Genomic DNA, 567446 nt, shown 5'->3' on the forward strand with positions numbered 1-567446 from the left:
TGTGCTCAAAGCCCGCTTGATGATGACTGCAAGGTAGATGCCCCCATTCGGCCATTGCCACCTGCTGAGATGGAAACATCACTATCTAAGACTTACTCATCTCCTAAAAGCGAGTCACACTATCCTACTAAAGCTGCGTGTAACTCCACAGCTGCTGAAGTAAAGGTGATCGGAGACATGCTGTCAGTCGTTGGCGCTGGTTCAGGCGTAGAGCCGATCCTTTCCAGCTCGAGTAGCCCAGGATTGAACAGTTCCGCGACCATACCTACCATGACTGGTTTTAAAACTGCAGCCGGAAAGGCTGTATCTATCTCGGAGAAGTCCATGGCGCTGGCCCGGAAGCGTGCAAATGAGGATAGCGACGGCATACCACCAGTCGATGAAGACAGCACTGATCGTCCTGATGTGTCCATTCCACCAGCAAACAACTCCAAAAGCACGCAAGCCTTGACTGGCTTCAAGACTGGCGCTGGGAGAAGTGTCTCTGTGTCCGCAACGGCAATGGCTTTGGCCCGAAAGCGGGCCCACGAAGATAGTCATGATGTGCCGCCAATTGTTGAAGCTACTGTTGCTGTGCCGGCGAATCATCCCGCACCCTCTAGCCCAGTGCCAAGGAAACCTAGTACACTGTCTGTGACTGGTTTCAAGACCGGCGCAGGGAAAAGTGTGTCCGTGTCCGCAAAGTCGCTTGCTCTTGCTCAAAAGCGGGCGCACGATGATAGTGGCGACGATTTGCCGCCAATCATCAAAGCAGCTGCTGGTGTCGTTACGCCAAAACGTCCCAGCTCGACTACCCCATCATTGAAGAGACCAAGAGTGACTGGCTTCAATGCCCCTGCACGAAAGAGCGTGTCCATCTCAGAGACGCCGACCGCTCAAAAGCAGCCGCAGGCCGTTAGGGCCCAGAGTGAATCATCATCCACTGCCACAGAAACAGCGGTCGTGTCGAATAGTCCCAGCTCGGTACCCATCAGTTCTGCCAACATGCTAACTGTGACTGGGTTCAAGACTGGCACGGGAAAGAGTGTGTCTGTGTCGGAAAAGTCACTGGCTTTGGCTCAACGGCGAGCCCGCGATGATACCAGCGAGGACACACTACCAGCCATTGGCACCAGCTCAGTTGAAATGCCACTCAATCCCAACTCGGCTAGCCCAGAAGGAAGCAGACTGGCTACGACCGGTTTCAAGACCGGTGCAGGTCAACGTGTGTCTGTATCTGCAAAGGCCATGGCTCTGGCGCGAAAGCGGGCTCGTGATGACAGTGAGGATGTGCCATCGATAGCGGAAGCCGCTCCTACTGTATTGCCGAAGCAGTCAAAATCGTCTAATCTGTTAATGAACAACTCCACTGATGCACTCACTATGACTGGTTTCAAGACCGGTGCAGGGAAAAGTGTGACCAACTCCACTGATGCACTCACTATGACTGGTTTCAAGACCGGTGCGGGGAAAAGTGTGACCAACTCCACTGATGCACTCACTATGACTGGTTTCAAGACCGGTGCAGGGAAAAGTGTGTCCATCTCCGCAAAGTCGCTGGCTCTTGCTCGAAAGCGAGCACACGATGATGGCGGCGATGACATTGATGCATCCCGACAGATTGGCGATCAGTCATCCACCACTGGCGAGCAATGTGTGACTGCCTTCCACAGTGCAACTGGCAGCGAACTGGCTGTCTCGCGGAAGGCAAATGAATGTGCATCCAAGATCTCCGATGACGATGCAGATGGCGGCAGTGTAACCAGCAGATCATCCAATTCAGCGCTACCCATGACGACAGGGTTTACTACCGCAGCTGGCAAAAGTGTCTCTGTGTCCAGCGAGCTGCTTGATACAGCCCGGGCTCTCTTTGGCGACAGTCCCATGCCGTTGTCGAAACGTCGCAAGCACGATGGCACCATGCCAGGAAAGGGGCCCAATGAGTCCGCCGTTCGTACCGACATAGCCAGAAGTACTGATGTGCCTGCATTGGATAAGAAGAGCTTGGATGTGGCATGTGCAATGTTAGGAAATGATCTCACAGGTCACGACAGAGCACCCGGGCATGATGGCACGCTCGCTGATGCTGGCAAGTCATCGTCCAAGCCACTCATGCCTGGTTTCAGCACGGCCGGTGGTGGCAAGGTGCTCCTCTCGCAGGAATCCCTGCACTTTATTCGCAGTCAGCACGACGCCTGTGATGGTGACGGAGACAAGCGAGATGTTTCACCACACGCACTTGCTATTGCTCAGTTCACTGCAGGAAACCAGAACGGCAAGCCGGCTGTAATGCCCGGATTCAGCACAGCATCGGGTACAGAGGTTTCTGTGAACAAGGCATCGCTGGCCGCCGTACAGGCCGCTTTGCAGGCAAACTCTGAAGCGAGTCGTCCTCCGTCACACTCCTTTGCATTTAGCACGGCGGCCGGAAAGGCCGTAGGCGTTTCAGACAAGTCCATGGCGTTCGCGAAGTCCTTCTGGTCGGATGATACGGCAGCAGATGCTGGGAAAGATGCCAAAACTCACCAGCAGTCCGGCAGCGGTGACGGCACTGCCACTGGTCAACAACAGTTCCGAAGTCCAACTGGCAGTGCTGTACCGCGCCAGCCTGTTGCCTCGGTGCGCAGTAGCGTGGCCACGACACAGATCGGCGTGCATCTGGCGTCAGCGTGCAGTGCAACTGCTACCACTGCTGCCTCCGGCGATGCGGTCACGCCCGTGATTCCTAAAACGCGCTCTCATCGTACTTCGCTCAAGACGGACAAACGCGGTGGCGGTGGTGCCTGCGGAAGCCCGTGTGTGGATGCTAGCACTATGGCGATGCACGGTGGTCATGGTGAGTCTGTTTTCTTTTGCTTTCAGCCAGGCATGCACATCTGCTAGTACTAATACATGTAAGGCACTCCACCCTCCCCAGTCTAGCTACCTCCCGCCTTTCTGCGACCCGTGAGTAGTAGTTTACTATTACATCGGGTATACTTCGAGCAGGGAGTAGTAAAATACCGGTATTTTACTACTCCCTGGCTCCAAGTGTGCGCCGTGTGATGCATAATAAATCATGTGCTGTTACCATCAATATTGCGTATCACAAGGTGTGTGTGTGTGTGTGTGTGTGTGTGTGTGTGTGTGTGTGTGTGTGTGTGTGTGTGTGTGTGTGTGTGTGTGTGTTCATATGTGTGCATGTGTACATGTGTGTGCATGTGTACATGTGTGTGCATGTGTACATGTGTGTGTCTGCACATGTGTGTGTGTGCATATTTACACGCTTGTAAACATCAGATCAAGTACCTACTGCTGCTGCACCGGTCACGACTCCTTCCATGAAATCACATCGCAAGTCTCTGGCACCTAGCCGCAGTACCCCATCAGGTATATGGCTCAGTTTGACATACCTTGTGTGCACCACAGGCACACACATATATCTCTTCTGAAATAGTCTTATGCACTTATTTACACTGCCCCGTCGATGCAAGGCAATGCAGCCTATCAAATAATGTTGTTAGCGATGATGGTCCTGCCACTGTAATGTGCATTGTTACTTAGAAACTGTGTACATCAGCAGGCAGTGATGCTAGGGGAAAGGAAACGTGTGAAGCAGAACACTCGTAGTTCAGTATGTGGCACAGTGCTCTGCTGACTACCTGTGTACCTGTGTTGCTGTCTGCAGAGTTCCTCCGCGATCGTGCCATCGGTTTGTCGCGCATGACTCCCCAGCGCTGTCTGCCGCGAGAATCGTAAGCACATCGGCCCGCTTACAGTCGGTCTGTACCTGAACCACAGATTGTTGTTTTCCTTGCTAATTGGTCACCAGCAGTTAGAGTGGGCATTTTGATCTCTCTTTCTCTCTCTCTCTCTCTCTCTCTCTCTCTCTCTCTCTCCCCTCTCTCTCTCTCTCTCTCTCTCTCTCTCTCTCTCCCCCTCTCTCTCTCTCTCTCTCTCTCTCTCTCTCTCTCTCTCTCTCTCTCTCTCTCTCTCTCTCTCTCTCTCTCTCTCTCTCTCTCTCTCTCTCTCTCTCTGATTTTGATGACACCGGCATGCTGCTATTGGAGCGTTGCTACGACATGCCATGGACTATGTACTAGCATGTAGTGTGAAGAGGCATAGATTGTAGCCGCCTCGACTGGTATCTTTTACAGGTATCCAGCCAGCTGAAACTACTTCGAAGTATGTGCCAACTCTGGCCCAGTCTGGTTTGCTAAACTATGACTGTGTATGTGTGTATGTGTGCATGTACACTCGTATTTACTGTAACAGGCGCGGTGCTAGCTCATCATCCTCCTCTTCGGCCCTGTCAAACATCTCCAATGTGAGTCGACGGCATGGTGTAGCCGGCCAATCTCCGTTCAACACTCCATTCCGCCAGGTGACACCAAGACATCCAGACAAGGCAGCGATACACCGTCCATCATCATCATCATCATCATCAGCCAAATCCAATCCGACCGAAGCAGCGGGTGACAGCAAGCAGCAGGTTTGTTCTTTTTGAACGCTTGCCCCGTGTCTCTGGTGTGTACCGATGTCTGTCTGGATCCGTTCCGGCACGCATGGGCGTTTGACCAAGAGTGTTCAACTCCACTACCAGTGCTGTCCCAGTGCCAGTACCAGTCCCAGTGTTCAGACGACTTGCCATTGTCACCCTATTAATGCACTTCGGTGATATGTGCACTGTGCCATGGCAGGTACTGTAAGTCCAGAAACCGTTGCGATCTTGAATCCTTCGTGATTTTCGCAATGGGGTGTTAAATCTCAAAAGTAAGCCGATGCGAAACGTAAAAGAACTGTAGTAAAGAAACTAAGGGAATTGACTCCAATTCACGTGCAAATTTGTCCGTTGCTTGCGAATTGCGAACTAAACCCGGCGCAAACATTTCACGGATTACAGTACCCATAACGTGGAGAATAGTTGTGTGTGGTGTGCGTGGCCACCCTTTCATGTGACTGGCTGAGCGGTACATCATGCGCAATGTGTACGTCTTATCAGAGTACCTGTAGTGCGAATGGATTTTTATACGACCTTATATGAGGAGAAGTCCGTGCCTTGAAAAGTCCGTACATTTGTATCCTTTCTGGATACATACTGTGTGGGTTACACTGTTCTATTTTTCTGGACCCTGACTATGCTATCTCAGTCACCTGCCTATGCTATCTCAGTCACCTGCCTATGCTATCTCAGTCACCTGGCCGCAAGCATGGATTACCGTGGCTCTCATGTACAAGTTTGTGTGGCCCTTGGAGCAACGCTATACTGAAGTCACATGATGTGTCGCTACATGTTTCCAATAGACCGAGACTACTTCTTCTCGCTATAGTCCAGCTGTGAGTTGACTCGATTGGTTTCTGTCTTTCCTTGCAGGCGACATCGTCCAAGGGGAGCTGCCGTCCGCAGATTGGTCGTCTGTTGCAGGCGCGGCAAGATGGGCAGCGTATCAGACTCGCATCTCTGTCCGGTGGGCCGCCAGAGCCTCAGACCAGAGACGAGGTTTGTGTGCAGTTATTGCAGTACATGCACTCGTGTGTGTTGCTGTGGGTGGTAGTGTGTGTGTGTGTGTGTGTGTGTGTGTGTGTGTGTGTGTGTGTGTGTGTGTGTGTGTGTGTGTGTGTGTGTGTGTGTGTGTGTGTGTGACTATTCCTTGTTGGCATTATTATGCATGCGTTCATGTACGGCATCTGCTTTTGGTCTCTAGCTCTTCATTCCCCATGTACATGTGAACACCATCTAACCTAAAGAGTTGGCGAGAGCCGTGTAGTTTGTAGGTTCTGTAGTGCCTGGTCTTGTATTTGGTGTGGCTGTCTCCTGTTGAAGTAGCAGATGTGTGGGCTGCTGAATGCCGCTGCCTTGCCTTGTGACCTTGTGTGTGTTGGGGGGTGTCTGGGGGTGTTTATTATCAGCAGATAGGACTAGCTTCTCTTATACTTGTGCTTTCTGTTCTGTGCCGTGTGCTGTGCCCCATGCTGTACATCACACCAGCTACTGATGTTTGGTGTTTCTGAGGAGACTTTGAGCGTCTCGAGCAGGTCGGCCGGAGCATTCCGCTTCACGGCGAGCAACTTCTTCAGCTCGTCTGCATGCCAGCAGGACAAAGGCATTCGTCTAGCAGATGGTGGCTGGCTGGAGATTACAGAGAACACTGTTGGCGTTGAGGACATCGGAAAGTGAGTTGTTCTATGCGTGATATTGGTTTGATAATGGACAGATTGTGCCTAGTCAAAACGCTGAATGAACAAAGATACTGTGGAAGAATAACAGTCCATCTGTACGTGTAGCACTCACTGTCTTTGTGTGTGTGTGTCTGTGTTTGTGTGTGTGTGTGTCTGTGTGTGTCTGTGCGTGTGCGCGCGCGTGTGTGTGTCTGTGTGTGTCTGTGTGTGTATGTTGGGGGGGGGGGGGGGTGCATGCGTGGGTGGGTGTGCATGTGTATGCGTATGTGTACAGGGCCTTCTTCAGCACTCCTGGCGTGGATAAGAGGCTGGTATCGGACGCCTGGGTTCGAAACCATTACCGATGGATCGTCTGGAGCTTGGCAGCTCAAGAAGTGGCTGCTGCATCGCAGCTTGGCGGAAGGTACAAGTGATAATTTTTTTATTTTTAAAGCTATGCATGTACATGTACTATTTGTGCCTTGGGGCATGACCCCAGATAGGGTTACTTGCATCTTCAGCAACAGGGAGTACTAAAAAAACGTTTTTTTAGTACTCCCTGGTGAGCAGTATACAGTCATATAGGTCACAGCCTCACAGGTGTTCTTTCTTTGGCAAATCTAGTGCACCCAATGAAGGAAGAGTGCTTTTACTTGTTTCCAAAGTCATTTCTATTCTAATGACTGTTAGAGTTGGGTGCACTTTGCCAATTCCTGTGCGTATCACGGAACTTCCTTTGTCGCAATTGTGATTTGATTCTGGAGCTGTGCTAGACAGCACTGTATTGCAGGATCATTCTTCAATAGTGATTTCTATCACCTGTGCTGTAGACTTCTAACGCCGGAGAACGTTCTGCTGCGCTTGAAGTACCGCTATGATCGGGAGATCGACCGCGCTCAGAGGTATGCGTTGTTTGTGTGTGTGTGATCAGGAGTGTGTGTGTGTGTGTGTGTAAAAAATGAAAAAATAGGGATTCACTGGCCAGAAAAAGTCACTTCAATCAGCTGTGTGGTGGATACCAGGCTCAAAATAGTGGCGGTCAATTCATCAGCCTTGCAAGCTGTCGAATGGTGTAATCCCAGCACAAGTTGCTATGTCTAACATACCGGTAGCTGTTCGCTATCATCGCTTCCGCGATGGGCAGGTCTGAGGTCTGAGGTGTGTGTGTGTGTGTGCGTGTGTGTGTGTGGGTGGGTGTGTGTGTGTGTGTGGGTGTGTGTGTTGAACAATGCAATCCCAGTACCAGCCCTGGTGTAGTTCCATTTGAGCACATTCCGTGTCGGCGTGTTGAAGCTCTAAGCCTTGCATGACTGTGTACATGTATACTGGTGATGTATGTTGATGGAGAACACTGCTATGCATGTTGGTGGAGAACACTGCTATGCATGTTGGTGGAGAACACTGCTATGCATGTTGGTGGAGAACACTGCTATGCATGTTGGTGGAGAACACTGCTATGCATGTTGGTGGAGAACACTGCTATGCATGTTGGTGGAGAACACTGCTATGCATGTTGGTGGAGAACACTGCTTGCATGTTGGTGGAGAACACTGCTATGCATGTTGGTGGAGAACACTGCTATGCATGTTGGTGGAGAACACTGCTATGCATGTTGGTGGAGAACACTGCTATGCATGTTGGTGGAGAACACTGCTATGCATGTTGGTGGAGAACACTGCTATGCTTTCTGTGCCAATGATGCAGTCGTTGTGCTCTCCGTGCACCAGATCCGCTCTGAAGAAGATATTCGAACTGGACGACAGCCCTGCGCAAGCAATGGTGCTGTGTGTTTCCGGCATACTCCCTGCTGCCACCAGTACCGCTGCCAGTGCCTCCACTACTAGTATCGCTACTCCTGCTAGTGCCAGCTCTGCGCAGACGCCTTCGTCCAACGTTGGTACTCCAACGCCAACGAAACAAGCTCGCAGTGCGGGCGGGATGGCCACTACGCCGGCTTCAGCCTCTGCTACTGCGCAGTCCGGCACAAAGGTATGCAAACTGGTAGTTAGCGTTTTCACTCACTTCATGCTCTATCTAAACAGTTTGTCGGCTATGTAGTACTGGCTGTAGTTTGGGTATTGGTGTGTTCTCTACAACGGGTTTAGAAAAATATGTGAGAGTGACGGTCGCTGTTCTCTGCTGAATCATGTGCATGCGTATGTGCTCGTGTGTGCATATTCATATGTGTGAACTAATGTGTGTCCACGCATGCGCACTTGTGGGTGGGTGTGTTGGTGTGGGTGTGGGTGTACGTGTGTTTGTGTTTGTGTGGGTGTGTGTGTACGTGTGGGTGTGTGGTGGGTGTGTGTGTACGTGTGTTTGTGTGTGTGTACGTGTGTTTGTGTGTGTGTACGTGTGTTTGTGTGTGTGTGTTTGTGTGGGTGTGGGTGTTGGGTTGGTTTTGATTGTCCAGACTACACGCGACCAAGCGGTTACACCAGGCACTGCAGAGCCTACAGACCCACCGTCGCTGGCACACGTAGAGCTGACTGACGGCTGGTACAAGATGCCGGCAACTCTCGATGCACCACTGCTGGCTCTTGTCCGCAGGCGCGTCATTCGGCCCGGCACCAAGCTATTTCTAATCGGTTCTGAGTTTTCCAACCCACCGCAGGCTACGCCACCGCTTGAAGTAAGCCAGGGAACTGATCTACTGCTCATTTTCTTTTATGGAGTTCCAACGAATGATTTAATTGCACTGGACGTCTGCAGGAGGGGGGGGGGGGTGAGAGTTACCTGACGGGGCCGTAGCACCCGGTCCGGCCCTGCCCGAAAACCCCGTTTTGCACGAATTGGGCCAAATTTGGTGTAATGTAAATTTTAATTTTAATCTCAGTGAAGAGACCGTTTTTTTGGAGTTTGGAATTGGAAGTGAAGTTTTCTAAATATGTAAGTAGCTGCGTTGGAGTTTGCGGACAATTAGACAAGGTAGCCTTGATGGTTAGAACTATGCAGTCGTGACCAAGGAAATGCGACCCGCGAGTCAGAAGTAGCGCCGCGTTTCCATTTCAATTACATCATGCATGTTCCGAAAACCGATCCGAGGGCCGCATGAGCCTTGGCGCTGCTTTGGCATGTGGCTCGGATTTCTTTGACCACGAGTGTATATAGATATGCTGCAGTTGAAGCAAGCAGACCCCGTTTTTAAAGTAAGATGCTTGAATGTGCACACATTGGAGTTCCATCCATTCTTTGCCACCTCTTGCTGATTCCTCCAGGCGCCAGCTACTGTGTGCCTGAAGCTGTGTATGAACAGTACACGACGTGCTCGCTGGGATGCCAAGCTCGGCTTCCACCGCTCTCCCCAACCGTTCACCTGCACCAAACTGAACGGTCTGTCGGCGACCGGTGGACGAGTGCCCATGATTGATGTGGTCGTGCAGCGCAAATACCCGACTCTGGTACGTAGTGGGGAACTTGACCAACACTACGCTATTGTGTTGATCGTTAATCTATTACCGATGTTACGTTGGTGTACGATAATGTTCTTGATCAACACAAAGCTGTTGTGTTGATCGTTGGCCTATTGCCGATATTACCTTCGTGCACTGCATTGTAAAAAGGTGGCTGCTCCTGATGTTGGAGTTGTGTTTACTGCCAACTAAATTACATCTGACTAATTTACAATTACCCTGGCTCGTACTTTAATCGTATTACACCTTTCTCCCTTCTCTCTCTCTCTCTCTCTCTCTCTCTCTCTCTCTCTCTCTCTCTCTCTCTCGCTCGCCCGCTCTCCCCTCGCTCTCCCCCTCCCGCCTCTGGTGTGAACATCGAACTCCTCATGGCACATGAAAGTTGATTGAGATGCCGACAATTCTTCCCCAGTGGCCGATTCTGCTTTGCCTAACCACTGACGATGAGACAAGACAGCGAGAGAACTTGAAGAACTCCCATTGTCTAGAGCCCAAAGCTGATAGCGATGCTGAGTATAATCAGTAGGCTCTTGCCTGGAGATACAGTTGGGTGTGAATTAACCAACGTAGCTAGTGCCATCAATGTGTTACTTGTCTCCTCCAGTGGATGGAAAGAGAGGCGGAGAGCGGACGGTGCATTTTCCGCAGCACGCGAGCAGAAGAGACCCTCAAACGCCTGCATGACCAGCAGAGGGAAGCGCTGGCGGAGGGAGCGTACGAGCGGGCGCTAAAGGAGTGCGATGAGTCGGACGACGACGATGAAGACGAGGATGGCGGTGAGTCAATTTACCTGCATAAATGTGTACGACCGTTATCTGTTTGTGTACGAGTAGGAGAGAGTTTTTCTTCATGCTGCAACTGCACTTGTTTTGTTGCACGTCTTGTTTTGTTTGTATTGCCAGGCATCACCAGCCTTGCCAAGCGCCGTCGTCTGATGTCTGAACGACTGACGGAACTAGAGACGGGCAGCCAACTCTACCGTGCTTCCAAGAAGGCATCGGACCCGGATAGCTTTCTCGTACGTTGCAGACATACGGCGGTGGCAAGTGAAGTCAGGCTTCATCAATAAACCAGAGCGGTGTTCACTGCACAGCCCAGTGTCTTAGTTAGGGCCAGAAACGTGCAGTCCCTGGGCGGCTTGTGTGTTCATGATTTCGGACTTCACTTGTCATCGCCACTGTAATTCAGTGCAGTACTAGATTGTTTGCATGGCAGAACATATGCATGATCAGTTTGTGTGAGGGACTGGCGAGTCACATGTGCAACTGAATAAAAAAACACATTTCGACCCAAGAGTGCTAGTGGTGGTGCAAAGTATTACTATGTTGGTGAGTGTGTAGCAGGCCGTGTGATTACTTTGCACAGTTTCCGGTCAAGTCACTCATGCATATGAGACATACACGTATCTTGTGCATGTGCAGCAAGTACAGTGTAGTATCTACTGTTTGTATCCAGAGGCCTGCATACAGCATCTGGCCTGTGTAGCTCTATTTAGGGCAGCATCTGCCATGCTGTGTCCATCGTTTGTGCTTCTCTGTTGATCATCCTGTTGTCTTTTCTAGATGGACCTGAACGAGTGCCAGCTTGCGGCACTGAACGCGTTTCGGCTTCAAAAGCGTGAGAAACGCCGCATCCAGATCCATGATTCTCTTGCCGGCGAGCTCCAGGTGTGTGTTCAAGTGTGTGTGTGTGTGTGTGTGTGTGTGTGTGTGTGTGTGTGTGTGTGTGTGTTCATGTGTGCGTGTGCGTGTGTGTGGTGTGTCCCATATGGTGCAGTGGTATGTGCAACGATTTCCAATCGATAGGTTGCGGGTTCGATTCCCGACGATTATGGTCACACGCGTCTTTCTTCTCTTTCTCAGACTCTTCCTGACTTTTCTTTCATTCTCCTGGGTGGTTACCAACAGCCAGTGCATGCCGGAGTAAGTGGTGTGATGTGTGTGCGGGAAAAAATTAAAAAGACCAAAAAGTAGGGATTCACTGGCCAGAAAAAAGCCACTTCATAGCTGTGTGGTGTAGACCAGGCTGAATAGTGGCGGTCAATTCTTCAGCCTTGCAAGCTGTTGAATGGTGCAATCCCAGCACAAGTTGCTATGGCTTCTGCTGTAGCATCGCTATCATCGCCTCCGGCGATGGGCGTCCAATGGTCCAATGGTGGTGTTGTACAATGTAGTGCGATTACACACCTTTTATTTTCTCCTGGCATTTGGACTCCACTGTAGCCACTTTTAATTTTGCTCGCACATTGTATAATCATGCACCTCCACCCAAATCGGTATCTCGGCTACAATTATTTGGGAAATGCTAAAACAGTTTATTGAGTTTAATCTACATGCGCTCATGTGCTGCATATCCTGACGCCATACATTATGTACGTCTATGTTTGTTCTTGTAAAACAGAGAGGTTCCAGGCTGTCCAAGAGTGTGCTCAATACCGAGTGGTAGAGCTGGTTCAAACATTTTTTGTTTGTTTGTTCTTGTATCATGCTGGTCAGAGTGCTACACGCAATGTGTCATCTGTGCTGGCCGTGCGTGTCGTTGGTCTTCAGCCGTCACCGTCGCAGCGAGAAAGTAAGACATGCATGCCACAAATAAGCATGCTAACTGCTGCTCTAGGAAGTTTTATTGTATTTTGCTTTTGCCTTTCCGTCTGTGAGTCTATAAATTGTCGGCGCGTTTAATTTTCGGCCTCCCGTGTCTAAAGCGCATTTCGGCCGCATTAAAATTTCAGCCTGCACTGCTGCTGCCTGTATACACGATCACACTAAGCCTTGCAAAACGACTTTTCAGCCGCGCAAATCTTAGGCCGAAAATAGCCGAAAATACATGTAAATATGCACCGAACATTTGTTGACTTTAAACGAAATTATTTCGTTCCATTATTTCGTTTCGTAAAAAAAAAAAGTTCAATGATTACGGACGGCCCCTTACAGTATCTGCACTGATCTCTGCTGGCATGCTATTTTTGTGAAGTTTGACAAGTGTTACAGATATCTGTATATTGCACGTGTTGTTTTGTTGTTGTTTGTATTCTTTATTTAGAGTGGGAAGTCCAAAACAGGCCCTAGCCTAATAACAATGGTCCCACTAGTGAGGGAAAGAAAAAGAGAGAAGAAAAACAACTCAAAACAGGAGTTGCGACTCGCATAGGGAGAAAATAACGTAAAGAGCAGTGCATACAGCATTTGTAAAAAGGCTTATTTATCTGGTAAGCAAAAGGGCAAGAGCCATTGACAAAGCGATTGCGTTTTCTTTCTTGCCTGACCGCAGCGGGGAGCTGGTTCCATAAGATGGTCCCAGCATAGGTAACACGTTTGGCAAGATATGCAGTTGGGCTGGCTGGGACAATCAGTAAATTGCTGTGCCCACCACGAGTTTGAGTGGAATTACTGCGGCTGAAAAAGTTAGCGCACGTGCCGTTGAAATGTTGCACTCTCGTTTGGCTTTGTGTGCAGCGAAGTGCACTTATGAATATTTATGATTGCTGTTTTGTATTTGTAGATTATGGCGTGTACTTACAAGTGGTAGCTTCTAGCCTTTGGAGAAATATCCTTCTTTGTAAAGGCTAGAGTGTCTCTACTTTAGGCATGTTGGATTGTGTATGTCTATGTGTGCGTATAGGCTCTCATGTGTGTGTTCATGGATATGTGTGTGTGTGTGTGTGTGTGTTTGTGTGCGTGTATATGTGTGTGTGTGTGTGTGTGTGTGTGTGTGTGTGTGTGTGTGTGTGTGTGTGTGTGTGTGTGTGTGTGTGTGTGTGTGTGTGTGTGTGTGTGTGTGTGCATACATGTATGTGCCTTCATACCTGTGTTCATGAAATAATTCAATGCGTGCAGGTCTGGGCACCATGCTGTCGGTGTGGCGGCCGACGGAAGACGTCGAGCAACTGCTTGCTGAGGGCAGCTGCCTACGCATCACATCTCTTACTGCTAGTCATGCCAAGTTAGTGATGCATGCGTGTGTGTGTGTCTCTCTCTCTCTCTCTCTCTCTCTCTCTCTCTCTCTCTCTCTCTCTCTCTCTCTCTCTCTCTCTCTCTCTCTCTCTCTCTCTCTCTCTCTCTCTCTCTCTCTCTCTCTCTCTCTCTCTCTCTCTCTCTCTCTCTCTCTCTCTCTCTCTCTCTCTCTCTCTCTCTCTCTCTCTCTGTATGTACATATGTGTGCATATATGTGTGCACACTTATGGCTTATGCGTATCTGTGTGTACATTAGTGTGGTAATCAACTTACATTCACGTGCTCTCCGTAACATCAGTGAATGACTCGGTGTCCTGTAGAAAGCGGATACAGTAAAACCTGTGACTACCGACCACCCCTTGGGGCCAGCAAAAGCGGTCTTTAGTAGCAGGTGGTCTTTAGTTAGAGGTTTGCACCTTGCGACCATATATGTATCCCAGTATATGATATGCATATCAAAATGCAGCTAATACAATTCCCCAGGACTTGCGCAATGCCATTCTTATTTCAGGTCAAACAACACTTGGAGAGAAAGACGGAGAGATGGAGAGAGACAAAAGAGAGAGAGGGAGAGAAGATTAAATTTTTTGCATTCGAGGAGTCAAACGTTCCCTGTGGAAGTTTCGTTTTGCGCTGGGCTTCAAATTTGTTCAAATTTGTTCATCCGATCAATCGTACCAATTATCCTTGTTGTGATTTCTCGATTGTTCGAACGCGATCCTTCAGCATCAGGACCTTACGGTGCTGCTTTGTTTCTGGATTCCTTGACGCCATCGTCGATTCATTTGTATGACTGGGGTGACAAAGCCGCTCAGTCTTCGTTTGTCCTCCGAGTAGTAACATCGAGCAGAGAGCGCTTTCGTTGAGCTCTCCAAGACGTTTCCTATCATGTCTATTCTTGACAGCGCTTGAAATTCTGACAGGTGTAGTGCAGTCCCCATCGACTCCACAGTCAAAATGGCCTGCGTTCATTTGTTCAGCTGTAGTACCGAAAGATTCCTTTCAGGATCATGGAAAATCAGCAAAATTTCAAGAAGGAGCTTCGAGTAACATTTGATTTCCTACATCGCGGTCGCTAGTTACGGGTCAAAAATCGTCTTTGGGACAAGAAAAGGCGGTCGCTGGTCGCGTTAAGCAGGTAGTCGCTAGTCACAGTGCATTTTGAATGTGAGACCGTCCGTGCCTGGCCAAGTGGTCGGTAGTACCAGGCTGGTCGCTAGTCACGGTGGTCTTTAGTTACAGGTTTTACTGTGTACATGTCCTGTACTAGACTTGCACGCTCTTTGCGTTCATGTCGTGCTTGATGGGTTAAAGGCCACCTCGCACCAACCTTGGGGTGGTGATTGTCGTGTGTGGGTGTGTGTGTGGGTGTGTGTGTGTGTGTGCGTGCTTGCGCGAGCGTATGTGCGGGTGTGTATATGTGTGTACGCACATCTGTATTCTTCATTTCTTTCACAGAGGTCGGCGTATGGCTGGCAGTGTGCAGGTAGGCAGCACCATGCAGCATTGTGCACAGTGTGTTGTGTTCTGTTTCCCCTTTCTACATTGTTGTTGTTGTTGTGTTGCGCCGCTCCTGCCGACCCGGAAACAGTGTGTATTCAGACTAAACGAGGGGCAATCAAAAGAGTCGGCGTGTTTTTCTATCTGTGATATTTCCCCACCTGCTGTTCTTTTTTAACCCTTTATTACCGGCCTGCAGACTTTCGATCATATATGATAGAAAGTCTGCAGGCCAGTAATATCTTCGTAACTCCATCATTTCTTGTGCGAATTCAACAATCGAAAGGTCTATTTGGTAGCGGAAACTCCAAGCTATCCAATGCAACAATCGCCGAAGAGTTACGATATCGGACACCAGAGATATCGCGCGCCGTATTTTCACCTCGGCAAATTCAAATTTTTGATCGATCACTTCGCCATTTTTGGGGAAAATCCCTTTACTTGTGCTCTTTGAGCGACTAAGCACGTGATATTGACGTAGTCAGCTGAAGTTTGAATCGTCTCAAACAAATTTGAGCGTTCTACGATGAAGGAGAGTGGAATGGCGTTGATGGGACGAAATTGCTTGCATATCAGGCTTGGAGACGACTTTGCTGTGTTACCGCGCCTGATTTGTGGCGACTAGATAATGGAGCTTGGTACCCTGGCGTTGCTCTTGCCAAGAGCTTTCCAACGAGCCCTAGATTGTGAAAATCAAGTGAAGGAGACCAAAGTTATGACCTGGTGAAGTTGGAAATTGTGCTGAAATTCGTAATCTTGGTTCATGCTGTGCAAGTAATCCGGTAATAAAGGGTTAAGGGGCGGAATGGGGTACAGTTTGCCATCATCGTGAAATGGTGTGTACTGGACTTATTCAGGGTGACTTGTTCGGTTGTGCACTTGTATGGTTCAGCTGGCTGTTACCAGGACAACTCGCTATGATGTCATCACCGATCCCGCTGTCGTCAAGTATAAAGACGATGTGTACATACCGCGGCAGGTATGGTGAATGCCCGATGGGCCACTTGTGCTTGTGTGTGTGTGTGTGTGTGTGTGTGTGTGTGTGTGTGTGTGTGTGTGTGTGTGTGTGTGTGTGTGTGTGTGTGTGTGTGTGTGTGTGTGTGTGTGTGTGTGTGTGTGTGTGTGTGTGTGTGTGTGTGTGTGTGTGTGTGTGTGTGTGTGTGTGTGTGTGTGTGTGTGTGTGTGTGTGTGTGTGTGTGTGTGTGTGTGCATGTGTGTGTGTACATGTGTGCGTGTGTGCGTGTGTGTGTTTGGGGGGGGGGGGTATGTGTATATATGTGCATGTGTGTGCATACCTGTGACGTTGTGTGTGCATGCACGCGTGCTTACATGCATATATGCGTACATGCATATGTGCGTACATGCATGTGCAGGTGTAGCGTATAGTTTATGTTGGTTGTGTTGGTGTTGGCGGTTATGGCTGACAGGGATGGTGGTGATGTCACTGGTGGTAGTGATGGTGATGGTTGACATGATGATAGTAGCGGCGTTGGTGGCGCTGCTGCTGAAGGTGATAGCACTGCCTTTGTTGCTTTTGATGATGGCGGCAATGAAGGCGTTTTCGTTGTCTTCATTGCAAGTTGCTGTTTGTATGTGGTTTGTGTCTGCAGCTGATTGGGTTTGGTGATCTGGACAAATACAAGGCAGCCATTTTGCCTCCGTTTCAAGAGGTTGATGTCGTTGGCATTGTTGTTCTCGTTTCCAGTGGCTCTGTAAGGTGAGTCTATTGCTTGCTTGACCCTGGTCTTCTTTGTTTTACGTCTACATTGGTATAAGTGTAGCGTTGGCACGCTGGTAACTCACACAGCTGCAGCGTGAATCACTTTCAATGTATTGGTCACCGCACCCGCACCCCGTACCCCGCACTTGCAATTCTTATTACTGTGCTTGCAGACCCATGACATGACCCATGACGTGCATAGTAACTAGTCTCACTGTGTTCATGTATTGTTCCCACACACTAGGATGACCTTAGAAATACTATTTCTAGTACATGTACACTCTAGACCTTTTGTGTAAGTTTTGATGCATTTCACTTTCAACCGCCTTTCATTTACGCCCATCGCCCACATCGCATTCAGCTCCTTCTTCTGCGTAGAACCAAATGGCATTCCTTGTGCAATGACTCCTTCTGCTGCCCACGCTCCTACTTTTGACCTTTCTTCTTCTCTCTGCTGAGCGTTGCCGTGACCATTGCTGTTGCAGCACTTGTGCTGTCTGCCTATAAAAGCTGCTGTTCACAATTCTCTACACTACAGTTAGAGACGCCAGTTAGAGTTACACGCCAGTTAGGTTAGAGTCAGAGTTAAAGTTTACAATGTAGTCTTCAGTTTAGTCAGTAATAATAAACAACAGTGTGTTCACTGAGACCCGTGTGCATTTTGCCTCCGAGAGAGAGACCACGGCCCGCTACATAAGCATGCAACCAGAAACCTGCTACCGTATTATCTCTAATATAAGCACAGTCTCCAATAATAGCACGTCTCCAATAATAGAACACCTTGGGGCGGCATTCAAAAAATAAAGTGCTCAGTCTCCATTATAAGCACACTGTGTAAATTCATTATCTGTACCGGCGAAAAAACCCTGAAATGTGTGTGTCATACATGAATTTGGCATAGCAACAAGCCTCTGAAATGAGGTTGAAATAATAATGGAACAGTCTCCAATAAAGGACCGTCTCCAATAATAGCACGGGGCGGAGGTACATCGAAAAAATAAAGGACCGTGCTTATATTAGAGATAATACGGTATTCATTTTCACTAGGTTGTACCGTGCTGAGATCAAGGACAACAAGGAATAATAGAGAGGTTCCGCACTACGTAAAGTTGAGCAACTTTACGTTAGTGGGCAGGGAAAACCCGTGAATTCGCGAGTTTGCACTCCACTTACGGAAAGTTATCTGTGTAGAGTACGTAGATAGGGCTCTGATAACGTAGCTGGTCCGTAAGTGGATTGGGGTACAAATTTATGACTCTCGCCCCAGGTCGATCTGGTCGTACACTGCCGCGTTCGGAGTTGCCAAGAGCAGCTATGTGATTTGAAAACTCCGTATGACGGAACACAGATGCGCATGCAGTTTACGTAAGACTTTCCGTAGATCGACTACGTTTTTACGAACGTAGTTATGCGTTTTGCGGAACCTCTCTAATATTGACAAAGGGTGTAGACATGTTTGCGGAGAATAGCTTGGTGATATTGACAAAGGGTGTAGACTTGTTACGGAGAATAGCTTGGTGATCGCTTCACCGATACTGTTGGATAATGCCTCTTCGAACCCGATGCGCTTTACGCCCAATAGCAGCTCACCAAGTGCATTGCACTGCCACAGCTGTTTTAGTTCTGTTGCTTGGTGTCCTGTTCCTAAATGCGATTGTTGACCGCTTCTAAAGGAACACTCACATCCAGTTTTGTTGTGTTTTGTACGTGTATACTGATGGTGAACAATGAACTGACAGTTTGTGTGCATGTTCATTGCGTTCTCCTTGCAGCCATAGCAATGCAGATCGCCATCCCACCGCCTTTTTAGCCAACAGCGAGCATCAGCTTGTTGCTATTACTCTCTGCAATGACCTGCAGGTGAGGTGCTGTCCATTGTGTCACCTGCCCATGGCAGGTGTTGCCCATCACAGGTGTTGCCCATCGCAAGTGTTGCCCATCGCAGGTGTTGCCCATCGCAGGTGTTCTTCAGTGTACCGTCTTATCTGCTTTACTCACCGCCCCGGGTACTGGCTGCACTCCTCTCCTCTGCTAAGAACATGCATCGTGCTGGTGCAGCAGCGCTTAGATCAAGCTGGCTTTGTCTCTAACGCGAATCATAAGTAGCCTCTCGGTCTGGTCAGAACAACTCCATCACAAAACGACTCTCACTGATCAAAACAAAATCATCTGGCCTGCGGCACAAGCACTTGCCATTAAAATGTGGTATGTGTACATGTACATACAGCTGCTCCAAAAGTAATAATCTTGCAGGAAATTACTACTGCCCTTTAGCATTTGAAGTGGTATTCTGTTTTGTTTGTCAATTTTTGCTCTCCTTTCAGCATTTTGCCTGGAATGAGCTGTTGACCGTGGGCAAGACGATCAGCGCGTACAATCTCACATGGAGTGCTCAGCAGCTCGGCGTGCCCACGCTTCGCACGTCCGACCTGTCAGCGTTGAGCAGCAACCCGCGCGAGCAGAGTACACGCAAGGCCTTGCAGCAGCTGGTAGGTTGTTGAACGGTTTCTGTGTGATCAGTTGCCGCTCACCGTTTTCTGTATACACTTACACCTCGTTTGCCCAGACCTGTGCACTGCCCGTAACTTTGAAATGTGTGTAACTCTGAATCACATGATACGTTTTAAAAGCCAGAGATATGTCATGTGATCATTGTGATGTCACTGTTTCCACTAAAGGTAACGAAAGAGTAGTAGTATTCCACTAAAACTCGCCCAAAGGGTGCGCGGTAGACCTAAGTGCGCGTAACTTCGGTGTCCGCATAACCGAGGCATACGTGTACATACGCGCTTTGAAGAATCCTGGAGGCACCAATTCTGTCCTTGGCACGCACAGTCGTGAAGTGTCATTGGACTGGTCTGAACAGCTACTCTGTCACTGAGTGTACCGTGCTTGTATTTTGGTCCTTGACATTTGCTATGTTGTCCTGTGCCTAGACAGACAATTTGAATTTGTTCTGTTCTTTTTGTTCGCACTGCTGATCCTGTACAATATGACTGCTTATCACTCTCTTATTATTGACCCCCACAGAAACGTGTGATCTCTAAGCGGTCAAATATCAGCATAATATTGACCGCTTATATTGACCACTTATTATTGACCACTTAGGGGTCGTCCGCAATTATCGAAAGTTTTTTCCAATCCGTAGTAGCTTCAAATTTTTCCTCACCCCCAGTCCGTAATAAAATATTATTGATGGACACACAACCCAATACTCGTCCATTCCTTTTTCGCTTCGACAAAGAATACATCCTTGTTCGTCGTCTTGGACAACTGCCACAAGCAATTTATTGTTCTGTAATAATCAGAGTCACCAGCGGTTTTGAAAAAGGGCTGCTTCTTCACCGCCTTTCCAAACAACGTCGCCTGTCTGGACATAGTCAATAACAGTCGTCAGCGCCAGCGCTAGACGGAAGGACTCCAAAGGAGTGCATGGAAGACGGTACTCTGGACGAAGGAGACAGTGAAACTCAAAAATAGAAGGGTCGACTCGCCGTCGAATGCGCCGAACTGTATGATCCCCGGCCCAGGACCAGCCAAGGAAGCGCGCGCGGGGGCGCAGAAACTGCCAGAACTACAAAAATATTTGTAGTAGACAGTTCGCGCGCAGCCGCGCGTGGAAAACAGGGGCTACACGTAGACGTACACGTGGCACGCGTACGTGTCATTTCGGAAGTTTTTCAATCCGTAACTGGCCTTCACCCACTTTCGAAGCTACTACGGATTGGAAAAAACTTTCGATAATTGCGGACGACCCCTTAGGCCTCGGTCACACTACGGCAGTTTGAAGCTTGACGCAGCGTCAAGCCGCAGCACTTGACGGAGACGCGGGGTCACACAGTGTTTTGTTTTTTTGCAGCTCATGACTGCCGCGGCTTGACGCATTTGTCTGCGTCACAAAACCACCAGGAAAACTCAATGACGACACGGATTCCCACGGAAACCGGCCTTTTGCTTATTATACAAAAAAATTGTCGGACAAAGTTTTCGAATTTTTCATTGATTTTTGATTACAAGAAGACGAAAGGTACTTGGTCCACGCGTGCACGATCGTTGTTGTTTCTTTCCGAATTTGAAGCCATTTTCAGTTGTAGTGTCATTGATCAGGCAAGAAAAGTCCGCATCGCAGCTGTGTTTCTCCTGACTTCGTCATACTGGTTGTCCTTTTTGGGGCTCTTGACGACAACACAACACTCACAAGTCAACAGGCTCCAGTTGGCCGATGACCCACTCAAACAACTGGTCCTTTCTCGACATCATTTTCTTCTCAGAAAACGCCTCGCTCTTCCGCCAGGTTCGGAGCAGAGCAGCCTCGGCCTCGTAGGTCCACGGACTTATCTCGAACAAAAAGAGGGAACAAAACAAGCCTTGAACAGACGAATGTCGAATAACTGCTCAACTCAAGCAAAGTGTCTTGAAACTAATTATTTTACTTGAAAGACACTGTTTTTCCGCCAAGCGTCACTCCCATCAGCGGCAACGCAGCCGATTTCCCCACGTCAGACGCAGCAGCGTCTGACGCTCAAACTTCCCGCGTTGCGTCAGTTGCCATGGAAAAGCTCATGATTCTGACGCTGACGCAGCATTTTTGCCGTAGTGTGACCGAGGCCTTAGGGCCTGGTCAGACTGCGGCAAATTTTGGTTGCCTGACGAAAACAGAACAGCGTCCAGAATTTGAATCGCGATCACACTACACATGTGGGGAGAGTGAAAATTCAAACTTCATTTCGAGCGTCAAGTGGTAATCTCCACGAACGACGTCAAATTCCTTCACCTTGGGGATCACCAACACCTTCAGTGCAATCCTTGCAACCATCCTTATGAGTTTTGTTGTTGTCCGTGGCCAATTAGCTCTTCGATATCGAGATGAAAAAATCAGTGATTATCAGCGTCAATGGCGTATCAGCGTCAAATCCTGTTTGGAGCGGAAAAGCGTGGTCCGTTCTTGCTTTTTTTTTGGAGCGTCAACTCCCGCTTTTGCCGCTCTGGCGGCAAGTTACTATGGAGATTCGGATTATAATCCTAGGATTATTTCGATTTTGCCGCAGTCTGACCAGGCCCTAAGCCCGAGGACTTAGAACTTTTTCCTCAACTTAGAAAAAAATCAGAAATGAAAGAAGAAAAATCTGAAGCCAAATGCTGGGACTTGAACCCAAACTGTCAGAATCTCAGTCAAAGAACTTAGGGAACATACTACAAGTGACAACTGAAAACTTTGGTTTACAGAGAAGTAATGTCCAATGTAAACGGCATATGTACATACTATGTATGTACTATTGTATTCCTTTCTTCCTACTTGTATAAACAAAGCTAAAAACAGTTTAGGTATGCTATGTCGTGATAAATCTATTGCCCTCATAATCGGTCAATATATGAAATATAGACCTCGGGGGACCTCGGTCTTTTACTCGTTCTATATTTCATTTATCGCCTTCTTAGTATTTGACCCCACTAATTTCCCTGATACCTAATAGGCCATTCACACGACGTGCAAACTCACTTTTATTGTACTGTCTCCAAGGATATTTACTCGGATACGATAAACTTGGACTCACGCGTGCAACTGATTTTTTATCTTGGCCGAGGCCCTTTTGCTCGCGATTATCTTTGCACGCCAGGAAAAGTGTCGGTTGTTGAAAGTGCGTACTCCAAATGCAGTGCTTGAACAAAGGAAAATTCAAAATTTAACGTTTCCCGGTATTTTTAGGGGGTCACTATGGATACATTGACGGTTGCAAAGTTTGCCCAGCACCGTGTGAACTGGATCACGGTTTGCCAGTGTTATCTTGATCACACGTGTGCAAATGTTTGCACGTCGTGTGAATGGCCTATAAGCGGTCAAATATATCGCGTATTTGACTGCTTAGTCAAATACAGTCAGACCTCGCTTAACCGCACACATCTGTTTTCCACAAAAACATCCGGATAGGCGAGGTTACCGGATAACTGAACACACATACTGTATATGCATGTGGCATGTCAAAAGCAGTGACATCGTACATACATGTAGACAGGTCCTATGCAGTACAACTAGCATGCACAGTATGTAAAACAAGCAAGAAAAATGACAAGTGCATGCAACTGAGTGCTGTCCGCACACACCCAGCAGGTCAAGGACCTCATTTGCTTGTACAACTCCTTGATACTAGCTTCTGCAAGCGCTAGCCAGCCACATGCAACCGGATACGACGAAGCATTTTGTACACATTTTAACCAGTTTGTACACAAAATCATGCACCGGTATGCGGATCGCGAGATCCGGTTATTTTTTATGCATAACATATACTGCACATCGGTAACCAGCGATTTTCTTCCGGATGGCGAGGGATCCGGATAAACGAGGACCGGATAAACGAGGTCTGACTGTACACAATATATTTGACTACTTATATTTGACTCCTTAGAATTTCTTGGACTTAGAATTTTTCTCTCCAACTTAGAAAAAGAAATTTTTGAAGAAAGCAGAAATACACAAGATGGGATTTGAACCCACAACCATGTGAATCTCAGTCACTCTTCCTTACCACCCAGCCACTGTGCTACCGATGCTGAACCTAGATCCTGCAATGCCGTACAATGCGGTATAGGCTATAGTATAATACTAAAATTACAAGGATATGTCGTATATGAAGAGAAACTATTGCGTGGAGAACACGATAAATAGATTATAGACCTCATAGTTGGTCTATACAGGATATATAGACCTCGTAAAAGACCTCGGGGGACCTCGGTCTTTTACTCGGTCTATATATCCTGTATAGACCTCCTAACCGGTCTATAATCTATACATATTGACCTCTTTAATCGTGCAATAATAGATACATCAAGAGTACTAGTATTGTTATAGACTAGCACTGCTGATCCTGTACAATATGACTGCATCAAGAGTATTGTTATAGACTAGCACTGCTGATCCTGTACAATATGACTGCGTCAAGAGTATTGTTATAGACAAGCACTGCTGATCCTGTACAATATGACTGCGTCAAGAGTATTGTTATAGACTAGCACTGCTGATCCTGTACAATATGACTGCATCAAGAGTATTGTTATAGACTAGCACTGCTGATCCTGTACAATATTACTGCATCAAGAGTATTGTTATAGACTTGGCTGTTTGTAAAATACATGTGTGCCGCGAGGTCCATCCTTGTCTCTTCTTTCTTCCCCTGTCCTTTTTCGCTCTTTCTCTCCCTCGCCCGCCGCGCACAGCGAAGCAGCAGCTCGCCAGAGTACGTTGATACAATGACGAGCTGCGCGCAGGACGTGCTAGCGCTGAGAGACGAGACCCTCGACCTGGTCACGGCCAGTCAGGACCTGCCCCGACCGCGTACAATGACGCCCATGCCCGCGCCAACTAGCACCGAGCACGCGAAGGACCCAGCCAAGGAGCCAGCTAGCACCATGCACGCGGCACGTCAGTCACCGGCAGGAGGTACGTCGGCCAGTGCCAAACGAAAGCATGCGTGCGATGTGCTGGAAAGCTACCCATCACCGCCACCACTACAGGAGCTGCCACACAAGCCACCCAGAGCAGTCTTGAAGGAGTTCAAGTCTCCAGCAGTCCGCAAAACCTAGCCATAAGACTTGTTTGTGCCATTTTCCCCAAGGCCCTGCAAGGCCCAAGTTAGCAGCAGTCCACAGAACTGATATACACGCCTACTGTTGGCGTGCTTGCTACAGCAATGATGCAGCTTTGACTTCAGTATTATAATCACTACTCAACTCCATGCTCCATCCGTACATATCCAGCATATCAAAAATACAAAAGTTCTGCTTGCCATTCAAATCATACGTTACTCCATGAGAGTCCCAGCTTTGCGGAAAGCACATCCACATCAAACTGTATTACTTTGTACATGCAACAACACAGCACGCAATTGCCAAGGGGTTTGTAGAATTCTAAACCATACCACCTTCATCCACCGCAGATCTGACCGGTGCAGTCTCTCTAGGAAAGAATCGCATAATATCATTCTTATCTCCACGGAAACTATTTAACTTATTATTTCATTTTTTCTGTCATTGACACTGATACTGGTTTATCAGCTGCATGGGCATTGTGTTCCGACTCTCTACTGTGAGATGTATTGCTCTGGACCGTCGACTCTTGCTCCAGATATTAGCAGGAGTACACGATCAAGTTATGTAGTCCTACTCTAATAAGTCTATTGCGGTATACCGTATACATGTACTGGCAAGAGCGTTTCGCTCAGTCAAGGATCTGCGGCATGTGCTGGGGGGGGGGGGGGGGGGGGGGGGGGTAACAGTAAATTAATAATAATAAATTATGCAAAGTATCAGTTGGGGAATTATGCGAACTTCAAGCACTAGCCAACCTGGCTTGTCAACTTTGGGTACAACTCCTCGTTGGCCATAGGTTGTGTGTAGAGCCCCAGAGGACGTGCACACCTCCTGTCCATAACAAGCGTGCATTATCACCAGAATGTAATGAGGTTATACTGTCATACTACCAGTGAGATTTGTAAAACGACAGCCAGTGCCTTATAAAGTAGCGAGTACAGAGCCCGGTAACAATTACATGCATTATTATACTGTGCAGCTGAGACTTGCATACCGAATACCGTAGTGTCTTGTATATTGAGAGATCTCGAGAGCCTGTTTTGAAGCAGGGAGTAGTACAATACCTTTTATTGTATTACTCCCTGTTTTGAAGACAAGCCTGATGTTCAAGATGCACTGGCATGGTGCCAGATAAGCCTGGTTTCGTGTTGACATACTGTAAGACATGTTATTATAACGAGTCGCAAGTTTAACGATTGTCCAAAATTCATAGGTTAACGAGAAGATATGTTAACGATCTTGCATTATTCTGCCATATCCACACACAGCATATATGAAGCAGTACGGCCTCAACGGATCTTATTATAACGAAGAAATGTCATCCGTTAAAACGTTAGATTTACTTCCTCGTTATATATACATGTCTTACAGTACATTGATTTACCTATGGACATTTGCATGGGTTTTCGCAAGTACAATGCAACATTGCAGTCAACCTACCCAACAATAACCCCAAGAACGATAGAAAGTGGGCTGACCAACCTTTTTTTTTGATTTTCTATTTTCATAACATCTAGCAGGGAATACTAGTAATCAATATGCATAGTCTACTACCCAGGGAGGTCAAGTTTCACTTCATTATCCGCTGAGACAGGACGAAATGCAGTGCGGGCACCAGTGATGCCTTGCTGTGCAGTGTGCACACAGCGGGCTTAGAACAATCATGTACTACGTCTACATGTAATATGCTCTGGATACTGTGTTGATGATGTAAAAACTGTTAAAAAATCATGTTCAAAATGAAGCAGTTACCTTTATACAGTCGACCTACCCTTATAACGATAACCTCTATCACGAATTTTTTTGTCCAACCAAATCACTCCATTGACTTTTTGTATACAATGCCTTACCCTTAAAACAATATTGCTATAACGACATTACTACTATAACGATATAAAATGGGCTGACCACTCGGCATTTTTCCATTTTTTAACAATATCTTATCATTATTATTGTTTTGCTTGTTCGCGTTGGCATCAACCTGCATAAAGCAGGTATATAGCCTTCGCTTAAGCTGCCATAAAAAAGAAAGCTCATCCTAAGCGAGAGGGCTAACAATATCTAGCAGGGAATATGTAGGCTCCACTATCCAAGTAGGGCAAGTTTCACTTGATAAGTCACTGGGACTTGACAAAATGCGATGGGGGCACCATTGATGCCTTGCTATGTACATAATGTGCAGAGAACATACATGTACGCAAGCTTTTATGCTCTAAAGAGTGTAAAAAATAAACAAAGATCATGCATCATGCACTATGACGTACATGTATGAAATGAACAATATTTCTTGGTCTGACACAAATATCGTTACACACACTCTTTTCGTGACTCACGGCTACAGTAAGATCGGGCGCCGAAGAACACCTCGCCGAAGAACACCCAGGCTGGAAAACCGGCAAAATTTAAGAACAGTCCAGGCTAGAATTATCAGATTTAAGAACACTTTTAAAATTTGGAATTTCCACATGAGTGCAGTATTTAACTGATCGGCTTTGAGCTCGAGTTACGACTACATGTACGTTGTCACACATGTACTTACACGAAGTTGCGAATTTACACGTAGATCTACATTGTACATGTATGGGAGGTGAGTACATGTCATGTACACGTGTAAACAGTAACTGCTATATGTACAGTCATTCCCATTTACGACACCCACTAGTTTAGAAGTACTACATTGCACTACAGTCAGACCTCGCTTATCCGGATCCCTCGCCATCCGGAAGAAAATAGTTGGTTACAAATGTACAGCATATGCCATGCTTACATACAGTATGTGTGTTCGATTATCCGGTTCCCTCGCCTATCCGGATATTTTTGTGGAAAACGGATGTGTGCGGTTATGTGAGGTCTGACTGTACATGTACATGTACATGACAAACGTCATGACGTCACTCGACTCGCCGCGCGCGCGCGTGTGAATAAGAACGGTCTGGCTAGAATCAAAAATTTAAGAACTTTCCTAGGCTGCGCTCGAGCCCCTGCGTTGTTCGGCGCCCGATCTTACTGTAGGCCTGTCCGAAAAATGTGTTTTAATTTTCGGAAAATGGAAATGCAAAATGCACGGTTTTCCAGCCAACATTCAAAGAAGAAATCAAAGGGGAATGTAAAAAAAAATTAAAAAATTAAAGCCACACAACCCAGAACGCAGAGAAAATGCATCCGTTGCCATGGCAACCAGAATCTAAAATGGCCGCCATGCCATGGTGATCACAAAAATAGTCTCATTTTCCATGTCACATGTACACGCATGCACTGCATGATCATAATCTTGTCACCCATTTTGCTGACATTGCATATTGCCTGACAAGCCTGCAAAGCTAATCATTTTCTCACCATTGCAAGTCACTTGTGTTACCCTTGCATACTACCTATACCATGTATACTAGTACCTGTGTGTACCACACATGTACTACTACTACACATACATCATCACACCTGCATGTACATGTACATGTAGAACTAAACACCCACGTGTTCCCATTTGTGTGATTAGGAGGCCAGAGCAACTAAGTAAGTCTAGAGTCTCGGCAAAAAAATATGCAAAATGTAGCCCAAAATGCAAAAAAATTGAGAAAATTTTTCAGACAGGCATACTCACGGCCAAGCGGTATTTAGGCGGAAAAGACGGAGTCGGAATCGTTCGTCTTGGAGAACTTGAGCTGCTGGCATCGGGTGAGGAAGTCGTCGACGGTGAACTCTCCGTGGACTTTGTTGTCCCGCGTGCGTACATTCACGGTGCCGTTGTCCAGTTCCTTCTGCCCAACGACCAGGATGAAGTTGAACTGGGCGAGCTGGGCGTTGCGTACCTTCTTGTTCATGGTATCATCGTCGACATCTGCCTCGGCACAGAGCCCATCTTCCTTGCAGCGATCGGCAACCTTCTGTGCATACTCGTTGAAGGGACCGCTGACTGGGACGACAGTGACTTGTCGCGGCGACAGCCAGAAGGGCCATTTCCCGCCAAAGTTCTCCGTCAGGATGGCAATCATGCGCTCGAGGGAGCCGAGGATAGCACGGTGAATGATGACTGGGCGCTTCTCTTCATCGCCGGACGCCTGGTACGTCAAGTTGAAGCGTTCCGGCAGCTGGAAGTCCAGTTGAATAGTGGCACACTGGTGTTCCCGTCGAAGCGCATCCTTGACAATGATGTCGACCTTGGGACCGTAGAAGGCACCATCGCCGGGGTTCAGCTTCCATTTGTCGCCAACGAACTCAGTAAGCGACTTGCGGAGCTGGTCCTCAGCGCGGTCCCATACAGCCGGATCGCCAAGGAACTTTTCCGGGCGTGTAGAGAGGAAGAGGTCAAAGGTGAAGCCAAACACACCATAGACATGCTCCAGGAAAGCAAAGCAGCCCTTCATCTCTTCCTCGATCTGCTCCATGTTACAGAAGATGTGGGCATCGTCCTGCTGGAAGCGGCGTACGCGCGTCAAGCCCGACAGAGCTCCGGAGATCTCGTTGCGATGCAGCACGCCAAAGTCGGCAAAGCGCAGCGGCAGCTCGCGGTACGATCGGCTACGGAAGCCAAACATGAGACAGTGGCCCGGGCAGTTCATCGGCTTCAGGCCGTACGTCTCCTTTTCCACTTCAAAGGAGAAAATGTTCTTGGCGTAGTGGTCCCAGTGCCCCGACTTCTCATACAATTTGCTGTTGTAGATGTTGGGTGATATGACTTCTTGGAAGCCACGGCGACGGTACTCAGCACGGATGAAGTCGCACAGTGTGTTATAGATGTGGGCACCCTTGGGAAAGAAGAAACAGCTGCCAGGGCTGAGCTCGTGGAAGAAGAACAGCTCCTGTTCCCGTCCAATCTTGCGGTGGTCTCTCTTCGCCGCCTCTTCCTGGAAGTGTTTCCACTCCTTGAGCTGCTTTGTGTCCGGAAACGAGATACCGTAGATGCGCTGCAGGGACTCTGCCTCAGCCTTGCCTTCCCAGAGAGACGACGAATTCTTGGTGATGGCCATGGCTTTTACTTTGCCCGTGTGACGCACGTGAGGACCGCGGCACAAGTCGATGAGCGGACCGCAACGGTACACCGTGGTAGTCGGCGTGGTGACGCGCTCATTGATGATGCGGCACTTGAATTCATTGTATTTGAACATCTCGAGCAGGTCGGCCTTGGTCATCTCCAAGCGAACAAACGGCTGCTTCTCCTTTGAGATCTTCTTGACCAGGGTATCAAGTTTGGAGTAGTCGCCAGCCACAACTGACCGATCGATGCCCATGTGCATGTCATAAAAGAATCCGTCCTTTATCGGAGGACCATAGCATAGGCATCCACCATAGTGGCGTTCCATTGCCTCTCCGAGCATGTGAGCACTACTATGCCAAAAGACCTGCTCGCCTTCCTTGTCGTCAAACTTGAGCAGCTCCAAGGTGGCATCGCTTTCAAACGGCCTGTCCAAATCCCATAGTTCTCCGTTGACTTTGGCTACTACAGAGTTGTCGGCAAGGCCTTTGCTGATTAAGGCAGCGATATCGTAAGGAGTGCTTTTCCAGCTCTCGCCATCCATAATTCGGCCATCCGGTAAAGTGACTTTGATGGGCTCAGGAGATTTCGCTGCAAGCTTCGCATCAGAGTCAGCTTTCAAGCGATCAAACAAAGCAATTCTGTCGGCTAGGTACTGGGGTGCAGGATCCATTTCAATTGGATTGGCCTGCGCCATGGCTAATCTTTTCCTTCACAGGCTTTACTGTTGCTACTGCAGCTACAGGAGCCTTGCAAATCCAAGTGAAATGCACTATACACTGCAGTACTGACCGAAAAGAAAAGGAAACCAAAAATTATAAAATTTATAAAACAAAGGCTGGCTAGCTACGCAAAATAAAAAGGCACGACCTCGATCGAGTGTTAATAGAGAGGTTAAGATGCACGTTATTTCTGACGTGACGCGAAAGTTCAGCTCGCGTTATTTGCTGACAGGTCGAAAAATCAACGCGAGTGACCTGCTGCTCACGTCGAAATTTGGAGTTTTACGCCAAATTTGACGTGAAATTGCGCGTCACGTCGGAAATAACGTGCATCTTAACCTCTCTGCGACGACGAGTAGGAGGGCGCGGTGGTCGTGATGCAGCCAATGTTGTTGTTATGTGGTGGACGAGCTACGTCATGATAACCATGACGCCATAATAATTATAGCAATAAAAACTGCTTTATGTAGATAATCAAGCGAGGTGCAGAGGGCTTGATGGCTGATCAAAGCCCAAGGGTCCAGCCCGAGGGCCGTAGGCCCAAGGGCTGGGCCCGAGGGCTTTGATCAGTCATCAAGCCCGACTGTACCTCGCTTGAATATGCTTCAGACGATCCCCAACATTTTTTTTTATTTTGAATCAAACTCGCTTCATTCTTTGGGTGATCTCGAGTGTGGACAATGTCGGCCTTTCGTTTGGGATTTCAGAGCAGCCTGAAGTCTAAAGTGCATGTCGTTTTCGTCCCGTTCGTAAGTTTCACACAGAGATTACAGCAAAGGGAAAGTAATGTAAAACGTGTTTCGTGAGAAATTTCTCAGGACTCCGTGTCAAGAGCCAGACGTGGCTGAAGAGTCACGGAAGTATTTTCACTTCCACCACACACGCCTTGCTCAAGCTGCATACTGCTGAGAGTTCTGCGGTGCTGGAGCTAGATTTCCAACTCCACAAGTTGATGGTTTTGTCGTACAGTTGCCAATGGCAGCGGGCTTTGATGGTTTTCTCGTACAGGTTGTCAATGACAGCGGGCTTTGATGGAATATCAAAGCCCGCTCTCCGAGGCTGCTGATTGGTCGTAACCTAGCAAAGGGCACGTGGGTCGTTTGAAGGCAGTTTTCTAAAAAAAGTTATTGTGTTCTAGACACTTGGAAGATCTAATAGTACGGCTTTCAACACTTGTTTATTCCGACACTTGTACTTGTACAAGTACATGCATTGAAAGAGGACCACGAGGGGAAAAGGTCGTCTCGCATTCTGTGTGTGATTATTGTGAGGTTTTGTGTGAAATTTTAATTTTCGGCTATCACATTTCGTTAATTTCTTACTTTTTAGACGGGGTCCATGGACTAGAACACAATACCTTTTTTTAGAAAACTGCCATAAAGCAGTTTTTATTGCTATAATTTCTTTTGTTTTTTTGGCTAAAGGATATAACTGTGTCACCAATGGAATGCCCAAATAAATGATGGCCTACATGTAGCGCCTCTACATGTTATTATTATTATTATTTTACTAGGGTGTTTCCCACACTATGGTCTTCTTCCGGGAGCCCCTATGTACATGTACGTGTATCATATCAAATTCAATAGCTGTATACGCATTGATGTGCAAGTCTTTTCTTGCAGAAAATGGAACTAGTCTTGCATACATGTATTCATGTTCTTCTGCAGGGGAATCATATGGGTAGTGGCGGTGATACTTTTTTTATACGCAGGTCATTCTGTGGATGTTGCAGAAATTCATGACTCTGTCATAAAATTGTCTTGTCCCTTTCAGAAAATTCAGGTGTCCACACCCGAAATCAAATTTACTTGAGAATTGTAACAAGGTGCGTGCCGCAGATGTTTTTGTTGATTCTGTGTTTATTGTAGTCATGGGTTGTCGTGATAAGGTCATCCGGCATCATATTGTAGTGAAATCGTAATCCTGTTGATGTCGATAAAACTTTTGGAAGCAGTTCAATGACTTCAAAGTGTTATTGTACTACTCCCTGATTGCAAGTCACTTGTGTTACCTACTACTCCCTGCCCTACTCCCTAGATCCCTGGCCACAACACGCGGTGGCTCGCGATCGCGACGAGTACCGTGTCACATGACTCCTGAGCACGCATGCGTGGGAGACTGCCGCTCAGCTAGCTGGCTAGCTGGCATGCTCGATCGAGCCCGTAGCTCTACGGTACGGCCGTACCAGCACTACGCATACGGCAGCAGGCTCATTATGTACAACTGAAGGTGGAGGCTAGTAGAGTGCTGTCGTTTCGTTTTGCTGGACGGATCAATTTTGTCGCTGTTGCTTTTTGGAGATCAAGATTTCTTTGGATCCTGTCGCTGCTCTTCCTCAAGATGTCACTTTCGATTGCTGTAGTTTGCTCTAGTAATCAAAATAGGAGTATGGAAGCCCACTTATTACTGAGGTAAGCTTACGTCTTGAACCGAACGCCGTTCGTTTGGGTGTTTTTTCATTGTTTTGTTCCTTTGTTTTCATGTTCTGCAGTAAAAAAGGATTCCGAGTCAGTTCTTATGGTACTGGGACCCATGTCCGAATCCCAGGTGCTTCTGCATCTCAGCCGAATGTTTTCTCATTTAGTACTACGTATGATGAAATGTACAAGACGCTGATCTCACGGGATAAGGAGCTGTATCCAGAAGTCAAGTTCGCTGAATGGCGATTGGGAAGTATTTTTGCTGAATTTTGTCTTTCTTTTCAGGGTAGCGTAGCCTTCGTAGTGGTGGTGGTGGTGGTCAGTAAAGCTCTGGTAGGGTCGACTCGCTTCATATCTATTCAAGCCTATTTTCATCCACACGTGTACTCGCTGCATTCATTCTTCCTGTTTGGTTTCTTCTTTGTTTTGCCATTACTTTCGTCGCTGAGTATAACATCACACTGTAAAAAGACTTGTTTGGCCGTAAGAAGCCCTTTGCAAGTCAATACATTCGCGTTGTTATGCGATACTGTGGCCAGTGTGGGTGGACCATTCCATTGCTGCTTATCAGCAAGAAATGAGCTGGAGGAGGCCAGCTTAGTTGTCTTCGCTGCCTTTGGGGCGCACTGTATTGCGGTGCCATGCCGTACATAATTACGCACAGTTCCCTCAAACTATTTGCAAAGTCGTCTACAGTTCGTCAGAGCAGGTAAGAACGTTCAAAGCTTATTTTGGTTCAGTACTGTTGTCCTGGCAGTGTGCCGTGGAAAGGGGCTTTTATAACGGGCTTGTACATGAAGAGCAGCCTTCAGAAATGCTTTCTTTGTAAGTAGTTCCTGCTCGGTTGGGGTTAGTGGTGTCGCCGGTTACAATACTAGTACTCAACTACTAGTAGTAGTTTTGTACAACAACAATTGTGGGTTTGCATGACGTGAACAGTGACAGGTAGTAGTTCTACGATCTTCTCTTGCTATAGAGGCAGCTCACATTCACAGGATTTCACTGCACGAAACCTGGGTTGTCGAGTGAGGTCTGTTCTGTGTAGCAAGAGCAAGTAGTCCGTTCTAAGTGCATGCGTGTGGTTTGAACCGCAGCGCGCAGTTTGTGTGGACTGTGTAGTTGTCTGTAGTAACTGTTGGTCCACTTATCCACAACACTCACTTCCGAAGAGGATTAAATCCTGGCGGACAGAGTTTGTGAAAGTACCAGCACCATTTGTTGCAGAAACTTTCCAGTGATACGATTCACATTGTGGGCCAGTTCCACATGGGGGCATAAGTAAGAGTGTGTAACTTTACATCTAGTTCTTGGATGCGTAGTCCTATTCACATTGGAAATTTATATTTTGTGCAAGTCTTCATGAATTTAGAATTTATATACCGGGATTTTCTGTAGTGCCGTAGTTGCAGCGTAAAGACTTAAAGTCACTGTACCGACTCCCTTGGTTCAATAGATGATATGCCAAATAACGTGCAACTAGACTTGAGGGCATTGCAGAGTAGTTGCATACAAAGTTCAAAGTTGTACGGTTACCTGTGTACATTTCTGGACATTTCGAGTAAAATAATTTGTCGTCGCGTGTAGAGTTACGGCAGTCAGGTTGATGAAGCTTTTTCTTGTTGTAGTTGACAGCTGAGCTGTTGTAGTTTCTCCTCGTGTCGGTGCCTTGCTGATAGCCTTTTCTTGCGAGGCATTTCAAAGAGTTTTGTGGTACTTTGTCGCATGAGAATTTTGAATTTTGAGTAAAATAAGAAGTAATGGACGAATTGTTGGCTTCCCATGTGCACTCCACTTCAGACGCTCTATAGTCTTGGACCTGTTGGCTGGAAGTGTGAAGAGGCCAACTGCAGTCCACCAATAGAAAAAATAACAAAAATGGTGCAGTATAGGATGCCTGTTGACGCTATTTTACTTTCATGTCCAGAATTCCATACACTGAAATTTAGGCCAAAAAATTGGCCTGTCGAAAACATCCTGCTATAAAGTCTCTGGGATCACAGCATGAGCAATTGTCACATATTTGAAAAGATGAAGGATTAGGCCATACAATAGATACAAAAAGATATGAAAAATGTAAAACACACAGCCAGTGGGCCTCTATTTTATTTTCATGTCCAGAAATTGCTATTCACCTCGTAGTATAATTTTTATGCAACTTGTGTGCGATGCCCTCCCCAGTCTAGTTGCACGTTATTTGGCATATCATCTATTGTCCTAATAATGCAATGAATATAACTAAATGCGCACTAATATCACAACCATGGGGACGAATTATGTATTCCAGAAGTTTTCTTGTCACAATTATCAATGGAATTCGTGACTAAAGAGAATGATGAAACTACAATCGGATTTATACACTTGGAGTGAAACAGCGAGGATACAAGCATAGTAAGAAAATAGCACAAACCTAGGAACAATTTGCACAGGTAATAAACTATAGGTGAGGTGAGAAATGATAGGAAATTCAGCAAGTGCAGTGTGACAATGGACATGCATGTGCAAGTGTGTGTGAGTGCGAATTTACTGGAATAGCGTAAGTGCGGTAACATTTTCTTTTTGTTTACAAAGATTTGGATCACGAATGCGAATGTAGACTGCTTCTAGAACTTTCAACTGCTTGAAACTACTTGCAGAACGAACAACACTGAACCAAGAATCATCATAACTTTGCAGTCTACATTCGCATTCGTGATCCAAATCTTTGTAAACAAAAAGAAAATGTCACCGCACTTACGCTATTCCAGTAAATTCGCACTCACACACACTTGCACATGCATGTCCATTGTCACACTGCACTTGCTGAATTTCCTATCATTTCTCACCTCACCTATAGTTTATTACCTGTGCAAATTGTTCCTAGGTTTGTGCTATTGTCTTACTATGCTTGTATCCTCGCTGTTTCACTCCAAGTGTATAAATCCGATTGTAGTTTCATCATTCTCTTTAGTCACGAATTCCATTGATAATTGTGACAAGAAAACGTTCTGGAATACATAATTCGTCCCCATGGTTGTGATATGAGTGCGCATTTAGTTATATTCATTGCATTATTAAAGATTATTGTCTCCACGTCGCCTTTTTACATCTATTGTCCGTTTTCTTTTTTGCACTACCATCAAAATGTGACTGAAATTACCTTGGAAATGCAAAATAACCCATGTAAACTGATGTACAGTCTATTTCAAAACTATAGACGCGTACCTAGGCAAAAACCGTTGTGCCAGCATCTATACCACATGAAATCTGTGATCACTTTGTGCATAATTTTTTCCGAATTGGGCGTTATCCAATCGTTAAGAAACTATAATCATGAGAGTAATTGTGGAGCGGACCTGAGTTGTGGAGCGGACCTGAGCAATATTCCGAAAACTATTCTCAAAAAGTTCCAGCCAAATTTGAAATATTTCAAAAACACTACACGTCAATAGTTCTGAAATGGACTGTAGGATGCAGCAAAGATGAGTCGCTACTGGTCAGTATGGCTTACATGTGACCTCTGTACTACTCTGTCCCTTTGGGAAAACGCGGCCAATAATTCAAAATTCCGCGGCAAATTCCGCGGGGAAAAAGGGGGGTTTTCTGCGGCATTTTCTGTGGTAAAATCAAAAATCTGCGGCACTTTCTGCAAGTTTTCACCCTCCTTGTAGAGGATATGACATGAAGGAGCACTTTTCACACTATCCTTTGCAGTCAGAAACTGACATGAGAGTGAAGAATTTTGGAGATCCTGCACTCACCCACACTGGCAAGAGCATAATGTGCTCCAACAGATCGCGAAGTAGTTTTTCTGCTGCTTTCTGAGTAGTAATTTTACAAATTTACCCTAAAAATTCAAATTCCGCGGGCAAAAGTGTAGATTCCGTGATTTCCGCGGATGATAGCAATTTCTGCGAAATTTGCCGCGACCGCGGAATCGCGTTTTTCCAAGGGGACAGACTACTGTAGGCTCACTCTCTGGGAGTTGCACATTCTGTACTTGTGTGTATTCTGGGTGGTAAAAAAATCACTTCGCGTGTGACTCTGTTAGACCGAGTTTTCCGCTTCTCTAGGAATACCACATTACAGTCCATTCATTGGAAACTGGCACCCTAACTTTTTGGTGTCTCTCACATAGTTGTAGATATCGTGAAAACAAAAGTACATCCTGCATTGTGTGACCCGTGCAATTACTCCTTGCCACATTTGAGGCCAGAAAAGTCCAAGAACAAGGAAATAAAAATTCAGCCAGGTTTTACAAAATTAGGACAGGGATGCCATGGCAAAATGTATGGAGAAGCAGATCCGAAACCCAGATTTTTGAGATTTAAAGTGGGTTTTTGATCCTCAATTCGACCCAAATCCGACTTTCAAAAGCCAGTGGGCCAGTTTCCGATGAATGGACTGTAGAGGGGAAACTTACATACGGGCAACATTTTGCGAATACCTACACCGTCTAAAGTACCATTGATCCACCCCATGTCGAATTTCTACCCTGGAGCGACTCCGGTGTTACAGCCGACCCACGTACTACTGTGCACAGTCCAGCACGGCAAGTCTGATTATCCTTGCGGCTGTAAAACGCACTTGAGAGCATTGATCTAACTCCCCCCCCCCCCCCCCCATCGGAAAAACCCTGTGTTGAGGGCGGGCACATCAATGGTATTTTACGGTATTAGCGAACTTAAATTAAAGAGCCCGGGTGAATGTGTTAGGAGATTTTCCCTGGTTTGCCCTTTAGTCCTTTTCGAATCGTATGCGATTTGCCACCACTGAAGTTCTTCCCTATAATGGTAACCACACTCAAACTTATGACTACGTCACTCTGGTAAAGTTGTACGCCCATTGGTTGCTTCCGAAGTGTCTACTTGGTGCCTTCTGATTTCTGAGTAATCTAGCAAGTGTGCAACATAAGCTTCATTCCCCAACAGCACAATCGTTTTTAGTGTTCCAGGTTCAAGGTGCGACGAGTCATTTATGTGCAACACGAATATTCGCAGCTCTCCCTCTGAGAAATACAAGTACAATTCTGAAAAACTCTTGGGCTCGTACCTGCAGAGCATTCATGTACATCATTCATAGTCACAAATGACTGCCAGAGAACTCGTTTTGCGTCAACCTGCAGAATCTCTACTACTTGCTGTAGGCTGCTGCATTTGTTGGGTGCGATCCCAAACAAAATTGAGCAGCAACGGACAATACATGCACAAGAACCAGAGTACCATTTCATGATATAATGGAACTCCATACACAGTATCGAGACACTTGGTCAAAGTTGAATCATCGTTTCTAGTACTAGTTGTATTTGGGAAAGAATTTTCCCCAAACCCCGGCATATTTTTCAGATGACCTGTCGAAAGAAACATGCAAGCACATGGATTATACAGTGCTGCGCAATGAAATCCAATCGAGTCACTCAAGTTTGCACCTTCCAACATTCCGCAGCCGCGTGTTCGCAGGTGTATGGCTGTGCAACGCCCGGCAGGTAGTGACGCGACTGGATTTCATTGAGCAACACTGGACATGTATTAATTTCTGGATGGGCTGTACTTGTAAATGTAGACTTCAGCAGTTCTTGTTTCTGTATTTTCCGGATTATAAGCCTCTCACTCCTTTTTGGGGTAAATTTTGAGCGTTAGACAGCGGCTTATACTCGCGGAGAAATGTTCGGCTGAAGCCCACACACGAAACGTTCAATCAATGAGCACTCCAACTTTTGAAACTCGAGACGTGTTTGCCTTGATACTGTAAGAATTTTCTGATAGCGTTTTGCACCAGTCAATCAGTTTTGTTCTACTTGTACAGTCAACTTCGCTAATAACGACTGCGGATATAACAACAATTCGCATATAACGACAGAATTTTCATGCCCAGAGCAAAGTCCCATCTACATTTGTAACTGTAACACAATCATATAATGCGACTTCGGGTATAACGACATTTCGCGAATAAGGACACTTTTCTGATGCCCCACCGGTTGTCGTTATAAGCGAAGTTGACTATACTAAGAACTTGATTCTAAACCTAATTCCTGAAGTAAACGAACGCACCTTGTTCTTGGGAGCTCGAGTTCACTAGAAAAAATTACTCAACGCACCTAACAGACGAGAACAGCCTAATTCGTTTTGTATTATTGTCAACGCAATAATACGAAATAGTGGTTGCGACTTCGGCGTTGATTTGCAAGAAAAGGCCAGTGTGGGGAGCAAACCTTTTCTTACCGTAATAATAATATACGATTCGAATAATAATAATATCCAGTCGAAACAAGTAACTTCCCTTCAAAACGGTTTTCTATGCTGAATGTATTCATGCCAAATCAGTGCACGAGAAGCTGATCACCACAACTTTACTGCAGTACTTACTGAGACATGAATCCTTTTTGAATGATCCATGTGGATTACGATTCCCGTACTGTAGAATTATGTGAATCGTCTCCAGTCGGAGGAGCGGTAGACTGCATCTCTCAGGCTGCACATCGTCAGTCCCTTGTCCTTTTTAGCTGTTATTGACCCAGAGTCACTGAGTGGGCCAAACTCCGAAGCTAGTTACAAACTGTAGTCGACGTGAAACGGAAATGCTGTTTGGTACCGTCGTGTTTTGTGGACGCCACTGATGTAAAGCTACCACTTGCGCCCGAAGCTATCCTGCAGCATGTTCGTGTAGTGCACATGTACTTTGAAGTTTAGTTGCGTCATAGACTGCGGTTGTCGTGGCAGTAAAGCTAGGTCAAGCACTGATGATAATAAAAATATCGTTGGGCTTGATCTTGCTCGACAACTCCACAGTACAGTTGATACCGAACATGCACAGCTAGCTCAGCCTTTGCTCTCCGGTCAAGCCATGCACTCTTCAGGTGCACACGATGTTCTAAACGGACAAGACTGCTTTCCTGCCCTCCCCTCCTACTACTCCAAGGAGTCCTAGCCTTACTTCACAAGTACACCTCCTACTACTAGTCCAAGGAGTCCTTGCCTTACTTCACAAGTACACTCATGGACTCGATATGCCTTGCCTGCACTGCTTGCCAGTCCACATTGCTTGCCTTCAATCGGAGTCGATTCTTCAAGTGCTGATGTTAGTCACGGATTCAGCGAAAGTGGATTAGACACAGACTAGCTTACGTCTATGACTTGCAATCAATGCATACATTCAGTGTTCTCTTTCTCTAACCGCGAAGCGCGACACACCACACCTCATTTTGCTTGAAGTACCGTATTTCCCCGATCTACTTAGCTAGGGAGTCGCCGCTTGGACTGGTTAGTGTTACATGTGCAAGCAGGTTGTGCAATTACTAGAACGAGACTTACCGGTACTTACACGCATCGTATTTCACGGCTGATGCCGCATGATGGTGCTGGTTATGGCGGCTCCTATCCGGGGATCTGCAGATATCAGCAGTTGGTTCTACTCCGCTGAACGCCAAGATACTCTACATACACTCTGCAGTACTGCGTTTTACGAGTACATGCAGTGACTAGTGATGTGATCGGCAGTGCTCGAGTCCTTAGCCTTGTAATTTGTACGAAAAGTAATTGTTAGAGCTAGGGATAACCAGATAGATAACTACATACGTGGCCCGCGGATGCACATGCAGTCTCCGCAGCGCTGCTTCTATAGGAGTAAAAAATAATGTCAGACAAAGGGCTATTCGACCTAACCTCTACACACTGTATATTTAGTCAAATACAATCGTGACTCGGTGTAAAACGAGAGGAGCCCTTTACCGCTTTAGTTTTCGTGAACCTAGAATCAATTGAGATACACTCGATGTCCGCCCGTTCTGGAAATTGCCATCATTGCGTTTTGCTTGTAGATTTGTTCATGTCCCTTGTACTAGTAGTACTAGTAGTACAAGAGGGTGATGCTTGACAGCTTGCCTACGATTTTTTTCTAATGAAGCTCCGCTTTACTTAGAATACATCTACAGTCAACTTTGCGTATAACGACACTCGGCGGGGCATCAGAAAAGTGTCGTTATTCGCGAAGTGTCGTTATACCCGAAGTCTCATTATATATTCAGGTAGAATGGACTGTGCTCTGGGCATGGAAATTCTGTCGTTATTAGCGAATTGTCGTTATATCCGCAGTCGTTATTAGCGAAGTTGACTGTACCACAAGTTGAGTACCACCTGACCACCACCACCATCAGCAGCGGCAGTTTCATCTCCGTGTCTTTACTTAGTAACTATAGCCACAATACCAAGAGTAAAATAGTAAGCTCCCTATTTACTCTTGATAACTGTTAGCACTGATAGGCGACTTGAATAGTAGATCTATGTGTCATTTGTATTCTTTATGCCACCACTTGAGAAAGCTCTGGAGTGCTGATCTGTCCGCACTCTCACTGATCACCCTGAACTGCTTTCAAGGATCATCCTGTGTATTTGGTTGTATTGTACTGCCTTCCTCGTTCCTACAAAGTTTCCTTGACCAGTAACTCTTTTAGCTATACCCGCAATGGCATGCTTCATATGCTCGACCGGAATCGACGCATCAAGGCTCACCCGGAGCGCTTTCAGGAGACCAACGACACGTTTGACATCGTCATCACGTGCGAGGAAAGAATATACGATGCTGTTCTCGATGGTTGGTGCAGTATTCTGCTTGGTTTTGTTTTGTTGTGCGATTAGAAGATGTTGCAGATATATTGATCAATAATGTGCATTGTAGGTCCGATCAAGGAGTCGAGGTTTTAGTATTCGATAATCATTGCTGGCCACCATCTCGATTGTATTGCATTCTGCTGTATAGTGTATCATCTCCCTTACCCTGTGAACTTGCCTGGATTTAGCACAATTTCAGTACCGTTCACGATGTTTCATTATTCTGAAGCCCTGCTGGGGCCTTGTGTGTTGTGTCAGTGCAACAGCAGCGATGTTCTGTCTTCATGTCAGCTAATCAAATATCTTACTTCGACCTCTTCCTGTTCACTGCAGATATCGAGTCTCGCTCATCGGCGCTAGCCCGTCCCGTTCACGTCATAAACATTGATGTTCCCGACAACCACGAAGACGCCATGTTGGGTTCTATTGTCATGTGCGATTTTTGTGAAATGGTAATATTCTTGTCCTTGATCTCCATCTGGGTTTGTGTTGAGTGTTTAGATTTGCCGATCAATTTAGTCGATTGGCTTGGGGTATCAGTGCCAGTTCACCTCAACTGGTCCTGTTTGTGCCGTTTGATCATGCTGGCCGTATTTCCATGCTCTGTGCATCAGTCCCCTGCTGCGGTTCTTCATTCTGTCGCTTGTTTTGCATGCACTTGGCACTCTCCTGGTCTTTCCGTTAAGTTCCTTGTCTCTGAATTTGTTGCTTTGTGAGGTTTGTGCCATGACTCCATCCGAGAAAAAGCAACTCAGTCTTAGTTGCTATGACTAGGGGGGTGCACTGAGTTTTGGGCGTATTTTAGGGAGATGTGCCTATCCATGGCAGCAACTGCAGAAGTGGGGGCACATCTTTACTAGGTGCGTGTTTGCAGACCTCTGTCGCATTCACATGGATATGTCCCGGTCACCAAAATAGTAGTAGGCATGTAGACTATTTGGAAGTGTGCCTTTGGCAATGGTCACCTATTCTCTCATTTCTTTGAGAAGGATAAACGACAGTTCATTCGTCAGGATTTGTTTACCTCAGGAACGTCAGGTGCAATTTCTAGCCTAAATTTGTACTCCTGTGCCCTATGCTGCAGCTCCGAGTATCAGACGACATTGACGACGACATGGAGCGTGTCATCGAGGCAACAGAAGTCGAGTATGGCAAGACTATTCTTCACACTGTTGCCTTCTACTGAAAACTCCGTCTACCTAGGCTAGTACCTTCCCTTCCAGTGTCCTATTTATTCACAATCAACGAAAAAATATATCTCCCGGCTCTTCGGAACCGGCTTGCACAAAACACATACTCAAAACTAGGTAGCTGAACATACTTCTACTTGAAATCTTACAATGCTTTTTATTACTCAACCATGTGTTGGACCATGTCATATGTACCTTGAAACAAAATATTTCTCGTCAATATGTTCATATTTTATGAGTAGGCGTTTCATGTTGGTCTAGTTCCGATTGACCATTCTAGCTGTGCTTTTTTTTCTTTTGCATTTGGTTTTCACCTTCGTGTTAGGCCCATGAAACTCACGCAGCTCCCCGCCCCTCCTCTTGCCCTCCCTCCATGCATTCTACCGAGGTTTTCAGTTGTGCTGGTCACATCTTCCTGTATTGAGCTTGTATTATTAGCTTTGCTGTTGTTTTCTCACCAATATTGTCTGTACGGCCGGACGACTTCCTTCGTCACAGTTTGAAAAACGTGTAATCAACAGCCTGTGGTCGCAGTCTTGCACATTGCGAGTCTGGTTCAAGGTTGGGGACTTGGGTATTCGTCCGTTTGCTCAGCTAGCTCCTCATCCCCAGCTGCATTCGACTCTTCTTGTCACAGCAACACGCATGACATGCCGCGTTGCAAATGACCGCTTTGCTTACCAAACGTTTACTTACCAGTACAAGAGTTGGCTCACACCGTCCTACACTACAGTTCTGGTTCCGCTAAGCTCTGAGTACAGGTTCCGCGGAATACTGTGGACATGTAGCTACACCAGGAATGGTCTAGTGTGCATGACCCTTTGCAGAACAGTCTATTGCCGAAATCATCAGCCAAGGAGGTGTATGCCTGGCTGTCATCCAGTCACCGTCCATGATTGCTGAAACTGTCCACACACACACACAATGTTATGCCAGCCCAGCTGCCTTCAATCTCGGTATCGATATCTTGTACATATTTCATGTCAATACCCCCCCCCCTTCTAGCTTCTATGTGCTGTGTAATTGGGCGTTTACTATTCGATTCTCATCATTGTTTTGGCCTGCACAAAATGCTTCAAAAAAAAGTATTCGTCTTCATAGTCCCTTGTGTGTGAGATTTGATATGCTGGTACGTAACTGTTACATGCATAACTTTATTAAGGCCCACCACCACAGGGGCGGATCCAGAGATCTCTACAGGGGGGTTCCGGTTGAGCCAAAATTGAACAGCCAAAATATTCTGTCCCCGGGGAAAATTGCAATTCCGCGCCAATCCGCGGCCGCGTTTTTTTCCGCGTTTTTGCGATTTTTTAAAAGACCGCGTTTTCCGCGATTTTCCCGCGTTTTTTGAACTTTTTTGTTGCACTACACGTGCACACGGTGCACTGTTCGGTCAGCAACGTCTCATCGTGGCGGCTTTTTACTCAAATATGACGAGTGCTTACACCAGAGACTTGTAACTGATTGATTTCACTACATACTCACTGAAAATCGCCGCACATCAATATTATTCACCGCATATTTACCGCATATTTACCGCAAATTCACCGCAAATTATGCCATATTATGCCGCGTTTTCCCCGCGTTTTTTGCGATTTTTTTCCGCAATTTTCCCCGGGGACAGAATATTATGGAATCAGATGTGCGGTTGACACTTGTAATAACGACAATCCGATTGTGTTAGTGGAAATCACATGCTTTTAAAACACACTACGGACATAATAATTATTTAATATTATATTTTTCCATCATCGACCACACCACAACTGCGCTCTCCAGCCGGCCTCGACACGTTGCCACAGCACACCACCATCGCTGGAGACTGAGTCGGAGCGCAGTTGTGGTGTGGTGGACGATGGAAAACCTGTATACAGGGCCAAATGCTGCTGCTTACCCTACATTGTATATTATTTAGTACGGACACATAATCATAATATACATGTATGCAATCGACTTGCACATAGGTTCAGTGAGGGCTTGAAGACCCTTTCAACTTCTTGTAAAGATCGAATATGTAAGCCATGGGTACGTTGAGAGCCAGGAATGCCGAAATGACAACTAAGTTACTTTCCCCGTTTCCCGTTTGTCTCTTTCCCTCAAACTAGTGAAAGTAAGTAATTAGTTACTTTCCCTGTCCATTTGTACGTTCGGAAATTTTTGGCATTTTTACGATGCGAAATGCTCTATAGTCACAGGACAAGAGCATCGTCTTCACTTCAGTGACAGAAACAACAACAGCGAAACAGTGTCGACTGGGTACAATCCTTCCAATGTCATCTAAAACACATCGCTGGCGCAGCACTCCGTTCCTGCGGAGGAACAACTAGTCACTACTGCATGCTGCAGCAGGTAGAGATTACTGACTTTGCTTGGATGTCGGAGCCCTCATCTTCTGAGGAGCTTGAACTCTACGTGTACGGTTCGAAGTTCGTTGAAGAGTGTCAGTACTCGGAACATCCTTTCTCTTCTGCAAAAAACTTGTCCAAGGAATACTGACCACACCACACCCATCCTGAGCAGCAGTGAATGACAGCGCCAATGGAGGTAAGTTTAGATCGTTTCGAAAGATCAAAAAGGAAACAACCACCCAATGTTGTCTACAGTGTCCGTTTGTAAATCACGGACGTGAACACCAGTACAGACTACTATCCGTACAGTATCGAACTACCGCACGCGCATGCAGTGCACTGACTGACAGTCTGTGCTCCATGACTCAGTGACTGCACTGGCTGTGATCGGACGGACGTCCTTTTGTGCACACATGATATTTTTCGATATTTCTCAGCCGCACACTTTGCAAAATTTAGGGGGTTCCATGGAACCCCCGGAACCCCCCCCTGGATCCGCCACTGCACCATACCACAGCATCACCTTGAGCGGAAAACTCAGAAAAGTGTTCTCCAGGCATTGATACCGTACGGTGCATGTGATCATGTGCGGGAGGACAAACATATTGCATGGTGGAAGAACCAGGACCAGGAAGATACATGTATACACTGTCTGAAGGTTGTGAAACAATTAAAACAGAGAGGTCCAGGCTAAAGAGAGTGATCACTGATGATACCGAGAGGCAGCTAGTAGCTGTTTTCTGATTATCGCTTAGTGCGTGAAACTCAGAGTTGAAACACTTTCTCTGTCTTCTTGTTGTTTGGTTGTGAAACAATTCCGATAAGTTTGCACCGTACAAAAACAAGTCTCAAGTCACGGTCCATTTCCATTCTTGGCTGTGGCCATAGCATACTTCGGGCCACTGCTGCTAATCAAACAACCTCACGGTCACAAACAAACAAAAACAAGAAAGCTGATCCACTTGAGATAGCACAATCGTGATGGCAGCTCAATCCTAAGCAGAAACAAAACAAGGGCTTTACCAACTATTATTAAACTTTGTTGTCAAGTTATTGCCGTCAGGCATTGGTCATTGCAATGTCCAGCTGATCCAATCCAGCCGGTAGCACAGTCACGGCCTTGTAATTGTACGTTGCTGGTCCTTCTCAGCATTAGTGGCTGACTTGGCCTCTTCACCGCCTTCAACGCTATTCACTGGTTCCATCCACTGGTGATGGAGGCCGAGCGTCCTGTAACGTTTCCTCGGGGTTTTCATCTTTCTTATTATCTTCTTTGTCGTCGCCTTCCTCACCACTGGCCTCTCCATACTTTTTGAGCGCATCCTTGACGGACAGAACTTTCTCAGGGTATTCCAACAGGCGTGTGTCCTTCCACAGGAGGAGAAGGTTGAGATCCTCACAGTCAAAGTTCATCGAGACACCTGAGCGGAGGACCTTGTTTACGTTGGCCGCCGACAGGTGGCCCTTGCAGGTGCTGTAGCGGGCCCGTGTTTCCTGGACGGCGCGATCAGACAGCTCGCTGCTGGATTCTCCCATCTGTATTGTGCAGCATGTGTCCATCAATGTAACCGCCTCGTCAAAATCACCCTACGAGCAACCAGAGTACAAAGAAAGAAAAGCGGAGAACATGAATGCATGAGGGATTGCAACCAAGTAGGGTCTGATGTGAGTCAGGACACGCGCTTGGGAAATCAATATCACAGTATAATATCAAAATATCAAATACATCCGAAGACTACTGCCATACGAGTACACTGCCTTGGACTACCAGAGAACTATAAACGGGGGCCATGCATGCATGGTGCACTCAAGCATTGGCTAGACTCACCAGCATATTCTTCAGAGTGCCCAGTTGAGACATTGCTTTCGCCAGCAGTTGCTGATCGTTACTCCTCTTCGCCGCTTCTTGTAGCAGCGAGTGGTAGTTGATGGCCTCGTCCCAGCGCTCCAGGCTATCGGAACGACATAGTTATAACACAGGACAACACTGATCGAGATACTTCAAACCGAGTGATTGTCATGCACTGGGTAGTTTTATCAAACCATAATCCATAGCGCTAGCCAGTGGATTCTCTGGGTACTACAGAATTAATCGGAATACGAAAAGAGTATATGCCAGTTATCCAAATGGGAATTTGCTCTAGGAAGAGTGTAGTTGCAGGACTGCCGACAGCAGGTTTTGACTAGTCCGGCCATACCATAGCCTTTTATACTTTGCGTGCGGATATAGTGCCGGCACGGGCGGTAAACATAACCTCCTGAACAGTAAACAAGCGTTGGTGGCCAACACTGAGTTGGTTTGGTGGTACCTGACCCAGGGGCGTAGCCAGGATTGTGGCTGAGGGGGGTGCTCACTGGAAGTGTGGGCCTGCGGGAAAAAAGGGGGGGGGTCCGGGGGCCCTCCCCCGGAAAAATTTTCGATATTGAGTGCCAAATCCTTCATTTTTGCATCTATTTCATTATTTTCCATTCCACCAATGATTCAATAAAAAGTCAGATAATCGTATGAAACGCACAGTACTTTGCTACAGAAGTTGGATGGTAAGAGATTGACAGAGTGTGGTTAGACCCAGAATATAATACAGACAATTGTTGAAGTTCGTTCAATCCACGCAGACTCCGCCGGAAAGCGAAGGGCTAAACACCAGCCATGGCTTGTATACATCGAGCCAGCGGGGCTGAAAAGACCGGCCACCATTCTTCGGGAAAACAAACGAACTATCCGGTTGGACATGGTCCTTTAGCAGGGCAAACATCACGTCGTCGTCGAGCGGTGCACCCTTCGCAATGTCCTCCATAAAGGTACCGATGTCATTTCGGACGACTGCTACTGGTACAGCCAAGGGCGACAACTGCGGCTCTTCCGAGTCTTCGACTTCGACAATTTCGCAATTAGATTCGTCAGATTCGGAAATGGCACTGGCACTGCTGCTACTGGTATCTGGTCTCTTCGACTTCCCTCGACTGAAATACTTCAAGATCGACATTTTCATAAGAATCCATTCGACTTGCGGATCACAAAACGACGTTGCCACTTCTCTTTCACTTCTACCAAGTCTAGCTACACAAAGTGCGAGTCTATACCGGTAGTTGTACAACGCACGTGCAGCGCAGCGTCTTGTCGACGTCGAGTCTCGATCGCGGGCGGGCGTAGATCCACAGCAGTACGAAAATGGCACCTGAAATTTTTGAGGGGGGTGCTTGGGCACCCAAAGCACCCCCCCTGGCTACGCCACTGCCTGACCAACCGGACCGGCTCCGGCCGGACCAGAGTTGCAAAAGCATGCACTCCAGGGGCGTGCTCGGCCCCCCAACTAGGGGGGTGCACGGGAGCCGAGGGGAGGGGGAGCCCCCCCCCCAGCAATTTTCTGCAATTTGTTTGCAACCTTTCTTGAATTTTAGAGCATTTTTGCATACATTACAATTGCAATTACCCAGATTGAAAATTTTTGGGGGGTGCACGTGCCCCCGTGCCCATCGCCGAGCACGCGCCTGCACTCCATTATCACATCTAAGGATCCCTGGAGGCTATCTAACTATTTTTGCTTTAATGTATCAAGTCACTCGACCGTACAAACCTTTCATTGGCTAGTGCCAGCGCTTCACAAGCCGCAGCCAGGCCCTGCTGGTCTTGGCAATGCCGACTCTTCTCCAGGTAGGCCTTGTGGTGCTGTGCGGAGCAGGAACATGCCAACACAAGCACATGTTACATGGATGCACGCGGTACTCAGCGAGTGAGCTCACGCGCAACGTGCAATGGTGTGACATGGCCTGACTTCGCAGAGAAAATGGAAAAAGTCATCCGAAACAATTGGAGAACTCAGTTCAATTCACATGCATAGACAAATTGTCAAATTCATCATAAAAATGGTGTTTTGTTAGAGACTTTACCAAGCTGCCTATCTCTGAGACTGGCCGGATCTCGGCCCTGCTAATCGACTGTGACTAAATCAGCAACCTCTGAAAGCAATACAACCTGTGACGTGTGTGTGTGTGTGTGTGTGTGTGTGTGTGTGTGTGTGTGTGTGTGCGTGCGTGTGTGCGTGTGTGTGTGTGTGTGTGTGTGTGTGTGTGTGTGTGTGTGTGTGTGTGTGTGTGTGGTGATATTGTGTATGTAAAAAGGAACAGAGGGTTTTACGGTATCTGTGTTGTTTAATCAGTTATGCACGTACATCAACTGCCTTCTCAAAGTTGCTGATGGACTGATACATGTTGCCAAGGCGATAGTGTGCCAATCCTTCAGCACGAGTGCCGACTGCAGAGCAGAGAAAGCAGAACAGATGTGTGGCCGAAAGCGAATGAGAGAGAGAGAGAGAGAGAGAGAGAGAGAGAGAGAGAGAGAGCTTATGTAGAGAAACAATGCCCGATCCCAAGTGGCATGGCATGAAAGTCTTTGTGTTCAATGTGTCCGGCATTCTGCCCGTTCCATCATGGTTATCTCCCTAACGGACCATAATGCATGACTTTCGCGGGATATCTACGCAGTTACACAGTTTGGCTTGGCGTCAAGGGGGGGGGGGGGGGGGAGGTGACAGGACACCATGCTTAACACACCTGGCTTCCGGCCTCTTTCTCCTTCTCTTCCAGCATGGCCGCATATTCTCACCCATGATGTTTTTAAATTGAAAAAGGGTCAAAGGCAGTTGATCCATATATTGAGTTTGACTTACTATGCCGGGCATGGTCCAGGCTCTTCTTGAGGTAGGCAATACTCTGCTCCTGATCCTCATCAAACAGCTACAGGAAATCATGGGCACACAGAAAACACATTGGTTCAGAATTAGAAGCAGTCATCCATTCTGATTCAACACAAGTATAAAAAGAATTCTTGGACTTGCCGGCATGTTTGCAAGGCAGCCAAGATCCATTCAATCTACAATCAGTATCGGAGTCACATGATAACTTAGCTGCACAATTCACGGGTGTAGTGTTCACACATACATATATGGACTGTCACACGCATATATACACAGTGCCGTTTGTACTCCTATCCATTTACTAGTGCTGAAAGATTATATCGATTACTCGTTACTTACTCGATAAGAAATAGGTCGAACGGTTATTGGGGTACTAGCTGTGCTAGTACTCGTTAGCAACAACCCGAACTAGCGCGCACACTGCACTGCATTACTCTTTGCTGCCTTCAAGACTGACGTCATGCGCTTTGCTTTGCTGCGTAATCACAAATGGCACTCAGCCCGTTTTGCTGAAAAGAAAACAAATCTTGCTTGCCCTGTTGTGTTCCTCCAGACAGCAGATCGTGCTTCCGCAGTGTTGCTTTTCCCACCATCCCTCCCTATCCAACTTATTCACACCATCATTATGATTATCGTACCCACTGATCGGGTCCACTCTCACAACTGGTGTTATCTAGCTATTTGCTGCAGCTCTGCCTTGAGCTATATTACATCCATTTAGCATTGCAGCTCTACGTTGAGCTTACAGCAGCTCTACTTTGAGCTAACAGCAGCTCTACTTTGAGCTAACAGCAGCTCTACTTTGAGCTAACCGCAGCTCTACTTTGAGCTAACCGCAGCTCTACTTTGAGCTAACCGCAGCTCTACTTTGAGCTAACAGCAGCTCTACTTTGAGCTAACAGCAGCTCTACCTTGAGCTAACCGCAGCTCTACTTTGAGCTAACAGCAGCTCTACTTTGAGCTAACAGCAGCTCTACCTTGAGCTAACCGCAGCTCTACCTTGAGCTAACCGCAGCTCTACTTTGAGCTAACAGCAGCTCTACTTTGAGCTTCAAACCAGTTGTTTCGAAACCAGCACCCCTCAATCCAAAGATGCCGCTTTGTTGACTTGTTTGTGTGAGGGACGGGGGCTAATTCGATTTTATCGGCTAAACGAGTAGAATGGTACTTACGCTCGGTACGGGATTCCCCCCTTTTGGGGGTCGCACAAAGCGTGCATGCATCGAAAGTGTTGCGAGTACGACACGAATATGTACATGACTGTACACTTGCAACATCGATGTACGTGTAAAGTACAAGAGCGATCTGAGAAACATCGACGCGGTCACCGTCGCCGTCTTTTGAGCTGACTACTTTTCTTACATACAGCATGCAGGACGGGCAGGCTCAGTATGTGTCTACACTAGCTGCAGGGGCTGGAGTTCACTCCACATGCGAGTAGTCTTAAGATAAAGACAGTAAAGTGGTCTTCAGTTTCATGTTTTCCGTTCTGTCCACGGTTCCCGAACCAGTTTGCTCGACGACGAGCTAGGCCGTCTTGGCCTATTTTGAGCATAGACAGGAAAAGCAACTAGTTACTTGTTGGTGCGCCTCAAGTCAGCTCATCCGTCGAAATCCGCCGATCTGCACTCCTGGCCGGCTTCTCTGACTTCATCGTCGGAGTCAGCGAAGTCACAGGCGAAGGGCACCATCAGCACTTGGGTTGCAACTAGTGAGTTGCCTCTGTCTTGTCTGTATTCGTCTGGTCAGTCCGAACAGCAGACGGACTTGTGGCGGGATCATCGGATCTACATGTATGCGCCTGCTTTTCGTCATTAGCGATGTTGGACTCGTATTCTTTTGAAATTCACAGAATGTACATGTACATGTACTGATGTAGTTACAACAATAATATTCGTTTAGCCGATAAGCCGATCGTTATGGTATCAGCTAAGCCACTAAGGAAAAAACGTAATCGTTTCAGCACTACCATTTACATAGGCCGCTTTCCACACCTGTGCTGACAGTCGGTACGCACCGACTCTGTACTCATGCACGCACACCATGACACTCGGTTGGCATGATATTGCGGGGCTTTCCGGAGCTCCGAGTTAGTTGTTGTTTGGAATAAAGTAAGAGAATAACATTACAACGGGTATGAGCAGGATGGAAACAGATCATGGTGACGATTTCACTCGTTTTGAATCTTAGTCTGAATATCAATCACTAACCTCTTCGGCCAGTGTTGTGCAAATGCGTGCCACATTCTCCGCAGCAGCCTTCACCAGGCTCTCTCCGGACATCGAGTACCAGGGTGGGTCCGCCGCTTTTGCGAGCTTGAAATACCGTTCAAAGTGCTGTGCAGCTTCCGCATACTTCCCTACAGGACAGCACACAATGACACGGGATGACACGTAGCTGTTATCCAGGAGTCACAGTATCCCTCACCAATACACCGGTACCGCCTGAAGCAAGTGTTGATTGGTCGGGTCATACCATAGTTTCAGTGCATTATTGGTACATGAGGTGGCGGGTAAACACACTTCGGTGGCCAAAAGGTTGGTCCGGTTATGACCTGAGCCGAACTGCTGGACTGGTTCCGGCGGGCATGTAACAATAACCACGCCCTGAAGCATGTGATTTGTTGTGATCGTGTGTGATTCGCATGCACGGTCACTTTCATGCGCAAATAGAAGATGCACGCAGTAAACACATGGTCTGTAATACGATGTTCCGTTCAACCTTTCGAAAGCACACGTGCTGCTAAGTTCACCGAGCACCCCTACCTCTGCCTTCCAGTGCCAGTCCGAAGTTGGCATGAGCAGTCCCTTCTCGCTCCCGACCGTCCGTGGACACACCCTTGGCAGTCTCGAGGCTGCTCTGGTAGACCCGGTCTGATAGCCAGATATCACCCGTCTCTTCAAAGTACTGTGCAAGCTTGCATTGCGCATCATAAACCTTTTCTCCATCGTCTGTACATACAAAAAAGATGGAGAGATGAAGAACTTAGAAGTTAGTTAGAACACAATAGTAGATAAAGTACTTTATGAAACAGAGGGCTGTCAACAGAGGTATTCATTTCACTTGGAATGCAGCTTGTCAATAAACAGGGCAAAAAAGTCCTCTACCAGAAACGCACTAGGAAACATCAGATGACCATAAAGTCAGGCTGAACGGCTGCGTTTGTGTGTGTGTGTGGGGGGGGGGGGGTGCTGCAGTTACGGCCGAACTGATAACTAGGGACAACTGGCACAAGTTGGAGCTAAGTCATGAACATAACGAGAGCGGGAATGCACTCGGAAGATCTCCGCAGGCAGTTTACATGGTGTAGTTCAAACAGGGAGTCGTAACTACCGCTATTTTATGACTCCCTGGTTCAAGACATGTACGAGATGAAGATCTAACCTCGGCGCATGGCATCCTCCGCAGCACCCAGGTATGTCTGCAGACAGTCCAACTTCTCAGTGCTGTCACTGACCAGTGGATCATAGTAGTATCCAGAGTCTTTGCCAGCTGCCTCTCGATCGGCCTTCTCCTGTTCATTGTAATTGAATAGTTCTACGAAGGCGCGAAAGTAGCCACCCTCCAGGAGGTTCAAGCAGGAGGACTCGAAGCCGGACTTGCCAAACCTGGGACAGCAGAGTAAACCCAGCATTGGATTCATGCATTGCACGACCGCCGGTCTATGGACCAATCACCTGAGTGACAGAATCTGCTGATCTGTCAGTGAATCACACTAGGTTAGGATGTGTTGGGCCCACAGGCCCCACACGCCAGCAGAGAGACTATTGCAGGACAAGACATGCAAAGACGCTGCACAGGGGTGTACTAACTAAGACCCCCTGGCTCACGGTGGCACGCCCAGGAGCCACGTTCTTTCCCCAAGTTTGACTCACAACACCGAGTGACTACCGTGGGCTGACGCCATGTTTGCTATAGCAACCTGTTCTCGGTGACAGCACGGCTGTACCCCGACTTGTCCCTGGCATGCTCGAGAGCCAGGATAGTCCACAAAGTTAGGAAATACTGCGGTGATGCCATGCATGTGCTTGGAGCGCAACATTTGGGAAGGTCACACGTGGTCAGTTTATAAATTACGTCAGTGACGGACCTCATGATATGCAATTCTATCTATAAGCTGTAGTCACGGGACACGGCCGTTTATATTCTTCATTGCACTTATTCCGCAAATCAGTACTTGCTTTCCTAGGGTACCCTGTAAAACGGCCGCTTAAGGGCCATCCGTAAATACCGATATTTATTTAGAAACGAAAACTAGTCGTTTATCTTCAACCCCCCCTCCCTCAGAAACGAACACATACAAACGACGCATAGTATCGATATTTTTCTTTTCTTTTCTGGACGTGCCCACACATACAAATTGTGCGTCGATATTTTTCGAGAAACGAACAGGCGCTCCCCCCCCCCCCCCCCCCTAAACGACTAGTTTTCGTTTCTAAATAAATATCTATATTTACAGGTGGCCCCTTAGGCCTGTGGGGATTGCCCTATTAAAAATTTGATAATAAATAATAATGAAAAACAATCCTGAAAGATACTAACGAAGAGAAATGGAGTGAGAAGAAACAACACCTATGAAAATGATAATCCTAGCACTAAGGTAATAACAGGAAAAACTGCGAAAGCACTTAACGAACTTGTAAGGACTACTAGTATACTGTGACACAAGATCGGACACCATGGCCAACCAGGGCCAAACAGACAGAACAAGCTGCTACTAAAACAATTTCAAACGAATAATGCTGTCCTTCTGGACACACAGATTAGGCTTATGAATACGTTGACAAACAGCTTCTAACACACTCAACTGCAACTTATAACTAAGGATCAAAGGGGTGTACCGGGTACCCGGGTATCTGACCGTTAATCTCAGGTACCGTTAGTAAAAGGGTACCCGTTTGGATTTTGATGAACCAGTCGGTACGGAGCAACACTGCTGGGATCGTGTATTCCAGGCGGGAGTCAATTATTTACAACTCCACGCTGGATGTCTGCATTGTTGTTGCATTTTCGCACCTAGTAGATCTACTCCTGCGACTATCAGACACCAATAGATTTGCAAATCACAATGTGATATCAAAATGCAACCCGAGAACAGATTAATTAAAATCTTGATTCATGTGAAAATTGCCCAAAAATTAAACATGGCTGCTAAAGGGTACCCGTTAACCCGCCCGTTAAGAAAATTACCCGGTCGTTAGTTAAAGGTACACCCGTTTGACCCCTACTTATAACCATGACGAGCACGGCACAAAACAGAAAAAGAAGAATCAGAATAAACCTTGCAGCAATCAGGACGAGAGACAAGATGCTTATACAAATTGTATCTCGTCCTGATTGCTGCAAGGACGGATAAAACGACCGCTTTAAGATTTAGCACCCGTGATTGACACAGCCCACAGCTGGCAGCGTACGTTTTAAGGATGAGCATCGGAACCGGGATGTGTCATATCCCTAGATCTCACCATGCATGAAGTTTAACACCACTGGACAGTGTGTGTGGTGTTGCTGCTGGTGGGTGTGAACTACAGTTGCGCTTGGTGAAATCCGACCAAAAGTGCACATTCGGCGCCCTCGACTTGCATGGCCCTTGACGCCCTGGAAGTGGCACGAATGTGGCTGGACGTACCCGTGTACAAGTACAAGCCTTGCAAGCTGTTGAATGGTGCAATCCCAGCACAAGTTGCTATGTCTAACATAGCTGTTCGCTATCATTGCTCGCGCGATGGGCAGGTCTGAGGTCTGAGGTACAAGTACATGTACATGACTGTGTAGTGATGTAATCTGGGCTCAGAACTGGAACTGGTCCACGGCGTCAGCTTTGCACTTGGGGTCGGATTTCATTGAGCGCAAGTGTACATTGTGCACGGTAGGGACAGAAGTGCGTGCATAACTTGCCACCCCGTTTTCATGGACATAGCGCTACATGTACATGTAGTAATAATTGCTATGTACATGTAAGTAGCCTTCAGCCGTGTGTGTCGCCCTGGTCACTTTTGTGCTTGTATGCCCAGGACAGTGAAAGTTCAAACGAGTTACGCTAGTAGCTGGGTAGAGCTGTAGAGGAGGGGGGGGGGGGGGGCCTCTCTCTCCCTTTATCTAACTGACTCCGGACCAGTGGTCAGATAATTTTCTGTGTGTGTGTGTGTGTGTGTGTGTGTGTGTGTGTGTGTGTGTGGTGTGTGTGCGGTGTGTGTGTGCGTCGCCATGGTGTGTGCGTCGCCATGGTGTGTGTGTGTGTGTGCGTCGCCATGGTGTGTGCATGTGTGTGTATGCTTGCAGTTTTGCTATTCAATGAGTCCCGGCCTCTGGGACGTCTACAGGAGGCTGCCAGTGGCAATGCTTTCAGCCCACTGGACGACTGGAAGTCAACGCGGGAATACAAACTCAGTAACCTGCACTGACTGTGATCCGGTGGGGTTGCGCTCAAGACGCAAGCGATAACCAGATAACAGCCATGGCAAGAGCGGGCATACATGTACCTGGACAAGTCGAGGTCGACCAAGTCTCGCTGTATGCTGTCAAACGAGTCTGCCGGCTTGGTCAGCTCCTGCAGAGTGATCTGAACATTGCCAACGGAGATACCGCCACCACCTGAGCCCAGCCGGTCGGAGCGCACTTGTCGACTGCCGTGGGCATGTCCAATCGGCGGAAGCCTGACGGAGCTGCTGCTTGCGCTGCTACCGACGCTGCGGGCCTGTGCGCGCCTGTCAGGCTGCTTTCGGGCCAGTGGTGGAAGGGCCGTCGCCGACATGGTGGCACGCGAATTTCAATGGCAGCCCCTCAACTCTCAACCAAGCAGGTCAGGTTGTTGAAGTCAGCATAGTTCGATTTGAGCAACTTTCGCAGTCATGATCATTGCTATCAAATAACTACTGTGTTGTAAAACCGGTTGATCTACTGCTGTAGTCACTCTCTTAGCATTGCGGTATGAGTATTGCCTGCTGCATCCGACTCAAAACTTTCTTCTCTCTATTACTTGGAGTCGTAGAGCTACCATACTACTATTAGTAAACTAGTTACTTGAGGATGAAGAAAATTGATCAGAAGAACGCAAAGGAGGCGATGTCCGACAGACGCTGGTACATGGTGCATGCATGTATGACTGACTGCATTATTATTATTTTTGTACTTGTAAAGTTGTAGGGGTCTTTTCGCACACGCCTGGACAGAGGCAGATGCAGAGTCGACTTGATCGACCTGCTTGTTGGTGTAGCGACATCACCACAGGACTGCTGTCATGACAACAAAGAGTGTGTTCAACCGTTGTAACATTACGACTCTCGTTTCAGTGACCACTGGTGACTGCGAGCTGCATCATGAATCATGATATCAGTACACGATAGTCATAGCCCAAATTATTTATTATTATTATTATCAAATTTTTGATAGGGCAATCCCCACAGGCCTAAGCCTTAGGCCTTCTTACAGGGTACCCTAGAAATGAAAGTACTGAATTACGGAATAGATGCAGGGAAGAGCATAAGCGGACTGCAGCGGGGAGTGCATTCCAACGGTCGGAACCGATGAAAGAAACTGAAAAGAGACCGAAACGAGTTTTAGCTTTGGGTAGAGTCACAGACGAAGATACCTGGGAGCGAGTGCAGTAATTGGTACGAGGAGAAGTAGAACGAAGGCAAAAGCAATCAGTAAGGAGAGTAGTAGTTAACTGATTCAGGACACGAAACACTAAGATAATTATAGAGTTTGAACTGATAGCGCACAGACAAAGGGAGAATGTGATGGCGTGCATTAATAAGGGATACGTCAGAAAAACGAGGCATACTGAACACAATGCGTAGAGCTCTATTACTAAGACGGACTAGACGGTCATGCAGAGTTACTGACAAGCAGTGAGCAAATGAGTTGCTCCCATACTCGAGTACTGTCTGAATGGAACAAATGTAAAATGCACGCTTTGCAGTTACCGTCATGTGATCTCGGACCTTTCTGAACATGGCTAACTAATATTACTTCCAACTTTCCGCTCTAGTTGCCTAACTAAACGTGCTCTCCGAAGGAGAGATGTTCGTCGAGTACCAAGGTATCGAATGTGTGCACTAGGGTGTGACCTCACCCAGCTATAGAGCGACGCTAGGGTCAAGGGGCTTGCACTTTGACCTGAACACGACAAACTGCGTCTTGGAAGGATTCAGCAGTAAGCCTCTCAGCTCTGGCCGCCAAGAACTCTTTCACTTTCACAATGTCTTCTGTCAACTCCTTGCACAATTGTTTGACGTTCTTGCCAGCTTTGTACAGGGAGACGTCGTCCGCGTACTGTCGAGCCTTGCAGTGCTGGGGTACAGATGGGAGCTTTCTGACTGACAGATTGAAGAGAGAGGGCCCCAAGACGGAGCCTTGCGGAACCCCTGCTGCTATATGTCAGGCCTTGCTGTGTCTTGGTGACCACACGTTGCTTCCTGTGGGTAAGGTAGCTACAGAACCACTGCAAGGCAGTACCACCGACACCGATCTCCAGAAGTTCACTCAGTAGAACTTCATGACTAACTGTGTCGAATGCCTTAGACATGTCTAGAAAGGCAGCTACGACATAATCACCATTGTCCAAGGAGAGCATCCAGTCGTTGATCACGGGAGTGAGCAAGTCTTCGCAGGAGTGGCCTCTGCGGTAGGCAAATTGCTCAGCAGGTAGGGGTAACAGTGGTGGCGGTGCATTATAGATATAGTACATTAGTTGGTCGTGTATAATATGTTCCAGTAGCTTAGACATGTGGGACAGGAGTGATATTGGTCTATAGTTGGATGGGACTGACTTATCTCCACGCTTGTAGATAGGCCGCACATTTGCTAGTTTGTATGTCGATGGAAAATCGCCAGACGTAAGAGACTTGGTAAATAGTTTGGCTAAAGATGGGGCGATCTCATCTTTGATGAGCTTGTAGGCCTGGGCGGGGATGTTATCAGGTCCTGTGGCTTTACGACTGTTCATTCTCTGGATATGGAGTTGGACTTGTGGAACAGTGACTGGTGTGAACTGTGTCAGGGAGTATTCCGATACAGGGCCATTAGGAGTGCGTAGTGTACTGCCAGAAAGTGATGTATCGTTGACAACGTCTGTAAATGTCTTTGTGATGTCGGCTACTTCGGCAGCAGGTTCCTGGTTGATTTTAATTCTACCCAGTAGATTGTTCATGACACTCCATTGCTCTCTTGGGTGGTTTCGATGATTGATTAGTTGTTGCTGGAAGTATGTAGACCGTTTCTTCCTAGTTAAAAGTTTACATTGTCTTCGTAGAGTTCGGAATTGTTGCAGCAGGTCCGAGCGATCAGGACGTTTTATCATTGCACAGTGTGCTCGTTTAAATTTGCTCGGCCTACTAAATTAACTTGCATTTCCTTTCTCCGTCGGTATTTTGCTTTGGTTTTGCTCGAGATGAAATGAGTTTTAGGGAAAATCCAACGATAATTTGTCGCTGATGACGACGATATGCTTGATTGAGCTCCTGCAGCTCAGTGCTTAACTTTCCACTGAAATGTAGCCATGAGTCTGTTTTCTACAACTAACTTTTGTGCTTGTTTTCAACCTTGGTGACTGATTGTGTTGAGGAAGTCCTTAAGTCCTTATTTTGCTCAAAGAATTGCTAGCAAATTTGGGCTATGAGTCACTATGAGCTATTATGACTACATTGTACCGGTAGTACACGAACGATCGATCACTGGGACCAGGTCCAGGGAGTCGTAAAATACCTATAAATCACTGGAAGATGTAGCCTTGTACTGTGTGTGTTGTGTATTGTAGTTGTACTTGTAGGTAATCAAGCACGCTCAGGAGGTCTAGTCATGATGGCTGAATCTTGCCCGAGCCTGCAGGCAAGGGCAAGATTCAGCCATCATGACAGACATGCAGCTAGACAGAGCGTGCTTGATTTGATTTCTTACATCGCGAAGCAACATATTAGGGAAGGTCAAAGGTCGAAAGGTCGCAAGGTCGAAAAATTATTCCCGAAATGACGTCAAACGGTCCGAACATTCCCGAAATGACGTCAAACGGTCCTGATGGCCTGATTATGCCCTCGGCGGGAAGATCGCCTATTGGCCATGGCCCCGGCAACGATCACGTGTCATGTAAGAAATAATAATTATTTTACGACTCCCTAGCCCTCATGACTGGGACGCGACTCGTACTACAGTCCATTTCAAAACTATAGACGTGTACCTAGGCAAAAACCGTTATGCCAGCATCTATACCACATAAAATCTGTGATCACTTTGCGCATAAATTTTTCCAAATTGGGCGTCTGTTATCCAATCCTTTAGAAACTATAATAGGGTAATTGTGGAGCGATCCTGAGCAATATTCCGAAAACTATTCTCAAAAAGTTCCATCCAAATTTGAAATATTTCAAAAACCCTACGCGTCCATAGTTTTGAAATGCACTGTAGTGCATATACTCGTACATGTAGCATTTAGAAAAGCGATCCTGTCAGCTTTTCTATTATTGTGTTCACATGGCAGAAAAAACGACACCGCTATGCTACGTAAGTTTCTACGTAAGGTGCTCGGTACTTCACTTAGGCTACGTAAGTTTCTACGTAAGGTGCTCGGTATTAGATCTACTAACGGGTACCGGGTGGTAGCCGCGTGCTGTGCACGTGCACGGCAGACATTGTGTTGCATGCATGCATGCAGTGCAGTCCGTTTTCGGATGTGCATGCGCGAGGAACTTCCTTCTTTGGAACTGCTTCTTGCATGAGCTGTTTCGGATATTTCGTGTCCTGGCTTATTTCGCTTCGGCTCTGCTGAGACCTCTTTTCACGGAATATTACTCAATGACAGGTGAGTTGACCAGTTCCCTTTGATTCATTTGCTTGTGTTGACTCTTTCATTTACGAAAAGTGTGCTGATTTTAGGTGGAATACAATAAAATTAATAATGGAAAAGCTGACAGGATCTCTTTTCTAAATTTAGCTTTTCTGCTGTCGAGGCCTCCTTTTACGGAATACTCAATGACAGGTGATCTCTGAGTTGACCAGCTTCCTTCGATTCATTTGCTTATGCTCACCCTTTCATTTACGGAAACGCGTGCTGATTTTATTCGGATTTAGATCCATTCGTTTCTCTTTGCCCTTGCCAACAGTGTGCGAAGAACGCGAGTTCACCTTCTCGACGGTAAGGCTTATGTGGCTGCTGAGGCTTTAAATAGATGTGTTGTCGAAATACTCATGTTCATTGTACATTACTGTAAGGCACTGGTCATGATTGCTTCCGGCATTCCGTGCTCCCATCATATGGTAGAATCTGAATTTTGCAGTGGCATAGCATCGTTGGCAGTTCCCAATCTGGAGGGAAAGGTTCAAAGACGCATTGGCCGAGTACTAGTATGCAAAATAAATTCGCATATCAGGGAAAATCTCCATTATGGAGAGGTTCATGCATTCAGTGACGTGTTTGCTTCATACGAAACAAGCCAATGGGTGCAGTCTCGTCTCGTGAAAATCTCGTACGATTGGATTTGTTTACTCGAGTCTGGGCTGTTTGATTTGTGAGTACCGCCGAGATTGCACTGCCCCAAATAAAGTTGCGTGCCGGTAGAGCAAGAATTACGATCTGCAATCTGTTTGTAGTGCCTGCAAGAATGTGCTATACATGTATCGTATTTTCTCTGTTGTTGTTTCAGTTGCCGTCATGTTGCTAAAGAAAGGTTCAGTGACTCATTTGTTTCATAAAAGACGAGTCAATGGTTTGGTCTGGCTTAGAATCTTTCGCTGTAGAAGAAATCTATTCGTGTCTCTATTGGAGAAATAATTGTATTCACTCGTTATAAAATAGGGTTAACACAAACTCACAGAGCAAATGCCATCGGTCCCTTGATGTTCGTCCTAAAGAGGTTTGACTGGATATCATTCATACTCCCCCGAAGTCGTGTAACATTTTACTATTATGGAGTGCCTTGTTTATCTCTCAGTACCTAAAACCATATATCCTTGCCCCTTATATCCTCAGGATCAGTGTAGTTGTTGGAACGAGGTGTCGGACTCAGCGATGTATTTGTTTACATTTTAATGCATGTTTATTGTTCGTACTTTGCTGTGTTGTTTTAGACAATCGTGGACACTTTGAAGTCACTGAACTGCTTCCAAAAGGTTTATCGACATCAACAGGATTACGATTTCACTACAATATGATGCCGGATGACCTTATCACGACAACCCATGACTACAATTATAAACACAGAATCAACAAAAACATCTGCGGCACACACCTGGTTACAATTCTCAAGTAAATGTGATTTAGGGTGTGGATATCTGAATTTTCTGAAAGACAAGACAATTTTATGACAGTCATGAAATTCTGCAACATCCACAGAATGACTTGCGTGTAAAAAAAGTATCACCGCCACGACCCATAATTATGATTCCCCTGCAGAAGAACATGAATACATGTATGCAAGACTAGTTCCATTTTCTGCAAGAAAAGGCTTGCACATCAATGCGTATAATACGGTATTGAATTTGATATGATACACATAGGGGCTCCCGTAAGAAGAACATAGGTCTGTGGGAAACACCCTAGTAAAATAAATAAAATAATAATAATAACATGCAGAGGCGCTACATGTACATGTAGGCCATCAGGGCATTCCATTGGTTACACAATATATCCTTTAGCCAAAAAAACAAAAGAAATTATAGCAATAAAAACTGCTTTATGGCAGTTTTCTAAAAAAGGTTATTGTGTTCTAGTCCATGGACCTCGTCTAAAAAGTAAGAAATTAACGAAATGTGATAGCCGAAAATTAAAATTTCACACAAAACCTCACAATAATCACACACAGGATGCGAGACGACCTTTTCCCCTCGTGGTCCTCTTTCATATGCAAGCATGTTGGCGCAGTACATGTACTTGTATAAGTACAAGTGTTGAAAGCCGTACTATTAGATCTTCAAGTGTCGTGATTATTGTGAGGTTTTGTGTGAAATTTTAATTTTCGGCTATCACATTTCGTTAATCTCTTACTTTTTAGACGAGGTCCATGGACTAGAACACAATAACCTTTTTTAGAAAACTGCCATAAAGCAGTTTTTATTGCTATAATTGTACTTGTACTTGTAGGTCGAAAAGTGAGAAGTGCACATCGCACTTGCATGCACTGACAGAGTGCCTCACTCCTACTGTCCGCCTCAGGCTCATGTCATGACTCGTAGATCTACTCTGTACTGCTGTAGGCTAGCTGTAGACATGTATGTATGACGTTGTTGGCCAAAGCAAAATATAAAAAGGGAGACTTTTCAGTTTGGGAGCAGGACCTGTCTTCGTCAGAGCGCGAAAGGGTTGCTGGCCGAAGTCATGTCGAATAGATACTCCAAGACACTCACTGTTTGGCAGTGGCAAAAGTGGTTTCGAGAAAGATGGCGCTTCACGAATGGCTTCAGAGGGATGATTCGCGTGTTCTCCAGGTAAAATGAAATGTGCTTCTCAACAATTTCTTCCTTTATCTTTGAACGCGTTTTGCTTTGCTTGGTTGTGCTGGGTTGTACTTCAGGTTTGGTCTGCCTGACTCTCACTGGAAGATTGGAAGGCTTGTTGGTCAGGATAAGCTCGGCAATAGATATTACGAGAACAATAATTACGTCTTCGGTAAGGTCTGTTGCTATAATTTGAATGCCACTTCTCGTACCCACACATTTTCTATTGGTAGCCAAAACTACAATAGGTAGTTTATGCCAGTATAGATAGGTAGCCGAATGTTGTTGTTCAAGTATGTAACACGTGTATTTTAGGTGTTGCTGCTGCTGCTCATCTTAGTTCCTGTTTTCCCCATTGAAACATTGTCGAAGCAGTGGGCGGAGGGACACTCCGTAAGTTTAGTGGCTTTCAACGATGATGATATCCCATGCAGCACATTGTCGCGGGAGCGTACATTTGTGCATGCATGGCTGTCTGAGATGAAATTGCCGTGACATTGTAATTGTACCAGGAGCGGAGTTGTCCGTGTTAAGATTGTTTCAGATGAAGTCGCGGAGGCATAGGGCAATGAGAGGAAATTGTAGCTAGTTCTGGTGTGACTCCAGTCCCAGCAGCAGCAGCAGCAACAGCAGCAACAACAGCAGCAGCATCAGCCCAAGCAGCACAGTGAGCTCTTGTAGTTCTTGTTCAGCAGGCTTTTTTTTCTTTTTTTCTCTGGCATCACCGCAGGTGGTGTTGGTGTACAATGTTGTCCGATAGGAAGTACGAGTTGGTGGGCGGGAGAAGTAGTACATAAGTCTTTCTTCTTGCTTCGGTTCCTCTTGTTTGGGCCGTAGCATGTGCCGATGATGAAACTGAGCCATGGTGCGCACACAAGTACTTCTCTGCTGTACAGCATGGAGGGAACGTGGCCTTGGCTCTGAGGCACTCGTGTTGCTTCATTTAGTAACACTGTTTTTGTTCTGTTTTTTCAAGCGGGTATTCATGGGTGTTTAATAGCTTATTGTACTTGTTATGTTTTGTGACTTTTGTCTAACTGGACAGGCAAACACCGGTGGGTGGATTACGGTCGTGAACTCGGTTCAGATCCATCGATGATTACATCAGAATGGTGAGACTATGCTTGCTGAAATGCATGCATTGCATGTGTAGTGCCGCTCAAGGGGCCTTCAATACGCGGTCGCTGTGTACAGGTGGTCTCCTTGTCCAGGTTATCCTTGGTACAGGCTGTAGTTGTCCTCTGGGAAAGTTGGTTATCTTATCGGACTGGTCATGAAAGGTTTTGCTGTGCTTGATACACTGACCAATTTCATATTAACCCTGTGTCCTCGCTCAAGTTTGTTCGGAACTGCAATCCCCTACATGCATATCTTCCTTTCAGTGACTTTAACGTTCCCGCCGTCCATCTCTTTTTTTGTTCTTGTTCAGGCATGGCTGGGTGCATTGCATGACTGATGTGCCACCAACAGAACGAATGCTTCCCCGCCAGCTACCTCTGGAACGCCATTCCGAGGAGAACATGACCGGAAGTCCGTGGCAGTATGTACCGTACACGACTACAAGGCCGAAGGTCGAGTCCTGGCAGCCGCCGCGTGCCTCCTATCGCCGCTAGCTGTTTGCGTCACGCGTACGTTCACGATAACACCCGCACGGCCAGGCCGACGGTCGAGTTCTGGCAGGTGCCGCATGCCTTCGATCACCAGTAGCTGTTCGAGTTCAGGAGCACACTCCTATGGATGGACAGTGTATGTTCAGTATCCGTGTTCACGATGTACCTGTAATGCCGGTGTGTTCTAGCCACACGCTTTTTTCTTCTCGTCTCTGGTCTGGATATTGTGACAATCACATCTCTTGTTAGCATGTCATGTCTTTCTACAACTTATTCATATCTCTTACTTTACTCCTCTTGCATGCCTCACTAATTTCCCAATTCAATATTCTTTTTTTACTCCCATGTTTTACTGCCATTTTAGCCCTCCCATACTCCTCATGCAGCTGCTTAATTTACTGTTTAATTTATATATATTTAGCAGATTATGTATGCTAGTAGTCACATGCGTGTTGCGTGTACCTTGAATTTGGCTGGGCCCTTTTAAATGCCGACAGCCCTTTTAAATACCGCATTTCATCATTTTCATGTAGCTGTCAGAAACTGTGCTTCCAATTGCATTTCCATGTTTTATTGTACTTTGTAGGACTGTTTCAATCGATGCTTACCCCAGTTTCGTTCAATGGCTTTCCTTCAAGCTGGCTTATTTGCTACTGTAGTACATTGTACATGGTATTGTATTAGATAAACCTTGGATGGTTGTAGTATAGTCACTGTTTCCGAACAGTGTCAACCAACAACGATGTACTTGTGCCAAGACTATACTACTAGTCTATAAGCTCCTGAGCTGGGTGCATAATTCTTGGATATACATGTATGATGTAGATCTACATAAATAATACATGATTGTCTGCTATGCCTGTGCATAATTATGTGTGTGACCAGGGAGTCGTATTTGACGACTCCATGTGTGTGACTCTGTGTGAGTGCATCAATCATTAATGTACGTACACGCACGGTACACACACATACGCGCGCGTGCTCGATGTCCTCCAACTCCTCCTCATGCTCCTGATCTGATGACACACTCGTAGACCCGGGTGCTCGAATCAGAAACGATTTGACAGGTGTGCAATTTCTCATCTGTAAATCTCAACAATGTCAGAATATACTTTTGGAGAGGCGATGGAACAGGGAAGGGAGTCTGGCTTGACCCACCCAGCAGGAATTCAGAACCTCGGCGCGCTACAACACAAGCTACAGTACGCAGTAAAATGGTCGTATTTCCTTCGGATTTTTTATTTGAAAATTGGGTGCTCGAATCAGAAACAGCAAACTCGTCAGATCGTCTCCGATTCAAGCACACGGGTCTACCATCGTCTACGCTTGGTGTGGCAGTTGAGGGCAGGTAGTAGTAACTTACTACTTCGTTGTTGAGAGCAAGATGGTCAGTGGAGCCGCAGATTCAGCAGGTCTTTGGCAGCACCGTACAGGAGACCCACATCCTCGAATCAAGGACCCATCAAAAAGTGGGTCGCGAGTATTTCAAAAACCGTTTACCGGGCAGCGCTGAAATAATAATTTGGCATACCGTTAGCAGGCCGTATGTTGATGGTATTTGTGAAAACTAAACGAAATCGGAACAAGTTTAGGTACAATTTCAGGGTGTTTCTGTTTTGGTACCCTGTGTCTCATTCCGACATTCGAGCACCCGGGTCTACTCACTACTCACACAACAGATTCTACGGACTCGTAGACCTCTACAGTCTACTCGTAGAAACGACGTACAGTGCGTTTTTTTATAACAGACCATTGTCGATTTTGATTTTTTAGTTTGTTCTCATTCCAAATTTGAAATTTTTTCTTCACAGCTGCGTTTGTGTGGGTCTTGGATCGAAGAAAATTAAGTTTGGGAGTCGGAATAATAATAATTGTCAAAGTTAGATATTCGGGCGGGTTTCGGCTGGAAATCCGGTTTTAAATGGTTTTCAGTGGATTTTGATTTTTTAAACGGAAGTTTTAGCCAGGAAAGCTCATCACTTGCATGGTGCCCGGCATGAGTTCGAATCCAGTACAGTTCACCTTGATTCTTTTTTTTCTTTTCTTTTTCGGTATACTGTAGTACAGCGCATGCATGTACATGTACATGTACATGCACATGGCTGTGCAGTTGTGCACTGCTGTCTGCAGTTCTCCTAACCTTTGTAGGAAATCAGTGAGTCGTGGCTTTTCACGACTTATTGTGGCAAACTGTACTGAATAATTCAAATCCTGTATTGCAGTTAGCTCAATAAATCAAAACATTCCAGCATGCATCATGTAGGAAACTTCCCTCGATCCCTGAAAGAATGCAGTGAAAATTCAAACACCACAACAAATCACAAAGGCAATTCACACAGCTCCCATAAAGAGACTAACAAAAAGGAAGCATGAGCAGTTTTACAAACACACAAACACACAAACACACAATGCAAATAGGTCACAGTTGTGTCTGGTTCAACATCTGCGAATAGTAGAAGACCAGCGAGGAACGAAACGGCCCCAATAATTCCGTGTTTTGTGTTGCACTAGTGACGACAGTATTACACAGTGAACAGATGTGCTCGGACAGCCGACGACGTATATCATCGTTGGCGCCGGCCTCCAGTCACGAACACATCGGCGCAGTTTTTCACGAATCTGTCCCGTCCACCAGTATGCAGAACAATAACGCGCTTGCCTTTACCTGATGGTGCTTCATTTGGTTGCTTGCCTATACACTCCTGTCACCATTGTCGTACCACCTCCTAGTACCTGTGTGACGCGCATTGACCCACGTCTCATCCAGGTATGTCTCACAGGTAGCGATGCCGCCATGACACAATCCTGTGCTGTTCCATCATTATTTGTGTGATACCTCTGGTCTTGCCACACTGGAATCCCATGGAACGCAACATTTCCAAGAGCTAGTTTTGCTCATGTCTGGAAAATCGTCGATGGTTTCTCTGCAGCGAGCAGGAACTTTGTCCAGTGTTGGGTCCTCCTTCGCAGCATAGAATCCGTAAATTATTTCTTATAGTCCAAAGCAAATCCGTCAGGGTTGAGTGGTTTCATGGCACGAGTCTCACATCGGGGATTGTCACTCTCGTTGCCTTCATCACTGGAGACAGACAAGGCCAACGCAGCACGCTGATTTTCGCCGTCAGCATCCCTGGTACATCTGTTCATGGTGGAAATGCTGACGCCACACGCAACAGCAGCATGACGAATGGAATACTTGGGACCAATTCGATGCCCAGCCATTGTTCTCCTCGTCTTCGCAACAAATTGTAAAACAGACACCACCATGTACCATGGCCCGTTCGCGTTTTGTTATAATTATGTGGCATGTCGAGAGAACAAGTTGCCACGAACGAAAAGACACTCGAGAAAAAGCAAAATAGGGCCACAGCTACAGAGCAGTCAGCAACAAAATGATTCCTCCGGCCACGAGGCAAGGAGCTCGAAGGACACTCTGATCTGAACAAGATGGCGAAATGCCACGAGTCACACCTGGTTTTTCGAATTTCGCGCGCAGATTTTCGTGACGCAACTCGCATGACATTTTCTCAAAAGTGTCCTTGAGTACGTTCTCAAGGTTTTCAGAGTCTATTATAAAAAAACGCACTGTAGATGTCTACGTGTCTGTCTGAGTTAGTTGTGGTCGCATGATTATGACATGACATGATTATGAGTCGAGTTGGGCATGCTGTGTAGTCTACGTGCTGCGCGCCGTCGACGCGTCCACCATGTACCACCAATACGAGTCGCACCGACGTGCATGCTGTCATGTGTGATCGTGACTGCATGCACTGGACTGCACTGTCACTGTACGTATTCATTTTTACATTTGCACGCATTTTGCGAATCAATGACATTATTGAGGCGAAAGGCTAAAGGGACAAGCCCAACTATTTTTGCGGATTTTCTGTCATAAAAAATAAACGTCACAGGCTGCTCTTCGTAGGTGTCCGCGTCCCAGCGGTCCGGGCAAGCGACCGCACCTCAGTGGGACACTTGGCCGTGGCTTTTGTACTGCAATCTGTGGGAGAGCCTTTCCAGGGGTAGTACGAGGCCTGGTACCGGGTATGGACGAATCCCTGGTGTTGATCCTTTTTTGTTCCTTTCCTTTTTATTTGTTTTTGCTGAGAAAGAAACGTTGCTGTTTCTGTTCCCGCCAGCGCTTTTGCTCTAGTAAAACATTGCTGGCTGATAAATGGTCATTGCTCGTGATGCCAAAGGTGAAGGGAAGCTGGGTTTCTTGCCATTTGCAACTCCCTGTCTCTGAAAATGTAGCTTGTAGCTCCGAGTATTTTAGTTTTTCGACGTGCCAGACCTATTGGTATGAGCTGCAGAGATGAGGAGCAACGAAGGCGTTGGAATAATGCGTTGGATTGATGCCAATAATGGTGTTTATGGCCGGACAACGCCAGCGGTTTTCACTTGTCAGGAGGACAATCAAGTTGGAGCAGGCAGATGACAGATTATTAATTTTGGCGCATTTTTTTGCAGAGTGGGTGGCTTCAGCCGCTTGCCGAAGAGAATCATCTCAGTACCTCATGGTTACTAGGATCTGACAAATGCCTCTTATTGCTAGTCTGCATTAGAGCATAGCAGAATTGATCATGTCACAAGTACTAGTAGTGTCAAGACTTGATATGCTACGATTGTACTCAGATCATGTGGCAACTTCACGGTAATTCGTCCTGCCACTTCACGCTCTCCCGGAATTCCCTGCAGAAGTCACGTGCCTTTGCAGGGGACGACGTGTTTGCATTGCTAACTGATGCAAGCGGATGGAGTGCAGAGCAGATAAGAAGACATAATCTGGCTATTCAAATAGCTTCGGCTGCTATTAATTGGCTGAACTCCTGGAAACGTGGGCAAGAATCTAAACCAGTCCACGGAAACGATGTGACGCCACACAGGAAGCTAAATGGCAAACCAATCAAGTTCTTTGGTAATGAAACCTTTCACCAACATTGTCCGGTTGCATGCCTAGCGTCAATCAAACAAGACCAATGGATGCCACATGTACCTAAAAGATACGCTGTTGATCAACCACAACTCCAATACCACTGAGCAGCGTCTTCTATACAGATCCAATTAGATATTGAAGTATATGAGTCGAAGTTGCTGGTATAGTCTCTCCTAATGACCGCGTATTTGGCATAATTTTCTCTATACTGCACTCTAGAGCTACTTACCTTTTCCGACATTGAACTCAGGCAGTGACCACTCGCCCACAGAATGAGCCAATTGACACAGACACCAAGTACCATGTGCATCCGTCGCAAGAGAGACACGCAAATAACATTTCATAGCTACAAGACCTTCAAAGAAAGCCATGGTGTCAAGAAGATAGACGCGTACAAGGATAATTGTAAAGTATAAATATATATTATACATGTACATGTAGCAGGGATATTCTCAGAGAGTCAAACTACCGGATGAAATGGCAAACGAAAGTCTCAACTTCAGAGAGTAGAGTGGGTGGGTGTGCAGACCAGCGAAGGTCATAACAAATTGATAATAACGTGTAACCAATGTCGGCAATGGATAATGTGTGAGCGACCAAAGAGGCGTACATAGCATGTCCTGTACCACCATAAACACACTTTGACCTTGCCCATTGCGTAGCAATGATACCGCATTGTTATTTCTCCAGTCCACGACAGAATGACTGATGGCGTTTCAGGTCGCCGCTTCGACGGAACATGCGGCCGCAGGCGCAACCGTAGCCAGCAGCAGAGGGTGCCTTGTGTGGTCGACGGGCAATGGCACGCCACTCCGGATGGTTCTGGGCTGCATCGTACCATCCACATGTCGGTACCGGTGGCTCAACCGACGCAAAGTCATGCATAACGACGTCCCTCCACTCTTGCGTGGATCACGTGCGGGGTGCGGGGCAGGCAGTTCACCGAAGAGAACACACTTCGGCAACCGGTGATCTTCCCTCCGTGCCACGTGTCCAAGCCAGCGCAAACGTCATTCCCGTATGATGTGACCAATGTCCTCAGGCACTCCAAGGGTCTTTCCAAGGGCTGAGGACGTTGCGTGGGTCTCCCATTGCTGCCGTCGCGACACTCCAACGATAGATCTGACACATTGATGGTGGAAAAGGTTGAGGTGTCGTAGGTCCGGAGCCTTCGTTGTCCAGGTCTCCGCGCCGTACAGGAGGGTAGAGAGCACCACGGCAACATACACGCGACGACGACACTGCAGACTCAGTGACCGGTTCTCGGATACGGCTTGCTTCAATTGCAAGGAACTAAATACGGCAAGCAAATCGAGGGACATTAGGTGCAAACCTCGTTGTTCTAGTTGTCTAGACTGCACGGGGTCTTGAAAATACTGAGCCTCCACGTTGTATCTGTGTGGCATGTGGCATCCGTTGATCTCGTTTGAGTAGTAGTAGGCATGCACTGCATTATGTTTTGATGAAAGGTTCGATAGCTGATGAATGGGTTTATCATTTGGCTTCCTGTGTGGGTATTGCTTCTGTGGATTGGTTTGGAGCAATGTTCAGATAGTCCAGGCATCAGGCAAATTTATAATGGCGGTCCAAGCTAGTTGAATATCCGGATCACTTTTTCTCATCTGGTCTACACTCCATCCGCTTGCATCCGTAAGCAATGCAAACGCATTGTCCCTTGCACAGGCACTCCTGCAGGCAATTTTGGGAGAGCGTAAAGTGGCAGGACGGATATTCCCGTGAAGTTACAACATGATCTGAGTATAATCGTAGGACATCAAGTCTTGACACTACTTGTGACATGATCAATTCTTCTATGCTCCAATGCAGACTAGCAATAAGAGGCATTTGTCAGATACTAGTAACCATGAGGTACTGAGACGATTCTCTTTCGCAAACCACCCAATCAGCTATAAATGCTCAAATAATCTGTCATCTGCCTGCTCCAACTTGACTGTCCTCTTGACAAGTGAAAATCGCTGGCGTTGTCTGGGCCATAAACACCATTATTGGCATTAATCCAACGCCTCCCTTGCTCCTCATCTCTGCATCTCGTAACGATAGGTCTGGCATATCGAAATCTAAAACTAAAATACTTGGAGCTCTTATTTGTTCAAGCTATATTTTCAGAGCCAGGAAGTTGCAAATGGCAAGAAACCCAGCTTCTCTTCACCTTTGGCATCACGAGCTATGATCATTATCAGTGAGCAACGTTACTAGAGGAAAGTCGCTGGAGTGAACAGAAAGCTTTCCAAGCAGCAACGTTTCTTTCTCAGCAAGAACAAACAAAAATGAAAGGAGCAACACCAAGGATTTGTCTATCCCGGTATACTACTAGTAGGTACCCGGGTGTGTGTAGCCTCTGGCATGGCAAGGTTCTGCCACAGATTTCCAGTACAACGGCCACGGACAAGTGTCCCACTGAGATGCGGTCGCTCGCCCGGACCGCTCCGACGCGGACACCTGCGAAGAGCAGCCTGTGACGTTTATTTTTTTATGACAGAAAACTGCAAAAATAGTTGGGCTTGTCCCTTTAGTCCTACCCATTATTGAGCCGAGATACTCGTAGTTCTACTCATCTTCTGAAAGGCTTGCTGTCACAGTATTTAGCTGGGATCAGGAGTTAATTATTCAGCTGCTAAAAAGACAATTGTAGCCGGGTATCATGAATAGACTTGTCGAAGGAGGCCACTGACATTCCGTTTCAGAAAAGGAGTTTGATTGCAGAGAGGTAAGCATAATATTAATAATGTGTTCCTTCCTTTTCGCCACTGCACTACTGGCGCATTGTTGTTAACATGTTGTTATTACTTTGTGTTTTTTATTAAAATATGGCTTGGCCTGACTATTACCGATACATGTACATGTTACAATGAATAAGATAACTGCGCGGTCATATTCTATGTCACAGTAATCATGCATCTACTGTCTTGTACACACATCATCAAGGAACGATTTCTTTTGATGGTCATTAGTGAGAGTACATCACTGAGTGGCGAGCAAAGAATATCAAGGTATTAAACAAGTTGATGTGTCAAGTGAATGTACAAAGTAAGAACAATTGTGGTGAACATAGTGACTGACATGTTTGTGTGTGTGATAAAACACATGTGCAAGGAAAGAAAGAGAGAGGGCGAACGGAACAAAACACTCAAGTGCAAATACAGCTACGGCGCTAAGGAAAGAGTGTGAGTGTTGTGACCTGTACATCAATTCATGGCTTGCCCGAATAACATGCATTCGCACGCGTAGGCGTTTTGGAATATGAATGCTCACTTGTTTGAGGGAAAGACGCGAACGGGAAAAGTCTGATGAAAAATTGACTGTCATCACCAGGACTCGAACCAGGCAGGGACCCTCGCTTGAGACCAGCGATGAATGAAGGGCTCTCTTAAAATATTGTCTGGATATTTTGTTGTTGAGTGGCACCTGTCGTTCAATGGCTTCGGTGTTATAGACTGCTATATTTGGTACTTCAGTATATTGAAATTTGAGTTGCGGAGAAAGAAGTTACAACAAAGCTTTAAATAATGCAATTGATGGTAACATAATACCATGGTAAGCGACGGTCCCTGGTTCGAGTTCTGGTGGTGACAGTCAATTTCTTCTTCAGACTTTTCCCGTTTGCATCTTTCCCTCGAACCAATGAATAAACTAGTGAAATGAAATATGTACAGCAGATTCAGAAACAATGAACTACAAGTTCCGCTATAATGTCCACTAACACCTCCAGTTACTTGACTTGAACATCCGGGCCGTTGGTCAGTGTCGTGCAATATAATCGCATGAGCTGATTGTCAAGTAAACGGTGGTGTTAGGGGACAATATAGCGTATTTAACTTGTAGTTCATTGGTCCTTTTTTCTTCCTATAAATCCCTGGCTCTCCATCCGAGATCCAGAAACGTTTTTCTTCGATGGTCATCAATGAATCTACATCGAATAGTGCATACGGGAAATACTCAGAGTATCAGAAAATATGCTCAAAAATGTGTCTTGGTTACAAAAGTTACAAAAGTGACTGCAACTAGTCTAGGGTGATTGTATTTTCACCATGGTGTGAGAACAGTAGAAAAGAAAAGTTGAGGGTGTGAAAATCTAAGTGCATAGTGCGAGAGATGGGAACATTTTCTTTTTGAATGCATAATGTAAAGTCGTGTATAAAGCCGCGGCTTATATGACTTTTTTGGGGGGGGGGGGGGTTGTAGGCTTCTATTACGGTAAAACCTGTGACTAACGATCACCCCTTGGGGCCAAAGAAAGCAGTCTTTAGTGGCAGGTGCTCCTTAGTTAGAGGTTTGCACCGCACAACCATTATATGAATGTGAGACCGTCCGTGCTTGGCGAAATGGTCTGTAGTATCAGGCTGGTCGCTAGTCACGGTGGTCTTTAGTTACAGGTTTCACTGTATAGAGACACTCTTCTATACAAGACAGGTATTTCTATGTATATCAGCACTAAAGCCAGGCTTATGTGGCGACAGTGCATCTCGAAAAATCAGGCTTCTATTCAAAACAGGCTTCTAAATGAGACAGGCTTTTATACAAGACGTAATTTCCTGTTGTCAGCATTTGCGGAAATTGGAGCATTTCTCTGGACTTGTAAGAGCCTCGCCCCTGAATCACATTGCTCGAGCCAGTTGTTTCAAACCAGCATCCCAATATACATGCATTATAACTGGTTGCAATGCTTAAAGTATGCAAGTCACCCAAGCAAGACACAAGCCAGCCCAGTTCTGTACCGTATTCTCGACGGTTTCTCTTTGCAGATTCAACAGGTGATCGTACGTTCTACCGTCACCAACTACACACAGCCATTTGGTCGCTTGTCCAACAGAGTCCAACGACTGCGGATATAGCGACATGCCCAGAGCAAAGTCCCTTCCAACCGTAATACATACTGAGACTTCGGGTATAACGACACTTCGCGAATAAGGACACTTTTTTTATGCCCCGCCGAGTGTCGTTATAAGCGAAGTTGACTGTATAATGTGTGTAACTTGTCCAAAACTGATTTCATGGTCACATTTGAATCAGCTGGTTCATTGAGTACACCGGGGTAAACAACATTAGATTCTTCTGCCAAATTATCTTCCCATAGTTTGGTGAAGTATCCTTTCAGGCCAGTTTGTTGAGCACCCATGACATATTTTTTCAGATCAGCCTGTAGGTCACTCGCTTCATTGTCCTCCTTTGCATTCTATGTCAATTGTCAAAATCCCACGTTCATACCAGGAATCAGTGTTGGGGAGGGAACACAATGTGCTTTCTGGGCATGCAACTGATGTATGTTCGGTGGAAGATTGAAGCTCCCTTTGAGTTCTGCGTCGGCTTCGTTTCTTTGATGGTTCATAGCTGTCGGTGGAACACAGGAAACCTTGGCTTGTTGGCAGGTCTACACTGGGTGCTGAGACCTTACAGGTTACTGACATCGGATTGACATGTTGGATGCCATCCACGGTAACTCGAGAGATGGTGGTGTCCGGGGAAGCGGATGGTGAGGCACGTAGGCGGAGTGATAACGGGAATGGGATGGAGATTGAGACAAGTGAGGATGATGGTGGCGACGATGAGGACGATTTCGATGGCGCTGGCGTTGATGTCAGTGTAGAGGGTTTCTGTGGCAGTGATGTGGGAGAAGACTGGGAAGAAGAAGAAGAAGAAGTCTGCGGTGTTTGCACAATATACACGCATTACAACTGGTTGCAATGCCTTTAAAGTGTGCTTGTCAAAGGCACAAGCCAGCCCAATTCAGCGCCGTATTCTCGTTGCAGATTCAACAGGTGATCGTACGTTTTACCGTCCCCAACTGCACACAGCCATTTGGTCGCTTGTCCAACAGAGTATATTGTGTGTAACTTGTCCAAAACTGATTTCATGGTCACATTTGAATCAGCTGGTTCATTGAGTACACCGGGATAAACAACATTAGATTCTTCTGCCAAATTATCTTCCCATAGTTTGGTGAAGTATCCTTTCAGGCCAGTTTGTTGAGCACCCATGACATATTTTTTCAGATCAGCCTGTAGGTCACTCGCTTCATTGTCCTCCTTTGCATTCAATCTTAAGGTGTCAATTGTCAAAATCCCACGTTCATACCAGGAATCAGTGTTGGGGAGTGAACACAATGTGCTTTCTGGGCATGCAACTGATGTTTGTTCGGTGGAAGATTGAAGCTCCCTTTGAGTTCTGCGTCGGCTTCGTTTCTTTGATGGTTCATAGCTGTCGGTGGAACACAGGAAGCCTTGGCTTGTTGGCAGGTCTACACTGGGTGCTGAGACCTTACAGGTTACTGACATCGGATTGACATGTTGGATGCCATCCACGGTAACTCGAGAGATGGTGGTGTCCAGGGAAGCGGATGGTGAGGCACGTAAGCGGAGTGATAACGGGAATGGGATGGAGATTGAGACAAGTGAGGATGATGGTGACAACGACGAGGACGATTTTGATGGCGCCGGCGTTGATGTCAGTGTAGAGGGTTTCTGTGGCAGTGATGTGGGAGAAGAATGGGAAGAAGAAAAAGACATCGGCGGTGTTTGCACATTTGAAAGCTAGTCCAGAATATCGTCGGATGTATCGTGACGATAGTTTCCGCGTATTGTGTCGTGCTAGCCTTTTATCACAGTTGAAGGTGCTGGAAGCTGTCTACATTCACTTACTCAAGCCTGACTCTGCATTCAAATAGGAAATATTACATCATCAGCAGCATCATCCCGAACTTGGTAGATGTCGTTTCGTGAGAGTTGATTGACGTCACTGCATCGGGATTACAAATTGTGACTGCTTTAGTAGTGGTGCAAGGAATATGCGAATTGACTCGGATGGAGAGCCCAGGATTAAATTTATAGAAAAGAAAGCACCAAGGAACTACAAGTTATGCTATAATGTCCACTAACACCACCAGCAGCTACTAAACAATCAGCTCATGCGATATTCATAACATTGCACGACAATGACCCAGTGGACATTATAGCGTAACTTGTAAGTCTTTGGTCCTTTTCTTTTCTATAAATATGCGAATTATTCGAATATTCTAGAATACTCGGATACTGAGCCAATAAATTAATTAAAATAGAAGAAATCACGTGGAAACGAGTTATGAAGCAACTATCCACGCTTAACACGATTTGGTTTGCGCACTGGTGGTGTCTGAGAGCTAGGTTTCTGGTCGTTGAATGTCTCAGTAACATGTCAGTTTTGTGCCCTGTGCTCGCACTTACCGTATTTCCGCAAATAAAAGGCCGTCCTCGTATACAACGCCTTCCTCGTATACAAGGCCGGGGCAGGGGGCGGTTGAAAAAATAAAAGACCGTCTCCGATTAGAAGACCGGGCTTACTAAGGGACCATCGCAAAAGTTCGCAGAAGCCCCCGAAACGAAGACCGTGAGTTTCGGGCCTGACCCCCCTCCCTCCCCCCTCAAACGAAACGACATTCACAATATGGGCTTCATTATTTCACTTGGATGCTGCACACATAATAATTATTATAATAATTATACTACACAGCAGGGGTTCATAAAACCTATCATATCATCGGCCTATGAACCCCTGCTACTACTAGTACTAGTACTAGCAAGAGTCCATAAACCACGCGTTTTATGGACTCTTGGTACATGTACTAGACTACACACAGTGTACAGGCAGCCAGCTACGCGACACGTGCATGACTACGCGTCCTGACAAGCGATCTACGCCGGCTGTGATGGCATGCTAATCTATATCAGCTCCTACATGTCGTCAATACTTTTTTGAATTGAAGCCCGGTTTGCGATTTTCGACACGACTCCCTCCCCCCAGACGTATGCTCTTCGTTTCAGGGGCTTCTGCGAACTTTTGCGATGGTCCCTAAATGAGTCTTTGTTCTTGTGTTAAAAATAGAAGACCGTGCTCAAACTGTGGGAAAAAATAGAAGACCGTGCTCAAACTGTGTAGAAGAAAATGGAAGAACGGGGGTAAAACTGTGTGGCGAGAAATAGAAGACCGGGGTCAAACTGGGTTGAAAGAATAAAAGACCGTCCTCGAATACAAGACCGTCCTCGATTATAAGGCCGGGTTAGGACGAGGTTGAAAAAATAGTAGACCGGCCTACTATTTGTGGACATACAGTATTATCTTGTTACAGTCGTGGATAGTAGCTCCATAACTCGTTTCCATGTGATTCCTTCTATTTAAATTCTAGAATACCGAAACCAGAAAGAATATTCGAATGCAGGCAGCAACATTCGTTATTCGAAAATTGGAAAAATTCGCACTTTATGGTTGCATTGTCCAGCTCCAACTTTGATCTCCTGAGCAGTGTTGAGGACGATAGTGTAGATTTATGTTCTGAGAACTGTGAAGCTTGTTCTTAGGCCAACTCTGCTCTTTCACCAGTGGTTATTGACTATCAACGTGCTCTGCATGAAACATGCATGTTGGGTCGAATTGAGTGAAGTGATCGAGGCACATCAGAAGAATACAGAATATTTGTTCGTTCGTCAAAGCAATATTCGAGAGTATTTTTTAGAAGAAAACACCATTCGTTGCATCACTAATATTTAGCCATCCTGAGAAAGACCCCCCCCCCCCACACACACACGCACAAAAGCGGCCAGAAATTACTGGGCTTTGGTTACTGTAGTTCTGCTTTGTCAATAAAGACACCTGTGACGATTCCTCAGAGTTGTGGTCGCTTTTGTGTTTGGGTCTTTATCAGATGGTTTTAAGCCATAAAATTGTGTTGTGCTATGGTCATGTTGCTGGAAGTGTTGAATTCCAAACGAGAGATATGAAAGATGGGTGTATGAAGGCAGGGATTGTTAAGCTTTGTGCCCCCTTTTAATAGAGTGGAACATATTTGGAAATCATTTGACTGGAAAACTCGTTGCACTTTCAACTCGCATAGTATCACCTGCGATTTTGTGTGTGTGTGTGTGTGTGTGTGTGTGTGTGTGTGTGTGTGTGTGTGTGTGTGTGTGTGTGTGTGTGTGTGTGTGTGTGTGTGTGTGTGTGTGTGTGTGTGTGTGTGTGTGTGTGTGTGTGTGTGTGTGTGTGTGTGTGTGTGTGTGTGTGTGTGTGTGTGTGTGTGTGTGTGTGTGTGTGTGTGTGTGTGTGTGTGTGTGTGTGTGTGTGTGTGTGTGTGTGTGTGTGTGTGTGTGTGTGTGTGTGTGTGTGTGTGTGTGTGTGTGTGTGTGTGTGTGTGTGTGTGTGTGTGTGTGTGTGTGTGTGTGTGTGTGTGTGTGTGTGTGTGTGTGTGTGTGTGTGTGTGTGTGTGTGTGTGTGTGTGTGTGTGTGTGTGTGTGTGTGTGTGTGTGTGTGTGTGTGTGTGTGTGTGTGTGTGTGTGTGTGTGTGTGTGTGTGTGTGTGTGTGTGTGTGTGTGTGTGTGTGTGTGTGTGTGTGTGTGTGTGTGTGTGTGTGTGTGTGTGTGTGTGTGTGTGTGTGTGTGTGTGTGTGTGTGTGTGTGTGTGTGTGTGTGTGTGTGTGTGTGTGTGTGTGTGTGTGTGTGTGTGTGTGTGTGTGTGTGTGTGTGTGTGTGTGTGTGTGTGTGTGTGTGTGTGTGTGTGTGTGTGTGTGTGTGTGTGTGTGTGTGTGTGTGTGTGTGTGTGTGTGTGTGTGTGTGTGTGTGTGTGTGTGTGTGTGTGTGTGTGTGTGTGTGTGTGTGTGTGTGTGTGTGTGTGTGTGTGTGTGTGTGTGTGTGTGTGTGTGTGTGTGTGTGTGTGTGTGTGTGTGTGTGTGTGTGTGTGTGTGTGTGTGTGTGTGTGTGTGTGTGTGTGTGTGTGTGTGTGTGTGTGTGTGTGTGTGTGTGTGTGTGTGTGTGTGTGTGTGTGTGTGTGTGTGTGTGTGTGTGTGTGTGTGTGTGTGTGTGTGTGTGTGTGTGTGTGTGTGTGTGTGTGTGTGTGTGTGTGTGTGTGTGTGTGTGTGTGTGTGTGTGTGTGTGTGTGTGTGTGTGTGTGTGTGTGTGTGTGTGTGTGTGTGTGTGTGTGTGTGTGTGTGTGTGTGTGTGTGTGTGTGTGTGTGTGTGTGTGTGTGTGTGTGTGTGTGTGTGTGTGCTTTCTCGGTGTGCAGATGGCGGCCAATTTGCAGAAGAAAAATGGAGGCCTGTACTGTGGTACATGCCATGAGACCATCGCCAATGACGAGGTATGGAATAGTGGGGCTGAAGGAATTCCTGACTACATACTAACAATTTGCTCTCAGTGTGCACCGGGTAGGGATGTAGTGTCCACAGTATAGCGTCTGGCATTGACCCGCGGGCCCCGATTGTATCGAGGCGCCCTGTAGTGTGGATGGCGCTGAGTGCGGAGTGCGTTGGCTACGCGTTCACTGGGTTTGTCTGCATGCCGTTTTGGAGACTGGCTGCATGGCTTGCAGTGCTCGTGCGGAGCATCTTTACTGGGCCAACAGTGTACATGTACATGTACCGCAGTGGTGCTTTGTAACTGTAATATTACCTCATCGGCATGGTTAAAGTGCACTTTGGTCCAGTGCACAAAGAGTGCTGCGCTCCGGTTTCCTGGACTGCTGTAGCTACACAGTGTACGAAAGACCTCTATAATACGGATAATAAGAACCCCGTTATTGCGAACAAATACAACCGCCCCCTTGGCGTTCGTCCTGAAGAGGTTTTGACTGTACATGTATGTGGGTAGTGCTGGTCTTTCGTTCATACTACTTTCCTGGGCTATGTTGCTGTTTTGTCTTGTGTGCAGAGAATGGTCATACACCGGTCAACGAAAGCTCACCATAGGATGATAGAGCGTAACTTTGCCGGGTAGGTGACCGCTGTCGTTTGCCTAGTACTAGTAGAACCTGGGAGACCCCTGTATTTTATGGGAGACCCTATGGGAGACCCCTGTGTTTTATGGGAGATCACCTATATTTTTTATGGGAGACCACCTGTATTTTATGGGGGGCCACCTGTATATCTTATGGGAGACCACCTGTATTTTTTATGGGAGACCACCTGTATTTTATGGGAGGCCACCTGTATTTTATGGGAGACCACCTGTATTTATGGGAGACCACCTGTATTTTATGGGAGACCACCTGTATTTATGGGAGACCACCTGTATTTATGGGAGACCACCTGCCTTTAGAGACCACCTGCCTTTAGAGACTACTGTAAGAGTTGAAAGCGTGGCGAGTCTAAAGTTTCACGATTTGCAAAACGTTCCCACTTGACTTGGCAGGCACACAGTTTAACGACCCTGCCATCACACACCTGTCTTCTGTTTCTCTACAGTCCATTCAGAAAAAAGATATCCTAGCTTTTGGCCATAAATGGGTCAAATTTTGAGTTTTTCACAATTTTTTTCTGCAATCCTCCATGGAATGCTCTTCCAATTATGTTTCTGACGTCCATTTCTCCGAAAAGCTTGTAGTGGAACTACTACTAGACTATGCAGCGAACTAGTCCTCACGCTCTGGCATGCGCAATCAACCACAACACCAGTTCTCGGTTAGAAAAGGTTTGTAAAAAGAGAGATAGAATGTATGATCTGAACACTTCCAAGCAGGCAGTAGACTGACTCCCCTATCTCAGAGATAAGACCGGAAAAACTAACAGGGAACTCCTCGCGTGACTCGGAGATCGTCAGCAAGCAGCGGGAGCGAGGATGAAAGCAAAGACAGCCAGGTAGGGATACAGAAGCCATGCAGCGTGACAGGTGAACAATGGACACAGCAGTCCATGGTGAAACAAGACACCTAAAGGATAGAGTGAATTACGTGCACAGCATGAACGGGTCATGACTCATCTATCTAATAACTGGTAGGCTTCCAGCACTCTACAAATATGTCTGTGGCAACAACACTTCTGGGAGAGCCAGACAACAAGAATACTAACACCACTCATCAGAATAGAAGTACTAGCAGAAAGACTATAATAAGTATTGGCAGGACTATTGTTACTATAACAAGTCGGTTACAGTTCCTCTTCACCCCATCACCTGGTAACAATAGGGACTGTCGTCCAAACCGAGCTAGGTTGTGTAGCGACTCGGTGGTCGTATGCTGGTGCGGCTGCGCAGACCATCACGGGGCACATCACTAGTACTATCACCTGCGTCAGCCTCGATCCACCAGACAGGTCCGCCGTCGTCACTATCGTTGTCATCATCGACGTCTGGGTGCAGCTCTGCGTCGGCGTCGGCGTCGGCTTCCTCAGGAACACCACTCTTCAACAGGTCAATGTTGACGGTCTTCTCCTTCACGCCTGTTGCACCGTGCTTACGAGAGATCACAACGGTGGAGGGCGACACAATCCGCTTCACGGTCCATCCTGTCTGGAACGGCGGAAGGCGCTTCTGACGGCGACTTGGATGTCGATACAGTACATGGTCGCCCACGCAGTAGGGGTTGGCACGGCATGGAGACTCCAAGAAGTCGGCGCTGGCTAGCTCAGACTCTACCAAGTCCCTTACGACGGCCGTGCGATCAGCCAGCTTCGTCACCCATTCGCTCAGGAGGCAATCATCATTAGCTGTCTCAACAACAAGATGCCGTGGCCGCCAGCCAATCATCGCTTCGGTGGGGGACAGTCGCGTGGCGTGGTGAGGCCGGTTTCGGTAGAAGAACAGGAGCACATCAAGATCCTGCTGCCAGTCAGACGTCGTGCTTAGCACCTTGCGAATGAGGCCTAGCAGCGACCGGTTCATACGCTCGGCGGCGCCTTGAGACTCAGGATGTCGTACGGCTCCTGTTCGTACACGAACCCCCATCACTTTGAACAGCGACTCCACGATGGCGTTCCGGAATTCTGTTCCATTGTCCGTCCTGACGACATCGGGGGCTCCCCAGCGTACGCACATTGAGGTGAATGCTGCGGCAACGGAGGCGGCGTCGTGACGACGAAGTGGACAGATCTCGGCCCACTTCATGAATGTGTCTATGCAGACCAAGACGCAATGGTACTGTCCGCTGCTGTTCTCGCCAAGCTCCAGCGTGTCTAGGACGAGCTCACTCCAGGGTCGGCCAGGAATATCAGGGCGTGTAGGTGACGCCTGTCCGCTTCCAGACGGGTTCGCGGCTCGGCACTGCTCACAATCGGCGATGTACTTGCGACACACACGGGCCATGTCCTGGAAGAAACAACGAGCTCGAATCATCTGGTAGGTCGCCTCCCAGGCAGCATGTCCGGAATTGTGATGGGCAATGGCTACAACTTCACCGACCAGCACGTCGGGAACTACCGGCACTTCGACCTGTCCATCCAGGGTTAGCTTGACACTCCGGAAGAGTACTCGGTCTCGGACGACTAGCTCTCTTGCCACCTTGCTGTAGGATGAGGGCACGAGCAGCTGGTTCTCTAGGCAGTGGATCACCGACTGGATCTCCTCATCACTCGCCTGACCCTCGACTATCCTTGCGCGCAGCACTGGGCTAACAACGTGGGCCTCGCCAGCAGCCGCACTCACGGAGACGCTACCCTTTCCCTCTTGCTCCTTGAAGTACTTGATCCAGGTACGCGGTACCCTTGTCAGCGCATCGGCGGGGTTTTGATCTGTCGGCACCCACTCGACAGACACACTCAGGCCGGCTGTTGCCACTATGTCAGCAGCGATCTGCAAACGGCGCTGCACCAGCACGTGGTTGAGACCCTTTGTTCTGATGCGCCGGATGTTACCCAAAGTATCGCGCAGCCAGCTGGCCACCGTCTTCGAGTCGGTTACAAGGCGGACGCGTCTCGCACCCCATGATACTGCTAACGAAAGGCCGTTGAGCGCTGCATCCAGTTCCGTGACGTTGATGTGACGCTTGTCATGTGATTTCCTCAGCCAAGCCTTGTCCTCGATGACGCCGCTGCCATCCTTGACCACTACGCCTAAGGCAACATCGGATGCATCGGTGTACACGACGAGCTCTGGATCACTGGTCGATGGTGTCACTGACCAGACACCTTTGGCTGGATCCCCATCACCTGCTAGCCGGGCCATCACCTCTTCGCAAAACTTAAGCACTTGCTCCGACACGAGGTGATCCCACGGCGTGTCACCTCCGACTAGACGCTTCAGGAAACTGGTAGCAGGTCGTAGCCACCCGCAGACAGGCACATGGCTGGTAAGGCGTCCACACCAGCTGAACAAATCCCGCTTTGTCGCTGGTCGCTGGAGATCAAGGCTGATGCCGTCGCGTCGAGTCCAGCGTGTGTCACCTCCTTCGCCCGTGCTGAGCTGCAGCCCAAGGACCCGAGCGGAAGCCATCGGCTCGGCGGGCTTTGTCGGCAGGCCGTACTCGAGCAGCCTAGCAGCAACCGCCGGGACGTTGTTGCGCGGAACTCGGATATCGTCGACATAGTTGTCGGCCATCGGGAAGCCCTGAAGTATCCACTGGATGACTATGTCCATGAATTTCGGTGCGATGTTGAGTCCGAAACCCATTCTAGTCATAACGTATCTCTTCCCTTGCCATAGCACGGTCTGATAGCGGACGAGCTCAGGTTCGACACGGATCTGCAAGTACGCTTTCCGAACATCCAGGAGGCAGAAGTCGCTTGCATCGCCGTCCTGCCGCCATTTTCGCAACGTGTCTTCACACACCGGGGCATCCTGGCCTGGTTGTGACGTGAGCTGGGCGTTCAGAAAGCGGTAGTCTAAGCAGGGACGCACCGGAGTTGTAGCCTTGTGCTCCTGCACCTGAGCGAGAAGAGGGAGCACCGCCGCTGGTTCGCCATGGACATCTGGATCGTGTCGTACCAGCCATCCTTCATCAATCCACTTCTTAACTTCAGCGCAAAACTGCTCTTCCTGTTTGGATGACAGCTTCTTCCTGGAGTACTCTCCAATGTTCGGACCAATGCGGTGGCAGGGCTCGACACCATCTTGCCAATACCACTTCAGGCTCCAGTGGCCTTGCTCCGCGTGCCACCTCACTTCGCCGTCATTCACCCGCAAGATGACGTCCTTACCATCGCGGATCACGGTGACATGTGGAGATGGGTGCGAATCCTTACTTGGCTCCGTGGTACACGCGGCTGCTGGCGTCGTACCGAACGTCACGGCACTCAAGGAGTTGTCCTCCCCGTAGCGAAGCTGTACGCCACCATTACCGACCACGACGTCATTGCCCACCAGGATGTTAGCCGATACAGCAGTCAAATCTCGCACTACCACCGCTGTCACTACGGTTACTGGTAGCAGCACTGGGCCATCCAGTCTGCGCAGTTGAAGTTGCACTGTGCCGCATACGTCAAGCGACTTCCCATCCAGTGCAATCAGATTCTCAGAGTACGCACTGTCAGAATCGAAGTTTCCTATTCGCTCTGCAGTTTTCTTATCGATCAGCGTACGCGTTGAACCGGTGTCCAATACTGATCGCAGACGGTGCCACTCGTCAGAATGATGACTCACACTGTTCTTGCGTGCCTCCACGAAGACCCGCGGTAGGCCGCCGCGCTGCGCTGTCACCGTGCACAGACAGGGATCGCTGGGGTCCCACTCGCCTTTGGGAAGTCCGGGTTGCTGCTCCGTAACGCCAGCAGCAGGACGCTTCTTCGAGTCCAGCCACGCTTTCCTGTCAGGACAATCGGGTTTCGTGTGACCAGGCTTGTCACAAAAGTAGCATGTCACCTGATTCCCCTTGTAAGAGTTCAAGGGCGTCTTGGCTGACTTCGAGCTGCGCTTGGGGCAGTTGCGACGAATGTGGCCAGCCTCGTGGCAGTAGTAGCAGGTCACGGTCCCGCGATCAGTCGCACTTGATCTGGCAGGGCGATCACTTGGGCCAGCAGCGGCAGAAACGTCCTCGGAAACAGCACCACACGCTTCCGCAGCCGTTCGCAGTGCGCGTACCTGCTCAACGCACTCGCTGATTTTCAGCGTCTTGCCAGCCATGGACATCCGCACGGAGCGAGCGAACTCTGCACCCAGGCCAGCGATGAACTGCTCGATCACCACTGAGTCAGTGTCGCTACCGGCTGCGTGGCCAGACAGCGCGAGCAGCCGCTGGAGGTCTGCAACGTACGCATCTACGGACTCGTCGACCTTGAGCTTCCTGTTTACGAACTTGCCATACGCCTGCGAAGGCGTAACTGCAAAGGCGGACGATAGCTTGGCCTTTACTTCATCTACTTTCTTTTTGTCCGCATCCGCCATCCTCGAAAAGACCAGGAACGCATCTCCATCGAGAAACAATGGGATATACTTCGTCTTCTTGGCGTCATCATCCCATCCAGAGATATCGGCCAGTGCCAGAAACTTCAGCCACCACGTACCGAAATCTTCACCTTTTCCACGGAATGCGCGCAGATAGTTATCTGCCTTCAGCGACATCACGGACTGCGAATACGCTCACTAGTAGTACCGACTACCGACCGCACACAGACACCAGTGCAGCCACAGCCCCCAGGTCCCGGGTTTCGGCACCACGCTGTAGTGGAACTACTACTAGACTATGCAGCGAACTAGTCCTCACGCTCTGGCATGCGCAATCAACCACAACACCAGTTCTCGGTTAGAAAAGGTTTGTAAAAAGAGAGATCGAATGTATGATCTGAACACTTCCAAGCAGGCAGTAGACTGACTCCCCTATCTCAGAGATAAGACCGGAAAAACTAACAGGGAACTCCTCGCGTGACTCGGAGATCGTCAGCAAGCAGCGGGAGCGAGGATGAAAGCAAAGACAGCCAGGTAGGGATACAGAAGCCATGCAGCGTGACAGGTGAACAATGGACACAGCAGTCCATGGTGAAACAAGACACCTAAAGGATAGAGTGAATTACGTGCACAGCATGAACGGGTCATGACTCATCTATCTAATAACTGGTAGGCTTCCAGCACTCTACAAATATGTCTGTGGCATTAACACTTCTGGGAGAGCCAGACAACAAGAATACTAACACCACTCATCAGAATAGAAGTACTAGCAGAAAGACTATAATAAGTATTGGCAGGACTATTGTTACTATAACAAGTCGGTTACAGTTCCTCTTCAAGCTAGCCATAACAAGAATAGGATTTCGGTCAGGTTTTGTCTTGTAAGCACTGAATTGGGAAAGGCCATGAAAATCCAATCCGTTTCACTCCATTTAAATCACTGCATTGTCCGGTTCGAACCCCAGTTGAGGTACCTTTTTTGGACCCTTTTTCTAACCTCAAATTTCGCGGCACTGCACTGTGCATGTGTACGATAAAACCACGAAAATCGCCAAATACGGGAGCTCACCAGAGCCAACGCTCATCTCTTTATGAATGGACATGTAGTACAGAGGACAGAAGGAGTAACATACGATTTAGCGATGGATTTTCGTTAGACTTCATGCCCGTTAGAGATTCAACTCTTACAGTACCACCTGTATGGAGAGACTAACTTCCTGTTGGGACTGGTTATCTTAGGCATTGCCCTGTGTCAGCATTCGCTTGAATTTGTGAACCTGTGTTTGTACATTTACTTTCGTTATCAGTGCTGAAGTGTGTTCGAATGCTTCTGCTGTGGCTACACTATTAACCTGTGTGTGTGTGTATGTGTGTGTTTTCTATATGTGCACCACATTTCAGGTCACCGTCCCTGTTGGTTCACCACTGTGATGCCTGTGAAGCTACTGTTGCCAGTATGGCCGACTTCAGGGCTCACATCAACACGGATGGACACCGCACCCGCATGGGCGCGCTGCAGCGACGATGCAACCTGCGGCAATCACACAGCAAGTTCGTACCTGGTGGCACATCCACCTCACAGCCAGGTGTTACAAAGCGCTCTAATTCGTCCGGGGGCCCGGGCCCAGCGAGCGGCACGCTATCCTCATCAGCGAACTCAAGCTTGGATGACCAGGCATCATCCGCGTCGTCTTCGACTACTAATGGTACTGCACCGCTCAATGCGGGCACATCCATCATTCAGCAGCTAGTGGCGAAGGGGCGCGCAGCGACGATGACTGAGCACTCGCACGGAGACCCTACACCCAGGACGGACACATCGTCATCGCATGGCCGACCTCATGGTGGGGCCAGCGGAGGAAGAGGTGGACGGCAACATGGACGGGGGTTCGGCGGAAACCACCTCAGGCCCCAGCGAAGTGTAACTGGAGCGAACACCGAGCCTCTTCGACCGCGAGCAGCTCCAACGAGTGCCGTGCCTGCTGCTTCCTCAGCAGCGACATCGGGTACCCCTATCACAAACGGTCAAAGTTCCGGAGACAGTCGTTCCGTGTCGGCCAGTCAGCACAGTGTGGCGATTGTGGTAAGCAGTGTTTGCTTGTTTGTACATTCCAACGTGCCGCCAGTGTTGTTGGAACAGTGAACCCCTGATGTGTCGTACCCCGTGGGGGGAACAGGGAGAGTACCCAACTGAAATCCAGGCTGCTTTGTTGGCAGGGTTAGCCCCACGAGCCTCAAACTCGGCTCTATCGCATATACATGTACAGTCGTGGCCAAAGAAATCCGACCCGTAAGTCAAAAGCAGCGTCGTGTTTCCGTTTCAATTACATCATGCACTGTCCGAAAAAGCCTTTTGAGTGGCCGCATGGGCTGCATGAGCCTTGGTGCTGCTTTCAGAATGAGAAATCGGTGCTAATTCGCGAAACTACGGTATGTCAAACAGCTCAAAGCATCATTTCGTTCATTTTATCATGACTACAGTACGCACTATGACATGTGTCTCGTGCAGTGGAACTCACTTGGTACGTACTCTGGAAAAACATACTCTTGCCTAGTATGGACATTGTCCGGAGCACCGGGTGTATTCACTCCTACTGAAGTATGGTGGGATCAGAAGTACTTCGGGTACTGAGTGCACGTTCCTGTTGCCCATAGGGCTAAGTCTTACTTGTATCAGAATTCCACTGTGCATGTCCACAGAGAGACAGACAGAGAGAGAGAGAGAGGGGGGGGGGGGGGGGGGGTAGTCGGCCACAGCTCCACTCACACCTCAGTTCCTTCCAGCTATATGCTGGCCAGCCAGCGGTCCGGCTATTGGCAACAACCGCTTGACACACAGAGTTATTCAGAGACAACGAAAAGTACGCACTACTAGACAGGATCACCGGAAGCAGCTACTTCAGTATTTGATTGGTCTGGCCATACCACACCCTATCTGCAGCTGTACTTATGATTCTTCCAGCTAGGCCTTTGCTGGTGCGTTGTCGTGGGGACAATCAAGCTTTTGCCTGCTGTGATGCGTCTTCAGCTTGATTTTCCTGACCCACTCTTCAATTCGATCATGCCAGGCAAAGTGCAACAAGTGGAGCAATACCAACTAGAGAAGTTCTATGGAGACGAGGAGATCTTCAACCAGTGGCAGTGGATCCTAGTCAAGATGCCTAGTAGCTTGTGGTGATTGTAGTTTTCACACTCCTCTTTTCCATTTTCAGCGCGTGCTATAGCGCGCATTTCGGACTGTCGCCTCTTGCTGCTGCTGCTTCTTCATTTTGTGTTGCTGAGCGTCGCCTTGTCACTATGCTGCTTGATGTCCTTTGCTACTACAGTGCTGCCTGTTCAATCAAAGCCAGTCGTATCACTCAAGTACGCGCCCGGCGTTGCGCCGCCCTAAACCTGCCAACACTGGGCTGCGAAATGGTGCAAGGCGCAAACTGTTACTTGAGTGACGCGACTCGATTTCAATGAACTGTACATGTATGTTACGTATGCATCTACTTAGCGTAGCTGTTGGTGCTACATTTGTTACGATATCATTTTGTGTTTTCATGCACTGCTTGCACTCCTTGCACTCCTTGCGAAATCATCGCACCTCTTTGGCGCATTTTTTCTCCCCTATATTAACCGTGCTCTCCCTCATTTTTGAGAGTTTCTCCTGAAGTAGACATGGACTTGTCGTAACGTTAGCTTGTCAGAATTCGTCAGTGTCAAGTCTTTTTCATCTTGTGTGGTTAGTTTGTCTTCGGTTACCGATAAAAGGCTCTTCATTGAACAGCCTCTTGTACGGCTTGTACGGCTCTTCATTATCATCATCATCATCATCATCATCATCATCATCATCATCATGGAAAGCCACTTTTACGGCAAAGATTGGAACCAATTGAATGAAGTTACAAGAACACACAAGTAAATAAGAAATCAAGAGAGATGATCATCATAGGAACAGCCTCTTGTATGGGCAAGCGGAAACACAATACATCATCATCATCATCATCATCATCCTCATCATCATCCTGCTTCGTGAGTTGGCGATGGTGGAGGGTCGGGTTCCCCTGCCGTGATTAGTGCTGCACCGAGCTTGTTTTGTGTGAAAGTATATTATATTATTATTATTCTTATATTTATAAGTATTACAAAATAATTGAGAGGCTTTGAATCGTTTTTATCAAAATCTAAATATTCGCCGGGTTGGAAGGTGGGATCATCATCATCCTCAAGCAAGACCCTAGTCATTCCTAGGAAAAAGCCACTTGTACGGGCAAGTCGACATGCATTATCATCTAACGAAAGTGATTGGGGAAATCAAATCAAAACCACTTAGAGAATGATTGACCACAAAAGCAATATAACATTGATGGTCTTTCCTGGTGTGTGTGTGTGTGTGTGTGTGTGTGTGTGTGTGTGTGTGTGTGTGTGTGTGTGTGTGTGTGTGTGTGTGTGTGTGTGTGTGTGTGTGTGTGTGTGTGTGTGTGTGTGTGTGTGTGTGCTTGGGTTGGCGTAGTGCTTGTTTGTCACATCTAATCAATTTGCTGTTTGTGCTTACGTGTATGTGTGGGTGTGGGTGTGTGTGCGCGTGTGTATGCGTGTGTTGCTCTTCTTGTCTTGTTTCCTACTGAAAGCTTGATGGCAGTGACAGCGATACCGATGCAGAGGCTAGAAGGCGCAGTAGAATGTAGGTAGTCAGTGCGCGTGAGTTGCGTATTGTTCTGGTGGACATTCCATTGTCTCGTGTAAATTGTATGTGTGATGAAGGAGGACACCTGAGAAGTGGTGTGGTGATTGATTTTCTTGCCTGCATTATTAAGTCATGAGAGTGTGCCCGTGGTTCTGCATTAGTCTTCAAGAGGCAATAGTGTCCGCCCTCTCTTGAGCTGATTTTCACTGCTGTGCTGTGTGCCTGCTAATGTGTGTGTGTGTGTTTTTGGTGTGTTCAGTCGTTTGCAGTGTCAAGTGCGATTGCAAGATGGTGGTCAGTGTGGTGGAGTAGTTCCACTTGGCAGGTCAGTGCTCTTGCTGGTCCCAGTGCGCGGCTGCTGCTGCTGCTGGACTGCTGGCTGGTTTGCGTTGGATTGTATTCTCTTGTGTCGTTCATGATGCCGACGTGCTGGGTATAATTGTATATGTATGTACGACACAACTTCCTGTGCAGACTGTAATACCATCCTTCCCACCTTATCTTGGTAGCGACTGCATGGGACATCGTCATACTGTTTAGTCGAAATGTTGGTGGCATAGGTGTTATCATGCTTCTTGGGATGTTGAGACACCGCACCATAGCCACTTGTTTTAGAAGTGCAACCATCTGTTCAGAAAATTTCTTTTACTTTTAATAGGCGTCTGAAGTTTATTACATAGTTTGTTACGCGTTCAGTGGTTGTCAAACTCTGGGACAGTGATGTAATTGCAACATGTACTCTCTGCTTCAATGAAACGTGAAGCCTTGATAGCATTAACGTCCCATGCTATGAAATTGGTTGTTCCAACGAGGAACACACGCTTCTTGCCGACACTAAGTTCTAAGTTCGTCCCATGCTATGTTGTAAAATTGCTGTTGCTTCCAGCCCGCTTCGTATCATTAGTTCTGGCCCACCTGCAGAGGCAGTTTTTGATTGGTCCTGTCATACCGTAAAAGCCCGTGTATTCGCCCCGGGCGTATAGAATAGCAGCCTCGATTTCCTGGGCGTATACAAGGGCACGGGCGTTATTTTGGAACCGGGCGTATACTTGGAATAGGGATAGCAGTAAGTATTGGGTATCAGTACCTGTACATGTACTGGTGTTGCCGGCATACCTGGGCGTATACATGGGCATGAGCGCTATTTTGAAACAAAAGTGTTGACTTCCCTGACTGGGCGTGTACATGGAGGGTGGGCGTATTTTCGAGTGAGCGTATACAGGGGCTTTTACGGTACCATAGTCTTTCATACGGTTTGTGTATGATATGGAGGGTATACACATGACCTCCTCAGCAGTACACACGCGTTGGTCGCCCAATAGTTGGTCTGGCCATGGCCTCACCAATCGGACGGGTTCCACCGGGCCTGTACATGTAGAGGCGACGGTTCGATACCGGAACGGGTTGACAGCAAAATTGTGTAGACCCAATCCGATCATCAGTATGGATTGTTCACTCGAAATATGTTTGTGGAAGGAAGCTGGCATGTTGAAGTTTGCTCTGAGGCCAGAGTCGATCGATCTGAGCCCCTCCTTTGTGTTGGCTTGTTGCCTCCAAGTTGCCCTCGATTTTTGGTGTTTACAGAGGTGGCTCCAAACCGGACAGGTTTTAGAGTGCCCGTCAAATTCACTCTGGGTCTGAAATTAGGTAATTGCTATGGCTCCACAACGGCCAGTACAGAGCACCAATAAGCCTTGTGTGTGCTTCCATTAGTTTTCATTGGTATACGGTTCTTTATTGGCGAGAGGCGAGCCGCTGTTTACCTGCGACAAGAAGTTGATTTTTCAAAAGACGTAAAACTCAAGTCGCAGAGGGAAGCAACACGTCGAAAACTCAAATGCTTGGTATGGCGCTTCTGGTTATCGCAGAGCCATGGAATTTCGGCGCTGAGTAAAACACATCGTAGTCTCACTGTGACATACGTTTTCTAATCAAAATACCAAGAGAGAAAGTGAATATTTAGACCGTTCCGGTTTGCAACCCATGTCCTATTTGAAACCGTCTCCTCTACTGTCAGTGCCTTGCTTTACGTCGGTGCACTGTCTTACATAGCGGCTTTGTCAGATAATAGTGACCAATGTGCCGTGTACTGGAGCGTTGTTCTCATTCTTGTTCATCGTCTTTTTTCTCTATTTGCAGCCATTATTGCTCGTTCCACAGCAACAGGGCTGCACCTGATGCTGGTCAGCTGGCGATGGCTGACGAATGTGGATCAGCCGCTCCCATATTGACTTCTCTGCTGTCACCAACGATACCAGCAGCAGTAGCAGCGCCTGCTGCGGCTAATCGTGAAAACAACGACGCTGACCACGGGGTCGCCAGGCTGACTTCCAATAAGCGGCGTGCGCCCGAGGCACCAGAAGCCGCGGCCAAGAGATCTTATTCTGGCACTTCCGCCAACGCCGTGCACGCCAACGGTGGCCATTCTGTGGGTTCACCAGCGGAACCACCTCTGGAAAGGGACATGTCACGCCACATGTCTTCTTGCACGTCTACTACCCCAGCAGCTGATGTTGCTTCCTCCAGTACAGCTGGTGCTGCTCACGTACGTGAAGCAGCGGCAGGTGCTGATGCAGGTCCTCCTGCCACTCAGCCTCCAGGTTCTCCTGCCACTCAGCCTCCAGGTCCTCCTGCCACTCAGCAGTCGCGTCCTCCCGCCACTCAGCCTCCACACCGTCCTGTTGCAGCTGCACAGGTAGAGGCGACTGTGAGAAGCAATGGCACGGCTGCTGCACCTCCTGATAGAGGTACGGGTGCAACCAGTTCTCTGTTCCACTGTACCACTGCACATATCCATCCTTGTCTTGTTCTACTTGTGTGTGTTTGTCAATGAATGCACTCCTGATACGAGTGTGCATGTACCTCTAGTACCTCTACTGGTAGTACCAAGAGTACATAACCCGCCAGAGTGTGCAACTCCACTATGGGTGCTGACAGAATTTCAAGTTGACGTCATTTTGATGATACAATGCGCACTGTACGCGGATTATCAGACGAATCCGGAACCTGTGGTTGACCGAAGCCGATCTGATCCTGTACAAATTATTGCAAAAAAAACGTGTGATGCGTTGACACGCGTACACATTTTGTAAATCACTGGTGCAAGGAGCATTGCGTCATAAATAATAACGTCAACTTGAAATTCTGTCGGGACAGCAGGGTATGTGGGAGTTGCACACTCTGGGGGGTTATGTACTCTTGGTAGTACATGTACATGCAGAGTACACAAGTTGGTGATGGAACAAGGCTAACAAAAGTGTTACTAATGGTTGTTCACCAATCTTCAGACAATTCGTGATTGGTGGGTGACCATGAAGCTCTGAGTAACAACTGATTTTAGCCTTGTTCCATTGCTAACTGCTGTGCTTTTTTACAAGCACTGTTCTTGCAGGCTGCTGTAGGGATGGATGCATGCGCCTGGCATGCCCAGGCTTATCTGATTTCTTCTCGTCTTTGCCGTGTGCTCAGTTGCGGATCATGCCGGTCATCTAGCGGGCATCATGGAAGCAGAAAGTGCTCTGGTGAGTTTGTGTTTGTTTTGTTGATTGCTCAGTCCCAATCCTGATCCTGATCCTCGTTCTAGGTGGCCTGCTGTGGCAAAGGGCAAGTCACTCTTTTATTCTGCCCATGTCATGATTTGAATCGCTGCGGGCCATTGAGGCAAACGGCGTTGTGTATGCTACTGAATTAATCTCTCTTTCTTTCTCTCTCCCTCTCTCCCCCTCTCCCTCCCTCCCTCCCTCCCTCTCTCTCTCTCTCTCTCTCTCTCTCTCTCTCTCATCTCTATCTCTCTTTCCCTCCCTCCCTCCCTCCCTCCCTCCCTCTCTCTCTCTCTATCTATCTCTCTCTCTCTCTCTCTCTCTCTCTCTCTCTTCTCTCTCTCTCTCTCTCTCTCTCTCTCTCTCTCTCTCTCTCTCTCTCTCTCTCTCTCTCTCTCTCTCTCTCTCTCTCTCTCTCTCTCTCTCCATGCAACATGTTTGGTTTTCTCGGGGAAAGCTGACACCTCACTGTGTTACCTTGTGACATCGTGTTAATTAACATAAGTACATGTACATGTATGTCAATGTTTGTTGCCAAGTGTCCCATACAGCCTTGTTTGACTTCCGGTAAATATTTACCAGCAACCAGGATGGGTTTATTATGTCATGTGTGTGTGTGTGTGTGTGTGTGTGTGTGTGTATTCATGTGTGTGTGTGGTTGCAGGTGCACAAGCGGCGTATAGTTGCGATAGAGGAGGTCCGCCTTATGACAGAAATGGACCGCCTTAATCGGCAGCTGATGGCATGCAGGGGAGAGTTTGGAAAGGTACGGGGAAATGAGTAATCCCGTGCGTGCGCGTGTGTGTGTGTGTGCGCGTGTGTGTGTGTGTGTGTGTGTGTGTGTGTGTGCGCGCAGCGGGGAGGTGTAATTGTATAGACCCGGGAGAGGACACGGGGCTCGTTTTGTTTCTTTTTGTTCAATACTCTTCTATCACTGGATGATTCTTTCTTTATTCTTTATCTTTTTTCGAGTAGTCTTCGCTGTGTATCGACGGTGGACGAGAGTCATGTCTTTCGTACTGCGACTTCAGCGTCTACCCATTTGTAATGTATACTCGTGTTTTAGTTCAGCATGCCCCTCTGACACACAGTAGGGTGGTGGGCAGCCTGAGATAATCATATGTACATCGCTTTAACATCATGTGTGCAAGACGAGTTTGCAGTTTCATGTGTACAATACAGGCTGATATGAAGTGTACTGGTACATTACTTACATTCGTTTGTTGTGATTGGGTGCTTGCGATATGTGCTGCTATTCTCTGCATGTGTGCATGCATGTGGATGTGTGTGTGTGTGTGTGTGTGTGTGTACGTGTGTACGTGTGTCTCCGCTCTTTCCGCTCTCGTTCTGGTTTGAGCCGTCATCACTGTGACCGTGCGAAACGGATGTCACGTGCAGCCAGGAACAACTGCCGTCATGAATGCGAGCATTGCGAAAGACGGTTCTCAAGGCCACAGGACTTGCAACGCCATGCCAAATATTGTTGACTTTGCGATTTCTCTCTCTTCTCTTCTCTCTTCTTGTCGTTGTCTCCCGTTCCTGGGAGCGGCGTGGCCCGATAGGGCAGCTGTACATAGTAGTAGTAGTAGTAGTAGTAGTAGTAGTAGTAGTAGTAGTGTGTACGTGTGTGTGTGTGTGTGTGTGTGTGTGTGTGTGTGTGTGTGTGCGTGTGTGTGTGTGTGTGTGCGTGTGTGTGTTTTTTTCCTGTAGATTGACATGGCTCTGCGGGATCTGAATGAGAAGAGGCATGCTGTCTTATCTAGCACCATTGGTATGCTGTTTTTCCAGTACTGCTGTGTGTGTGTATGTGTGTGTATGTGTGTGCACGCACGTTTGCGTACACGTATGTGCATGCGTTTGTGCATTCGTTTGTGCGTGCGCGCATGCATGTGTCTGTGCGAGTGTGCATGCATATCATGAGCTTTGATTTCCGCGTCTCCTTTCTATACTGCTTGGGAGAGAAAAAGTAGAACACTGTATCCTTTCTTTGACAACATACTAGTGTAGTTTAATTAACTTCTTAGTCTCTTGACTCGAATACAGTAAACCTGCTCTAACCGGACGGACGCCCTTGGTGCAGCGGAATCTGTCCTAATGTGACAGGATTCCACCTTGATCCAGGGATGCACGTTCGGTCCACAGCTCTTTGGTGCATGAAAATGTGTCCGGTCAATACAGGATTCCGCTTTGTACAGTGTCCGGCAAACACAAGTTTTACTGTAGTATAGTATCTGCTACAGTGCTGCTCAATAAAGTCCAGGCGTGGCACTCAAGTTTGCGCCTTGCACCATCTCGCAGCCCAGTGTTCGCAGGTCTAGGGATGCGCAATGCCCGGTGCGTACTTGAGTGACGCAACTGGATTTCATCGAGCAGCACTGTACTAACTGTGTTCTGCTTCTGCAGCTAATCACCCAGCTGCGTCCAGTCTGTCAAGGCCTGTGTCACCAGCCTCTGTCGGTGATCGCCCTGCTGCTGCTGTTGTGAGCACATCAAGTGGCAATCCAACCACAGCAACAGCAATGCCCACAGCAGAGCAACGGCAGCAGCCCACTCCGGAGACAGTGTCGTCAAGGGCATCGAGCCCAGTAAGACAAATTACTGTTAACAAGCACACATTAAGGCGACCTATTTGAGAGCTATTACACGTTTCATCAATTGCCACAGGCAATATGCACTATTATGGCCAATGTCAACGCTTGCATTGCGAGCACCAATATGCGTTGGTATGACCAATTCTAAAGCTACGGGAGAGGCAACAATTGCTCAGCGAGAATTCCGATGTGGCTATACAGTATACACGAGTATGTATCTAATATTGACTGAGTACAAGGTTAATATAGGAAATGAAAGCGGAGTAAAAGACCGAGGCGAAGCCGAGGTCTTTTTCGAGGTTTTTATTTCTGACCAAGTACGAAGTCAATATTAGATTTATCACGACTAGCCAAAGCCTGTGTTCAATCTCTAAAAAGGAGTCAAATATAAGCAGTCAATATAGCCCTAAGGAGTGAAATGTGCAGGAATATTATTTTGACTGGTTTATAGGTATAGCAAAAAATCTATGTTAGTCAATACTAAGGGAGTGATAAAATTATTATACTGTAGTAAGGATTCAGTATTTAGCCAGTGTAGGCACACTTGGCTTAATACTGGCCTGGCCTGCGACCCCTGCTATTCGCTCTTTCGGGATGACTGAGGATAGAATGATGAACAAAGTTGCAATGGGGTGGGTGGTGAGCGGAAATTAGCCAAGGCAGTGCAAGCAGGTCTAATCATCAGCACAACACAATACAGCAGAAGAGCAAGGCGGAAGCAACAGCAGGTGTATGCTTGCTCCGTGCAGTCGTCACACTGACTCGCAGGAATTTGGAACGCGCGTATGCTAGAGGAAAAGAACACATTTGGGCAAACACACTGGCGGTTTGCTAACTCCAGTTACCGTGCCATGTATAGGAAGCTCATATCTGTAAGAATGATATCAACGTCGGAACATTGCGGGAGACAGACAACCTTGCGTGTACTGTCGCCAAATCCAGCCATGGCGATGGTGTCTGAACCATTGGCAGCAAGTTGAAGTGCCTGTTGTGCGTCGTGTGTAATGAAAGACCTTGACGACCCAGCATCAAACATGAGCCGCGCGGGCTGGGTAATGGTGTCGCCGCCAATAGTTGCAACTGCTGTTTGCAGGATGACTGCATCTTGTTGTTGGCTGTGACAGGTAGGAGCTGTGTTGGCTGTGACAGGTAGGAGCTGTGTTGGCTTTGACTGATTGTTTCGATTGTTGGTGTAGTTGTTGGCCAGTTCCAAATTTGGAAGGACAGAGACTGCGCAGCTGCCTTTTTTCCGTTCAATTGATCTTGTTTGAGAAAGAAGCAAACTTTCCATGAAGAAACGTTGTTGAAATTTATTGTCTTTCTTGTACGTTGGTTCGGGATGAAATAATGTCGCGAGTCACGACAACATGTACTTTTTAGTCACTGTTCTTCCTCGCTCTCTTTCTCGTAGTTTATAGACTTTTGTTGCTGTTCAATCCTACTTGATCACTGACCATGATCGATGGCCATTGCTGGTACATTGTATGAATTTCTTTTGTAGTTGCAGCCCAGCTGGAATACCTACAGTTTTGCTTCTGATCAGTGTTTGTCGTTTGGTTCGAAGTTCTTCTCTTCTGTGTTCGTCAAATACATTCTTATGGATCGAACTGTCGTGGACTGGTCTGTTGGTCTAGGGGTATGATTCTCGCTTAGGGTGCGAGAGGTCCCGGGTTCAAATCCCGGACAGACCCAATTTTTCTTCTTTTCTTCACTGTACTCTGGATCCGATTGTGATGCGAACGTCGACCTTCGAATAAGAAGCTTCATCAAGAGTACATGAAAGGTTTTCATGTACTCTTGGCTTCATCGATATCGATCAGCGTTGACTTGTTTTGTTTTTCCTTTGTCTTTTCGTTCTCAACATTCACCACATGCATGCATAGATATTTCAGTTGTTTTATTTGTTGTTGAAGGTTCTTGTTTGTTTGAGATTGCCGTGCTAGTCCGCTGGAAATCACTGTTGTCGATATCTCCTGTTCAGAAATACTCTGTCCCCTTTTGTTAGCTCTTGTCAATATGCCTTGAGTCAGGGAAGTATTTTACTACTCCCTGCTCAAGCGTAGACTGTAGGGTTGTGCGTCATGGACACAGCTGTTGACCGTGTGGTTGTTTGACCTGGGCAGCGATTACATTGTATTTCTTCAACGTTCGCCGAGCGCGAGCCTAGAACTGAATAATTTTAGTGAATTCTGTAAATGCTGTCAGTTTGTTTTACATTTCGAACTATTTCCAACACCTGCGATAGTATCATTTTACGGGCAGAAAAATGCGAAGCGATATTGGACTAAATCCCTGCGATAAATTGGTCTGCCTGCAAAGATAAGCTTTTTAGATTTCTCGCGGACTCGCGTCCTAATGCAGTCGAGTTTTGAACTACATCATGCATGTGCTAATGTTAGTATTGTTTATATCTCCGTACGCAGCGACGGTCGTGGTTGTGTGTGCTGAAGAACAGCCATGCCAGAACTTGACCAGAGAAACAATGCCAATGTGGCCACATGGTTTTTGGAGTACTGATGAATTGAAAAGATAATTATATAACTCCACCAAAGGCAAACTAGAAAGCTCAATACAAACCTCGGGAGTTTAGCATCATAAAATCCACTTTCGAGTTTGCGTACACGTTTCGCGAAGTGTTCTGCAAATTTTGCATCGCAGGTTGCCACGGCTCCATCGTATGCAGATCGCATTGCGGGGACCGGGTGTTGAGCCAAGTTCAACTTCTGGGACAAGTGACGCGCATCACTTTTTACACGGCAGGCACACTTAATACAAGTGGTCAGGCTTGCGCATGTGGTCTTGGATTGTGTGTGCCTTGCAAGATTTCGTCGCTATGCGCCGTGTATTGTGCATCGCAGACTCTTTGCGCGATGTGAAAAGAAAGTCTTTTTTTCGTATCGCGCGAAGAGTCTTCGATGCATGGTACATCGCAACGAAATCCTGCAGGGCACGCACAGTCCACAACCGTACTCGAGCTGCCACGTGGGTCTGCCGTGTAGAAGGTGATGTGCATTGCTCGTCGCAGAAGTTGCGCTGGGTTCAACTTCTCGCGATGCGAGCTGCAACAACCTGCGATGCAGCATTTTGCAGAAAAAACTTTCGATCACGTTGCAGGAGTGATATTGTGCATTGCGCTTTAGTGTCAGCAAGAATCCTAAAACCCAGAGTGTGCAGCTCGAATTGGTTGCTGTGATGGCAAAATTCCTTGATTACATCGTTTTAGTGATGTAATGCATACATGCAGGATTCGAGCAGATCTCCTGCTGCATAACTGCAGCGCAGCTGTTCGTGCTACACCACTTCCCCGCCGCTTATCTGCATCAACTGTGATGCAATCCAAAGAATTTTGCCGTGACAGACAACCATGCAGTAGGCTCGGCGCCGCTGGTATTGCGAGAACGGCTATAGCCATACCAGTTTTTACCAATCCCAGTGTTCACAGAGTGTCCCAACATGCAAGAAATGTAGAAATACTAAGATGCTATCCGCGCACACTCCTCACTACATTATAGAGTAAAATGTGGCAAAAGGTGTTTTGGGTGTGTTTGATTTGTCCGACCCGGAACACAATCGTTTAGACCAGTGTGTTTGATTGGTGTGTACTAGTTCTGGATCGGTACTTTTAAACTCTGAACACTCCAGAGTCCAGAACCAGTGCATGCTGCAGTATCTGGCATGGAGTGGAGTGTGTGTCAAAAAAAAAAAGAAGAAAAAAATCAAAAATAGAGAGTCACTGGCCAGAAAAAAACCACTTCAATCAGCTGTGTGGTGGAAGACCAGGCTAAAATTAGCAGCGGTCATTTGAGCAGCTTGAGTGAATGGTCTGAAGAAGGGCTTTGGATGAATGGTGTAATCCCAACACAAGTTGCTATGTCTAACTAACAAAGCTTGTTAGCTATCATCATTTCGGCTACTTAGACATGTTTTCTCGTTCCTTTTTTCCCTTGTTGTTAGATGCCTGGAGAACCTACATCAGCAGGGAGAATCAAGTCGGAGCCCATGGATGAGATTAGTGCAACTCCAAACTCGGTGCCACCCACGGAGAACACCGAGGTGGTGGCCATTGGTGCAGCATCAGCGGAAATTGCCCCCATCGTCCACATTGGCAGCGGTCACAGGAGGGGCACGAGAGGTATTCTCAGTGCTGCCGGTCCTGCTGCTGGAGCCGACCCTGGCCTCGGCGTGCCAAGTTCTCTTGCTGCCCGTCCTGGGACTTCAGAGAGTGCATCTGCTCCTGCTCATACGGGTCCTGTGGAGCAGAACAGCGGGTTCAACCAGGAACAGCAGAGGGAATTTTTCCGCCAACAGCGGATAAGAGAGCGACTGGAGTGGCAGCAACAGCAACAGCAGGCAGTGAGCCCAACAGCTCCAGTGCAGCAACAAGGAAATGGATCACAGCAGGTACCAAGCAGTCAAGTGATCATCGATGCCGAGATAGAAACTCCTGAGCTTGAGCAAAGGGAGCAGGAGCACCAAGAAGAAGAAGAACGACGTGGGCAGGAGCAACGTGATCAACAGCAAAGGGAACGGGAACGCAATGAACAAGAGAGGCATGAGCGTGAACAGCGCGAGCGTGAACAGCGCGAGCGTGAACAGCGCGAGCGTGAACAGCGCGAGCGTGAACAGCGCGATCAGGAGAAGCGCGAACAGGAGAAACGCGAGCTGGAGCGCCGTGAACTGGGGAAGCGCGAACAGGAGAAGCGCGAACAGGAGAAGCGCGAACAGGAGAAGCGCGAACAGGAGAAGCGCGAACAGGAGAAGCGCGAACAGGAGAAGCGCGAACAGGAGAAGCGCGAACAGGAGAAGCGCGAACAGGAGAAGCGCGAACAGGAGAAGCGCGAACAGGAGAAGCGCGAACAGGAGAAGCGCGAGCAGGAGAAGCGCGAGCAGGAGAAGCGCGAGCAGGAGAAGCGCGAGCAGGAGAAGGGCGAGCAGGAGAAGCGCGAGCAGGAGAAGCGCGAGCAGGAGAAGCGCGAGCAGGAGCGCCGTGAACTGGAGAAACGCGAGCAGGAGAAACGCGAGCAGGAGAAACGCGAGCAGGAGCGGCGCGAGCAGGAGAAGCGTGAACAGGAGAAACGCGACCAGGAGCGACGCGACCAGGAGCGACGCGATCGAGAGCGACGTGAGAAAGAGCGCCGTGAGCAGGAACGAAGGGACAAGGAGCGGAGAGAACAAGAACGTCGTGACCGAGAACGAAAAGAGCGAGAGCGGAAAGAAGAGGATAGACGGGACCGGGAACGCAGAGACAAGGAGCGGAAAGAGGAGCAGGAGCGTCAAGACAAGGCCCGAAGAGAGAAGGAGCGACACGAGCGCGAGCGGAGTGAGAAAGAGAGACGGGATCACCCAAGAGAAGATCGGCGCCGTGATGAATCGAGGAGAGACGGCGTGGAATCTCGTCAACGACAGGAAGGAAGGGACCCAGATCATCACCATCATCATGAGCAAGAATCTAGTGCACACTGTGAGAGGGAGCACAGAGAAGCCACTCTGAAAGAGAAAGAACGTAACCAAGCACAGGCGCAGCGCAATCATGTTCCGGTGAGTGGTCTTTTCGTGATTGCCGTACAGTAGGCTGTCTGCTTGCACTGTGGCGTTAACTGCTTATCTGCTTCTTGCTCAAGCCATGCCTTGTTTAGCCAGGTTGTAGTCCTGAGTGGCATAGACACATTCTCTGTTGTCTTCCAGTTGTGTTGTTTTCTGCCCTGTCCATTAAAATACAGCATTGACCAATTGGACTTGGTTCGCACACAGCACTGCGAACCAAGTTTTTAATTGCTTGTAGTGAAGTCCGTGTTCTAGGTTTGAGCCACAGGGAAGATTTCTGACTGATTGCTCCCAGTTAGAAGTGTGGCTAAGGGCCCAGTAAAAAAATATGGTAGGCCTCTACTGTGCTTTTCTGTTAAAGGATTGTGGTTTGTTTCTCCTTTGTGCCTTTTGTCGGCCGTGTACAGCCATCTCAGTACTCTGTCCTGGAAAGGGTGGTCAACAAAGCACTGGCAGCAGTAGCTCAGCAAAGTCCCGCAGCCCCTGCAGATAGGCAAGCTGGCCAAGTGCCGGAAGCACTGCAGGCCACCAAGACGCCGGACACCGCTGCGCGCACGCCGCAGTCCAGTGCGAGCGTTGCGAACACCGCCAGCACGTCTCACCACGGCTTTACGCCCTACCACAGTCCGCTGCCGGCCGTAACGAACGCCTCGCAGCTGCTCAGCAAAGTCAGCAAACTGAAGTCTATTGTCCAGGTGGTGCAGGAGCAGCAGTCGCGGGACAAGGAGCAGCGGTGAGTATGGCCTGGTTGTCCAGCACATGTAGTCACAGTACTGTCTGTCATGTGTGACCAAGGCCGATGACTGATCAGTCACCTCGTCACCTCGGGCACCAACCCATCATGGGTCTACTAGTTACATTTGACTTGCAAAGACTTGCTTTTGTGTGCAACACTATCTGTGATTCGGTCGGATCATTTGACTGTCTAATTATGGTCTGTACACTTGGCCTTACACTTGGTCTTCAGCTGGTTGATGAGCTATTCTGTTCGTTCTCGTCTGTATTTGTTGTTGCTCTCTACTATGCTGTGCCCTGTGGGTATAGATAAGTGTGGTATGGGGAGAGGGGGGGGGGGGGGAGTGCTGGTGTGAGTGTGTGGTATGGGTTACCGTAACTAAAAGGCATATTGCATATGCGTTTGCCAGTGAATTTGGTATTGGTTATGTTAGCCTTTTCACGGCTACCAGCTCGCCGGTTTCTTAGCGAGTGACCTAATTACTGCTTATCTCTCCTCCTCTTCTTTTCTTTTTTTGCTGTGATGCTCAGGTCTTCTTCAGCACCCTGTTCACCATCGAGCACTGATTCCCTTTCACTGACATCCTCTCCGAATCAGCATGCAGCCAGTCGCACCTCTCAGCGTAGCGACTCCCTTCCCAGTACGATGACAGCATCATCAAAATCGTCTGCAAATGAGCCGGTAAGAAGCGAAGCTCATGCACCGGATGCCTCTGGGCGGCAGGGAGTTGCTGCCAGTGGCGATGCGGTTCCAAGAGATCCCCGTTTGAAAATGGCGGCGTCTTTGAAAAACACGCCCTCCATCGCCTCAGCCAAACCAGCTTCCCAAGCTGCTCCTGCCAACAGTGCGGCAGCTGCTTCTACTACTGCTGTTGCTGCTGCTGCTGCTGCCACCCCTGAGCAGCATAGACCACCTCCAGAAAGCCTGTCATTGTCACAGCGCAGTGGACATTCAGCGAACAACTCTGTCCGCTCCTCACCTGCACACTCACCGCACATGTCGCCAACTCGCACACAGAATCCAGTAGTACGTGTGGCACAGCCTGCCGGCCAGGCACAGCTCTACCAGGAGCACCAGCAGCAACAGCTGAGGTCAGCGAATGCTGTACAAACCGGCAGCCACGCCAAACCTAGCCAACAATCCCACGTGTCCACTGCCGTGTCTTCACCGCACTCGAACAACGGCGGCAGTCACGGTGCTGCACGCTCTCCGTCCGTTCCCGGCCAGCCGAATCGACATGCAGGCTCTCCAGCAGCGCCTGTTCCACCCGTGTCTGCACTCTCGCCGGTTCCTGGTCGCGCCGGGGTCGCCAATGTGACTCCAGCGACAAACGGAACAGTCCAGAGTCCCTCACATGCTAAAACTCTGTCGACTGCCCCTGCCTCGGCACCCCCGGCTTCTGTTCTGAGACGGACCCCGCAGCCACAACAGCTAGCACCACCACCTGTCGTAGCACCTCCAACTGCCATACCACCTTCAACTGGTTCCAGTGCTAGTCCTGGTGGCGCTCGAGTTAACGTTGAGCAGCTCTTGGAAACGCTGATGAGGTCAACACCAACGGTGCCTCCTGCAGCCAGACAATCATCTTCTACCACCCAATCGGTAACTTCAACGGCGTCGGCTAGCACTGCTGGTTCAGCATGTGGATCTCATGCCAGTTCTCCCTCTACGCCTAGTGCAGCTGCTCCTGCCGTCCAGCGGCCTGGTGGTGTCGGTCTGAGACCCCCGCCTCCATCTCCTCCCTTGCCCACTACTCTCAGCCTGCAATCGTCTGTTGATGCCACTGCTGGCCAGAATAATGACTCGGCTCTGCCAGAAGGGCAAGCACAGGGTGAGTGCACTCCTGTTGTCGACGTCGCCGCCGTTGTGTCAGGATTACGTTGCGAGGCTTATCACCGTGCTGAACTGGTGCTTGTTTGTTGCTCTGTGTATGATTATTGATTAGACAGTGAGTGTGTGTGTGGGGGGGGGGGGGGGAGTGTATGTGGGCGTGTGGGCGTGCGTGCGTGCTCATGTGCGTGCATGTGTGTGTGCATGTGTGTGTGCATGTGTGTGTGTGTGTGTGTGTGTGTGTGTGTGTGTGTGTGTGTGTGTGTGTGTGTGTGTGTGTGTGTGTGTGTGTGTGTGTGTGTGTGTGTGTGTGTGCATGTGTGTGTGGGCGTGCGTGTGTGTGTGTGTGTGTGTGTGCATGTATGTGCGCGCGCGTGCGCCTGCAGGTGTGTGAACTGTCCTCGTTTTTGCAGAGCCATGTTGCTGCTTGTCGTGAGATAATGACTGTATTTTTCTTGGATTGTAGCTGGTGGGTCCGTAATCAGCTTTGTTTTCCTCATTCGTTCTTGTGTGTGTCATGTCCAGCAAGTTTACCGGTAGCTAGAACCGATCAAGCAACAGCTCAGCAGGTACAGGCACCAGCAGCAGCGGGCAATGGCCACACAACACAAGGTCAGTGCTTTGTGAGACCGCTATGTCGGGTTAATAGAAATGGCTATTCTGCTTTACTGGGGACTTCCCTCATTTCCTGTATGCGGAAACCATGCCATTATTTTTGTTGACAGTGCCATAGTCATTGCTGTTGTTTCTGCTGCTGCTCCTGTTGCCGCCATTGTCAGCGGCATCATTGCTGCTGCTGCTGCTGCTGTTGCGGCTGCTGCTGCTGCCGCTGCTGCTGCAGCTGCTGCTGCTGTTGTTTCTGCTGCTGCTACTGCTGCTGTTGCCGTCATTGTCAGCGGCATTATTGCTGCTGCTGCTGCTGCTGCTGTTGCTGCTGCTGTTGCTGCTGCTGTTGTTGCTGCTGTTGCTGTTGCTGTTGTTGTTCCTGTTGTTGTTGGTGGTGGTGGTGCTGCTGCTGCTGTTGCTTGACTGATGGTTTTGTTGTCATCGATGTAGTTGCTGATGTTCTACGGGTGTGTGTTATAATAGGTCAAACCAAAAGCACCGGTGTCCTACAGTTCAAGATTGGCAAGATTAATGCGCATAAGCAACCTGTCTCGTGCATCAAGGTGAGCTTGTAGATGATGATCATTTTTCAGCTGGGTGGTGTGTTTTGCAAGTGTGTGTGTGTGTGGGGGGGGGGGGGGAGGTGCTAGCAATTTACACACACACGCACGCACGCACGCACACACACACACACACACACACACACACTGTACTGTACTTGTTGCTCACTGCCAAAACTGGTCATGTGAGTCTCCCCGGGAGAGGGGAGAGAGACTCAAAAGGAATCTTGGAAAGATGACTCAATTGGTTATTGAACCGCCCAACGGCCGACACCCCCTGAATTTCCCAAAACTCTGGGTGGACTTGAAAATGATCCCACTTATGGGCTCACCACACCTCAGTAAATGGGTGAGGACAAGGTGCAGAAAAAGGATTGACGGCATCAGGGTATCCGTCCTGGGATCCAACTGCAGTTACCCCTGCCCCCAGTGAAGGTAATACTTGCTACTAGTGTGAGTGGCTAAATCAGAGTGGATCTGATAAAAGCTTCACTAGCACCATTGATTACGCAAGAGTTAATCTAGCCAGAAGCAGTCCATGGTTAACAGGTATGTATACTTCAAATAGAAAGTATATGAACCCTGGAACCAACACACACATGCACACGCACACGCACACACACACACACACACACACACACACACACACACACACACACACACACACACCTAGGACAAACTGAATAATTAATGAGGAGTAAGTGTACTGGTCTCATCATGGGGCGCACAGTTAGCATGGTATATCTGTTGTGCTCTATTTTGATCTCGTTCTGTTCAGTACTACGGCGGGCTGATGTTCACGGCTTCGGAAGACAAGATGTGCTATGCATTCGAGCAGGCTGTACGTATTGTCAGTCACTGTAGTTTTATTCCCGACACTATGCTAACATTTCAAGACGCTATGCAGTGTGTCTAGCGTAACCAGGGTCCAGACCTCTTCATGTGTGTGTGTGTGTGTGTGTGTGTGTGTGTGTGTGTGTGTGTGTGTGTGTTTGTGTGTGTGTGTCACGTGTGTCACGTGTGTGTCATGTGTGCGTGTGTATTTGTGTGTGTGTGTGTGTTTGTGTGCGTGCGTGTGCGTGTAACGGGTTTGCTGTCACATGGCTTATCGCATGAGTGGCCAAGAAACGTAGGTCGCTTGCCAGCCCCAGCTCATGTCTAATCAGTAAGAGAGAGGTTGTATTTGGCATGTAGAGTACCATTTGTCCGTACGCTATACTTCGAGGACGTGTCTTCCTATTTCCTCTTCCTTCTCTCCTTGCTGTGTAGAGTGGGAAGCGTGTGAGAAGTTTCGAAGGTCATCGCAAGGGCATTACGTGTATGGAGGTACGCTGATGATTCACTCGGTTCAAGTAGCGACGTGTGTGAATGTGTTAAAAGAGGGATTGCTGTATCGTTAGTTCACACCTTTTGGTCGCAGCATCCGAAGCAGTCTGCATGTTAATAGTGAATGATGTTTATTTGCAAGTTAAAAATAAGCGAATGGTGCTGATGCAGTGTTTAAAATGTAACAGACTCCGATCATCATTGACTGCTCATGCATGCAGTAGGGTACTACTTTAAAATCATTAGTAAGCTACCGACCATGCCAACATGTTTGTTATGATGTACACCATATTATACCCGGCCCAGCACACGGGCAGCATGGATGCAGCCAGTGGTTTTTGTTGTTCTCTTTGACTACCTTAGCGGTGGTGGGTCTGATCTACTCAATTCCACCGCTTTAAGAGCTGCGTCTGCACTTTGATTCTTGAGGTTCCACTGAACCAAATTTCTCAAGCACAGTGACGCCTTAGACTGCGCATAAGAAAGTCATGAAGTCTTTGTTTCCGGGGGGAACTATTTATTATCTGTACCATTGAGCGCAGCTTCCATTGTTTGTCTGGTCTGCTGGTGTCATGAGATTGTACGAATACCTGCAGATACAGATACATGGACTGGAGCACCCTTTCCGAATGGATACATTCTGTGCGCATGAGAACGGGTACCCTCCCGCGATTACAGTGCGATGAACTGGCGCCATTGAGACGTGATTTCAGGTGGAGCTGTGGTGTGAGATGGTCAGATGAATGCTGGTACTGTGTCGGTTCTCTTTCCTCCAGGTGTTTGAGGTGTCCAAGGAGCCCAAGCGCGTCTATCTGATGACGGCGTGCAATGATTCCAGTCTGCGTCTCTACAATGCCGGGGTAAGTAGTCATGGTAGTGATGGACTGTGTCTGTTCCACATAGTCAATCTTGAATGTGTGCGTGTGCGTTTGTGCACGTGTTTGTGCGTGTGTGTGTTCGTGTGCGTGTGTTGACTGTGCATGTGCAAGGCTGTATCCTTTCCACTGATCAGCTTATGAGACGTGCTGCAAGCGTTGAATAATGATTATAGTAATATCTTGAATGAGGTCACACACTGCGAGTAATCTCCTAGACGTCTGTTGAGTGGCATGTGGCCAGTGCTCCTTTGAACTACAGCACACCCCTTTCCACTGATCATGGGCCTTCACGTAAACAAAGTATGCTGTAATGCATGTGGCAGGAGTATGACGTCATCGATCATGTATGTGGCAGTAGTATCATGTAATGGATCATACATGTGACGTGGCAGGATCCTGTATGATGTAATGAATCATGCATGTGCCAGGAATATGATGAAATGGATGATGCACATGGCAGGAGTATGATGTAATGGACCATGCATGTGGCAGGAATATTAATTTAAGGAATGCAGTATTTCTAAGTGCACACAACATCAATGTACCTTCAGCCTGTTCATGGACTCTTCAAGTCTTTGTGGTGTAGTAATTTCTTGAACTGGATGTGTGTTGTACAACGTACATGTACCGTACGTGTTCCATCTTGTCCTGTTCCGTGTGCTATGTGCAGACGGCAGAATGTCTAGCTCAATACAAGCTGGACTGCAGAGTCCTATGCATGGTGATGGGAAATGGAGTGCTCTATGCTGGCCGCGTCGACGGCAAAGTCAACAGCCTGCGTTGCGACGTGAGTGCACGGCTTTACTATGTTTACCATGCCTGCGCTCGAGTGTTCGTTCATCCTGTGATTCCATCTTCCTTTTGTTGCGTCTGTCTGCCCTTCACCCTGCCTATTTTGGTGTTTTTCTCTCCGGCTATCACCCATTACCAACATCGTGCTGTTGCATATTGTGTGCCCGATCTCAGCTGTAACTTCATCGGTGCATTAAAAACAGCATCTTTGGTTTGGAAGGATGTTGTTTAGGACTTCGGAGATGTGTTGGAGCTAGGTGTCAGGTCGTTGAATATCTCGGTACTCTGTCGGATTTGTGTCTAATTGTTGCTCTTTCTGACTGTATATTATCTAGTTGCAGTGGTGGGCAGCTACTCTTAACTCGCATCCATCTGTCCCTTCCCTTTTTGTGTGACCGCCTGTTGTTTTGCATTTTGTTTCGTTCAGGACTCGCTGGTACAGAACAGCTCTGACCTCTGTGAGCACGTCATCCACCCATCGTCCAAAATCAGTGCCATGTGCATGGCCGAGGTCGACGGAGAGCCTTGCCTTGTCTCCGGCTGTTTCAACCAGGTCGTCTCGGTGTGGAATGTGCGCCAGGTAGGTGTGCGTACAGGCATGGTTCGAATTTGAACCGGCACCCCAAATGGTTTAGGAAAAACCACAACCACAGCAACGACGACGACGACGACAACAACAACAACAACAACAACGACAGCAACAGCAGCAGCAACAGCAGCAGCAGCAGCAGCAACGACAACGAAACATACTGTTGTGCTTTGCACATAAACTGTCCTACTCTATCTCAATGCGAACAAGACCAGCCTAGTTGGAAGCAGGACAATTCTAACTGAAGCAAGTAGTCTTTGAATTCAATAATTCTCCTGCTGACAGTGCTGTAGCCATTGTAGAAAACTACATGTACAGGTGGTTGGTTAGTGGCAGAGCTTTGACCATGTTTCCTTTCCTTCTTTCTTTTCTTTTTTACCACTGCCCATCTGTGTGCTTGTGTGTTTGTCACCGTCTTTTCTCGTCTCATTTGTGTGCGTGCGTTTCATCAACTGCTATGTGGTGTGTGTGTGTGTGTGTGTGTGTGTGTGTGTGTGTGTGTGTGTGTGTGTGTATGTGTGTGTGTATGTGTGTGTGTTGGTGTGTGTGTGTGTGTGTGTGCGTGTGTGTGTGTGTGTGTGTGTGTGTGTGCGTGTGTGTGCGTGCGTGTGTGTGTGTGTGTGTGTGTGTGTGTGTGTGTGTGTGTACAGCTGAACAAGGCCAGGATGACGATGACCAATGTGTCACAGGTTGTGCTGTGCTTGCAGGTGATTACAAACATGCTGTGTATTATGCTTAACTGTCTGCCTGCAAGGCATATAACGTATACCTTGCACTGATCATCATGTACATTCCCATTTTTGTTTCTTTTTTGATGTGGGTGAGATACCAACTAATACTTGCAATACCATACTCCTGAAACATAATTGTTTCTAACTTTCTGGTGTGTTTGAGTGGGTAGTGTCTGACTGTCGTACTATAGACGACCAGTTCTTTGACGTTGAGCCAAAATGGAGAGGCCTTTTCGTGTGTGCGTGCATTCTTATTCATATAAAATTTTGTGTTGCAATGAAAATGTTTCATTTTCTGTGTTTGTCACCCCGTAAGATCTTTACATATAGTATTTATTTCTCGGTAGCGGTGCACCAGAACGGCATGCGATTTTCAGCTAATTCAGCCAGGATGATACGTGATTTTGACTTTTTGAGCTAATTTAGCCTGGATTTGTCTCGTTTGTCTCTGCACAGGCTGTTGGCAACGAGCTGTACAGCGGGGGTAATGATCACTACATTCGCGTGCACGACCTCAAGGTGAGACCCTGACTGGCTGCGCTTGTGTCTGCCTGTGTGCAGCGTATGGATTGGGTTGTGGCGGGTACTAGTAGCTTCTTCTTTGGGTATCGTGCTTGGACAATTTTCTACAGGTAACACGGGGTACCCTATCGGGTTCCACGGAAACACCATTATGAGAAATAATAATAATAGGGTTAACGACTTCGGCGATGATTTATACGAAAAGTGTTGCAGATTTGCCGAGTCGAAGGTTCGATGGACTTGTCGTGCGCTCTGGATGGCAGTCGTGAGTCAGTCAAGTGTCAAGTTAACGTAAAAGCGTGAGCTCCGGTGTGGGGTGCGAAAGCCCTTCATGGAAGCACCATGCCTATTGTATCTGTGCATGTAGAAACGAAAAACCACTCGCTTGTTGAGTTGGACTTCATTGGAATCTCCTGCAAGAGCTGTCCAACAAGCCCAAGACTGGCAAAACGAGTCGGATAGAACCAGAGTTATGGCAGAGAATCGAATGAAAAGACACACATGTACACCAAGCTACCCTTGCACAGAACAGGCAAACATGTGCTGAGCCCATAAGCACCACATTGTATGGATCATGCGCTCGCTACATCCACCAATCATGGAATGTGCAGGATAGTTTGAACTGTGAATTTGAATCAACGCCAAAGTCACGGAATAGAAGCTACAACAACAGGATTGTCTCCACTTTAGCTACGTTGCCTCTGTTCCATCAGAAATTCTGAGTTGTTTGACCCCAGTAAAGGCATTTGTCTTGGTGTGAAGCGCAAAACTGCTATGAAAACGAGAAGTCGCAACTCTGAAGGGTTTCGGAGATACTCGGTTGCTGTGCTTTGGCCATTTCTTCCTTTTCGTGCATGGCGCCTTGGTTTCGAATCTTTAGCTGTTTGTTGCTGCATGTATTTCGGACTAATTTTTGTGTTCACATTTTGCTCATGCATGTCGACATAATTAATATAGGAAATGCTTACAGCGAGATGTGTCCTCCTTGTTGCTATATTAAAGCTGCTGTCTCTGAAATGTTTGTTTAATTCCTGTGTACATGGTGTGTGTGTGTGTGTGTGCGTGCGTGCGTGCGTGCGTGCGTGTGTGCGTGCGTGTGTGTGTGTCTCTCTCTCTCTCTCTCTCTCTCTCTCTCTCTGTCTCTTCTCTGTCAGACTGGCATACAGCTGAGGTCCATGGAGCATCCACAGCCGGTCAGTAGTCTCGTGGCAGTCAGGTCGCGTGGCAAGTCCATCGTCTTTTCAGGGTGCCTAGAGTCCGAGGGCTTCATTCGCTGTTTCAATGGACAGGTGAGTGAGCTAGCATGAACGATGGCATGGACGTCCGTATTGTGCTAAGGAGCTCGGCTTGCTGTTGCTTCTGCTAGTCTTGCACACTCTAGTGTTTCGTCGCGCATGACGTTTTGTGTGGCCGGTACTGCTGCATCGACATGCTAGAACCCAGCACGAGTGAACGATACTGAACAGTGCTGCGGCTTGTGTCTAGTGCCGGGTTACATACACAATCATATCTAGCTGCAGGTGACTAATGACTAATGAACACCCTCTTCACCCACTCTTCTGTGTCATTGTTCGTGTTACTGTACAGTCGTGTGAAAAGATGCAGGCGTATGGCGGTCTGTACAACCGGACCTTCTCGCTCTGCCTTGTGTCGAACGCCATGATCGTGGGATGTCGTGATGGCACCATCCATACGCTGCTGATCAAGCTCAATCAGTTCTTCGTCTGCAAGGTACAGTGTGTGGAGTGATGTAGAGTGGTTAGGTACAGCAGCTAGTGTGTTCCACTGCTCCACCAGTGCCCTATGCCCATTGGGCAGAGATGTTCACCTTGTAAAAGGAGAGGAGAAATTCTGTTGGGTTGCAAGAAAATATCCGCACTACTTGCTGTACATGTATGTGCTGTATGTGTCACAACCCTACACTGATATGCATTGTACTGTACTGGTCGCGTGGATGACCGCGGTGCAAGGGGCAGCAGAAGCCTATCCCATGTGCCAAGCAGAACACTCAACCTCATCTGTGATGTGTTTCCCGATTCCTAGCATTATTGCATGGTGGAGCAGAAGTAATGTACAGTGGCAATGGTGCCAAGACATGTTGATGTCTATGACAATCAACCTGCATCTATGTTCCTCCTGATGTTTCCGGCAATGTGTTGCATAGAACTTGCTTCTGTTAGCAAATGTCTCTTCTCGAGGTCTTGTTCTGACTTCATTTTTTTGTTGTGTGTGTGTACGTGCGTGCGTGCGTGCGTGCGTGTGTGTGTGTGCGTGTGCATGTGTGTGCTCCTGTGTAGTGGCGTGACTGCGATTTCAAGTGGGCATTGGGCGACCGCATGACTTTCGTCCAGCATATGCGTAAGTGTATTTTCACGTATTGTGTCTCTCCTATTGGCTAGTGTACTGCCGTTGTTGCTGCTGCTGCTGCTGCTGCTGCTGCTGCTGCTGATGGTGATCAGATGTTGAAATCCTCCTTTTAGCAATCGGCATACATGTAGCTATAGGGGCAGTCGCAGGCCCGACTCTCAGGCATGATTTTCTCTGCGCACACTGCCCTACATCCTGTGTTCTTATGCATGAATCTGATGCTTTTCGCTGTGTGCCACTCTTCTATCGTCTAATACACTATCCTGTAGGCAAGCACAGCAATGACCCGACGACATGTCGCTGGGAGAACTGCAATGAAAACCTGGCTGGTATGGCTAAGAAAGTAAGTCCACATTTTACTTGTATTTAGCTCTTTTTGTTTTTACCCTTTATGGACCAGCTGTACATCTTTTGATCCCCTGGGATCCAAACCTTTTCTTGTTTTTCAATGGATCGTAACTCAGTCAATTTCTGGGTTATTCTCAAAGACTAAAATATGTGGGTCGAAGAGGAATCTCTCACCTGTCCATTGCAACAAGTCCCGAAGCACTCCGATGTGTTACGAAGCGCGAAAGTTGAGTCACGGAAAATGTCCTCTAAATCCGCGTGCGCATATTTGAATGAGGGATTTCCACACCTTCCCGGTCATGGAATGGCGTGAAACTCCTTGAAAATGGCAGACAGGATTGTGGCAGTTTGTGATAAATATTTGAACTGGTTCTGAGCAAGTAGACCGAAATGGCCGAGACGGCTTTTGTCGTCATGCTGGCATTGACTTCTTCGATCATTTCTTGAGCCATCTACATGGGACGAAGAGATTGTACAATCCTGCATGAATTGTTGGGAATCCTCAGCCTCATTGTGCTGCGCAATCTAAAAACTCCCAGAATGCGCAGCGCAATCTGGAAATTCTCAGACTGCTCAGCGCAATCTTTATTGTTTCTGTTATGTTTTGTTCGGAACATCACCAACCTCCCGACGTGGCCATGGGACATCACCAACCTTGTCTGCAGAGAGCACCTTCTCACAACAGTGTGATGGTGATGACAGTGACTGTTGTCAGCTGACGAGCTGAGGGAAGGACGCCATGGGCAGAAGTTGGAGAAATGAAGACAAAGAAAAGAAAGAAGAACAAACAAAACAGAAACAATAAAGACCCGACGCTGAACGGTTAACAAGTTATAAAAACAAAGGGATCAAGAGGATTTACGCAGGACTGACATCCAAGAACAAGCAAGGAACACACAACTGACAGTACAAAACAAAAACAAGAAGACTCAAACAATTCCATTGTGTAATCAGGGTCAGAACCGGGGCTAGCCCCCATGCTGTTCAAATGGTCGCAAGACCGGGGCTCTGCCAACCATGGAGAGTGTAGTAAGGAGCACTGTTTTCGAACACAGTGCGTCCTCTGCCTTATAACATGCTGTCAACCAAACAACGTGTTTTCAACCAATCAAGGCGTATCTAATAGTTACAATTCAGTGCACACTAAGGATTTAGAGCCTATAATAGCGCATCCAAACTGTACCCGCCAAAGTCTGGTGACTTTGGTTACTTTACCCATACAGCACACACACACACACACACACACACACACACACACACCTTGGACCTTGGACCTTGGACCTTGGACGCGCTGCCATATTCTGGCTATGCGGACCCCATGGGGGGTTGAGCAGGTTCGGAACAGTAGGGGCGATGACGGGATAGGTCCTGTGGTCTACTGAAACGCCGACCGCAATTGCAAACGATACAGAAGGAGCTACGGTCTGTGTTGGTTGCTCTGGCCGAGCCACGGCTGCACTTGTGACGTTTCATGCCTTGGCGCGATAGCACACAGCGGTTGCAGCGGGCGCAGTGGAAACTGCAGCGTTCGCAGGACATATTGTTTGTAACCGGTGACTCAAGTGTGTCAGAAGATGCCTCTGCTGGTGATGATGGTGGCGAGCACTTGTGTCGGGCAAATCCACCCTTGCTCCGGAACCATCTGTCGCACTGATCGCAGTGACAGCTTCCTGGCTGTTGGCTTACGGGTAGGGCACGCGTAGCTGTACACTTGTGTCGCTTCCTGTCACTTACACGACTGAAGGAGCGGTGACAAGTTTGGCACACAACCGGTGATGGTCGAGGTCTGTTCTGCTTGTCTGGCAGACAACGGTAAGCCTGGCGCCATTTGGAGCGAGAAGAGGTGGCCACTTCATACCAGTCGTCAAGTGGTTTGACGTCACTCCGAACACAGTCTCGCCACCTTTTCCGCGGACCATGGGCAGGTCTCTTGTTTGGAAACGAACCGAACAGTAGAGCCTTCGGGATGCGCTCATCCTCCATCCTTGCCACATGACCAAGCCACTCAAGGCGACGTCTGCTGAGACGACACTCCATGTCCAAGGTATCTCCCCAGCGCTCCAGAACTTCAACATTAGTTATCCTGTCATTCCATACATCTTGACGACTGATGCCCAGAATGGTGCGGACACAACGGAGATGAAAGACAGACAACGCATGAACATCAGCCTGTAGCGGTACCCAGCATTCGGACCCATAGAGCAGAGTCGACAGCACACAAGCATTGTACACTGACCGTTTGATGGATATTGTCAGTGTTACATCGTGGAATATCGATTTCTTCAGAGCGCCAAACGCTTTGGCAGCTTGTGCAATCCGGGATGTGACATCATCATGACATCGGCCGTTGCTGTGTATGTTGGATCCAAGGTAACGAAAAGACGACACATGGGCAATCTCCATAGTTCGAATCGCGAGCGGCTCTAGATCGTCGTTAGAGATGTTGGGGCCAGAGACCATGAACTTGGTTTTGGTGGCACTGACGGTGAGGCCAAAATCGCTGCATACATCCACAAATACCTCCAAGGCTGAAACTGCGGCCTGGCGTGTCGCGGCCACAAGAGCGGAATCATCAGCAAACTGACACTCTGTCAGCTCCAGGGATCTATCACGCTCTGGCTTCAACATCAACGTCCTAGGGATCACACTGCTTTCAAACAGGCTCGCAGTCAAGCGCGTGCCGGAGTGCGGAAGGCTAAACGTGACTGGATATCATCCAAGGCAGAGCTCGCCAATGCACAAAGATTCTCAGGACGAACTGTGTGGAAATGTGTTCGTGCACTACAAACAGTCGAACAAGGCCCGACCCGCATCACAACTGCTGCGATCAACGACGAGAATGGAAATCCATGTGCATCTGCCGAAGACCAGGGCAAACGTTGGGGCCGTCATTTCTCTGGTGTTCTGAATGTGCAAAGTACGTTCAATTCCAGTATTCTTGACTGTGTTCCACAAATGCCGTGTCTGGATAGTTTGGTTGCGCCGCCTGATCTGTTGGAGTTACAGCAGGCAATCACGCAATGTCGAAGTGGCAAAGCTGCAGGTCAGTCAGGAATCCTGCCGGAGATGCTCAAAGCCTGTCCAGATCTGTTTACTGACCACCTACTGGAGCTTCTCCATTCAGTCTGGGACAGTGGCAGTGTTCCTGGCGACTGGGTCAACGCGCAGCTGGTGCCTATCCCCAAGAAAGGTAACCTTGCAGAATGTGACAACTGGCGAGGCATAGCTCTCCTCGACGTTATTGGTAAAGTGGTTGCTCGCGTCATCCAGAGCCGACTTGCTGATAAACTAGACGATGTGCTACCAGACTCTCAGTGCGGCTTCCGCACAGGACGTGGGTGTGCTGACATGATCTTTGCGGCAAGGCAACTAATCGAAAAGAGCTACGAGCATGAGCAGAAGTGTTTCTTCATCTTCATTGACCTGAAGAAAGCCTATGACTCAGTTCCGCGAGAGTGTCTGTGGTTAGTACTGCGAAAAGCTGGCGTCCCCGAGAAGCTGATCGCTGTTATCCGTGCATTCCATGACGGCATGACCGCAACTCTCCGTCTGTCGAATGTTGAAGCTGACCCCATCCCTGTGACGAATGGCTTGCGGCAGGGATGTTGCATGGCCCCTGTCCTATTCAACATCTTCATGTGGGCAGTGATGCATTGTTGGCGCCAGCACGTGCAGCCTATCCCTGGTGTAGGCGCAAAGGTCTTCTTCGAGCCAGATGGGAAGCTACTCCACCACCGTAGCCGCCGTGACACACACACACACACACACACACACACACACACACACACACACACACACACACACGCGCGTACTTTGAATTGCAATGGAAATGCTTTGTTTCACTCTGCGTGCGCTTATGTGTTTACTTTTACTCTATGTGTAGGAAGTGCTGATGCATCTCCAGAAGCACATTCAAGCACAGAAAATCCAACACAGGTAGACAGCTGCTGGTGGGATGAAGACCGATATGCAGTCGCGTAGCAGTTCTCCTGTTTACGCTCATCGTCCGTTGCATGTCCATGTTATGCTTCAGCGGCTTTCTGGAGATGTGTTCTGTTGACTTGGCCGGACTCTCTATGCATGAATGCATAGCAGTTCTCCTGTTTAGGCTCATTGTCCGTTGCATGTCCATGCAAGACGTCAGCGGCTTTCTGGAGATGTGTTCTGTTGACTTGGCCGGACTCTCTATGCATGTATGCGTAGCAGTTCTCCTGTTTAGGCTCATTGTCCGTTGCATGTCCATGCAAGACGTCAGCGGCTTTCTGGAGATGTGTTCTGTTGACTTGGCCGGACTCTCTATGCATGTATGCTCCTTGTCTCGTTCTAACATGTATAGTAAGTCGCACCGCTGTACTCTTTGATAGCCCTTGTGTGAAATCCATGTACAGTCAACTTCGCTAATAACGACTGCGGATATAACGACAATTCGCGAATAACGACCGAATTTCCATGCCCAGAGCAAAGTCCCATCTAACTGTATACATTTTACTTCGGATATAACGACTATCTGAATAACGACAATTCGCGTATAGCGACATGCTTTTAGTGCCCCGAGGTCATATTCACTGCTTGAATAACGACTTTCTGGGCTTTTGACAGCTACATGTATTTCAAGTACCTGTCAGTCAAGTACATGTACCTGTCATGCAGAAGTACCAGAACCTATGGTGCACCGGTGGCGGTGATGGATATTATTATAAAGGCACACATGCAAGAAAATGCAGCCAAGGGGGCCGGGGGGCTTTTCTTCCTTTTTTATGTTGGCTTCAAAATTGTTGGATTTACCAGCACACCTACATGTATATGTATACAATGTACATGTAGTTGTACATGATTGTACAGTAATCATCATACATGTACATGTCTCTGGCCCTGTATAGATGGCTCAAAAAGGCATATTTTTCAATTGATTTCCCTTGCATATTGAATTTTTAGTTCCTTTCAACTGCAATATGAAAATAAAGTACACATATTGACATAGAGCAAGAAAAGAGCTTGATTTTGATATGCATGTCATACTATACAAAATATGGGTTCACATACATTCAAATGGGACTTCGGTTATAAGGACACTTCGCGAATAAGGACACTTTTCTGATGCCCCGCCGAATGTCGTTATTGGCGAAGTTGACTGTACCTACGTTGAGGAGTTCGGAAATCCAGTCATATCTCTCCCATTGGTGGGTATTCTTCATTGAGTCATTGATTGACAAAGTGCATTGGCGTGATGTCGTCCTTTTGTCCTTTTCTTTCACTACTGTAGAAGCATTCGTTTTCTTTTAAAAAATGCATGTGCGTGATCATGGTGATGCGCTCCGTTTGCTGTCCTGCACCTTGATCTTCGTCTGCTTGTCAGCTAATCCATGGTCCTGTCTGGATGCGCGTACGTTCTGTTTCCACTGCCTGTCCTCTGGCTGTGTGCTGCTATTCTGCTTATCCGTGTGTTGCGTTTGTTGTCTACGGACGACATCATGACTACTACGATGCAACTTTTAAACAAAAACCGAGTATTTTCCACCAAACTTGATGGGTGACTTCTGATCTCTACTGTTGAGTGCTGTAGCCATGGCCATCCATGTAGTACTGGATTCTTGGAATACAGTGGGACTCGCTTAGTGCGTACACTGATAAGACCTACTCTTGCTTTGTTTGAGTTCTTTATTCTCGCGATGGCAACGATAAGAGATGGCTTAATACCGTCATTGTCCCGAGCACGGATGTAGTGATCCATGCTGAAGTGTGTCGGGTTATGTTACTGAAGCGTGTCGGGTTATGTTACTGAAGTGTGTCGGGTTATGTTACTGAAGCGTGTTGGGGTTATGTTACTGAAGTTGGGATAAGAAGAACCTTGGATACTAAGTACACTTTCCTGCTGCCCGTTGGATACTAAGTACACTTTCTTGCTGCCCGTTGGATACTAAGTACACTTTCTTGCTGCCCGTTGGATACTAAGTACACTTTCTTGCTGCCCGTTGGATACTAAGTACACTTTCTTGCTGCCCGTGGGGGGGGGGGGGGGGTATGTCTTATCGCAGGTCCGCGTTCAAGAATCCCAAGCTACCATGGACTCTGGGTAGATCTACACTGTATAGGATATCTTTCTCTAGGAGTAGGAGAGGCTACCATCCACTGCGAGTAAGAGTGCTGATGCTTTGGGCAGCTTTAAGGCCGATTCACAATACAACTTTCTGCGACGCGACATGCGACTTGCGACGAGCTGCGACAACGACACACGGTTCACAATATTCATGTTTGCGACATCCTCATGCACAAGTAGTACTATGCACGTGCACCCAGGGTCGAAACTGTACTCCATTTGTGTATGTCGCGTGTCGCATGTCGCAAAAGTTGAACTTTCTTCAACTTGCGACAGGCAGTTTCTTGTCGCAACTGTCGCAGAAAGTTGTCTTGTGAATCGGCCTTTACACTCGCACATAGACAGTGTGCTTATCTAGAGCATGCCTGTTCATTCACAATCACACTGCAATCATCCCAACCCTATCATGATTCATCATAGTCAGTTGTTTTACATAAAATTGACCATGTCATAGAAAGAAGAGTTGAGTAACAGTACCCATAGTTGAGTTGCACGCTCTCGGGGGTAGGGGTTATGTACTCTTGATTTTATGTACAACCATGTCCATTCATGACTTTCATCTAGATAGCGTACTTGTGGCAACATCGTCATGTGTTACACCACATGTGTTACACCACATGCACATGATCTGGAAGCGTGGACATCAACCTTTAGCAGTGAGCACAAAGCCAGAAGAGGATTGCCCAACAGGCGTGCACGCACCACGCACAGACACACACATACACACACAGACACATACATGTGCGTTCTGACTACTCGCAGCAGCAGCTGCAAAGCATTCCGAATACAGCTGCATGGCTTCGGGACAGGTTGTCCAGCCAGCGTGTTTCGACAACACGCGCGAAAATGAGGTACAGCATTCGCATGTGAGCAATAGATGCTATACTCCAGCAAGGGGATGTGAAATGAAAAAGTATGCACGCAGCATAAAGGAATGCAATCATGCAAACTAAAAGCACATGCACAACACATGAGTCCACTGATCCCAGGTGTACATGTATTAGGCAACATCGGTGGCGATGTTAGGAAACGAAATCTGACAATCAAGCGGGGGAGAAATGGGATGGCTTTCCTCAAACTTGAAGCAAGGTAGGCTGAACCAGCCAGCACCAACCAGCAGATAAACCAATGCAGCAGTGGTGCACACATCAAAAAAGCCGCGCAACGCCTCGTGCATGTGCATGGCACTAGCAGCCCTGCTTGCACTGGAGCTCAGTAGAACACTACACTCTACTGCACTCATGTGTCATGCCAACCACAAGAACAAGAGTTACAAGAGTGACAACGCACAATAAAATTTACAAAAGCTTCAACAGTGTCTACAGCACAACCAGTCCGCACAGAGAAACACGGTACAAACAGTCCGCATGGAAACACAAAAGACATGGACGGCAAAACGGATGTTAGATTGATGCTCATGGCTTAAAACATTGAAGCCCAAAGCACATTACGGATGTTGGCCAAGGACATGCCTTAGTAACTAGCAAGGAGTTCACGTTGAGAAGGTTTGATAGGTCAGACTAAGAGCTACTACTCATTCCTAGCAGCTGTCGACGTTGACTCCGCTCACCTCAGGATAGGAAAGTAATTCAAACTATCATGATGAGCCAGGCCAAGCAAGCGTGCCCGTAAGCTAGAGACCTTGGCTTGACAATGCGGAATTGAACTCCTTCTTTATTGAACACGGGGGTGCACGCGTGGCGGGGCCAGCGGCTTGTAGAATGACACAAGCAGTCGGCCGAAAACAGAGAATGATGCTTACACCAAGCACATGCTCTTCACCATGTTTGCCCCTTGCTACTCTGCTCAAGCTTGCCCTCGAGCTCGCTCACCCGGTTCTTCAGCGTTAAGTTTTCCTCGAGCAGCGACCGGTTCAGGCTCTGCAGACCCTTCACCTCCAGCTCAAGGTCTTGCGTGCGTTTACCGGCGACAGTACCGCCGTCGCTCACAGCATTCATAACTGCTGGTGCAGCAGGGGCACATGGCATGGCGGCAGCAACGCCAGGAACACCGGCGACACCGGTAACTCCGTCGGCGGCAACAGGCAGGATACTATGTGCAGCAAGCGCACTGGCATACATGCTCTGCATGTAGCCTTGTGTGCCGGTGACAGTACCACCCAGTGCTTCCACCTGCACTATCCGAGGAGGCATCTTTCCAGTTCGCCTATACGCCACTTCTTCTTCAGTAGTAGCATGCAGTAATCTACAGTTGGGACGCCGACATGAAGACTTCTGGAAATCCCGACAAAATATCAGACGACATAAATCACTCCCAGTGTTGACTTCTGCAACAATTTCCTCAGGTCCAAGATGCCTGAAGGAACAGCCTGTACCTCTACTGCATGTCCCGCGAAGGTAATTACGACAAACCTTGGAAATATCCTTGTCCATTGACCCTCTACCGTCTCCCTCGCGCTCCCTGTCGTCCATGGCCAAATTAGAACTCAACTAAATTAGAATTCTTCTCACTTCAGTCCTCCAGGTACAGATTACAGGGCATCAGTTCTTTTCCAAGCCCAAGCCAGCCACACACCAGAACGGATGTCTGCGGACAGGGACACTCTCTGAGGCAGTATGAGAATGTAATATCACTGTATTTGTTTGGAGAACTGAACAAAATGTGTACAATTACGTACAAACACCCAAAATTTTAGAAGCTAAAAATAATAATGCTAAAATTTGCGTTCGAACGCGATAATTATCTCAGCTAAAAAAATGGAGCTGAGCATGCACACGGCTGTCAAGAAGCGGCAACTTAGAAAGATGGCGTCGGTTCGAGATGGCATGGTAACCGCGCACGTGCCGTGGTCCGTGACTTGCTCATGTATGCACGCAAATGCAAGTCACAAACTCACAAAGATCGTCTTTGCATTTGGAGAAAATATCTTCGACTCTCTTTGGAGGTTGGCGAGGTTTGCCTAATCTTTACTTGATTGCGATGCCGGTATGTCCTCTCAATAATTAGAACAAAGAGAGCTGATGATCGCTTCATTGCTGAGCAGAAGTAACAATCAACTCTCCTCATGTCCTCAGTGCCAAAGGCAGACGACTGCAATTCCACAACGAGCATTTCACGATGATGGAAACAATAATCGTGTACTAGTACACACTTGGACCATTTGGTCATCCCTATTCTAGCCGCTAGTCCGTCCAGCAAGCAGATATTGACTATTACGATAAGTACAACTGCGTGAACGAGGGCTCACCCAGCAAATTCAATTCAAGACGTCACTCCAGGCAAGAATTAGGGTCTTTACTCGAGAACTTCACAAATACAGGTCAAGGCACCCCACAAAACTGATAGATGGCAAGAAGGAAAGACAAATAGGCTAGACAAAGTGTCCCAAGTGATTGAAAACAGCAGATCTACCAAATAAGACAGCTACATATGCCTAAACAACGATTCCCATACAGTAGAGAGTAGTATCAGGCAGAATGAAAGCCTTGGAAGTGCACAAATACAGCCACGACCGCCACAAAAATTGGACGACCGCCACAAAAAAATTCTCATTGCTCTACCTCCTTGAAGGGTGAAAGTTACCAGTTATCCTATAGCGATGTCAGTTTATGCCTGTTGGAACCCCCCACAGCCCGCACGAAATACCTTTCAAATAATTCCAGGATGCAATTGCAGCTCCAGACAAGGGGAAGAAGAACACCGTGAAAAATAACGGCAACGATGCCCAAACACTCGGGAAACGGCTGAAGTCTTCCTGAAGATGTTAACATTGAATAGCCATCGATTACCAGCGTGGTTTGGTGACTTTAGAACTGTTTTGAGACTTAGAACGAAGCGATATCTCAAATTTGATGGAATTGTTACCTGTCAAATGCGCGGGCGAGCAGGCCAGCTGACTGGTTATGCATGAACATGCATGAGCATGCATTGTTTTTCATGGTTCACGTGCAGAAAACTAAGTTGCCGCGATCCAAGTGCAGCTAACAGCCGTGAGCATGCAATCCGCGATCCGGATACACTGTAGTGCAGTGTGCAGGGAGTCGTAAAATACCGGTATTTTACGACTCCCTGGTATTTTACGACTCCCTGGCAGTGTGCATGTGATGCATTTTCCCTGACGTCATTACGTCCTCAGCTTTGTTTCAGATGAAAATGTTCATGTTGTGATTTTAGGTCGAGAAGGAAGGGATCGAAATGGCGACTGAAACTGCCTCGTCAGTCGAGGCATGTGTGGAAGATGTTCCTGCTGCAAACAAAGCTGGTGAACCTTACTGTGTGGAGAGTATGTTCCTGCTGTTTTGATTGTATAGATGGTTATTCTCTGTACTTACGTAAGATCGGGTTCGCTGTTCTCCAGTTTTACTGATAATCAAGGATAGTCAAGCTCAGCATGGACTTCGTCATAATGACTATTCTCGATACAGGTACATTGCACTGCACATGCACAGAAGTTGAGACTAGATCCAGCTCGCCGATTTTTAGGTTTTTGTTGAACGATGGCTTTCAAAATAGAACTACTTGTGAAAGTAATAATCTGAAACATAAGAGATAGTACTGTACATGCACTCGGAAAAGTTTGAAATATGTTGTATGCTGTGTCTTGTTATGCACGTACGTCAGTGAAATTAGACTTGCAGTCAATTTTCTGGGACTCTATTGTAGTAGTCATCTATTCAACAATTCATAGGGTACCCTGTAAAAAGGCCCTAGGCCTGTGGGACTGCCCTATTCAAAATTTAATAACAGTAATGTGTCTGTCTGACTGAGGTGTCTTATTTTGCTCACAAGTGTGAGGTTTACAAACACTCGAAGTGTTTTTCTTCTGTATTGCTTCTTGTACACGTACGTGCTTCGTCCAGGGCTTACTGTGCGCGGCGTATTCACCGCATACGCAAATCACTTCACTTTCAACATGGCCACAAGAGCCGTTACAATCCCAAGAAGATAACCGTGGAGAAAGTCACGGATGTCAGGTAACAAGCTTGATGACGAGGCAGTTGTTGATAAATCCATTGTGCTATTAAATTGCAGTCCCCCACCCCCCACACACACTAACCAACCCCTTCCCCAAATCAATGAAGTGAAACAATGGATTTCCTATGTTCTTGCCCCACGTATATAAATTCAGTTTCTTGATTTGACTGGTGAAAGTTAACATCATAAGCCAGGCAGGTGTTCAAAACCCTGCCCTCTGGCCATTTTCCACGGCTTACAGCACAGTTCTAAATAATGAAGTACACTCAAATGCCTCTTATCCGGACGCCTCAGATACAGGCACGTCTCTCTACCGGGCACTTTCAGCTTGAGTTCCTATAGTACAAATGCTTCGAATTTGGTTTCTTTTACTTTTTCCCTGTATGTGGAAGTGCTTATTTTTCACTGCCAGCCTATGTAAGTAGATGAGTTATCCTGAGATACGGGCAAATCTGAGATACGGGCAGTGCCCGGTCCCAAGGTGCCCGGATAAGAGACGTCCGAGTGTACATGTATCAGGGATGAGGAGGGGTAGAGTAAGCAGCTGCTATGCATTGCAGCCGCATTACTAACACAGTGCCTGATATTTAAAAAATAATAATAACTGTACCATAGTCTCTACGCCATAGTGCAGTCAGACTGGTCTCTCCAGTCGAACCACTCCATATGCTCATTTGAAGATTTGTTCATGACCAATATCCCTCACTGCTCCTTGTCATTTTCATAGTTCTGAATGCTTAGTTACAGAACACGGTAAAACCTGTTACGACGATCACCAGTCCCAGAGGACTACAGTCAACTTCGCTTATAACGACATTCAGCGGGGCATCAGAAAAGTGTCCTTATTCGCGAAGTGTCGTTATACCCAAAGTCCCATGATATGTATCACAGTTGGATGGGACTTTGCTCTGGGCATGGAAATTCTGTCGTTATTAGCGAAGTTGACTGTACTACAACTAGGACCAAGGGATGTTATATGAACTTATTTCCAGTCAAATGACCTTGGATAAGGAGACCATTTGTGCACAGTGACCACATTTGGAAGGCTCCTTGCGTGGTCGCCTTAGACAGGTTTCTCTGTACGAATAATTGTGTGAGCATGCCTTCTCGGTGTGTGATTGCTAATTTTTAAATAGCCGAGCTCACCGTATTTAGAAAAGAAACTCTGTGTTCTGTTGTCCTGTGCTGCAGATACTTGCACCTTGTCCTGATGTCAGCGGAGCGAGCTTGGGCCTATGCCATGGAGCTCCGGCCACAGAGCAACACGGAGCCGCGCAAGCACTTCTCCTTGCTGAAGAAGCTGCGTAGAGCCGAGCAGTATGCTGTTGAGCTGGAGGAACTGTGTAGTGCGTGTCCGCAGGCCGACGCTCGAACGAAGCTGGAAGCCCAGGTTAGCTGGTGGCTGAAATGTTTGTTGACACAATGAGTTTCAGTCGGATTGAGTTGTCTTGTCTTTGTGAAGAATCCTGTCTTGCTCTCCTTTACACCATGGCGTTGCTTCGCACAACGAAACTCAAAGGCTTGTGTGTCTGTGTACTGGTGACCCGTGATACAAGTATGTGTTGGGTGTGCATGATTGTATGTGTGTGGTGTGTTTGTGTATTTGTTGGGCGGTCTGCCTGGCCTCTGTGTTCTCATTGTCCCAGGCGTACTCGGCGTGGATTCATGGCACGCGCCAGTTTGAGCTCAAGGACTACAAGAATGCCCTGAGTTCTTTTCGGACAACAAGGTTAGGCATTCTCTGGTGAATTCATCAGCTGATCTTCATATTCCGTGATTCTGCAGTGGCTTTATGGATCCTTCACGTCTTGTGGAATGTCTAACTCTTGGTGTTCTTATGCATGTGGTGCATCTCTGCCTGTGTGATGTTGCATGCATACCAACAGAACGATCTATGAGCGCTTGTCTGAAGCTCTTGTTGATGAGGAGCAGCGACGCACCTATCAAGCTCGGGCGCAGGAAGTGGAGCCCAACATTCAGTACTGCGCGTACCAGATTGGTCAGATGCAAGGCACCACAGATATCAAGAAGCTCATGGAGCTGAGAAAGCAGGCGGCCATGATGTCCGGAACGCAAGAATTCCTAGCGGCGGAAATCGACGTAAGACTTGTTGCTGGATGGTGTGTCACGTGTTAGCGCATGCACAGTGCATGGTGTAGGCATGCTCCTGTAGACGGTGGCCTTTGCTCTGATGCTGGCTGGGACATTGGCCTGTGAACATACCATTGCTGGGACTCTTGCAAAATGTGGCACTTTGCGGAATGTTTCACGTATCTCAGGACTGTCTTTCCTACCCCCCCCCCCCCCAGCTGTCATTGGCTGCTCTAGTACATGTACATGTATAAGTATTGTCATTATTGTGTAAAAATATATGCGTGTCTACCAATGCCCCATACTGTACATGTACTATCCGTCTGTATCTCTGTGCTGTAGAATGCTCTCTCTCAAGTGCGCGAGAAGCAAGCGACCAAGCTGCAGGAGGTCAGCTGGCACGGTGCCATGGTGCCCGTGCGCAACGAGAAGGTACGCGTCTTCCTCATCCACGTCCAGGACAGCAAGGGCGAGGCGGAGCGTGCCGAGACGCACGAGGCGGTCATGGAGCTCTATGACAACATCCTCTCTGAGTGCCAGCAGGCCGCTCACAGTCTGCAGGAAGACCTCAAGGTCGAGAACGCTGTAAGTCCAGAGCAGCAAGATCTCTGCATTCAATGAGCTAGTATGTGTGTGTGTGCTCTTTTCGAAGCATCGAATATTCACTTCTGGTAGATGGGTACCTGAAACGTACGACTGGCCGTGACATCTGGCCTAGGTGCTAAACAACTTTGTCTAATATGTTCCGGGTGTTGTTTTGCGGCGCGCTTGTGTGCGTGTTTGTTCTTGTGTCCAGAACAAACGTCGCAGTGAAACCATCATCAGCCAGCTGCAGCAGCTCCTGGCGTATCTTTCGTTCACGAGACTGACCAAGACTGCTGAGCGCAATCTGCTCATGGCTCAACATATGTCGCAGCAGTTTGCGTTTGGCCCGCAGCTAACTGGCCGGGAATCATCTGCCAAGGCAGCGGCTGCAAGTGCTGCAGTGGCCAGTGCGCCTCCTTCCAAAGCAGTTAAACCTGAGGAAGTTGTACGAGTATACGATCTTGTATTGCAGGTAGGTCATTGTATGTGTGTGCAGATAGGACTGGGGATTAGGTGCATGATATTCACCCGGTGTAATGCGTGTACTTCTAATCCAACCAAACCTTTTTGTCTGAAGGCCTATTCGCCTAGTGGGCATTCATTAGTGAACAACAGTCATGGGATCTGGAGAAAAAGAAAGTGTGTCGCCAACCAGTGGCCAGTAGGACAGGAACGCACTACTGCATCTTATCATGGGGAAACGTTGCATGTACTGTTGAGGACAGTGAAATCCGTTGAGAAGTCAAGCGGTTACTGAGCGCTGGCCTCGCAGCCGTGGGCACTGCTGGTCCATATTTGCAGGGTGTCCGGTGCGTGTAGGCGCTTAAGCCTGGTTCACACTAGGCCGATTTTCCGGCCGATGCTCCGACACCGACTCCGACATGGAGTCTGCCGACTGTGTCGACTGAGTCGGACGGCCTGTTCACACACGGGGAACGACTCACTCGCAATAGAGTCGCATCGATTATCCATAAAAGCAAGAGTTCATGGGGGTTATGAAATTTTGGTAGGACTTTACATCTCATCAAGACTCAAGAGTACAAAAGTACAAGAGGTCATGAGCTCGACATCGACGCTCTTTGCTGTCATGGTGAAAAGCCTACCGTGATTGGTCCGATGACCGCTCCATCACGTGCAAGCAGTAAAAATCGGCCGGCTTTTCGGCTAAATATCGACCAGTCGATACTTGGCCGAAAACTAGTGCGACAAGAAAATCGCCGCAGATTTGTCGGAACCCTGTACGACAACACAGTTCACACTACGCAATTTTCGCCCCGATCTTGAGGATTTTTCGTACGAGTCCATGTCGGCCGGAAAATCGGCCTAGTGTGAACCAGGCATAAGGCAGTAAGGGCGCCAGCCCCTGTCATTCCATTTCAAATTTTGAATGTCCACAACAGTAGTTGGATACTCTGGCCAGTTGTGGATGTGGCAATGTGGCAATGTTCTGATACAGTTCTTCGTTCTATAGACCTTATTCGACACACGTCACGGGTCACGTGGACCCCACTCACGTGACCCAAGGAACCTCCGAAAAACTGGACGAGTGGCAAGAAGTGTTTTGTTTTGAAAGTGCGTGTTGATAGTTGTGGGCAAGTGTGTTTGGAGGAGAGCTTTGGAATTGTTCTGGGTAGCTGTCACTGTCGTTGGTCAGGGAGACGTGGGTAGGGAGTGTAGTAGTATGGTGAAGAGTTGCTGTGCAGTTGGTTGCGCTAACCGTTTCGCGAAAGGTGGTGGAAAGAGCTTTTATAAGTTCCCAACTAATCAGCTCAGGAGAGCAAAGTGGATTGCTGCGCTGAAGCGCAAGAACTGGCAGCCCAACGCTTCCAGTTGGGTGTGCTCGGATCACTTTGTAAGGTTCAAGAAGAGCGACGATCCACTATCCCCTGATTTCGTCCCGCCTGTTTTTTCAGACGAGGGTCGAGTAAATGGTGAGAAAGCTTACGTAAAATTTGATCGCCACAAGGCCCGACGGCATGCAGCTTCAAAGCCAACAGCTCAGCCTGAAAATACATGCCATGGCAATCATGAGCCCGTGCTGACTGGAGAAAGTGACTGTAATGCTGACAAGGAAATCGAAGAGGAGAGTGCGCCGAGAGATTCATGTTCGTCAGACTCTGTTGAGCCAGCGTCCCCAGCTCAGCCAGAGCTCACTGAAGCCAGCAGCCATGTCGACAATAGTGCTGAACAAGAAAATGACGATCTGCGACGGCGGCTAGCCTTGCTTCAGGCGACAGTGGCACAGCTGGAAGAGGACAAATGCCAGCTGAATGGTCAGTTGCAGGAACAGAAATCTGCTATTTCTGCTCTCACCGTCAAAGTACAGCACCTGGAAGCCACTGTGAAACATCAAAAATCAGAGGCGGCAATGTCTTCCATCATATCAGGATTCAAGTCCAATGATGACATGGTGAGATATGAAACTGGCCTCCCATCTTTTGCTGTGCTGGAGAAAGTGTTCGCATTTGCTGGCAAGGACATCCCCGACCACCACCGAGCGGCACTTCCGTCCTTTGCGCAGTTTATTATTGTCCTGATGAAGCTGCGCCTCAACTTGCACGATCAAGATCTAGCACATCGCTTCGGCATTAGCCAGTCTACTGTCTCAAAGTACTTCCACAAATGGATCCACGTCCTTTATGGCAGGCTGCAGCCGTTGATCATCTGGCCAGAGCGCTCCGAACTGTACGCACGATGCCATTGGAGTTTCGCGGACAGTTTGGGAAGTGCATTTGCATTATTGATTGTTTTGAAGTGTTTTGCGAAAGGCCACATGATCTGATGGCCAGGGCTCAAACCTTCTCTAATTACAAACACCACAACACGGTTAAATTTCTTATTGGTATCACCCCGCAAGGCACTATTTCCTTCATCTCCAAAGGATGGGGTGGCCGGACATCGGATAAGTACATCACGGAGCATTGCGGGCTGTTGGACAAGCTATTGCCGGGTGACCAGCTAATGGCAGACCGGGGATTCACGGTCAGTGATGCCGTTGGCCTGCACTGCGCTGAGCTGGTCATACCTCCGCTCACAAGAGGCAAGAAGCAACTGTCGAGAATCAGCATTGAGAAGGCCAGGAAGCTGTCTCGGCTACGAATCCATGTGGAACGTGTTATCGGCAACTTGCGGCAGAAGTACACTATTCTGCAGTCAACCCTGCCAGTGAACATGCTGATGAGTGATGCCTCAACAGGAGTGTGCACCATCGACAAGATTGTCCTGGTGTGCTCTGCGCTGTGCAACTGCTGCGACTCAGTGGTGCCTTTCCAGTAGAAGTATTGACTTGTTTTTTTCCTTTTTTTGTCCTGTATTGTGGAACGTGTGGCATGTTGTTGCTGCATAGATTACCTGGACAGGAGTGCAATGCAAATTATGTTACTTGTATTTTACCACTCCCTCGAAGAACGGCTTTTGTCCCTGTGTCTAGTTATCACCAATGTGTAAATCTCAATCAATCACACTCCATTACACACACACACACACACACACACACACACACACACACACACACACACACACACACACACACACACACACACACACACACACACACGTCATGTTTCAAAAAGCACAACTTGAAATCATCATATGATTTCATCTTTTTCTTTTTCGCTTGCCTGCACATAATAATAACAAGCCCCAGTGGTCATATTGACTCAAGTTCAAATTTCTGACATGGTGGAATGTATGATCCTGCAGCCATGCATGAGCATGGCTGTTGATTTCTATGTACATGTATGGTGCAATCATTTGTGTGAGAAGTGAGAGTTTTGGTGGGTTGGGCATAGCTCCTAGTTACATAATTGCATCAGGATACATGCATGTATGCACACACACACACACACATACACTACTACTACTACTACTACTACTATGTACAGCTGCCCTATCGGGCCACGCCGCTATCATAAGCGGGAGACAACAACTAAAAGAGAGAAGAGAGGAAAGAAAGAGCGAGAGTCAACAGAATCTAGCATGGCGTTGCACACACACACACACACACACACACACGTACACACAGTTATTCCTTCTTCTTGCATGCTGCGCATATCCACTTGCGTTTTGGTTTCTGCTTCATGCGAAGACATACCAAGTGAAACGTCTTAACTCTGCAGTCTGGATGTGAGCATTCCACCACGTCGCCGTCCTTATCCTCGTTGCAAGTGCATACAGCTCCATCAGAATTGGCGGCAGTAGATTTGAAGGATTTTGTAAAATACTTGCCGACAATCTCTGGCAGCACGCCAGCCTTGTAGAAAGACGTGATGGCTTGGACTGTCTTGTGGAAATCTGGATCTGGATGAACGCGGATGACTACACATTTCCGCACGCTCCACACCACAAAATCCGAATATGCTGCCTTGCATACAAACATCTGTGCTTGCACTTGGTATGCATACTTGTGACCAAGGCGCAAATGGAATTTTCCATCGACCTCCTTCAAACAGAAGTTGGTGTCCTTTGCCAGATCATGGAAGGACTTGTTCACGGCTTTGAAAGGGCATTTCACCTCAAGGACGCCATATCCGCAGCAAGTACAATTGATGTTTCCATCAGGACTGGCACCGAGATACGGATGAGTGGTGGAGATGACGAATCCTGAATCAGTAACTTTGAATTCGCAGTGGTTAGGCTCAAACAGTTTGACGTAGCAGTCTCGGGCAGTCTGCTCATGCTCCAAACCCCAAGTGGTCGCTGCAGAGGAAAACTGATATGCATCGGGGTAGCAAATTGCACGAATTAGAGATGATGATGGGTTCGCAGGGGGTGTGTGAGCAGCATCACGGAACTTTGAAGCTGTCACACGCCCTGCGCGGAACCTGAACCACAGCTTGCTCTTGCTCTGATCGCGGGTTGCCTTTTCAACAGCAGCCGATTCTGCTGCTGTCACTCCCATGCCTTTCAAAACATCATCACACCGGTTCAGCAACACATCGAGCGATGCGTCTAGCATTGCCTCGTCATAGAGGTCGGTGATATAAGCTGGGAACCCAGCTGGGCGGGTTGGGACATACCTCTCGCAGAAACCAGGAACAATTGATAGTATCCCTGGCTTGCTCTGCGTGGAGGCAAGACCAGAAAAGAACTTGTTGACTTCACTGGTGGTTGGCACAGTGTATGTCGGCAGTTGTGTGGTGACCTCCACACTGGCTGCTGCTGGCTTAGTGCGCTTGCTGCTCGGCGCGGCGAAATCCATCTCGCATATCCTGGCATACTGCACAGGCTGCAGGGATGGGGCAATCCACTGACATTGCGTGGAGGTGCAGGCGGAATTTTCTTTCACGAAATCCGTCCTGGCCACCAGAGTAAATAGCAAGGCGGCAATGTGGGAGCATGCCTCGCCCAGGCCAGCCATACACGTACAGTGGGCACAAAGCACACTCCCATCCATGTCAGCTGCCACCCAAGGCTGCAGCTCAGCAGAGGACACGGACTGGGAGTGACGGACCTTCGCCATCACAAATGCTCTCTTGCCATCCGCAGTTGCAGGAAAGGTGACGACATTGCCAACCCAACCAGCAACGAAAAACTGGTACCCCTCCAAGCTTTTGTACGCCTTCATCTCCTCTTTCGTGCAGGGACTCGGCGCGTTCACGAGATAGTGGTACAAATCAGGATACTCCACGCTGGGGAAATCAGGTGTGGCACCAGGCGTGAGAGATCTGCTCGTCACGTAGGGGTCCTGGTCCGAGCCGATGATGGCCAGCTTCTCGGCATACCGCGTCTTGCCCGCTCTATCCAAATCGCGATAGATTTCGGACAACTCTTGAACCGCCATCACTGCTAGAACACTCAAAACTACAAGAAGACTGCTTACTGCTCCTAACACCTGACAAACCTGCATGAAAGTACTTCGAGAAAAGGAATGAGACGAACTCCGATATTGAAAATACATTCAAAACAAATTTCCGTGATGCTCAGCTGAGGCCTTTTTGCCACTCGTCCGGATCACGTGTCCGAGTGCCGGGTGCGCATCCTCGAAGGCGCCCCGAAAAATCACGTGATCGAATAAGGTCTATACCTGTATGCAGTCTCTGCGCTTAGTATGGTTTGGGTATTCCGCTTATTGTTATTGCTACAGAACGTATCTGATATGCTGGATCTTGGCGGTGTGGACGAGGACGAACAGCTGACGAGAGAGCTCTCGGCATTACGCCTCTGCTTCCGCTCCTTTAGGTGAGCAAACCGCTTCATTTTAATGCTCAGATGCATTGCGTTTGCATACAGCCCATTTATCGGCAGTGAAACTTTCAGGGAAATCCAGTGAGCTTTGATTTGCCCATCAGAAATATCACCTTTGTTTATGTGCACCAGTTGTTGCACTCAAGCTCCCCTTATCTAAACTCCCCTGATTCTGATTGTTCCACCAACCGGACATACTCTGGGTCATGTGCTATACTATACTGTACTTGGCTGTACTCTGTGTTTTGTTTCCGGCTTGAAAATGCTCTGACCCAGTTTATATACATGTACAGTGTAGCACGACTTGGAATGTAGCTCCGAGCTGCTTTTAAAGACGATCCAGTGCAGCGTAGGCCGGGAGTTTAAGTGTACATGTATTTCAATTTGTTGTTTTCGTGTGCTGTTTGTTGGCTTGATGGTATCTCACGCAGGTGTTTCTTTAGTGCTGAGGCATATGCAGCCACTCGTAGATGGAAAGAGGCACTGGCGCTGTACGACCGAACGTCTCTACTGATCAGCGATGCTGAATCGCAGCTCTCACAGTGCAGCCTGACTGTATTAAAGGTAGGTCATGTGTGTGTGGTGGGGGGGGGGGGGGGGGTATGTGGATAGGTGTGTGCGTGGGTGTACGTTTGTGTGCATGATGGCCAGGACACTGTATCTCCAGTGCTGGAGAGCAGCGAGGAAACAGATGCTCCACATGCATGCACTTGCGTCCTGCTGAAGCCATTTCTTTTTCCTTGATTGCTGAGCTCCGCTTTGTTTGCTGTGTACTTGTGAGAATCCCATGCATGAAACACACACAGCTCTGAGTAACCCAGCGTAGCAAAAGTACTAAAGTTCTCATGATTCGAGTAACGCTGCACACGTGTTAAGTTGCCGTGGCTGTGGCTGGAGTTCTCTCTTCAACCTAGATGTTTTAATAGATCGTTGATTGCAAGCATGATTTGACTGAGGTACGATCTGTTGAAGTTTCACATTCAAGTATGAGACGGCTCTCAAAGGCTTAAAATTTCAACTCCGGTATCAAGCACATCTCTCTGTAAATTTATTGTCCCTGTGGTGTTGCTGCATCATGCTTTCCATGTTCAGGAGGAAGCAGCAGCTGCAGGTCGGTTATCGGGCATTGTTCGTGGGCGATTATGTGCCGCTCAAGCATCGTATATTTTAGGTAAGTGTCTTTCAATAGCAGATTAGGTGTGAACTAACAGTTACACCTCATCTTGCATTGCTACTTGCTCACAATTTGTTTGCCACTACAAAAGGAAAATGATTCAACGCTTCCTACTAAGACTATCGCCAGGAATGATGGAGTGGGCCTGTGAATTTAGGTGCTTGTGGTGCGCTAAAATGTCTGCTCGTCCATTTGATCTTGTTGTGGTGACCTAACTTTGTACTCAAGGAATCAGTGCCGAGCAGCAGACTGGAAGAATTAGCAGAATTCAAGCGTACATTTATCTTGTTGAGATTTATAGCAATGTTGCTTCATAGGAATAACAGTTGCTAATGAACACTGCTGCATCACCTCTCTTGCTTGCGTGTACTTACAGATGTGGAAGCCGTCACAGAAAAGATGGGTGGTCTTGACGTGGCCGACAAGGTTAGTGCAACACTAAGTACTGTGCGTATGCAGGGACGTCAGACACGGTACGGTCACTACGGTACTGACCGTACCACGTTTTGCCCCAGGTACCCCGTGAATCAATAAAATACACTAATCTGGGCTCAAAATTTCCAAAATGTTTGGCTCAGAAACCCCTCCCCTACGAGTAAATTGTACTTCATGTGGTGACCGTACTACGCTAAAATACCTTCCGACGCCCCTGGTATGTATGTGTGTGCGCACGCGTCCCAATACCAATGCCGATGCTGAGCCCCCTATGTCAGTCGGTGCGTGCAGAGGGGACACTTGACCATTCAGGTCAGTGTGTGTGTGTGTGTGTGTGTGTGTGTGTGTGTGTGTGTGTGTGTGTGTGTGTGTGCGTGCGTGTGCGTGCATGTCCATGTGTGCATGTGTACTTGTTTGTCCATAGTTTGAAGTTTATGCGTTTACACAAATGAGCAAACAAGCAGGGTGCTCCACTGCTCTAAGTGGCTGGGAATAAATGTGAAACTCTTGAGTTCCTGCAGAGCTCTCTGTCTGTCTGTCTCTGTCCCTTTCTCTCTCTCTCTGTCTCTACTCTTGCCTACTCTTTGAACCCTGTGCTTTATTTCCCTCTTGTATTGTTCTTGTAGCCTCTTCTCGATCGTCTCGACAGCATAGCAGCGGACAAGGGATTGACCACAGGCCAACCAAACATCATCGCATTCCCACCGGACTTTGAGGCGATCGCTTGCAAGCCACTGTTCTTCGACCTCGCCCTGAATCACATCGATTACCCTGACCTTGATGATCGTATTGAAAAGCAGGCCGGTGGCCTTACGGGCTTTGTCAAGGGATTGTTCTGGGGAGGCAAATAGTTTATTTTTCTACGCCCCCTGCACACACCCAGTTATGTTACTTGCTAGTATGCTCTTCAAAATATTCTTTAGCGACTTGCCGCTTGTTGTGTTCATGCTCATTGAAAGAAAAACAGAGCTTGCATGCCCTGACCTGAGTGCAAAATTTCATCCCAATAATAATATTTTCCATGAAACATCATGCCATAAAATCGTACAATGTATGTGTACACATGCTACATGTACATCACTAACTCGACCTGGACCTACGGCTGAGCTTTTTGCACACTCACCACCTCATCATGTACATAGCGTCTCTATTATTTTAGTATTGCATTGTTGATGAAATAATTTCTCAGCGAGCTAGCTGAACATTTTCAAATGATTTGGCTCTCACTCAGACTGTGGCTTGTGTGTGTGTGTCCACTTGCATGACGTTGTGTAGATGCTTCCTGCAGAGGGGTGTGAACACGTACCTATTCCATTGCTCGGCAGTTCTGTGTGCATGCTTTACATCATGGCAAATGTGTTGCTGCATGTCCCGAAATGATGGAAAGGAGTGCTCTGAGCTGAGCTGCCTCCATACAGTTGCAACCCAAAGTGCAAGACTGGCGCCCTGGCCCTGGCCCAGTTCTGACTAGTGATTACATCATTGTATTTGCACATGCATGTGTACGTCCAATTGCGTTCATCCCACTTCCAGGGCTAGGGAGTCTAGGGCGGTGCAACTTGAATTCGCCAAATAGGCACTCTGGGTGGAATTTCACAGAGCCCAACTGTATTATAGTACAAGTCAGGGAGTCGTACAATACCTGGTACAAGTCATGTACTGTAAAAGCAGAAATTTTCGGTGTTGTAATATTTTCGGTATTCTCCAAAATCGGCAGTTCGGTAGAGGGAAATTTTCGGTAAAACCCGTTCTCCAGGTAAGTGTGCTAGTACTACACGTATACAGTATTGGTTGTACCGAAATTATTTGGTGCGTTTTATTTTCGGTAAAAATTGTCGGCACCGAAGTTACCGAAAGTAAAACACCACCGAAAATTTCTGCTTTTACAGTAGATCTGCATGCCAGCATGTGAACTGTGCAGATCCGCTGCTACAAAACCTGGAGAGATTGTCGTAACGTATCATTCGTTACTGCCAACTGGAGCTACTCAACATACAAGACATGTGTGCTACGAGCCAATCATACACAATGCATCGTCGTCATGACAACAGAAGCGGCAGAGCGATATCGCCAATTATTATTTCACAAATCAATGGTGACTGTAGACAGCTGTAGTGTTTGTGGACTTGTGGTTATAAACAGATAGGTACTGTAGCAACAAGGTTGGGGAAATACCACAACTATAGACACTGATGGATACTTCAGGTTAGAAAGGACGACTAAGACTTGGGGAAAGTATACTCTGGTTTCTCTTCAACCACGAATAAATCTTTCGCCTTTTACTAAAGATTTCCGTGGAGAGGAACAATGAAGGAGTCTTCGATACAATTTTTCTTTAGCCCTTGCTTTCTAGCAGGGCTATGATAAAAGGCAACGAAAGATGATTGTGTGTTGGTGCATGTGTATGGTGGCACATTTTATAGGCCTTGCGTGCTTGGTGGATAGAGCTCGAAAAATGGCAGATTCTGCTGAAAAAGCATTGAAAAAAGCATATTTGTTCTTTTGGTAGGTAGATGTGTTATTTTTTCTATCCTAAATGCATGAAGCCGGGAAACTCACATGATGCAGTGCAGTATTCACACAGTACTACATGATTGTGCAGTCATGGCCAGAGAATTCCGACCCGCACGCCCAAAGCAGCGCTGAGTTTCCATTTCCATTACATCCATGCACGTTCCAACAAAAACAATAAACGATCTGAGAGCCACAGGGGCCGCATGAGCGTTGGCACGTGGATCGGACTTCTTTGGCCAGGACTACATATCCAGGATGCTGTGTCCGAATCGGGTCTGGGTACAACTCTCTCTTTAAAAGTCACTTTTAAACTTTGCACCACTTGCTCGGAAGGTTGCTTGAAGGGCGTTATTTCCCAATGGCTGTGTGCTCAGACAAGTGCAAAGTACACGTAGCACTGAGTTTCGTGACTACTGATAGTCGTTTCTAAGCACTCGCAGACTCCATTGCAGTCATTTACACATTAGGGTACCTCAACTCAACGGAATACGGTCTCTTTGCTGCATACACCATGAACAGTCGATGATGTATGCAGCAAAGCGACTGTACTGTGTTTGAGTTGAGGTACTACCCTACTATTGATAGTCACAGAGTGAATTTGACTTTCAGGTATGTTCAGGTCGAGGCAGCAGCTAGCACTTACACAGTTTTCTGCGGTACAACACCCACACGTCCTACACATGGCAACCATGTACTGCAATTGCACCAAGTTAGTTGCCGGTGACCAAGGCAATAGTCCTAGGAGACAATCATCATCAGCTCCCCTGTACGAGACTAATTCCCCGCGGGCTAGCACTTCAGCATGTGGTCACTCACACTAACGCAACCGCTAGAAATAATTGTTATGACATGTTTAGATGGTGGCAGTAGTGCCAGTAAGTAGTGCACGGCCAACCTGGCTTGACTCATGACTGGGTCAAGACCCGAGACAACCGATTGACATATCGTCGGCTCTACATCATGGGGAGATAGTGCTTGCCCATTTCCAGTTGCTACTTCTACACATAGAACGATGGCTCTTTTACACTTACAGCCTGTCACCTATCCTGTCCGTCTCTCTGTCACTCCCGTCCGGGGCAAGAAGTTTACAAGCGAATGGAGCTCCACGGTCCACTTCATTCTCGTACTGAGATCTACCAGGCTCTCCAGCTGGTCTGCATTGCTGCGAGTAGGATTATCTGCGCAACCGATTATGAAAGACTGGACTTGAACCGTGACTGAGAAAGCGGAGCGCTGTCGCTGTCACTCTGAGTCTGAACATACCGGAGCCCGGCTCATTGAATGAGAGGAACCGAGATGGCTTTGCGGCCGCCTCCCTATTTCCTCGCAGCCGGGACGATACTTCTGGTCTGGAGAACACTCGGTGGCCATAGTCAAGTAAGAATGTAACTTTGTGGAGGACAGGGCGGGTTACGGGGCAGTCTTTTACTTTTAGTTTGTCGTAACTCCGGAGCTCCATGGAGCCACGCTGCACATACATGTACTTGTAGCATTTTACAGGGATCTGCTCTGGTTATGTAGCCGAAAAAAGCCCGCGACTGGCTCTTGCTACAGGCTACAGCTCGCCCATTTTCTGCAGATCCAAGCAGCTAGCTGCATGATTTGACGCTTTGCGGCCTTTTGCTGCCAAAAATGTGCACTAGTCTGGGAAAACCCCTACGTTGGTGTTGCAATCGCGTGTCGCCAAGGCGGATTCAAAGGACACAGTACAGCCGGTTCAAAAAGGAACAACTGCACTTGCTGCAGCTGAGTCGTTTCAACTTCCTGTAGGGATGATCTACATAATGTAAAACTGCCAAAGACACAACCCCATTTCAGGATGCTCATTCTCCCTTTCTCTGTCCATTTCCCCTTCCTGATGCGTAGACCAACTGTTGAACCCGAGACCACTAGGTCGGGGGAGGTTGACCTACCTCATCGGCACGCATGCCACGCTCCTCTGTGTTGTCAAAGTTCGCTTGTCCACTTTTGTCTACCTCCCCTTTTATGTTGCTGGCCAGTGCTTTGTAGTAAAAAAAAAAAAAAGGAAGTAGTCGCATTGGGAGTGGGTGCATACATCACCACTACTTGCTATTGCCATGTATTGGACTCTTGCTATCACTTGTCAGAATTTTTGACAGTAGCAGGATTCACTGGAGGAATTTGCAAAGACAGATTGCCCAGTTGACTTCACTTGGACCTGTATTTCTTGGTCTGCAGCATGTACCACCAGGCACTGTGGGCGTGCAGTCGAATGGGAATGGGCAAGGTAAGTTAGTTTTAGAATATACCGTAATGACATCATTGAGTCATTGGGGAATCAAGCTGTGGCTGCAGCAACTGGACTACACCTGCATGTTTTGACCAGTATCAACATTAAGAAGTGTGTTTAGTTAGCTCCCAGAATTTGGTGGTTTAGTCAATAAAAATGCAGTCTACAATCATGCAGATAAGATCCAATTCTTGCATGCTTTTGGAATTCTCCACTGTATTATGACTGTTTTGTCGTAGCAGGGTCGTAGCAGCTAGCATATGGCATGTACTGTATAGCTACAAATGACATCAGTAATGACGCAATGCTCAATCCTGTGTTTGTGTCGGTAGATGATGCCTTGGGACACGGCATTCCGTCCGTGTTGGAAGTCACCGCCAATGGGCTCACGAGGCAACTCACGGTCCAGGCAGGGCGGACCGTGGCGTTCAGGTGCCGTGCTACTACGGGTGCTGCCACCGACTCCACCATTGACACTGTTCGCAGCTGGCATCGGTTGACTCCGGACGGCGAAGCTGCCGATCACCGCCTTGTGCCGTTCACCCCGGACTATGCCGACGTGCTGATCTTTAGCTCTGCAGCGTCGGACTCTGGTTTGTATGCGTGCTCTGCGTACGCAGCCAGCGGTCGCATTGTCAATGGCTCTGTCTATCTGCAAGGTACAGTGCACATGCACTTTTATCAGTTTTATTGCACGCTTATAGCAGAAACCATTCCATGAATCCCTTAAAACATTACACCATAGCGAGGGGTTAGTTATGGTTTACGATATTTATTCTCAATAGACAGGAGAGCGAACAAAGCTGATCCGCTCTCCCCAATTGGTAAACTCAAAGTGTGATATGCCCAACCTCGATGTATACAAGGTAACAAGAGTACAAAGCACAGAAACAGCAGCGTGCAACACTTGCAACGTAAAGCATTCTAGGATTCAGAGCATGGCACATGCACGTGTTCCAGCCAGGACTAGCGGTAGCACCAGAGTGTAACAATTGTTACGCTTATGTGAGACTAAGGCTTAGAGTCCGGTACGGGCACTGGTGAAGGACTAGCGACAGCGGTGTGCAATAATTGCCATGGCGGGTCATTGGTGAATGGACATTCCCCGTGCATATCCAGCGTAAACCCTCCAGAGTTCATACAAGGATATTTCACGTGCCGTAAGAATCCTGACAAGCGCCCATCACTGGCGAGCATCCACGCACTCCAAACCTTTAGTACCACATCTGTACAGTTGAACACAGTCTCTACTACCTGCTGGTCTGTTGGTACGATACACATGTTCTGGTAGCGTATTGTCTCTTCCGAATACGGTCATTTTATGCATGCCAGTGTGGGTGCTTATCAGCGGTTTTACAGACAGTGCAGGTTTGTAGGACAGGTTAAGAGTCCGCAACATAACATACATCACACTGGATGGCAGGAGATGAGATTTGGTTCTCTGAGCTGTGCTGAAGAGCATGAACCTTGTGATAGGGTGCACCAGTTGCTGTCCGGAGATTTCACTGTTTTTAAAAAAATCAGGAGATGCACTTGTGCACAGCCTGACGGAGATCTGGGAAGGGGAGGGGTACAAGCGATACTGGATGTCGACTAAGAACTCTCCGGGCCCTGTTCGGATGCGGCAGTGTACAGTTTGCAGTGTGTTATGGATACGGCCTCACGTCGTGAATACTTGACATTACTCTTGTCCTGGGGGCGGTGTATTATCAGGATTCGATCTTCGCAGGATTGCACTGAAACATTATACTTTCCAGAGTATTTTAAATTGGCCACGCTGGTGTATAACGGTATGCTTCACCAGCTTGGTGGCAATAGTCGCTTCGAATGTGCGTCTGTTGGTCATATACTGATGTGTGTGTTAGGAGTACAAGGCCCAGACTAATTTCCAGCCAATCTTTCAGAGATATAAGTTTGCCGTAGATCACCGATTATGGGGTACTTTTAAGGGGACCCCCCCTCGTCAGGGAATCCAATACTTGCTTTTGGTACTGTTAGGATTGGTTGTTGCCATAATAAAGCAGCCATATACATGTGAATGGTCATGCTTTTAAAGCACATCTCACCTACATACAGTTGCTTGAATCAAGTGCTGACCGTATTTTAGGTTTGCCTGCTACTCTGTGCTGTTCACTCTGAATAGTGTTGTGACAGTCGTCCTCTTTTCTTCTGCGTATTGTAGTTTTGGAGTCCGCTATTGCACAGACTAGTCCTGCTGTAACCACTGCCACTCCTGCTGTGGACACTGCGATCAACTCTGAGCTGAGAGATGATGGTGAGTAGAACGTGTGGGGCGCCATGCCCAGGCGGGGTTATCTAGTCACCCGTGTACATGTACATGCGTATATTATACTATAGAGGTCATGCGAATGACATAATCACAATAATATCATGATGTCATTCCTGTAGAACTTGAGATGATGTCATTTGCTTAATACTATAGTATGCGTTTTGCGTAGGTGTTAATGTGAGTTGACAGCTGAACGGCTTCACCTCTACTTCTCTTACTCTCCGTGCATTACTCAACTGCACCATGTTCATGAATCATGACGTCACCCAGCTGATGCTTGCTCGCCGAGTCGCCATACACGGGGCCACGCACATTCCTGCTTTGTGCACGCTCTACAAAGCACTGCATTCATTTTGCAGCCGAGCCGGGGCAGTACGGTTGCCGAAATGCTACCCCCACCATCCCTCCCATACATGTATCTCAGTCTACTCGTATCATGTCAGCATCACATACTAGTATTCAATGTCATATCATGAACCATGCGTCTGTGAAAGAATACACCGTGCGCCGCTGGGCTAATTTTCGCAACTGGCTGGTGTCTTCCCGGCCATCAGTTAGTCTCAGGATTACACTTCACTTCACCCGATCATCAGTTGGTCTCGGGATCCATACATCTTCGGTTTTAAGCTCGTAACATTTACTCCACGCTCGACTGTCCCGGTAACCCAGTATTGTACAGTAACTCGCGCCAGCCCGTGCATGGCCCAATTCCAACTCTCGTTGCATTGACGCCACACATGTTTGTATTGCAGGGTGTAGACCTCTATATGCTTTGCATGAAATACACGTCACCCTGCTCTTCTCGGGTATGCCCGTGACACATGTCTGTGCGATTTTCTGTGTAGCGATTCGGCTCAGCATCCTGCCCCACGGCATTGCATCCGCGCAGAACGGCAACGTGACGTTGCGCTGCGAGCACGGCATTCCACACGGCACTGGTATCCTAGAGGAGAAATTCACCAGGTTAGATGCCGGCGCTGTTGATATGAAGCGCTTCAGTCTCCTACGCAAACAAGTGGACGGCATGCAGGTCGGACATACTGGTGGAATGTTTCAGCTGAATAACCTGCAGCCCGAAGATAGTGGGATTTATGGATGCTCATTGCATACAAGTACCGGAGCTGTCAACGTGGCTGCCCTTCTTCTTGTAGGTAAGCAAGTGTGTGCATGTGTGCGTGTTAGCAGTGAGCGGGTTCGGGGCGCGGGGCTGCTGAGTCATATTTTCTTCTGATTGCCTCTCCTCGCTACCGGTGAGATCATTTGACCATTCCGGGCAATGAGCAAGCAAGCATGCACACGCGTATGTGTGTGTATGTATCTGTGCGTATGTGCAGGTGAACAGGCTGGCATGTGTACATGTGGCTACACAATGTTTTTTAAAGTTCTTGACTGTCTGTTCCTGGTCCAATCCATTGTTTTAGGTGATGTTACGGATGCTCCCCAGTCCATTGCTCTAGATCTAACACAAAGCCAGCATGAGCAAGCCGCACGCTACACTGTGGAGTGTCAGATATTGTCAGGTTTCCCATACAACGTCTGGTTTGCCACCTCTGTCAATCAGGCGCTCGCCGACAACATGGACGCAGTCAAAGTCTGCTTGCCAGACACGGTATCCTACCACGTGCGCATCAACATCACTGACACCAGGGGCAATGTTGTAAAAGTCGTGAGCAAGACAATACCTGGTGAGTTATCAGATTCTTACTCGAAGATTTTCTTTGCACGCAAGACTCCAAACATTCGATGCTTGTATGGTCAGAAGTTCCTTATTGGTATCTTCTGCGCTGTATGTGATTGTGTTATCCTTTTGTTCATGAAATTAGACTCGTTCAGGTCGAGCTTACAGTCCATTCAGAAAAAGATGATATCCTAGCTTTTGGCCATAAATAGGTCAAATTTTGAGTTTTTGTCACAATTTTTTTGGCAATCCCCCATGGAATGCTCTTCCAATCGTGTTTTTGAAGTCTATTTCTCCAAAGAGCAAGCCATAACAAGAATAGGATTTCGGCCAGGTTTTGCCCCCCAAAGCACTGAATTGGGGAAAAGCCATGAAAATCCAACCCGCGTACTCCACTTGCAGAACAGTACATTTGCGGTTCAAACCCCAGTTGAGGTACCTTTTTTGGACCCTTCTTCAAGTTTCGAATCTTGCGGCACTGGCAAAATCACCAAACACGGGAGCTCTCCAGAGCCAGCGCTCATCTTTTTCTGAATGAACTGTAGTCTCATCTAAAACACCCTGTACTTTGGTGCTTGTGTTGTTACTGCAGCCCTCCGTCCTGTTACCACGGCGGAACTTCCCACTGAGCCACCCACGGCAGGTGAGTCACGGCCACGACTTCTACTTGCGCTCTCACACCCCCCCCCCCCCCACACACACATGCACATGAAAATGCACACACACATACACATACACACGGACACACACACACACACGCACACACACATACACACACAAACAAACGCACACATACATACACAAACACACACAAACACACACACACACACACACACACTCACTTGTACACATATACATAGAGTCAGGTGGTCGGTACCTGGACACTTTTTGTGTATACATTTTCTGGGAGATATTTTTTGTGTAGTAAAATCCATTGCGAAGTAGTAAAAGTCCGTGCATGGGTCAAGCAGACGTGGAGTAATCCTCTCATCGAGTGTTTAAAAAAAAAAATCCGAACTCCTATCTTGCCGGACACTGTCACTGAAAAGCAGCCAGTTTTCACGAGGAAGTATGTTCGAGTTGATGGTGTTCAATGCCCGGACACTTTACAATTTTTGCTCAGCTGCAGCGATTAGTGTCGATATTTATTGATTGAAAGCTGATTTCCCTGCATTCAACATGTCTTCGGTTCACACCAGCAGTCGTGGACAGTCTGTATAAGATAGGCCCGAGTGAAAGCCATGATCATTATTGTCCTCTTGAATTGCATGGTTGGGATATGTGAATTTTGAATAGCCTTTGAGAATTTACAATTCTAACACCGGCAGTAACCAAGCTGGTCACCAGTGGCAGTTCTACGAATCCCGTATCCTGTGCTGGTGCGGCGCTAGCCACTTTCCACTGCTCGTACCGTGCGTCCGGTATGTCATATCCCTCAGCCAGGCGCCTCTTGAACAGTAGTTCCTCATCTGGGCTGATTGGTTCAACACTTGGTGTAACTTGTTTGGTTCAGCGCGATGGACTGCAGACGGTGCGAGCACATCCTGAGGAATAGCTCCTCTGTCTGTAGGGTATACTCCGGTGACTTTGAAACTTGCCATGAATATTGGCAGGAGTGACGGACTTCGTGAAGGCCTCGGCGAATATCGGTAGAAAGTCCGACAGGGCAAGACTATGGTTGGGCTTCAAGCTAAGCAGGCAGCTGCACTTGTGCTTTGGTTGTGCGCTCCCATCGAACTGAACACAGTCTTATCCTGTGGTTGCCGGATGTACGTTGTCTTCGATGGCAGTGCAATGAAGATAACATTTGACTTTCTTGCCAACTTGAGTAACTCCCCGCTGATGTGGGAGGAACCGTTGTCCATAAGGATCAATTGCATCTTCTCCCGGTACGTTGAGGATTGGAACAGATCCTGAAACCAGCTCTGGAAGAGCTCTCTATCCATGGAACCAGTCTTGCTTGTGCAGTAAATCGCACATGATGGTCCATTCTCCACCCGGCGTGTGGTTAGCTGCGCACGATTGTATATCAGCTGAGGAGGCAGATGGTTGCCGCACGCATTGATGCAGATATTTGCTCTGACATGGTCTTGGCTATGTTTATGCAGCTGCGACGCCTTTGTTGCTCTAGCCGTAACAACTCTCTTTGGAAAAGGCTCGCGATTGAGTCCATTCTTGTCGACATTCCACAATTGGCCCGGAGCGATGTTGTGCTTGTCAATAGTGGCCTCCAGCAAGTCGAAAACCGCACTGATTGTAACAGGATTGGCATTTCTTGCTCTGGAGAACTAAAAATAATTTGTAACGAAAGTATTTTCACTCAAGAGCTCACCTCTGCTGATCCCGAAGCCTGAATTTGCCAAGGAGGTGATGTAGTCAACGAGTTGATCTTCATGTTCCTTCGCAAGAAGTGGTGCGGGGCAAAGTTTCGTTGACCATCCATGGACCCGATCATATAGAGTGGATTTCTTTACTCCGAATTTTTTACTTGCTTTGCAAATAGAGAGGCCGGCGCTGCATGCCACCATGGCTTCCTCCATTGTGGAATTTATGAGCGAGCTGTGTTGGGTGGGTTTGTGACTTGTGGATCTGGGGATATCATTTCCGGGAAGCGTTTCCAGTTGGTTCGTCGCAGCTGAGGCCGTCTCTTGCCGCCAGGACTCGCCAGTTGGGGAAAATCTCGGGAAATTTTGCTGTTGTAGACGTGTTAGCAGGCATGAGAGATATCCCTTTGTTATAGCTCTCACATGCTTTCTTTTGACTTCAACTTGCTTGGGGATGTTGGTTATTGTGCTAAGAACAGCCCGTGACGCTTTGGCTGCGTTTCAGCTGGTGTGTCCGTGGTTCAGGAGAGGGGATTCTCTTCGTCGTGACTAAATTTCACTCTAATTTCGCATAAAATAATTCAACGGCACAGCATGCCATTCTCGTTTGAGCTGGCGATTTGTGGCTCCGTGTGCTGTCAAATCCTACCCGGGGTATCATTTGTGAAAATGTGGGGGGTTAAATTAAGATAGCAACTTCAGAGAAATAAGGTGTCCGGGCATCGATCACCTGTCCGGACACTGGTCACCTGGCTCTACACATACGTGCGCATTTTGTATGTCTCTCTACATACCAGCCTTTTACCCAATGTGCAGACAGCACGCTGTTTCGTCCTTTGTGGACTCATCTGCGCAGTACAGAGAAAACGAGGCCGAACCTGATAGCAATGAAAAATAAAAATTTCCAAAGCCAGATTTAAACCAGGCCCGAACCGTACTTTGCCAGAGTGCTCAAACTGACAAGTCAGTGAGTGCTGCGTAATGCAAACAGCAAAGGCACTACCCCACATGAGAGTGCTCAACTACAGTCAGACCTCGCTTATCCGGTCCTCTTTTTAAATATCCGGATCCCTCGCCATCCGGAAGAAAATAGCTGGTTACAGATTTACAGCATACGTGATGCATCCAACATAACTGGTGTTTGGTTATCCGGTTCCCTCGCCTATCCGGATTTTTTTGTGGAAAACAGATGTGTGCGGTTAAGCGAGGTCTGACTGTACTGCAAGAGCAGGAGCGAAATACTAGCTAGCTATGTACCTGTAGTGACCCGGACAAGTGTACAAGGAGGCCTTGGCATGTGGAATTGGGTATTTTCCAGGGGCGTAGGAGAGCAGTTTAATATTGGTGCGGCAAAATTGTGAGAGGGGGTCGGGATTTTTTTTGAAAATTGGGCCTAAAAGGCCATATTTTAATGCTACAGAATAATATGAGAAATAAGAATATGCATGCTGATGATACACCGCATTGTCGATGTAAAACATGGTACCTGTACAAGAGTCGACAAGCCATCAACAAGGTTGAAATGTAAAAAAAAAATCAAAAATTATCGGTCCGGCGACCGCCGGGCCTGCCGGACCGGTTCCTACGCCCATGTGTTCTAGTAGTGAATTGAGGACACCTTCGAAATAGTTGTGGCTGCGTCACCGAAGTCTTATGTGTGTGTTTGTGTGTGTTTGTGTGCATGCGTGCGCGTACATGTGTGTGTGTGTGTGTGTGTGTGTGTGTGTGTGTGCACGCATGCGTGCGTGTGGGTACACATGTGTGTTTGTGTGTTTGTGCATGTGCATGTTTGATCGTAGCACCAGCTGTATCGGTACTGGCCTCGTCTCCGGAAGCACACCTGGGCGGATCTGTGTCCTTCCACTGCCGAGTGACCTACTCTGGTGTGTACTCCATCGCCTGGACGCGCCACACTGGTGCTGAGCTACCTGCGGGCAGACATCGGCAGGACGGCGAGCACCGGGAAACACTCCACTTGTGGCGCATCCATGCAGGCGATGGCGATGGTTATCGCTGCACGGTGCAAACCGCAGCTGGACTGAGTGTGTCGGCAGTTGCACAGCTGGCAGTGGGTAAGGGAACGAAAATGAAAATGATTGACATCTACTGTAAAAGTCGAAAGGAAAAGGACATATGGAAACGAGTTAAGAGTAACTCTCCACCACTTTAACTAGATACTATATACAGTCAGAAAGTGCAACAACTAGGCACAAAACTGACAGAGTACAGTCAGACCTCGCTTATCCGGTCCTCTTTTATCCGGATCCCTCGCCATCTGGAAGAAAATAGCTGGTTACAGATTTACAGCATACGTGATGCATCCAACATAACTGGTGTTCGGTTATCCGGTTCCCTCGCCTATCCGGATATTTTTGTGGAAAACAGATGTGTGCGGTTAAGCGAGGTCTGACTGTACTGAGACATACTACTGAGTTACTCTTAACTCGTTTCCATATGTCCTTTCTACTTTTATTATTGGCTCAATACCCGAGTTTCAACTCTACTGTAAAACCGGGAATTTTCGGCGGTGTAATATTTTTTCGGTATTTGCCAAAATCAACGGTTCGGTAGGGCGAAAAGTTCGGTAAACCAGTTTTCCAGATCCGAAAATGTTTTTTGCACGCTGTGTCACAGTGTGGGGCATGGGCTTGTTGAATTTTAGGTCGCGTTTTGAGGTAAAAGTTCCCTGTACCGAAGTTAGCGAAAATAAATCTCCACCGAAATTTTCCGGTTTCACAGTATCCGCTTCATGAGAAACCCTGCCGGAAATCGAGGGTGCTGGAGTATGAATTTGTTCCACCTCCAGCACATGCACTCTCTGGCTTACCTTAGGCTAGGGCCGACCTCTGGCTGCTGTTTACCCTCGTGTTATGCTGGAGTACAGTCAACTTTGCATACCGTGTTTCTGCGCATATAAAGCTATGCTATGGCGTTATAGGTGAAACATCGCTGTTTTGGACCAAATTCTTGGAGAAAATAGCCTCGGTTTTAACGCCATGGCACTAAAAGTGAGAGACGCGTACATGCAAAAAATCGGCAGAGTATAAACTTGGAGTACTCGTACGGTGCCGTTGCACGTTCATGTCGAGCATCCATGTACTTTCAATTTTCCCTGAAAATTTCAAATTGTGAACCTACAGTCGACCTACCCTTATAACGATAACCCTTATAACGATATCACCCTTATAACGATAAAATTCTGGCTTACGGAATCACTCCGTTGATTTTTATATACAATACCTTACCTTTGTAACGATATCGCTATAACGATATTACCCCTACAACGATGGTGAACTCACTGACAAATCGACTTTTATCCGATCTATAACGATATTTGACTCTGAAAAAATCGAGCGAAGACCATAGGCTGTCCATGACTGCTTGGGCCTTTGTCGGGAGCTCAAATTTCACTCGACAAGCCAAGGGGACGAGCTTTGGAGATCGAAAACAATCGTTCTTTTGCTGCAGTGCCGAAGCAGTCCATGCACGCGTACAAATTCAATGATTTTTACAGGCGTGCATCGATCGTGTTTGGCGGGGCTGTACGGTACGCGCTTGAAACGAGTTCGCAGATCGATGTTGCAACGCTGACGCTGTGCCGTGTGTGTTGCGGAATCGATTGCGGTCGTGCATCTTGCACCTCTTTGCTACCCGTGCACAACTTCGCGCACCAATCGTACAGCCTAGAGACCGCGAGGGAAACCTGTGCAGCCAGTGCTAGCCACGCAGGGCCCGGAACAAGGCCAAGGGTCTCAAATCAAGACGAACTAACTTGCGCTTTCGTTGTTCTCGTCCTGATTTCCTTCTTCATTTTGCTTGTCAAATCACCACTTCCATCCTTTCCTTCATTGCCTTGGAGTGCCTTGAGAGCTATGGCATCGAACGAAGTCTCTCTACTTGATGAAGTGGACAGCGATAGTGATACGGACTGTCCATCCGGAGCTGCTATCAGCGTGCCGTGTAAGCGGAAAGCCGGCCAGCAGTCTGGCTCCATGCGATCTGGTGGTATGAAACGCGCCAGCTTCACATTGGACGAAAAGGCGAAGCTTGTGCGTCGTAGCCAGTTTGTTCCGAGGCCGACGCAGAAGCAGCTGCAAGCCTGGTGCTTCAAAGAGTTCGGCAAGGAGATTGCCCAGGGGACGCTGATCGGTATCCTGAAGAACTCGGCAAAGTGGTTGGAACAGGAAAATGCCACGCTCTCCGATCGTGCTGGCGCAAAGAAGAAACTCCGTGCGTCCCACGTGGACACATTGGAGCAGGAGCTCTACACTTGGTTCCTCCACATGGAAGCCAAGCGAGCACCGATGACCGATTCGATTCTCATCGAGGCAGCCAAGCGGATCGGTAAGAATGTAACCGTTCCGGATGGTTTCAATTTCAGCTCCAAATGGTTGTGGGACTGGAAGAGACGTCATGCTGTCAACCAACAGGTCCGCCACGGCGAGGGTGATGATGTGAACCAGGCTGGCGTTGACATTGCTCGGAAAGAGCTCCCAGACGTTCTCGCTGGTGTTGAACGGGACATGTTGTATAATTTCGATGAAACTGGTCTGTTCTTTCGGCAGTTGCCTACAAGAACTCTGGCATCGTCGAACACGAAGGGACGGAAAGGAAAGAAGCTGGCTAAAGACAGAGTCACTGTCGGCCTCTTTGTGAACTCGTCCGGTGAGTGTGTTGCTGTGTTGAAAAGTCTCCATCATCCTCTGTGATATGATTTATGAACTCAGGCAATATTTTGTCGATGACAATTTCAATCAGAGGTTGTGTGAGTTGGGATCTGCTTTACATGTGAATACATAGTGAATGCATAGCGAATTCATAGCGAATGCATTGTTTCTCAGTCTCCTATTCTTGTGTTTTGATGTGTTCTGATTCAGTCACTGATTTCTACTCACCTGTTGTCATTGGCACTGCTAAAACGCCCAGATGTTTCAGCCAGTGGAAGCCATCAGATGCAGGCGTCCAGTACTTCTCCAACAAGTCAGCATGGATGACGAGCGAAGTGTTTGTGCAGTCAATTCGCAGCTTTAACCTTCATGTTGCTGCCAAAGCTCGAGCTGCATCGGCGAAAATATACTTGTTAATGGACAACGCCCCAACGCACGCCATGCCCCGTGATGCTGCAGTCTGGAACAAAGGCCACCTCCGTGGATTCACGCTTGGGCACGTAGTCGTTGTCTTCTTGCCACCCAATACGAAGTCTGTGGTGCAGCCACTTGATGCAGGCATCATCAAGGCCTTCAAAGCTGGTTTCCGTCGGCGCCATATCTCTTGGCTGGTGCAGCAGCTGGAAGACGATGACACAGTTGATGTGGCGAAGGTTCGGCCAAATATGAAGATGGCTATTGAGTGGACAAGCTTGGCGTGGAAGGAGGTGAAGACCAGCATCATCACTGACTGCTGGCGGACAGTTGGTATCCTCCCTTCGTCGGACGTTGACATTCTACCTGTGCCAGACGAGGAAGTTGAGCTGGAACTGGATGAATTACAGACCGCTGTCGCCGATGCCGAAGCGTCGATCCATGCACGGTTGCACGATGATGAGGAGGCGGATGCACTGCTGACAGCCAGCGAGATGCTTGATATGGAAATGGAGCGCGACATTGAGGCGGATCCAATTGGCAGTGATGACGGCACTGGTAATGCTGGTTAAGCAGAGGCAGAACAAACAGCAGTGGAGGATCATGGTGAGGATCCCGTTGACAACCTTCCACCCCGGTGTGTGACATTGAGCGAGGCACGCCACTCTATCCGAGATGTCTTGGACTTCATGTCACAAAACATGGCTGTGCTTCCCAATGCACAGAGTTTGCTCCAGGCTGCAGACAACATCGACACAGCTTTGCAGCGTACCAACATGACAACATGTAGCCAACAGGCATCGCTGGATCAGTGGCTCTCTATGTGATACCGAACCTTTCCGTTATGGCCTGTGTTTCTGTTTTACAGACAATAGCCAGTGTGTTGTCACTGCACTTGCACCGTGTACATAAGTTTGTACAAACGCTAATGAATAACCATGTTCATATACATGTGCTTGTACCATGCACTGTATATAATTATGCAGTACTATACATGTGATGGACGAGATATATTATGCAATAAATGAAAAAATGCTAAATGGCGTACATATGTATGTATTGGACCATGTTACCCCTATAACAATATTACCCTTATAACAATATTTTTTGCTCAGACCCAAATATCGTTATAAGGGTAGGTCGACTGTATTGTGTACAGGGTGGCATACACACTTGTGTGAAGGTGCGGTGGCGGTATGGCATGTGGCAGTGGGGATGGGTACATGCAGAGAGAATCACTGCTACTGTAGGTTCACTGAAAGAATTGAACTCACCTTTAACGCCAGATGCAACTTCCTCCACATACGGTATAACGGCACTCTGGCGGGCATCAGAAAAGTGTCGTTATACCCGAAGTCTCATTATACCGTATTTCCGCGAATATAAAGCCATGGCGTTATATCCGAATATAAGGCCACCCTCACTTATAAAGCCATGGCGTTATAAGTGAACAAAATTCAATGTGGAGGAAGTTGCAACTGGCGTTAAAGGTGAGTTCAATTCTCTCACACAAGTTGGTATGCCACCTTGTACACGATAGGTTCACATTTTGAAATTTTCAGGGAAAATTGAAAGTACGTGGATGCTCGACATGAACGTGCAACGGCACCGTACGAGTACTCCAAGTTCATACTCTGCAGATTTTTGCATGTACGCGTCTCACTTTTAGTGCCATGGCGTTAAAACTGAGGCTATTTTCTCCAAAAATTTGGTCCAAAACAGCGATGTTTCACCTATAACGCCATGGCTTTATATGCGCGGAAATACGGTATGTATACAGGTAGAATGGACTTTGCTCTGGGCATGGAAATTCTGTCGTTATTCGCGAATTGTCGTTATATCCGCAGTCGTTATTAGCGAAGTTGACTGTATGCTGAAATAACCGTACTTTACCTGTTGAAGACGGCTTATTGCCTTCTTGTTGCTGGCTGTGATGTTGTTATCCGACTTACTTTCCCTGTTGTGTAGTATCGGTGTCCATGAACATCTTCCCTGATTTTGCGTATTGGTGTGTGTGTGTGTGTGTGTGTGTGTGTGTGTGTGTGTGTGTGTGTGTGTGTGTGTGTGTGTGTGTGTGTGTGTGTGTGTGTGTGTGTGTGTGTGTCTGCCTGTTTCAGACTTGTCCTACCTCCCCTCACCACCAACTCCGCGTCCGACTCTGTATGGTACGTGTTTTGCATGGTTGCCTCATGGTTGCCTCATGGTTGCTTCTTATGCCACCCTACTGTTCACTCCTGCAGTTCTCCATTGCGAAGTGATGAAATTATTAGAGGCTAACCCTAGCGACATAGACCGACTATTTCAGCATGGCAGAGACGGAGATTGCCATACTAGTAACTGGAATTCTGCTTACCGTCTAGAATCCCATTGGCATCATTGACAGAGAGGATGGTGTGTATTTGACTTTTGTAGGAGCGTGGTAAAAGAATGGATATTACATGTACTTGGCTCTTGTTCCCCGTTTTTTTGTATTAGGTATACCAGTGTACATTGATACACCCACAGTGTCAAGGCGGCCCGGGGAGTTTGTGCGCCTAAGTTGTAGCTACAATCACTCTATGCTGCCCGGCAGCTTTGTCCGCGTTCACTGGTTGCAGGGGCAATCCCAAGTGCCGGCGGCTCACCCGCGGGCCCGCCTCACCAATCGGAATCTAACGCTGACGGTACGCCGGCTGAAGGAGAGCGATGCTGGCAGCTGGAGCTGTGTTGTTAAGGCGGTCCTTGCCGCAGGGCACGCCACGGCAACGGTGAATATCGGTACGTGCAGGTCTGGTCTTGGCTTTGGGCGTTCGGGCCTGGAGTTGATGTGACAGGTGTGGGCTTGTTACCGGGTCTGGAGTTGAGCGTTTTACTTTTTGCGGCATGGACATGGGACTTGGTGCTTTAGACTATGAACATAGCACACAATATGTTCAAGGTGATATGTTTTGTTTTGTTGTTTGCATGATACTTGTGCTTTTGGTTCCAGTCAACGAGACCACGGCCAGTTCCGATCCTCTACTGATCACCTCGAAAGGTCAGTCGTTTAGATTTCAATGGAACTGTCCGTGTGTGTGTGTGTGTGTGTGTGTGTGTGTGTGTGTGTGTGTGTGTGTGTGTGTGTGTGTGTGTGTGTGTGTGTGTGTGTGTACATGCAGTGCACCTCTGCTATCCTGGTTTGACTCGTGTTAAAACACTTGTGAGTAGCTACAGATCCCAAACCCAGATTTTTGTGATTTGAAGTGGGTTTTTGATCCTCAATTCGGCACAAGTCGGACTTTCAAAAAGCCAGGGGGACTGTTTCCGATGAATGGACTGTAGTGTTGACATGTCTAGTACTATGTGCACTGCGGGTTAAGTGTATTGTACATGTACTTCCATGTTTGACTACGGTAGCTAGTACGGGACTATAGCAGCGCCGCCGTGTCCGAGTGCACAGAACAGTGTGTGCAGTGCTAGGGATGAGTAGTGCCCAGGCGCTATTTTATTCACGAGGCTGGATTTCTCTGGCCAGAACTGTAGTTGCTGTCTGATTTGAGGCAGTGCGATCTGAGAGCTACTTACGAATCAAACAGGCCTGGCTCGTGTGAACTAATCCGATCTACAGTATCTCGAGGAGTCAAACTTAAACCTGAATCAATGATCCTTTCTTGTGAAACGAAGGAGTCACCCAACCTCTCTATTATGTTGGGCTGGTCTCGTACAGTCCGCTCGTATTCGCTCTTCGTGCTGTGTTTGACAAGAAAGTACTGTCACCGGAGAAAAACCTGCAGTCTCATGCCTATACGAGTATGTCTGCATTGAATGTGTCTTTGCTTTGTTTAGGTGGCTTCTTTCAGAAGGAGCTCTTGACTGCACGGTGGACTGTTGATAGTCGCCAGCAAGTTGTCTCCGTGCACCTGAGCACACCACTGCAGGACGAGTGGCTGGGGTTTGGTGTCTCCAACGATAAGACAATGGTGGTACGTACGAGCTTTTGTTGGTCTGATTATTTTCTACAGCCTTGCGTTGGCTATGTGCTGCAGGTCTCATAGGCCAGTCTGCCTGCCACACAACCAGACAAGTGTACTGTGTGTACAAGTACTGTATTTTCCGGAGTATAGTGCACACTTTAGATGTGCTATTTTAGGCCCTAAATCGCAGGTGCGCACTATGCTCCGAACATGAAATGCATGTACTTCAATGAAGATTGAAGTGCGCACCGCCAATGAAGATTGGGTGTGCGCGTTACACAAAGGTGCGCACTATACTCCGACAAATACGGTACATGTACTTAATTGCGCGGCGCGCTGCCTTCATTACGTAACTTGCCTCCATCATGCTCTGAAAGCATGCACTCAAGCCCACAATTTCTTGTACGAGCCCATCCGTTTTTGCTTGATTCGTTCCAGTACCTATGCGATCTCTAAACGTTGGCGCGTGACCTCCAGTTCCGTACAAAAGTTCATTTCAAACCAGAGGGAAAGTGCGGTGTTTGGTTTTCCGCAGTCCGTGGACTGCAGCTGAATGATGCAATGAAGGCTCCGCTTGAGTCCGCTGCCTTCCGACCCCCCTCATTTTCGGTGCGTTCTATTTGCATGATTTGTGCGTCTCACTTCTCTCTCTCCGGGGTTTGGAGCTACCTTCTTCCTCAGACTTGATACAAGGTAACTTTATTTGGGTCGTCGTTATCGAATTCAAGACGACTTTGACTGGTGATGGATGGAGGCGAGTCAGACTGTGACAGCGATCCTGAGTACAGTGCTACTCCCCGCAGAAAGCGAAGGCGACGTCCCATACGGAAGAATTTGGCTCACGTAACCCTTGATCGCATATCAGAATCAGATGAATCTCCTGACCCTGCCACTCCTCGAACACGGAGATCTACCCGCCTGGAGGCAAAGTCGTTCGACGCTGCTAATTGCGTTATCTGCGGTCAGCATCGCAAGCAAGGGTTCGACCAAACCGGTAAAAAGGACCGCCGCAGGCACGAGCTGCCCGTCGCATCCAAGGCAACCTCTACAGCCACCCTATCAGATGCTGCAAACGTCCAAGGCAGTGAGGCAGTTTCTGTCCGTCTTTTAGTGGATGGCGAGGTACATTATCATCGCAGCTGCTACCAGCGCTTCACTAACATGAGGGACTTGAAGAAGTTGTGTGAAGAAACGCACCAGGACAGTGCGGTATCAGCATGCTATGAGTGGTTAGGATTCGGCGCTCTCACCTCCGCGGCCCGGGTTCGATTCCCGGTGGGGGAACATTCTTTTTTCCAAAGAAGTGTGATCGAGTTTTTGAAGAGTTCATGTTCGCATGGTGTCGACACCTGTACAAAAAGAAAGCCATCTGGGTACTGGCTGTCGATGGCTTTTTCTTTTAGTTAGTAATGGGAATTCATCCTGTGTGGCGCGCGTACTGACTGTCACGAACATCAGTCGTAATCTTTCTGTGCCCCTTTTGGCACCCTGGCTCCCCTTTGTATGCACACAGGTTTCTGGAGAGAAGCGGACACGCGAGGTGGGAGAAAGGAGCATACCGTATCCCTCTCGGAGTGAAACCGAAAACTGTCAGAGTGTGGATGCGATTGAAATTTGGAGTTTGGTATTTTTCAAGAGTGTGCGCAACTTTGGACTGTTGAGTGGGAGAGCTTGTATAACCACGCACAAATACGTCTTGGTAACTCAAATATGGAGGGGTTCCAGTTTACGGAACGACATTGCACTTGTTACTTGAAAGGATTAGGTGACTTGAAAAGGAGTGTCACCAGAAAACATTATTTGAGACAAGTGAAGCATGCAAAAGGGAAAAAGGCAGCAAAAAAGGAGCCACTCCCTCGCTGCGCATGCTCTGGCCTGAGAGCTGCAAAACTGCGCACGCTATGCGTGCAGCAAGACGTCAGCATGACGTCAACATGATGTAACACATAAACAAATAAAGACATAATAATGAGCGTAACGCGGATTCGTGATGCATATTCACGACACTCGCCGGGCATTGGCCAGAGAACAGAATTAACGTAACAAGGATAAATTTCACACAGAACATATGGAAAGATAACTGAAGAGCATAAAGAACGCGAGAGCAATGAGAGCGAGAGAGAGAGAGAGAGAGAGAGAGAGAGAGAGAGAGAGAGAGAGAGAGAGAGAGAGAGAGAGAGAGAGTAAGTTACATTTATAAAGACAGGTAAGTCTAACAAATGAGGACTGAGACCTCTACAACAGGGTTTTTACGCCTGAAAGCAGGTGCATGATTTAACAAGCAGGTTGTCAGTCTAGATTTTATGCGCAGATGGAGAAAAAGCGCAGAATTTTTGTAATGAGATGAAAAGCAGAAATAATAAGAAATAATAAGAAAAGATGAAATGAAAGCCTGCTCACAACCCCGCCCAGCCTTGCGAACTGGGTATGGTGGATTAAGAACCCGGTTCAACGCTCGAGCAAGCGCTCTCCACTCAAGGTGTTCACAGCAACTGATAGGAACTCATATGGGGAAATTATAGAAAAGAAATAATAAGATAAAGAGAATAAATTTCAACGCACCTCAATAAACGGAGCCCCACATACAGTACCTCAGAAAAGTGGATCTTCCGACCAGTGTTTTTGTTGACGCCGCAACCAGATGATGTAGCTGCTTCGCAGAGACGTCTTACTGCACAAATTACAAATAAATTTTATTCTTCGATTAGAAAATCCAAGCGCTTTCAGAGCCCTCCGAAGAGAGTCCGGGATGAAACCACGCACACCTACCTCAACCGAAAAAGAAACGACCTGCCACCCGTTTGCTCGGCATTGATCGGCCAGATCCGCATACCGCCTGTCCTTCCGCGAGTTACTGACACTGAATCTGTCCTCAGCACAAACTGTCAACTCCATCCAGAATACAATCCTACGACTCGTAGAGTACAGAACTATATCTGGTCTTAGGGTGGTAAGTGCAACACAGCTAGGGAAAGAAATCTTTGCACTAACTGAGTCGACAAGAAGTTTCCAGTCTGAGGCCGCTAACCAGCTTTCGTCTGGGCTGAACGCGAACTGGCTTCTCTCCCGCCTTGCAAAACGAGATGAAGTCAAGCTCATTTGAATTTTCGGTTTGTACGGTGTTTGCAGCAGTGCGGATTCGAATCTCCTCACGCATGTTCCTGACGATGACCCCGAGTACGTTGTCGTGCCTCCAGGTGTAACGTCCCTGGTCCAGCGCTACGCGACAAGCGCCAAGCACGTGGCGCGTAGTACAGGCCCAGGTACGGCACAAACTACAGTACGGATCCACTACGGTGTTTCCCCAACGGCGTAGGTTCGTCGGAGAAGGTAGCACGTCGAGGGTTGATGCGAGAAGAAATTTCAAATCCTTACCAGTACCACCGTACAAAAGGGATTTCCACGAGAGGTCCTGCCACATCACCGATGTCCACTCCAACCACTTGCCTTGCACCTGAAGAGTCTTCAGCCTCAAAATCTGCTCCTGCGCGTTGATCTCCTCAAATGTTTGAAGGAGATCCTTCCTCGGGGGTTTGGAATGCTGAGAGAGAGAGAGAGAGAGAGAGAGAGAGAGAGAGAGAGAGAGAGAGAGAGAGAGAGAGAGAGAGAGAGAGAGAGAGAGAGAGAGAGAGAGAGAGAGAGAGAGAGAGAGAGAGAGAGAGAGAGAGAGAGAGAGAGAGAGAGAGAGAGAGAGAGAGAGAGAGAAAGAGAAAGAGAGAGAAAGAAAGAAAGAGAGAGAGAGAGAGAGAGAGAGAGAGAGAGAGAGAGAGAGAGAGAGAGAGAGAGAGAGAGAGAGAGAGAGAGAGAGAGAGAGAGAGAGAGGTAAAGAGAGAGAGGTAAAGAGAGAGAGGTAAAGAGAGAGTTAAACACGAGCGCGAGAGAGAGAGAGAGAGAGAGAGAGAGAGAGAGAGAGAGAGAGAGAGAGAGAGAGAGAGAGAGAGGTAAAGAGAGAGAGGTAAAGAGAGAGTTAAACACGAGCGCGAGAGAGAGAGAGAGAGAGAGAGAGAGAGAGAGAGAGAGAGAGAGAGAGAGAGAGAGAGAGAGAGAGTTAAACACGGCCGTCGGCGGTCAAATCCTGCAAGTTGGACTGAAACTTGCTGGCAGCGGCTCGTGTCGGTCTTGGTACGACTGCAACGGGAGCGCTCGTCTCCTGAGCTGGGGTAGCTGAGGATTCCGAGGTACTGCTGGTCTCCTGAGCTGGGGTAGCTGAGGATTCCGAGATACTGCTGGTCTCAAGCGGACACAGTAAACTTACTGGCTGCTTGACGGTGCGTTTGTCCGAAGTGAGGACGGTGGCAGAGCGGATGTTGCCATCGCTGCTGGTGTGAACTTCTTGGATTCGTCCAAGGCGCCAGTGCCCGCGAGGCAATTCCTCCTTGATTAGGACAACATCAGCAGGCTTCGGAAACACTGATGATCGAGTCCTTGACTGCTTGAATGACGACGTATGGGCTTCTCGCAGACTGAGTAGGTACTCGTTCCTCCAGGCGAGCCAGAACTGATCCAGATGTTGTTGGCCCTTCTTCCAAAGGTCCAACAAGCTGTCGGCAGAGGAATTGATGGGCTGGTAATCCGGGTCGGTTGGGTCGTTGCTAGGGGTGAAACGAGTATCTATTTTGACCAATCGATCACTCGTTCATAATATTCGATCGAGTATCCGATTATTTCGAGTATTTTATCAAAATTCAAAAGCACTAGATTTGCGAGTTCTCGACCAATTCGGACGAAATTATCTGTGAACATAGAAGAAAAGTCGCCAATGTCTTGTACAGAGTGTAAAGTAACGATTTTCATCAGTACTTTCATATCTCAGAACGTTACTTGCCGTGGTGATCGCATCGTCCAAGTCTTAAAATACTGACTCAAAGCCATGCATAACGCATGCATACCAGTGGACCAGCGGTACGATCGTACAACACAAGTTTTTGAAAAATACAATGCCAATACGTGCAAAATTTCGAATACTCGCTTGTTTGAAATTTTCGAACGAATCCTCGAATATTCGAACTAATCGTTTCACCCCTAGTCGTTGCTGACCGTGAAGAACCCCTGTGTGGCAGACAGGCTGATAAAATGACCACGCTGTCTGCACGTGTACTGTTCGATAGTGGCTTTTGCAGCCGTATGTCACGCAGGCGCTCCAGGCGAAAGCCAGCCTCAGTGTTCTAGGTCAAGATCACATTGCCCTCTCTACTTTCGGTAGTGCATCGAGGAACACGTCTCAGTACCCACGCGTTGAAGTCAATCTCAAACTCAAGAATGACTCGATCCTTCCGCTGTCCGCCAATGTGATTCCCCAAATCACTTCACCGATATGGCGCGTCCCCTTGTACACCAACAGGCACCCGAGCCTCAACACCCTTCCTCTTGCGGAGCCACTCACGTCATCCAACGATCGCCTTTGTATCGACATCCTCATTGTTCTTGATCACTACTACAAGATCCTGGGCACAGACCGCATCTCCTTTCCCGATGGCCTGCAGCTTTTGGACTCGTCACTTGGTTTCGTTTGCGCCGGCACAGTAGCAACTGAGCATGCCTGTTCGGTAATCGAGAGCAACACCACTTTAGCCGTAGCAAATCATCGACGAGAAGATCCCTCGTTTGACCTTGAGAGCGCTTCTGCAGGGGCGTCGGAACCGGTGCGGCAGGTGTGGCCAAAGCCGCACCAATAATTTTCGATTTTTTTTATTTTTTACATTTCAACCTTGTTGGTGGAGGGACAGGTACCATGTTTTGCATCGACAATGCGGTGTATCATCAGCATGCATATTCTTTTTTTAATTATTCTGTAGCGTTAAAATATGGCTTTTTAGGCCCAATTTTCAAATTTTTTTACGGGGGAGGACCCCCGGACCCCCCTCTCGCACTTTGGCCACACCAATGTTAAACTCCTTCCGACGCCCCTGTTCTGGGCTGTTGAAGATTTCGACTCTCTCAGTGCGACACGCCCCAACAACAATCATGCGTATGATGACTTCCTCCAATCAGTCGTGTTTGAGGACGGACGGTACACCGTCGGGTAGCCTTGGCGACCACAACATCCGCCTTTGGAAAACAACTTTTTTAGCGACGACAAGGGTTAAGAGGGACGTGTTCTGTTCCTGTCGGCCCGCCTCGCGCGTCCGCTTCTCTCCAGAAACCTGATTTAGGGATACCGGAGGACAATCGAGCCGGGTCTTTTTCAGTTCTTTTTCGTGCTTCGCTGTCACTGAAGGATTCTTTCTTCGTGCTTCTTTATCTATTTTTGGATACTAGTATTCTTCGGCGTATATGGACATTGGACGAGAGTCATATCTTTCATGCTCATGTTGTTTATTCATGGTGAAAGCATCTCCGAAAATGTGAAAATTCGTATTGTACCGTCACTACCGGCACATTCTGAGATTCCCGCTGTGTCTACCACGGACTTCCCAAGAGTCGTGAGGCACAAATTGCCTGGGCCTTTGTATGTCGTGACGGTGTCCTCTCCTGGGTTTATACAATTCCCTGGTTGGAAGTTGAATGAGATTGACACTCTTTTCAGTGTGTCTCCCATATGGTCTAGTGGTTAGGATTCGGCGCTCTCACCGCCGCGGCCCGGGTTCGATTCCCGGCGTGGGAACGTTACTTTTTTTTGGGTTCAGTATCAACTCCAGATGTTTTGATTTCTGTTTTGTAAAAATAGTTTTAATCTGGGAGTAGTAAAACCGGTATTTTGCTACTCCCTGTTTTCATAGAAGTTCTCCACTATTATGCGTATACTGTAAATCAACCAATTTTCGCTGGCGATTTAATTTCGCTAGTTTTGCCGCTTGGTGCAAACCGGCCAAAGTAAATTACAGGCCAAAGTTTGTTCTAGAGGCAAATGATGCATGATTGAGCCATTTCTTTTCTGAAAACCCCGATCGGCAAAAGTTTGACGGCCAAATGTTTCATTTCGATATCGGCCAAAATTTCTCACCGGCCAAAATTCATTGCTTTACAGTAGGCGAGGGAATACAAATGCACTACACTGTACTTCAAGCGACTTCTGTAAATGGGATGCTACCACTGTTCAAATGATTAGCAAGGGGACCGGATTGTGGGGTCTGGCTACGCTCCTTGACTGTCTTGCTTTAAGTCAACGAGGTCTCAGTGTTGGCTTCCGTTTGTTTTCTTGTTTGTTCTCGTCACAGTCCATCGGTGATATTTACATTGGCACCGTGCACAGGAATGGCACAGTTAAAGTTGAAGACAGGTGAGCACCACACAGCTTGAAACACCTCTGGCCATTTGTCTGCTGTTTCTCTTGGACCCTGGCACATTTTCTCGTGCACTGTGTTGGCCGATTTCAGTCTGCTGATAAAGAGCTCCCTTTTTTTCGAAAGTTTTCATGCCTAACAACAGGTGACTAGAGTGAGTCTGTGTTTCTGTACGACCCTGTGCTGTACTGTACCATGCCAGGTGGGTTATACAACATGCACATGGCTCGATGCCCACGCTGGATGCTGAACAGAACGTGCTGAGCAGCGCCGGCTGGAGCAACGCGTCGGGAACCTCCGTCACGTTCTCGCTGTCCTGCTTCAGCAGCGACCCGTACGACCTTCCACTTGGCGGCAATCGGCGTTACTTTTTCTTCGCCCATGGGCATCTTGACAGTGCAGGATATGCATCAATGCACTCTGCAGATAGCCGCTGGGTTTTGCTGGAAAAAGTGCTGGTTGACTGTGGCTATGGTGTTGTGGCAGCAGCAGCAGGCCACCATGCTGACGAGTCTACTGTCTTGCCCGCTGACTTTGGAATAGGTGAGTTGCTCTAACGTTACTACAACTTTAGTTTCAAAACACAGACTCATCTTCTCTGCAAACAGGTCTCCGTCCAGTGCTGAATATTGGAACCGCAACTGACGAGCAGATGCAGTGCACCTTGTATTGACCTGAGACCGTGGTTCAACTTGAAATCCAACCAGTGGGGCATTGCAAGTTGTGCTGTTGCATTGTAGCCGACAAATAACCGTATCTATCGGGGGCTGTGCTGTTCTTGCTGTTTTCTGTGCTGATTAGACGGTGCTCCGACGGCTGCCTCTGTCACTCGTCCATCCGAGGAACACCGTACGTATAGATACTATGTAAATGAGATCATCGTATAATATGTTGTGTGTTGGAGTGGAGACTACAGTAGTGCTAGTTTGTATGGAATGGCCAACCATGCTGGTTTGTAATGAAATTTGAGTCGTGAATCAGTGCTTGTGCATGTGTGCGCATGTGTGTGTGTGTGTGTGTGTGTGTGTGTGTGTATGTGTGTGTGTGTGTGTGTGTGTGTGCGCGCGCGTGTGCACGTGTGCGCGTGTGCATGTGTGCGCGTGTGCATACGTGCATGTGTGTACATCATTATATGCATGCGTACTTCCGCTCTGCTGGTTTGAATGTGCACAAGTGTTTTTGTGTTGGTGCACCTCGTAAGGTATGTGCATGGATGCGTGTATATCTGCGCAACCGAACTCTTGCATATGTGTGCTTGTGGTTTTTTTTGCGTGTGCGTGCTTGTCTATCTGTGCAATTGACACTCGGTATACATGTATTTCTGCCTCGTTAGATACTTGCTCCGTACACGGCTTTGTTCTGGTCAGCGGAGAAGTCTGGAAAGCCAACAGCTGCACGTCGTGTACATGCATGGGCGCTGCGGGTCTGAACTGCTCCACTGTGACCTGTCCCGAGCTGCGCTGTGAGAAGTTTGTCACGCGGGAGAATAGATGCTGCCCCATTTGCACAGGTAGGGTAGTGGTGCAATGGATGTGTATGTCTTGTGTAATTCTAAAGAAAAGGGGGTTTGTCAACTGACAACCGCTCTATTCAGTTGCTATTCACAATCGCCGCATGCGCCGGATGAAAAAATCTTTATTATGATGTCGAAAAATTATGACGTTCGGGCCAGTCACCCATCGTCAGATCGTCAGATCGTTCATCCAGCGCATGCGGCAATTGTGAATAGCAACTGAATAGAGCGGCTGTAAGTTGACAAACCCCGCTTTTCTTTATGATGCAGTTGCGTGATGTCCACCACCTTCTTGTGTCATTTTGTTGTTTGTTGTTCCTTGAGCACGCTGTACCTACTCGTGGGGAGTACAATGGGTCGTGGTTTCGAACCATTGCCAGGCGCCAATGTTGCAAAAGAAGGATCCATGAGCGGGATTCGAACCCAGCACCACTGTCTTTCCGGGACAGTACCCAACCGATTAGGCTACCGGGGATTACACACATTCGTGGGTCCTTCTTGCTACAGCTTGTCGCTGAGAATCTCACAGAATGCCACGTTGAAATGCCGTCATAAACTTGCAGGAGTGTTGTCATGATGAAATGACTGCGTTGCTTTGGCAACTACTGCGGCGGTATATCGTTACCTTGGTAACGGGACGGCAACTTGACTTAGACTTGTCTGCTGGCTTGTCGAGAAGATAACTTTGGTTTGATAGTTGCCTTTGGATGCAGTCATGTTTATATGCTCAGATATTATACACATGTACATGTAGTTGCTACTGCTGGCACTGGCCCTTTCAACAACTCATATAGGAGCCACTGCAAAGACTCAAATCAGCTTTGCGCAGTGGTAGTACCATAGCCAATGAGGTCCAACCGAGGCGTGGTTATTGCTAGTTGAAAACTTTTCCCAATATCCCGCATTGACGACTTGAAATATAGTCGGCTTTGCAATTTTTGAAGGCCCATCCGTGGGCCAAATCTTATCAATCCAAAGACAGAAATTGTATTGGTGCTTTGTTTCGAGTACTGCATAAAGTCCACTGCTTTCCTGTTCCTGTCAAGTTGGTGGATGCATACCGTAATGTCGCGTATAACAACAGGTGCTCACGGCCGTATATGCCTGGGTTCCAACCGTGCTTCTATTCAAAACATGCTTCTACATGTCAACATCTTCAGTCTACACTATACAGTGCACATTGTCACACATGTAGTGTGCAAGTACATGTGCTTCTATTCAAACCATGCTTCTGTGTCATGGCACGCTTTGGAAAATCGGCTTCTATTCGAGTCACGCTTCTATGCAGGTCATGCTTTTATATGCGACACTACAGTTTGTGATTGTAATGTAAGATACTGGAAAGGGCAATAATAGCACCAAGAGTACATAAATCAGAGCATGCAACTCCCTTGGAGAATAAGCTCATGGTGAACTTTGGCTGCGCGCTTACATGAGCGTTTTCAACCCGGGTTGAATTTTTTACGGTGGAATAATAAGTGGGTGGTTGCACGAAGAGAGTTGACCGGGATATGCTGACAAAAGTACACTTCTACAGTCTTGTATGGTCGCGTGACTACTTGCTCGTGAACATTTCCTGTGCTTTGCTGTACAAACCTGGCGTGGAATGCATGGATGTATGGTAGTACGATTTCAATCTGAACCCTTCTCCTGGAGGAGGGTTGAAATCAACCCGGGTCAAGTGCAATGCATTACGTGGATGCTCCAGTCAATCTGTGTTCATGGCGGGTTGAAATATGACCCGGGTTAAAAACTTAAATGTACAGTTTGTTTGTTTGTTTGTTTTAGCCTTTGTTTTGTTTATGTCGCCTGGCCCTGATTTTGCATGCAGTCGTATTTCTTACCAGCAATGCGCCCAAGACACCATCAGCCTAGTCACTTTTGACGAATATGTCGCCATACTGTGAATGAGACTGCTTCGAACGTGCATAGATTAATGCGAAACTGGATCAAAGTGTATCCAAAATCAACGTTGCCATGGTGGTCGCGAAGCAATTTTCAACCCCATAGCTCCCATCAGGATGGTGCAAGTTAGAATTCTAGGCCTGAGCATTTGAACTTGTCCTTGGATACTGACGTTTGCACGTGCTTTCTATCTATCGTATATCGCCATGGTTACATCTCCCCAGTCATAGCTAGCTATGTAAAGAGATTTTGTGGGATATACATGAACCTCAGCAAGGCCTGCATATGTGCGCTTTTGGTGTATCCAAGCAAATGATCCGTTGTCCTGAGAAACCTCCAGTTGCCATAGCAACGGTGTGACGCATTTAGTACGGATATAGTTCGTGTTTTCAGCTCTTGCATTGGATTTTATAATCTGGGCGTGCGAGTCCTCGTACCAGTTATTGTAGTTTTGGGATAGAGAGCCACCACATTTGGTAATAGTGTCACTGAAGTACTGTCGACTTCATAGGGGTTCAGCTAGACAGGTGGTAAGTATACTCTGGTTTCTCTTCAACCACGAATAAATCTTTCGCCTTTTACTAAAGATTTCCGTGGAGAGGAACAATGAAGGAGTCTTCAATACAATTTTTCTTTAGCCCTTGCTTTCTAGCAGGGCTATGATAGCAATGTAAAGAAAGACACTACCGGTAGTTTGTTAGTTGTGTGCGATGTGCATGCAGTACTAGTACCCTGTGAATGGCCAGATTGTGACGGTTTGATGTCATCAGGGAGTTGTGTAGACCCGAGACAGGACATGGCACTGATTCCCATGGACAGACAGGGTGTGCCTCGCCTCATGCTCAAGCCCACAACCATGAACTTGTTTTCCGCTGGGTACTTTCCTTTTCACAAGACCGGTCAGGATTGGAACTTGGAGCCCTGTTGGTCATTTTTTGGTAACAGCATCTCTGAAAACGATCTGCACATTCTGAGGTCCCACGGTTTCAACCCAGGGGCTTCCCCAAGAGTCGTGAGGCAAACATCGCCTGAGCTTTTGTGTGCCGTGTCCTCTCCTGGGTTTGTAAACCAGGATATCGCCAAGAGTTCATAACCCCAGTCCCAAGAGTGTGCAACTCATGAGAAGTTGCACACTCTTGGGAGTTACTTATTCTTTTGTGTTTCAGAACTATTTATACTGGTATGTGCAGCGCAAGAGGCTGTTGAGAGCTCAACTCTCAATGCTTGCACCAGGCCAATATTTGTTATGTACCTGAAGTACTCTTGACGTCACCTGCGACCGTTTAAATCAAATGCCAGGTGCAAGCAAGCGCCTTTATAGATTTTTTGTTTTTCTGTGAATTTCCTTACAATATATCGTGTAGAAATGCCCCGTGCGCCTGCCAGGACCGAGGTCAGGTGCAGCCAGAGCCAACTTACCTGCCTCCGAGTGCCTCACTGTGTGCCGCTGGCGTCTGTTTGTGACACACACGTTGATTGTCCCGACGGCTCTGATGAGCAGAACTGTGGTGAGTATCGTATACGGTTTCGTCAGTGCAGTAGAAGCCCCCTTATCCGGGCACGTTGGGACCGGGGTACTGCCTGTAACTAGGAATTGCCGGCAACTCGGAACATACATACTTATTGCATGCAAGTAAACACTTTTTTGCCTATCTATATTATAGTTTGTGCCTGTTTTCGTTGGTTTTGTCACTCTAGAGGGTCAGAAAGATTCCCGGTAGATGGAAATGCCCGGATCGGGGGCATCCACATTAGGGAGTTTTAGTGTACAGCGACATTATTCTTTTTATTTGTTAAATTTTGAATGGGGCATTCCCACAGGCCTAAGGCCTTCTTACGGGGTACCCTATATGTTTCGTATGGATGAGCGGAAGTCTGATAGCGTGGAGCAAATACGAACAGGAGCAGGGAGTGAATTCCAGCGATCTGCGCCTAAGAAGCTCAATGCCTAAAAGCCATAGCGGTTTTTGGCCTGGGGAAGAGCAAGAGACAGAGGAACTTACGAGCGGGTGCATGATACTGTGTGTGGCTTTAAAGGGGAAGTATACCCTGAAATCAAATTTTCACCAGTTGTAGTCTTCTGGGTGCTGAGTCAAATGGTCTTGGTCCGAGGAAGCTGCGACGCTCCCTTCCTTCTTTTTCCCAATCGAACCCGCGCACTTCCACCGAAACTGGGTGACTGCGCCCTACTAGATGGGGATTTGTATTAGGGCTCAAACGGTTAGTCCGATTAATCGGTTGCAGACCGGTTACGAAGAATTAACGGTTAACCGATAAAGATAACGGTTACGCAGTAACTTTTCAGTCAATTTTTCAAGTATCAGGTCGTTGCAAAGTGTGCAGTTTCGCGGGCTGTCGCACGCGTACGCAATTTCTGGGCTGTCAACTCGGTCATATCTGGTCTCTTGGTGTGAGAGTATGTATGAATGAGCATGCAAGAGAATGTACAAGTATGCGTTGTACTGAATAGGGTACATTTTTTGAATGAGTATAGTCAAATATACGGTTAAAAAAGAGTCCGCAGGATTGCCGTGGCTTATAGGTTATAACCGGTTAACCGACCGTTAGCTTAGCAGTTAACCGTCAGGGGTAAAACCGTGACCGTTTGAGCCCTAATTTGTATGCAAAATCTCACTAAAAGTGGTATGTCGTTCTTATAAAAGCACGGATGACCGCGATTGGCCCATATGTTGTAGTCTTTTGGACGCTGAGTCGACTGGTTTTGGTCCGAAAAGGCTGCGATGCAGCGTTCCTCCTTTATTCCCAATCGAACATGGTTGAACAAGCGGTCACGTGCTCCTGGGTGCCCAAATCACCTGGTCACCGCGCCAGCAGGCGACAACTTTCACACCAAGGTTCAACTCGAGTTCAACTCGAGTGACAGGACTGCACCCAAAAAAGGTCAAACAGGCTAGTAAGTTGTACCCTGCAGGCACGGTGACCAGGTGACTGGTGTACGCAGGAGCACGTGACCGCTTGTTCAACCATGTTCGATTGGGAATAAAGGAGGAACGCTGCATCGCAGCCTTTTCGGACCAAAACCAGTCGACTCAGCGTCCAAAAGACTACAACATATGGGCCAATGGCGGTCATCCGTGCTTTTATAAGAACGAAATGGCGCTTTTAGTGACATTTTGCATACAAATCCCCATCTAGTGGGGCGCAGTCACCCAGTTTCGGTGGAAGTGCGCGAGTTCGATTGGGATTCAAGTAGGAAGGGAGCGTCTCAGCTTCCTCGGACCAAGACCATCCAACTCAGCACCCCGAAGACTGCAACTGGTGAAAATTTGATTTTAGGGTATACTACTATACTTCCTTTTTAACGCTTGTCACGAAGCAGTGTGTTAACAACGTGCTACATGTCTTCTGCAATGATCTATAAAAAAGCACAAACAATTTGAATCGCAAACGTCAGGAGATAGAAGCCGCCTGGCGAGAAAAGCGGAAATATCACAGAACCTAGGATAACCGAAAACAGTTCTAACTGCATGGTTGCTGAGACGGGTCAAGCGATCTTGTTGCCCTGCCTGCAGACTGTGAGAAAGCGCATTGGAGCCGTACTCTAGTTGAGCTTGTATGAATGAGCAGTAGAAGATCCTCTTTGCATCGATAGTTAAACGGTCACGGATTCTGCGAAACGCAGCTAGCTTGTCGCCTACCTTTCGCTCAAGGGCACTAACGTGGTCAGAGAATGTCAGGTGCCAGTCAAATGTCATGCCAAGGTACTTGATGGTGGTCGATGGTGCAACGGAGATATTCTCAATGGTGAGCCGGAGCGAGGAGCATACTTTCTTTGTTCTCGAGTGGAATACAGTGAACTGAGTTTTGCTGGCGTTCAGGACTAGTCCTCGTTCGTTCAGGAAATCGGGGATACAGCACACACCGCAGGCCAGTTCTGCGGTGGTCTGTTGGCGGCTGCGGCCTGTTAGATACAGGGCCACATCGTCACCGTACTGGCGCACCGTGCTGCTGGATGCTGCTGAGGGCAATTTATGCACTGACGTCACCAATCATCCGGCTTGGCCGACTCGACGTCCACATAAATCCTTGGCGGGGGCAGCTTCTGTGGAAACCGCATGTAAATGCCATTGCTGATCAATTCTACTACTACTACTACTACTCACAGGCACTTATCACTGCCACTCTGAGACGTACTAGCAGCCGCCACTCATTCTGCTGCTTTGGCCTCTCGCCACTTCTTCCGCTCAGGGCACGCTGGCTTGGCATGACCAGCCTGGTCACAAAAATGGCACGCTAATTGTCCACTGTGACGGGACTTCTTCCTCTTCAACTCTGGGCAGTTGCGCTGGACATGCCCAAGCTGATCACAGCTATAACACACAACAGTACTATGAGGTCAGTGTACACTGCGCTGGCAGAAACGCTCTGGCTGAGCCTTCTCGTGTAACGAGAATCCGTTTCACTGGATCTAAGCGCGCACACACACACTGTCAACAAGCAGGTATTGTCAGTTCTTGGCCAGCCAGCGACGTTCTCAGCTGACGGCCGAATTTGGGTTGTAGGCCAGCGATGAGTTGTTCGATCACGATTGGATCCTTGCTGGCGTCACCACCCGGTTTGTGCCCCGACGGCGCTGCCAAACGCTGCAAGTCCGCCACATACGCGTCGACACTTTCGTCCACACGCAAACAACGGCGCTTGAATAAATCATGCGCTCTCGACGGCGTCACACTGAATGCACTCACTAACACTTTCTTTACCTCCGTTTGTTTGCTTTTGTCACTATCCGGCATACGAGCAAACACTCTAAATGCATCGCCCTGCAAATATAAGGGTAGATGTTTCATGCAGGCATCTTCGTCCGACCATCCCTTGGCAGTGGCCAAAACTTAAAAACTTGGCCCAGAACTCCTGTATGTCATCGCCATCCTTGCTAGCAAACGGCTGGACAAGATAACTAAACTTTGTTGACATGATTCACTCGAGTATTCCACAAACGCACAATAGGAACTCACGTATCACAAAAATAAACAAAACACTACGGCACTCCGAAAACACTTTCCCGATTCGATTCCCGGGTTTTCGGCACCTCAAAGTTCTGGGAGAGCTGGAACTGTCTATTCTCTCTGTCACCCCTCTTCGCCCAACACAACACACCAGCGCAAACGGCAGCCTCTTGGTGGAAATGTATAAATACGAAAAATGCAAGTTGGCAGTGAAGAGAGAAAGAAAAGAACAACAAAAAGGCCAAAATCACCAGCACTTTGGCCAGGAAAAACACGTCTAACAAGGCATACGAATGGCGACAGAGCAACCGATAACAGCTCGTCGTGGCTGAAGCAGCTATTGCAGCGACAGCCGCCATGTAGTGCATGAAATAGATCTGGACATGAAGTCGAGTCGAGCAAACAGCAACTCTTAGGGCGCGTTCAGACTACCGATAAAAAGTGACCGATTGGGAAAGTCGCCAAGGTGATTTGATCACGTGACGTTACTGGCACGTTACTGGTGGGAAAGTTTTACTGCCGCGGCTGCTGCGGCAGTAAACTTTTACCGGCAGTAAAAAAGTGCTCAGGCTGCATGCGCGCTGGGAAAAAAGGGAAAATCCCTTGTCAGTGCCGCGGTGAGAGCTGAAAACTTCACGGTAACGTTAGTTTGTTATCGGTAGTGTGAATGTCCTTCCCGGTTTATCGGCATTCACGGTTTGACGGGGTTCACGGTAGTCTGAACGCGCCCTAACAAAGCAAAGAAAACAAGACCAGCTACGCGACTACGCGCAGCAAAGACATAAGCGATGGCATCATCAATCACGCGTGAACACAGTATGCATGCAGCCTTGCAGGCGCTGGCAAAATGAATAATGAAGTCAAGCCGCAAATAAATAACACAACGAGCGATCGTGGCAGGAAAACAATTACAATTCGAATAAACTACTTCAAGGAAAGATGAGAAGTGAAACGACTAGCACTAGAAGAAATAAAACAGAATATAGAACAAGGACAATGGAAGCGGACTACGGATGAAGCTGCAAGCAAGTAAGAGGCATGACACACTGATAACAGATGTCACCCCAACAAATACATACGGTGATCGTATTGTTTGTCTACACACATTGTATCGTCACACTATTACACGTTGTCATATTGTCACAATCTGCTTGCTGTTGAATAGCTCTGTTGGCATTATGGTCATGCAACAGTGTACAGTAATGTTCACGAGTTGCCATGACTGCGTGCCACAAGTTTGAATGGTTGTCATGACTACCGGAAGGCGACGCATGAGAGTGGCGTGGCTGTTGGATGATATAAGTTATCACGATCGAGGGGTTCAATGTCACCGCTGCACCACGTCAATGTTAGTTTTCGCCTCTATGAGATATGACTCCCGTGCCCAATTAGTATGAGTTACGCTGAAGTAGGTTTTGTTTTTTATTCTGGAAAATCCAGTTGAATGGGCACACTCTGGTTTCTCTTCAACCACGAATAAATCTTTCGCCTTTTACTAAAGATTTCCGTGGAGAGGAACAATGAAGGAGTCTTCGAATCAATTTTTCTTTAGCCCTTGCTTCCTAGCAGGGCTATGATGAAAATGTAAAGAAAGAAACTACCGTAAAAGTCCGTAAATAAGTACCGTATATTCTCTATTATAAGCGCCGTGCTTATATTGGAGACCGTGCTTATATTTTTTCAACCAATACATCCATACAGAGCAAGAAGAAATACATGCTAAATATCATGCATGCAGCATTAATTTCTACCAAGACCGTGCTACTAATAGAGACTGTGCTTATAATGTTTCGAAAGGTGCTCACAGTGGGCTAGTATTAGAGACTGTGCTAGTAATGGAGACCTGGGCTTATAATAGAGAATATACGGTACGTATTTACTTTCGAATTTAGTGACCACACCCGTACTAACTTTCGGGCGCGAACTAACTTTCGGACCTCACTTGTGTGTAGTGGAGAAGTCATTTTCATGTCGATGTACATGCTACGTGCTGCATGTGCGCACCGTACTGGTACTTATTTCGGGCAGTATGTTCATGGGGCTTGACTTGACTTCAAGAGACAGAGCCAAAAGAATGAAGGGAGTGTTTCTTTCGGGCAGGTACTTATTTACGGACTTTTACGGTAGTTTCATTGGATGTTGTTGTTGCATAATCCAAGCATCATCCGAGTAAGGGCTACCAGGTACTAAAAGTAGAAAGTTGTAATTTGTAGGATTTCTATTTACTTCTCTAAAGCTGTGTTCACACGGTAACTGGTGCGTGTACTTGGTGCGCTTGTGGTTCATGCGTGCCAAAATGCGCCTTCAGGTCTTCACAGAAAACAGTAATTCGAGTTGTATTTAGGGCATGCGACGCCTGCGAGTACTAATTAATTGACCCCACCAGTCGAAGTGACTGGCATGCATGCCAGTATGCGACTGATGCATGCTGATAAACACATGTTGGAATTTTCATTTCGTGGCCGCATACTCAGTATACAGTCATGTTCACGAGTTGCCATGACTGCATGCCACAAGTTTTAATGGTTGTCATGACTACCGGAAGGCGACGCATGAGAGTGGCGTGGTTGTTGGATGATATAAGTTATCACGATCGAGGGGTTCGATGTCACGGCTGCACCACGTCAATGTTAGTTTTCGCCTCTATGAGATATGACTCCCATGCCCAATTAGAATGAGTTACGCTGAAGTAGGTTTTGTTTTTTTATTCTGGAAAATCCAGTTGAATGGGCACACTCTGGTTTCTCTTCAACCACGAATAAATCTTTCGCCTTTTACTAAAGATTTCCGTGGAGAGGAACAATGAAGGAGTCTTCGAATCAATTTTTCTTTAGCCCTTGCTTCCTAGCAGGGCTGTGATGAAAATGTAAAAAAAGAAACTAGTTTCTCAACTGTTAAAGTCTGTATTGGATGTTGTTGTTAGAATGGTGGTTTAGCGTGTGCGCTAAGCCCTGTTAACGAACGTGGAACATCTACCACCAAGAGTCCATAACCCAAGAGTATGCAACTGTGATCTCTTTTCTATGGGCCAACCGCGCGGCGCGCTGCCTTCATTACATCATTCAGCTGCAGTCCGCGCACTGCGGAAAATCAAACACCGCACTTTCCCTCTAGTTTGAAATGAACTTTCGTACGGAACTGGAGTTCACGCGCCAGAATATAGAGATTGTGTAGGTACTGGAACGAATCGAGCAAAAACGGATGGGCTCGTGCGAGAAATTGAGAGTTTGAATGCATGCTTTCAGAGCGTGATGAAGGCAAGTTACGTAATGAAGGCAGCGCGCCACGCATGCACCCATAATCACAGTTGCATACTCTTGGGTTATGGACTCTTGCTACCACTCATACTTAGTCTGATGATCATGCATCTGATTATGATGTCATTGCTATACATGCGCATGCGCAGCGCGCGCCACTCTCCCACGCATGCATTCCAAATCTTGCTTTAGAGAGAGAGAAGGAGAAAAGAGAGACTCCTTTGTCACTTTTGCTTTCTGACGACTTGACTGTTCACTGGTTTGTCCGTCAGTGTCAATTTCCTACATTTTTCAACGGTCATGCCAAGGACACGGAGCACCTCACGGGGTGCAAGCGCTGCTGGCACTGACGCTGACGGTCCCCCAGCTCTATACCCGTATCCGCAGCGGGCTGTGAATTCTGCGAATTCTCAAGACCATCGGAGAGCGAGGTCCCGTGTGATCCATGCTCATGGGCACATTTCAGCCAATGCGGACCAGGTGACTTCTCCTGCGCCGTCACAACCAGCTCCTCTCACCCTGAGCGACCTGACTGGTGTTATCCAGCCCCTCCTGGAGCGCGTGGAGCGCTTGGAATCCAACGTCGTCGCCCCTACCACCTCGCCCATTGCCGCACCAGCACCCGCACCAGCACCAGCATCAGCTCCTCTCCCGCTGGGGCAGCCTTCCCCGATGCACTTTGCTTGCGCAGCCGGCTCTCCAGGACTCCCCGTCATCCCTCCACGGCTACGGGAACGTATCACACGAGGTGAGTTTGTCGAATTTGGGGACTTGTTGCCTGAAGCCATGTCCGGCAGTAGTGATGTCCTGCAGTTGTCGTTGGTGAACGGCAGGTCCGTTGAGCTGGTGCAGAGCTCGTCCACTCCCCAGCCCTCCAAGCGCCGAATCCATGACTTGGCGACGTGGTTAGAGGCCTTCACCTTGTTCACCAGAGTCCTGGTCGATGCGTCGCCGGACCAAGCTCCAGATTTGCTGGCGTACCAAGCCAACATCATCGAGGCCAACAACAATTATCTGACCGACGCGTGGCTGACCTATGACCGTCGTTTCCGTGCTGGTCTTGCTGCCATGCCGCACCTGTATTCCTGGCGGCAACTGGACCCTAACCTCTGGCAGTCCTGCTTCACGAGCCGCGGGCGCCCTATCTGCTCGCGTTGTTCTCTCGTGCACCCATCTCCAGCCCTGCATTGCCCCTTTCGTGGAGGGCTCCCTCTTGCGCAGCACGCAGGCGGGAGCCAGTCAGCCACCAGCCCAGCTCCTCGTCACGATGGCCGCCAGATCTGCCGGAATTACAACAACGGCGCCTGCACATACCCGTCCTGCATACGGGCCCATGTCTGTCTGTCATGCCGCGGCAAACACCCAAAGAAGACTTGCACCCGAGCGGCCTCTCAGTCTTCCCAGTGACGTCGTCACTCCAGTCAACGTGCCTCGGCTAACTGCACTGCTAGCTGCTCACCCTGATGCCCTGTTTCGTGTGATTATGTATGTGCTGGCATGTTTAACGGCTTCTCGATTGGTCACACCACTCCTCTGGTATCATGCATTCAATCTGTCAATCATCCGTCTAGTCTCTGCAATAAACAATTTGTCACCCTGTACCTACAGTCTTGTTGCGATGCTGGGGAAACAGCTGGTCCGTTTGCTGAGCCGCCATATCAGCTGTTTCAAACCTCGGGTTTGGGCCTGATCCCAAAATCCAATGGCAAATTTCGCCTCATCCATGACCTATCCTCCCCCACTGGCCGCAGTGTCAATGATGGTATTTCCCGGGAGTCATTCAGCTTGGAGTATGACACTGTCGATTCGGCTATCTCCTATATCATGAAGTTCGGCCGTGGTTGCTACCTGACCAAAGTGGACATTCGAAACGCCTTCCGATTATGCCCTGTTGCCCCCTCTGACTGGCACTTGTTGGGTATCTCTTGGGATGGTCGTTACTATTTCGAAAAAGTCCTCCCGTTCGGCCTTCGGTCAGCTCCGTACATATTTGACAAGTTTGCATCTGCCCTTCATTGGGTTCTGGAGGACACATGCCGCCTTCCCCATCTCATTCATTATCTGGATGACTTCCTGAATGTATCGCCTCCCAGTCTTCCTCTTGCCCAGCACCAGAAGTCACTACTGCTCGACCTGTTTGCATATTTACAGGTCCCAGTTGCACCTGAGAAGGTTGACGGCCCCTCTACGGTTCTCACCTTCCTGGGCTTAGAGCTGGACACAATGGCTCTGGAGATCCGCCTTCCACCCTCAAAGCTGACTAAGCTATCTACCACCGTGTCGGCCCTCGTCCAATCCGGCCGGGTTCAGAAACGCGACCTCGCCTCCGTATTGGGCAAACTCTCGTTCGCGTCCAGAGCTGTACCAGCTGGTCGCACATTCCTGAGACGCCTGTACGACCTGGACGGAGCAACTCGATCAACACCATTGCACCAATGGCTACGCATTTCGGCATCGGCAATGGCAGACCTGTTGTGGTGGGCAGAGGCCCTGACCATATGGAATGGGAAGTCATTCTTCCTGGTGGATGAGTGGACGCCAGCCCCCGACATGCAACTACAGACTGATGCCAGCGGCACTCACGGTTATGGTGCCTTCTACAACGGCCGGTGGCTGAGAGGAGACTGGACAGCCCAGAACGAGAACGAGAACATTGAGTTCAAAGAAATGTATGCTATCATAGTTGCCTGCGCGACCTGGGGTTCGGAGTGGAGCAGGCGACGCATTCAGTTTCAGTGTGACAACAAGGCCGTGGTGGACTGTATACGCTCTGGTACCTGCCGTTCACCGCCAATCATGACACTTATCCGGGCATTGTATCTGCTGTGTATTGAGCATGACTTCTTGGTGTCAGCTGTCCACATTCCTGGTGTCACTAACACTGTCGCCGATGCATTGTCTCGCAATTTGCTGCAGGTATTCAGGCACCAGGCCCCGGAAGCAGCAGCCGAGCCAGATCAGCCAGTCTTGCCAACTCTCCGTTGACAGACTCCGTGCTACAGCTAGCAGCACTGGCAATAGCACCATCCTCCCGCCGGACGTATTCTACCGCCGAGACCCGCTACTTCCAGTTCTGCCAAGTGCATGCCTGCAACCCATTGCCGGGCGACGACTTTACTTTGTGCTATTTTGCTGCCGAGTTGTTCAGGACTCTTCAGCCTCGATCTGTCCGTGTCTACATGTCGGCAATCCGCAACCTTCATGTGGAACTTGGCTTTGCTTACCCGTCGGGCCCAACAACTCTCCTCGCTAGGGTCCTGCGGGGCATCGACAGGTCGTCATCGACACAGCGTCATCGTCTGCCGATAACCACTCCACTTCTCAGGGAGATCTGCCGGCATGTTGCCGTTCCACGCATGCGGCACCCTCACGACAAGGCCATGCTAAGGGCAGCTTTTTCCTTGGCGTTTCATGGGTTCTTCCGTTGTGGAGAACTGACTGCTGGCCTGAGGCGATGTGATGTGACGATCAGTACTGACCAGCGGTCGTTATCGGTAAACGTGCGCTCATCTAAGACGGACCCCGACAGCACGGGCCACACAGTATTGGTTGGAGCCAGCACGGACGCACTGATCTGCCCAGTGCAGGCCATGGCAAACTACCTGGCGTTTCGCCCCGGCGGCGACCATCTGTTCACTTATGCTAATGGCCAGCCGCTTACAAGAAATGCAGTGTCCTCTGAACTGCGCAACCTGCTGCCACTCTGTGGGGTCACGGACCCGAGTGCATATGCCAGTCACTCTTTCCGGATTGGCGCCGCAACATCAGCGGCCATGGCAGGTGTCCCCGAACACATCATCCGTATCATGGGTAGATGGCGCAGTGATGCGGTCCACCGCTACATCCGGGCTGCTACAGCTGACACCCTGCGAGTGTCACGTCAATTAGCTGCAGTTCAAAGTCATCAATGGTAGCTGCGGGTTAGTGACCACATCATGCCTGAACTGCTTAGCTTTAGCTTTACATTGCTGCTGTCAGTACAGCACAATACACCAGTCGTATTTCATTATTACTCTCATGCCATATTGGGGATATTGGGAACGGGCAGTCTGTCTCCGCAGCTGGCTCATTTCAATCACTACCGGTCGCAGCTCCTGCCCACGGCAGGCCGACCGTCTCTCGTTCACACTCTGTGTGCTCCAGGTCACAGCTCCTGCGCAGAGCAGGCCGACCTGTCTGTCTCTCTCTCACACACACTATGTGTGCACCGGGTCACAGCTCCTGCGCAGAGCAGGCTGACCTGTCTTTCTCATGCACGCCAGCTGCTCCGCCCAATATCCCTGATATGCCAACCAGAAAACAATGTGTTCTGAGCCGGGTGCATGCCTGTATGTGGAGAGTGCGTTAATGGTGGTTTAGCGTGTGCGCTAAGCCCTGTTAACGAACGTGGAACATCTACCACTCATACTTAGTCTGATGATCATGCATCTGATTATGATGTCATTGCTATACATGCGCATGCGCAGCGCGCGCCACTCTCCCACGCATGCATTCCAAATCTTGCTTTAGAGAGAGAGAAGGAGAAAAGAGAGACTCCTTTGTCACTTTTGCTTTCTGACGACTTGACTGTTCACTGGTTTGTCCGTCAGTGTCAATTTCCCCTTCCCTCCCAACCCCATTCGACTGGGGATCACTATCTCTCCGTCACTGTCACCATAATTTCCTCAATAACAGTGTCAGTACAACTCTTGTCAATATACTTATATCGGGTGAGGGCAGTCTATCTCCGCAGCTGGCTCATTTCAATCACTACCGGTCGCAGCTCCTGCCCACGGCAGGCCGACCGTCTCTCGTTCACACTCTGTGTGCTCCAGGTCACAGCTCCTGCGCAGAGCAGGCCGACCTGTCTGTCTCTCTCTCACACACACTATGTGTGCACCGGGTCACAGCTCCTGCGCAGAGCAGGCTGACCTGTCTTTCTCATGCACGCCAGCTGCTCCGCCCAATATCCCTGATATGCCAACCAGAAAACAATGTGTTCTGAGCCGGGTGCATGCCTGTATGTGGAGAGTGCGTTAATGGTGGTTTAGCGTGTGCGCTAAGCCCTGTTAACGAACGTGGAACATCTACCACTCATACTTAGTCTGATGATCATGCATCTGATTATGATGTCATTGCTATACATGCGCATGCGCAGCGCGCGCCACTCTCCCACGCATGCATTCCAAATCTTGCTTTAGAGAGAGAGAAGGAGAAAAGAGAGACTCCTTTGTCACTTTTGCTTTCTGACGACTTGACTGTTCACTGGTTTGTCCGTCAGTGTCAATTTCCCCTTCCCTCCCAACCCCATTCGACTGGGGATCACTATCTCTCCGTCACTGTCACCATAATTTCCTCAATAACAGTGTCAGTACAACTCTTGTCAATATACTTATATCGGGTGAGGGCAGTCTATCTCCGCAGCTGGCTCATTTCAATCACTACCGGTCGCAGCTCCTGCCCACGGCAGGCCGACCGTCTCTCGTTCACACTCTGTGTGCTCCAGGTCACAGCTCCTGCGCAGAGCAGGCCGACCTGTCTGTCTCTCTCTCACACACACTATGTGTGCACCGGGTCACAGCTCCTGCGCAGAGCAGGCCGACCTGTCTTTCTCATGCACGCCAGCTGCTCCGCCCAATATCCCTGATATGCCAACCAGAAAACAATGTGTTCTGAGCCGGGTGCATGCCTGTATGTGGAGAGTGCGTTAATTATCATTTTGTGGCGCTTCCATGCGCATGACAACCCAAAAACCAGCAAAATATGCATGGACATGTGGCTTCACGAGTACACGCATCAGTTGTGAACACAGCTGAATAAAGCAGGGAGTCATATAGAGCCAGGAGAGGGCACGCCACTGGTTTCCGTGGATCCCGTCCGACTCAGGTTGTCACCTGTACAATTTCTTCTTCAGGTACTTCTTCTTGTTTGTTGTTGTTGTTGTTGTCAATGTATGGTTAGTGACTGTGCACAGTACTGTGTTTTGCTATTTGTGCACACAGATGACCTAGGCATTGACCTCACTATGTACAGCCAGCCACCTACACCCGACTCGCTGGCAGCAGGCAGCTCGGCAAGCTCTGAGCAGCACTTCACTGTCCGCGCCGGGGCACGCGTTGAGCTCAAGTGCTCGGCTAACCGTCGCCCGTCACCTCGGTTATCATGGCGTCGGGCTGGTGCTGAGCTTGAACCGGGCACGGTTGCTCACCTGGGCCACGTCGAAACTCGTGCGACTGGCGTAACGGTCCAGTCCACTGTGTTCATAGATAGAGCCAGTGTGCATGCGGTTGGCCTGTATCGCTGCAACGTAGCCAGCGGCTGGCAGTCGGAAACGAGAGACGTCATTCTCCACGTCATTGGTAAGGATGAACTGACACTCATAACTCAGTGTGATCATATTACGGTTTCCATGGTCTGGAACTGCCTCTTGTTCGGGCAAAACTCAAAACAATTCATTGAAAACCAGCATGCTCGGGCTATCCGCATTCTCCGTGAAAAAAAGATCATATTACGGTTGCCTCTCCTATTGGGTACTAGTACTGTATTTCCACGATTACACGTCACACTCGATTATAGGTCGCACCCCCATTTTCAGGTCTGAGCCACCATTTTCAGGTTTGAGCCATATTGTTTTGATATATTCACTTCAGTAGTAAGTAATGCTCGACTGTAAGTTGCACCCCCTTTTTTGCCCTTAAATTTTAGTGTGAAAAGGTGTGACTTATATCCAGGGAAATACGGTACATGCACTACACTGTAGGCACTTGGGTCAACAAAGCCTTTTATTGTGAACTTTTGCCGTCTAGTCTGCTATAGTATGCTGGAACACTGTAGATTGAAAAGAGAGAAAAGGACCTATGATCAATTTTGCAAAGTTGCCACATGTTAATGGCCTACATCTCTTTTTTCCCGTCGAAAACCTGCCCTTATTTCTTCACAGAAAGGGTATATCGGCAGGTTGAAATAGTGCAGGAATGACGAGTCACCTTATACATGTAGTTCTGGTTTTGCCATCATGCTCGGCCTTCTTTATGCAGACAACAATGGCGAAGAAGTACTGCCGCAATGTGTCGATGCATGGAACAGCACTGACCGTGCTGTCAACTCCGCGTGGCATCAGCTACGATCACTAAGCAGCCAAGACGTCCTGTCCACATCGGCAGATGTTGTGTTCATCATTGACGAATCTCGATCCATGGCTGCGGAACGCCTGTGGCTGGCTGAATTAGTCAATGATCTCGACCGGTCACTGCGTTCAGTTGACATCGGAGCACACATAGCTGCCAACCGATATGGTTTGGTAGGGTTTGGTGCCCGAGAGTTGAGCGGTGTAGAGTACGGTGGACGTGCAGTGCACGACGCTAACGGGAGCTTTCTTGTCGGCGCCCGTCAGTTCAGCGCCGATTTACTGCCGCAGCTGCGTTCTGACGGCGGTCACGAGGACAGCTACAGTGCCATTGGCAAAGCTCTGGACAGCAAGCTGTACCCAGCGCGCCAACACTCCACCAAGCTACTGTTTCTCATTACGGATGGAGATCGTTATGACATGGAATGGGATCTAACTAAGGACTTGGTGGAGAGCAGTCTCAAGGCAGCTGGCGTCACACTGCATGTCTTGCTCTACCTCAAGATATTCGACAATGCAAACAGGATCATACTAGGAGCAACGCCAACTCAAAACTATCAGTTGTTGGGCCCGCAAGGGATGCCCACTCCTGTGAAAGGCTCTCTGCGATTCGTGGCAAGGAACTCTGCTCCGAACACTTGGAGCGACTATGGCCAGCTGGCCCTGAGTAGCGGTGGCAGTGTGTGGGATCTCAGGCAGCTTAGAAGAGGCATTCGCCGGAGAGAGGCGTTCTCCGCCGCTTTCAAGCATGTAAGTGCTGCGTCCACTTGCTCACAAGGATCTATGTGCACATGCACATACACACACCTGCACATGTACTTTCACACACATGCACGTGTACATACATACACATACATGTGTACACACACACACATGCACACACACACACACACACACACACACACACACACACACACACACACACACACACACACACACACACACACACACACACACACACACACACACACACACACACACACACACACACACACACACACGCCCGCACATGCACACACTACGGCGTGAACTTGGGGACGATCCGATGCTTTTCCAGGAGTCTCCGGATTCGTGCCCCGGACTCTACATAGAACAGCAAAATTCTTCTGTGTCAATTGAATTCACAGACACATGGACTGTTTGTGAAGCTCATTCTGAATATATTCAACTCGTGAATAATGATCTAACAACAACTCGTGAATAATGGCACAATTGTCAGACCTGGTGATCATTTGACTGCATGTTTGTGAAGCTCATGAATAGCGACAGCTCGTTAATAACAACACTTTTCTCATGCATGATCAAGGGTCGTTATTTTGCAACTTGCAAGGTTGACTGTAGCTGATGTGTTATGAAACTTTTGTTTTGTTTTTTTGTTTCTTCACGTTGTCGCTGTTCCAGGCTGTTGTCACAAGCACGGCGGAGCAGGCTTTGGTTTGTGAGGAATGTTGGTGTTCTCCTCCCGGACAGACACTGTGCAACGAGACCACCGTCCATCCCACAGAGTGTGCGGCGACTAGAGCTGGTACGTGGTCCGCTGTTGCATATGAAATAAACAACTCGCGATTTGCTTGAGACGCGGTTGCACTGAGTGTTTCGCATGTGCAGTGCCATGCCGCGATTCACATTTGGACATTACACGAGAAAAAGACCAAGATCATCAATCACCAAGCAACTACAAGTTACGCTTTAGTGTCCACTAACACCAGTTACTAAACAATCAGCTCATGCGATAACATTGCACGACACTGACCGATGGTACTGATGTTCTACAACTTCCTGTTTAGTAACTGGTGGTGTCAGTGAACATTTTAGCGTAACTTGTAGTTCCTTGGTCCGTTTTCTTTTCTATATTTATCCTTGGCTCTCCATCTGAGTCCATCATCAATCACGCATGCACATCAAGGGAAAACCGTGGCGAGAGCAGACTAGAAAGCATGAAGTAGAAATATTGCTACAAACATGTGCATGACGTAATACAAGACATGTACATGACGTAATGTAAGACATGTGCATGACATAACGCAAGACATAACAATTTCCCCCTCTATAGAAAGTGGGAGCACTATACGTTGAAATTCAAGAACTGGCAGAAATAGTGTTGTGTAATTTGCCAAGACTTGAAGTATCAAAAAGCTGAGGGAAAGCAGTATTGATTTCCTCCGTGAACTTAGCCCTCTCATTGCGTTGTCAAATTTCGTTTTGACAGTGAAATTTTCATTCCATTCTAGTTTAAAAAAAAACAGCCAGCAGATCTCTTCCAGGTGATGAAGGCCCATTTACATCCAGTAAACGTAACACCACCTTCTTTGTTTGCCCATTTATAGTAACCTTGAATTCTCTTTCCCCGAAACACGGTATCTCAGAACCCGAGAAATCCTTGAAACGAATTGCAGGTGCAGAGAGGGACATAATGGAGACACGTAGCTTCTCAAATCATGTTGGGCGATAGTGCGGGTTCGAATCCCAGGATATGCCTGAAAAAATTAGGAGAATTGAAATCCCTCTTGGTTAGTAAAGAAATGCCACTTCTGGCTCCACATACACCGACATACCGACATAGACACAGACAACGGAGGCAGGAGCACACAAGGCGAGGGGTAGTAGTCCGCAGCCGTTTTACAGCGCGGCTGTGGTTACGGAATAAAGTGATCGGCGGGAGGGTACGGCCGTTCAAGTGATCCGAGTGCCGGCAATCTAATATGGCCGCCGCTACGTCACAGATTTTCAAATTTTCAAATTTCTCGTATCCCAATTATCTAGAAAGTTGGACCAAAATTGATATTAATCAAGGCCTTCCTGACTTACTTCGATGCTGTTTGTCTAAGGAAATCGGTTTTCCTAGACCGGGAATCATCAAGGAACGTTTTGATGCCTTTTCCATGCGTCTCCTCCATCCTCGTCCTGCGCTGCGCGAGGTTTTTCCTGTTTGGCGATCGGTGCGAGGATGCCGTGTGGAGCAATAGGCTGTTGCTCATCCGTCGTGGAGTTTTGGGGGGTTGTTGGTGAGTTTTTACAGGTGGAAGCACTCTTCATCTACCCAAAAATTTGAAATTCATTCCAAGTTACTCCTTGGAAACAAAAGTCACTCGTCACCAATTTCCGAACTTTTTGTGTGATTTGAACAGACACTATTCACTCATGGACATGCATCGAGCCATCTTGCAGTCAAGCTGTCGGGTTGGTGGCCACAAGATATTGAGCCTGACACAGACAACGAAGTACGCGGTCGCCAACTACAAACATTTACTGCAGACGGCCCTGAAAATTGATGTTGGCCAGGATGATGAGGATGTGCATCCTAAATACATAGTGTAGGTTGTGCAAGAACGCATTAGAGAGACGTTGCAGGGGGTCAGAGGCTTGTGGTGGTGGCTGTGGCGAGCTTGTAACATGGGCTGCACACACACGTTCAAAGTGCACAGTATGCACCCGTTATTCGACAAAATCGAAAGGAGGCAGACCTCCAAAGCGGAAAGTGGGATATAAAATCAGTGGAGCTGTCACTGAGGACACAAAACGCCAGAAATCTAGCAAGCTTGTTTCGACAGCAACCGTTACTGCACCCACCGTTACCATCACTGCTGCAACAACAGCAACCACAGCAGTAATGTTATGTCCCCTTGCGGACTAACATTCCATTACACTCATGCATTCTCACTGACACACACAAACACTAGCATTTGGAAGACCTTCCTCTTGGTCAGGTAAAGTAACAACAACAACCATATGCGAGCATGCGCAGTACAGTAGCAAACGGTGTAGTAGATATATTATGACTAACTTGCATACACAGCAGTAACAAATACCAGTACATGTACAACACAAGTAGTCCCCCCACCGTGCGTCCCAGCACACACGAGCCTCCTGCTACCACCCGCTTGAACACGGTATCGCGCTCATCGACGGTTGCCCAAGTGTTGGCCTCCTCACCATCCAAGCTGAAAGGCGATACCACTGAGCGGTTGATTGGGCATTTGGTCAAGGCAAGACAGTGCGACGGAACCCTTGCAGTGCGTCAGAATCAACGGGGCCGGGCACAAATTTATAAGCGGGTAATGGTTGGAGAGGTGTCGTCAACATCCGCTAGCGATCGCACGAAAAGGAGGAGAACATCCGAGCTGAGAGAGATTGGTAGGCATTGAGCATCATTATTGAGAATACATTATTTACAGTATTTGCTCTTTGCTTGGGTACAATGGTGCACGCACGCACACATGTACATGCGGCGTGTACACCCATGCATGCGACGTGCACAGACACACACACATGCATATGGCGTGCACACACACACACGCGCATGCGGCGTGCACACACACCCGCATGCGGCGTGCACACACACACACACACATGCATGTGGCGTGCACACACGTACACACACATGCATGTGGCGTGCACACACACACATATGCATGCGGCGTGCACACACACACATACACACACGTACACACACATACACAAGTGTGCGTGGCATGCACACACACACACACAAAGCACATTTCTTTTCTCTCTCAAATCTGGATTCAAGTCATACTCTTCAACTGGTATTTTCATTGCTTCAGATGAGACCGTATGCGTCGACGCCAGTGGTGCTAGGGCACGAGCAGCGACGTCATTGGCTAACATGAGTGATGCAGACAAGAAAGACGTACTGGAACAGGCCGGCGTGCTTCCATCTCCAGCTCAGGATGGCCTTGCACTCTCTCTCTCTCTCTCAAGGTTGATCTAAATCTATCCTGGAACAAGCTTCGTGTCCTGCGCTCTTGCTTGAAGACGTATGGCCTCAACCTGGAATCCGAGCACCGTGTTCGTGCCACACTGTCAGAAGCATTGCCAGCATATGTAGCGGAAACTATTCCAATGGTCCAGAAGTCAGACTGCATCCTTGCTGTGGCGGTGGTCTATATACCCAACTTGCTTGCTACAGTGCACCACTACATTGACGTGTACGCGAAGCATAACCTGCTGACATGGCACAATGGTGCCATTCCTGATGACAGGATATACGTCAAGCTGGGAGGTGACCATGGAGGAGGTTCTTTCAAGTTCTGCATGCAGGTAAATATATATACACACACACACGCATGCACTTTTGATCAATCGAAACAGCTCAATCCTTGGTGACAGTACTGCATTCATAAAAGTGGAAAGAGTAAGTTTGTGGCATGGCATATTTTGAAAAAAATTCAAAAAGGAGAAGTTGAAAAGAAGATCTGCTGCTGTTCTAATTTGTGTGCTGCAGATTGCAAATGTTGAGCACCCGAACTCAGTGAAGCGCACAATTCCGCTCTGCATATTTAATGCAAAGGACACAGTAGCCAACACCGAAACAGCACTGAAAATCTACCGCCCACAGCTAGAGGAACTGATAGCTAGCGGGGAGTGGAACGGCAAGAGGCTGTATTTCTATATGTATGGAGACTACGAGTTTCAAACCAGCAATTACGGCCTGTCCGGCTCCAGTGGTGTGCGACCCTGCCTGCACTGCCACTGCACAAAGAAAGCCATGGAGTTGCCCAGCAACGAGCGGGATGAGAACGACAGAACCCCTCGATCCCTGGAGTCACTGGGAGCCGACCTCGCAAGGTTTACAGCTGCAGGCGGCAACATCAGCAACGCCAAACATTACAACAATGTTATCCGGCCACCTATCCTGCCAATCCCAGTCGAGGACGCAGTGCTGCCTGCCCTCCACCTCGACCTTGGAATTTACTCACTGTTGTTCGACTGCCTCCTCCGTGATGTTCGTTCGCTTGATGCGCAGCTGGTCACGACAGCAGGCGCTGCGCTAGCGCCAGGTGACAGTGACAAGATGGTGCAGCTAGCCGAGCTCTATGCTCAGCACCGGCAGCAGATGGATCAGGCGAGGGAGAAATTCAAGCAGGCAGCCACTCTCCAGGAGCATTTAAACTTTGTCGCGCTGCATGGTGCGGAGCAAGGTGTCGCCGGCCAGAATATGGCCGATGTGTGCGCCAACATACAAGATCAGTGGAAAGCGGCCGTGGCTGATGAGCGCAGGCTCAGCGCAGGTGCTGATGGACTCTTGCAGCAGGTGCAAGCGCCTTTGAAAGAGAAAGACTTGAGCGGACCATGCGAGATGAGCATTGAGCTGATCCTGTAGCAGCACTACATTCAGCGGCAGGCGTATCACGGCGGAGCCTTCATAGGCAACCATGAAGGGCTCACAGATGAGATCATCATGCCGCTCACAGCTGCTCCTGTGTCCGTGGTTGAGCAGCGGTGCCCTAGCCTTCTCCCTGACGCTACAGCCATCCAGCAGAGGTACAGGCAGCTATTTGCTGGGTATGCTCGGTGTACGTCATCGTTCAACCATTGTAATATAATAAGTTTGTCAAGACACGTTAACGCTCAAAGCACAGTGGACTTAGTACGCACTCTGCCATACTCTTGGTTAGAACACACATTGTCCTGAGCACGAGTGTATTGATCCATACTGAATTATGCTGGACAAGAAGTACCTCACATACTAAGAACACTTTCCTGCTGCCCATGGTGGTATCTTATGAGACTTCACAGTTCTACTTCCGCTGACATGATTCCATAACTTGCTTGCACGTGGATACTGTTCACAAGTGACTTTGGGAATTCTTCATTGAGACTTTGCTCGTGAAGTCGACTTGATCCAAAATATCCAGTGCAGAGCTTCGCTGTGTTCTATCTGCTCTGCTTCTGTTCTGCTACAGGTGACTGACCAAGAAGTTGAAGATCTGAGTGGCAACATCAGAGATTTCATCGCCCTCGTCAGGTCCGAGCTGGTGGCACGCAACATGGCCCACATAGCACCGAAGCTGCATTTGCTAGAGCAGCATGTTGCTCCCAGCATGATGGGCGTACGCGTCGGACTGGGCCTTCTCGCCGAACAAGGAGCCGAGTCGATACATGCAGAGTACAATTGTCTGCTACGGACATATGCCTCCATACCGTCGGAGTTGCGAAGGCTGAAGGCTGTTGCGGAGGCTCACCTCGCAAAAACAGTTCCAACCTCTGTTCAGCGCCGGGTGGAGAAATAACTGCAATCAAGGTAGGACTGCATTTCCACTTTGAAGAGTCTTCGAGCGTAGCCACTCATTATCTGCACTGTCCTGTCCTGTCCTTCTTTGTCCTCCTTTTTTGCAGCTTACTCGACTGCTTTGACCCAGAGCCGTAGCATATCGTCTGGTCTGATGGACTGTTGCCTGAGCATCGCTCCACAACCAAAAGAAAATACTAATACTACATGCGCTTCCTGTGTTTTCAATAACCTGCATCAAGAACTCTTGTCTTTCTCATCCTTCTTATTTTATTTCCACTAACTAACTTGTCTTGCTCTTGCTGAGCACGATCGACTTTGGCTCTTTGTTTCCTTGCCAAACACCCGAAACACTCACTAAAACCCGGCGATAGTTTTTTTTCGAATCCCATCCGTTTTTGATGATATCACTTGAATTAATAAAACGAGCAGGTACACTAGATTCATGCATATTATGGCCGCCATCTTATTAGGTGGCCGTGCGTGAACTGCCGTGAGGAAGGAAAGGGGGAGATAGTACCCATTAATAATTACAGAACGTGTGAAAGATGAGACTCCCATGGAGTCCCAAAATGAGATATTTCGTTTTAGTCTTCCACAGAGCTCAGATTGAGACGAATCAGATATATATACATGTACGAGAATTAAATTCATTAGACAGAAAAGAGCATGCGGCCACGGGCAACTTATCTTGGTGGTTAACTGGCGGCGGGGTTTGTCCGTGTGCCCAGTATGGAGTGGCTGGCGACTGTCTTTCGTCCAATGGCCTCGGCGGGCACAGATCCTGCAGTGGTCGCTGCTTCTAGAGAAGGGGACATGGCGTGGCTGGTCACTACCCCCACGAAATGCACTCGCCCTTGCGAACCCTTTGGCGTCGCCCCGTTGGGGGTATGGTGTGAAGCGGGATGGAGGAGAACGACGGGACCCACGTTCTTTTGTCTTCTTTGTGGCCTCCAGTTCGGCCCTACGAATTTGCCTCGCATCGTCGTCGTCATCCGCAAAATCGTTGCCAGTATACTCCGCCACAGTATCCCAGCCCTTTTTATCAGCTTTTCGGATAAGGCGAGACCAAAATAAAATCGAGATTCCCGGGCAGGACCCATGTGAAATTGGTGCGGGCGGGCGAATTTTATTTTTTTATTTTTTCCCATGTATGTACATGACTATATATGTGTGCATGCCATGTTGAACTTTTTTCACAGTATTTTCCGGTAAATTTTATTCAGTTTTTTTTACAGAAAACAGGTACGCGGTTTACCCGTTCAATTTTCTATAATTCGGCCAACGATGGGCCTGATCTGTACATCTGGGAGTCATACAAGCTCGGGTTTGTGTGACTCCACGTCACAGATCCACTCACACGATCAGTACTGTACATGTATGAACTGTTAAAAAAAATAAAAAAAATTGGCTTTGGCTCGATTTTGGTGCGGGAGGGCCCGGGAATCTCCATTTTTTTTTGGTCTCGCCTAAGTTTATTTCTTTTTATAGTGAGAATCTCTGTACCTTGGTTGAGAGAGTCCACGGCGTCCTGGTGGCATCCTGCGCCGACCTGTTGTTTTGCTCTCTCCATCGTCGCCCACACCTCGTTATTCATATCGAACTGCTGCTCGCATCCCTTGGATACAAAAGAGGGTTTCAACTTCTGCCTGACATCAGGAGCTGTGGCGGATGCTGCCCTCAGCTCGCGGATCTCATCCTGAGTGTTCTGGAGTTGAATCTGCTGGTTCTCTACCAGACACGTCAGGTTCTGGGCCCACGCAGGGGGCCTGTCTGCACTGGACGTGGGTTGCGGCGATGATGCCGCCGACAAAGATGGTAAACGAGTCGACAGAGACGCGGAACAGGCCAACGACCCAACTCGTGTCGACGGAGATGTACCATTTCAGGGATTGACGCAGGTCTTCGATGTCCCACGTTACCGAGATGTCATTCGAGGTCCGCCACTCCTCTAGCTTCGTTGTCACACTCAACGGAAGCTTGGATAGCAGTTGGTGGCATACAAGTCGTTGGCCTTTAAAATTAGGTCTTAGTACCTCCCCCTGGGCCTCCAGTTGTAATAGGATGTTCTCGAGGGTCTCACAGGTAGTCTTGATATCCGCATAGCGTGTGCATGACTGAGGTATGTATTGCAGGCGACTTTATAGCTGGGCTATACCGATGTCTAAACTTGCCATGCTCAGCTTTATTAGTGTTGACGGCTGTCTGATAATACGCGTCAGTCACTGATACACCTGCGATCAGACGGGCGGCAGGACCTTTGAGTACACTGCGCAGCTATGTAAACTCGGACACCTGCGGTAACTGCTGTGTGTCAACGGCAGCAGTGAACATATCCCAAAAGTCCCCGGGCTGGGCTAGAATGTCACCATAAAATGTCGGCTGTGCTTGGAAACAACTGTGCTATGCAGCGTACTTGGTGAGGCCAAATAAATCGCGATGCACCGCGCACAGACCCACTTGGGCCTGAGCTGTGTAGCGATCACGTGGTCAGGTGCACTGTGATGCCATCGAGACCATGACGGCGGCTTCATGGAGCACGTCTGGCACGAGGTAGAAAGAAAGGAGAATAAATAAATGAACTGCGGAGCAAAAGTAAACACGAAGGAGAAATAAATTTGAAAGTCTTAGGAGAAATAGGAACGCAGTTCGTGCGTCTGGCGGAGGGTGCTTGCACCTAGCTAGAGGTGAGAGCAGCACTGTCAGATAATGGAAAGACTGAGTTAGACAAGGAGAAAGGCGACGGAGTTGTAGACTTAAACTACAGGAATTTCAAGTAAGACGTGAACACTCAATTTATATATGCATGCTAAAGGGGAAGTTAAGCCGAAAATCAAATTTTCACCAGTTGTAGTCTTCGGGGTGCTGAGTCGAATGGTCTTGGTCCGAGGAAGCTGAGATGCTCCCTTCCTCCTTTGTTCCCAATCGAACTCGCGCACTTCCACCGAAACTGGGTGACTGCGCCCTACTAGATGGGGATTTGTATGCAAAATGTCACTAAAAGTGCCATTTCGTTCTTATAAAAGCACGGATGACCGCGACTGGCCCATATGTTGTCGTTTTTTGGACGCTGAGTCGACTGGTTTTGGTCCGAAAAGGCTGCGATGTAGCGTTCGGCCCTTATTCCCAATCGAACATGGTTGAGCAAGCGGTCACGTGCTCCTGCGTACACCAGTCACCTGGTCACCGTGCCAGCAGGCGACAAATTTCACACCAAGGTTCAACTCAAAGGTGCAAAGGTTCAATTCGAGTGACAGAAACTCGCTCAAACATGCTGTTAGTTGTAGCCTACACGGCCCTGCAGGCACGGCGACCAGGTGACTGGTGTACGCCCGAGCACGTGACCGCTTGTCCAGCCATGTTCGATTGGGAATAAGGGCCGAACGCTACATCGCAGCCTTTTCGGACCAAAACCAGTCGATTCAGTGTCCAAAAGACTACAACATATGGGCCAATCGCGGTCCCTGGTTCAAAGGTTCAACTCAAGTGACAGAAACGGGCCCAAACAGGCTGTAAATTGTAGCCTGAGGGTGCGATGACCAAGTGACTGGTGTACACATGAGCACGTGACCGCTTACTCAACCGTGTTCGATTGGGAATAAGGGCCGAACGCTGCATCGCAGCCTTTTCGGACCAAAACCAGCCGACTCAGCGGCCAAAAGACTACAACATATGGGCCAATTGCGGTCATCCGTGCTTTTATAAGAACGAAACGGCGTTTTAGTGACTTTTGCATACAAATCCCTATCTAGTAGGGCACAGTCACCCAGTTTCGGTGGAAGTGCGCGAGTTCGATTGAGAATAAAGGAGGAAGGGAGCGTCTCAGCTTCCTCGGACCAAGACCATTCGACTCAGCACCCCGAAGACGACAACTGGTGAAAATTTGATTTTAGGGTATACTTCCCCTTTAAAGATTTGTGAACGGCAGTTCTCGACAAAGATCATTAATCACGCATGTGCATGAAAGGAAAACCGAGACGAGAGCAAAGACTAGAAAACATGAAGTAGAAATATCACTACAGACATGTGCATGACGTAATGCATGACGTAGCAGTTCATTTGTCCATCTCCTTGCCAATATGTTCGTTCGTTTGCCTCTTTGGTTTCTTGTCCAGTGCACACAGTGGTACACTCTGAACCAGTCGTTGTAGTAGACAAGCAGCGTGTTCTTGCACGCGCCAATGGTCGAGTCCAACTGCGGTGTGCGGCGGAAGTATTTGGCGCTGCTCAGGTGATGTATTCCTGGCTCTTTGACAACGGAACGCATCAGCGTGACTTGTACGTTGGCAACGGCACTCTGACTCTGGCCGGAGTGTCCCGGCATTCTACAGGACTGTATACATGTACCGTTAATAGTGGCAGTGGCCGGGGACAAGCGTCCGCTGTGGTGAAGGTTCTGGGTATGTTCTGCAAGCGTGTTGTTAATGTTAATGCAGTGCAACACTAGGATACGAGTTAAGAGTAACTCTCCATCACTGTAACTGGATACTATATACAGTCAGAAAGTGCAATAACTAGGCACACAACTGACAAGAGTACTGAGGCATTCGACGTCCTGACACCTAGCTTCAACACATCTCCAGGTGTCAGGACGTCGAATGCCTCAGTACTCTTGTCAGTTGTGTGCCTAGTTATTGCACTTTCTGACTGTATATAGTATCCAGTTACAGTGATGGAGAGTTACTCTTAACTCGTATCCTTGTGTCCTTTTCATTTCTACATTTATTTATGGCTCAACATCCGAGTTTCAGTGCAACACTACTCCTCTTTGTGCCCCGCCTACAAACATGTGCACGCACACCCACCCACGGAGCACGGAACACAGAACACATAGAACACTGGCTGCCTAGGGGTAATGCATTGTCAAATTTCTGGCGATGAAGGCACACAGGACGAAGACTAAACTCTTCTGCTGCTTGCTCGTTTCCATCTGCAGAGTCACCGATGTTAACCAGTAGATTCTCGGCACATGTGAAAGCTCCCGTGGGAACCTCTATGGAGTGGGCAGCAGAGGTTCAGGGCTACCCGCAGCCTAACCTGACCTGGTGGTATGAAGACATTGGCACGCCGGTTCCCAGCGGCGCTGCACAGCTTGCACATCGACTGGCCATCAGCAATATCTCCGTCCAGCACCAAGGCACGTACATCTTGCTGGCCAGCAATGTTCTTGGCTCCGCTACTGTTGAGGTCTACTTGAACGTGCAAGGTGGGTACAGCAGTTTGAGGTATTACCTGCATGTGCTGTATTTTCTGGAGTACATTACACACTCATAATTCACCCGAAAAAGTCGGTGCGGCTTATACGATGACAAAATGAGCCGTGAAATACAGAGTAGATGTATGTATTTTGTGACAAAGACACACACACGCACGCACACACGCACACACACACGCACACACACACACACACACACACACACACACACACACACACACACACACACACACACATAACATTGCACGACGCTGACCCTTGTCCTTTTCTTTTCTATAAATTTATCTTTGGCTCTCCATCCGAGTTCACTATTGTTTTGTTTGCCGCTTGTCTGCAGTGAGACCTACTGTACTGGTGCATCCACGGGTACTGCGTGTGTCGAAATACACCCGCATCGCACCCTACGCCCACATTGCCACATGCCTGTCGCCCGGCGATCAATCTGGATCGCTCCAGTGGACCTGGGACCGGGACCCAGAGCTTGCGGCACACCAGCAGCCATGGTCTGAGGGTCAGCTTTTGTTTGTGCCCTTCGCTCAGCCAACGCCCAAGGTGTATACTTGTTCGCTGCTATCGTCCAGTGGTGGCACGTCGGGAGCAGGTCCGCAAGGTTCTGTGACTGTCGTGCGAGAAGGTGGGAAGCTAGTCAACACTCTATTGTTGTGTGCGCGCGTGTGTGTGTGTGTGTGTGTGCGCGTGCGTGCGTGCGTGCATGTGTGCGCGTGGGTGGGTGTGCGCACGTGTGCGTGTACGAGGAATGAATGTAGTCGGGAATACAGTAAGATGTCCTTGAAGGGTTAATGCCAGTGGATAATCTCTACAGTAACGTACAGTTTGTTGAATATATGTGTAATGATGTGCATTGACCACTGTACTCCCTTACCCAGACACTCTGATTTCAGTCTAACTCTCAGTGTATTGGGTGTTGCGATGTGCTCCACAGATCAAGTGTCAGTGTACGTGCACCCGCAGCACTTGGTCGCGCAGCCCGGCCAATCCGCCGTGATTCACTGCGTTTCAAGTGACCCGCAGGCAGCTTTGACCTGGTCTTACGAGCCCAGGAGTACGGACCAGTCGGCCGACCTTCCAGAGCAAGTCGAAGTCATGTGGAATGGCAGGGTGCTTAGATTGCGGAACGTCGTGGCTGATCACGTCGGCCGGTATGTTTGCTCTGTGGCAAATGCTCGACACTCTGCAAATACAGCCATGGTTGCAGACGTTACCCTGGCTGGTGAGTAAGCACATCTCTGTGTATACGTGCATGTACTTCAGTTCTGGTTTCTAAACACATTCATATCTCTGTTATCCGGGCCGTCCGGGACCAGGCACTGCCTGTAACTTGGAAATGTCCGTAGCTCAGAATCATGTTCATTTTTGATGGGAAAGTGCCAGATATCTGGATTGCGACACCAGTATTTCCACAAAAATTGGCAAAAAGAAGAAATGTTCACACTAAACTTGCCCACAAGGTGCCCGGTTAACCGAGATGCCCGTAACTTTGAGGTCAGGATAAGAGAGATACGGCCGCAGTGATATTATGACTTGATCGAGCATTGATCAGGGTCTATGTATCTGGTTATTACGAAAAGTCGAAAACTTTTCCCTCTCGATTGGTTGAGAGACTCACCTCCTCTCCCCTGACTCACTTGTGAGGTCTGCATTCGTCACTAAGGTGAACAGGCATAGTGGTGGCCTGCGGATGCGAAGGCTAGCTTGTGTGCTTCTGAACATTCAAGCGATGCTGAAGCAGACCCCTCGAATATTATTATTTTATTTTCCCTCTCCTGCTTGCTGGACATGAGGGAGCTCTGCCGTTTGCCTCCGAGCATTTTCCCGTCAGCGTATGTTCATATGCACTGGTATCCATGTGTGTGCGTGTGGAACACTCATACTCTCAAAGGCTCACAGTTACCAGTATGACTTGTAAGTTGTCCATTTACAATGAGGAGAAGAAGACAACGGCAGTGCGAGTATGCGCACAGCTTACCACGAATACACACGGTGTTCTACGCGTACTTCAAGTACACTAATTACGTATGATAAAGTACCTCTACTACGTGTGCGCTTGTGTGTGCCTTTCATTAAGAGCGCGCAACTTCCAAGAGTGTCCAGCTGTCTGCACAACCTCTATCCAGTGCTGCGACGGCAGAACTTCACATCACGCGACTTGGTTTAGTAGGTTACGCTGGCAAACAGCACAAAGTGACCACCAGAGGGATACACCCAGCAAAGCAGGGGTGCGTGCAATCCCGTATCTATCATTCACAGGGTGCACATAAACACGATGTGTGTGGGTTTGTCACATGATGTGAATTGCTGCCGTCGCAGATCCCGTGAACTGGAGTTGCGCGCTCTTTGAGGATTATGTACTCTTGCTTCCATACTTTGTGGCGTGCTGATGTGCCATTGCTATTTCGTGCTCGGATGCTCTGCACCATCGAAATTAATTCTGTGTCCTCCACTTTGTAGGTGCTCCCGTACCGCCTCTTGTCGACACGCTATCGTCACAATACAGTGCTCACGCCACCAGCCTATCGTTTCCAATGCCTTGGTTGCTCTCCGCCGAGGATGTCAGTAGCTCCGACGCGCCCCACCTGAGGCTGGCATACAAACAAGCCAATACACAGGCCACGCAGGCGTGGATGTGGTTGCCGGAGCGCATCTCGCCGAGCGAGCAGCGCACCGCAACCATCTCCGACTTGCGGCCGAACACGCCGTACGAGGTGTTCTGGCAGGCCCGTTCGTCAGCCGGACCATCGCTGCCAAGTGCGATAATCACAGCTAGGACTGCTGAACACCCAGGTAGGCAACTGGGCACAAGGGAAGGATGCAAGCGTACTTGCTGCCCTAAAATGATTCTTGCGCGTGCTTAAAGTATGTTGTAAAAAACACAGAAGGTGCATGCTCTGTTCCCAACCAAACTCTCACACGCTCACTGTTTTCCGACTCACCAGCTTTGTGTAGCCTGGATCGGATTGCACCTTTGCTTGTCAGTGTCATTGAATCTAACATGTATATTCTCCCGTTATCACTGCGCTTTCGGGCTCAGACACCTCATAGTTATTTGCCCTGGGAGTGCGGCGCTGGAATGCGAGTGATAGAAGACCCTTGTCAGAATGTACTGCTCATAGGCTGAGAATAGGAACAGTGGCCCCGGGCATCGATCTTGTCTTCCCCTCACTTTTGCAAGCATGCACATTTAGTAGGTTTCTTTTCTTTTCGTGTTATTGTGACATAGCAGATTGATGGCTGCCTCACGGCTATCTCTCCTCTCATCCAAGCCATTCAGCACCAGCAAACCTGTTCACTCAGCATTCAGCTGATACACATCAACACAAATATGCTTTTAGTAGGCCAATACAGTACGGATCGGCTATAGCATTGGTGTTTGATTTTCAGTATAATATCACTATAGGCGATATATTACTACAGGTGATATGCATACTTAGGTATGCCTGACACATGCGTGTATGGTGTCATTCGAATCAGTGCAGCGTGCAGAAGCGTGCTGTGCATGTCACTGTGCAGTACGCGCAGTGCAGAGCTACTTCCTGCGGAAACAAAAACTTCGTGACTTTTTGACATGAGTTTTCAAGGAGTTGCTGTGCTCAACAAATGTGTTCTTTTGGAAGAGAAACACTTCAACACATTCCATCCACATATCAACAATATCTACAGGATCGATTAGTGGGAGTAGAGTCTCAGTCTGGGTCGCCATCGCTCGACTAATCACCGCTGAAACCGTTCCAAGTGGCAGGTCGACCGACGCGTGATGTCGTATGTCACGGAGAAGCTTCTCTGCGTCCCTGATCGTCTTCGCTGTTACCTGAATGCCTTCTCCAACATCTCGGAGGAGACCACGGTAGCGCTTCAGCGCTGGTACTCATTACTGCCTCCGTTCTCGCTCGAGGATGCCCCGGAACAACAAGCACAGCCAACGCCAAACATTTCGAATTTCCTCCGAGGGATATCATAGTCGTACCAGCGCTTCCTGACTGCAGCGATCAGATCTCGCCATGTATGATGTATAATTTTTTATGATCATCACTATAGCCGGTGAAAAATGTATGCAATAAAATCATTTTGACTAAGAAATCGTATCACTATAGCCGATATATTACTATAGCCGATTATTACTATAGCCGATCCGATATGTATAGAAAGGGGTGGTTTACGAAAATGAATTCGAGAATACGATCACTATAAGAGGTATATTACTATAGCCGACAACCCTATAGCCGATCCGCACTGTACTGCAATAGAGAAGATTTTGGTTTTCCATGTGTGCTGTATAGATGGTCCGATCTGGCCACTTCCATCCACGTTTCCTTCCCTTTGCACCGCTACGGCAGTGACCATTGCTGCACCTCTTCTGAACCCTGAGGAGGACGAAAGGACTCAGTCCACTGCAGAGATGATCAGGTTTAGCTATCTCGTCGTGGACTATTCCACGGGCATGCCATCTGGTCACTCATGGGTGATGGTACCTGCCGACAGCGTACAGATGCAGATGCTGATGACACCGGCACGTCAGCAGGTAGTCCATATCCAGGGATTGACGCCTCGTACCCGGTACAAGATCAGGGCTTGTCGTGTCCGCTCGGACCAGAGCTGCTCGTCGTGGTCCGCACCAGTATCATTGACCACAGCTGACCAGGGTGAGTCTAGTGCTACCAAGCAGCAGCTAGTAGCTACATGTGTTTTCTGAAGCAGTCTACAGGTATGTGCAGCAGCAGCAGCAGCAGCAGAATGTATGCGAGTACATGCATGCATACGTGAGTGCGTGTACATGTGGAGAGTTTAGATACGAAACGTGACATATCCGTTTCATCACTTTTCGGATTATGGCCAGAAAAAGATTCCTTTATGTGCGGTTCGAATCTAAATCCATATTTGGGTACTAGTTTTTTTATTGGTTCTATTCAGATTCTTCGTGTGAAAATTTCACTGAAAGTGCCCCTAGACATATAAAGAATGATCACACTGAACTCAAGATCTCACTCAAATTTGTTGCTTGTTGCATTTTGCATCTAAATTCTTCATGTATGTGTGCATGTCTGTTTTTGTGGGCAGGTACGTGAGCAGGCAAACACTGAGTAAATCTTGCCACTACAATTATGTTCATAAGTTGAAAGGGAGTTGAAACGGAAAAGGTCTGAAGAAAATATTGGCTATCGCTACCCGGACTCCATTATTTACTTTGTATTCTTAGCGCTCTCTCCCCTCTCCTCTCCATTCTACCCTAGGTGTACTACGGTGGCCGCACCCTGCATTGGTAGATGGCGGAATAACTCCAACGACAGTCCTCTTCAACGTGCCTGAACCAGTGAATGACACCAGCGCTGTGACGCTCTCTCACCTGTCATTGGCTTACCAGAGTTACCAGCTGTCCACAGGAGACTGGAGTCCAGTCGTGCACTCAGGCGTGCGCGTGCCGCTTCCCGTTCGACCGGGCGCCACCGTCCGCCTGGGCGGCCTCAAGCCGGCTACGCTACATCGTGTGTACGCGTACGGAGTCGTGTTGACGAATGGCTCACGCAATCCGTTCAACTGCCCAGTGACCACCATGACAGCGGCGGTCGGTACGTTGTTGGATATTCCTGTGCCTTAGCTTGCCAATCGATTTCTTGGTGTTTACTGCCAATGAACGTTCTGCATGGTTTGTAGACTTTGTAGTTTGTGCTGCTGAAAGAGGTACTAGTACATGCGGGGGGGGGGGGGGGGGGGGGGTAGGGTAATGATGCATAACTGTTAGCCAGAGGGCAATTTATAAGAAAGATGCATGTCAACATTTGTGGCTTAAGCCTAGTTCACATTCGACGCAACGCCGACGGTACGGGACGTAAGGGCTTGTCGGGAGGGCTGGGGTGAGCTGTAAAATCCTGTACGTTTCGTACGACACGACATGCAGCAGTCGTTGCGACGTTCAACGTCGAACGGCGCGAGTCATAAGGCACGGTCCGTGACGGGGTGACTTTCGGACCTAATTTCTCGTTTTTCGGGACTTCTTTTCAATTATTTCTCCTTCAAAGAAGTGGAATCAAGCTCACAATACCAGTTTTTCAAGAAGACCAAAAAATTAGCTCTGAAAGTTGTGGCATTCAAATAATAGCCCCAGGAAATGATAGAATAGTTCGTCTGTCACGCTTCTGAACTATCCCTCAATACAATAAGTGACATGAGATCTTATGTTGCTAAAATTCAACTCAGGTCGTCCTAGCCATTCTGTGAGTTATCATGGGAAGCGCAGTGTTCGAAATGCTTAACATTTCCAAGTACGAATCGGGAGTAGTCGGCGCACGACGCCGTCTCCTGTTCACACTCGAATTGCAGCCGTTTTGTACGCTTGCGTCCCCGCCTACGCCCGTCTACGGTATGAAAAGTTGGATCGATCCACTCTTCCCGTCGCTTCCCGATCTGTACGGTAGTACGGTTGCGTTCCCGTTCCCGGTGTTCACATTGGACGCCGTCAGACCGTCCCGTCGCTTCCCGTCGATCCTTACGTCGCGTCCCGTCGCGCCCCGTCGAATGTGAACTAGGCTTTAGTAGTATTGTAGCCATGAGGGAGGGGAGGAGGGAGACTGCCGTACTTTGCAAGATCAGAGCCTTATTGGAAAACCGACGTCCACGGTATAAACTACATTGTTTTTATGAGTTGCCGGGGGTGATTTTGAGGAGATTTTTGTGTGCAAAAGGTGTGATTCTGACGCCAGAATTAGAAGGAAAAATGTAGGTGCATGACAATAGAATTGTAGATGGGTGACGTTATCATGCTTGGGCCAAACTCCGTTCAGGTACATGTAAGTGTGAATATTACGGTAGGGTTGGTGAAATTGGCCGTGCGTGCATTTGTGTACGGTGCAGACCGTACAGTGCTCATGTCATCGCCATCAACTCCCTATCAATTCCTGCCACCATCCAGACCTCTCCGTTCTTTATCCGCTGACGATGTTTTCAACGACGAACCTAAAAGAAAAAGCGATCGACAGCCAGTTCCCAGATGCTTTCTTTTTTTACAGGTGTCGACACCATGCCAACACGAACTCTTCCAAAACTCGATCAAACTTCTTTGAAAAAAGAAAAGAATGTTCCCACACCGGGAATCGAACCCGGGCCGCGGCGGTGAGAGCGCCGAATCCTAACCACTAGACCATATGGGAGACACATTGATAGTCACCGGGATGGCCAATAGCAAGACAACACAGAGCGGGAAATTGCTAGTCATACAACCTCTGTACTGTACTCTTGATATCCATATAAAAACCGCTCTGTGACCCGTTCTGAAAAACCTTTACTGGTGCAGCCCCGTCGTAAAAGTATGAAATTAGAACTGGCCCTTTATCACCCCAATGTGAAATGGTCCACCTAAATAGGGAATGACGGAACCCGAACGCACCAGTAGCACGCGGTTCCTACCTACACCTGTGGATGCAGATGGGGACGCTGGTCCACAGCCCCATAGTAATATTAGTATAGGCCATGCATGGTCGTCGCTGAACTCCCATGTAACATTGTTGGATATCCCACGTTTAGATCTACTACTGGCAAACTTACACGGCCACTGATACCCTGTAGTAGTGGTGGTGGTACCCTACTAGCGAATTAGTGCCCCTGGTACCATGCAGTAGTGGTGGTGTAATCCTATGACCGTGATCCTGTGCCCTCCCGACGTCAGCAGACTTAATTCAACATATTGGCTTGCAGACGAAACATTTTTAATTGCATGAATGCTGTCGACGCTGTTTCAATGGCCCAGTGATGAGCGGCGATTGAAACTAAGGCGACCTGGACACGAACGAAGGGAGAAGGCAGAAGAATGCGTGTTTAGGCAACAGACGGAGACTGTGAAGCATTCAGCCATTGCATACCACTGATGCGAGCTTATGGCCCGCACACATCGGGAAGTTCACTAGTTGCGGCTTGTGGGAAATTTTCCTTGTCCAACAATTTTAGGGGTCGCACTTGGTATCATGATCAGCTCTCGACATCGCGGCCATCTTGCTTTTGACTGCATGCGCGACGCGTGCTCTTTTGGATCACGTGTGTGGTTCTCAATGCATTGTTTGCATACAAAACTGCACAAGCGCTACAAAGCTAGCTACGTACATCAAGACCTGCAGATATCTGATTTCTGTGAACAGAGTTTCTTCTTCACTGATACCGTTCTTGTTTTGACACGGCGACGTTCTCTTTCCCCGTTCTCCTTTCAAAATAGACTTCCATTTAGTTGTAAGTCACAACAGCAAACTTACTGGTAAGTGGAGGTCTAAGGCTTGCGCGCAAATATTCCCGCTTTGAATTCGCGTGTCAATACTCAGAACAACGACCGTGGGAATCATGCGAGTGGAGCATTTCTCAGGAGGAAGAGGTTCTGTTTGCAAAGTTGCTTCGATCCACAAGGAGTATACCAGCAACGAGTACACCTGCTACGGAAAGCGATCCTATCGGGACTTACTGACGGTATGGTTTCCTTGTTTTATGTCACTTGTATCGGTACTTTTCCTACTGCACGGACTGCACTTGTATGATACCTGTGACACAAACATCACAATCGCACGGTGTCGGCTTGAGTTGGTCTTGGAGTCTTCATGGTCCAGCAACGCGGCATCGCCGAGTTGGAGAAAGAAAGCAATGAATGTACATGAACATTGTTCCAAAACAAAGACACAGGGCAAAGCGTTGCATTCAGCAGGCAGATCATTCTGATCCCTTCCGCGCACCAAATAAACTCAAAGGCAGTCCAAGTACATGTACTTTCCGACACTGCGCGATCGCGCGAGCGGCTCGCGCCGGGCCGTCCTTGCAGTCTTCAAAATGTTCCTTGGCAGCCATCTCTTCTCCGATTTCGATGATCGAGGGCTCATTTTCTTTATTAGAATCTCCTCCGTAAATCTACCGAATCAATTTTTTCCTCAACGACATAGATTTACTGTCAGAATACTGGAAAGCAGGGCGACAACGCTCAAAAAAAGCCCTACACACGGATTTCCCTTCTACTTGACCGATTTCAAAATTTCTTTCGATAGATGTCCGCGTACTTGGCCGTCAAAGCAGCCCTGCGATTTTCAACGCCGTAGCTAGATAAACGGCTGCCAAGGAACCCTTTACAAATCGCCCAAATATTGCGATATTTTGAATTTTCCGTAACTCTGATTGGCTGCACGACCCTGACGCGCACGTGCTGCGTGCGTGATGAATCAAAATGGCTGCGATGTCTAAGTACACAAGTGCGACCCCTGAATTTAGCACAGGTCGATGTTGTGGACACCGAGGTGGAAATGTGTAGGCAGAATGCATGAATAGATAGATTCACACACACACTACTCCTTACCTCTCCATGTCACGTCCACGGGCCCGTGGCTGCCTCCCAGAGAATACATTGTGCACATGGATACTGCAGATGGACACACAGCGCAGGACATAAGGGTTCAGTGGTGGTGCACATACGCCACAACCACTGGCACGGCACGTTGCACATGCCACGGAACTTACATGTTACCGTGGTAGGAGTGTGTGGGCGTGGACGCGTGGCCTCGCCAAGGTGCCCAGCGCCGTCGTCTGCGCCGATTCTGTCCGCGCTGCTGCCGGGCATCGTGCCCGCGCTCCTGTGACACCGGCACAGGCTCCTGCACGAGCAGGTTCACGTTCCCCAGCCCTGCTGCGGCTGCTGGTGCTGCTGCGGGCGGGGGGTCGTGCCGTTGCTCCTCCATCACCACGGTGACGGGGCTGGGCACGGGACGCTGGGCAACAGGAGGAGGTGGGGGCGCGCGTGGCGACCGTCGGTCAACTCCGGTGTTTTCGCCCGCAGCAGCCGCATCTGCGGGGGCAGCGTCAGCTTGGGGAGGGTGGGAGAGGACGTGAGACGGCGCCACGGGCTCCAACACCTCTGCGGATGCAAGGAGCTCAGCAGCGTCAGCTGCCGACATGTCCAGTGCATCCAAGCATTCTATAGTTATATCGGTCTCTGTATTGCAAGAAGCACAAGAAAGCAGGGCACATGCAATTAGCAACGCAATGCACGGCAAGTTGAGAGGATTCCCACCAACCACCCATCCTCACTAGTGGAGCAGGAGGACACAGTGCGCTACCTCAGCATCAACCAGCAAGTCGCTGGGAGCGAGATTAGTGGTCTCAGAGCTTGCAGTGCAAGCGAGACTGCGCACACATTGGCGTAATGACACACAAAGTCATTTGTAGTATGCAAGGCACACATTGGTATGGTCAACAATTGACTCTGTCAACGACACTACACTGTCATTTGCACTCCACACACAACCATGGCGAAACACTCGAGCTGTGTAGTGGCCACCCGTCTGCCCACCATGGTGGTTCACACTCGCAACAAGAGACATACGTCTATCACCAACATTGAACGAGGTGGGTAAGAGGAAAGGCACACCTCGGAATATTTCCATGCAGACACCTGTACGTGCATGGGCCATAGTGGATGTGCGACATATTTCGTGATCTCCACCGCATGCCGAACATTCATGGTGCGCTGTGTGCGTCAGACATCTGTACGCATCTTTGCTTGTGTCGCCAGTGACAAGTATGTTGTGGACCTGTAATTCACGGTGGCCGTCAGCAAAGTTTCGTGGACACTGTGCACAGTCACAGGACCATGAATTGGTGTAGCCGATCGTCATTTGAGACCTCGTGGTGTCGGCTCTTTTGCTGCGCAGGTACTCATCGCATGTTTCAACAAGCCACATGAGTGCCTCGGTGACATTTTGACAAGAGCCGTCGAACATTGACGGCGCAGCTCGCGTGCAATGTTGGAGCAACTCCCTAATGGGAGGTGCACCTTGCGACATTCTCAGTGCATCTAGCGTTGCAACCAGAGGTCCTATCACGGGCACATCAGTAGTTACCTGCTCTGCGTACACATTGCTCAAGTGATTGCTCAGTTGACTGGACGCAAGAAGCTGGAGAGCACTGTCCAGGAAACATGTGTTTCCCAGGTTGGGCAGGCCAACAACGGCTTCGGCAATCGGCCTCCGTAAGTGTAGAACAGGGGATCGTCGATCGATGTTCCTGTCCACCTGACCTACGGCTGGACACGGACTTCTTTTCCGGCCGCGCTGACGTTGAGCCTTCCTCTTCTTTGTCCCAAGTGCTGCTGGTGGGACAGGAAAAGGTGCCAGGTGTGGTGTGAAATTTGCGCGGAGGCGGACATTCACCGGGATGGCCAATAGCAAGACAACACAGCGGGAAATTGCTAGTCATACAACCTCTGTACTCTTGATATAACCAAGAGTACATAACCAAGAGTGTGCAACTCCACGATCCCCCAGCCCACGGCGGAATTTTTTTATGACATCAGTCTTTGGCGGCGGTTTGGCTCACTGATGCCATCATGCGTAGCCAGAGATCAAAGTACAAATATTTCGTACATTACAGCGGCGGTAGTCGAAGCAGGACAACGGACAATAGATCGATGTGTCTTGAACCTGACGAACTCTCACCGTATCTACAAAACAAGCGCGGGAAAGCATACCCATTTCATCATACTCCTGCCAAAGAATGACGCAATAAAAAAATTCCGCCGTGGGTGAACCCATCGCAGCTCAAGATATGAGTTGCACACTTGGCCATGGTAAAAATTATCTTTGATTCTCAAGTACGCGCGCACCGATTGTTGGCGGCGTACCGAGGTTTATTTTTAATTCCTATGCATGCATATGCGCGCATGAAAACAGTCAATGCGAAAGGCATGAATCAGAGAGTACATGTAGTAAAATACCGGCATTTTTCTACTCCCTGGCCTGAATATATGAACATGTGACCATGTACACATGTGTGACCCTATCTTTGGAAATAAAAAAATTGTGGGAAATAAAATTAAAAAATCGCTCGCTCGCACCGATTTTCACAGGCTCATGACCTGAGAATCAACTTATTTTTTACCATGGTCTTATGTACTCCTGATATAACCAAGAGTCCATAAACAAGAGCATGCAACTGTGATCTATTTTCTGTGGACCGGATGAGCGGTGCGCTACCTTCATTACATCATTCAGCTGCATTTCGCGCACTGCGAGAAGTCAAACACCACACTTTCCCTGTGGTTTGAAATGAAGTGTTGTACGGGAGCTCACACATCCAAGATTTAGAGATCTTGTGGATACTCAAACGAATCGAGCAAAAACGGATGTGCTGGTACGAGAGATTGTGGGTTTGAGTGCATGCTTTTCAGAATGTGATGGAGGCAAGTTATAATAATGAAAGCAGCAGACCGCGCGCAGACTCTTAACCACAGCTGCATACTCTTGTTCATGGACTCTTGGTACATGTACCACTCTTGGTCTAAAAGGAAAAAAAGGGTTTTATTTTACAGTGTGGTGAGTTGTGTTGTTGCCATGACTGGACAATGTGCAGATGTGAGACGTTGTTCAGCTCACCTGCCAATAGTTGAGTTATTCTGTGTGGCTGTGCCGTAAGCGTGTATGCTCAGATTCACCAATAGTTGGGTTAATCACCGTGTCTGTGCATGCCCAGATTCACCATTCTGGCCAGGACCACAACTCGCAGTAATCAGCGTGTCAGCGAGAAGTGCTACGTTCCTGCATCCTCGCGTTGTTTCTGACTCATCCCCAGTGGGGTTTTCCCTTCACCTTCGCCGCCGCCGCCAGCACCACCACCACCAACCCACAGTGGATGTTGCGTTGGATGAAAGCGAACCCGAGTGGCTCCCCTGGCCGTACGTCTTCACGAGCGCATCACACGAGCATCTGCTAATTGACAAGCTTCATCCTGATACCACATATGATGTCATGGTTGTAAGAGGTGGGAAGAAATCACGCTACCAAAATGGTCATACGCTCACCTTCCGAACACCCTTTCCAGACAACGGTAAGATTGTAACGTTGGTTTTGAATAGATTTTGTTACTGTAGGCACGGAGTGCACGAGCCAGTTGGATACACATGTGTTTCTTAGCCTCCGCACAGCTAGCTACTTCAACCTTGTTAGGTCTCATCAGCAGATCTCAGGGTGACTGGCTGAGCCGATTGCTATTTTAAATGTCTAGTGAACAATAATACAATGCCCTGTCTGTGTGTATGTGTCTCTGTGTCTATGATTGCGCATCACAGACACATCTGAACAGTTTCTGGTGACTGTCATTGATCACAAAACGACCTCCACTTCGGTGACGGTGCTAATCCGAGCACGTCTCGAAGCATCCGCACTGGGTCATTTACCTGGCACTGGCATAACGCAAGGCCGCTCCTCTGCCGGACCAGGCATAGCCGCAGAAACCGAACAAACGATTGAGGGCTTGCAAGCCAACACTCTCTACACTCTGCAGTTCCAGTCTGAGACGGCGGTGGCTGCACACGCAGCGCGCTTGTTAGAACAGCCGCCGGATGACATGGCATCTGTCCACGTGAAGACTATTCGTATCGGCAGTCCTGTCTGGCCAGAGGATTTCCTGGACGTGCTGAAAGTGTACTCGCGGGAACTTAGACTTCCTCTACCGGCTGTGAAGGGCCAGCGATCGCACGCAACGTACTCGCTCTACATGCGCCGTTACAACATGATGGAACTCTCGTGGACTGATTGGAGCACATATGCACCTGCCGCGGATCTCGGCGATGAATTCCGGCTGGTGTCGGTGATTGGCCTTTCCCCTGACACACTCTACCAGGTATTCTGGCTGGACGGTCGGGGCGTAGGCAGCCTGGCGCGGTCCCCTGTGCTGTCTCTAAGAACGCTGCGCACAGGTGAGTGTGTGTGTGTGTGTGTGTGTGCCTCAAGCGGCATGCGCCATACTGCAGATTTCGAGTTTAGAGCCTCAGCGTGAGGAAGCCATCGCTATCATTGCTACGGCAATGGGCGTTCAAGGTTCAAGGTGTGTGTGCGTGCGTGCGTGTGTGTGTTTGTGTGCGTGCGTGCGTGCGTGTGTGCGTGTGTGGGTGGGTGTGAGTGAGTGAGTGAGTGTGAGTGAGTGTGTGTGTGTGCGAATGCATCGTGATCTGTTGTGCAGTGAGTGTGTGTACAGTCTGTATCGGCTATAGGGTGACTGGATATAAGAATATATCGGCTACAGTGATATTGGTACGAAATATCAAAAGCAAAACGTGTTTTACCCAGTACAAGTATCACTATAACCAATATTATCGGATGTAATGATATATCGGATACTATGATGGCAACAAAGAATCAAAACATGCATAACACACTATATTATTATCGGCTCTAGTGATAACTTTAAAATACATGTAGCAATAATATCAAAGGCCCTATTTTTTTAACTTTCTTCACGTTGCTTATTTTTATAGTGATACAGTCATGTACATGTACATAACAGAATTTTTTGTATGGAAGTGCGGGCACTGTCAACTACGCAGCATGCTCATTTGTCAAAACGCCATGCTGGAAGTACTTCCTTGCCTTTCATGTGTCGATCGGAAAAAAGAAAAAAAATCGGTCGTATCGCATAATTTATAGTGATGCATCGGTTATAGTGATAAGATCACGGAAATCAAAAGGGTACGCTATAGCCGATACAGACTGTAGTTGTATACGTCGTTGACCTGAGAGCAATGCGTAGTGCAGAACAGAGTTGTCGAGTGACTGAGTGGATCCCCCCCCCCCCCCCGCCAATTTTGTTCAGTTCGGAATGAGCCATGCACGGCGGTTATCAGCGACACTGGGGCCTGTGCTTTATCAAGATTTCAGCCATAGATTTTTTCAACTGAAGGAAAGAAGCAGTTCTGCTTAGTGCTTATCCATTGTGCAGTCATTTCAGGATGGCAAATGCTGTTGGCATCACCACAGCATCCTTCATGGACATTGCACATGACTGTTCTGCAGTTTATGGCAAATGGAAGTGAAATGAATGCGCGGTGGCCTCGTTGGCGATTGGAATTTTTAAGGACTCTTCATTCAAGTTTCCAAGCGTTGGTTTGAGTCCAGCGCTGTCATCACAACAGTAAAATTGTAGAAGCAGTTTTATCGTTCTTGGTAAGACTGTGTAAGTTAAGCATCATGAAAGACCATTGTTGCCCCATGAACTACCTGACGAAAAAACTTTACGTTCTGATGAACTATCCTGATGTAGCGCTTTGGCGCACTTTGTATTGCTTTTTAAATGAAAATTTGCACTATTATGGTGCAGTCGACTCCTGATATAACGAACACTGATGTGCAGGAGAATTAGTTCTTTATAGCCGAAGCTCTTTGTCACAGACATGCACTTACGTACACCATACAAGCAGCACGTCATACCTGGCATGTGGCCCTTGACTGTATTGTTGCACTTGGTGCACATGCTCCCTTACAAGATGTCCTTCGTTAAAACAAACAGTTCGCTACAAAGGGTCAATTCTGTATGGCTTCAAACAGGGACATGGGCAACGGTTCACTCACTATAATATCACAAAATCCGCTTCTATGTGGAGTCGACTGCACTTGAACCATACGCGTGTTATCTCTGACTGACACTGTGGGTCTTACCTGAGCTAGATCGCCACCATCAGTGCATGCCGGCAGCGATTTGGTTTTGTTTGTGAAGCAACCCTTACTTGAATGTCAGTCGGTTAATTCTGTTGGCGTTGATTTCCATGTGTGCTCGGCGGGTCTGTGTTCACGTCACTATGGAAACAGATCGCCAGTGTTGGCCGGACTGGGCACTCAACCCATCCAATTTTACCTCAACCTCAGTGTTACTACATCTGCCTCCCCTCGACATACAAGACTGGAATGCTGCCGACGCAGTGCTGCGCCATCGTCATAGAAACGCCAATGGCAGCTGGTTGCCGTGGGTTGCCGTTGGAAACCTGTCGGGTCCACAGTTCCAGCTTTCCGGTCTGAGTGCCAATCGGACAACACAGGTGCAGCTCATCAATCGGGGCCACGCTTGGCGACCTCTCGTGTCGGACGTCTTGACATTCAAGACGCTTGAACCAGGTACTGTGGTTCATGTATAATCCGGCACCACTTGTGCTACGGAAATTCTGCTGGATGAGGGAGGGTGCGGGATTAACAAATCTAGTTTACTGCTGCAATACGCATGAAGAGGACATTCTGGCTGCTGAAAATCGTGCTGGCTTATAGAGGGTGCTGGTTTATAAAGTACTGGATTAAAGAGGAACGACTGACGACTGTACTGTGAACATGCTACTTTGACATGTACCGTGGTGTCTGTGGACATGCTAGAGGTTCCCTTAGAGTAGATATCCCAACGTGTGCAAGTATGCTTATGGGTTCCGGGCAGCGCAGTGCATCAGTTATATCATTTAACCCTTTGGAGTCCATGGTTCGATTTCGAACCATGGGCATTTTGTATGCATGTGGGTGCAGTCAAACTTTCGGTTCTTGGCCAAATCTTCACCAAATTCAACAATCGAAGGGTCTAGATGGTAGAGAAAACTCTCAGCTATCGCCTCGAACAGGTCCGAAGTCTCTCCGATGAAGTTTGAGTGAGCGGCGAGCGATCAAACATTTCGAATTTTCTGCGCTGCGTGCTGCGAGTCAGCAGTGCGTGAAAAAAAGGGATTTTCCCAGCTTCATGACAGGCGGCATATGCCAGGACCAGCGCGGCGCGAAGTCACGGCAAGGTAAGCTTCTACTCGAAAAAAATTGAACAGTTCCGAGCTAGATTCAGTGAAATGGCTACAGGAGACCGATTTCGTCTCTGATCTGGTGCTGGACTCACGTTTGGGGCGCGTTGTGGCGGACAATGAATAGTGCTCTTTGCGAGTTTGGGCTCATTGTATGTCTCTCATCAAGAGCTTTCCAACAAGCCCAAGATCTTCAAAATCAGTGAAGTAGAACCAAAGTTATGTTGGAAATGGAGTGCGCATTTTCGTGACTGTCACAAATTCTGCGGAAGCGGTTTGTTTTTTCACGGCTGAGCGTAGCGAAAGAGTGCAAAAAACGTATTTTTCACTCACAAATATTTTCGTGCATTTGCTCTTGTTCTGCGCAACTCCGTTGAACCTGCCATCGTGGTCTTTGTTTTTCCTCGTGGTAGTTGAAGTTTTCAAGTGCTCCAGTTTTTAGTTTCCACTCGCAGCCACACTCATCTTATTATTTTTTCAGAGTAGATCTACAGTGTAATAGTCCAGAAGAAAGAAACGACAGTGCCGTGCACCGTCTATAATGAATCGATCCAGCCTACAAAAGGTCCACATCGCCTGATTGGGCCTGCAAGCTGATGTACCAGTAACCTGACGTTTTTGGGAGCTGCAGATCGATCTGCGAAAGGCGGAAACAGCTAAAACGAGCTGAGCGCAATCCGCCACACACAAGCAAGTTTGGTACCAGGCGGAGCAGAGTCACCGTTGACAGCTACACAAATCAGGGCGTTTCGGACGACCAGCAAAGATTGTGGAAGTAAAATTTAGTTGACAAAACAATTGGTCACTCAGTTCCGACATGTCGAGTCGACACCTACCTGTACCGCAACCATACTCCTCAAAGGCTTCAGCGAGTCCTTGAGAGTTTTCCGTGGGCGCAGTGATGAGATCTAGAGTCTACGGAGTCGGTGATGAGCGCTGTCGATCACAACATCGTGTCCCAAATGGTGGCGAAGCTCCTGGCAGAGGTGACACCGCAGTCATACTGAAGTAGTTGTCTGATATCGTGGCGAAGGGCAGCAAGGTCGTAGCTGTCTGTTGACAACACCAACCGGAGTTCACTGGGACAGCCAGCCAGTTTTCGGACCGCACATGGACCGGAGAGAAAAGATAAGTATCAGTACTTGAGACTGTGGATGTTTTTCGATAATTTACGAATTACATAATCATGTAGTTGACACAATCGAAAGGGGTGTACATGCCGTCGTATTCAAGGGAGCAAACAAACGCCCAGCCCGTACCGCCCTAGGCCCTACACAGGGTGCATGATCAATGTCACGGGACCATCAGAATGTTATGGATGTGCAGAGCGATGTACATGACTGTATCGTGTTTGTAGAGGCAACCATGAACAACAAGAGTAGTTAGTTTGTCAGTCTGAGTACAAAAATCGGGCAACAATGGCATGGCAGTAAATGTTGTCCAAGTCAAACATCGTGCAAAATGCTAGTAGATTTACGGCCAGGTGTAATCGACGTTCGCAGCCATCGGACACACAAGGGGGGGGGGGGGACAATTGGCCGGCAGGACGAGACAAATGTTTGTTTGTTTGTTTTTTTCACGGGTGGGGCCCACCAGACATGGTGCCAGAAGAAATTCAAGCAAAAGTTGACTGCTTGCTGACTTCAAACTTGTGTTCCTGAGGTGCCCATCCACCTCACTCACGTCAGATTATTAGTAGTATTATTCACACATTTCTACCGAATGAGTACGCGGCTAAGCAGTACAGGGAGCCAGCATATGTTCTCTCAGCATAAAAGCAAGCAAAGAATAAGGAGTACATGGGTAATGGAAACAGTTCCAAAGTACAGCCTGGGATTGTATGAGTGCAAACATGTACGACAATAGTCATGGGCTATTGCAGCAAGCGACAACAACACAACAGAGAATGTGACAGCAACCGCAGGGGGGCGTGCGATGTTGACCAAGGTTGGGAATCAGTACTGTCCAAGTTTTCTTCGTCCAGAGAGTAAGACTAGGGTTCCTGAACACGCTCAAAATAAGTGTACGTTCCAGACGGAGCGATAACTAAAGCGGCAGGTAGCGCGTAGTCCTCACTCGGTCGCTGCAGTCTGCAATGTGCGAGGTGAGGTAACATGATGGCACACTGCACAACTCCACTGTTGTAACGCCAAACCAATTCATAAAAGTTAAGCCACCACTTTGATTGTGTAAGGTGTGCGAGACACCCCAGTCAGCTGCCAGGCCAAGTCAACTGGTTAAAGCTTTACGTATCTTGATCTTGCTCGTGCATGCCGTCCTTATGTTTTCGGTGTTGAATCTTAATGAAGCATTATATGTTTTCCTCTTGCTGTCCTTTCAGTACCAAGCCAGTACCTAGGCCGTGGAACAGACACCGGATCACCCACGACTGGACATGATGCAAGCGATTGGGAACGGCCTTGTGTGGTGTATAAATGGGTAACCCGGCTTGCCATTATTTAGTGTGTATGTGAGTGATGACGGAGTGAGTAAGAAGCCCGATGGGCAGTGATGACACATGATGGCGTAGGGCTTGATGCAATAATCACGGAGAAGCCCAATGGGCAGTGAGGACACAATATTGTGTATGGCTTGATGCCATGATGAGGGAGAAGCCCGATGGGCCGTGATGACACATGATTGTGTGTGGCTAGATGCCATGATGAGGGGGAGGGAGAAGCCCGATGGGCAGTGATGAGTATGGCTTGGTGCCATGATGAGGGAGAAGCCCGATGGGCAGTGATGACACATGGTTGTGTATGGCTTGATGCCATGATGAGGGAGAAGCCCGATGGGCAGTGATGACACATGGTTGTGTATGGCTTAATGCCATGATGAGAGAGAAGCCCGATGGGCCGTGATGACACATGGTTGTGTATGGCTTGATGCCATGATGAGGGAGAAGCCCGATGGGCAGTGATGGCACATGGTTGTGTATGGCTTGATGCCATGATGAGAGAGAAGCCCGATGGTCAGTGATGACACATGATGGTGTATGACTTGATGAACGATCATGTGGTTATGAATGATTACAGACATGTTGAAACCGAGAGAGAGAGAGAGTGTGAGAGTTACATAGAGGTATGTGGGTTTTTTTTATGTCTCGGTACCGGCTTTTCACCCCCTTTTTGTCGGGGCACGCGGAGGAGTGTACGTGCACGGGCAGTACGTGTGTGTACAGTATGTGTGTGTACAGTATGTGTGTGTGTACAGTACGTGTGTGTACAGTACGTGTGTGTGTGGACAGTATGTGTGTGTGTACAGTACGTGTGGGTACAGTGCGTGTGTGTGTGTGTGTACAGTGAATGTGCGTAAGGGTGCATGTGTGTGCAGTAAATGTGTGAGGGGCGGACGTGTGCATTCGATACAGGATTCCTTCTCTTGCAGGAACTGAACGGACGTCCAGCCCAATCACGGCAGTACAGCACCTCACATTGAATTTACTGGCAGTACTACTCCATGATGTAGCACTCGCAACCTAGCACGGGAACTTTCGGGCATTTCGCAGAGATTTTGTCTGCTCGGAGTGCACTGCTGATCATGTTATCCTGGCTGATGTGTGCTCGTCCGGTTGCCACCGGACCCAACCTGGCCTACTAGTGAGCATCCCAGGGCAAGTCTGGCCGGGTCTCCATAATGTTCATAGTAACTATACACTTGGCCACAGATGGTGGTCACAGTGCCCAAGACTTTGGCACACTGGCGCCATGCGCCACACTGCTCGTTTTCCTTGTCCAAATTTATGTGTGCTGCTCTCCTATCGGCCTCACTATCCTTTACATCGTGAGTGTGATTGCTCTGGTAGACCACTACCCCATGTACTGAACAGTCGCTTTGTGAGTGAAAAGGTTTGTTTTTTCACGGCTGAGCGTAGCGAAAGAGTGCAAAAAACGTATTTTTCACTCACAAATATTTTCGTGCATTTGCTCTTGTTCTGCGCAACTCCGTTGAACCTGCCATCGTGGTCTTTGTTTTTCCTCGTGGTAGTTGAAGTTGCCCGCCCACCCACCCTGTTTTCATGGGAGTCGTCCGCTGTTCTTCTTGACAATCTATGCCTATGTGTGTGGCTTATGATTATGACATACACCGGTTATTACATACCATTTCTTGCTATCTCTATTCTTGGGTCTGACTGGCAGCGGGGCAGGAATTAAGGAAAATAGAAAGGTTTTTTGGCCGAAAGGCGTGTTTTTCCTCTAGCCCGGTTGAGCGGTCGCGGCTAGGAATGTAGGGAGTCATTGTTTTTCAGGCGCTCCCCTGCTGCCCAGTCACCCATGCTCACCACTGGCCATGCTGTTTCACTTGATTTCACGGCCTTTTCTCCCGCTTGCTGGCGGTTCTTTGATGGATTTAGATGTTTTTCGGCTATTTATCTATTCTGTGGCTGCGAGTGTGGTTTTTTGCTTCTACTCATTTCTGGAAAACCACCACGGTGGTGAGTGTGATTGCTCTGGTAGACCACTACCCCATGTACTGAACAGTCGCTTTGTGAGTGAAAACAAAATATTACGGACTCCAAAGGGTTAAATGTGAAGGTACGATACAGACTGTTTTTCGGTGTGGCCTTAACCCTTTGTGTACCAGCCCCATCTCGAACCGTACCATATGGTACGGTTCGCTGCACTCCAATCAAGCGCGCCGTTCCCCGCCGCCGTAGCTCCGATCGACCCGCGGTTTTTTGCGCTTGACAGCTGAGATCCCACTGAAAATTTTGATGTATGATATGGGTAGGTTGCCATTTGAAAGTATGGAGAACGAACGCGTTCAAAATATGCTTTTCAGCGCAAACAATTGTCGCTGTTTCGAACGTGTTCTCGCTCAGTTTCTCTGCTTGTAGCGAAGATGTAGCTTGTTCTAGGTCATGTCGACGTCTTCTAGACGTGGTGGACGATTGGAGAGGTCGGCTGTGGCGATATCATCGCGGAATGCGACTCGAAATTGAAAATTTGTATCGCTGATCCCATCGTAGTATTCGCTCTCAAAACAGGAGCGAGAGGGAGGGCAGCGATGGCCTAAAATCGTCAAGGCAGGCGTAATTCACCAGCCAGCGACTGCTTCTTGTCTTCTCTTTCACTTACCTGACGCTGGATGTGAGTGGATGAAGAAAAATATAGATTTCGAATCTGAGACAAGAATTCAAAATTTGCAATTTTGAGCCAATTGTTTTACCTCAAATGTGTGAAAATATGACCATTTCCCTGGTATGTTGTTACTCTTCATGCACTGTGACAACGCTTATGATGTTCTTTTGTCCCTATGTTCCCAGTACACGAGCACAAACTAATTCTCAGTCTATTTGTTTGTGATACCCTGGTTTTGTCTCAGAGGAAACTGGATACCCTGGTTGGTCAGAAATATGCACAATTGGCGCGTATCTTTGGTATTCCACCTATGGCCTTCATATACTACTGCATGCTGTACCAATATCCATGCTTACCTGGGTGCAGTGATACATATAGAGTCAGGAAAACACAACTTGCATATACAAAAGTTGTCTAGATTTGATACCATGGTTGCTTCTTTGGCTGCGATAGCCCTTTACATACATTAGATGGCTGGTACATAAAGGGTTAAAATTAATTAATTGCCAGAAACTCATCATTGCCGGCTCTGGTTCATTTTTTTTAAGCTTTGCCCTGACCTTGGAAAATTATGTTTATTGTTTGCTTTGGAATCGGCAGGTGCTCCTGTTTGGCCTGTTGGTTACTCTGTCACGAATGGACACACTACTTTGGCATTCCGACCACCTGCTCCCAGCAACGATACAAATACAACGTTGACGGTTGCCCTCTTGGAAATCTCCGACAGACACAAGGATGAAGTTGTCCACCAAGTACCATTCTCACAGGTTGTGGAAATCTCTCACCTGCCGGTGGGCTACCGTAAAAGATATCGGATTAGAGTTCGCTACCCGGGTACGCCTTTCACGTCACCTATCACACTGTCTACAGAACAAACAGGTGAGGAACACCACATTTGATCACAACATTCGATATTGTGTCATGTCATCATATCGTGTGTGTGTGTGTGTGTGTGTGTGTGTGTGTTAGGCCTAGCCCAAATTTGCCGGCAATGCTTCCAGCAAAATATCGAAATTTCCCACGAAAAGAAATTGCTGGAAAATTCCGAGCAAAATATCGAATTTTCAGAGGATCCGGGTGTTTTGGCAATTTTATTCAAATTTCTTTGGTTTCATTGGGCCAACGTCCTGCTGAAGTAGCTCATGCAGGTTGTCAGCGGTACATAAATTTTGAAATCATGCCTACTACAAAATCCGTAATACTGACACCATTATAGGTTTTGCTTTCCTCATTAGTCACCATCCACTTTTACCAAAGTAGACGGTTCATTCGAAGCCATTTTTGCCACAAAGCAGGAGCAAAATGGAGCAAAATATCGGAAACGAAAGGCAATGCCAAGCAAAATATGGAAAGTGCTCGGGCAAAATTTGCCGGCAAAATATCGAAGCGCCCCGAGCAAATTTGGGCTAGGCCTAGTGTGTGTGCATATCACGTGATCATGTCATGTGATCCTGTCATGTGTCCATATCCTGTGACCACCATGTCATGTGATACTGTCATGTGACCATCATGTCATGTGGTGTGTGTCAGCAGAGCAATAGCAGGTACATGTGTACTCATGACTTTGAAGGACAGAGGACTGTTGGCTAACGGGCGCCAATACCTCTGCACCAGCACCCCAAACCAGCAAGAGCAATTGTTGCTCTTTGTCCTTTCTGCTGAATGCTGAGGTGTTGCGTCTACGTTGTGCAGCTTGTGGTATCGTATTTGGTACGAAACCACTTTGAGTTTTCCATACACTATTTTTTAGTTTGAGCAATGTCGCTGTACCTGTGTTGGCACATTCCCTCTCATCATGTACCGTACTCACTTGAATAATAGCCCCCATTCAACAACCGTTTTTTTTTTTTTAATCATACAAGCCCCTCTCGCATGGAAGCGAGGACTCCTGTTCACAAAGCATTGGTTGACCAGGCAGTGTCATGTTCGGTAAGGTCAAGTCCGCACTTCAAGTGTGTATCACATGCATTTACATGCATGTACACCGATACATGATATCCAAATCCTGGTCGACACAGTGCGTGTAAACACTAACCTGAGGCCCAAATGCTTTGAATATTAAAATTTTAGGGATTTTATTGGAATACCGGAATGCATTGAAACAGTAGAAGCCTCCTCAAAATTGGCATTGGAAAACCGAGCAAATACTGTAAATATACAAATTTCCGGCAGCTATTTAATTTCGGCTATATTCGGCACCGACCCAAAACGCCTAAATTAAAACGCCGATGAAATTTTTCACAGCATCTGTCGCACTATACCATGCCCTCTACCCCATGCCGAAAATAAATCGCCGTCGAAATGTCAAAAATCGTGAAGTGCCGAAATTTTGCGGCGCCGAAATTTTGTATATTTACAGTACGGTATTAACCTTGTCCTTCCCCATTCTCAACACCATTCTGGAGAAAACCAATATACAAAAATGTAATGGAAACGTAGACGATAGCTTGCGTAGACCTCGGTACCTATCGGTAGGACTTAAGGGTTTAACGTCGGGCCCTAGACGATGGCTACAATGGCCAACCGGACAACAAAGTAGTTGAGGTCAAAGACAAATAATTCCTAAAGCACGCAGCAGGTTGCTATATCAGTCCCCCGCCAGTGGACGAGAGGCACGATACGAGCACGATAAACCCAGAGAATAAAGAGAAAAACGAAAGTAGAAAACCAGAGTGACTAAGTACGACTGGGCAGTGAGCAACGGCACAATGGGAGTCAGGAAAGCAAGTCGGCAGGCTTAAGACGGTCTACAGAGACAACCTGCTCCGTGCCTTTCACAAGCACTTTGAAATATTTAGCACTGCGGCGAACAACAGGGTAGGGACCAGCATAGGGTGGCTGAAGTGGCTTGCGAACTGCATCGCAGCGGATAAACACTTTAGCAGCAGATTGCAGATCAGCGGGCAGATGGATAGGTGTAGAGTCGGACACCTGGCGAACAGGCAGTGGCTGCAAGCGGTGCAGGGCATTGGCGAGACGAACGACACAATCGGCGCCACCAGAGCGGGTGGGAGCAGACGTGCCAGGGAAGAACTTACCTGGGAGCCGGAGACTAGTCTCATATACAAGCCCAGCTGCGGAACAATCGGTGTCAGTCTTCGTAGATGAACGGATACTGAGGAGGATCAACGGTAGGGATGTCAGCCAGTGGGTCCAGTGGGTCGGACTATTGAGAGCTTTCAATGACGACTTCAAGTGGCGGTGAAAGCGTTCCACCATACCATTAGATTGGGGATGGTAGGAGGTGGTGCGGGAGCGGTGACATCCAAGCAACTTCATCAGTTCTGACCAGAGATGGACTCGAACTGAGCGCCACGGTCCGACACAAGGGAGGACGGAACGCCAAATGGGGAAACCCAACCATGGACGAAGGCAGAGGCTACTGTAGCGGCAATTGAATCAGCAATAGGGAAGGCTTCTGGCCAGGGTGAAGCGGTCAATGCAGGTTAGCAGGTATGTATAACCCTGGCAGGTAGGCAGAAGGTCAACAAGGTCAACATGTACTTGTGCAAACCGGTCGTCGGGTGGCAGAAACTGGCCAATTGGGCTCTTCACATGGCGGAACACTTTGGCACGCTGACACTGCTCACACGTGCGGGTCCAGGTGGTGATATCATGGTGCATGTGCGGCAAAACAAAACGAGCGGCAATGAGGCGGTTGCTGGTGCGGATCCCAGGGTGACTAAGGCCATGAAGCGAGTCAAAGACAGCACGGCGGAACTGCAGTGGCGCAAACGAACGGCCGGGCAATATTGCAGCATGTGCTCACCCTTAACGAAACCAATGTCCGTGGTGAATTCTGCTATGAATGACAACTGACGGAGGACACGGGGCGAGTGTGATGCTGTGGTGGTCTGCTTCAGTGCAAACGTCAACGGCTTATGGTCGGTCCAGACGCGGAACGCGCGACCTTCGATGTAGTAGCGGAAGTATTTGACAGCCAGAAGGTGCTATAGCGGCGCTCAGTGTCAGACAACTTCTTGCTGAAGAAGGCCAGCGGTTGCCAGGGGCTGTGCACGTATTGTTGCAGTACAGCGCCCACACACAGGTCAGATGCATCAGCCATTATGCAAATCGGGGCTTGCGCACAGGGATGGCAGAGCAGTGTAGCTGAGGCCAAAGCAGCTTTAGCGGCGAGAAATGCATCAGCAGCAGCTGGTGGCCGGACAAAATCAGGTGGCTTACGTGGCGGATGGGCAGGCTGTTTGCTGACCTTGGTGCAGAGCAGATCCGTTAGGGGCTGACCTATCTCCGCACAATGCGGGATGAATCAGCGATAGTAATTCAGCATACCCAAGAACTTATGGAGCTGTGTCAGAGAGGTAGGCTCACAGAACTGCTGGATGGCGTCGACCCGACTGGCAGGAGGGCAGATTCCGTTGGCAGACACAGTGTGGCTCAGGAACTCCACTGTGGGCACGGCAAATACTGACTTGGAGACATTAATGACGAGCCCATGCTTATCGAGGCATTGCAGAACCTGCTCCACGTGGCTAAGGTGGGTGGACACGTCTGGACTGCCGACAAGCAAGTCATCAATGTAGTCGAAACTGCACTTGATCCATAAATCGCTGGAAGGATAGCAGCGTTGCAAAGGCGAAATGGCATGCGCACAAACTCAAATAGGCCAAATGGCGTCATGACAGCAGTCTTCGCAATATCGTTGGGATCGACCACTGAGTCCGGTGCCGGGTGTGTGCCTGCGTGCGTGTACTAACACTGGTACGAGGGGTGGAGGTGGCCAATTTCCAGCTTGAGGCCAGGACGAAGACGGACGATAAAGACAACTGGACAGTGTGCCGTGGCAGGATAGCGGGGTATCCAGGTGGGCCCGGAGGGTGGCAGGGGCCACAGCAGCTCCGAGGCGGATCCGGTGTCGAGATGGTGAGGCTCAAGTTTTACGTCAACAGCCGGCGATTGACGGGCTCCCGAGAGCGGGGTGAGCAGGAAACTGCGACCAGAGCTCAGAGATGGCATGATGAAAACTCTGAAGAGCGCATGTCTGGGGTCACCAATTTAGGGTTTTACGTCGGGCCCTAGACGACGGCTACAATGGCCAACCGGACAACAAAGTAGTTGAGGCCAAAGACAAATGATTCCTAAAGCACGCAGCGGTTTGCTACAGGACTATCAGACACAGACATGCTGCACGGCCTCTGTTCTAACATTGACCTAAAACTTGACCCTAAACTGCTACTAAGGGCCGGGTTCCACTGCGGCTCCACTGCTCCGCGGCACTTGGCTGCATACAGCGGAGCAGCGCGGTTCCACTGACACTCGCCATTCGCGGTACCGCGGTCGTGCTCCACACTTTTTGATGACGTTTCACCTGCCTGGACGCGCGCGCGTGCGCGCGCGCGCGCGCGAAATCAAAAAAATCCTCGTGTTCTGGCCTGCGCAACGAATTAAAATTTGAATTTTAAAATTCTGGCGTACAAAACAATGCAAAGTACGGGAAACAGGTCGAGCAGCGACCGCGGCTCGCAGTTTTTGGTGAAGAATCGTAGCAAAAGCTCGCGGTGAGCCGCGGACTCGCTGCTCCAGCTCGAGCCGCGGTCACTATGGTCATGATGACGTTTCAAGCCGCGAACGACGAGCAGCGGAGCCGCAGTGGAACCCGGCCCTTAGGGGCTAATGAAGGAGACCACAATTTTTAAACGTGATCGTACAAGACATATTACAAAATGCGCTTACAAAATACATGTACCATGGCAACAGCCCATGGCAACAGCCCATGGCAACCATGGAAACGGAGTGCGGAATTATGCACTCCACTGCCATGGCAGGCTAAGAAAGACAATAGGCCCTCACCACCATAGATGTGCCATGGTCAAAGTGCACTTTGGACATAGTTGCTAGTGTTTCGACAGGAGCATGTGCGGCCATTTTTGACAATTGATAAAATTGCACATATTCAATGCACTGGACATAGTCTTGCATTTTGCGCCATTACTTTGCCTTACAAAGACCTCATCTCAACATTTTTTTCGAGAAAATTCTCAACCAAAAGCACTTTTGCAGTGCGATTCCTTGGGTCCTACCGATAGGGCGGCATGCAAGCTATCATTAACATTCGTCAGTATCAAGTCCTGCTCCTGTTGTGAGGTTCGGCTGTGCTCTGCTGTGCGTGATTGATTTTCTCGCTAGACTTTTGCTGGTGTGTAATCGTGTGGAGAATCACGCTCTTGCTTTATGTCCGTATGCCTGTGTATGCGTCTGTGCGTATGTGTATGTGTCTGTGCGTATGTGCATGTGTGTGTGTGTGTGTGTGTGTGTGTGTGTGTTTGTGTTTCATGTCCACATTATAGCTTTTACTACGCGGCTAGAGGCGCAAGTTTACAGTGTCAGTCTGGGCCCACGCTCGGTTACACTTACCCTCCCCTGGCGCCTCAGCACCGATATTCTTAATCGCACGGCTTACGATACATGGCTTGTTCAGTACGGCACATCTCCATATGGACTCGTGACGAGCGGCATGAGCAACGTGGAGATTGGCATAAGTGCACGTGCTATTACGCTATCTGGCTTGATGCCCGGAACCCGGTACGTGGCAAACGTGCGGGCGAAACACAGCAGCTCCGGACAACTTTCTCCGCCGGCTGTGGTGGTGTTTACAACGGCCGCCGCTGCTGGTTCATCCACGCCACCGTACTGGACGCGATACCCTGTGTCTTCGGAGCACATTACGTCCACGTCTGTGTCTCTATATCAACCAGTGCTCACGAGTACGAGTGACACACAGGCTGAATATGTCGTTGGAGTGAGCAGAGCTGCTAACTCAAACACTAGCCAAAAACTGCCCATGGAGACCATACATAATGTGTTGCGGGATTCTAGAGGCCTGATCACCTTGTCGGATCTATCCCCTCGGGCCAAGTACACAGTGCGAGTACGGCGTCCGGGTTTGCCACAGTCGCACTGGTCTGCACCGATCGTAGTGCAGACACTTGCCACAGGTATGTCTGTCTGTCTGTCTGTCTGTATGTCTGTCCCTATCTCTGTGTTCGTGTTCGTGCTCGTGTGTGTCTTTGTGCGTGTGTGTGTGGGGGGGGGGGGGTGTGAAAGGGCATGTGTGTGTTTGTGTTTGTGTGTACAGTCAACTTCGCGTATAACGACACTCGGCGGGGCATCAGAAAAGTGTCCTTATTCGCGAAGTGTCGTTATACCCGAAGTCCCATTGTATGTATTACAGTTGGATGTGACTTTGCTCTGGGCATAGAAATTCTGTCGTTATTCCCGAATTGTCGTTGTATCCGCAGTCGTTATTAGCGAAGTTGACTGTATGTGTAATGGCTGAGACAACTGTTTGTTCTGGTGTCCGGTATGTAATTCTGCTCGACTTCAACTTTGACGTCTTGATGTTTACTTCTGACTGCAGAAAGTCCCGTGTGGCCGGAGGATGCACTTCTTGAGCACCACGCTCTGCCCATGTCCGGCATACTACGGCTACCTCGTTCAGTTTGGCATGCCAACACCAGCCAGGGCGCTCAAGTACGCTTGCGTCGGTTGTCCGATGCCTATGGGCAATGGCCGAGGGGCCATCAGGCTTTTCTGAATGTGTTTCCTTTGGAGCAATTCACGAGCAATCGCCAGTACTTGGTCTTGACGGACTTGGAGCCGGCTTCTGCCTACGCCGTTGCAGTGGGCATACCGGACGCAGCAGGGTCTGATATGCTCTGGTCAGCAGAGCTGGTGCTTGCAACGTTATCCACAGGTATAGCACAGTCAGTGCATTGCAATTAGCCCATTGCAGTGGCATGGCACTCCAGTGTTGGGAGTAATTTGTGCTGAGCTAAAGACACTACACTACATCTACTTCAATTGTATTGTTATGTTGTGTGGGACAGGAAAGTGATGTGAATTTGTTAGGTGCGATTCTTCTGGGGCATCTCGCCCACTGTGGATACTGCCACCGCTATTAGGTGTTCTAATCTTTTGTAAATTTTCCACCTCCTCTCATACTTTTAGCTCTTTTCATTGCAAGCTGAATGAGTATAATGGCCGGATCTGATGCCTTGTCCTCTTTTTCTCCATGCTCCCCTCTGTGCTGTGTGCAGCCAGTCCAGTGTGGCCGGAGCCACCGGAGGACTACCACCTGAGCACGCCAACGCTGGTGTCGCTGCGTCTGCCCGAGTCCCACAGGGCAACATCGTCATCGGCTCCTCGCCGACTCTACGAAGTGCGATACCGTCCGGTACGGGGTGATGGCGAACGCCACCACGCTTGGCTGCGTTGGCCCGAGCGGTTTGCCGAGGGCCGCGCGAGTGCACAGATCGCGCTGCTGCAGTCGGGCACACGCTACGAGTTTGTCCTCTGCCTGGGAGAGAACACAGTATGGGCACCAGCCTGCGGTGTGCCGTATACATCAACTACTGGTGAACCAGGTGAGTGTGCTGCTGTGCTCTGATGACAAACACCAAGTTGTTTATTGCCATCTGCGCTGACATCAGGTGCACGGTCCTGCTACTGTTGTGGACATTGAAATCCGGTGGCGGCTGGCGCCCTTACTACAGTCCACGCACACAATGCAAACTGGACCAGCAGTGCTCACGACTACAACAGTACAAGGCCAGCGCCCCGTGTCCGCTTGACTTCTCAACGGATTTCAATGTCCACAGCAGTATATGTACTTCTAGTGCTCTGCTGATGTTACTTTACACAGTCCAAACACTCACACATGGTCTCTTTGTTGCGAAAGTCACCTCAGTTAGATTCGCCAAATTTTCGGGCATAGTCCGTCCTCAGTGTGAAACAGTAGACTCAACATGTATGTTACTGTCTGTATCGGCTGGAGAATAACCGGGTGTAATAATACTTGGACGGAATTTCGCAACAGTTACGTGGTGTATCAGAATCAAAACATGCTTTACACTAGACTTGTGTAAAGCATGTTTTGGCTGTAGTGCTATTAGGCGGTAAGCACTGGTAAGCACTTCCTCTCTTCCCTTTCCGTGTTCATGGGGTCCGGTGTTGCATGAATGTGTGCGTGCGTGCATGAGCACCTGAAAGGCACGCCGTGGCTACAGCACAATCATGCACACATCAACATACATGGCCATGTGGGTGTGGTTGCGAGCCTCGTGTATGCATGACCTGGACGAAGGGTTGGGAGGTCCGACTGCCATGCATAAACGACATACATGTAGCAGCATTAGCCTTTAGCACAGTTGCGCTCCCGGCAATAGGGCTGGAATGCTAGTGTTCGGGCAATGTAAACAGAGGCTAGGACTTGGGTGTGGTTTCCTGTGGAAGCATTGGTGGTTCAGTGGTAGAATCCTCGCCTGCCACGCGGGGGGCCCGGGTTCGATTCCCGGCCAATGCATTTTTTTTCTGTTCTGGGTGGTGACAAGCAAGAGGGCGAAAGTTGCATTTTAGGCTGCGTTTACACGACAACACATGGCCAGTTTTCCGTTTTCAGTCCCGCATTTCTTTTTTCGTTTTCGTGCGTTTACACGATCAAAGCTGACCCAAGGTGGTCTCCGTTTGTATCGTTTTCGCGCGTCTACACGGAAGCAAAGGATCCGCCAAAGTTCGTCATGTGCCAAGTGTTGTCGTGGAAGCACCAATCACGCTCAAGGAATAGTTGAAAGCAGGCCACACGACAACACTCCTCACATGAATTTTTTGATTGTCGTATCCGTGTGAACGGGCGAAAACAAAACAAACGTGACGGGAAACGAGACCAGCACACCGTTTCGACTGTTCACACACCCAAATTTATCCGGCCTCTCCGTTTTCAAATTCTTCCACCTTGGCCAGCGTTTTGGTTTTCTTCCGTTTTGGTGTGCAACTTTTACGTTTTGCTCCGCGTACCGTGTAAATAAACCATGCATCCGAAAGGATTTTGTTGCGTTTTCACCCCCAGCGTTGTCGTGTTTAACGTGGCCTTAGTCGCAGCTGGCGACATGTTGGGCACCGAAGAACGAACAGGATGGAATTTTACCAAGCCCAGCATACATGTACCAACATATTTGGTGACTCCACTGCGTATAGACTGTTGTACGTGAACATATGAACGGGCTGGGTTACTAGGCTGGGTTACTAGGCTGGCCCACAGTTCTTTGGCACCCAACAGTACTATGGCTATGTGCCATGTACACCAAGTTGCAACGAAGTTGTTTGTATTCATTGCAATTGGCAAGCAGACCTAAAAAATTCTTCTAACATGGAAATGTCCAAGATCGCCCCAAGAGGGGCGCGAAATTAGGGGGCATTCGTTTTTGGTCTACAGGTTTGGGTAGAAACTACTTCTTTTGGTAGATGCGTTCCTTTTTTGTACTCAAAAGAGTAGATTCTACCTTTCTCTACCAGCTCTACCAGGTTTGAAGCTGGTAGAGGTCGGTAAAGTTGGTAGAGGTACGGGATTTACAGCAAGATCAAGGAGTTGTACACAACTCCATACAGAAGAGAAACATTTCATGTACATATCGTGAAAAACTACTAAATCCGGTAGGGCAGTGTTCGTGCACTTACCCATCTACTTTCTACCTCTATCGGTAGAGTGACTCTACTCTACTCTACCAGGTAGCTAAATGACGAACACAGCCTTAGTAGTGCAGTGGCAATGGCCACGGCCATGACAGGCAGAACAGTTCACATCTTCTCTCCCAGTAACAATATAGCTGACATTTTGGACCTCTGCATTGCTGCTGCCTGGACGGCAAAATACGCTATCAGGAAATGTGAGAAAAAGAAATAGTTGCCAAAATTTGTGTTCTGCACATTTTCGTAGTTCGCACGCCGATTACGTGCACATGGTGAACCCGTTGACCACTTCCGAGCCCACGAACCTTACTGTACTTCTCACGAAAATCCATGTTGCATTTCATGAAAGTTCCCGTCCAAAGTTGCGAAAGTTTGTGCAAAGTTTCTCACTTTGTGACGTAGAGCAAAAGTTTGTGCGCATTTTAGTTTTGCAGAACCTCTCTATTGCAATTCGGTTGAGTGTCTTTGCCCGGGACTTAGTATAACTCCATGTGAAAGCATTGGTGGTTCAGTGGTAGAATCCTCGCCTGCCACGCGGGGGGCCCGGGTTCGATTCCCGGCCAATGCATTTTTTTTCTTGTTCTGGCGAGAACAAGCAAAAGTGAACAAAACTTGTTGCAAGTCTTCATCCATGCTGCATGAAAATCTAGCCATGTAGAAGCCCGTTTCCGACGTACTAGTATAGGGTATTGTGCGGTTCCGAGGTGATGATTGACTTTTGATATCCCCAAGCTGTAGGCTCAACGTACATTGCTGTATCACTGGGTATCACTGGGGTAGTAAGCAGCGGAGAATGAGTGTGTGCTCTTCGGTTTCACCTGCTGTTCAATACAATGTCAACAGCAATGTGCCAGCCGCGGCGTAGCATCCTGCTGAAACGGGCACGCCACTGTACCCGGATAGTACAGTAAAAGTGGCAAACATAATCCGGTGTGAGGTGGTGTATGATGCAGCTACAGGTGAGAAAAACGAGAAAAAAAACCTCTGCCGTGGACACATTGTGTCATACAGACAGAGTTCCTTAGTGGTCGTTCATGAATTTCGAAAGATAGAAAATCCGGATAGTGGACAAATTTAGGGCGCGTTCGAATTGTCACTCTTTGACTTTTCGAGGAGTTTCGTTTTTCTGAAGAGGTGTCCTTATTGGCCTCTTCAGAAAAACGAAACTCCTCGAAACTCCACAACCTCATCCGATGGGAGAGGTGGATTAGTTCCGAAGGGTTTGGAATTGCTACGTCATGTAGTACGTGGAGATGGTCAATCTGATCGGACGTCATCATCGCCATGACAATTCCACTGAAAAACTCTAAAATGATAGAAACCGTTCTAATGGGACACTTCAACTAATCTCTTTTAAAAATTTGTTCGAACAGTTGATGAAGACAATTCGAACCCCAGGCTTACGTGTATGTCAGGCCATAGTACAAACAAAGACACATCAAAGTAAAGGAATTCTTGGCAACGAGAGGTCTTATGTTGAACTCCTCGAAAACCCAGCTTGTTGTGTTCAGGCCAAAGTCGAAACCTCTTGACCCCGATGTCAACGTACAGATTGAAGATGTCACCATCACCCCTAGTGCACACGTGAAATACCTCGGTATAGTTCTTGACGAATATCTCTCCTTTGGAGTTCACATTGCACAATTAGAACGTAAAATAGGCTGTAAGTTAGGGATGTTTAGAAAGGTCCGAGACCATTTAACGATCGATGCTAAGAGGGCTTTCTACATCTGTTCCATTCAGTCCATACTTGAGTATGGGTCTAATTCCTTTGCTCACTGCCTGTCTGCCTCCCTCCATGACCGTGTTGTCCGACTTAGTAATAGAGCGCTGCGTATTGTATTTTGCATGCCCCGCCTATCTGATGTCTCCCTTGTTCTTGCCCGCTACCATATCATTCCCTTGTCTGTCAGGATTCAAGCTGTACGTTCTAACGTACCGTGCTCTTCATGATCTGGCTAGTGTCTTTGTTGCTAACTGTTTCTGTCTCCGCTCTAATTCTACCTGCACTAGTTCTCGCACCCGCTCTCAAGTGTCCTCTTCCCTTGCTCTTCCGACAGCCAAACGTCGCTATGGTTTATTTTCTGTCACTTTCCTGACCGCTGGAATGCCCTCCCAGCGGAGGTCCGCTCAAGTTCTTCCCTGCATACTTTCCGTAATTCTGTTCTTCATTTTTTAGGGTACCCTGTCAAAAGGCCTTAGGCCTGTGGGGATTGCCCTATCAAAAATTTAATAATAATAATTAACATCCGTGAGACGACACGTACACAGGGGCAGTATAACCCTTAGAACTTTGCCTGTGACTTTATGTAGTTTCTTGTGGAAGCATTGGTGGTTCAGTGGTAGAATCCTCGCCTGCCACGCGGGGGGCCCGGGTTCGATTCCCGGCCAATGCATGTTTTTTTCTTCTTCTGGCCTGTGGGCTAGTGTGGGGCAACTCAGTGATGACCATCGCAAGAAAAATTAAAATCCAATCGTTCTGCGAAACAAGAATTCGAACGAAGTTTCGCGACAGTCCTTGCGAAAGAAAGTGTGTACGAATTTTCGCACGAGAACATCTTCCCGGTACGTTGTCACGATTCTTCACACCCGATGCGCTCTTCATTGTAACTATCCTCCATGCAGTTCTCTGTGACCATCTCGCATCATTCCTCCACACTCCTTGCTGGTGAGCAGTTGTCACCTTTGCAGCTACTTAGAACATGAGGTGACAAATCCACACTGCTCTGCACTGCTCTCCGCCTAGCACCGTAATTGCGCCAGCCCACGTTTAGTTGGGACAAAAAGACTAGTTACGCTGGTGGCTGCTATCAGTTGTCTAATTATTGCATTTGGCAAGGAACTCTGAAAAGCCGTGCCCAAGAGAGCTTGCTTCTCTTGCATTTCTTTCTACCTTAAAGTCCTGCACAGTTTTCTTTTCAGCTTAGGCACTGTAATCACTGAAGACTATAAGCTCTGTTGCTGGAATTGTTGCATGGGGATTGCATGGCGCACTGTCAACACTTCAGTAAAGGGACTGCATGCGCTGGCAGTTACCATGGTTACAGCCGCTCTGTTGTAGTAGACCAGCGCCGGCAGTGTCAAGACTCTCAACTACAGTGTGGAACTTCAATACAACGTACTGTGTGCTTGCAAGGGCTGTTCAAATCTGTGCCGTGTAGTCGAGATTCATGTGCTCTGTATCCAAAGTCAACTGACCCGTGTAGTACAGTGTAGTGTCCTCCAAAATAGTACTTTTACAAAATGTATAGCCCACACTGGGCCACAGTCTGTTGTATCCATGGTAGTTTATAACTTTACACTGAACAGTTTTGCTGTGCTTGTAGATGCATAGTGCTAGTAAGTAGCGATAGTGTTCTCCACGGTTTCTCTATATTGTTACTGTTTGATCCAGTTGAAATAGTGAGCACTCAGTCGCCCCGTGCATTGCTGCTGTCTACTCGCAACCACAGTCACAGAGAAATGCCTGCTGCTCTTCTGACTTCCTATTTTGTTGTTTGTCTGACTTGCTCTTTGCCCTTCAGGTGCTCCGTTGTGGTCGCCGCGGCCGTACAATCCCGTTCTCAGCACGCCGTCTTCGCTAGTCCTGCGCACTCCACACCTGGCGGATGACGGCGCTGGTGCTGGCAGTGACGCCGATCAGTTTGAGGTGTTCGCCCGCTATGCCAGCGACGTGGTCGGCGAGTTTGTCGTGTCTTGGTCTAGCTGGCAGCCAATCGCTGCCATCCAGGCTGGCAGGTATTACCAAGCGGAGACCACAATCAACAACCTATCACCAGGCACGAGTGGTATCACTCAACTGCGCTGTCGTCTAGTGAGACTGTCACGGGCAAGGGACAGCAGCACTGTCGTCACCAATACCACTGATGCAGAGAAGTGGTCTCTGCCCCTGCATGTCAACCTGCCTGTTCTAGGTGGGTCCTTGCTGCAAAAGATGACCCCACGCCCTCACTATATACAGTATCTTTTGCAGTACCGCTTCAACTGGTCGTTCGTGTTGCCTCGTTTGTTTCTCTCTGTGCTTTCTCTTTGTTTGCAGGCTCGCCACGACTTGTCACTCGATGTTGCGTTGTTCTGTGTTTTCTGTGTTGTCTGCTGTCTGCAGGCTCGCCACAGTGGCCTCCCGGTGCCTTTCCTATTGATGGCGTACGCGACGACTCCATTCTGGTCATTTTCCCACTCGCACTACCGAGGGGCGCCACTAACTACAAGATCTTTTTCCGTCAGCAAACTCCGCTCTTAGTCTGGTTGCCTTGGACATTTATTCTCATGGATGATAAGGACCTCACAACAATATGGCTGCGTAACTTGTCCCCAAACACCTGGTATGAAGTGAAGTTACAGGCTGTCAACAACACGCACGCGTCTGCATACAGTCCAGCCGTCAGTGTGCGCACTCTAGCAACAGGTATTCTACTCCTTTGTGTGTGTGTGTGTGTGTGTGTGTGTCTGTCTGTCTGTCTGTCTGTGTCTGTGTGCATGCGTGTGTTTGTGTGCTTTTGTGAGTCTGTCTGTGTATGTGCTTGTCCACATGTTAGCACGTGCACAACACCGGTGCGAATGCATACATGTGTGGAAATGTGTATATAACTGTACATGTACATAGCAGACTCAGCGGAGGACGTTCAGGTTGGTTGTAACTCTGAGTTTCATGCCGCTAGGCAATCATCAGACAACTGATACTCGGGTCTACCCAACAGTATGCTTATAAACACATAGAGCCACAAGCATAAACAAATTTAGCGCTAAATCTGGTGTGAGGTATGGGGAGAAAGCTGGCGCGGGCCAAGGCGCGACAGGGGAAGTGCCAGGATGGTGGCGGGCAACAGGCAGGTGTGACCATGAAAGCGCGGAAAGAGGCGATGGGGAGGCAGTGTACAGCAGATGGGTGGAGGTGCCAGGAGGGTGGCGGGCAATGGGCCAGTGAGATCGCTACAAGTAGGGAGTCGTTTGGTGACGGGCAGGCGTGAGCAGAGTGGCATCGCCGACTACAGGCCAAGGGATTTTGTTATAAATAATAATGGGTGCTCAGGCAAAGTGCAGTACAGTACTTGGTCAGTTCATTTGATAGGTGTGAAATTTGCGAGGCGGAACTTATTCTCATGCCTGCATTTCGAGACCATCTCAGACCGCTTGTTGAGTAGGAGCTTCTTGGGTGTAGTCAGGATGTGGAATTTTTCCGCAGTACAAAGATTGCATTTTTTTGACTCACATCTGTATGATCGGCTCTTCTCCCGCACCTTCCATGTAATGGTCAACGGCTTTCCCTCGCTCTTCAGCTCCCATACGTGTTTTGCGAGCTCAGTGCTGTTTTTGTATTCTTCATGACGCATGGAGGTCAGGTGGTTGGCGTGACGGGCTTTGAAAGGTGTCTCTGATAGGCCGATGTAAATCTTACTGGTAGATTCTGCAGTGGCCTCATACACAATCTCCTTCGTCTGGCACTCTCCGCGCAGCGGGCAGGATTCCTTGATTCTACAGTTGCATGCCTTGGTTTGTTCTGGCTCTCGGAGGTTGCTCTTGTTGTGGCTGCTGATGACCGCTCCCATGTTGGGCATGCAACTGTAGCTCACTTTCAGAGTGTTACGGTTGAAAATCTTCCCGAGCTTGGATGTTTTCGGGAAGTGCCTGGAGACAAGGCTCAGGAACCTACCAGCGACGTTTGTGCTAACGTTTTTGGAGTAGGGAGGGTTGAACCATATGACCTTCCGGCTGCGGTTCTTCCTGCCCCTGTGCTCATGTGCCTCGGGCTGAAACCTCAGCACTTCGGTGTATCCACTGGCCTTTAATGCGGTCTGGTACACGGGGCTGCATGGTTGAATGCCTCCGCGTCGCTCGATATAGCGGAAAGGCGCTTGTTGACAGCAGCAGGGATGTTGTTGGTGATCCCAGGCGGGTGGTTGGACTGCTTGCTGACGTAGAGCGGGTTGTCATTTGGTTTTCGAAAGGGTTGAAATTTCCCGGTGTCCAGGTTCATGCGGCATGAAACCAACCTGAACGTCCTCCGCTGAGTCTGCTATGTACTAAGCTCTGTCTCTGACATTGAGCACTCTCTGCAGCTCGGGGATCAACGGATTCGTAACTGTACATGTACATGTATATTGATAAATGCACATGTATATGCCTATGGTCTGAGGATACACAGAGACTAAGTAAGGGCCGGGTTCCACTGCGGCTCCGCTGCTCGTCTTTCGCCGCTTGAAACATCATCATTACCATAGTGACCGCGGCTCGAGCTGGAGCAGCGAGGCCGCGAGCTTTCGCTACGATTCTTGACCAAAAACTGCGAGCCGCGGTCGTGCCTCGACCTGTTTCCCGTACTTTGCATTGTTTTGTACGCCAGAATTTTAAAATTCAAAATTTAATTCGTTGCGCAGGCCAGAACACGAGGATTTTTTGATTTCGTGAGCGCGCGCAGGCAGGTAAAACGTCATCAAAAAGTGTGGACCACGACCGCGGTACCGCGAATGGCGAGTGTCAGTGGAACCGCGCTGCTCCGCTGCATGCAGCCAAGTGCCGCGGAGCCGCAGTGGAACCCGGCCCTAAGGCTCCCATATCCACTCTCGATGCTCTACATTCTCACACAATAATATTGTACCAAAGTTAGGGGTGAAACAATTATACCGAGTACTCGAGTACTCGCTCGGTTTTTTCAAAAATAATCGTACTCGGAATAAATCAGAGTACTCGTTCATACATGGTACATGCATTTACTACAGAAATCTGCAGTTTCAGGGCAGCAGTCGGCAGATGGTGATGTGCAGGCTGTGTGGTGAACATTTGTTCACAAGTAGAGAGAGCCCAAATAGCCCACCAACCAATACACCCGAGAAAAATGACTGCTACTCGGTTCAATCAGGGTTGTATCATGTTATTTTAATGCCCGGCTTGGTGTGCAATTTTTAGGAGATGAAAAATACTCGAATACTCGAATATTCGATCGGAGAAAATCAGAGTACTCGAACTCGGGATCTCAGTGCCAACTTTCACCCCTAACCAAAGTAGTGTTGACTTGTGTGGCATGTATGCTTATGTGCCCGAAATCCAGGTGTTCCATCACAGCCACCCAACCCTGTACTGCTACCGGTGAACCTAACGCAACTGCTCACGGTCGAGTTACCATGGAATTACTTTGCCCGGCGCAACCAGGAGGTCAGTTGCTTCAACGTCATGTATCGCTCCGTCCTGGGCCCGGGTATCTATGCGCCGTACTGGATAGCCCGCGGCTGTGCTGGCGCGCCGCGTCTGGATCTCGAGCGCGCTGAGCCGCTCTCCCGCTATCAGGTGCTTCTTGTGGCGACAAACGACGCCGGAGAGTCGTCGCCGGGCATGCCAAGCTTTGCAGCCACACCAGATGCATGTAAGCCCGGTTTTAGCTATCAAGTATGGTTTGTGTTGTAGGCCCTGTCTGTGTTTGCAATAAAGCTACTGGAAGCATCCAAACTAGATCTTGATCAAGTTACTATGTGGACCACTGAAAACCTATGATTTAAAGGTTTCGTTCAATGTTCTATGTTCAAGTGTATTCAAGGTGTGATATTCACGTGCAGATGTGTACCTAACGACACATACCGGTGCACCCGTAACCCCTATACTCCGTATCCCATCAGGGCGTACGATTTGGGTTGTATTGAGCTAACATTATCACCATGTATGTATACTTCTATCCGCGTGTAGATCCGCCGTTTCGGCCCAACGTTTCGTTCGCCGCCGGTCACGTGAGCACGTCCGTGGGCATTCACCTGCCAGCACGCCCGGACGCTCCCGGCCTCCATCCCGTACACGCCATGGGCATTATGTACGAAGAGGCCGGAACAGGCCGGATTCACCGAGGGCCAGTAGTTCAACTCGTTGGTCAGCCGGCCACCGTCAGAATTGTCGGACTGCAACCCGACACTTCGTACCTGTTCTTCACGCAGGCCATCGGAGCGGGTGGACTTTCTCCCCTGTCACCAAAGGCGGAAATCAGAACATTGGCAATCGGTAAGAAAATTCAAATATTATGATTTGGTGCCTTCGGCCTGTCTTACTAAAAGTACTTTCAAGAGACAAACAGCATCATGTGATGCAAGAGCTTGGAGACCATCGGTTCCGACCTCTCCAAGGTTGCTGAACGTGTTTCAGTCTTGGAGTCTTCGGCACGGAGTGCCTATGTACCACCGGTGCGGAGCACCCCTTGTTTGTCCACGGCATGGAGTGCCAGTAGTTCTTTTGCTGCCCTCCCTGAGGAGCCCACGGAGCGGGATGAGTTGGATTACGATGAGATGGAGGATGATGATGTGGATGGCGAGTCTGGCAAGAGAGGTTACAAAGTAACCGCGAAAAATGCTGATTTCTTGAAGGAGGCTTTTTCCAGCTGCGCTTCGAACATAGAGGGAACAAGGGTTTTTATCAAGTAGAAACTGAAGTTCACGCCAATAATAAAACAAAAATCACAAAATCATGAATTTCACTACAAAAAAGCTGTCAAGAGTTAGGGCGCGTTTGGTTGGTACGACCTAGAACAGGATTCACCAGAACAGCGCGTTTGGTTGGGACTGCACCTGTTCTGGGTCGGCCGGAACATGTTCTGCTTGCTCCGGCCTCGAGCCGGAACAGACCGAGCAGTTTCACCTTTTTCACAGTGAAACCTGGCGGGAACATCGATTTTGGTCCCAAATGATCACGTGCACACGCTTTTGGGTTGGACTTGTCGTACCGTACACAGTGACCATGGTGACCCATACACATTTTGAAGAACGCACCAAGTTTGGCATATTTTTCACAAAAATGTGCTCTGTTTCTGGAGTACCGTTTGGTTGGCATGAGACTGCTCCATGTGCACCAGCTGTTTGATCCTGTTCTAGATCGTGCCAACCAAACGCACCCCTAGTAAACTAGGCCAAACACATTGATATGGAGGAGACAGAGCATTCTGAAATATAATTGCACACTCTCGCCGGTTATCTTCCCTGTTTTTGGCACAGCAGTGCACATGCAGAAAAATAGAGGAAAATAGAGGGAAAAAAGGCAAAATGCATTGGCCGGGAATCGAACCCGGGCCCCCCGCGTGGCAGGCGAGGATTCTACCACTGAACCACCAATGCTTGGATGAAAGACTTCGCCGGACAATGAAGCAGAGGAACCCTTGTTAGGGGTCGTCCACAAATATCAATATTTTTTAGAAAAGATGTTTGTTCGTTTGTGTGTGTGTGTGGGGGGGGGGGGGGGGGAGGGGGGTTGGTCTCTGTTCGTCTCGACTTTGTTCCAAAAAATATCGGTCTCCAGATGTGGACGGGCACTGTAGAAACTAATACTTGTAGTTGATGCAGAGCTCACTGACTTGTCAGTTTGAGCACTCTGGAAAGGTACGTTCGGGCCTGGTTTAAATTTGGCTTTGGAAAAATAGTTTTCATTGCTATCAGGTTCGGCCTCCTATCCTCTGTGCTGCGCCGATGAGTCCACAAAGGACAAAACAGTTCTGTCCGCAGATTGTGTAGTTGATGACCTACAAAAAGTGAAAGTCAGCCTTGTGAATATTGCCACAGCAAGGTTTTGCGACCATGGCAATGGTAGGGTGAATTTAGAGTTGCTGTTCACGTTTCATGGAGATTTCACTACATTAAAAAATATCGATCCCCTTCCTCAAAACTGTGTCAGATTTTGTAGATTAACAGAAATTCAGCTGTTACACGCAAGTGGTGGCCGCACCATGTGAACAACAGTTATGTGAATCTTCGGGTTGTTCCTGTAATGTTTCTGAGAACAAAAATGTTCTCCAATTGACCCCCTGGACGAATACCGTAAAAGCCCGTGTATAGGCCCCGGGCGTATAGAATAGCAGCCTCGATTTCCTGGGCGTATACAAGGGCACGGGCGTTATTTTGGAACCGGGCGTTTACTTGGAATACGAATGTTGAAATTCTCCCATGGCTCAATACGACTCGGAACTGTATCCATTTCATTTTTTAGCTGAGCATGCCCACTATAAAAAAAGTATCCCCGCTTCAATGAACCAGGAACAGTGTTCTGGTTGGGAAAAGCAATCCTGAAACACATCCATCAACATAGCAGTAAGTACTGGGTATTGGTATTGCCAGCATACCTGGACGTATACATGGCATTGGCGTTATTTTGAAACAAAACTGTCGACTTCCCCTAACTGGACGTGTACATGGAGGGTGGGCGTTATTTCGAGTGGGCGTATACATGTACAGGGGCTTTTACGGTAGTCTTTTGCTTTTTGGCCAAGACTACAGCACTGTTTTCGGTCTGTAACAAGGGTTCCTCTGCTTCATTGTCTGGCATAGTCTTTCATCCAAGCATTGGTGGTTCAGTGGTAGAATCCTCGCCTGCCACGCGGGGGGCCCGGGTTCGATTCCCGGCCAATGCATGTTGCCTTTTTTCCTCTATTTTTGCTGCATGTGCACTGCTGTGCCCACAACAGGGAAGATTACCGGTGAGAGTGTGCACTGTGCAACCCTCTTGCATCACATGATGCTGTTCGTCCCTTGAAAGTACTTTTAGTACTACAGTGAAACCTGTCCGAAAAAATCAACCACCAAGAGTACATAACCCCCCCCCCCCCGAGTGTGCAACTCCCACATACCCTACTGTCCCTACAGAATTTCAAGTTGGCGTCATTTTTATGATTCAATGCTCCTTGCACAAGTGATTTACGACATTTGTACAGGGTGTCAACACAACACACGTTTTTTTTCTTTGCACTAATTTGTAGCGGATAAAACGGGGCTTTGTCCACCACAGGTTCAGGATACGTCTGATAATACATGTACAGTGCGCATTGCATCATAAAAATGACGTCAACTTGAAATTCTGTAGGGACATGTCGTCAATGTGCAGCGTGACAGTCTGCAAGTGATGGTGTAGCTGCTGACACTGCTGCTCAGACCGAGATAGTTCTTGCTGTGCCTTCATGTTGTGTATCCACGTACACCCTACATGCAGTCTCACACGCAGCTCACCAGAGTCAACCAGCCGGCATGGATACATGTAGAGTAAGACCATGATTCAGAGCATGCGCAATGAGTATATACAAATGCATACAGAGTACATAATATATTACATCAGAGTGCATATATAACAATATCCCCCTCGCAAAAAAGAGGTAACACCGAAAACAAAACATTTTCATGACAAGGAACAATAGCATAGAACAGACAATGTAATAATGTACCATCGTCTGACGTGCCAATTATCAAAGTTCAATGTTCTATGTGTGGTATGTACTATACAGAGCATTATACTGATATATACAAATGCAACAAGAGAACCACGTACATGCATTCACGATCATCTCAATCAATCCATGCAAATAATATAATAATTACATATCCTACATGTATAAAATGTCTCATCCGTTATACCGAGCTGGTCTTACGACTGACCGACCAGATCGAGTCACCTGCCGGTCAACAGGTACAGCATCAGCTGGGGCTGTAGAAGCTAACGACTGTTGACCCTGCTCATCCTGCGACTGTTGCATGGGCTGCTCTTTCTGCTGTGAAGTCGTCGGCTGTTGAGCCTTCTGAGGCGGCAACTGCTGTGGCACCTGCTGCTGCTGCGGCTGAGGCTGTTGCTGTTGTGGTGACAGTTGTTGTTGCTGCTGCTGCTGCGGCTGGAGTTGTTGCTGCTGCGGCTGGAGTTGTTGCTGCTGTGGTGCAGAACGTGTCTGTTCTGCTAACTGAGAAAGTGGTATTGAACGTGGCCGGAGTTGGTTACGGTGTCGTTTCCAGACCACATCATTTACCTGGACAGAGTAATTCATAGCACTGCAGATAGAGAGAACAACACCAGGGACCCAGGTTGTACCATGGTTTTGAAAACGTAACGCAAACACAGCATCACCCGGTTTGTATTCTGGTAGCAAATGCTGGTTTTGATTGAAAGATTGTGCCTCCGCATTCCGTGTTGTTTTCAAAGCATCATAACGTAGTCGTGGTTGGCGATTAAATAGCATTTCTGCCGGTAATTTACCATTCGCCGTAGGAGTTGACCGAAATGTCATTAGAAATCGTTGTAGTCGTGTATCTAGGTCGTCACCTTCTGTTCCCATTGCTTTCATTTTAGCTTTAAAATGACCGACATCTCGCTCAGCGAGACCGTTTGTCTCCGGATGGCCTGGAGCTGAACGAGTGTGTGCGATTCCATTTTTCTGGAGAAACGAGGTAAATTCAGCACTAGTGAACTGGGTCCCATTATCACTAACGATGTGAGTGGGTAGACCGAATGTGGCAAACAAACGTCTCAAAGCTTTGATAGTACCCGTTGATGTGGCATGTGTCATCGGGACAATTTCCAGATATTTCGTATACGCATCGACAATCACCAGAAACATTTTGCCCATGAATGGACCCGCAAAGTCTATGTGCAGACGACGCCATGGACCCGACGGCCATGACCAGGTAGCATAGGATTTACTAGGTTTGCGTGCCTGTTCTTGACACGTAGCGCACATTTTGGTGGTATCTTCAATTTCGTCATCCATCTTTGGCCACCAGAAATATCGACGTGCCATACGTTTCATTCGTACAGCGCCTGTGTGTTCCGAGTGCAATTCACTCAAGAGCATCGCGCGCAAAGCCATGGGGATTACCACTCGTTCATTCCAGAGTAATACATCATTTACAATAGATAGTTCCCAGCGCTTTACAAAGTACGGCTGTAACTCCACCTCTTTCACATGCTCTGGCCAACCATTCAAAGTGTAGTGACGAACACGCTCTAGAACTGGATCATCTCCAGTGGCATTCAATACAACTTGAGCATCAATGAGCTCGTCCTCAATGAAAAGTACACGTGTTTCACCTAGTTCCGGGGTAGAAGGATTTCCAGAAATTGGTTTTCTAGACATGAAATCTGCCAGAACATTTGCCTTTCCCGCAATGTGTTGGATGGTGTAGTCATACGCTGAAAGTAATAACTTCCATTTCTTTAATCTGGAAGAAACCAGGAACGGAACACCTTCCTGCATGCCGAACAATTTCACCAGAGGTTTGTGATCAGTTTCAAGGACAAATTTCTTTCCCAGGAGATATTGGCGAAATTTGGTTGCACCAAACACAAGAGCGAGTGACTCCCGTTCAATATTTGAATAGTTTCTCTCCGCTTTATTCAACAGACGAGACGCATACGAAATGGGTTGGTAATCACCATTTTCGTTTTTCTGTAAAAGAACCGCACCAAGACCCGTTCCTGATGCGTCGCATTGCAAGACATGCTCCAGACCCGCCGAATAGTGCGCCAAAACCTCCGTGGAACATAAAGCATTCTTTATCGTAAGGAACGCTGTCTGTTCAGAATCTGACCATCTCCAAACAGTATCTTTCTTTAGCAGAGCGTAAAGTGGCGCCATAATCCGAGCAAAATTGGGTATGAATTTGCGAACATAATTCGCAGACCCAATAAACGATTGAAGCTCACTGACGGACGTAGGAGCATTGGCATTAACCATAGCATCGATTCTTCCTGGCGAAGGCGCCATACCACTCGCACTCAAAGTATGACCAAGGTACGAGACTTGCGGTAGCATGAACTCGGTTTTCGTGGCTTTCAAACGCATTCCCGCATCTTGTAGCCGCTGCAAAACCATTTCCAGATTTCTTTTGTGCTCTGCATCATTTCGACCTGTGACTAGAATATCATCTACATACACAATGCAGCCATCGATACCCGCCAGGAGAGTCTCCATAGTACGCTGAAATATGGAGACTGCTGAATGAATGCCAAACGGTAGACGTACATATTCAAACAGACCACAGTGGGTATTGATTGTAGTATACCCCCTTGACTTAGGATCAAGCTCTAGCTGGTGGTACGCCTGAGATAAATCAAGCTTCGTAAACTTCTGCCCACCATTCAACTTGGCACGAATTTCGTCTATGGTAGGTAACGGATATTTTTCTAAATCCGAATTAGCATTGATGGTGCGCGAGTAATCAGCACAGATACGTACATTTCCGTCTGGTTTTTGAACCGGAACCGTAGGTGAAGCCCATTTCGAAAATTCAACTTTGCGTATTACACCTTCCTCCTCCAGTTTAGAGAGGCCTTGCTCGTATTTCTCCCGGATTGCAAATGGTACTGAACGAGCCTTCATGTACACAGGTTTTGAATCATTTACACGCAAAGTGACCTGAGTTGAATTTAATTTGCCGACAGTTGACGTGTCAAACAAACTCTCAAATTTCTGAAGCATTTCCTCCTGCAGCTTTGCGCGTATAAGAGCATTATCAATTTCAGACTTCACCGAGAATATTTCCCTTCATTCTAGTTTGAAAAGTGAGAGAAGATCTCTGCCCAACAGAGATGGACCATTTGTATCGACAATGCGCAAGAGAACAGTGTGCTTTTGCCCATTTATTGACACTGGAAATTTCCCTTCACCTAAACAGGGGATGATGGAACCGGAAAACCCAATGAGCTGGACTGATTGAGTTACAAGAGACGACACTGGTGCACCCAATTTCTCGTAATCAGATTTGGTGATGATGGATACAGCACTACCTGTATCGATTTCCATGCAAATTGGTGAACAAACATCATTGATTTCCGCCATTACAGTATACGGAGGGTGTTTTCCACTACCCGATCGAATCTTGTAGATAGGCATATCATCAACATCACAATCAGAAACGATCTCACCTCGATCATCAGGTTCGTCATCCACGTGGTGAATTTCACCTCGTTTCTGCTTGGTGATGCAGGCTCTTTCGAGATGTCCTCGTTTCTTGCAGTATCGACAAGTAGTAGATCGATGAGGACACTTGTCAGCCATATGCAAATCAGATGTACAACGATAACAAACCTTGCCCTTCGTTGACTTTGACCCTTTCTGGTCCTGCGAGTGATTTGGCTTTCTAGATGCACTTGCTGACTTGGATTTACTGGTAGTGGTAGCTCTCATCTTGTTGACTGACTCGGACGGCGTAGATGTTGATCTAGTACTAGTAGTAGTACCTGGAGTAAGCTGCTCAGCAAACATGATGGCGCGCTCCTCCCGTAAAGCGATATCCAGCACATCCTGAAACTTCTTCGTCTTGCTGTCAGGACTAGTCAGAATCGTCCGCTTGATCTCCTGACTGTAGACTCCTGCCATAAATTGATCTTTTAGGGATCTGTCTAAATGCGACCCAAAGTCGCAGGCTACTGCCGCACGTTTCAAACGATTTGCGTAATCTACCAGCTTTTCCGCTGGTCTCTGGTTGCAATCGCGAAATTGAAAAGAAGAAGTCATCGTGGAACGCTCCACTCTGTAATATCCATTCAGTAGGTCACAAATCTGCTCGAAGGTCTTGTCCGATATTGACTCCGGCAGACAGAGGTTCCGCAAAGTGGAGTATACGTCTTTCGACAGTGAAGAGATTAGATGTGCAATCATCTTCTTACGTACGCGTTCTTTCTCCGATGAGTTTGCACTGGCTGAAACAACACCGATGTCATTTGCGAGAAAATAAAACTCAAGCCGTTCCCGGTACTCCGCAAAGTCCCCGCCAGAAAACTGCTCCAGGGTGGCCTTCCCTGAAGAGGCCATGGTTTACCAAATTCTCGCAAGCACTCAACTAAACAAATTATCTCAAAACAATTTCATCTTCGTCGCCATTTGTTGTGTATCCACGTACACCCTACATGCAGTCTCACACGCAGCCCACCAGAGTCAACCAGCCGGCATGGATACATGTAGAGTAAGACCATGATTCAGAGCATGCGCAATGAGTATATACAAATGCATACAGAGTACATAATATATTACATCAGAGTGCATATATAACACTTCACAAGACCACAGTGAAGAGCAGAGAGCTTCCGGAACTTCTCATTGTCACTGGCGCTGGTCTGGCACTGACAAACAAGCTGTAAATCGAGCTTCTGAAGATGCCTTTCTGCCACGTCAATCGGCTAGCACTGTGCAGCTTGTCCAGGAAGTGTGTGACTACCTCTACCAAGTTTGGAAAGAATACAGCTGGAGCCATGCTGATTGCTCCATTCTTTGACATTAGTGGTATCTCTTTAGAGCTATACTTCGGCAGCTGAGTTGCTATGAATGACCGCATCTTGGCTTCGGACTGCAATTCCAGACCAAAGGATTTGAGCCATCGACGCAGTTGCCGGAACTTATTGAAGGGGAGGTTCAGGTCTGCCTTGATAGCTAGCGCAGCTTCAACAGTTGGCTTTGAGGAGCGAAGCTCGATGTCACATAGCAACTGCTCCTGCTCCTCTACAGGTAGCACCTTCAGACCCGCCACCTCCTGTGTCCTCACTCCTGCCCGTCAGCTGGCTTGCAGCGTTGCCTTGAAGTTTCAATGGCAAGGCAGTAAGGACTTCATGCACCGTGGAATGGGGCCTGACAGCCTTGCGTGCGCACCCCTGGACGTTGGGATTGAATGTTCAGGTTGTGACATGCGCCTTCAAGTTTTGAAGAGGCACAACCACAGGACATCCATTCAGACCATCTCTGAAAAATCGCAGTGCACCGACCAGTTGCCCATGATACGTGCGTGCTGCTGCCAATGCAGTTCACAAGTTTGGACGGCAGATTTTTTATCGGCTTCTTTTTGTGTGCGCCCTTTGGGCTGGTGCATTCAAATTTTCCTGATCCGGAGCGGTCGGCATTTGTCCGCTCCCAAATCGCGAATGACACGCCACATTCACCAAAAGCCGCCGCTATCAGGGCTTTAAGGTGCTTACTTTCCAGAGGCTTTTTGTTCCGCTCAGCCTGTCTGTTTCAATAGAATCTTCCATTGGTGCATTCATCAGTACGTCTGTTATACGCAGAAGGAGATGCAGTTCATCGATTACAATGTTTCCATTTTCCATATCCACTGATGGTGGGTTTTTGTCCGTATTTGTTCTGTCTCGCCTGCTGTCCGTTGGTCACTTGCTTGACAGATGGCTTTGTTGGCTTCCCAGTCTGCAGCTCTTCAAGCGTTCGTGCTACCGGACGTGAATTAAATAGATCCGCACTTGCGGAAGTATCGTGGCGTTGCGCCCACTGTGCCTACTGTGCAGTTATGCCGCGTAGCTTTAGCGACTTTGGCTTTAGCGACTTTAGCTTTAGCGACTTTGTGTCTCGTTCACGTTGTCCCCTTGTCCTCGTGCAGTGGCTGTCGCAGCACTTGCAGGTAGTGCGGTGGTTTCCAATCCACTACACCACCACATCCACCTCCACATTGTGCCTGTTTGGGCTTTGCCTTGGACACTGCCCTCTTCAGTGCACGTTCCCACATAAACATATGTGTGGTGGGTGAATATTTGGGTCATCATCGCATACATCAATTGAAATTACCGCTAGAATCTCGGATTCGTAGCCTCGCACACTGTATCTTGTCTTCTCCTTCTGTGATGCAAATCTTTTGCCACCAAGGCAACACACGCCATCTAAATAATGTCTATGGTCGTCCATGGTATCGTGACACCTGGAAAAGTGCAAAACAATCGCCATGTACATGTACATCATGAGAACTCTATGCACGTCACGGGAAGATTTCTCACCAGAGGCTCCAGATGTAAACCTACCAGGACCCAAATCAGCTAAGTGCTACGCAAATTATGAGTGGCTTTAAAAAGGCCTCTGCTTCTCCGGAATAAAATCGACACGAGCTCCCCGAAAAGACGAAGAAAAAGCGATCTCAAATGACGAACCAAAGAACAACACAAAGCGGGTGAAGTACGAGAGTGGAGCTTTAACTTTCGAAACTCGAGAGTTCAGGTAGAAGCTGGGCGAGCCAAATTAATTAGAGCTCAACTTAGACAGAACCGAACAGTATCTCGAGCACAATTGGGAGCAATCCTGATTAAAATTGGTGCAAAAATGCCGCCATATTAGATGGTCGAAAAATCGAGTAAAAAAACAGCCGTGTACCCAGGCCAACGGCACAAAAGGTGAGTATGTGAGTAAGTACGAGGCACATACAGGCCAACAGGTAAATGATGTAGAAGGAGGCAATGTACGGGAGGAGGTACCTAACACTAACATGCTAAGCTGTAAATGTAACAGGTTTAATCAAACTTGAAAAGTAAGAGGCCTGGTTGAGCGTGCCTCGACCAGTTATATGCAGAATGTGATAGTATACATGTGGCAATGGCGCCAATGAAGGTGCTAATAGACAGGCGTAAGACGCACGAGGTGCGAGGGAGTGTAAAGTTATAGAGAACAGGGGAAAACTGTTACATCATCCCCCTCCTATGGAGAGGAAGGAGCTTATAACCCAAATGCTCAAGTGGAATAGAGTACAATAAGCGCAAACACGTGCGAGACGAAAAAAGGCTTCGCACTGAAGTAACACAATAAGACGACTGAAACTCCATGCAAATAAAGTGTAATAAGCTCAACAAATGTGTAAGGTGAAACTAGAAGTTCTGCAAAACTCAGCGGGCAGAAGCCAAGGTTTTGTACTTCTGAAGTGGAACAATGTCATTACCAGATTCATCCAACAAATAATGTTCAGGCTCCCAAGTGGCATCAGAGTAGCCTTGCCACTTGACTAGGTACTGAAGCTGATTCTGCCGGCGGCGGTGACTGAGAATGTTCTCCACCACATAGCGGGCATGACCATCAAGGTCCGTGATAGGCGGAGGCGTAGGCTGTCTCCTATTAGGAATAGCGTTCTTCTCGTAGGCACGGAGTGCCGACACATTAAATACCGGGTGACAGCGGCTGGTATGAGGCAACTTGAGCTTGTAGGCATTCGGGCCGACCACATGGGTTATAGGAAAGGGGCCAAACCACTTGGGGCGTAATTTATGGGATGGTCGGTCCCGAGCTTCAGGAGTCAGGAGGAAATCCCGGTAGACCATTACCAAATCTCCCACCTTCAGCTTTCCCTCGACCCTTGTCCGATCTGCATAGAAGGCCTGACGAGCTTGAGCTGCCACTAGCGCATCTTGTGAGATCTTGACCGCGTCTTGTCTTGCTTGCAACCAATCAGCTGAATCTCTGCCTCCCTGAATAGGGTTGAGGAAGTCGGGTGGCGCTCTGGGATTTAGACCGTAATTTAAGAAGAACGGTGTGTTTCCTGTAGATGATTGAGTAGCGCTGTTGATAGAAAACTCACAGAGAGGTAGGAGCATATCCCAGTTATCTTGTTTATGATTTACAAAAGCCCTCAGCACATCCTCTACTATTCTGTTTACTCGTTCAGTTAGGCCATCTGTCTGAGGGTGATTGGCAGTACTAAATGCTAGTTTCGTTCCTAAGCGATCAAACAATTCCTGAAAAAATGCTGCCGTAAATCTTGGATCACGATCACATACAATACTAGAACTCAAACCATGAAGTCGAAATACATGTTGAATATACAGATCAGCACTTCCTTTAGCGTCAATAGTAGAGGAAGTAGGTGCTAAATGTACACACTTTGTCAAGCGGTCTACAAATACATATATTGCATCATGACCTGTATCGGTCCTAGGCAAACCCATGATAAAATCCATCGAGATATCCGCCCACGGCTGACTGGGCACTGGTAAATTCTGCAAGAGACCAGTTTTTAGCTGGCCGCCTTTAACTCGTTGGCAGACGTCACATGACTTGACAAATGCCTTTACATCCAGTCCCATTCTGGGCCAATAGAAATATCGAGAGAGTCTGAAATAGGTGCGATCTCGACCGGGATGCCCCGCAGTCACACAGTCATGGTATTCTTGAAGCAGGGCGAGTCGGAGTTTGCTACTCTTTGGAATGCATAACCGGTTCTGTGGTGAAGATCTGAGATAAAGATAACCGGGTGTTTCATTTAGAAGGTAACGGTCGTGCAGATTGTCATGGCTTGAATTTTTCAGTCTCCTGATAATGGGAGCAAGATCCTTGTCGCACTTGTAACCGCTGACAATTAACTGCGCTAAGTCTGGATTAATCTCTAGGGTATGCTCTATGGCATTCAACTGAATGTTAGGAGGATAGGATGACCCGCCTATTTCAGAATCACTGAACAGATCTGGACGGCGTGAAAGCGGGTCGGCAATGTTTTTCTTTCCTGGTTTGTGAAAGACCGTAAAGTCATAGTCAGCTAAAAACTCTACCCATCTTGCCTCACGCTTGGTGAGAGTCGGTTTGGTTCGTAAATAGACAACACCCATATTATCAGTCATCAGGTCAAAGTGGCGGAATAGATAGATTCTCCAGCACTTTAATGCAAATACCACAGCCAACGTTTCCCTCTCGGCCGCAGTATAGTTGCGTTCTGCAGCTGACAGTTTCCGACTACAATAGGCTACGGGATGCAAATCCATATCTTCTCCCTGCTGCAGGAGCACACCCGCCACGGCAAAGTCACTTGCGTCAGTTTCTACCATGAAGCTTTTCTCAACATCGGCCAGTTGCAACACTGGCGCCTCGAGTAATGCTGATTTTAGAGACTCGAATGCCTTCTGTCTAGCAGCGCTCCATTCAAAGCGTGAATTTTTTCCGGTGATTTCTTCTAATGGACGAGAGATGGTCGAGTGTCGATCTATGAACCTTCGGAAATAGTTTGCAAAGCCAAGAAACTTCCTCACATCAGTTACTGACGACGGAGTTGGCCATGTTTCCACAGCACTTATCTTCTTGGGATCAGGGGAAATTGATGTGCCGTTGATTTTATGCCCCAAGAAGAGAACTTCTCTCACGCCGAATTCGCATTTAGACTGTTTGCAATACAGCTCACTATTTCTAAGTGTTTCTAGAACTGTTTGAAGATGATGCTGATGATCTTCCCAGGTCTTGCTGAAAACTAGAATGTCATCCAAGAATACTACAACGAATTTTCGGAGATGCGGTTGCAGAATAGAGTTCATGAGTGACTGAAAGGTGGCCGGGGCATTAGTCAGCCCGAATCCCATGACTCTAAATTGGAAGTGGCCGAACGGCGTATTAATGGCCGTCTTAGAAACATCCGAGTCTTGAATTCTGATTTGATTGTAGCCTGACCGCAAGTCCAACTTGGAGAAATATGCACTGCCCTGGATCGTGTCGAATAAGTCATCAATATTAGGAAGACAAGCTTTGTTTTTGATCGTAATTCTATTCAATTCTCGCCAATCGCACACCATTCTCAGAGTACCATCCGACTTTTTCACAAAAAACACAGGTGCACCGTATGGCGACTTACTTGGCTCAATGAATCCCTTCTCAAGTAATTCTGATAGCTGTGACTGGAGCTCGTCCATCTCTGGTTTCGGCAGGCGGTAGGCGGGTCGAGACGGTGGTCTGGCTCCATCTTCTATCTGGATTTCATGGTCGACTGGTCTCTTCGGTGGAAGCTCATTCGGCAGCTCGTCTGGAAATAAATCCTGGTACCTCTTGAGCAGGTTCTGGATGTCTTGTTGCTCTGATTCCTGGAGTTGTGGCCCGGAACGATTCTCCTCGTTTGCAGCAGTGACCCATGCAAGAAACCCCTCGGCTCCACTCCTCAGGGCATGACGAGCTTGTCGGCCACTGATAAACATGCTTTCCACAGATGGCCGGTCGGCTGTCGGCGGGTTAGCTGAAGGCAATTTGGCAACAAAGGGCTCACCGTCCAACTGAACTTCGTTCGTACGGAAGTTGATGCTGGGGTTGTTCCTTGTAAGCCACGGCTTGCCAAGAATAGCGTCGTAGCGAGTCAGGGGATACACAGTAAAGTGCTGTTCCTCACTGAAGCCCCCGACTGTCACCCTTAGCGTGCGTGTGGAAATCTGCGGGACCTCGCTGGTCGAGCCGTCCGCCAATGTTACGCTCAGCACTGCTGAGCTTGCATCCGTGTCAAGATGATGCTTTCGAACAAAACTGTCTGCAATGAAGTCATGCGTTGAACCGGAATCTATCAGCATCACTGCACGGCGACCGCCGATCTTTCCCTGTATGCGCAGTAGGTCGTGTTCAGGTTCATTGCCGACGCTGACGTTGCTGACATGACACCTTTCTGCAACGGGACAATTTCCTACAGCTATGGGTGTCTCCGGCTCCGTAGGTTCCTGGAGAGCAACGTCTTCAACCTCCAGAGCTCCGAACCGGTTAGCGACTGGTACCGGCGTGGGCGCTTGGGTCGTCGCCAGTAAGCGCACCCCCTTTCTTACTGGCGACCAGCGTTTGGGTAGCGCTGTCCACCCTCAGTACAGTCTTTAGCGAGGTGGCCTGGCTTCCTGCAAGCAAAGCAGTGTCCCATTGCTCGCAGTTGGACACGCTCTTGGTCCGTCAGCTTGCGGAGGCCCTGACCACGGAAGCTGGGCACGGAACGCGACTCTCTACTGGCTGGTGGCCCCGACGCCGGTGGCCCTGACGACTGCTCCACGGTGTTTGCTGCCATGACAGCTTGCTCTAGGGTACGTGGATGCTCACGCATGACCTGTCGCTGGATGTGCGGCACTAGACCCCTGACGAACAGCAGCGCTCTGGTGTGGTGGTCGATTTCCGGCACTTGCAGGCTGAGGCGAGTGAAAGCAGCAATGTATGCGTCCAGCGACCCGCGCTGTGCTGCGGAAATTAGTCCCATACGCGATGTTTCCTCGTTGTGCCGTGGTCCGTACACATCGCCAAGTGCCGCTTTCAGAGCAGGCCAGTCGGAAAACACTTGGTTAGCTTCCAATGCCGATATCAACCAAAGACGAGCGTTTCCAGTCAAAAATCCTGCCGCGTAGTCGACCCTCTGTGCCGCATTTGGGAGTGCCAACGACCGTAGGGCCATGTCCATTGCAAACGTCCATTCTTTGAATGTAGCGGAATCTCCTCCAAACACAGGCGGCTCTTTCGTAAGGCGGGGTGTTGGCTCCCACGGTTCTGAGTTCGGATGTATCGTTCGGTTTCCTTGGCTAACGCGCTGAGCGGTCTTGATATCGTTTATCAGCCGAACGACGAGTACGAGGAGCGTAAGCAGAGCGACCAGAACACCTGCCAAAAGCAGAGTAGGAACCATCCTCTGCTACCAGTGTAACAGGTTTAATCAAACTTGAAAAGTAAGAGGCCTGGTTGAGCGTGCCTCGACCAGTTATATGCAGAATGTGATAGTATACATGTGGCAATGGCGCCAATGAAGGTGCTAATAGACAGGCGTAAGACGCACGAGGTGCGAGGGAGTGTAAAGTTATAGAGAACAGGGGAAAACTGTTACAGTAAACCTACGGTAAAATTTATATAAACACTGCGTTTGCCTCTGGTTCTGTCGATTTCTGCCCCTGTTCTCAGGGGATGCGGTACAACCTCAGTCACCCACTCTGCTACACAGTCGCCGCGCAGACACTATCCTGGTGGCCCTGCCCCTGCCACGATCAGAAAATCCCCTGCACCAGACAGAGTCTTACCAGGTTAGTTATGCTCCTCTGAGCGCAGCAGGCGGCACACTGGTGGGCAAGTACGAAAGCCGCATGCCGACCGCACAGTCCGGGAAAATATGGCTGCCACTGGACGAGCTGAAGGTCGGCACGACCTACGGGGTTCGCTTGAGGTCTATCACACACCGCGGGCCGTCTGAGTGGAGTATGCCATCGACGATCACCACATTGCAGTCAGGTAACGGTATAGACATTAAACGTTCATGTCATAATCAGACTCAAGAGTACATAATTCCCACGAGTGTGAAACTCCACTGTGGGTACTGTCCCGACAGAATTTAGAGCTGATGTTATTTGTATGATGCAGTGTGCTCTGTTCATGTAATATCAACCGTAGACTTGTGGTGGACATATCCCCATTCGATCTTGTACTAACTAGTGCAAGGAAACACGTGTGGTGCTTTGACAGCCCGTACAAGCATCGCAAATCACTCATGTGAGGAACATTGCATCAAAAACATGACGTCAACTTGAAATTCTGTCAGGACAGCAGGGTATGTAGGAGTTGCACACTCTTGGGGGGTTATGTACTGTTGTCATACGACATTGTGCGAATTGTGTTCTATTCCATATTCGCATTACAGTGTAACCTGTGTAAGCGACCACAGCACTAAGTGACCACCTGTCTTTATGACCACTGTACTAAGTGACCACCTGTCCTTTATGACCACTACACAAAGTCACCACCTGTCTTTTGAGACCCGTCTTCACAGCATGCCCGGAGACTGTGCTTGCCTCAGCATACGTTAGACCTGGTGTTAAAGGCCATACTAGCCCTGCGTCCAAGGTGGGCGCCATACACCGGCTAACCTAGTGTGAGCTATTTGTTACTGCCTTGTACAGTGTAGTAGCAGCACATTGTCGCAGATTGTAGTCGGCTACAATAGAGAGGTTCCGCACAACATAATTACGTTAGTAAAAACGTAATCGATGTACTGAAAGTCTTACGTACACTGCATGCGGATCCGTGTTCCGCGATATGCAGTTTTCGAATCACACAGCTGTCCTTGGCAACTCTGAACACGACAGTGTACAACCCGAGGAGAGAGTCATAAATTCATACCCCAATCCACTAAAGCTGTGTTCACAATTGGCGCGTGTACGCGTGCAACCACACGTTTTTGCGTATTTTTGCTGGCTTTTGGGGCGCCATGCGTACGGAAACGCGCCGAAATGGAACTTCCAACATGTTGGAATTTTCAGCGCGTATCAGGCGCGTACTAGCGTACATGCCAGTCACTTTTACTGGCGGGGTCAAAAAATTAGTACTCGAAGGTGTCGCACGCGCTAAATACGACTCAGATTGCTTTTTTTGTGAAAGCTTGGGCGCGCGTTTGTGCACGCATGAACCGCAAGCGTACCGCGTCCAAACGCCAGTTGGGAACACAACTTTACCCTCACGGAGCAGCTCCCTACTCACGTACTCTATGTAGACAACTTTCCGTAAGTGGAGTGCAAATTCGCGAATTCACAGGGTTTCCCCGCCCACTTGCGTAAAGTTGCTCAACTTTTAAACCTCTCTAATAGCCCACCTACTAAACTTGGCCTGTGTCTTCACCCAGTTGCTTGTGGAAGCATTGGTGGTTCAGTGGTAGAATCCTCGCCTGCCACGCGGGGGGCCCGGGTTCGATTCCCGGCCAATGCATGTTTTTTCTTCTGGTCCGTTGAACAGTCGAATATCTTTCGAGTTACCTTTCAAACTCGAGTTATCTTTCAAACTGCAATAGGATGCTAGCAAGAGTACATAACCCCCCAGAGTGTGCAACTCCCACATACCCTGCTGTCCCGACAGAATTTCAAGTTGACGTCATTATTTATGACGCAATGCTCCTTGCACCAGTGATTTACAACATATGTACGGGTGTCAACGCATCACACGTTTTTCTTTGCAATAATTTGTACAGGATCGATCGGCTTCGGTCAACCACAGGTTCCGGATTCGTCTGGTAATCCGTGTACAGTGCGCATTGCATCATCAAAATGACGTCAACTTGAAATTCTGTCGGGACAGCACCCATAGTGGAGTTGCACACTCTGGGGGGTTATGTACTCTTGGATGCTAGAGATAGAGAAACATGTGAAAGGATGGCTATTTAATAGCCAATGTGGCACCACCATTGTTGTAACTTGAATGATTTTTCCTGCTTCCAACCCCGCGCCATCTCCACACTCAGACAATTGACGGCATTAATAATCGTACATGGGAAAGGACAATATTTTACGGGTAGACGAAGGAAACATAACTGGATATACCGAACTCGAGACGAAGACTCCTTTTCACCCAGCAGCAACACACACGCACGCAAACACACGCGCGCACACACACACACACACACACACACACACACACACACACACACACACATGCACTAACATCACATACACACGGCATACATAGAATAACGTACTACAGAACAAATAAGCTCGGGTGTTCTGCTTGGGGTTCGCCTGCCCGCATCAATAGGTGTAGTTTGCAATCTCATACCGCATTTCCCCAATTGTAAGTCACACTTGATTGAAAATCGCAACCCATTTTTCAGGTCCATGTCACACCGTTTCGATGTATTCACTTCAGTCATTACCAGCAATTACATGTATAAGACATCCCACAGATCCGAAATTCCGTGAAAAAATTGCGCGTTTACTGCGGAGATTGATCTAGGACGGAAGAAAATTGCTCTGAACTATGGCTATATTTGAAACGTAAGGCATCAAGCCAGTGAACCACGCCAACAAGACACACCGTTACACAACGGAAAAAACGAAAGTGAAAAAAAAACATTGAACAACCGACCCGATCTCAACTGCTAAGAATCATGATTTTCTTCTCAACTGAAAAGGATCTGTTACCTTGGTGATCTTGAGGAAATAGCAAGAATTGACCTTCTTCATGGGCATTTCTGAAGCTCCCTAGTATTGTTAGCCAACAAACCACAGCATTGTCACCTGGCTAGTCTGATCTCTGTCCTCATCAAGGACCGGTTCCGAAAGCTTGCTGGTCCATCCCGCTTTCTAGCTCCAAATATCTAGGAAATCGCCTCATTTTGCACATTTCAAGCAGTTTCTCCATTGTTTCTGGCTTGACATTGAAGAGCAAGATGAAGAAAAGCACTTCTCATGGCCATGTGCATGATGTAACATGACAGTAGATCTACAAGCACTGTCATGACATGTACAGTCTCCTTACAGGACACGAAACACCAGCAGCGGTAACAGCATGTGATGAACGGCAGCATTTGGTTTGCACGGCTAGCGGAGACGCCGTTGTGATTGATATACCCTACCACACACTGGAATCGTGGGGGCCCAAGTATGTCGAAGGCCTTGAGAAACATGTCAACATGTTGAAGGTAAGACCATTCAATGTACAAGTACTTGACTTCTTATAAATTAGGAGGTCAGGACAACATGCTGACCGATAGCTAAAACAACAGCAAGACACGCTGTTTTCATATAACCACTTAGGGCAGAACTGCGGGGACACATATCACGTCTCCATAAGGTCGGCTACGCGGCCACTCACTCCGCTGACATAGGACATTTGAAGCAGTTCATTATTTGAAGATTGAGCATGTCTCCATTTGTGTGTGTGTGTGTGTGTGCTTTAGGTGAAGAGAGATTCTTGCAAGAAGATCAATGCACGATCAATGCACGGTTCCGGGCAGTTGCACATGAGAATGGAAAGAAAAGAAAAGAAATGAAAATAAGAAGGGTGCGTCAGCTCTGTCGGTGCATTATCGATGGACGCTCGACCCCACGGACTATAACACCAATGAAGAGCAACTGGCCAGCATGCAACACAAGCTTGACGAGGTACGGCAAAAACTAGAAAATGAAAAAAGTCAGAATGGTGAGCTGGAGGTGAGTGTCGCTGACATAGCGGAGCAGTGCCAATGTTACCAGGCAGAAGAGAAAGATACGGGAAGGCTATATACGGAGCTGAAGACAATGTCAACAACAGATGAACCTGCAAGCGAAGCTGGAGGGGAGGAGAGAGTAGACGATGCCATCCTGAACGCCCTGGCACGGGATTTTGCGGAGCTGCGGCAGTGCATACCTGCAAGGCAGAAGCAGGAAGCACATACAGGAAAGGCACACAACATGGTCGGCCAACGACAACAGCAACGAAACATTAAAAAAATTAAAATCCAGTGCTGAAGCGGCACTGTGGTTCGCCAAGACGTTTGGGCTGAACCTGCAATGCTTCACGATGCACGACGGCGCATGAAACACACACAAAATCGACTTCACAGACAAACACGGATACACTTACGAAACAATGACAGAACAAGAACGCACATATGTAGAAAAAACGTTATTTATTCTAGACCGCTTTTGCAGCTCGGACGAGCTGTACAACGAGCTGGTCCAGGTCAACCCCGAAAGTGCCTGCTCGCAATCAAGCAATGCCGGGCGACAATTCGCAACGGCAATGGAACATGAGGTCGTAACACGCACAGGGGAGGAAGTGCTGCGGGTAAAAGTGAGCGTAGACGGAGCCAAAATGTCGAGAAGAGGCAACTTCGTAATCATGACTTACGGGGTGCTAAATGATGAGGAGACAATCATGAGGGTGCAGCAGGAAACCACGCCATTGCTGTCGTGAATGGTCCGGAGACGTATGACACATCGAAAACAGTGTTCACAAAAATGTTCGCGGAGATCAATAATGTCATTCAAAACGGCGGGGTCGAAGTCGACGGAAAGCACTACCCCATCCAAATCGTTATGGGAGGCGACATGAAATTCTTGAGCATGGCCATGGGACTAAGCAGCGCCACCGCTAACCATGCGTGCATCTGGTGCAAGGTGCACAAAGCGCAATGCCACGATACTACCGCAATCGCGGATCTATTCAACTCACCTCCGGTAGCACGAACGCTTGAAGAGCTGCAGACTGGGAAGCCAACACAGCCATATGTCAAGCAAGTGACCAACGGACAGCAGGCGCGGCGAGACAGAACAAATACGGGCAAAAAAACCACCGTTAGTGAATATGGAAATTGGAAACATTGTAATGATTGATGAACTGCATCTCCTTCTGCGTATAACAGACGTACTGACGAATGCACTAATGGAAGATTCTATTGAAACAGGCTGAGCAGAACAAAAAAAAGCCTCTGGAAGGCAAGAACCTTAATAAAGCCCTGATAGCGGCTTTTCGTGAATGTGGCGTGTCATTCGCAATTTGGGAGCGGACAAATGCCGACCACTCCGGATCAGGAAAATTTGAATGCACCGGCCTGATGGGCGCAGACAAAAAAGCTGATAAAATTTGCCGTCCAAATTTGTGAACTGCATTGGCAGCAGCATGCAACAAGATGTCCAAGAGCTGTGGGAAGGGTTTGCTCTGATTGACGATGGAATAAACAAAACCAATTCGACCTCAGCTGAAATTGACCAGCTGGAGCTGGAAATTCAACCGTGGATAGGAAGCTTTTGCAAACTTGGTGATGCAAAGCCAGGGTATGGGAAAGCGCGTGCGATTCCTTACATGCACTCCCTCATGTGCCATGTGCCATGGATGATGCGTAAATTCAACACAATCAAATACTTTACCGGCAACGGAGTCGAGAGTAAGTTGTGCTCGGGTGTAAGTCGCATCCCCTTTGTTGGGCATGATGTTTAATAAGTGTTAAAAAAATGGTGTGACTTATATTCCGGGAAATACGGTACTTCAGTACACACGGAAAGTTGGGTGTGGTCCTCGAAAGAGTGCTCAATGCACCGGGGTGCAGAGCTTCATACAAAAAAACAAAAAAAACACTATTTTTGTACTTCAGTACATGTGCTGGAACTTGAACTAAGGGGTTTTCCCCACTGATGTGTGGATTTCTGTTCTTTTATCTGCAGATGATCTACCGGCTGTCCGATTGCCACGTATTGTACAGGTCTCGTCCAGGAGTGCTGTCATTGACTCACAAGCACTGGTGGAACACAGCGAATTGTTCGGCAAGCCCATATCGGCCACTGTTGAAATCGTTTCGGCATCAGAGCTACACACTGGTGCTTGGCGTGCATACACTTTCTCCAGCGCTAGTTCACGATTTGTTCGACTTCCCAACCTCATTCCGAGCACACATTATCTGACGAGGTGGAGGCTTTCCAGTGGGAAACAAACGTCCCCCTGGAGGAGAGGCAAACCCTTTGTTACGCCACCGTTGGGTAAGTATTTCATGTGGGTAGGTGTGTGCGTGTGTGTGCGCGCGTGCGTGTGTGTGTGTGTGTGTGTGTGTGTGTGTGTGTGCATGCGTGTGTGAGTGTGTGCATGCATGCATGTGAGGTTACCTGGTACAATGCACTTCCTTTGAAGTACATGTGAATGATGTTCTGTTACCGTTTTGAAGCGACACACGCCTAGCACAATATCCTTGATACCGGTGGCAAGCGTTATTGAGTTGTTCCAAGATTGTGGTTGTTTCGAACTGATATGTTGCGACTTTTACTGTATTTGTAGAAGAAGGTGGCTGCTCGCAGTGCTGCACCTTGTGCTTCCTGCCTACTGATTGGCACGTGACTGACTCACGCCTGCCGTCTGGAGCACATGAGAAGAATGCTGGGCCATCCACTCGGCAAACCTGCGAGAAAGCACCACTCCCTGCTCAATACACAGTGTTTCGGGGAATTAACCTCTCATCAGCTGCGCCTGCGTACGCTCTAATGTAGTTTTGTGTTCCAAGAGCACTGCATTGTGTAGTGCTCTTTGAGCCAAAACATCACTAGGGATACTATAGTGATCTGTTTCCAGCGTGAATTGTGTGATTGTTTCATTTTGTCTTTGATTGCTAGCTCCAGGAACGCCGCAGCCTCCACGCATTCTGAGGGAGTCGTTATCGCCAACTACAGTCCAGGTAGTGCTGCCTGGCTCTGCTGCGCAAGCGGACACCAATTACACAATGGAAGTCTGTTTGTTGGAGACGTCCAGCAACCGGTGTGAAGTGTCCCCAGTGATAAAATCGGTACGGCTGCCATTATCATTGTGACGTATCCTATTTTGTTATCCCAAATAGTCTTTCAGTCTTTGGTTAAGAAAGGAACACGTCTACCCAAACAATTTGTTTGATAGTTTCTATTGAAACCTGTCAGTCAGAACGCGCGCCCCAATAGACTGGTATCGAAGTTTGACTCTAGCTCAGTTAACAAGAATGGTGAGACATTATTGGAAGAATTCATTTTCAGAGCAGGGAACAACGTGAACACCTTGGAGGAAAGGAACAACGAACATGTACAGCAAATGCCATGGAGGAGCAATTAATGGGTAGGCGAAGGACCACCCTTTCTCATGATCCCAGCGGCTTGGGTGAATCATGACAGCATGATGACAAATGGAAATCGGCCTATTGGCGCAGTGCAACCGCTCAAGGAACCTTAGACGTGCTCCCCGCGAAACAGGTGGTCTTCTGATCCAGGGTCATTGTACTGGGAATAACGCCTCTTGGTCCTGGTTGTAGCAGTCCTCTGGGACAGGTGGTCGCCTTGACAAATTTTACTGTAGCAGTAGTTCTTGCTTGCAGCTTGGTGTTGTTTGTGTGTGGCTGTAGGTTCAATACCCCAACCGCGGGGTAACGTGGACTGGACTTCTGCCAGGCACGCGATACTCTGTAGCACTTCAAGCTTCTAATATACACGGGAGCTCTTCTCCAAGCCGAACCACGTTTGAAACCTTGAGAGAAGGTACAATACTCCTGGATGAATCCAGAGACTGGGTCCCGTGTGTTTCACGTTTAAGGCCGATTTACTGGTCTTGGATGTAGGAATGTTGATCGTGGAAGTTAGTTGCTGTGCAGTTAGCTTTGTACCTCAGTGGACTATGTTTTCGGGAGCTCTTGTCATCTGTTCTAGCCACTTTAGTCTATACATTTATATGTATGTGTTCACTTCATGCTCCTCTCTTGTCCAATGTACCAGGTGAGCCTGCTATACCACTAGCTCCGAGCGTCGGCTTCAACGTCTCCAGCTATAGCATCCCGCTAGTCCTGCAAGCACGACACCCTCTGGCCGAACACAAGGACTTTGTATCGGTGTCCCACTATCGCGTGGCATGTCAACGTCCCGGCGAACAGCAATACTCCGTTGTGGATGGGGCGGTGGCGTCCTCGGATGGCTTGATCCTGGACGGAGCGTACACGTACGATGAAGACGGCAGCGTGCTCAGTGGCCAGTATCGCTTCAAGCTACAGTCAGTCAGCATTGACGGCAGAGTGTCCCGCTGGAGCGACGAATTATTGGCGGAACCTTTGCCCCAGGGTAAGTGTGCCTGGTGTCGACCTCTTTGTGGACTTTCCATTCATTTAGAGTTCAATTACATTGTTTCTCCCAGTACGGGCACAGGCGAAAGAGCGTCGTTTTCTATTGGCCTGTGAGAAGTGGAATAATATACTGACAGCGGAAGGAAAGGGAGAGATTTTATCACCATTTCTATGACCGATAACAGAATGTTTGTGATGGGGTCGTTTTGCTTCGATCTCCCTATCGCTTTAGCTGATCTCTATACTGCACTAGTAGGCGGTCATCAAAGATAAAGTGTGGACACTTCTTCAACTCTAAAATCACGCTGCTATTCTGGTGTTTGCCGCTACTACCATTGTACAAGGGTACTTGAAACTTTCAAAGTGAATTTGAACCTGATATCACTACAAGTGATATATTTGTCATGCCTTCCAACCCTATGTTTCTACCCAGGGGCTTCCCTAAGAGTCCTGAGGCACACATCATCCAAGCTTTTGTCTGTCACGTCCTCTCTCAGGTTTATACAACTCCCTGATTGGAATTTGGAATTTGGATGAGATTGGCACTTTTCCCACCGTGTCTCCCATATGGTCTAGTGGTTAGGATTCGGCGCTCTCACCGCCGCGGCCCGGGTTCGATTCCCGGTGTGGGAACATTTCTTTTTTTTTGACTTTCCAAGTACGAAATTTATGTTCGACCCGACACTCGGACGGAATTGTAATATCCGCCATTTTCAAACAACAGGAAAAGCGTAACTTCCAAGCGGCATTTTTGTCAATCTTCAGTTCTTGCTTCGTTGCCAACTTTGAGTTTCATTCTATTCTGATCATGTAAATAGAAAGGACATGTCACGCAGCCGTCAGCAAGATTTCCTCTAAGGGAGCATCTCACAAGTTCGCATTTTGTTTCTAAACGTAACGCATATCGAAACGGGGGTAGGGGGGTAGCGCCCTTTTCGAATAGAAAATAATGACAGTTCGCACATTTTCTCAAAGTCTACAATAGTATTGTGCTGTGCATGTGTTAGATCGCTTCAGATCACTGTGTTTTAATACATGGTTTTTAGGTGTGGATCTACCTGTGTAACTGTGTTTGCAGATCAGCTAACCCTGCACTGCAATCTGCATGCATGCAGGCTACTCAAAGGTGTCAAATGTCACACCAGCCTGATCAAACCGTGTACCTGGCCAGCTTTTACAGCAGTACATATTAAATACATAATTGTACAGCTGTTATGGAGGAACTATGTTTGTGTGTGTACATGTCACTGATTGATCTACTACACTAGCAAAACATTCATAATCCATGTACATATAAAGCATGCCATAGCATGAGGCATGGACATGTACCAAGATGTACAGTAGATCAACACAGAAAATGTGCGACAAAACTTTCGAAAAGAGGGGGGAGGTAGGGGGGTAAAGTCTATTCGAAATGCGTTACGTTTGCAAAATAAATGCTAACTTATGAGATGCTCCCTAACCCAAGTGCTTCATGAAGGTGTGTGTACTGTGATGTAAGGCAACATGCCGCACAGCTCTCCCATAGAAAGGCGATTTCAAATGGACGCGCTTGGGTTAGGGACTCTTGCCGACGGCTGTGTGATATGTCCTTCTTTATTTACAAGATCAGAATAGAACGAAACTCAAAGTTGACAACGAAGCAAGAACTGAAGATGGACAAGACGCCGCTGGCCAGAAATCAGTGCAGAGCAGCATACGTGGGCACTGTTCATCCGATTATGGTGTGAGAGCATACCGGCATAGCTGTTTTTCAAGACTGGACGGACCTTCTGTGATTGGGCATAGTGAATGCATGCACATCACAGCCTCCGCACAACCATCGGCGACGGTTGCACTTTTGTTCACTGGCCGGGCAAGGGAATAGGCGTGTGAGCTCCGACCGCAATCTGGACACGTCCTCAGTGGAGCAGATACAGACCCTGAAGCAGACACTGATGACGATGCAGAGCCCGATATCCCCCCGATGTCTTCTGCTGATGGGCCCCTTTGCCCTGCTGATAGGAAGATTTCCACATAGCGTCTCGTCTAGCTGGCTAGAGTATACTAAGTACAGGATACCAAGGCCGTCACAGCCGGGAGCGGCCGAAGCCGCCCGCCCCACTTTTGCGGCCGATTTTTTTCTTTTTTTGGTGGACACTGCAACAAAGCGTGATGATCGCATGCGCAAACATGGCGAATGATGAAGAGTCCTTGTCCCCGATCGTAGCGTCATCTTGGTTTGTGTCACAGAATCAAAACGTCTTTCCTGCATTGTAGTTACATAAAATGTACACTGAAATGGCACCAAATGCCCTGAAACGCTTGCAATTGGCTTCAATTTTTGAAATTTTCGTGGGCAATCCCCAGACCCCTCTTTCATGGCCACCTCACCTCCAAAGTCACTGCGACGGGCCTGGATACTGCTGTTTGTCGTGGCAGCGGCTCCCCCAGCCCGACGAACAGTCACAGCATCCGCAAATGTTAGGTCCCTAGTGGCTGCTAGCAATTTATGGCGGGCAGGCACCATCATCGCCAATACCAACAACAATCTGGTCGCGCATAGTGTCGACACACACACACGCACACACGCATGCAGGCACGCACACGCACACACACACACGCACGCGCGCGCACAGGTCAGGCTAGTGGATGTTGGTTCAGCGGCTATACCGAATATTCAAGTATTCGTTCGTTCGGCCACAGCGAACAACCATTAAAAGTTTGCGCGAACATTCGAACTTTGAGATTGTGCGTACGGTACGCCAAACCCGTAAAAGCATCGCGATCAGCCACGGTCATTTCGCATACCGCCTAAAATATGTGTAGTTGCATGCTTATGTATGATCAGCTGGTGTTGATCTCAAAGATGGTGTAGTGGTTGTGTTAGGTGTCTGCTGGATCAATATGTATACTAGGTGTCTGCTGGATCAATATGTATACTAGGTGTCTGCTGGATCAATATGTATACTACCTGCCCGGACATCACTGTATAGTGTACTAGCAACTTTCTGACGGGTGTAACCAAGAGTACATAACCCCCCCAGAGTGTGCAGCGCCTGATCCAGCTCTGCATAGGGTCTTGGTCGAACGTAATCGGATCTTTGCGTCATAATACCGTACACATCTGAGGGGAACCCGGGGAGTCGCGGGTACTCTCGGATCAAAAACAATGGTGCCCTGCCTCGAGACCGGCCTTGCGCTGGTGTGGAGTGTACGCATGACATCAGAATATCCGATTCCGCTCGACCAAGATCCTATGCAGAGCTGGATCGGCGTTGCACACTCTGGGGGTTTTTGTACTCTTGGTGTAACTTGTAACTTGCTCTTTTCGTGTTTTATTTTCGGCTTGATCTTTGTTCAAAGCGTAACCTGTTTTAGGTGGACTTTGGATGAGACTTTCACTTGTGTCAACGTGTCTCCCATATGGTCTAGTGGTTAGGATTCGGCGCTCTCACCGCCGCGGCCCGGGTTCGATTCCCGGTGTGGGAACATTCTTTTTTTTATGGGTATATGCTCTCGTTTTTTGCTCCCTGGGATTTGCGCGATTCTCTCGTGTCCCGTAATATTCTCGTGACCAAGTGAGCAAATTGAATTTTCTTGCTTTTCTTTGCAAGCATGGATTTGCTCGCTCTGGATGGGCTTTGAAGTTTGAACCGGGATCACTTTCTACGCAAATTGAGTCGCGTGGCAAAGACGTGAAACGGCTCTATTTCCGTTTGGTTGCATCCTGCCTGCAGGGGTTCCGGTGGTTCCGCGTCGGCCGACCGTGCTGAGAAGGAACAGCACGCGGGTGATGATCCGCAGTGACTCATTCTTTCATGCGCTGCCTCATCACGGGGTGAAATACTTTAACATCAGTGTGCAACACCTGGCCTCTGGTACCGCGGATATTCCTGCATCATCTACCCAGACTTCATACCTCCAGATTCCATTTGGCCGTGTGGATGTGCATGTGGATATTCCAAGAGGCATTGAGTATAGAGTCTGCGCCAGTGCTGTTAATCATCACGGCTCAGCCTCAGCATTTGGTCCCTGCTCTGGCCAAGGTGATGCTCGCCGGTGTGGCCTGTGTGTCTGTCTGGGTGCACGTATGGATGCTCGTCAGTGTGTGTGTGTGTGTGTGTGTGTGTGTGTGTGTGTGTGTGTGTGTGTGTGTGTGTGTGTGTGCGTGTGCGTACATGTGTGCGTGTGTGTGTGTGTGTGCATGGATACTTGTGCCTTGTGTACACTATGTTATTCAGTGCTTTTAACAGACACAACATATTTATAAATTGAAGTCCACCTACCTACTAGTTTGAATACTCGTCATGCAATAGCTCGCATAATTGCATTCTTAGAAGAGGAACTACATGTATTTAGCTGTTATTGACGTTCAGAAGTGTTGTGCTTCAATGGTTGGTAAGGGGTGTTCTACTGAAGACAGCGCACACTTCTTTGTGTTTCTGCAGGAACTGCTCCATACGTGGTAAACAAGCACCTGATCCAGCTTGTCCGCTACGCCACAGTGGATCAGCGCATTGCACTACCATGCCCCATGGATGGGCTTCCCGCAGCTGAGAAACTCTGGTACACGAACTCCTCAGTCGTTGGCGTGGTCACCACCAGCACCAGCAGTGCTGCTGGGCAGAATGGTGATGGGCAGCGTTACCTGGTGTCCGTCGATGCTGGGCAGAATGGTGATAGGCAGCGTTACCTGGTGTCCGTCGATGGCACTGGAAACAAGCACGTGGCGGCCAGCGGGGATTTGGTGATCAGAAACGCGCGTTCGACGGACAGTGGCACGTACGTGTGTGAAGGTTCCAACAGGCATGGTCGCGCTTCACTTTCTCTACAGCTGATTGTGTTAAGTAAGTCACACGCTCTTGGGTTTGTATTGGGATGGGGGAGGGGATGGGTCTCTCTCTTACCACCAGAGAGCAGCAGTAGGCCACTGGAGAGGTTGACTGGGCCAAATTTAGATAGATGTGCTCAAAGTTCTGTGTCCAGAATTAAGTGAGGTGTGGTATCTGTAGTGGTTCTACAAACGCACCAAAGACATCTTGTAACTAGCTTCGTTACTACAAATCACAAGTGTGTGGGAATACAGAGAACGACAGAGAGATCAAAGGAAAAGCCAGGCAGGCAGGTACAGCTGAAGTGCCTACGGTACAACTGGCATGTCGCACAGCGCGGCCGGATGAATGCATACATGTTACATAAAAGGATACAATGACAAACAGTGGGATGTGCATCCACTACATCTCCCTCTGAGATTAAACAGGCTATAATAGAGAAGATGAGGAGTCCAAAGACTATTCGATAATGTAGGTATTGTTTGTAGAGCAAGTTGCAGTGAAAGAGTGATGTGCAGAGACGACGGCAGATACGTCTCGGCACGTTGCTGAATTAGCATGATTCAATGAGGCGGTTGACAGGCTGAGGAGCTCTAGCAGAGCGACGGACTGGATCAGCTGCTGTGCCACCGTACTCAACCTCGACTGTCGGCTTCTCTGCTTCTGGTAGTGGCAGTCGGATCAAGTGACGACGATTGCGGCGAACAGTAGAGTGACCAGACTCAACGAGGTAAGAACGATTGGACACTTGCTCTACTATCTTGCCCTCCCGTTCGAGATCGGTGATGAATACACGGTCATGAAGCTGTAGAGTCGCGAGAGGCTTAGCTGCATGCCGTTGGTCGTAGTGCAACTTCTGCTGTTCCTGGGACTGAGTTTCCGATTCCAGAATACTAGGGAGATCTGGCCATTTCGGTTCCAGCTGCTCAGTCGTTGCAGGTAGACCGGTACGGAGCTGGCGGCCATACAATAGCTGACATGGGGCATAGCCGTTGCTCAGCGGTGTCGTGCGGTAAGCCAAGAGTGCATCTTGCAGGCTTTCGGCCTTCCGCAGGAGATTCTTGGCGGTGCGAACTGCACGTTCCGCTTCGCCATTCGACTGAGGATACCGTGGACTGGAAGTGCGATGGGTGATGTCGTTTTCTGTGCAGAACTCAGTAAACGCTTCGCTGGCAAACTGAGGACCGTTGTCTGTAACCATGGTGGACGGGAAACCATGCTCGGCACAGATGCGGTGCAGATGCTTGATGACAGCAATCGAGGTTGTGGCAGTCAGCGGTACGACATCGAGGTAACGCGAGAGATAGTCAACAATGACGAGGTAAGTTGTGCCGTTGAATTCCATCAGATCTGCACCAACCGTGTGCCACGGCAGTGTTGGACGTTGGACGGGTTGCAGTGGTTCGGTCGACTGGACGCGGTGTTTGGTGCACACTTCACACGTAGCAACCATCGTGTCGATTTGCCTTGACAAGCCTGGCCACCAAATGGAATGGCGGGCGCGAGACTTGCACTTCGTTGCACCTTGATGTCCCTCGTGGAGCTTCTCGAGCATCTCAGGCTGCAGAGAGGGTGGCATGACAATGCGGAAACCATGGTACAGCACACCTTGCTCACAGGACAGTAACTGGCGTTCATGGAAGTATGGGCGCACAGTGTCGTCGACATCACGTGGGTTGCACGGCCATCCGTGTTGGACAAAGTGGAGGACTTGCTTGAGCGTCTCATCTTGTGTGGTGGCGTCAGCAATGTCACGGGCTTTACCATCCGACACGATCTCAGCGATGTTAGATGTGAGGTTGATGCTGATCTCGTCTTGGAGACTAGGCGTGTCGTCACAGGCGAGCGGAGCGCGAGACAGAGCATCGGCAACAACTAGCTCTTTGCCAGGGACATACACGGCGGCTGGATTGTACGTGAGCAGGCGCATCAGGAGGCGTTGACATCGCATCGGGACACGGTTCAAATCACGCGTATTGATCAGCGGGATGAGTGGTTTGTGATCCGTTTGGACAGTGAGGGACGAATTGCCGTAAATGTAGCCGTGGAAGCGCTCACAAGCCCAGACAACAGCCAAGCACTCCTTCTCAATCTGCGCGTACTGTTGCTCAGTAGTGGTGAGGCTGCGTGAGGCAAATGCAATGGGGCGCATTCTGTCGTCATGCTCCTGCAATAGGACAGCTCCCAAGCCGTAACTACTGGCATCAGCGCTGATGACCGTGGGCTTGGTTGGGTCGAAGAACGTGAGGCAGGGCGCATTGGTGGCAAGCTGTTTGAGCTTGTCCAGGGCCTGTTGTTGTGTAGCAGACCACTCCCATGCGGTGTCATGCCCCAGTAGAAGACGCAGTGGAGCGCTGACTTCCGAGAGATTGGGAATGAAGCGTGACATGAACGCGAACATGCCGAGAATGCGCTTCAGTTCCGTGACGTTCTTGGGCGGCTTCAGATTAGCGACGCTGGACACTCTCGCTGGGTCAGGGTGGAGACCTTTGGCGGAGAAGATGTGACCAAGGAACTTCACTTCGGCCTGACGCTTGTGACATTTCGTCATGTTCAGCGTGACGTTGGCTTTCTGCAGGATGTCTAGTACGGCAGCTAGGTTACGGTCGTGTTCTTCTCGCGTACGGCCAGAGACAATGATATCGTCCATGTAGACGAACACGCCGGGGAGCTGGTCCAGAAGGTTGGTGAGACGCTTCTGGAAAATCTCAGGTGCTGATGTGATGCCGAATGGCAGTCGCTTGAAGCAGAACCTGCCGAACGGCGTGATGAAGGTGGTCAAACGGGCAGAGTCGGGACTGAGTGGGACTTGCCAGAATCCGTTAGCAGTGTCCAATGTCGTGAACACAGTCGCTCCGGCCAGTGAAGACAGGGCATCTTCTAACGTTGGCAACTGAAATGTCTCCCGCTTGACAGACGCATTAAGACGCTTCAGGTCGACACAGATGCGTACCTTGCCGTTAGGTTTGAGGACGGGCACCATAGGCGAACACCAGTCTGTGGGTTTGTCGACACGCGCAATGATGTCGCCATCTTCCATGCGGTGCAGTTCTTCACGTACTTTCGAATACAGGTGATGAGGAACTCTGCGAGCTGTGAGGCAGTGATACGGTGTGGCGTCGGAAGTTAAGTGAATCTGCGCAGCAGGACCAACCATACACTGTACGAGTGGGACTGGACCTTGCACTTCAGCCAGACGCTGGACTAGACCCAGTGCTGTGCACGCAGATCGGCTGAGCAGGCTAGTGCTGGCACCATCTAGAACAAAGATGGGTATGGTAGTGGACTGGGATTGAAAGGAGCAGTGAGCCTCAAATACACCCAGGACCTGCATAGTCTGGTCATTCGCTCCTCTCAGCTGGGCACTAGTAGCAGATAAGGACGGCTTGGGCTGCAGTGTATTGTATGATTGCACGGACATGGTAGAGACATCCGCTCCAGTATCTAGCTTGAACTGGACTACACTCTTTCCGATAGCTAGATCTGCCAACCAGGGTGAATCACTTACACTTTGTGCGCACGTCGTGTGGCCAACAAATAGAGAGTCCGGAGAGTCGTTCGTGACGGCAGAGGTGGACGGTTTCGATCGGCAAACTCGCGCGAAGTGGTTGCGCTTGCCACAGGCTTTGCAGCACTGGCCTCTGGCTGGGCACTGATCGCGTTGCGAGTGGTGGCTTCCACCACAGTTCGGGCACTTCGATTCAGTCGCAGGCGGTGTTGCTGCAGATTTGTAGCTACCATGCGGTCTGCTCTTCGGCATAGATCGACCACCACGGTGCGACTGGACAGCTGAGGCTGAGGCATCATCGTCTGAAATCGAGCTGGCGGCGGCCAAGCCACTGCGCGATTGGGCTGCAACCTGTTGCTGGACAGTTTCGGCGTGCCGTGCGAACGCAACAACTTTGGCGAGAGTTTGCTCGCTCTTGTCTTTCATCTGCAGCTCCCGACTCACCCGCTTGTCCAGCATGTGGGCGACGAAGCGGTCTCTGATACGCTCATCCTTCGTGCCAGCAAACTCACAATACTCTGCAGCTTTGTACAGAGCACGGACAAACTCCTCTACGGTCTGGCCGGGTTGTACAAGCTGTTCAAATTTAGCCCGTTCATGAACAACATTGGTAGAGGGGCGGAAGTACGTGTCGAAAGCACTGACGACCTCGTCATATTTCTTCTTGTCGTTCTCGGATAGTCCGAGTTGGTACTCGAACAAGGAGTCGGCGTTGGGTCCGAGAGCATACAACAAAGTGGCCACCTGAGTTTCTCCCGGGTCGGAACTCAGTTTGGTGGCGGCACGAAAACGGGTGAAACGGAGTTTCCACGCGGGCCACTGGTCCGGTGAGCTGAAGTCGAAAGGCGCTGGAGGGTTGAAACGAGCCATCACCGCTCACGAGGCCAAAGACTACAGAAAAACCAATTCTGACACCATGTAGTGGTTCTACAAACGCACCAAAGACATCTTGTAACTAGCTTCGTTACTACAAATCACAAGTGTGTGGGAATACAGAGAACGACAGAGAGATCAAAGGAAAAGCCAGGCAGGCAGGTACAGCTAAAGTGCGTACGGTACAACTGGCATGTCGCACAGCGTGGCCGGATGAATGCATACATGTTACATAAAAGGATACAATGACAAACAGTGGGATGTGCATCCACTACAGTATCTATCACGGTAAACTGGCCCAGGGAGGGAAATGAAAATGAAATGCCAGCTGAAATAGATGTCATTTTAGCCACTTTCTGCCAGATGTGTTCGTTTCTACATCAAAGTGACCACCAGATGTGGATCTCTATTGGCGATGGGCATGCCATAGTGGGCCACTTGGGATCAGTACAGAACATCATCTGCAGATGCTCTCCGACTGGTCTAGTTTGGAGAACATGAAGGTTGCATGTTTTACAAGTATCACAAACTCACCATACTTTGTCTTGGCACTCTAAGCCCAGGACGGTCACACCGAGCACCTCCAGCAGCTCCACAGATGTACCCTTGAGGATAGTCCATGGCCCAGCCACATGATCAGAGAAGGACTTGTGAATGACCGGGCAAAGGAGTTTGGATTGGACTTTGAAGAAGGTCTGTCGGCTTGGGAGACCAAGGTTCAGTAGGGACGGAAACAATGAGGAGGTAGAGAAGAGGCCTCCGCAGAGCAAAATTGCCGCTGACACCAGCCTATTGCCAAGGGCCACTCGTGCCCGCCCGTGGCCTGCCAATGGCTGAGAATGCCATTCTCGCAGGTGGCAGTAACTGTCAGAAGGGACCCTCGCTCTGTTTTCTTGGTGGTTGTTGGCATGTGGCAGATCTTGCAAGAGCATTGTGACGCCTCATCCAGCTAGCTGCTCCAAACAATATACTTTCGGTCGCCTAAAGAATCAGGCTATCGCTCATCGTCACTGATTTCATCATCATCACTGGAGTCTGACTTCGTCAAAAACACACCATCACCATCATCGGCAGCAGCACCTGCAACAAAGAATGGCTCATTCTCACTGCCATCACTGTCTTTATACTGTATGCAGCTGGCGCTTGTGACTGGGCCGCAAGTCTCAGCGGCAGCAGAAGGGCCACGCAGTCGAAAGTCAGGATCACCTAGCACCAACACATTTTTTGAACTGCGGAAACATCTACTCTCCTTCTCATTTCGATCCTTCAGCTGATTCTGGCTTCCCAGCAGGTTCTGGCTGGGAATAGACCAAGAAGACAGCTTTCTCTTTGACCGGTTCCTGCCCTTCGACATGTCTCCTGGGACGTGTTAACCAGAAATTCAAACATGGCATTATTGTGTTGGTTCGCTTGTTGTCCAACTTCGTCAAATTCCGTACTAGTACCTGACTCCGTAAATCTCCGCCTGAGGTCGCCACCAGGCTGAATATCTTCTTTTGTGAAATGAGCAGAGCACACGGTGTGACACTTGGTTGGAGTAAATTCTTGCCTGCGGATTCACGCCACGCAATATTTCAGCAAACTTGGCTCGTCGGGAATGTCTGCTTTAGCTCCCCGCATTCCGGCTTGCTCTTGTCGCCGTCGCATCCCGGGACTCAGCAACGAGGCACGGTAGAAATGGTATACATGTCGTAGCAACTCTTCTCATCTTCCGACTCGGCAAACTACATGTAACAAGTTGTTGTATCTGTACTTGCGACTGAATGATCGTTCCACCCTGTGTAGAGCACGCTCCTTTGTTGACAGTGCTAGCTGATGCGTTGCCAGTCATCACCGCCACAGACGACATCGTGGCTTCCACCGAACGGGCGTAAATCAGCAGGTCAGACAACGTTCTACTATTTTCCAGGACGGCTTACTCACGGACCTTGGTCAACGTACTATGCTGACCGACATCAGACTACAGCTCCGCGTCGAAGTCAGAGACCTCACAGCGTTTGGCCAGTCGCCAGAGACGAGTCATGTAACTGTCCAGAGTCTCCGACTGGGATTGCTTTTCTCTGCGAAAACAAATACATCGCGTACTCGATGTTTCGTGTTGGAAGAAAATACGCCGTCAGTGCGTCCTTCAACTCTTTGTAGCTGGTGATCTGACTGCTAGCAAACATGAGGTACAGAGGTAGACATCGAATACGTCCTCACCACCACAGTGCATAACCGGGCTCTCTGCCACTCATCCTCAGTGACTTGAGCTGCGATCGAATAATTGTCGATCGAGCGATCCATTCTTCCCAACACGGGCCAACAGACTCGGGCAATTCCAAACGAAATTGGTTCATAGATTTCACTGCATCCGCCCTAGCAGCGGAAATCAAGAAGCTTCGTCGCCTAAATATTGTAGTTTATACAATACTCAGTCAGAACACGGAACACGAAAGGTTGACGTGCTTTCAAAAGGATTGCAGAAGAGGAGCGAAGCAGTCAACAAAAGAACAACGATACATGAAAGTCACAGCAGGCATGCTCTGTGTGGCAAGTCAATAAATGATGACTCGCGAGTAAAGATGCCACACAAGTAATTCCGAATAAGATTTGCAAAAGAACCCAAGCAGCAGGCTTTTCTCTGACCAATTTTCTCGCTTCACCGAGCTAAGCAGAATATGTGTCATCACTTGTGGTCACCGTGGAAACGAAAATCAGAATATCTGCGATTTGGCAAGTTTAGCTTATCGTACGCAGACGTATAATCGGGAAATAACGATATTTTCGGCAATGTAGAAGCTGAATCCGAGTGGCGTATCGGTGCACACTGTATCTAGTGGCAGTGAGAGTACTGGAGATCGACAATTTTGGATGACCTGCAATTTATACGGTAAAACGAAATTTAGCAAAATGGAGGGCCAAACTAGCATTATGGATATAGGAATCCTGGTATGCCACCTGCATCCAACTTGACTTTCCTCTATCCGAATCAATGCTATCCGAATCAATGCTATCCCTTTAATAGTAAGGAAGAATTGCATTGAATGCTGTAAAACAGCTAAAAACTACTGTAGAACGGCGGATTTTATCAGGTAAAACTTTTAGCGTTCTCCGAATCTGGACCAATTTGCGATGAAATATTTTAGCGACCCGTGCTTCGGAGTTTAAAAAGAAGGATGATTTTAATAGTATTGTACCGTACAGGCAAAATTTCGATTGGCGTGGCACGATTATAGCGAAAACACTCCTTTCGCTAAAATCGCTAAAATATCACTGTCGCTTACTTGAAATAATTAATTAGCCGTTTTACAGTAGCTGTTCTAATGATATGAAATGAATGTCTCAGTAGCCCGTTATCGCACGTACTGACCGCTTATTATCTTGTTACATTCGTGGATAGTTGCTTCATAACTCGTTTCCATGTGTTTTCTTCTTCTATTTTAGAATAAAGATGTATGTGTCAATACCTTGACAACAATCCCGAGTGGTAATTCTCCACCTTTTTAGTACTGATGTTGACCAGTGGTGTACATGTCATTTCAACCCTAGATGCTACTGAATGTGTGAAGAATGGTCAGAATGTGTCGGTCGGTGAGACACGCCGCTTTTTATCCTCCTGGTCCAGCTGGCCAGCAATGGACGTCGTGTTTCTTGTTGGCCAGTCTCAATCACTATCCAATCACTACGAATGGCTTTCCCGTCTGCCAGCCACCATGAGTGAATGGCTTCGGAACACCACTGCCAATGAACTCTCCCTCGGCTTGCTTGAAACACTGGATCGCTTTTCCTTGTTTGCTTTTGGTGCGAGTAAACCGAACTTTCCTTTTGGTCAATGGGTACTAATGCCTTCAGCCAGAACGTGGGGCACAAACAGGGAATTTCGTTCTGCTGTTCGTTTGTTGAAAGGTGGACATTCGTATCAGGATGGCTTCCACGCACTGCGCATGGCACTACAGAGTGCGGAACTGCGCGGCGATGCAGTGTGTCATATTGTTTTTGTCGCTGATCAACCGCGCCAGCAACTCCAGCCTCCGGTGTCTGGACGGCAGCTTTCCGAGAGCGTGACGCGCTCTGGATGCTCGCTTCACGTCCTTGGAGACGGACTAGATGGAATGTTACCTGGAGAGCGTGACCCGGCGGCTGTGCTTGGCATCACGGCCGGTCAAGCGCTGTACCGACGTACCAGTAGTGGCAGGAACCACTTTGACATTGTGCAAAGCGATGCCAAGCCGCATCGGCCACCAGGCTATGCCAGCCTTGCGCTGGGCACGGCCAGTGGGTCCGTATGGAATCTAAACCATCCCGGCAATGCGGACCAGCTGGCAGCCGCACTGGCATCTCACCTCACTTCTGTGACCATAGCTCGGCTGTGTGAACGCTGTACGTGTCAGGTTTCGGGCAAGATGGCTTGCACGCCGTGCACTACTGGAAACTGATCAAGCTTGGCATATTATGCCAATGGAAACTGATCAAGCTTGGCTTATACCAATGGAAACTGATCAAGCTTGGCAAATATCAAAGGAAACTGATCAAGGTTGGCATATACCAATGGAAAGCTTGGCATGTACTGCCTGTAGTTGTAGTCTTTCTCGGAAACTTCAATATCCCACTTTGCAGGATTATTCGGTTGAAAGCTGATGACGTGCCAGTTGCCTTCACCGTATATAATGCCAGTAGTCCATTGCAGCTTGCTATTTCACTCTTTGCTATTTTTTGGTTACATAACAGTAGATATCTTATTGGACTCAACTGATTTCTATATGCTGTCTGCCTGCCTTTGTTGTATGAACTTTAGGAAAGCCTCTCCGGCATGTTTAATTAAGCTCGCATATTTTAAAGGCACAATTATAGATCTACAGTAGCCGCTTTGATTTTCTCATTGAAGTCAAGCAGCCAATGATTAACGCCGTATGCGAGAACACCTTGCTCTCCCACTAAAGTTGCTGCTGCTTTGCGCATGCATGCTGGCGATGAATTGGAGCAGTACTAACACAGTCCCCGTTACGAACTCCGGGGTAGCAGACACAGCGCTGATGTGCATATGCACAGCACTATGTAGCACAGATCATTCTGCCGGCCCAGACAATCGGAGCATCTTAAAACTGACTTGAGCAAATCATAGCCCCTCGCACAACTGCATGGTTCATGGTAATCTTATTGTAGCAATTACAGTAAAACCTGTAATGGCGACCACTCGGATACGGCAACCACTTGACCATGGCGACCACTTTTCCTTGTCACGGACGCATTCACATTCAAAACAGCTCGGATAAGGAACGCGACCGACGGCCACCCACCCGCGACCGCGTTGCGCAGTGCTAGTACGTACATGTAAATGTAGGCATTGCATGGTGCACCATGCATGGTAGATCTACACATCAGTGCAGGAAGTGTAGTAGACACTGTAGATATGCATGGTGCATAATTATGCACGACACTTGACAGGTCTGAGGGCCCCAGGCACAGGAGTCGTGCAAGAGTAGGATAGGCGTGTGCACAGTCTAGTCTGTGATACACTGATAGGTGTGTGCACAGTCTGTGATACACTGATCAAAATGATGTACTAGTACTGGTGGTATCACATTGGATATGGTCACGTGACCCACTGAACCTGGATAAGAAGACCACCTGGCCACGGCAACCACTTTTTCTCGTCCCTTGAGGGTTCGCCCTAGACAGGTTTCACTGCACTAGTACTTGCAGTCAAGTAATTGCTACATATTGCAGCATGCCGTGCATGGTCAATATGTAGCAATTGTTTATGGATGTCAATTTAATGTACAGTGAAACTTGTCGACATGTATGCATTCATGGCAGATTGGATTATGCATACATGTGCATGACTGTACTTGTTGTTGGCTTGACGACAGCATGAAACAAGGCGGAGAACACTGTGTTCGGAAACAGTGACCTTACTACAACCATCCACGGTTGGCAGAGCCCCGGTCCGTTGGACCGTGGATGGTTGTAGTAAGGTCACTGTTTCCGAACACGGTGTCCTCCACCTTGTTTCATGCTGTCAAACTAACAACATGTGTGAACTATCTCTTTGTCTGTCAAATCCTCTATATATAGGATTTTCCCAATTTTTGGGAAAGAGTGGATCATACCTTACAAAGTAAAGTTCTTTCTTCAAAACCTTGTTGGAGTCTGCATTCCGTGTTTATCAGAGATGATGCCTGCCAAGTTTCACCAGCACAAGGGCTTTACTTTTTTTGTAACAGGCCTTCCCGTGCAAGAGTGTCCAGAATTTTCAAAATCCTATGTATAGGATTTGGCCTCACAAATTGGTTTTGTTCAGGGAGTCGGTATTTTACGACTCCCTGGTTTTGTTCTTCCCAGTTTCCCCTGCCAATAAAAACCATAGTTGGCAATATCCAAGCCTAGATATAGCCCATATGGAGCTAATAAAAACATTCTATGCATCTATGGCTAAAGAAGAAGCACCTCCTGGGCTAGTACGATTAATATGTGTACATACTTGAACACAACTGATTTAGTAAATGCCCCAAACATGTAGTGTCTTTAGTTCATATTGATCTGCGAGCACTTTACAACACTACTTCAATGCTAGGATGGTGCTAATATTCATCTATTCCACTCCTTGTCTATTTCTACCACTTGTAATTGCAATTCATCAGCAATAATTGCACACAGATACCTTTCCTGGTGGTCTTAGCCAGTGAGTAACCTCTATTCATTCATCTTAAATAAGGAGAGGCATTGTGGGAAAGATCAAAATGCATCTTCAATAACATTGCTTCACACATCGACCATTTTCGAGGCGGCAAATGCGTCTTGAAGTCTAATCCTATATATGGGATTAACTGGTGACAGACAAAGAGATAACAAGGTTTATCTAATACTGTACTATAAACTAGTATTGGGTTATAATGATTGTACAGTACTTCCATCATGTACTCATATTGAACATATACTTATGTGTGCAGCATAGAATACTCTCGTGCAGGAAAAGCACACCTCACTAAAGTGCATTCTGCATGCACTGTCACTGCAGTTGGCTGCATGCACTTGCTTCAGAGTGCACTTCAACCGGGTTGAACCCTGTTGCAGTCAAGTGTAATAATACTGATAGTTTGGTTTTTTCATTTCTATTTATTTACTTGTACTATCAAGAGTATAGTAGCACATAAACCGCATTAGTAAATATTAGAAATCTGTTTCGACTTCCTGACGGAAAATCAGTTAACCTGGGACAAAGAGAAACAATGAAGCAATTGGAGACGGCTCATGTCAAGCCAGGTTCCGTGTGTGCCCCGTATACGCGTAATCATGCTGCATTTTCTTCTCTCTTTTTTCCTTCTCACAATACAATACATGCACTGGAGCTGAACGCACAGCGGCCAGATGTCCAGATCGAGTGGAGGTGAGGGGGCCGATACGCTCCAATAGTAAAATAGTAAGACAGAATATAATCTCTTTAAAAGCAAATCTACTAACCAACACCGCCGGAAATGGCACGAAAAATTAAATAAACTAAAGCCTCAATAATTGTCTGGTTGGGGGAAAGCAATTACTTTACTTCTGGTGTGCCTGCCAGTTCCATGTTAGCTTCCTTATATACTTTGTAGCATGCCCGGCAGCAGAAGATGTGATCGAGACGGGGAAGGAACGGCTTACCAACGAGCGACTTCTTACACGTGTGGCAAGTGAAGCATTCATCGTTTCCGTGCCACGTCATGTCCTTGTGCGTCAGGTGGGACTCGTCGGCGGCAATGGCCTTATTACACGTGTTGCACTTTTTGCCGAACTCCTTGTCGAAGCAGCCCAGGCAGAACGGATGGCCCTCCCGCGAGATGTAGCGCTTTCCGCCGAGCAGCTCGTCGCAGCGCCAGCAGCAGAAATGCACAATATGCCAGTCTGCGTCCTCGGCGTGTGTGTACTCGCCGGTGAAGATCAGCTCATCGCACGCCTTGCAGCGCGGCTTTACCAACTCGGCGTGGTGACGTCCACAGTACACGTGATCGTCTTTGTGGAAATAGATTAAATCCACGAGCAGCTCCTTGCACTTAAAGCAGACGAAGCACTTTGCGTGCCAGCATCGCTCGCCACCGGTCTTATCGGTGAATATGGCTGTTTCTCCCTTTTTCAGAGTATCTGTGCATTCCTGGCAGTCCCACACTTCCTCCACACTTTTGTGCTCATCAGTCATGTCACGCTTTTGGCCGATTGTGTACATAAGTCCCTGACCAAGGGCATGCTCTTGCCTGTGCTGTCTAAACTCCTCCATCTCCTGCTTCTCCTCAGTTGTCATGAGTGTCTTACATGCCTTGCCATCGATATCGTGAGCAGGCAGCTGCATCAGAAGCTGTTTCTGGCGGTATGTCGCTCCCTCCTCCTTCTCCTCTTCTGGAATGTTCTCCATGAATTTCGCGACCAAGTTTTTCGTTGTTCCAGTTTTGATCTTCTTCAGTTGTTCGCAGTTGCTGACCTGCGCTGAGGAGCCTTTTCGTGAGCCATCAAGGGTCGAAAGGACCTGTGTGCCGCTGGTTGACTTGGACACATTATCGACTTGAGTGCTTCCCGACATTTCATCGTAGTTATCCACCTTGAACAAGCCGTTGAGTGTGAGCCGCGTTGCCTCCTCCATGTTGTCCAGGGTTTTCGCACTCATGTGCTCACTCTCCGGGCAACGGCAGTACTGACATACTTTCCGCCAGAAATGCAACTGGAATCCGGGGCAAATGTGCGGCCCGCAGGTCTTGCATGGCTCTCCTTTCTCATCCGGATCCCGAGTCCGCCCTGTTCTGAATTCAGTTCCTTTCACAATCTCGTGGTTGGACGTTTTAGGGTTTGCGCGTGGCATGCCACGCCGGACCGACATTTTTGCTGTCACTCCCAGAGGAGGAAGCCACGAAAAGACAAGAGAAATGAACACAACCAACCATGTAGACTCTACACTACATTACATACAGCGACTCGGCTCGAGCTCCAAGTCACAAGTGCAAGAGCTCGGGTACCGGGTCAGGATCTCGATCTACCTTATCACGTCGTTGTACAACTACCGCGGTCTACGCAACGTCATCGTGGTCACTTCACGTCAATGCGCGGCCTGGTGGTAGATCTACCGCACAGATCATGCAGATTCTACCCGGTAGACCAGTACTGGCAGTAGACTCTACCCGCGCGTGCAGACTGCAGAACAACAGTACACATGGTAGATCTACACAAGTCATGTACACATTACATGGCACGTACATATGCAGCTACATAAAACATGACTTGTGAGTTGTGTAGATAGCTGTACATATATGGGGGTATCGTCCAAATATAGCAGGACTTGACCACAAAAACTGTCACTGTCAGTACGTCCGCCCCAATGACGTGTGAAGGGGAAGAGCTACCTGAATGTTCTTCCCATCCTCTTTTTCTTGTTGTTGCGAGCCAGAGTCAGGTGCCGGTATTTGTGCCAAACACATGTTGAATACGGTGTTGAACCGACGCATGCATGCGATATGCACGCACTTCTCTGTATTTTCATTTTCACATTTCACATTCGTTGAGGGTTTTTTTGCACTTGTTACTTCTGTTCGATCGAGTCCATGCGCATTATGCATCATGTGCCAGTTAAGTGGTTTTATCACGAAATTCACCTTGGACTGCACTGTTGGAGTGTTTTTAGTACATTGTACTCCCTGCCTGGCCTGAAGCAAACCCGAGCTACTGCATTTCGTAGTACAGTACTATACATGTACAGTGTACTACTACTACGAATTATTAGCGGGGTGTCGTGGGAAGCGACACAATCAGCGACACAATCATGTACCAATTAACACAGTGTGTATGCGTAGGTGGTGCATCATCAACGGTGTTTTACGGTATCAATATGATACGAGTACAAATTATGTTACCAAAGGCTTTGGAATCCTATCAAGCTGCAAGGGCTCTTTCCTGCCTACTGTATGTACCAAGAGTAGATAAACAGTTTATCTACTCTTGTATGTACTGAGTCTGAAGAACGAATGAAAAAGGAGACTGGATGAGGAAGAGAGGAAAGAAAAGGTGGAGGACACGCTTTAGCTGGCATGATAGTGTTGTTGAAAGCACGAGAAAGCCTCTCGAGTCTTGTGATGCTATCTATGGTTATGTTCCGTGTCGCCATGCATGCGACGTGATTGATCACGATCGGATCCATCGGCCGGATCGGGTCCTTGACCTGCTGACCCCAAATGCGGCCCATATATGTATTACCTGCGTGCACACGTACGTGCGTGTTTATTTGGCATTTCAGGATGTCCATGCTCCAGGAAATAATTACACGGGTGCAACAAATTTCGCGATTTCCTGCGTTTTTTGTTTTCTGCACTAATATTTCACACTTTATGCACTTTTCACGCAGTGCTTTCCATAATCCTGCAGGTTATTTGCATGGTGCAGTACGTCTCGCACTACTCCCAAGCTAGCGAGTAGATACTGCGCAAATAACGATTCTAGCGATGCAGCAAATTTCGTAATTTGGCCGAAATCCGCAATTTTCTGCAAACAATTCCGCGAATTCCTGGCAAGTTCCGTATCTTTCCGCACTTTTCGCTGTTTTTTGCCGCAATTTCTCACGCAAGTTTTCGAGAACTTTTCCGCAAATTCCCGCAGGGACAGGAAAGAGACCATTGGCGCACTGCATTGATGAAATAGTGTAGACTGCACAGGTTGGCGGGGAAACTTGCACACGCGAAAAAAAGTCCAAAATCGAAGCATTCTTGCAGTACTCAAGCTGAAGCTGCCCGGTTGAAAGACGTGGCCATATGAGGCGACCGGAAAAGACTCTCGTGGCCAGTCTCAAAACTCGCCACCTTGCTTCCCATCGAAAACACAGCGAGAAGACAGCAAATCTCTCTAAACACCACTGTAGCAACAAGTTAGTTCTGAAAAGAGACGTTTGTAACAATGAGTTCCACAACATAATCGGCAACTAGTGTTATCAATAATTATTTCTTTTTTTAATCTTTTTCTTAAATCAGCCCTATACACATGTCATGTGTTTGTAAAATATAAAATCAGTAGAAATATGGTGTATACAGCAGCAGATGTGGAGAATAAATTAAAATATTTCTTTGAATGGGAGCAGAGTGAGCCGGGTGAAAATTGAAAACTAAAAGAACAGAATTCCGAAGACTAGGCAGGGGAAGCAGGGGAGCTGGTCAACATCTTGCTAATAGTAAAGCTATTCCTCCTGTACGTACTTGAGGTCCAGAGCAATGCTTGGTTCTAGACATACCTTGGCTCGCCGTGAGCACCAGTAACCCTCTCCATAGACTAATAGCATCGCCGAAGTCGCATTAACCTCTTCTTCATAGACTAGTAGGTCTAAAAACAATCACTAGGGAGCAGTGCAGGAAGCCTACCTACAAACAAGACAGAGTTCCGTATACCGAGAGATGTCTAAAACCAGCAACATCTGAATAGATTACCAAAAAATATTACAAGCAGAAGCTGCAGCATGAAAAAGCAACATGGGAGGAGAGCTTTGCTTCGAGAGGCACACACACACACACACACACACACACATACAGTTCCAGGCCCGTTGCTCAGTCACCAGCCAACGAATGCACGCTAACTGAGTAAGCATGACGATTGTTCCTGCAACGTAAACACAACAACAAACACAACGAAAGGTTTTGACCATGCGTAGGGGTGAAACGAGTATCTATTTTGACCAACCGATCACTCGTTCATAATATTCGATCGAGTATCCGATTATTTCGAGTATTTTATCAAAATTCAAAAGCGCTAGATTTGCAAGTTCTCGACCAATTCGGAAGAAATTATCTGTGAACATAGAACAAAAGTCGCCAACGTCTTGTGGAGAGTGTGAAGTAACGATTTTCATCAGTACTTTCATATCTCAGAACGTTACTTGCCGTGGTGATCGCATCGTCCAAGTCTTAAAATACTGATTCAAAACCATGCATAACGCATCATGCATACCAGTGGACCAGCGGTACAACAAGTTTTAAAAAAATACAATGCCAATCCTAAAAAAAAAAAAAAAAACCGATCGAGTGCAAAATTTCGAGTACTCGCTCGTTTGAAATTTTCGAACGAATACTCGAATATTCGAACTAATCATTTCACCCCTAACCATGAGCTCACATGTTAGCTTCAAGTAGAGCCTCAGCCTTGACAATGCCTTCTTGTCAAGTTCTTGACCATAAGTTATCCTGCCTCATTGCATCCAACCGGGGTGAACCAGTTGCCTTGGTTAATGCCAATAATGGTCGATAAATAACCCCAAAAAAGTTTAAATAAAAACTACCCACACATGTAATTCCAGCGGTGAAAGCAATTGAACAAATATTACCTTGGCATGCCAATCATGCCCGTGCCTTCACCAATGCTTGTTCTACTGTAAAACATGTAATTTTAGGTGCATTACAATTTCGGTGCCAGAGACCTGCCAGGTTTCAAGTGTAATTTAGAATTAGGTGACCAGCATTCCCTTCACATACAGTGCATACTCTTAGTGCCTTTTAGGTGTAATTTAAATTTAGGTGCCTGGTTTCTCTACCGAAATCGCCGAAATTAAAGTTACACCGAAAATTACGTGTTTTACAGTATTTCTACTAGTAGGACTCAGTTAGGCCCCGGTGTAATATGCCCGAAACTTTGCCGAAAATGCTTTTGGGAAATTCTCGTAAACCTTGCCGAAAATGCTCCCAAACCGTGCCGAAAATGCTCACTTTTTTGTCATCCTCAGCACATGCCGTCAAAACCAGGGAGTCAGAAAATACTCAGAGACTTGCTCGACTCTGCCATGGTAAACAATTCATAAACTACTCAACAAGAAGCTAACCCACGGAATGCGGAAGTGACGTTCTTGTTTGGGAAGTTTTTCTTCTCTCAATTTTGATACACACACAACGGCCAAGTGCTCCGTTTCGCCCAAAATGCTGCATCACGAGCCCAAAGTGCTGGGTTCGCGGATTGTACCGAAAATGCTCAAAAAATGCCGGCATATTACACGGGGGCCTAGACTCAGTAGCCCAGCAATCCTCTATATGTGGTCAGGTGCAATGCGTCTTCTCTATATATGGTCATAATAATATTATGGCGGCGCAGTTCACACCACCAAATATTCTCGCAAATCGAACAGTTCACACCAACACTGTGATGCAACATGATCTATGAGATCCTTTGTTTGACACTTTCCAACTCTAATACCCTGCACTTCTTCTTCCATCTTCAAACCACATTCTACGAACAGATCAAACTAAAATATAGCAGGGAATAATAGAAAAAAAATGTTGCTTCATTTTCACAAACTGCAAGTACAAGCTCAGACAACAAGAAAGAAAATCAGTCAAACTGAAAACAACAAGTGAAAAGGCCGCGCAGTTCATGGTGACCGGGTTAATACAAGGGAACCCTACGTAGCAGGGAGTAGTAAAATACCTATTTTACCTGGTATTTACGACTCCCTGCTACGTACGGATCCCTGGCTCTTAAGGTGGCTGGGGCGGTACAACTTTTTAGGGGTCATTTTGATAACATTTTGACTGCATTTTTGAGTTTATCGGCAAGGTGGAGATGAAATTTGAAAATGTTTTCTGGTGAATCTCTGGAGAAGAGCCTTCTCTAGCTTCCTATAGTTTTATTTTTACTTTTGGACAAAATTTGAAAAAGTTTTATGAAAGGTCCGTGAAAAAATAACACGAACCTTTCATAAAACTTTTTCAAATTTTGTCCAAAAGTAAAAATAAAACTATAGGAAGCTAGAGAAGGCTCTTCTCCAGAGATTCACCAGAAAACATTTTCAAATTTCATCTCTGCCTTGCCGATAAACTCAAAAATGCAGTCAAAAATTTCCCAAAAAAGTTGTACCGCCCCAGCCACCTCAGGGCCTGGTCAGACTGCGGCAAAATCGAAATAATCCTGGGATTATAATCCGAATCTCCAGTAACTTGCCGCCAGAGCGGCAAAAGCGAGAGTTGACGCTTCAAAAAAAAAAGCAAGAACGGACCACGCTTTTCCGCTCCAAACAGGATTTGACGCTGATACGCCATTGACGCTGATAATCACTGATTTTTTCATCTTGATATCGAGGAGCTAATTGGCCACGGACAACAACAAAACTCATAAGGATGGTTGCAAGGATTGCACTGAAGGTGTTGGCGATCCTCAAGGTGAAGGAATTTGACGTCGTTCGTGGAGATTACCACTTGACGCTCGAAATGAAGTTTGAATTTTCACTCTCCCCACATGTGTAGTGTGATCGCGATTCAAATTCTGGACGCTGTTCTTTTTTCGTCAGGCAACCAAAATTTGCCGCAGTCTGACCAGGCCCTTAAGCGGGATTCACAGAAGCTTTTTTGCGATGCGACACGCGATGCGACAGGCGTGAAACCGGGAAAACCCCAAATCGCAGCCATGTGGCACCCCACGCAACTGCCGCAACTGGGCCATCGCAGAAGTTGAGCTTGGCTCAACTTTTGCGATGCGATGCGACAAGCGATTTGGCGTACGATTTTGACTTTTTCTACAGCAAAGTTGTACAAAGGTTCAAGAGTTGTCTATAAATTTGTACAGGTTGTACCAAACCGCGCGAATATCATGGCGACGTACCCAAATCAGCAAGACTTTGTCGCATCGCTGACTTCTTCTGTGAATGGTATTTCGCGAGTTCGCATCGCATGCATCCATCGCAGATCGCGTCACATCGCGTGTCGGATCTCCCGCTTTACTGCAGCACCATTTGTGACCACCAGGGAGTAGTAATAATACTACTCCCTGGTGACCATGTACAGCAGTGCACCATGTCAGGTGTACACTGTGCAGAAATGTAGTGACCATATATAGGGCTGAAGTTGGTTGCTGTTAACGAGGAGCACACGCTTCTTGCCGAACTTGACGCTTGACTTCATGACTAAGTTATTACCGCCGAAGTCGCAACTTCTAAGTTCATATATAGGGCTGTGACCATATATAGAGCAGTGACCAGCATTTCGCTCCTGCAGCAGTTGAGCACTCTCATGTGGGGTAGCGCCTTTGCTGTAGAGATGCAGAGCTCATTGACTTGTCAGTTTGAGCACTCTGACAAGGTACGTTCGGGCCTGGTCTAAATCTGGCTTTGGAGATTTCATTTTTCATTGCTACAGTCAGACCTCGCTTATCCGGTCCTCGTTTATCCGGATCCCTCACCATCCGGAAGAAAATCGTTGGTTACCGATTTACAGCATATGCCATTCGCTTATCCGGATTTTTTCTGGAAAACGTTTTGTTTCGTAGTTTTACCATCCCCTGTTCCAACAGGGGATGGTAAAACTACGAAACAGAGACCCCGCTAGAAGGTGAACCCACCGCTCAGGGGGTCGGATTTCAGTTGCCAGCACTGTACATGTACTTCGAAGTACTACAGTAGTATCATTTCTCTGCTAACCGTTGAATGCCTTCAAAGTATCCAACTATGCACGTGTACTCCTATAATACTAGTAGTAGTAGGACACATTGGTTGTTCTCATGTTGGGATGCTCCTGGGTTTGACAAGAAAGGTAATATGGGTGACTTTTTGGGAAAGGATGTATTTCGGGCCTTAGCCACCTTGCAGCGGGATTCACAGAAGGATGTAGCGATGCAGCACACAGTGCAAACTCATGAAATAACATTCACAGAATAAGCCGGTGACATCATTTTTGAAGATCTTTTTTTCAAAAGTGCAACGCAGAGCTGTGCGAATCCTCGACATTCATGTGGCTTTATAGTAGGACTTTTACAAACCCACTAGCAACTCTTGAAGCAACGCGAAACTTTGGTTGCAAACAAGATCCGCATCACACTGCAAAGGTTGAGCCAAGCCCAACGTCTACAGTCAGCCAGTTGCGGTGGCTGAGTGAGCAGCGCAGAGGCGTGATTACAAACATTGTAGGTGTTCTTGGTTCTCCCCACAGCATACACATCGCGGAAATGCGTCTGTCAATCCCGCTTGGGAAATCAAAATGACTGCACACATCTGAAAACATCTTACATCGAACTGTAACTAAAATTAGGCAAGAACAAAAACGGAAGCAACCGCTTACCTTGGGCCGCTCCTGCTCCTCCAACGACGCGGCGATCGCACGGGCAAGTGCGGCATCCTCTTCACTGCAAGCATGCAAACAACACGAGTACGCAGGAGCACACAGTTAGAGCGGCATCGCAATATAGCACGTACTCACAGAGAAAACACAACTACAAGTCTCAGAGGCAAAGTCACAGAGGCATATGCCTAGAGAACCGTGATGCCTAGAGACATGCCCCCCCCCCCCCCCCCCTACCCCTAAATCACACCAAAGCCCAATGTACACTATTACTGTGGACAAGTGACGGAAGGCTATTAGCTGATTTTTTTACTTGTATTTTATTTTTTTATTTATGGATTCCCCAAAGGCCGAGGCCTAAGTTGAGGGGGTCTCCGTTCATGGCTTACTGGGAATATATCTGCAAAATGATAAGCACATGCTCAACAGTACACATAGGTTGCGGAACACAGGTAAACTCACCTCTGCACTGCTGGTGTCCCTGTACTGGCAGCCGCCGCAGCAGTCACTGGTGGGTCTGTCTGCCGCACTGACGGCTGTATCGATTCTTGTAGCGCACGGGCCAATGCCTCATCTTCACTCTACAAGCACAGAACAACGGAGAAAAAGAAATACGTGTACACCTAAAACACCACCGGTACTTACTGCAACAGAAGAAAGATGGCCACCGACGAGCACCCACCCATACTAACGATGAACTACATGCACTTCAACACGCAAAGCTACCTTAGTCTAGCACAGTTGCTTTGAAGACTGGCATCAGCAGCAGTAAGAGCAGTTTACACCACCGCTACAGTACAGCTACACCATACCAGCCATCACAGAAAAAAACATGGCACCGCGCAGCAGTTTGAAGAACTCCAATTATCAAAGCAACCTCCATCAGACACAGGTACGGAATGAAGTGCAGGAGCCAGATACCAGCAAATGCAGTCACTACAGTCAGGCAAACACGCACAGCGATAGGATGCACAAGCGCGCTAGTATAGCACATTGGATAGCAATACACATGCTAACACCAGTGAAACACTGTCACATTTGTCAATTTGGCAGCACGGGGTGAGAGAAATGTTACACACCTGCATGCAGACAAATGTCTGCAAGAAGCTGCCACAATGCTACCACACACTGACGCAGCACTAGTTCAGTCCAAGGTACGTGTACTACTGACTGGTTTGCTGGCACTCACACCGCAACCCCCGGCCAGCACTCACACCGCAACCCCCGGCCAGCACTCACACCGCAACCCCCGGCCAGCACTCACACCGCAACCCCCGGCCAGCACTCACACCGCAACCCCCGGCCAGCACTCACACCGCAACCCCCGGCCAGCACTCACACCGCAACCCCCGGCCAGCACTCACACCGAGACTGGCACTCACACCACAACCCCCGGCCAGCACTCACACCACAACCCCCGGCCAGCACTCACACTGCGACCATAGGCAGCACTCACACCGCGACCCGCGGCCAGCACTCACACCGCGACCATAGGCAGCACTCACACCGCGACCAGCACTCACACTGCGACCATAGGCAGCACTCACACCGCGACCAGCACTCACACCGCGACCAGCACTCACACCGCGACGAGCACTACTCTTACATTGCAGAGTTCAGCACGAACACTCTGAGCACATTATCTTACTACATGTGCTACTGGTTTGTGCCAGAGTTCACACCATGGCTGCCCCATCAGGTCTGTTTCTCTCACTGCAGCCATGTGCGACATACCACCAAGGCAAATCCACTTTCCTTCCGTCCAATCATTGGTAAAGAGAGTACTACAGTGGTCCCTCTATAATCCGGCACCATTTGTGCCACAGAAATTCTGCTGGATTAGGGAGGGTGCTGGAATAACAAATCGGATTTACTGCTGCAATATGCATGAAGAGGACATTTCGGCTAATGAAAATTGTGCTGGTTTATTGAGGGTGCTGGATTATAAAGTGCTGGATTATAAAGTGCTGGATTATAAAGTGCTGGATTAGAGAGGGACGACTGTAGTAGGCAAGCGCTAAAACATAACAAACGAGTTTCACGCACTGCAACTGACAATAGGTGGTGATGATGCACACAATCCCCCCCCCCCCCTCTCTCTCTCACTCACACACACACACACACACACACAAACGTGCACCCCCCCCCCCCCCCCAGCACTGGATGATAAGTTAGTTACCATTTGTAGAGCATTGGGTGCGCTGGCATACGACTGTGTGGCAGGAGCTTGAGCGCGCACGGTGGCCTGCGTCTGCCGCTCTCTTCTTGCCCTACGGTGCACAGAAAACGGAAAAATAACAGTGAGAAATGATGAGCTCCGTCACTTCCGTGGATTCTTTACTGCACCTACATATCTACGAGTACAAAGAAAAGGATAGACTCGGATGGAGAGGCAATGATTAATGCATAGAAAAGAAAAAGGACCAAGGAACTACAAGTACAGTCGTCCCTCTCTAATCCAGCACCCTCAATAAACCAGCACAATTTTCATTAGCCAAAATGTCCTCTTCATGCATATTGCAGCAGTAAATCCGATTTGTTATTCCAGCACCCTCCCTAATCCAGCAGAATTTCTGTGGCACAAATGGTGGCGGATTATAGAGGGACCACTGTAATTGGTAACTGGTGGTGTTAGTGGACAGTATAGCACAAATTGTAGTTCCTTGGTCCTTTTTCTTTACTACAAAGAAAATGTTTGACAAACTGCCTGAAGAGTGCTTGATGTGCAAGGCGCAGAGTTCTGTACATGTGAATGTCTCGGAGCAGGTAGCCTGATTGGGCTCGTCCCATCACTACTCACTACATCGCATGCTATTGCTCGACTTACGCCTCCAGCTGGCGCCCGGTCTCGTTCAGGTAGCTTTGCTGCGGCGCGCGACTGTCCGCCGTCTTCTGCGAGAGCCTGGGCTGGGTGCTGCCCCGCGACGAACTGCCCGAGGTCTTCGACCCTGTGTTAGTTGCAGCTCGCCTGAACAGCAGGGCATCAACAGTGTACACCAAAAGCAAGGCAGGGTTGGCCAAAGACAAGAAGACAACACGCCTGCAGGAGGCTTGGGAGCAGAGCGAAAACAAACGGAGAGAGAGAGAGAGAGAGAGAGAGAGACTAGGAGGTACCTTATTCATACAGGGGAGTTGGTAAGTGAAACATACATGTAGGTGACTTGGGTACTGACCGAGAAGCGGCATTGGCCAGCGTGCTTTGCTTGCCTTCGCACTTGTGATCCGGCGGGCCACGGTGGCGTAAGCAAAACTGATGAGCGCACTGATCACAACGAACCTGCACCATCTACAGGGAGAGTAGTAATAGACGGGAAGTGCAGAGAATGAAACAACAGCAAGTCCGTTTAGACTTAGACACTAGAGTATGCTGCCGTCTCTCCCGACGGATTTTCAACGAGATTGAAGGCAGCAAAGTTGGGTGAGTCAGTTCCTACCCCCCACAGTTCAGCACTAGAAACCAGTTGCAAACACATAGCAGTACTCACATAATTACAGTGGAAAACACAAGAAAGAAAACTGCATAGTTAGCTGCATGACTTGCATCACTTTAATACAGCAAATCAAAAACAACAATAAAATCGAAGCCAGCGCAAGCAGTAAATAGGAAGGGTAGTTAGTACTTGTAATGTGCTTACATCTACTCGCTTGCAGCCTTTCATATGGCATCGTTTTGACGGGTCCTGTTTCTGTACATGCAACCAAAATACAGAGAGAGAGAGAGAGAGAGAGAGAGAGAGAGAGAGAGAGAGAGAGAGAGAGAGAGAGAGAGAGAGAGAGAGAGAGAGAGAGAGAGAGAGAGAGAGAGAGGAGGGAGAGAGAGAGAGAGAAAAGAGAGAGAGACACACACACACGCACGCACGCACGCACGCACTCACATGTACACACACGCACGCGCACACACACATATACACACACATAAATCTTCAAATACATGTAATAAAGGCTACATAGAATTCTAGATTCTCCAATTCCCACAAATAATAGAAGAGTGAACAAAACCTCCTGAAAAGCACTAACACCACTGTTGTGGATATTGAAATCCGGTGAAATGATCGCGGCCGGCACCCTTACAGCCCTAGCGCGTACACGCACTGCAGTCACGGACACACTGCTAAACAACGTTAGACCAGCCGTGCTCACGGCTGCAAAGCCAGTGCCCGTGGCCGCTTCACTTCTCAACGGTTTTCAATGTCCACAACAGTACATGGCTGCGTGTGTATCTGCAAGTGTACTATCTGCAAGTGCAACTGCAAGTGTATCTGCAATTGCATCTGCAAGTGAAATTTCCAAGGCCCTACGCCAGTGCGTACTGTACGTACCGCTGTCCCCGTGTTGCTTGTCCCTGTGTTGCTACCCTGGCACTGATTGGCAATGTGCTCATTCATCTGCACAGCAAATAAACAGAACAAGCATTAGCAAAGCAGTACACGCCACAGCCCAATTTCAACTCAAGCTGCACTGTGTACACCATTCATACGTCAGCCAAGAGCTCTATATACCGTGCAATGCAGAAGTCAACTCAGCACGATGAGACATGATGGCACACAGTACATCCACTCAACATGAGAGGACAATTACACACAGTACATCCACTCCACACAGTACATCCCCTCCACACAGCACATCCACTCCACACAGTACATCCACTCCACACAGTACATCCACTCCACACAGCACATCCACTCCACACAGCACATCCACTCCACACAGTACATCCCCTCCACACAGTACATCCACTCCACACAGCACATCCACTCCACACAGTACATCCACTCCACACAGCACATCCACTCCACACAGTACATCCACTCCACACAGTACATCCACTCCACACAGTACATCCACTCCACACAGTACATCCACTCCACACAGTACATCCACTCCACACAGTACATCCACTCCACACAGTACATCCACTCCACACAGTACATCCACTCCACACAGTACATCCACTCCACACAGTACATCCACTCCACACAGTACATCCACTCCACACAGCACATCCACTCCACACAGTACATCCACTCCACACAGTACATCCACTCCACACAGTACATCCACTCCACACAGCACATCCACTCCACATGATAATACACACAGTACACCAGTGACGGTAAGTCAATCTCTCTCTCTCTCTCTCTCTCTCCCTCTCTCCCTCTCTCCCTCTCTCCCTCTCTCTCTCTCTCTCTCTCTCTCTCTCTCTCTCTCTCTCTCTCTCTCTCTCTCTCTCTCTCTCTCTCTCTCTCTCTCTCTCTCTCTCTCTCTCTCTCTCTCTCTCTCTCTCTGTCTCTCTCTCTGTCTCTCTCTCTGTCTCTCTCTCTCTCTCTCTCTCTCTCTCTCTGTCTCTGTCTCTCTCTCTCTCTCTCTCTCTCTCTCTCTCTCTCTCTCTCTCAATTCTAGGACACTTCGTTTGACTTATTGAAAAGCATGGCTTCGAACCAAGGTGCACGCCCAGAACTAAGCACGCGCACCGGCAATCGACTTACCTTGATGTTGGGATCCTCTCCTCTGGCTACTGGCACGAGGGCATTGCAGAGTGGGCAGGTTGGCACTCGCACATCCTGCAGGGTACACAGAAAGTCGCAACTGCCGTGTTTAGCCCACTGGCACTATTATCCAAATATCTACAATAGTACAATGTCATTCACATGCACGGCAATGTGGGAAACATGCCGACTGCATTAAGTCATAACCGGTAATGCAATACAGTGCAGCTGGCCTTATCCGTGTGTGAATGCAAACCTGATTTTCAAGATGCACTGTACTGGCGGCACATACGCCTGGTCTTAGTGTTGACATACTCGTACATAGGAATACCTGGATCGAAAAGAAGCCCAGCAATTTGTTGGTGCCGTTTTTCTTTGAAAAGGATGTATGACTCTAGAGGGGTCAGAAAACGTGCCCGGTAGACAGGAGTACCCGGATCTGGGACGTCCAGGTTAGGGGAGTTTTACTGCATGGACTTGCCACTCGAAGTTTTGCAAGAATTTTAGCGTAGAAAGCAGGCACAGCGTGCACCGATGCCGACATTTCTAGCAGGTGGTGCCGCCAAGGGACAAACACCCACCGCCACCCACACACCTAACACTACACCAGCACTGCCACTGCCACCACCACACAACAATGACATGCATACTGTGACGTTACTATCCACAAACCTTTTGATACGCTGATGGGCATTGATGCTGGTCATACGACCGGTGATCAAGGCTGTGCAAGAAGCAAATACAGATACCAAGTCTCAAGACGATGCTTCAGTGGGCAGCAGTTCCCCAACCCGACACTTCTCCTCAGCCGACGTCAATCCACGCACAGGCGATTTTCAATGCAACATGTGGCGCCTCACAAAATTGCTCAATCAGACAAAATTACTCAATCAGCCAATAGCAGCCACAGATGTGCACAATCTGGGAGGAAGATCAGCTTTGGGCATTATAACATTCTCCCACATTGTTCACAAGAAAAGTACGGGTCTCAAGTGTAAATTTACGATGATCATAGAAAACAAACAAGCAAGATATCTCTGCTGTGCATCCATTCATTCATTCATACTTTATTTGAAGGATTCTCCAAAAGTAAATGTACAGTAGAAACAGTCACAGGGGCACAGCATGTTAGCAGTAGTTCCTCTGTGCACTCACCAGAATACTTTGTTGCACATGTCACACGTGAATGGGAGGAAATCTATGGACAGATAATTAAAAAAAGCAAATGTAGGGCAAGATGCAGATCAGCCGCAGTAAATTTATGTGTGTGTGCGTGTATGCGTGTGCACTCTTGTGTGTGTGTGTGTGTGTGTGTGTGTGTGTGTGTGTGCACGTGTGTGTGTGTGTATGTGTGGGCGCTCTTGTGCCGGCGTGTGTGTGTATGTGTGTGGTGTGTGTGTATGTGTGTGGTGTGTGTGTGTGTGTGTGTGTGTGTGTGTGTGTGTGTGTGTGTGTGTGTGTGTGTGTGTGTGTGTGTGTGTGTGTGTGTGTGTGTGTGTGTGTGTGTGTGTGTGTGTGCGGATACAAAAATTCGACAAACCCACACGTACTACTGAAACGTAGTGCACATCACTTTGTTGTTATATTTCTCCCAGTATGACTCTTCGTCCTCGTTATTCTTTTTACTTGCTTCGCTCTTGTTTTCAACCTAACAAACTACTGGCTTCGTGGCCATGATCCGAACCTACAACACGTTAGACATTGCAACAAGTCAGTATGCTGAAGAAGAGCAAAGACGGAGGCAGCAGGGATCTCTAGTATGAGCTTCAGCAGAAGACGATGTTCGATCTCTTTGAGTCTTGAGAATACTTCTCACTTCAATTGTGCATTCAAACACGGATGCTTGTTGGTGCTTATTGGTCGCCGATACGACCTACCACTACTGCGCCGAGAAGAACATTATTATAATCTGCTGTACACCCAGCTCCTTACCTAGTTGATTACATTCTTCCCATGCGCAATTAGTGCCAAGGGAAGGAAGCTCCATTGTGATCTCAGACGGAACAGAATCTCTTGTGCAGCAGTTGAGACTTCGAAGAAAAAATGTACGGAAGAAATTCTCTCAAACTATACCAATAGCGATGGAACAAGAACTGACACGGCGACTGCCTAGCCTAGCGCCTGACGGTAGTATATCAGGAGATGTGTGTATGGCGGAGAACAAATACGAACACAAAAGAAATTGCTAGACGTGACGGTGTTTGCAGCAAGAGACAGCTACATGTAGCTCCCTGGAACTCTTCTTGTTCGATGTTCTTGTCTGCAGTGATTTTGAAAATGAATCAGTCTTTTTGAATTTTCTGGAAGCTTGCGTATGCAGAATTTTGGTATGATGTAATCGACTGTCTTTATAGTTTGTACAGTACATGTAGTGCACGTGCAGGTGACGTGAACATTCCGCATTTTTCGAATGATTGTATGCATGCATGCACCGCGTACCGCGATACCGCGTACCGTCTTCTGACTCTTTCATATTTTTTGTGCAGTTCGTGTTCAATGTCAAAAATAGTTCAAATCCCTTTCTATCTGATCCTTATGATCGTTGTTATATCCCCTCCTGATATTAACTTACTCTCTGGGGCTCCCTGGTAAACCAGGGGGTCATGGCAGGAACACTATTCGAAGATATCTTCGATATCAAGGATATCAACCCGGAGGGAAAGAAATTCGAACGAGGTAAGAAAATATTCTGATGTAAATGTTGAAAATTTTGAAAGTATTAGATTTGATAGCATGACACTGCCCTGTCTACCACTTTCAAAGCCTGGTTCCAGTACGTACTGAAATCTAGTATCTCTTCATGAATGTATGTGAACAATACAAGCCACCCTGCTCTCTCCAATTTGTTCAGAATACTTGTGTGTATACATCCATCTCTTGACATAGGTGTCCTTGCCATTTGAGCTATCCAACATACATGCACATGTACCAGTTATGAATGAAGCAGCATATGCACATGTACATAATATGCCATGCTCGTCATTGTGTATTGTATTGAATTTTTGATCGTCTTTCAGTAGAGTGAAGAGTAATGTTGTTTTGTAGTAACATTTAATATAGTGTGCGTGTTCAAGAGTACATAAACCAGAGCATGTAATCTCTGGATTGACCACACGACGGCATTTTGTTGTGTAGTTCATAATGCTACGTTGTATGCAACCCCACACTATTTCACATGGCTATATTGCCGTATGGCCACTTTAATATCCTTTGCGCACTGCTGCTGCTAACCGTACAACACTTGTCGATAGGTGGAATAATGCAAACGCAATGCCTGTCATCACCTAACAAGTGATGTAGTGTTTTAGTGAATCCATGGTGTGACCAAATACCACGTGTGCTTCATGATGACCTGAACAACAGACTTAGCTGTTGTGTATGCAATGTATGTCTGGTTTTATGTGGCCTAGGAGGTGCACACTATGCACTCCTGCTATGCCAGTGCCTATGATGGTTCCTAAAACAAGTCTGACATACAACTGCCCAATAATCCCATGCGTACCTATGGTAGAGCTATAGGTACATATAGGTCATTGTGAAGGAGAGTCGGCATGATCAATTCAGTCCCTGATTGTCACATCTACAGTCCATGCAGATAGTATAGTGCTGCTGGCTTTTGACAGCCTGATTTTGGCCGAATTTAGGCTCAAAACCCCACTTGAATTAAAAAATCTGGGTTTGGGATATGCTTCTCCATACATTTGGCCATGGTAGACATGTTCTAATGTCATAAAACCTGGCCGAATTTCTATCTCCCTATCCTTTGTCTTTTCCGGCCGCAAATGTGGCAATGAAGAATTGCATGGGTTACACAATGCAGCAGGATGTACAGTAACTGTTGTTTTCACTGTCTGCCGCTGTACGTACGAGACATCGAAAAGTTAGGCTGCCAGTTTTTTTTGATGAATGTACTGCGGCCAAATAATAACAGCAATGCAAAATATCGCCTTACGATGTATACTGTGTTACCAGAAATTCACTTGATCATACGAGTATGGTGCTATCAGCCCAACAGCAAGCCAGGATGATGTGGGTAGAGAATCGTCCTTCTTGTTTGGAGTATATGAGTGTGGGTACTGAATACTGATAAAGCACGTTTTGGATATGCTTGTTTTCTTGTCTTTTGCGTTCAGTTGACCGAATTCATTGCGAGTCTGAGTCCTTCAAGATGTCCCTGATCCTGGATGTGAACACATGGGTGCACCCCATGGCACTGGGTGACAAATTCCGCCTCTTGCTGTGCACCACGCTGCGCGAGGACGGCGCGCCCGACGAGGGTAATTACACGCCGCTCGACTCTGCGCCGTCGCGAGCCGACACGTTTGAGTACGTGTGCTACGGCAAGGTGTACCGGATCGACGCCGAAGAAGGGCCTGGCGACACGCTGTAAGTAATTCAGTGTCGGACATTCTCCATGCCCGAGTGTGCTGCCTTGAGGCTACTTGGTTTGCGGCTTCTGACCTCTGTAGCTGTCTGACTGTTAATATTTGAATAGTCGCCGCGGAGACAACATCTTTATTATAACAATAATCAGAATTAGCGAGGCGGACATTGTACGTAGCAATAACAAAACTGTGTTTATGTTGAGAGTATTTGCGTACATGCTATATAGGCAAGGTCGTAGTGGCATCTCATTGATATCGTCTATGTGAACTGTAGTTACACGAGGGTTTTTTTTTACTGATATGTGTGCTGTGATGTTTAATTTACTGAGTGCTGTGTGTCTGTGATTTTCATTCGACTTCTCCAGCTCGGCCTATGTCAGTTACGGTGGTCTTCTGATGCAGCTTAGAGGAGACGCTAACAACTTGTCAGCCTTTGAGAAGGACATGAACGTCTACCTGCTCATGAAGAAGCTTGCTTTCTAAGCGCGCTCAGATGAACGTTGTACAGATTTCTCTCGCTCTCGCTCTCGCTCTCTCTCTCTCTCTCTCTCGCTCTCGCTCTCTCTGCTTGTACATAATACTTATTCTCATCTCCCCTCATCCTTGAACCCTGTTTTCTTGCGTACTGCTTTGCACATAATCCCCGTTTGTAAATTATAATAGAGTGATCTGTTCGATGTTTTTTTCTTTTGACCCACATGAAATCTGTCTCGTCGTGTAATCGTTCTTCCTGAGGCTCTGCAGGGGCTACATTAAAAATCTGAATTTGATCAGGCTTCACTGCAGCTGTACTTATGGTTGAATATGGTGGTAAAGACACACCTGGCAATATGGCAGTATATGCACGCCTGCCCACACGCGCTCTCTATAAGTAGGCTGCAAAGTTCTGGCACAGAGCCCTCCTCGCCACCACCACCATCAGTTCGCGCCTGGCGCCTAGTCGATGCATGGATGCCGGTATCCGACATAGCAGGCTTCATTCTCCCGAGTCAAGCTCCTCTCTCTCTCTCTCTACTTGCTCTCTGCCGGTTAGTATCCTTCTCCTCAACTAACTGGGTGCCTGTAAACACACAATGCTCCACAGTAGGTGGATTGCTACGGATGTGCATGCAGGGAGAATTACTCATGTACTAGTAAATTGGCAGAAATGTCAGAAGTAGTGAAATACGGTATTTTACTACTCCTTGCTCCGAAGTATACCCACCACCATCATACTGGTACTCGACACATTCAGGGAACTGCTGCACCTTTGCCGAGATACATAGCAGATGTTCATTATTATGATGAACCTACAATGATTGCACGGTTCGCACCAAGCTGGCATTGTGGTGTATGCTGTTAATGGCACCACTACAATTGTTGTAGTGCAGATCACTATTAAATACTACTGCACAGACCAAAAAAAGGTTGTCACCGATGCGGCGCAAACAAAGGCCAGCAATGTGCATGCATGGTCGAGCCGAAGCTGCAGCAGGGATCATGAAAGCTATCTGAATGGCTGTAATTCGCCAGCAGTTCGGGGTTCTAGTGCATTGGGTAAGCGGAGAATGGCATAGACACACGAGAGCTGGTAAACACCAGTATTGGCTACCAAGACAAGACGATGCTGTGGGTTCGCTAATAAAAATATAGGAGAAACAAGACACCGGGTAACTACAACGTACAAACTATAGAGAAAAGAAATAAAGAAAGCACCGTACGCTGTACCGGCACAACTAACTGCCAGCTTCATACAAACAGCATGTGTGATGAGTATGGTGAATCCACCAGACTAGAAGGCATAAAAAAAGGAGAATATGCATGACACAGGTAGTAGGCATACTAATGGCAAGTAGCCATGTGTTCTCCAGACTCAAGAAAAGAGCAACACACAAACCAGCAGGCTGCATAACATGAAGGCCCTCGGGCAGACAGAACTGTATCTATGTTTGACAGGCATTGGCGGGTCTGTCCAGGCCGCGGGTCTTAGAAAACAATGCATAGCCCAGGAAAGCCATCTCTGCGTGCTCGCCGGAGTAAACACAACACTATCTTTGGAGAAATGCATCGCGTGGCTGAGGTCACAGACGTCACAGCAGCTGCACATCGGTCTGTGAAACATGTCAGCAGCACGGTATGCACCTAAGCATGCCCGCCGGCGGGTCCACAAATGGGCGCGGGGAACGCTGTCAGGACTTCGAGTGTATTTCCTACTCACCACCACACGCCTGAGGACAGTACGGGTTGGTCGAGCTTCGGCCTCAAGTTCACCAAGTCTACAGAAGCTTTGAGCGCGCATGTGCAGAGACTAAGAACGCTGAACAGATCTTGTGATAAGTGAGAAACAATTTCCTTCGCTTGTTTGGCATACTGATTGCTGTGAAATCGCAGCCGTCTTCTTGCGGCGGGCGGTCATCCTCGCCATATGTGGAGCGAGCTTTCCACTCCACCGCTGAGAAGCTGGTGCTGCTTCGTCCATAGCTTTTTTTCTACCTTCGTCACAACAGCCCGGAGACTCACCAGTTTGCAGTGACAGAGACTTCATTAACGTTTCCTAAACAAGACGAAGACAAACCCAAGAAAAAGAGAGACAGCAATGAAGTAACTGCATGGAGGTGGTGGTGGCGTACGTCTGTACCAGGGAGTAGTAATATTATTATACCATGTATTTTCACTACTCCCTGGTCTGTACTGTGGTCAAAGAAATCATTTCGGATCGGCACAAGAGTAGGGTAGGTTCTCTAGAGTGGACACAGTCACATGCGAACGCCCTGGGGATCTGGGTCTGTTCTGCATAGGAATGTGTTCTCATTACAGAATGCAGCACCACTTGATTTGGAACAGTCACGACCGAACTGATAGTGTTCTGAATGTGGAGGTGCCCAACTCAGGGAGGTCCCCGCTAAGGGAGGTCCCCGCTAAGGGAGGTCCCCGCTAAGGGAGGTCCCCGCTAAAGGAGGTGTCACTGTACAGTGACCCGAGTTACTCTGCCAAAACTACATGTACTGTCGTGGACATGGAAATCCGGTCCCACGTCTAGCGGCCCCAGGCGTTGGCCATGCAGCCGTGAGTACTCGTACGCATACCGTACACACATTCATGTATGCGCTGCAGCGCGCTGGTTGCATCGGATCAACATGTGCACTGCACGCAACGTAAGGTACGCACTGAGGGCGCCGGTCAATCGACTGGATTTCCATGTCCACGACAGTAGTACAGCAGTGAAATGTAATACTACCGTAAAATCCCGCCAGAGCGCCCTGTCTCTACCATCCGCCCCTCCCTGACTTCTTGTCAGGGACGTGATTGATTGTATCCTCGTATGACTCTGTCACAGTCTGTGATGCCGTACTGTACTGCAGACGCGTGCTCAACCCCGTCGGAAATGTACGCAACAGTGCCCACCCTCTTGACCAGGGATTGCACAAACCCTGAGTTTTGATGGGTCTGTACGACTCCTGGCTCTTGACCTTTGGCCGGTGTACGAGATGCACGAACAGTTTTCGTAGGGTGAGTGCTTTTTCATGTAGTACTGAATGCGGCTAGGACTCGCCCATCCGCCCCTCCCCACCTGAAGCGTCGAGGAGGTAGGGGCGCTCTGGCGGGATTTTACGGTAGTAGCCAATTGGCATGGTACAATTTATACTGGTTCTTTTACTGGATTGGATTTTCGGTCTTTGACCACTTTGTGGTGGGTCTGATCTGCTCACCTCCCACCGCTTACGAGCTGCATCTGCGCCTTGATCCAAGAGGGTGGTGGCGTTCCTGCGGATGCGCAAAACTCGGCCAAATCTTTGGCCGAGTCTCACGCGAACCGTGAATTTTGTTACTGGATTTTGGTAATTATTTTATCCCGCTTGGTTTTGACCGAAAAAAGTACAGCAGTGAAGCAAGTCCCTACAGCTGCTCGTCGTCAAGACGACGTGCTATCTCTTGCACAGTGCAGCATACCTTGGTCCAGGTGCTGGGAATGGAGAGCTGCTGTGGATGCTGGCCGGCGCTTGTGGGCCGCGGTTTCCGTAGAGTGGACGCCTGTCCCGGTCATAGTAGCGTGGATTGCCGGCGTTTCCACCGCCGCCTTCGCCGCCGCCGCCACTACGCTGATGGTGCACACGAGGCTGGACAGGTTTCTGCAAGTCACCGAGCGATTCTGGAAAAGACACGGACACACACACGCACACACATGAACAGTATCAAACATGTTGGAATGCACTATATTGCAACACAAACAAAACACACGGTATAATGCAGATCTCCCACAAAACACATCATCACATTCACAATATCTTCACTACCATGTACTTGAATGTGGCAGATCACTTTCCCCTACCTGTATAAGCCTCCTCCTCTTGCCGCTGTTCATACTCGAGGACATACTGCTTGAGCTCTCGTCTCTCTTTGCGATCACGCTGCACCGGCAGAGAGGTATAAAAACAACAGCAGAATAAATATTAAGAAAGACACCGGAAAAGGATCAACAAAAAGGATGTGTCCTGCTACCCTCTCCACCTTTACATGCACCGGACAAAGAACTTGTACAAGACTTGAGCAAAAGAAACTAATTCAACCTCATATCACACTATGTGAAGAAGAGGTTGGTGCGACTTCGGCGATAGTAGGGGAAGAGTGTGTTGCTCCCTACATGGGAGCTCGCGGTTTTCCTGCCGACTTTGATTCTCACTTGGACTTCTCTTGTGCTCTGGATGGCAGTCGTGAGTCAGTCAAGTGAGAATTCAAGTCGGCAGGAAAACCGCGAGCTCCCATGTAGGGAGCAACGCGCTCTTCCCCATGTCAAGCTATGCAGCAGAAAAGAGAAATCTCCACAAAAACCCAATGATGATGTTGTCAGGATGAGAGAAAGCAAAGGCCAGCGCTCAATCAGAGTACTATTACCAACTGGTGCAGGAAGGCCAGTCACTTACACACACACACACACACACACACAGTGGCGGATCTAGGGGAGGGCGCAGTGGGCGCGCGCCCTCCCCTCAAACAGTTCGATTCTTTTTTAGTGCATGCACATGGGCAGTTGCGCAAGTGTTTGCACATGCTGTGACAAGTAGTAGTAGTTTCTAGTGTCAGATAAGAAAGTTCTTCGGAACACGGATAGTTGTTCTCTTAGACTTTGGTTGACTTTTAGTTTTGAATCTAGTGTTCAGTTGACGAACTTGTATAGCTAAGTTGGTGAAGGGGATGGCGCACCGCCCGCCCAAGCGGCTAGGGAGCCAACAAACTCTCCACGGATTTTTCGCGAAGCGAACTTGCGCTTCGTCAGCTGCTCAGTCGAGCGATCCGTCTTTGGACTTGGAGGAGAATTCGGACCACCGCGAAGATCCTGAGATTGAGGTCTGCTCAGACTCTGATCTTCCCCAAATGGAATCCGAAGTAGATTCTGACGACGATGGTGGGACTGTCAGTAGTAGTGATGCGAGTCAGGAGCGTGTACCTGTTGAAACTATCGCAGACGACGACGTTGTGACCAGGGAGTAGTACAATACCCTGGTTGTGACTGTCACGAATGTGGCTGGTAGCACTGCTACGCAGCGAAGTTACTTGGATGCTGTTGATGCAGCTATTGGCGGTGCCACTCACAGCGATGCAGAAAAGCACAACATACTTGGGAACCGGAAGCCTGATAAGCAGACGGTGTTGCCATCTAGGGATTATCCCGACAGCCGCCGAAAGACCGGTACTTCCACTCGCTCGCTGCTACTGAAGTGGTTTGAGTGGCTTGCCTATTCCGGAAAGGCTGGCGAGGAAGGCGTTTTTTGTGCGCCGTGCGTCCCGTTCCCTACATTGCATCAACAAGGATCAACCCAAGGTGAATATCTCATCATTCATTCTTACTGCTGGACATGGCCATCCAAGTAATCGTATATTTTATCATTTTGCCATTGTTCTCGATCTCAGCATGTCTTGAGCTTTGAAGCACTATCTTTACACAATTCTATGTAGTACGGCTACGTTCTACTACAGCCAGAGTCCTCAATGAAGTGGTTGAAAAAGTGGGAGTGAGTGCATGTCCTAAAATAGTAATTCTACATAACCGCTAAGCCTATGACGTAAAATAGCCGCTATGTCGTAATGTGTACAAAATACAGGTACGGCATAGGTTCCCTGTCATGAATATTACCTGCGCCCTCCCATAGGTTCCCTGTCATGAATACTACCCGCGCCCTCCCCTCAGCTGAAATCTGGATCCGCCGCTGCACACACACACACACATCAAGCAGAGTTATGTCGTACACGTACCTCAACATCGGCCTGCCTGTGTTCACGCCAAACCGTTGCTATTTCCGAATTCTCGGAGACGTCCAGACCTCGTCGCTATGCAGGTCACCACGCAAACACAGATGTGGAAAATGAACAACATCAAGCAGTTGTGAGCAGCGCCAAAAAACATGCAAAAAAAAGAGAGCACAAAAATACAAAAATATAACGCAAAAACATGTGCAACAAAGACGCAGCGGTCTACACAAATAACAGCGACAAACACACAAAGAATGGCTTCACAGGTCACAAGAGCACAGGTACCAATGTCGGCAGCAGAGCACGCAGACTGGTGCACTGTTGTACAGCGTTTATTCCTGAGGTGCTTAGCACATGGTACAATCTAAAAAATCTACAGTGCTGCTCAATGAAATCCAATCGCGTCACCCAAGTACGTGCCGGGCGTTGCAGAGCCCAAGATCTGCAAACACTGGGCTGCGAAATGATGCAAGGCGCAAACTTAAGTGACGCGACTGCATTTCATACAGCAACAGTGCAGGTATCAGTGCCTGCTCTAGAGCCAGGTCAGCAGGGTGAGTGACCCGGTTGAGAGGGTGTGTGCACCTGGTTTACGGAAATCAGCCAGGCACACACTGACCTGGTTGGTATCGGGTTCGGTCGGTATGAATAAGCTTTTGTTCACAGAAAATAATCTAAATGAGAGTGGATAGTCAGGCTCAGAAGGTGGTAGGTAGTGCCAGGTATAGTTGAACCCGGCCGACCCACAGACCCTGGAGGACACACTAGGTATCACACCCTAAACGGGCAACAGGAGCTCACAAGATTCTGTAAGGACTTACCACTTGCTTGTTACCTCGCTTGAGGATCAAAGAAAACTTGAGCTTTCCATCAGATGAAGGCTCCTCTGAAGCAGCAGCAAAAACCAAGGAAGCAAATACAGTCGAATCTATGCTAAGCAGCTGCCACGATATATGCTTATGTAACGTTATATTGAAAGTAGCAACCTCAGCCATCCAAACCTGCTTCATATGGCAATACTACACATTTAGAAGTCTGTAGCTGGAGGACCTATGGAGATTGGTAAGGATCGACGGGAAAGCGACGGCGGCGTCCAATGTGAACACCAGGGACAGGAACGCAAGCGTACTACCGTACAGATCGGAAAGCGACGTGAAGAGTTGAATCGATCCAACTTTTCATACCGCAGACGAGCGTAGACGGGGACGCAAGCGTACAAAACGGCTACAATTCGAGTGTGAACAGGAGACAGGACTACTCCCGATTCGTACTCGAAATTTTTTAGCATTTCGAACACTACGCTTCCCATGATAACTCACAGAATGGCTAGCATAACTTGAGTAGAATTTTAGCAAGATAAGATCTCATGTCACTTATTGTATTTAGGGATAGTTCAGGACCGTGACAGACAAACTGTTCTATCATTTCCTGGGGCTATTATTTGAATGCCGCAACTTTCAGGGCTATTTTTTGGTCTTCATGGTGAACTGGTATTGTGAACTTGATTCCGCTTCACTCAAGGAGAAATACTTGAAAAGAAGTGCCGAAAAACAAGAAATTAGGTCCAAAAGTCACCTCGTCACGGACCGTGCCTTAGGATTTGTGCCGTTCGAAGTAGAACATCGCCACGACTGCTGCATGTTGTGTCGTACGAATCGTACAGGATTTTACAGCTCACCCTATCCGTCCCGACAGGCCCTTACCGTCAGCGTTGCGTCGAATGTGAACTAGGCTATATACTCAGGAAAATACAGGTGGAATCCTGATAATTCGAATATGGTTTAATTCGAACATACCGCTTAATTAGAAGTTTTTCCAGGACCGATTTCTATCAATACGAGTCCCACATAAAAATTTCTGATAATTAGAACCTCGAACTGGATATGTCCGGTTAATTCGAAGTCCCACAGATTCCACTTACATAGAAAATGTGTGGGATTTGTGCAGACAATTCGAAGTTAGCAAAGTGTAATTCGAAGTCCACTGTACATTGTACTGGTCAGTTCAGTTTGCATGAGCAGGCTGTCCCGGTCAGTTCAGTATCCGCGAAATCTGTGTCCAAGGTCCATAGCGCGACTCTGCGTGACCATGAGAGCATTTTGACATACATATTGTGTTGTGGGTTCATGCTTGGATAATTAGAATGTCCGGATAATTAGAAGTTTTTTCCTGGCATTTTGAGGTTCGAATTATCAGGATTCCACCTGTAGTTCGAAAAACGGTACTACTACAGTCCGTATCGCCTATAAGGTTGGCGGCTATAGTAATATACCGGATATAGTGATCAATTTCTCAAATTCATTTTCATTTGCCATAACTAAGTATACACAGTTATCGCGTATAGTAATAATCGCCTATTGTGATCAAATTCTTATTTCAAAAGACCTTTATTACATTATTTTTGCATCGGTTATAGTGATTGATGTAAAATCAAGCGATGTTAGAGGAGAACAGGGTGTTACTTCTTCGTGAAGAACTTGTCCAGTGAGTGTTGTTTGGTGAGTTTTGCTCGTACAAGTTGCCAAAATATGCCTCTATCGTGAGGAAAAGCTGATTTTCTGTGTCAGGAGCTACAGCCAGCTACATGACATTGTACATGTATGTAGTGCGTATGTGCACGGCGCGCTGAGTCGTTTGACACCCCACTCGCATACATTGCATGCAGTATCGGTCATTATATCGCTTATAGTGATAAAATGCTCAAAATCAAACACCAACGCTATAGGCGATACTGACTGTATTCTAGTTAAAGCTTTTACAGCAAACGTGTGAAGGTCAGAAATTCACAATGCAAAACTCACCTATCCGTGAATTGGCCACAGGCATAGGTAGATCAAAGACCGGAACCACGGGGGCGTCAGTGCGCCGCGTCTGCAGGGCACAGTAGGCAATAATCGAACATTGACAATTTGACATACAGTCAAACCAGACGAACACCAAGGGACCCATGGTATTTGTTCGCAATAACGAGAGTTCTTCCTATCCACATGCTATACTCAGTGACTATACAGTAATTTATCCAATAGGGTTTAATGAATATTTGTCCTTCTAAAGCGAAAGTTTGTCTTATCTTAAAGAAAAGCGCCAAGGAACTACAAGTTACGCTATACTGTCCACTAACACCACCAGTTACTTGACAGTCAGCTCATGCGATAACATTGCACAAAACTGACCGACAGTACTGACGTTCTACAACAAACACATAATTATATGTACATGCAGGTCACCAAGTAATATCGGAGACAACGGCAACGGATACATTATACCTGAGGAAGCCGCTATTAAGATAATTATATTTTGAAAAAGCAAATGAAGCTAAAAGAGCTGCTACACCCATACACTGCTGCATCATGGCATGGAGACGAGTCTTGACTCGATGCTGAACATCTACATGTATCAACCAGGACACATATTCGCAAGCATACCGCGACATTGTCGTTCATTAGCTTGTCAAAGTCGGCCAGGAAGTCGTCATCCTCCGGACAGTCAATCCTCTTGGGCCCGTTACGGAGCACCACTTCTTGTTCATCATCCTGACTCAACATGCCTTCTTCTTCCGTGCTCTGCAGGAAAATAGGAAAACATGGACAAAACAAAAACATTTTTTTCTCTTTTCAGGCAGTTCACTTCCCCAGCTGATCCTTTGAGTTTGAAGTTCTCCCACTCCTTTCAAAACAAAACAAAAACAAATACAGTGAAACCTGTCAAAGGCGACCGCTAAAGGAACCTTCAAAGTGGGGTCTCTGTTACCAGGTGGTCCCCCTATCCAGGGTCATTCGACTGGAAATGGCATCCTTGGTCCTGGTTGCAGTGGTCTTCTTGGACAGGTGGTCGGTCGCCTAATCCAGGTGGTCGCCTTATCCAGGTGGTTGCCTTATTCAGGTGGTCCGCTTATCCAGGTGGCTGCCTCATCCAGGTGGTTGCCTTATCCAGGTGGTCCCCTTATTCAGGTGGTCCCCTTATCCAGGTGGCTGCCTTATCCAGGTGGCTGCCTTATCCAGGTGGTCCCCTTATCCAGGTGGTTGCCTTGACAGGTTTTACTGTACTGGAACACCGGCATCAGCATTATCACAGGCTACTATAGTGCTAGGCTCAACATGACCAGCGACCACCCGTCCGCCATCACATTGCACCGTGTCTGTACACACCAGACTGCAGGCAGGAAGGGCACCGCCGGTGTAGGTACTTAGTAGTAGCATCACCACAGCTTAAGTCAGCGGTAGTGCTTGGTCCATCACCAAAGATGATATGCCAAACAATGTACATGTACAACTAGACTTGGGAGCACATTGCACACCAGTTGTGTATACTACAATGTGTACGTGAAGTGGATGTGGTCACGGGGCATACTTTACCAGGATAAGAGGACCACCTGGCCAAGGTGACCACTTTTTACCGGTCAGTTGAGCGGTCGGTTTAGACAGGTTTTACCGTACTTCACGGCCCAACAACATCAGGGTTGGCGCAGCAGGCAAGGCGGTGGCACACTTTGCAACGCACGCACGCACGCACACACGCACACACACACACACACACACACACACACACACACACACACCAATCGGAGCACACTGCTGAAGGCGACTGACTCACCCCCATATCATCACCATACTCTATCGTGCCCCGACGTGGACCAGTGGCGTCCTCGTTGTCAGAGTCAGAATCATCCTCGTAGCCGTCTTCAGCATCCTGCTGCCGCGACAGCAGACCAAAGCCAGACATCTCAGAGCTGACCACATCGTTACCGGCTTGATTGCCAGCCGACTTGTCCTTCTGTAGCAGCTTCACTGTAAGCAGGAACACCACGCACACACACACAACAAACAACACAGAGAAGCAGGAGCCAATGTGCTGTATTGAAGAGCAAATCTAAAGCAGGCTCGAGTCCTGGTGGTGATGATCAATTTTTTCTTCTTCGCACTTTCCCGTTTTCAACTCCCTCGCACTCATCAAAAATGAAAAACTACACAGCAAACACAGTCACACTAACCATAATACAGGTGTGAGCGGGCTAGGTAGAAGTGGTGACTTACGTACACAGAGTACTTTCCAGGTACTAGTACAGCCTTTTGAAGTGCAGACTGGGTGCTGGAGGGGAATCCCCTAGCTGTGCTGGGGCATGAAAGCCGAAAGTTGCACTGAACCATATACTAGTACTTTGAGCTGAACGGCGGCCGTGATCCAACTGTACTGTCCTTACATGACAGGACTCCTCTGATCACAGGGAGAACGCTAACATTATCAGCTACAGATTCTACGCGCTTGACAACCATTCTGCTCAGTGTACTTTATTTACACCAGCGAGTAGTATAGACCCGGAAGAGGACACGGCGCACAAAAGCTCGGACGATGTCTGCCTCACGACCTACGGGAAAATCCCTTGCGGGCTGAGTCAAAATATCGCGGGAAATTCGGAAGAAAGGCGCGCAAAGGTCAAGCATGCAGCTGCGCAGCATGAGGTTATTTCTTTCAGTTTCACATGTGCTCTTGCTTTCACTTCATGACGGCATTATGCACTTCTATTTCTTCTGATTCGTAGTATTTTACGGAGAAGGGAGAAGGTGGAGAGCCCGAACGTGCCGGTAGTCTACTATTGTACAACATTCTAGTATTTCTTTCACCCATGGCCACCATGGCGTGTTCAGACCATGAGATCAATGTGCTATGCCCCGATTCTGACGACGACGGCAGTGATGATAGTGATCTGTCAGTATTCGAACAGGTCCAGGAGCTCTCTGGGAGTTGCCAAGACGTTCAGACGTGGGCGAAAGGTGTGTAGCGATACAAACGAAAGAAAGAGCCGTCCGAAAACGTGACCTCTAATTTTGTTGTTTCCTTCTTTTCTATTTTAGAGCATAGTCAACGTGAAAACATACAGGCATATCGGCCAGGAGAAGCGTCGCTTCCTGGTTTGCTTTCAAGAGTGTTATCCGATCCATCACAAATCGCATTGCAAGCCTCCACGAGAACGTTTGTATGCCAGCTTGTAAGTGAAATAAACTCACTTTCCAAAAACAAGAAGTCAGTAGTGGAGTGTAGACGAGCACTGCACCAGCTGAAGCTGGGCAAGGTCGAGGCTGTTGCAGCGGAATGGTCCGGTGTCCTTCAGAAGCTAATTTGAGTCGAGCAGAGTGTACGTAAAAATGGTGAATTTCTTCTTGGACAGATCGTCGTTGTCATTATCATCTAGCACCTCTCAGTCAGTAGACAGCACTGTTCACTCCTCGGCTTCAGCGAAGCCAAATGACCATAAATCCGCAGATGAGCTGGCACGAACTGTCATTAGGTACCATGCTGGCTGGTGTGTTGTGGCAACCAGGAGAGCGCTGTCTGCTAGTGACACTGAAGTGCTAGACAAGCTCTCGGTGTTTGGCTCAGACAAGGTCAGTCCCCACAAGCCAAGCCTGCAAGCATTCACTGGCATCATGAATTGGTCTGGTGAGCTGGGAGTGGGAGACGACGCCTGCCATACATTTATTTTACGGGAGGAATGCATGCCGCTGTTCACCCGCATGCACAATGTCGCAGAGGAACGCTTCCCTCGTTTATTGAAAGAAAACCGGGAGAATGCAGCTGTGAGGCTGAAGCAAGAGTTACTCTCTGATTCTGCCATCTCTACGCTATTCGGCAGCATCATCAAGACTGGTACAACAGCGTCCTCAATTAAAGACATATACGACACAATGGCGACGAAATTTCTGCAAAGCAAGCAGAGCCGGCTTCTATCCGAGTACAGCCTGACGCCGGAGGGAAAATCCCTCTCGCTAAGGTCGGAGTTAAGGCAAAAACACATCAGCGGTCAAGCAAAAGCGTACCCGACGAGACGACGGTGTTATTAAAGGAATATATGAAAGAGAAACGATACAGTTCAGTGGCGGAATACATCATCGGTGCATGCAACGACACGAGAGGAAGGGAGGTACTTGGTGGGTTTACTGCTAAGGAGCTGACAGCCTTGTCATGCCACCTGAAGGTGCCAGTCTCCCAGAATGCAAGTAAACTGGCCATTTCGACAAACATTGCCAAGGCACTCGCTGGTCAAAGATCACATCAGTCAATGCCTACCGTGGGTAAGTTTGAGGACATTGAAGACCTAATTGCACACGTAAACGGTGCACATGTACGTATTTCTGATGGCTCAACACAACTTCAACCACAGTATAAATGCAACTGGGACAGCTGTACCCAAAGCATTTTTAAGAACCGAACAGCATTCAAAACTCATCTTAAACGGTACACTGGAACAGCAGAGGAGGCAAATCTATCAGTGCTACTTCAAGATCAAGCCCGTGCACTGACAACCCCGCCGGAGCAGATAAGATGGCACCGGTCAGTGTTGCGGTGGTGCTTGCGCCAGCATTCTCATTCCAAACATGGATACGAGACAATGAGAAGTGCTGGCTTCCTTAAGCTTCCATCTGGTCGTACCCTCATGCGGTATCGGAACTTTCAACAGCCTAATGCTGGGTGGAATGCGTCCACGTTAAGTGCCATGAGACACGTGTTCAACCACTTCACCGATTCAAAGAAAGGCCCGAAAGACAGGAGTCACATTGGTGCCCTATTTTTTGATGAAGTGAAAGTAAAAGAGGGATTGGTTTGGGATTGTAAAACCAACGAAATAATTGGATTTGTGGAGCTAGATAAGAATGAGGAGAATGAGGAGCTACTAGACCAGTTGGCTACACACATCTTGCAGTTCAGCTTCAAGTCACTGTTTTCCAAATTTACCCATCCATGTGCATACTTTCTCACAAGGAATATCACTTAGCTACACTGAGCTGTCCGTGTGCTGCGGGTTGGGCGTTAATCGGAAAGGCAGCAAACATCCTGCTAGTTATCAGCATGAGCACTATCCTTTGTGCAGAAGAGCAGATGACAACCGACTATGGAACCAAACCCCTTCAGAATATGTGATCGCCACTCGTAAACTAACTTACCTCTGCGGGCTTTGAACTCAGTCTCCAGTTCATTAGCAGCAGCCATAGCGTCCTCTTTGTTTGCAAAGGCTTTCAACTTTGGACGCAGCTGCTCCAAGGTGTCTGAAAACAGGAACTCGATCTCCAAAGGCGGCGGACTCTCCTTGTAGAACATGTAGAGCTGTCAAGATATTAGGGGAAGGAGAAGATCATAATGATGCACTCTACTCGCAAAATGGTTACTAAATTGCCAGGCAAGCCATTGAGACAATGTCCACAGCTGTCACCGACCAGCAAACCCGATTCTTTACATACTTCAGTATTGTATCAGAAGCAGCAACAGTAGCAGCACCGAAAGCATCAGCAGCAGCAACACCAGCAGCAGCACCACCACCACCAGCATAACCAGAAGCAGCACCACTAGCAGCATCACCAGCAGCAGCACCACCACCACCACCAGCAGCACCAGCAGCAGTACCAGCAGCACCAGCAGCAGCACCAGCAGCAGCACCACCACCAGCACCACCACCACCACCACCACCACCACCGCCAGCAGCAGCACCACCACCAGCACCACCACCAGCACCAGCAGCAGCAGCAGCACCAGCAGCAGCACCACCACCAGCACCACGAGCAGTATCAGCATCAGCATCAGCAGCAGCAGCAGCAGCAGCAGCAGCAGCACCACCACCACCGCCAGCAGCAGCACCACCAGCACCACCACCAGCATCACCACCAGCACCACCAGCAACACCAGCAGAAAATACCGGCCACAGCCAGTGCTTACCTGAAAAAAGATGAGGAACGCATCGAGTTTCTTCTTTGCCGAGCCATGGTCAAAGTACATGCCGCATGTGTCCAGCAATGAGCATACAAGACGTATTCGGAAGTAATTGTCCGGTGGGTCAACCGGGCTAGGAGAACCTGTAACCAAGACGAGGCGCAGTTCCATGGAGCACATATGCACATGCACATACAAATGCACACATCATGCACATGCACACATGCACACGCGCACGCGCACACACACGCACGCACACGCACACACACACACACACACACACACACACACACACACACACACACACACACACACACACACACACTTGCTCACACACACACACACTTGCACACACACATGCACACTCGCGTGCACGCGCACACACACACACATACACACACATACACACGCACACACCACATACACACGCACACACACGCAAGCACACACACACACACACACCTGTCCTGTCCTGTACATCCTGTCCAGAGATCATTTAGCCATCACGTACAGTGGTGGTATTCAGGACTTGGAAAGCTTACTTTCTACACCCTACCTCGAGTGTCACCGGCCAGATTTCTAACACTGGCAGCAAACCTACTCCAGAATCAAACGAAAAGGTACAAATCCTGCAAGCGCTTAGTGTGTAGCCTCGCAACGGAGATCCTGTATATGGGGCCTCTAGGCCGAAGAAAACTTTGAGCAAACAAAACCTTCGGCCGTGGGTCAGGCCAGCAACAGAGTATCACATTCTTATTTATGCAATCTTGATCATGCACGCACACCACACATCAACATGTATAGCTGCATACACCAGAGACAGCATGCCAGTGACCAAGCCTTGATCACGCACACACCCACACACCATGCACTACCATGCACAGCTGTATACATCAGAGACAGCATGTCAGTGACCAAGCCTTGATCACGCACACACACGCACACACACACACACACACACACACACACACACACACACACACACCATGCACTACCATGCACAGCTAGCTGCATCAGAGACAGCATGTCAGTGACCAAGCCTTGATCACGCACGCACTCCATGCATAGCCATGCAGCTATGCATGGCTATGGTCACTGACATGTCATGTCAGTGACCAAGCCTTGATCACGCACACACACACCATGCATTGCCGTGCATAGCTGCATACATCACGGACAACATGTCAGTGACCCAGCCTTACCGTCGGGGGTATTGCCAAAGCCAAGAAACATGTACAGGGTGCGGAAAATCACAGCTGCTTCAACGAGCCGGTAATTGTACATCTCACCAAGGAAACGCACAACTGCCAGCCGACGCTGGTTGTGCTTCTCCGAATTCGTCTGAGCAAACAACAACAGCAATGGCAACCAAGAGCAATAGTTCACTGATTGAATTCAGTGAGCGATACTATGATACGCAAACAGCAAAACTGCTCCGGTCACCTCCTTCCTCCCTTATCCTTCCAATCCTAAGCTGAAAGACGTACCTCCATGCCAATGCGAATCTCTTCCAGGATGCCATCAATCACGCGAAGAGCAAATTCGTCCTGAGCGTACATGGACACGCACACGCATACACGTGCACACATGTACACACGGGGACACACACACACATGCACACACACACACACACACACACACACACACACATGCACACACATGCACACACGTGTACACACACACACACACACACACACACACACACACACACACACACACACACACATGCACACACGTGCACACACACACACACACACACACACACACACACACACACACACACACACACACACACACACACACACACACATGCACACACATGCACACACGTGCACACACACACACACACACACACACACACACACACACACACACACATGCACACACGTGCACACACACACACACACACACACACACACACACACACACACACACACACACACACACATGCACACACGTGCACACACACACACACACACACACACACACACACACACACATGCACACACGTGCACACACACACACACACACACACACACACACACACACACACACACACACACACACATGCACACACGTGCACACACACACACACACACACACACACACACACACACACACACACACACACACATGCACACACGTGTACACACACACACACACACACACACACACACACACACACACACATGCACACACGTGCACACACACACACACACACACACATGCACACACGTGCACACACACACACACACACACACATGCACACACGTGCACACACACACACACACACACACACACACACACACACACACACACACACACACACACACACACATGCACACACGTGCACACACACACACACACACACACACACACACACACACACACACACACACACACACACACATGCACACACGTGTACACACACACACACACACACACACACACACACACACACACACACACATGCACACACGTGCACACACACACACACACACACACATGCACACACGTGCACACACACACACACACACACACGTGCACACACACACTTCAAAACCTGTCCCGGCCAGTACAGTACTGTCGGGTGCCGAAGAACGGCCGGGCTGGAATTTCACCAAGCACAGCATATCATTGCATACAGCCGTATCTCAACTGTGCATGGACTATATCAGGGCGTCGCACACGGTATGGTCACTACGGTACTGACCGCACCACTATTCGACCCAAGTACCCCGTGAATCAATATAATGCACTGATTTGGGCTTTAATTTTCCAAATTTTCGGGTCAGCCACCCCTCCCCCACGAGTAAATTGTATTTCAGATGGCTGACCGTACCACACTAAATTACTTTCCGACGCCCCTGGTAGTACATGAAAATAAGAAGGGCCTACTACAATAGGCTACGAGGCTGACTGAGGTTTCATAGTAAAATAAACCAAGCCTATGAACATTAGACACACGTACCTGATACAACTCCAAGCCGGAAAGAACATTTGCCAAGCACTGGATATTGCTGTACTTTAAGCGCCATACACGAGTGAAGCACTTCACGCCATATTCCTTGACCTAACATGCAACGAGCACACATGCACATGTACACACACAGACATACACACATACAGACACACACAGACACACACGCACACACACGCGCGCACACACACACACACACACACACACACCGCATCCACCACCACCACCACTTACACACAACAACGCACACCGACACATGAACATGTGTACACAAGTACACATACACACACGGACACACACAGGAACGAGCCACATCACATTGAACAGAATCTCAGCAGACGTAGACAGGAAACGATACCAGAGAGAATGAACTGTGATGAAAAGGAGAGAAAAAAGCAGAAAAGGAGAGAAAAAAGCAGAAAAGGATAGAAATCACAAGACACTCTGCACACATACCTCTGGGTCTTTCCATGGAAATTTCCGCACTTGACGAAGCACCTACAGAAAGATGAGAGCGACAACAAGATTTTACCACAAATTTAGGCTCAACACCCACTTTTACGTACTGGATCAAAGACATGCTTCTCCATACCTTTTGCCATGGTATACCCGTCTTAATTAGTAAAATCTGGCCAAATTTCTAACTTTTGTTTGTAGAATAGTCTCATGGAGATGACTGCTTCCTAGGCGATACACAGTATCATAGGCAGTTCCTGTACAAATATTCAGATGGTGGACCGGTAGCAGTAATATCAAGAAGCACAGGCCATCACTAAAGATACCCTCAATACTCTGGTGTCTCGAAGGCTGTGTAGTAGTCGACCCTGGTCACAGCACAGTGAGCACACTGAGATAGAGAATACACGGTCCATGGCACGTTCTCACCTTCTCCACACATTGGCGGTTGAGGTCCTTCAGCAGAAGCTTGCGTATGTACTCGTGCATGGGTGGACGAACCTTGCGACTGGCCTGACCATGTGGAACACCGGCAGCAGCAACAGGACAGACACGGAAGGAAGACAGAGATAGCCTACTAGAACAGTGTATCACCAACGAATGGATCGTGTGGAGTGCCAGCCACAGAACAAGTTATAGCTGTCGCTACATGTACTGTCATGGACATGGAAATCCATATCAGAGTAATTGGGGGAAGGACTTGAGCAATATCCCGAAAAAATTCTGAAAAGCTCCAGCCAAATTGGAAATATTTCAAAATTACCAGGCGTCTATAAATTTTTGAAATGCACAGTAGAGGGTACTTGTGACTGGTTTTCTCAGGTGGGAGAAAGCACACTAAGGCATAGACACACACACACACACACACACACACACACACACACACACACACACACACACACACACAAACGCACGCACGCGCGCGAGGCATGGACTTCAATTTTCTATGGTTGGGACTATTACAAGAGAGGACTGCACCTACCTTAGGAACATCAGGAGGATTGCAGTAATGGAAAGCATTGTCGATCATGGTTATCTGCCGTCCGTCAAGATGCAGCGCGGCCTTCTTTCTCATCATTGTATCCTATTGGGCCACAACGCGTGCACGCGCACACACACACACACACACACACACACACGGACGACGACGACAACAAAGAACAACAAAAAAAGAAGAAGAAAGAGAACATGGCACTATGAGCTAATGTGCAGTCAAAGCACTGGAGAGGCAAAGGAAACACTACTGTTGTGGACATGGAAATCCGGTCGCATGTCTAGCGGCCCCAGGGTGCTGGCCATGCAGCAGTGGATCCCGGATAAGCGGTACACACATGAATTTATGCGCTGCAGCGCGCTGGTCGCATCGGATCAACACGTGCACTGCACGCAGCGTTCTGTGCGCGCTGAGGGCGCCGGCCCCGGTCAATCGACTGGATTTCCATGTCCACGACAGTAGAAAGGTTTCCATGGAGGGCAAGGTGACAAGGCCGGTCGCTGTACAACTGGCTGTGAAACGGAGAACAAACAAATCCGGGTACTTCTACAGCACCGCCATCATGAAACGCAGCCCGCGCACTCACCAGAAAGATCTTGGTACGCAGATGCGAGTCCGGAGAGCGGTAGAGAAAGCGTCCGCACGTTTCCAGCAACTGGCATGCCATCTCAATGTTGTGATGCGTGAAGTCATGAAGCAGAATCTACATACAAAGAGACATACACACACAGAAGCTGGGACCGTCAGTTGCAACTCAAGCGCTTAGCGCCGAGCCATCATCTGACAACATAATAACACAGAACGGGGAACAAGCCCTTATACGCGTTGTAAGGGCTCTGCATACAAAGAGATAGTCGAAGAAATTGTACACGAACACAGGCACGCTCACTGCATGTACGTCAGAAGTATCAAATACATGTTATCAAGAGTATATACTCTTGATGTTATCCCAACCGCAGATGCAGAGTGACATTACAATACGACAATGGGCGCAAAACACAACAAACATAGCAAGGGAAAAAATGTAAAAAAAATCCTTCGAGCCGGATTCGAACCAGCGACCTAAAGATGACTGCACAATCATGTGCACACTACAGTCTTCCGCTCTACCAACTGAGCTATCGAAGGTGACATGAGGAAGTGGCCGCATGATCTATGATATTGACGAAGGTCAGCAGTAACAGAAGGCCTGCTCAGGGCCAGGTTTCGTGACGGTCCCAAGTAATGGCAGCACACTGCGATGAAAATACAAAGTGAGTTTGTCATGCGAGACCATTCATTACAGGAAACAAGCTGTGGCTGGTGCTGGAGATATTCCGGTGGGGCGCACATTTGAGATAGAGAGAGAGAGAGAGAGAGGGGGGGGGGGGGGGAGGCATAGCATCTGAACATTCCACAAGGTTTTTAGAGTGAAATTAAGGTCCTACACGGGTACTTGATTTTCTCACTACTTTGTCTGCAGTGCAGTGCACCGCATCCACTATTTTCCCTTTTAGAGCTATTAAAGTATAAATAAGTCAATACCGTGGCTGAGCTATGGAAGAAATTACAAAAGGAGATGCCGAGGCATGACAAGAAGTATATTTCCCTTGCCTTGGCGACTTGATTAGCTTAGCACCTGCCCAGCATACGGCGTCTGCCATACTGCTACAGTGACAAAGTAGCAAGGAACGAATTCCGCTTTGAAAATGATTGCAAGCCACTCTAGTTGCACTCTGATTTATAGTTTACATTGTTACGGGAGGATGTACCCAGTGTGCTGACAGTGCTCAACACCGCGGCGGTAGAGCGTAATACAGAACAGAACAACAAGGACAATCAAGTTGTTGTTTGCTGCTACTTCAAGTTTCATGCCCTTGCAATCATCAGGCAACACGAGGACGGGGTGCCGGCCTAGTTTACACTGTTAAGTAATACTGATAGCATTGCACAACGCTGCAGACAATGCACTCGCCCTTTACCTTCAGGCTGTGCAGCGTGTCTGCCTTTGGCATCAGCTTGAACTTGGTGAGCTCACCTGGTACACACACATACACACAGCCAGAATAGCACACATATAATTATGTATATGCGGGGTATCACTGCAGTGTAGAAAAATCCAGCTTAGTCTGCATTAGGTGTATCCGGGTATAAGTAATTAGTTCAGCACAGCAGAACCTCCCCAGCACGTACACGTACACACCGGGATCAGACACATCTGTAATGGCTAGTGAGGTATGCACAGTATAGCACAGAACTAGGATAGAAGCATCACGGTTAAAATTGCACGTGCACTGAATGTGGTGTTATCCGCCCTTGACAGGTGCCCAACAGGCAATGTTCTGCTGCATAACATCCAGTAATACCTCAGTGGTTAAACAATCTGCACTCTATGGCCCAGGAACTCTACATGCTCTAGCAAACAACTGGTCAAGTATATGCATGGCCTGCGAGTAGTACGATATGCAGTCAACCTTGCGAATAACGACACTTGACCGTGCACGAGAAGAGTGTCGTTGTCCGTGGGTTGAACATATGTAGTCAAATGGTCAACAGATCTGAAGATTGTGTCGTCATTCGCGGGTTGTTGTCATACCCAAGTTCGTTATTCATGAGGTTGACTGTACCTGATACCAACAGGAAAGCATGTGCACTGCACAGCAATGGAAGTAAGTTAGTAGTTACATGGTACATGACTGTGCTACATGTATTGCTACAGTCCATTCATCGGAAACTGGCCCGCTGGCTTTTTAAAGTCGGATTTGGGCCGAATTGAGGATCAAAAACCCACTTTAAATCTCACAAATTTGGGTTTTGGATCTGCTTCTCCGTACATTTTGCCATGGCATACCTGTCCTAATTTGGTAAAACCTGGCTGAATTTCTATTTCCCTGTTCTTGGACTTTTCTGGCCTCAAATGTGGCAAGGAGTAATTGCACGGGTCACACAATGCAGGATGTACTGTTGTTTTCACGATATCTACAACTATGTGAGAGAGACACCAACAAGTTAGGGTGCCAGTTTCCAATGAATGGACTGTAGAGCCAGACAAAGTGTGATAACGTAGGTCGGAGGCAAACAGTGTAAATAACACCTCTCTGTATTGTTCATAGTTAGAGCACTCTGATTTTGAGCTGATCCACAACTGCTTTGGTATTCGTTAGACATCACTACGATCCAAGACTTCAATGCGATCGGTTCGGCCGGTCCGTATGAGCTCCGCTGAGAAGACCCAACAAGGTCAAAACAGCGAGGTGTCCGGAGTTCGAGTAGGCACGGTTGGAGACACGATCATTTAGAGTAGCTTGCTCAGCGAGCTGAACACAAGAAGCGGCTACCTAGCACCTACCCATATATCGTACACACTTGATCTTGGACTCAATGTTCGTCTGCCCCTTCTTGAATATCTGCAAACAACACCAAAACAACAGCAATGCAGCAGACAAGGTGATGTTTCACACACAAAACACACAGAGACGCAACAGTACTACACCTTCCATTCCAGCAAGAGATAAGGAAACTACATCGCTGAAGTAAGAAGGCTGGTTGGATGGATGGTTGGCTAACATTCGAAAACATCATGTAGTGGTCTACTCTAGAATCCTACCGCATTTTCCGGAGTATAAGCCGCACCCGTCCCCCCCCCCCCCTTTTGTCACGAAATACAGACATCTACCCTATTTATCACCGTTACTTTGATCATCAGAGTATAAGCAGCACCTCCTTTTTCAGGTGAATTTTGATTGTTCAAAGTGTGGCTTATACTCCTGAAAATACGGTACTGGGTAACTGAAAACAGGCAAAAGCTGATGCTGTGGTACACTACAGATAACAAGTGTGCTGCCACGCACCCAGAAGACACTTACCAGGAAGCGAAAGTCCTTCTTGATCCACTGGCACAGCTCTATCGCAATGTCCGGTAGGCAGGGGTCGAGCGTGGCTACAAAGCGGCCGCAAAACGGCAACATGTCCAACCTAGAGAACAAGGCGAAGCAGACAGAAAGACAGTGAGCTTCTAAAGATTTGCGATACTTTCAATTTAGAGCGGCGAAGAGGACAAACAAAGACAGCATGTGCTACGGAGGATTCGTATAAAAAACCTGTGACATCTTGTCACAAATGCAAACCTCTATGCGGTTGGCCATACGAGTACTCGCAATAAAGGTGGGTGCTTTTATACGAAGAAATCCGGGGTCAAGAAGGAAAGATACGCACCTGCTGCGCCTGACAGTGAAGAGCGCCTTGATTAGCCGGTTGCGGTTTGACTTCGTATTCATGTGAAGGCAAAAGTCAGTGGCAGCCTACAGAAGACAAAACACGCCGTCCAGCAAAAATAAGTTCAAATAACTCACAACAGTACTTATGTACAAAGAAAAGAACATTAGTGCGGAGGCACCAAGCATGTGGCGGACAGGGGTGCACTGCATATAGTTCGAGCAGCAGGATTAACCCCACAAACAGTTTTCTTTGACTTGTATGGTAATGTAACGCCAACCAGAGAGCTGAGGAATCATCCCACACATGTGACTATGATAAACTACAGTGCTGCTCAATGAAATCCGATCGCGTGAATCAAGTTTGCGTCATGCACCAGTTCACCATTCCGGTGTCCGCAGGTCTAGGGCTACGCAGTGCCTGGCGTGGCACACACTGAGTCACTCGCTTGATCGGATTTCATTGAGCAGCACTGCAGAAAGGGTTTCTGGAGAGATAGGTTGCATTAGGGCGTTCGATCATCAAAAATCATATAACTGACTAGCACCCGCACACCACAACGCCCTTATTACCGATCTATATGACCGGACTCTACCAGCACTGGCACCTGCACCAGCACCAGAACCAGCTGCACCTGCACTGGCACCAGCAGCACCTGCACTGGCACCAGCAGCACCTGCACTGGCACCAGCAGCACCCCAGTATGGTATTTGAGAAGTAACACCTAGTTTGCATTATGCACGCCATGTAGCTTCTTACATCATCAATCATGTCACGGTTGACACACTGGGGAAGGCGCGTTATTAGATCATCCAGCAGCTTGCCAGCAGACGACGCACCAGATGCCTGGTTGGACGCACTGTTCCCCTCTGGTTCTGAAAGCAGTCAAAACAGGACAACAAGACACAATGCTTTGAAGGGGTACATGAATGACAGAAACATTCCAAGCAACTTCAAATGCAGCAGGGAATACTGGTAAGATCAGCATGATGCTATCCAGCTATCACAACACAAACCAGTGCACATCACAGCTATCACAACACAAACCAGTGCACACCATCGATCAACATGAGCGTTGAACAGCATAAAGTACGACTGTCTGCAGTTTGCATGGCTGCAAGGCTGCGCAGCCCACCAAACCATCTGAAGCCAGTAAGTAGTAGGCTCAATCTGCTTGTGGCTACCCTACCGTTGAGTGAGCTATTGGGGCTGCGATACACCTACCAATGTCATCTTAGCATAGTTACGCAGCACTATTATAGTATACCTTATCAAAGTGATGCATCTCCAGGGCCAAGGCGCTATTTCAAAGTGAAGCGAATGCATTGCAACATTTCTTGAATCAACTCCCTCAACGCATGAATATTCCTTGAATCCAGGTAAATGGTAGTGGGAATGGTAGTGGGATAAACCCAAAGAGAACTAGCTGCCGATATCGGTTCTCACCTTCTATGACTACAGGTTCCTGCTCCTGAAGGCTGAGGTCCTCAATCATGGCTTCGATGGCTGCATCACTTTCAGCTTCTGTTCATGAAAGCACGGCACAGGAAACACAGGCAATGCAATTCAACATGACATCTGTCAGAACAACTCACAGAGTCCAGTGGCAGAATGCACACTACACAAGGACAACAACTGAACCATGCATGCATGGCGTCTCATCATAACCTCCCCTTCCAGAACTGGTCACTCTCCTACCTTCCAGCATCACATCATCTGCATCTCCTGAGCCAGTGCCTGTTGCTGCTGATGATAACTCACTGCCATCGCCGGCAGAAGACTTTGAACCTTCCTTTTCTTTCTCTTTCTCCTTGAAAAGAATCTGAGCACGCATACAGGAAATGACGACTTTAGTGGCAAGCGACTTTCAACAATCAGAAAAAAAGCTAAGGAAACAGTGTAACCACTCGACACTTCAGGAAACTCCCCCGGACAACTTCCTTTTTCTTTTGGAGAATCCTTCAAAAACAACAAAAACATGAATGAATGAATCAGGGCCAACATGGGGCAGCGTCACAGAACCTTGACAGATTCCACAGCAGGCAAATGAGAAACCTGATCGACATGAGAGACCTGAACACAACACCTTAATGAACAACTGTACAACTGGTGCAGCGAAGAGCATTCCACGGAAACTATAATCCATGATACTATGAAGAGTGCCCGAAAGCCTACACTCGGCCACACTCCCACTATCTCCTGGTGCGCCGTCGTCACAGTGGACTATGGCGGGCTACTACGACAATCACCAGCACAAGGCTGATCTGGTGGACTCCGAACCAGATTAGCAGGCGTGCTGAACACGGATGTACAGTACAGGGGCGCAGCCGGCCTCTGCACTCAACAAAAAACGTATGCAGCACAGGGTTAAGGTGCCCTGGAGGAACTTGTTATTCAACTGACATGGGCGAGGAACAGCAGTGGAATAATGTCCTTGGTAACACCAAGATAATGATCAGTTGATGCATGTTGTACGTGATCTGTACTTTGGAAAAATAATATATTCCAACCAGATACTCCTTTCACATGCAGAGGCAATACGGAAATGATCAGCAGTTTTCCCAGTCCAGCTCAGTCTCAGCAGACTCTGCTCAAAGGTGATACGGGTGCGAGGGACTTACCCCAGGAACAACTGACTTCAGATCAATGAGGCTCTCGTAGAATGTCCGCGCATCCTCGTCTTCCCACAGGGAGAGTGAACCCTCGCCACTGCCACCCTGCGAACAGTAACACGCCAGCACACCGCAATATGGCCATAGTGACACAAGTTACACACGGTTCCAACTGCAGCAAAAGGCTAACCGCAACAACTGACAACAAACAAGTGAAATACAGAACTGCTCGAACGTACAGTATCGCACATTTTCAGGCAACATGGCAAACGGAAATCTTCAGGATGACTGACACCTCTTTATTCGTGACTTTAGATTTCATCGGCCAGCCCTGTACTACACTGCAGCACACTCATATGACGAGAACTAACCTGCATAAAATAATACATGAGATCAACGTACCAAATAGACATTATAACGAAACTGCAATTGCTCTCTCTCTCTCTCTCTCTCTCTCTCTCTCTTCTCTCTCTCACACGCACACGCACCCACACACACACGCACACACACACACACACACACACACACACACACACACACCATGTACACACACACAAACATACCATGTACACACACACAAACATACACACACAAACATACACACACAAACATACACACACCAACATACACACACCAACATACACACACACACACAGTGCCGAGCATGAGAACGCCAACATATTTGTTAACAGGATAGAAACCTGACCTCGCCAGCTTTCACAAAGTCCACACCGCCCATTTCACTAGCTTCGGGCACATCTAAAGAGCACACAGATCAAATCCAGCCCACAACCGAGTCAAGCAGTGAAACACCAATGACTTATGTAGCATTCTGTATAAAGTAGAAGTGCGAAAGGTACCTGTCATGACAGGACGTCATGCTTGTCAGAGAAACCGTATTTTTCGGCAATGCTGGGCGAGGTGCTTAGTAGTTGGCCAGCCCTGGATTTTTTTACCCGATTTGGAAAAATCCACACAAAAGCCCTGAAATGATGTGGCGCTTATTTATGACAGGCAGAAATAAAAGACCAGCCGCAATTCCAGAAAATACGGCATGCCGGGAACGCAATGAAAAAAGCAAATCAAAAGAAAAAAAGTGTATGCGTCCCCGGGTGGGCTTGAACCACCAACCTTTCGGTTAACAGCCGAACGCGCTAACCGATTGCGCCACGGAGACACGACGATAGCTACCAACAGTTGTGGGCCTATAGCCTATGACTGCCTCAAGAATGCTGAAATAAACTGAGATCAAAAATGCTGCTCCCTATCCCCCCCCCCCCCCCGGGCCACACCAGCCTATTCCTGAAGACATACAGTGTGTATTGAGTCTACATTGCACCAGAAAACCAATTCACAAAGATTCGCCTGGCATGGGAGGCTCACCATCTTCAGGCAAGTCGGGAAGTTCCTTGTCCAACACGTCCTGTTCCGCAAAAAAACACGCACACACGCGCACGTACATACATGATGTAAGAACAAACAAGGTTAAGCACTGCCTACAGGCACTCACACTCTCACTCGGTCAGTCATGCTTATAGGCGCAACAGCACAGGCCACAGCACTTAGCTACCAGTACTTGCAGACTAAAAAGAAAAACTAACAACAACCCAGCAAAGCCCCGATCACAGGAAAACAAATCCATCACCTCGGACTGCTTTCAAATCTGACGTAACAACTGCACATAGAGTACTGTGAAGCCATTTTTAGCAGCAATTTACTTGCATGAATTCATCCAAAAACGTGTTTCATTGGTCCGCAAGAACAGGATCGTTCGAAGCAGGGTTGTTTGGTGTGTCTGCTTTGCTTCAGGAGTGCTCCAAACATGTGTTGACCCCCCCCCCCCCCCCCCAAACTGCAGCAGCCAGGAGCGAGTTGAAAACCCAATGAAAACTGCGGTGCGGTGATTTACTGCACTATTTCTGGGGAAAAACTATTCGATGTCCAGTTTCATTGGAAACTGGCTGTTCTGACTGCTTCAGTGACTTTGATTTGAATCCAGATTGACAAGTCAAAAGTGCTCTGAATTAATTATAGTGCACTGCATTACGGAATATATTTTCAGAAGCAAGCCGAAACCCGTAAATTAGCTCCAAAATGGTTATGATGAGCTGAAGCAATCAATGGAGATTGGGGGCACACTCACAGCCAGAGCAGTAGTGTTGGACAGCAGCTTTTCGTATGCCTTCCGAAGTGTTTCCGCCTCTTCTTGCCGCTCATTAGAAACTTCACCCTTAGTCTGCGGAACAACAAGCAAAAACGAAAACAAATTCCTCGCCATTGGCCTGCTTTACATCCAGCTACAGTTCTACACATCAACACAACCAGCATATCTTACTGAGTCACAAATACCTGCTACTGAGTCATACAAAAACAGACTCGGTGAACAACAAACAGGTAAGACTGAGCATTTGGTTGCAGGGAAAATCCGTCCGAGTACAAACACCACGCCGCTGACGTGTCTCCGTACCAGCATGATGTGGCGATTCCTGCGCTCCACCTTCTGTACAGCCTTGAGGTCAGCCATCACGTGATCGCATAGAGTTTGGTAGTAGTCAAACATCTGCTTCTTGAAGAGCATCTGCTTGTCAGCGGGCAGGAACGACTAAAACAACACAAACAAAAACAGCGAAATTCAGTATAAAGTACTTCAGTACAAGGTGCTATAGTATAGAGGTCATGTGAATGGTGCCATGGCGGTGAGTCAGAGGAACCGCTTATGGATGCTATGCATACACCGCTTATGGACGCTATGCATACACCGCTTACGGACGCTATGCATACAGAGTGTGTCGGCTAGTGCATCGCTGTGCCACGACTTTGCCAAAGCATCTTGACCGATGATGATGATGATGATGATGATGATGTACATGTACATGTACATGTACATGTAACGGCATAAACTCGGTTACCAACCTCTGTCTTCTCCTGCTCCAGATTGAACTTGGACAGCAGCGAGCGCTGCTTGCGCGAAACGAGACCAGCGAGATCTTCACCGCAGTGACGACAAAAGCTGAGAACAGCCAACAGGTATGCATGAGAGTCCTGAACACACAAAGCACACAAAGCAAAACCACAATGTTGGAACAGGCGACGCAGAGATAATAACCGTAAGATACTTAGATAGCTATAAGTATCGCCGAAGTCGCACTAACCTCTTCTTCACATTGTAAGATACCTATGAATAAAATGATACCCGTGCTCATGCCACAAACCAAAGTAGCAATAGTTTGGTTTCCAGAAAAAAAGCCCTGGAACCAAACTATTCCTACGCTGTTTTGTGACATGAGTGCGGGTATCATTTTTATTCTTAGCTATCAAACCAAGATATTCTCATTCTCTAAACACCAGCTTCCTGGCTCACAGCCTCCTTCGATTTCCACAATTCACCCTCGCTAGATCGAGTAGGTACGTAGAAAAGTCCCTGTTCGAGTGCATTTCTCCTCCATGACTACCGACATGTGGCACAGGGGATGCATCATCTCACAGAAACTCCACGCAGGCGCAGAAAGATCTATCGGCGAAAGTCAGAAAAGCACAACCTGGCAGCACTGCGCTATTCAGAAAAACAACTACAGTTGCGCACGGTGAAATCCGACCCAAAGTGCATATCTGGTGCCCTCGACTTACACGGCCCTTGACGCCCTGGAAGTGGTACGAAGGCAGCTAGACGCACACAAGTCATGTACAAGAACAATGATGATTGTACTGTAGAGGCAGAAAATTTCGTCGGTCAATAATTTCGTCCACAACTCCAAAGAAAAGGAGTTCGTCCGGTTGAAAATTTCGTCCATGGATCATAAGAGTGTGTAGAAAAGCTGGGCAAATCGACATAAGTCCTACATTAAATTTAGTCCAAAAGCTCCTTGGACGAAAAAGACGAAATTAAATTCCAGACGAATTTTTCTGCTTATACAGTAATCGAAACTGGGCCAGGGTGCCAGTTTGCACTTTGAGTCGGATGTCAGTGAGCGCAACTGTACTTTACTTTTGAAGTACATAAGCTACCAGCATAGTGATCACATACCTTGTCGGCATGTACAACGATGGTGAAGACGTGTAGGAGGTTGCTTATGCCACCGTTCTCAAACACACCGGACACGACAAGCTGAGAACGCACATGTACACGCACGCACGTGTGCACACACACACACACACACACACACACACACACACACACACAAACACGCACACACATGCACACACGCGTACACACACACACGCACACACACACACATACACACATGCGCACATGCGCACATGCAACACAACAAGACATGCATGAGATGAGAATATCGAGGCCTGAACCAACACAAAATAGGGAAAGAAACGGAATAGTACTTCAAAGACAAACAACAGAGTAATCTGCATACAGAACAATGATAAGTTGATAACAGAGTACAAGTGCATATATTTTAAACACATGATCGTCACATCGCCTACCTCTCCAAAAAAACGCAGCGTCACTCGAAACAGGGAAACGTTAGGGGGCTGAATGGATGGAACCAAATTCAAACAAAAGCAGACACACATACAGACACGCACACACATACAGCCATACAGACACACACACACACAGCACACACAAACACACACACGTGCACATGCACACAAACGCACACACACACGGTGCAAGCAAAAGCTGTCGTTAAAGCCAAGTGGTCTCTAGAACAAGAGAATTTCTGATTTCTGCGTTACAACGAATAATGGATAAAGGAAAGTTTACCCCAAAGTAAAAGTAAAGAAAAAAATATCGTCTCTTTTCCCAATGGAACTTGCGACGACCGCAAACACCCGGAACAACCCCAGAATGTATACATGGAAAGCATGTGGGCTTGCAGCACTTTAATAACGTAACAAACTCATCAAAAGTAGACTACAAATATTCAGTGTAAACTATGAACTCAGATTATCCTGCCCTGGCTTGGCACATTCACGTCTATCGTACCTTATCCTTGGACATGCCGCCTGCAAAGATCTTCTCTACTGCGGGCAAAAGCAGCTTGGAGAAGTCTGCATAACGCTGATGAAAGAGACCGCACAGATGCACCGCTGCACCCACATCAGCCATCTAGACGCACATACACATGCACGCAGAGAGACACACACACAAACACACATGGATACAAGTCAAAGTGAAACACACCAGCACATCCAGTCACACTAAGCTCTCTCTCTCTCTCTCTCTCTCTCTCTCTCTCTCTCTCTCTCTCTCTCTCTCTCTCTCTCTCTCTCTCTCTCTCTCTCTCTCTCTCTCTCTCTCTCTCTCTCTCTCTCTCTCTCTCTCTCTCTCTCTCTCTCTCTCTCTCTCTCTCTCGCTTTCTCCTGCATGCGCACACACGCACGCGCCCGCACACGCGCACACACACACACACACACACTCCACAAATGAGAAAGCCACCGATAACAAATCACCAAGCAGCCATGTAGGGCCATTACCAATATTTACCTTCAATTTGGCCTCCGCAAAAGACGTTACCTGGAGAACAAAAGAAAAGTGGGACAAAATTAAACGGACGGAGATCACGACGGGAAGGTGAATGCTAAACATCGCTCTCTTTAGTGCACTCTCTCAGCCATGGACACTCGTTAGCAACGTCTTCCTTTCATGCCCCCTCACATCAGGGCACACAGCAACAGTGCTGCTCACCTTGCCCTCACTGGTGTTTCTGGTCTCCATACAAGTGCACAAGAGCCGTACTTATTGCCCACCATTACTTTTTTCACGCAACAAACGCAGCACATTTCACCCAGAACAAAAAAGGCCAAGCTTGGCCGCACCAAACACCACATGTTACTTGAACAATACAAAAAAATGAAAAAACCAGTCTTACCGCTTCCTGGATGTACTTGCTGAGGTTGAGCTGGTTGAATTCGGCAGACAGTGCATCACGCTGCTGCTCCGTTACGGACCGCTGGACAGCACCAGAGGAAAGCAGGTGCAGAGCAATACATCTTTAGAACAGAAGCACGCACACCCGTGTTGAAGAAACACTCCGGCAGTGTACAATAAAACCTGCCGAGGAGACCACCTGTCCCGGACAGCCACTAAAACCAGGACCAAGGGTGTCACGTCCAGTCCAAACGACCCCGCATAAGGGGGTCGTATATTTCGGGGTGCTTTGAGCAGCCAGCCGGCGTTGACAGGCGTCACTGCAACAGCAGGAACAACTTTTAAAACACTATTAGGCGAAGGGGCAAGGTGACATGGGCACTGGACTGCACTGCAGACCTTACAGTATGTTGGCTGATAAGGCATGGTGACTGGGAAATTGGCTGCCGAACGGACTAATTCCCATAGTGCAAACTGTTCGGGACATTCCGTTATCGAGGCTTCGAGGCGAATCAGTCCGACTCAATGCACACATCGACCGAGGCTGGAAACACAAAAGTAGACTGTAGAGTTCTGTTTAGCTAGAGTTTCATTTCCCAACTCAATCAAACATACCAGCTTCTTCACAAACGTTGTGTTTTTCTTCACGGATGAGTCGAAGGTTCGCAGTGCCGTCTCGTCAGGCCGATGCTCTAGACCAGGAAAAAAAGACAAGGGAATTCAGCAAAGCAAAGAAACGCAGAATGATATTCATGATGCAAGGAGTGGCATAACTGGCACCATGTTATTTCGCTCTTCGCTCTAGGGTTTACCAGGAGTACGCTATGGAAACGAATTTCAGAGTCTGCTTACAACAAAACAAACTTTTAAATTTTCTACATGAGCGTTACCTTGGTGGACTGTTAGTCATAACTCGTAACGTGTTGGTCCTTCCCCTGCTACGAGAAAAAGAGCCCGAGCTTATTCGTCTTGGGCATATTTTTCAACCGTTTGCATGACAGAGGTGCGGGGCAGGCTTCAGGTGGGCGACTGCGCATTTTATTTTTCAATTCACACGTGAGCACAATGGTAAATATTCATGAATGATAATTTTTGGATCAAGAAGCGCCTGCTCACGTTACTTGAACTTTCTTCTGCCTTTCCGGTTGTCACTTAGTTTGCAAAAAGGCAAAACGAAAGTCAGAAGAAAATTACCAAAAACAGACACAAAAGAGGCACACTGTCTACGACGAAATCCGCTCAGGTTCAAGGGCCAAAATCGACAAAAAATATGGGCAACTCGCAGAGGGATGATTTTCTTGACCATTTACGTGAGAAAATAAGTCCTGGGGTACGATAAGCCCGGGAGTCTGGGGTAGGGTTAGTTCCGCCCGGGCGAGCTGAACAAGCCCGCCACATCATGTAAACACACGCTCTGAAATAACCGGATCACAGATCAAGGAGGGCTTACCGTAAGCCCAGGGTCAAATACCCCCGGGCTTATTTTTCCCGCGTAAATGGCCCCTCAGTGAGGGTACAACATATACGTAACTGAGAAGGTATAGAATCTCCACTGCATTACTATCGGATCATTATGAAGTAAAACAAGGTAAGAAAGCATATATTAGCATGCACCCAAAACGAGCCAGCCTTGCAGAAATGACCTTCACCTTTGGCTGCAAGGTTGGTCTGCCTGGTGGCCATCTTGTGCTTGTTGCGACTGACGATTTCCGCAAGCGTGTCGCGCGCATGTTGCTGAATTAGCAGCAGCACAAACAGACAGAAGCGGGAAAGACATACTAGTATACGGCATGCATTCGGATGATGGAAACTCATCGCTAACTGGCATGCTGACGCAGCTACAGTGGCTAAAGTAGCGCTGAGCCTTCTTGCAACTACATGGATACGGATATCAACAGAGTAATACTGGGGATTAGGTGGATGCATCTACTCGCACAGCATAGTGGCAAATATACAGTACAATATTCCAGCAGCTTGCCAGCACAGGTACAGTGATAAGGTGATGTCATATAAGCACATTCTACAGGGAAATGTTTCCAGTTGCAACTGTGTGAGAATGCATGCCTCCACACACATACAGATTTCATGTACAGCTATCACCGGACGTTTGATACTACGTCTGAACATGTACACAACAACAACGACAAAAACGGCAACAGCAGCAGCAGCAACAGCAACATCAGCAGCAGCAACAGCAACATCAGCAGCAGCAACAGCAGCAGCAACAGCAACATCAGCAGCAGCAGCAGCAGCAACAGGGAACAACTGACCTCTTCCTCTTCTTTCTGTCGACGCTCCTCCTCCTCTTTGCGTAGCTGCAGGAGGTAAAATAAACGTATCACACACTCATAGTCATACGGTTCGACGCTAACATCAACAAAGCAGAACATACATAACTGGTGCAGCACACGTGAAAAAGGTGCTTAGGGGCCGTCCGTATTTATCGAAAATTAAAAAATCCGTCCTCGTGCAAAATTGTCTCTGATCCACCCACCCCCATTTTTCCCCATTAATTTTTTGATTTTTACTGATGCACAGCTCGAAAATAAGAACTCCTGACCCCATGTTCACTGATTGCACCTGTGTCAAGTACTAGTAGCTAAGTACAGTGAGTAGTAGGTCTACCGACGGCCATGCACCGTCCTACAACTACATGAAGAGTCATGTATATCATACTGGTGTTTGCAACAATCGATCCTACACTACGTCTACAGTACACTACACAGTCAATGCAACAAGTGTATGAAAGTCACTGAAGTAAAAATCAAAAAATCAAAAAAAGTACGAAAAATCAACAAATTAAATTCCGCCAGCGCTCTTGACCACCCATGCCCCCACCCCCTTGTTGTCTGAGGACGGATTTTTTAATTTTTCGAAAACTACGGACGACCCCTTAGCTGCACTTGACTGAAACGGAGAAAAACGCATGTGAAGTTTGAACTTGCATACTACATGTGTGGCAGCTGGCTAAAGACTGCGCACAAAAACCACCGCCACAGCATCATTTGTTCACGGGTTTCCACCTGTGAGAATGAAGTTCCACCTGTGTTTTTTTTTAATATGAAAGCTGGAGGGACAAGCTAGCACAAGGGCATGATATCTTATGACTTCAATGTTTGACGCCAAGCAACCTTTTCACGTGCTCTGCACCAATTATGTTCTTCCATGTTCATCCATCCCTGGCTACTTATATCGCAGTAGAGGACAGTGGTGACGTGAACATTTAGCCACATTTATGTAAGTGCAAAACCTCGTCGCATGTCCACCACTATTTTCACATGACCTCACAGTACTAAGCGCTGGCCAGTACACCCACCTGTTCCTCATGCTGTCTCTTTTCCTCCTCTTCTTTCTTGCGCTGCTCCTCTAGACGCGCCTTCTCCTCCTCCTCTCTCTTCTTCTGCTCCTTTCGAGCAGCATCCTGTGCCTCACGCCGCTGCTTGTCTGCTTTTCTTCGCTCTGCATTACCAGAGGGTTGGTCTTCCCTGAACCGAGAGCACACAACAAACATTGCAGACAAACTCCATGAAAAAAGTACTCTTTTTTTACGAAGTAGACACAATAGGAGCTATTCGTAAAGAGAAAGGACCAATAAGTTATGAGTTAGGACTAACAGTCCACCAAGGCAACGAGATAATAACTTCATAACTCGTACCTCATTGGTCCTTTCTCTTTACATGAATATGTACTGGCTCAACATCCGAGTTTGAAAAGTGACCTTACAGTGCCGTGTAACCATGCTGGTGAAACCGCCAACCTGGGTTTCCTGTGACTGCTTCAGGTTCCCATTCGCCATCTTCCACATGGGGATTGAGGAGGGGCATACTGTGTATGCAAAGTATTATCTTCTGACAGCTAGCTGTTTCGACGTAATGTACATATACAGTCAGACCTCGCTTATCCGGTCCTCTTTTATCCGGATACCTCGCCATCCGGAAGAAAATCACTGGTTACGGATTTACAGCATATGCCATGCATACATACAGTGTGTGTGTTCGATTATCCGGTTCCCTCGCCTATCCGGATATTTTTGTGGAAAACGGATGTGTGCGGTTAAGCGAGGTCTGACTGTACTAGAACGTCAACCCGACAATCACCACAACTCACTTTGCTAAGCAGTCTCTTTACTGCACTTGAACAACAATGAAACAACCAATATTTCAGCCTGGGGCCATCATCAGGATTGATTGGTAAGAGACAGCAAGGTGGACCTGGTGTATACAGTACATGAAAATACTACCACAAACAAGGCCGGTCCAGGAAGCTTGAGGTAGAGTGCTCAATGTACGAATGTACAGAGCAGTATACACACTCAACAGAGGCGAAAGGCTGTCTGATGATCGCTCCGATGCGTGAAACTTTAAGTTACAGCTAACACAGCCTTTCGCCTCTGTTGTGTGTGAAAAGACTACCATGTACATCAAGTGACGACACTACACCTATGGTACGAACACGATGCACTTACAATGTTGCACTAAGATCATGAGTTCATCACTGTCACTGACAAGGTGAGACTGGTGTGTGTGTGATGAAGAGGTGATGCAAAACATGTCAGAAACTAGACCGAGAAGATTTCACAACAACGTCTCTACAATACGAACACTAATAACTAGCCAGTCAACTTTGCTACAGGTCAAAAGGCAGCAGTTATCACTACTTCACACAGTACATATAGTGCACTGTTGTAGTTTGTGACACGATCGGCATCACCTCTCCATCATACGCATTATCTTAGTGCAGCATTGCAAGTGCATCGTTTTCACGCCATAGGTGACCACCTGATGTGCATTGCAGTCTTTACATGATTGTACTGTATATGCTAGGTCCATCTGACTGTTTGTTTCTTAATTAACAATCTTGATGACGGCCCCAGGCTGAAATATTGGTTGGTTTTTCCTTCTTTTTTCCCTTCTTTTATTTTATTTTATTTTATTTTCTGGTATGCCTGAAAAGCATGTTGCAACAGCATCCACGTATAAAAAAAACCTTTGAACTTGTTTCCATCTTATAATATCTGTTTGTACCTGGGATGTTTTTGTTTCTGCTGCTTTGGCCTGCCAGTTTCCTCACGGCGTCCGCCATCTCGACCAGAGTCTGGGTCTTTCCTGCGCTCTACGCGCTGTTCCTCTGCTGCACCTCTATCCCCATCATGCGACCGAGATTTTCCAGGAGGGCCACGTCCTTGGGGCCTTGACTTTGAGCTCATTACATTGACAGCACAGGCATTGGCTGGAAATTCTACTACAAGGATAACTTACAATTCCTGTTTTATTGGCAAAACACACGAAAAAAAGCCAACCTACTACCAACACTGGACTACGTCATAGGCACATTGAAAGACACTTTAGTCCTGACTCTTAACTTCTTGGAGTGATATTTAGACCATAAAATACATTACATTGCAAGCAGCTGAACTCTCGTCTTGAATACTTCGTAAATACTGTATGCAAATGCCAGCATGAAAAATCGAACTGACAAACGAGATCGAGACGCGTCGACGTCGACGCCTGTGTTCAAGCACGTCATACCTCCGCTAAGATTACGTCACTACCATTATTATTAATAAAAAAATTGGCAGGGCCTAGGGAGTGTACTCGTAGACCCGGGTGCTCGAATCAGAAACGATTTGACAGGTGTGCAATTTCTCATCTGTAAATCTCAACAATGTCAGAATATACTTTTGGAGAGGCGATGGAACAGGGAAGAGAGTCTGTCTTGACCCACCTAGCAGGAATTCAGAACCTGGGTGCGCTACAACACAAGCTACAGCACGCAGTAAAATAGTCGTATTTCCTTCGGATTTTTTACTTGAAAATTGGGTGCTCGAATCAGAAACAGCAAACTCGTCAGATCGTCTCCGATTCAAGCACACGGGTCTACCATCGTCTACGCTTGGTATGGCAGTTGAGGGCAGGGAGTAGTAACTTACTACTTCGTTTTTGAGAGCAAGATGGTCAGTGGAGCCGCAGATTCAGCAGGTCTTTGGCAGCACCGTACCGTGGACCCACATCCTCGAATCAAGGACCCAACAAAAAGTGGGTCGCGAGTATTTCAAAAACCGTTTACCGGGCAGCGCTGAAATTAATATTTGGCATACCGTTAGCGGGCCGTATGTTGATGGTATTTGTGAAAACTAAACGAAATCGGAACAAGTTTAGGTTTAGGTACAATTTCAGGGTGTTTCTGTTTTGGTACCCTGTGTCTCATTCGAGCACCCGGGTCTACGCGTACTGCATGTACGCGTAGATCTACGAGTATTTTACGACTCCCTGATTTATACTGCATGCATGCAGATAGATGCAGCATGCATGGTACATGGTGAAGATTATGAGTACTCGAGCACATCTGGTATACAGTCCATTTTAAAAACGCATGATTTTTGAAATATTTCAAATTTGGCTGGAGCTTTTTGAGAATGTTTTTCGGAATCTTGCTCAACAGCAAGTCAATCCACAGATTTCATGCACGGTTTTTTTAAATCCGTCTATACATGTATTTTTTTTAACGCACTATAGTATGATGTATGGTCCCAGTCCGAGAATCAAGAGAAAGCATGCATACGCCTGACCAAGAGTATATAAATGATGATTGTACTCTTGGTCTGACCAAGACTTGATTTCATTGAGCAGCAGTGGACAAGTAAGTTCTCGTAGTTCTTATACAAGAACCCCGCATCCACGAATATGATGCATTCGTGGTAGCCTCCTCACCCACACCGCCATGCACACCGCCATGCACACCGCCATGCACAGCACAATCATACTGATACATGTGCACACGGTGTGCGGCCGAGGTTGAGCCGCACACGGACCAGGAGGTCCCATCAAACAAGAGAGAAAAGGGCTCGGACTCGGACTTGAAGTAGCAAAGCAAATCCATTTGAAGAGTAACACACTGACATACTAATGATGTAGATAAGTTCCAGTCATAATAGAGTAGACAAACACACAAGTGGTTATAATGATAATGGTTGGAGGGAGATAGAAAACAAGATCGATAACCGTCGACGCGAGAATAGAAGGCAAAAAAAGATAGCCTTGTGCTGGCACCCCACCGGCCGCCAGCCATGGTGAGAGGATGGACTTTGTACATTGTGAAGAGAACAAACAACCAGAACAGCAGCGGAAAAGAGATCCGCCGTGAAAGATAATGATGAGCCGCCACTCGTGAAGCAACATACGTGCGAGTGTGAATGGAGGGGAGCAAATGAGCGCATAAAAACGATAGTTTCTGTCAACGCGCTCTCAAAGGCACTGACAAAAATCTACTTCAACTGATGACAAACCTATATCAACATGGAGGAGAGATGACACTCCAACATACCCACTATAACACATAAACACACACCGACACCGACACACAGGCGGCCAGAACACACACACACACACACGCGCGCGCGCGCACACACACACACACAGAAAGCGCAACACTGCGTAGCCCCAACAATCAGAACATGCCGTGAAGATGCAGATTCCTGCCCAGAACTGACCGCACGTCTCTTGTGAAGCGGAGCGCGTCTAGAACCGGCAGGAGGCTTAACAAAGCAGTGTCGCGCGAGTCGTTCACCCAGGACGGAATGGGAATGGCATTGTCTGATGTGAAAGAAAAAAATACAGAGAAGCATGGAATGAATGTGTGAAGCCAGGAACACCTAGAAAAAAAGAAGAAATTCATCAAACTGAAAAAAGATGACTATTGTAGACAAAGGTATAAAGTGAGAAAACACTTTTAAAAACATTGCTACAGTTTAACAATCAGGTAAAATGGCATGCTACGCGTAAAGCTTGCACCATGCAGAACAGAAAACACAGTCTGTCCATTAGTGCAATGAAACTTCCTGAAGAAATTCATCACATACATTTACCTACACTTCACTGCACACAGAGACAATTAGCTTGAGCTGCCAGCCGAGATTGCTACCCCATGAGCATCTCTCATTTCACCGCAATGCATTATCTTGGGTCTGCTCTGATTAATTCAAACGGTGACAGCCTAGCCTAGCAGTGCTGGACATGGTACAACTATGAGGAGAACTGAAAAAGCAGACAGCTCATGGAGTATTCTTGCAAGGAAACTAGAGAGAGAGAGTGTGTGTGTGGGGGGGGGGGGGCAGGGGCGCGCGCGCGTGTGTGTGTGTGTGTCCATGAGGCAGAGAGACAGACAGCAAGGTAGCGAGATACAACAAACCACTCACCAGGATTTCCTTTATACACAGATGGCGAGTTGTCAATGATCATCACATTAGCCAGGTCGGAGCAGATGGTCTTCAAATCTTTCGTGTAGCTTGCCGTTTCAAAGACACAGTGCTAGTAACACAAGACCACAAGAGAAAAAAAAAAGGAAAGACAGAGCGAGAAAGAAAGAAAGAGAGAGAGAGAGTGGGAGAGAGAGAGAGAGAGAGAGAGAGAGAGAGAGAGAGAGAGAGTGGGAGAGAAAGAGAAATAGATAGATAGACAGACAGACAGATACAAAGGAGTAATTTTGGCAATTGCCGGCATTTCACACGAAAAAGAGAAATAGGTTCAGTTCTGGACCTATTTCTCTTTTTTTTTTCGTGTAGATAGATAGATAGATAGATAGATAGAGCACAATGCGACATGTCTAGACACTACAGGAGTTGTGCGATCTTTCATGTAACTATATGCCCATTCACAATACCACTTTATGCGACGTGACATGCCACTTGCGGCAAGCTGTGACCGCGACACACAATACACTATCTTTTGGGTTTTCGCGACATCCCAATGCAGTGCATGTACTATGCAGTATGCATGTGCACCCAGAGTAGAAACTGCATTCCATTTCGTACAGCGTGCATCGCACATCGATGATCAACTCAAATTGGTATTACCGTATGTCAGCGCCTTTAAAGCCATGGCCTTATATTCGAAACACTGCTGTTTTCCTAGCTAATTTAGATGTAAAATCACTCACCCACTACGCCATGCCATAAAAGTCAAAGTCCACACAGAAATTTCAATCTAAATCCACTTGTTCACCCTTCCGGCTGGGCTGTAAGTTTGTTAGTATACTGTAAACCGTGAAATTATTGCCATGGTCTAATTTCTGCGAAATTCGCGACCGCGTGGAAATCGCGAAATTGAGACAGCGCGAAAAGGAGATCCATGGAGGGTGTAGCATGAATGCCACAGTAGCAAATTCTGCAATCGCAAAATTAAAACCTCGCAAACCTGTCCGGATTCTGAAAACGCGAACTATAAACGCTGCGAAAATTTCACGCTTTACAGTAGTACTTATTCCTTCATTTTTACAAAACCTACTTCGAATGTCATTTTATTTTAATGTCATTTTATTCATGGCTTTATAACCAGAGACTGGCTTTATAATCGAATATACCTCCATGGCTTTAAAGGTGCAGACATACGGTATGAATGCGCCTTTAGACTCACGAACCTATAGTCACAGGGCACGCGGTTCTGCCATATTCACAAGTCAAGATTACGCATGTTATACTTGTGCCGTATCATCGGAGGCAGAGTGTATTACACGGAACAAGAAGGCACACGGCTACTTGGTTGGCGCTCTGAGTTTCTTACAGTAGGCTAGCATCAGGCAACATAGAGACGCTGCTGCAACCACCAAGCCTTGTACCTTGTTGTTCTGTTTGCACGTACGTGTGACATATCCATAACAATACCTTAGGTCGCCATGTGACCAAGAAAGCATGCATACGTACAAATGTGTGTACATGCACATGTACTTCGAAGTAAAAAAAAAGAAGATATCCTCAAATCCAGCAGTTTGATTGCTTGAGGGGAAAATACTTGACTTGCACTGTCATAGCTGCTAGCTTTGCAGTTGAAGCAAAGACTGGAAAAGAGGACACACCCGTAGGCAACAGGCGCACACCGCCAACGCCATAACCCATTCAGCATAGTGACGTAGCAGTGTTACTGTGTATGGTTGACATTTTTGGAGCTCCGATATCGCCGTCATAATCATGCCCTCAACAGCCCTGGGCGGCTTATCGCCCCAGGAAATACGGAAAAGGGAATGTCTTCCTGGACCTTCCCGAAAGCCTTTACGCCTTTTGGAGCGCGAAGCGGTGAGTTACTCACTGCGTTGGAAACAAGTAGAGGTTCAAAAGAACCTGGCATTGGTATCCAATATGAAGGTCGACTTTGTAGGCTGACTTTAGATTCTATATCAGCTCAAGAAACACTGAGCTCAAGTGGAATTGTTGGGGGTGGTGAATGTGCTTCCGCCACACCCGCGATCGACACTAGGAACGTAACTGTCCACGTTCAAGAGGTACCACTGTGGGTGGGATTTGAGTGTATTCAGAATGCTTTGGCTAACTATGGAGAGGTGCTTGGGATTACCTTTGCAAAGACCCGCCTTCCCAGTAGAGTGTTTATTTTGAATGAGATTCGATTCGTCACCATACGACGAAAAGCGGAGAAAACAACCATTCCCTCCTACATTTCTGTCTCGGGGCGAAGGGTTCGAGTTTGGCATCACGGGCAACAGCAAACGTGTCGAGTTTGTGATAGGGTTGGACATGTTGCCAAAAATTGCACATCTACCGCAACCACGAAGACTACGACATCCCCACCGAATACGGATACAACCAGCAGCGCAGAATGTGCGGTGGATACGGGAACGGACCCCCGCAATTACGAGAGATCACCTCCACCAGTGAGCAACAACGCAGAATGTGCGGCGGCTACGGGATCTGACCCCCGCGCTTGCGAGAATTCAAATGCAAGTGAGCCCGGCCGAAACTAGTCCTTCAAAAGCCAAGGAAGTCCCATCGGGGCTCCCCACTGGCGAAACTACGCAGGCGGCAAAGGATGCGTTTTCCGCTGCTCACCCATCCTCCGCCGCCGTGACAGCCGCCTCCTCTTCTTAGAAGTCAAGATCCAATCTTCCAGATAAAACAGACGGCGGCAAGCCAGAAAACTCAGAAAGCACAGCAGATTCTCATGCCGACACCAACAGCATAAACTTAACGCAGACTGATCAAACAAACAACGGCACTAATCCTCGCCACAGTGATGACCCAATACCAAATTCTGAAAACTCCGTCGATGCAGGTTCAACAGCTACAGCAACACGAACGCCAACTCTTCTGGCAGCATCTCCTCCAACGATCCGATCACCAGCCACTTCCATGCCCTGTTCGTCCGTTTTCCCCTCCAAGAAACGTCGTCTCACCGAGTAGGATACGTTACGATCAGACTTTGCTAAAAGCTATTTGAAAAAAAAGAAACAATAAAAAATGGTCCGTGTGTGTCTACTAAACTGTCAAAGTGCAGTAAAGAAGATCTCCGAACTGACATATCTATCAACCCTTATCCGACCGTCAAAGTGGACAAATTCTCAGTCCCAGCGAAACACCGCGACTCATCTTCTTGATAACTTTAGTTTCCCTTGGGTGATATTGGCAATCTTGGGCTTTTCGGAAAGCTTGAGCCACGAGGAGTTCTCTAGAAACAGTTTCTAGCCTTCATTTGTAAGAGGAACAAAAATCCATCTCCAATTCCATTTTTTGAAGAGAAGCACGGCTCATCGACATGTGGACTATTTGTAATCTTAAATTTGTACTTTCCTGCTACACCTTTTGAATACTTATACCATCAGGGAAGCCTCCTGGCAAAGTTTCAGGAGGGCAATATAATCATTGCCAAAGTTACATCATTTGCAAACTTCTTTCAAACTTCTCTTTGGAACATGCTAAGACGCTCCGGTTTTTTTGCAAACGAATGGTGGGTCTTTCTAGCTTCATTTGAGTCCAAAATGGTGCAGATTCGATCAAAAAAGGTGAGTTACAGCTTATTAAAGTCATCGACGGATAGTCGTCGATTTTTGACTGGACGGTCGGATAAGGGTTAATGGGGAAGTTAAGCCTAATCAGATTTTCACCAGTTGTAGTCTTCGGGGTGCCGAGTCGAATGGTCTAACCGTTTTGGTCCGTGGAAGCTGAGACGCTCCGTTTCTCCTTTATTCTCAATTGAACTCGCCACTTCCACCCAAACTGGGTGACTGCGCCCTACTAGATGGGGATTTGTGTGCAAAATGTCACTAAAAGTGCCATTTCGTTCTTATAAAAGCACGGATGAACGCGACTGGCCCATATGTTGTAGTCTTTTGGACGCTGAGTCGACTGGTTTTGGTCCGAGAATGCTGCGTTTGTCTTCGCTCACTGCTGAGCTCATTACATGCCTGGTGCTTGTTTGTCCGAAAACACCCCTTGACATAGGCACTCCAGCCTCTGGGTTATCCGTAATTATCAATAAATATATAAATAAAGAAGCCATAAAGAAGCAAGTAAATAAAGAAGCCATAAAGAAGCCGTAACTTGTAGACACAGCAATGGCCATACCTGCCGATAGTAGCGTCTTCCAAGGATATTCCTGCCTGCATCAAGTCGGTCAGCAACAGCCGTACCGTACACCTAACCGCACATAAAAAGCACATAGAAACAGCGGGGCAGATATCAAACAGTGTTGCATCGCCAACCTTGATTGGGTGTGGGTCGCTGCTGCTCTCACTGCCACGTAATGGCCATACTGGAAGGTGATGCTACTGTTGGAAACAACGCTTTTCATGTGTGTGTTTCTTTCACCGTGTACTGATGCACTATGCTACTTGGTGCTTGGTACTAACCTCAAGGCTGGCTGTGAACACAACCACATCATACCATTTGCTAACCTGCGGTGAGCAGAAGAACAGAAAACAAACGCATCGCACGTCAAAGCATAGCATAGCACTTAGCACAAGACGTGGACGTGAGTGCCGAGTCCTAAAGACAATATAATCCTACAGCAGTGGCTGAATCACAAAGCAGCATGCTACTACATATACTACAGACATATTATGAGACCTCTTTCTGACTTTTTGGCGAATAAGAGGATGAGCACGAGTCGAATGCTCCTCCGTTGTCTTGGTTCGAGGAGCCGTAGGAACTCTGTAGAAAGCCACATTCGTGGCAAACTGTGCTTGTTCATCCATAAGCTGCTCCGAGCGGGACTCGTCTTGTGTTCGTTTCGTTGAGGAATGCGAAAAGATTCGTTTTATGTTCGTTTCATTGCGTAATGCAAAACGTCTCTACTGTGCTGTTTCGATTACAATAATGGTCAGAAGGTGCATATAACACCAGGTAGGCCATTGCAATGTAGGATCTCGACATTCTGAATTCCCATCGCTGCCAGGAAAGAAGCCAGGAAAGAATAACTTACTTGCTCAAGGAAGTAGTCGACATGCGGACGTTTATGAACGAAGAATCTGACAGGGTGCCTATGGATCATAACCTGCCAAGAACAAGGAATAGTGGACAGAGAGACAGCCACACGAGGTCAAACAGACATACACATACACGGCTATACAGGTGCGCATGCAAGAGTGCACCAGCAAAACAATGCGTGCCCTAAAGAGACGCACTCTGCAAGCACAACAACGTAGTACACGGCATCACAGCAAGCACAGCGAGGTCGAAAGGAGTACCGTAGTGACGCGCATATAAGCACATGTGCCTATACCCGGGCATAAGCGCATCCTCACAAATAAGCGCATGGGCTCATAAGTGAACCTACAAGTAAATGCAGTCCATCCCGTGACACACAGACACCACAAAACACCATGTTCACATAGTTCAATGTGTATTGCGGTATTGCATTATGTGCATAATTATGCAAGGTACCAGTACACTAGCAACTCAAGCGCATGCGCCTATGTGTGAGACAAAACGACCCGCAAAAAATAGCAAATAACGCAAAAACTCACTCATAAGCGCGCGCATGGGCCTTTATGTGCGTCACTACGGTATACCTCTTCGAATTAGTGGAGAATTCAGAAATCCTTTGCAAGAATAGAGCGTGGGCTACCCACCCAATACTATAAGCACGAGCTGATTCTCTTTCTACACATACTTGACAGATGCTGACCTTCTTCAGCAGAACTAAATGCTCATGGCAATCAGCACTGGCCAATACTGCAATGACCAAACACAACATCCTTCAACTTACCCTGATGACGAAGTCTGGCTGCGAGTATTTCATGGGTTGCCTACAAGTGCAGCATTAGGACAGGACAAGGAATATGTTTAGATAATAACATAGCGTGCATCATGGTGCACACGTGATGGTGCTGTGCAGAACAGCACAATGCCATCACACATGCATGCCAATACTGGCCATCGTGATACACAGAACAGCACAATACCATCACGCATGCATGCCAATACTGGCCATCGTGCTGCACAGAGCAGCACAACACTATCACACATGCATGCCAATACGGCCATCGTGCTGCACAGAACAGAACAGCACCATCACACATGCATGCTAATACTGGCCATCGTGCTGCATAGAACAGCACAACACCATCACGCATGCATGCTAATACTGGCCATCGTGCTGCACGAAACAGCACAGCACCATCACGCATGCATGCTAATACTGGCCATTGTGCTGCACAATAACAATGACACAGCTGGCTTACAATGCTGCTGCGAGACATGGTTGACTGCACAGCCCAGTGCTCGGCGTGCACACATCCAGCAGTGTGCCCACAGGTAGATACCGTATTTTCTGAAATTGGGGCCGGTCTTTTATTACCGCCTGTCTAAAATAAGTGAAACATCATTTTTGGACCTTTCCGTGGATTTTCTTCAAATCAGGCGAAAATTTAGGGCTCGTACACTAGTAAGCGCCCCGGCCAGTATTGCCGGAAATACGGTGCATGGACCAGAGGTAGGATTTCACTCCAGTGCATCTTTCCTATGGGCAAAGAGCGCAACACATACTATTGGATAGCTCGGAACTAGAAGGAACGTCCGGTGCAATCCAAAAGAACATACTCAAAGATGACACAACTGCAATGTGCTGCCCGAACATATACTGGTACTTACCCATCCAAATGTGAGTGTATTAGCGTCTCGTCAAGATCCAAAACTAGTGTTTTACGAACCACCAGCTCTACAAACGCAAACATCACAGTAGCAATCACGAACGAGTCGAATAGAACGCATGAAACATGGGATATTGGACACACAGTTCATGACAAGTGCCCGGGCAAATGCGTATAGGCAATGGCCAGGAGAACAGGTTTCCTGAGTGGCAAGGCGAGCACAGTCTACTGAAACACAACCGGGCATGAACATGAGATGTGATTTCGCGAGTGGCAAGTGCATGATATGAGTATACAGTGAAACCTATCTAAGACGACCGACCTCTCAAGGCACCTTCAAAACGTGGTCTCTGTTACCAGGTGGTCTCCTTATCCAGGATCATTTGCCTGGAAACCTTATCCGAGTGACCGCTTTGACAGGTTTTACTGTGGGCTTGGATAGCACGGGACATACAATGTACGCAGTGCAGGACAAGGTAACGTGCATGCCATCACCTTGCACGGAAATGGGTCAACAGCCTACAACTGACCTAGTCGCGAGTGGAGTGCCGGAGTTAGCGGGAAATCATGGTAACGAATTGTTTGAAATTCCTGAACCTAGGGAAACACAAACAAAAAATTGCCCAACACAAGTACAAGCTTGAACACAATCATGCAATCTCAGAATTACACACAATGGACATACAAATGACATACAATTGACGCAAGTACACACTAAGACTTCCAAGAGTTATTTCACATCTAGGTACACTCGCAGATTGAGTACACTCAGCATATACATGGTTGTGTTGTGTGCGCATGATCCAAAAGCCCTTCTCTGGCACAAAGCCTGGACTTGAGTCGGAGATAGTACTGCATATACATGGTAATGTTGTGTGCGCATGATCCAAAAGCTCTTGCCTGGCACAACAACACATGGACTTGAGTCGGAGATAGTGCTACAGTACTATTAGGCGCCGAAGAACGGAGTGCCGCAGAATGAACAGGGTGGAATTTCACCAAGCACAGCACACTGATACATACATGGTGACTCCATGCGCATAGACTGGTGTACATGAAAAAATTAATAAGAATGGCCTAGCTACGACTGGTGTACATGAAAAAAATAATAAGAATGGCCTAGCTACGAGCCCCCCCCCCCCATTCTTTGGCACCCGACCATACTGTACTGGCTTTTCAAAGAGGGCATAGGGTGCATATATTATACTATCTGTAGACTGTGCTTCTATGGGAAAGCGTGTTATAAGAATGTGCTCACATTTTATTATCGCTACTGCCGGTCTTCCACGGCAATGCGAGGTAGTGTATGATTGTAGAAAGGTGTCAAGCCACTACATATCAGTCCCTGGTATCAGGGGTTTCATGTGCAGCAATACGCGACAGTGCTACAAAGCGCTACGAAGTGCTGATCGACTATGACCCCCTTCATTCGCAAGGTGAGCCTCTACCATTTCCAAGCGAAGAAAAAAAACGGCAATAGTCTTATCAAGTACATGTACTACAAAAAAAGTACACGAACATACTGTCGTGGACATGGAAATCCGGTCGGAGGCCAAGCGGACCCAGGGCGCTGGACATTCAGCCGTGAGTACACATACATGGGCGGCAGTAGCTGTGAACACATCACCTCACAGCATGCTAGCAACGAGTTACGTTCTGATTGCACTGAGGGCGCCGGCCCCGGTCATTCGACCGGATTTCCATGTCCATGACAGTACATGTATAGACGAGGCTATTAATTTTATGTGGAGACTACAGTAGTGAATGCAACTGCACTTGATCAAAGTGGATACATGTACATTCACTAGCTAACATGGTTAACATGTTATGCTTTTTCAAGATGAGTTTGGACGCTACGTGCAGCTTCATTATAACCAATTATGTTGTGGGCTAACAGCCACACCTCAAATTGCACTGCTTTCTACACTTTACTCAAAATTCAAACACTTTTTCATTCGTGTTATAATTTTTCATACGTGTTTTTTCTCAGTAAGAATGTAATCATCAGGACAGAAGATTAAGACAGCGCTAAATGAAAGAAATGGAATGTACAGATCTCCCACATCTTCGATGCAAGAGCACCATGTGCTCACCACGGAACTCACATTTTTGTAGTGCTTATTTATACAACTCCATAAGAAAGAGCACAGCTGTAGAATTGCTCGGACTATGCTCCACATCCTTAGTTAGGTCAGCTCATTTCCTTTGCTTGTCGCTGAGGCAGAGAAGCCGGGTGGCAGAAGTCCCGAGCGATTCAAATTATAGGAGCTGAAAGGTAATCATTTCCCAAAATAGTTCATCACATTTGCATTGACAAAATCCACATCACAAGTTTTGCTGTGGAGTGGAAGGCAAGCAAAACAAAACCTACTTGAAATCAAAAGAACGCAGCGTCGTACCGGTTACGTTCGTGATTTTCAAATTTTTCATTGACAAGTGCACGTGGACGTGGCTGCTACGTCATGTGTAGCATCTTTCAAAATTAATAGCTGGCTGCACTCGAAATCAGGTCCAGATTCCAGAAAATGAAAATAGTCGAAATACATCTTCTCCAAACCTCGAGTGTAGTGATCAGTGAATTCATGAAGCCAGAAACTAACTGTTACTTATCCGACGTGCTTGTTGTTGTACTCATCTTCAGTTCATTCTGTTAGCAGATCACCCTGTGCGCGAATACTCTCCATATCTGTGAGCAAATTCTGTTCTGAGGCTGACATTCAACATGCAGTATTTCAGTGGTTGGGCTGGAAAAGCTGATGAGCCAGACGCTGAAGAGGGAAAATCTGCTGAGGGAGCAGGGGAGGACAATTCCTGGATGCATGGCTCTTGGTTCGCGAAAGCTCAAGAAGATCCGTGGATGCCAGCCTTGGTACACTAATGCATGGTTCGTCATTTACTTTACCTCCATCGATTTAGAATCCCTCATACCATGTGTTTTTTTCTTTGTGTTCGATTGCTTTATGTTAGTCGCGCAAACAACGCTTGATGGGCTTCATACTTTGCCTGTTGGCTGGTGGATTCTGCTTCTTAGTAGTAAGCAATGCCTGTGCTAATGCACTGACACAACATTGAAGCATTGAAGCACCTATGCACCGAGGATGAAGGGGGAAATGTGGGAGACGTGCACTTCCCGACAAGCATTGAAGAAGAGATAGTGTTGCCGTGAGGTTCAACCATTGGCAATCATTCCTGTACAGTAAAACCTGCCCTAACCGGACGCCTTTGGTGCAGCGGAAATTGTCCTGATATGACAGGATTCCACTGGATCCAGAGATGCAGGTTCGATCTACAGCACTTTGGTGCATGAAATTTGTCCAGTCAATACAGGATTCCGCTTCGTGCAGGGTCCGGCAAACGCAGGTTTTACTGTGCACCCGTAGTACATTCCGGTTCTCCAGTTCGGTTCTGGATCGTGTATTCCTAAACCGCACCATATCCTGCATACCGGGGAGATGACACAAGACAGTATCCACATTGTCCGTGGCCTGTGCAATTCGCGATCTCGCAACCTTGACCTGCTGCCCCCCCCCCCCCCCCCTGAATTCTGCCCAGCTCAACAATACTATTATGTGAGCATGCATGAATGGGCCCTGCCCCAAGGGCGACAGGAACGGGCGGCCCATGAGCGAAGCCCACATCCTTCCACGTTCCAGTTGCATGTGTTGCCTCCCTAGATGCTACGACTCCCTGCTGTAACTATACTACTGGTAATTGTGCGCATGTGACACATGCATGCGCACACGCACACACACACACACACACACACTCGCGCACGCACACACATACTCACACACACACTCGCATGCACACACACACGCACGCGTGCACACACACAGACTAGTTAGTAATTACCTATGAAGAGACCTTGGTCCCCAAAGTACGGCGATAATGTGTAGAAGAGGAAGAACAGTTTCCTACTGTCAATGAGCCGCTGGACTTATTATTTTTATGATGTTGTTCTTCCTTGCGTAGGCATTCATGATACTGCCAGTTCTGATCCTGAAAGCGAGAAAGTTTGCTGTCCTTTATACGTTGGGGAGCTTGTTCAGTGTTGGAAGGTATGTATTTTAATAATTTTATAGTGACCTCATAGATCTTACGATGCAACAACAGTGTTTGCGGTTATCCTGGCAGGAGAGCAGCTGTCATGAAGTCACGTAGTTGCTTCGTTTCGATCAAGTATCCTTATGCCGTGTTGGGGACCGGCACAGATGAGCAGAAAACAATCACGTTAAATACGAAGTACAGTGAAGCCATTGTCATTGTTTGCCTGAATGTTTTCAAACTCCAGCTTTGCCTTCCTGTGGGGGCCGTACAGTTTGCTGAAGCACCTCCTGTCACCAGCTGTCTTGCCATACTCGGGTCTCTGCGCCGTCAACATGGCCGCCACTCTGTATTGTGGAATGTCGGTGAGAGCTCGCATGCGAATCTATGTGCTATGCTGAAACGGGACGGGTACAGGCTGGGTACAGTTTCTGTAGGGACATTTGAGGCTGTATGAAAAGGAGGGAATCGTCTGCTGACTTACCTAACATAGGGTCTTGTCTTGTGTGTTAAAAGCCTCATATAGACGCCTGTTTTGAATACAAGCCTGCTTTTCAAGATGAGCAGTTGGCACACGACTCTGGCTTTAGTCTTGACATACATAGTAACAAGAGTCCATAACCCCCAGAGTGTGCAACGCCACACAAATCTCTGTCACGACTCGTTTTCAACATTACGTCATTTTTCATGTAGCTGCGCGTGCAGGCCGCGGCATTCCCTACATGAAAATGACGTAATGTTGAAAACGAGTCGTGACAAGACCCTATCGCGCGTTACACACTCTGGGGGTTATGGACTTTTGATAGTAATACCTGGTTTGAATCGGAATCCTAGCACTGACATCAGCTTCGACAGTAATACGCTCGGCATTTATACGCGCCGAATACGGTATGTAGCAGACATGAGCACGTCTACCATGAGAGAACAGCACCATGTTTCGAACCATGAAAGCTCCGAACTCAATGTGGCAGGTGTCTGTACATATACCGTGCGCTAGTAGCAATACTGCAGTAGAGTGTTTTAGTGGTACACTGAAGCAAATTTAGTTTTTGTTTGTTCACCACTTTTATCGCTATCATCCTTTTTACACAGGCTCTTTTTTGTAGCTGTTTGCACCTGCAGTGCTGGAAGCAATGGTTTATTTAAAATTTACTTGTATTGCTGGCTCGCTTTTTGCATCCTCTGCAGCTCCACAGCACTATTCTGACGATAGTGTTCGCCGGCCTTCAGATCCTATCGCTTGCGTAGTAAGTATGTAGTGTGGAATTACGTCACTGTCATGCTTCGGCATTCTAAATGATGATAAACCAACCTGAATAACAGTCGACCCCATGCTACTGTACTGTTAAGTTGCATGAGGAGGATCCTGACCCTGTACTACTTCTGTGCGACTGCTGCTGTTCTAAGTATGCACCGCAATGCCAGTAGATATTATGGGCCCGTATGCCGCAGTACTAATACGTTAGGGGCCAGTCTAATGTCCCTCGCTGTGCTGCATTGGTGTATACTTGAGTTACAATGGAGTCCGCCACACCCTGTAAATTTGGAAAATTGGATCAGGTTGGGATTGATTTATGTTTTGTGTAATTCCGACCAACCGACTAATTTCTATACGATTTCTGAATTTCATGCCATTTGCCGCTGATAAGCCCATTGCGCATTGCCAAATATGGAGTGCATAAGTAATGCACGTGATCTCGTGAGTACACTGGGATCAGGAGTGCACTGTTCAACACCCCACACGATCATGCCCAGGTCACCGGCCAGGTGGCTGTGTGGGGTGTTTATGTCTTTATGATGCGAATAATTACGTCATTGCGCAATGGGCTTATACGCTGGTGCGCTTCTTTGCCACTCTACTGTGTGTTCCAGCTTTGTTCTCAGCTACATCCCAGGTGGAACTGCCGGCTTAATGTTCATGGGGAAGGTGGCGAGAAAGGCTGCAACGTCCACCATCGGGACGATCATGTGACTGTGAATAGCTGGCATCCGTGAAATACGTCTTGGAAGCAACAGGCAGCGCACGGGTGTTATTATCATCCCGGACATTGCCGCTCTCCCTTGCTGGATGTGGTTCATGCGTTGAACTTCCGCAGCAGTGAGATATCTCCAGTCAACCCGCCGCTGCGAAGCTCTTTGAACAAGAGCACCAGTGCCAGCAGGAGGAGTGCCAGGCCACAGTTGAGTGAAACATTTCGCGAGCAATTGGTCTATTCGCAGGAACCCATGCTCTCCCAGGAAATACCAGTTCACTGTTTCAAGGTCTGCAGAGCGTAATAATTTAATTGTATCTGTGACACCAACAAACAGGTGGACCTACATAAAAGGCGTTTTCACCCAGCAAGGCAAAGAACTGTTGCACTTTAATTTGTTTAAGACTCGGTCTTGCCCATTGGTGCCTTTAGTTACCATGCAGTTGGCCTCTTACAAAACGCTCGTTTTCCACAAATTGTCATCTTGCACAATGATACATGGCTACCAATTAGTGTTGGCCCTTTCTGTGTTCAATAATGATAAAACTCCGAGCTGAGCAGGCTCCAGGATCGACATTGATACGTTTTTTAAATATATGCCCTCTTGCTAGCTGGTTTAGCGAAGACTTTCCAACCCTCTGCTTATTAATTAATATACGGCCCACTAGTGTTCGCCTGTGTTTTTGTTTCCCGCGTCTATTTTTAAATTTGTGTAAAATAAACAGACGTGCAGTGTTTGTTATGTATGCACTGTATCCGAGATGGCGACTCCAAGGCGTACCGGTAGCTACTGTCAAGAGTCCATAATAATTATGGACTCTTGGACTCTTGCTACTGTTTATCTTGCTCATACTAGTCATGGTCATAGCTGCACAGTGGTGGCCTGGACTCCCTAGAGCCAGAGTGTGCAGCAGAAGTCGGCTCATCTGTGCACGATGTTGGACTCTCGTCCACAATCTCGTTTGTTTTTGCAAGACCATCGCACCAATCGACGCAGGCTGTCACCCATGCCTTTCGTGCTTGCTACGGGCACAAACACATCGCACTGGCGATCCGTAGTTTCCTAATCTCATTTCTATTAGTGAACCGTGAACGAACGATGCATAGTTATTTTACTCCAAGGCCGAAGAAGGGCTTGCCGCTTACTATAGAGTGTGACTTGCAATACTACTCTCAAGTGGATACAGACATGGGATCCTGATAATGTTGAAGCCCAAATTACCCTGGAAACAACTCGTAGTTGTATCAGGGAGTAGCAACTAATTACTTACTACTCCCTGGTTATATCCAAACATGAACCCAAACACAACATGACATCAGAATGGCAGAATACTCGCAATGCCACGCCGAGTTGCAGCATGCACTATCGACACGGATTTTGCGCACTCTACGCTATACATGGCTAGCAGGGTCTGTTCGCGCGTGCATTGCTGACAACGGATCATTGCTGACCAGTACAGTATACATGCATTAAACGTCAAATTACGCTTTGCTGACTTAGAATATTCAGCAGGAATCCACCCAATTTCCATCTACTACCAGGCTGTGCTTATAATGTTTCGAAATGTGGTCACGGTGTGCTAGTAATCATGGAGACCTGCGCTTATAATAGAGAATATTATGGTATGTTGTGGGACTTCTACCATGGCGAACTCGCTAGGAGAAAGATGTGAAGCTGGACTGAAAAAGGGGAAAGAAAAGTTAGACCACCCCAGAAATGTGTTGAAAATCGAAAGCACACCGCAATGTGTTTGAATTAATTATCGTGATTCCACCTGGATTAAACCGACGCGCACTCATTTCGACAAAACAAATCACGATCAAAGCACTTTGTTACATCAGTCGGAGTGTCTGGCTCTCCGTGTAGAACAGGAACAACTAGCAGTAAGCATGAGTGAGCACTGACAACTAGCCTCTAGTCGGAGTGCACACAGTGGATGGCCAACTGGACTTGTAATGAGTCGAGTGCCTTCAATCAGGTCTTGCTTGCACTGGTAGAAGCTGCTTTGATCATAGCATCCTTGCACGCCCTTGCGCACTCGCTAAGGCCGCCACTATACTGAATGCGCGCAACGGCCCAGCCACTTTTCTTCAGCAGGGAGACCTTGCGTTCTGAGACACCGTTGAGCTTCTGTGAATTCTTCAGTTGATCTACGTACATCGCGAATAGCACTGCGACAGGAATACCGGCCCGGTCGTAAGTAGCATCTCCGGAGACGTTGGAAACATCCAACGTATCGGGCCATTGGGCTAAGAAGCCGGTGTCCGGATCAATTATCCCGCATACCCACGCGTAACCTGCGCCTGGTACATGCACTGCTGTTCGAAGTCCTGGCGCCAGGGTTTGTATATCTTGCGCCACGGTTCCGAATCCTGTTAGCAGGTCAATGTTGGTGCCAACCGTGTGAAGCAGCCAGTCAAGGTGAGGTGGAGCGAGATGTACGAGCTGCTCTAACAGACTCAACCAAAAGTATGAATACAACGCAGGGTGCGTTCCCATGCCCGCTTGGTCGAGTAACTCCCACATTCTAGACATCGTTAGTGCAGGTGGTTCCAGGCCTTGGCCTACGTACGCCCAGTTGAAGACGATGTATTGGTGCACGTTGTCCGTGTGCTCAAAGCTGCTGTCTGGTCTCTGCACCTCCCGCTCCACCATGTCGAACAGCTCCGTAACTGGATATCGCATGTAGCTGAACAAATAGAGAAAGTACTGGGCGTCCACGACGCCTTGCACCTTACCTGAATGCACTAAGCAAAGGAGGTATTCCGCGAAACTGCTCAGAAACGCTCTGTGATAGATGTTCAGCTTAATGGTGGCGCGAGCAACCCTGGCAATGAGCTGTTGTTGCCGTTCGTTTTCTGGCACACCATAGGAGCCGAGGAGGATGGCAAGGTTATCATAGCATTTAATAACTAAAGCCATGCTTATGGCAGATTGTGGGGGTACTTTCAGTCCCAGCGCATGGATCAGCTCCAGTTGAGGCTTCGTCGCTACATCCACCGCCAGCCACTGTAGTTCTCGTACAAGCACTTCGCGGGCTCGGTACAAGCCGTTCACTGCGCACGCCGACAGCTGATGGATATAACGAACAAGCCGCAGGATGTTCAGTACGTCTTCAGAGCCAATGCCGCTCTGGTCGCTTTGATTAGCGAGGCCCTGCAGAACATGCTCCAGATATTTCAGTGGTGCTCGTGAATTCCTCTTAGATAGCAACTCAATGGATCCATTCTGCTTGACAACCGCTCCCAACACTTTCCAGTCAACTGGTGACTGTGCATCTTCACAAAGAGAATACAAAATCTTCTTGCAAATCGCTACTTTCATCCATTCTGCCAGTGGAAAGTTACAAACATCACGCAGCAGTTTAGCTCTCTCAAGCGGGCTGCGTGTAATGGCTGCTGCTAGGAACTCGTCACTGAGTTCTTTGCCATCGCCTGTCACCTGCAGGGGAGGTAGATTATGTTGCGCTTGCAGGCTCGGGTGTAGCGTCGCTCCGATCTTCCCTCCAGTGCCAAGATAGCTTTGGCAGTGCCGTGTGCCTGCGCAGGGTATTCTTGCCACTATTGGCAACGAGGCCCGTGTAAGCTTCCATAGCCATCTCATGGACAGCGGCGACTGAATAAGTCAGTTCACAAGCGCACAACGTGACGTACAAGCCAAGGCGTAGTGCAATCACTCACGATCACGGCAGGGGCTGCCGACTCTGAGACTCAAAGTGATGGTCTTCATAACAAGTAAACACGACAACAAGCAAATTCGACAGTCGGCCCCAGAGAAGGCAGACACCTTCACAAGGACTTAGGACCTAAGTCCTTGGCTTGCCAGTATAAATCATGGTAATTGTAAGGACATAGTAACTAAAAAAACCTTTCATAATAGTTGGCAAAATAAAAGCCATCATTTTTACCAGAGAGTCGTAAAAATTAATAATTATTTTACGACTCCCTGATTTTACTAAAAATTAAAAAAAATGCTGTTTGCACGCCAGAAGAGGGAAACTCCCTCGCTCAAGCCGAGGTCATGCATGTACTGTGCATGTGAACCAGGGAGTAGTACAATAATTTTTGTACTACTCCAGCTCCCTGCTGTGAACAGTGATCGCGTAATCTTTCTTTTTGCTTTCAAAATCATCCTCCTTGAGCATGTAGCTAGCCTTGCGCAGCTTGCAGCTTGGGGCACAACCTCCATTACAAGTAGTATAGACATCGTAGATTCTAGGACCAAGGCAAGAGAGAGAAACCGAGACAGACTTAGTGCATTTCAATTTCGTAGTCCCTCGTGTTGGAACTTCATATATTATTCGGAACCAAAATAATTATTATTTCCTTGTACACTCCCTATGATCTGCAGGCTGCGCAGCTTCCTGTGAAGTGGTGAGCCGTGTTGATGCAGGGACTTCTGTGGCTGGGTGAATAAATTCACTAGCTGTTCGCCTGGATTTGATAAGACCAGTGGCAGCCGACAAATCATGAGCCGGTGGCTGGTTGTCATTCCTGTTTTGCTGCCGCAGTCCGCGGCGGTCTGCTATTTTCTCTTTCCGAATGTTTCGCTTATCGGGCTTCTGACCGCGTCGGCTGCGTTTCCTTTACTAGTGGCTGCACTGGCGAGTAAGAACCCGGAGATCATCATGCTGGTGTTGCTACCATTCCTGGCAATTTATCAAGCTTTCAGCCTCCTGTCTGAACCGATTCGGAAGTTCTTCAGCCCGCCGGACATACGCTATGTAGCGAAGGGCAAGGTGAAACGAGTGGCTGTGATTGGCGCGGGCAGTGCAGGAATAACAGCTGCCAAGGAAGCGATGCAAGCAGGTAACGTATTTCGGTGCCTCAATGCAGCTTTTACTGTTTTAGAGTAGAATGGCCCTTTGCCAAGACTGCAAGACTGTACATAAACCGGAGGGTGCAACTCTGCAGCTGGTCTGGTCCATGGTGGAATACTTTGACATTTTGTAAAGTTGACGTCAGAATCTACTTTTCAGAACGCATGGCGCATGTCGTGCAATGCACACGCAAAGCAGTATGGCTAATGAATCGTAATGATGATCTCCAGAAAAGTTGAAGCCGACGAGAAAGTGCGCTCTGGGCCAAACCAAGCGGAGTTGCACAGTCTGGTTTATGTACAGTGCTGCTCCAGTCTCGTCACCCAAGTTTGCGCCTTGCGTCATTTCGCAGCCCAGGGTTCTAGGGCTGCGCAACGCCCCGTGCTATAAACTTGAGTGACGCGACTGGATTTCATTGAGCAGCACTGTACTCTTGTCTTTACTGATATCCATGGCTACCCCGGGCAGGCTATCGACAAGACAGCTTGTGCCCATTGGCCCTTGGCTTGTTGGCCGTCAGTCATGCACTGGAAAGCAGGACGTGGTGGCAAGGAGTATTTCTTGGACAACTGCTGGCGGAGTAAACTGCCTTTAGGTGCATTACCATAATATTATGATGTCTTCTTCAACTGGATGAAGCTGGAAGCTGACAGAAGTGGCTTCATAGGGCATCCAGGTGGTAATATGCTCCGGAAATCCGTCAAGGTCATCAGATTTCAAAGTGCGCACTGCTTGGTGAGTGCCTTGCATCTTGTCAGTTTGGACTTCCCCACCTCCATTGACATGATGCGTTGCGCCTCAGTGCTCCGCTGCCGTGATCCCGAGCTTTGGCGCTTGGAGATAACGCTTACATGGTCTCGACGCCAAGTCTCAGTCGTACATGCCTCCGGACCATTAGCAAAGCTAGAACATATGAGCAAAGCCCATTATCGCCACCAGCTGCACAGTGCACAGCCTTTACAAGCAGCAAACACGACAGAAGTACTCCGGTGTGCGTTGACCGTTGTGCCATGCACTGTGCTGTCCACTATGGCTGCTGTCATCAGTCCACTGCAACTGCTTGCCGTACACCACATTTTTGCGCTGAGACGCAAAGCACTTGGGCTTGACAACACACATCTGAATCTACGCGACAGACTGTCCCATCGTGCACACAGCCACCAAAAGTAAAACTCATGGGCACGATCCACGGGCTTTTTCACTAGCCCTACTCGTTCTCTTGCGGCTGCCCACGGATTTCCCAATGCATACGAGATGAACAAGCATGGTAGTGGCTGTCACTATGGGAATCAAGGATCCGTCACTCGTCCACCCGGACGCAGGAAATGTAGGGCCTGATGACAGTACACTCGAGGAAGTGATACCCTTCTTAGTTCTAGGAACATCAGGTTTATGCTTATAGAAAAACGCCCTGTTCATCGACAGAGGAGAGGTAGAGAGTCTACTAGAGCCATGAAAAAAATTCTAACTACAGTAGTCCGAAATATCGTATGGATGCGAAAAACCTACCGTTCCAACAACTCTTTTTTCCAGACAGATACACACCTTCCTTCCACAGAAAAATCTCAGGTCCTTCACAGATCTTTCCTCACTTGGCAGTTCGTTCACGGGCTCTGCAGCCACCGGTGGCAGACCACCGGAAACTGTCTGCTCCATCTCAGAATGCAAACCGACAGTGTTTCACCATGCGCAACAGCTGATACTAAAATAGTATAAATGGAAAGCAAAGAGGTTGCCCGCGTCTCAAGTCGCGTGACCGGTATTGTGCAAGGGGTCTATTGACCGGGTGGGAAACTGGAAACGCATTTCTAGCACATTCCTTGTAATTGTTCGCGATCTCTCGTGCTGATTGCTTTTGTTGATCGCAGGACTCGATGTGGTTATATTTGAGCAGACCGCAGCGATCGGCGGCAACTGGGTATTCCGCGAGGAGGAGGCACACTCGAGTGTCTATCGTTCTACGGTGATCAACACGACTAAACAGATGAATGCTTTCTCCGACTATCCGATGCCAGATGAAACAGCTACCTTTCCGCATCACTCAGAGCTTGTCAAGTAAGTATGGCGGATAATGATTTCAACGTTCCATTTCTTTTCTGGTACATGTAGAGTACATGAGTGTCAGGCTATCAACCAGACCGGGTATAAGCTGCAGATGTATTCTCCTGTGTATGACTGTGTGTGTGGTGGGGGGGGGTAGGTGGGTGTGCCAACATTGTTGCCCATTCCACTGCCCGTCATGTAACCGGTGCTTTCGATCTGCTGCATTTAAATGGCACAATTGCGAGCGTGGCAAGCGACCAACAGCGAGGGAGCGTCTTGAGTTCAAGTTCTGCTGTGCGTGCGGCGAGAGATGTCGCAGACAGCAGGATCTGCAGCGGCATGAGGCCGGATGTTCTGCCGCGACGCCGTGATGCTACCCCTTTGTTCCCCTCCTCATGAGGGCAGCTTAGCCGTTTAACGGTAGCTGTTTGTCAAGGTCAAGGTGTGCGTGTGTGTGTGTGTGCGCGCGCGCGCCTCCCGCACGTGCGTGTGTGTGTACGCGTGCGCGCCTACCGCACGTGCGTGTGTGCATGTGTGTGTATATGTGTGTGCGACTTGCAGGTACTTTAACAACTATGCGGAACACTTTGACGTGGTCAGTAAGGTCCGATTCCACACCAAGGTGGTGGATGTGCAGCTGATTAGCCAGGACCGCTGGAGGGTTGTGTCGCGCGAAACCGATCCCGATGAAGTGGGAAAGCCAGACGAGAAGAATGCTAAGGTAAGATGATGGTGCGTCGTTTATATACAGTGCCTAGTTTGCTTTCTGCAGCGTGGCGTGGTGACCTGATGAGCGCGTGTGTGAGAGCTGTGGGCTGTGGCAGTGGTGCAGTGCCATGTGATGTCCGTGAAGGTGTGTGTTTCTATTTGTGTGTGGATGTGCAGAGTAGAAGTGAGCTACGGGGATGACTCTTTGGTGCTTCTAGTGCTGTGGCTCTTTCCGTGATGTTTACCTTGTTGCAGCTTTGAGTCATTGTCACGAACATGAGTCTTAGAGTAGAGACCAGTTGTCCTGCTCTAATCAGTATCTCAGAGCTACATTAATAGCAATAATAAAAGACAAAAAACCTCTTGTCGATGCGATGACAACGACAACAGTCATCATCCTCTGTAATCGTGTTGCGATTTGTTGCAGGTTCGTTCAGACTGCGAGTCACCGGTCCCTGATCCCAGCCAGCACATCACTGAGGAGTATGATGCCGTGATGGTGTGTAATGGTCACCATCATCAGCCTCTCTGGCCCGATTTCCCTGGTCAGGAGAAGTTCAAGGGCCATGTCATCCACAGTCATTCCTACAAGGATCCGACGTCGTGCGGAAAAGGCTTCAACTATCACAACAAACGTGTCCTGGTTGTCGGTGTTGGGAACAGCGGTGCTGACATTGCTGTGGAGCTGTCTCGAGTTACGGAAAAGGTATGTTCTTTAGCTTGACATCCTGTGTCCTACTGTGGGACCGGCCTGTCTGTATTCTACTCTGTGACACCGTGCAGACACGCCATGTTATGTTTCTGAACTACAGTCGAACTCGGATACTGAGCCAACATTATATGTAAAGATAAGAAAGCCTTCAAAGGACACGTGGGTACGAGTTGTGGCTCAGTAGTCCGTCAGTTTTGTGCTTAGCTATCGCACTTGCTGACTGCTTATTAACTTGTTACAGTAGTGGACAGTTACTCATACCTCCTACCCATGTGTTCTTTCAGTCAACCTTGTGAATAACGACCTGGGGTGTACACTGTAACAGTGGACTCGGGTATACAGTGTAACTGGATGATTTTATCAACAGGAAAATCACTTCGAACTAGTTTTCGTACCACTCTCATCTCGTCTCTTTTAAGAGACGAGATGTATAATAAAATGCCATGCTTAATATTACCGGTAAAATATTATTTAAAGCATGGCATTTTATTATATTTTTTATGTTTCTATGTACTTGACAGTTGTATCTCTCAACGCGCACTGGGCTATGGGTGCTGCCGAAGTTTGTCGACGGCATGGCGTTGGACCACACGTGGACTCTTAACCGTCTGATCCAAATGTGCCTACCCGAGGCCTTCACCCACACTTCCTTTTTCACCTGGCTCTTCTCCGACGTCGTGGAGTACAAAATCACAAAGTCCCAGGTACGTGTTGCCGCAGTCGTGTCCTGGCTGTCTGAACTTGGTGGGGCAAGCTGTTTTTCACGGGAGCGTTCTCTAAAAAAATCTAAGTCCTGCAGATTTGAGCAATGTCTAAATCTCCAATGTTGTCTCTATGCAATGTGTAGTCACGTCGTAGTTAGCCTTTTTCCTCCCGTTGTTCGAGTTGAATGTCTAGTGGGGCACAAAGTTTAGCATTTTATATATATAATATATATATATATATTATATATACTCAATCTGCGGACAGCATGTATATATATATATATATACACTCAGACACAAAGGATCTCCAAGTTTCTCAGTGTTGCTACTCTGAGTTTCGTGCAAAAGCACTCTTCAGGCAACTTACTCTTCTCTCACATCAGTATCCCTTTACATACCAGAAAAGACGAAAAGAAGCACCCTAGGTGGGAATCACAGGTGGAGAAAAGAAGCACGCTAGCCAGTCTAGGTGGGAATCACAGGTGAAGATAAATGTGGCAAGTGTGGTAGTGTGAGCAATCGCGCAGGCCGGGTGGTGTGCATAAAGTGAAGTAGGATGCATGCACATTAGATAGCAGGAGTTCTGTATATGTGTAACAGATAGCAAGCGCAGTCTACAGTTCAGGTCACCTCCGATAGGAGGTACTTGGTGCTGTGGCGACATTTTGTGACCAGGCTGCATCTGGTGTTGAGGAGCGATGCCTTGTCACTCTTCATTATGGCGATCTTCTCCGATAGGCATAGGTTGCACCGCTTCGAGGTTCTTTTGTAGGCGCTGGATCTCTGCCTGATTCTCCACGAGATGTTGACGTCTTCACCTGCCTCCTTCAATGCCCATGCATGCTTTGACAATTCTGTGCTGTTTCTGTGTGGGGCATTCCGGAACGATGACGTGTGGTTGTTGAACCGGAGTTTGAACGGGGTTTCGGAGATGCCGATATACTTCTTCCGGCTGAGATTGGAGTCCACTGTAGCTTCGTACACTATCTCGCTGGCGTTGCAGTCCCCGTTGAGTGGGCAGTTTCCTTTGATACGGCAGTTACATCTCTTTTCTTCTGGCTGTCTGAGGACTTTCGCGTTGTGGCCCTTTATTATTGAGGCTAAGTTAGGCGAACAGCTGTAGCTGACTTTGAAAAAGTGGCTTCAACTACGCACTCGTCTATAACGAGGAACCGGCGAACACAGAAGGACAAGCCAGGAGGAAAAAGAATCGGAAGAGGACCATCATTTGGTTTAACCCACCGTACAGCCAATCCGTGAAGACTGATGTTGGCGCGACATTCCTGAGACTTGTCAAGCGCCATTTCCCAGAAGGATCTGCCCTCAGAAAAATATTTAACAAAAACACGATCAAAGTCAGCTACAGCTGTTCGCCTAACTTAGCCTCAATAATAAAGGGCCACAACGCGAAAGTCCTCAGACAGCCAGAAGAAAAGAGATGTAACTGCCGTATCAAAGGAAACTGCCCACTCAACGGGGACTGCAACGCCAGCGAGATAGTGTACGAAGCTACAGTGGACTCCAATCTCAGCCGGAAGAAGTATATCGGCATCTCCGAAACCCCGTTCAAACTCCGGTTCAACAACCACACGTCATCGTTCCGGAATGCCCCACACAGAAACAGCACAGAATTGTCAAAGCATGCATGGGCATTGAAGGAGGCAGGTGAAGACGTCAACATCTCGTGGAGAATCAGGCAGAGATCCAGCGCCTACAAAAGAACCTCGAAGCGGTGCAACCTATGCCTATCGGAGAAGATCGCCATAATGAAGAGTGACAAGGCATCGCTCCTCAACACCAGATGCAGCCTGGTCACAAAATGTCGCCACAGCACCAAGTACCTCCTATCGGAGGTGACCTGAACTGTAGACTGCGCTTGCTATCTGTTACACATATACAGAACTCCTGCTATCTAATGTGCATGCATCCTACTTCACTTTATGCACACCACCCGGCCTGCGCGATTGCTCACACTACCACACTTGCCACATTTATCTTCACCTGTGATTCCCACCTAGACTGGCTAGCGTGCTTCTTTTCTCCACCTGTGATTCCCACCTAGGGTGCTTCTTTTCGTCTTTTCTGGTATGTAAAGGGATACTGATGTGAGAGAAGAGTAAGTTGCCTGAAGAGTGCTTTTGCACGAAACTCAGAGTAGCAACACTGAGAAACTTGGAGATCCTTTGTGTCTGAGTGTATAACCCCGCTCTGTCTTAGGACATTGAGCACTTTTTGCCGACGCAAGAAATACTTCTATTGTTCTATATATATATATATATATATATACACACAACAACAAGGTTGTCAGTTTCATAATACCAAAAGCTTTTCACCCATTTTCATCAGTGGTTACATGGGAATGAGCAAGAACGAAAACGAAGCCAGAATTTATACTGGGGGTAGAGAATCAGCAAGAATATTCTTACGCGCCTCAAGTTCACACTACACTACCATAAGAATGTATGGAGCAGTGGAAAAATGCGGGAAACAACACATGAGGGGAATGCAGTACCAGAACAAACACGTGATAAAGTTGTCAGTCCGGTTGCAGCTTGAACAGCCGTAGCACCTTGATGTGCTTCTTTTGTCGACACAGTTCTGGCCTCAAACTGCGAATGTACAGCGCCTCCAGTGTGAATCGGTGCGCGCTGTTTCGGGCTGGTGTGATCACACTGAAGCTGCTGTTGCGTTCCTGTGGGATGCATTCAGGCTGCGCCTGCAAATGCTTTGTGATGGCGCTATCACTTGTTGCCACACAAGTGATTTTTTCATATCACGTGTTTTTTTTCTTTATCACGTGTTTGTTCTGGTACTGCATTCCCCTCATGTGTTGTTTCCCGCATTTTTCCACTGCTCCATACATTCTTATGGTAGTGTAGTGTGAACTTGAGGCGCGTAAGAATATTCTTGCTGATTCTCTACCCCCAGTATAAATTCTGGCTTCGTTTTCGTTCTTGCTCATTCCCATGTAACCACTGATGAAAATGGGTGAAAAGCTTTTGGTATTATGAAACTGACAACCTTGTTGTTGTGTGTATATAAATTTTGTTCGCCTACCTCTCTATTTATATATATATATATATATATATATATATATATATATAAATAGAGACGTAGGCGAACAAAATTTATATACACACAACAACAAGGTTGTCAATTTCATAATACTGAAAGCTTTTCACCCATTTTCATCAGTAGTTACATGGGAATGAGCAAGAACGAAAACGAAGCCAGAATTTATACTGGGGGTAGAGAATCAGCAAGAATATTCTTACGCGCCTCAAGTTCACACTACACTACCATAAGAATGTATGGAGCAGTGGAAAAATGCGGGAAACAGCACATGAGGTGAATGCAGTACCAGAACAAACACGTGATAAAGTTGTCAGTCCGGTTGCAGCTTGAACAGCCGTAGCACCTTGATGTGCTTCTTTTGTCGACACAGCTCTGGCCTCAAACTGCGAATGTACAGCGCCTCCAGTGTGAATCGATGCGCGCTGTTCCGGGCTGGTGTGATGACACTGAAGCTGCTGTTGCGTTCCTGCGGGATGCATTCAGGTTGCGCTTGCAAATGCTTTGTGATGGCGTTATCACTTGTTGCCACACGTTTGTCAGGCGGCTTCTTGTACAGCTTGTCTGGGATATGCTGCTTGATCCTTTCCGAGAATCGCTGACATGTCTCACCAACGTACGTCCGCTCACAGCGACACGCATACTTATAAATAAAATTACTATTTTCAAGAGTTGGTGAAACATCCTTCGCGATAGACCTGAATGCGGGTCTGGTTGTATAAATTACAATGGGGGATACTGTAGGATAGCAGTTCAAAATTGCAGCTTTAATCTTTTTGCGGAAGGCAATGCAACTTTGCCCTTTCCACGGCATCACTCACTGGTACGCAGCGCTCCAATTGATCATTTGTTAGTTCGAATTCTGCCTGCACAATCTCCTTGTCCATTCTGGAACTAGGGGGGACTCCAAACTTCAAGCCCCTGCACAGTACGTCTTTTTCAATATTAGTTAGCATAACTCCGGCCAAGTTGAGTAGGTGGGAGTGTTTCAATTCGCTTGAGCCCTTCTCATAGCGCACCTCCCTCCTGAGTGCATCTTCCAACTTACTTTTGATCCGGCATTGTAATCTTGAGGAGGTCTGGTTGATGAGCTTCGCGAACCTGAAGCGGTCCAGCACGCTGAGGCTCTGATTGACTTCGTGAAGAACACGACGGTACTCAAGGAGAAAATGTTCCAAGTCAGCGGTTGTCCTCTCCAGTTCGTCCTTGATAAAGGTGCGTTCGATTCTCCATGGCTTCTTGGCCTTGACTCTCTGCACCCGCTTCTTGATCGAGCGGGGCGCAACGCCGCACGTAAGGCAGTTCCGTAAAAAGTCTGCATTCTCACGACTACGGATGATCCGGCCTTTGCACTTTAAAACATAATTCAGGTCCTGAATTAGTCGGTGGTCCAGTCGCCGTTTTAAATATTTAAATTAGGCCTAATTTAAATAGAGACGTAGGCGAACAAAATTTATATACACACAACAACAAGGTTGTCAATTTCATAATACTAAAAGCTTTTCACCCATTTTCATCAGTAGTTACATGGGAATGAGCAAGAACGAAAACGAAGCCAGAATTTATACTGGGGGTAGAGAATCAGCAAGAATATTCTTACGCGCCTCAAGTTCACACTACACTACCATAAGAATGTATGGAGCAGTGGAAAAATGCGGGAAACAGCACATGCCGGACTGACAACTTTATCACGTGTTTGTTCTGGTACTGCATTCCCCTCATGTGCTGTTTCCCGCTCCATACATTTTTATGGTAGTGTAGTGTGAACTTGAGGCGCGTAAGAATATTCTTGCTGATTCTCTACCCCCAGTATAAATTCTGGCTTCGTTTTCGTTCTTGCTCATTCCCATGTAACTACTGATGAAAATGGGTGAAAAGCTTTTAGTATTATGAAATTGACAACAGCAACAGAAACAAGGGGTCACGTGCTCCTGCGTACACCAGTCACCTGGTCACCGTGCCTGCAGGGCCAGTGCAGGCTACAACTTACAGCATGTTTGGGCGAGTTTCTGTCACTCGAGTTGAACCTTTGAACCTTTGAGTTGAACCTTGGTGTGAAAGTTGAAGCCTGCTGGCGTGGTGACCAGGTGACTGGTGTACGCAGGAGTACGTGACCGCTTGTTCAACCATATTCGATTGGGAATAAGCCAATCAATAAGGGCTGAACGCTGCATTGCAGCCTTTTCGGACCAAAACCAGTCGACTCAGCGTCCAAAAGACTACAACATATGGGCCAATCGCGGTCATCCGTGCTTTTATAAGAACGAAACGGCGCTTTTAGTGACATTTTGCATACAAATCCCCATCTAGTAGGGCGCAGTCACCCAGTTTCGGTGGAAGTGCGCGAGTTCGATTGGGATTAAAGTAGGAAGGGAGCGCCTCAGCTTGATCGGACCAAGACCATTCGACTCAGCACCCCGAAGACTACAACTGGTGAAATTTTGATTTTAGGTTTAACTTCCCCTTTAAAATCTTTGTGCCTGCTATTAAGTGGGGAAAAATTGCAAATCGTTCGACTTTCAACTCGTCACACTTTCAACTTCTAGAGTATATGTATGATCACACACTTGTGCATGGCAATTGTACGAGTCGCGTACAGTGTGCCACACCCTCTATGGAGAAAAAACCATAATAATAGGAAGAGCGTGACTGTGTGATTTTACACTGATTTTCTTAGTACATGTAATCTCTCCTCGGCAATTTGGGGTTTGAATTATCAGGATTCCACCTGTACGAGTATATCGATAGTACAGTACGCTGTGACTTGAGTCCAGAACCCTCGTTTCTACCTGTTGTTGCTTTTTTTTCTCAGGGTGACATGAAGGCCTGGGGTATGCGGCCCAAGTATCGTGCAGTCCAGTCGCACACCACTGTCAACCAGGACCTGTTGCACCGCATCGGCGTCGGCTCCATCGCCATGCAGGACAATGTGCGCGAGGTCTTGGAAGATGGCGTCGTTTTCGAGGACGGCTCAGTGGTACAGCTGGACGCTATCATCTTCAGTACTGGCTACCTGATCAGATTCCCTTTCCTATCCAAAGCCATCTCGCCAGTGAATGATGAGAACCATATCAGACTGCACCATGTAAGTGCGATAAGTTGAGATCCTCAATTGCGCACACCCTCGTGGAAAGTCACTGGAAACCAGATACCATATTTTCCAGAGTATATGGCGCACTTTTAAAATCACCTGTAATTAACCCGAAAAAAGTCGGTACGGCTTATACTATGATGCTCAAATTAATGTAGATAAACAGGGTAGATGTCTGTATTCCGTGACAAACACTATGGGTGCGGCTTATACTCCGGAAAATACGGTATGCAGTTGACTCCTTTTGCAACGAACTCGTGTGTAGCGATTTTCGTGATGTACCAAACCATTGTCCATGTCCCTGTTTGAACCCATACAATAAATGACCCATTGTAGTAAACCCTTCCATTTATCAACAACTATTTACTGTGTTTTGTTGTAGAATCGTGTGCAATTCCATTTTCCGACCCTGATCATCATGGCATATTTTCCAACCTGTTTTAAACACACAGTTTATGATCAACCCGAAGCATTCGCCTACGATGGTCTTCATTGGATTTATCCAGCCTGTCGGTGCCCTCATGCCCATCAGTGAGCTGCAGGCACGTTGGGCGGTGCAGGTAGGAATCCGCTTGTCTTTTCTGCCTTGCCAACATTGACCGTATTACTCTGCACTGCTGCTTCCTGCTTGCTGTTCTGTATCCTTGTAGTTGTGTAACGTTAAACGCTGTGAATTGTACATGCCACTTGCATGTGAAGAGGTACTATTCACCCCAGTGTCTGAAGATATGTGGAGTTTGTAGAGAGAAAAAAACCATGTACTGACATAGGCTTACCATCTCTGGTGCCGAAGAGCCAGCTGTGTGAAGCTCTACAAGGTACAAACTATTCTATTGGATTCAGTGCATCTGTTCTCACTTCTATAGTCGTGCGCTCACGAGTTTGCGCGTGTTGTGTTGTGCTGAAATTCAGATCTTTACCGGCGAACGTGGTATACCCAAGCCTGAAGAGCTGGAGCGTCGCATTTCTTCAAGGCTCAATGAGTTGTGGAAGGTGTTTCTACGCAGACCGAGGCACACGACAGAGTCCCTGTACTCTCCCATCGTTGAAGCTCTCGCTGAGGAGATTGGTTGCGTCCCGCGGTTGTGGAATCCTCGAAACTGGAAGGTACATATCATAGTCACATTGCGATGCAAGTTTGCTAATGTTATGTTTCTACCCAAAGGCAAACACAAGCATGCGACAACACAACCGGACTTGTGTTTACTTGGTGTCGAACTGACTTGCAACAAAGACGTGAAATCGAAGAATACAGAAGATCATGAATAAAACAAACTGCAGAACATGAATGTACACAACGGTTGCACAGCCTGCCAGGCGCGACCTACGTGTATCCAATAATACTGGTCCTGTGGTGCGCATACATCACACGTAAAACCTGTCAAGGGGACCACTCTGGTAAGGCAACTATCTGTCCTGGAGGACCACGAGAGCCAGGACCAAAGCACATCATTTCTATTAGCTTCACTGTGGGTTGCAGTGATATACAGTACTCTTCCATGCGAGAATATTGCCTGCCATTATTCAGTGCTATTGGACGCGTGATTTTAGCCATCAACTAATTGTTGCGTTATAGATTCCTCTTTAGGGATTTTGAGTCCGAAAAGTACTGAAACTCCCCGTTTTTTTTGTGTGAAGTTTGAATCAGTTTCCGATGTGAGTATGCAGTTGCTAGGGGCATGGTCCATGTTGTGAGGTTCAATTGACTTCAAAACTGCCATGTTTCGGAGCTACCCGTTCACTAATACAGATTTTTTGGTATTATGAAGACATAGCTTGTAGAAACAGAGTAATTTTGCACAAAATTCTGGCACTATTTGCTAACAATTATAATCGATTAATCGATCGTTAACTTAAGGTGGCAGACTGGTTTCGCGACCTTTTTTCAGACTCAAACGAGCTTCATCGAGCATAACTTGGGTACAAATCAATGGATTCACTTCAAATTTTCAACACTGAATCCTTATACGAACAGATTTCAGATAGGACACTACCCAATGAGCTGTGTTTGTCGATCATCATTTCACCGTCAACCAAATTTCCCAGATGACGGGCAAAAAATAGCCGAACTTCGGGACAAAAATACAACAACGTAAATGACAACAACCTGTCAAAAAAAGATCCAAGAGTAACCTACTGGCTATTGAAAGTATCATGGACCAAAACAACTTGGTCCAAAAGCTAAAACAATCAGCCTAGCCACCGATCAAGTCACAAATGTCCGATCGCGCATAGATAAGGTACATTTCAATGGAACAAAAATCCATTGCAGTAGGAACTTTCGGCGTAAACTGTGGTCCATGATGACACAAATGCACCACAGTTTCCAAAAATGTATAGTTTTCTATACCTAAAACTGAGTCTCAACAGTCAAAGAGTGTCCCAAAGTGCCGGAATAGGGCAAAACACACTGGGAATAGTCTGCTATCTAAACTAAGTGTTCTCAACTACATTTTCCACTCGAAAACTGCTCAAAAGCCACCAGAAGCATAGGTGACTCCCTTTTCCTCTATTGTATCCTCCTCCAGACCCTTCCTGACTCTTCTTCTTCTTTTCCTAGCCTCTTTCTCTTCTGTGGAGTGCTTTCTCTTGGAGAAATACAGGCGATCAGCATCCATGCATGATAGCCTAGTCGAGGTGCTGCGGGACGTGGCGCAGCCCCTTTATTTATTTATTACAGCATCTCATAGCACAGTGAGAACACCGGCCAATACAAAGAGAGAGGGTGTTAGCCAACCACGGCAAGGAAGGGAGAAGGGGAGGAGAAGAAAAAGGAACCGGCATGGATAAGCAGTGATTGCAACAAAATGAGAAACAAAATCAAAGTCAAGGCGCGACAAGGCTCTTAAAAAGGCGGAGGGAAGAAAGGTCCTTAGCTTCTTGGGGAAGTGCCAGCCAAGCAGAGTACGCAGTGAAAAAGGGAGAGTGAAGTAGAAAGGAGGACTTAGGTTTCGGAAGGGAAAGGGAGTTTCTCGTGCTACGGGAAGAGAACCAGTTGAAACAGTGGAGGTGAGGTGGACACAGATTGAGAGAATGGATAAGGGTGACAAGATGTGAATTACGTCTCTTAGACAAAGGGGTAGTGTCAGCAAGGGCATAAAGGGTGGAAGATGGGAGCATGCGGGGTTTTCGGAGGAGGATTTTGAGAACTTTTTGTGGTGAATTTCGAGCTTGGCAGCACGGGTTGTGGAAATTCCAGCCCAAGCACTATCTGCATAATCAAAAATGGGGCGTAGGTAAGCTGAGTAAAAGAGGAGTTTACAAGAGATTGGGAGATGGTAACAGTGAGAAGAGAGGATTCCTAAAGATGAACTTGATCGTTTACATATGTAATCGATGTGGGGTTCCCATGAAAGATTAGAGTCAATGAAAATGCCAAGATGCTTATGGCTGGAGACTATGTCTATAGGCTGGGGGAAAGTGGGATGGAGGAGGGGCGGAACATCGGGCTGAGAAGGAAAGAGCTTTAGTTTTAGACAGATTGGGCGATAACCGCCAAGACGACATCCAGGAAATTACTCTTTGAATCCCGTTAGCTAGGTTACTCATCAGGCCAGTAATGTTAGGAGATGCCCGTAGGAGCGTTGTGTCGTCTGCGAACAGTGATGTGCCCGGGGCAGCTGCGGGCAGATCATTGACGTATAAGATAAAAAGAAGGGGGCCGAGGATGGAACCCTGGGGAACTCCGGATAGTACTGTTGTGTCGGCTGAGGACGTCCCATGTACCGTGACGTACTGCGTTCGCCCAGTTAGGTAAGATGTCAGCCATAGCAGGGGATTGCCGTCTACAGTAAATGATCCACGAAGCTTGGCCAAAAGCCCCCAGTGCCAGACGTTATCGAAGGCCTTGGCAAGATCGAAAAAACAGATCCCGACTAGATCTCCAGCATCCCGATGTCGACACACTAATTGCACCAGGCGCGTCAGCTGGAGGGTGGTAGAATCGCCTGTGCGAAATCCGGACTGAGCTGAACTCAAACGTGACGAGACATGACAGTACAATTGGTCGTAGAAGACACGCTCACAGAGTTTGGAAACACAGGACAGTAGAGATATCGGACGGTAGTTTGATGCTTCGTGGCGGGACCCTTCAAGAACACGCTCAAACATCTTGGAGCCATGGTTGAACTTGATGACAGCAAGTCCAGCAGATGCCTTGACAGTTTCAACACCACAGAAACTAGTCTTTGGGCAATACTGCCACACCAAACCATTCAGAGCTTCGTTTTTGGTTTTGGGTGGCTCCACGTCGGCAGCGCTCCAAGAGTGGCTTGTCCGCTAGCCGTTGAAATATCGGCTTGACGGCTTCAAACACTGCAGATGGTATGGGATTTCGATGAACATATGGTGGTGCTTTCCCAGCCTTCCACTGCTGCCACTTGCAAAAGCTATCGTCATCTGTTGGGCAGAACTGGTGAATTGGCTTTGCATCCGTAGAAGCCCGGTGGCAAATTGACGCCCAAACGAGTCGTGCCATGTTAGTGATTGGGTCGCCAGGTAGTTGAGCGCCATTCCTGATGGCTAAGTTGTAATATGTTTGCAGTGAGTCGCATAGATCATCTGTCAGGCGCCCTCGACCACTAAGCGGCTTTCCATCAATCAGCGGTGTTTTCTTCTTCTTGAGTTCACGCAATGCCTTGCCCAGGCGCTTCGACACATGCCCGACACACTCCTCCTTCGTGATCTCTACGTCTCCGTATGGCTTGGCATTGACAACTGCCTGGAAGCCTTTACTGTCACCATCACCAATGTATGTGGTGTACATCAGTTTCCTGGTAGCGACTGAGCGATTGAACAGTGTCACTACACCTTCAGTTTCCATTGCCGGAGATGAAGCAGCAGTATTGACATCGCACACATGATCCGCACTCCACGCTTCAAATTCCGCCTGGGAGACTTTGCCAGAACGCCTGTCGGACCTCCAACGCTGGCAGCTACTGCAATGTTTGCTCGGAACACAGAAATCCAGAACTTGGCCCGTCTCCCACGAAATAGCAAACACCATGCCGTACCGACTTGAAAACCCACGTTTCATCCAGGTGCCGTCAATCGTCACAGCAATTTGGTCTGGATGATCTGTATCTGGATTACTAAGAGTAGCCTGCTCAGCTGCCTTCAACATGCTTTGCTGAACCACTGCTTCAATACTGGAGCACATAACACTGCTGTGCTCATAGTATGTGCTCTTGGACATGGGACGCGGCAAGCCAAGAATGCCAAATAGCGTCGTCATTGCGGAGTACCCTTTTCCGATGCATCTCATAGCCAGTGCTGCGCAGCTCTCCTGTTAACGTCATAATGACGACCTTGTATTCCCTTTACACCCAGCGCCTGCGTTACGGTTTCACCACATGAGGCACACTGCAAACTGACATGCCGCGGAACAAAACCTTTCAACTGGTCTTCAACAACACTCAGCGTGGGCTGCTGACAAGAGCTGCACAAGGCCGACGAAAGCAAGGTGTTCCGGCAAGAGATGTCAACTAGCCGCCGCTGTCCAGCCTTTTCGCCATCCTCTTGATCACTCCCGGAACTGCTATAGTCAGACGCACTGCTGTCACTTTCAAAACAAAATTCTACGAGCTTTCTGTGCGATGCATCTGCATCTAATTCCTCAAACACGTCGTCAGCTTCAGGTGGCGCTGCTCTGGTCTCTGCCGCTTTCTTTGTCCACTGATTTCCTCTAAATTTAGATGATTCTTTCTTCCTTCCTTTACGATGCTTGCGTGAGATGCTGAGGGACATCCGGAAAACAGTCAGTGCGATCGTGACAATTTGGTCGCAACTGTTGAGTATTTTTGTAAGCACGCACGCCCACGCCTACGCCTGAGCCAGCTACATTGTGCAGCTGAACTGATGTGGATCAGTTCATGACGCTCATCCGCGCGAGGAATGACCAGCAGTACGTCAATATATCCATGAAGTGGAACCGCTTCACAGCAGCACGAAACTCCTTGCACCAGTCTTGCACCTCGTTGAAACGAGGCAACGAAGACAAAGTGCCCCGAACGTCTTGAGTTATATACTGCAGTCCAACGGAAGCACCAGAGGACGACGCATCAGCAGCACCAGCCAAACCAATCTTGGACATCGACACCAAGCGCTCCACGATGTCAGCCTTCTTTGTTGCTCCAGTCAACCGAACATCCAGAAATTTGGCAATTTCCTTCAGTTCGGCCACCTTCAGCGTCGCAAGAGAAGTCTGAACCCCAACAAAATCGGCATCGCTGGCTTCGGACCCTTTTGAAAGTTGTTCAGCAAGGACAGCCAGTGGCTGAGGCAAGGGTGGTGGCTGCTCAGCGGCAGCAGAGTCAGGGATGACAGCAGACATTGTTGCTTCCTGGTTGAAAAATTACTTTCACTGCAGTTTGGGCTGAACTTCTTGCCCACCAAACATTTTTGTGCGTCACCCGTTGCCATGCAACGCGCACTGTGTTCTATCCGGAAAGGGGTTCGGGAAGAGGAGAGACAGCTCACGGGACAGAAACAGAATCCACGTGGAGTACATCATGCTGAACGTGGAGTCAGGCATTTGCATCAGGGCTGCCACAAACCCGCCACACATACCATGGCGCAACCGGACAAGCGTCGCAAAGAACTGGTTGGCAATGGACAAGTCCTTGGTCATCCGAGGGCCAGGCTTGTTGTCCTTGGTGTCACTGGTGGAATCACCGCGCCAGGCAGTGAGCTTTGCGGCCTTCTCCTGCACATGACCTAAGACAGCATGGAACACGGAGCGGTTCGGCAGACCAGTGAGGAAGCGACACTTCTCGTCAGACTCGTCAATCCAGTGCACACCAAACTGTGCCTTCGAAAGCCCAGTCTCTAGTTCCCCGCAACGCCGCTTTAGCCGTTCAACTTCCGCCCTCAACTTCTTGCATTCCTCTTCCAAACGATCAGTGTCCGAGGTGTAGGGTTCATCAGGTCCACATGCTGTAGAACATGGAAGAGAAAGATAACACAAATCACGTCACAATTGACCAGGGACAAGTGAGATCACAGTACCGGCACATAACATCTAACCCTCCAAATGGGAGTGATGCAATGGAGAAGATTAGGTACGTTTCGTCCATGACGTCCAGGTGCAATTCAAAGAACAGGGATCAGAAACAACCCCTAAGCTAAAGAGTAATCGATAGGTGAAAATCCACGATCGTTTCAGCCCTAGACTGCATATGTATCATTCACACTGCCGCTATGCTCTGCTGTGCTGTGATGTTGTCCTTGCAGGTTCTGAAGGAGCTACTGCTCTCGCCGCACGGTTGGTCCGTCACGTATCGTCTCCAGGGACCGGGCAAGTGGACCGGTGCAGCCAGTGCGCTAAAGAAGGCCTACAATCAAATGGGACAATTCCCTTGAGCAACACCGGAGCAGCGTAGCAACAGCCATTGGCCACGGTCACCTGGTTCCTCCTTGCTTTCTTTCCGGCTCTCCAAAGGAGATGGATGCAGATCGTTTTATATCTTCATTTCATGCGGGTGCTCACCTCTTACTATGCAACAGTGCAGTCTGCGAAGTTGAACGCTCCGGGTCTGGTGAATACTAGCAGCGCGGCGGTACGCATGTGCCTCAACCGATGCTGTGTTTCAGCTCCACTGATTAGGCATTGTGATCAAGTACGAACGAATGACAAACTGTACGCCTGTGCCTCAACCGGTGCTGTGTTTCAGCTCCACTGATTAGGCATTGTGATCAAGTACGAACGAATGACAAACTTGCAGGCAGGTAATTTCAGTCTTCTACCATACTTTGGTTTGGGGCACGTGTTGCGCCAGAGTCTATACTATTCCCCGTGTTTCTCGGGGTATTTTATTTGTTTTTAAGATTGTAGATCTGATTAGTTCACGATTATAAAGAGTTTATAACTTTACGAATGAACAGATCTTTTTTGCGTGACAGCTTAGAGAAAGGCTGTCCGCCATGCAACTGTTTGCTCAGACACTGCTTGCAGCTTCAAAACAAAATTTATCATGTGTAGGAATTTGAGTCTCCTATTTTCACATAGTCCTGTGAGCGTTAATTTCCCCTGATTGGGCTGGATAGCACGTGTATTTTCAAGCAGGTAGTACAGTAGAAGCAAAACTGTTGAAGGCTGGTCGGTTTTACTACTCCTTGGTTGTGAACAACCCTTGTGGCTTGTTGGCTACTAGTATTTCCTATTCACTACCATGTGTATTTGCTCGAAGCCCATCTCGAACCTTGTTCACGAAATTGTAAGTTCTATTCGAAATTCTTCTAATTTTTACGGATCCTAATTTTTCTCCTTCTGCTTTTAGCAATTGTGAATTATGAGTGAAACTGAGTTATTCTGATAGGTATGTCGTTCGACAGCTGTCCTCCAAGGAAAATGACCGTCTTCAATGTTCAGTGTTGCAAGTCGTGCGTTGGCGTTGTTGGCGTGTTCAGGAGTTGAACTCCATCCCCATTGCACAGTGTACCGCAGCGTGGCCGGAATCAGTCGAATATAACCACGATCGAATGACTGATCCAGGTGCAGTAGTGTGCTTTTGTGCAACTACAGTCCATTCATAAAGATATGAGCCTCTTGCTTTTGGATTGGTCAAACTTGGAGTTTTTTTAGAATAGGATTTTGGCCAGGTTTTGTCCCAAAAGCACTGAATTGGGGAAAACCATGTAAATCCAGGCCGTTTGACTCCACTTGCAACAGTACGTCATTGTGCATTTTGGCCCAGCTGAGGTACCTTTTCGGACCCTTTTTCAAAGATTTCAATGAACTGTAGACTACACAACTACACTCGACTGCATGCAGTATACTGGTATTGTGTTCTTCAAGTCCACTCGACCTGGTTTCCATGAAACGAGGTCGCAGGGATCGCGAGTGTGATGGTTTGAGGAAAACCCGGGCATCAAGGTTTTGAACCTTTGCTGTCGGAAGAGCCATGTTAACGATGCCCATTTTGTCCCCTGTCACATCGCTTTTCCTTGGCCCAGCAGTGCCAAAATGAAATGCTCATCAAGGCTTGTGTATTACGGTTGTGAGTGGTCTGAGGAATACAGTCAGACGTCGCTTATCCCGTCCTCTTTTATCCGGATCCCTCGCCATCCGGAAGAAAATCATTGGTTACCGATTTACAGCATATGTCTTGCATACATAATTATAGTATGCGCGTTCGATTATCCGGTTCCCTCGTCTCCGGATGGCACCCGTCACCTGGTCACCATGGCCACCAGGGGTCATATCTACGCTTTTTTAGCAAACAAAACAGGATTGGCTAGGAGTAGGATCTAGGAGGCGCTCGATCGAGTACATCTTTTCAGTTTTGACAGGCAGGCACACGAGATTCGTTAGCTATTGTACCGAGCAACAATGAATTATTTTCGCGTTTCTCAGGCGCGTTTTGAAGTCGGTGGACATCAGCTTGAGCTAGAGTTGAATCCTGACTGCCATTGCAAAATACATGTATTGCACTTGTAAGTTGTAGCTAAACTAGTAATTACTTCTCAAGGTGACCTTGCGCTGGCTGGGTCGCGCATTACGCCACCCATGTACCCAGCGATATCAGGAGCTCCGGAAACACACGACGTATTTGCTCGTGGTCGGATTGAACTTTTTGAAGCCAAACAAGTCCCCGGCTAGCTATCACTACATTGTAGACCGGATCCGTGCAGGACAACGTTACCGCTACGTTTCCTGGCTAGCCGCCGCCGTAGAGTGTCGGAGTGCTCGTGGAGAACCGCTACATATTCTTGGCTTGCGTTGAGGATTTGGCTAGCTGGAAGTCGATAGCACAACGGGAACGGTAACTGCTGAACTAGACACGGCTAGTGGCGGAAGGGCACGCCATGTGGACCTATCTCTGGTGTCACATCGTCTATCACCTTACACGATGGTTTCCTAAACACAGCCGCCAGGGAATGTAAGCAATTGTGCGAGTATACTATAGCCGAGTATACTATAGCATGTACAGCAGCATCCAGCACTGTACATGATAATTGTACTGGTATTAGTGTGCGGGACAGTCAGTGCAATGTTGCATGGGTTGGCACTTGGCAGTGGATGTACTGTCGTGGACATGGAAATCCGGTCGCACGTCTAGCGGCCCCAGGGCGCTGGCCATGCAGCCGTGGATAAGCGGTACACACATATCCTGCATATGCGCTGCAGCGCGCTGGTCGCATGCGCATAGGATCAACGAGTGCACTAGACGCAGCGTTCTGTCTGCGCTGAGGGCACCCCGGTCAATCGACTGGATTTCCATGTCCGCTACAGTACATGCATTAGTGTTATAGGATGTCCGAATTTATTAGCACATCAGTTGAGGTGCTTTGGCAAAGTCGCGGCGCGTGCTAGCGATGCACTAGCCAGTAGCGACTCACTACAATCGCGCCCACGAGCGATTCCGCTATTTACTCACTACCGTAACTCGGCACCCATAACCGAATCCAGAAAAAGTGGGTTTAGGAAAGTGGCCGAAAACCCGCTTTTGAGGTTCAAAATTGGCGCTTTGAAGTTAGCACTATAATAGTCAATAGTCTACAGCACATACTACCACATTTTGGTCAAGATCTGACAAAAAGTGATTTTGGAGCAAAAGTGTCCCGAACTTGTCTGCTACGTTTAATAGTACTTTTTTTTCACACCAAGGTACCATTTGAGTGACAGGAATGCGCCCAAACAGGCTGTAAGTTGTACCCTGCAGGCACGGTGACCAGGTGACTGGTGTACACATGAGCACATGACCGCTTGTTCAACCATGTTCGATCGGGAATAAGGGCCGAACGCTGCATCGCAGCCTTCTCGGACCAAAACCAGTCGACTCAGCGTCCAAAAGACTACAAGTACAATATAATATTATGGACCAATCGCGGTCATCCCTGCGTTTATAAGAACGGTATGGCGCTTTTAGTGACATTTTGCATAGAAATCCCCATCTACTGTAGCGGACATGGAAATCCAGTCGATTGACCGGGGCCGGCGCCCTCAGCGCGTACAGAACGCTGCGTGCAGTGCACATTTTGATCCGATGCGACCAGCGCGCTGCAGCGCATAAATGCATGTGTGTACGGCTTATCCACGGCTGCATGGCCAGCACCCTGGGGCAGCTAGATGTGCGACCAGATTTCCATGTCTACAACAGTAAAAGGGCACAGTCATCCAGTTTCGGTGGAAGTGGCGAGTTCGATTGGGAATAAAGGAGGAAGGGACCAAGACCATTCGACTCAGCACCCCGAAGACTACAACTGGTGAAAAATTAATTTCAAGCTATACTTCCCCTAGTATAGCCTAGAATAGCCTGGGCATAGTTGGATGGTCTAAGACCATGATTGAGAAACAGAGGGTACCAGGTTCAAGTGCTGCTTGGAAGCGGAAGGATTTTTTCCAGCCGTGCTGCGACCCACAGTTATTTGGGAACTCGTGGCCTGGCACGAGGAGAACATGGATGCAGTGAATGGGATTTTCGGTCGTTGACCACTTGCTGGTGAGCTGATCTACTCACCTCCCACCGCTTCAGGAGCTGCATCTGCGCCTTGATCCTTGAAGGGTGGTGGCGTTCCTATGGATGCGGAAAACTCGGTTTCCAGCCGAGTCTGACGCGAACCGTGAATTTTTTTGCCATAATAATATTATACAAGAGGTTTACGCTTGTACATGTATACATGTATACTGTGTGATATGAGCTCTGTGCTGGAGATTAATATTTAGATGTAGTAATTCATGTCTGGGCTGTCCTGGCCTCTGTGACACTGACTGTGTGTGTGTGTGTGTGTGTGTGTGTGTGTGTGTGTGTGTGTGTGTGTGTGTGTGTGTGTGTGTGTGCGCGTGCGTGTGTGTGTGTGTGTGTGTGCGTGTGTGCCTATATCAACCTGGTGCTCACAGACAACTCACACTCATCCTCTTCTCATGCGCCTTGCTGGTACCACAAATCATCGTGATCCTCCGGTATGAGCAGCATTGGGTACTAGTAATGAACCATTGATGTTACAGTAAAACCTGGTTTAAGCGACCACCCCACGGTGCAAGCAAAAGCGGTCGTTAAAGCCAGGTGGTCTTTAGAACCAGGTCCCATACATTCGTGGTACATGTAGATCGGATTATGCATGCATGTGTATGATTGTACTTCCATGTACTCATATTGACAGGTGTGGAGCATAGAATACTCTCGTGCAGGCAAAGCACACCTCACTGGAGTGCATGCAGCGCATTCTGCAATGTCACTTGTCACTTCAGTTGACTGCATCCACTTGCTTCAGAGCGCACTTCAACCCTGTTACGAGTAAGTTACGATGTGCTGCATTGGGTCTCGCTGACGCGCATGTGTCCATGTCACTCTCCTCTGTGTGTGTGTGTGCGTGCGTGTGTACATGTGTGTATGCCCATTTTGTTATGCGTCTGTGTTCACTAATCTGATGATAGTGATGAATCTCAGCGCCACTGCGAGCGTGCCTTACTCTACTACAGTATAGCAGGTGCCTGCATCACCATGGTAATGATTGGTAAGTGCACATCACCATAGCAATGAGCGGTAGGTGCCCTAACATAGGGCAAATGTGTGGCTGAAAATGTTATACATGTATGTGGGAATGTAGCAGTGCAAACTTCATGCACTCCGCCAACTGACAAACACTTCCGACATTGATGTAACGCGGCTGCATGGCCTTGGAGCGCTCAGCTCTGCTCATCATCACCATGTGCCTGGTTCTAGTGTGCAGCATGTGAAGGAAAGAATGCATGCGCGCCGATTTGTGACCCGCAACACCACACTACACTACACACACACACACACGCACACACACACACACACACACACACACACACACGCACGCACACACACACACACACACACACACACACGCATGCACACTCACACATACACACATACCATTCTCCACAATTGCATGCACCGTGCACTTCAGGTGCATGGCTATCCAGACAACGAGTGCTGTCATCTAGGATTGTTTCGACTGCATTCGTCGGTTCTGCAGGGTTCACCTTGGTGCTGGCGGTCATGGAGCCACTTGCATGGCAAGTCAAGCTGGCATTCCATGTCTATGGTGGTGGCTGCTTCATCTTCGGTCTACTTCAGTTTGCCGAGGTCTTGCAGGCCTCTTCATGTGTAAGTACATTCGGAACATAAAGACTAAGTGATGTGACACCTATTCAGTCTAAACTCCCCGCCACATGCGCTCTCCGACCCTGAACCTGTTTGTTCATCATACCCCAACACTGAGCTCCAGATGGTAGTACACACTGGCGTCAATCTCCCAATACAGCTGCTTTCACTCTGACATTCACAGTCACTTATGGATCATCTCATCAGTGAAGGTTGTGAGAGTGCCGTTGCAGTGTTGCAGCTCAGCATATTATCGCGTCTGTAAATCTCATACCCTGCCCCCAACCTTGAAGACCAGGGCAACTTCCGAACCATCACTCATCTCGAGTTAATTAGGCGCGTTTGAGACCCAGGAAGCTTGGGGACCAGCAACATACCAAAGACAGAAGCACTTAATCTTAGTTCGAGGTGCTTTACATGTACAGTGGTGGCAACGGAAATCCCACCCCCAGGATCTAGGAGCGGTGCGCTCACACTGCACCAACACAGCATGCGGCCACACTAGCCTCAAAGCGCGGGCAGTCCATGCATGCGTACCGTAGTGTGTCTTGTATAGAAGCCTGTCTCATACAGAAGCCTGCAAATTTTCCCAAAAAAAGTTATAAGCCGCGGCTTTTATACACGACTTTACGGTATCTGAACTGCTGTACTAGACTGCACTCATGCCATTACTTGCATTTACACTAGAAACAATGGGTAAGTTCACGATACAACGGTACACCTGTAAGTAGCACGGCCATGCGCAGAACCAGAAATGAAAGCCAAAAAGTGATCTTCATCACGGCTTTGCTGGCATGCCAAGGGCATGTGTACGACTCGCTACGATTCATTCAGCTCCGCAGAACTCGTACGTAAAAAATAATCCGGAGGCCGCATGTCAGTTGCCACCACGTTAGGTCCCCCATATGCATGTAAGCAATGGAGTTTACTGTTTGGGGCAGGTTTTGCTTTTCTTTTCTTCTTGATGATGGAAAACCTGTGGAAAACCTGTGTGTTTTCTGTCTGCAGAAATCAACAATACCGGCTCTGTACTACCTGTCCATGGTGTTTGCCTCCTTTAGTGCATTTGCAGCAGGTGAGATTCTCGTTGGACCCGAATAATAATAATCCTACCTCGAAGCAGTATTATCATGTGATGCATGTCTGTGTGTGTGTGGGGGGGGGGGGGGGGGTTGCGTTGGTCAGGTACTGCAGTATGTCCACAGAAATGCAAACTGCTGGAAATCAAGGCTTGGACCTGCGGCTTGATTCATCACTGTTCACAACAGCAATGGAACTAAGAATTAAGATTAGGAAACTTGATCATCAAAATGTGTCACACTCTATAATGCACATGTACTCTGTGTAGAAGGGTGGGAGGAAGTGGGTCTCAAACATACCCTGTGGTGTTGGCTTTACACCCAGGTCCCACTCTTACACCTGTTGGCAAAGGAATTGCACACGCTTCTTTTTTTACTCTTGTGTCGTTCGCACAGTTATTTTCACCATCCTGGTGCCGTTCTGGGTGTTCAATCGCTTGTTCCGACACGCTGTCCTGGACAGGAAGGAGCGCAAGGGACTGTGCTATGAACCAGTGGCGTGCTGTTCCTGTGTCTGGCATGTATAGCAAGCACCACAGTCAAACACACACATCCCACCCCTGCTGAGGCATGCAGTCGGACGAACTGGGGCCGGGGACGGATTGAGATAGGCATCCACTGCCAAGTCTCATGTGATTTCGTGACGAATCAGTTCCTGTTCAAAGGCACGCTTTCTACTCTACTAAAGCACTTCTATAGCATGTCTGAACATGAATCAGGGCTATACAGATTCTCATTTAATGCCTATACATGTACATGAATTATGAGTCAGCCAGTAGGAAGCGTGAGTCCATCGTTCAGAGCAGTCACCTTCTTTGCAACTTACCGCCAACGTCGCATCTTAGTTTGCAATAAATTATTTATCATAAAACAATTTCATTTCCCTCAAACCAGTTAAAATTTCATTTCTGTTCTTATTCCATACTCCAGCATGTACATGTATACCGGCCACAAATATAAAAATTAATGCTAGTCATGCCACAGTACATCCATACATCTTCACTCTCCACTCTCCAAACGTTCTCTGCGCTACACCAATCACTAAAAGAAAGAGATATTAAATTAATCTCTTTTTCTTTTAGTGATTGGTGTAGCCCAGAGACCGTTTGGAGAGTGAAGATGTATGGACATAGTGGATGGCTACAGTGGAGTCTTCGCGTTTTGAGAAATATGCCACAGTACAACTAAGTATTGAAAGATGTCGACATTCCTGGTCATATACAGGGCTAGAATTCTGCTTCATTTTCAGTGTGTGTTTCACTCCTGGGGTGGATTGTGCCCAAACCTTCGATGAATATTTCAGACACTTACCACCACCGAGATCATGATTGACTACATGTACTTGTTGCAAGTTATGTTACATACGTGTACATTTAGAGAGAGAGAGAGAGAGAGAGAGAGAGAGAGAGAGAGAGAGAGAGAGAGAGAGAGAGAGAGAGAGAGAGAGAGAGAGAGAGAGAGAGAGAGAGAGAGAGAGAGAGAGAGAGAGAGAGAGGAAGCGCGCTGGAGACGTACTAGCTTGGGAAGTAAAGTAAAGTAAATTATCGTCTCTGTTTCCGAGGGAACTCACGACAGCGCTGCTAACACCCGGAAAGTCCAGATGCAGAAGCAGCACGTAACGGTGGGGTTGAGGGGATAAGTCTCACAACCACTGGCACAAGTGCCGGAAACCAGGGAAGGGGTAGTAAAATACCGGTACTTTACTACTCCCTGCTTATCACACAGACACAATCACATCAGTACATGTTCAGTTTAACTGTTGTATTTGTCAGTGGACTTCCGAATGCCAGCATTCAATAGCTCGAAGGTAATCTAAAAATTAAAATGTAAGCAGTTTGCAAAGCAACGCTATGAATTGAAAGGGTAGAGTTGTAAAATAGAACAAAAGCAAGCGTAGCACTAAGGTGGTAGCAAACTATCTTTTTCAAGAAGTAAGACATGGCAAAACAGCTACAAAGGGCAGGTGATGGCCAAAGGCAATTCAAACTCTCAACGGCACACCACTAACTTACAATGAGCATCATCCGGTAGCAGACGAGGGAAAAAAACTAGAGGTTATGCATGCGCTCACACAAGAGCGGTGCTTGGAGTGGACGGCAACGGCTCACCGGAAATAGATCTCACACTCTGGTGCGGTCATCTTCCATGCCTTCTCGAATGCCTCAACCACAGCTGCACAGTGGACACCGTCAACAGTCACAACAATGCAAAGCGAATGAAATTAGCCTGTCTTCCTCACCACCGAAAACCTGGACAGAAACTACACTCGGAAGAGAAAGCAGTGCAAAGCACTCGATTGGACTGTGTAGCAGCACGTACAGTTTTCAAGGCCGCACTCTCAAACACATATTCGATATTTCAAGAGGTGGATACTAGCAAGAAACTGGCTTACCTGGTTCAAGAGGTCCCTTCTCAGTGGCAGCCATATTTTGGGTCAAATGTCCCATGTTGGATGCACCGAGAATAACACCATCTGCAGGCAAAATGATAAGAAGAGAGACATCCAAATGATTGTACTCAGCCTTCGATCTAAACACTGTCTCTGACGAGTGCTGCAGCAGTGTTCATCACATAGAAGAAGGATACACGGGGAGGGGGTACTCCGGCTGCTAACTTCAGCATGCTCTAGCACTGACCCGGCTTGAGCCATGCTGAACAAAGTGGGTTTGGATTAAGTCCAATAAGGGAAATACAGCAGAGCAGAAGTGGACCGCACAGCAGAAGTGGTATGAACAAAGCAGGTCTGCGGCTGGGGTGCCGGGCTTACACAGTGCACGTGAACGAATGCATGGCCACAGCAGACAACATGCAGATCTGTAACCAGTTTCTGTCAACATTCTGATTCATTCATCAATCAGGTATGCCTCTGACCACTATTACTCTACTAGGAATACAGCAGCAATAAAATCTTCAAAATTATTCCAGTGTCTGTTTTAAAAATACCAACCATTGTTTGCAGCCGCTAACTGTGAGTGGTGGTACATCCATCGCAGGGAGACTTCGGTAAGGGACGCATCATTGCCGGCAGTCGCCATAGCATCTCGGATACAGTCCAGAGCGTCAAAGTAGACTTTCTTCCAGAAGCGATTGCGATACCTTTTGAAAGTATATGAGGAGGAGAAATTACACCATCATGATATTAACGTTATCATGACCCAGTCAGGTGTACCTAGAAGAAAAGGCTCATGCATAAGGGCGCGTTCAGACTACCGATAAAAAGTGACAGATTGGGAAAGTCGCCAAGGTGATTTGATCACGTGACGTTACTGGCACGTTACCGGTGGGAAAGTTTTACTGCCGCGGCTGCTGCGGCAGTAAACTTTTACCGGCAGTAAAAAAGTGCTCAGGCTGCATGCGCGCTGGGAAAAAAGGGAAAATCCCTTGTCAGTGCCGCGGTGAGAGCTGAAAACTTCACGGTAACGTTAGTTTGTCATCGGTAGTGTGAATGTCCTTCACGGTTTATCGGCATTCACGGTTTGACGGGGTTCACGGTAGTCTGAACACGCCCTAAAGACAGGTGGTTCCCAAGACAGATCAGAGTGTATGTGGATTGAATTGACGCATGAAAACGGCAACACTCATGTTGATAACCCTCGCACACAACAGCTGATCAGTGTCACTGGCATGCCTTCACGGCATGTCAGTGCTATACAAAAGCACATAGGATGCCTATATAAATGCCTACTGTGAAAGCCATTATTCTAACGGGGGCGCGTATGTGATATTTCCTAAAATTGACTTGTTTACGTGTACCAAAGGTAACGATTCTCACTCTTTTCTCAAGGCTCAACAGCAACAGTATTGTATCAATTTCTGCATAACGATTTATATTTTAATTTACAGTATAAATGAATAGGTTGCAGGCAATCTGCTGAGTTACAGAGTACATAAATGCCTATATAAATGCACATACACGTGAGCCAATGTGAGACACACAGTAGTTTAAAGTGAATAAGCAAGACACTGCACTTACGTCTGCGACCAAGAGTTGCCAAAGAAGCGGCTATTGGGAATGTCCTCGTCCTCGTACTTGTACTTCCCAGTCATCAGACCTCCGGCGAGCGGGTTGTAAGCGTAGAATCGAATTCCCAGGCGTCGCAGAGCAGGAAGCAGTTCCTTCTCAATGTCCCTAAGCAAGAGGTGACGACATTTCAGAAACATGCTCATGAGAACACGATGCCATGAAGCATGCGCTATGGGATCTTACCCATATTAGGTCATACAGTATAACGCTTTGATGACAGCTCTTTCTTTAAGGAACAACATTTTGACTCAATAGGCATTGGAGTTGATGGGAATACTTTACACCAGAACATATTGATACTGCACAACATACTGTAATTATTAGCGTGCTACCGGCACAACAAAATAGAGGACCCAATGCAGGCTACGAATCCCTACCGAGTGAAAGCGTTGTACATGCCCTGGTAGAGAGTTGGCAGTACATAGCCATTAGCTTTGCAGATGTAGTAGATCTCCACCTAATGACGGGGATCCACAACAGTGACAGGCAACAGCAATCAACAGGTGAAGCAATCAAGCAAACCAAAAGCCAATAAAATCCATCCAAAATGTCATAAACTGGGCTAAGTACTTCGTAGGACAGTACTAAATGTCTTGCAGTGCCTACTGCTTATACGTCGCAAGGCAACACATGAAAATTACCATAATTAATTATCAAGAAACCATCACAAACACCAAAAGCACATTCCATACGTCACAGCCAGAAGCAATATTTAAGACGGCGTTCAGTACATTCATGTTCCGTTAGCCTACCAGCCCATACTAACCACTTGCCAGGCAGCATAGTTTGACAGTGCTAGCTCCTTGAACTTTCCAGCTGCAGGCACATAGACATATGATCTTGTCTGCATGTGTTGAGTACAAACATCACATCTCCTCCCCTGAGTGTGTGTGGGCGTGAGCATGATGCCTCGCATGATAGAGAGAATTCGTGGACAATGCCAGAGCGCTGGTATGAAACTCTGCAGTGTGCTTGCAACTGCAGAGTTCCTACGGATGCGCACAACTCAGCCTTAAGTCCTACACGAGTTCCTATAATGCAATCATGCATGTCGACAAATAAACAATGCTTACAGCACAATTCGTCCTTGTTACTGTATGAAACTTGTGTTTCCAAAACGACTGTTCAAATAAACTATGGCACAGTAATGCGCGAAAGCTGCACACAAAGCAATTGATGTGATGCCTTCCTCGAACAAGAAAGCGACTAAAGAATGATGCTGGCAAAATCGTCACCTTTGTAGAATTCTTGTACGACTGCAAGTGTATCCTCGATGGGCGTCTTGTGGTCCGGAGCATGCAGATACAGGATATCCACAGAGTCAGAGCGCAGGCGCTCCAAGCAGGTAGTGAATTGCTTCTTGACTCCCTCCGCTGTAAGACCTATATATAGCACACAATGTAATGCCAAGCACTGTGTGAACATTAGAGTTACAAAAGGTATGAATGCCACAGACATCACCACGCAACATGTCGTTAACTCCACACCAACAGCTTGATTCACAGTACATGAGCCCGAGCGCGCTAAAACATGACCACGGCTTTTTTTGAAAAAGTCGAGATAATCGCGATTTGAATTCCGCGGTAAAAAATACGAAGTGCAGTGCAACGCGAGTCGCTGTTGTTGTTCTCCTCGGTCGACAGGACTGTTCCGGATGCAATTCTTTGTTGCAAGTAAGTTTATTTGTTAGAGTTTGTATTCCATGTTGCGCTGAGTCGCCTAAAACTGATCGTCATCGATGTATCGACAGAAGAGCCTAGTAGTAGTAATGTACTGCGGAGCGGAAGAAGACGACATCATCGCACTCCATGCGCAGGATAAAATATTTTGAGGATTCGAGTCGGAAACAGAAGGAAGACGATGATGGCTACAGCGACGAGTCATTTGAGGGCGACACTTTCATCGAGCGTAAAAAGAATTGATGCTGGTAGTCCCACGATCTGCAGTGACGAGGAATTCTACTCTGATGACAACCTGGCAAGCGATTGGCATCGACACTGACTTGGGAGGTGAGTCGGCCGATGATTTGGCCAGCATGGACATCGCTGCACATATCCGGGACAATGCCAGTCACGATTGGTTGCAAGTGCAAAAACAATCACTGGACTCTGCTGCTCCCTCAACTTGCTCAAGTCGATAATTTGAGTACCCTTATGCGGAACATCGCTAGCATGAGCAGTAGGCAGCGAAAGCAATACTCTCTGGCGAGCGGAGAAAACCATGTGCAGATGGGCTTTGGTGTGGGGAATATGAGTGCGACGTCTAGTATGTTGAGGAACACTATGTGCAGCAGTGCATACTGTATATCTGAAAGTACAGGTGGAGTGTGATGGAGAGGACATGGAGTGCCAACTTCTTCGGCCATCTACAGATGTTGACCGTGTTTTCGCTGGCGGTTCTCCAGTGGTGCTCCAAACAGGAGGTATTTCGGACACCCAGCTCAGCTGCCTATAGACAATTTGGATGTGGCTGAGTACCTGTCAGCTCATGCTATAAGACCCTGGACAGAAGAACTGACCCGGAAAGGATGAACCAAGGGGCATATCAATTGTGTGCAAAAATGACAATCCCATTGCTGTACATAGAATTTCACCATTTCAACAATGCTGCATATAATACCATTGTAGCAACACTTAGACATGTCGGATCAATCCAAAACTTTCAGACAGTGAACATTAGGTGTGTTAGATCATTTTTGAACAAAAACTGAAAATCGAATTTTTGGTCTGTGGGCATATTTTGGCGTGCTCTGGCTCATATCATGGATTTCCACACATGTGCTTGTAGTGTAATGCACTACTGATGGTTACTGCAGGATTCAGAGAGTTCTTTTTTCGCCATGCACTGCCAATTCGAAGCAGCGTGACGGGCTTGTAGACATAGGGATCATAACAGAAGAAGACTAAAAAAATGTCTTCTTAAAAGCATGCAGCACAAGAATGGCCTCACCTTCCGGTCCCCAGGGATTGACTTTGGTTGCCACAGAGACCTGGGATTTTTAAAATAACACAAGTCACAAGTCGAGCTCGGCTAGGCATCACAAACACCTATTCCACCAAGCAATACGGGTAGCTGCAAAAACAATGTACAACAGTGAACTTCACCACATTACAGGTCTGTGCGTGTATACATGGACAGGAAGCGATAAAAAAATGCATCCGCTTGCCGCTAAAGGCCTGTGTGCTGCTGTTGACACTCCATGCATGTGCAGCTGGCAGTGAAGGAGAGAGCAGTCTTCCACTCTGTTATCAAAACGTCACTCGAAGTACTGACCTTGTTCGGGTCATGTGAAATTGGCATGTCGCCGATGAATTCCTCCGACTTTCCACCGCTATACCTGCATGCAGTATTTACAAAACAAAACAAAAACGGGGCATTGCAAGGGTGTGGCAGCTGATCAGGTTAGGGCCAGAGGTATAAAAAGTTGGCCATATTAAATACAGGAGAGCATCGATTATCCGGACGATCGATTATCCGGACGATCGATTATCCGGACGATCGATTATCCTGAATGGCGTGGACGCTGCCTGCATGCCCGTCACTGCATGGGAGAACCACTAGAACATGATCCTGTATGCATTTTTCGATGATGCAACTGTATCACGTGCATGTAAGAGCCCAATACAGGCCATGTATCGTTGACTCTCTCACTACAGGAACATTTCCCTCATCCGAACCCCATCTGAATGGCGTCTGCCCTTGAAGGGTTTGGATAACCGGTGCTTTACTGTATGAAAAGTCCAAATTAGTAGATCACAGAGCTAACCAGTTGTTGGCAGCAGCGGCAGGATGGCATCTAAAATGCTAAGGCACTTCAAGGAACGATCGAAATTGCTCCTGCAGTGTATTCGGATTATAGGCTGAAAATACTTCCAGCATGTTGCAAGCAGAAAGCTACTACAGTCGACCTACCCTTATAACGATAACCTCTATAACGATATTACCCTTATAACGATATTTTTCTGCCAAACCAAATCACTCCATTGACTTGTGTATACAATGCCTTACCTCTATAACAATATTGCTATAACGATATTACCCCTATAACGATATAAAATGGGCTGACCAATCGACATTTTCCATTTGATAACAATATCTAGCAGGGAATATGTAGAGCCTACTATCCAGGTAGGGCAAGCTTCACTTGATAAGTCGTTGGGACATGACGAAATGCAATGGGACACCAGTGGGTACCTTGCTGTGCACATAATGTGCATGTATGTCAGTTTTTATGCTATGGAGAGTGTAAAAAATGAACAAAATCCATGCATTATGACGTATGTGTATGAAATGAACCAGTTACCCCTATAACAATATTACCCTTATAACAATATTTCTTGGTGTGGCGCAAATATCGTTATAAGGGTAGGTCGACTGTACGTGTATGTGTAATTGAATCCCAGTCATGAAATCTTGCCTTGCATGTCACAATAAATCCCCATTCTAGTACGATCAGGTGCTCAGTGTGCAGTGTTCAGGTACATGTACATGTACATGGGAACTACCACTACGGTTAGTACTAGTACAGTCATGTACACATGTGAGGCAACCAGACGTACATGTAAGCAGTGTCCAGCTCCTTATGACCAGCGTTGACGAAGAACTGGGTCATCTCCAAGCTCTGCAGAAAGATGTGAAAAAGCAATACCCCATCAGCACACGGCAAGTCCTATCTGCGTTGACATGACGTCTAAAGCCAAACAGGTACCTCCAGTATTGCTTACTGGTAGTCCATTCTCACACCAAGGTACAAGTACAGCTGTAAATCGGCTTTCCAAAACCCCATGCGACTAACCCATGCTCGGAAAAGCGAATACTAGTAGCTCAGAGGCGATATGCTTAGGTTCTGCGAACGTGCTCAATACCTGATCCAGGCAGAGCGGCGTACACAAAGGCACACAATGAAAACCTAGTAGTTCAGATTCTCTTTCGACTGGGTACTGCACAAGATCCAGTGAACCAAATTGCAAGCTGAGCTCACACGCTTGGATAGGTGAAGTTTGGAAAAATCAAGTTTAATAGAACACGTGATTGCATGTCATGTCGGCGAAAGACCTCGTCAACACCATAAACAGTACTGTACTGTTTGTGTGCGGGCGTGTGTGTAGGGGATCTGAGCCAATATCTGTGTGTGATTTGCCAGGAACTTGCGATTCCGTGGCCACGTGGTTTGCGCAACGCATAGGTACTTTGCCTCCACACTGAAACATCTCTTATTGGGCCGCTTTAGATACGGGCACATCTCTCTGCTGGGTATCTTTCACACTCTAAAAAACTACCAGCCTGTGAAATCCACCCATTTTCATGAATGTACATTGACACAAATGTACATCGAATTCTTTTTTCGTTTTTTCATTATGAATCTATGACGCACGGTAAATGAGCTCTCCCGAGTTACGGGTAAATCTGAGATACGGGCGGTGCCCAGTCCCACGGCGCCATAACAGACGTTTGAGCGGACAAAGTAGCAATTGCTACTTCAAAGTACCGTAAAGTCTTGTATTGAATAGAAGCCGCCCTCGAATAGAAGCCGCAATTTTGGGCGCATCAAATTACACATACCGTATTATCTCTAATATAAGCACGGTCCTTTATTTTTTTCAATGTACCTCCGCCCCGTGCTATTAATGGAGACGTTCCTTTATTGGAGACTGTTCCATTATTATTTCGACCTCATTTCAGAGGTTGGTGCACCGCGCGCGATCGCGCGACTGACCATGATAACATGTACATGTGTCATGCAATGTGCGTACATATACTACCGTACGGTGTCCTTTATTGGAGGCCCGGGTGGTTTTCAGAGCACTTCACAGTGTGCTTATAATGGAGACAGAGCACTTTATTTTTTGAATGCCGCCCCAAGGTGTTCTATTATTGGAGACGTGCTATTATTGGAGACTGTGCTTATATTAGAGATAATACGGTAAGCCTGGTTTTAGTGTTGACATACATAGAAATACCTATCTTGTATACAAGCCTGCAAAATTTCACCAAGAAAGTCATAGAAGCTGCGGCTTTTATACAAGACTTTACTTTGTAGTACTTTGTAATTGTTGCCCGCACATTCTTTTCTTTTGAGGTAACTGGGCGATCATTTGGAGAAGTAACTGAGGTTGTCTATCACTAGTTGCACTGTGCCTGTGTTCTGTCTTATGTGCACAGATATTGACTGATAATACATGTGCTGGATGCAATTCGTATCTACTACGTAGTACTATTTTCCTTTTTTTTCTATTATTATTAATTTTAAAGAAGGATGCAAAGTAGACATTTATTACTTGTAGGATTATGCACCAACCTCGGCCATTGTAGCCCTCCTCCCAAACTCCATTGTTCCAAGAATAGTACGAACAGCCATGGCTAAGGCTAATGCGTTGGGTGTGTACGTGTGGAGAACGGGTAGAAGACCAATCTGAGTAGAAGAGTAAACTAACTAAATACTTCACAATCACTTCAAAGTACTACAGCCGAGTCTGAAAATCCAAACTCTGGTTCAGTCCACTGTTTTGTGTTTATGTGGAGTGAAGTCTCTTTGGCCGCCAAACACTCGACGTCACCACGTGTCTAGCTCGGCCATGCAGTAGTACGAGAACTGCAGAAATCTATCCAAATAAAACAGCAATCCCTGATTCAAATCAACTCCGTCAAGTGCCTCCTCGACTCTCGAGCCTCGTCCTCGACGAGGAACGCATGCAGCCCAGACATCGATCGTCTCGACGATCGAGTGACCACTGGTGACCACAGCCAGCTGACTCACCAACGTCAGCTCCATTTTACCCAGGCCCAGGGTCAGGGAGTAGCATTATGTACGGTATCCCCGTAGATCATACGCGGTACGACGCACTACACCGAGATTTCACTTGTCCTCAGCTTGCTCCAACGACGTTACGTGCAACGACGTTACGTGCAACACTCAAGAAGGTTTTGGAGAAAACAGTGTTCGTTCCGGACAATCTGGTCGTCGATCTGATAAAGCTGTTCGTGGAGTGGGTGCGTTGGATTGGTCATCATGTCGTTTTGCTCTTTCTCCCAAGGGGAGAAATACCGTGATCACTTCAAAGCTGGTGAGTGATGATGTCGATAACTAAGTTACTCCAAACTTCAAAGCATACTAGAATCAGAGCTGCAAAATAGTCTCTACTTGCGGCTACCCACTTACTTCTGTCGTTGGGCAAGAGAGGATGAGGGAGTTTTTCTCGACAACTTTTGATACTTCATGATCACAGCAGCTATTTGTACTGTCTGTCACTCTGTGCATGCACGTACGTAGCTACAGTTTTCTCCCCAAAAATTATTTTCAGGTGATTCCTTCCGGGCACAGCACAGTCTTGTATTATACTGTACGTGTACTTCCATGGCGCACGGCCATCTTATTCCAGACAGGGGGCCTAAGCTAAGATTTAGAAGCGTTACACCAAGCTTTTCTTTCCCACGCACCTCAGGACGGTATAACAAAGTTGCACAAGGATGCTACATGTCATCTAGCTGCACTACACATTTTCGTTGTGCATGTGCACGAATCAAAATGAATGAAATACAGCTGTAGCTGCACAAGGCATAAAAATTAACGGTTGCCACTTGTTGCTTGGATGAGGTGTACTATAACATGTACCGTACTGGATTGCTATCTGTTTGTGTAATTTCGGCGTATGCTTGCAGTTTTGCGTTGTCCCCATGGCCCACAGAATAACGCGGACAAAATCCTAAAATTATGCGCATACTTTAATATGCGGGCGAAAACAGGCCATTAGGCGGCAAATATTTATTTTATTTATTTATTACAGCATCTCATAGCACAGTGAGAACACCGGCCAATACAAAGAGAGAGGGTGTTAGCCAACCACGGCAAGGAAGGGAGAAGGGGAAGAGAAGAAAAAAGGAACCGGCATGGATAAGTAGTGATTGCAACAAAATTAGAAACACAAAATCAAAGTCAAGGCGCGACAAGGCTCTTAAAAAGGCGGAGGGAAGAAAGGTCCTTAGCTTTTTGGGGAAGTGCCAGCCACGCAGAGTACGCAGTGAAAAAGGGAGAGTGAAGTAGAAAGGAGGACTTAGGTTTCGGAAGGGAAAGGGAGTTTCTCGTGCTACGGGAAGAAAACCAGTTGAAACAGTGGAGGTAAAGTGGACACAGATTGAGTTTGAGAGAATGGATAAGGGTGACAAGATGTGAATTACGTCTCTTAGACAAAGGGGTAGTGTCAGCAAGGGCATAAAGGGTGGAAGATGGGAGCATGCGGGGTTTTCGGAGGAGGATTTAGAGAAATTTTTGTGGTGAATTTCGAGCTTGGCAGCACAGGTTGTGGAAATTCCAGCCCAAGCAGTATCTGCATAATCAAAAATGGGGCGTAGGTAAGCTGAGTAAAAGAGGAGTTTACAAGAGATTGGGAGATGGTAACAGTGAGAAGAGAGGATTCCTAAAGATGAACTTGATCGTATACATATGTAATCGATGTGGGGTTCCCATGAAAGATTAGAGTCAATGAAAATGCCAAGATGCTTATGGCTGGAGACTACGTCTATAGGCCGGGGGAAAGTGGGATGGAGGAGGGGCGGAACATCGGGCTGAGAAGGAAAGAGCATGATTTTAGTTTTAGACAGATTTGGCGATAACCGCCAAGACGACATCCAGGAAATTACTCTTTGAATCCTGTTAGCTAGGTTACTCATCAGGCCAGTGATGTTAGGAGATGCCCGGAGGGGCGTTGTGTCGTCTGCGAACAGTGATGTGCCCGGGGCAGCTGCGGGCAGATCATTGACGTATAAGATAAAAAGAAGGGGGCCGAGGATGAAACCCTGGGGAACTCCGGATAGTACTGTTGTGTCGGCTGAGGACGTCCCATGTACCGTGACGTACTGCGTTCGCCCAGTTAGGTAAGATGTCAGCCATAGCAGGGGATTGCCGTCTACAGTAAATGATCCACGAAGCTTGGCCAAGAGCCCCCGGTGCCAGACGGTATCGAAGGCCTTGGCAAGATCGAAAAAACAGATCCCGACTAGATCTCCAGCATCCCGATGTTGACACACTAATTGCACCAGGCGCGTCAGCTGGAGGGTGGTAGAATCGCCTCTGTGAAATCCGGACTGAGCTGAACTCAAACGTGCCGAGACATGACAGTACAATTGGTCGTAGAAGACACGCTCACAGAGTTTGGAAACACAGGACAGTAGAGATATCGGACGGTAGTTTGATGCTTCGTGGCGGGACCCTTTCTTGTAGATCGGTATAACATTAGCTGTTTTCCATGCGGTACAATGCAGTCGTTATGCACGAGTTCTCTGTCATTTGTACAGCTTTAGCATTCAGTTTCATGCAAGTATACAACTTTGTCGTACAAACTCATGCGCCAGTACGCGGTACGACTTTGTAGTACATTTTCAACATCATGTACTATTTTCTTGTACATTTCCATGAATAACGCGGGTTTTATGCAAAATCTCTCGAAAACGCGGATGAAAGCCAATAACGCGGAAAATTGCGCGTCGCGGTATCCTGTGGGGACAGCTTATGTGTCGCTGGACAATGTAATATATTATATTGCCAGTATGGTATGCTGAGAAACAGAAGATAACAGAAGAGTCCTGGTGGTGGCAGTCAAATTTTTCTTCAGACTTTTCCCTTTTCCATTCCCTCAACTATTGAATAACAGAAGATATGGTTAGCTTTACGATGTTCTATTTCCATGGTACTCCTACCCAGTAAATAAAAAAAACAGCTCGTGGTATCGTTTGGACCTTATCTGGGTCAATACAATCATGTGGTTTGCACGTGGACGTCGCGGTGGCTGGGGCGGTACAGCTTTGTAGAGGCCGTTTTGACTCCATCACTGAAGCTCTTTTCAAAATAAGGATGAAATTTGAGATTGTTTCTTGGTGTTGTACGGTAAAAAATGAATGGAAAAATTCACACATAAACATGAATGAAGAATGGTATGCATTCCATGCTATCCAGGGTGATTTGCCCTGCCTTTGAGCTTCCCACACCCAGGGCATTATAGCCTCTGTCAGAGTTGTGTGCAGACAGCCCAGTTGTTGCTATTGTTGCTGGTGTGCTGATGTTGCTTTGGGGTAATATTAGTTGCCATGCCTGTCCCTTACTGAGTGCAACCCGACTAATTGTTTCTTTACTCACACACATACACACCAGTGTAGATGCTGGTCTCAATCTTTGCCGCTCTTGATCCGTCTGTGTTCATGTGCTCTGCCATGGTGTCTCACTGTCCTTGCTTGCTCAGGCGTTTACGTGTGCAGCAAGTGCTCCCATCCGCTCTTCTCCGGCGCGAAGAAGTTTGAGCACTCGTCACCATGGCCAGCATTCACAGAGACCGTGCAGAGTGACAGTGTAACAAAGACACCGGAGGGCAGTGCCTACAAGGTGCGCTGCGGCAAGTGCAACAACGGCCTGGGACACGAGTTTCTTCGCGACGGACCCAAGGGAGCGTCGCGCTTTTGAATATTCAGCGACTCCTTGAAATTTGTCGAGGATGCCTCCAGCGGCTCTGCAAAGAGCTAAGTGTATGTAACTACCTTTGAGCGCATGGCCTTAGAGTGCGGGCTTAGTGAGTGGTGGCGTTGTCGAATGACGATGCTTCACCCAACTCTTTTTCAAAGGAGAGTGAAGCGATCTGATAACTCTGCTGTCGCCCCTCATTCTGACTGGCTCTTCGTGGCGTGCGCTCCCTTTTCTGTATAGCTTCATGTGTTTAAACATACTCAAAACCTCTCTCGCTCGCTCCTCTCTCTCTCTCTCTCTCTCTCTCTCTCTCTCTCTCTCTCTCTCTCTCTCTCTCTCTCTCTCTCTCTCTCTCTCTCTCTCTCTCTCTCTCTCTTCCATTTTCTGTCTACATACTTGCTCTCGGTTGCCGTGCAAACTGCTTTGTTTGTGATTTGCTCTTATCCGGTGCTTGCATATGTGTAGTTGTTAGAAAGTTGTGATCCAGGCAGATCACAGGGAATTATCTATCTTAGTTTGTCTTCACCTGACTAGTTTGTTCATTCATTTTACTTTCAAACTACATTGATCAGTACTAATGTTATTCTCACATACATGTATGTTAGAATTTTGACGACTTTCCGCGACAATGATTTCTCAGCGCTGCAAAGCTCTTTTTATTTTCGTTGCTCTGTGCACAAACCCATTACATGTACTGTCGTAGCTATTTTTAAGCCATGCGCCTTTATCAATGTGTTGCGCTTTTAATCGACTCAATCTGTCATCTACAGAATCACCTGCAACCCAATAATGTTGCCCTTTCAAGGAGACTCGTATTTCGTTATTGATTTGGGCCCAAGACGTAAGGGATGAGTCAGTTTGAGCACTGTGGCAAGGTACGTTCGGGCCTGGTTTAAATTTGGCTTTGGAAAATTTAGTTTTCATTGGTGTGAGGTTTGGCCTCATTTCCTCTGTGCTGCGCTGATGAGTCCACAAAGGACGAAACAGTTCTGTCCGCAGATTGAGTAATAATGATTACACGTGTATGTTCAGCAGGGACTACTACACTGCTCCCTGCTGTACTGTAACACCAAGAGTACTGCTCCCTGATGTATGCGGCTGCTAGCTACTGTACTGCACAAGTCCACTGACCATCATTATGCAGATAGATGACCTGGGATCAGGGATTCGTATTTTTGGTTTATGACTCCCTGCCTGGAATCCTGTCTGGTCCTTGTCAAGTTGTGAAGAACATGTGATTGCATGTTGCGGCAATGGTTACGATCAAGCGTGTTTATAAACTCTCATCTTCTGGTTACCATCAGTAACAGACAGTAAATTAAAATAATTAAATAATAATATGGCCCAGTCTGTTGATGTATGATGATATGACCTGTTTTGCAATCAGTTATCTGTCCACATCATTCTGGCAGACGTTGTCATTTTATTTTGGGCTTGCTGTAGCAGTAACCAACTGCTAGAAATGAAAAACCAAGCTGGCCTGGTGCATCTCTACACCTGCATAACAAAATACTACTTCAGTAGCAATTACCAAGAGTAGATCTGTAGTAGTACATCTCAGCAGCTTGCAGTTTATGCTTGACCCAGGGAGCTAGTCGGTATGTGTAGGCCCTGGCTTGAACATGGAGACTCTGATGTCATGCATGACTGATGTGATTAATTTTAGAAACAGGAATGCATGAATGACGGTAGTTACAATGACTGTAGATCTACATGTCATGTGTACGGCTACGTGTAGATCTACACGGTAAGTACAGATTCTACTACATTTTTTCTCGAATGAAGTCCGCGATTTCTGAATGTAATGTTGAGGATGAAGCGTACGCGTAGTTGCATGCATATCATTCATAATCAATTATCATGCCTGTCGGGTTGCAGCAACTACCAGAATGAGCCAAACTCCGAGTGGAAGACGAAAGCCCATTTCTCCTGCTGTTGCGGAAGCGCGACGGGGTTTCTTCTCAACGTCCAACACAGGTACTGCCGGTGCTAACGACAACAGCAGCGTGAGCGGTGCAGCGATGAAAGCTGCCTCCTTGAATAGGGATGCCGGCGAGAATAGAATGGTTGCGCCGGTTAGAGCTTTGCCCCGACACATGGTGCTGCAGGCGGATACCAGCGGAATAGCTGGTAGTGATGGCGCAACAGCTGCTGATGAGCCCGGCATGGTACTGGAAGCTAGCACCGGTCTGTCCAAGTCCCTGAACGACCTGGACGCTATGAATGGCCGCCTAAAAGAGGACAACAGCGTACTGCACCTCAAGGACGAGCAGCGCCGTCTAAAGCAAGATGTTTCGGACAAGAAGCGGGGCATTGCCAGACTCCAAAAGGCGAGTTGCTCCTCTACGATACCTACCTCCTCAGTTTGAGTCTGCATTTTCACATGTTTGTGGCAGCTCTGACTCCGGAGAACGTGAGGGTTCCGCTAGCGCTAGCACTCGGACTGGTACTCGCGTCTTTGAAAGTTTTACCACAGACCAGTGTTGCGCTTGCAAACTGGCACAGCGTTGCTGCATCTGGGTTGCGTTCAAGTGCAAACCATGTTGGCAACACTGTGTGCTCTGTTTCTTTTAGGGATTTCAGAACACCAAAGGATGCGGTCATGGCGAAACAACAAACAGTGCACGGTTCTCACAGACACAGTTCATGACAGGAGTGGCACAGCTTGCACCACGCCTGAGTGTCATACAGTAATGCTGGTATGGGTGATGGGCTGATTATCAGTTCAGACCAGGGAGTAGTCCAATACTGTAGTACTGCTCCCCGGTTTATACGCAGGAAAACAGGAGCTGCCGTCCATTGCTGGCGTGGATACGTTGTTGCTGGGGAGGAACGACCAGCCGTTGGCCAACAGCGGAGCTGCTGTGTAGGATGCAGGAGAAAGTTTACTCCCTTTCTCCTTGCAAATGTAGTTCATCCCGGAGTCGTGAACTCAGCCATTATGGCCTTGCCGCCGTAATACTTGCTGGTACACGTACACCTGGACCAGTAGTCCGGTTTTATTATTTTAAAAGGTGAAATGACCCTTTTACCCGGTATACTGGGGAGATGTGCAGTAATGATGATAGCTTATGTGTGGCTGTTTCTTCAGATCAGCGATGAGTTGACCATGTTGCTACAGCAGCATCACTATCTACAGGAGGCTGCAAGCAAGCGGGAGCGCCTTGGGCACACCATGCGCCAACGTCTCGAGGAGCGATGCCAGAAGTTGGAAGCCACCAACCGGCAACTGACAAGTACGCACATTACAGGTGTCCATCTTTAATCCAGTACAGTTTACAAACCCGGCACCCTCTATAAACCAGCATAAGTTTCAGGAACCAAAATGTCCTTTCCACTTTGCAGCAGTAAACCAGATTTTCTAATCCATCACCCTTCCTAATCCAGCAGAACCCTTCTGTAGCACAAAATGGTGCCGGATTATAAAGGGACCAGTGTATGTGAGTAATATTCTACCAACCAGTACCAAAGTAGACCTACATGTACATGATTGCAACTGCTATTACAACTAGGAGCTTGGAGCATTGCGTGCCGACAGTGACAGCTCGGTAGTCATACGTGTAGAGCGATAGCAGTTCAGTATAGAGAGTCTTAGACTCGAGAGCAGAGCCGGGCAGCCCCACTCTTGCAGTGTGCATGGCAAATGCGGCATGACTGATGAGTTGATCAATGGCATGAATGCGGCATGAATGAAGAGTTGATCAATGGCAAATGCGGCATGAATGATGAGTTGATCAATGGCATGAATGCGGCATGAATGATGAGTTGATCAATGGCAAATGCGGCATGAATGATGAGTTGATCAATGGCGGATGGCCCTTATGCCGGGGTGTGTTACTTATGGTACTGGTGACTTGGCCCCTGCTTCTCGGCTAGGTCAACTGGAGCAAGAGCGCATCAGTCCTGGATCTACACATGTGCAGGTAAGGGTTTCCAGGCGCATGCTCCATATGGGTTCCTGGGTGCCCAGAACCCCCCCCCCCCTTTTTCGCTCAAAATGCAGGATTTTGCTTCATTTTTTTTTAATTTTCCCGGGGGAGGTCCCCGCAACCCCCCCCCCCCCTTGAAGGGCACCGGCTCACGCGCCTGGCTTCCCTATGCACATTGCCACTGTGGTTGGTATGGTACTATACTGTAGTCCACTCCAAGGTCTGTTACCGGCCTTGGCCTGGACACTAGTGACGGTGTTTAATGCATGGCCTTTAGTCTAATAGCCGGCCTAAGTTTGTTAGAGCATAGTCTCCCAATGAATGCAGATCGTTTCGGGCATGATGTAACTTTAGAGTAGAGATAGTTTTGGTCTTTTTAGTCAACCTACCCCATGAATGCATCTGACTTAGTGTGTATAGTAGAGATGCAGGTACTAAAACGTATACGTCTTGATGATCAAGCTCATCTACAGGCATACTAGTACTGCCTTGTGTGTTTGCAACTGCGGGAGATACACTAGCGCAGGTGTATATTCGTGACTTTCCAATGTTCTGGAGGAGCAGCGGCGGCGATGAGTGGTATGTTCGGCTGCTTTCTCTCTACCCCTCGGTTTGGTCCAGGCACAAGAAGACATGAGGGAAGCTCTTATCAAGCGAGATCAGATGATCAAATCGCTGCAATCTCAACGTACGTACGGTGTTCGGGGTATTGTCATGGTTGGTCCACTTCCGAGGATGCTGAGTCAAGGTGCTTTGGACTTGACTGTAATGGGGCAACATGATGCAGTGATCGATCTATCCCTGTAGTCATACTGTACTGGATGATGCATATGTGCGTGTGATGCACGTAATCTACAGTACCTGTATCCATGGGTCTAAACTCTTTAACACAATGCCCAGTCCTTACTAATGCAAGATACCTGTATCACAGTGTCCAGCACCTCTTGGTATCGTAGTCAGTCTTCATTGCTCACACACTGCTTGCCCAGTACTGATGATTAAACCCGATTGTTCATGTCACACGCCAGTGTAGTAATGTTGATGTGTCTACACAATGTCTGCCCTGCACTACACTGCCGCCCCGTGAACAGATGATACCTGCGCCGGCACGATTGGCAACCTGCAACAGCAGCACACTCGACTTCTGCAGGACATGGCGTGGCTGAAAGTCCTGCAGGACGCCGTTGTGGCGAGCGAGGTCAAACTGCAGTACGCAGAAGAAGAGGTATGCTTGGCATGTGGTGTGTTCAGTGTGTGCGACACAGTTCGACTCTACAACTGTACACGCGTTCTCCCTGCTGATCTATCAATGATAGTATGCAGTGTTCTCCCTTTTGATCCATCAGTTGTGTATCCAGTATTCTCCCTGCTGCTGGCTTATCGGAGTACTTTCTTATACACTGTATAGTGATCCGAGTGCATCGGTGGCATTTGAAATCCGACCCGTCACGCATCAAGCGGAGGCACGTTCAGTGTTTGGAGTGCCAATGTTGTAGTGCGGCACAGTCACAGCAACTGCTACATGTGCGAGGGGGATTTCACCGGACAGCATCAGTGTACTCGCGTGTTTGTGTGCGTCTGCGTCTGCGTCTGTGTGTGTGTGTGTGTGTGTGTGTGTGTGTGTGTGTGTGTGTGCGTGTGTGTGTGTGTATGATGTGTGTGTATATGATGTGTGTGTATGATGTGTGTGTGTATGATGTGCTTGGTCAATATGTGAGGAAGTGTATCAACTGGCTGCACGAGTGCACAGTCAGCCTACTAGACTAGACCTGCTGCCAGTGGCATGGCTGTGTGCCAGTGCCACTGTACTTGCTGCACTAGAGTAAATTTAGTCTTTCTCCCCTGGTTGCGGCAGCTTGCTAAGCAAGTCGAGTTCAACAGCCGACTCCCGCAGCTCGAGGAGGAGTTTCTCGGACTACAGGATGCGTCGCAGCAGCAGCGTGCACGACACGCCGAGCGCATCCGCCAACTTCAAAGGGAATCCAGTGAGCTGTCCAGCCAGCTTCAAGCTCGTGGCGATGAGTTGTTACCATTGAAGCTGTGTGTGCCGCCAACCATAGCCCGTGATCTGGAGCAGCTAGTTGTGCAGCGTGACCAGCATGTCAGCGTGCTGACCGATGAGGTGTTGCGGGTGAGTAGGCTGCACTGGTGGTGGTGGTGGTGGTGGTGGTGGTGGTGGTGGTGGTGGTGTGTGTGTGTGTGTGTGTGTGTGTGTGTGTGTGTGTGTGTGTGTGTGTGTGTGTGTGCGAGTGTGTGCGAGTGAGTGTGAGTGCGCGCACGCATACGAGTAATTGTGTATGTATGTGTGTGTTCACATGTGATTTGGCGGACGTACAGCAGCGTACGCTACTTGTGCAGTTTGGCTAGGTGAAATACGACCCAAAGTGGATATTTGGCGACACGGATGTAATCGGAACTTGCCGAAGGCACCAGCCATGTACTGGGTCAGATTTCACCTAGCGCAACTATAGTTTCACTTATTTATTTATTTATTTATCGTCTCCACTTCATGGCACATAATAATACATAGCCAATACAAGAAAGGGAGGGTGAATCCAACCATGGAAAATAGCATTAACAAAAGAAGAAAAGGAAGCGAGGTGACACCATGTGTCAACAGCAGGTAGCACAATACGGTATTATTTATCGTCACTTTCACACAGTAGTTGTTTTATGTATACTGCACATACTCCACGATTCATGCCTTCCTACCTGGCTAACAGGAGCACTTGAATGCATGTGCCCTGGATGCTCTAATGGTATTCTGCAAACCCATTGCTGTAGAGATGCTTTTCTCCATCCTATCGTACTGTCACTTTTTGATTCCGCAGTGGCAACAGCTTTACATGGATGAGCTACGCGAAGGCACCGCGGCCAGGCAAGCAGCATCTCCCAAGCTCATCACCAGAAGGTCAGTCCCATGATGCTGCTGGTCACAGATGAATCTCAGGCCCGGCGGAACCGGTCCGGTTGGTCAGGCCATGGCTGGACCAACGTTTTGGCCACCAACGTGTATTTACTGCTGAGGAGGTCATGTGTCTACCGTCCATGTCATACACAAAGTATGACAGGCTAGGGGATGGCCGGACCAATCAAAAACTGCTTCTACCGGTTCTGAAACTACACTGATCTGCATGCCTTGTCTGAGTGAGCGGACGAACAGCTCAACATGGTGCATATGAATACTTGCAACGTTATGTGCTAGCAGTGGGGGATGAATTAACATGTGTCTTGATAGGGATTCTTTTTTGAGTAGCTGCTGTGCTGAATCCCTCCTCGCTGCATTGTAGATTGGCAAGTGCTGAGAGCCCAGGTATTGCGCGGCGCTCTATCGGCGCACCGCAGTTCCTCAGCTCCAACCTGGTGCGCGGCTCAGCTGATGCCAGCCGTCGTTCCGGCCGTAAGAACACTGAGCAGCAGCTGGAGCGGCGCCGTCAGGACCTCAACATGGCCATGCAGCATCAGCTGGAGTTAGAAGCTGGGTAAGGAGCTGCAACTGCAGTCCATTGAAAGGAATAGTTATCTTGCCTTTGACCATATAGGGGCCAATGTTTGAACTTTTCAACTTTTTCAGAATTTTATTAGTTTTGCCATCCAGTGCTTAATAGTCTCCTTCCATTTTTCCCTTGATCCAGGATCAAGACTTTGGAGCATCTAGTGAACCATCAGGAGTTAGAGCTACTAGAGCTTCAACAGCAGCAACAAGGTGTGGAAGATGGCGCTGCTTTGGCCAGCACTCGGTATTCCGTAGCTCACAGCGCACGCAGTCGTGTGGTCAGCGGCAATGCCACGCCATCCAGTATCTTCTCCTACCCGCTGCCCGGCAGTCACGCTTTGAAACCAGGCCAGTGGGCAACGTCCAGCTTCCACTCGTACACGCCGCGTGCTTCGGCCGCGGAGCCGTCGAACGGTGGGAGCGTGACGGCAAGTCCCGTGCGGAAGCCGCCGCACTTTGGCAGCCAGCAGGCAGTCTCGAGCTTACCCACACAGACGCCTCCCAGAGGGAATGACGGACCATTGAGCAGTAAAGTGAGTGGGCATGATGCAGAGCTGTGCTGTGGTACATATACCCCACGTAGAGTGCAGAGCTGTGATGAGCTGTGCTGTGGTACACAAGCAATTGGTTTGATATCCATTGTCATGTGAGTGGATCACTGAAAATAGAGAAGTGGTGTCTGCTGGTCCTTTTGCTGATCTGCGAGATGTTGCTCTAAAGGTGAAACGCCTATGGCACTGTCAGAAGGCTCTGGCATGTGTCACACTGCCAACACACTCGATCGGTCGTCGCCGATATCTACAGCTCTCCATGCGTAGCAAAACCACATTGCAGGCGATACATGACATGATTGTACTCGCACTTCGAATGCCCCCTGCGGCGAGTGTGAAAGAAACAAGTATAGTCTTGCTTTGATTGCCTGGTATATAAATCAGCTAGCCTATGAATGTGTGTGTCGTGTGTGGTGGATCTGTGCCACTGCTGTGTGTGTGTGTGTGTGTGTGTGTGTGTGTGTGTGTGTGTGTGTATACGTGTGTGTGTGTGCGCGTGTGTGCGTGCATGAATGTGCATGCATGCAGGATGATGTGATTTTGCAGATCCAGGACGACTGCATGGTGTGAGTTGTTACCAACCCAGTGCCCAGCTCTGCCATGGGCGTGTGCGTGTGTGTGCACGCTCGCGCTGGGCCAAGAAGAGAACGGAATGATTTTGAGCTGGCCGGCTACAGCTCACTTGCCTCACTGGCAGCCATGTGCTGTTATGCAAGGTAGAATGCAGCCCATCTAGCCATCAAGCTGGCAGCAACCTTCAGTATGAACAGCAAGTATGAGTTGTGTGGTCGGCTGACCCTACTCGACCTATGACAAAGAAGTTTTCCCAGCTCTTTGCGGGTGGATGGCACTGGTATGTCTTGGTGGACAGTACAGTCGTATACCTGTGCTACATAATCTTGAGAAACTAGGCCTTGAGACAGAGAAGCTAGCTCACTTTGAAGCAGACAATGCTACTGCCTACAGAAACTAGAGGCGGCAACTGCACAACAATGTAGTTGTTTATCACAATTATTCAGATATCATAATAATATTATTATGACATTAGTGAATCCGTACCGAAGGTTTTATCATGACAGTACTGTATTACTTGAGATGTTGAGCAATATCTATTAGCAACACATGTACGGTAAGCGAGACCATGTACGGATATGTATTATGTTTTTGTTATTATTTTGATGCTTTTTCCCGATCCTCAATGTCACCCGCATGCACCAAGAGCAGTTCAGGCAAATGTGCTCCGTCACGCACGCAGCTGTTGACACTGGTTTGGCTCATCACAGCTTACCAGGGTGAAGCCAGTGCAAGACAATCATCCTGGTGGTAACAGGATGTAGCGACAGGACAAGAGCGATGGTAATGTGTTATGAACGTTTTATTATCATTGTATGAAGTCCAAGAGACTTATGGCCGATGCACTCTCAAGTAAAGAGGCAATCATACGGAGTGAGCGCGAAGCTGAACAAGACAAGAGACGAGGACGACAGCTTCTGAGTGAGAACTATGTTTTCATGGTACATGGAGGGTTGGAAAACAAAAATATGCGAAAAGGAATCCGGAGGTTGCTTGTTATCGCATCAGCATTCACAAACACATACAAACAGCAAGCAGGCAAGAGTAACGGAAGCGAGACAAACCGAAGGCAGGACACGGCAGAGAATTTATTCGCTACAGCAATAACAACAGCATTTACAAGCTCGAGCACAGGCACATACACACATGCACCGACACACACAAATAGCTGTCTGCCCGAGTCTGGACGAGACAGGACAAACCTCTGGGCACATGAGACTAGATGAATCAAGGCAATGGGAAATAAAATCAAAATTGAAACCAAACCAGCAGAGGAAACACACACTGCTCATGCAAAGTGGTCTTCTCGGTCATATGTCATAACCTCTCCTTCCTCCAGACCACTGAAGTTGAGGAAGTGAGCTGGGCGGTGAGACTCGTGATAAAACTCCTTCGGGTTGGACAACTGCAGTTCGTAGCGCATAGTAGCCGAATGACGGACACCTGTTTGCGAGAATCAGTGAAGAAAACACCAAGCACACGTTTCGAGAGAGAAGCTGGGCTATGGCATACCGGAAACAGCTGGGTACTACACGGAGAAATCTAGAAACTGGAAAAGACACTGCTCTGACACGGGATCTATTGGTTCTGTCAAGTATGGCTTCCAGGATAGTTCAAAATCCCCCGTCGTCAGTAGGAGATATAGCGTTGAAAAGAACACAGGCAAATGTTACCAATCCTCCTATTGACACACACTGCTAGCTTTAAAAAAAAGGTAAAAATCAGTTGGCAGAGGTTGCAGAAACCCATTGAATTGAATACAACACACATCCTGTAGTGTATAAAACGCCCCAGAGCATGCGGCTGCTGCTTGGTACTGGCTACAACTGGTTTGCAGAATTAACACCTGCACATCATTTCTCAGGATGTAACCAGGTACATGTACGTCAAAGTACAGTGCTGCTCAATGAAATCCAGGCGTGGCACTCAAGTTTGCGCCTTGCACCATTTCGTAGCCCAGTGTTCGCAGGTCTAGGGCTGCGCAACGCCCGGCGTGTACAAGAGTGACGCGACTGGATTTCATTGAGCACTGCACTGTACATGCATGTATTCATTCAAGATGCAAGGTTGACCGGGCGCAACCGCAGTTTTCCGCACAGTCAGGTGCATTATTACATCACGAAAAAAATAGTAAAATCCTGAAAACGAGTCGCGACGGAGGTTGCCATGGAGGAAAAGCTATATTCTCATGCTACAACAACACGACAGCATTTCAAAAAGGGCACATTTCATTTGCATTTCAAAGTTTCCAGAAGTAATTTCCAGAAGGAGAAGTAAACTGCAGTGCACTTACCCATGAAATTGAAATTCCACGGTCCACCGGATGGCGTCATGAAGAAGCCGAGGAAGCGGTCAGACAGCAGCATCTGTACACGCTCATAATGCGACGGCATGTAGCCGTGTGGATTGCTGCTCGTGTCCTTGTTGGCTCGGCCCCACTCAAAGCCGGACGGTGTCAGCTTATACGCGGCCAGGGAGCAGGAGCCGGGCGTGAAGCTGCAAGTCATCATGATCGTCTTCTCGCCGTCCCAGGTCGGGTTGTCGGACATGACACGCGCATGCAGAGTGACGTCCTGCGGCGACAGCTGTGGCAGCTCGTTGGGCTGAGTGTGCACCCAGCCGAGTGGCTCAAGCTCCTACAAATGTCAAGTGCACACACACACACACGTTAGCAACAGCAAACCCACACTTCTTAGGTCAGTTTGGTGACAAAGAGTCTGAAGCAAGGGCATCTTGCTATACAAGTAGCAACACCATAGAGCATGGAAACCGCTCCACTGGCCTCACAAATTTGTCTCGAATTATCCTCACCCTGACACAGGTGTGAGACCAGCCTACGATTGCAGCAAGGCTACAGGCCCTCGTCTGCCCCCGCACACACGAAAGTGCACGCACATGTACACAATCATATGCTTGATGTACTCTCGGTAATGTTATACTATATATGTACATGTAGATGTGTGCACAGTGGACATACCTTGAGGTATTCGTGCTGCGGCAGCTGATTTGGCAAGTGGACCGTCTGCAAAACGATAAAGAGAAGAAGGAAAAAAGGAAGTGAGTTCTGACTTCCAAGAGTCCCAAAACACCAGTGATCAGTACATGATGGCAGACTAATACAGCAATAAAAAGTAACACTTTCTGAACGAATACAAAGTAAACCAGATTTAATCTTTAGAAACTGGGACAACTACACTTCCCAATAGGAATACAGGAGCTGGCATTGTACAAAGGACAAACCACTGGCATGCTCAACACCAGATTCCGCTCTATCGATGCTATACAGCCACGTAACCTATCAAACAACACCTAGACATTGATAATTTGATACAATACAAGTACAGGACACATTCGCTTATCCGCACACCCGTCATCCGAGTACAGTACACATTTGCTTATCCGTACACCCGTCATCCGAGGCTTCACTTATCCACAAGCTGCTCATGAACACACGGTCTATTGAAACGAATGCAGCAAAGGGCAGCCCTTGTTGTACTGCAAGTCTGTAGAACAATAATATGTTGATGTGTGCACATTGCGAAGTACGGATTTGACTTATCCACCTGCTTCACATGTCCGCACATCTTTTCGTGGACCCCGTGCCCTGAAGCGGGCAGATCAGCGAGGTGCTACAGTAGAAGGAAAGCAGCAAGCGTCGTCACTGACCTGGTGGGTTCCCCACTGCGGCACCATCACGATACAGCGCACCTCCTTCACCTGGGGATTGTCTGGTGGACTGATACCATACAGATAACCAGCGATCTACAACGAGACAGACACACAGGCCAACGGCAGAGCAACATAGCATTTCATTTCCGTGAGTAAATTCAAATTCGAATATCCTCCACATATTACGTAAGCAGGGGATGCTTTTACACGCACTACTCTCCAGTCTGCACACAGTCAGCAAGAGCCAATCCACTTTGTTCTCCAATGACTGTACAGGTTGCAGTTGAACTTGATAACCATATGCAAGCGCTGGACACATACCTGTGTTCGCAGATCTGAGATTGTGATGAACTTCTTGAGAATGTTCTTCGGCAGGACGTAGGTGAAGCCGGTCTCCTTGATGTCATCAGACGACACATAGATATGACCGGTTCGCAGATGAAGATTGGTGGCGGAGATGGCACGCACACGCCAGTCCGTCTTCGAGGCAAATGTGGCCGTCTCGTAGTTGGACGTGGTGGTCGAGATGATCTCGTCACCGTGTACGTTGACCGTACGCGTTGTCGTCGCCGTCAGCTGAGACTGCTCCTTGGTCTGCTTCTCAATTTCGGCGATCTGCTGTCGCTGCTGTGACGGCGCGGAGATCTCCATACCCAGGATGATGTCACGGATTTCAGACTGGGTCAGCGAGGCAACGTTGACACTGTGTGAAGATGAGCGACACAAGCGGACACATTAGATCTAGCAACATTCAGCACGTCATGCATTCAAACATTCAACAAGTAATACATCCAAGCATTCAACAGGTAATATATTCACACACCAGGGGGCATTCAGGTAATGCATTCAGCAGGCAATGCCTAGAGTCCTCACACGCTTGAGTGGTCCACTGGAACCAGTGCAATGCACAATGGGAACATGAACAAGACCCACATCATCGTCATCAATACTCACTTGTTCTTCTTGCCATAATCAGCCAAGATCAAGTCCTTCAGTGCCAACTGCAGAGCACATACAAATCAACAAAAAGACGGACACGGTTGCGGGCACTTGCGATAGCAATCATAACCGCACCATACGCACACAACAATCTGACACGGACGCATCCTAATGTATGATAGGTATGCTGCATACAGAACATTGGACAGGGAACATGGTGGACGTACCTCAACACGCATCCACTCCTCATCATTGAGTGTGGGCCAGATGTGATGGGACTCGGTAACTGTGGTCTTGTCCGGCTTCAGAATGACCTGTACAAACATGGCAGGAGCGTGTAGATACACATGACACAATGTGAACGACTGGAAATTGTTTACTGGCAAGAGAGAAATACACTGAATAGCACTCAAAAGCACATGCATTGGCACTTGATGTGCTGCATATACACATCTGACAGATTCATTCAAAGAAGATATAGACTGCCCTGTTAGAACAGAAAAATATGCTAGACCTAAAAGCATACATGCACACACAATCACATGCACATGCATACACGTACACACACACACACACACACACACAGAGGCAAGACTGACCTTGGTGCGCTCGTTATTGACATGAAGAGCACGCAGAATCAGGATCAAACGAGAGAAGGCCTACACACGAGAGAGAAAACAAGAGAATGGAGCGAACAAAAGATTGATGAATACGTATGGCTGGCACAATTCGAATGATGAACCTTGCGCCGAAGATCAAAGAAATCCAATTCAAATAGAACAAAAAGGGCACCAACACAGAGCACTAGCCAACTAGCCACATAAACATAACCGCTACTCCATACTTGAACAAGCATAAACATACACAGTGAATGTACGGGAAAGAGTCAGACAAGGCAGAACAAGGCAGAACAATGCATACCGTGTACGATGAGACGCTCTTCAGCCAGTCGTCGTAAAGATTGAACAGCACCATCTGCGGCTCAGTGGCCTTCAAAATCAAGTCACCGAGCTTCTCAACCTGGTTTGGTCAAAGACAACAGAGAGTGAACAGCAATACATGCAGCGTCACACCAAAAAATCACCACAGATAGAGGTGTTGTAAGGTTAGACATCCCCGTATCCGACTACACACACATTCCCGTAGTCAGGTAGCCCGACCTCGGCAAGATTCGATTTGACATGGTAGGCTCTATCAGGCTTGCCTTCCTCTCTAATCCCTGGATATTGTTCTTGTGTGTGTATGTGTGCGTGTGCATGTGTGTGTGTGTGCCTGTGTGAGAGGCTGAGACAATATTTACTGTAACGAACACAAGTCCATGCAGGGTACGAGCTAGCAAGGGTACACATTGAAGAACACGGCTGCTACTACACGACTTACCTTCAGACAGGCTTGGAAAGGAAGCTGCAGCTCGCTACCCTTGATGACAATGTTCGGGAAGTCCAGCAAGTGAACCTGTACATGTCACAGGAGCAGGAGGAACATAACGGCCATTGCAGAAAGGACTTTTGACAAGATGACATGAGCAAATCCACTGCTCTACACAACCTCGACTGATCACACTGTGCGTGTACGCCTTCCTGACGGACCTTTACAAGAAGATAGATCGCCATTTCGTCCTTTTTTATCGAAAAAATCAGCTGTGGAATGTTAAGGCCATAATAATATCTCCTGTTACTACAGGTGATCATAGCACGTGATGTACTAGCAGCAGAGTAGGGAATGGTACCACAGTACCCACACCAGCTCTGATCTAGACTATCATAACCTAAACCTCATCACTCACCTCAAGTGGATCCAACATAGCCTTTCTTGTCACGATGATCTGTTTAGGCTGCTCCTCTACTGGTAGAGATCGAATCAAGGCAGCGACTTCTTCAGCTGTCTTCCACTTTGCCAACTGTTGTTATCAGAATGTAGGCAAGAGTAGCACATGACACAGGATACTGGTTAGATATACTAGACACTATACAACCAGAGCATTTCGATGGTCAAAACGTTCGTCAATACGCCATAACATGAACAGAGATGGACAAAATCAAGGATAGTCCGGCATAACATTTAGTCTGAAAACTCCTGGGACGAAAAGACAAAATTAAAATCCCGATGAGTTTTTTCCGCTTACACAATAGGTCAGACAGGTCAAGAGAGAAACACAGGGGATTTCCCAACAAGCAAATGGACCGCAATAGGTGCTTCAGCTAAAACCGTGCTGACAGAGTTGTGCGTTGCAGATCTAGGAAGACTACTGGAAAGGGTAAAAGATTGAGTACTCCGCTCCTGCTCTTGTAGTAGATGAGCACTCTCGTGTGGGGTAGTGCCTTTGCTGTTTGCATTATGGAGAGCTCACTGGCTTGTCAGTGTGAGCACTCTGGCAAGGTTGAACGTCATTTTCTCTGTGCTACACTGATGAGTTCTGTCCGCAGATTGAGAAAAGGGTTAAAAAGAAGAAGAAGAAGAAGGTGTCTTACCTGACTGAGACGCTTCTGTCCCGCCCAGACCTTGGTGTGAATGATCTTCAGGAAGAGCTGTCCAGTGCGAGGGTTGAAGATGAAGATGGCGCCGTTGATCGGCTTAGTCGTCAAGTTACCTTCAAATGTCTACACGTGCGCAAGCAAGCAAGAATCAGCAGAAAGAGGACGCAGTGCATGAGATCATAGCTATGGTATCATGTCAAGTTCTTCCTTGAAGAAACAACCCAGGGGAACACACTAAGATATCATCAATGCCCTTCTGGCCAAGGGAATTGCACAGCAATTCGTTATGCACAATGCAGGTATAACAGTCGCACACTTATCAACAACATGACCGCCTGTGGATATAGGAGTCATTTTTACCCCACACGCTGAGTGGAGGCAACACAGAGACACATGTGAGCAAGACAGCACCCAGTGCCGTACCTTGTGAATGGTTACACGGTACACGTTCGTGTCGTCGACAAACCAGATGATCTGGTTGGAGAAGAGCTCGCCGTAGTTCTGCGACGACAGGTACGGCTCAGTGGGCTCGGAGCTGTAGAGCTGCAGGGCCTTGCGGATGCGCTCACGCAGCACGTACAGCGCAGGGTTGGCCTTCATGATCTTGGCCAGCGCCTGCTGGATGAGCACCTTCATACCCGGGAACCAGTGGCCAAACGCGCTGTACAGGTTGTAGGCCAGGTCAAACGCAATCAGCACACCAGTCGGGCTCGGGTAGATACTCATGTTGTCGGTGGTATAGTCCAGGAACTTGGCCCTGGCGTAGCGCTCAATGTCGTGCGAGTCGTAGTCGCCCCATCGCAGCTGAACGTCCACCCAGTACTTCTGAGTTGATGTGCTGTCCATCGTGTCCCTATTCAAACACACACACACACACACACATATTACAGTGCCAGCTGTTATACACCCCCCGGCCTCGCTTCCTTCAGACTACGGGCCATGATCACGACATTGCTCTGCCTCACACTCCCCTTGTAAAAACATCTCCAAGTCAAGCCCATTGTTATTCCAGTTCAGGTAAGAAAACTAGAGCAGTATTACGCAACCCGGTAGAACAACTGGTTCTGAACTATCAGAAATGTATTACCGTACGAATCTACAGCATCTTTTGTTCGGCCACACAGATGTATTACCAAACACATGGAATAACACAAACAGTATGTGGCGGTTAAGAGCTAGCTGCAAGTGTGTTGCTAAGGGTGTCACTTCACTACTTGGATGCCCTATGAATTAGCCTGGTCCATGCCAATCCCATGTACAAGTCCAAGCTTACTTGGTGTCGGCGATGAGCGATGGCTTAGAGACATTCCAACGGTACGAAGCAAAGAGCAGAATGTCTGCACAGGAGCTGTTCATCTTGTAGGACTTTCTCGGATGGATTGTCTCCTTTTGGACTGTGTTGATCTCTAAGGCGTCCAGTTCATTGTCAAATACCTGCAAATGATAACATGGATACAGAGAGAACATGAAATATACACAGTGCAGATGGTGACATCCAATTTATCTCTGTCTCCTGTATCCACCCCCCCCCCCCCACACACACACACATGTGCACCAAACAAGAAAAAAAGGAATAATACCAGTGCACACACAGACACAGACAGACAAACAGACACACAGATGGAATCATACCTGACACAAGTCCATCACGATGCTCTCGTGAACCTTCTGCCACAAATGAGCACGGAAGATCTGAATGAGGGAAATCTTCAGCGTTGGAATCTTGCCGTGCATGAAGATACCAGTCAAGTCGAGCTGTACTTGGAAACCAACGTACACCTGGATAAAGACGCACAAGCACACATTTCAGAAGTACCATTACATACCATTCTAAAGGGCTTGACAAGGATCACACGATGGTATGCAGATTTCAATGTTAAGTAGAGGAAGTAGGTGTGGCAGAAAGAGATGAAAGGGTTACAGCTGACTTCACACGTAAAAGCTCTACAAACCTCATAAATACAGCCCAATAATCTCATGAACAACAGTACAGTCAGGATTAAGCAACAGATCGAGCCAAGACAATACACATACGTTGGCTCTGTTGATAGTGGGTGACCACCAGAGTGTGAAGCGGCGGTTCGGGATCTGATTCAGACCAGACCTCTGGGCATTGGTCAGCTTCTTGTACTTCATGGACTCCTCAAATGTGCTGGACTTCTCCCAGAAGAGACCCTCCCAGGTTGGGAAGTAGGTGCCCTTGAAGAGCGTGTGCTCAAGGATACCTTCCACGCCACCCAGGGCTTGGATCATGTCCGAGCGGTAGTTGTTCAAGTTCCATAGCTTGCCGTCGTGACGCTGGTGAGTCCACCAGAACGAGATGTGCTTGCATTGCTGTACTCACCATGGACACAGACACACGCACAGACACGCAATTCAAGGCAGTGACAACGAGTAATGTCAGAGGGGGGGCACAACATCACATTAATATGGTTGCGGAGCTGAAACTATGTACGAGGAGAAAAAGATTTGCCATTGCCGCACATCAAAGTAGGGAGGGAGAAAGAATACATGCATGCCATGGGTGTGTGATGGAGCCTAAGCGAATGAGACTCACATTGAACTGCTTGAATTCACAGCGCACACGCCATCCCTTGTCATACGCCAGGGTGTGCCGGTCCTTCTGGAACAGAGTGTTGATACGTGGAATACCACGGTCCCAGGAGTCTTCCAGATCCTCAAGAGTAAGACGTCTACACAAGGCAAAACAAGAGAAGAACATAGGCATCAGCCAGTAGAACACATAGTATAATGACGATGTGGATACTAGGAAACCGATCATTGTAGGAACAACCCCAGCATTCCGATCACAAGTACATAAGGCATGTGCTGCAAATAGCACCAAACGTCTGAACCTCACAACATTGGCAAGCATGACGGAAATCCAATGACATTGTTGTGTCCTGTTGAAACCCATAGTAACTATGCGATGTACAGAGGACACTATACCTAGGGTACGGATATGACACCACCACTTCTCTCTTCCTCACCTGTTCTGTGCATTGGCATCTTTCCTCTTGAGAGCGTACTCGGCCCAGACACGCTGCGAGTCGATGAACTCGGCCTCCCAAGCCTGAATGTAGCGGTACAGATTGGGAATCAGCTGGTCCTGCTCGTGGCTGAGACCAGAGCGGAAGTGAGTGATGCCTGTGTCCGTCTGTTTGCACCATCTACACACAAACATAAAGCAGAATGGGTGCAAATCAATACACTGGACACTGTGCCGGGAAACAAAGCACCGGACTGTCTGCATGTAGCACAAACAGAGAACAACCTGCAGAACACATAGAACACACACCCTCCAATATATTCACAACGAGGCAAACACACTGGAGTACATAATACGCAAACATACCTAAGATCAGACTGAGGAATGAGCACATGTCCCATGGACAACATGCCAAGACCACCGAGTTCCTTGGGTGTGTAGAAGACCACTGGCGGGAAACGACTGGGCATCTTACTGTTCAAACCAATCTTCACACGCGTTTGGATCTAAGCACAAAAAGGAGGGAGAAACAAAGGGTAACGTTAATCATAATACAATGGTAAAGAATCTCTTGACCAGAGCAGTATGGATTTCGAGAACTTCCCGAACTGAGCAAAGGGACCCTAAGTGTGGATTTCGAGAACTTCCCGAACTGAGCAAAGGGACCCTAGGTGTGCAACCATTGTGCACAGTAAATGTGTGCTTCAAGTATATCTGATCATCAACCACCAATCCATTCTTCCAGCACGCATGGAAGACGCAGGAACACAGAGAAAGCCAACCAGAATCAAAACAATGGGTGTTGAAATTTTGCGCTTGGCAGTTGATTCTGACCTTGTTCTCACACTTGACCAGCAAGTCGAGAAGTTCCTGAGTGTTGACAACGGCCTCACGGAAGTATGTCATCAAGCCAATGAGAGCCGTGTTCCACTTGTTGATGATCTACAAGCAAAACACCAAAAGCACAGCAGAGAATGCCATATAGATGAAGTTCTACTCAACCGAGGTCGACATCACGGAGAAGTTGGGAGAACACGTCGATGCAGAAAGTGGTAACTGTTGCACTTGAGCAAGGATAACAATGCATACATTGCTATCTGATTCACTGGTTGTGGACAACACAGCACTGTGAGATTCTAATAAGAAAAAGAGGATACTCGCAATTGCTCGCAGCCGGAACTGACCTTAGTGAACGTCGTTGATCCGGATGCCATCAGAATCTGACGGATACGGTTGTGGAAGCTACCAATGTGCTCCTCTTCCACACGCAGGTAGCACGTCGCCGTACGTTCTTTGGTGACCTCGTTCTGCAAATGCCAGACGCCGTCACGTGTGGCCACCTCCTCAAACGGTGCGCGCATCTTCGGCAAAATGCGGCACTCAAAGCCCGACATGTTGAAAAGCAAGTTGGGGTTGTCCTTGCTGTAGACACTGACAAAGCTGTTATCCCACAGCAGTGTGGTGATGGAGCGGGGCAAGCGGTTCTTCATGTCCCAGAAGACAGCACGGCCACTGCAAACACCCACACGGAAGCAGAATGAAAGCCATCAAAAAAAACTCCGGCAGTAAAACGATGGCATGTCGCAACACAGACCTTGCCAAAACACTATAGTGCAAGCTAGAGTACACAGGAATCAATGTGTAAAAGTGTATGAAAAGAACACTACACATAAACAACACTGCAACATATAAACACAAGTGGCATCCACGGCAAAATCTTACAGGTTGACGTCGTGCTTCATCAGGCGCATGCGTGCATCTCGGGGCCAGCACTTCTTGTTGTTGTAGCCGACGATGTTCTCATTGTTTGGATCGGGATGCTCGGTCAGGAAACGCTGGATCAGGTCACGGGACTCATCGGCAGAGAACCTACACAATAACACAGATGACAAAGTGTACATCCATTCACGACAACAATCACATGATGACACTATAATATTGCGACACAACGCAGGTCATGACATGTAGTATGAAACACCCACCCACACACGCCCACACGTACAGTTATGGTCTGCGACCATCGTTGACATGCTCACCTGAAGTACATGTAGATCTTGTCAACATATCGGCAGTACAGACGAATAGGATGGCTGGTTTCAGTTGGTACATCCTGAACAAAATCGTAGAGACATGAAGACAGAGTTTAACTCGAGGAACAGATAGGATCAGCGGAGGAGCTTAGCAACACGAATACGAGATAAAGAGCCAGTGTCAACATGTTCCATATCCATCATGACACGCTGACACTAGACTTGTCTATCATACACGAGCTCATATCCCCACTGAGTTTCTGATAGAAACATGTACAAACAAGCACATACGGTGCACCTACCTGGAACGTCAAGAAGTCGTTGGGCAGCTGCGGAGGGCCGGCCATTTCGCTGGCACGCTGCAGACCCAGCAGCAGCAGGTCCAGCACCAAGCCGTAGTACTGCGTGATGAAAGTGGCAAACTGCAGACCACGCAGGATACCGTAAGAGTTGGTGTGGTTCATGTCCTTGTAGGTGATGACCACGTTGTTCTTGGCCGTCATGTAGTCAGCAATGTTGTGATCCACGATCAGACGCAGCAGTCGGTTCATCAGCGTCAAGTCGATCTTCTCGTACATCTTGTCAAACTTGCTCTGCAGCAGAACGTTGCATTCGCCCTCATTGTATTCCCACACCTCCTGCAAGTTGTTGATGCCTGTAGTAAAGCAATGGTTGGACAGCACACGTAGTAGTCACTGTGAGCAATATATCAAAATAGGAAGAACAGACCACCGCACCACAAAGCACACAAACATGCAACGGAGAAGTCTAGAAACAAAAACGGTCAGGCTTCTGGAACGTTCAAACATAACACACTCACCCACCACACACACCGAAAAGACAAGGTGCTACACCATAACTGCTAGTATCCTGTCTCGAAGTCAATCCTTACCATTGCACCACTTGTAGACTAGCAGTGGAGGAGGCTCGGAATCGCCCGGCTTGATCCACGGTGGGAACAAACGCCGCTTGTCTGCTTCGTACCAGAGATACTGGTCCAGGTAGGCATCGGTGATCTTCTCCAGTGGCTCCACATCATACGCAGGAACAATGTGGCTGTACAGATCCATGAACTCTATGCCAACCTGAGGCACAAACACGCACGAACACCAGGAACACATATCAGTTTGTATTGTCATCGTTGTGTGTACCAATTATCAGTACACAAAACAATGCATGTGCGTGCACATTGTCAAGCCTGATGTATACATGTCATCAATTACGAAACCTAGTAAGATTTCAAAATAGGTTGATGCAATCGAGGTTGATTAGTCTGGAAATCCAGGATATTTCATGAAGCAGACGACATGTTTTGCTTTGACAAGAGCGGCAGTAAATAGCCAACAACGCTGCAGAACAGAGTCTCAGACAAAGCCCACTTGGACTTCAACCTTACCTCCTTGAAAGCACGCTGTGTGAGGAGGTGACGCTTGATACGGGACAACGCCTCGTGAGGGTTGTCGTACGCCTGCTCAATAAGTGCCAGCTCTTCACGCTGCGACTGATTAAGACGACTCTGGACACTGTACAGGAACAACGCAAGGCAACACAGCATGTGACAATGACAAAAACAAACAAGGACAACATGTACTGCACAACATCATACACGATCCTTGAAAGCGGACACATGAGACTTTAGAAATCAGGGGCATCAGGTACAAGTGTAAGGCAATATGGATTGATTTTAGCTGACGGAGATGTCCATTAGCATGACGAAGAAAGACTCACGCACAAAATACCATGCACATGAGAGAGGAGCTGAGGGAGAGACAAAAAGCTCACTTGAGTCACTTCATGGCTAGAGTGGTGTCCTACAATGGAGACATCAACAGGAGCAGGCCAAAGCAGCTTGGAAGCAACTACTTACTGGTATGCCTCTTTGAGACGTTCCAAGCAGAGAATGAGCAGCTTGGTGTCATGCTTGTAGGAGAGCGGCGGGAAAGGGATTGGCGAGAAGCGCCGGCTTTCCAGCCAGTGGACCATGGTGGTGAAGATGGCGACGGCTTCCTCGGCGGACACATACGGACCGTCCTTCAAGTAGTTGTGCTGTCGCTCCTGCTCGGCCTTCAGGTAGAGACGGGTCAGACGTCCCAGGTTCTTCTTGCACACCGTCTTGTCAACCTGCATGCCAATGCATTAACACCGCCAAGAGGATATAGGAATTAAGAGGCACATAGCACAACCCCGTGCGAATAAGAACATATTTTTCTACTCTAAAATTCTCTACCCGTGCATATAAGAACATATTTTTCTATTCTAAAATTCTCTAAAATTCTTTGTTTTGCTAAACTACTAAAAGGCTGTTTCGGTGATTTCAGTCCTGCACAGTGAAAAAGACTACTCAAAAAGAGATTTCAAATAGAATGCAGAAAACCAGCTGCACAGTGGGCACTTGTACCTAACTCGTAGCTGTTTTCTCAAAAGCAATACGGTCATGACAGGGAAAAACACAACACTTCATCACACATCGCCGAACAGCCACCACAACGAAGAATGCAGACGCATATTGGTAACACCATGAACAACTACTGCCCGTCACTACCACTTACAGTTGCACCACGGCGGATACGCTCACGGTTGTAGTGAGATGTGTTTGTCCACCAGTCTGCTTTCGACTTGACGTACCGCAGGATCATGTTCTCGATAGGTGTCGGCAGACCGGGTACCTTGGCAATGCGAACAAAAACGAAAAGGACATAAAATCACAGTTCGATAACAGTGTATGTAACAATCCAGCGGGGATACACCAGAGGTAGAGAAGAGTACTCACAGTGACAAAATCACACGAAAATGTGGAGCCCAATATGCGTTTCTCTTCTATTTTCGACACACTAATGCTTCAGAATAAACACCAAGCAATTCATTAGCTGCAACTGCACATCCCCACCTCTGGGGCAAAAAGCAACGACAGATCTGTGCAAAGGCGAGGAGGGGTACAAGTCCATGATAGGCGGGCCCATGGAACATGACATGAAAAACCCAGACGGTCATCACCAAAGAAATCTGATCTAGTGCTCTACTGAACGTACAGGTTGGTTAGATTTCTTTGGCGACAAGTGTACTGGACGAATAGTCTCGGCCACTCAAACCTGGCAATAGATAGGTACTAGTAAGCGAAAACAGCAACCGAGTCTCACCTTCCACGGAATATTCGCCTTCCAGCAACGCCACGCCTCGCTCAAGTGCTGCAAGATTGTCTTGGCCTTGTTCTGCTTGATTCCTTCTGGCATCATGTCCAAGATGTCATGCATAACCTAGACATGGCAGACAAGGGAAACACTTGACCAAGTCAACAACAGTCATACCGGCAGGTTGTTCAGAGCTAACCGTACATTGGGGAGATGAAATGAATGTACAAAGCACTTCTCTCCTGTGCAGAGTACAAGAGTCACTAAGCAAGCATTCAATGCAATACAATGCAAACCGTCAACCTCTTTACTATCACTCACTGGAAGTTGAAACATGATTGCAGCCGAGTGTCAGTGAAGTTCGGATTGCGCTACAACTGCAAGTTCACCACACAACATGTCAGGGCAAGGACTTACAGCTGCGCGAAGTTCCAGGTCAAAGTGACTCTCCACACGCTGCTTGGTGACGGTCTTGGCAACACCCTTGCTGTGACGACCCTCGAACTGACGCGAAAGCAGGTTGCCCAGCCAACGCTCCAGCAACGGTACAATACCGCGGGTGAAGAAGACCCAGACACGCCAGCCAGGCGCCCACACTCCACAGCCGGGACCCTTTCCCACAGGACCCTGAGTGCACAGACAGCACAAGAGGTGAAAGCAGTACGGTCCAACTTCAACAAAAGAAAACCATATACATACACACAGAGGAGATCGCCCATTCCTACTATTACGCTAACCTGACACCTAAGCTTCCCTTCAGTACTCATATTATGAATGCAAGTTCACAATGGCCAAACAAACTCAGAGATGTGTACGAAACAGGGTATATTTCCATGCTGAGCTTCACTAATCTTCACACTGCACCCTGGTCATAGAACTGATAGAAGTGGCCACATGCAGTTCAGGCATCTTACCGTGTTGAATCGGTAGTAGATGAGATGCTTCAGATCCTTGCACATGCGGATCTGTCTCATGAGCTTGTACTTGTAACGATACATACCAGTCAGCTGGCCGACGTGAGCGAAGATATACTGAAGACCATCTGACAACTGCACACATACACACACACACACACACACACACACACACACACACACACGCACGCACACACGTACACATGCATGCGTAGAACATGCACGCGTACACATGCACACCACACACACACACACAAACACAAAGAAAGAAAGAATGAGGCAAAGCAGAGTACAACAGCAGTGAACTGGTAGCCACCACGAAAAGGCACACATCCAAAGCCATACAACACCAATGCCACACTTGTCTTTCCATAGCTACAATTCAAGAAAGCCTTCACTATTACACTAAGCTCAGACTAGAGTTGCACCCACCTGAAAAGCATCCAAGTTGCCAAGGCGATACTGGACATGCGAGTCAACAACGAGCTTGGTCAGACGCAAGATCTCACGACACAAATGGAAGGCGTTTCCGAAACGCGACTTCTTTCTTTCTTTGGTGGTGAGCGTCTTGGTTGGCTTCAGGTTGAAATTGTAGTCCAGATGCAAGTAGTTGAGACTCTTTCGGTGAATGAGCAAGTTGAGCATGTTGTAGCCCTGTCGGCACACCTGCAGACCAGCCTCGACCCAGTCAAGCTTAGTCGACTGGAAGAACTTTGTCGACAAGAACGAACGGAATAAATACCTGCAAGATGCGGACACACAGGCACAGCAAGTACTTAAAAGAAAGCCAGAATACAAGCAACTTTCCAACGGACACACCTACCCCACCACCAATTACATACGAAATGAGAGAAAGTCAAGGATCAAGAAATGAACAAGCTACCATGCAACCAGCGGCACATTAATTAACAGCACATTAACAACACGATAAAAATCAAAAAGACCGTGAGCCTGCGTGGCCAACAGGACACAACTCTCTCATCAACTTACCGCTTCTTGAGGCCCTTTGGCTTTCTGCGCTTCAATGCATTGAGAACGTAGCACTTCAACAGTTTCTGATAGGAGACGCGCACTTTTACTGGCTGTCCCGGGGGACAATGTTCACGATACCTAAGGAAGAGCACAACACAGAGTGCAAGACGATGAACGCTGACTAATCCAAGAAGTAGCCGCACATCACTAAGTTTTAGGGCAGTATCCATCAGGCACTACAAGCAAGATGCTCCCCATAGGCTGGTGAATAGCAAGCCTCAAGGCAGGATTAACAACCCAGATGCCTACTTGTACAAGCACAGAAAACACTCTCTAGCTTACCAGTCATTCACCAGGGGAATGTCAATGGCACGACGTGTGCGACCGCAGCGCAGGTTGAATGGGCGAGGAGCCCACAGCAAAGCAATGCCTGCAAACACAACATAGCAACAATAATAATGTGTGCCTTGTGAACAATATATTATAATTATATTATAATAGCAATACTGCAACCGTATGGTGATAATGTTATTTCGAGCTGTAAAGCAGTTATAAAAAGCAGGTTAAATTGCAAAGAGAACGAGCACCGCAGCCATATCCTTACCGTTGGCTGTGTTATCCGTGTAGAGTGGGTAGTCACCAAGGAATGGCTCGACGAAATCGGGCAGGACAAACTCCTCGTTCTCATCGGGTTGTGGCTCCACAAACTGCAACAAGCACACAGTTGTCAATGCCGGTGCTATGTTACTGCAACAGGACTGCTCAACAACTAATGGGCAATCACTATAGTGCGTTTCAAAAGTCCAGACCTCTGGTTTCAAAAAACCGTTAGGACAGCATCTATACCACACAAAATCTGTGATCACTTTGTGCATACAATTTTCGAAATTGGGCGTCTGTTATCCGATCGCTTAGAAATTTGTATGAGAAAAATTGCGTGAGCTGCCTGAGTAATATTCTGAAGAAATTTCTCAAAAAGCTCAAACCAAATTTGAATTACTCAAAAAAGTCTAGAGGTCTATACCTTTGAAACGCACTGCATGTATAAAGTTTGCTTGGACACGAAAAAGCAATCATACTCAAGAAAAAAATTAGCTTCAGGCTTCTCACAAGCAACATTTTTGAAGTTTCCATAGAAAACAGCAACAGCAACAACGACAGGAGCAGCAGCAGCAGGCATGCATGCATGCATGCATAATGCTGAGCCCGAGCCACAACGCTCACCTTCAGATCACCACGCTGCGCTATCGGATTGATCAGCGGATCAAAGTAAAATGCGGGCAAGTCGGGATCCTCAGTCTTGATGAAGACCACATTTGGCTCGTGGTACCAGGACAGGTGCACCTTGTGTGGCAAGCTGTTGTACAGGTACGGGAAAGCAATCCTGTACTCCGTCCGGATGGGCTGGCGAATGATAATCTTGTTGATGTCGTTGAACTCGTTCCAGTCCTCATCCCTGCATCACCAAGCAAGCACAAAAGTTGACAAATATACAGAAAATCAGACACACACACACAAACATGTTTGCAGCGCTACAGAAATAAATAACCTAAAACTAAGTACAAGATCTCAGTCAGCATAGATCAACTTCACCAGACCATGACATAATAATAATATTAGAGTGGTGCGTTGATTTCAATCCAAGAATGGAAACAACGAACAATAACCTTTGACTTACAGAAGGTTTTCGCGCACCAGTGGCTCGAACTTGGGCCCACCGGGAACGGCTTGGTTCAGTGCCTTTGACGTGAAGAACGACTTCATGTCAAACAAGTAGAAGTAGTTGCTGTCCACCAGATCTGTCAGCAACTGGCCGGCAAGACGGTAGAGATTGGACATCACTGGCAGTGTTATGTTCCACCTCCTGTATGTTGATCCGTTCACCATCCTGTGACAGGGCAACAAGCAACACCAAGAACCTGAGTTGAGCAATGCCTTTCAAGTCAAGTCAGATAGGTTAGTGAAGACCATAGGGATATGAGAATACTAAATTTGGCTCACATAACGAACTTGCCCGCCACAATCACACAGTGAAGAACACACACACACACACACACACACACACACCTTTGACCTTTGACGCCCATCGCCGGAGGCGATGATAGCAATGCTACGGCAGATGCCATGGCAACTTGTGCTGGGATTGCACCATTCAACAGCTTGCAAGGCTGAAGAATTGACCGTCACTATTCAGCCTGGTCTACTCCATACAGCTATTTGAAGTGACTTTTTCTGGCCAGTGAATCCCTATCACACACACGCACGCACGCACGCACGCACACACACACACACATGCGCAAACACGCACACACACACACACACACACACACACACACACACACACACATCTATAATTTCATGAAGGCCGGCAGGGTCTTACGACCACCATTGCACAACCACAGTTCCACTTACTTCGTGTCCACCAGAGGTTTGTGGTCATAGAACCACTCACACACGGCAGCATCCTCATCCTCGTCGAGCTCAATCTGAATGGGCTCTAGTGGCTCCACATCCAGAATGTTGTCAGCATAATCAAGCGCCATTTCCTCGTCGTCAAACGGCGGGAAGCGCATCCTCTTAAAGTGGCGACGGTCGCGCTTCTCACGCCTCATCATCACCCACATGGTTCTACGGAGGAGCGGCAAAGAAAACGAAAAAGCAATGAAACGATGGACCAAAGAACATTATGGCTGCAGATAATATCACGTGAATGCACAGAGACAACAGACAGCTGCACATGTAGCGAGATAATAAAACGTGAATGCATTGCACAGACTCACAAATGCACACAGTACACAGTACACTACTTACCCCCACTGGGCAATGTAAATTGGCTCGACAACGAACGGGATCTCGTTGACAAACGTGATGGCGCCGGTGATGTGGTAGATGACCTTGACATCGCGGATCTGCTCCCATGGCATGGGCATGTTCTCAAGCAGCTTGAGAATGGCGTGAGGCATGTACTTCAAGGCACTGCAATCAAGACACGAGAACACCAGCAACACTTATACATCAGCAACACGGCGTTACACAAGCTATGGCATCGAGTCAAACTACAAACTACAGTAAGTGGCCGCCTTAGATAGTACTTGACATCACACAAGCGCAAACCTCAACACCACACCGCACATACAGGCTGCTCAGTATGCTTACCCGAGATAGACACGCTTGTCGTGGCGAAACTTGCGGTTGGTCATATCGCCGTGGTCGCGCACAATCTTTCGAATGTGCTCTGGCGGCATGTCCTCCTTCTGAGCTTCGACAAAGCCAAACTTTCTCTTCTCGGCATAGCGCTTTCCTTGCAACTGCTGCCATTTCTTGGCTGCAAATCGCCAAGAGCACAAGTAGAGATTGTACAGAGTTAAAGGGATATCAATAGGCAATGATCGTGTATGACCGTTTTTAGTGAGCAGAGTAGAAAAATAGCACTCCTTTACAGAACACCACTCAGGTTACGCGAGTGGTCAGCATGGCCAAGGCAGATATTCGGACTGTGCCCACGCTGGCCTCCGTTGTACTTGTACTTAGTACGAAACGTACTACACGTGATGTGGGTTTTGGCCATCGGAGACCCCATATGCAGAGTTGCACACTCTTGGGAGCTTATTTACTCTTGTTATTAACAGCAATTTGACAATGGACCATTTGAATTTGGGGGAGAATCGGTCTTCTCCACTCACAAATCCAAACTCTTTTGCACAATCTGCTTCGAGTCGGCTTTGGATTCGAGTTGGACAATTATTTGTATTACAGTGTATTATGATCATGTGTGTGTGTGTGTGTGTGTGTGTGTGTGTGTGTGTGTAAATGTCCATTATTCGCCCCTGTTTTAGCATAGATGTGATAGATACACACAGAAAAGTGATACTGTAGAATTGCAGCGCTAGCACTTCGTGAAGTACCGTTTCAAACGGCAGAAAACTGCAACAATTAACTGTCCCAATCTGGTCTCAGATAGTGGCACAATTTATTGTTATGCTGTAACCCGAAGTTTGAAATAGGACCATGCGGCAGCTGGTGACAAGTGGTCAACGCGCTAACAAGTCGCATCAGCATTCAAATCAGAGCCATGCGGCAGCGGGTGAAGACGCACCAGTATTTGAATCACGGTAACCTTTGAATCATACAATAAACTGTATCTCACCCCTTTGTTGTTGTATACTTGGCGCCTCACGTATAGCTTTGCGTACACATCATTAACGAACGTGGTTATATACAATAACTGGTGTTGTACCTTGTAACTGGCACTAACGACTAGCTACCGCTGGTGCCTTCTAGATACTTGCCGTTGACACACTAGCTGCTCACTTTCCTATATTCTACCTCTTTATCCCGCCTTCTGTACTCCCTTTATCCCGTGATGACTAGGGAGTACGAGTACGTAATGTATTTTCCTCACGGTATAAATCCCTGGGTTTGACTAGCATTCGTCCTTGCTCCTGCACTGGCTTCCCTACCTCTTCCATCTTTCTCTATTCCTCCTCTTAACTTTAAAAGGTATGTCCTTCGCCATGGAACTCGTGGTGGATTGGTGAGGGAGGGTGTACGTATCTTGTGCACTGGGGATTCTGGGCCTCGTTCACACTTTGTGGCGGTCCTATTAGTGTTGCTTGCAACACAGGCTTTTGACTGCCCCTCGAGGTCGGGTCATATTTACGATACAAATTTAGGCTTTCGGAGGGGTGGAATGACTTACAATCTCCTACGAGACATACAGGTAATGAAGTATAGCACTCTGATACATGAATGTAATCTTGTCAGGATTGCAGTGAATTCTTTCTCTCGCCTTACTGTGTGGATAAGCTCTGCCTTGAAGGATAGAGTGCTCTTCATACAGTGGAGAACTCTGCCACTTTCATGAGTGGAATCATGAATATTCATATGTTTGAGGGGGTTAAAAACGGGAAATCTCTGAAGGAAATTTGACTGTCACCGTCAGGACTCGAACCAGAGACCCTCGCTTACGGCCAGCGATGCGATGTTCTGGAATGTTCATATTTTCATCTGGAGAATGTGCAATCGTCATGAACATGATTGCATTCTCGCCAATTTGTTCAAGAGTATATTCAATAATTAAATTCTACGAACAATATTGACGAATACACCACAAATCATGTAACGGATAAACTCTACACTGTCTTCTTCTCCTCGCTAAAATTCTTATGAACTTGACAGATCATGAAAAGAGAAAAGATATAGTAGAATTTTACCTTTCTCTTCGAGTTGAGCTTCACTGAGGGGCCTAGGCGGCGGTGGCACACCTTGAGCGGGTCCATATGGTGAAGCCATCTCCCTCGTTTGCCCTTCGGGGCAAAGTCTGATAAGAAAAATTCAGCACTGGAGCAGTAGGTCAAGGACACCTAATGATGAAAAATCTCAGGTCATCCGCCATGCACATGCATCCACAGCTACATTCTCTTCACAAAGTCAAAGATTTTTTTCGGATCGAACTTCCCGTGAAGAAATCGCAACATCGCAACTACGCAAGCTCTCTTTTCTGACGAACGCCATTTTCCCGGGATCTCTAACTATGCCGTCATGGCAACGAGGAAAACTGACGTAATGACCACTTTTAAAAAGTCTTTCCGCAAAAAAGACGAGGGAAGAGAAAGATAACGACGCCAACGAAACTGCAGACAAGAACTGCGAGTTCGTATTTTTGCCTTTCCAGGCACAATCTACAAGCACTTTGCCCTGACTTGTCACAGGAGGGCAGCCAGCTGTCTACCTGTTGATCTAACGAGAGAATAAGTTTTTTCAGCTTTCCTAGCTTTGTGAGTTTGTTCTGTGTTGTTGGAGCTATCGTGGTATCGAGATTCAAAACTATTTTTTATCATGACCAGGGCGTGGGTGGATCCTCTGTGGAATCATGGAAAAGCTGAGTGGTGCTAGCACAGTTAGTGGTATTCTGGAATTTGTATTGGCGTTACGGTCCTGCCCCGTGAGTGCGAGTGTGCAGTCCCAGTCTCTAATTCATATTCGGAGCTTATGGTAAACTCTCCGCTCGTTGACGGATTCGATCGATTCTCAGGTCGTGGAAAGAATATAGTTTTCCAAGATGATGCGAGAAGAGGAAGAAACGTCTCCATTGCTCGCTGGAGGTGAGTTGCAGAGCACTAGACTCCCAAATATTTGGAAGACTGGACAAAAGTCGCTTGTGGACAACGCTATGTTGAATTCTTCTGGTGCCTTTCATCGAAACTTCTCCAGTGTATCCGTAAATTCCATTCCAACCTTTCAGATAAAACCGAACTGGAGAAATAGGATTCTTATTCCTCAAAATACGATTCACAACTGCTATGATAGACTTCAACACATGTGATTTATTAGTGACAGGAGTAATGTTGATCCTGTACTGTGGAAAATATTAGGGAATTCAATATTAATTTTTAAAATGTAAAAAAGAGAAAAGGGACACATTCAGCATGCAGGGAGTCGTCAAATATTTGACGACTCCCTGGACACATGGACACGAGTTTAATAGTGTACTTGAACAAAAAACATGCCTGTTTCCGAGCCACCCAAGTAAGTAGTTGGGTGGTGTGCTGCTTTGAGTTGTGGTTGGACCACATTGTCAAATATCTTTTTGGTCTCCCCGTCATCCAGTAACAGCCGACATTCCTTGTTGCCGTGGGACTTAGCTTGTACTCATTTTTGTTGCGCTCACCTTCCCCTCATTGATCTTTCCTTTTGTAACCATGAACCTTCCAAGTTGGAATGCTGTTGGTTTGCGCATCAGAGATGTGTTGGAGCTAGGTGTTCGGCTCTTGAATGTCTTAGTACTCACTACTCTGTCAGTTTGGTGCCCATTTGTCGCCCTTTCTGAACCTAGTCTAGTTACAGTGGTGGACAGCTGCTCATAACTCGTGTGCATGTGTCCCTTCTCTTCTTTTACATTAAATAATGGCGCTGGACCTTATTTAAATTTCAATACATATTTACTATTTAATATCTACACCGGTATTTGCTTACATGATCCTAAAGCCACAGTGCAACGAACGTGGAACGGGTTTATTACACAATCCAATGCAGTAAATCCCAACAGACATTTTAAAAGATTCTGAACTCGCATGTCGAATACCCAATCTCCTTGTGTATGTACACTGCTCGGGAACGTATCACTGATATTCAAGGAGGACCCAATTATATGTACATACGGTATACCATAAATCACCGTAAGGCACACTACCGCCAGAACCCATTGATGGTCGTGTTTTGGAACGGGGCAGGTGAGCGAGTCCTGACTGTAGGTCATATGACATGTGCAGTACTGCTCAGTGAAATCCAGTTGTGTCACTCAAGCTTGCGCCTACAAAGCACTATTTCGCAGCCCGGTGTTCGCAGGTCCAGGGCTGCGCAAGCCCCGGCGCGTACCTGGGTAACCCGGCTGGATTTCATTGAGCAGTTCTGTACATAGTACACCTGATTGCACATTGTGCAGTCATTTCGTACTCGTACGGCCTTCGAGCGGCAATGAGCTTCACACACACACACACACACACACACACACACACACACACACACACACACACACACACACAATGATACTGGGCTGGTGCGGGGTCATGTGTGACCCTAGTACACTCAGGTTCTTACACCGTATGAAGTTAGTTGCACGAAGCCCTGCCACTTTCCTTTCCCTGACTCTCAACCAAGGTGGGTGTCTGTCTCTGTCTCTCACGGCAGAGACACAGAGAGAGACAGACGGAGAGGCAGAGAGAGAGAGAGAGAGAGAGAGAGAGAGAGAGAGATGAGACACTGAGCAGTACTTTGCGGTAAATATGCATGACGTGTAGAGCTATGTAAAGCTATAAATAATCAAAAAATGGTAGTCGTGCATCGAAGATGGGCACAATCCCTTTTGCAGGGCAACTTGTCCCATATTTCGCAGGTACAATCAGATCTAATACTTTTGTGAGAATCACCTTACAGTCTTACACAGTTCATAGCCTTTTTTTTTGTTGGTTGGTGTTATATTCATTACATGGCCTTCTCTTTCCCTCTATAATGACTGGTCTAGGTCGCGCAACGCCACGCACTCGCAGCCGGAACAGCAGCTTTTCTGGCAGCTTGGGCAGCAGTTATGGCGGATCGAATCGATTTGAGTGCAAAGTCTGCGGGCAGTGGGGCATGATTCCGGACGACCATGGCGGACGGGTAGCGAAATGCGAGAGTTGTGGAGAAGGAACGGTATGTTTGCCCAGCTCTGTTCTAGCAGCTTCTACACAATCCGAGCCATTCGCTTTATAGTGTAGTTTAATATGACACTGTGTCCACAATGCAGTAAACCTGTTTAGCCCCCCGCGAGCCTCGTCGTTAAAGATGGGCCATCTCAGTCATCTGATCCTGTGTTGACATCCTCTTTGACCTGTTTACTAGTAGATGGACCAACTATGTGTAAACTCTGATTTTCTGTGTACCCTGGGTTGGCTGTGAGACACAGGCTTGACTCTATGCGTATTGCTTCTGCGTGCTGCTATTTTCCTATGCCGCTTGTGGATAAGACTCATACGAGTATGTCTTTATTGATGGCTAACGGAAGGTGTTTTCAACTTTTGTTGCTGTTTCTTTGCCGTATAGCCTATTCGAAATCCTGCACCTGGCAAGCAGTATGTACGCTGCGTTTGCCACTGTCTTCTGGTGTGCCCGATTGGTGTGAGCTATTTGCGATGTCCTCGGAAAACTTGGTGAGTTGCTTGCATTGGAGGGCCGTGCATGCTTGTGCGTTTTGTTATGTATGATTGTGATGATATGACTCCAGTAGACTTTACATTCGTCATTTTCAAGCACTAGTATCAGTGCGTTTGTTGCGTCCCATATCATGTTTAGAGCCAAGCTGTGTGAGTATGTATGTAGTTGTGATCTTAGTTTCTTTAACACGTTAAAGCTTGAGGCTCATGATGTGTGATCGTACAGAGAAAGGTGGCATTTTTTTGTTTTACGGAGGATGTGGTTTTGCTTATCGAATGGGCGTATTTGTGCTATGATAGAAGCTGCAGTGTGGCACTAATTTCTTCTTCAAAGTCAGTTTTGGTATTGCATTGGTTGTTTTTGTTGTTGTTGTTGTTACTGAAGTACACTGTTATCTTGTCGTCTCTTTGCGTGCTCAGCCGGCGAGTTGTTGAGGTGAGGCTAGATACACCAGCACAGATAGAGGTCAACGAAAGGTTTGCTGTCACGAGTACTGAGCGGCAGAGGGAGGAGATATTGCGATGCTCGGATTGTGGCAAATTCTATGATGTGAGTACATGTACCAGTCTGACTCCACAAACATTTCTAGCACATGTCCTACAGCCTAATGGCATTTGCCACAGAGGACACCTTGTCGTAATGTCCTCTGTGGTGCTCGAAGTATTCGAACTGACTGTGATGTTGCAGGCTTCCTGGTTTTAATGGTATTCTACTATTACAGTACTAAGTATACTAGTACTTCGACTACTGTAAAGTGAGAAACTTTCGCTAGAGATTAAATTTCGGTATTTTTCACGACCATCCCATATTCGCGAATATAAATCGTCGCAAACTGCTCTGTACATTGATTGTAGACAGGATAAGGTCCAACTGAAGAGATACAATCGCAAAAGTTTCTCATCGTGAACCAGCCCAATCCATGAAAACTAGTGGTGAAACGAATATTCGAACATTCGTTTGGTTTGTCACATTCGAATATTCGTTAAGTCACATTCGAGTATTCGTTACGTCACTTCGAATGCAGTGCCTGCACATACATGCACGCCGAACACGGTACACTGCAGTGCGTACAGCCTGCCTGTGACTTTGTACTGTATGCATGCACATGTATGTCCATACTGGACTGCCAATGGTGCACGTAACATGTATGAACTTCGAAGTAGCCTTATGTGGCAGTACATTTTATGTGGCACGACCGTTTGTCGTACCTAATAATAATGACAGAATCCATCAAATGACTGGGAGGAGGGCATGTGATGTCATCTCTGTTACCAAAGGAATATTCGTTCATTCATTCGTTAAACCAAAGAATATTCGGCTAGTAGGTTTTGACATTCGTTTCACCACTAATGAAAACGCAAAATTTGCACGCCACAAAAGTTTATCGCTTTACAGTACATTTGTGTGTAGCTGTTTGTTCCCTAGCTGTATTTTATGTTCCTAATTCTTATTCTTCTGGCGGTCTTTGTTAGCACTTTAGTTTGTACGTTACTCGTTAGATAATAAATACTTGTGTCTCCGTATATTGTGTTGCCGACGAAGAGGGCATCTAACCATCTCGATATCATGGCATGTTATAATGTTTATCATTTGCGCGTGTGTGTTGTATGTATTCATGTTCTGTTTCTGCGTGTCTTTTTTCTTCTTCTCATGCAGAGAGCTTATCATGAAATACAGAGCTTGTGCCCTCACTGCTTCAAAGTGTGAGTGCGATGCCCCTGTCCTTTTTTATGGGAAATTCTCTAGTGTGCGATTGAATGATGCAGTTCTCTGTATGGCCTTTTTAGTTTATGTGATTGGTGAGACATCTCCTCCTCCCCTGATCTTAGTGATGCCCGCTGCATGTTTCTGGTAGCCTCTGTTTTTTGACGTCGTGCTTATGTGCTCAAATTGTTGAATTGCCCGATCTGAGCTGCCACCACGTGTGCCTGCTGTCAGCGACAATTCTTTTCCTTTGGCCTTCTCTGTATGATTCTCAGCCATAGGAATGAGGAGAGATCAGCCAGGCGTGGATGCTGCTGCTTTCTCATCCTGGCTGTACTTTGCTGCATTGGCATTGCGGTTGTCTTGGTAAGCTCCGGTCCAGCAATGAGCATACCACATGCTGCACTCTCTTGAAGCCTATCTCAGATGATAAATTGAGAAGGCCGTTATGAATACATGACTGATCTAGAAGATGGATAACTGGCACAGAAGCCCAGCTGTTGTGTTGACATGCATACAAATACCTGATTTCAACAGGACCTTCCTTGATGGATACATGCTCTCTATTGGGGGGGGGGGGGGGGGGGGGTAGGATGCTAAAAACTTAAAAAGATAAAGGCATCTCTCGAACAATACCCCAGACTAGTATGCAAGCGCATATACATGCACGAGTTTTCATTGCTGTGTGTAGTAATGTGGTACGATAGTGGCAAGTCGCGATGGCAGGTCAGTGTGAAGTACGACACAAGTTTATTGCCAAGAATAAGCCCTAGGAGCACTGCCTTTGCGAAGAGAATGAAATGAACGACTGCTCAACTGGTACTATCGTATGTTCTGCTTGTTCGGTGCTCTTGGCTCTCACTGGTTCCTGTAGTACAATTGAATACCTAACCCTTGCTAGTGGTGTGCGTGTTCGATGCGCAACTCGCTTTTTTATTTCATTAATACAGTTTGCTTTTGAATGGTATTGCAGTCAGACCTCGCTTATCCGGTCCTCTTTTATCCGGATCCCTCGCCATCCGGAAGAAAATCGTTGGTTACCGGTTTACACCATATGTCATGCATACATACAATATGTGTGTTCGATTATTGGTTCCCTCGCCTATCCGGATATTTTTGTGGAAAACGAATGTGTGCTGTCTGACTGTATAATCGCTGGCTTTCCATTATGATCTGAATGAAATTACAGCTACAGTGTTTTGCGGAAAATGTGGGTGCAGTGGAGTATTGAAATTTGTTGTTTGTGTTGTGCAAGGACACCTACATAGATTGAGAAGGAGGCAATGATGTATCTGTGCTTTTTTTCCTGCTTTTGTTATTGTGCTGACTTGTTCCTACTAATGATGCATGCTTGTGGGTGTTTCTGTGTGTGCTGTAGGTATTTACAAGAAGTTATGAATCCACACATCATCGTAAGTAGGACCTACTGTATCTTCCACTCTCCTTGCTTGCATCCATCTCGTGTGTGGTAAACCCGGACACCTTTGCGGTGGGAATGATCCATCGTTCGTGGTTTTAATGGGTGTGAAATCGCACAAGTAAGCCGGCGCGAAGCGTAGAAGTGTAGTAAAGAAACTGAGGAAATTGACTCCAATCGCAATCATCTCCGGGTGCAAATTTGTCTGTGCTCGCAAATACCGAACTACGGGCGCAATGGTTTCCGGGTTTACAGTAACTTATGAGCTCACATGTGCATTCCATCATCTGCTGTTGGGGCTTTAGTAGACTTACAATAAGGAACTTGATGTTTGGACGTATCAGAAATTACCGAAGCTGGATTCTTTAAAAATACAAGTGCATATAACTCCTGCAACTGAGCCGGCTATTTATTGACTTTCTAGTACTCTAAACGGCATACGTGTATGTTCTGCTGTCTTATCTGCTTCATTTCTGCAGTGATGCTCGTAGCCTGGATAGGTGAGGCTTATCGTTTTGCTGCTTGGAGATCTCTACTGTCTGGAGTGTGTGTTGGACTTACGGTTTCGTTAGCGGAATTTCTGCCCGTTTCAGGCTGGAAATTTCTTCGCCTGATTTTGCAATACTCTTTCCACTCTTGAGCAAAGAAATGAAATGTTGTACCTGACACCGTTCTCAGCAGTTTGACCGTCAACAGACAAACTCTTCCTGAAAATTTCCCGGGTTACTATGACGTGCAGTGTCGGGTAGCCAAGGAAGATAATACGACCAGAAGGGTTTGTTTCTCAAACTAAAAGAAACAAGAAAGTAAGCAGCAGCAGCACTCGACCCTTGAAACTTCTGCGTCCACTTCACCACTATCACCGTTGCGTTCTGCGGCCGACCACATTCATTCCCCACAACAGCAACAAGAGGCTCCTTCGGTACTGAAGATATTTTTTTTAATTCCTTCTGACAGCTGTTGCGGTCAAATAGACCTCATCAGAGAAGGTTACTGTAGTTGTTGAATGACTTGAAAAGAAACAACCACTTATACTGATTCTTGAAACAAGATATGGCGCGTCAATAAGCGAGCGCTTGATACTCAAAATGTGACTCCAATTACACCATATTTGAACCGATGCTTGTGTATTATTCACGCAATGTAAAACGTTGGAGACAATGTGCAATAAAATGATGAAAGTAGGAAGAAATAGTACCGTAATGCCGTGTATAAAAGCATGACTCGAATAGAAGCCGATTTTTGAAGCACGCCATGACACAGAAGCGCGATTTGAATAGAAGCTGCACTTCCGTTCAAGCCATGTGCAAAATAATACTCTCACAGTACAGTACATGCGTGACAGTAAGCAGTAAGCACTGAGCAGTGTACAATCGGTCATGTAGACTGATGATGTTGACGTAGAAGCATGTTTTGAATACTGTATAAGTACAAATTTTGGTTTAAAATTCACTTTCGCTATATTAGTTAGGGGGGGGGGGGGGGAGCACGAAATAATTAACGTTTGTACCAAACTAAAATGACCCCTTCTGAACGTTCGGGGTGACAGACCTCGACCAAAAACGAAATTTAGTACGTAATGAACCTGCTGGTGGAGTGATCTGACGAAAGATTTCGTGAACGAAATTTGTACTTATACAGTAGAAGCATACCTTGAATGGAAGCATGGTTTGATGTTTGAACCCCGGCTTATACGGCCGTAAGCACCTGCTTTTACTCGCGACATTACGGTAATCTCACCCGCTCTTTCCGACATAGTAGTTAGTTATTCAGCTGTGCTCTATTCACGGAGCACCTCACATGCATTGACTTAGTCCATACTTATCGATCTTTTACACGAAGAGAAAAAGTTTCATTTGTAGGTGAGTGGGTCAAGGGAAGTTTCGTTTTGAAAAATATTGATATGTAAGACATCAAGGCATTCTTGCTGTCAAGTCAATCTATTTTTCGTTCAGGTGAGTGGGTGGCGGAGGGTTCTACCTAAACTTTTTCGTTCCGTGAAAATTATCCATAATGTCGGATAGCCCCTTAGAATAATAATATCATGCTGTGCTTGTTTTCTTTGTTTGTGCGGGTGTTCCTCCGGTTTGTGTTGTCCAGGTGCGGGCGTCTTGGCCGTGTTGTTCCTGGTCATCGGTCTGAGGTATGCACATAAGCTCCACAGTGTGGCATGGCCACGCCCGGTGGAGAGGTAGCATCCCCGCATCCACAAAGTTAGGGTGTTTTTGTGTCTTAGGATTGTCTTGCGTTGCGTTGCAAGTGTTTTGTTCTTTGCAGACTGTTATTCCGTATCTTCTGTTATCCTATTATCCTTATTTTTTATTATATCCGGCAAGCGCTACATTCTCTTTCTAAAAACACATCTTGCTCCATGGTATTACCATGCCATGTACTTAGAAGTAAGTTGAGTACTCTGATAATGGTCCCATATTTGTATATTCTCTGTATCTGTCGTGTTCACCTTGTGCTGTCAAGGCATCATGCAAATGCAGTCCTTGAAGTAGAAAATTAATATGACGACAGACTGATACTAGTCTGCGCTTTATCACCTTGTCCTCCTTGCATCTCCCGTCATGTACGCATGAAGGCTTTGTGTCGGATCTGGCACGGTCACGCCACCGTCCAGTTTATGACGATGCATCTATTGATCTGCCGGTCAGAGCGTGTGTGTTTTCGTTGTCTTGAAGCCGTTTTTGTGCCCTCTACCGCCGTCACTGCAGGTCGCAGCGGGCTGCACTTTGACTTTTCTCCCTGGCATACCTGCTGCTGCACTTTTTATCTGGAAAATTCATTTGATTTTATGTTTATGTTTATGTCTGATTCCGAGTCTTGGATATTAATATAATAATATTACTTGAAGTATACGTAACGTAGAAGCTGTGACGAACTCGGCCATTTGAAATTTAAACACTCCACCACTCCACATTGCGCTCTTGGCCCACATTCGTTATCTACCTCCACTAAGGAGCTCTCAATGAGTGAAACAGCTGTCTGGAGGATATGGAACGTCTACCCAAGAACGAATTTCCTCGTTATGGAGTACGGTGTTGTGAATGTGGGCGAAGAGCGCAATGCGGAGTGGTGGAGTGTTTCAAAATATTATGCCTTTGTGGAATATTGTTGTGTAGAACTGCTATAGCCTGCTATGCTTCCGTGTGCGATGCCAACCGCCCCACTGAGTCAAGCCCCCGCCTTGTGTTTACTTGGCCACCAGCACCCACCAGTACAACAGGGTGGTGCCTACTAGCAAGAGTACACAACCTATGTACTCTTGCTAGTACTAGCAGTGGTGAGTAGGGATAGCAAGACTGTGACTCCAAGAGCACAATCATAAATGCCGCGTACCGGTAATACCAAGAGTATGTAGAGTACGTAGAACCCGGGTTAAGCCTAACTTAAGGGTCCACCTAACTCTGCGTGGACATAGCTGGACTCAGTTGTACAGGGATGGGCAAAAAGGTGTGCAAAACGACTTTTTGTGAGTAGAGATGGACCCCGGAAAAATAGTTTGGAGCGAAAAAAGTTACGGCTTCCTCGGAAACCGACGGGGACCCCCTCCCCCCTTGGGCCGGAAACTAAATCCCGGTACAGTATAAGGATCACCCGCACAATGTACATGGCACCTCACTAGGGTTGGCCTGATTCTGGGCGTTTTTTTTGTGGAAAAATTGAAATGAAAAATGCGGCCAAATCTTATCAAAATGCGTATCGTCTTTTTTATGCTTTTCTAAAATTGTCTAAAAAATTCAAGCCAAACCGCGGAAAAAAATGCGTTCGTTACCATGACAACAAAATGGCGACGAATTTTTTTGAAGAGTCAACGTTTTATAAGTCTTTTTTTAAGAGTGTAACGTTGTAAGTCTTCTTTCATTTGCTCTCCTGTACTAGCTGCTGTTGTTGTCTGATGATGTACCGCTATGGCTTCCAATCTTGCCACCGTAGTTGAAACAGCCGATTCTGATGGTGAGGACTCTGAGGAGGAGGGAGGCGGGAACCGGCCACAACCAGCAGTTCAAGCAACATCCTTGCTCAGCCGTCTGCGTCCACCCTTGTCCTCGGATTTGAGCCGCAGACGTGCCATTGTAGTACACTTTGTAGTCTTACGTTATGTGGAATTCTGTTTGGCGCTTGGCGTGCGCTGAACCGCCCCTTTCTGGGTCGAAACCGTGCAGAAACAGGCAAAATTCGAAAATGCAAAAGTGGGTTAGATTTACCCCAAAATGCCAAAAAAATGAAAACAGAATCTGGACATCCCTGGCCGGCCCTACACTTCCCTCACATGTCGTTACAAACACCGGTGACGCGACGCGGTGTCGACTCCCTGGGCCGAGGGTTATGAACTCTTGATACAAGCCGGGAGTCGTGGTTTGCTCAGGGACCCCCTGCCAAGGGCCATGCCCCATGGCCCACTGCACAGGCCACACGTAGATTCTACGTACACGTCACACGCGGCTCCCCGGCCCGGTGCACAGCCATGCCATGCAGGGAGATCATGACTTCACGTCTTCAGTAATCGTTTTTTTTATACTTTTTATCTTGAATAGAAGCTCAAACTACTTGAACTCTCACTATCTGCTGCTGTTTTTATTTTAGCATTCAGATGGTTCTTGTTTCTGGTGGACTTTGTTTGCCTCTGATAGTTTTCGATCACACTTCAGTACTGGACATAGTGACATATTTTACCTAAAGCTTGGCTGCCTTGAGCAGATGGCGTCCAGCTCCGGAGGTCCTGCGAATGTGGGCACTGTAAACTCCAGGAGTTTCGCTTTCTCGAAAATTGCCTTCTACGTTACCAATTTGGGAAAGAAACCCTATGACAATGAGCTTAACCTTCAGGAATTACAGAAGGTACGTTGACAAGATTATATACGCGCGAATGTTGTTGAGCATTCAGTTGGCTGTGTCTGCTACATGTCGAGCTGCCCGTCGTGCCGATTTTTACTGTTGACTTTCTCATGTATTTATCTTTTTTTTCTCTTCAGATCATCGATTCGTATGGTGTTCATGCTGAAACTCATTTGTTGAGGTGTCTCTTCCTTGCTATTGACTTCAGCGGAGACCCTAAAGTGCAGCAGAAGGAGAATTCTCAGGTATGGGTCTTATCCTTCCGTTTGTGCTGAGTCGTCTTTACTTAATTGTTCTTTTGTCTTGATGCTCTCTACACTGTGTTCTGTTTGCTTGTCAGTTTCAACTGAAGTACCTGCAGAGAGAATGCAACGAGCTCACGAAAAAGCCCCATTTTGCAACATTGATATCGACAGCATTGCACAGTTTGGACCATAAGGTACATGACTATGTCATCCTAGTATTGTTTCAAATCTTTATTCTCATGATGGCCAGTGGCCAATAATAGGGAGTTCACTCGAAAAATCAAATTCGCGAGTTTTGCATAAAACCATACTTTTTTAAACCGGGAAAGTGTCAGAAACAACCTGTGAAAGTTTGAAACAGACATTCCAAGGCAATCCAGAGTTATGGACGATTGAAAATGATCGTTTGAGCAGTCACAGAAAGCAATGCAAGTATGTACTAAGGGGACGGCGTGGTTTCCGTCCAGCGCTGCACTATCTGGTGCGTACATGCAGGTGCGAACTGAAGTGCATGGCGATATAGGATGTGTGCATGCATGCTGTGTGCGCCTACCTGCACAACTCACACGTTTTCACCGTCACCGCTTCTACAGTGTGCACGGAGTTCACTCGATTTTTTTCCGTCCACCGCCGGGAAATCGTCGTGGGCTGATTTCTGCGATCATTTTCCTTCTACCGCGATAAAGCGCAAGCCTAAATGTTCTAGAATCCTCTTGTTTTAGACTAATTTGAGGCCGGTGAACACGAATATAGGGTGTTCCTCCTGGGGCCGAGTACAGTATCCAATCTGGTCGAGATCAGTACTTCGCTATGCCTCTGCGCAAAGCGCGGCTCCACTTTTTTTGTTCAAGCAAGGCATGTGTGGCATCAATGGAAAGGTAATGACCTCAGCTACCTAAAAATAGCATCAACAAGGGAGTACTGGCCACGGGATCAGAATTCAGATAGAAGCGGGCTCGAAGTAAGGCCAAAGAGCTGTCATGCGGGCCCCATTGCAAATGTACACGGGAGTTGTGACTGCAGTTTCCGCCAGATCCGGAACTGAACTCCCTACCAATAAGAGAGAAGCGTGTGAGAGGAGAAATAGCAAGGCAAGGTTGAGTGGACAGTGGTTAACGTCTAATAACCCTTATCCGTCCGACAAAATCCCAGCACAGTCCAAAAATTGCAATTTCACGACATATTTTACCTATTTTTGACTGGTCGGACGGATAAGGGTTAAGTATACTGGGGGGGGGGGGGGGGGGGGGAGGGGGGCTGAGGCGTGTTTCTTTCCCAGTCATTCAGCATCTCACCTTCTCTGATGAGGTGTCAATGACCCGAACAGATATGAGAAGGAATTGTTTCAGTACGCAGAAGGAACCTCTTGGCGAATGCTGCTACTTGCCTTCTTCTATAACGAGTGGTGTCCTGTTGTTTTGTGCCCTGTAGACATTGAAGGCTCCAGTCTTGTTTCAGCAGCTGCTGCAAATTCTTCAGCTATCCCTGGTACAACTGGTAAGTGCTTGTGACAGGTAGTTGACAAAATTAATGCTTTATCACAGGAACCACCGTTGTACTGAAGAACAAATTGGAAAGAACGAACAGGTGTAGAAGCCAAAGTTGGAGAAGCAGCACATATACGTAGCTACAGCGCTAACTTATCAGAGCTATAAACAGCATGAGTACAGCAGACATTACCACGTGCAACATGGCCACCTGTTAGAGGTTAATGTGTACTCATTTCCAGAATTGATTTTCTAGTTCCAATCGTCAGTGGAAAATGGCATCTCTTTTGTATCACCTTTCCTGTCATTCCTATTGCCCGTTATCACCTAGGAATAATGTGGCCCTTTCAACGAAACACACTGTGCTGAGTTTGTATCTACTTTCTATGCCCCCCCCCCCCCCCCTCCACACCCACCCACACACACACCCTTCTCTTGTGTATCACCTTTCCTGTCTTTCCTATCACCAGTTATCACCTAGGAGTAATGTAGCCCTTTCACCATGCACTGCTCTGAGTTTGCAGCTACTTTTTCTGCAAGTCTCTGCACACCACCCCATTTTAATCCAATGCATCATCCTCACTTGTAAGCTCTACTTTGTAGTCATAAGCATTGTCATAAGGCGAGGACAACTTCTTAGCATAGTTTGTGTGTACTTTTGATCCCGTCTGCAGACCCTATTTGCGTTCGCGTTGCTTCAGGACCAAGCGTACGAGGCAGCAGGTACGTCTTTTGAATTCTGTTTGCTGTTGGCAGTGTTAGCGTGTCTCAGTAGAATGATGTATTAGTGCTCTTTGATAGTTCTTGGACGTTCATGCCAACATTGTATCACTTCCACGACTCTGGTATATTTCTGCCCCTTTCTCGCTGCTGCAGCTGCCTATTTCCTCAAGTGCAACTTGCAGGACGTCCTTGATATCTACTGCAGGCAAGGTATGGAGTAGTCATGCACACGGTATTACTACTACATTGTACTAGAGGCACTGTAGAAGTAAGAATTTCTGGAAGGCTTTTGTTTCCGTAGGTTTTGTTTGTGTCCTGAAACTATGAAAGGGAACTCCTGCGAAGGAGATCCTGATGCTGGAAACCTTTGCAGGAGCTTCGTGATTTGCAAAATTCTGATACCCACAGAATGGGTTTTTTTCATGGAAGTACGAGATTAGAATGCTCTTGGAAGTGTTCTGGTTTTACAGTGTCACACATACCGTGCTGACCACCAGTGAGATGCTGAGTCGGCCTCAGTTACTTGTACAGCGCCGTGCTTTAACTACAGTGAAGCTTCAGTGTAACGTACTCTGATTAGAACTAGGCACCGGCGGATAATGCCGGCAGAAAAATTGGCAGAATTCGGTACTTTTTCTGGTAAGTTTCATGCATGTTTGGTATGTGGATAAAGAAATGGAGCAGAATTTGAGGAATTGCCCACCATAAGGTGTGTATGGTTCTGCCAATTTCACTGCTTTTCGAGCAGAATCTGCCACCTTTTCGAGCAGAATCCGCCGGTGCCTAGTTAGAACATACTTTTTTTTCTTTTCGAGGACCCTGCATTATACTAGTATCCGTCATCGGATGTACGGTAGGTCAGGGCATCGTTTGGTATTCAACATGACAGAATCTTTGATGGCACGTGGTCTCTTACGGCCGGGGTCGATGAACATGGGCTTTACGAGATCATTGTGCACGTGCATATGTATGCAAGGCTGCATGGCAGCTATTGGTGGCCGCTGCTGCTTGTCTACTCATGTGTCTGTTTCTCATTGCCGTTACTGGGTTTGGTTGGTCGGAAATGCATTTGATCTGTGTGCAATACCAACGATCAAGTGTTGTGTTGTGCTGCCAGTATGGTTTACAGGTTGGATCGGAATTGCAGTCAGTATTTTAAAATTCATGGCCAGTGCTTCATGCTCTGTGTGTGCTTGTGTGTGTGGTACATGGTGTGCATGTGCGTGTGTGTATATATGTGTGTGTATGTATGCGTGCGTATGCATGTGTATGTGTGTGTATGTATACATGTGCATCCACGGGCGTGCACCTATCCGTGTCTTGTTCGTGCCTACGTACTTATATTGGCCAGCACGTGATGAGGTTAGCGCCCAGGTCCCTGGACTACGTGATCTGGCTGTGGAGGTGAAATTGGAGATAGTTCACTTCATCCTAGCCAGTGGTGATGACCTGACTGGTCTTTCACCCAGTCAGGTGTCTACGTTTCTGAATGCCTTGAGACAAGGTTAGTGGATACTATCGTACTAGTCTAGTGTAGCTTATCCAAACACCGTGGGACCATTGGCATTGTTTTCCCCTCTCACTCTTGATTGGTTCTTATCCGGATGACCATGATTTGTTTTGGCTGTTTCTGCTGTTACTGCTATGTTTGATCTTACTAGACTATCCAAGAGATCGTGTGCCAGCTATTCTTGCACCTTGGTTATACCATGACATTGAACACCAGACGTAAGTTGCGCGCAGCGCAAAAGTTAACGCTTGTGTGCCCATGTGCGCGCACTCATACATATATCACACACACACACACACACGCATACGCACACGTGTGCGTGCATGCACACACGCACACACACACACACACACACACACACACACTTGTACTTGCTCACTGCCTTAAACTTGTTAGGAGGGTCTCACTGGGAGAGGGGAGGGAGATTGACTTGGAATCATGGAAAGATGACTCCATTGGCTATTGAACAGCCTATTGGTTGACTTGGAATCATGGAAAGATGACTCCATTGGCTATTGAACAGCCTATTGGCTGGCACCCTGAAATCCCCAGATTCTAGGTAGACATGGAAATAATCCATGTCATCAGGGTATCCGCCCCGGGATGCAACTGCATTTACTCCTGTCCCCAGTGAAGGTAATAATTACTTGATACTAGTGTGGATTGATAAATCGTTCGAATGTAGCCCAAATAAAACATAATTTATGTGGGTTAACGCATCTGTCTGCAGGAATACAATAATCATGTCTGAGGACCGTGGACATCTGTCTGTCTGCAGGAATAAGTTGCTAGTATGTAGCTTGCCTTCAAATTGACAACAGTTTTTTTGTGCCATGCTGAATATGATGTAGCTCTGCTTCATTGATGCTATTCTCTGCTCTATGCTTTTTCGTTTTTGTTTTTTTTGCAGGAGAAGCGAACCAGTTCCGTTTACACATCCTCCACCAGTTCCTGTGGTATGTCTTGTGTGTGTTTAGAGAGGGGGGGGGGGGATGTGTGTGTGTGTGTGTGTGTGTGTGTGTGTGTGTGTGTGTGTGTGTGTGTGTGTGTGTGTGTGTGTGTGTGTGTGTGTGTGTGTTGTGCGTGCGTGCATGTGTGTGTTGTGCGTGTGTGCACTCGCCATGTTGTGTATTGTGTGGCTACATTACCGGATACATGTATCTGTGTTTTCCAATTTATGATTTTAATTTTTTTATGTTGTCCGGTTTCAGAAGTTTGTAACTAAGTAAATGTAAAATTAGAACCGAACCTTGGCCATGAGTCACAGTGCAACAATTGACTTACAACTTCGTTTGTTGCAGAGCTCGATCAAGAAGACGTCGTGGAGCAAGCCTGATTCTGTCGTTTTGTACTCTATATTCTCGTGGATTTAGTAATCAGCAGGAGGCCTGATGCTATGTACTCATGCTCAGGTGCATTAGATGTGTGCCTGTTTGTGCGTGTATGCACTGTAATAGTGTGATGCTTCGGCTTGTTTCCGGTATAATCATCGCTCGGAATTTGCTACGGCTTAGTAGACGGACGTAGTACTGGCAGGTATGAGTGTGCCTTTGATATGCGTTCTGTTGAAAGATGCACAGCCGCTCATGCTCTCTTCTGTCCTTTTGATCTCGTTCCCCTTCAGGAGTCGCCCGAGTTGATCTTACGGGAGTTGGGATATGGCACGATGGCAACGTAAGTTGTTCTTTTCTAGTGTGTGCGTTCGATTATACCCGCGAATCGATTCGCGCTATTCATCACCCGATGTGAATAGGGTGAATGGATTCCGAATCGATTCCAGGGCTCATGACGTGAAAATCGACCTACTTGAATGCATGCAAATTGATTCATGAATCGATTCAAGTGCATACTAGTAATGGAACGCAGCCAGTGTGTGTGCCTGCGTTGCATCACACCTTTACTCACTGTAGAGCCTGGTAGTCAGCATGTACTAGCCGACGTTGAAGCCATTCTTTTGTCATTGTTCTTCTTTTGTCCCTGGTGTTTCCAGGCTTGCTGATGCCGAGGCGTTCTTTCGCCGTGTATCGGGTGGAGACTTGAAGCCGAGCGTGGTAGCGAGATGTTTAGGTGAGTATCCGCCTCCTGGATGTTCTATATGGGGACTGAGAACTTTTTGCCGTGTTGAGTACAGTACTCATTGGCATTGTCTCTCCTGTCTTATGGGGTCCACCGCATGCTGGTTCATTTTCCTGTTACACAGAGTTCTTTGGGGGGGGGGGGGGGTAATTCATAGTGCGTAGCTGTGCCGAAGATTTATGTTGTGCTCGTGTTGTTTCAGGTATGATGGCAAGCTCTCACACGGGTCTTCCCGAAAGCGTTGCCTTCCCTGTAAGTACTCATGCAGTGGTACACGTATCTTTCTGTCAGTCTTGCACATACACACATGATGTATTCAGTGGCTGGATAATATAATAATGATGCCTTCCGGTCACTATATGTGCGTAACGAGAGAGCTTGGAAGCTCAGGGCCCTACGCTATGCTTTTTTTGCCTTGATGACCTAGACAAAAAAAAGCATAGGGATGTTATAAATTCTTTAAAAATTCCTTTTTTTACAGACATAACCTGGAATTCAAACCCGCACTATCGCGCCCTGCATGCATCCCCCCGTCTTTAAAAAATTCCTTTTTTTAAGACATAACCTGGGATTCGAACCCGCACTATCGCGCCCTGCATGCATCCCCCGATACACTTCGCATACATACTAATTCTTCCAAGTTGCTTCATATTATGATCTTGCATTTGAAAGCCCTATTTGAATATGCATTGTGGCCAGCCGTCTTTGATGGTACGGTACGGAAGGGATAGGTACGGGAGAGGTACGATCGAGGGTAATACGACACCGTCTCCCGTACCGTACCATCAAACACAGCTGGCCACATGCAGCTGCCCACAATATTCAAATAGGGCTTTCAAACGCAAGATCATAACGTGAAGCAACTTGGAAGAATGAGTATGAATGCGAAGTGTATGGGGGAATGCATGTAGGGCGATAGTGTGGGTTCGAATCCCAGGATATGCCTGAAAAAATAGGAGAATTGAAAATTTTATAACATCCCTATGATTTTTGCCGTCAGCTCATCAGATACGGGATAGCGCCAGGCGTGACACAAACAAACAAACAAATACCAAACGAGAGAGCTTGGAAGCTCAGGGCCCTACGCTATGCTTTTTTGCTTGCTCATCATGCATGTAACGTGTCAAAGCTGTGATGGCCCTGGCTAGCGTTCTGGAGTCGAAGGGATGTCTGTCCTGACGTTTCCTGTGACCGGTAGGCATATGCGGATAATTCCGGCAGAAAAATTGGCAGAATTCGGTACTTTTTCTGGTAAGTTTCATGCATGTTTGGTATGTGGATAAAGAAATGGAGCAGAATTCGAGGAATTGCCCGCCATAAGGTTTGTATGGTTCTGCCAATTTCACTGCTTTTCGAGCAGAATCTGCCACCTTTTCGCGCATTATCCGCACACCCCTATGTGACCGGCGCTGACTCTGCCGATCACGGACGTTCTGGAGTCGACGGGATCTCTCTTCCGACGTTTCCTGTGACCGGCGCTGACTCGCCCGTTCAGGATTATTTTGGAGATGACGGGATCTCTCTTCGAAAGTTTGTTTTTGCCGACGCATCCTGTCTTTTATTCGGCAACTAACGTCCATTCTAATAGCATTTCCTCGTCTCCCTACTTCGTATTTCTTTCCAGAAAATCTCTCTGTACAGCAGGGAGTCGTTTACATAATACGAATCCCTGCTATACAATCTATATACGTTATAATTATTATGCTATCGGCCTACATGCGATTCCCGGGCTGGTCGACAGGCGGCCCAGCCAGCCTGCCAGTGTGATCTCGGCCTCGCACACAAATCCACACAAAGTGCTACTGCACTATCGGCCTGAACAGTGAATGCATTCCCCCATACACTTCGCATATATACTCATTCTCTTGATGGTACGGGACAGGTATGGGATAGCGCCGGGCATGCTGATGGCACAAACAAACAACTAATAATTATTGTGGCCAGCTGTCTGTGCTGGTACGGTACGGTACGGGACAGATACGGGACAGCGCCAAGCGTGACACAAACAAACAAACAAACAAACAAACACCAAATTAAAGCTGTGTGGACCCTGGCTAGCGCCAGACGTTACTGAAGTAACGTCTTCTGCATAGCTACGGGAATAAAACTCACTCTAGTAGACAAACGGATGCACACGTACTGCAAATGGCGTACAGTTCGTATCGGTTATAGCATGGGTGTTCGAAAAACTCACTCTAGTAGACAAACGGATGCACACGTACTGCAAATGGCGTACAGTTCGTATCGGTTATAGCATGGGTGTTTGAAAAACGTCTTTTGATTCTTATTTCCGATATTTCTTACCCACGATAAATCAAGCATGCACGCGTGCAGAGGCAGGAGGATCATCATACATGCAACGTAGTAGTACTACGGTACCATAGCCTTAGGGTTGGTTCACATATCGCCGGTACGCGCCGGGAGTCACCGGCGGTGGGCTTCTTGCAACCTCTCCCGGCGTTTTGCGATTGTGTGAACCAGTGCAGTCGTAACAAAATCATACGGTAAAATATCGCAAGGGACCGCCGGCAAAGTTGGACAGTGCCCAACTCTTGCGATCTGCCCCGGCGCCGATCCCGTACGATTTTGACCAAAAGTGGTTTGTGAACCGTTCGCGCCGGTGATCGCCGGTTGCCGGGAGCCAGACTTTGTCAAAATATCAAACCAATACTTGTCCTAAATTTTCCTAATTTGAAGCTAGAGAGGAGATCCGTTCGCCATTCTTGTAGTCGCTTCAAGGCGGCAAATATGTCAGGATACCAGCCCGTCCTTCTCGGATGATCTGCTTGACCATTGTGCAACTTATGAGACAAATACAATTGAAACAAATATAAAATTATAATGGATACATTGGCAAGTTCTTGTGCCTTCATCAACGTTTGCAAGCATAATTTCGCCACAATCACTTACTAGACTGCAATAAAATGTGTAGAAGTAGTTTCATGATCTCCAGTAAAAGGTAGCACCGAGTGGCCATCACCGAAAGACCTTGAACTACTGAAGAAACAAAGAATTCAAGCTTCAATTGGCAAACCTGTCGTAGCATTTTGGCACATTCTGTACTACTTTGTAGTAGATTTGGTACTCGAACCGTAGGCGCAACGGATCGGGAGCTGGCTCACCGCCGATGTCTTGCGGCGCCGATTTTGCTTATGTGAACCAACCCTTACCATGTGGGTGTGCAACACGAGTTATATGGCCACAACAGATGTACTTGCAGCATTATGATGCAATGCGAGTCGGTTCAGAACTGCATCGGACAGGTTGTATTACTACTGACGATACACTTTGTACTAATCCGGTGTGTTTTGCTAGCCAAAGTCCATCCTTATGACCGATATATTCTATTATGCGATCACATTGCTTGTAAGACTAAATATACACTTGAAACCCATGTTATGATTTTGAGACTATGAGAGTTCATTCTTGTAGGCAGTATATTTTTTTACACGACCCCACTATAACCGATGTGCACTTCCTGGTAACCATGGCCTTTTCTGCATGAAGGTTTTCGTCAGCTGTCGTGCATCAGGCGTTTGCACTTATGTCCTTTTTTTTATCCTCTTTCATCTATGCAGCGTTCATCTGATGGGTCGTCTGGCTGGGACAAGACCGACACGGTGTCAACCTGGAGTGTGGACAAGTTCGTTGACGCTGTGATGTTGGTTAATGGTGAGATGGACTGGACGGCTGTGATGACCCTGCTGGATCAGCCAGGCTTCCGTCTGTGCGATGTGCGTGGCTTCCACATGATTCTGCAGGCGTTTGAGCGCGGCTCGCAAGGCGCCATTTTCCCAGTGGCCGTCTTGATGCGCGAGTGGAAGAACACGCAGGGCCAAGTACGTTCTTCGCTGCCATGCATGCATGTGTACTGCATTTTGTCGTGCCAGCTGTTTTCTTTCTTTGGACCTCACCAGCTTGTTCTCCTCCCCACTACCTGTATTACGGGCGTCTTGATACCTACATGTACATGTACTTGGCAGCCATGTGAATTTAGTTCTTTGCACGTTATTCAATGCATGCATATGTGGCCGCCCTGATGTTGAGTTGTGCTTTGGCATTGCTCTCTCTCTCTCTCTCTCTCTCTCTCTCTCTCTCTCTCTCTCTCTCTCTCTCTCTCTCTCTCTCTCTCTCTCTCTCTCTCTCTCTCTCTCTCTCTCTCTCTCTCTCTCTCTCTTTCTTTCTTTCTTTCTTTCTAATAGCTGTCGGTCATCGCGCAAGCACTGTCACCCAACTCCGAATTCAACTTTGCGGACTTCCCTCTTATGAAGGCTGCCTACGAGCACCTCAAAGTGCAGCCCAATGAGAAGGAGCCATCAGTCATGTGCTGGTGAGTGTATTGCTGTTGTGTGGACAGGCACACTAGAATAGATGCTGCATGTCAGGATAAATGATAGGCGTATCCAGGAGTACCCTAACCGCTGAGGGTTCAACCGGAGTGTGAGTGAGTGAGTGTGTGTGTGTGTGTGTGTGTGTGTGTGTGTGTGTGTGTTTGTGTGTGTAAGTCAACACCGTCTAACTCATTGTTTGTGTCATGCTGATATCAACGTGCAATCGGACATATACTTCACAGGTCTCCTGAGTGCAGTGTCATGCTGCCAGTTGCAGGGTCCATGCCTTCCACTGCTTATCAGAAACCACCCGCCGCATGTTTCCAGATATATGTTGACCTTTACGCACCAAAATCCAGGAGAGTGGCCTTTTCTGAAATAAAATCACGAATTTGTGCGTGCAAGTAATACGTATAGAATCAGACATGGATGTCAGGGCAGTATCGTTGATTCAGGCCCGAGAGCGGCCCAAGGCCGAAGGCCGCGGGCCGCTTGAGGGCCGGAATCAACGATACCTGCCCTGACATCCATGTCTGATTGTGTTTCACACTGCCACCCACGCACGACAGCACAAGTGAAAGCCAGAACGCTCTCCTCAGCAGAACGTGCACGTGCAAGTTCACCTACAACGCACCCGCAGCATGCTAGCAGCGCAAACAAAGCCACTGTACTGCACTAATCTGCATAAATCGAACTTGAAATACATCAACTAGAAACACCGAGTGCCTGCCTGCCCAAGTTCTCAAGTCCTTTATCATGTTTATGGCACTCGTTGCACAACAATGGCAGAAACTCACAAGCTGAAGTTCCACCTCCGTGCGCTCCGGCTGAAGTTTCGTTCTGAAGTCTCATGTCAAGCAAGGTGAAGTTTCAACTCAAGCAAGGTGAAGTTTCAACTCAAGCAAGGTGAAGTTTCATCTCAAGCAAGGTAAAGTTTCATCTCAAGCAAGGTGAAGTTTCAGGTTGGTACGCTCTCGGGCTTTGTTGATTCAGGCCCTCGAGCGGCCCGCGGCCTTCGGCCTTGGGCCGCTCTCGGGCCTGAATCAACAAAGCCCTCGAGCGTACCAACCTGAAACTCAGAAGCTGAATCCTCCACGTCCCCGACCACCACCCCTAGAGGTTTCTTCCTTTTATACCTTCATGCCGGCGTGTTCAGTTTCACCTCCACAAGCTCTCGGGACGTGCTGATTGGTCAAGGGCCTGAATGCCACCGCATGTATCAGACATGGACCGGATATCAGGCTTTTTCTTTCTCTCTTGTTCCACCTCGATCAGGTAAGTCTCTCCACGTGCGAGTATACCCATCACGTGATCATTCATGTTCTCCTACGGTGCCATTCAAGCCCAAGGGCCTGAATGGCAGGGCATGATCAGAGGTTCATGCCCTGCCTGTGAGCGCTCTGATTGGCTCAAACCGTGGCAACGATCACGTGGCAAGTGTGAAACTGTATTCACTGTATTCACTGTATTCACTGTGTGTGTGTGTGTGTGTGTGTGTGTGTGTGTGTGTGTGTGTGCGTGTGTGTGTGCGTGCGCGCGCGCATGTGTGTGTGTGTGTGTGCGCGCATGTGTGTGCGTGTGTGTGTGGTGTGTGTGTGGTGTGTGTGTGGTGTGTGTGTGTGTGTTTGTGTGGTGTATGTGCGTGTGTGTGTGTGTGTTTGCGCGTCCGCGCATGCATGTGTGCTTTGTTCTCGTGGCATTTCCAGGACTGTCTTGGAGTTGCTAAGTGCCCTTTTCCGCTTGTCCGAAGTGGGTCATTTTGAAGCAGTGGCAGCGCTGTTTGTAGCACCTTCGAATCAATGTCCCGATGTATTGCTCCTCAGCATATTGCAAGCCAGGGTACGCCGTTTCAACTGAAAAAGCCTGTATTGTAGTGCGCACGTGTACATTCGTTCAACCCTGCACACCTTGTCCACTGTCTTTGTTCTGCAGCCAGCATGGTCCCTTTTCGCATTAGGAGGGCTCTCTATCTCTCTCTCTCTCTCTCTCTCTCTCTCTCTCTCTCTCTCTCTCTCTCTCTCTCTCTCTCTCTCTCTCTCTCTCTTTCTCTCTCTCTCTCTCTCTCTCTCTCTCTCTCTCTCTCTCTCTCTCTCTCTCTTTCTCTCTCTCTCTCGTTCAGCTTTTGTGTGTGTTTTATGACTCACTTTTTCTCTCTTGTCTGTTCTTCCCTGCAGCCCATGCATTGGTGTACTATGCAGCAGAAGCTGTGCACCCGACTTGTTCCTCTGTTTTTCAACAAGCATGACAACTCAACTGTTGTTCTCAACTACACTTGGAATGCCCAGGTACTGATGAATGATAGCACTTTTCAGCAGGTCACTTTGCTTGAATGTACCTCGCCGATCATAATGTTCCGGTGTAGAACCTACTTGGACATTATCAATATGCTGTCTAGGGAGTGGCAAAATCGTGCTCGCAATCTCTGTATGTATGTGTGTGTGTGTGTGTGTGTCCGTGTTTATGTGTGTGTGTGTGTGTGTGTGTGTGTGTGTGTGTGTGTGTGCGCGCGTGCGTGTGTATGTGCGCGTGTTTGTGCATGCGTGTGTGTGTGTGTGTGTGTGTGTGTGTGTGTGTGTGTGTGTGTGTGTGTGTGTGTGTTTGTGCGTGTGTGTGTGTGTCCCACATGGTGCAGTGGTATGTACAGCGATTTCCAATCGAGAGGTTGCGGGTTCGATTCTCGACGATTATGGTCACACACGTCTTTCTTCTCTTTCTCAGACTTCTCCTGACTTTTCTAGTTTTCTTTCATTCTCCTGGGTGGTTACCAACAGCCAATGCATGCCGGAGTGTGTGGTGTGATGTGTGTGCGGGGAAAAAAAAGAAAAATAGACCAAAAAGTAGGGATTCACTGGCCAGAAAAAGTCACTTCATAGCTGTGTGGTGTAGACCAGGCTGAACAGTGGCAGTCAATTCTTCAGCCTTGCAAGTTGTTGAATGGTGCAATCCCAGCACAAGCTGCTATGGCTTCTGCTGTAGCATCGCTATCATCGCCTTCGGCGATGGGCGTCCAATGGTCCAATGGTGTGTGTGTGTGTGTGCGCGCGTGCGTGCGTGTGCATGCTTGTGTGTGTTCAGGCACCTGGTAATAGTGTGCACACCTTGATGATGCAATCAATGGCGGAGTGGTACCAGGGCGGTGATAAATTTGATCAGATGCGCCTCTCTCGAATATTGGATGTGGCGCAAGAGCTAAAGGTAAGCACTCACATCCATTCCCTTTGGCAGGTCTAGAAGAAAAGGATTGGCTTCATTGAAATCTTGTATTGGGCCTTCCCTTCGATTCCTCACTCCAGCTATTGAAACGTGCTTTATTTTTTTTTAGTTCATTTTACGCTATTTTACGCTTGGCTCTCTCTCTCTCTCTCACTCTCTCTATCTCTCTCTCTCTCTCTCTCTCTCTCCCTCCCTCTCGCTCCCTCTCTCTCTCTCTCTCTCTCTCTCTCTCTCTCTCTCTCTCTCTCTCTCTCTCTCTCTCTCTCTCTCTCTCTCTCTCTCTCTCTCTCTCTCCTGTCTAACGTCCTTTGCTCTTTTTTGTTCCATGTATCCAGGGTCTCCTGATGTTGGTAAATAGTAATGACATGCCAATGCCGTTTGTAGTTGATCTAGCTGCTCTAGCCTCTCGCAGAGGATACTTGAAGCTGGACAAATGGCTCCATGACAGGATGCGAGACCAACAGGTATGTGCCAAGTGCTGCTTACCCTGTCCTTTCCTTTCTACTTATGTATTGTCTGCTCCAGGGCCGGGTCACCCGGGTCAGTGACCCGGCCGGGGGTACTTCTGCTTCGTGCATTGGTTCGGCCAAGAGCGCATGGTGGTGGCGGGTTGAGGATGCAGTAAAGTGGAGTATGGCCATGGTGGTGGCGGGTTGAGGATGCAGTAAAGTGGAGTATGGCCATGGTGGTGGCGGGTTGAGGATGCAGTAAAGTGGAGTATGGCCATGGTGGTGATGGGTTGAGGGTGCAGTAAAGTGGAGTATGGCCGAAAGCTCTGTCGCAATATTTTATGGTGTACTTAGACCCCTTTGAAAAGAAGAATGCCAGGTTACTTGTGGCCCGGTTAGGAGTATATATGTCGAGTACTTTTTTTATACTTCAAGGGAGTACATTCTGACAGGCTGCCGGCAAGTGCAGATGGGCGAGTGTGGTCAGACTGCCCAGTACACATTGTTCATACATGTACATGCTGTAGCCGCACTAGAACGCTCCGCTCGCGACTTCCATTTTCTTTACTTGGTGGCGGCCCTTTTGACTTAGTACATCGTCGAGTTTTGGTACACACGTACCTGGCTCTGACCCAATTGAAAGGGCTGCGTCAGGTACACGTGTACCCGGTGGGTTGAAATTCTAGAGCAGACACTGTTATGGCCATGTAGACTGCTGAGCATTAGTATGCATCTGGTATTGTCACTATTTAGTATGTACTGTGCTTTAACCGTTGCACAATCATCACTGGCAGGTTTGTGTGTGGTGGTCTCTCCCTCTCTTCTCCCCCCCCCCCCCCCCCCCCCGAGGGTGCCTGTCCAGTTTGTAGTCTGAGCAGTTTGTTGTGTACTGCTGCTCTCCAGTGATCGCCAGACGCCTTCATGCTTCCCTTTCAGTCTGAGTGAGTCTCACTAGCGCCGAAAAGAATAGTATTGCTTCCCTTGCTCAGACTTGTCACCGGATGGTGTCTTGAGCCCCGCACTGCTGCTTTAGCTGGTAGCGTGTCCGGGGAGTTACCTGTGTGATGTGCTGGCTACCACCGTGCGCGTATGTCTGCTTGGTTCGTCTTTCCTCTACAGGAGATGTTTGTGCAGGGTTGTCTGTCGTACATTCGCCATCGGACGTCCTTGCATGGACCCATCAACGCCTCGGCAATTGTGGATCGACCCGGCGCTCTCCCCCTGGAGACTATCACCACTATGCTGGCTTGCATACAGTCCTACTCGTAAGCACATGTGTAACAGAGCCACCGGTCTGCATGCTTGTTTGTGTGTGTGTTTGGTGTGTGTGTGTGTGTGTTTGGTGTGTTTGGTGTGTGTGTGTGTGTGTTTGGTGTGTTTGGTGTGTGTGTGTTTGGTGTGTTTGGTGTGTGTGTGTGTGTGTGCCGTGTGTTTGCGAGTCTTCTTGACTGTGTTTGCTTGATCCGCCAGGGATTTTGGCCACATTACATCTTGGGGTGCTGTCTTTATTACTCTTGCTCACGAGAACAACCTGGATATGTGCAAGGAGAGCCCTGCACCGCGTGGCGCGAGTGTCTGTTGCCAGCGCACACCATTGAATTGCACGCTCTGGGAGGGGGTTATGTTCTGCTGGTACCAGGTTTAGTGCCGGGACTTGTGTATGCGGGCGCCGGGCGTGCCTTGGTCATGTTTATCTTCTTCAATCCGTGAAAATCATCGATAATGCCGGTTGGCCCCTTAGAGAGTGTGAGCCCGAATGTCCAATTACCTGGTGTTTGTGCGCCTCCTTTCCTTTTGTTGCGCAGGCCAATGGCACCAGAAACTCACGACCAACTGCAAATGCTGCTGAAGCTTTTCGGACCTATACCGCCCAAGCCGCGCTCTGTGGCCACTGCTCCTGGTCCTGGCGGAGTGCCTCGGCCCGTCATGCCAAACGTTAACCAGCCCAAGACACCGTACGACCCGATGCAGTCCTCGATGGGCATCCCGCCGCAAGTTCCGCTACAGCAACCGCCCGTTCAGCTTCCAGCACAGGTTGCACTGTCCGCTCAGCAGATCGGCCATCACCAGGGTGCCGTTGGCGGTGGTGCCGTTGGCGGTGGTGCCGTTGGCGGTGGTGCCGTTGGCGGTGGTGGTGCCATTGGCGGCGGTGAGATTGGCAGTGAGAAGTCCATGGGCAATCTGCCTCAGCCTCAGTACACCGGCGCCTCTCAGCCAGGCGCTGGATCTACGTCTTCGTTTGGCAACGCCGGGATGAACCCGCTCGTAGCTCAGGGCGCTGCGCCAGCCCCCAGGCCAGCACCAGCACCGCCGGTGGTGTCCAGCTCCTCGGCAGGCAATGTTTCACAAGCTACTGGCGACCTTGCTCGCAAGCAGAACTCCGTTCCGAACATGGATACAACCTTTAGTCTGGAGGTGGAGGAGGAAGCAAACAACAATTTCAAGGGTCTCTACAATCGTGCTATTACCATTGACACTGTCCTGGAGATGCTACGCACGTACAAAGAGAGCTCTGACCCAAAGCAGAAGGACGTTTTCCAGTGTATGCTTCGGAATCTATTTGAGGAGTACAAGTTCTTCAGTAGCTATCCTGACAAGGAGCTGCAGATCACAGGACTGCTGTTCGGCGGCTTGATTGAACACAACCTTGTAACGTACATGTACCTGGGTCTGGCTCTTCGGTACGTACTGGAGTCATTGCGCAAGCCCGTCACACACAAACTGTTCTCGTTTGGCGTGTCCTGCTTGGATCGTTTTAAGCACCGGCTAAAAGAGTATCCACAGTACTGTGGCCATGTAGCTACTATCGGCCACTTCAAAGAATTCCCAACGTCGCTAGCTGAGTATGTGACGTGCGGCAGGGAAGGCAAGGAGCCACCGACTCCTGAGAGTGCGTTCCGTGGAATGTCTCACCCTGCCGCCGCTCACCCGGGCCACCCTGGTGGTGCGGTGGCGTCGGCAGCGGTGACGCCAGCTGCTGGTCCTGCTCAACAGTCCCATGGCCATGCCGCCAGTGCTACCGCTGCTTCTGCTGTCGGGCGTCCTACTGCTGCTGCTGCTGCTGGTGGCGGTGGTGGTGGTGGAGCGACTGCTGCAGGTAGTAGCAGTGTTGGCGGTGGCGGTAGTGCTGCTAGCACAGATCCCCTGACACACCATCCATCAACCGCTTCTGAAGGTAGGTTCCTGCTTTGCTACAACTTTGTCCTTACTTAGTGCAAACACAAACAAGTGCTGTAACGCATTGTGTTATACTGTTAATGTGCTGTGTTGTTTCCTAGATTCGCTGTATGGCAGTGCATAGTCAAGTTTTGTCATTCCTATGGTTGGTCGCAGAAACCAGATTTCACCTGTTTGGTTTGGCCCCTATGCACTCGTCTAAGGAACGTTCTATGCCATTACTGAAATACACACACGCACGCACATCTCGGCATCCACTGAACTTCGGCTATACGTGCATATTCAGGGCTTTGAAATTTTATCTTACTACACAGCCATGTACCTGGAGATTGTATTCGACTATAGTCATATTGTTGGCGGAAGAAGTCAATTCTCCTGAACGGTTTAGAATTGGTCCAGGTACTAGCAACGCCCTACCCATTTTTGGAGGATGGTTATACTCTATCTGCGGACAGAACTGTTTCGTCCTTTGTGAATTCATCAGCGCAGCACAGAGAAAATGAGGCCGAACCTGATAGCAATGAAAAATACATTTTCCAAAGCCAGATTTAAACCAGGCCCGAACGTACCTTGCCAGAGTGCTCAAACTGACAAGTCAGTGAGCTCTGCATAGCGCAGATGGAGGATGGTTATAAAACGCGTCAATGACTAAACTGTTGCAGAACTTCCCTGAAATGACCTCTTGACGTGACATGCAGTAGTTGACTGTGAGTCAGTGTTTCTTAGTCGTGTGTGTGTTGTCTTGCTACTGGTTCCATTATTGTGTTGTGCAGCAGTTACCAGTGTCGCGCTGCCCGGATCGCAGGGTCCTCCGCCGCCCACTTCGTCCAGCGGGGCAACGACTGCTTCAACTGCAGTTGCGTCGGTCTTGAGAGAAACGCGTGATGGCCATGGTCCCTCAATTGCCAATGCTGCTAGTATTGATACGTTAGTGACAGGCATGGAAGGTTCAAGCTCGGAGCACGTGGAGTTACCGCCCGAGGCCGTTCAAGATCGCATATTGTTCATGTTCAACAACCTTTCGCCGAAGACCTTGGACGAGAAAGTACGTTACCGGCATTGTTGTGGGCTTGTGGCGTGCTGTTTTCTGCGAGTTCTTTCTGCATGTTGGTGCGTTTGTCCATTCTTTGCAAAGTAGTGGAAACCTGAATGTTTTGCTGTTGAGTCCTTGTTTCCTCAGCCCATACGTTAAATTTCATGTGCCTTCTGTAGTCGAGGGGAGAGGGGTGTTGTATGAAAATATCGAGTTCTTCGGTGACATGTTTTTGTCCATTGATGTCCTGTTTTGATCTCAGGTGGAGGAATTCAAGACACACATTTCCAGCGACCACCTACCGTGGATATCGCAGCATCTTGTGATGAAGCGTGTTACCATGGAGCAGAATCTCCATGAGCTGTACGTTTCCTTTCTGAAGGATATCGGCAATCCCGGGCTCGTGGAGCTGGTGTTGTCCGAGACGTACCGCAATATCAAGGTACCGAGCTGCTTTGCACAGCGTGTGCGTGCATGCGTGTGTGTGCGTGTGTGTGTGTGTGTGTGCGCGCACACTCGCACGCGTGCATGAATGTGTGCATGCGTGCATGTCAGTTTTTTGGTGATGTGCCGATGAAGTATCAAGTAATACTGTTGCTGCTGCGTTCTTGAGTGCATTTCGTTTTATTAGTACACACGTTTTTATGGCAGTAGTCTAGCACACATGCAGTCCACACAACGAAGCGAGAAGATGAAACTTCTTTTAATTAATAGTCTGGCAAACGTTTTCTTTTCCTTCTCATCAGGCTAGTACGGGTAATGATGGAAAATTCGATGGAACATTACTATTACGTGTTTGAAATGAAACGGGGAAAATCCCTACACACTCTATAGCAAGTGGTGTCTTTGCTGTGCAGATTTCTATTACCTATATCATGCAACACAAGGTGGAATGAAGCTACACCATACGTAATAAAAGTGATAAAAGTACACCATCCTTGAGGCCCACGCACAAACACATGCACACACACACACACACGAATGCATGCACACACCATGTACCATGTATACGCCCGTCGCAAGAGAAGCACGCAAATCTGCAAATGCACTGGATGTGCACCCACAGATTTTCTCTTATAGCAACGATAGCGAACAAGATCTGAATGAGACAGATCAAGACTTGCGCCAGATAACTGTCTTATCCACACAACTGGCGAAGCCATGTGAATCGACCACCAACACACACACACACCATTGGACCATTGGACGCCCATCGCCGGAGGCGATGATAGCGATGCTACAGCAGAAGCCATAGCAACTTGTGCTGGGATTGCACCATTCAACAGCTTGCAAGGCTGAAGAATTGACCGCCACTATTCAGCCTGGTCTACACCACACAGCTATGAAGTAGCTTTTTTCTGGCCAGTGAATCCCTACTTTTTGGTCTTTTTTATTATTTTTTCCCGCACACACATCACACCACATACTCCGGCATGCACTGGATGTTGGTAACCACCCAGGAGAATGAAAGAAAAGTCAGGAAGAGTCTGAGAGAGTCTGAGAAAGAGAAGAAAGACGCGTGTGACCATAATCGTCGGCACACACACACACACACACACACCATTGGACCATTGGACGCCCATCGCCGGAGGCGATGATAGCGATGCTACAGCAGAAGCCATAGCAACTTGTGCTGGGATTACCCACACACACACGCACACACACACATACACACACGTACACACACACACACACACACACACACACACGTACACACACACACACACACACACACACACACACACACATCCTAACACTCATAATCACACATGTGCAATGCAAACAAAAACAAAACACAACATGCCTTGAATCGGGGTGTGAGGAGTGGTGGGATTGTGACAAAAGATGAGATTTTGTCACCAAACTACAACTTGGTGCTGAGCTGTATAACAATGGCGTGAACGAGCACTTCATGACAACAGGATAGGACAGTGACAGCAGTAACAGTGATCATCATCCAAGTTTGACATTGTCAATTGTCAAGTAGCCTCCAACCACAATCGTTGCTCGCCTTCGCATAGCGTCTGGATATTTGGATGGCACCCTTGTCCAGTGTGTGTGTGTGTGTGTGTGTGTGTGTGTGTGTTACGTGTGTGTGTGTGTGTGTTACGTGTGTGTGTGTGTGTTACGTGTGTGTGTGTGTGTGTTACGTGTGTGTGTGTGTGTGTGTGTGTGTGTGTGTGTGTGTGTGTGTGTGTGTTACGTGCCTGTGCCTCAATGGCGGTGTACCTTTATCACTTTTATCGCGTATGGTGTAGTTTCATTCCACCGTGTGTTGCATGATATAGGTCCACCTCACTTGTTGTTCTCCTCAATCCTGATGATGGCTCCTGGCCGAAAATTTGATTGAGAAAATAGTTTGCAGCGAAGAGACCACTTGCTTTTAGGATGGTGGGTACTGTAAAAGCCATATATATCTTTACTTATAAAGAAGAGGCACCTGTGACGTGTGTCTGTGTGTTACGCTCAGGCCATCCTGCGGAGCAGCGCTGCCCTGAGCACGCGAAGCGTGCGAACAGTGTAGCTAGCGGCCGCAGAAGCACTGAGCACGCTTCGCGAATCGTGTAGCCACCACCACGTGCTGAGCACGTGTGCTGTTCATGACACGTTCTAGCCACCTGTGACGTGTGGTATCGATGATTACCGAAGATTAATCTTTACTTATAAAGAAGAGGCACCTGTGACGTGTGTCTGTGTGTTACGCTCAGGCCATCCTGCGGAGCAGCGCTGCCCTGAGCACGCGAAGCGTGCGAACAGTGTAGCTAGCGGCCGCAGAAGCACTGAGCACGCGAAGCGTGCGAATCGTGTAGCTAGCGGAAGCAGCCACAGAAGCACTGAGCTGAGCACGCGAAGCGCGCGAATCGTGTCCATTGACTTTCGCCAAACGTTGCCTATTGTTCCTAGAGGCACTTCTGCTGATGACATCAATGCCTGCATCAAGTCTTCGGCGCTCTGGCGTTCCGTGGTGAAGTACACACTTACCACAAATATGCGAGTTCTGCGTAGCAGTGATACCAATGCTGGTCAATTCTCTGCGCAGCTCCTTAAAGTCGGCAACGGTGCAATACCAGTTCTGCCTTCAGGCGAAATTGCGGTTCCTGGTGATCTCGCACAGATTGCTGCTTCCCAAGAAGACATTGTACGAATTATCTACCCTGATGTCGCGGACAATTTTGTAGATCCCACTTGGTTGAAAGAAAGAGCTATCCTTGCACCTTTGAATGACACTGTCACTGACATGAATGGGATACTCATGCACAAACTGCCAGGTGACTTGGTCCAGTACGAGTCTGTTGACACTGTCGAAGATGACGACTCTGGTGATTACCCTGTTGAATTCCTGAACTCCTGTAACCCCTCAGGCTTACCAAGTCACCTGCTTCAGCTCAAAGTGGGTGTGCCCGTCATTCTTCTCAGGAACCTGGATGCGCCGAAGTTGTGCAATGGCACCAGATTAATTGTGAAGCGCATCCAGCGACATGTAATTGAAGCTGAGATTTTGACTGGGTCGGGTGCAGGAGAACAGGTGTACATACCGAAAATACCCACGACATCCACAAATCTGCCATTCCAACTTCGACGTGTCCAGTTCCCACTCCGTGTCTGCTTTTGCATGACCATAAACAAGTCCCAAGGGCAGTCCCTGAAGGTTGTTGGTTTGGACCTAACAACACCATGCTTTGCTCATGGACAGTTTTATGTGGGTTGCTCACGGGTAGGTAATCCAGACAACCTTCACATTTTGTGCAATGACGGCAAAACGAGAAATGTAGTTTACCCGGCTGCACTACAGTGACTGCACGTCTGCGGGTGTGCCGCAGTACTTTGCCGACGATTTGTTGTCATGGCTGACTAATCCCAATAACTGAGAACTCTATACCTCATTCCATTCACTCACCATGCTGCGCATTACTGTTCGCATTATTGAAGCATCCCATCATCCCATATGCTGAACACAAGTACACTCTCTAATAACTGAGAACTCTATACGTGATTCCATTCACTCACCATGCTGCGCATTACTGTTCGCATTATTGTTCGAGGATGAAGCATCCCATCATCCCATATGCTGAACAAAAGTACACTCTCTATGTCCAAGCTGCCACATGTACATGTACGTACATGTCTCAACATGCATAAGGCACAATTTCCCAATAATTGGATGAGCCTTCACTATTGTAAATCTCAGTTCTATATTAAACTGCTGATAAACAACTACCCGGTCATGCGAATCGTGAAGCCACCACCACGTGCTGAGCACGTGTGCTGTTCATGTACTTGCTTCACCCGCATGCCACGTTCGGCCAGGCAACGCTGGCCGTGTGCTGCTAGTATATATATAACGAAGTGCTAACTCTAACGAGTCAACGAGGAGAACTCTGTCAGAAATCGTTATACAGAAATCGATACATATACTGTCCTATTGAGCGTTGAGAATGAGTGAGAGTCATTACCTTTGGTACACGTAAACTAGTCAATTTTGGGAAATCGTTATATATGCGCCTCGTTAGAATAATTGCTTTTACAGTATAGGGTTTTCCATGTAGTGAAGTAGCTGCAGTGGAGCTTGCACACGTTTTAAAAGAAAGGGTTTGAAATGAGCCGAAGGAAACACTACGTGTATTTTTATTTGTGTGATTCTGCCAGGTTCTTCTTTCGGCAGAAAAGGACAGCACTGGCTTTTCGGATCGGCTGCTATTGAGGAACCTTGGCCATTGGCTTGGTTTGATGACCTTGGCCCGGAATCGGCCAATTCTCTACAAGGACTTGGCATTGAAGGATCTTCTTCTTGAAGCACACAGGAGAGGCCAACAGGTAGGAGTTTTTGGCCGCGTGTATCTTTCCTGGCTTGTTGCTATGCTGCTTGTAGTCTTTGTCCTTGTCTTCCGAAACTCGGGAAAGGTAAGGATGTGATTGGTAGCCACCCTTTAGGGCTCCTAGTGTGTGTGTGTGTGTGTGTGTGTGTGTGTGTGTGTGTGTGTGCGCGCGCGCGCGTGTGTGTGTGTGTGTATTTGTGTGGCTACTGTGGACTGCTGCCATTGATCCGCGCCGTTCTGCTTCCTCTCTTTGAACAGGATTTGCTTTTTGTCGTGCCGTTTGTGGGGAAGATACTGGAGGCTTGCAAGGAAACGAAGGTGTTCAAACCACCCAGTCCGTGGCTAATGGCCATCATCGGTGTGCTGGTTGAGCTCCACTCGATTCCGGATTTGAAATTGAACTTGAAATTTGCTGTCGAAGTACTCTGCAAGGACCTGGGAATTACTATGAAAGATGTCAAGATGTACGCTTTGCTGAAGGATCTAGATCGCCCGATCAAGGAGCAGTTAGCTACTGCCAAGGAGCGTGCAGCTGCCAGTGGGGGTAAGTACATGTAGATATGTTTCCTGCTGGCCCACATAGACAGGTTTAGCAAACTGCCTTCCTGACCACACTTTCTGGCCTATATAGTTCTTGTTCAGCTGATGAATACCGTGCGTACCGCTTGCTGTTACTGAAGAGTGTGCATGCGGCGTGCGTGTATGTGTGGTGTGTGTGCGTGTGTGGAGCTTGTGCTGATACATGTAGTAAAACAATGATTGTGCATGGCTATGAGTTGCACTGTATCTCTGACTCTGATGCTCCTTCAACTCTCTTATTTTCCAATGCACAGAAACATCGGCGGTGCCTCCGAGTGCACGCTTTGCCTACTCCGACGTCAACTCCACAACCTTCCAGAACATGGCTCAGTACCTCACTATCAGTGATGATGTATGTGATGTCCTGTACACGCCTACACGCATGTCCACACTGCAGATGCATTTGCTTGGCCTTGTCTCTCTTGCCTAGCTTTCTTCGTAGTCATCATCATAACGCCACTATTTCCATGCATGTGTGTTTGTGTGCGTGTGCGTGTGTGTGTTTGTGTGTGGGTAGGTGGGTTCGTGCGTGCGTGTGTGGGTGCGCGTGTGTATGCGTGTGTTTGTCCGTATCTGGGCTTTGTGGTTTTCTTTGGGGGGGGGGGGGGGGATAAACCCAGGTGGGTGTTCACGCAATCTCATGGTCCTCGTGTACACGCATTCACTCCCATTGTACCGAGTGTGAGCGTGCAATACTGTGTGCTCTGAGCCATGTACAGCTGTTCAGCTTTCCTGTGAGAATACATGTCTCTTCGGTGCTCCTGACACTCTTGTTTTGCACATTTCTCGTTCTGTTGCAGACACCGTTGTTCTCCTCGCACGCCACTTTCAAGGGTTTTGTCAGACCAGCAGTTACTCAAGCCGTGAATGAGCTCATGACCCCGGTTGTCGAGCGCTCAATCAAGATTGCCATTGCGACCACGGAACAGATTGTGCGAAAGGTAGGGCTTGTTTCTCACGGCCGACCGGCCCACTTGCTGGCAACTGGCTCGTGGTCTGGCGAGACTAACGAGACGTTATGCTCTGCAGAAGACGTACACGAACAGTAGCGTCCGGCACAAGCCACGGTCCTGCACACTTTATTTTGTGTGCGTGGTGCGCCCGCCTTGACGTGGCAGGGTGCCAAGGGCCGCCGGGGCGCGTGCGTACGGGCGTTCACGAACTTCTCATCCGCTTGGCTGAGCACCAGCTCAGTCAGCTCAGCAAAAAAAAAGATTCATGATGATAAGCATGGCGAAGGGTGCTGAACTAGCTGTCTTGTACCTTGGGTACCTTGCACGGTACACCTAGATCTTGCTGGGTGTGTCACGTGACATGCTGCGTGGTCATGTGACTTGCCACTCCGTAGATGTGATTAGACAGGTGTGGCAGGGGCGACCTCTGTGGGCTCGGTGTGCGTTTAGCTCTTATGCACTGCTCCTTTGTGCTGTGTCGCTCCTCATGTTTTGTTTGTTTCTGCACATGCGCGTTTGTGTTCGTGTGTATGGGTGTGGGTGCATGTGTGTGTGTGTGTGTGTGTGTGTGTGTGTGTGTGTGTGTGTGTGTGTGCGTGCGTGCGTGTGTGTGTGTGTGTGTATGTGTGCCGTAGGATTTTGCCCTGGACGGTGACGAGCAGCAACTGCGCCGCTCTGCTCATCACATGGTGCGCAACCTTACAGCAGGCATGGTTATGATCACATGTCGCGAGCCTCTGCTTGTCAGCATCACCAACCAACTCAAGGCTGCGATCAACCAGGATGCTAGCATGAGAGGGGTATGTACTATGTAACTAGACTGTAACGCATTCTGGAATCTCGCTGTGTACGGTATTCATGGTACCTTATCTCTACTGGCCAGTTGTGTCTAATTTAGCCTGACCTTGCTTGTCTTCGCCTCAGCTATCTTCTTGCTCAGCTACCTAGCGCCGGTGGGTCGGTAGATACTACAGGTGGAATCCTGATAATTCGGATATGGCTTAATTAATTCGAACATACTGCTTAATTAGAAGTTTTTCCAGGACCGATTTCTATCAATACGATTCCCACATAAGAATTTCTGATAATTCGAACCTCGAACTGGACATGGCCGGTTAATTAGAAGTCCCACAGATTCCACTTACATAGAAAATGTGTTTGATTTGTGCTGATAATTCGAAGTTAGCAAAGTGTAATTCGAAGTTAACTGCACACTGTACTGGTCAGTTCAGTTTGCATGAGCAGGCTGTGCCGTTCAGTTCAGTATCCGTGAAATCTGTGTCTAAGGTCCATAGCGCAACTCTGCGTGACCATGAGAGCATTTTGACATACATGTTGTGTTGTGGGTTCATGTTTGGATAATTAGAATGTCCGGATAATTAGAAGTTTTATCCTGGCATTTTGAGGTTCGAATTATCAGGATTCCACCTGTATTCGCAAGACTCTGAGAGGCACTGTCCAATAGCGCCTTGATCCAGCGATCTTGGCCTGTAGATCACAATACTGCACTAGAACATGACAGACATAATACTGTAGGAGTACTTTGGTATGGCACCACATGTTCACGAGGTCAAGCTTCGAGGGTGTAATGGTAGGGCTCAAACGGTTAGTCCGATTAACCGGTTGCAGACCGGTTACGAAGAATTAACGGTTAACCGATAAAGATAACGGTTACGCAGTAACTTTTCAGTCAATTTTCAAGTATCAGGTTGTTGCAAAGTATGCAATTTCGCAGGCTGTCGCACGCGTACGCAATTTCGCAGGCTGTTAACTCGGTCATATCTGGTCTCTTGGTGTGAGAGTATTGTGTGAATGAGCATGCAAGAGAATGTACATGTGTGCGTTGTACTGAATAGGGTACATTTTTTGAATGAGTATAGTCAAATATACGGTTAAAAAAGAGTTCGCAGGATTGCCGTGGCTTACAGGTTATAACCGTTAAACCGACCGTTAGCTTAGCAGTTAACCGTTAGAGGTAAAACCGTGACCGTTTGAGCCCTAGGTAATGGCCAGTCTTTCGCTTGCAATTTTGGATTTCTTCAAAGTGTTTGTGGGTAATGTTTAGTTATGTGTTTGAGTGATTTATGTTTCTTCTTGCTCTTTGCCTCGAGTTGCTGGCTACAACGAAATGTTATTTATGCACTTATGCATACGGCATTGGCCAGCTTGGTATGCCACAGTACGTGGTTCCTATCCAGAGTCCACGGTTCTCCTTAGCCTCTGCTGACATGCCTCTTTTTCATGCCTTGTTTTTGCTAATAACGTTTGTGCATATGTGTGTCTGTCTGTGGGTGTGTTTGTGGGTGTGTGTGTGTGGGTGGGTGGGTGTGTGCACGCACGCACTTATATATGTGTGTGTATGTGTGCGTTCTTTTCATGTACAGGTACACTCTGGTATAGACAAAAACCTCGTTGAAGCAGCGTGTAATCAGGTGGCCACGGACAATGTTGAGGTTGCATGTGCGTTCATACAGAAGTCGGCTGTGGAGAAGGTTGTCCCCGAGATGGATAAGAGAATTGCAGAGGTAACTGCCATAATATTGCAGAAATCGGTGGTTTCGTGTTTTCTAGAATTGGGACCACCAATCTGAAATAAGCGCCACATCATGTCCAGGCTTTTGCGTGGATTTTTGTCGAATAGTGTGAAACTTAAGAGATCACAAACTTCTAAGTGCTGTGGCCCTTATTCCCATTAATAATATGTCTTTCCCTCAAACCAGTGAATATAGTATGTGTGTTGCTTTTTGCAAGAGGACACTGGAGAATTTATGTTCAGCAGATATGACAGTGCTTTTGGTCACTGGCGGCGTGTCACGCCGGTGCAGAGATGTTGCATCTTGTGTTGTGGCATTGCATCTTGTGTTGTGGCATTGCCAAGCGTGATGATGCAAGAAACTGGGAGTTGGACCCCGGTTAAGCTAGTCCAGCTTGTTCCAGTCCCTATCACGACTGGACTACCGCCATGGCATACCGGTAGTGTTTGTTTATATGTTATGCATCAGTGAACATGATGCATGGTGCGTTGCAATGCCATGCGCTTGACTGGTTTTTTTTCCTTTTAACTCCTGTGTGTGCGCGCGTATGTGTGTGTGTGCGTGTGAGCGTGCGCGTGTGTGTGTGTGTGTGTACATGGTGTGTGTGTGTGTGTTTGTAGGAGATTGAGGGCCGCCAGCAGCATCGCCTTGCCGGCCGTCGCTTTGTGAACGAAGCCGTCTATTCCTATCAAATGGATAACATGCCATCTGCTATTCGCTTGAAGGTGGGGACAGGTGTAGTTTTTGCTTTGTAGATATATCCTTTTGTGGCTTGTGTGTATACGTGTGTGTGTGTGTGTGTGTGTGTGTGTGTTTGTGTGTGTGTGTGTGTGTGTGTATACGTGTATACGTGTGTGTGTATACGTGTGTGTGTATACGTGTGTGTGTATACGTGTGTGTGTGTGTGTGTGTGTGTGTGTGTGTGTGTGTGTGTGTGTGTGTGTGTGTGTGTGTGTGTGTGTGTGTGTGCAAGCGTGTGTGTGCAAGCGTGTGTGTGCAAGCGTGTGTGTGCAAGCGTGTGTGTGCAAGCGTGTGTGTGCAAGCGTGCACGCGCGTGTGTGTGTGTGTGGATAATCTTTTTTTTGTTCTACCTATGTGGCATTGCTGCACACCAGTGCACACATTTCTGGTGGTATGTGAAAACGACTGTTTCCTTCTCTTCTTTTTAGATTGGCGGAACGGATCCAAATCAGCTTGCCGTCTATGATGAGTTTGCTCGATGCCTTCCTGGCTTCTTGCCATCGGAAAGTGTAAGTGGTCGTGGTGTTTCAGTGTGTCATGTTGCCTATTATAAGGTGAAATCTACTGGCTTTCCGTGGCACTAATTACGTGACCATGGCGCGCCTGGTTGTGATGAAGTCGATACCCAAGGTCGGCAGAGCATCCCAGACCACGCCACCACTCCCCTTATTCATGGCTCACACATGACGGGTTTACGTGGCTCTAGTAAAAAAACAATAAAAATATATAAAATGGCCGTGTCGTATTCTTTACAGTGCTCTACCGGTACTCAAGTCTTTGTTTCTTTTCATTATTCTGTTTTGTATGTAGTTCAATGAATTTACTCAGCTGATGGAGAAATGTGCCGCAGAAGTGGAGAACCATGTGCGTGTGCTACACAGCACACAGAACCACCATATGCCCTACATCAACTTGCTGAGCTCGCTTGCGAGCACCGCACGCCAGATTGCGAACAACCATGACAGCACTGGAGCTCTGCTGCTCCTGCAGAAGGTGGGTGTTGCATTGGTCGCCTGGTGCCCTGCACAGGCATGACACTGCATGGGTGGGTGTGCATGGGTGGGTGCAGACCACTGGCCTTTATTCCACACGCCCTTACCCTCACTATTGGGAATGCATGCCGTGCTTGTAAATGCGATTTTCCGCATTTGACTGCGTGTACTCTTCAAGAGAATAACTACAGGGTCATGTTGTGAGATTTGTCATTGGATCACTGTCCCAGACAGATGCTCAAATGCGTCAGTGTTAATGGAACTTTCTTTATGAACGCAGTGGGCACTTGCTCTTTGAAGGAATGGCATCATATGGGTATCATTGATTTGGTGATTCACCAAAGTCTGTGTGCTCCTTGTATGTTCTGTGTACGTGCTAGGCCGTTGACGGGTTCCTGGAAGGCATGCACCAGATGCCGCGTGATCGCGAGCTCATTGGCCACTTCAGGGATGGCCATCTTGCAGTCCTGCGCGCGCTTGCAGACCTGCGTGCATTCGGTCAGCAGTGGACGATGAAGAACACAACACGGTCAGCGAGCCATAGAGGCTTAGTCAATGAATTCTTGTTTTAATGACTCACTCAGAATGGTATTCCGACGAGATGGTTGTGGTTTCATGAGTTTACGTATGTTGCGTGTTTTGTGCAATACACTTGTGTATCCTCTGTTTCTGTATCAATGCATACGCTACACTCTGGTTGACTTCTTCATGCGCACGACTCGTATATGAGAAGCTGTTTGTCCGCTGCACATGTACCTTCAAGTCCCACGCACTGAGCGATCATCAGACACAGCGTTGACCTGGCTCTGTAGCCTGGTGCATGGAGCACTCTTCGTCTCTACTCAAGCTACTCTGATTGGCCCGGATTCCTGAGCTGTTGGGTTTCCAATGTACAGCTGTGTGCTGGGGCCAGACTCTATACGTGACTTTGTGTACGTGTTTTGCTGCCCCACTTGTGTTTTATATAATTATATCCAGAATTTGGCACGAAGCACGAGATGAAATCAGGTATTCAGTTGAATCAGTCACCGTGCTCATCCGCAGCCAGCTACTGATTCCATCTGAACTCGATATGTTCGTGGCAAAGGTTAGTACTGTCAATATACAAAATCTCGACAGCTATTTAACTTCGGCGCCTGCCCAAAACGCCTAAATTAAAACGCTGATGATTTGTTTCACATCGGCTTTGGTGGAACTGACCTTACCCCATGCCGAAAATAAAACGCTGTCGAAATGTCGAAAAATCGTGGAATGCCGAAATTTTGCAGCGCCGAAATTTGCATATTTACAGTTGGCTATTTTCTTCAGCATTGCGTAGAGGGTCTGCCTGTGGAGAGAATGCTTGGAGCGATCACTATTGTTTGCCACTGCCCTGGAGTCTGTGTGTTTTGTTGTGTGTGTACCGGTCATGCTGCACATGATTGTGTGCTTGCTTGTCTTCCTATATGCCTGTATGCGCATGCACGTGTTTGTGTGAGCACTTTGGCTGCGGTTTTTTGCAATGTTGCTTTTCAACCTGTTCCTCTTGTATGTCCCCTTCACCAGAATATTGACAATGGCAACTACCCAGCTATTGTGTTTGCAATCCAGTACATCAAGACATTTTTCGTCGACAACAAGGGAGAAAACCCATTGACTGAGGTAAGTGATAGTTATCCAACGCTGACTGAAGTTCATTCAAGCCAACAAAGCTGGACAGGTCTCAGTATAACGTTACAGTGTGATTAGATCAGCCTGGAGCAAGTGAGATGCACACCCTAGGCACTCTCTGTAATGTATGTGTGTGTGTCTGTGTGTGTGTGTGTCTGTCTGTCTGTGTCGGTGTGTCTGTGCGTGTGTACGTGTGGTGTGTACGTGTGTACGTGTATGTGTTTGTCCTTCTCAAGAGTGAAGTTGGTCACATGACAGATGCCCTGATACAGGTGGCAAACCGTCAGTCGACCGAAGGCAGGTAGGGAGGCCTGTCATTCTTCTGTGGATTTCCTAATTCTTGTCATTTTAGTAGCACTCTTTTGTTGTGAGCTCATTTCCTCACAACAGTTGAGTATACTTACCAGTAATGTAGGTTTCCGCCTCAGCTGCTCAACTGATGCATTTAAATAGTATCCGTGTGGTGGTGATGCTGTGTAGTTCCTGGGGATGGTTTTGCTTGAGCAAGCGCTCTCGTTTCTGTTATGCTTATTGGCACAGCCAGCAGTACAGATCTGCCCAGAGTGTGCACTTGCCGGTTGGAGATGCGAGGTTGACCATGGGCAATGCAGTGCTGTGCGTGCGTGTGCTGTCAGATGCATCTCATCTTGCAGGGGCGTTGTACACGCTACGGTCGCTATGGTATTGACCGTACCACTCTTTGTTCCAGGTGCCCCATGAATCAATAAAAAGCGTTGATTTGCGTTTGAAATTTCGAAATTTTTCAGAAGAGCCAACTTGACCCCACGAGTAAATTTGTACTTTAGGTGACTGACTGCAGCACCCTAAATACCTTCTGATGCCCCTGTCTCGTTACTAGTTGTGACGGACGTCTATGTGGACATGCACATTCTTGAGAAATCTGTACTCTTGATACAGCTTTGCTCACATGGCTCCTCTATTAGTCTATACTTGACCGATTTGCGGCTTTTCTGTTGATTGTTGACATGTGCCATGTTGCAGCATGCCCCAGGTTGTCTCTCACATCCGTTCGCTTCTAACAGTTCTGCCGGCACCACCAGCCATGGCCGGCGGCGGCAATGTAGTGGACAGTGACGACGGCATGTCGGGAAGTCTGACTGTGCCGGGCGAACAGGTGATCCTGGACAAGCCGTCGAGCGTTGCCAGCGGCTCTGGTCTGGACACCTCCGATCCTGGCCTGCACAAGAACGAAGACCCGCACGGCATGTCCGACAAGGTGGAATACTTGCTGACTGAGTGGGTTCGCCTGCACCACCAGGTGAACTACCCTATCAAGGATCTGGACCGGATGCACGAAGCATACCTCACTCGGGTAAGAACCATTTACACTCTGCTACTGACATTTGATCTCCGTCGAACTAATGATTTTCTTTTATTGTGTCTTTATTACTTACTTAATTGTCTGCAAACTCCCACGCATGCAGCCACTTACACGTTTAGGAAACTTCACTTCTCAAACTCCAAAAAAACGGTCTCTTCAAATACCCTTATGATGGGCCAGGCCCGAAAATTTGGTGTAGTGTAAATTTGAATTAGAATCGCAGTGAAGAGACCGTTTTTTTGGAGTTTGGAGTTGAGAATTGAAGTTTCCTAAATGTTTATTACTTACATGCAAGTTGGTGTTGCATGTCGGTTTCAATTTTCCGGAAATCATTCTAATGAGATGGCAAAGGATATAATTATTATCCTAGCCAGTGATGTAGTTGTGCTTGGTTAATGAACATCTTGCTCCGTTTGTTGCATCGTGTTTGATCGGTTTCTTGCTTGTGTGTGCGTGCGTGTGTGCGTGTGTGTGCGTGCGCGTGCGTGTGTGTGCGTGTGTGTGTGTGCGTGTGTGCGCGCGTGTGTGTGTGTGTGTGTGTGTGCGTGTGCGCGCGCGCGCGTGTGTGTGTGTAACGATTGCAGCTGCGCACTGCCAACATGCTGAAGAATGATGACACGATCACACGCTTCTTCCGCATCAGCACCGAGCTGTGCGTTGAACTGTGCTACCGAAACCTGCAAGGTGACGCTGGAGTAAGTATATCAGCAAAATGGTAAAGCAAAGACTAGCCCAATGGTGATGTAGAGAAATCCTCAAAGACCCAGAAGACATTAGGCGAGAACGGTGTAGCTCCACTGTACTGTGTTGTATTCAGTTACCGGTACATGTACTATGGGCATGTACATGTACATGTAGCTTAGTGCTAGTTCTGATAGACTCCATCAATGCTGTGTTCATTGTTATAACTATCCTTCCTCGTCACCGCCGAAATAACGTCAACGGAGCCAGCGCAAAGATAACGAGTCTCCCCAGTACTATATACCGCCCGATATGCACCTCGTATTAAAGGTTTTCGCGATTTCCCCCTACCAGCTAATTTACGATGGCAAATGTTTGCGGAGCATTGAGTCAACACACATACACTGACAGTTGAAGTTGGATTCCAGGCTGGCCTAATACTCTTGCCATGCTCATCTTACCAGAATATCCAATACTAATAATCACAAACACAAGGCAGCTTAGGGGTCGTCCGCAATTATCGAAAGTTTTTTCCAATCCGTAGTAGCTTCAAATTTTTCCTCACCCACCCACCCACCCCCCCAGTCCGTAATAAAATATTATTGATGGACACACAACGCAACACATATGGAACAAACTCAATCAGTGCTGGTCCATCCTTGTTCGTCGTCTTGGACAACTGCCACAAGCAATTTATTGTTCTGTAATAATCAGAGTCACCAGCGGTTTTGAAAAAGGGCTGCTTCTTCACCGCCTTTCCAAACAACGTCGCCTGTCTGGACATAGTCAATAACAGTCGTCAGCGCCAGCGCTAGACGGAAGGACTTCAAAGGAGTGCATGGAAGACGGTACTCTGGACGAAGGAGACAGTGAAACTCAAAAAATAGAAGGTGTCGACTCGCCGTCGAATGCGCCGAACTTTATGATCCCCGGCCCAGGAGCAGCCAAGGAAGCGCGCGCGGGGGCACAGAAACTGCCAGAACTACAAAAATATTTGTAGTAGACAGTTCGCGCGCAGCCGCGCGTGGAAAACAGGGGCTACACGTAGACGTACACGTGGCACGCGCACGTGGCACGCGCACGTGTCATTTCGGAAGTTTTTCAATCCGTAACTGGCCTTGACCCACCCACCCACTTTCGAAGCTACTACGGATTGGAAAAAACTTTCGATAATTGCGGACGACCCCTTACAGTATACATGTACTGTTTGTGGCTGTAGCTGTTTTCCTGTAGTAAACCAGTACTGATAATTCACTGTCTGCTGTGTGTGTGCTGTTTGTGTGGTGTGCGGTGTGCAGCAAGCAAGCTTGCTGTCTCGCGCCAAGTGTTACCACACAATGGATGCATTTGTCAAGCTGGCGATAGTCTTCGTGAGGCATGCTGGAGACGCAGCCAACATTTCCGGCCGCATGGGTCTTCTATCGAAGGTACAAAGACTAATCCTGCATATCTCCTTGTTTTTTTTGTGTGCGTGCGTGCGTGCATGAACCTGTGGTAGAAACTATCCGTGCTATGCACCCTGGTGTACTGTGATTGTCATGCATTGGTCACTGTGTGCTAGGTTGCCTGCTACGGTGATACGATCTGCTGCTTCATGGTGCTTTCTTTGCACTGGCTTAAATGGCATGCTAGCTGTGCCTAGTAGGTGTACCGTGTCTCTGCACCTTGCCCGGAATGTATCCACGCTTGTGTGCATCCAGCCCACCTCGTACATGTATGTGTTTATGTTGACACTCTGTGCACATGTGCGTGTGCGTGCGTGTGTGTGTGCGTGTGCGTGTGCGTGTGTGTGTGTGTGTGTGTGTGTGTGTGTGTGTGTGTGTGTGTAATCCCAGCACAAGTTGCTATGTCTAACATGGCTGTTCGCTATCATCGCTTCCGCGATGGGCATGTCTGAGGTCTGAGGTGTGTGTGTGTGTGTGTGTGTGTGTGTGTGTGTGTGTGTGTGTGTGTGTGTGTGTGTGTGCGTGTGTGTGTGTGTGTGCGCGCGCGCGCGTGTGTGCGCGCACGTGCGTGTGTTTGTGCATGCATGCATGCATGTGCCCATGTTCTGTTGTATTTAGATTCTGCAGACGGTTGCGTTTGTCCTGCTGAAAGACCATGACACTCGCTCTACTGAGTTTCACCAGCTGCCTTACCATCGCTTCTACAGCATGCTGCTCCTGGAACTCAGTATGAGCGGCTTGTTAATGGAGAACATTTCGTTTGCCGTAATGCAGACGTTCTGGTAAGCAACTGGGACTGATCACCTGTGTCTGCTGTGTGCTTCCTCTCGTGTCTGGTGATGTCCTGCTTCCGATTTGACACCTCTTTCCTTTCCCAGCACACTAGAGTGACGATTATACATACTGTGCAGGGCCATCTTCACAGGGTTCGGACAGGCCATGTCATGTAGTCCCCCTCAGGCCCTGTGAACTGATGTCATTTTTGAAGAAGACTTGGAATGCTCTCACACAATCATACTTCACTGCCCAAACCGGTCTCTCGGCTACAATTCAAATACTATAGTTCTAAACTTGGAATGTTAAAATAGCAGGTTCAATCATGCCGTATTTGGTCCCGCTGTGATAGTGTGGTCTTGCCGTCTTTCCATGGCTGACATCGTAATGGCATGGTACAGTGGGGTAGAGATGAACTCACACTCGCACAGGTGCCATGCGCTTCGTCGCACTCCGTGCTTGTGTTTAGTCGTAGCTAATTCTGTGTGTGTGTGTGTGTGTGTGTGTGTGTGTGTGTGTGTGTGTGTGTGTGTGTGTGTGTGTGTGTGTGTGTGTGTGTGTGTGTGTGTGTGTGTGTGTGTGTGTGTGTGTGTGTGTGTGTGTGTGTGTGTGTGTGTGTGTGTGTGTGTGTGTGTGTGTGTGTGTGTGTGTGTGTGTGTGTGTGTGTGTGTGTGTGTGTGTGTGTGTGTGTGTGTGTGTGTGTGTGTGTGTGTGTGTGTGTGTGTGTGTGTGTGTGTGTGTGTGTGTGTGTGTGTGTGTGTGTGTGTGTGTGTGTGTGTGTGTGTGTGTGTGTGTGTGTGTGTGTGTGTGTGTGTGTGTGTGTGTGTGTGTGTGTGTGTGTGTGTGTGTGTGTGTGTGTACATTGCCACTGCTGCCGCTGATCATCTGCTGTTGTGCTGCAGTGTTGTGTTCCACCATATTCGGCCACAGCGTGTACCAGGCTTCGCCTATGGCTGGCTGGAACTGATTAGTCATCGTGTGATGTTGACCAAACTACTTGGCGCACAGAATCAAAAGGTAAGCTTTAAAGGCTTCCAGGTATAAGCCTTTTGCGCGTTGTACAGATGCACGAAATCCCGTAGAATCCTGTAGAACCTAATGGGTGTTGAATGTGCAGGACCCTATTGTGTTTTCTGCTATTTCCACTAAGGGAGCATCTCATAAGTTCGCATTTTTTTTCTAAACGTAACGCATTTCGAAACGGGGGTAGGGGGTTAACGGCCTTTTCGAATAGAAAAATGACAGTTCGCACATTTTCTGGATTTGTACATACTGTGCATGCAGTGCATGTGCTAGATCGCTTCAGCAAATGAGCGTGTTTAGGTGTAGATCTATGTGGCTGTGTTTGGAGATCAGCCTTGCATACATGTACATACAGGCTACTCAGAGGTGTCAAGTGTCACATCAGCATCATCAAACTGTGTACCTGGCCAGCTTTTACAGTACACAGTCCTTGTGGAGGAACTCTGTTGATGTGCGTGTACATGTCATTCATTGTTCTTGTGCTCAGTAAATGCAGTACTGTATGCCATTCACTTTGACCATGTTGACATTCATGTGCATACCATGGGCATACAAGTCATGTGCATGGACCACACGGAAAATGTGCGATAAAAATTTCAAATAGAGGGGGGAGGTAGGGGGGTAAAGTCTATTCGAAATGCGTTACGTTTACAAAAAAAGTGCGAACTTATGAGAAGCTCCCTAAGAAATGGGCCCTGAAGGCATTTCAAACGAAAACCTTTTCTGACAAAGATCTAGCTAGTCATTAGTTCTAACCAAAGTGAAGAAACTGGAATAGGGATTGTTTGCCATTAATTATGAGGCTAAAATTAGTCAAATGCGCATGCATAGCACACAATGATCACCCAATCGGTTCTGTACACACCTACGCCCTAGTACTGAACTTCGTACATCTGTACAACGCGCAAAAGGCTTATACCAATCCTGCATACCCCTATGTTTGTGTGTGTGTGTGTGTGTGTGCGTGCGTGCGCGCGCGCGTGGTGGCGGTGGCGGTGTGTGTGTTAGTGTTAGTGTGTGTGTGTGTGTGTGTGTGTGTGTGTGTGTGTGTGTGTGTGTGTGTGTGTGTGTGTGTGTGTGTGTGTGTGTCATGTATGTGTATGTATGTGTGTGTCTGTGTGTCTATGTTTGTTTGTGTGAATTTACTAAACCTTGTGGCTGAAACTGTTCGTGCTGTGTACCCTGGCGTAATGTGAGTGACATGCATTGGTCACGGTGTGCTGGGCTGGCTGCTACCGTGATATGGTGCCATGTCGCGTGGAGCCTGAAGCACTTGAAGCATAAGTGCACATTGTGACCCGATTCCGTGTTGGCCTTGGCTTGCTAGCTGGCACGCAGCACCTGAAAGAACGCTGCCCAGGTCCAGGCCACTCCGTCGCCACAGCTAATGCATGGAAGAAAATGGCAGCCATCACGACCCTTCTCTTTAGGCTAGCTTACCGCTACTGCATATCCATGTCAATGATCAGTGACTCTCCGGCTCTAAGTTCTCCTTCTCTTATTTATTCATGTTCCTTCGACCTAGCTTGATCCTCGCGAAGTGCCAAGACTCGACCGCAAGGTACCAGAAACCTACATGCACTTGATTCTAAGTTGATTGGAAACGATCCACCTGACGCCACACCAAGTTCATGCATATATCAAGCGTGTAACGAGCTCCAGTGTGGGGAGCAAACCCTTTCCTACGTGTAACGTGTAAATTTGCAATTTGCCAGTGAATTCGCCGCCATTTTGATAGATGGCCGCTGCTGGACAACCGTGGATGGTCAGCCTTTTGATGATCATTAATTACAAGGAGCTTCACTGATATATTATAATTTCATGAAGATAAACCATTGTGGAGGCATGTCCTGAATTTCCTATGGTGTGAGTGATTATTTATGATTGGTGTGTGTGTGTGCGTGCGTGCGTGCGTGTGTGTGTGCGCGCGTAAAGTCCCGACCTGCTCTAATCAACAGATTGAAATAAAAATAATAATAAAATTCAGAAGTTTGAAAGGAGTTGTCTCTTTCCCGTGGTACTCAAGTCTTGGGTTGTGTTCTTTTCTTCTACTTGACAGGGCTGGCCACTATTCCAGCAGCTGCTGCTGGACATGATGAAGTTCATGGCACCATTTCTGCGCAACGCAGAGCTACCCAAGCCTCTTCAGCAGCTGTACAAGGTGAGGCAAGGTTACCTGGTCAACTGGCTGCCGCATGTGTTCTCAATGATGCTCCTAAATACGCAAGTGCTGTGAACTCGCTTGCTAGTTCTGTATCCGTTGTGTGTGAGATGCGGATAAGCACGTATACCGTATAATGTTGTGAGATGTACCATTGATGTGCACTGATACTACTCATTGCGGTGTGTCTGAGCCAGCAGCACAATGCTAACTCCAGATCAATGGGTACACCTGGATGATAAGTCTGCAATATACATCGTGACCACAATAATAGAAAAGCTGACAGGATCGCTTTTCGAAATATCATTTACCTATTACGCTGTCGCGTGACATTGAGTAGTAATATATCCATTCAAACTCGCCCAAAGGTTGCCCGGTAGAGCGAATTGCCTGTAACTTCGGTGTCCGGATAACCGAGGTATGAGTGACATGTACATTGCATTTTTGCTTGGTTTTTGTCTGTGCTGGTATGCTATGCTCCTCTTTGAACCGTTGCTTCTCTGCTTGTGTCGTCACTAGGGTCTGCTCCGAGTTCTGCTTGTACTGCTACATGATTTCCCGGAGTTTCTCTGTGACTACCACTTCGTTTTCTGTGACGTGGTGCCACCCAACTGCATCCAAATGCGAAACCTCATACTGAGCGCTTTCCCACGCAACATGCGTCTGCCTGACCCGTTCACGCCGAACTTGAAGGTCAGCCGTTCTGGCGCTGTGCTTTTAAAACCTGTTGTTTCTTGCCAAGCCGATGTGGGCTTACGGGCAAGTAGTCCATCGTGTATGCTTGTATGGTGACTTACATTGCATATTGAATCGTGGTGCTTTGTGGCATACCGTATATTTACCAGTTATGAGTCGATCCTGATTATAAGTGCCCCCGTATTTGGGGCCTCGATTTCCCGGTTAAATGGCGATTAAAACCCCAATACGGTACTGCATATGCATCTCCCCCCTCCTGTCACATTCCCTTTTTTCTTTCATGGAAGTATGAAATAGGTGGACTGGCGTAAGGTGTGTTCTGCAACAGTACAGTACAGTGTCGTGTGTGAAGTGTGTGTGTTCTAATTCATGCCATGATGTGTCTGTGCGTGGTCTCTCCCGGTGTAGGTCGATCAGCTGGCCGACATTACACAGTTGCCACGCCTGCTCACCAACTTCACTGCTGCTCTCCACCCGCCGGCATTGAAAGCAGTAAGTTTATGTTTAATATACAGTAAAACCTGCCAAGGCGACCACTCGGATAAGGCGACCACCTGCCCCAGAGGACCACTGTAACCAGGACCAAGGGATGCTATTTCCAGTCAAACGACCCTGGATAAGGAGACCACCTGGTAACAGAGACCGCATTTTGAAGGTCCCTTGAGCGGTCACCGTCTTAGCCAGGTCTCACTGTATAGTATCGTCAATCTGTGCAAACAACTGTAGATACAGTGTAATGTGCTGTCCCGCAATCCTCACAGCAAGAGTGCCTAGTCAACATCTAGTTTCGTGCAGCTTTCCCCTATTGCCGTATTTGTTTTATTGTGTACTTGTCAATCATGGTCCCGATGGGGGATTGTTGGTAGATGGCAGGCTTTAGAATTTGGGTATGCTGGCCCTGGCTTGTATGAATTCACGTTTCAAATTCTCTGTTTCGATCGATATACAATGTCATGTCTCTTCAGTCCATCTGTACCATTTCTTTCCGCCTCTCTCTCTCTCTCTCTCTCTCTCTCTCTTCTCTTCTCTCTCTCTTCTCTACTGTGTTTACTCCTTCGCTCACTATCACTCTCACTGCAGGGCTTGGAAACATACTTGAAGACAAGCTCTCCGAGCAACTTCAATAACGAGCTTGTCAATATTTTACAGGTCAGTGTGATAACTACCGTGTGCCTGTAGTGCGGTGTTGTGAGAGGGTTATGTTGACAGTGTGCTGTAAGCAGACTACACCACATGGTTGGGGAAATGGGAACGAACTTCCAACAAAAGTGTGAAGTCTGTCTTGTCTGCTTCCCATGTAGGTCTAACTAGAGTTTTTTTTTTTTTTATCTCCACGCGGTTTGCTAGCTGGCAACAGCACCGCGTGTCTGTGTGGCACCGGCTACACCCCAGCCCATGTGGCTTACTCCACCGCGTTGTGGCTTTCACAGCTTTGTTTGTTGATGTACTAAAATACTTCCCAGTATTTCCTGTTTTGAGAAGCATAAGAAATTGGCCTATTCGAAACAAATGCATTGTATGCGACATTGGTACCGTGTTTAGTGCCATGTACCTGTATGCTCGTGTGTATGCTTGCAGAATTGCAGTTGTGTCAATGAACATGACCCGCCTTTTCCGGTGTGTGCGTTGTGTGTAGAATTATGCCGTTAACCAGACACTGCCTCCTGCTTTGTGTGTGTTTGTGACCTGCAGCAACCACTGCCTGATGAAATCGGCATGCGCTACAATGTGCCTCTGCTGAATGCTGTAGTCCTCTTCATTGGCACTCAAGCTGTGTCTGGAATCTTGGCCAAGGGCAGTCCGGTTACCACATCGACCGTGTCTAACTGTCCGCATATGACTATATTCCAGCACCTTATAACTCACCTGGACACGGAAGGTAGGGCTGCTGAGATCATGGCCCTTGGCTTTCTTTCTACTTCTGGTGGAGATGGTGACTTATACTCGCTAGTTAGCATGCAAGTTGATGTGCCTGAGTTTTCATGTACCGTAAAGTACCGCAAGAGCGCTCCACCAAATCGTCCTTTCATGGTCGTGTTGTGGAGGCGGTGTCCTGTCTGTACTTTTAAGTAGGTTGTACGGCACATACTGTGTACACGCATTGCATGTTGTGCAGGCCATCCGTACTCAGCTGACCATCGAGCATATGCTGCAAGCTCCACATAAAAACATGCGTGGGTGGGTGGGTGGGTGGGTGGGTGAGAGAATTGGTTGGTCAGTTGGTTTCATTTTACTTCGGATGCTCCGTACTGTACTACCGGTAGTAGTGCTACAAGCTCAGATGCACAATACTCATACAGTGTCTATTCACTGTGCCATGTGCTGACACTCTGTGTGTGTGTTTAAAAAAATGGAAAATGAAAAATAGGGATTCACTGGCCAGAAAAAGCCACTTCAATCAGCTGTGTGGTGGATACCAGGCTAGAAAATAGTGGCGGTCAATTCATCAGCCTTGCAAGCTGTTGAATGGTGTAATCCCAGCACAAGTTGCTATGTCTAACATAGCTGTTCGCTATCATCGCTTCCGCGATGGGCATGTCTGAGGTGTGTGTGTGTGTGTTTGTGTGTGTGTGTGTGTGTGTGTGTTTGTGTGTGTGTGTGTGTGTGTGTGTTTGGTTTGCTGCGACCGTCGATGTGTGCGCCGTCTGTCTAGGACGCTATCTGTTTTTGAACAGTGTTGCCAACCAGCTGCGGTATCCAAACTGCCACACACACTACTTCAGCTGTGTTCTGTTGCACCTGTTCCACGAGGCAAGCTGTGAGGCTGTGCAGGAACAAATCACGCGGTGAGTGGATGAAACCTCAGGGCTGAATGATTCTTCTGCAATGTCCTCTCTCTATCTATCTAGTAATACTCATTATAATACTTCAGTAGTCTCTATCTCTCTTTCTCTCTTTCTCTTCTTCTTCTTCTTTCTCTTTCTCTGTCTCTTTCCCTCTGTGTGTGTGTGTGTGTGTCTCTCTCTCTCTCTCTCTCTCTCTCTCTCTCTCTCTCTCTCTCTCTCTCTCTCTCTCTCTCTCTCTCTCCACGGAAGCTGAAAGGCGGTTCTTGACCTGCCCTGTACACGAACCTGTGCATTCAAACGAGAGAGCTTGGAAGCTCAGGGCCCTGCGCTATGCTTTGTTGCCTAGCTCATCGTGCATGTTGGTAGAACTGATGGAAATGCTTTTTCCTTTGATTAGCTACATCATTGTATTGCAAAAACGTTTTAATGAGATACTGAAGTAACGTCTTCTGCATAGCTATGGAACCGGCGCTGACTCTGCCGATCACGGGCGTTCTGGAGTCGACGGGATGTCTGTCCTGACGTTTCCTGGGACCGGCGCTGACTCTGCCGATCACGGGCGTTCTTCTTCTTCTTCTTCTTATTATACTGACGGCAACTAACATCCATTCTGATTGTATTTACTCGTCTCCCTACTTCGTATTTCTTTCCATACAGCAGGGAGTCGTTTACATAATAATTATGACTCCCTGCTATACATCTACATGACTGTATATACGTTATAATTATTATGCTATCGGCCTACATGCGATTCCCGGGCTGATCGACAGGCGGCCCAGCCAGCCTGCTAGTGGGATCTCGGCCTCGCACACAAATCCACACAAAATGTTACTGCACTGAATGCATTCCCCCGATACACTTCGCATATACAGTCAACTTCGCTAATAACGACTGCGGATATAACGACAATTCGCGAATAACGACCGAATTTCCATGCCCAGAGCAAAGTCCCATCTAACTGTATACATTTAACTTCGGATATAACGACTATCTGAATAACGACAATTCGCGTATAGCGACATGCTTTTAGTGCCCCGTGGTCATATTCACTGCTTGAATAACGACTTTCTGGGCTTTTGACAGCTATTTCAAGTACCTGTCAGTCAAGTACATGTACCTGTCATGCAGAAGTACCAGAACCTATGGTGCACTGCACTGGTGATGGATATTAATTTTATTGCACACATGCCAGAAAATGCAGCCAAGGGGGGGGGGGCTTTTCTTCCTTTTTTTATGTTGGCTTCAAAATTGTTGGATTTACCAGCACACCTATAATTATGTATACAATGTACATGTAGTTGTACATGATTGTACAGTAATCATCATACATGTACATATCTCTAGCCCTGTAGATGGCTCAAAAAGGCATATTTTTCAATTGATTTCCCTTGCACATTGAATTTTTAGTTCCTTTCAACTGCAATATGAAAATAAAGTACACATTGACATAGAGCAAGAAAAGAGCTTGATTTTGATATGCATATCATACTATACAAAATATGGGTTCCCATACATTCAAATGGGACTTCGGTTATAAGGACACTTCGCGAATAAGGACACTTTTCTGATGCCCCGCCGAATGTCGTTATTGGCGAAGTTGACTGTATACTCATTCTCTTGTTGGCACCGTACCCTTGATGGTACGGGACAGGTACGGGATAGCGCCAGGCATTTCGATGGCACAAACAAACAAAAATATCGGGGCCAGCTGTCTTTTCTAGTACGGTACAGTACGGGACAGATACGGGATAGCGCCAGGCGTGACACAAACAAACAAACAAACAAACAAACAAATAAACAAACAAACAAACAAACACCAAATTAAAGCTGTGTGGACCCTGGCTAGCGCCAGACGTTACTGAAGTAACGTCTTCTGCATAGCTACGGGAATAAAATAAAATCTATCAAGCCACCCATTCATCCACCCATCTATATTTTTTCTCTTGTCTTTTTTTGTTCTGCATGCAGTGTTCTGTTGGAAAGATTGATTGTGAACCGACCACATCCCTGGGGCCTGCTGATCACATTCATAGAGCTCATCAAGAATCCCCAGTACTCATTCTGGAACCATCAGTTTGTACACTGTGCGCCGGAGATCGCTAAGTAAGTACCTGTGCTGCCGCCGCTGCTGCCGCCACGCGATCAGCTGAAGTCAAGAAAAGAGTCTCGTGTGGCTTCTCTCTTCGCTGGCTGTGTGGTGGAACATGCACAGTAGCCAATGTTGACTGGTTCGGGACTAGCCCACCCTCCCATGTTTGCTGCTCTGTGTTGATAGGGAATACTTGTGAAATTTATCCTGCTGGCACATATGCACTTGTTTTACTGTCTGGCTCCCTCACTCATCTCTGCATGTGCATGCCTGAACAGTGTTCCAGCCAGGTCAATATAGTAGGGGGCGGGCATGGGAAAAAGTTACCTCATGACCCATTTTTTCCATTGTCCAAAATTGTCTTGCCATGCAAAATGTAACATACAACTTACAAGGTGAACCCCGACTTCACCCCTCACAAATGTGCCTTTATGAACCCTCTAGTAGTGACTATCGACTGTATTTTCGTTGAATGGCGTGAAAAAAACACAAAAATCGGAAAATGAGTAGGGGGGGCGGCACTATTTCACAGAGGGGTGCGCAAAGGGAGTCGGGGGGCACTGCCCCCCCCCCCCTACCCCCCCTTTGGCTAGAACCCTGAATATACCAAGGACATTTTCTAGCTGGCCAGCCTGCGAATGTGTAAATGTTGCGTTGTAGCTACCAGTGCTCGGTGTATTGACACTAACCAATCTGTCCCATCTCGCCTTTTCTCCTTTTCATGCACGCGTGCTCACATGCACACACGCACACACACACACATGCACACACCTTTGACCTTTGACGCCCATCGCCGGAGGCGATGATAGCAATGCTACGGCAGAAGCCATAACAACTTGTGCTGGGATTGCACCATTCAACAGCTTGCAAGGCTGAAGAATTGACCGTCACTATTCAGCCTGGTCTACACCATACAGCTATTTTGAAGTGACTTTTTCTGGCCAGTGAATCCCTATTTTTGGTCTTTTCATTTTTTTTCCCGCACACACATCACACCACATACTCCGGCATGCACTGGCTGTTGGTAACCACCCAGGAGAATGAAAGAAAAGTCAGGAAGAGTCTGAGAAAGAGAAGAAAGACGTGTGTGACCATAATCGTCGGGAATCGAACCCGCAACCTATCGATTGGAAATCGCTGCACATACCACTGCACCATACGGGACACACCACACACACACACACACACACACACACACACACACACACACACACACACACACACACACACACACACACACACACACACACACACACACACACGCACGCACGCACACGCACACGCGCACACACGCACACACACACACTCTCGCTTCTGTACTCTATGACGTTGTATGTGCTGTGTTGTTTGTACAGGTTATTTGAATCGGTAGCACGAAGCTGTACTCAAACCAAGGCCAGGCCAGGCCAGGACCTTGGAGATGACTGATGAAGCCGGCAACAGCTGTGAAAAACAAGGCTTGAGATGTTCTTGCGTATGTCATCGTGTTACTGGCCGTGGAGTGGGGATCTCTACTCCTCATCAGAGTACAGCAGTGCTGCTACTTTGTGTTTGTCGTCTACCTCTCTCTCTCTCTTGTGTGCTACGCTACATGCTGCTGTGTATTTCTTTTTTTATCCCATGCCAAGGCAACTGTTCTTCCTTAGCCCGTCGTCGCTGTGTGAAATGCATGCTTCTGTATAGTGCCGGACCCCGTGCTGGACTGGTTGCTGCCATCAGTCAACCCCAGCCTGTTGTAGAATGTTTATGCGTCTAGTCCCGCCGCTGCCTGCCTGCCTGCCTGCCTGCCTGATGTGCTGTGCTGTGCTGTGCCGCTGTAGTGTGTATATATTATATTGAGATTGCTAGTTGCAGGCACAGCATCTGCCCATACTCTCTTGTTGTACAGCGTACTCTCTTGTTGTACAGAGTCCTCACCCCTCCTTTTTTTCTTCTTTTTTTATTATCGGTTCTTGCCCTTCACTTGCCTTTAGGACACACAAATAAAGTGACGAATACATGTAACATTAGGCGTGCGTTGCGCCGCAACTTTTACTTTACCATAACTTTCTTTGGGTCGACATGTCGGAGCCCACACATGGAATGATTTGATGCAACTAGCTATGAGGGAAGACCATGACATATACACATGTACTCTCCTTTTCGGGTGTTTTCCTTCTTCATGAAACGATCTATCCATAGCTGGTGCTGCTCATGTAAATGGAAGCTGTGTGCTTGCCTTGTTCATATTTGCTTGCACATGTAGGTGCTGGGTTTCATTCCGCTTTTTTCTGCTCTTTACCATTTTGACATTCTAGATCATGTTTTGCTGTCGATTTTTTTGCACTTGAGTTGTTGTACAGATACGTCAGCTAGCTCTCTTTGCTGTGCACAATCTTTGCGGACGCTGAACTAAACTGGCCCGACTGTGTGTGTGTGTGTGTGTATGCATGTGCATGCGTGATCGTCGGATCAGGGCGTATAGCCATTCATGATGTGGGGAGATCTCTCAGTGCTGCTGCCAAGGTTACGCCCTGGGCCCCTTGGCCTTGTAAAACCGGAAAGTGTAACGACCAAAAAGTTTAGCGTTTTTGTAATTTTGGCATGATCCGAAAGTTAAACGATGGGTACCTGGCCACCCATCTCTATGTGCATCTTTACACAGACATCTCAACCGGGTTCACGATAATGTTTCTTCAAATAACGAAAACAATTGGGCATTTAAACGTTAGACTTTGGGACTCGTTAGACTTTCCGGGGGGGGGGGGGGGGGGGGCTAGCCCTGCATGGATCATGAAGCAATGTGGGTACAAGCAGGGCATTGTATTTTACTTAGGGGTGAAACGATTACACTTTTTGACAAACGAATAACGTAAATCGTTATCAAGAGTCCATCAACTGTTTATGCACTCTTGTCGTTATCGATCGGTTATCGGTTATTTTCGAAAACTTCTTCCACAGATGAAAGCAGTATTAGAAGCTGAAGAATGCGTAAATTTAGAATTTTTAAATTGATCCTGTGGAGAAGAGAACTTTTTTTCTCGCACATCGGTCGATCTACTACTGTACATGTATGTGTATAAGGCCGAGTAAAAAAAATTACTAGATGATCGTCCTTTTTTTTGGAAAAATCGGGGAGGGCGGGAGGATTTTATTTTTATTTTTTTACTTTTTACCCTCTCATGCACACAGTGTACACAACAACATCAAGGTTTTTTTTCTCTTTTTTTCTTTTTTTTTCTTTTTTTCTTTTTCTTTCTTCAGCAGATCGATACTGACGTTGTGATATACTAGTAGTATGTGGTCCATATAGTAAAACTCACGATTTAAAAAATAAAATATTTCTTGGGGCGCTGACAAAAACTGGGGCGGACGGGGACGATCATCTAGCTTTTTTTTTTACTTGGCCTAAGTATAGATTATAGACCGGTTAGGAGGTCTATACAGGATATATAGACCGAGTAAAAGACCGAGGTCCCCCGAGGTCTTTTACGAGGTCTATATATCCTGTATAGACCAACTATGAGGTCTATAATCTATTTATCGTGTTCTCCACGCAATAGTTTCTCTTCATATACGACATATCCTTGTACAGGTAGACTCCCTCTAATTCGAATACGGTATAATTCGAACATTCCGTGTAATTCGAACTTTTTCGTCGTACCGATCTTCTGCAAGTCACTTCAAGTCAAAATCGAATGCATAATTCGAAGTACGAAAAGTGCGCCGGTTGGATAATTCGAACCCGGTCTTCGTACAGAAGAGCTGTTTACAGTACATTGGCTATGTCCTTTGAACGCTTATTTCGAAGTGAGATTGAGTTGCAATCCTTGTAATTCGAAGTTCATTCTTTTCTCCTTCTCTAGCCAAGAGTAGCTAAAAAATTGATGGATGGTCCGCTGCAGGATCGACTATAGCGTTCAAGAAACCCACCTTCTCTCGAAATTTGATTCAAGCCCGTGCGAGGCAAATTGCAATGGTTTGATTGAAGACGACTTCTTCCTGGTGGCTGACTCTCTTCGCGGATCTCGATGGCCTTTCTTACCGCGCCAGCTCGTGCGCGGAGATGTTGGCGCACAACAACACTATTGTCGTAAATATTGTCTATGCCTTTGCTCCACTTCCGTTCTTCAGAACGACGTGCTGCTGTCCAACGGCCTTTCATGACGCCGATTAGGCAGCGCAGTTCTTTTCCGTTGAAATTGTTTCAGGAAAGCTGCAGTGACTGACAACTTCTTCACTAGAAGATGTCAAAATGGTTTTGTGTCGATCCAGTGTTTTGATGATCCGTTGTACATGACCCGTACCTATGTTCCGTTGATGCTAATAAAAATGTGCAAAAAATATTCAGCAAGCGATTTCAAGCATTTTGACATACATATCAGTGCATGGGGCTGCATTTGGATAATTAGAAGTTCTGGATAATTCGAAGTCAGGGCCCGGCAATTTGAGGTTCGAATTAAAGGGAGTCTACCTGTAATTCTAGTATTATACTATAGCCTATACCGCATTGTACTGCATTGAAAGTCAAGATCATTGTTTAAACTAGGTTCAGCATCGGTAGCACAGTGGCTGGGTGGTAAGGAAGAGTGACTGAGATTCACAAGGTTGTGGGTTCAAATCCCATCTTGTGTATTTCTGCTTTCTTCAAAAATTTCTTTTTCTAAGTTGGAGAGAAAATTTCTAAGTCCAAGAAGTTCTAAGGAGTCAAATATAAGTAGTCAAATATATCGTGTATTTGACTAAGGGGTCGTCGCAAAAGTTTTCTGTCGTCCCTGAAACGAACATCGTTCATTTCGTACTTGGACCCCCTCCCCTCCCTCTGAAACGAACACAGCTTGCTATGCTGGACGACGAAAATCGCATGCATGTACATGTACATGTCATATGTACAGTGTCGGTCGACTTGCGATTTTGGCTCGCACCCCCTCCCCCCCAAATGAATCATGTTCGTTTCAGGGACGACAAAAAACTTTTGCGACGACCCCTAAGCAGTCAAATACGCGATATATTTGACCGCTTAGGTATCAGGGAAATTAGTGGGGTCAAATACTAAGAAGGCGATAATCATGTATACTGTATGCATAATCATGATACTAGTAATCGAAACTTTTCGAATATTTGTTAGCTTGTAACGATTTCTATTTTGAGTATTTGCAAGAGTTCATAACTCTTGGTATTCGGTATAATCGTTTCACCCCTAATTTGACTACTCCCTGGTACAAGTACTCCGCCACGTCTGTACTGTTATGTATGATTGTACCAGTACCGTCCCAGCTGTACAGATCACATGGTGTTGGTCAAGTCACGGACACACACTCACACACTCACCAGCAGGGAGCCCATTGACAATGTGTAGGGCTCCCTGCTCACCAGTACACAGAACACGGAAACGTCATACGATATAAATAATTATGAGAATCAGGTCATTTGTGATGACGGCCATACCAGTTATCTACAGTGCACAGCACTCGTCCTGAGTATATCCTACTTACATGTATATACAATGGGTTTAAAACAGCGGCTTGACTGTTGTATGTCAGTGAATGGATATGTACAAAGGGATCCACTCCTTCTATAGTATAATACACGCAACGAGCAGAACACACGATTGCGCGCGCTACACGGCGTTATTTCGCTGTGTCTGCTTTCGTCTTGGGGTTAGCAGCAGGGTGTGCGGACAGGCCCGCCATGGCGCGTTCCAGTTTGTGGTTGCGACTTTGCTCCATCGCTTTCGATCGCTTGATTGGCGCGAGCTCCGGTGCTGCTTTCACCACTGCATCTTCGTTGCTTTTTGCTGCCATTCCGCGGGCTTTCTCTAGGTCTTCGCCACGTTCTCTTTGGAGAATCTCGAGAAACTTATCAACCTCTTCCTCCTTGGCTTCGAAGAAAGTGTACGATAGTACAATTCTGTCCTCAAACGCCAGTCGAGGGTTCTCCATAATGTCTGGGTCGACGTAGAAGAAAACCGGCATGTCCACCTGATAGTCGGAATGAAAACACGGCAGATAATGCCAGCACACCCACATACCGACGTGCCCATACATGCACGCATGACGTCGCACGCACATGCATCCACACACATGCATACACACACACATGCATCCACACACATGCATCCACACACATGCATCCACACACATGCATCCACACACATGCATCCACACACATGCATCCACACACATGCATCCACACACATGCATCCACACACATGCATCCACACACATGCATCCACACACATGCATCCACACACATGCATCCACACACATGCATACACACACACATGCAAAATATACATTGGAAGATAGACACAGGAGTTACAGAGCGCATGCACCATGCTTCCGATTCACTTCAGCACTGGGTTCATGCCCTTACAACTAGGCAATCATCAGACAACTGAAACACATCGGAAGGTACATAAATATCTACCGCACACCGGAGAGGGAGTGACAGAGGGATGACTCATTATGATGGAGTGTGCATCAACGTTGCACGTTGCGAACAAAATGCAAAGAAAACAGAAAGCGCATTCTGCTGGAGTGCATGCAGCCATAAAGTGCACTCGTAACATTAGCAAGTAGCTCACCTCTTCCCCAGGGTTGAGACGTTGCTCCTCAAAGCAAAAGCACTGCAACAACACAGACACAGGGAATAGGATAATGTTGAACGGCGAGCACAAACCCTAACAGCTCTGTCCTCCCCAGCTACGAGAGAAAGGCTTAGAGGGATTGTGGCATAAGAATGCAGTGCGTGCTCAGGTTAATGAGACTGTGCACCAGCAAATAGCACTACCCGCACAGCGGGGTCAAGAGACACTAACGTACATTGTAGACTAACCATACGGTGCAAGAAAATCTGGCGATGCTGCTGCGTACGGCAGTAAACGCTTGAACGAGTACTCTGATTAATTCTGATTAGGATTATCTTTCAAACAGACTCCGAGCGAGTACTAGTACTCGAATATCCGATACTGTACCATGGTTTCAGCCCTATAGAACAGCACAGTGAAATTCTGCCTACCTGGATCTTGTTGAAGTAAAGTCCAGCCTCGAAAGGTAATACATTGTAGGTAGATATGCCAATGATGGGTTTGTCTGTCGGGTTCCGTGCACGATAGAATGCAAGTGCTGTTTCTCCGGGCACAATCTGATATGGACACATAGCATAGCGGAGAAAGAGAGAGGACATCAGATCCAGTTACAGAGCAAAACGTTGTTTGTACAGGCATGCAGGGCGAGCAAGATTGATACATGTAGATGAATAGAGAGAGTGGAGATAGAGAGAGAGTGTGTGCATGTGTGTGTGTGTGTGTGTGTGTGTGGTGGTGGTGGGGGGGGTGAGCGAGAGAGAGAGAGAGAGAGAGAGAGAGAGAGAGAGAGAGAGAGAGAGAGAGAGAGAGAGAGAGAGAGAGAGAGAGAGAGAGAGAGAGAGAGAGAGAGAGAGAGAGAGAGAGCATGCATATTATACGTGTGTTCTGAACACAGATACGTAATTTAGAATCTCATCAGCATCAGGTATCAACTGTAATTTTCCAGCACAATGCTTATGTGCTGGGACTGCTGGCACAGTCAGCAAGTGACACACAAGAACACTCCTCTCCATTATTCGCGCTTCACTCTCTACTGAGGCAATGCAGCACTTAAGACATGGACACATGGTGGACGTACCTTGATCTCAGACTGCAGGGGCTTGAAGTTCCACTTCATGGCGGCACCCTTGTCTGCAGTAAACCTGCGGCAACGAAAGAAGACACAGACACAGCCGCCTATGATCAGAGAGTCGGCCAACACACATTTTTCCAAGCTGGACAGACAAACAGACTCCAAGTCAATTAGAGTGAGAAATAAACTCGGATCCACAACATGAATTCAAAATTCCGTACAACACTTAAAAAAAAGTAGTTTCATCATCATAACTTGACATGAGGAAATTGGCTTGAAGGCAATACTGGTCAACACACAGCTGCACTGCATTTCACAATGCCAGTGATAAACAAAAGTTACAGAGGCTACACAACGTCACACACTGCTACATACCAACTACATGTAGTAGTCACACACACGCGCGCGCCCGCGCGCCCGCCCGCACACACACACACACACACACACACACACAAACACACACATACCACCTTCACACCTCACAGATGATGATGATGAACACGACCAGGAATGCGACAGTTGCAATTTTTGATGTCAGCATTGGTCACTGTATTTCACACCTATGTTTGCAAGCTTGAATGTGTGGATGTGTGTGTTCGTGTCGTGCCATCGCCCTAGGCCCTAGGCTTCCTTACTACATCGCAACATGTGCTGCTGAGTCCCATGCACCTCGCGCTGAAAGTCGCTCACCTATAGCATTATCCCATCCATGATTGACAACACCTTTCTGCAGTGCTTATCACCATTGCAGTTTCTAGCACTGCACCTCCCAAGTAACATATGTAGCACTCAGTAGTCCACCAGCTCTCTATATGTGTTCACTCCTCGATATGTCATCACCTGTTTACTTCGTGTCTATATGGCTTCACTGCGACTGTAACATATACTCCTAGGAACCCCAATCACGACCCACTACGTTGTCTGATGATTGCCTACGAAACTCGGAGTAACAACAGAGCAAAATTTTCACTATTGTGAACTCAGGTCGCAGGCTCCTGTTCGTGTGTCAAGCACTTTCGCAAGACAACGACAACTGCTTTGGGCTTTTCCCTGATGAAGACCCAAGGGCGAAAATTTGGAGAATAATTTAATTTCAATTGCAGTGGAAGACCTAGGTAGGTCTCCTGGTGATTGATTTTCAGCATGAAACTCGTGAGTAGAGACATTTTAAAATCACTTTTTGTTTCACCGGATTTTTGTTCGAAGACCTAGGCTGTGAATGTGTTGGAGAGATGCTTTGTGTAAGTGACAAATAAACATTGAGTGGTTCCAACTTTGGTCAAAGAGGGAAAGGAAGCATGGTACAGATTGTGCGCTACGTGTATACGCTACAGTAAGTAGGGCAAGTACTCACTCGATTGTTAGCGGCCGATTCTCCACCGGCGTCATCTTGGCTATCTTGGAGACATTGTGGCCACGCTGGACAACACCACCAATACCGGCTTTCTGCAGTACACACAGACATAGACACATACACACATATACACACACACACACATACACACACACACATACCTTGGACCTTGGACGCGCTGCCATATTCTGGCTATGCGGACCCCATGGGGGTTGAGCAGGTTCGGAACAGTAGGGGCGATGACGGGATAGGTCCTGTGGTCTACTGAAACGCCGACCGCAATTGCAAACGAAGCAGAAGGAGCTACGGTCTGTGTTGGTTGCTCTGGCCGAGCCACGGCTGCACTTGTGACGTTTCATGCCTTGGCGCGATAGCACACAGCGGTTGCAGCGGGCGCAGTGGAAGCTGCAGCGTTCGCAGGACATATTGTTTGTAACCGGTGACTCAGGCACACATACACACACACACACACACACACACACACACACACACACACACACACACACACACACACACACACACACACACCATTGACCATTGGACGCCCATCGCCAGAGGCGATGATAGCGATGCTACAGCAGAAGCCATAGCAACTTGTGCTGGGATTGCACCATTCAACAGCTTGCAAGGCTGAAGAATTGACCACCACTATTCAGCCTGGTCTACACCACACAGCTTTGAAGTGGCTTTTTTCTGGCCAGTGAATCCCTACTTTTTGGTCTTTTTTTCTTCTTTTTTCCCGCACACACATCACACCACATACTCCGGCATGCACTGGCTGTTGGTAACCACCCAGGAGAATGAAAGAAAAGTCAGGAAGAGTCTGAGAAAGAGAAGAAAGACGTGTGTGACCATAATCGTCGGGAATCGAACCCGCAACCTATCGATTGGAAATCGCTGCACATACCACTGCACCATATGGGACACACACACACACACACACACAGACCACCACCGGCACACAGGTCATCCAGAGGCAGAGGCGGAGGGTAAGACTTCCAAGCCTCTCACCGCCGTCTTCCCATCCAGAGGAAATCAAAGGCCAAGCAGATGGAGACAGTAACACGGGAGACAGACCTCACAACGCAGCAGTCTGCCTAGTACAATACACGATGTGCATGGAAAGGGTGCATGTACATGTACATATGTGCACATGCATAATATATAGACAGGGGTTGTGTGAGTGACTGGCAGAGCTGTGCAAAGGGAGAGTGAGTAGGTCCTGCAAGCTATCCCCCAGGACATGCACACCGCCACGAACACCTGCCTGGTCAGCATGAGGTGCATGCTGGACCGTGTGCAGCCGCCATGGACTGGAATGCACTGGAGATACTATAGAGGAAGGTGCTGACGATCAAGACAGATTGTGCTTGCCACAACTGCGGTGTTCAGGTAAAGTACAGTTTATCCCACTGTGCACTGCACTGTAGCTACATCTTAGTAAGTGCACAGCTAGGTTCATGCATGTCCGCATGCAAAATACTAGTATATAAAAAACCGAAAAAAGCCGAGATGCATTGGACGTGAAGATATGTACCGGTGCGGTAACAATGCTGACACGTGCACATGCATGTATGTACACCACACACTGTCTCACACACACATACGCATACACACACACATGTGCGCTCACACACTACTACTACTACTATGTACAGCTACCCTATCGGGCCACGCCGCTCCCAGAAGCGGGAGACAACGACAAGAAGAGAGAAGAGAAGAGAGAGAACACACACACACACACACACACACACACACACATCCGCGCACGTGCGCGTGCACACACACACACACACACACACACACAGAACAGTGGTTTAGGTACCTGACAGAAAGCTCGATACAAGGGCACTGCAAGGAAAGACAGCCCTGTGAAGACCACGGTGAGTGATACAAGATATATTGCGTAAATCTGTCGCTTCTCTTTGCCCTTGTTAGTGAATACGTATCTTACGAACACCCCTGGTTCACGAATGGCAGGTGACCCAGCAATCCTTCCTCCATATCTCGAAGGCTGACGAAAGGCTACTACAGAACGCTGTCTACAGAAGTTGGCAGCCAATTTCAAACAGGGTTGGCTGAATTTGAATAGCATGGTGGCAGCGATTCTTCTTCAGCTTGGTATTAATCACAACGTATCACCCATGATCACTAAATCTAACACTTCTGAGTTCATTCCCTGATGGTTCCAGCCATTCAGGAATACCTTCTATGTGGAGGGAGGCCTCAAGGGGCAACACTCAACAGATTGAAAATTGAAAAGGTTTGATGGATTCTTGGTCATGATTACGTCATTCAGCCAAAGACTTCGTCTTTTTCGATGCTTTTATTTCGTGTTCCACTCTATTTTTACGATTTTCTACAAAAAATATTATTTTATTTTCTACAAAATAATGTTTTTTGGCAAAATTTAATAATGAGTCCTTGAAAAAACGAGTCCTTTTATTACGACTGTAGACAAAATACGTGTATTTACTACTCCCTGATTGAAATCAGCTGATCAACAAACTGTACCTTCATCTTGCAGTGTGAATGAAAATCAGACGCTTATATTTCCTGCCAACCATTTCAAAAAGAGCTATTGCATTTACATGTAGTATGACCACAGATTTCTTCACGACGCAATGTTGAGCTTGACCCGCCAGCCCAGGCTTGCACTGGCACGGCTTCATCAAGTCTCCTGCTGTGTTTCTACCTCGGGAACAGGGGATCAGACATCTCCTACATCACCTGGCCCAAGAAAGCCTAGCAAACGTCGAACTACCCCAAGCTCGAAAGCAGCAGCAACACGTGCCAAATTCCCTCTTCCTAAGTGGACTCCACCGAAAGGTGCAGATACAGGCGTAGTGATTCGAAATGCTTTGACGAAAACATTGGTTCCTCTGCGTGCAGAGCCTTTCAAACCATTATCTTGGTAAGAGCTCCAGTTTGTCCCAGAACTGTATTGCATGTAGATTCGTGCATTCGTGTACTAGTAGTCACAGAGCATAGGCACTTCAATGCACCACGTGTTTTCAACTGTTTTGTTACTTTGTTTGAAGCCGCAGGTCGTGGATTTGCCATTGTTGCCTCAGGATTTCTGGGGAAATTGTCATTTGTTTGCGAAAAAGGGAATTCAGAACCTGTCACATGCAGCACACCATGGAACACACACAATGATAATTATGCAGTTGCTGTACCAGGTGTCTGGGGGGGGGGGGGGGGGCAGTCACTGAGGGACGCTGAGCTGTGTTAACGGACATGTCGCAGTTATAACTCGGAAGAGGTAGGGAGAGGTAGAACGTTGGATTGATGATTTGTTTGCCTGACACTCAGTGACTCTTTGATTCCATATAGGTACATGTGCGGACCAACAGTGTACGACTCAACCCACATCGGCCATGCACAGTAAGTAGCTAGTGACTGGGTGAATGCTTTCCCCTTCGGCTAATAATAATAGGCTAACAACATGTACACATAATGGCAGTAACTTCCCTTTATTCATGATGAATTCATGAATTCACAGCTGCTTGTTGCTAGGATGTACATAACCGTGGCATATATGTGCTAGCGCCAAGAGTATATAAGCTCCCAAGAGTATGCAACTCTGCATACGGGGTCTGGCGCGGCGCGCTGCCTGCATTACGTAGCCACAGCCTGTGGGTCATTGCGTCATTATTGATCTGCCACGGTTTCCTGCTTCCAAACCTGCTATACTCGGAGACTTGGAATGGTCATGTACGTTATGTGTCACGCACAGGCATTGCTTTTGAACTTACCGTAGGGCAGGGGAAATCGTCGAGGCTAAACCACAGAAAAACTCTAATCCAGGCAGCTGGTTCGTCTTTTCGCAACGTAATGAAGGCAGCGTTCCGCGCAGGGCACACATAGCTCGGAGACCAGGGTTGAACACTCTTGGGGTTATGTACTCTTGCTAGCACTATAGCACTGATTCCTATTCGCTGTGTAAGCAATACTCATGCACACACTCACACGTACACACTCACACGTACACACTCACATGTACACATTCACGTTCACACATACACACTCACACCCACACCTACGCACACTCGCATGTACACACACGCACACACACACACACATGTACTCTCACACATACACTCAACAATTACAATACAAGATGAAATGGCCGAACTCAGCCTGGCCCTGCATCTTTAGCTATGTTTTTCTTCTGCCTTCGTCATTGATCTCTGTCCTGGCACTTGTAACCAGGGAGTCGTAAAATACCGGTATTTTACGACTCCCTGCTTGTAAGCTTGTATACATGTTTGGAGGGTGCTTGTGTATGTGTACATACGGTAAGCATGTACCCAAAGGAAAGTAAGGGATTTTTGTATGGGATGTGTATGTGTAATTGTGTATGTGTGTGTCCATGTGTATGTGTATGTGTATGTGCCTCACTCAGCTGTTACATGAAGTTTGACATTATTCGAAAGATCCTGAAGAACTTCTTCAATGTGCGCGTGCGTCTGGTCGTGAACATCACCGACGTGGATGACAAGGTGATCCTGCGTAGTGAGCAGGTGAGTCCACACTTGAATACTACATGTACTTCAGTGATATTCATTAAACCAGTCAATTTTAGTTTAGTGCTGTCCAGTGGAATCTACAGTGCTGAATAATCTCGTACAGTGCTGACCAGTGGGATCTGCTGTAAGTCGACAAATTTTCGGCCCGTTCAAATTTCGGCCTCCCAGGGCTAAAACCCATTCCGGACGCATCAAATGTCCAGCCTATACTGCCGCCGCCTGTATACACTGTCACACTGAACCTTGCAAAACAAAATTTCGGCTGCCACAAATTTTCGGGCAAACATGACCAGCCCGAAAATAGCCGAAAATAAATATGCGCCAAATATTTGTTGACTTTACAGTACAGTGCTGACCAGAGGGAATCCCCACTCACCTGAGACCTGCGCCACACGTTTAATGGTGCACGTGTGAACAAAGCTGCTTTGCACAGCTGCAGCCGGTTGTCCCGGGCTGCTTGGCTTGGAGCAACCACGCTACAGTGCTGGCCAGTGGTGGGATGTCTAGTGGTGGGATGTCCCTGGCTATCGTTAGCCCTGTAGTCAGTGTGTGTATCTCGATACAGAGAATCATTTCCAGACAGAGCTCCTGGTCACATGACAATACAGTGTGTTGTCTGCATACTTACTCTATTTATGTGAGGAGTGGTGTGTCACCTGCATAGTGTAAGTCAGGTGACATCTTTGCACTAGAATCAATCATGTTGATCTATCTCTAATCTAAATATTTGCCGGGTTGGAAGGTGGGAATTAAAAAAAAAATCAATCATGTTGTGTAGTTGTCATGAGTCACCTCTATGGCGCGCCTAACCTGCAGGAATGGCAAGTGAAACTTAACCCCAGTGAGTTCCTTGCTGTGCAGTGCATGTATGTACAAGCGTGGATTTGCTTGCTCCATGCCTGATTTCGACTTGCATGCCATCTCTTCATGACATACACCCTCAGCTCGCTCTGAGTGTTGAAAGGGAATGAACAGGTGCTCCGCTCGACTGCCCGTTGCATGGCGTGTACACAGTTGCTGCCTGAGTGATTGCATACAGTGTAGTGTATTCCAGGCCCGAACTCTGACATCAGCATAGCTGTACGTGTCTTTTTTCCACATGTTGTCTACAGCTGGGAGTGCCGGTAGCAGAGCTGACTAGAAAGTATGAGACTGAGTTCCTGGACTCCTTAGATCGTCTCAAGGTAGGTTGTGATAGTGCTAGGAATCGTGCCAACGTCCCCGGCATGCGCATGTGTTAAACACGGGTATGTCCAGGTCTAGGCAGTATGGTTAGATAGACATGCTTGCTTGTGTGCGTGGGTGTGGGTGTGTGCATGCGTGCGTGTGCCTGTGCCTGTGCATGTGCATGCTACTGCATACTGTATGGATTTGCTTGTTTGTTCTGCTCTTAACCCACTCTCTTCTTCTTCTTCTTCTCTCTCTCTCTCTCTCTCTCTCTCTCTCTCTCTCTCTTTCTCTTTCTCTCTCTCTCTCTCTCTCTCTCTCTCTCTCTCTCTCTCTCTCTCTCTCTCTCTCTCTCTCTCTCTCTCTCTCTCTCTCTCTCTCTCTCTCTCTCTCTCTCTCTTCTCTTCTCTTCTCTTCTCCCTATATTCTACAGATTGAGCGTGCCACTGCTTACATTCGCGTGACAGATCACATTCCGGCCATAGCAGATTATATTCAGGTTCTTGTGAATAAGGGTTACGCTTACCATTCCCAAACTGGTAAGCTAAGGGATCGTCGCAAACGTTTTTTGTCGTCTCTGAAATGAACATCATTCGTTTGGAGGCAGGGGGAGGGTGTGTGACAAGTCGATCGACACTGTACATATGTACATGTACATGCATGCGATTCTCGCCGTCCAGCATAGCAAGCTGCATTCGTTTTAGAGGGGGGGGGGGGGTCCGAGTACGAAATGAATGATGTTCGTTTCATGGACAACGAACAACTTTTGCGACGACCTCTAATACCATCCGATACAGATGGAGACATACTTCTTTAGATCGAGAGACATGGACACAGATACCAATAGAAACAGACAGGGAATGAGGGAGGGGGGGGGGGGGGAATTGCAGTAGCATGTATTTGCATCTGCTTCATGTAAACCTTCTCAATATGTGCTATGGTTGTGGTATTTCCTGTACATTACAGCTATGGTTGTGGTATTTCCTGTACATTACAGGCGACGTCAACTTCGATTCTATAAAATTCCGTGATGAACGTCATGCTGGCAAGCTGGAGCCAAAGAAATTCAAGGGGTCGGAAAGAACAACACCAGCCGCAGGTGAGCTGCTTGGAACGTGCTCAACGTAATGCAGTTTCTGTGTGATTTCCTGTTGGAATTTCATTTATTTCTAAGATGGAGTTGCATATACCTATAGGATGCACAGGGTTACTGGCTGCTGCCGTCTGAATCACACTGTATGTGTGCGTCGTGACAAACGGTTGTGATTCCAAGTCGATTACTACGGAAATAGCCTCAGAGTGAGCAGTAAACTATTGTGCCGAGTTTTTTTCTTCCTCCAGTATTCCACATGATTGTTACCGCACACACACAGACATTTGCTTCCTGTTTCACACAAAAATAGCAGTTTAAAAACATCTCAATCTTGATGTCATTAAGATTGAGATGGTTTAAAACTGCTCTGGCGAAGTAGACCTGCTTAGGGGTTGTCGCAAAAGTTTTTTGTCGTCCCTGAAACGAACATGATTCATTTGGGGGGGGGGAGGGGGTGCGAGCCAAAATCGCAAGTCGACCGACACTGTACATATGACATGCTCATGCATGCGATTTTCGTCGTCCAGCATAGCAGGCTGTGTTCGTTTCAGAGGGAGGGGAGGGGGTCCGAGTACGAAATGAACTATGTTCGTTTCAGGGGACGACAGAAAACTTTTGCGACGACCCCTTAGTGTGCAAAGTAGTACATGTATAAGAAATGGTGACAACATTCGATGGAATGGTTACAACCAGTCTGTATGATGCCGCACACAACCACGCACGCACACACACACACACACACACACACACACACACACACACACACACACACACACACACACAGTTTGTAGCCGGTCTTCTTGATCTCTTGTGTTGTTCGCACCATACAGGCAAGCGGCATGCGGCTGACTTTGCCCTGTGGAAGCATAGCAAGCCACACGAGCTTGGCTGGGACGTGGAGTGGACCGGCGTGGGTCTAAGACGGGGCAGGCCTGGTTGGCACATTGAGTGCTCCACACTGGCCAAGTAAGAACCAGAGCTAAGGAGACTATTGCCTTTGTTTTCTGCCTGCACTGTTCTCATCATGCCTTCAAGTATATGTACTGACTGGGCTCAAGTATGGGCATGCCTAGTAAGACCACCTGTCTTCTCCTCTATCTCTCTCATCTCGCTGATGTGTAGCACGATAACTATGGACTGTGTGTGTGTGTTTGTGAGGGGCGTGTTTTTGTGTGTGTGTTTTTGTGTGTGTGTGTGTGTGTGTGTGTGTGTGTGTGTGTGTGTGCGTGCGTGTGTGTGTGTGTGTGCTTGCGTATAATCTTGTAACTGCATCCAAATTGTCTTATAGAATTGCGTTTGGCGACCACGTGGACATCCACACTGGTGGTGCTGACCTGCGGTTTCCACATCATGAGAACGAGATAGTGCAGAGCGAGGCCTATCACGACACAGATCAGTGGGTTGACTACTTCATGCATTGCGGTAGGTACTCACTTGACTATATCTAGCTTGTTCTAAAAATGCAAGCGTGTGATTAGGACTTGCTTATCACACTCTGCCTTCCACCTGTATGTGTCACTGTGTGTGTGTGTACTTCTGCATGCACACATGTCTACGCACACACGTACATGCACGCACATGTCTGCACACACACACACACACACACACACACACACACACACACACACACACACACACACACACACACACACACACACACACACACACACACACACACACACACACACACACACACACACACACACACACACACACACACACACACACACACACACACACACACCTCTATTAGCATGCAGTACTCCATGTAGAGCTGATATGCCAAACTGAAGAAAAACCCTGGTCAATACAATAGACAGACAGGCATGTCATTGACAACAGGGGAAACTTTCTTATGCTGTCCTCGGGTATGTTAAAATTGGTGAAGGCAAACCCTGAGCAGACAGACTGGCTCCTTTGCCCATGTTATGACTTCCTGCTTTTCTGGATTTGTTCTGTGTTGTCTGTGTAGGTACATTGCGCATAGACGGCTCTAAGATGTCCAAGTCACTGGGAAATTTCATCACAGTAGATGTAAGACCTCCCTTGTCATCCCATGTGCCTCCTGTTTTGTAGCTGTGCTGTACCCTATTTATGATGAAGACTGCGAGGCGTTTGCACGGAACACAGTGTAATGTTGCCCTTGCTGTTCCTTCCTGTGTGTTTGCAGGAGTTCTTGGCTAAGCACTCGCCGGACAAGTTCAGGATGATTTGCTGCATGAGTCAGTACCACCGAGGCAAGTGGACATTGGTCATTCCTAGGTTGTACCTGGGGTGGACATTGGTCATTCCTGGGTTGTACCTGGGGTGGACATTGGTCATTCCTGGGTTGTACCTGATTGGACTCAAGACGCCGTTATGAGTTTGACCAGACAGGCGGCAGCAGCCACACAGCAGAACATGCTGTAGAGCGCCGCATGTGTGTTCTGCCTGTACTGCATAATCTAAGGCCACACGTTTTTATTTCTATGTTTCTCGTCACCCACGCGCATACGATTCAGGAGTCTGGAAGAAAAAAAGAAAAAAAACTGTGCTGCACTGACTTTCCTTTTTGGACCAGCACACTCATGCACATGTACATAATGTGGCCTGGCCTGCGCGACACATGATGCAAGGACGGCATTTTTGTGCGCAATCTAGCTGCACATGCACAGATGTGTGACAGAAGCTCCTACCACATACTAGTTGCTAACTATGGATGCTATTTTGCATGGTGTATTGGTGGATTTTAGTGTGAACAAAGGTCTAATAAACTTTTTTTATTTATTTTTTCTTGAGACTATCATCAGGGAAAATCGTCTCACAATAGAGGCTATACGGAGAAACAAACTACTTATAGGTTATCGGTTAGTGGGAAGTATACAAGGTGAGGTGTGAAAAAAACTAAAGTGGGAGAGAAGACGAAAGAAATTAGAAGAAAAGATGTGAGAGTGTTCTGACGGTGTGAGCTACTACAAAAGGTGAGTGAAATGAAGGCGTGGAAGCAGGTGAATGTGATAGAGTGAAGAACTGTGAGGTGTAGGTGTATGCGAATGAATAAGTGTGTGAATGACTTTTTGTAGTAGCTCACACCGTCAGAACACTCTCACATCTTTTCTTCTAATTTCTTTCGTCTTCTCTCCCACTTTAGTTTTTTTTCACACCTCACCTTGTATACTTCCCACTAACCGATAACCTATAAGTAGTTTGTTTCTCCGTATAGCCTCTATTGTGAGACGATTTTCCCTGATGATAGTCTCAAGAAAATCGATTAGGAACAACCATCTTTTTTTATTTTCGGTCATTTTTGTATTTTTTCCACCTCTCGCATTCGTTTTCAGATTTCCAGGTGACGAGAAACATAGAAATAAAAACGTGTGGCCTAATTGAATTTAGAAGGACTCGCCCAGCGTGGAGAGGGTGTGAAATATGCCTGGAGGATACTTCAACAATTATTATTATTATTATTATTGGTGACAGTCAATTTTTTCTTCAGACTTTTCCCGCTTGTCTCTTTCCCTCAAACCAGTTAATTATTATTATTATTATTATTAGACACAATCTCATAGCATGTGACAAGCATAGCTAATGCAGGGACAGAATCCCCTGAGACAAGGGCGTTGAGCCAGCCACGGCAATAGTAAGCTAGGAAAACACAAGGCAAATATTAATTAAAGCAAAAATGAGTGGAAAATTACGAAGAAAAACTTACCCGTGTATGTTTTTTCTTGCCAGTGCCAGAGAAGGCTGCTAGTGCGGGCACGCCCGGTGAAAGCTTTACATGGTAGAAGCTATTAATGCTGGGTACTGTAAAAGCCATTATTCTAACGAGACGCATATATAACGCTTTCCTAAAATTGACTGGTTTACGCGTACCAAAGGTAACGATTCTTACATATTCTCAACGCTCAATAGGACTGTATGTATCGATTTCTGTGCAACGATTTCTATTTTAACGACAAATTTCTCCTCGTTAACTCGTTAGAGTTAGCACTTCGTTATATATATGGCTTTTACAGTATTCTCTGAGCTGATGGGCATTACGAGCAATGGCCCCCGAACTAAAAGTAATCCCTCAGGTCAGGTTATGTGTGATTTGTCAGCGGTAGGTGCACAGGCGAATCTGGAAATGCAATGATCTACTGAGAATCGGATAAGTTTGGTTTGGGTAAAAATGACTCCGAATTTATATGAGACACACTCGAAGTATTTGTACGATGTGAGTTCAAACTCGGAGGAAACTTTTACTTTTGCACTTTCAGTTGTTGACAGTGCTGTATTGCAATGCCGTCTCTTCTTCTTTTCTTCTTCTCTTCTTGTTCAGACTGTGAGTATGACCAACAGACACTGGAAACGGCTTCCACCCGCCTTGCCACCCTTGCCAACTTCAACTCAGCTGTGCTGGCCTATGTAGAAGGCAAATCAATGAGCACGGTGCCGACCAAGCGCATCCTATCCAAGTAAGACCGCTGTGCACACTGCTATAGACCCATTGCGCAATGATGCAATTTGTACCATAAACACCCTTCACAGTGACCTGGGCATGGTCGTCTGGGGTGTTGAACAGTGCATTCCTGATCCCAGTGTACAGTCAACTTCGCTAATAACGACTGCGGATATAACGACAATTCGCGAATAACGACATAATTCTCATGCCCAGAGCAAAGTCCCATCCAACTGTGACACGTATAATGAGACTTCGTGTATAACGACACTTCGCGAATAAGGACACTTTTCTGATGCCCCGCCGAGTGTCGTTATAAGCGAAGTTGACTGTAGTCACAAGCATTACTCATACATTCCAAACACTACCCAGCAGTGCTAGGCTAGCTAGTGCATGTACTGGGTGTACTGGGTGTACTGGGCAGCCTTGAACGAACTACATCCCACTGTGATTCCCACTACAACCCTGGCATACGTTTGGATTTGCGTGAGATTTTGACTTGGTTCTCGAAAATTGCTCCCAACCTGCCTTACATGGCTGACGTGTCTCATCTTTGTGCTGTAGATTGTGTATTATTTCGGAAGCGTTTTAGCAGCTTGTTGAAATGTCGCTCACAGCATGTGAAGACTCCACTGTAGCCATCCACTATATCCGTTCCTCCTCTCAACACTAGGTGGTCTCTGGGCTACAATATAGATGTATGGTATAGTGTTGAAACGATCCCACCGGGTACTCGTTAGCTCGCTCGCCAGAAACTTGGCTCGTTTGTGCGGCCAGCTCGTTTGCACTAACGAACACCGTACACCGCACTCCGTACACATGGCAGTACATGTTGACCGGGGATTCGTAGAATTTTACGACTCCCTGGTCGATCGAGAGTCCAGTCCCGCGCAAAGTGAAAATCACTCGCAGTTGCAGTGACTATACCTGCACGACACTGAGTTGTTTCAGTTGTCGTTGCAGCTTTGGTGGACTCTACTGATGTCTTGTTCCGCATCTGCTGGCCTGTCGCAGGATATGCTTCGGTCACCTCTCCATTCGAGTGAAAGTTACGCTGAGTCGTTTGGAAGTTTTCTCCCGCGATGCAGCGAAGAACAGGGCTACTTGCAATCTTTGCAAAAGGGTCTATCCTTACAAAGGCTGCTCAACGACAGCGCTGAAAAGACATCTCGACACCAAACAGCAGTTCGAAGTGAAGCAGCAGCAACCCCAAATGCCGGCAGTGATATTTGAACCAGCTGAAAAAAAATCATATTTGCCACATCAATGAAACTCGTTAGCTCGCTCGATAGCTTGCTCGTTAGTGGAACTGATCGTTCGTTTGTTATAGATACGCTCGTTTCAACACTAGTATGGTATATATATAGAAGCCTTGCTTGATAGTTTAACATATTTTCGATTTTGACAGCATGTTATAAGGCGAACCAGGGTTTTCCCAATACGGTTCAAATGGTTGCAAAACCGGGACTCTACCAACCGGGTTATGGTTGTAGTCAGGAGCACTATGAGTCCTCGCCTTGTAACATGCCGTCGAAATCGAAAATATAGATGTACTATTTGAATGTTTGTGACAGGCCCATCCAGATGGATATGGTTTGTTATGTGTACCAGTAACCTGTTTTGGCCACCTGTATGACAGTGCCAGGTTGTACCAGTACATACTCTACACAGTGTGCACCAAGTAGCCTCTCCCTCAGTTCTATCTTTCAATGGGAGCACAGAACATTGACTAATATCAACTCTCTCTCCCTGCCTCTCTCTCTCTCTCTCTCTCTCTCTTTCTCTCTCTCTCTCTCTCTCTCTCTCTCTCTCTCTCTCTCTCTCTCTCTCTCTCTCGCTCGCTCGCTTGCTCTCTCTCTCTTTCTCTCTCACTCTCTTGCTGTACTCATTGTCAACCAAAGGCTGGCTTCAACAGAAAACAAAGTCCTGAAGGCTCTGGGGAAAAACTTTTCTGTGCAAAAGGCAATATCAGAATTGTTGGCGCTGGCAACTTTTGTGGAAGCAGAGCTAGCCGATGGCAATGTTGCTGAGTCGCTCAAGAAGGTAATTGTCATGTGCTCTAGGTTTTAGCTGGTGGAAGCCAACAAGGGAGAGGAAAGAAGTTTCAAACAGTGATACTACTGGATTCAACATACCGTAATGACGTGTATAAAAGCAGGTGCTTGCGGCCGTATAAGTCGGGGTTCAAACCATGCTTCCACTCAAGCTATGCTTCTTTTCAAAACATGCTTCTACGTCAACATCTCCAGTCTACACTGTACAGTGCATACTGTCATGCATGTGCTGTGCAAGTACAGTGTGCATGTGCTGGCAGGTATGCTTCTATTCACATCGTGCTTCTGTATCAATGCGCGCTTTGAAAAATCGGCTTCTAATACAGGTCATGCTTTTATACGCGACATTACGGTACTCTAAATCAGAAATATTTGTATGCATTCATCTAAATATCGTCCATATTTAATAGGGCTGCAAGCGATCGATGATTTTTTTGTTTTTAGAAGTAAAAAATTATTTAAAAAACGTATAACGACTAACCTCACCACACTTGTGCATAGTTGGTTTGAATCTACGTTGCAGGACTGTGTGGGTCACTTAGACAAGTATGGGCAGGTCCTGCTCGATTGTTTTGCTGCTGCTGTTGCTGCTGCGCTTGAGCCCTGTCGCGCACATTATCCTAGCACGCACTATCATTGTCTTTGTGTGTATATTCCTATGTTGAATCAAGTAGAGTGCTTCATCGCCCAAAGAGAGGGAAGGAAAACCTGTTACGACTCTTGAGTTTCACATTCACCTTCATCGCCCAAAGAGAGGGAAGGAAAACCTGTTACGACTCTTGAGTTTCACATTCACCTTCATCGCCCAAAGAGAGGGAAGGAAAACCTGTTACGACTCTTGAGTTTCACATTCACCTTCATCGCCCAAAGAGAGGGAAGGAAAACCTGTTACGACTCTTGAGTTTCACATTCACCTTCATCGCCCAAAGAGAGGGAAGGAAAACCTGTTACGACTCTTGAGTTTCACATTCACCCACGATCATCAAGCAACGAGTTGCAACGAGTTTTCCTCCTCCTCTCTCCTTGCTGTGTACAGTGCAACCTGTCTAAGCTGATCGCTCAACGGGCCTTTTATGTGTGGTCACTGTGTGCAGGTGGTCTCCTTTCCAGGGTATCCTTGGTCCAGTGTGTAGTGGTCCTCTGGGACAGGTGGTCTCCTTTTCCAGGGTATCCTTGGTCCAGTCTGTAGTGGTCCTCTGGGACAGGTGGTCTCCTTTTCCAGGGTATCCTTGGTCCAGTGTGTAGTGGTCCTCTGGGACAGGTGGTTGCATTGACAGGTCTTACTGTATTCCCATGTCTATAGACTGACTTATTGTCTCATTTACCTGCTTTATTTGATGGCAATAGTGCTGCTGTTGTTGTGTTTGCCGTGTAGCCGCGCGATGGCAGGCGCTCCGGAGCAGTGCTAGCGGTGCATACCTTCATCCGACACACACTGCAGAACATGGGCTTTGAAGTAGCCTTCATGCAGGTAAGCTACTTCTACTGATGCTGCTGCTGCTGCTGCTGCTGCTGCTGCTGCTGCTGCAGCAATACTCGACTACAGTAGTACAGCTTGCAGTTGCCAGTGTTGTAGTATACCTGCAGGAAGTGTGTGTATTGGAATAGGCATGATGACATGAACATTCTGTGCTAGGTATACACTTTACATGTTCACATTGCTGTGTGACATACATGTACTTGTCAGGCACTCATAGCACTCTGCTCTATACATATCACACACTCACACCACTGTACTGCATACACATCACACATCCGCAGCGCCAATGCCACACACCGCTCTTGCTGTAGTCTTCACACAGATGTACATATACCAGTATACAGAAATGGGATGCTTACAGTACTCCGAGTCGTAGCAATTCTTGCTCCTGTCCATCTTGGGCATACGCTGTGTGTGTGTGTGTGTGTGTGTGTGTGTGTGTGTGTGTGTGTGTGTGTGTGTGTGTGTGTGTGTGTGTGTGTGTGTGTGTGTGTGTGTGTGTGTGTGTGTGTGTGTGTGTGTGTGTGTGTGTGTGTGTGTGTGTGTGTGTGTGTGTGTGTGTGTGTGTGTGTGTGTGTGTGTGTGTGTGTGTGTGTGTGTGTGTGTGTGTGTGTGTGTGTGTGTGTGTGTGTGTGTGTGTGTGTGTGTGTGTGTGTGTGTGTGTGTGTGTGTGTGTGTGTGTGTGTGTGTGTGTGTGTGTGTGTGTGTGTGTGTGTGTGTGTGTGTGTGTGTGTGTGTGTGTGTGTGTGTGTGTGTGTGTGTGTGTGTGTGTGTGTGTGTGTGTGTGTGTGTGTGTGTGTGTGTGTGTGTGTGTGTGTGTGTGTGTGTGTGTGTGTGTGTGTGTGTGTGTGTGTGTGTGTGTGTGTGTGTGTGTGTGTGTGTGTGTGTGTGTGTGTGTGTGTGTGTGTGTGTGTGTGTGTGTGTGTGTGTGTGTGTGTGTGTGTGTGTGTGTGTGTGTGTGTGTGTGTGTGTGTGTGTGTGTGTGTGTGTGTGTGTGTGTGTGTGTGTGTGTGTGTGTGTGTGTGTGTGTGTGTGTGTGTGTGTGTGTGTGTGTGTGTGTGTGTGTGTGTGTGTGTGTGTGTGTGTGTGTGTGTGTGTGTGTGTGTGTGTGTGTGTGTGTGTGTGTGTGTGTGTGTGTGTGTGTGTGTGTGTGTGTGTGTGTGTGTGTGTGTGTGTGTGTGTGTGTGTGTGTGTGTGTGTGTGTGTGTGTGTGTGTGTGTGTGTGTGTGTGTGTGTGTGTGTGTGTGTGTGTGTGTGTGTGTGTGTGTGTGTGTGTGTGTGTGTGTGTGTGTGTGTGTGTGTGTGTGTGTGTGTGTGTGTGTGTGTGTGTGTGTGTGTGTGTGTGTGTGTGTGTGTGTGTGTGTGTGTGTGTGTGTGTGTGTGTGTGTGTGTGTGTGTGTGTGTGTGTGTGTGTGTGTGTGTGTGTGTGTGTGTGTGTGTGTGTGTGTGTGTGTGTGTGTGTGTGTGTGTGTGTGTGTGTGTGTGTGTGTGTGTGTGTGTGTGTGTGTGTGTGTGTGTGTGTGTGTGTGTGTGTGTGTGTGTGTGTGTGTGTGTGTGTGTGTGTGTGTGTGTGTGTGTGTGTGTGTGTGTGTGTGTGTGTGTGTGTGTGTGTGTGTGTGTGTGTGTGTGTGTGTGTGTGTGTGTGTGTGTGTGTGTGTGTGTGTGTGTGTGTGTGTGTGTGTGTGTGTGTGTGTGTGTGTGTGTGTGTGTGTGTGTGTGTGTGTGTGTGTGTGTGTGTGTGTGTGTGTGTGTGTGTGTGTGTGTGTGTGTGTGTGTGTGTGTGTGTGTGTGTGTGTGTGTGTGTGTGTGTGTGTGTGTGTGTGTGTGTGTGTGTGTGTGTGTGTGTGTGTGTGTGTGTGTGTGTGTGTGTGTGTGTGTGTGTGTGTGTGTGTGTGTGTGTGTGTGTGTGTGTGTGTGTGTGTGTGTGTGTGTGTGTGTGTGTGTGTGTGTGTGTGTGGTACATGTCATGTGTACCCTGGTGGAGGTGTCACTCTTCTTCAAAGACTGGTGCATGGGATTTTCACACACAAACCTTTTGCGCTAGATATCGCACTGTGTGTGGAAAGTTAGTGCCAGCTGGCTTCAGTGTGATGTCCATTGCCTATTGCCTGTGCCAGGTAATATAGTAAGAAACCTTTGCTTTCCAACTCACATAATTAGACTGCCACAGCCCACGGTTATGAGTTCTTTCTCTTTGGAAAGTACTCTCTTCTGCTCTTCTTTCTCAACTTGACTTTGAAATTCATTATTGTTGTGAGTTGTGACCTGTGTCCGGATTTTGATTTGTTTTATATCTCCATCATGACACCGCACTCTGTTTGACTTCTTCTCTTTCTCAGCTTGGTATTCAGGCAAGTGGAGCTGACAGCGGCAATGTCCCAACGGAGCATGTTCTGCGGAAAGCCATCGACGAGTTCATGGCGTTCCGTGCTGTCGTACGCGATCTGTCCATCGGCCGAGTGTCCAATCTCGACGGCCTCTCTGATCTACTAGCGGCGCATCATGGCGACGCGAAGACTGAGAAGCAGTTGCGCAAGGAATACACGCGTATCACCGCACCCTTCCTTGAGGCGTCCGATGAGCTGCGAGCTGACCTGATGCAGAAAGGTGTCGAGATCAAGGTAACTATTGGAACCGGTTTAAAAGAAAAGCGAGTGTGCATGTATTGAAGCAATCTTCCTTAGCACCAGTAGTGTAACGCTCTGATCCATCCCTGCTGTACATCAAGTCACAAGTGTTCTTGATCTACGTACTTTCTTGCTCTGCTGTCAGTGCAAGATAATCACAGGCTGTACAGGAGTACCTTTCTCGCCAGGCATGAGTACTTTTTTCGTGTGGTACGTAGAGGACGTGCTTTATGCACAACTCGGATAGGCCAGCGCAGCTAGGCGACGCAGATCAGGAATTGAGCCCACGCTCTAGGGCTCCTCTTGTCCCTTGTCAGCAGCCACACCAAGCCATGCTGAAACTGTGCACCTCACCCGTGTACTACAGTTGCGCTTACTGAAATCCGACCCAAAGTGCAAAACTGGCGCCCTGTACCAGTTTTGATTACATCATGGTAACTGTACATGTGTACGTCCAGCCGCATTTGTGCCACTCCCAGGGCGTCAAGGGCCGTGGAAAAACATGGCGCCAAATGTGCACTCTGGGTCGGATTTCACAGAGCGCAACTGTAGTACAGATTCAATGCAAACACAGCCGCCATTCCAAAATGTGCCGCATTTTCCAGGGTCATGCCCCCCCCCCCCCCCCCCATCCGGAAGGCAAACTGCTTCATGCCAGTCTGTATGAACTGAAATTCGGTGTGTAAGCTGCAGGGGGCAGGTTAGGGCCTATTCTTCATGTGAAAAAAGTGTCGCTCCAACGCCAGAAGTATTGTTTATACGTTGAGTCCTGTGGACTATTCTTGCATACACAAAATATTTGTTAGGTTGCAAGTAGTGGGGAAATTAGGTCAAGGAGCCCATGATCCCCCCCCCCCCCCCCCGAGTGTGCAACGCCTGCGTGCTATGCTGTCCCAGCAGAATTTCAGATTTCCGACGTTCATGCAGAGGTGTGTCAATGCATCACACACATTTCCTGGCTCATGTGTGTACATGATCAGATGATGTGGTGGTGTGTCCACTCCTGGTCCAGTATATCTGAATGTATGTCACAAACTACGCATTGCATACTGTAAAAGCAGAAATTTTCGGTGCCGACAATTTTCGACAATTTTCGCCTAAAATAAAACACACCGAAAATGTTGGTGCTAGTACTAGTACACTTACCTGGAAACGGGTTTACTGAAAATTTCCCTCCGCCGAACCACCGATTTAGGAGAATACGGAAAAAATTACACCACGGAAAATTTCTGCTTTCGCAGTAATACTAGTTGCTCAAATCTCTGCCCATACTCATAGCTGTTGTACTGTATTGAGCCATACTCACTCAAGCATGTCTCCGTGGCGCAATCGGTTAGCGCGTTCGGCTGTTAACCGAAAGGTTGGTGGTTCAAGCCCACCCGGGGACGCTGATTTTTTTCTTCTTCCTGTCTTGTGTAGCAAAAGTCACTTTGTTTGCAATGCACACTTTTGTTTTTACCAATTTTACTTCTGCCAAAATTCGTGCCCATTTTTTCTTATGCTGTTTTTGTCTCTTACTTCCCTTTGCCTCTAGGACCGCGGTGTAGAGTCAAGCTGGGACCTGCTTCAAAAGTGATGGTCTTTTGTGTATTAGGTGAGCCGGAGCCAGAAGTAAGTGGTCTTAGCGGCTATACCCAGCAGTACTGCAAGCGATAGAGATTGCAGGTTTTGTTTCTCTTGTATGTATGCCGATAATTTTTACTCACTGCCTGTACAAATGAGCCGAGCAAGTGCTGATATCCTTTCTTAGGGGTTTGCCCCACCGTACAGAGTACTATAATCGTTGTCACAAGGCTCGGTGTACACACAGAACTGCCGAATTGCCTCTGTTCTTGTCTTTGTTCTCGTATCTGCGTTTTATCAGACTCAAGTTCACTCCTTTTTATAGATTTCACTGGCTGCTGGTCAGCCGTGCTGCTCATATATGCCTATGCTGGCTCATGGCTAGTGTAAGTGGTGCCTTGAGCCACTCTTAGTGTGTGTGCGTGTGTGTGTGTGTGTGTGTGTGTGTGTGTGTGTGTGTGTGTGTGCGCGCGCGCGTGTGGACGTGTGTGTGTGTGTGTCTTGCCTTGACAGTCATGATGTAGTACTAATAGTCTAGTTACATTACCTCTACAAACGTTGCATGCGTGTTTATTTTACCCATCCGGTACCATGCTGAATGAGCAAGTCACCTTTATCAATGTTTTTTTACTATTTTTGCCAGTCCATAAGAGTTTTTGGTTGGATATGATCTGTTATGTTTGGCGTCTGGATCTTCTTTGTACATAGCTGTAATGCTTTGAAGTAAATGAGCTTATGTGGCTACCACCAAGTAAAGGTGGTTGCTTGCCAAATATGAAACATGAAATGAAGTACCAAACAACTTTCTCCATAGTTAGTTACACTTACCTGATGTGTGGTGTCAGTGTGCATGTGTGTGCATGTGTGTGGGCACGCATACGTGTGTGTGTGTGTGCGTGTTATATTATGATGAGCATGAGTGGATCTGAAGAATCCCAGCAGTATTTCTACTTAGCAAGACTAGCAGTGAAGCATGAAAACATGTAGTCGACGGCTACAAACTTAGTACTAGTAATCCTGTCCTGTTCTGTATTGACTCGGATGGAGAGCCAAGGATTAAATTAAAAAAATTAAAAATGTGCTGTATTGGATACTATTAAAATGGGTTTCAAATTTAAAACTACTTAAGTTGCGAAATCCGTACTTTACAAAGAAGATACTTTGTTACGTCGTCTGTTCATAGTGTTAGCTATAGTACCACGACTCTAATCTCTAGCACCACATAACTATTCCAAAGCTAATGAAATCAAATAATATATGCTCAAGGACCAATCTCATTTTCAGGTCAGGACAGTTTGAGTAGAATAAATAGTGCTGCTGTCTTCGCTTTCATTTTGCTGAGCTATGACAGCTATCCTTGTTGGACTCAAGGTTTGTGTTAGGATTCAAGATGGATTCAATAGTCGGGGCTCGGGTTCATGCCTCTACTCAACTTCTTGCTGAAGGCACTTGAGACTGCGCTGGATACTACCAGCCGTGGCCTTCACAAGGTACCCGCATTGCAGCTCGTCAGCCAAGGCAAAACCACCAGTTGTCTGTAAGAGCAAAGAAAACCAGCACAGGGCCAGTTACAGGCGAGAATGAAAGCCAGCGCACAACCAGGAGCAGATGGGAAGAAGGCCAACATCGCATATGTACCTAGATGCTCGACTTGCCCTAGCTTCAGCTCATAAGATATCAAAGCCCCGCCACATGCAACGGACATTGTACTCTTCCTGTAATATTCCTATGAAGTAGAGAGCAGTGCGTCCAGGGGATTCCTGGTGGAAGTAAGCACCATCTAACATGCTGTTGCCATAGCTGCACTACTACCTATCTGCACAGGTACCGTCTGAACTGTAGCCTCTCGTCCTACATCTCGACATGGATATAATAATATTTTCCACTTTCACGCTTTACCAAGAACACGCACACTGGTCTCTCTCTCACACACACACACATACACGGACACACACGCGGACACACACGCGGTCTCACCGGTTGCTGCTGTTGTCCTGCTGTCGGGCTGGCGTAAGCACCTGCAAAACCACCCAGCACCTCAAGCTGTCGTTTTCTAAGCCAGCCACTGGCACTAGATCTCTGGTCCAGTCCTAGGCTGCCACGGCTTGTTGTCGGACCCCAGAGAATGCAGCCAACAGCATCCAATACCTGGAAGGGTGAGAGAAAGAAACAGAGACCGAGAGAAGTGAAGTGAGAAGAGATGGACTAGTGTGAAAATGTTGTGTCCCTCAGGTATCAGGGTATCCATGATTCTGATTTAGAACACAGCAAATAGCCTACAAGGTAATCGCAAGAGCAGTGGACAAGAATTGTGTACCACACTGACCGCTTTCGGTTCCAATCGTTTTGCTGGGTCCTTGTTGATCATCTGCCCTGCTAGATTAGCAAGAGGTTCGGAGAAGCAAGAGATGATGGGAATGCTTGGCGGCTGGATGTTGGTATCCTCAAGGCCAGCCTTGAGTCCAACCTCCTGAACTTTCTTGCTGAAACGCTTCACATAGTCATTGATATCGCTCTGCATTCAGCACAAGAGAAAGTCGACAAAGAAGAACAATGCACTTGTACTGTGGTGTTCTGTTTGCGCATGCAATCGTATGTATCAGTACAATGCACTGTCCATGAACATGGCTGTGCAATCGTATGTATCAGTACAATCAAGAGTAGATAAACAAGAGTGTGCAACTCGCGGATGGGTTGGCCCACGGCGGAATGTTTCGTTGACGTAATCTTTTCGACGACGCACGCGCTGCGAGCCTTTTGGAGAGGTTTCCCTCGTGCACTTGGCCGGACTTTACACTACAAGGTCGGTGCCCAGCACGTGCTCTCACACTGCTCTGCGGCAAAGTCCGCGTTTCTCTGAAAAAAGGTGACGTCAACAAAAAATTCCGCCATGGGCGGGAGTATCTGCAGATTGTGCAGGAGAGATCCGGAGTTGCACACTCTTGTTTATCTACTCTTGGTACAATGCACTGTCCATGAACATGGCTGTGCCTCTCATCAAGAGTGCATACGCCAGAGTGAGCAACTGCTTTACGTTATTCATGAGGTTGGATTTGATTTGCCATCACTGCACGGCGACATTGACAGGTAACACACACCACACATGTGCATGTGTGCGTGCACACACACACGCACACACACACACACACACACACACACACACACACACACACACACACCTACACACACACACACACACACACACACACACACACACACAGTGGCTACTCAACTTACCTCCAACCCGAGCATCTGATACAGGATCTGTCCAGACCGGTAGACGTCGCAATGGCGCAGGTCAATCAGCTGCTCTTTCCTGCCCTCCTTCACCTCACGCTGTGCCATCAGCAATTCCGGCGGCTGACAGCGTGTTTTCCACCCTCTGCCATTGTCCAACATACCGGCTGCCTGCTCTGTCAGCACAGTGAACTGTTGGTACAGAGGGGAAAAACAAAATGTCACGGTTAGTTTTCCGCATCTGCCAGGAACGCCACCACCCTCTATGGATCAAGGCGCAGCTGCAGCTCCTAAGGCTGTCATCACACCATGGTACAAAGCTCTGCGTCTACGTCCACGTAAGGAGTTTTTGGTCGGTTGTCATGATGATCCGTATACGGGGTGAAAACGGGAGCAGAGGAAACAGGAGACGGAGACGTGGTATGGAGAGGGGGAGTATACGACTTTTTGTATGAACGTGCGTATCTCCCCCAGCCTTTTTCCGAGCGACCCTGTACTTGGATGTACGTGCGTTCAAATTTCTCCAAAAACTTGACTGCGTGTACGCGTCAAGAACTGTGCCCGTCTGATGACACGACCACCCGTTTCGGTTTTTTCACCATAGACGTAGACGTAAACGGGAGTCAGAGAACGTAGTGTGATGACGGCCTAAGCGTTGGGAAGCGAGTTTAAGTGGTAGTAGTACAGTACCGTAAATACTCCAGTCCATGCATGCTTTTTAACACCATTCTCATTATGGCGTCTTCCCGGCAACTCAGGAGGTCTCCAACTCAAATCAGTACAGCACAGTAGTGCACCGAGGGTTTTTATTTTCAGTCGAATGACCCCGCATAAGGCGACCACCTGTACACAGGGACCACATCTAAAGAGGTCCACTGAGCGGTCGCCTTGTACACTAGTAAAACAAAACTAACGAAAGAAAGGACCTACCTGCTCGGGAGGTGTGGAGTAGTAGATAGAATCGCCGAACGCGGATATGACGAGCCGATCTCCACCGCCGGGATGCGACGTCGGCACGACCAGCAGGTTATCCAGAGCCAGGTTGCAGTGAATAGCGCCCTCGCGGTGAAGATGGTGAAGGCCATCGAACAGCTGGTACAGGAGAAGTGCCACACACCTCTCGTAGCCCTCCTTCGATAGCATCTCCTGCAAGCCGCATAGGCGTACGCAGCATAATTAAGACGTTACATTGTGTATGTGCGAGCATCACTGACAACAGGCACATGGAAACTTGGTGATTTTACCATGAAACACACACATGCACGCCTAAATATACACAGCCAGGCCTTCCATTAGTCAGTCACACAAGCACCAGTGCTAAGCATTAATTTTAAAAGTATTTATTTTATAAGAACCTGTGTTTAGCTTCATTGCGTGCCATTTTCGTGCCACCCATCGACAATAATGTGAGCACATTTCTGCAGTGCTAACCGGATTCATATCTTCTTTGAAGTAAAAGAGCGCACATTTCGACAGAGCCTGAAATGCAACTAAAAAATCTAGAAATGAATTATAATTCCACTGTTAATAATGATTCAATTTCATTTCACATACCTTGCATTTGGGAATATACTGCCGACAATTCAGAAGAGGCAGGTGGTTGTTGACGACAAAGATGGCTTGCGGTGAGCTACTTGCCGAGCTGCTGCCACTAGGGGCCGGTACACTGTCTCGGAAATGTGCCAGCACACGCAGGACGTTGGCATGCGGCCGAATGCGCTCCAGCACCCTGTAGTTGGTCTTGAAGCGAGCGTCCCGCGAAACGTCCGCGTCCCTGCCGGTCCGGGCTGCTCGCACTCGCATGCCGTAGATGCGACCGGGCTGCTTCAGGCCGGGCCGGATGCAGACTACAGGCAGCGTTGCTTCACCCGTGCTATCGTCACCACCGCTCCCCGCCGTCGCTGCCCCCGTCGTAGCCGGGTCATTTACCTGCCAGAGAGGTGTGGCGGCTGTGCCATCACACCAGTCAGCTGCCATGTCCTCCACAAGCCGATAGTCCGCCAGCGACATGGCACGCAGGTCATCCACGTGACGATCAGACTCCTTCCACGAAGCGGAAATGTGCTCCAGCTGTGAAACTATAAACTTCATCACGGATGCATCGTGCGTCTGAGGAAGAAGACAACGCGTACGCACCAAACCAAGAGGAAAGCGAATAGGATAAATTGCTACAGTGCACTCTCAGCCCAAGCCCCAAGGTATAGTGGTTGTGTGAATTAGACCAAGTGTTCATTGCTGATGTATGTATCGTGGTCCGCAATACATGTACCGTTACCATGAATACAGAACAGTTCTGCTGCATGGTACTGTCAAGCACTGAGGCTGAGTGTGGACCAGGAAGAGCACATGAAGCACCCATACGACACATTGGGACGAGTCTGCTTGCCGTTACAGCAACATGCCAAATATTGCGAGAAATATTTAAGGCATCCCCTCCCTCCCCCCCTCCCCCATCCACCGATAATGTAGCAGTTACCATTGTGACAGATGAGCAGCGGTATGGATGGGGATCGTTAGCCAACGATGACAAAAAGCACCATAGGGATCGGTGCTCAAACGAGTTTTACTTCTATGCTATGCTCACCTTGACCGGAGTTGTGCTTTCATCAGTGCTAGGCTGCGGAGACTGTGCATCTGGCAGGGTTGGCGACGTACAAGAATCACTTCCATTGCATTCGCTTGACGTCAACGAAGCTGCCGGAAGTGATTGCGGAGAGGACATATTGGCATCCGACATGGATAGATCTTTCTTGGGCTTGAGGAGATTCGACGGCCCGTCGGTCATGCTTCGTCGGAACTGGTGGTCTTTTCTGCTGGACCTGGACGAGCCGTTTGTCAACTCTCCGGCCGATGTGGTCTTGTTGAAACCCTGCCGTCGATTATCTGTGGTACAGCAGCAACGTAAGCAAGCACAGAGCCCTACTGTGAATACTGATAGTGCTATGTGGCGACTTTGAACTGGAAGATCATACTCTTGGGTCTACAGTCTACAATACAAGCACTCCAAAACAGCATTGTCCGCAAAGGTCTGCAGGGACTACTTGGAAGTACATGTACTACAAGGACTATATGCTATGGTGAAGCCAGGTGAAACCCCCCTGCTGGCACACTTTCTGTGCCCCAAGATAAGCAGACCTCTTAAATCCTGCACCTGTGTAACCCAACTCAGTGGCTTACATCATGGCTCAAGCAACTGACTTGCTGGCTATGCAGTTCATGAGCAGGTGCGGGCCAGCACTATAAGTTCAGTCTGTAAATGCATCAAGACGTAGCAGCCCTTGCTTTAGCACCGACTGACTAACAAGCACACATGGCACAAACCTCTTGGCAGTCGATACTGGTGATGTGGTGAATAGCGGTGGTTGTTGCCAAACCGTTGTCCAGGCCGTGCAGCCGCCACACCAGCAGTCGCCGCTGGTGTCGGTGTGCTGCTTGACTTGGGATTTTGCAACTGGGCGAGGAGATTGTCAATGCTGGTGCCGAGCGCACTCATGCTCGCTGCTGTATCGCTTTCTTGACTGCCAGCCGACTCCTGTGATGATGGACGACGCGGAGGTTCTCTTGTCTGGTCCAGTGCTTCTGTTGACATGGATGCTACGCTATTCTGGCGGCTGAATGCATTGCTCGGCGTCACCGGTACTCCATTGCACGCCGAGTTGCGGCGAGAGCGGGCCGCACCGCCACCTTCCATCTCCTCAGAGGCCATGCGGGAGTGAGATACAATGCTGCTCCTCCGTGCTGGATGCGACACGTCTTCTTGATCGGTGCTATGCTGCCGCTCTACAGGCTGTTCTGCTTGTTCCAACCGGAGGCCACTCTCAGGACTAGTCTCCTCTCCATTACACTCCTGAAATCTTTTATGCTCGTCAGAACCCTTGACCAGCGTGCTCTGGTTAGAATCAGATGACAGGGAGGATATCCCACCATCTTGGCCACTCGAGTCACTCAGCGCTGTACTGGACACTGGCCTTGGGTCCAGCGGAGAGCAGGGACTGTCCAGTGGTGACTGGGGAGGAGACTTTGCAGCAACACTGGGTGCCGCCTCGCCTTGCTCAGCGCTACTCGGCTTAGCCACGAACTGGACTGCACTGGTGACAATGGCAACAGGGTTGCTGGACGGTGCCTGGGCTCCATTAGTGCCATTGCTACCAACAACCACCACTTCAGCACGTGCAAAACGACTGCCACTGCCCGGAGAAGCTGAACGGCAAAGAAGAAGAGGGGGAAACAGTTACACACACGCCATACCAGTAGGACTTGGGATCTTGCACAGAGCTCGTTAGAACAATGGTGCAACACACAGCAGAAACTTGGTACAGTGTATGGGTACTGGCATTCATTGACGAGTCATTAGCGTGTGTGTGGGGCAGGCCAGTGAAGGGGCAAAGGAACGGGAGCACACGCTCTACATACTGTATTGTCCGCACTGGAGTATAAGCTGCACCCACATTTTTTTGCCATGAAATACAGACATCTACGCTATTCATCATCCGGTTAATTTGATCAACAGAGTATAAGCCGCACCCCCATTCCTTTGGCTGGATTTCGGAGTGTTCAAAGTTCGGCTTATACTCCGGAAAGTACGGAAGTACGGAAAGCACGGAAAGTACAGAAAGTACAGAAAGCACGGGACATCAAGAGAATACAAGCTTACAGTCACACAGGAAAAATGAGTGTGTGTATATGACGAGCAACACATGCACCACCAATTACTACTGGCTCTGCTGATCCCAAGACTCAAGAGGCTGCAGAGTGCACAGCCAGGTACGTGACCAATCTAAAAGCAGGTGCAGCGCTTGGACGAAGCACTCAAGCAGGGCAAGAAAAACACCACACACCACCACAGGCAGGTTGCAGTGCTAGTGCCGCAGGTAGACACAGCACTAGACAAGACAAGCCACCGCACATCCACACAGTGCAGGAATGTCCACAATGGCATGTGTGCTGGACAGTGCTAAGCTAAACCCGGGGCATTCTGGATTTCTGGACAGTGCCGATGATGACCTGGGAGTCCTGACTTAACAACAGTTTGCCATCAGCAGCAGCCCTTCAGCTACAGGGAGCCACAACAACCTGTTTGGGCAAGGTGATGGCATTCTCAGCAACTCCTGGAACCCACACCAGGGACTTGGATGTCGAACTGCATACTGGTACTAGTATGCCTAATATCATGGATATGACCCGGAGGCAACTGGCTCAGTACTGCACCTTGGGGTGGAGGTAGCACCTGATTCAGTGTTCTGTTTGAGACTCTATACAACTACTACATAATTGTAGTCAGTGCCAATGTCACAGAGCTAGTCATGCAGGCCATACGGTCGGTCGGTTACGGTGAAGCAAATGCAAACCAAACCTGCAAAAGCCCTAGACGCAGATCACTTCTGACAGCTGACTTGTCCAAGAGCCTTCTTCTTCCTGAAACTGCCAGTCTACTACAGTAGTTCGCTTGTCAATATGCCATCAAAATGACTGGACTGGTATCTGGTCAGCTGTATTTTCGCTGCACGTGCGCCACGTGCATGGCACCGCCGCTGTATTGTTTTCATCGTGACCGCCAGGCGGCACAATGCCGAATGCCGGACACAAAACATCGGTCGTCAACTGCGGAAATCTCGCCATTGGCATTGGAGCAGGTACCCGATCGATCCGAGCTATCTGCAGGCGAACGTCAAGCGCGGCCTAAAAGTTCCGATGGAGATCGGCCGCACAGTGCGGCCTGGGACATGTAGATTGTAAGCTGTGTAGGCATCGGAACTAGGAACAACACTCGTAGATCACTCGTAGATCTACACGTGGAAATGCTTGTACTGTACTAGCAGATTATCTACTGATTTGAGGACCTGTCGACAGGACCTCTACTCACGCCACGGTTACAATGATTGTGTCGGAAAGAAAGTAAATAACTGCTCTTCCCAAGGCGTGCCATCTCGATGGTGTGTCGCAGGAAGGACACGTAGATGACGCTACATGTACTTGCTAACCACAAAAACTGAGCGTATCATGTCAAGCATTCACTCAGGCGTACGAGAGATAATGGGACCAGAGGGTTTATCGAGTTTACGGGCGTGGGGAGAACGAAAACAGGCAATCGGACAATCAAGACATAAACTGTGACAAAACAAGTCACAGTGAATATGCACGAGTTCCACCTGATACCCATGTGTGTCCAGTTTTCCACACTACACATCTTTCTGGGCAGCACACATGTATACAAGGTATATGTACACAGGCAGCGCTAGTATAGTGCATGCAGAGCCGTTACGTGCAATTAAATGCGCATTGAAACTCATCGCGCAGCGGGGAAGAACAAAACCAAGTCTTATCGTAGTAGGTCTACCTGTAGTTACACTTATGAGGAGGATGTCATTCGGTCGAAGAAAAGACAAGTCGCACACCACACGTACCGTGACAGAACGTACTTGGCAGGAACACTACAACGAAACAAACCGCCGCGACGATAACCAACCGTAAAACACGAATACAAAGTGGCAGTAGTCAGTAGATCTGCCAACCAGATTTCTCTGCATTGCATAACCAGATAACTAAAACCAGCGGCACGCACAAAATGCCACACGGCATATGCAATATCATTCTTACATTTTTTCTCCGCCCGCACGACATGTCGAGTTCCGGATGTCATGATGACTGACCCGGAGCGTCTCCACTTTCCAGGCTCCGCTTCGCTGGCGCTGTGCGAGTTCCCGTGTCCTTCCTGGCTGGTCAGACCAACACTGCGAGTAGCAGTCAACGACGCCTTCTTCCTGGCGCTCGGCGTTAGGTCGTTTCCTGGAGACGACTGTGAGCCTGACTGCGCGCCTGGCGCGTCGTGTTCGGACTTATTGGCGAAGCACCTACGGCAAACCAGAGGTCGCCAAATGCTGCCTTCGAAACGGGAGCAGGCCTGGACCTTTCTCCTGTTAGTGTTAGCTCTGGTTGACATGGTCAAAGGATGGTGCCGCCGAGGTCGGAATACAGCAGGGCACCAATACACCGGCACTCTATCACAGTATGAAACTCTACATGCAGCCTAGGTCCGCTACGGGTTGCGGTGAAAAACGTTCGATAGGCAAACTTCACTTGGGACGTTGGGTATTTGAGAGTTGAGGGAGTAGCGGAGGTGCAGCTAGCTAGCTTACGTGTACAAGCACACGTAGATCTACGATAATCTTGAACTTGAAAATGTACTGACACTTGACAGTACTGTACCGAGCAGCCGTCTCGCTCTCAATCTCGGGTAAAACAAGATGCAGTTGTTCCCACTCGTACTCGACATCAGCTTCCACCAACTCAGTCAATCAAGACATTGTAGGGACAAGTACCACTTCGCGCCGTGTTTCACAGAATACTGAAGTCTACTTGTACAGCTGATACGAGAGCAAAAGAAGCATGGAAATAATTATTATACTAGTAGTAGTATGCCCAAGAAGTCAGTGACAGAGCTAAAGTCTAAAGAGTAAAGTCAGAAAGAAGTAGAGAGCGCGATCGTGAGTGGCAAGCGACATACCAAAGTGAGATTTGACGCGGATCAAATGATCGACGAAGGCTCGATCGCAGGGTCGATCGTCACTACAAAGTCGAGTCCTAGTCCTAGATCTAGTCCTTGGCTAGATCAATCATCAAGCGAGGATCGAGGAGCGTGCGTGCGATGTGGTGCAGTCTGTGTTTCCGCACACTACCGGTAGTAGATCTACACTGTACTGATCTACTCTGTAGCCAGTACTGCACTGGCAGTAGTGTAGGCTACTGAGCAGATCTACGCGCTACTCGTCTCCCACCCATGGCCGCCCACATTCACCATGTTCACTACATCACTGACCATCGCATCGCGCGCTGGAGGACAGGGTGTAGTAAAACTAAACGTCTCTGACTACAATGACATTGTAGTTGTAGTAATAATGTCACACGTAGACCTATGTCTGGCTACTAGTATGTGATGTGATCTGCGCTGTACGTCGATCGGGCTAGCTGATCCTTTGCCCCGGCCCCACGGCGGCCTGACCGCGAACCTGTGTACCTCCGGTTCCGAGGCCTTGTGAATAGTTATAAGTATTATAACTTATGGTCGGCAGTACCGGTAGATCTACTGGAGATAGTTGCACGAGTCCAGATACAGGTAACAGGAAAGGTGCTCCCAACACCGGAGCTCGCGCTTTTCCGCCGACTAACTTGACACTTGACTGACTCACGACCTCCATCCAGAGCACACGATACGAGAAGTCAATCGAACCTTCGACTCAGCAAACCTGCAAGGCTGCAAGAAAGCACCACTCCCTGCTCGCAGTGTTTTGGCCCAAATTGGGGAATTCCCCCAGGCTCATCAGTTGAGCTTGAGTAAGGGGTCGTCCGTAATTTTCGAAAAATTAAAAATTCCGTCCTCGTGCAAAATTGTCTCTGACCCACCCACCCACCCCCCAATTTTTCCCATTAATTTTTTGATTTCTACCGATGCCCAGCTCGAAAATAAGAACTCCTGACCCCACGTTTTCTGACTGCACCTGTGTCAAGTACTAGCAGCTAAGTACAGTGAGTAGTAGGTCTACCGACGTCACGGCCATGCACCGTCCTACAACTACAGTAAAACCTGTAACTAACGACCACCCCTTGGTGCCCGGAAAAGTGGTCGTTAGTGGCAGGTGGTCTTTAGTTAGAGGTTTGCACCGCGCGACCATATGGATCCCATTATATGATAATGTATGTCAAAATGCAGATGATACAATCCCCCACCACTTGCGCACTGACATTCTTCTTTCAGATCATACAACACTTGGAGAGAGAGAAAATCAAGTTTTTTATACACCGGGAGCGATACGACCTTTTGACACGTATGTCGACTTACTGGGTTTCCAGAGCAGCGCTGGCCTGGCCAGGCAGTGGACTAGTCACTAATATTAGACACTATCGACTCCAGCCAGCACAGACTGTCAGTGTGACCTGGTGACTGAGCTGTGTGATTGCACTTCGACAGAGAGCCGCTCAGTCTTCCTTCCAGTAGTAACATCGATCAAAGAGCGCTTTGGATGCGCTCTCCAAGACGTTTCCTATCATGTTTGTTCTTGACAGCACTTGAAATTATGACAGGTGTAGTGCAGTCCACACTGATTCCACAGTAAAAATGAGACTGCGCTCATTTGTCCAGCTGTAGTGTCGAAACGACCATGGAAAATCATCAAAATTTCGAGAAGGAGCTTCAAGCAATGTTTGATTTGCTACATCGCGGTCGCTAGTTACGGGTCAAAATTCGACATTCAGGGCTCACAGCATCACACAAAAGCGTGGGCGCCATTTTGGACAGGCCGCTGTCACACGAGCCAGCCAGCATGCCAGAATCGTGTACATGCGATCAGGCAGATATCTCTGAAAACTTGAAAGTGGGGTGCTTTCAAAATGTTCATTTGTACCAATGCTTTTTCCTAGGCCTCTGAAACTCTAGGAACATACTCTCAATACCCATTGTAAGGATTTGTCCGAGAGTTTTTTGTTTTAATCGATACGGTTTGGCGTATATATGGAGCCAAAGTATCAGTTGGTGCAGGCGTAATTCTGATTTGGATTATTGTACTAAAATTGAAAAGTCTCTCGGAGAAGTTCTTCTAATTTTCCTACTGAAAATTTTAAGCTATTGGCCATCAAAATCGGGCCAGAGACGGGTACAAACGAACATTTCAAAGGCAACCCTATCTAGTGCAGCCGCGGGGAAGAACCGCGCGCGCTGCACTTGTTGTGAATGCGGAAACAACACTAGCAGCAAAGCAATTTTTTGAAATGTTTTTGCTACTCGCCTGGCGCTTCATCGCTGTGTCCTCCAGGAGTTATCATGGTTATGGCAGACCGAAGAAATACATGGCCAGCACAACGGCGAAGCCATTGGACTTGTTCTCTTGCAACGAAACGGAGTGGCGAATCAAATAATTCACAACTCCACATCGTCACCACTGCGCTACACGGCTCTTCGCAGACCAGCCGTATATTTACGTTTACACAACAGGACTTCACGGCGGAGAAACTAAAACTAGAACACGACGTGAGTCATTGCTCCATGCCGTCAAGGAATGCTAGTCCTTTCCCTCTCCCGTCACCCGCGCCTGTGCATCAGCGGCGTAGCTGCCCGGCTGTAGATGTTGAACTCTTTGGTCAACGACTGCAGGATTCTGCTCGGGGCTACTTTTCGCAGGACCCCGTGTGCGGACAGTCTGAATGAAGCGTTCGGCCGATAAGGCCAACACTGCTCGCGAAATAATCCACTTGAAAGGAAACAAGAACTACCGAAATGAAATAGAGATAGTGAGACAGTCTCCGGCTATCTCCTTCACCATTCACGACTCAGTCCTTGTCACAGCAACTAAGCCCAAGCAAGTCAAAGACAAAGTCTCCTTGCGCGACTGCGTTCTACGCCTGCGCTTAGCGGTCACGCGAGTTCGTTTCTATGGTGATCAGATCCAAGATGTCCTCCCACGTAATCGAGGTTTTGGCATGGTTGCTGTGAGCCCTGACATTGGGACAAGAAAAGACGGTCGCTGGTCGCGTTCAGCAGGTAGTCGCTAGTCACAGTGCATTTTGAATGTGAGACCGTCCGTGCCTGACAAAGTGGTCGGTAGTACCAGGCCGGTCGCTAGTCACGGTGGTCGTTAGTTACAGGTTTTACTGTACATGAAAAGTCATGTATCATAGTAGATACTGGTGTTTGCGACAATCGATCCTACACTACGTCTACAGTACAGTACACAGTCAGAATCAGTGCAACAAGTGTATCAAAGTCACTGGAGCGAAAAAAAAAAAAAAAAAAAAAAGTACGAAAAATCAAAAAATTAAATTCCGCCAGCACACTTGACCACCCACCCCCTTTTTGCCTGAGGACGGATTTTTTAATTTTTCGAAAAATACGGACGACCCCTAAGCTAAAAAAGATTGTGCCTGAAGCGCACCACTTACATGTACTGTCAAGGGGTTATGGACTCTTGGTACTGTATATAGTACTCTCCAGGCACAAACATCACCAGGGATACAACAGAGATGCTCCGTTTCCAGCGTGACAAACACCTCGTAAAAATATAGCAGCGTGGGTCGGTGTCGCTCCTGGACGGCGAGAACAGACGTTGAGGACCCTCGGTCATTCGCAACGCTGTCACCTCCAAACCAGCTAGTCGCAAGCACAACAGCATGAGAGGCAGAGCTAGCACAGCAGTGCAGGTCATCATTCTATGGTGCTCTTGAGACTTCAGACACAATCTTCCTCAGCCTACTCAAGCTCAACTGACTTTTTTTGCAAAACCAATTGATGAGGGCCTAGGGGTGCCCCCCCCCCCCCCGAAACACTGTGTAATGAGCAGGGAGTGGTGCTTTGGACCGGTTTGCCCAGTGGAAGGTTCGATGGACTTCTCGTGTGCTCTGGATGGCAGTCGTGACTCGTGAGTCAGTCAAGTGTCACGTCAGTCGGCACTCGGCAGAAAGACGCAAGCTCCGATGTGGGGAGTACGTTTCCTCCTAGTTTGAGACCATTCCCTTGTGGGAGTACGTTTCCTCCTAGTTTGAGACCATTCCCTTGTGGTAGTACGTTTCCTCCTAGTTTGAGACCATTCCCTTGTGGGAGTACGTTTCCTATAAATAATCACCGAAGTCACTACCACTATCTTATCCTTACAACATCATTAGACATTACTATGCAAAATCAATGACCGATAATATAGAAAGGATCTCGACTATCGCCATCCACTGCCCGATGTAGTCATTGATCATTGCCGAGAGGGTCACCATGGTCACGGCGGCTAGCGCTGGGAGTAGATGAAATGGATCCGGCTACCGGGCCTGGCTTCGGCTTAGCTACACTGTAGAATTAGCACTTCTAGTTTACTGCTCTGGTCTGGCCCTGCTTGGTCTGCCGAAAGAACTCCGAAACCACGACGTGTGCAGTTGTAGTTCGTAATCTTTGGCCCTCAACTCTCTCTCAAGCTACTTTTGTTTGTAGACGCTAATGCTACATGAGGCATGTAAAACTAAAGTTGCTGTATGAGTTCAAAACAACGACTGAGTTAAACCCCGCGTTACGTTGCCATTCGTGTCACTCTTTACGACTTTAGTCTTGGATTGCCGACACTGAGTCACTCTTCCACTGCTCCATCATGGATTCCAGTCTACCATCCTTTCCTACCCAGATGCTTTGCCCTTCCGGCTTCACCTCGTGGTTATAACGCACTCAGGCGCCACATTCCACAGACAGCTGTCAAGATACGGTGTTTGTGTAATGTCATCATCACATAAGACTTATGTCCCTCGTGTACACCTATGATAATGCACGTATGTATCTAATATTGACTGAGCCCGAGGTCGATAGCAGAGTAAAAGACGGTAAAGTGAGTCCAGTATATCCCTTTGCTGTGCAGTCCAAGACCTGCTAACACTGACTGTGCTATTCACTGGTGCAGCACGTAACGTTGAGCAGCAGGACAAAGTGTCCATCATGACTGAGCACTGTCTGCACACAGGAAGAATTCTACTGACTGTGTAGTACTGTCTAGTGACCAAGGCAAGAGTATGATCGGGGCGCTTATTCCTTTTACTATAGTACTGCTAATATCAAGAGCAAATACTAAAGCTCATAATACATGTAATTATTATACTCTTGCTAGTGCACTGTATACCGGTAGACACCTGTTGTAGCGGCTGAGTTATTTTGTCATGTACAATGATGGCTCTGAGTTCAAGAAGTAAGTTTCATTCTCAGTGCCTCCAGTCTTCCATGGTACGATCCTCAGCTAGCCTCATTCAGTGAAGCCTGAAGGGTATCACGAGTATGTCGACAACACTGCTTAGCCCTTAAAAGTACCTGTACGTCGTACTAGTACTACGTCATGTATTCGACAAGAGCACTCCTGATCTCCGGACAGCTAGTTGTTTCCATCTTCTTGGATATCATCGGAGGAATTCAGAAAGCACCGATTGTTAATGTATGAGCACCGTGCCAGTGTATACTGTACTGAGTGTAGCACTTTAATACCAGTTGCCACCTAGTACTTTCCGGCACTCATGGATAGGGGTCTATGTATGGCAGCGCTGATGTTCTTCACAAGAATGACATGAGATTTGCATACCATTACGATTACTAGTACGTAGTCCGCGAGTACTGTAAATGGAGAAGAGACAGACTACACAAGAGCAAAGTCACTGATCGTAACGAAGGCATTCCCGAATCACGCTCCGGGACCGAGTTGAGATCACGGAAGCAACGCATCGTACTAGTAGTAGATCTACTAATGTATGTACTAATGTATGTATACTGATCTGAGTGCTTATGAAGATATGCATGAAGAAGCCTAGAGTCGTTTTAGAAAGTAATTAGTTATACATGCATGTGTGCTTTATCAATCACGGCTATTGTTATTGAATGGCCTCAAAAGGTAACGGAGGGTAGGACCAGTCAAGAGATGATACATGGGCTGACGAAGAAACCAACTCTAATGACCGTGATTGTAGAAAGAATGTCCAAAGAGCATTGACACTGTCACAGGTGCTTACCATGTACCATGCCCTGCTAACTAGGCCATACCTTTACCTTTTACCACCATACTTGTGGTAGTGTCTTTCCTCGCGGTGAGCCTCGTTCGGCACCGGAGTAGCATGCAAGGCGGCTACACGCAGTGCTGGCGGTGCATGGGTACCGGGTCGCGGGTGCCGTGGTGACCAGAGAGAACTGGTGGTCACCACAGCTGATCGTAAGTCACAGCGAGCTCCTCCCCAGCCAGTAACTGACGTAGACTGAGTTCGGGAGAACGTCTGCGCCGCAAGTGAGCAACTCGGAAGATTCTACTTCGAAGTAGAATCAAACTGCGAGAAATACATTATGCACACGTATCGCGAACTTTTCCAGGGCGGTCATCATCATCATAGGTACTACATGCGTAGTATAGGAAAGGTGGTTGCTCCTGGATCCTCGCACCGGAGCTCGCTCTTTCCCGGACTGACTTGACACTTGACTTACTCACGGCTGACTGCCATCCAGATCGCACAAGAACTTTGAAGAAGTCCATCGAACCTTCGATTCGGCAAACCTGCAAGAAGATTACACCACAGATAGTGTTCGGGGAATTCACCCTTTCCCATGAAATCATCGCCGAATTGCGAAGTTGTTGTATTCTTTATTTTGCTTACAGTCAACACAAGCCAGGGAGTCACTCACTAGTCATTGCTAATCTACATGATTGTACACCTCGTTTGATGTAGTATCATGGTTTTCAGATACCAATACCTGCTGGCGCTAGCTCTGCGGTGGTGTCTGCATTTTGACCCTCATTCTGGGAGATCAGTAGCGGTTTCACGCACCAGTAAGAGCCCGGGAAGTGGGATGCGTAGCTGCAAGCTCGCCATCTAGCAATATATCTAGGCTATACAGGCTGCAGTACATTTTGTAGTCGTACATCATTTTAAATCTTTCCTACATTGTAGCCAGGTTCATCTTCACGACTTCAGTGCCTTTGCCATGCCTTGCCTTTGGTGTTCTTTTTCTTCTTTCCGTCTTTTGTTGAGCAAAGAACGCGCTTCCCAGCCCCGGCCCCTGTCGTGATTACATCACGAAGTTGTACATAATATCACGTGTATGTTTGTGTGACGTTATCGTCCACGTAGCATTAGCCCTTTTGTTTGTTTTGATGGCTTTTATGGTTTTACCTAGCTTCTTGATGATCAGAGATTAGAGTAAGTCATGTAGTACTGAATCAATGAGAATTAATCCCAGTCCTTATGAAGTTAGTTATGTTGCAACGTTGTGGAACTAAGAGAGTCTAGACTCTAGTCACAACATAAATTGGTGCCGAAACCATGTCCGAGTATCCAGGGAGTCTCCGAGTTTTAGCAAATAAAATTAGTGCATTGTATTCTACTGTCCACGATGACGATACGAAGTGCCAACGTTTAGTTTCAGAAAGTTGTCCATCTGACGACGCAGACCAGTGGGTCGGGATTCGGACCCAGTTTTGTGAACAGCATAGAGATGCCCTCACGAAGTTGGATGCTGACCTAGATAAGTACGGCGCTGCGTTATACGATTTCGTGGCTAGTGGAGCAACTCAAAAAAAGAAAAAGAAAGAAGATGAAGAAGAGTATGAAAATATGGCCAGTACGTTACCGTCGTACTTCAAAAATCTGTCCCTGCTGAGTGCTCAAGCCAAAAGAGCCACAGCCAGCGCCAGTGCCCAGAACACCAGTACCAGCAGTCAAGCACCTGGAATTGACGTCCAGCAGCTGCTGACAATGCACACCGCAACTCAGCAACAAACACAGCAGTTGCTGTCAGCCATTGGGAAGCACACCAGCACGGTTGGCCAGCTGGCGGCCAACTCGGCACAGCCTGCACAGAGTGCTCATGGATCTGTGAAATTGCCCGTGCTCACAATCAGGAAGTTTGATGGTGACATACTTCATTTCACTGAGTTCATTGACATGTTTCAATCTGCGATCGGTACAAATCAAAGCCTGTCTGCCGTACAGAAACTGTCGTATTTGAGAAGTCATTTGACAGGCATGGCCCTGGATGTTATTGCCGGTATTCCCACCACCGATTCAAATTACCCCGTGGCGTTAGGATTATTGAAGGATCGCTTTGGCAAGAAGGATGCCATCATCGCAGCCCGATACCGCGCAATTACCGAAATGCCAGCGCCATCAAATAAACCTCACATGTTGCGGAGATTTTACAACGAGGTGGAGGCTAATTTGCGCTGTTTGCAAGCGGAAGGTCAAAGTGTGCAACAGGAACTGCTGATTCCTGTCATCACTTCCAAGTTACCAAAGTGCGTCATCGTACAACTTGAGACACAGAAACCCCACAATCAGAGTTGGACTGTTGATGAGCTGCGGAAACAGCTGGGAATCTACCTGGAGGTCCGTGAATCGGCCGAGCGACTGGCAGGAGACACAGCCAGCAAACCAGAGAGCACTCTGCCACGACCACCGCCTGTTTCCGCACAGCCTCATGCTGCCTACTCCCAACCTCCGGCCACGGCAGCCACGTTAGTTAGCTCTGTGCGGCGCGCCACTCCGAGATGCTTCTTCTGCAAGTTGCAACACTTCTCGGACACCTGCCCAACGTTCAACACGGTTTCTACCAGACAGCAGCAGCTACAAGACCACTGCTTTGTATGCTTACGGAAGGGACATTGGGCAAAGGACTGTACTGCTAGAAGACCCTGCTATCACTGCAATCTGTTGACCCATCACCGTGCCCTGTGCCCTCAGAAATTTGGCTCATCACCAGTGTCAGCTGCCGCAAGTACCTTCTATCCTACTCAGCAGCAGCAAGGGCCACAGAAACATACTACCGCTACGGTGCACGTCCAGTCCAAAGGTGTGAATCTCCCAACCGCCATCGCAACTGTCGCCGGGCAAGGCAACATCTCAGACTGCCGACTGTTGTTTGACACCGGCTCAACTCGCACATTTATTCATGAATCGTTAGCTGCCTCTGTCAACGCAGCTGTTGTCGGTGAAGACGTGTTGTCCATCGCTAGTTTTGGATCTGCGTCCCGGCGAACGGTCACCCTGCCGAGAGTGGAGTTTTCCCTCCTATGTCGAGATGGATCAGCCTTGCCCGTAACCGCCAATGTTATGCCGTGGATTTGTTGTCCTGTTGTCAAATCCCCAATCGACATCGACCAGTACCCTGAAGTCAAGAACATCCAACTAGCTGACACCATTGTCACCAAGCGTGAGGAGGTAGAAATTGACCTCCTTATCGGCACGGATTTCTACTTCTCCATCATGGGTAACGGTCACATCCAACTCAACAATGGCCTGGTCTTGCTGAACTCCAAATTGGGATTTGTCCCAGCAGGCCCTACTGACACAGAGACAGATGACACTGCGGGCCACATAATGCTCACAGATGCTACCACCTTGCCAGACCCAGTATTTGATCTCCAACGTTTCTGGCGACTTGAAGATATTGGTATCACCGATGACATCAGTGATCCGCAGACAGCGGACGACATTGCCCTGGAACACTTTCGCAGCTCCTTGCAACTGATCAACGGCCGATATATGGTATCTTGGCCATGGAAAGATAGCCATACTCCACAACCTAATCTACCAGAGAACTACGAGCTCGCCTTCGGCCGTCTCAAATCCTTAGTCAAACGACTCCAGCAGACACCACAAGTGCTAGAGAAGTATCATTGTACCATCACAGAGCAGTTAGCCAATGGCATTATCGAGGAAGTGAACCTTGATCACCAGGATGGGCCGATTCACTACATCCCCCACCACTGTGTTGTTCGCCCCAGCAGTACCACAACAAAGGTTCGTGTGGTATATGATGCTTCCGCCAGAACTCGCGCAGAACACAACAGCCTGAACGACTGCCTGCACCGAGGTCCGATACTTCTGCCGGATCTGTGTGGTATCCTGGTGAGATTTCGGCTACACCCCATTGGCATTGTCAGCGATGTTGAGAAGGCCTTCCTTCAGCTAGGTCTATCTATGACAGATCGCAATGTAACACGGTTCCTATGGCTTCGCGATCCTACAAAGCCCGTCACCACAGCCAACCTAGTGATCTACCGCTTTTGCCGAGTTCCATTTGGCATTGTCGCTAGCCCGTTTCTTCTCGCCGCCACAGTCGACCACCATCTCCAACAGCAACAGACAGGGACATGCGATGATGTACGTCGCAGTATCTATGTTGACAACGTTGTCACCGGGCAGAGCAGCGTCCAGGATGCTACTGCATACTACAGAGAGGCAAAGGACGCCTTTGCCAGTGCCACCATGAACTTGCGTGAATGGGGTACCAACGATCCTGACTTCAGAGATGCTCTAGCTCCTGAAGACAAGTCTAGCTGTGATGTAATGAAGGTACTGGGTATGTCATGGGATACCAATCGCGATACTCTGTCGACGGCAAAGTCAACCACAAACCAGTACTCCGTCATTACCAAAAGAGATGTCCTCCGCAGCATAGCCCAATTCTATGATCCGATGGGCCTGTTCTCCCCGGTCATCATGCGTGCGAAGATCCTAGTACAGAGTATATGGAAGCTACATGTAGACTGGGACTCTCCGCTGCCTGACGCTCTCGTTCATGAATGGAAGGATATCCTGTCCGATCTGTCCTGCGCAAGTGACGTTGCCATTCCTCGCTTCATTGGACCAAAAATCCACGTCGACAAGGTCACCTATGAACTCCACGTCTTCTGTGATGCGTCTCAAGATGGTTACGGTGCAGCCGCGTACCTGTGTGTGAGACAAGTTGACGATGCCTATTCGTCAGTTGACCTGATCTACAGCCGAACACGAGTCTCGCCCATCAAGGCTACAAGTATACCACGTCTAGAGCTCCTAGCAGCACTCATCGGCGCCAGGATCATCAAATTTCTGAAGAAAGAGCTTCTGGGCACAGTTCACATCTCAGCTACCCACCTGTGGTCTGACTCACAGTGCGTGCTTGGCTGGATTAAGAATACTGAGAAATCGTACCCTGTCTTCATCGCCAATCGGTTGAAGGAAATCCGTGCAGACCAGAGTGTGTGCTTCAACTACATCCGTACAGCCGACAACCCAGCCGACCTACCATCCCGTGGAGCATCGCTAGCCACACTGACAGACAGTACAGCTTGGTGGTGTGGTCCAGAATGGCTTCGAGATCCTCCTGTACACTGGCCCAAAGACGTCATCGATGCTCCTTCCACAGTACTATTCGCGGCGGAGGGTCCTGCGGAAACCGAGACCAGCAGCAAGCCATCACCGCTGAGTATAGATGAGAGCAAGTATACTTCGTTTGAGAAGCTAGCCCGTGTAACAGCATACGGTATCAAGTTTGTCAAGAGATGCCGTCAACAGACCACATGCGGCACTCATTTGTCTGCTGCTGAAATCGACAGCGCCAAACATCTGTGGATTCAACATGTTCAAGCAACACACTATACACCGGAGATTGAGGCTATCAAAAGCAACGCCAAGAACAAGCTGGTCCAAAACCTTGCGCTCTTTCTAGATGAACATAACCTCATCCGCTGCAAGGGTCGATTGGAGAATTCATCCCTACCATACTCAGCGAAGTATCCCATCCTTCTACCTCGTTCACATCCAGTAACCACAGCTATCATCAATGACTGTCACCGCATGGTGCTGCACAGTGGAACTAACCATACCCTATCGCGAGTCAGGTATGACTATTGGGTCCCCAGAGGACGACAAACCGTCAAGACTGTACTCAAGAAATGTGTTGTATGCAAGAGGTTCAATGGTCGGCCGTACTCGCTACCGAAAATGGCACCCTACCCTCCAGAGCGCGTAGCTGAGTCTAAACCGTTCACACACGTCGGCGTCGACTACTTTGGCCCAATGACAGTCAGAGAACATGGACTCACCCACAAGGTATGGGTGTGCCTATTTACGTGCATGGTCACACGTGCCATCCACCTCGAGCTTGTTGCTGACATGACCACAGAACAGTTCCTGATGGCATTGCGCAGATTTGTGGCAAGAAGAGGAGTACCGCGCAAGATCTTCTCTGACAACGCTCAGCAATTCCTGCTTTCGAAATCGACTCTACAGCTTGCTTGGGAAGCCATTGTGAAGGATGACCACACTCTTAATTATGCTGCTTCCCATGGAATCGAATGGATTTGCATTGTGCAACTCTCCCCATGGATGGGCGGGTTCTATGAACGGTTGATTGGAATCGTGAAGAAAGCCCTCCGTAAGTCTATTGGCAGACTAGTTCTCGGAACAACGGAGCTGTCAACCATTCTCATCGAAGTTGAAGCAGTAGTAAATTCACGACCGCTGGTGTACGTAAGCGATGAGATCTATACGGTCTTGACACCTGCCCACTTCTTATCATTATCAGCCGAAATCAGTCTACCCCAAGGGCATGTAGAAGGGGACCCTGATTTCGCCCCAACAATGTCGTCAGCGGAACTGCTACTTTCTACGTGGAAGAAAGGTCAGAAGCGATTGAATGAGTTTTGGAACTGTTGGAGATCTGAATACCTAACCAGTCTACGAGAACGGCAACAATCGCAGTTGAAACAGGTTGCTCATTCTACCGTGAAGCCAAGGATTGGACATGTGTGCCTCATCAAGGATGACGCGCCCAGAGGTATGTGGAAACTGGGTATCATCAGCGAACTTCACGCTAGTCGTGATGGAGAAACGCGTTCCGCCACGGTGAGGACGCCCAATAACAAGCTCCTACGGCGCTCACTACAGCACCTATATCCGTTGGAGTGTGAGTCTGCTCGACCTGCTGACCACTCGTCGAATGAACCACAGCCTCCCGCTGTAACCAACGACGCACACGTCCCTGCAACAGCTTCTCGACCGGTAAGACGAGCTGCTATCGAAGGCTTAGGACGTGTCCTGGATTTGCACGAGGCAGACTTGGTTTAGTTCACCATGCTGGTGTCTGTCTCAATCAGCTATCATCCACTCAAGCTGTATAATTATGTTCACCCCCCTTTTTATTCGAGTTTTCTTTTCCTCTGCCAACTTGCTCTCCCACTCACTACTTTGGCACTAGGGTGTAGTATGGCTCCATGACTTATGTGTCCTTGCTCTTCAGTACCTTCGCAATTTGGTTCACAAGATATGTCACATCATTAGCGTAGCCTGTCAGGAGACATGCGTCTGTGGGGACTGCCCTAGTTAACATTAACAATACCCAAATAATAATAATCACCTAAATACGCGGTTCTTATGCGCTATTATAATCTTTCTCCCTTTGGTCACCAGGTCTTTTGTGATTGATCTCTCCACCTGTGTGTGGGAATGTCGTGATTACATCACGAAGTTGTACATAATATCACGTGTATGTTTGTGTGACGTTATCGTCCACGTAGCATTAGCCCTTTTGTTTGTTTTGATGGCTTTTATGGTTTTACCTAGCTTCTTGATGATCAGAGATTAGAGTAAGTCATGTAGTACTGAATCAATGAGAATTAATCCCAGTCCTTATGAAGTTAGTTATGTTGCAACGTTGTGGAACTAAGAGAGTCTAGACTCTAGTCACAACAGCCCCTGCAGTAGCGTTGGTGTTCAATAACTACACGTAGCTACAGCATTGCATGCAGTACTGTAGTAGATCTACGAATAACGAATCGGTATACAGTAACATAATCGTTGCACGGTCACTGTGTGACGAGTGTGTCACCAGCTCAGTGGTCACATAATAAATATTCAGTTATTTTGACTATGACATGCCTACCATACATCCTGATACGGCCTCGTGAGTCGTGCGGGAAACTGAACCAGATTCCAACGCACTACACCGGTACTGCGTAAATCTACCGGTAGATCATTTCGGAATACCTTCCTGCTCGGAGAAACGTCGCTTTGTGTGGTCGTGCGTATTAATAGTAACATGCTGATCATATTGCTCCGTTCGATGGCTGGTTGATGAGTCTCATCGAAGCAGAATCAGCCCAAGCCCTGTCCTTGTTCGTTAGACTGCCAGAAACACCAGGTGACATTCGCAACGACGTACATGCACCAGGGCCAAGCAAAAAAATGAGAGTTTTCTCTTTGCCAACTAACGTGTTACTTTAGTAGTCGCGTGCTCGCCCAGATTGTCGCTGTGGCAGCGCAGCCGCCAAGATGCGCGTCTGGCGGAAGAGGAGGAAGAGACGTGCAGGGAGCGTAGCCGAGCGGATACGACGTCCAGTGCCGACGGATACACGGAGTGTAGGTGGTTGACCAATGCCGCAATGGCAATGCCATGCAGCCAGCACTGCGTTGAGCTGCACTATGGAGTGGAGTGCAGCTGCGCAAGACACACGGGGTCGAGAACGAGCAGAGAGAGGCGCAACTCTCGGCCAGTTGTAGCAGCAGTAGCAAGACGCGTACCTGGGATTGTTTATCTACTCTCTCTTCGCCGAGTCGGTGTGCAATTACTTGCTCCGGACGGGCTGCGATAGAACGTGGAAAGACGTCAGTGAGCGCCCACCTCCGCGGTTGCTTCGTCGCGTTGTGGTTGACATCGCTCGCCGCCGGGTGACGAAGTGCAGTTGAAATGTGCTTGATGTGACTCGTGTAGGGCACTAGTATGCGCAGTACAGGATTTTCCTTGCTGGACCGGTAACTCCGACACAGCACGGTGGACTGTCAGAGCGCTGAGGTGGGTGACTATCACCTTCAGTGGAGCGAGCTGACACGTCACTTGGACGGGGATAAACGAAGGGAATCATAGCATCATCATCAACTTGTGCAACCGAGGAGGCAGCCACCAGACGCCGCCCGTAAGTACTGTTGGCGGTGTAGTCCACTGAGACCAGCCAATGCCTGGCATGCAGTGAGAAATTCAGGGACCAAGTGGCTGTGACTTGGAGAAGCTAATCTGTAATCATGGCAGTGTCTGGTGGCATCATAGCCGTGCTGGTCATCATAGCAGTGCTAGGAGTGTCCGGTCTGGTCTTACTGGCTCTCTACGTCTTCATGAAAGTCAGAAAGCAGACGACGGAGGACGGGCTGCCGGGAGCTGCGGCTGCGACAGTACCACCTGGCGGCGCGAACAGCACAGCAGCTGTGTCGCTGACCGGAGGCACGGCTGAGAAAGACACGGCGGCGAGGAACCAACCGAACAGCGGAGGTCGGCAGGAGAAGAGCGTTGCCGTGGTGATCGGAGTGCGGTCTGGACAGCAAAGCGGCATTCCACGAGACATGTCGCCAGCTGGAGGTTTACCAGACAAAGCCAACGGCAAAGGTAAAGATAATAGTATTATTATTATTATTGCAAATAACGCTGAGTAATTAAACAAGGTATAAAAACCAGCATTTGCCAAATGAAAGGAAAAATGAGGAACGAGCGGGAATGAGGTGCTTATACGCATGCAACTGCAGAATAGGCAGAAAAGCAGAAGAGATAGTAGGTGATGTTCAATAACTAGTTGCAGTATTGCTCAATGAAATCCAGTCGCGTCACTCAAGTCTACGCCTTGCATCACTCCCCAGCCCAGTGTTCGCAGGTCTAGGTCTACGTGTACTTCAGTGATGTGACTGGATTTCATTGAGCAATACTGTACACTCCTGGCATATCACGAGTGCACAATCTGTAGAGTATAATATTATTTGCAAGTTTCAAATCTCCATACCCGCGAGCCGGCAGCTGTTCCGACCAGGGAGTAGTACAATAGTCAATACCTGGTTCCAACCGTTGAACACGAGCCGGCACGGCTGTTTGCATAGTATTTACATCAACAATTCAACATGCCATCGAAATGGAACTAGCGGGTGGTATATGTGTTTAGGTGGAAAGAGAAGACACGTGTTATGGGCCAGACCAAGTCTATAGCTGTCCACAATGCGTCTATCGTGCACACTGGAGTCAGGACTATAGGTCATGGTGGTGGTGCCGGCTGGTGTGGATCGATCCAAACTGCTCGGCGTTTGATCCCCAAGAACAATGATACAGCAGACACCTGTAAAACCGCTGTGCAGTCGTTCCAGTACATGTATGCATCCGCTAGGGTCCCAAATACTGCGCTCAAGTCCATGCCGATGTATTGACCAAGTTCTAAACTGCATGTAGCGCAGCATATGCAGGCGCGTGCCCCGTATGGGTTCCTGGGTGCCCGGAACCCCCTTTTTTTTTTAGCTCAAAATGCAGGATTTTGCTTCATTTTTTGAAAAATTTTCACGGGGGAGGACCCCCGGAACCCCCCCCCCCTTCAAGGGCGCCGGCGCACGCATCTGAATTATGTGTACATCATTGAACAAGCACCAGGAAAACACTGTGTTCTTGCATGCTATCACTGCTTGGAGAATGCAATGCATGATGGGATGGTGGCGGGCGGACAGGCATAGATCATACAAGCATGTACTGTATCTGCAGACAATGCCAGCTACAATGTAGTTGTACATTGCCACGTGTAGCCCCATGCCATATACAGTACTTGTACAAGTGCCCTTCCTCTAACTTGACATACCATAATCGCGCGATTAGTGCCCCCCCCCCCCCCCCCCCGGGCTCTATTTGCTCAAAGTCGATTTATATTCAAGAGAGGGCAATAGTTTTCAATGCTGGTGCATTTTACGTCATCCAGCATAAAACAAAGAAGGCAAAGAAGAACGGAGTGTAAAGTTTAAATGTGCAACTAGAACTGCAATTTTGATCCTGAGCCCACCAGTCCAGTGAAACGGACAAGAGCACTAGCAAAACAACACCAAAATTGCACGTGCGCTTGATCACAAGCGGGGAGGCCTCAGGGGGCCCGGCCAGGACACTATTCAAGAGAGGGCTCTAATCTAGGGAGTACAGTACAAGCTAGTAGGCACTCGTTTGTGGCACTCGTTTGTGAACTTTTACGAGGGATGATCCTACAGCACTGGCGGGTGCCGAAGAACGGCCAGGCTAGAATTTCACCAATTTTTAAGAGCGGTCTACATAGGCTGGATTTTTGCAGACAAGACAGAAACCGTAACATACACTATAATGTACACTCAGACGTATAACTCTGCATAAATGTACATGTAAGACCGTACCGTCGAATAAGAACGAAACGGCTGTGTTCGCTAAAAATAAGAACGGGCTCAGTAGGCTAGAACTCTGACCCCCCCCCCCCCCCCCCTTCCCAGTTCTTCGGCGCTACCCGACAGTACTGTATGATCCGATGGCAATGTGTCCTGTGCTTCTTGCTACCTGCGCCAAGATGGCCTTTCAGAAAGCATGAAGTCGCCCAATCTCAGCTGGGATGCACAGGCAATCTTTCAGGACCAAGAGCCAGGGCATGGAAAGCCCAGTGTTTCACTACCCACAGAGCCTCCAACACTGCTGAAAGCCAAGATACAGGCCGTGAACAGTAACAGCAGCATCGGCAGCGCGTTGGAGCGCACCTCCGCATTGTCCCTGCAGGCCTTCTCTGAAGAGGTTGCAGATCGGGCTCGTCGCAAGGCCAGTGATGAAGCAAGGTATGCATCCGGCCACGAATCATGTTTTCGGAGCCATTTGCACTATATGCATTGTGTGTGCCCCAACCTTAAAATTTCGTGTGCAATATGTTACACTTGATGTGGTTGAAAACAAAACACACACGTACCCCCCCCCCCCCCTCCTCCTCCTCATGCAGGCACACAGACACATGAAGTAGTTTGTTCTTTGCTCCCATCAAAAGTGAAATCAGCCTTGCAAGCAACTTGGCAACTGCTATAGGACTCTGTGCATTGTCACTCATGATCATCATCATAATGAGATGTAGGATGCTTTGATGCACGTTCTGTGTGGCACACAATCTTTGAACAACCCGCCGCATTGTAAGTACAGTGGAGGGCGGGTATGATAATACTCCATCGGTGTAGTGTTCATATACAGTATATAGTATAGCACACACACTATTAGCACCCTGCACTGTCTTTACCCTTATCCATTGGAGATGAGTGACTATATTCAATCTGTCACTAAAACTGGTCTCCGGAAAGGACTTACCGTAAGACTTGGGCAACAAGCATTAGTTCCAGTTATACCGATAAACTAGTGTGGCATCTCTGATCTCCACTGTAGACCCATGCTTCCAGAACTGACAGTAAATTATTTAGATACAAGGGGTTGACTTGCACATGATGTACATGGACATGTACCTGACTGCACAATTATTGTACAAGACACATTATTTCCCAATTTCTGCTTGCCGTGATCCTGAGGTATGAACATATCTGTCTGTTGAAAACATACCGGTATGGGTGCACACGGCTTGTTCTACTGATCTTCCTTACAGCATATGCAGAAAGCCGTCAGATGAGACGCAGCCAGCTGTCAGCATTGTACCGTCGCTGGCACCCAAAGCATGCACGAGCAGTGCTGCCGAGTTGGAAGTCCAGCGTGCCCGCAGCATTTCAGCCGTGGTGGCCGCCAAGCAGAGACAAGCGCTGGCGATGAAGCGCAAGTCAGCCGGCTACTCCAAGGCATCGCGGCACTCGGAAGGCGGGCAGCGGAGAGCGTCTGCCCCGGTGAAGAAAATGGCAAAACGGGAGCGCTCCCTGTCTCTGCCAATGATCTCGGTTGAACGTGATGGCAGGTGCAGCTTTCTGTTGAGTGATCCTGGCTCGTCTGATTCGGACACAGAAAACAGAACAGGCAATTCCTGTAAGGATGCGGCAATGCGTAGGCCGGGTGGTCAGGGCCGGAAGAAGGCGATAACATCTTGCCCGCGGATGCCAGTGATCGCTTCACCGGTCATCCAAACACCGCAGAGTGAGCTATGGCAGGTGCAGGAAGTCTCGTCGCGGGTCATACCCGCCACGGGAGCGGTGGAGATCGTCGACCTGATACATTCCGACCCTGGCGACTGCGATAGCACGGAAGAGGACAGCCTGTTCGTGGCGTCGCCGGCAATGGCACGGGCCTGGCGCCATGACGATAGGGACAGGCTGGGCCGGGACTCTCCAGGTGCTGCGTTCCAAAGTGGCCTAGAGGGTAAGATAAGTCCGTGTACAGTTTTTTGTCCTGTTGTTGAGTACTAGTACTTCAGAAGTACTTGTATGAGCAATCGCTATGGAGACAAGAATTGCAGCAGAATGCAGCATCAATGTTGCAGACATCACCATGCAACGTAACATCTAGAGTATTTATTCATTTATTCGAAAATCAACTTTCTTGTTCTGCTCTTCAGTGGAATGCGGAACTAAAGTCAAACAAAATTGAAAGAGCGCGGCAATCGATATACGCGATATTGGAATGGAATAACAATTGAAACCTCCAAACGTTGTTATGCTGTGTAGCCTGTGTTGCTATGTCTGCAGCACTGGTATTCTTTATTGAGTGCTAGCTTACACCACTGCAAGAGTATAATAACCCTTCCTCCCCCCCCCCCCCCCCTCTCTCTCTCCAATAGGGACTTTGCCTGGGTTTGTTATGGGGTCTGCCAGTGGTGGAAACTCGCATCGCGTGGTTCAGTGTCTAGGGCGATATCAAGAAATTGAGTAGCAAAGTAGTGTTCGATGATGAAAAGTTGCCAAAACCTCTTTCTCTGAAGAGGTTGCGGATCGGGCTCGTCGAAGGCCAGTTTTAGGTTCACCTGATTCATTCTATTCTTCCACCTGTACACACACACAAACACTCTTTCTCTCTCTCTCTCTCTCTCTCTCTCTCTCTCTCTCTCTCTCACTCACTCTCACTCTCTCTCTCTCTCACTCACTCTCTCTCTCCTCTCTCTCTCTCTCTCTCTCTCCTCTCTCTCACTCTCTCTCTCTCTCTCTCTCTCTCTCTCTCTCTCTCTCTCTCTCTCTCTCTCTCTCTCTCTCTCCCCCCTTCTCTCTCCCCCCCCCCCCTTCTCTCTTTGTCTCTGCAGCGCCGGCTGGCCAAGTACAGCAAAGGCGCGTGCTGTCATTGCAACACATGAAGACGTACGATGCAAGACCGGCAGCAACTACATGTACTGCCAAGACACTGGCACCGCCGCCAGAGGGCCACCTGCAGCGCGGCTCGCGCTTCAAGCGCTCGCGGCGCAGCAGTCAGAAGCAGCGTGTGCGCGTGGTTGGCCGCGCCGTCACCTTCCACAGCCACAGCGGACCGCCTACGAGGACACCGGCATCGGGCTCCTCGAACACGCCAGGCTTTCCGGCCGGCGTACCGCCAGGTGGTGCCATGGTGAGGAGAAAATCAAGTAGCAAGGATTGCCAGCGCAGAGCGTCGGTGGTGGAGATGCTGCACAGCGAGACACAAGACGAAAGCAGCACGGCGAGCGTGGGACCGGAACGCCCACTGGAGAACAAACTCACTGTCTCAGTGCCTGCTGGCAGAACAAGGACCAGGCCATCACTGGTGTCCAGTGATCGAGTGCCGGTTCCCGACAACTCTCCCGCAAGTGATAGTGACACGGCATTCTTGACTGGCAATGGCGATCCCACAGCTGACGCACACGTGTTTGCCTCCGCCAGCAAAGCATGTAGTCATCAAAGACGTCAGCAGCGAGACATGGCATACGCCGCGGCATCCTCCACCGAGGCTCTGAATGAGCCGGCCGTGCGGTGCTACGTCCCGTCGCCCGATGGATTCGCGGCACGAGCAATCACAGTCACCATTGCCACTCCCAGCGGAGACGAGGTCAGTGATAGCATGGTGCTCGACTCGTCGGCGGACAATCACACTGACTCGCCATTGTCACAATCAAGTGCTGCCCAGGCCGGGCACAGTAGCTGCACAGGACCGTCAGTTTCACCAGCATCTCTCTACTCCGACGACAAGCAGGTAGGCATAGACGTCTACTGCAGCAAGTCGGCACAAGGTTCACGTCGTCTGCCGGGCGACCTGGCATCATCTACAAACACACTTGACACGGACAGTGCAGTTTAGGAGTGCAATGTACTCAACGGACAAGCATGTGTTGTGAAGATTCGATCAACACCAGAACAATGTTTAGCAGTAATTCCTGATTCCAGCCACTTTATAGTTTGAATTGGCTGCATGCATTTTGTTGCTAAGTTAGGGGTTAGCGGTGATCAATAGCAATAATTCGTGAACCGAAGAGATATGACAATTCTTGCCGAGATACTAGCCATATGGTGACTCCAGAACCACACACACGCGCACGCGCGCACACGCTTGCAGAATATCACGAATCTGTCACAAGTGCATGTACCACAGTGGCACAATGAAAGTGTCATGGCAGTCATGACTTCTACCATGCCAACACTCGAGCCTCCGCATGTACATTACTTCGACGTAAATTAGAGTGTAAATTCTAAATTCCATACTTTCTTCACTATGACGTGGAGATTTCAAGAACAGAGGCAAGATGAACACTACAGGCTGTGCCAGTCAAGTTCTTTTTTCTCTTTCAAAATTTCAAAATAATTTTAAATATTATTTGAAGACAGTATCAATCTCCTTTGGCCGTGCATGACAGCGGAGGGCACCAATACTGCGCGTAGCTGCATGTCTGCACCCCTCACGTACACAGTGTTGTCCCACTCGCCGAGTACAATGCATCACCAATTCACCATCCATTGCCACACACAGTAGTGTTATACTCCGCACAGCAGAAAGTACGCGACAAGCTGCAATGCCGCTACAAGTACAAGTAGCACATAATTGGCCAGTACAGACTTCGCTTGCAATACCTTGCAGCCTTATACATCAAATTGTGAACATAATAATATTATTGGGTTTACAGTTTGAGGGAATTGTAGCTTCATGTTTTCTTTTCGAATTTCAGAAAACCGGATTGTGAAAATATGAAACTGAAATCATTGAATGCTTCGGGGCGTAACTGAAAAAGAAAAGAGGACAATCCCGTCAGGGAGTAGTAAATACTGTAAATCAACAATTTTTGGCCGGTGAGAAACTTTGGCCGATATCGAAATGAAACTTTTGGCCGTCATTAAACTTTGGCCGATTAGGGTTTTCAACAAAGAAATCGATCAGTAGTTGGTGCTCTCACATGCATCCACGCATCATTTGCCTCTATGACAAACTTTGGCCGGCGATTTACTTTGGCCGGTTGTTACCCAGCGGCGAAATCAGCAAAATTAAATCGCCAGCGAAAATTAGTTGATTTACAGTACCCATGTACTATGTAAAAAAGTCTTTAGTACTCACTGGTTGCCATACTTGACAGGTGCTTGACAGGTCCTTGCCTGCTAACACTCAGCAGTGTTCATGGTACTGCCAACAGTTACATAGACCAGCTACATGTACATAAATATGACTGCATGCATACTATAACAGCTGGCATTGCTCGAAGGGCAGTGTGATGCGCTGAGACCAGAGCGGACCACGGGTGACGGTACAGGCGTGCAAACAAAGAGCAATAATCAACTAGGGGAATGGCAGTAACTAGAAAAGAAAGTTAGTAGCATACGCAGGACAGCAGCAGCAGCAGTAGCAGTAGTAAATACTATTGGTATGAGGAGAGTACTAGACTAGAGATACCTGCAATGGCAGCCACCAACACAGCGCCCACAATGGTGGTACACGAGGAGCCACGCGGTGCAACTTTGCCTGCATCAGCACTCCCCTGGCCACCAGTGGCGGCAGCAGCAGCAGATTGCCTGTCCTTGCTGGCAGCCCGCGAGCCAATTATCTTCAGCGCTTCCGCTTGCGAAGATGGCATGGACTCCGGTCGCACAAAACTGTCGTCTTTCAGTGAGGTGCCAAGCATGTCACTAACACGCTGAGCGCATGCCGACACCAGCTCACCAGGGAAGAGGTAATCACACACTGCAATCGGACTGGCCGAGTCGATGACACCAAAACAGCGCTCGGGACAGATGAGCACCTGCTGCTGCCGCGGCTTTGCCGTCGCGGTCTTTTCCTTTTTCTCCGTTCCGTCTGACGCCTGTGCTGCACCGTCCTCGTTCATATCCTGTGCATCCTCCGACAGTAGGTGTAGCCGTGTGGTGATACTGCGCAGTACGTCCAGCTTCAACAGGTCCACCGCTTCCCGGAACGTCGCCTTGTCGTGCACGTAGGACCGCGCGCAGATGTTGCCGCGCACCCGCAGGCAGTCAGAGCAGCTGCGCACCTCGATGGCATCGTCGACGTCCGCACCACCACCACCGCCGCCACTCCACAGCTCTAGCTGAATGGTCGGCGAGTGTACAGCGGCACCTCGGCCAGAGGACCGCGCCACCAGTGGCTCGTCCAGCTTGCGAAACAGCCGTCCACGATCGGAAACAACAGCAGCGGCTGCGCTGTTAAGCTGTGCTGTTACTTGTTTCATGTTGCTTAGGACTTGAGCCGATGGTGACGAGCCATGCGCGGACGCCTCCGTGAAGATGGTCTCATCCAGTGCATACGTACAGGACACCTGCGCCCAGCTACGCAAAAACGACTGATACTTGAGCTCGGCCGGCTTGAGTGTTGCCTGCCGGTCCTGGACATCCAGCGTGCGGCAAACGGTCTTCTTCGTGGAGGAGCAGATCTGAATTATGACTGCACTTGCAGAGTGCGCCGAGGCTAGGCTAGTTTTGGCACTCCACTGGCACACCGAGCGATCCAGCGAGTGCGAGTTGCAGAGTTCATACGCCAGCTGGCGCACCTGGCCCTGCAAGCGCTGTGCCGTGCTCGGTGCAGCATACAGGAATAGCCCGATGATCTCGAACCCACTTGGCAGCATTCGCTCCACCTTCGCCGACCAAACAAAGGAGAGAAAAACCAAAACACATGTACAGGAAGCAGTTCATACTGATCATTTCCTCCGTCTTCACTATGATCAAGTAATTTCAAGCATCCGTGGTTCATGTTTGTGTACGAATACAGCTGTATTACACTGATGAGGAGAGCAATGGCTCTTGCCAAGTGAAAAAATAGAGGCAAGTTTGTTGCTTTTCTTGCCTAATTACTAGCAAGTACATCACTATTCACTAGGCGGAAAGACAGGCAGAGAAAATCCTCAGGAAACTATGTTGTATCCATGTTGTATCCATTACGTGCCGGAGTGTGTGTTTGTTTCTGTGTGTGTGTGTGTGTGCGCACGTCTTTGCACGCAGTGCGTACGGACACACCATTGTAGTATGCGTATACTGTTCACTGTGCTCCACCCATGGAGGTGACATAAGACCATAGAACCCAGAAAATTATGCTCATGTCAACACTGGGCTGGATTGGGAATCTCTGCTCTGCTGGGTTCGAGGTCTATGCAATATGTGAAAGACATGCCCCCCCCCCCCCCCCCCAAACCCAATAACAGCTATTAGACCAGGGACGGCATACAGTGTGGGCATAAATTAGCCCAGCTTCAATGCCAAGGGCGACTGTACCGGGTAGCCCGAGAGTGACACCCATGTCGGCTCGCGCTTCGTCTACCCGTACCATTTCCTTGGACGGGGCGTCACACACGGTACGACGGGTGCACGGTCGTACCACTGTTCGTCCGAGGGATGGTCCGTCCAGTTTACCCAAAAAAGCAATAAACCTTCATGTGATCACGCATTTGTAATAATGGCACATACTGCAAGCCACCCAATGTTCGTGCCACTAAATTTTTGGGATCTGTCAGAACTAGCGATTTTACAAGGGCAAATGTCCGCGGAGCACTATGGCCACACACAGACACCCACTGTTGACATTTGATTTCACAATTCGCGTTACTCTTCTCGTGAAATTAGCGAACACTAATATGGCACTAATATGGCACTCCTGCACTGCAACCCACAGCCTCCCGTCCCAGGATGTCCTGTTTGCTTCATTCATTCGAGTATCCGCCTGATCTCCAAGTTTTAGACTAGTGGTGTGCACGGGTAGTCGGCTACCCGTGAGGACTTCGGGTAGACGGGTACAGAATAGTACCCGAAAACCCGAAGTCGCAGATGACATGTAGGTCTACATTGCATGTGTACAAATTCATGTACTCCGCATGTCTACCCAGTGTAAGAGAAGGAGTGCATTGTGGTGTTACCATGGAAACATTACCCGATCGGGTACCTGTGCTACCCGTGGAAAACTACCCGAACGGTCCGGAACCCGAAGAAAATACTACCCGACTCAGCCCTATTTTAGACGCATAAACTCCAGTTCCGTATGAATGTAGGTTTCAAATCACAAGGAGAGTGTGGTGTGTGATTTTATGCAGTGCGCAGGTTGTGGCTGCATGATGTAATGAAGGCAGCGCGCCACACATCAGGCCCATAGAAAGTGATCACAGCTGCATATTATTCTTGGTTACAGACTCTTACAAGTGCCTGTCAGCGGTGGCCTGCCTTGAAGTCAAACAAGTGCGGGTCTGGGGTCCCGGGGATGGACTAAGTCAGAATATGAACGAAGCTGTGCACGGAACTACCTGGCCTTGTTGAACACTTGTGCCTGCGTGACTTCACCCTGCTACATGCACTTTCTCTCACTTACATGCTCAGTTACAGCTCAATCACTTCGCTGGCAAACTTGCCGCCGAGAATAAAACCATCATCTCACTTTCACCACCGGCATCTGTCTTGCCATGCACTCTATACCTGGTCTTGCCAGCTGTCACCTTCACTTCCTTCTCCCTGTCTACTTCTAAAGAGACTTTCAACACAAACGTTTACTTCCAAAGTAGTATCTACATGTACATGCACTGTATTTTCCGGAGTAAAAGCCTCATCCCCCATTTTTTTGCCACGAAATACAGACATCTACCCTATTCATCACGATCATTGGAGAATAAGCCGCACCCCTCTTTTTTTGGGGTGAATTTTTGAGTGTTCAAAGTTCGGCTTATACTCCGGAAAATATTGTACCAGTCAGTGAGTGTACAGAGTGCTGTGCTGTGCGGTTTGAACCACAAGAGTGGGGAAGGCAGTGCGATGGACCAGACCTGAGTGACGCTGCCAATGCCTTTGCCTCAAATAACTAGAATCGACTTGACCCAGTTTCGCAAGTTAGGAGCAGTCAAGTTACTTAGTTCATGTAGTCTACATTGTACCCACTAGCGGCCCTTGTGAGGCCAATTCAAAAAAAGTTCAGGGGAAGTTTTCCTTTGACCCCCTCCGAACCACTGCCCCTTTCGGTCGTCCCACTTCATATCACCCTGTGAGTGTGAATCGTACAGTGATGCACCTGTAACTGTAAGATCATTCTACTTCACTGCATAGCAAGAACCTATGCTGCGCTGTACACTTGAACATGACGCTACTACGATGACTGGTTGTCTTCTACAGTACATGATTGTACAACGTGTACATGTACAGTCTGTATCGGCTATAGCGTACCCTTTTGATTTCCGTGATTTTATCACTATAACCGATGCATCACTATATGCGATACGATCGTTTTTTAGTTTTTTTCGATCGACACATGAAAGGCAAGGAAATACTTCCAGCATGGCGTTTTGACAAATGAGCATACTGCATAGTTGACAGTGCCCGCATTTCCATACAAAATTCTGTTAGTACATGTACATGGATCACTATAAAAATAAGCAACGTGAAGAAAGTAAAAAAAATAGGGCCTTTGATATTATTGCTACATGTTTTTTTAAATTAAAGTTATCACTATAGCCGATAAGAATATAGTGTGTTATGCATGTTTTGATTCTTTGTTGCCATCCTAATATCCGATATATCATAACATCCGATAATATTGGTTATAGTGATATTTTTACTGGATAAAATACGTTTTGCTTTTGATATTTCGTACCAATATCACTGTAGCCGATATATTCTTATATCCGGTCACTCTATAGCCGATACAGACTGTACTAGCTTTAATACTGGGTTATGTGTACTCCTGATTTCCTCGATCTCCTGGTTTTTTGAATGTTGTACAAATGCATGGATGTTACAACGAGATAAATACCAAGATTACACCACACCTACCTGCGTAGCATGTTCTAAAGCCCAGTCAACAGACGGAACTTCTTCATTCGTGCCATCGGCAGGAGTGGGCACAAGAAGTGAAATGTAGTCCTTTGTTCCAGCTCTTTGCCCGATGACTAAGCCCAATTGCGAGCTCCGAACAGTTCCGAAAAGGCCCTGAATTCGCTCGCGGACCGTTTCCTCTGCAACTAACGACCGACCCATACTGAAGTCCGAAGGCGATGTAATGATGCGCAGGATAGGGAAGATCACAACATGCAACAGAGCTAAACAATGAAAAGACAATTTTCAATTTCTCAAGACGTATGATGTACGAAGCTAAAAAATTGAAACAGCAAAAAAACAGTGTAAAATGTAATGACTCAGCTAAATATCGTGCATGAGTCATGTAAAAACTGTCTGTTGCGCTTGTACTCTGCTGCACTCTTTTTTATGCTGTAAAAGCTGTGTGCATGCAGCCGTCACTGCATCATTTTACATGCGTCTGTCAGCGATCTTGCACTTGCAAGCTTGATCGATGCCGTTGTGTACGTGTGGCAAGCACGCATTGCGTGCTCAGCGGCCTCGGATCGCAGTTTCCGGGATGCAGAATCTTGCACAGGATCGAACAGTGACAGATTTTGGTTTTGTGGCTTCACTTATCTTTGTGGGTACTTTGTAAGCAAACCTGGGTTCTGGCTCGGCTTGCCCTGTTGATTTCCTTTTTGGCAGCAACGTGGCTCTCTGCCTTGCCGTTGTTCAGCTCGTTTGTTTGCTCCATTTTCTTGCCGGCTACCACACAAGGCAGTAGTAGAATTTGGACAATCCTTCCTCAACAAAAGGAAGAGTGAAAAACTTGAAGTTAATTTGGAGCTGAGATGAAAGTGTGTCAGCTTCTGCCTGTAGTTGTCGATTTGTGGTCTTCCGATGGGACAAGATCTTAGCGCAGCCCTCTGTCGCATCTCTACCCGGACAAACTGACAGGGTGTGGTTGTAGCTGGCAACATGGACTCCAAGTCCAAGTGTGGGCGCATAGATCTGGACAAAACAAGAGAGAAGCTGCTGGCACTTTCCGCTCAGGTGCAAGGCTTGACGTTGAATTTTAGTCCACCGTCCCCTGAAGTTCCACAGAAGCCAGATGGACTGGGTATGGGATCCCTTTCAAAAAAGAGTGCTGTACCATCACACAGGCGTGCCTGCAGCGGCGGTTCACTGGTGGATCTGGGGATCAATCTAAAAAGAAATAGTTTTGAAGCTAGATCTCCACTGTCATTTGACTCGGCCACACTGCATCCGACGGCTGCACTTCAACGACCCACTTCCAGTCTTTCATTCAGTAACTTGAGTGAGATTAGCAGAACTAGCCCAACCCTGGACTTCCGGCGGCCGAGAAGGAGCTTGGATCGGGAATCAACGCGCTCCACGTCCACGGAGAGCCTCTTCGAGGGCTGTATCAACGAGCAGCGGCAACTGGCCAAGTACCTGACCGTGAGTGGGGCCCAGTATCCCGCCGAGCTGCACGACCTGGAGCGTCACGGGCACCTGGGCCACGGCGTGAGCGGCCTAGTGGTGCGCATGCTGCACCGTCCGTCCCAGACCATGATGGCCGTCAAGGTGATGCAGCGGAACGGCAACGACGAGGACCAGAAGCGCGTACTGATGGACCTGTACGTCACCATGCACCTGACCGACTGCCCGCACATCGTCACCTCGTACGGTGCCATCATACAGGCGGACGAGGCGTACATCTGCATGGAGCTGATGAGCACGTGCCTGGACAAGCTCATGAAAACGCACAAGCGGCCATTCCCGGAGCCAATCTGTGGTAAAGTGGCGGTGGCCGTCGTCAATGCCCTCAACTACCTCAAGCAGAAGCACGACATAATCCACCGCGACATCAAGCCGTCTAACATACTGCTGGACGCAACAAGGGGCGTTTTCAAGATCTGCGACTTTGGCATCAGCGGGCACCTGGTGAACTCTCAGGCATGCACGCGCGATGCCGGTTGCACGGCGTACATGGCACCGGAACGGTTTATGCCGGCAACTGCGTCCAAGTATGATGTCCGTGCCGACGTATGGAGTATGGGAGTGACGCTCGTCGAACTGGCCACTGCACAGTTCCCCTACTCGAATTGCCGCTCGCAGTTTGAGGTTTTGACGCGGATCCTGGATGATCCGTCGCCTAGGCTTCCTGAAGACGCTGGCTTCTCCTCGCTTTTTCATCTTTTTATTGACCAGTGCCTTGCGAAGGACGTGGACCAGCGTCCGCGTTTCCGCGACCTGCGCAACCATGACTTTATCGTGTACAACGAGACAGCAAACACTGACGTGTGTGGCTGGTACAAGGCCCTCACTGCAACGTGACAAAGGATGTGTGGAGCGATAGCATGCGTATAAAAGATCATCCGTTGACGCACCCGTACCGTCCGCACTGTACATAGTTTATGTGTGAGCTGCTGCGCTTGCAAACCCCCCTCTCTCTCTCTCTCGTCCGTCCGTCGTCAATATCGACTATCTCCGAAAGCGCGATGTGGCTGCTGCATCACTTCTAGCTGTGATGCGCATTGTCTTGCAGCGCCGTGTTCCGTTGTGACCTGCATCGCTAACGGCTTCCCTCTTCTGCTGTACTTACTCCCCGGTCTTCTGCCTTGCTTCCCAGTTTTTTAATTGCTGCTGCTGCCTGTAGTTTGCCAGCAGTGCACTTTCCTTGATGTATCGTAACCCCTATTTTTACCCTCACCATTTTCAGTACTTTCTGCAGTGCATCATTATTCTCCGCTCTCTTCCCAAAGACGGCATTTTACAGACGTTTTACACTCTAGTTTCTTCATATTTATATACTGCTCGTCGTTCTGGCACAGGGCACTTTGATGTCCTGTCTTGATGCCAGCTCAGCTATGTAACACAGACATGTGTCGCGGATTTCACTTAACTTGCCAGTTGTGTGTGTGTGTGTGTGTGTGTGTGTATATGTGTGTGTGTGTGTGTGTGTGTGTGTGTGTGTGTGTGTGCGTGTGTGCTATCATCTCCACTGGAGATGGAGCGTCAAAGGTCAAGGTGCGTGTGTGTGTGTGTGTGTGTGTTCAGCGAGGTACTAATCAGCATGGAGTTTGAAAATTGCTAGTGATGTACGCGTGAGGGTTCTGCATTTCCTGAGTTGAAGCGCCTGTCTATAGATGGCGGAGGACTATATTGTAGGCATGCAGAGTGATTTCATGCAAGTACCTGAAGTGGATTTGCGGGGCATGCTCTCTTGGTGCTACACATCGAACTGGCCTACCATTTTGTTGGACATGAGCATGCTGCTACAAACAAAACTTCTAGCTGGGAAATTCCTGTGCACTCACGTGACGCATTCCTCCACAAAAGGGGTAACGCCATACATGTACTGAAACATGAGAAGCTTTCGCTAGAGATTATGAATTTCGTTGTTTTCACGACCATCACATATTCTTACATACCCTTCTGTTATGTATATTACCAAGGGTGCGTTTGGTTGGTAAGATCTAGAACAGGATCGAACAGCTGGTGCACATGGAGCAGCCTCATGCCAACCAAACGGTACTCCAGAAACAGAGCACATTTTCGTGGAAAAATGTGTGAAACTTGAAAATGTGTATGGGTCACCATGGTCACTTTGTACGGTACAACGAGTCCAACCTAAAAGCGTATGCACGTGATCATTTGGGACCAAAATCGGTGTTCCCGCCAGGTTTCACTGTGAAAAAGTGAAACTGCTCGGTCTGCTCCGGCCTCGAGGCCGGAGCAAGCAGAACATGTTCTGGCCGACCCAGAACAGGTGCAGTCCCAACCAAACGCGCTGTTCTGGTGAATCCTGTTCTAGTTCGTACCAACCAAACGCGCCCCAAGAGTTCATGGAGGTTATGAACTCTTGATATTAGAGAGGTTAAGTTACACGTTTTTTGCCCTTTTTCAAAACGCGGTGCAAATCTCATGTTACGTGTAATTTTTAGAGGTTAAGTTATACGTGCGACGTGACGTGAAATTTTGCCTGGCAGGATTCGGGTTTAGTAGTTCGCACAAATATCAAATCTTCCAACAAACTCGATAAATTTCCATAAAATTCCGGAAACTCACACAAATTCGGTCGGGATAACCAAGCGAAACGTCCAAAAACTCACGTCATGAACTTACGTGCGGGACAGTCAACTCACGTAAAACACGTCAAATTTTACGTGAGTTTTTTCACTTTTTGACGTAAAAGTTCACGGACGTAAGACTTTTACGTGAAACTTAACCTCTCTATTACTCGTGTTTGGCCTGTTCTGTTCCTTCATCGTTACTTTCCTGTTTTTTTTTTGTTCCTCTTTTGTGTTTTGTTTTGTTTGTTTTTGTTTCGTTCTCCCCTCTCATTTTTGTACGGACACGTGGCACAGTTTGGCATATGCGAATATGTGGGTTGCCATTGTGCGGAAATGCATATAATAATAATAATCATCACATACTCGCAAAAGTAAATCGCCGCGAACTGCTCTGTGTACATTGACGGTAGACTGTACCAGGGAGCCCTACACTACAGACAGTGTAGGGCTGGCCCCCTGGACTGTACAAGATCCGAATGAAGAGTTTCTTATCGTGGTCCAGTGCAATCATTGAAAACGCAAAAAAATTGCACGCCGCGAAAGTTGATGACTTTACTAGTAACTGCACTGGATCATGACCCATGAGCCTCAATCTCCACTAAATTTGGATTGCCCCACTAAATTTGGACTACCTCCACTAATCCAGCTTTGAAATTACACTGGCAAGAGTCCATAAACTGTTTGTTATGCACTCTTGCTACCGGTAATGGTGACACACACACACACACACACACACACACACACACACACACACACACACACACACACACACACACACACACACACACACACACACACACACACACACACACACACACACACACACACACACACACACACACACACACATGCACATGCACACGTGATACATTATAGTAACTTACATGTACTGGATGATGTGAATAAGTGAAAATGAGGCCAGCCTAATTCACCAAATTATAATCATTCCTCATAAATCTACGCACAGCAGCTACGCGAAGGCAACAACAACAGACCAAATTCTTTCCGTAACTCTGCGCAGCAGGTACAGTACATGATAAATCAGGGCATGGTGTGATACTGGATAAAAACAGACAACATAAAAACAGTCTCAGCCATGAACTTAACAATAGCATTACAGCGTAAATACATGTACAGCATAGCTAGATTACGAATGACATTCCTGCAATATTCTACTGGTTGCTGTCAGCAAGATTGACTGGGCAACTTTATTGTTATTATGATTATGTGACCAAATGTAAAGCTTGAATTTCAGGGTGATAAGTCAGCAATTAGTACTAGTAATCATGGTAATGAAGTAAGATGAAGATGAGCTTTGAAGTGTCATCTAGACACACGGATATGCACGCATGAGTGTATGGGTGCACAGACACACAAATGCACACACAGATACACACACACACTTTCATGTGAACACACAGACACACATATACAGACACATACACAGACACATACACACAGGTAGACAGACAGACAGACAGACAGACAGACAGACAGACAGACAGACAGACAGGCACACACACACACACACACACACACACACACACACACACACACACACACACACACACACACACACACAGGAAATCACTATTGGCTCAGTCGCATGAAAAACCCATGCCGCGAGTCCGTCTTCCACGATGGTTGGTAGCGGTGATAGAAATCTAGAATGCACTCATCGCCCTTGAAGCCAAATTTCTGGAACAGCAGCATGGCAGGATTGGTTGCGGAAACATGCAGTGTCACATCTTTACCAATCCAAGTCTGTAAAAGGGTCAACAGCAAGAAATACAAGTACATGGGGAAATCATCTAATGAGTATACAAACACTCTTATACTTGTACCAGTCTAGCGAGAGCGCCCCACCTTGATTTCACAGCCAGGGAAAGGAAAATCGTATGGCAGAGTGCAACAAAGTATGTACGGTGTGAGAACCTTAGTGTACTGAGGTCACGCTTAGCATGTTTTCGTGTGGAGCTCAAAGGTAAACTGAGTTTGGATTGACTGCACAGCGTACGATGTGTGTACAAGGTACGTGCCGTATGACCTTCAGACAGGACACCACCTCCACAGCACGACCACGAAAGGACAAGTAACAGTTTGTTGGTGGGGCGCTCTGGCGGTACTTTACAGTAGTAGGTTCTGCCACTTGAAATCCGATCCGACACTGTGAATACAATCGCAAATCGCACACTAAAATCGGCGCCAACGTTTTCTGGCTTACAGTACCCATCAGGAGTTGCACACTCCTGGGAATCATGGACATGTTACATGCACACTCTTCCCTCCTAATTCTAAATGGACAATCAGCGAAAAAGACAACAAAAATCAGAACTGTCCACTCTCGGGGATGTTGGAGAGGACTCGGTGCAGGAGTCACTTCATACCTGAATCAGATGGTATAAGAGGAAGGTACCGATGCCCGCGTTGCGCCACTCCGGATGGACGAGCAGAAAGGAGATGTAGGCTTCGTTCTCCTTGACATCCGGGGTCATGAAGGCGCAGCCGATCACCAGTTTGCTGTACAGCAAAAGGCAGTGTGAGGTACACAGAGTGACATAGGACAGTGTGAGGTACACATAGTGACATAGGACAGTGTGAGGTACACATAGTGACATAGGACGCATTTACAAACACGGTGCATTTACGGGCTTCAACAGACAGTACATTCAGCGTGGTGGTAATAGCCTGTGAGAAAAATGACTGTCACCTGGCTGCGCAGCATGCCAGAGTTTTGCGGCAAACATCACATGAAGCACCTTTACAACATCACATGAAGCACCTCTACAACATCACATGAAGCACCTCTACAACATCACATGAAGCACCTCTACAACATCACATGAAGCACAACACAATACTATGGTATTGTTCCATGAGAAGCTGGATGCAATCTATCATAACGGAGAATTTGAGAGAAGAGAAAGCCGGGGGGAAGTATGGTTGTAACAGGCCACACACACACAAACAAAGTGCACAGCTGTTCATTTGAAATGAACTAGCAATTGCAACAGAGAAAATACGCTCTTTTGGGGTGATTTACACAAAATGTGGTGCAGATTTACTATACTACAGTTGTGCGATGAGATCTGATCATATAAGTTGCATAGTGGTAAGTGCAGTGATATTCCTGGTGCTGTGATGCAAGTGCCGAGCTGTGCGACGCAACACAACACGATCCGCGCCTACTAAACGAGGGTTAGGCTTCCTCCAGTGTAACTGTACAAGGGAGATGCCAGCAATGAACTCACCCGTATAGCACAACAATACTGAAGTCGGGATACTGGAGACACTCCGTTACTGCATGTGATAACACAGCACAACAGCATGCGTTCATGGTAGGTAGAGAGAATATACAGGTTGTTGGAGTTTCACTTGGATCCTTTTGAAATTTGTACAAATACAAGACCTCATTGAGCCTAGGCTAGGGATCGAGTTCATGTTTGCCTCCTGGGCGCAATGCTTGAGTGCGTTTCTTTCTTTGCATCATCATTTTATGCGGTCAATAAGAACACGCTTCCGAGAACATACAGCCAGTGACAAACGATCAACACACCACGGTAGTACAGCAGCAACACGTGACTATCACGAAATTCAAATGAGCTCAGTCACCAGACTTCAGAATTGTAGAGTGCAAGACAATAGAATTGACCCCTCTGGATCTCTCCCACCAGGTGAAAGCCAGTTATAAAGCAAGGGCTATAACCAACACTGTGTGCGAACTAAGCAAGATCAACCACTGATGCGACTGCTAGCCATTGTTCAACACACATATACACCTACATTATACACATACCGCATTATCTCCATTATAAGCCCAGCGCTTATATTTTTTCCACCAGTCCGGACCCCGGGCTTATAAGTTACTAGAGACTGGGCTTCTACAAGAGACTGGGCTTATAATTTTTCAACCACCTGGTACATGCACATTGCTTATTATTTTTCATTATATCAGTAGCACAAAGTTTCCCAGCAGGTACCAGGACTGCAGTTTTGTGCTTCCTGGTACACTGAGAGAATCTGAACTTTAGATCTCGGGGATCACAGACTTTTACCACAGCAATCAGCATGTGTTTATGTGATGTGTGACGTCAAACATGCATGGACATGATCCATGCAGTTCTCCATTATAAACCCTGCGCTTATATTGGAGACTGCGCAGCCCTATTGGAGTGCGCTTATAATAGAGACTGGGCTTCGACAAGAGACTGCGCTTGTAATAAAGATAATACGGTATGTGTATATACGCACACCCACACACACCTACACATACACACATGCCTGCAAAGAAGCACGCCAAACATGAATGCAGCAACACCAAGCATAGTGGGAAAGCAACAAACCCTAACATAATAACAGCAGCAGCAGCAGCAGCAGCAGCAGTAGCAGTAGCAGCAGCAGCAGCAGCAGCAGCAGCAACAACCATGATAACACAAGCACAACCTTACAATCAATGCCAGGCCAGAAGAAGTGACTGCAGAGCGAGTTCACTGCCGGGATGTGATGCGGCCGCACGTAGCAATAATCAATCGGGACTTTCTTGCGCTGTGTTCGTTCAGCTACAGGCCTGCATAGTAAACCAATCAAAGAATTTCCAAACGTCACAACAGCCACTAGCAGTGCTTTAGCAGGGTTCTCAAGTGTGCAAAAACGTCTCGAATAGAAAGGCGACTATGGTGCGGCTTGGAACTTACAGCTTTGCGTTAGTTTTCGCCATCAGTTCCTCAAGCAGTTTAACTCGCAGTGGCCGAGTCTCGTGGTCTCGACGAATGAACGGCTTCAGGTATCTGGCAGATGACAAGAAAGACAGTAGAAGAGCTCATGATATGCACAAAGTGTTATTACAGTGAAACCTAGAATTGCTGCTGCTTACCCTTCATTAAAAACTTAGAGTACCCCGGATTTTACATACTATTCTCTTTTTTTTGCATGATGGAAGCAAAAAAGCAAAGTTATTCTCACCTTGCTGTAAACGGGCTGACAAAGGGCTCCTGCCGAGAGAGATCCAGACAGCCAGTGAGTCGATATGCGAAAGGCACGGAAACGGCAGGATCCATGCATTCCGATTCTGGTAACACAATCTGCAGTGCCATGCAAGATGCAAGACACACACACACACACACACACACACACACACACACACACACACACACACACACACACACACACACAAACACACAGACACACAGACACAGACACACACACAGACACACACATGCGGTGTAACAAAGATAAACACAATGCGGAACACAGACACAGACACACAAAGACACAGATACACATACATACACAAGGTGTAACACAGACACAGACACAGACACAGACACATACAGACAGACAGACAGACAGACACACACACAAGATGAAGCACAGAAACACACATGATGTAAAACACATACACACACACAAACACACGCAGGCAGGCACACACACACAGGCAGGCACACACACACACACACATACACACACACACACATACACACACACACACACACACACACACACACACACACACACACACACACACAAGGTATAACACAGATACAGCATACACAATGCGTACAGATACAGAAGACACAGAAAGACACAGAAAGACAGAGACAGACAGACATACAGGCACACACACACAAGAACGTACCCTGAAGCGGTCGAGAAGTTCGTGAGCTCCGAGGCCTCTGGCATGCAGTGGTTTCTGCGAGTACACCAGGGGCATCAACAAACAACAACACAGAATTGAGAGTGGCGGCAAGCACAGCAGCATGTCCTGCAGCAACATTCCTGCAAGGATCCTGCAGAAATAGCGAGAGCAGAAGAGCCTGCAATGCAGGTGATGGCAAGCCGAGACGCATTGCATGCATTCCAGTGAACGTGCACAATGACACAGGACATGACTTGTGTTGTCTGGGACAACTGCATTGAAAATCAGCACCAGCACTATCCTGCGCGCCTAAAGTTCACTTCTCAAAGCAGAAAGCCAGAATACAATGGAGTTGATCACACCTTCATCAATAAGGCCGTGGTAAAAAATAACGCTGATTCTCAGGTCATGAGCCTGTGAAAATCGGTGCGAGCGAGCGATTTTTTAAATTTCATTTCCCACAATTTTTTTATTTCCAAAGATAGGGTCACACATATGTACATGGTCACATGTTCATATTCAGGCCAGGGAGTAGAAAAATACCGGTATTTTACTGCTCCCTGATTCATGCACACGTCGAGTCTCACTAGCACTGCCATGTACATGTACATGTAGCTGTATACAAACAGTGCAGTGCGTACTAGTACACAGCATGCCAGGACTAGTCGACTGTACAGTGCAGCCGTATTTGTACATGTACATCATGCATGGAGGGCCGGCCAATGCGCGCATATGCATGCATATGCATGCATAGAATTAAAAAAGCAGAGGGCAAAACCACCACGGCAGTCAGAATGCTGTCCGATACCAGCTCTAAGGGTGTCTTGTCACTCGACGACAAGATCAACGGGCAAACAGTCAGGGACATTCTGACCGCCAAACATCCGCTGGCAGAAGACCTGCAAGATAGTGCAGCAATCACAGGTGTCCCACCCCCACCTCCCCATCCAATCATGTTCTCCGCCATCACCAGGGATGTCGTGAAGCAGGCTGTACTCAACACCACTGGAGCAGCGGGGCCTTCTGGTATGGATGCAGTGGGCTGGCGACAAATCTGCACGTCATTCGGCTCGTCCTCTGACGACCTGTGCGATGCCCTAGCACTATGTGCACGCCGATTAGCATTGTGCCCTGCTGATCCAGCGTCATTGGAGGCCTACAATGCCTGCCGGCTCATTCCCCTAGATAAACAACCAGGTGTGCGCCCTATTGGCGTTGGGGAAGTTGTGCGCCGCGTACTAGGGAAAACCATCTTGACAGTTGTCGGTCCAGCCATTGAACAAGCAGTCGGCTCTCTCCAACTCTGTGCCGGCCAACAGTGTGGCATCGAAGCTGCAATTCATGCCATCAAGGCCACATTCACAAATGACGACACGGAAGCCGTTCTACTTGCCGATGCCTCAAATGCCTTCAATTGCATTAACCGTGCTGCATGTCTCGCAAACATCCGCCACCTCTGCCCGGAGTTCTCAACTACCGTCATCAACTCCTACCGCTCCCCATCCTAGTTCTTCGTCGGAGGCGAAACACTTCTGTCTTGCAAAGGTACCACCCAAGGCGATCATCTCGCCATGGCCATGTATGCACTTGGAACGGTACCCCTCATACAAAGAGCCAAGTCCAGCGGTGCCCTTCAAGCCTGGTTCGCAGACGACTCAACAGCGGGTGGCAAGCTGCGGACGCTGCGCACGTGGTGGTCTATCCTGGAGGAAGAGGGGCCAGCTTTCGGCTACTTCATCAACGCCAAGAAGTCCATTCTTCTTACAAAACCAGACCATGCTGACCTAGCAGCCGAGCTTTTTGGTGACACCAACGTGGACATCTGGGTTGACGGCTGTCGTCATCTAGGCGCAGTTCTGGGCACCCCACAGTACTGTGGGGGTTTTGTTCGATCGAAAGTCCAGGAGTGGTGCGCAGAGTTTACAGTCTTAGCCCAGTATGCTGTCACCCAGCCCCAAGCAGCTCCAAGCAGCCCCAAGCAGCATTTGGACAGGGCCTGCGGCACAAATGGGCCTTCATAGCCTGCACCGTGCCCGACACCGCGCACTTGCTAGCTCCGTTGGAGGACACGATCCGTGCGAAGCTCATTCCCGCCATCACCCACCGACCTCCTCCAGGTGATCTTGAAAGGTCCATCCTAGCTCTACCCTGCAGAGACGGAGGTTTGGGGCTCATCATCCCGACCTCCCTGTCAGTTCAGCATCGTGACTCCAAAGCTATCACACACGCCCTCGTAGAGCGTTTCCTGCGTCAGGATGAATCCCTTGACGGCATCCCGCACGAGACAAGAAAAGTGAAGGCAGATGCTTCATCACAAGCCCGCCGTGCACGCATGGACCACGCCAAGTCCATCAAGGATAGCTGCCCTCCCGCCACGCTTCGGGTGCTGGAACTGGCATCAGAGAAGGGAGCCTCTAGTTGGCTTACCTGCCGCCCGCTCCGTCGCTATGGTTTTGTCCTCCACAAACAAGCTTGTGTGGGGTGTTGGCGGCACAAACTACGCCATTGCACAATGAGCTTATAGCCTTATACAGACGTCCACTTTTCAGAAGTGATCTTGATGCGTGATTTTGCCCTTTGCCCCAACTCATTAGTACTTGATCCTGGCAAAACTCAAACAACATCAAGTGGTTGAAATTCAGATGTTCGAACACCAGTGATCGTCAATCCTTAAGTCAAGATTCGGCTGCAACGCTACAGGAGGTGCGCATCTTTAGAGGAAGGTAAATTTTAAATCACAATTGAGTGCTGGCCGAAGACATGGAGAAACGCAATGCACATGTAGCAGCTTATCATGGAAGGAAGTGACACTTTCAGCTTTCAAGTCCCATCTGCGTGATCTCACCGGTAATGCCTTTGCCGTTGGTTCTTGAGACTGAGGAGTTGCCTGAGGTGCCAATGCCAATGCCTAGAGTACACAAGAACAAGAACAACAACAATATTAACAACAACAATAACAACAGCAGCAGCAGATAAGCAAAGGACATCAGGCTCAATGATCAAGGAACCGCTCATTCCCACTGCCACCGACAACGTAACAAACACCCTATGCACTTACCATTTCACTGGGTGTCATCTCCTCTGGCATGACAGATATCTTCTGAGCAGTCAGGAGAGCCTCATCCACATTGAGTAACGGCAATCCTAAATCACGCTTTCGCTGGAGGCGCAGAAAAGGTAACAGGTCAACAAAGAGACAAATGAGACTGCAATGTCTACAAGCTGAGGCAGCAAAACTCTACAAGCTGAGGGAGAGAGACTCTACAAGCTGAGGGAGAAAGACAGAGGCAGCAAGACAACATGGTGTGTGTGTGTGTGTGTGTGTGTGTGTGTGTGTGTGTGTGTGTGTGTGAGAGAGAGAGAGAGAGAGAGAGAGAGAGAGAGAGAGAGAGAGAGAGAGAGAGAGAGAGGAAGAGACAGAAAGAAAGAGATAAAAATAGGACACGGAAAGCCGCAAGGGAACACAGCCTCACAGAGTAGACAACCTCAGCATTAACCAGCAATAGGTAATCAACTATATACACAATGTGGATACCTTACTTGTCTGAGACGAAGCTTGGCCACAAGTCGCCGTGCCTTCACGTTTCGCCTCGTAGCCAGTTCATATTGAGTTGTGAGCAGGTTGAGAAGATGACGCTCCTGATGGGGGAATAATGATGATGGACTGGACATAACAGGAATCAAGAAAGAAAGAGAGAGAGAGAGAGAGAGAGAGAGAGAGAGACAAAAACAAAACAGGTAAACCTTTGCGATCTGGAATCGTTCGATACTTTCGCGACAGGTGTGAAACTGCAAATAAGCCGGCGTGAAACATAGAATTGTACCAATGAAAATAATCGCAAAAATGTCCAGGTGCAAATTGGTCTCTGTACACTTATCAAGAACGAAAAACGGCACAAACGTTTTCCGGTTTACAGTAAGCGCTTCGGCCCGTGATGCCGAAAAAGCGGTACTAGGATAGCACACACAAGACGAAACAAAGTTGCAACACATGACAACTAGTGACAGTGCCACAGAGAGTCAGTCAATCATAGTCATTTTCATGTACAGCTGTAGATGTACACGCTACGTGCTGCATGTGCGCACTGTACCGGTACTTATTTCGGGCAGTACGTTTATCGGGCTCGACTTGACTTCAACAGACGGAGTCAAAAGAATGAAGGAGGTATTTATTTCGGGCAGGTACATATTTACGGACTTTTACGGTAGTCAAGAGGTCTCTTTAAAAAGAAAGAAAGATGGTTCTTACTTGGCTGCAACAACCTGTCTGGGGAGAATAGCCTCCAACGGACAAGTCTGAGCCGTAGGTGATGTGGCTTGGCTCGTGCTGGAGAGAAGCTGAAGACGTTCCGAGGCCAGACGCGGGTAATCGAGGCTGTTGCGATCGTCCAGAGGATCTACAATGGGCCCAGTCAGCAGCACACACGCACACAGTCCACAGTCAGGGTACCGGAATGGCATTTGTAACATAGATCTATTTCCTGCCTTGTGTACGATGACAGCAATGTGGTGTAAACAATTTTTTTGATCATGCCACAAAGGACAACAGCTCAGCCCCTCCTCCCCCCAACACCAGTATTGAGACAGGCACAGGACCCCAAAGCATGCACATACGGGAAAGACAATACAAAGACCCTGCACGCACAACCCAAGACTGGCTCGGGCAACTCCAGAAGTGCATGTTCCGCGCAGCTAGCTTATCCTACAGCAGTGGTAAATGAACAGTAACATGACCTTTAGACATGATCAAGTAAAGCACGGTGACGCATTGCCAGCGAACTGGTGTCCGGATACAGAACATGACAATGGCCAGGCCCACTCACCGATCAAGGGCGATGCAAAGCCGGTTGATGGCAAGCTGGCTGCAACAGACGACGGGCCCGTAACGCCCTGCACAGTGAGAAGAGCATGTAACACACATAACACATCACATGCCACACCAGAATGCAATCAGTCTAGTTCTGGTGATGCGTGAGTGGTCTAAGTTTCAAAGTATAGCGTAACTCACATAGGACGTTCTCTGATAAGACATACTCTTGCTTAGTATAGCATGGGTGTATCAGTCCATACTGAAGTACAGTGAAACCTGTCTAATACGACCGGTCAAGGGGCCTTCAAAACGTGGTCTCTGCTACCAGGTGGTCTCCTTATCCAGGGTCATTTGACTGGAAATAACATCCCTTGGTCCTGGTTGCAGTGGTCTTCTAGGACAGGTGGTCGCCTTATCCGAGTGGTCGCCTTGACATGTTCTACTGTATGTCGGGATAAGTACCTCGGATACTGAATAGTACATGTAAGCAGACTTTCCTGCTGCTCATGGGGGTACATGGGAGGTACATGGGGCTACACAGGGGTACATGGGGCTACACGGGGGTACATGGGGCTACACGGGGGTACATGGGACTACATGGGGTACATGGGGGTACAGGGGGATACATGGGGCTACATGACATGGGGGTACATGGGGGTACATCGCATCAGAGTTCCACTGTAACTCAGCCCAACTCAAGCAGTGGTTTGACTTACTGCACTACGGTCATAGTCCCCTGCGTCCGTGGCACGCAGCTGTCGCTTAGCGTGATCGCCATCGCTTTCCGCGTGTTTCCTCTTCTTTGTGGATGAGACTTTAGCTGAGCGAGGATAACAGGTACAGACGAGATAAACATACTTGTACATTCTAGACATTTCTTACTAGTACTTGGGATACCCAGAACGCCTATGGCCTTCCCAATACAATAGAATACAATGTCATGTACATCAGTCTTAGAACAGCAGGATTGCATGATTGTCATACGTACATTTCTTTCGGAGCCTATCTACTCCTCTCTGAACACACACATACACACACACACACACACACACACACACACACACACACACACACACACACACACACACACACACACACACACACACACACACACACACACACTACCACAGTCATAACTGCTACTTCATGCAGTACCGTAAACAGGCATAGCTCATATAATAATAATAATAATATCCTTATTAGGATGACCCAGAGTCTTGTCGCCTATCACGGGGTTCACCGTTTTGAAGGATGTACTCATGGTGTGTGTGTGCACATCCACCAGAGGTACCTGTTCATACTTCATACTAGTTCATAGCCGATTGATTGTGCACCTGCTCAACTGCATAATAACCCTATGCCCAATCCTATGACACACACTGGGAGTGTAATATGTGGTCATGCAAATTCCCTCTCCAAACGATATACACTGCTTGTACATGCACGCACTCACAGACAAGTTCAAGCTTGAACTCTGGCGCCTTCACCTCGGTCAGAGACCACCAGCCAGACTCGGTGAGCTCCTTGACGCCACTGCGGAAGATGTGCGGTGCATTCACGGACAGCACACCGGCAACAGTGTTGTGCCATGCGTTTGTTACCTTCCTGCACACAGACACAAAATACATGTACACAAGCCAGGGATGACTGAAATGAGAGATGCAGATGTTTATACTCAAACCCAGGACACTAAGAATGCTGAGGCAGAGCTGTACACAGCCGATAGCTCGCACATAAAGGGTTGTCTGAGGCAGAGCTGTACGGTCGGCCACACATATATGGTTGTCTTCGGAGCACATCAGGGTTTAATACACTCTGAGTCACAACAAATTGTTATCCAACTTTCCATTATAAGAATGCTATGTCATTGCGCATCGAGCACTCTGCGGGCCAGGACGTAGATAGCCCAAGCTACTGAACACACATCTACACTACAAGGACACCGGGATACAAACCGCAGCAGCAGCACACAGACTCACAACACAAAGTAAAGAGATCTGACCAAGCAGGTTTAATTAAGACACGGCTTGACCACTAATCGATGAAACACACCAGTGTGCCCCCCCCCCCCCCCCCCCCCACGACCACATGCCATGACTGCCATACACCAACCCATTCACACATGTATTCACCTGTTTGCTGGCTGGCTCTCGCTCATGTACTCACAGCCACTCACCTCTCAGGAAGAAGGATGCTCCAGTTTTGCTGGACGTACTCGCAGATCTCGTCCCGCCAGCGGAAAAAGCCATGGCTGTGCCTGTTCCCAATCCGTATCAAGTTGTACAGAGCCAAGTGAAGAACGGTCACCCTGCGAACGCCGAGCAACGCAACAGAAATATGTTGAGCCACCACACACCAATGATCTAGTTTGAAGTACTACTTCAGTAGTAGTAGTGCACCTTTGCAGCATATTGCCGCCGGCTGTGCGGACACGGGCAGAGGAGTGACTTCGGATATCCGTGCCGGTGAGCCAATTAGGTAACGGTTTCTTGTCAAGCTTTTGTGTTCAATCTTACATTTAAATTGAGTGTTTTATCTATTTCCGAATTTGGGCTGTCTTTTTGCTTTGGTTCTTACTTCATGGTTTCACGCCATTGGCGTTGTGAATAAACCTGTTCTCAAGTAGTGCACGAGTACATAACCAAGGGTGGGTGCTTTGGTCTAAAACTTAAATTATTGCGAACTGAACCAGTTGAGACCTCAAAGACAACTTGGCCAAACCTTGAGTGGCATTCTATACTAAAAAGGTCTAGCGTAAGTGCGGGTATGCGTCTATTTACTTCGACAGTACCTAGGATACCGGTCTATGAGGTATGTGCAAAGAAAAACCATGGGATAAATATTAGAACTTAATATGTTTTCCTGAAGATTGGCCTGGCCTGAATAATCGGATACAACTATTTGTTATTGTAGTCGAGAGACCGTTTGGGTAGTGGTGTATATTTGTGTGAGAGATAAAGTGGCTACAGTGGAGTCTACACACGCTGAGGAGAGTGCAATCAGTTTGAGGTAATGAAAAAGAAAAAGTCAGAAGAAAAAATTAGAACAATCATTAGGAGAGTAGTTCAACAGGGCTGCTGCATCTCACTACAGACCAGGCACCGATGACAATGGCAAAGCTCAGTTACACTGCACTACACGGTGATCGATCGCCACAGCCAATAGCATAAACAAGTACAATCGACTCCATTTATAACGAGCTCGCATAATATTATAGTGAATTTCGTGACATAGTGAACCTGTGTCCACGTCCCTGTTCGAACCCATACAAAACTGACCCTTTGTAGCGAACAGTTTTTGTTTATAACAAGCTATACGAGTCGTATCTTGTAGGGCTGAATGTAAACCAAGTGCACTCATACGGTCATGGGCCGCATGCCTGTCATGACGTGTTGCTTGCACAGTCTGAATGTATTTCTGGCATAAAAGTAAAAGAACTTCGGCTACAAAGAACTAATTCTCCTGCACAATGGTGTTCGTTAGAGTCGACTGCACAACAGCTCAAGTGCTCCTACCAGCTCAGGTTTTGTCGCACGACGAGCTCATCCCCGGACGAGCATTTAGCACAGGTGAAGTTGAAGAACACGTCGCCGTACGGCAGTCGAGCTGGAACTGATGCACGGAGACAGGCTGCATGCAGAAGCACAGAATAGCGAGAATTCGTCAATTTAAGGGCCATTCAGGATAAGTATGTTATCCCGTAATTCCAAACTTTTTTACTGCCAACAAACAAAGCGTATGAAAGAGAAGTTAGTAGTTCAAGTTACCATTCATAATTAGGATTAAGCAGAGCACAAATCATTCATGGAAGAATACGCACGCACGCACACACACACACACACACGCGCGCGCGCGCACGCACACACACACACATCTTGGCAGCAATTGAACTTCGCCTATACATGCATTTTTAGAGGTTTGGAAATTTCCCAGCCAACACAGGCATATACCTGAAGAGGTTGCATTCGACCATATTATTCGTAGTGGCCATCAGCCGTAATACAGCGATACTAGAGATGGGTCTACACTTGTGCGCATGCAATGCTAGCGAAAGCAGAACACGGGTAACCGGTGGGTCACGTGAAAAAAAAAGAGAAGAAGAAAAAGGAGCAAAGCAGTCGTACACGGGCAGCAGTGCAAGATGCAAGGACTTACCAACGTGGAAGAACTGACGGCAGAGACGACACTGGAACGAGTCACTGAGAGGGGGCACATCCAGCACACACGGAGAATGCAGAACAAAGTAAGGCTATCTAGAAGTACAGCAAGCGGCATAGCCAAGGTCTCGGTAGTGTACGCACGCCTATTCTTACAAAACCGAAGGTACTCCATTACGGCACCTGCACATTCGGTTTGCTCATTTCCCCTGGAAACAACAAAGAGTCGACCACATTCCAATCCTTGGCTCTCTCTCTCTCTCATGCCGGCCAACATCACATGGTGACTCGGCTCATCTAAAGACAAACCGCATGGCGCAGCATGGCAAGTGAACAGCCATTATGATAGGAATGCTGCCATGCTCCCCATCTGTTCAGGTCCTGTCGCATTCACAGATGCATGGATGGACACTTGCTAACATTCCCAGAAATGCTTCTGGGAGAGACCGATGTATGCAATGAAACTAGTTCTCAATAAAATGCAGAAAACCAGTGAGTGAGGGAGGGGGGATTAAATGTTTTTTCTTTCCCTTTCATGGTACATACTGCTACGCAGATAGGCATGGAACAATCATCAAGGTGCAATCTGGTGTACGACTAGTGTGATACATCAGAGTAGTAGCAGTGGACCCATTCTCTGCATGTGCGTGGCGTTTGTCCAGGCTTGGTGAAACTGCAAATGCCCTCGCCGATCAGAGTCGAAGTGACTGCTGCAATTAATTAATCTGAATGAATGTGCCCCGTGAATGTTTTACTGAATACCGTAAGGTTATGTCCGAAAAGCAGCCAAAAATATCAGGGGTCAGTACTCTCCCATGCAGAAGCCCTGTATTTTCACCTTTGAGCACAACTGTGTGCACAAAGCACTGAACATGTGCTTCTAAATTGACTAAAAGCACTCATGCATTACAAAATTCATGAGAACTGCTGGGCGCCGTGTTGGTTACTATGGCAACGAAGCGAATTTTCTTCTTATTTTGGGCGATAGTCTGAATTCTCTGAAAAATTTGCTGATAGGAACAATTCGCACCATGTGACCAGGCTTAAGCGGGATTCACAGAAGCTTTTTGCGATGCGACAGACGCGAAACCGGGAAAACCCCAAATCGCAGCCTTGTCGCACCCCACGCAACTGGGCCATCGCAGAAGTTGAGCTTGGTTCAACTTTTGCGATGCGATGCGACAAGCGATTTGGCGTACGATTTTGACCTTTTCTACAGCAAAGTTGTACAAAGGTTCAATAGTTGCCTATAAATTTGTACAAGTTGTATCAAACCGCGCGAATATCATGGTGACGTAACCAAATCAGCAAGAGGTTGTCGCATCACTGACTTCTTCTGTGAATGGTATTTCGCGAGTTCGCATCGCACGCGTCCGTCACAGATCGCGTCGCATCGCAAAAAAGCTTCTGTGAATCCCGCTTTAGCGGTAAAAGTTGTCAGATTTTGGGCGAAAATTATTTGGCAGCATTGCGTGTAGGGTTTTTTGTTTGTTTGTACATTTCAACACAATCATCGGTTGTTTTTGTTTGCACAGTGGCTTTCGGCATGGCAATGTACTTCCTTGGTACTTTTCAATAGCACAATTTTGGTGTCAGCGTATAAGCCCATGCCTGCAAATAAGCCCATGTTCTTGCATAAGCGCACCGAAATGTCCTTGCAAAACAGATAAGCCCATGGGTTTATCCGCGGGATTCTACGGTAGTCAATTACCTAATGCTAGTGAAGGTACTCCTGTAGAGATTTCTTGTATTTAATTTTTTTTTAAATGTCTCTTGGACAAGGGATTAGATTCACAGATAAAAATCATCTACACAGATAACTGGGCTCGATTCTAGAGTGGCTTACTCTGTTTTGGCTCCCAGGCAATAACAGGTTTTATCATCAGAGCTCATGTTTCATCCTTGAACAAACTCAACACGAGAGCAGGCCGATACCCAAGAAATACGACGCATTCGCATATCTCGCAGTTGAAAACAATACAGTCGTCACTGTGCTAAGACACAAGTACATACTAAACTGGGACACACATTTTGTGAGCAATTGTTAGTTTCAGACTTGTCTGACAAAGCTAAAGACTTGAGTAAAGTACATGTACTACTAGATCTTCGAAGGCCAATTATTATTATTATTTTCGAGTTTTAGTTTTTGGATTTTTGAAGTGTCGAGTCGAGTCGTGTTGCATTTACCATCGTTGCCTTGGCACTCCCGTACGAACGGGGGCGCGTGGCTTCGGCGTCATCACGTGCATTTGTGGGCACTGGAGTGCATGGTGGTCAGAACCAGGAATAGCTGAACTCAAACAGAAATGTACGGAGTCTGTGCGAAAATCGTGTCCTTGCCTTGGTCTGTCAATCATTCATGGTCACTGGCGCATGGCATGGCTTGTGTATAAGAGAACACGACCACTCGAAAGAAGGCACAGTCAGTCAAACTCAGACAGAGAATCAAAGGACTTGTTTGTAGGCGCAGTACTGCGGTGCATGCAGGTGGACCAAGCTCACTTTTTTGACTTTCTGTTTTGGAAACTTTTCGAGGTGCTCGCAGCTTTATGCAAACTGTACCAGCATCAGTGAAGAGCAACCTGAAAACGTTATTATTCAGTTGGTCTAGAAATGAATGCATAGATAAAGGATACCCTCGCTCACGTCAGGGTGGTTCATGACCATGAAGTTGTGGTGTTCGCTGTCGAGTTCGGTTTTTGGCTAACTTACCTTATTCGTCCACAATGGAGCCCAGCACTCGCGGAACCGAAGAGCGGGTGATGGTGCTCAACGCAGATACCAAACGTGATAGGAAATGGTCTCAAAGAGATGTTCACGTAGGTGTCGAAGTGTTTGTCGTCGTTTATTTCATTATCTTTCATTTGCTTTGATGCTAACAAGTTCAAATATTTAATTTGTTGGCGGAGAGACATCATGTTCGCCAGCAGGAACATGCGGGGGGGGGGATTGAATTATTTTGTCCGTTCACAGTCGTATCACATGTACCATACGGATACTAGTAGATAGAAATAATTCGTACATTCATTTACTGGCCAGCTGAGACTGAGAGGCCAGCTGAGACTTTCAATGAAACATGTAATGATTGTGGAGATGCAGACGAATACACCATAGATGGATAGATTGCTGTAATTACCAAGAGTACATAACCCCCCAGAGTGTGCAACTCCCACATACCCTGCTGTCCCGACAGAATTTCAAGTTGACGTCATTATTTATGACGCAATGCTCCTTGCACCAGTGATTAACAACATGTGTACGGGTGTCAACGCATCACACGTTTTTCTTTGCAATAATTTGTGCAGGATCGATCGGCTTCGGTCAACCACAGGTTCCGGATTCGTCTGATAATCCGTGTACAGTGCGCATTGCATCATCAAAATGACGTCAACTTGAAATTCTGTCGGGACAGCACCCATAGTGGAGTTGCACACTCTGGGGGGTTATGTACTCTTGTAATTACTAATTAGTATGTCGTTCATGTGACAGAAACTTACTTTCATCTGGTGAACCTTGTACATGACGCAGGCGCGTAGGAGGGGCTTGACTGGTACGACCAAAGGGGGGGGGGGGGGTCCGGGGGTCGTGGCCCCCGGAATTTTTTGTGTAAAAAGGACACAAAATCCTGGGTACGTTGGGCCCATTTTTTACTAATTTTTACAAAAATTGTCATAGAATTTTATGGTTAACGTGCTAAGTTGCTATGAACCACGTGTACCTCATAGCAGTGTTGAGCCGAGTATGCGTCAAACTCAAACAAAAGTCAAAGATCTGACGGGTCCCGATTTTTATTACGGTTTTGCACGTTCCAGACGCAGCACACTTCTCGAAAAGTGGTACGGCCATGGTCGTACCAGTCGTAGCGGGTGCTACTGTGGTGTTTACGCCGGGGTCACCAATTGTGGTGTTTTACGTCAGCCATGACGGCTTCAATGGCCAACCACCACAACGAAGTTGGGGCCAAAGAGAAAGTTTATTTCTTTCACGCGAAAATATAATATTTTACAGAGGCCATTTTTACGAAAAATGATTTATATATACACAAATGCATGTACGAGGTCACTACACTACGCCCCTAGGCCCTGTGCCAGTACTACCTACAGTCCAACCTCGTTAGGACGAACACTGATAAGGCGAACTTTCCTTTAGTACGAACTAGGGCCGATCCTGTGGTTGGCCAGGCGTCATATCAAGTCAAAATTATTCGTTTAACGGTTTATGACGAACTCTATACGGCGAACTTTCGTGAAGACGAACTAATTTCAAGCGTGATTTGAACAAAATCAGTAGTTTTTCCAATAGTCGAGGCCTCTTGTACTGGCAAAACATGTTACAAGGCGGGTGTAATGCTGTCATGAATTGCACATTGTACTTACCTGTTGCTGGGTTATGTTATGAAAAAATGTTTTACATTTGCCACAGCATGCACCTTCACATAAATACAATTCGTATGATATGCGATTCAATTTTTTTGTCAAATCTGGATAAGAAGAACTCCGGATAAGACAAACAAACTTGTTCGGTCCCTTGAAGTTCGTCCTAACGAGGTCTGACTGTACATGTAGACGTCTGCATTATGCTGGAATAATACATTTGATTACTAACATAGTACTGTACCAAGAGTACCTTATGTTATGTACTCTTGCTACTGTAGGGCTGAAACGAATGCTCAATGAAGCGAACGAATATTCTTTTTCCGAATACATGCGAAAAGAAGAATATTCCGAATATTCTAGACCATACAATTTCCATGGATACCTAGTTTTATCCATGGTAACCATAGACAACTGGTATACGAGAGAGACATTTGAGAAATCATTTGTCTTGCTGATTATAACACATCGAAAGAGGCAAGCCTACTTATATTTTGCACCAAATAAGCTTGATCGATGTCAAAAAGGCGAGTTTCTGTACATTTACGAATATTCCTATTCTATTTAACGAAGAATATTCTTTTTCCGCCTTGCATATTTCGAATATTCGAATAATTCGAATATTCCTTTCAGCCCTACTTGCTAGTACACGTATGAGCACAAATGACAGCCTCCCAGGGAGTACTTTACTCTTGCCACTAGTGAGTGCCATCGTTGGGATTTGAGAATTATTAAATTTACAATCTCACCAAAGCCAGGAGGGTATGCAGCAGCTTTGGGCCTGTGCGTCATTTTTGTCCAAACTCCCTGCCACATGCGCTCTCCAGCCGGACCTTGTTCACCACACCAGCAATACGACTCAAAGTTGTAGTAGATGCTGGCCGTGATCCATTCCTCCATACGGCTGTTCCAATTATACAGATCTCATCGGTGAAGGTTGTGAGAGTACTGGGTGGCTAAGACTTGTAAATAGAATTAACACAATGGAATACAACATACCCTGGAGAAGAAATCAGGAAAGTGCATGTGTAAAATAAAGATTTTCAAACCCAAACCAAAAAAACCTTAAAATCAAAATATTTATAGAAACCATTTAGCAGAGAGTTACTGTGAAAATGAAGGTGCGAATCGTGCACTTTGAGGTAATATCAGTGCCAACACATGGAGGATAAGTGCAAGATCACACTGATGCGCGTAAGGTACTGCGGATGTAGATACTATCAAGAGCAGGGGGTTAAAATAGGTGCTCTTGATAATATGTATATATGCGCTAAGATCACAGCGCACTGAAATAACACACTGGAAGACTTTGGGCTCCAGCACAGCACTGCAAGTAGGCACGCGAGAGGCTCCTGAGGCGTGCACTCCATACACTTGCTGCTCTTCATACACTTGCGATTGCTTACCCTCATCCTTGAAAGTACCTTTCACGTACCTTGTGACACCTGGCTATGTGACGACAGCGCGGGATGGTGGTGAGTGAGTGTACGTAGTGAATGCCCCGGGGTTCCTTCGCCTGACTATTTACACCACTGTGCTAGCTGGTGCCCGAAGTCGGAACTGTCACCTCAATATCCAGTGTGCTGTGATCTTTTGTGCGTGCAGTCAATTACACGTGTTTATGTCCGTAGCACCTTACGAATATTAGTGTGATCTTCCACTTATTCCCTATGTGTTAGCACTGATGTTACCTCAAAGCGTGCGATTGTACTACTTCGTATCACAGTAATGTTTGTATGAATGATTTCTATTAACAAGTTCCAGCCACTCAGTCCGCCGCAACCTTCACCGATGCGGTTTGTATAATTACAAAAGAAGTGCAGATGATGCCAGCATCTACTATAATTATACTTGGAGTTGTATTGCCGGTGTGGTGAACACGGTCGGCCGGAGAGCCCACGTGGCAGGGAGTGTGGTCTGAATCTCTCATCATAATGGAAACGAAAAGATTCTGAAGAACATAACAACAATAACGGACAATAATCGAATGGAAATCACGGCTTGGAAATTTGAAAATGTTTTGGCAAATTTGTGCTGAATTTCAGCTATCCTGTGTGTAGCATTACTAGTCCAGAACCAAGGGCTGTACAGAATGAAAGATAGGCCAGCGGATGTTTCAAATTCATTTTTTGGATGTTTTAAATTTGCGGGGTCTTTGTGTGCAAGTTTTGGCACATTGATAACGAAAGAAATCCAGGAGAATAGTTGGACTGAACTCAGGCAGTATTTTGTAACCCAGTGGTTCATTTTGCATGCAATTACCTGCACTGTTATACAACTGGCCTTCTGCTGAAAGCCTGGACCAGTAGTGCTCAATGGATGTGTGGATGATCCGTGCGTGTCGGACTGGCGTGTTGGAGAATGTCCCGTCACGTTCACATTCAGGAACCAAACTGGTGTTCATTTTGTGAGCACTGATACGTTATTGGCTCCATGTGTCAGAAATGAGCTACCAAGCTGAGTCTTCTAGCTCGGCTCATGTGCCCAGAGTTGATTGGTGGTTGCTTGCGAGTTGCAACATTCTCCATTGTCCGCATCTGTGCTGTGTGTGTGTGTGTGTGTGTGTGTGTGTGTTTTATCTCACTTTGTAGCATGCGTTCACTGCTGACGGCCTCAACACGTGCTGGAATGAGCTGGTCGCCGATGGCGAGCTGGTTGAAAAGGCCACTGTCATTGTGGCATCCTATCCTGATGCGTCTGGCCCGGCACCCAACGAGGCATCGTCACAACCTGCCACGCCGGTCACCGACTCGCCCAAGACGCTGCGGGTGGTGAGCGCGCTGTCGAACAGCAAGGAGAGCCGCAGTGCAATGCTGGCCAGATGGACGTGGGGCAAGGAGCCGACGGCGGCGCAGATCCGCGAGTCTCTAGCGTCCCTGGTGCACGACCAGCGCTCCATAGCCAGGTGGTCTGCAAAGAACACGCTCTGCCTGTCTCGGTTTGAGCGCCGACTCCACATTGTCCACCGTATGCTGCTTGCGTTCGCCAGGTGCAGCACAGCCAGCAAGGAGTCCAGTGGAGACACGGGAGGCAAACTGAGCTGTGTGGCAAGGCAAGGATTATTGTGTGAAATAGCAGAATACAGTAGATGTATACCGTAACAAGTTAGTGTAGTACACCTAACAGTAAGAGTACATTGCCCACCAAGAGCGTGCAACTCCTGCATACTGTAAATATACAAATTTTCGGCAGCTATTTAATTTCGGCTATATTCGGCACCGACCCAAAACGCCTAAATTAAAACGCCGATGAAATTTTTCACAGCATCTGTCGCACTATACCATGCCCTCTACCCCACGCCAAAAATAAATCGCCGCCGAAATGTCAAAAATCGTGACGTGCCGAAATTTTGCAGCGCCGAAATTTTGTATATTTACAGTACCCTGCTGTCCCGACAGAATTTCAAGTCGACGTCGTTCTTATGCTGTGTTGCTCCTCGCACGAGTGATTTGCGTTGTTTGTGCGGGGTGTCAACGCATCACACGTGTTTCCTTGAACTCATTTGTACGCGATCGAATGGGGATTTGTCCACCCCAAGTCCAGGATACGTCTGGCGATACGTGTACAAAGCTCATTGCGTCATAAAAAAACGACGTTAACCTGAGATTCTGTAAATTCTCCCCGGATATCGCCCGTAGTGGAGTTGTACTTTCTTGGGGGCAATGTATTCTTGCTCATAGTATAGAGCACATTGCACACCCTGTTTTGGCTAATGATCATTATAGATGCAGCTCACATTCAGAGGGCTTGAAAGTAGGGGTGAAACGATTAAGGGATATTCCTTAACGGTTAATCCAAAACTTATCGATTACTTATCGATTATTATCGATTACTTATCGATTATTATCGATTAAGTACCACTGACGACAAAACTCACCATTTTGCATCAACTACAATCAATTTTGGAACTTCAAAGAGAACAAAAATAATGGAAACATCGACCGTCGCACAGGCACAAACTGATTCTGAAGGCTACTTGTCCAGAACAGTGAGTTCCGTGAAGCAACCGGAACGAAAGTTCGCGGGTACGAATCAGTGCACGGTGCAGAGAAAAGAGCCGCGTGTCACACAATAGATCTAGAGTACATCAGGTAGATCTACCGGGTACACGTGTAGTGTGTATCCAGAGCATGAGCAACTCGCTGTGCGTGCTGCACGCGTTGATTGACACCTCCGTGCACGTGCGCATCGACTCGTACTCTGGTACATGTGCTGCACGCAGTAAAATCATGTAGACACACTGCACCTGCCGGATATTTCATCGTACCGTATAGTATGTCGTACGAAATGCTGTAGCGATTAGAAAAATCGCAATCGACTAGATTTTTTCGACTAATTTATCTACTAAACCACATAATCCTTTCACCCCTACTTGAAAGTGATGATGTCAGAAGTCAACGAACATCGACTTCTGGGTCAAATAGGGCTTGAAAGCGCTACGCCACAGCCAGCCTGGAGTCATGACAACGCTGGCTTTTGGATCCAGTTTTGGGTTTCCTTCACAGCATAGTGGCACATCACCGGTAGTGACTGGACTGGGCCCTCCTGGTCAGGGACCCACTCCTGGCATAGGAACAAATCACACCTGGGTGCGACACGAGGGTTCCACCCACCACATCCTACGCATCGCTATCGGCAGAGTGGATTCAAGAGTCGGTATTTGCCGTTAGAGTTTGACTTCCGACCTCATCGCTTTCAAGCCCTATTGGATCCACTCTGACCATAGTGAAGTAGTAGAATACATGGTTGGTAGACCCCTCGTGTTACATGCTGGTGTGAAGGTTTTGTACATGTGCCAAGATTGGGTCCCTGACCAGGAAGGCAGGCCCTTCAAGTTGCATGACTTTTTCGGTACTACTGTCGTGGACATTTAAATCCGCTGGGAAAACTGGGGCCAGTGCCCTTACTATTTTTAGCACGTACGTGTAGTTCCCGTACACGCTGTAAAAATGAACCATCAGGGCCCCGTGGCCGCTTGACTTCTCAACGGATTTCAATGTCCGTGACAATACATGTAGCTGTCGATCTGGGGCCGGTAGGGCCCATGCCAGTCACTACCGGCAGGAAGCCCACCCAAACGTATAATAGGGGAAAGGGG

The 567446-nt window shown here is 47.8% G+C and overlaps 31 protein-coding genes, 19 non-coding genes and 1 pseudogene across 59 annotated transcripts in view; 35 read left to right on the forward strand and 16 right to left on the reverse strand.

Moving 5' to 3' along the window:
- Nucleotides 1-24860, forward strand: part of LOC135817495 (platelet binding protein GspB-like) — a 37735-nt gene extending 12875 nt beyond the window's left edge. Inside the window, exons 7-28 of the mRNA XM_065330696.1 lie at nt 1-2815; nt 3259-3348; nt 3647-3713; nt 4234-4450; nt 5333-5458; nt 5948-6132; nt 6413-6541; nt 6948-7019; nt 7845-8106; nt 8531-8749; nt 9336-9518; nt 10135-10306; nt 10433-10548; nt 11093-11197; nt 12026-12101; nt 13367-13472; nt 14942-14969; nt 15876-15962; nt 16594-16700; nt 18476-18563; nt 19028-19192; nt 23916-24860. The exon at nt 1-2815 is cut by the window's left edge and continues 5574 nt beyond it. Of these exons, the coding sequence (XP_065186768.1) occupies nt 1-2815; nt 3259-3348; nt 3647-3713; nt 4234-4450; nt 5333-5458; nt 5948-6132; nt 6413-6541; nt 6948-7019; nt 7845-8106; nt 8531-8749; nt 9336-9518; nt 10135-10306; nt 10433-10548; nt 11093-11197; nt 12026-12101; nt 13367-13472; nt 14942-14969; nt 15876-15962; nt 16594-16700; nt 18476-18563; nt 19028-19192; nt 23916-24281 (5781 nt within the window). The 3' untranslated portion in view covers nt 24282-24860. The remainder of the gene's footprint in view (nt 2816-3258; nt 3349-3646; nt 3714-4233; nt 4451-5332; nt 5459-5947; nt 6133-6412; nt 6542-6947; nt 7020-7844; nt 8107-8530; nt 8750-9335; nt 9519-10134; nt 10307-10432; nt 10549-11092; nt 11198-12025; nt 12102-13366; nt 13473-14941; nt 14970-15875; nt 15963-16593; nt 16701-18475; nt 18564-19027; nt 19193-23915) is intronic.
- Nucleotides 24861-26181: 1321 nt separating this feature from the next.
- Nucleotides 26182-30066, reverse strand: LOC135817529 (threonine--tRNA ligase 1, cytoplasmic-like). The gene is made up of 2 exons (XM_065330738.1): nt 27889-30066; nt 26182-26671 (listed from the first exon to the last, which is right to left on the reverse strand). The coding sequence occupies exon 1, from the start codon at nt 29954-29956 to the stop codon at nt 27902-27904; it is 2055 nt and encodes a 684-aa protein (XP_065186810.1). The 5' UTR covers nt 29957-30066; the 3' UTR covers nt 26182-26671; nt 27889-27901.
- Nucleotides 30067-32205: 2139 nt separating this feature from the next.
- Nucleotides 32206-42693, forward strand: LOC135817537 (RNA polymerase II subunit A C-terminal domain phosphatase SSU72-like). The gene is made up of 5 exons (XM_065330751.1): nt 32206-32392; nt 32473-32616; nt 40827-40966; nt 41317-41435; nt 42068-42693. The coding sequence occupies exons 1-5, from the start codon at nt 32322-32324 to the stop codon at nt 42167-42169; spliced, it is 576 nt and encodes a 191-aa protein (XP_065186823.1). The 5' UTR covers nt 32206-32321; the 3' UTR covers nt 42170-42693.
- Nucleotides 42694-45045: 2352 nt separating this feature from the next.
- On the reverse strand, nt 45046-56314 carry LOC135817546 (tetratricopeptide repeat protein 29-like). The gene is made up of 9 exons (XM_065330763.1): nt 55701-56314; nt 52603-52826; nt 51984-52169; nt 51429-51577; nt 49192-49258; nt 48694-48776; nt 48100-48191; nt 46350-46473; nt 45046-46108 (listed from the first exon to the last, which is right to left on the reverse strand). The coding sequence occupies exons 1-9, from the start codon at nt 55970-55972 to the stop codon at nt 45710-45712; spliced, it is 1596 nt and encodes a 531-aa protein (XP_065186835.1). The 5' UTR covers nt 55973-56314; the 3' UTR covers nt 45046-45709.
- Nucleotides 56315-62429: 6115 nt separating this feature from the next.
- On the forward strand, nt 62430-64965 carry LOC135817557 (NADH dehydrogenase [ubiquinone] 1 alpha subcomplex subunit 12-like). Its single transcript, XM_065330772.1, has 4 exons — nt 62430-62637; nt 62724-62818; nt 63692-63758; nt 64076-64965. The coding sequence occupies exons 1-4, from the start codon at nt 62528-62530 to the stop codon at nt 64257-64259; spliced, it is 456 nt and encodes a 151-aa protein (XP_065186844.1). The 5' UTR covers nt 62430-62527; the 3' UTR covers nt 64260-64965.
- Nucleotides 64966-71739: 6774 nt separating this feature from the next.
- Nucleotides 71740-118525, forward strand: LOC135817568 (apical junction molecule-like). 5 transcript variants are annotated; one of them, XM_065330784.1, is made up of 29 exons: nt 71740-71920; nt 73956-74076; nt 79235-79309; nt 79879-79940; nt 86659-87340; nt 89874-89926; nt 90189-90254; nt 92069-92676; nt 93398-93450; nt 94133-94234; nt 95179-95239; nt 95872-96053; nt 100014-101597; nt 102011-102336; nt 102870-104170; nt 104695-104781; nt 105259-105338; nt 106114-106176; nt 106605-106661; nt 107438-107521; nt 108210-108326; nt 108759-108911; nt 109571-109627; nt 110108-110170; nt 111328-111462; nt 111761-111904; nt 112471-112531; nt 112810-112883; nt 116772-118525. In XM_065330784.1, exons 2-29 carry the CDS (start codon nt 74050-74052, stop codon nt 116826-116828), a joined length of 6414 nt encoding a protein of 2137 aa, XP_065186856.1. In that variant the 5' UTR covers nt 71740-71920; nt 73956-74049; the 3' UTR covers nt 116829-118525. The 5 variants fall into 5 exon arrangements, with proteins under 5 accessions (XP_065186856.1, XP_065186879.1, XP_065186871.1 ...); XM_065330807.1 differs by lacking the exon at nt 73956-74076 and adding an exon at nt 72307-72377 and having other exon boundaries at nt 116772-118524; XM_065330799.1 differs by lacking the exon at nt 73956-74076 and adding an exon at nt 72312-72377 and having other exon boundaries at nt 116772-118524.
- On the forward strand, nt 97679-97750 carry Trnap-agg (transfer RNA proline (anticodon AGG)). Its single transcript has one exon. It is a non-coding gene; the product is annotated as a tRNA-Pro (tRNA).
- Nucleotides 118526-123093: 4568 nt separating the features above from the next.
- LOC135817602 (signal recognition particle subunit SRP68-like) lies at nt 123094-135621 on the forward strand. Its single transcript, XM_065330824.1, has 13 exons — nt 123094-123228; nt 123304-123370; nt 123806-123919; nt 125112-125310; nt 125567-125649; nt 125807-126020; nt 126354-126596; nt 126808-127068; nt 132682-132776; nt 133214-133346; nt 133875-133953; nt 134333-134382; nt 135018-135621. Exons 1-13 carry the CDS (start codon nt 123141-123143, stop codon nt 135240-135242), a joined length of 1851 nt encoding a protein of 616 aa, XP_065186896.1. The 5' UTR covers nt 123094-123140; the 3' UTR covers nt 135243-135621.
- Nucleotides 127438-130962, forward strand: LOC135817611 (peroxynitrite isomerase THAP4-like). Its single transcript, XM_065330836.1, has one exon. The coding sequence runs from the start codon at nt 128278-128280 to the stop codon at nt 129376-129378; it is 1101 nt and encodes a 366-aa protein (XP_065186908.1). The 5' UTR covers nt 127438-128277; the 3' UTR covers nt 129379-130962.
- A 1007-nt stretch (nt 135622-136628) lies between the features above and the next one.
- Nucleotides 136629-136750, forward strand: LOC135807222 (U5 spliceosomal RNA). Its single transcript, XR_010551514.1, has one exon. It is a non-coding gene; the product is annotated as a U5 spliceosomal RNA (small nuclear RNA).
- Nucleotides 136751-137957: 1207 nt separating this feature from the next.
- Nucleotides 137958-270654, forward strand: LOC135817622 (uncharacterized). The gene is made up of 46 exons (XM_065330848.1): nt 137958-138282; nt 139105-139153; nt 139489-139815; nt 141339-141431; nt 142292-142597; nt 142868-143131; nt 143717-143767; nt 147248-147520; nt 152647-152694; nt 153005-153286; nt 153498-153545; nt 154334-154470; nt 161619-161680; nt 161887-162227; nt 162486-162533; nt 163018-163194; nt 166467-166610; nt 179308-179664; nt 180343-181181; nt 181833-181956; nt 191577-191861; nt 192398-192667; nt 193014-193310; nt 193620-193907; nt 195146-195478; nt 196972-197334; nt 197923-198258; nt 205175-205528; nt 205770-206399; nt 208285-208587; nt 214922-215200; nt 220630-221277; nt 221700-222035; nt 222379-222705; nt 228331-228720; nt 228912-229214; nt 231855-232166; nt 232484-232789; nt 247944-248267; nt 253943-254254; nt 254879-255048; nt 255631-255763; nt 255998-256336; nt 260058-260366; nt 260769-261167; nt 269065-270654. Exons 1-46 carry the CDS (start codon nt 138187-138189, stop codon nt 269949-269951), a joined length of 13299 nt encoding a protein of 4432 aa, XP_065186920.1. The 5' UTR covers nt 137958-138186; the 3' UTR covers nt 269952-270654.
- On the forward strand, nt 160994-161065 carry Trnae-cuc (transfer RNA glutamic acid (anticodon CUC)). Its single transcript has one exon. It is a non-coding gene; the product is annotated as a tRNA-Glu (tRNA).
- Nucleotides 164015-164154, forward strand: LOC135807799 (U4 spliceosomal RNA). Its single transcript, XR_010552054.1, has one exon. It is a non-coding gene; the product is annotated as a U4 spliceosomal RNA (small nuclear RNA).
- Nucleotides 165639-165760, forward strand: LOC135807221 (U5 spliceosomal RNA). The gene has a single exon (XR_010551513.1). It is a non-coding gene; the product is annotated as a U5 spliceosomal RNA (small nuclear RNA).
- LOC135807224 (U5 spliceosomal RNA) lies at nt 171520-171640 on the forward strand. Its single transcript, XR_010551516.1, has one exon. It is a non-coding gene; the product is annotated as a U5 spliceosomal RNA (small nuclear RNA).
- Nucleotides 172802-172922, forward strand: LOC135807225 (U5 spliceosomal RNA). The gene has a single exon (XR_010551517.1). It is a non-coding gene; the product is annotated as a U5 spliceosomal RNA (small nuclear RNA).
- On the reverse strand, nt 199765-199836 carry Trnae-cuc (transfer RNA glutamic acid (anticodon CUC)). Its single transcript has one exon. It is a non-coding gene; the product is annotated as a tRNA-Glu (tRNA).
- Nucleotides 223573-223643, forward strand: Trnag-gcc (transfer RNA glycine (anticodon GCC)). The gene has a single exon. It is a non-coding gene; the product is annotated as a tRNA-Gly (tRNA).
- Trnag-gcc (transfer RNA glycine (anticodon GCC)) lies at nt 225304-225374 on the forward strand. The gene has a single exon. It is a non-coding gene; the product is annotated as a tRNA-Gly (tRNA).
- Trnag-gcc (transfer RNA glycine (anticodon GCC)) lies at nt 227132-227202 on the forward strand. Its single transcript has one exon. It is a non-coding gene; the product is annotated as a tRNA-Gly (tRNA).
- On the reverse strand, nt 233822-233892 carry Trnag-gcc (transfer RNA glycine (anticodon GCC)). Its single transcript has one exon. It is a non-coding gene; the product is annotated as a tRNA-Gly (tRNA).
- On the forward strand, nt 235108-235178 carry Trnag-gcc (transfer RNA glycine (anticodon GCC)). Its single transcript has one exon. It is a non-coding gene; the product is annotated as a tRNA-Gly (tRNA).
- On the forward strand, nt 249664-249734 carry Trnag-gcc (transfer RNA glycine (anticodon GCC)). Its single transcript has one exon. It is a non-coding gene; the product is annotated as a tRNA-Gly (tRNA).
- On the forward strand, nt 256900-256971 carry Trnae-cuc (transfer RNA glutamic acid (anticodon CUC)). Its single transcript has one exon. It is a non-coding gene; the product is annotated as a tRNA-Glu (tRNA).
- Trnae-cuc (transfer RNA glutamic acid (anticodon CUC)) lies at nt 259738-259809 on the forward strand. The gene has a single exon. It is a non-coding gene; the product is annotated as a tRNA-Glu (tRNA).
- Nucleotides 270655-272611: 1957 nt separating the features above from the next.
- Nucleotides 272612-274480, reverse strand: LOC135817632 (testin-like). The gene has a single exon (XM_065330858.1). It carries the CDS (start codon nt 274358-274360, stop codon nt 273050-273052), a length of 1311 nt encoding a protein of 436 aa, XP_065186930.1. The 5' UTR covers nt 274361-274480; the 3' UTR covers nt 272612-273049.
- Nucleotides 274481-276396: 1916 nt separating this feature from the next.
- LOC135817642 (AN1-type zinc finger protein 2A-like) lies at nt 276397-289300 on the reverse strand. Its single transcript, XM_065330870.1, has 12 exons — nt 288965-289300; nt 288188-288230; nt 287705-287756; nt 287033-287107; nt 285866-285931; nt 285182-285232; nt 284720-284832; nt 284374-284514; nt 283726-283816; nt 282009-282127; nt 281547-281610; nt 276397-277113 (listed from the first exon to the last, which is right to left on the reverse strand). The coding sequence occupies exons 1-12, from the start codon at nt 289017-289019 to the stop codon at nt 277087-277089; spliced, it is 897 nt and encodes a 298-aa protein (XP_065186942.1). The 5' UTR covers nt 289020-289300; the 3' UTR covers nt 276397-277086.
- Nucleotides 289301-289504: 204 nt separating this feature from the next.
- LOC135817662 (DNA-directed RNA polymerases I, II, and III subunit RPABC3-like) lies at nt 289505-292187 on the forward strand. The gene is made up of 3 exons (XM_065330892.1): nt 289505-289708; nt 291166-291418; nt 291783-292187. Exons 1-3 carry the CDS (start codon nt 289636-289638, stop codon nt 291898-291900), a joined length of 444 nt encoding a protein of 147 aa, XP_065186964.1. The 5' UTR covers nt 289505-289635; the 3' UTR covers nt 291901-292187.
- A 459-nt stretch (nt 292188-292646) lies between these two features.
- On the reverse strand, nt 292647-328862 carry LOC135817652 (regulator of nonsense transcripts 2-like). Its single transcript, XM_065330881.1, has 40 exons — nt 328436-328862; nt 326728-326896; nt 325682-325726; nt 325061-325145; nt 324027-324103; nt 323413-323493; nt 323028-323057; nt 322527-322649; nt 322022-322069; nt 321606-321686; nt 320495-320623; nt 320049-320183; nt 319725-319817; nt 318965-319004; nt 318288-318340; nt 317591-317686; nt 316668-316791; nt 316416-316493; nt 315729-315844; nt 314970-315055; nt 314621-314729; nt 314104-314161; nt 312737-312792; nt 311362-311478; nt 310764-310865; nt 310211-310294; nt 309782-309823; nt 309317-309418; nt 307833-307892; nt 307548-307686; nt 306352-306488; nt 305586-305745; nt 302239-302432; nt 301071-301208; nt 300447-300516; nt 298467-298531; nt 297649-297723; nt 295727-295805; nt 295348-295546; nt 292647-293950 (listed from the first exon to the last, which is right to left on the reverse strand). Exons 1-40 carry the CDS (start codon nt 328615-328617, stop codon nt 293941-293943), a joined length of 3867 nt encoding a protein of 1288 aa, XP_065186953.1. The 5' UTR covers nt 328618-328862; the 3' UTR covers nt 292647-293940.
- On the reverse strand, nt 311810-311903 carry Trnay-gua (transfer RNA tyrosine (anticodon GUA)). Its single transcript has 2 exons — nt 311867-311903; nt 311810-311845 (listed from the first exon to the last, which is right to left on the reverse strand). It is a non-coding gene; the product is annotated as a tRNA-Tyr (tRNA).
- Nucleotides 318685-318758, reverse strand: Trnan-guu (transfer RNA asparagine (anticodon GUU)). Its single transcript has one exon. It is a non-coding gene; the product is annotated as a tRNA-Asn (tRNA).
- A 1395-nt stretch (nt 328863-330257) lies between the features above and the next one.
- Nucleotides 330258-340631, reverse strand: LOC135817673 (CTD nuclear envelope phosphatase 1 homolog). Its single transcript, XM_065330902.1, has 9 exons — nt 340388-340631; nt 338813-338879; nt 338284-338350; nt 337400-337439; nt 336614-336685; nt 336042-336086; nt 335758-335829; nt 331606-331717; nt 330258-331003 (listed from the first exon to the last, which is right to left on the reverse strand). The coding sequence occupies exons 1-9, from the start codon at nt 340460-340462 to the stop codon at nt 330858-330860; spliced, it is 696 nt and encodes a 231-aa protein (XP_065186974.1). The 5' UTR covers nt 340463-340631; the 3' UTR covers nt 330258-330857.
- Nucleotides 340632-340792: 161 nt separating this feature from the next.
- Nucleotides 340793-345059, forward strand: LOC135817691 (uncharacterized). 2 transcript variants are annotated; one of them, XM_065330925.1, is made up of 6 exons: nt 340793-341151; nt 341250-341315; nt 342255-342340; nt 342574-342691; nt 343515-343573; nt 344199-345059. In XM_065330925.1, exons 1-6 carry the CDS (start codon nt 341005-341007, stop codon nt 344296-344298), a joined length of 576 nt encoding a protein of 191 aa, XP_065186997.1. In that variant the 5' UTR covers nt 340793-341004; the 3' UTR covers nt 344299-345059. The 2 variants fall into 2 exon arrangements, with proteins under 2 accessions (XP_065186997.1, XP_065187005.1); XM_065330933.1 differs by having other exon boundaries at nt 341082-341166.
- Nucleotides 345060-348416: 3357 nt separating this feature from the next.
- On the forward strand, nt 348417-367751 carry LOC135817681 (flavin-containing monooxygenase 5-like). The gene is made up of 9 exons (XM_065330914.1): nt 348417-349108; nt 350988-351174; nt 351724-351883; nt 352298-352576; nt 353104-353286; nt 359171-359443; nt 359902-360009; nt 360362-360556; nt 366680-367751. The coding sequence occupies exons 1-9, from the start codon at nt 348769-348771 to the stop codon at nt 366806-366808; spliced, it is 1854 nt and encodes a 617-aa protein (XP_065186986.1). The 5' UTR covers nt 348417-348768; the 3' UTR covers nt 366809-367751.
- Nucleotides 367752-368789: 1038 nt separating this feature from the next.
- LOC135817746 (uncharacterized) lies at nt 368790-374533 on the forward strand. Its single transcript, XM_065330990.1, has 6 exons — nt 368790-369327; nt 371289-371351; nt 371826-371905; nt 372395-372525; nt 373531-373597; nt 373998-374533. Exons 1-6 carry the CDS (start codon nt 369254-369256, stop codon nt 374126-374128), a joined length of 546 nt encoding a protein of 181 aa, XP_065187062.1. The 5' UTR covers nt 368790-369253; the 3' UTR covers nt 374129-374533.
- Nucleotides 374534-375347: 814 nt separating this feature from the next.
- On the reverse strand, nt 375348-384199 carry LOC135817737 (aflatoxin B1 aldehyde reductase member 2-like). The gene is made up of 11 exons (XM_065330977.1): nt 383924-384199; nt 382185-382246; nt 380899-380962; nt 380575-380614; nt 378861-379007; nt 378392-378441; nt 378003-378082; nt 377575-377730; nt 376549-376697; nt 375994-376074; nt 375348-375773 (listed from the first exon to the last, which is right to left on the reverse strand). The coding sequence occupies exons 1-11, from the start codon at nt 383981-383983 to the stop codon at nt 375706-375708; spliced, it is 957 nt and encodes a 318-aa protein (XP_065187049.1). The 5' UTR covers nt 383984-384199; the 3' UTR covers nt 375348-375705.
- A 112-nt stretch (nt 384200-384311) lies between these two features.
- LOC135817755 (methionine-R-sulfoxide reductase B1-A-like) lies at nt 384312-388884 on the forward strand (annotated as a pseudogene).
- A 1054-nt stretch (nt 388885-389938) lies between these two features.
- Nucleotides 389939-397301, forward strand: LOC135817727 (uncharacterized). The gene is made up of 10 exons (XM_065330966.1): nt 389939-390405; nt 391167-391311; nt 391952-391998; nt 392626-392692; nt 393096-393229; nt 393860-394135; nt 394836-394915; nt 395295-395486; nt 395640-396033; nt 396580-397301. The coding sequence occupies exons 1-10, from the start codon at nt 389965-389967 to the stop codon at nt 396619-396621; spliced, it is 1818 nt and encodes a 605-aa protein (XP_065187038.1). The 5' UTR covers nt 389939-389964; the 3' UTR covers nt 396622-397301.
- A 107-nt stretch (nt 397302-397408) lies between these two features.
- Nucleotides 397409-419171, reverse strand: LOC135817717 (pre-mRNA-processing-splicing factor 8). The gene is made up of 41 exons (XM_065330955.1): nt 418956-419171; nt 416899-417067; nt 416554-416718; nt 416155-416370; nt 415421-415630; nt 414967-415198; nt 414347-414449; nt 414085-414172; nt 413761-413880; nt 413203-413512; nt 412771-412905; nt 412274-412483; nt 411866-411982; nt 411278-411394; nt 410596-410849; nt 410125-410251; nt 409621-409813; nt 409031-409383; nt 408735-408808; nt 408421-408567; nt 407883-408210; nt 407533-407640; nt 407065-407204; nt 406700-406879; nt 406267-406402; nt 405744-406043; nt 405342-405488; nt 404983-405143; nt 404133-404562; nt 403704-403832; nt 403019-403132; nt 402613-402687; nt 402154-402252; nt 401832-401891; nt 401460-401546; nt 401248-401294; nt 400615-400996; nt 400291-400386; nt 399602-399646; nt 398918-399260; nt 397409-398067 (listed from the first exon to the last, which is right to left on the reverse strand). Exons 1-41 carry the CDS (start codon nt 419032-419034, stop codon nt 397913-397915), a joined length of 6981 nt encoding a protein of 2326 aa, XP_065187027.1. The 5' UTR covers nt 419035-419171; the 3' UTR covers nt 397409-397912.
- A 225-nt stretch (nt 419172-419396) lies between these two features.
- On the forward strand, nt 419397-428421 carry LOC135817765 (type 2 phosphatidylinositol 4,5-bisphosphate 4-phosphatase-like). Its single transcript, XM_065331008.1, has 9 exons — nt 419397-419846; nt 421766-421935; nt 422326-422432; nt 422856-422985; nt 424093-424139; nt 424416-424506; nt 425519-425552; nt 426037-426057; nt 427658-428421. The coding sequence occupies exons 1-9, from the start codon at nt 419804-419806 to the stop codon at nt 427750-427752; spliced, it is 738 nt and encodes a 245-aa protein (XP_065187080.1). The 5' UTR covers nt 419397-419803; the 3' UTR covers nt 427753-428421.
- Nucleotides 428422-430116: 1695 nt separating this feature from the next.
- LOC135817774 (CCR4-NOT transcription complex subunit 1-like) lies at nt 430117-476283 on the forward strand. Of its 3 annotated transcripts, none has more exons than XM_065331024.1 (49): nt 430117-430405; nt 430540-430647; nt 430743-430841; nt 432079-432144; nt 432809-432857; nt 433011-433067; nt 434209-434361; nt 434519-434585; nt 435278-435323; nt 435992-436041; nt 436358-436434; nt 436646-436695; nt 440022-440282; nt 440646-440773; nt 442481-442613; nt 442949-443059; nt 443850-443969; nt 444323-444451; nt 445556-445701; nt 446242-447611; nt 448390-448658; nt 448909-449088; nt 453294-453461; nt 453722-454007; nt 454297-454394; nt 454843-454983; nt 455631-455795; nt 457380-457520; nt 458150-458254; nt 458699-458779; nt 459081-459263; nt 459643-459791; nt 460241-460349; nt 460808-460903; nt 461149-461213; nt 461915-462245; nt 462839-462949; nt 464234-464362; nt 464999-465162; nt 466057-466171; nt 467703-467738; nt 468237-468338; nt 468858-469031; nt 469443-469526; nt 470115-470183; nt 470727-470913; nt 471688-471820; nt 473789-473923; nt 475265-476283. In XM_065331024.1, the coding sequence occupies exons 1-49, from the start codon at nt 430265-430267 to the stop codon at nt 475335-475337; spliced, it is 7440 nt and encodes a 2479-aa protein (XP_065187096.1). In that variant the 5' UTR covers nt 430117-430264; the 3' UTR covers nt 475338-476283. The 3 variants fall into 3 exon arrangements, with proteins under 3 accessions (XP_065187096.1, XP_065187090.1, XP_065187104.1); XM_065331018.1 differs by having other exon boundaries at nt 430118-430405; nt 448387-448658; XM_065331032.1 differs by lacking the exon at nt 467703-467738 and having other exon boundaries at nt 430118-430405; nt 448387-448658.
- A 3000-nt stretch (nt 476284-479283) lies between these two features.
- Nucleotides 479284-485172, reverse strand: LOC135817797 (cytochrome c oxidase assembly protein COX11, mitochondrial-like). 2 transcript variants are annotated; one of them, XM_065331053.1, is made up of 6 exons: nt 484729-485172; nt 482904-482995; nt 481556-481619; nt 480909-481034; nt 480475-480516; nt 479284-479869 (listed from the first exon to the last, which is right to left on the reverse strand). In XM_065331053.1, exons 1-6 carry the CDS (start codon nt 484996-484998, stop codon nt 479519-479521), a joined length of 945 nt encoding a protein of 314 aa, XP_065187125.1. In that variant the 5' UTR covers nt 484999-485172; the 3' UTR covers nt 479284-479518. The 2 variants fall into 2 exon arrangements, with proteins under 2 accessions (XP_065187125.1, XP_065187116.1); XM_065331044.1 differs by lacking the exon at nt 484729-485172 and having other exon boundaries at nt 482904-484656.
- A 266-nt stretch (nt 485173-485438) lies between these two features.
- LOC135817809 (probable cysteine--tRNA ligase, mitochondrial) lies at nt 485439-502655 on the forward strand. 2 transcript variants are annotated; one of them, XM_065331080.1, is made up of 15 exons: nt 485439-485817; nt 486240-486290; nt 487312-487429; nt 488548-488619; nt 489036-489141; nt 489600-489701; nt 490526-490661; nt 490984-491117; nt 491668-491729; nt 491866-491932; nt 493999-494134; nt 496020-496161; nt 497548-497643; nt 499992-500273; nt 501814-502655. In XM_065331080.1, exons 1-15 carry the CDS (start codon nt 485528-485530, stop codon nt 501853-501855), a joined length of 1836 nt encoding a protein of 611 aa, XP_065187152.1. In that variant the 5' UTR covers nt 485439-485527; the 3' UTR covers nt 501856-502655. The 2 variants fall into 2 exon arrangements, with proteins under 2 accessions (XP_065187152.1, XP_065187163.1); XM_065331091.1 differs by lacking the exons at nt 497548-497643; nt 499992-500273; nt 501814-502655 and adding an exon at nt 496847-497540.
- Trnan-guu (transfer RNA asparagine (anticodon GUU)) lies at nt 501594-501667 on the forward strand. Its single transcript has one exon. It is a non-coding gene; the product is annotated as a tRNA-Asn (tRNA).
- A 174-nt stretch (nt 502656-502829) lies between the features above and the next one.
- LOC135817803 (uncharacterized) lies at nt 502830-512321 on the reverse strand. Its single transcript, XM_065331069.1, has 9 exons — nt 511677-512321; nt 508401-509279; nt 507664-507962; nt 506634-507188; nt 506010-506225; nt 505080-505271; nt 504169-504357; nt 503820-503990; nt 502830-503377 (listed from the first exon to the last, which is right to left on the reverse strand). The coding sequence occupies exons 1-9, from the start codon at nt 512017-512019 to the stop codon at nt 503267-503269; spliced, it is 2955 nt and encodes a 984-aa protein (XP_065187141.1). The 5' UTR covers nt 512020-512321; the 3' UTR covers nt 502830-503266.
- A 7857-nt stretch (nt 512322-520178) lies between these two features.
- Nucleotides 520179-525455, forward strand: LOC135821610 (uncharacterized). The gene has a single exon (XM_065334636.1). The coding sequence runs from the start codon at nt 520179-520181 to the stop codon at nt 525453-525455; it is 5277 nt and encodes a 1758-aa protein (XP_065190708.1).
- A 1451-nt stretch (nt 525456-526906) lies between these two features.
- Nucleotides 526907-533872, forward strand: LOC135817820 (uncharacterized). The gene is made up of 4 exons (XM_065331099.1): nt 526907-527763; nt 529709-529967; nt 530771-531468; nt 532343-533872. The coding sequence occupies exons 1-4, from the start codon at nt 527406-527408 to the stop codon at nt 533344-533346; spliced, it is 2319 nt and encodes a 772-aa protein (XP_065187171.1). The 5' UTR covers nt 526907-527405; the 3' UTR covers nt 533347-533872.
- Nucleotides 533873-533995: 123 nt separating this feature from the next.
- On the reverse strand, nt 533996-539632 carry LOC135817830 (protein odr-4 homolog). Its single transcript, XM_065331111.1, has 2 exons — nt 539286-539632; nt 533996-536119 (listed from the first exon to the last, which is right to left on the reverse strand). Exons 1-2 carry the CDS (start codon nt 539487-539489, stop codon nt 534890-534892), a joined length of 1434 nt encoding a protein of 477 aa, XP_065187183.1. The 5' UTR covers nt 539490-539632; the 3' UTR covers nt 533996-534889.
- A 168-nt stretch (nt 539633-539800) lies between these two features.
- Nucleotides 539801-542194, forward strand: LOC135817840 (dual specificity mitogen-activated protein kinase kinase 7-like). The gene has a single exon (XM_065331122.1). It carries the CDS (start codon nt 540270-540272, stop codon nt 541629-541631), a length of 1362 nt encoding a protein of 453 aa, XP_065187194.1. The 5' UTR covers nt 539801-540269; the 3' UTR covers nt 541632-542194.
- A 2042-nt stretch (nt 542195-544236) lies between these two features.
- LOC135817851 (cysteine-rich protein 2-binding protein-like) lies at nt 544237-560109 on the reverse strand. Its single transcript, XM_065331129.1, has 18 exons — nt 559822-560109; nt 557974-558017; nt 557334-557448; nt 555995-556126; nt 555272-555423; nt 554535-554638; nt 553832-553898; nt 553258-553405; nt 552549-552672; nt 552067-552168; nt 551854-551916; nt 549009-549062; nt 548333-548451; nt 548065-548157; nt 547819-547937; nt 546622-546670; nt 545758-545890; nt 544237-545134 (listed from the first exon to the last, which is right to left on the reverse strand). The coding sequence occupies exons 1-18, from the start codon at nt 559866-559868 to the stop codon at nt 544961-544963; spliced, it is 1839 nt and encodes a 612-aa protein (XP_065187201.1). The 5' UTR covers nt 559869-560109; the 3' UTR covers nt 544237-544960.
- Nucleotides 560110-560389: 280 nt separating this feature from the next.
- LOC135817859 (E3 ubiquitin-protein ligase HERC2-like) overlaps nt 560390-567446 on the forward strand; it is an 89938-nt gene continuing 82881 nt past the window's right edge. The window contains exons 1-2 of the mRNA XM_065331142.1: nt 560390-560794; nt 564940-565400. Of these exons, the coding sequence (XP_065187214.1) occupies nt 560702-560794; nt 564940-565400 (554 nt within the window). The 5' untranslated portion in view covers nt 560390-560701. The remainder of the gene's footprint in view (nt 560795-564939; nt 565401-567446) is intronic.

This window comes from Sycon ciliatum, chromosome 1 (genome assembly GCF_964019385.1).
Source record: "Sycon ciliatum chromosome 1, ocSycCili1.1, whole genome shotgun sequence".
Taxonomy (NCBI): Eukaryota; Metazoa; Porifera; class Calcarea; order Leucosolenida; family Sycettidae; genus Sycon; species Sycon ciliatum.

Excerpts from the sequence above, each read along its gene's own strand:
- LOC135817803 (XM_065331069.1), bottom strand. The coding sequence starts at position 512,019 with ATGTCAACCAGAGCTAACACTAACAGGAGAAAGGTCCAGGCCTGCTCC. Across the intron at positions 509,280-511,676 it reads CGTGCGGGCGGAGAAAAAAT|CTTCTCCGGGCAGTGGCAGT; the intron begins GTAAGAATGATA and ends TTTGCCGTTCAG. Across the intron at positions 503,378-503,819 it reads CAGGACAACAGCAGCAACCG|ACAACTGGTGGTTTTGCCTT; the intron begins GTGAGACCGCGT and ends TTGCTCTTACAG.
- LOC135817602 (XM_065330824.1), top strand. The coding sequence starts at position 123,141 with ATGGCGACTGAAACTGCCTCGTCAGTCGAGGCATGTGTGGAAGATGTT. Across the intron at positions 123,920-125,111 it reads GAGAAAGTCACGGATGTCAG|ATACTTGCACCTTGTCCTGA; the intron begins GTAACAAGCTTG and ends CCTGTGCTGCAG. Across the intron at positions 125,311-125,566 it reads GAACGAAGCTGGAAGCCCAG|GCGTACTCGGCGTGGATTCA; the intron begins GTTAGCTGGTGG and ends TCATTGTCCCAG.
- LOC135817830 (XM_065331111.1), bottom strand. The coding sequence starts at position 539,489 with ATGGGTCGGTCGTTAGTTGCAGAGGAAACGGTCCGCGAGCGAATTCAG. Across the intron at positions 536,120-539,285 it reads CTTTAGAACATGCTACGCAG|GTGGAGCGAATGCTGCCAAG; the intron begins GTAGGTGTGGTG and ends TGGTCGGCGAAG.
- LOC135817568 (XM_065330784.1), top strand. The coding sequence starts at position 74,050 with ATGCCCAGAGCAAAGTCCCTTCCAACC. Across the intron at positions 90,255-92,068 it reads GGAGTAGTTCCACTTGGCAG|CCATTATTGCTCGTTCCACA; the intron begins GTCAGTGCTCTT and ends CTCTATTTGCAG. Across the intron at positions 110,171-111,327 it reads TTCGCGTGCACGACCTCAAG|ACTGGCATACAGCTGAGGTC; the intron begins GTGAGACCCTGA and ends CTTCTCTGTCAG.
- LOC135817673 (XM_065330902.1), bottom strand. The coding sequence starts at position 340,462 with ATGTGGAGCATAGTCCGAGCAATTCTACAGCTGTGCTCTTTCTTATGG. Across the intron at positions 338,351-338,812 it reads GGCACTCCACTCGCGACTAG|AGCTGGTGGTTCGTAAAACA; the intron begins GTCAGTTGTAGG and ends TTGCGTTTGTAG. Across the intron at positions 337,440-338,283 it reads ATACACTCACATTTGGATGG|GCAACCCATGAAATACTCGC; the intron begins GTAAGTACCAGT and ends CTGCACTTGTAG.
- LOC135821610 (XM_065334636.1), top strand. The coding sequence starts at position 520,179 with ATGGCCAGTACGTTACCGTCGTACTTCAAAAATCTGTCCCTGCTGAGT.
- LOC135817537 (XM_065330751.1), top strand. The coding sequence starts at position 32,322 with ATGTCACTTTCGATTGCTGTAGTTTGCTCTAGTAATCAAAATAGGAGT. Across the intron at positions 32,393-32,472 it reads GAAGCCCACTTATTACTGAG|TAAAAAAGGATTCCGAGTCA; the intron begins GTAAGCTTACGT and ends CATGTTCTGCAG. Across the intron at positions 41,436-42,067 it reads TGTGCGATTTTTGTGAAATG|CTCCGAGTATCAGACGACAT; the intron begins GTAATATTCTTG and ends CCTATGCTGCAG.
- LOC135817820 (XM_065331099.1), top strand. The coding sequence starts at position 527,406 with ATGGCAGTGTCTGGTGGCATCATAGCCGTGCTGGTCATCATAGCAGTG. Across the intron at positions 527,764-529,708 it reads AGACAAAGCCAACGGCAAAG|ATGGCCTTTCAGAAAGCATG; the intron begins GTAAAGATAATA and ends ACCTGCGCCAAG. Across the intron at positions 531,469-532,342 it reads GTTCCAAAGTGGCCTAGAGG|CGCCGGCTGGCCAAGTACAG; the intron begins GTAAGATAAGTC and ends TTGTCTCTGCAG.
- LOC135817546 (XM_065330763.1), bottom strand. The coding sequence starts at position 55,972 with ATGTCGGCGACGGCCCTTCCACCACTGGCCCGAAAGCAGCCTGACAGG. Across the intron at positions 52,827-55,700 it reads GTCGACCTCGACTTGTCCAG|GTTTGGCAAGTCCGGCTTCG; the intron begins GTACATGTATGC and ends CTGCTGTCCCAG. Across the intron at positions 46,474-48,099 it reads CTGGCACTAGCCAATGAAAG|CCTGGAGCGCTGGGACGAGG; the intron begins GTTTGTACGGTC and ends TCGTTCCGATAG.
- LOC135817652 (XM_065330881.1), bottom strand. The coding sequence starts at position 328,617 with ATGAGCTCAAAGTCAAGGCCCCAAGGACGTGGCCCTCCTGGAAAATCT. Across the intron at positions 312,793-314,103 it reads CAAGTGTGTACGATATATGG|GTGAGCTCACCAAGTTCAAG; the intron begins GTAGGTGCTAGG and ends TGTGTGTACCAG. Across the intron at positions 297,724-298,466 it reads AGCGAGGTAACAAGCAAGTG|CGACGAGGTCTGGACGTCTC; the intron begins GTAAGTCCTTAC and ends TGACCTGCATAG.
- LOC135817746 (XM_065330990.1), top strand. The coding sequence starts at position 369,254 with ATGTGGACCTATCTCTGGTGTCACATCGTCTATCACCTTACACGATGG. Across the intron at positions 371,906-372,394 it reads CATCACCATGGTAATGATTG|GGTTCACCTTGGTGCTGGCG; the intron begins GTAAGTGCACAT and ends TCGGTTCTGCAG. Across the intron at positions 372,526-373,530 it reads TCTTGCAGGCCTCTTCATGT|AAATCAACAATACCGGCTCT; the intron begins GTAAGTACATTC and ends TTCTGTCTGCAG.
- LOC135817691 (XM_065330925.1), top strand. The coding sequence starts at position 341,005 with ATGCAGTATTTCAGTGGTTGGGCTGGAAAAGCTGATGAGCCAGACGCT. Across the intron at positions 341,316-342,254 it reads GTGGATTCTGCTTCTTAGTA|GCATTCATGATACTGCCAGT; the intron begins GTAAGCAATGCC and ends TTCCTTGCGTAG. Across the intron at positions 342,692-343,514 it reads CTCTGTATTGTGGAATGTCG|CTCCACAGCACTATTCTGAC; the intron begins GTGAGAGCTCGC and ends CATCCTCTGCAG.
- LOC135817622 (XM_065330848.1), top strand. The coding sequence starts at position 138,187 with ATGAGAGGAACCGAGATGGCTTTGCGGCCGCCTCCCTATTTCCTCGCA. Across the intron at positions 163,195-166,466 it reads ATGCTGCCCCATTTGCACAG|AAATGCCCCGTGCGCCTGCC; the intron begins GTAGGGTAGTGG and ends TATATCGTGTAG. Across the intron at positions 181,957-191,576 it reads GTGTGCGGCGACTAGAGCTG|TGCACACAGTGGTACACTCT; the intron begins GTACGTGGTCCG and ends TTTCTTGTCCAG.
- LOC135817632 (XM_065330858.1), bottom strand. The coding sequence starts at position 274,360 with ATGTCGGTCCGGCGTGGCATGCCACGCGCAAACCCTAAAACGTCCAAC.
- LOC135817737 (XM_065330977.1), bottom strand. The coding sequence starts at position 383,983 with ATGGCTGTTCGTACTATTCTTGGAACAATGGAGTTTGGGAGGAGGGCT. Across the intron at positions 380,963-382,184 it reads GAGCTGGACACTGCTTACAT|GTATAGCGGTGGAAAGTCGG; the intron begins GTACGTCTGGTT and ends TACTGCATGCAG. Across the intron at positions 378,442-378,860 it reads CGTACAAGAATTCTACAAAG|CTGGAAAGTTCAAGGAGCTA; the intron begins GTGACGATTTTG and ends ATGTGCCTGCAG.
- LOC135817765 (XM_065331008.1), top strand. The coding sequence starts at position 419,804 with ATGATGCGAGAAGAGGAAGAAACGTCTCCATTGCTCGCTGGAG. Across the intron at positions 421,936-422,325 it reads AGAGTTGTGGAGAAGGAACG|CCTATTCGAAATCCTGCACC; the intron begins GTATGTTTGCCC and ends TTTGCCGTATAG. Across the intron at positions 422,433-422,855 it reads CGATGTCCTCGGAAAACTTG|CCGGCGAGTTGTTGAGGTGA; the intron begins GTGAGTTGCTTG and ends TTGCGTGCTCAG.
- LOC135817797 (XM_065331044.1), bottom strand. The coding sequence starts at position 483,328 with ATGTCCTGCGAACGCTGCAGCTTCCACTGCGCCCGCTGCAACCGCTGT. Across the intron at positions 481,620-482,903 it reads AATCGGCCGCTAACAATCGA|GTTTACTGCAGACAAGGGTG; the intron begins GTGAGTACTTGC and ends TCGTTGCCGCAG. Across the intron at positions 481,035-481,555 it reads CCCTGCAGTCTGAGATCAAG|ATTGTGCCCGGAGAAACAGC; the intron begins GTACGTCCACCA and ends TGTCCATATCAG.
- LOC135817681 (XM_065330914.1), top strand. The coding sequence starts at position 348,769 with ATGAGCCGGTGGCTGGTTGTCATTCCTGTTTTGCTGCCGCAGTCCGCG. Across the intron at positions 349,109-350,987 it reads CAAGGAAGCGATGCAAGCAG|GACTCGATGTGGTTATATTT; the intron begins GTAACGTATTTC and ends TGTTGATCGCAG. Across the intron at positions 351,175-351,723 it reads CATCACTCAGAGCTTGTCAA|GTACTTTAACAACTATGCGG; the intron begins GTAAGTATGGCG and ends TGCGACTTGCAG.
- LOC135817717 (XM_065330955.1), bottom strand. The coding sequence starts at position 419,034 with ATGGCTTCACCATATGGACCCGCTCAAGGTGTGCCACCGCCGCCTAGG. Across the intron at positions 405,144-405,341 it reads TCGTGATGGACTTGTGTCAG|GTATTTGACAATGAACTGGA; the intron begins GTATGATTCCAT and ends TATCATTTGCAG. Across the intron at positions 400,997-401,247 it reads GATTATGGCAAGAAGAACAA|TGTCAACGTTGCCTCGCTGA; the intron begins GTGAGTATTGAT and ends ATCTTCACACAG.
- LOC135817557 (XM_065330772.1), top strand. The coding sequence starts at position 62,528 with ATGTCGAATAGATACTCCAAGACACTCACTGTTTGGCAGTGGCAAAAG. Across the intron at positions 62,638-62,723 it reads ATGATTCGCGTGTTCTCCAG|GTTTGGTCTGCCTGACTCTC; the intron begins GTAAAATGAAAT and ends GTTGTACTTCAG. Across the intron at positions 62,819-63,691 it reads GAACAATAATTACGTCTTCG|GCAAACACCGGTGGGTGGAT; the intron begins GTAAGGTCTGTT and ends CTAACTGGACAG.
- LOC135817774 (XM_065331018.1), top strand. The coding sequence starts at position 430,265 with ATGGCGTCCAGCTCCGGAGGTCCTGCGAATGTGGGCACTGTAAACTCC. Across the intron at positions 455,796-457,379 it reads AGGATGCTAGCATGAGAGGG|GTACACTCTGGTATAGACAA; the intron begins GTATGTACTATG and ends TTTCATGTACAG. Across the intron at positions 459,264-459,642 it reads CTCTGCTGCTCCTGCAGAAG|GCCGTTGACGGGTTCCTGGA; the intron begins GTGGGTGTTGCA and ends TGTACGTGCTAG.
- LOC135817809 (XM_065331080.1), top strand. The coding sequence starts at position 485,528 with ATGTTGAGCTTGACCCGCCAGCCCAGGCTTGCACTGGCACGGCTTCAT. Across the intron at positions 490,662-490,983 it reads GAGTGCTCCACACTGGCCAA|AATTGCGTTTGGCGACCACG; the intron begins GTAAGAACCAGA and ends ATTGTCTTATAG. Across the intron at positions 494,135-496,019 it reads ACCAAGCGCATCCTATCCAA|GCTGGCTTCAACAGAAAACA; the intron begins GTAAGACCGCTG and ends TGTCAACCAAAG.
- LOC135817611 (XM_065330836.1), top strand. The coding sequence starts at position 128,278 with ATGGTGAAGAGTTGCTGTGCAGTTGGTTGCGCTAACCGTTTCGCGAAA.
- LOC135817662 (XM_065330892.1), top strand. The coding sequence starts at position 289,636 with ATGGCAGGAACACTATTCGAAGATATCTTCGATATCAAGGATATCAAC. Across the intron at positions 289,709-291,165 it reads GGGAAAGAAATTCGAACGAG|TTGACCGAATTCATTGCGAG; the intron begins GTAAGAAAATAT and ends TTTTGCGTTCAG. Across the intron at positions 291,419-291,782 it reads GAAGGGCCTGGCGACACGCT|CTCGGCCTATGTCAGTTACG; the intron begins GTAAGTAATTCA and ends CGACTTCTCCAG.
- LOC135817851 (XM_065331129.1), bottom strand. The coding sequence starts at position 559,868 with ATGAGCTCTGATGATAAAACCTGTTATTGCCTGGGAGCCAAAACAGA. Across the intron at positions 553,406-553,831 it reads CTTTGCATCGCCCTTGATCG|ATCCTCTGGACGATCGCAAC; the intron begins GTGAGTGGGCCT and ends GGCCCATTGTAG. Across the intron at positions 552,169-552,548 it reads CCAAGCTTCGTCTCAGACAA|CGAAAGCGTGATTTAGGATT; the intron begins GTAAGGTATCCA and ends CTGCGCCTCCAG.
- LOC135817840 (XM_065331122.1), top strand. The coding sequence starts at position 540,270 with ATGGACTCCAAGTCCAAGTGTGGGCGCATAGATCTGGACAAAACAAGA.
- LOC135817642 (XM_065330870.1), bottom strand. The coding sequence starts at position 289,019 with ATGGAGCTTCCTTCCCTTGGCACTAATTGCGCATGGGAAGAATGTAAT. Across the intron at positions 287,108-287,704 it reads GCCCATCAGCGTATCAAAAG|GATGTGCGAGTGCCAACCTG; the intron begins GTTTGTGGATAG and ends TGTACCCTGCAG. Across the intron at positions 284,833-285,181 it reads AAGGCTGCAAGCGAGTAGAT|ATGGTGCAGGTTCGTTGTGA; the intron begins GTAAGCACATTA and ends CTCTCCCTGTAG.
- LOC135817529 (XM_065330738.1), bottom strand. The coding sequence starts at position 29,956 with ATGGCGCAGGCCAATCCAATTGAAATGGATCCTGCACCCCAGTACCTA.
- LOC135817727 (XM_065330966.1), top strand. The coding sequence starts at position 389,965 with ATGAGCCAAACTCCGAGTGGAAGACGAAAGCCCATTTCTCCTGCTGTT. Across the intron at positions 394,136-394,835 it reads TGACCGATGAGGTGTTGCGG|TGGCAACAGCTTTACATGGA; the intron begins GTGAGTAGGCTG and ends TTGATTCCGCAG. Across the intron at positions 395,487-395,639 it reads CAGCTGGAGTTAGAAGCTGG|GATCAAGACTTTGGAGCATC; the intron begins GTAAGGAGCTGC and ends CCCTTGATCCAG.